A 508434-nucleotide genomic window follows, 5' to 3' on the forward strand; every position below is an offset into this window, starting at 1 on the left:
CAAAAAGACATTCAAGTTATCCACCACTTGAGGAACTAAAGAGGCCAGAGCCCTTGAAATCACAGAATGATGGATCCTTCAGCCAAGGAGGTTGAAGTCTGTGGGAACTGAGAATAGGAGAGAGAACTACTTAAGCAAAGATTATAACTTGCTGAAATTAAGTTTTAGTCTTAGAAGTGTATTTTTATTTTTGTTGGTTTGCAGCCATTTCTGTCCCAATTACTTCTACCTGGTATTGCTTAGCTGTCTGTTCTTTGTTCATAAAATTAATCTTGTTTTCCTCCACAGCCCTCTCAGTGCAGTGTTTCAAACTGAAGATTAAAATCCTCAACCCAGCTAAAAAGCTGGTGCTCTGTATTGTCTCTTTAAAGGAGTAGCAAACTTGATAAGATTTTGTAGTTGCTGGGGCTGAGCACTGCAGAGGAAAACAGTGTTGTGGTGACTGGGAGGGTGTTAGTATCACCCTGCAAGGAGTAACCAGCTGGTGGAAGCCAGGAGGAGGTTATTGTGCTGTGAGCACCCTGTTGGTGCCAAAGCTACGCAGCACAGAAGACACCAGGGTTACAGGGCAGGTGGTGACAAAACCCTTTAGTGGTCTGGGTTGAACCCCAGAGCCTCCCAGTATTGTTGTCCCTTTTCAACCCAAGCAGCTGGGCAAAGTTTGGAGCCCTGTGGGTGTGCCAGCTGGGGGTAGAAATTAGTGGTAGGTATTTCTTTGATAGAGTTTTGTTTATTTACAAAGAATGTGTAAAGTCCTGTCTCTGCATACAGAGGGAATCAAATATCAGGAAACAGCTTCTTTTGCTCACTGCACCAAGAGCAGCTTTTACACCCTGCACCCCGATGCAAAAAACCTCTCCCCAGGTTTCTTCCGGGGTCAGGCACATGCTTTCAGCTGCTCCTTCAGCCTGTCTCTCTCACTCAAGCCTTGTCTACACTACAGAGTTTTGTCGACAAAAGTTATCGACACTCAAAAAGCACTATCATAAAAATCGGTATTGCATGTTCACACTCACTCCCTCTGTCCGCAGAGTGTATCCACACTTGGGGTACCAGCATCCACAGTGTGAGCAGTGCATTGTGGGTACCTATCCTATAGTCCAGCTTGACACCTTCTGCCGCTAGGTCTTGTGGGAAGGCGGACCGGATCACAGCACATCTTGGGACGGGGCTCAATGTCCCATGATTCATTGTTTTCTGTCCCAGGATTCCATGGGCTTCCGGATTTCTTTCACAGCATTTTTCAATGGCCCTTGTTTGCTGTGCACCCCGGCATCTTTGTGAGAAGGGATGGATCCCGCACTGCTCTCCTATGCTCTAATAACTGTCATGAAGACGTCGTGGATGGCAGTGCAGTTAATCGTGAAGTTCCTAATGGAAGAAGACTTCCAATTTCCTGACATGCTCTGTGACATGGGATAGGAGCAACTTTAGATTGCTTTGGCATTCACAGAACAGCTGCAGAGGGTGGACCGTTGCTTTTGGGCTCAGGAAACAAGCACTGAATGATGGGATCGTATTGTCATACAGGTGTGGGACGAGCAGTGGCTACAGAACTTTCGGATGCAGAAAGCCACCTTCCTGGAACTGTGTGAGGCGCTCACCCCAGCACTGCAGTGCAAGGACACCAGAATGGGAGCTGCCCTATCGGTAGAGAAGTGTATGGCAATCACTGTGTGGAAGCTGGCGACTCCAGACTGCTACTGGTCGGTCACAAATCAATTTGGAGTTAGGAAGTCGACTGTTAGGGCTGCGTTCAAGCAAGTGTGCAGGGCAATTAGTCACATCCTGCTACGAAGGACTGTGACTCTGGGAAATGTGCATGAAATAGTGAATGGCTTTGTAGAAATGGGTTTCCCTAACTATGGAGGGGCGATAGATGGCACGCATATTCCAATTTTGGCACCAGACCACCTTGCGATGGATTACATCAATAGGAAGGGGTACTTCTCCATGGTGTTACTTGTCGATCACCATGGGCATTTTACTGACATCAATGTGGGGTGGTCTGGGAAGGTGCATGATGCACGCATCTTCAGGAACACCGGCCTCTATAGAAAGCTACAAGCAGGGACTTTCCTTCCGGACCAGAAGATTACAGTGGGGGATGTTGAAATAGTAATCCTGGGAGACCCACCGTACCCCTTACAGCCGTGATTCATGAAACCTTACACAGGAAACCTGGACAGCAGTAAGGAGTGGTTCAACAACAGGCTGAGTAGGTGCTGGATGACTGTGGAATGTGCCTTTGGCAGATTAAAGGCGCGCTTGCGATGCCTTTATGGCAGGTTAGACCTCAATGAGGGTAATATTCCCATGGTCATAGCCGCATGTTGCATAATCTTTCTGACACTAAGGGTGAAAGGTTTGCTCAGAGGTGGAGTGTTGAGGCAGACCCCTTGGCTGCTGAATTTTGAGCAGCCAGATACCAGGGCTGTCAGAGGAGCCCAGAGGGGGGCAATTCGAATCAGGGAGGCTTTGAGGCAACACTTTGGAAATGAGAACTAGTAACGTATATTTCTGTGATTGGTGCTGCAATGTTACATTACATGTAGATTTCCTAGGAAGCAATGACAACATCTGGGGCCTTACAGTCCAGTAAGCTAATGATTAAACTGCCTGTGCATGTATTGGTAGGGCCTGCTATCTCAATCAGTAGGATACAAATAAAGATGAGATACCATTCAAAACCTTTGCTTGTATTGCACAAGAAACAACACACACACACACACACAAAGATGCTTTGTGGGAAAGGCGGAACCAGGGAAGGGCAGACTTTCAGAGCTGTGTGTAGGTCCAGCTGTCATTTTGAAAGTTGTCTGAGGGGGTGGAGTGAAGGGGAAACCGAGAAGTCCGGGAAAGTGGAAATGACTGTGCGGGCAGAGTTTGGAGGGAGGCATGGAAAAGAGATCTGAATGTGTTGCAGGGGATGGTGGGCACTGATCTGCTCAGTCTGCAGTATTATTAAGGACTTCAGCATCTGTGTTTGCTCCTTCGTGACTTTAATCATCCACTCAGTAGCGTCCTTAACAAACACCTGATTTTTCTAACATTCTTCTACAATTTTCCACAGGAGGGAGTCATTATAATAGATATCTCATGGCTGAGGGTAAGCAGGGAAGCGAGGGTACATCTACTACATGCCTGTGGCTTCCGTCCTGGTCCCTATACTGCTCGCCTGTGTGCCACTTTGGTCCCTGCACAGGTGATTGCCAAATGGTGCAGGAAAGTTTCCTACAATAGGGGAAGGAACAAAGCTCCTCTGCCATGGAACCTTCAGCAGACGATTACCGAGTACCTCCAGGAAACTTTCCTAGAGATCTCTCTGGAGGATTCCCGTGAGATCTTGGCGTGCATCAACACTTTGTTCCACAGTACTGATTAGCTACACAGGGCAATGTCCAACAGAAACACAGCCAGCCTTGCACATTTCTATACCCTGAACCCACCTCCGCACTATACAAACCACAGCCACTTACCAGGCGTCTCCTCTCCTGCTTCTTGCTCGCCGGAGAACAACTTCTGCAATGGGCTAGACACCTCTGGAGTGGTGAACAGTTCCTGGCTGCCTGCCCCACCATGTGACCCTGCTCCACATCGTTGTCTAACTCCACCTCTTCATCCATAACTTCATCCTCTGGGTTAGGTCCTCTTTCTGTCACCTCCAGGGCCACCGAAGTATCCCTGAGGCTCTTGATGGTGGAGGTGGGTTGCCACAGAGGATAGCATCCAGCTCTTTATAGAACCAGCAGGTCTTAGGTGCAGCACCGGAGCGACGGTTTGCCTCCCTCGCTTTATGGTACGCCTGCCTCAGCTCCTTTATCTTTGCTCTGCACTGCAGCATCAAGAAATCTGCATAGCCTTTTTCACACAAGCCTCAAGAAATCTGCCCCTAAATATCAAAATTCCTACGGTTCAAGGGCAGCTGGGGCTGCACAGCCTCCTCTCCCCATATACTGAGCAGATACAGCATCTCCGCAGTGGTCCAAGCAGGAGAGCGTTTGCTGCGATAACCTGCCATGGTCACCTGGGAAGATGCGATGAGACCTCTCCACGCTGAGGAAACAGGAAATGGAATTTCAAAAATTCCCAGGGCTTTTAAGGGGGAGGGGAGGATGGTTGTTTACCTAGCTGCAAGGCAGTAGAGTTCAAACTGCTGACCAGAACGGTCACAATGGGCATTGCGGGACACCTCCCGGAGGCCAATTAAAGCAGTAAAATCAAGTGTGGTGTCTACACTGGCACTTTGTCGACAAACATTTTGCTCAAAAAGCCTTATGTCCCTCGTCCGGGTGGTTTTATTTTGTCATCAAAACAGGGCATTTTCTCCACCAAAAGTCGCATCGCAGTGTGTACGCTTCCACTGTTTTGTCGACAAAAGCTGCCTTTTGTTGACAAAACTTTGTAGTGTAGACAAGGCTTCAGTCTGTGTATGTTCTCTCACTCACCTAACACACACCTACCAAAACAGTACTCAGCCCAAAAGCTCCTGGTTGGGTTCACATACACTTTTTGTTTTAGGTGCGGCTTATATTACAGTTAAGTTAACTGAAGCAAGAGTTCACACCCATCACCCTCGATAGGGCTTTAACCCAACCCATAGCTAGTTTTCACCCAGTTCATAACAGTATTTAGGCACCTACCTTCCGATAAGAGTTGGTTCCCAAATACCTTACAGATCTGGTCCCTAGTGACTTGTTTTCTACACAGAAAACTTAAAGTGCACAAACTTTTTCAAATTGGTACTGCTATACAAAGCAATGGAAATGTTTGTGATTGGCAATTTGATTTTACAGCCTGGTTATCTTTTCAGACAGGACTTTATTAAATGTAAAACCCTATGACTGCATTTCTTCAAGTATTTTGTTCTAAGCTTCTAGAGCAACCATCGTGTGACTGGCTTGTTATAGATAAATTTTCCCTGATAGAATGAAGAAAACCTGAAATTCGAGGAAGTGAAAGTTTTCTGACTCACTGTTGTCTGAATATTTTGGATTTTACAGTCTTTCATGTTCCTGTATAAACAAATTAAAATTATTTCCCTGGCAGATTATCAGTACATTAAATTTTTTAATCTGACAAAATACTTCAAGACTCTTTAGTTTATTTTAGGTAATCCTTGAATTTCTTGCTTCTATTAGATAATCCTTGAAATATCAGTTGTCTGCAGTGGTAGAATTATTACTTACTTTACATGTCAACTCCACTGATATAATGCAATTATATCACTACTGAAGTTGCTCTCTTGAGGCCCAGCCTAAGGAGTCAGTCTCTGTTCAAGAAATTCATCTGACTCATTCCATCCTAGAGAGGAGCTCTGTGGCAAGGCAAATCACTTTAATTGTGGAATGCGTATATCAGTGATCACTAGGGAACTTGTTTAAAGGGACATTCAAAATGTAATCATGAGCTGTATATACTGACATCATTCAAAACATCATTGTAGGGACAGCAACTGTATTGGGCAGGAGGGCTGGAATAATACCATCATGTGGAGGTTCAAATTCAGGTCCTGAGTCAATGGGGAACACTGAAGAGGCAAAACATTGAGGGACTGATTCTGTGAGGTACCTCCTGTGAAGTATACATAGCACATCTCAGAACCATGGGAGTTGAAAGGGCTTACCACTGACAGGAGACACTCAGCACCTTACAGAATGGGGCTTTAGATGTTGAGGGAGGGGGTCTATGCAGGTGAAGCAATCACTAGTAACACTTATAAACTCATAGAGCAACAATCTTCTGTGGAGAGAGCCACATACACCCCTCCTGTGTCAGAGGGGACATTGTTGGCAAGGAGCAAAGCATACACAAATCTGTATTGAATAGCCAAGATCTTCCATTGTATTTAAACAATAAAGTAAGGGGTGAATATTGCTGTTCTTAGGAGTTTGGCCTGTATAAAGACAGCAGAATTTGGCCATTAGTCCCTAAGAGGACAGCTATAGGATTGAAAAACAGAAATGTCATGGTCGTGTTGTCCACCATTTGGAATCAATAGCTACAAATCCAACTGTTTGCATTATTTCTCCTGAGCTGCAGAGGGAAAAATTGACTGTGTTTGTGATGTTCTGTGGGCTACAGTTCATGTCTAAACAGAGAGAGGATGTTGTTTCTGTGAAGAAATGCAGAAGTTATAAAACCAAGGGAAGGTTGAATCACCAAGATGTTGAGAACTGTACTTATTTTTAATTCTGAAAATAATATATTTCATAATGATGAGACTGAGGTGCTCACCTGATTGGGACCATATAAGTACCTAGGCAGAAGATATTACAATGTGACTCAGTTAATGTTGCTGTGGGAACTAGAATATTTCACATTTCCTGATTATTGTAGTATGACGCTGTATGGAATCTGGGAGACACTTTATGATATTGTTGACACCAATGTTATAAAATTGAAAGGAATCTGACCAGATATGCTGTGTAAGATATCTGCAAAAATGTTACAATTTGCCAAGTATGATAATCTTATTTCTGTGTTTGTATCACCTTTGTATTGTGAGTTATAGATCTGTATGGTATATCTGTATTTCCAAACTTGTGCTGTGTTTCTGGGTGGCACCCCCAGACAGATTTGCATCAGCACTGCCTAGCCTGTTCGATGGCCCACCAAGGGCCATCAACTGTAGAGTGAACCCATTGAAAGGAATTAGGGAATACACCTTACGAGTCAGCAAGGCATGTGGTAGGCCTTGGACAGAGAACTCTAAGGCTTCTCCATGCCATGTGCTGGGCAGCTTGTGTTTGGGACACAGGAAGTACAAGCCACATGGCAAAAGGAATATAAAAGGCAGCTGCATCATCTCCATCTTGTCTTCATTCCTGCTCCATACCTCTGGAGTAACTTTTCTTCAAACAAAGGACTGAATGACTCATCCAAGATGTGGATGTGTTACAGAGGGACTCCAGCAAACTCACCAATATTGCTAAGAACCTGATATATGGACTTTGAAGTCTCCATATGTGTATCTGAGTGCTTTACCATTTAACAACTCCCTTCTTGTTCTTTCTTTTTTCTTTATAATAGAACCTTTAGTTTTAGACATTAAAAGATTGGCTTGCAGCATCGTATTTTGGGTAAGATCCAACCTGGCAATGTGCTGGCCCTTTGGGGTCAGAAGAACATTTTGTATAGTGAGCAGAGTTTCAAATAACTTCTCACTGTACTGGACCTATGTGCTGATTGGGAGCCAGAGAACTGGAATGCAATCAGAGGGGCTGTGGGATCCCTTTTTTAGCTTCTTGATAACCAGTGTGGGGGATCAGGAGCACAGTTTCTGACTGGTTGGCGAGTCTAACTTCAGGTTAATCACCAGTTTTGGGAGAATCTGCTCTCTTTTTGCAGCCCGCCCTGCCAATGGCATTTTCAGTGAGGGCTGCCCCAGGTACACTGGGTCACATGTTGCCTAAAATTCTCAGACATAGGTGGGGCAGTATTATTACCCCCATTCTAAAGGTGAGGAAGTGGTAGCAATAATAATACCCTGTCCCCGGGCTTGAATTTTTACCTACTGGCCCCTCTATCGTAGGCTCATTCCTGGCTCTGTTGTAACTACAGCAGATTTTCTTCCTTGCAAAAGCCCCCAACATCTCTAAATTTTCCCACAAATGGATCATGTATTGCACATGTTGGTTGTTTTGGGGCTTTGATGTTGCCACATCTCACAGAGGAGATTGAGGATCCCGGGTCGCTATCTCCCATACAGTAGTTTGAATGGGAGAAACCCATAGATGCCTGCGGCACTTCACAGAGGGCAAACAGGAGGCATAGGAGCAATTGGTCTCAGTGATGGGAATCTGAGGCCACCAAACCTCCTTACCATCTCTTTCAGAATCTTACTGAAGCGATCAACCAGCCCATTTGTGTGAGGGTGATAAACCGATGTCTTTACAGCTTTGATTTACAAAAGACTGCACAGTTCCTTTGTTACCTGAAGTGAAGTGGTCAGTCAGTATTTCCTTTGGTATTCCCACCCGAGCAACAGTTTGTATCAGTACGGGAGCGATGGTCACTGCAGTGGTTGAGAGAAGAAGGATGGCCTTATAGTACCATGTGGCATGATCAGAGATGACCCGTACGTGCTGATAGTGTGGGGGGAGCACAATTTAAAGGTTCAGCCGCCCCTGGAACAACTCAAGTCATGGCCCCCTCAAGCAATCCCCCCCTTACCCTCAGTCTTCCCTCATGGAAACCACTGGCCCCTCCCAGCAGCTCCCAGCTGTTGTTCCTGCCTTTCCCCACGGGGCACAGCTCACTGGCTCCAGCAGCTGCCACATAGGGAGTGGGCGTATCACCAATGTGTGTTGATATCCAGCTACACTCTTTTCCAGCGCTCCCACCAGATCCATACCAATCCTCTCAAAGAATACTCCTACCATCAGGAGAGGCACTAGTGAGGCCTTTGGGAGTCTTGTTGGGCCTACCCACTGACATTTAGGGCATGACACACAGTAGTCTCTAACTTCTTTATGTATGCCCAAGACCATAAAACCTGAGGGACACCCTTTCAAAGGTCTTCTTTTTCCCCAATTGTCCCCCACAAGTTATTGCATGGGCCAGCTGTAATACTTTCCTGAGGAACTTCTTTGGAACCAAGAGTTGTACCCTCACTTCTCGGCTTTGGAGGTTCTTTGCCACCTGGTACAGCCAATCCTCTCAGTTCAAACTGGGGCGACGACTGCTTCATCAGTTGTGTATTGATTACTTTGCCACACAACGTAATCAATTGTTGTTCGTACAATTCAGGGTCCAACCAGAGTCAGATCATACTTCTTTTAGCTTACAAGGCTGCAAACAGACCTAGGTCCAGGGGTTGTAAGGTCCCCTCAGCTTCCTGATTACCAGGACGGGGGGGAATTGATTCCAGCCAGGAGGTCCCTCCACAAGGGTCTTCTGTCTCTCCAACCCCAGCTAACTCTACTGGTTCTTATGACACAGGGGCCTCTATGGGATGGTCAGTCCTTTCCAGATATTCACCCCATGATTTTATGACTGAAAAACTTTCAATCTCAGCCCTGATTCACTGGGTAAGCTAGAGACACAGCCAAAGTCACTCATACTGTACCTGTGCAATTTCCCACAGTTAATGGTATTTTCTTTGTGGGATATGGGCATACACCCCCATGTACATGCTGAAGGTAGATGGTGCCTCCTGGGCCTGGTAGTTGTTCCCTAATCAATATTTGGCTGCCGCCTGAGTCTGTTAGTCCCAGCACTTCTACCCCATTGACCCGCACTGGCACCAACATCTTTGCTGGACCTCTTTTCCAAGCCCTAGTGTCCACTGTCCATACTTGCACTCAATGAGGGGGCAGTTGTGGTGGAAATGACCCCATTGTCCACATGAAAAACAGCTTCTGTTCAAGGAACACACCCCATCCCCTGACTAACTCAGGGCGAGCTGAGTGCTTGAAAAAGACTTTCTCTTGGGTTCAGGCTTTTCCTCAGCCTTTTGGTTCACGTGGGAACAGGCTCCATAACCTTGCTATAGCTTCTGATAGTCCAAAGAGTTGGGCTAGGCATTATGGTTTCCCAGAGGCCACCCTTCTTGCCTGGACCATAAATCCGTAGGCAGTGATCCCTTGGGACAAGCAACTTCAGATCTTGGTGTTCCAATGGCTGGATCTATGACTGGCATACAATTTTCCCATCAGCCAACATATTGGGCCTATGCTGGAACACCCACTCTCATCCCCCAGCAGGAAGTGTCTGTGTAAATTGTTCTAGTGTGATCTGCTTGGTTTGCTTCTCAGGTTGGAGCCATTGCGAACAATGTTCTTTAAGGCTTTGGGCCACTGCTCAAGGTCAGGCCCCCGGTGGGGATCTTTCCCAGAAAAAACACTGTCACTGGGTCTCAGCTGTGATGTTGAAGACACCTCAGATGGCTCTTGATCTCTGTATCATCTTGTGTGGCTACAGTGTTGAAGCCCTGATACAGAGCTTGGGCTAGCCATGTCATGTAGGATGTCAAAAAAATAACACAGTGTTCAGGTGGCCACAGTGATGACCTACTTGAAGGTGACAAGGAAGGCTTTTGGGTCATCTCTGGGCCCCATCTTTGTAAATTATCAGAATGTCTGGGTCTAGAGTAGGGTTCAGGGGCCCTGCCACAAGTTTGTGTTCACCCCCGGTGGTTGTAAAAGAGTCACCATTTGTTGGACCAGGTGTTGTTGCTGCATGATAACTGCCAAGCGAGCTGCTGCTGTGTGGCCATTTGTTGTAACATCTGGTTCTGCTGCTGTTGCTGTAGGGCTGCCTGTTGTTGGCTGTCCATCAGCCACTTTAACAATTTGTCTACATCCATCTCCTTTTCTTTCTCTCCTTCCCCCTTGTGATCATTTTTTTCTTCTTTTCTTTTTCTTACAGCAGACCTGGGACACTCCCTATATTCTCCACCAAGTTGTGACGGAGGAAGTTGGACTTACTGGTGGTATTGCCTAGTGGTTAGGTTGCTGGCTTCCACTTCCTCTCCTCCCCCTCTTCCCATCTCTGCTGCCTCTTTCCAGCAATGACTCCAACACTGTGACAGCCCGCTTCTGGGTGGGTGGCAACTCAGCCCTCCAGCCAAGTCACCGATTTAGTTCATCCCCTTCCAGGGTAACAGAGTCCAAAGAAATCTATGGAGTCCCACATCCTTGCAGCAGGGAGGTCCTCAAGTCCATCTCCTGATCCCTGCAGATCACTTGCCTTCACCTCAGGGCTGGTTTTTTTACCTGCCGCATCCACAGGTTCGGCCAATCGCAGCTCCCACTGGCTGCAGTTCGCTGCTCCAGGCCAATGGGGGCTGCGGGAAGGGCAGCCAGCACATCTCTCAGCCCGTGCCGCTTAACGCAGCTGCCATTCACCGAGAACAGCGAACCGCGGCCACTGGGAGCTGTGATCGGCCAAACTTGAAGACGCAGCAGGTAAACAAACTGGCTCAGCCCGCCAGGGGCTTTCCCTGAACAAGTGGCACCCCTAGTTTGGGAACCACTGAACTAACTGAACCTTCAGTCCATCTGGGTTCAACTGGTAGTCTCTCTCTGATAGCAAAGGCTTCTGTCCTTGGATAGGCCTGTCTTCCTCTCCTGTCTGCTGCCTTCTGAGATCTCTGGCAAACTTGTAAGCTCCTCCTACACCTGGAGCAGGTTCTACAAATGTTGAGGAGCGGAGTCTGTCACGCTGTCTGGAATGTCTCATGACGGTGAGTGCCTACTTCAGAGCAGGCTGTCAAAAACAGGGCAGACCCACCCAGAGGTGAAAGTAACTTAAAGGACTTGCCGGTACACCGGACACCTGAGTGGGGGCATGGCCTCAACCAGAAGAGGAGATATAAAGGCCCCAGGGCTCTGGCTGGGAGCTCTGGGGCCTTTAAATCACCCCGCTGCAGAGACAGCTGGGAGCCCCGGAGCTCAGGGATGAATTAAAGGGCTCCGGCCGTCACAGAGCTCTGGGCATTTTAAATCCCTGCTGGAGCCTGGCTGCCAGAGCCCTGGGGCTCCGGTAGCCGGGCTCAGGCTGGGATTTAAAGGGCCTGGTGCTCCAGACACTGCGGGGAGCCCCCACCCGAGCCCCTCTGCCAGAGCTCTGGTGGCGCTTTAAAGGGCCTTGGGCTCCGTGCAGCGGTCGGAGCCCCGGGCCCTTTAAATCCCTGCCTGAGCCCCGCTCCGGCAGTGCTTTAAAGGGCCTGGGGGGCCTGCCACTGCAGAGAGCCCTGGGCCATTTAAAGCGCTGCCCAAGCCCCGCTCCTGGAGCTCCGGAGGTGATTTAAAGGGCCCATGGCTCCCCGCAGTGGCAGGAGCACTCGGCCCTTTAAATCACTGCTGGGGAAGCCGGTCCGGACTGGACCGGCTTACTTTCTCCTCTGCAGACACCCCAAACTGGTGGTGTGTTCTCTAATTAGATTTCACCAAGTCAGTAACAAATATGAACTGTTGGATCACTGTAATAGTTTTACCATTGAGTCACAGACGGTCCCCTTAGACTCTCCAGTTTATCTTGCCACCCAGATAAACTGGACATTGTGATAAATGGTCAATTACTCCAAAAATCACACTGCATTCAGGTCACCAGTCACTTACCCCAGATCAGTTGGTATACTAGATCTTACACCAAAGGCAATGCCTGTGGCCAGTCCTGTAATAAACTGTCTAAAGATTTATTAACTAGGAAAAAGAAATAAGAGTTATGTATAGGTTAAAGCAAGCAAGCATATTGCACAAATGAGTTACCATGTAAATCCTAAGAGTGTCAGAGCTGCAGTGATCTGTCAATTCAAAGTGTCTTTCAGGGCAGACCTAGGAGGCAGACCCTGGAGATCTCTGGCTTCAGTTTAGAGTCTCTGGTCCTTCAAAGTTCAAACAGGCAAAAAGATGGAAAATTGTCCTGTGACTTTGTTTCATTTCCTTCATTTCCAAGCTCACAGGATGAGCTTCCTTGCATGTAGCATTTCCCAGGACAAGGCCATTAACCAATCCTTGATATTGCAAAAAGAAAAGGAGTACTTGTGGCACCTTAAAGACTAACCAATTTATTTGAGCATAAGCTTTTGTGAGCTACAGCTTACTTCATCGGATGCATCCGATGAAGTGAGCTGTAGCTCACAAAAGCTTATGCCCAAATAAATTGGTTGGTCTCTAAGGTGCCACAATACTCCTTTTCTTTTTGCAAATACAGACTAACATGGCTGTTACTCTGAAACCTTGATATTGCAATGATCCTTGATGACCCATCTGATTTTGATAGTCCTTTTGGGGTGGGGAGGATGATTCCTGTGCCTGAGTTCACAAGTTCAGAACAAACATTTTCAAAGTTATAAAGCAAACACATATTTTCTTATAGCATGAAATGCAGCCAGGACAAGTGAGATTAATGCATGAAGCAATTTACAAGCATTTCACAGAGTCTAAACACTACATACATTCTTATGAGACTAATACCTATTTTGAACAAAACTTACATTCAGGTGACCTGGTCTGGTCTCCAGCTATGAGATTGTCTGTTCTTAGTTAATGCCTGCAGCCTGGGCAAGAGCTGGCATCTGGCCTGCCAGCGTCACAGAATCCCCTGGTCTCAGAATTGCTCCTTAATCCCTTCAGTTCCAGTGTGGGGTTTATACACCCCATCACACCAAGTCTTTAGATGTTTGAGAAGAGCCCAATCAATTATACGGGAATGAGACCTTTCTGCTGGCCTGGAGTTTAACAGACTTCTCTTGCAGCTTTTGTACAATGCTGTCCTTTAAGAAGGAGCACTGTTAACTAAATGGACTGCCAATATCTCTGCACAGATGATTGCTTTGGTATTTAAACATCCGGACTGAAGTGAATGTGCTTTGAGGATGACAAGGAGAAGGATTATTGGTTAATGAATGACAATATCGGTGAATGCTAGCAGAGTTGCCTCTGTATTTTTATTAGAGCAGAACTCACCTCTGAGCTAAGTTCTCTTGCCATCATTGATTTTTCTCCTAATCTATGTATTAGGGAATATAGAGTAGTCTAACTACGTGTTTTGTTTCTATAGATAATCAGACTCTGGTTAACTGGCTGCCTCAGGGGATTGGTAATAAATAGTTTCTTTCTTCTATGTCTCTGCTTTGAATTCAACCCAAAAGCGAGAGCCTGATCCAAAGTTCATTGAAGTCAATGCTAGTCAGCCCCTAAAGACTAGAGAAGGCTGTGGTTTAATATTGTAGAATCAAAAGCAAGTATGCTTTAGATCCAGCTTCCATTTCATCCACAAGTTTAGTGGCAGTGAGGGGAAATTCTGATCAAATATTTTTATTTCAGACCATTCTACCAGAGATTGAAAGTGATTACTAGCGAGTACCATCCAAAAGCAATTTGGTGATGTGAATTGATTGTCTAATTCTAGTTCTAATGGACAGATATCCAGGTGACAAAAGAAAAAAATACTTTCCCTTCTTTCCCGCCCCAAATTGTTTACCTAGCACCTTGTGTTTCTATTTGACTCAGGTGTGAATACTTAACCATGCATTGATTACAGATGGAGGCTGTCTCACTCAATTGTTCCACGTCTGCTCTGGTCTATTGCCAACACTTCACATTCTGTCTAGCTGTTGTTCCTTTGCTTGATTGTCTAGGGCTAGGATAAGAGAATTTCAGTGATTTCTGTTCTTTTCCTTTGTAGCAGGCTGTTATCCCCCTCTGCCTGATGCACAAAGAGACTAGCCAGAAAAAGCATTAACTGTTTTCACTGGCTGGTTCGCAGGCTAGAAAGGAACAAAATGATGTGAAAGAAGCAGCACCCATTTCCTCTCCAGTCTTCCCACCCTGCCTTAGAGGAACATTATGTGGGCAATTTTCTTGCTGGGAAGAGAGAAACTTCCTCTCCCTGTCTGCAAGTGTGGGGTACAAAAGGTTGCTAAAATTTAGTGTTAACACTGAAAAATATATTTTTAATGGATGCCTTTTTTGCTTAAAAATTATCTTTCACTATAAGATGTTTTGCTTTTCTTTATGTAACTTTATAGCAAACATTTCAGAGCGGCAATGAGTCCTGTTCACATGCTGCTCTACACACTGAAGAATATAAGAACATAAGAACTGGCATACTGGGTCAGACGAATGCTCCATGTAGCCCAGTATCCTGTCTGGCCCACGCCAGGTGCTTTAGAGGGAATGAACAGAACAGAGCATCTATAGAGTGATCCATCTCCTGTTGTTCACAGACAGCTTCAGGCAGTCAGAGGGACCCCCAGAGCATAGGGTTGCATCCCTGATCATTTTGGCTAATAGCTATTGATGGACCGTCATGAACTTATCTTATTCTTTTTTGAACCCAGTTGTCGTTTTGTTACCCTGGTAATGAATTCCACAGGTTGAATGTGCGTTGTGTGAAGAAGTATTTCCTTTTGTTTGTTTTAAACCTGCTGCCTATTAATTTCAAAGGGTGACCACTGGTTCTTGTGTTATGAGGAGTAAATAACACTTTTTTTTCACCCTTTCCACACTATTCATGATTTTATAGACCACTATTATTCCCCTCCTTAGTTGTCCCATGTCCAGTCTTTTTAATCTCTCCTCATATGGAAGCTGTTCCATACGCCTAATGATTTTTGTTCCCCTTCTCTGTACTTTTCCCAATTCTAATATATCTTTTTTGAGATAGGATGATCAGAACTGCATGTAGTATTCAAGGTGTGGACATACCATCGATTTATGTAGTAGCATGGTGATATTTACTGTCTTATTGTCTATCCCTTTCCTAATGGTTCCTAATATTCTGTTAACTTTTTTTTACTGCCACTGCACACTGAATGGATGTTTTCAGAGAACTATCCACAGTGATTCCACAGTCTCTTTCTTGAGAGGAAACAGCTAATTTTGTATGTATAGATAGGATTATGTTGTCCAATGTGCATTACTTTGCATTTATCAACATTGGATTTCTTCTGCCATTTTGTTGTCCAATCACCCAGTTTTGTGAGATCCCTTTGTAATGCCTTGCAGTCCGCTTTGGACTTAACTAACCTGAGTAATTTTGTATTGTCTGCAAATGTTGCCACTTCACTGTTTATCCCTATTTCCAGATCATTTCTTAATATGTTGAACAGCTCTGGTCCCAATACAGATCCCTGCGGGACACCGTTATTTACTTCTCTCCATTCTGAAATGACCATTTATTTCTACCCTTTGTTTCCCATCTTTTAACCAATTACTGATCCATGAGAGGACCGTCCCTCTTATCCCATGACTGCCTACTTTGCTTAAGAACCTTTGGTGAGGGACTTTGTCAAAGGCTTTCTGAAAGTCCAGGTACACTATATCCAAGGGATCACCCTCATCCACATGTTTGTTGGCCCCTCCCCAAAAGAATTCTTATAGATTGGTGAGGCATGATTTCCTTTTACAAAAACTGCATTGACTCTTCCCCAACAAATCATGTTCATTTACGTGTCTGATAGTTCTGTTCTTTATTATAGTTTCAACCGATTTGTCTGGTATTGAAGTTAGGCTTACTGGCCTGTAATTGCCAGGATCACCTCTGCAGCCTTTTAAAAAACATTGGTGTCACATTAGCTATCCTGCAGTCATATGGTACAGACGCTGATTTAAAGTGATTGCTTACATACCACAGTTAGTAGTTCTGCAATGTCGTATTTCAGTTCCTTCAGAACTCTTGGGTGAATACCATCCAGTCCTGGTGACTTCTTACTGTTGAAGTTATCAATTTGTTCCAAAACCTCCTCTATTAACACCTCAATCTCGGACAGATCCTTAGATTTGTCACCTAAAAAGAATTGCTCAGGTGTGGGAATCTCCCTCACATCCTCTGCAGTGAAAACCAATGTAAAGACCCTCTGCAGTGAAGACCGATGCAAAGTATTCATGTTTAAAGGTCTTCATATTCAGTGAAGCTGAGTCTGTAAACAAATTTTACTACACAACCACTCATCAGTGGTCAGTGTAGATTCTACCTTCAGTAACAAAAGCACAGGCCTCCACCACTTGAGTTAAAGGGACAACTCCATAAGCTGGTAGCAGTAGTAGGCTCATAGGGCCCAACCCTGCCAACACTTAGGGCTTGTCTTCACTACTGAGTTCAGGCGACCTAAGTTACACTACTCCAGCCATATGAACAACGTAGCTGGAGTCGATGTAGCTTAGGTCAATTTACCCCGGTGTCTTAACTGCTCTGTGTCTGCAGGAGACGCTCTCTGGTTGACTTACCTTATTCTTCTTTGGGAGCTGGAGTACCGGAGAGCTCCCTGCCATCGATTTAACGGTTCTTCAATAGTGTTGATCTCCCTGGTAGTGAAGACAAGCCCTTACATGTGTGCGTATCCACAGACACATAAGAATACTTCAATTTGTACTCCAAATGTATTTAAAGTTAAGCACATGTGTAAGCGTTTGCAAGATCATGGCCTTATTCTGCTTGGGTACCAGCCACTAGAATAGGACGATACACTAAGCCAGAGAATTAAAAACACTTAAAGGGACACAAACTTAAAAAAAATTTCAGTCAAGTTTTATTTTATTTTTTTTTTATCTACTATTGTTGCAAATAATGCCCAAAGCAACTAACATTAAACGATTAGAGAAACAAAATATTTCTTTATTTTTTTCAGTTTGTTGCTGTATTTGACAGCACCTTGATTAACATCAGTTTTCCTGTGCGGTCAGCTCGGGGGCAGAGGGCCCCCATTTATATGGGTTTTTCACAAAGCAACGGGGGACAGAAAAACAAACTTTTTTAAAAATAGAAAAGTGTGATTGTAAATTACAAATATTGGCAGGAGATTCAGGAGCAGGTGTAGTACTTGAAACTATTTTTCAATTTTTTAAAAAAAGACCAGATATAAACACCCCTTTAAAATATGCTGTGTAACCACCCTTTGAAATACTAAATCTGAATCCTCAACACTTAAAATACACCATTACCCCAAGTATTGGCAGTCATTTCAACTATGACGCAGTTCCCAGCTACAACGAAGCCTCATAACTCATTGATACTCCCTCCTGCTATTCCAGCTCCAGCCCTAAACTCCTTTCCACTAGTCTCCACTTCTGCAGTATTTGAGATTCACTGAGTAACAAAGGCAAACTCTTCAGTAATCCACAAGTCTAAAAAAGTGGATTCACCTCATTGCTAAACGTGCTCGATGACTAATAACACACATTGCTATACAGTGGCTGCTATTAAAAAAGGCATCCTTTGCTTATAGTTATCATATAGTTTCCTTATGCTTAGAATAGGAAATAGTTGTGGTTGGCAAATGTTGACTTCTTAATGATAATCACTGTACTTCCTGTGGAAGTGCAGAACATCTATACTTCTTGGTTATTAGAAATCAAACATGCTAGAGATATTCGGGTATCTGGTATAACCGGACACTGCACTTGGTCCTATAGCATTGCTTAGATAATATGCTTGTCATTGTAGGAGGCATGATAGGATCCCAATAAGGCAATCTGAAAGGAGGCCTTATTTGCCTCTTCACAGCCCTCTGTTTCTCAATTACAATTCTCTTGCTATTTCCCATGTTCCACTCTTTCCGGTTTGTGCTGGCCCATCTGCTGCCTCTGTTCCCTTTTAACTCATGGGAACAGGGGCAGATGGCTGCAGGTGGTTGTACACTGAGCTCTTACACTCTGCTGTAGCTGGTGTGAAGAAATCTCACTGTATGAATATTTCAACTGCACTATTGACTATAGTGCTGGTCCTGGACTTTGGACACCCTTAAAATAAACAAACAACAGAAGCACAGATTATTGAGGACAGAAAAAAAATGGTTCTTCACAGTAAAGTATGGGATTCCTTTTCTCCGAGGAAAATAAAAAGTAAAACAAAAATGTCATTTGTAATATTGTTTATTAAACTTGTCCATCAACTTAAATCACAGAAGGAGAAAAAGGGATGGGTAACAGCAATACTAAAAGAAAACTCAGGAATACAAAGGACAAACCTGTATGCTACTAGTGCAATGTAATCTGTACTTCATTAATAAAGATGAAGCAGCTGGAATCTTCTTTCTATGATTTTTCCATACTAACAGCTAGAAAGAGTTTTGGAAACCTTATTTCTCAGGAAATACTGGCAAAGAGCTAACACTGCAGAGGAATAATACACAAAAGTTGCACAATGTTCAGTAGTTGTGTGCTACCCCTAGCCTTCTACATTTTCTACAGCCTCCTCCAAGTCTCAGTGCTTCCCCAACTGACTCCGAGGAGAGCCCCAGACGAGGTCTGGTCTCTCTAGAGAATACTTCCCGCAGATCTCCTTTCAATCTGAGACTTGGTATGTACTAGTGTCATACCTATGTCACCACCCAAAACAAAGGCACAGGCATGACCCATGTAAGCGGAAGGATTTCTGCGGGCTATTGTTTTGTATGTCTGTGAAAGAGAGGCAGTAAGAACCAGAGAAGCTGAGAGAGAAGACAGCAGGGGCAGAAAAGCTAAAGGAACAGCCAGAACAAGGTCCTGAGAAAAGCCTGGCGAGAGAGAGCTTTTTGGACTGCTTGGTGGCTCAAAATATGAATTGGAAATTGGAAATATGAGCAAAGAAACTATCTCCTATTCTTTGATTCCTACTGTGTTCTGGGAAACAGGACTTTGTGCATTCTTTGTAAAGTAACAGGATTGTACCAAAGAAACACCAGACTCTATCACCAATTTCTCTTCCTAATGGAAAAAGCCCACAAGACCCCCAAGTTTTGGCTAACCTCTACAGTAAAAACATGAAACACTCTTTCTGTAAGAAGTGTTGTATTTTTTACTCCTAAATTCACGTAAATAAGCTGTAGTGGTATAAGCAACTTTATACTAATACAACTGTTTGCACACTCAAGGGGGGGGGGGGAGAAGAAGTCCGTGGCACTTTCGTTATACCTGTCTAGTTAATGTGGTATAATTCTCATGTAGATAGCTCCATCCACAGTCACACGGTTCCCTCTTAATCTCAATATCTCTGTAGCAGCCACAACCATCCTAAATGCTTGGCCTTAAAAGTCCCAGTAACAGGCAGTCTGGCAGCACCTGCTCTTACAGGGGTCAGCACAGTCTGTTATACTGTTTAATGCAGAGTTAGATAACAGTGTCAAAAATGACAGGTTTCAGAGTAGCAGCCGTGTTAGTCTGTATTCGCAAAAAGAAAAGGAGGACTTGTGGCACCTTAGAGACTAACCAATTTATTTGAGCATAAGCTTTTGTGAGCTACAGGATGCATCCGATGAAGTGAGCTGTAGCTCACGAAAGCTTATGCTCAAATAAATTGGTTAGTGTCAAAAATGCTTACACTTCAGCTTCCATAGTGGTTGCATTGGTGGAGAAAAATGCTCACAAATTTTCCCTCTAAAGACAAGACCCAAGTGATTACACAGGTCAGAGCTGTGACCATATCACAAACAGTCCCACTCTCCTTGGAATTTCTTATTCCACTCAGAACGTGGTTAGTGACTGAGTGGAAGATAACGATCAAGGTTAATAGTTTGGAACTACAATACTGTTGTCTGTGAATCATACCAACTAGAACCTTAATTAGTCTTTTATTTTACCCAGTGGCTTGTGTGATGCCTCCTGAGGTACCCAGAGGTATAAGGCTTCTCACTACCACCTGCCCTAAGCAAGAGGAAGCCTCATCTGTGCCTGCCAGGGGTCAGCTCCATGACTCCGCCAGCCACAGGCAACACAAGCACTGCCCTCTCTTCCCATGCAGTCTCTGTTGTCGCTCTGCAGGTTAGCAAGAGGCACAGTCCAACCCCCAAGTATCCCCCTGAAGTGCCCAGGCTCTGCTCCACTGGACACTCACAAAATTCACAGACCCACTATTCCCAAAGGAGCAGCACGCCCCAGATTACTGGTTATACCTCAGCATCACCACTTCATGCAACTCACAGCCCTTAGATATGTTTATAGTCAAAGTATAAATTTGTTTAACAAAGAATAGAGATTCAAAACTAAACAAGTAGAATTAATGGAAACAAATTTTTATATATAAAATAAACCCACAACATGCTTTCTAGAGCCTACACGGAACTAATAAAACTTTTTCAATCTTATAAATGTTGGCTCACCCAAAGTCTCTCTCCCGATATTAAAGATCCAGTTAGTGGTGACCCTCCATTCGTAAGAAAAGCACATTGGTAGCTTGTCCCCTAAGTGAAGGATACGAGGTACACCCAGGTACCCTGAGATATATTCCAGCAATTCACTGTCTTTACTCAAACAGGATGTCCCTCCCTCAATTGTTTTTTTCCTAAAGGATTCTTTCTTGCAGATTTTGCATGCAGATAGGCACAATACACACCTGACCAAACAGAGAGTGAAGGTCTCCTAGCCCCTGCCTGAACAGAATCTGTCCAAGGCCTGTCACCTGCTGATGACTTGCTTTTAATTTCAATGCTGTATGAATATAATTTCCAATATAGATACATAACTCCTTAAATACCATCCAGTATACATCCCACAGTCATTAGTATGACCAATATGTTACTGGCTGTGGGTAGAGACCTCACATCCCACCCTCTGGTGCACTACTATGTAGATATTGGACACGGGATACTTGTAAACCCCTACGCACCTCTTATGCCCTCTGCCAGTTGGCAACAAGGGATCTCTGGGTCACAACTTGTGCTCATTTTTTAGTAGCAAAACAAGACTGCTTTGAAATTCTGGGGGAACGAGTACAGAGTGGCAAGTGACTGGAAATTCTTTTAGTAGTTCTTTTACACATGCTTGTCCATTAAATGTCCTTTTCATACTGATTTAGACATCCCAGAAACCAGTACAAAGCTCTTGATTTGTGGATGACAAATGTGGCATTCAAAAACAGTCATCAAGTTACCATCTCCCAAGAGCAACAAGGTATCCACGTGTTTTACCAAAAAGGCAGTGTGTTGACTTTGTGCATCGCTCCTGAGGAGAAGATTCACTAGCAAAGCGATAAAGAGCAGCAAACGATGTTAAGTACGTGACATTTCCCATTGATTACCTCATTCCACTTCCTTCTTTTGGCAGAAACAGATAGACGTGATCTTTTCCCAGTTACTGTGACCCAAGAATAACCACTCAAAAAAACCCAACCAACCAACCAAACAAACAAAAAAACACAAGGCTAATGAGGTAGAAAGGTACAACAAAAACCACTGAAACACTGTAAATATGGACACTGAAATGTAACAATATGACATGCAGAACCACAATAAATGAGACTTGCTTTACTGATTAGGCTCCATCATAAAACAAACCTCAGCTAATCATTTACAATGCTCATATTAGATCTTGGAACTCTTCCTAGCAATCAAAAGGTAAAATGGAACCTGCGTGAAGCCCTGAGTGAGGAGAGGAGTGGGCCAGCCCCTGGACAGTGGTGTCTTTGGAAGCACAAGGCGTCAAAGGCAATGAGGTATGGGGAAAAAACTCTAACAGCTGAGGCATGCCTGTAAGGTAGAGGCAGGGCCGGCTGAGCCTAGATGAGCTGAAGGTTTGATATTTTTGTCCAGAGATTCTAAGGCCAGGAGGGACCATTGTGACCATCTAGTCTGACCTCCTGTATAACACAGGCCATAGAAATTCCAAAATAATTCCTGGAGCTTATCTTTTAATAAAACATCCAATCTTGATTTAAAACTTCTCAGTGATTGAGAATCCACCATGACCCTTGGTAAATTGTTTCAACGGTTAATTACTCTGTTAACAACATACGCCTTGTTTCCAGTTAGAATTTGTCTAGCTTCTACTGCCAGCTATTGGATGGTGTTATACCTTTCTCTGCTAGACTCAAGAGCCCATTATTTAATATGTTGCCCATGTAGGTACTGCAGTCAGGGCACCCTTTAACCTTCTCTTTGTCAAGCTAAAGAGATTGAGCTCCCTGAGTCTATCACTATAAGGCATGTTTTCTAATCCTGAAATTATTCTCATGGCTCTTCTCTGAGCCCTCTCCAATTTATCAACATCCTTATTGAACTGTGGGCACCAGAACTGGACACAGTATTCCAGCAATTGTTGCATCCATGCCAAATACAGAGATAAAATAACCTTTTGACTCCTACTCAAGATTCCTTTGTTCATGCATCCCAGGATCTCATTAGCTCCTTTTGTCACAGCATCAGGCTGGGAGCTCATGTTCAGCTGATTATCCACCATGACCCCCAAATCTTTTTCAGAGTCACTTCTTCCCAGAATATAGTCTCACATCCTATAAGTATGACCTACATTCTTTGTTCCTAGATACATACTGTGACGGGTTGGATCACAGAAACCCCCTGAGAGCTGCCACCTGATGTGCCAAGACTACTTCTGCTCCTGCTTTCCTGCCCTGCCAGCTTAGGACTCCAGCACCCTGCCTGGTTTGAGCCGGACCCACTAGCCTGCTGCAAACCCAGACCCAGGTCTGAATCATGTGCCCTAACAGCTGTAGGCTTAACTGAAAGCAGCTTACAGAAGTGTTCCCATCTTTAACACTCAGATACCAAACTCCCAATGGGGTCCAAACCCCAAATAAATCATAAATTGATTGCCCTCTATAACACTGATAGAGAGATATGCACAGCTTCCCCCCCCCCCCAGTATTAATACATACTCTGGGTTAATTAATAAGTAAAAAGTGATTTTATTAAATACAGAAAGCAGGATTTAAGTGGTTCCAAGTAGTAACAGACAGAACAAAGTGAATTACCAAGCAAAATAAAATAAAACCCGCAAGCCTATGTCTAATAAAACTGAATACAGACAAAACCTCACCAGTTCCAGTAAGCTTCCTTTTACAGACTACTCTCTTTTTAGTCCAGGTCCAGCAATCACTCACACCCCCTATAGTTACTGTCTTTTGTTCCAGTTGCTTTCAGGTACCGTTGGGGGTGGAGAAGCTATCTCCTTAGTCAGCTGAAGACATAATGGAGGGGTCTCTCACGGGCTTTCTCTTGTGGGTAGAGACCCCCTCCTCTTTCCTATGCAAAGTCCAGCTTCAACATGGAGTTCTGGAGTCACATGGGCAAGTCACATGTCCCTGCAAGACTGAGTTCCTTACCAGTCAAGCCACATTCCTGGGAAAGCTCAGATGTGGTTTGGTGTCTCCACTGTTAAGTGCTTCTTGATTGGGCACTTAACTTGCACATTCCTTTCTCAAGAAGCTGACCAAATGCTTCTTACTAAGGCTATATTCATAACTTCAACTACAAAAATGATACAGGCACACAAATAGGAGGAATAGATTCAGTAGATCATAACCTTTACAGAGATATGTTACATGGCATATGTAGCGTAAAACATATTCCAGTTATGTCCCAAATATACATTCATAAGCATAATTCCATAGAGCTTTATGGGGTGCACCGTCACACATACATTTACATTTAGCTGTATTAAAACATAATTTGCTTGTGGTCAGTTTACCAAGTGATCTAGATTGCTCTGAATCAGTGAGCTGCCCTCTTCATTATTTACCCCTCCCCCACTTCTGAGGCCCCAGAAGGGGCTGGACTCAGTAAAGCTATCTGACTCCTGCAGCTGGAGTAGGCCGAAGGATAGTGGGGAAAATCTTAGGCAAAAGTTGCTGCAGTGCCACAGCCAGCCAGGAGGGGATGTGTTGGGGCTGCCACTTTGCCACACAGGGAGTGTCATCCGGGATCTACTGAGACCCCCTTAGAGATAAGGAAAAGCAGAAAAATGGAGGAAGTAGTCTGCCTGATGGCAGCGCAGCGGGAGCAGACCCAGGTTCTCCTCCTGCAGCTGCTGCAAGGACAACAAGAGCAATAGGAAACACAGCAGCTGCAGCAGGAATATTCCTGTAATGTATGGAAAAGTGGGCCCTAGGGAATGGAGCAGCTCCCTGGGAAGAAGGCCCCAGGCAAAGTTAGGGCCAGATGAAGACCTAAAGGCTTTCTTACATGTTTTTGAGTGGGTAGCAAGTGCAGCATTCTGGGCAGCTGGGATGGCCCTGTTTCTGTCAGGGGTCCTATCTGATGAGTAGGCAAAATAATATCTGATGGTCAAAGAAGCTATTTTAGATCAGTTGGGGCTCACAACTGAAGCCTATCAACACTGCTTTAGAATGGAACCATTCTGCTGAGGAGTATGGTCCGGGGGTGTATCTCAGTGACTCCGAGGCCTGGCATTGCATGGGCTATGGCCAGAGATGCTCAAATAAATTTGTTCGTCTTTAAGGTGCCACAAGTACTCCTTTTCTTTTTGCGAATACAGACTAACACGGGTGCTACTCTGAAACCTGTAGTGAGAACTGTGGATCAAATCATCCTAGAACAATTTTTGCAGGTTCTGCCAGCTGAGGCCCAAAGTTTCTACCAACACTGCAGTGGAAAAATCAGAGGCCTATTTAGAGGCAGATGGTACTAAGCAATCTGACCAGCAGGCCAGACTGAGAAGATCACCACCAGAAAGGCAGGAAGATATAAAACCCTGGTCTCCAGAGGCTGGAGGAGATTACAAGGGGAGAAATTCCTGGCTGTAAGTTTTGAGGTCCAGAAGAGCTACTGGCACCCCAGTCTTTTCCCAAGCCCAGTGGAAGCACTTTGGCTGGTAGCTGGGAGCTGTGACTGATCAGGACATATGAGACAAGAGTGTCCCCTGATGGAATGTGACCATGTGGGCTGTTGTTTATAACCAGGTTTGTGGGTTGGGATGCTCCTTAAACGCACCACGCATGGAGCAGTCAAACTGGGAATACAGGTTAGTGGGCTTGGGTTGTGGGCAAACTTCCATCTGGTCAGATAAACCAGCAGCTGTTAGTCCACATATCCTTTGTGTATGGAGAGACTTGAGTGTACCCAGTGGCTGTGGTGGAGTTAGAAGTACAAGGCTGAATAAAAATCAGAGTAGTGAGGAGCCTTCCCTGGTCCATGATTCTGGGCAGAGACTGGCAAGGATTCCCAGCCCTGATGCAGCAGAGGACAGTACCTGAGCCAGTAGAGGAGAAACCTATTCAAGGTTCTGGAGCGTTGGTCAGCAATGCTCAGCCATTATGGGCACACAGAAGAGGACTGGATGGACTTGTTCGATTGCCTGGAGAATGCTGAGAAAACTAGAGAAGAAACTCTGAGATGTCTTCACTGCTTGGAGGAACATCTACAAGAAGCTAATCAGGAGCTGGCAGAAGTAAATGCCTCCCAGCAGAAAATTGTAAGGCATGCAGCAAAGCTAGAGCAGGATTTGGTTTGGACAATGGTGGAATTGGAGCATGACAAGCAATGGTGCCAAGGGTTCAAACAGCAGCTAGCTATGTTTCAGGTGGCAGGAAATTCCACAAAAACCAGGGCTGGAACAATTTACTGTGGGGATACAAACCAGCCCCCCCCCCCCCCCGCCCCCCAGAAGCAGAAGGGATTTTGATGGCAGGAGAGCACCAGCAGATGGGGGAGGTACAGGAGGCACTCAAGCCAGGGATAGGATGAGAAGTTGTCTGAACAATCCAAAGGCCCAGCCAGCAAGCGTATTTAAGGGGATGGTGACTGAGAAAGCAGTGATAGAAACAACCAAGGTACAGGAAAAGCTGACAAAGATAGATTTCAGAGTAGCACCCGTGTTAGTCTGTATCCGCAAAAAGAAAAGAAGGACTTGGGGCACCTTAGAGACTAACAAATTTATTTGAGCATAAGCTTTTGTGAGCTACAGCTCACTTCATCGGATGCATTCAGTGGAAAATTTTTTTTCCACTGAATGCATCCGATGAAGTGAGCTGTAGCTCACGAAAGCTTATGCTCAAATGAATTTGTTAGTCTCTAAAAAGAAAAGGAATACTTGTGGCACCTTAGAGACTAACCAATAGTCTGTAGCTCACGAAAGCTTATGCTCAAATAAATTGGTTAGTCTCTAAGGTGCCACAAGTCCTCCTTTTCTTTTTGCGAATACAGACTAACATGGCTGCTACTCTGAAATTAGTCTCTAAGGTGCCACAAGTCCTCCTTTTCTTTTGACAAAGGTAGAGCAGACCCTGTTGGAGGCTCACCAAGAAAGGCAAAGCTGGAAAAGGAAAAAAGAGGGTTGGAATTCCATGAGGAGCTCTTGGACGATGAGATGGGCCCCAGTGGACTGGGAGAAAGAGATGATCTATTGACATTATGGTATGAAAAGGATGAGAAGTGGGCCAAGGTGGGCAACTCCCACTGTACTCTCCTTAGAGTTGCAAGACCCTGGCTTAGTGGCTATTGTGTCTGTCCTTATATTGGGCGTGTCTCATGGTAATTAGCCTCGTCTCTGTTACTCATAATCCATTCAAATAAAGCTTATTTCCTCCAAAGTAACTTCCTCCTCCCCCCCAAGATCTGTGGAACTAACATGCTGTTTGTTGCCAGTACATTGGTCACTCTGCTTGGGGGTTCTAGCCTTTCCCCCACCCTCTGTTTGCCTTTGTCTTGTCTGTTTAGATTGTAAGCTCCTTTGGGCACCAATTTGTGTTGGTAGCATGCCTAGGACACGGGCCCTTGAGTGTACCCAGTGACTGTGGTGGAGTACCAATGGACTGTCCTTGGTGGGCCCTCAGGCACTTCCATAATAGACATGATTAATTAAGGTCAGGTTTCAGAGTAACAGCCATGTTAGTCTGTATTTGCAAAAAGAAAAGGAGGACTTGTGGCACCTTAGAGACGAACCAATTTATTTGAGCATAAGCTTTCGTGAGCTACAGCTCACTTCATATCCAATGAAGTGAGCTGTAGCTCAGGAAAGCTTATGCTCAAATAAATTGGTTCGTCTCTAAGGTGCCACAAGTCCTCCTTTTCTTTTTATGATTAATTAACACATCTTAAATAGCCCAAACTCTTAAGCCCTTACCGGCTCTCTCCGGCTGTATCCTGCTCCCTCAGCACTTTTCAGGGCGGGGGGCAGAATGGACCTAGCCCATTTCTTACTGGTCAGGCTGGGAGATCTCCCACCCCCGCCTTGATCCAAGTAGATCCTGCTTAGCCTAGGAGAGACCCTGTGAGCAGAACATCGCCCAAGGGAACGCGTAGCCTGCGGCGAGTTTCCACCCCATCCTCATGCCAGGCAGCGGGCAAAGTTCACAGCGTGACCCACGGGGACAGGTTGCTCCAGTAAGTGCAGCCGACGCTCCAGAGCTTTGCTCTTCCCGGCCCTGGTTGGCGGGCAGCTGGGCTCTAACGAGCCCCGGGAGCTTCTCCCTGCCGAGCAGGCGATTGCAGCCTCCCAAGAGCCAGCAGCTTGGCGGGCAGCTCCTTGGTTGCAGTGAACCGCTTTCCCCTCTGCCCGTGGGGAAGGCGCGTTAAAGCGAAGCGGGCAGCGGCTCCGCTCCACAGCCCGGCAGGCTCGCGGCTGCCCCAATGCGCGTTTCAACCCGCAAGAAGCAATTCGCTCCCCCATCCCAACGCCCCTCAGCAGGGGCCAGGGAAGGCGTGGGAACCCCTCCCCCCCTGTAGCCCCCCCCCCCGGGGAACGAGATCAGGGGCCCCTTCCCCCCCCCCCCGGGGAACGAGATGACGGGCCCCTTCCCCCTCCTGCAGCCTGCCCCCCGGGGAACGAGATGACGGGCCCCTTCCCCCTCCTGCAGCCTGCCCCCCGGGGAACGAGATGACGGGCCCCTTCCCCCTCCTGCAGCCTGCCCCCCGGGGAACGAGATGACGGGCCCCTTCCCCCTCCTGCAGCCTGCCCCCCGGGGAACGAGATGACGGGCCCCTTCCCCCTCCTGCAGCCTCCCCCCCGGGGAACGAGATGACGGGCCCCTTCCCCCTCCTGCAGCCTCCCCCCCGGGGAACGAGATGACGGGCCCCTTCCCCCTCCTGCAGCCCCTTCCCGGGGAACGAGATGACGGGCCCCAGCCTCCCGGGGAGCAGATCCTCCTCCTGTAGCCCCCCGGGCCTCGGACCATTAACCGCAGCCCCGGCCCCCAGCGCCAGCCCTTCTCCACGGGCGCGCGGCCCGCAAGCCAAGCCCCGGCCCCCAGGGCGAGCCCGGCCGGCCGGCTGGCTGCTGCGCTGAGGAAGAGGGGCGGGAGGAAGAAGCGGGGCGATGAGTTGTTGCCTGTCGGGCTTTCCCCGGAGGAGAGGCGTGTGCAAGAGGATCCGGAGCAGAGGCAGGGGGTGGGGACGGAGGAGGACAGGGGGAGGGGGGATCCCGGCGTCTCCCCCCCCTCTTTCCCTGGGCTGTTTTTTCAGTTTCCTGTCTCGCCGGGTGCGCACGGCGGATATGTGCAGCGCCTACAGGTGTGTCTCTCCCTCGCCGCTCCTCTAGCTCCGCGGTGCCGGTGCAGGCAGCAGGCGCGCGTAGGTGGAGGCGGAGGCTCGGGCTCATCATGTGATGATTAATTGGGTTCTGGGTGGTTCCTCTCTCTCTCTCGCTCTCTCTCCCGGCGCTCAGACGCGGGCTGCGGCGGGCGGCTCCTCGGGAAATGGGCAGCGAGTTGGCTGCTATCGCTGCGCTGTGGCTCGGGGGGCTGCTCGGCTGAGCCGCTGTGAGATGGGAGGAGCCGGAGCCGCGGCAGCCTGAGCTGGGATCGGCGGCCGAGCGGCAGGGCGCAAAGGCGCTGCCCAGCCCTGCTCTCCAACTTGGGTAAGTTTGATTCTCCCCCGGGGATTGTTCCTCACGGTGGCTCCACCTGTTGGAGGCAGCGGGGCCGGTGCGTGCTTGGTTTGTGTGAGGGGGAAGGATACACAAATCTGAGGCTAATAAATCACTTTCCCCTCTGGAAAGCTCTGCCTCCTTTTTGCCTGTATGGCAACTTCGCCAGTCAGCATGTGGGTAACCTCCGAGGGAAAGGGAGAAACCGAGGCATGAAACAAAACGCGCCCAGCGCTCTCGGATCAGACCCAGTTTGAATCTCCCCGGTAACTGGGATCGGAAGAGTCAGAAACTTTAAAATAAGCCCTGGAGCTTGTTCTTCCCTCGCTCCGAACGGCATATGGCTTTCATTAAGGCAAAACCCAGGGCTTCCTAGGCTATGTCGCGTTGAACGTTGATTGCGTTGCTTTGCCTTGCAATCTAAACAAAGATCTACAAACTTTCCTTTTCTAAATGCCGATGTAGCCAGCTGCGTGGATTGTGATTGTATCAAACCGAGCGTGAGAGAGTTAAATACAATTTTTAGGTAAGAGCATTAAGAAAAAGAAAAAACCAACAAAGATAAAAGCTTTGTGATCTTAAGCAGAAAGTTGAGAAGCATCCTCTTGTGCAGAGAGATTTTTAGCTCCAATCTTCTGGTATATAGCACTGGATTTATAGTTCATTATTATCCTCAAGAGTTTTGTAATTCCCATTTCACGACAGGAATAATTGTAACCCATTCTCTCTTGTGTGGCTAGCAGTTGGTTAAGAGCCATTTTGACACTTGAGTTCTTCAGACCACTAGCTTCAATTCAGAAGCTAATTTGGATTTTAATGCAAACACCTTGTTTTATTGCGTTAGATTGCTTTAAACTTTCTTTCCAAACTGTTCTTTTTAAAAAATGGTGTGTTACTTGTATGCATGCACCGTAGGCAAATGAAACAACGAGTCTCTGTAGCGTGACTCCTATACTGTTTGCTTTGGAACTGTACAAAATCTTTGCTGTGCTTGGTCATGCTGTAATTCAAAGTACCCTGTCTCTTCACTCCCTACTTATGAGCTTCCTGTAGTGTCAGTTTTTATGGCAGGCTATCACGAAAACAATCACAGAATCATTAAACTAACTTGTGGGTTAACCAAAGACTGGGGACAAATATCCAAAAGGTGAACTGTCACATTACCTGTTGGCAAAAATTCCTAGTCCGTTCCTTGTGTGCTAGAGTACTGTGATGCCATCCATAACTTTTTTTAAAGTAACTTCTTCTGAAACACTAAAAACCTCTGTAACTGTGTTAATGTTTCCTTCAGTGTTTCTTCTGACAAAGATTTTCTTAATTTATTCTAAACTGCATATGGCATTTAACAGGTAACCCATCCAGGATAAATGTTATCAATTTCCTTATTTGTGCCCAATTTAAAGTTGGGTTAGAAGTATGAAAGGGTTAAGATCTAGGATTTACTTGGGATTTCTCTGCCATTGCTGTAAAGGGCCACAAGGTTGTCAGGCCCAAAACGGAATTTAAGAATTTCTTCCTTTTCTCCTTCTGGGATGAGAATTGTGTACCATGCTGTAGATAAATCAGGTGGGTGACCCATTAATAATGAATTTAGGGTGCTGTTTGTGTAATTACCTATGCATATGGGGCCATCCTTCTACTCTGCATTCCTCTTCAACTGTGAGAGAGCCAACTTCTTGTAAATTTCAGTACTGTGCCTGCTCCCTAGAATGGAACAGAGAGCGTGCCTGCAACCACAAGCCAAAACAAAGCTAGCAGAGGAAGTCTAATCCTAGGCCTACCACCCTTGACCTCAGCCTTTATGAATATTTGTATCTCTGAAGGGCTTTATGCGATTTTTAACTAGAAATCAGCGTGGTGTTCTCTACTCAAGAAAAGAGCATTTAAAGTAATACAAAAATTAAGTCAAAGCACTGTGAAAGTTGCTAGAAAGGTATTTCTGGACACTGAAGCCCTCTCTGCAGCCAATTTTTGTGATCTAGAGATGCCCACAAGAACCTGCACTAGGATCACCAATTAATTCTGCATAGCTGGACTTCTATTGTAGCATAGTAAAAAGCTCCCATCCAAAGCTTTGAACACACTGACAATCTATTAGAAATGTGCTAACTAACAGACCTGTCAGTTACCCCAAGATTGCTACTAATTGAGGGAAGACTTTCCCATAATCTGGGAAATATTGCTCCAAATAGAACTTTTCCCAGTAAATGTTAATGCACACGGAAATGAATTATTTTCCCACTGGGAAACTACTATACTACAGGGTTTTTCTGCACAGTGAGTTTCGTTGTAACTGTTTATTTGACTGCTTTGCTGACTCTGTTTCTTATGTTTCAAAAGAAACTACTGGAAAACTTAACTGAACAGTCCTTGATTTTGGCCGTTTAATGTTAGAAGGCATACTGGAGAGCGACAAGCAATATATGTTTACTTTTTAGAAAATGCACATAGAAAATGTAACAAAACAAGGGTTAACTTGTTAAAATCTCTGAAATTTGAAAAGATGATGATTTAAGAGCATGATCTAGCCTGGGGTGGGCAAACTTTTTGGCCTGAGAGCCACATCTGGGTGGGGGAATTGCACGCAGAGCCATGAATGTAGGGCTGGGGCAGGGGGTTGGGGTGCGGGAGGGGTGTGGGGTGTACGAGGGGGCTCAGGGCAGAGGGTTGGGGTGCAGGAGGTGGTGCAGGGCGCGGGAGGGGGCTCAGGGCAGGGGGTTGGGGTGCAGGGCGCGGGAGGGGGTTCAGCGCAGGGGTTTGGGGTGCAGGAGGGGTGTGGCAGGGAGCTCAGGGCCGGGGGTTGGGGTGCAGGAGGGGTGTGGGGTGTGGCAGGGGGCTCAGGGCAGAGGGTTCGGGGTGCAGGAGGAGGATCAGGGGGTTGGGGTACAGGAGGGGTTCAGGGTGAAGCAGGGAGCTCAGGGCAGGGGGTTGGGTGCAGGGTGCAGGAGGGGTTTGGGGGGCGGGCTCTGGCCCCGCGCCACTTAGCTGGAGCAGCTCCGGGGTGGCAGTCGCGCTGCTAAGGCAGGCTCCTGCCTGCCGGGGCCCCACGCCACTCCCGGAAGTGGCTGGCACCGTGCCTGTGGCCCCTGAGGGAGCGAGGGGGAGAGAGGGCTCTGCATGGTGCCCTCACCTGTGGGTTCCACACCTGAAGCTCCAGACGTTCCAGCCACTTCTGGGAGTGGTGTGGGGCCTGCGGCACCACGTGGGTGGCAATCCCGCAGGCCGGAGCCAAAGCCCTGAGGGGCCGGATCTGGCCTGCGAGCCATAGTTTGCCCACCCCGATCTACCCCCCTTGACATCAGTGGGAGTTGGATCAAGGCCTAAAATCTATTTAAAAACTTGGATTAACTTTCAGGAACTTTATCGAAAAAGACACAAAATAAAATTCACCAGAATTTCTTAAAGTTGAGTTACCGTCATGTTTCAAGAATTAAAGTCCCAATGACTTGCGGCCAGTATGTTGAAACTTGTTTGGATCTTAGCCTTGGGGGCTGAGGAAAGGAAAGGATTCATGCTCTTACTTTCTTTAAAATCGGTGTTGGTGACAAAGGAGAAATCGCTCTTACTGATTCTGTTAGCTCTATAGCAAACAAATAAGCTCTTACGTATTGGAAATTTGAACAAATCTAAATGCCTATAAGGTTGAAATAATATTTGGTGTTTTAAAAAAATATTGAATTGTCAAGTAAAAAATTTTTACTGTACCCAGCTTAATTTAAGTTTTGCAACATTTGAAGCATTGCCAACAAACATTTAATGGCAGCATTAAATGAATGATAGTAAACTAATTGCTGAACTTCTATCACTGTCACTTTCCTCTTCCCATTTCCCTTCTTCAAGCAGAAAATTCTGAAGGCATGTAATGAATATTATGGAGTAGTTTGGCATTGCCTCTTGTGTAAGTGCTCATCAATTCTACAGAACTAGAATGTGTATATAGCAATGTACAGTTAGTTAAACATACCTAAAATAAACAATAAGTCTAAATTCCTTAGGTTCTGAAGCTGCAAACACACATGCTTAATTATTTACTTAGTGACTAGTTCTGTCCAATTCAGTGGGACTACCCAATGAATAAAAGTTGAGCACATGCATAAGAGTCTGCAGGATCAGGACCTTAGATAATCCTCTTCTCCTCCCCTCACTCCCCAATATACTTGTTTCTTCTGCCTTTTATTTGAACCAAAAAAAATAAAATAAAAATCAAGTATTCAGTTCCCTTTTGTTTAAAAATTTTACATGCAGGCTCTGTTATGTTGTCAGGTTTAGCTTGCAAATACTGCAGGGGAATGTTAGTGTGTTTAAAAATAACTGGAATTTTTAAAAGTGAAAACGCTTCTGTTGTAGTTAGGTTTTGGAGATGCTTACTTATATAAAAACCTAAATGAGGCCAACTTGGACCTGACACTGGCCCTCTAATGCTTTGCTAAAATAAAGAAACCAGTTTATGTTAGCTGAATAGATCAGTTTAAAGAGCAGTATTTGGATACCAAGGACCCTGACCTTGTATTCCTTACTTGACCAAAACTCTCATTGACAAAGTGGAACAGTGAGTTCCGTAACATGGCTATTCTTCAACAACCAGCTGCTGTCGATCACTCTTAACCTGACAAATAATAGAGTGTCATACCAAAATCTGGATTGCTTTCCCCATTCATGGCTCTCTAGTTAAGGTACGATCACTGGAAACAAACAAAGTTTTGAGTTTCTTTATGCACAATGAATTCTATTTTTATCTACCTTCACCCAAATAAATGGGTGGAGAGAAGATTGGAAGGAAATTATTATTAGTAATTATTTGAGTTGAGATTTAGATTTGCACTGATGGGACCAGGAGCAGAATTTGGCCCCTCAGATATATGGCAGTGGAATTCAAGTAAATAAGAGTGTGGAATATGAAAAATGCTAATTATATCAATATACTTCTTGTTTTGGAATTTCAGCTTCTGAAAAGCCAACCATTGGTGCCAGACCGATTTAGTAATTAGCTACATTGGCTCTTGATGTTTGGAATTCCAAGGTTTCGGGTAGCACAGATGTCTAACATAGTCCATCCAACACATTCCAGGTCTGTTCCTGTGTTGGTTCACTGGTGTGTTTAGCTTCCAAGTTTCTGTCTTCATGCTGGACATGCATCTCTCTCAGCTGGAACAATTGACAGTTATAGAAATGAATGAAACTGCTAACTCTGTTTACATGTGTACAATTCAAAAGATCTGTTTTATATAACTAAAATCCTGTTTCCAGTGTTCCAGTCCTTCTTTTAGTAGTTGGCATCCCTGTACGGTTACACATGAAGAATAAAATTCACTTTGATACTGACAGTTTCCTCTAAGCTAGTTTTGAATAATGTGACCTTCATAGCTTCCTTTCCTCAGCAGATGTCTGTATGCATTCTCACTCTGAACACTTTGAGGTCAAAATGTACACACTTAAAGTTGTTTAAATTTGTTATCAGTTTTATATACAGTAAGAAAATCAGAATTATATGGAAAAACTTTGGCCTGAAACACTGTTGCTTAATAAACCTATGCCCTCCCTGATCCTTCACCTGGACCTATATGAGTTTACACCTGTTTAAACTGATTTTAAAAACAGTTCCAGTTAGGCTAGTGTGATTTTGTATGTAGGTGTTCTAGAGGAAAGTCTTGATAATCCTGAAGGTCCTTCTTTGTGTGTCTGAAGAGGCAAATCATTGGGTCTCTTTTGCAGAAGTAATGTACAAATCATGACCTTTGTCTTTTGTAACTTAACTTTGTATCAGCAATCATTGTGTGTGAGCTTAAATTACAGAAAAATAATTTATAAAACACAATCCCAAAGTATTTTATTAACTTAAATTTATGTACACTGTCTGTAGCAGGGTGGGTTTGATTTAAATCACCGGTCAGGAAGACTCAATTGAATCATGGATTTCTGCATAAAAGTGCATTCTTGTTGTCTGTCATAACCTTAATACATATTCTTCACAACTCAGAGATAGATGTAGGTTTCATTTTTAGAAGGTACACACTGTACATTTTTAAAGTGATTTATTTTGAAAACTTTTCAGATTAGTTTTACAGCTATATCAGAAAATGAATGATTGTTTGGTTATTTCATTTACCAAAGGTAACTGAAGCAGATATTTATGAAGTCATTGAGAGGTGAATTATCTCCAATTCAACAGGTTAATCATTAATATTTGGAGGATTTTCTTGTCATGCTGTATTCGGAGGAGAACATCACTAGACAGACATTTTAAATTGTTTTATTTAACTAAAACGTTATGTATTCAACTGCAAACATATGATATTTTAACAAAACAAGCGCATGAATTTTTGAATGTAAATATTCAAGTGTTTTAAAATTAGGTTTGTTTTTGTTTAAAATTGTTTTTAACTAAAATAGTTACATGAAATATTAAAAAATAAAATCAACTATGTCAGCCAGGTCAACATGAGAAACTTGAAATATTGGCTTCTGCAGCTAACTCAGTCGTCTTCACCTCCGTTTTCCTGTTTGTTCATAACCTGGAAAAGAAAAACAAGATTTCCTGCTTTTTCAGGTCCCAAATGATTTCTCAATTTGGAATGAATTAGTCCAAAGGAAGAAAATATTCTTTCTACACTGGCAGAAGAGGCTACTGCTGTTAAAAGTGAGATTATCACTTCAACAGTCACTGAATCCAAGTGCTTAGGTGACTTCCCCCCAGTTCACTAGTGTGACTTTCTTTAAAACATCATCAGCAAACATATATTTCTTGAATGGTTCACGCTTCGCTCTGAAGTTTATTATAGTTGGCATTATGGAGGGATGATTGCTGGATGTCCATGTCGTAGCCAACTCGTCGTCTTCAGCAGTTAAGGTTTGACCCTGGTACCGAGGATTGAGAATATTTGCAAGAATATGAGCTGGAGATAGTGCTTGTTACATCTGTTTTTTTTAATGCTTGTAATTTAACTCCGTCATTGCATATTTCTCCTTTTTAAGATCTCACTCAGTTCCTTCCAAATTTCAACAGCATCAGCAATAAAACAGCTATTTCCCTGCATTTTGTTCAAGGCTACAGAAATAGGCTTCAGGGTATTCAGCATGTGTTCAGCATTTCTCTTAAGCCCAATGTTGAGAACTTTGGCGGTGACAGTGCCATCTAGTTTTTCACAATTTTGTTCACAAACTGTCATCAGATTAGGCCAGTTCAGTGCTCAAAACAGTCCACTACTGAGTTCCATCGCATGTCTTGTGGGAGCATTAGCTTGGTTCGCCCTACTTTTTTCAGAGCAGCTGCTGCAAAGTGGTTGTTATGGAAGTATTTTGCAATTTCAACAATATTAGCCTTTATTTTTGGAACACTGAAGTCTTTGGCTAGTAGATGCGTCAAATGAGCACTGCAACCGTATGTTGTTAGCTTGGGACTCTCTTCTAAATAATTTCTTCTCATCTTGGATACGTTTGCAGCATTGTCTGTGACCAAACTGCGTACTAGACATTTGAGGTTTTTTTCACAGTTTGTTACAGCTTTTACAGCTGCTTCTTGTAAGTATTCTGCTGTGTGTGCATTCCCTGATGTATCAGTTGTTTCTGTAAGGAGGACATTCTCTTCTTCTGTTGTCACACAAGCACATACAACAGGATCATTCTGGACGTTGCTCCACCCATCAAGACTCAGGTTAACAATTTTACCCTCTAGACCTTTTGCACGCTGCTCAATTTCTCTTTCGTACACTTTATCCAGCAATTTACCTGTGACATCTGCTCCGTTGGGTGGACTGTATCCTGGTCTTAATGACTGAACTATGCTAATGAAGTGTAGGTTCTCAGTCATACGGAAAGGAGAGTTTGTTGCATAAACAAACTGGGCAATTTTTTCATCAATTGCCTCTCTTTGTAATCTGCTGGTTCTTATCACAAGCTTATCTATGGCTGTTTCTGGTTGATGGAGTTTTTTTTTCTTTTTGCCACAGGAGATATACTGTGGCTATGTGACATACATGATTTCACTGAAATACAATCATTGGCAGATAATTCTGAAACTATAGAAAATGATGGTGATCTTGAAGGTGGATAGTGTTCAGAATCCTGTTGAGGATGGATTCTCCTAAACAAAATAAGTCCATGCAGTTATTTAATTATTATTTCCATACTGCTTATTTAGTATTACTCATTGCATTCACTGACACTCAGAACTACTTTAAAGGTGAAATAGTAATAGCAGAAATAGGCAGATCTTCCTATTTATTTTTTATCACAACTGCATGTAAAATGATAGTACCATAGAGTAACAACTATATTTTTTTTCTCAAACATGAGAATTCAAGAATAGTCCAGAAGAAAGACCGGCAGTCCTCAAGAAAGAAGTATGAAATAAAAAAGTTTACCAACCTGAAGATCCTGCATGTTCTTACATGTTCCTTTCATCATCATCAACACAGCTTCCTCCTGAGAAGGAACACTTCTCGTGATGTAGTTTCATTTGGGCAACCAGGCCTTGCATTTCTTTGTTGCACTGTTTGCATTTTGCACGCATGCCTGTCCTACCCACAAGTAGAGGAACTTTATTAAAATATTCCCAAACTGGGTCTCTCCTATTGCCTGCTGCAATTATAAGTTTTCCTTTCTAGTGAGAGAATGGTATGGTAGAACTCAAATCAATGAAGGCTACACTCAGAAAGACCTCAAAACTTCTGGAATATGCTGCTCAAACAGTTTCACTTTTGTTTCTACTGCCTGTCCCTCCCTTCTCACAGTTTTCTCCAGGCTTATTCTCCTTGTCCAGATCTATTCTGCCCCCAACAATCTTGATAAGGGATTGAGTCCGTGTACACATTTGCAGAGGGACAATAGGGTTGAGGTCTGTTATTTCTCACTTCTATATATTATTTATTTTTTAAAAACATGTTTGTTAACAAGCATGTTATCTCTGGAGACACAAATCCACAGTTTGAGAACTGCAAAGCTAAGCATCTCTGATGGTATCTTCTAGACTGAGCACTGAGTCCCATTCAGTAGATAGAAAGATTAACTTAAATAATCTATACAGAAGCCCCTTGAACCCCATAAAATTGGGTCCCTAATCCGTGAACTATTGGAACTCATTTACAAAACTCTTCTTAAACATTACATGAATATATTGTCTCATACTATAGAATTAGACTTTATAATCCTGTGACAAAGTTCCTCCTCTACCTTGGTGGGTCTTGCTCTTAGTGGCGGATTTGCTTGCCTTGGAGCTTCACGGTAGCCCTCAGTTTGGCCGTTTTCGTGACCCCACAGTCCAGGTCAACTTCTCCTGTGTCTGACCAGGAGTTGGGAGGTTTGGGGGGAACCCGGGCCCGCCCCCTACTCCGGGTTCCAGCCCAGGGCCCTGTGGAATGCAGCTGTCTAGAGTGCCTCCTGGAACAGCTGTGCGACAGCTACAACTCCCTGGGCTACTTCCCCATGGCCTCCTCCCCACAGGACCTTCCTCCTGGTGTCTGATAATGCTTGTACTCCTCAGTCCTCCAACAGTCGTTCTCACTCTCAGCTCCTAGTGCCTCTTGGTCCCAGCTCCTTACACTCGCACCACAAACTGAAGTGAGCTCCTTTTTAAACCCAGGTGCCCTGATTAGCCTGCCTTAATTGATTCTAGCAGCTTCTTGATTGGCTGCAGGTGTTCTAATCAGCTTGTCTGTCTCAATGGTCTCCAGAAAGTTCCTGATTGTTCTGGACCTTCCCTGTTGCCTTACCCAGGGAAAAGGGACCTACTTAACCTGGGGCTAATATATATGTCTTCTATCACTCTCCTGTGGCCATCTGGCCTGACCCTGTCACATCCCTATTCCATGATGAGATATCTTTGAGCTATAATCTATCTTTAGATAGGTTTTTCCCCTCAAAAAGCATTTTATCAAAAAAATCTAATTTAAATGGAAAAAAAATCTGTTCTTTTTTTTAAAAAAAAATCATTGATTTTTATCCACCCTGGTCTGGAAGGATTACTTTATCCACCCCTGAAATTCAGTCACTTCTAGGGTGAAAAATGGCAAATATTCCAGAAGTGCCTAGCAACGGGAGGTGGTGTGGAAATTTTTTGATATGATGAAAACAGAGTACAAAACAAAAAACAGGGTGAAGTCTCCGAAGCTTGTTAAAGATTAAGAATGTCAGGAATGTGACAAGAACTGGATACATTTCTCCTTGGGCTTGTGTGTCAGGGCATGGGCCATTGACCTAAGCATACTTGGTAAATATTAGCCATTCATCTTTCGTGAAGATGACCTCTGAGTGAAGTAAAATAGTACTAGAATACTTTCTCCTCAAGCTTTTCCTAATTGTTTAACTGTTCCCTGTTTTTAGATTATTTGCTGTGGGAGATTGGATCTGTTTACATTCACCACAGCTGAAAGTCCAGTATATGCCATTTCTCTCTTAAATACATCAGCAAATGATTAATTTTTCATGTGGTTCCTCAGTGTATGTTAAAATGTGTCTGATGTGATTGTATTGTGATTGAGTGAACTTGAGTGGGTAGAAATGTAATGCTTGGACTACTGAATATTAAGCCAGTAAAAACAATACCTGTACCTCTTCTATTTCTCAGCCCTGTGGGAGTAGTGAGTAAAAGAAAAGAGCTTTGAAAAGGTTTTTAATATGCATGTTGGTTCACATCAGAAACTGAACTTCCCCCTCCCTCCCATAAATTTATAGATTTCAAGACTAGAAGGCACCACTGTGATCATCATCTATCATTTGTATAATACAGGCTACAGAACTTCCCCAAAATATTCCTAGAGCATATTTTTACAAAAACGTTCAATATGGATTTTAAAATGATCAGTGATAGAGAATTAATTAACAATTCAATGTAGATTCCAGTTGGGAAAGGCAGTCAAGGCTGGGCCCCTTGGCACTGATGGCCATTCTATAGCCTCTGAAAGGACAATAGGCAGCATAAGCTCTCTTTCATAATGAAGGAAGAAGCCCTGGGTTTCCTCTTCTCCCCCTCCTGGAGCAATGTCTTGCAGAAGGGACCGCTACTCTACAGCTATAATGGCTCATGTTTAGGGCCCTACCAAATTCATGGTCCATTTTGGTCAATTTCACCGCCATAGAATTTTAAAAATAATAAATTTCATGATTTCAGCTATTTCATCTGAAATTTTACAGTGCTGTAATTGTAGGAGCCTTGTCCCAAAAAGCAGTTGGAGTCAGGGGGTGTCACAAGGTTATTGTAGGGGGGTTTGTGGTACTGCTACCCTTCTACGTTGCTGTAGGCGGCCGCACTACCTTCAGAGCTGGGCAGCTGGAGAGCAGCGGCTGCGGGCCGGGATCCCAGCTCTGAAGGCAGCGCCACCGCCAGCAGCAGCGCAGAAGTAAGGATGGGATGATATTGCCACCCTCAGTTCTGCGCTGCTGCCTGCAGAGCTGGGCCCTCAGTCAGCAGCTGCTGCTCTCCGGCCATCCAGCTCTGAAGGCAGCAGCGCAGAAGTAAGGGTGGTGTGGTGTGATATGGCCTTGCCACCCTTACTTCTGTGCTGCTGTTGGCGGGGTACTGCCTTCAGAGCTGGGCGCCTGGCCAACAGCTGCCCTTCTTTGGCTGCTCAGCTCTGAAGGCAGTGCAGAAGTACGGTTGGCAATATCACGATACCCCCTAAAATAACCGTATGACCCCCTGCAACTCCCTTTTGAGTCAAGACCCCCAATTTGACAAGCTCTGGTCTCGCCTGTGAAATCAGGATAGTATAGGGTAAAAGCACACACAAGACCAGATTTCATGGAGGGGAGACTAGATTTCATGGTCCGGGATGTGTTTTTCGTAGCCGTGAATTTGGTAGGGCCCCACTCATGTTCCTTGCACAGAGGAAGTGGCTCAGTATAAGGAGTAGTGCTGCTTATGTACACAAGAAGATCACTTACATGAGTTTCTTCTCATTTCCCCTCTCCAGATTGGCTCTGTTACTCATGTATCAGAGGGGTAGCCGTGTTAGTCTGTATCCACAAAAACAATGAGGAATCCGGAGGCACCTTAAAGACTAACAAATTTATTTGGGCATCAGCTTTCCTGTGTAACGTAACAAAACAAAACACTTCTTCAGATGCATGTAGTGAAAATTACAGACACAGGCATAGATACACTGGCACATGAAGAAAAGGGAGTTACCTTATAAGTGAAGAATCAGTGATGACAAGGCCAATTCAGTCAGAGTGGATGTGGTCCACTCCCAATAACTGATGAGGAGGTGTCAATATCAAGAGAGGGAAAATTGCTTTTGTAGTGAGCCAGGCACTCCCAGTCCCTATTCAAGCCCTAATTAATGGTGTTAAGTTTGCAAATGAATTGTAGCTTTGCAGTTTCTCTTTGAAGTCTGTTGTTGAAGCTTTCCTCACTTCCATCTAGGGAAGTGAGGAAACAGATTGACAGAGCCATACCGGTATCCAGAAGTCACCTACTATAGGACAGGCCCAAAAAGGAAAATAATAGAACACCACTGGCCATCACGTACAGCCCCCAGCTAAAACCACTCCAGCACATAATCAGTGATATACAACCTATCCTGGAAAACGATCCCTCACTCTCCCAGACCTTGGGAGGCAAGCCAGTCCTCGCTTACGGACAGCCCCCCAACCTGAAGCAAATACTCACCAGCAACTACACACCACACCACAGAAACACTAACCCAGCAACCAATCCCTGTAGCAAACCCCACTGCCTACTCTGTCCCCATTATCTACTCTAGCGACACCATCATAGGACCCAGCCACACCATCAGGGGCTCATTCACCTGCACATCTACTAATGTAATATATGCCATCATGTCCTAGCAATGCCCCTCTGATATGTACATTGGCCAAACCGGATAGGCTCTACGTAAAAGAATAAACTGACACAAATTGGACATCAGGAATGGTAACATACAAAAGACAGTAGGAGAACACTTCCATCTCCCTGGATGTTCAATAACAGATTTAAAAGTAGCCATCCTTCAACAAAAAAAACCTTCAAAAATAGACTGTTACTCAGGCATTGCACAAGATGTTTTTGCTAAGGAGTGGTTGGCTTGCTTTGCCAACAGCAGAGATGGCCTTCTGGGGGCTTTCGTGCCCCAGGCATAAAGTTAAGTAATGAAGCCTAAAACTAAATGCAACAATTTTATATAAAAGTATGGGGGATGTCTTAATTCTCTTGGACACTCAGTCTGGTTCAGTGTCAATGTGTATTTTTGCATATCAAGGATGTGTTTGTAATTTGATATAAAGTAACTTGTGAATGTAAACCATCTCCAGGGTAATCTGGTTATCAAAACATAGTAACTCAAGTGTAGAATAATACTTGTTAATTACAATTTTGCAATCTGCATTGTTCATGCCACTGTTGTTCAAAGATTAGCATGTGCAGGTGTACTCGGTAGGATTTGCCAATTTACTTTTCCCAGTTGTAGCAATTAGTCACTATCATTTCATTTCAATCTTGAGGCCTTGTAAATAAATAAGTAATGTTTCAAAAATGTAAACAACTTCCAAACTGATGGTGATATTTTTCACCTACAGCAATGATAATTTGCAGAGGCAGCCAGTTTTTGTCAGCAGTGGCATAATTAATCCATTTGAATGACAGCCCTAATGTCAGAAGAAGGTTCAGAAACCTTGGAATCAGAAGTTTGCAAATTAGCTTACAGTGGGAGTTGATGCGGTGGAACGTTCTTGTGCATTACTTATCTCTTTGTTTCCTAAACAGCCTTAGTAAGCTGTTACTGAGGGGAGGGCCAAATACTTCTTTCTATATTGCTTCCCCATTTCCTCAAGAAGGCAGTATGGTCCACTCGATACGGTCTCTTGACAGTTGATCCAGTGCCCTAGGTTCCATTCCTGCCTCTGTTGTTGACCTGTGTGACTTCTGGCAAATTACTTCACCTTTCTGCGCCTGTTTTCTGATTACCTTCCTTTGTAAAGAACGTTGGGATCTACCGATGTCATTGCTGTATAAGTGCAAAGTGCTATTAAAAGTAGTAGTAGGGCCAGCGCATGCTACTGCATCCAGAGTTCCTATGCAGATTTGGTGAGGAGCCCACCAGCCCCTTAATTTTGTTCTCCAGGGGGTTATTTTTAAAAAGGTCAGGGGGGTTTTTCGTTTCGTTTTTGTTTTTAAAGAGAGTTCCTAGCAAGATTTAAACCCACAGCGGCCATCCCATTGTTCCACTGCCCCTAGTCTCCCTGGGTGTCTTAGCTTCTGAAGCAGGAAGTGTGGTGCGCATAAGTGCTTGAAGAGGGAGTGAAAGAATAGGCCAGTTTTCACACCAACTGCAGGTTTGATCAACCTAACCTTGTTCACTACCTTAATGGCATGCCAGCATAAGCCAAGCTAATAGTACAGTGTTAACCATGCATATAGTCATGCCCGTTTTTCTTCTTACCTCATTTTGTAAGACTTTGCTTTTGAATCTTGTAAATGGGGTGATAACTAGAGGTTGTTGACTCTGAAATTTTCTCTTGCCAACTTCTTGCCCAGAGGGTATGCAAAGTAAACAGAGAAGCTAGGAAATTAGTCTTGCACCTTGTCTCATATTGCAAGGCAGTCCAAATCTTAGGACATCTGTTAACTCAGTTGAAACAAAAGTAATGAATAAAAGTGTGGTAATGAGATTGTTATACTGATGCAGCATTTTAATGTAAGGAGGCCATTGCACAGATCTTTCCTTAATATTCTGAAGGAGCTTTAGAAACCCTGAGGTGTAGAGGGGGGTGTGTGTGTGTGTGTGTGTGTGTGTTTTAATCTGAGTCTTTAGTAAAAGCAAAAGCCTTTTCCTTTTTTATCTGTGCTTTCAACTTTGAGGCCTATCACTGGTACACGGCTGCTACTCTGAAACCTATCTTAAACTTCTGTCACAGGGGCATATAAATCTATGGATAGTTGGGTTTTTTTTGGCTTGTTTCCTTACCATTTAAAAAACTTCTGTGTAGTGAAGCAAATTTATTTTTACCCAGATGTGAGTTTAAGGTGGAAGGGGGGAACTATCCCTAGCTACCAGGGGATCCTGGATCAACTTTAGGATTAAAAAAAATACTCAAAGTACTCCAGGGTATGCCTGCATAGATGCTGGGAATGTGTCTCCCAGCCTGGGTAGCCAAACGTGCTAGCTCTGCTCAAGGTAGCACACTAAAAACAGTGCTGTGGGTGTTGTGGCATGGGCTAGATGCCTGAGCACAAGCCTACCTGACCCCATGGGTCTTTGATGAGGTGGCTAGCCCAAGCCACCAACTGTCACAAGATCCATACTGCTATTTCTAGCATTCTAACTCCTGTCTGTCTACCCAAGCTGGGATGCATGCTCCTAGCTGCGGTATAGACATACCCTCAGATGCCAGTCTGTCGTTAATATATCTGATCCTAATGCAGTAAAAATGTAGGGCTAGATCTGTAGAATTGTGGGTACCTAATTTGCAACATTCGTTTACTTGATTGAATACATATTAAGAACACCTGCAGATGCACAGCTAGGTGTCAAAGTGGTCACTTATGTGCTATCATGGTGGTTGTATGTGAGAATGAAGTGTGTGCAATTGCACAAATCTGACTCTTAAGAAACTACTGTATACCAGACAAAATACTGGTTAACGCTGAACACCTTTTATGTTTAAACTTAAAATATAAATGGCAAAAAACATAGTTATTGCAGAGTTAAGGGTGCCAGGTAATAGCTTGTATGCTTCCAGAATGTCGAGTTGCAAAATTCAAACCACTGAAAACCAGGCAATAGAGAGTGAAGGTAAACGCCCATGCAACCGTAACTCTGCCCTCTTGGAGCTCACAATCGCCATTGGGAATTGTCAGAATGTGCTCCAGTTGTTAGGTGTAGCTGTATTGAATGGTGGAGCAATACGTTGGAGCAGCTGGGAAGAACTGTGATTGTAATATGTGAAGGTTTGGGGATTAGTCTGCGGAGCATCATAAAACTGCGATTTTTGAGGAGATCGGGGTCTGAGTCTTCCCCCTGGTTCCACATGTGTGTCGTTCAAGGTACACATGCATCTCTTTCCTTTAAGTTCCCAGTCTGTCTCATTTCAATACAGAATTGTGTGGGTTGTCACTAGCAGGGCACTGGAGTCTTCTTGCCGTGGGGATTGTCAGTAGTGAAGTGGGTTATGAGAGTAATTTGTGGATTTAATGATGTATCGGGGAAAGTGTAGGGTTAGGTGGTATCCTGTGTGAGGGGCTGTAAAAGGGTATGGAGTGGTTGTTGAATTGTACATGTCTGGTATTCTGTCAGGGCAGTAGGCTCCATGTTTGAGTGTAGAGCAAAGCACCCGTGTGAGTGTTAAGGGTGCTTTAAACTCTGCTCACTTTGAGCGATGTCCCAAAGTTGAATGTGAGTTTACCCTAACTCTGTATTTTCTGGGTTTCAGTAGTTTGTGTTTCACTGAACTCTGTTCTGAAAAGGCACAAGATATCATTAGGCAACTATAACTTTGCATTAATGACTTTTTTTTTCAATTTAATTTCCTAGCTTTTTAAACAATTATTTTTTTTGGGTGCTATTTTGGGTGCTTTATTTTTGGAATTGTTCTTTTAAAATCTAGTAAATGCCTAATTTCCAGATGTATTTTTTTTTCCTTTTTGTTTTTAATTTACCTTTTTTTCAGGTATTATTGATCATCTAAGTAGTGGTCAGCAGTGTGATAAAATCAAACTTATAAGAATAGACCAATAGCTTTTATACTGTACTTTTCATCAATTGATCTCAAAGAACTTGACACCATTACCTGTATTTTACAGATGAGAACCTGAGGTACCAGTTCAGTGACTTGCTCAGGGTCACCCAACCAGGCCAGTTATAGAGCTAGGAATAATCCCAGTTGTCAAGGTTCCTCCCCCACTCTGAACTCTAGGGTACAGATGTGGGGACCTGCAGGAAAACCTCCTAAGCTTACTTTTACCAGCTTAGGTTAAAACTTCCCCAAGGTACAAATTAATTTTATCCTTTTGCCCTTGGAATATCTACTGCCACCACCAAACTCTAACTGGGTTTACTGGGAAACGTAGTTTGGACACGTCTTTCCCCCCAAAATCCTCCCAACCCTTGCACCCCACTTTCTGGGAAAGGTTTGGTAAAAATCCTCACCAATTTGCATAGGTGACCACAGACCCAAACCCTTGGATCTGAGAACAATGAAAAAAGCATTCAGTTTTCTTACAAGAAGACTTTTAATAGAATTAGAAGTAAATAGAAATAAAGTAATCACCTCTGTAAAATCAGGATGGTAGATACATTACAGGGTAATTAGATTCAAAACATAGAGAATCCCTCTAGGCAAAACCTTAAGTTACAAAAAAGACACACAGACAGGAATAGTCATTCTATTCAGCACAATTCTTTTCTCAGCCATTTAAAGAAATCATAATCTAACACATACCTAGCTAGATTACTTACTAAAGTTCTAAGACTCCATTCCTGGTCTATCCCCGGCAAAAGCAGCATACAGACAGAGACCCTTTGTTTCTCTCCCTCCTCCCAGCTTTTGAAAGTATCTTGTCTCCTCATTGGTCATTTTGGTCAGGTGCCAGCGAGGTTACCTTTAGCTTCTTAACCCTTTACAGGTGAGAGGATTTTTCCTCTGGCCAGGAGGGATTTTAAAGGGGTTTACCCTTCCCTTTATATTTATGACACCAGTCCAGTGGTCTTTCCACACAGTTCTTGTGTGATTCCTAAATGCTCCTCTCTGCTCCTGTACATTTTGTTATAGAGGAATGGGAATGATCGTCATGGTTTGAAGCATGTAGCTACAAACAGGGCTGGTGGGAGAAATCTCATCCATGGTCTATATCCCCAAACCTTAACAGTTTTATTTCATGGTTGTTACAGTAACTTTAAGTGTATGAGAAGACTGGTGTGTGTCTTTCCTTCTCCACCCCTGTCCTGCCATTCCCTATATCATGTAGCCCCACAGCACTGCCAGCTCCCTTTCCTATCCCGTTAAGCTATTAGTTGCACTACAGAAGCCATTTAGAAGTAAGAAGTTGCTCTTTGCTGTTTCTTGCCTTCTGCTGACGCATGCACGTATTGCAGGCAGCAGCTTTCTAGAGGGTCTCAGACATCCTTGGTTATGGTTTGTGGACTCCTCTGTGCTAACCCCAGATGCTTTTGCTTGCTTGTAACCTTTAAGCTGAACCCCCAAGAAAGCTATTTTGGGTGCTTTATTTTTGGCATTGTTCTTTTAAAATCTAGCTAAAGCCCAAGTTCCAGATATATTTTTTTTCCTTTTTGTTTTTAATAAAATTTACATTTTTTTTAAGAACAGGATTGGATTTTTGGTGTCCTAAGAGGTTTGTGAATGTTGTTTGATTAGCTGGTAGCAACAGCTAATTTCCTTTGTTTTTTTTCTCACTCTTCCCCAGAGGGGGGTGAAAGGGCTTGAGGGTACCCCACCGGAGGAATTCCCAAGTGCTCCTTGGTTTCAAAGGTTTTTTTTGCTTTTGCATTTGGGCGGTGGCAGCCTTTACCTAGGCAAGGTCAGAAAAAAGCTGTAACCTTGGGAGTGTAATACAAGCTTGGAGGGGCAAGTATTAATTTTTAGAATCCTTGCAGGCCCCCACCTTCTGCACTCGAAGTGACAGAGTGGGGATTTAGCCTTGACACCATCAAACACACACAGTCTACTGTGGACTGTTATGCCAGTTATAGTGACCCTGGTTGAGGGTGTCGCACCAGGAATTGTAGAGTGAAGTTCCTAGATCTGGCTCAATCCTGTGAATCCGCGAGTCTCTGGGGCAGCCCTGTGGGCAACACCAGCTACGGTCAGTGTGCCTCTATGGAGAATTGGAGGAGCATGGTGTGCTTAGGTGTCTCTGTCCATCCTGGTGACATGGCCAAAGGGCATCTAATTCCTCTTTTGAATTTAGTGAGTGATGGGGGGAATGCGCCATCTCTGTGGGATTGATATGTCAGATAAAGTCAGACCACTTTATGTTCAGGATGGGGCACTGACAGTGCATATGGAAAATCTCTAGCCACCCCAAGTCTGCCTGTAAGAGAGTCCAGGTTTCTGAACCCTATAGCGATATAGGCAGTACACAGGTTTGGTATATCCTGAACTTTGTCTCAGCGCGGAGGCATTTGTGTCCATAAGTGAGATATGGACTTCATGCAAGAGGCAGCAAGACGCAGTCGCTAGAGGACATCTGATTGGCTGCGATTGTTTGAACTCTGTTTGCAGCCTAGGTGGATGAACTTATCAGTGCTCTCCATGGTGCTCCACCCCACCTCTGCTAGGGATTCTGGTAGCCCAGCTCTGAGGTCTGGACCTAGGTCTTCTGCTATGAGACATGAAACCCTTTAGTGCGGGTGGTGTCTTGGTAACCTTGAAGGGCAGGGCTGAAATTCTTTGACTTCTTCACAAGCAAGGCAGGGTCATCAGCTTAGTCTTGGTTAGCGAACACTTCTTGAACAACCTTGATTCTGATGTACGGAATGGTAAGTCCTAATAGCCAGTCAGTAGTTTGGCAGAATCTGTCAACTTAATGAAACACCGTTTGTTTGTTGTTGTTTTTTCTGAGGGCTGTATCTCAGGAACCCCTTGCCCAAATGATCCAACATTTGGATAACTAATCTACCTAACACTGCCATAAGGCAGTCTGTGTAAGTATGTAGATGTTTGCATATGTAGAAGGATTGTCCTTTTAAATGGGAAGGGTTTCCCAACCTTAGCTGCAGCAGAGCTGGTACTCCGCAATAACATTGTATGAAATCCAGGCCAAATGGAGAGGAGGGGCTCTACACATCCATCAACAGCATAGGAGCTCAGAGAAGTGTAAAGTGAGTCCATTCATTGCAGGGAGATGTTCTCAGCTGAAAGAGAACACCCAAGGGACATCATTACAGCCTGAAACAGTAGCTCTGAGATGTGTGAATTGCCCCATTCATGTCAGTGGGTGTACCCTATTCCCCTTCTTTAGCACTAGACAGTTTCTGGTATCCCCTCAGTCTCAACATTGTGTTCTTGGTGTATGCCCCAAGTTAGCCTGTTCTAAGATCCTGCCTCCCTGGGTGGGGATCCTAGCTCATATGGGGATAAGGGAGGGATGGGCTCACTCTCTTAGTGGGATAAGGCATCCCAGCTCATGAGCGGTGGTAGAGAGAGGGGCTCAGCACCCCCAGAAAGGCCCGCCGCCACCCTTCTCCACCCCCTCCCCCGCCTGTCTCACATATGGAACAGAGACAGGGGGGTCAGACTGTGACAGATATGTTATAATAGAAAGCTAAAGTATAGCCCTCTGTCACTTTGCTACAGTAGAATCTTTGTTAAATGTCACTAACTAGTATTCCTCAACCGTAATGAGAACATGAACAAGGCCAACCAACAATTCTCTGACAACACCTCCTATAAAGAACTCAAAGATGACCCCACAGCACAGTGTACCCAGGAGTTTAAGGATATCCTCAAATCCTTCCTCAAACAACTCCTCAAACTTATCTCCCACAAATCCACCCCAGATACCTTCTACATGTTTCCCAAGATACACAAACAAGAGAGCTCAGGAAGACCCATAATGTCTGGCCACAATATTCTTTCTGAGACAATATCGGGACTCTTAGAAACCATCCTCCAACCATTCACCGCACAAAAGGCCAGTTTCCACAAAAGGAAACAATCAACTTCTTCCACAAACTCCACAATATTAACAACTTTTCTGAGAACACCATCATTGCCATTGTGAATGTCACTTTCCTATACACCACCATCCCTCACAATGACAGCATAGCTGCCTACCTCAAATATTTACAAGACAATGGACAATTCTCAGATATGCACCCCGAACACATTGCCAAACTCATCCATTTCATCCTCACCCATAAGAATTTTACATTCAGCAACAAACACTTTGCCCAAACCATAGGAACAGCCATGGGTAATAGGATGGCTCCCCAGTATGCCAACCTCTTCATGGGGCACCTTGAAGGATTACTTCTGGACAAATGCATCATGAAACCAATGATATACCTGAGATACATTGATGATATCATCCTCTGGACTGGGGTGGACAAACTACAGCCTGAGGGCTGCATCTAGCCCTCCAGACGTTTTAATCCGGCCCTTGAGCTTCCACCGGGGAGCGGAGTCAGGGGCTTGCCGCGCTCCTCACGGCTCCTGGAAGTAGCGGAATGTCCCCCCTCCAGCTCCTACATGTAGGGGCAGCCTGGGGGCTCCGCATGCTGCCCCTGCCCCAAGTGCGGCACCCACAGCTCCCATTGGCAGTGGTTCCCAGCCAATGGGAGCTGCAGGGGCAGCACCTGCTGACAGAGCAGCATGCAGAGCTGCCTGGCTGTACTTCCATGTAGGAGCTGGAGCGGGGACATGCAGCTGTTCTGGGAGCTGCCTGAGATAAGCGCCGCCCGGAGGATGCACCCCTGACCTCCTGCCATACCCCGACCTCCTGCCATACCCCAACCCCCTGCCTCAGCCCTCATCCATCTCCCACCCTCTGAACCCCTCGGTCTCAGCCTGGAGCACCTTTCTGCACCCCCAGCCCCATCCCAGAGCCCGCACCCCAAGCCAGAGCCCACTCCCCCCACACCCCAACCCCCAATTTCGTGAGCATTCATGGCCCGCCATACAATTTCCATACCCAGATGTGGCCCTCTGGCCAAAAGGTTTGCCCACCCCTGCTCTATTGGGTCAGACTATTGGTCCATTTAGCCCAGTATCCTGTTTTCTGAGTGTGGCCAATTCCAGGTGTTTCAGAGGGAATGAACAGAATAGGGCAGTTATTGTGTGATCCCTTCCCCTGTCATCCAGTGCTAGCATCTGGTAGTCAGTGGTTTAATCATCTTGGCTAATAACTGTGGATGGATTTATCATCCAAGAACTTTATCATCCCTGTGGTCTAGCCACTAGAGGATGGCATAGCTATATACACCCTTAATCAGTATATTGTGTATCCTCCAAATTAGACAAAAATAAGTCTTAAGTGTGTGAGGCTTACAGGAAATCAACAGTCAAGTTACAATCTAATGAGGCCATAAACAAAACTTCAATCTAAATCTCACAGATGGGGCATCAAGTTAGGGCAGGTCGACACTACAGCTACGATCTAGGCTCTGAGATCGATCCACCGGTAGTTGATTTAGCGGGTCTAGTAAAGACCCGCCAAATCGACTGCAGATTGCTCTCCAGTCAACCCCTGTACTCTATCCCTGATGAGAAGAGTAAGGTAAGTCGACAGGAAATTTTCTCCTGTAGACCCCGCGGTAACTCGACCTATGGTGTGTTGACTTAGCTACGTTATTCACGTAGCTGGAGTTGCGTAGCGTAGGTCAACTAACCGCGGTAGTGTAGACATAGCCTTGGTCCCACTGTGTGCAACATTATAATATCTTGTAGTTACATAGCATTTCATCTCCGTAGATCTCTGAAGTATTTCACAAAAATATCACTGTACTTTTTTAATTGATGGACAATGTACATTTAACATAACAAATAGAGTTGCTGTATTTTTACCAGAAAAGGGCTGTGACTTCCAAAACTTCCCATCTGCTTTAACAACTTTCCCTCAAGAAACGGACGGCAAGCTTTATAGAATCTCACGAGTGGCACAGTCCATTAAATTAAAAAAACCTTACCATTTGTGTCTTCTAGAATATTGCTGCTGTTCTAGTGCCAAAAACAAAGCAGTGGGTAGAGATGCAGGAACTAGTAATCATGTATTAAGAGTCTGTAGAATGCAGGAGTTTTTAAGATGGATGTAATCCTGAATTCTTCTTATACTTCTACCACTGAATGGAGGGAAAATATTTCTATGCGAGTGCAGTAACCAATTTTCCAATCACTAATCTTTTAATACCAGTCACAAACAAAGTAAGGATGGTATGTGCCTGCAATACTTCCATTTTTAATGACAATGAAGCATGAAGACAAACATTTCAAATCATGAGACGCTTTTTTTTGCTCTCTGATTCAAACAGCAAAAAAAACTAGCTCAACTGGTTTTAGTGAAATGGTGTGTGCTCTGTTCAGCCTAACCTAAGAGATAGGGTAGCTGTGCCCTTTGCATCTAACTGGGATACAGTTGTGCCTTTTTGCCTCAAATCTGAATGTGTGTCCACTTCATGTGTGAATCATGGAGTAAGATTAAAGTTGATTTATAAATGTTTCCAATGCAATGTGTTTTAAAACTGCAACAAATCATGGGGATTTCATGGATGGTCCTGCCAACCATAGGAATATCCTAGATATCATGTTTCTCGGTATATGCTGGTTGCCATAATCTTCATCTTCATCTAATGAGGCAGTGGCCCCATCACATTGAGCTATCTTGCTCTCATAGACTAATAAATCCGATGAGATTGCAGACTCTTTTTGACCAGTCTGCTGGTTGCACTGTATTTTTCCCTTCCTCTATGGCCAAATAGGATGTTATGATAACTTCTAGTCTTCTGTCATCGGTATCTTGGCTGCTGAATATTTTCCATCTTCCCTCCTCTGCCACACCACCTTAACCTCCCAGGTCACCAGTATATTGATGAACCTAATTAAAGGAAACCAGAACTCCAAGGGTAGAAATCTGTCTGACCAATTAAGTCATGAATTTTTGGAGGTTCTATGCAGGGGCTATGGTGAAAGCACAGAGAGCCTTCTTTTCCTCCACCATAGCACCAGTGAAATCTTGACCAACAGAACTGCCCTGGGTGGTGACCATCTTGGTTAATGGGAGCTATCTTTTAAGGCAGAAAATTCTTCACAGTGATAAAATGGCAACTGCCTTGTGTACAAACGAGATGAGACTTGGATTGGATTATGTGGTGGCAGGGCTATGTCAAGAGGTAGCAAACATAATGACCCTTGCATTTTCATTGTTTCCTTCATGGATCTGGAACTGCTTGGAGACCTATGGCCTAAAGTTTGTGAGATTGACCCGTGTTCCTTGAAATTAACAGCCCACTGTGTGAAGACAAGATGCTGGCTTCACTTAAATGAGCAGTCATCCAAACCGTGCTCATAAAACAATCAGAGACAGACAACTAGGGCCCTGTCTCTAATCTACTGAGAAGATTTGTGGCAAAGATGATGTGATGTCCCTGATTGTTTCAGCGTGTCAAAGGTCAGAAGTGTGACCCAATCTTGTACTTGTATTAGTTCCAGTGTTCTCTCTGTATCATACACATTTGGTGTCTTCTCTTGCATTATTGAAAATTGTTTACATCCAAACTAAAGAATTGTGAAGCTGAGGCTATAGTGAGAGGATTTTACCCCCAAATGAATAAATCCCGCAGCATTTTAAGCTTTCTGTATGAACAAATTTTAGCTCTTAGGAGGTTGAGAGGAATAAGTACAGGACATCCACGCTCAACTATACTCATCAAACTGCAACTGTACTAGCTCCCAATGTTTTTCAGGAGCAACAAAAGGTATTTGTTTTAGTCCGAATGGTGTGCTCTAACTGTTTTAGAGACTGCCACGCTGCAAGTGATTCAGCCAGGATGCTCTAGCCAACCATCCCCAGATTTCAATTTAAGGAGGCTGGAGACTGGAATGAAATTCTGGCTCTGACTGATAATTGCAAAAATCCCACTGATTTTCATAGAGCCAGAACGTCACTCCAGATGTTCTCTAGTGGGGCCCTTGAGTTATTTTCTGCATTGGTCCAGAGAGGTGTGAGAATTGCTTGGTCTTTTGGGATGCTTTCAGGGCCCTATATGATTATTCAGATAATCTGAATAAGTGGTGTGAGAGGGAATTAATTCTTCTGTTTTGAGGTTGGGGAATTATTTTTATATAATATTTAGCTCTTATGCATACTTTTTCATGAGTAGATTTCAAAGTGCTTTATGAAGGAGGTCAGTATTGTTGTTGCCATTTTACTGAAAGGGAGACTGAGTTACAAAGAAGTGACGTGATTTGCTTAAGGTCACCCTGCAGGCCAATAACAGAGCTGGGAATAGAACCCAGGGCTCCCAAGTCCCAGTCCACTGTTCTGTCCCCTAGGCCATGCCTCCTTCTTAAGGTATCAATTATTCAGTGATTCAGTTGTACATTTTAACTGCTGTCAATGCATTCAAATTACTGACAAGTGCATATTTAACCTATAAAATAGAAAGTTGGCTTTTTGAGCTGTGGATTTGCCCAGCAAGGTCTGATGGAGGTAAAATGGCATATTGTGAATCTAAGGAACAGAGATGTGCGAAGTAAATGGTCCAAAATTGTTTAGGGATGCTTACAAATGACTGCTTTAGCTAGTGTGCTATATCATCTTGCCCTTTCAAGAGCACCAAATTCATCTACCATTTAAAAAAAAGAAAAGAAAAGGGAATTGTAACTGGTTGGACAATATCACTGAATTGAATAGCTATTCTCAATATTTCTGCCTTTTTTTTTCTTTTCTTTTTAAAGTGAGTTCAGAGATACTCTTCTGTCTGTAGTTGTAAACTTAATTATATATTTTGGAAAGTTCTGACTAGTTTCTCCCATGTGTAATATTAAACAGTCATACTCAATTGCTATTTTGAATGTGGTGTCCTGCACGGAATTGCTGACTCTACAGCATTGCTTGAGAAGGACATTTGGTAGAAGGCTAGTATCTGAACTTGTTTTGTTAATTTCAATTTCAGGGATAAGCTCTTTTTATTTATAGGAATGCCAGAAATTCTACAGACTTCCAGTGAATTTTATGGAGCAGGGGACAAAAGCCTGGCTTCCTCATAGGAAAAATAACGCAGTAGTAGAAATTTCTGATGTATTGAGAGAACTTACTCACTGGGGATGGGATCTCGCTTTCAGAGAGGCCTGCTGCATGTGAAGACAGGAAACTTGAGGGAAAGCATGTCAATACTCCCTTTTTCTTTTCAGTTTTAGGACTGCTGCTAACCTAACTACTCCTATATCTAATTCCACCACCCACTTTTTTTTGTTTTACCTCACTCACCTGGTTGCCTTGACAGTAATTTTCCATCCTGCAGCAAATATCAAGCACATAGACACAACCCATCTCAAGGTCTGTGGAACCCTGGGTAGCCAGACACATGAGCTGGAGGGGAAAATAGAGATGGCCATTATCACTTATGTTTTGTGTAATTCATATCTGATGTTCTAAGAAGAATTGGTGTGTACAGCTTTCTGGAGATCACAGGCGCTGACTTTTGTTTTTGCAGTGGGTGCTCCTTTCCGCCCCCTCATCCTTGTGTGAATGGCAGGCGGGGCCTTGGGGCAGAGTGGTGGGGAGGGAAAGAGGCTGAGTAGGGGTGGAGCTTTGAGGTGGAGTGCTGGCAGAGCGGGGCCATGGTCCGGGCACCGGGGCCCACAGAAGATTAATCCGTCTCTGCAGGTGCTGAACCCCCCCACCCCCCGTTTTTTTTTTTTGTTTTTTTTTTCAGTGGGTGCTGCAGCCTCGGAGCACACACTGAGATGGTGCCTATGCTGGAGGTAATGAGTGGTTGGAGCAGAGGTTCCTGTTCTCGGTTCCTCTCTAATGGTGCCATCTTGGATTTTTTTTTTTTTCCTGCTAAAATCTGGCACTGAATACATTACATTTCTGTATGTTCCAGAATCTATGATGATTAAAGAGAGTAAAGATCAAGTGTGTTCTCCTTCTCTCCCTGCTTGTTTTCCTCACAAAATGGTATAATTATATAGAGGCTATTGTTACTTTACAAATGGCTTCTATATAGGAATTTTGCATGCTGGAAAATTTGTTACAGTAAATTAAGCCTGTGACATTCTATCCTGTGAGAAATGTTCCTCCATGGAATGTAGGCATCTAATTCATCAAAGTGTATAACTTGAACTGTTTCTGAGCCATGAATCCGGAATAGATTTCGGAAAGATGTTTGCAGAGGAGTCTAATCATTTATGCCTTGTGGAAGGGAAAGGTTAAAAACTGTTGTTGCAGAATTAATAGAAAGCTATAACATACATACTAACTACTTCAGAATATGAAAAATGTATCCTTTAAATATCAAAGGGATTAATATTTAATTAATCCAGCACTCATGATTTTCTTAAATAGTGTTATTTGCATAATAATACTTTGCACCTGCTGCATCTTCAAAGCACTTTACAGACATTAGCTGATTGATCTTCATAACGCTGTGATGTAAAGAAGTACTATTATCCCCACTTTATTGATGGGCAAATCAAGACCCAGAATGCTTAAAGTAATTTGTTGAAAGCAATGCGGAGTCAGTGACTTAGGTGTTCTGATCCTGACTATCTCCTCGTCCCATGTTTGCTCTTCTAGATCTCACTGTTGCTCACAACGTAACAGGTTCCTGATGATATATTTTTTTTCTCTCTATCTCTCCTCTCTGCCTTCTACCCCTCCATCCACTGTTTATTTAAAAAATAACAAAAACGAAAACTTATTCGTACATGTTTTTTCTTTTTTTAGTAAACTAATGCTGTGAATGGCCAGAATCATCCTACACAAAAATAAGTTTAACATAAAACAATTTCTTACTATTTCTTCATTATTGTCCATTGTAGAGATAATAGTAATGCAGCTTAAATGACTTGTTTAATTAGTGTGCTAATATGAAGATAGCTCATCAAAGTGATAGTGCTACTTAAAGGGACAATGTTAGGTAAAATTTGGCCCCAGATTTTTGTTTTGTAAGATGATTTTCGAAGGCCCGTTGAATTTTTCATGTGTCTTTTTAACACTACTAGAGATTCTTATTTCTAAACACCTTTTCCTGCTTGGTTTGCAATGCTGACATTGTTGCATTGTGCATTAAAGATCAGTGATTTTTAATTTATTGTCTAAGGCAAGATGTGATTAGAGGAAGGGCAGTAAACACACACCATAAATGGAGAATTAAAATAGATGATGATTCTTTCCATCTTTATGATCTGAGATGGTGTTTATATACAAAAGGATGTTTTTAAAATATATATTGGCAATTTTTAAAATCTGGCAATGTTGGACTATTTATTTCTTTTTATAGGTGTTTCAGTGGCATTATTTGAAAGCAGGAAAATAAATATTTTTATGTGATAAGCTTTTGGTGTATTAGCACTGGTCTTTCTTGAATCTTGGAAAATGCCAAGACTTCAGTAAATACTGTTCCAAACACTGCATTTGGAAAGCCAAATAAGTTTGTCTATCTTGCAAGGATTGTAACAGTATAGTAGAATTACGTAAACATGTACACACAAATACACAAATTGGCTTTACTTCCTTGCTTTCCCCTCTTCTTAGTCAAACATTACTATAAATTCCTTTGTACAGTAGCTAGGACAGATGGGCTGTAATGTTTTTCCGCATCACAAATTACGAGGTTTACAAACGGTAAATTTTTGATTATTTCTCACTCTTAAATATCTCTTCTTGAAAGCAATGTCTGATCAAGTTACATGTTGATCTAGCTTCAGATAAGGCCACTGTCACTTTAGATTCTTTGTCCTCCGTGTACTCAGCCACTCCCATTTATGTATCTCTAGATTATTTTGTAAAAGGGGCTTACCCCATGAAACTGTACTTGGAGGGAGGGGGAGAGAGAGAGAGAGAACTTTTGGGAGATAACACAGAGAACATGCAAAGAGCAGCCTAGGATAGATGGGGATGGTGGAACCCTGTTTTGCACCCCAAGTGAAGTTTGACAGTGTGGGAAGGATTCCAGCTTCCTTTCTGATTAATGTCTTAATGATGCATTGAAAATTAGGGCGAAAGAATAAAAAGCTGGATCACTTCTAGAAACAGACAACGTGTGTTCCATGCTGGATGGAATAGTATCATACAATGTGGTAGGTAAGGTTGTACTGATGTAACATTTGAGCTTTGGAGTTCAGGGTTTGGTAAGAATTTTTGGTGATGCCATGCTTCCTTGGGCTATGTGACACATCTCAGGGCTACCCAAGGTATCTGGGGTGAATCACTTCCACCTCCTCACAGCAGGAGGGAGCCTTGTCTCTGCCCACTGAAGGAAATCCTCCTCAACTAGCAGCTGCTGGCAACACAAGCACTCTGCTCTGGGCTCCATGAACCCTATTCTTGCCCAGTGCAGGCTAGTGATTTACATTCCCTGCTTTGTTCCACATGAGTGCCCAGTATCTTGTTTCCTGGACACCCACAGTGTAAACCAGTCTGCTGCCTCCGTGGAAGCAATGCATCCCAGTTGACTGGTTCCACCGCTGTTCAACACTCCTTAGCACAAGGCATTTAAACTTTAATTTGGTTTTACAATAGACATGTCTATTTAACATCTTAAGATAGAGCTTCCCATAAAAGTAAGTTTGTAAATGTAAGGTTATATAACTAGTCTATATCTTATACTTATTAGCAAGTTACTTTCCACTCTAATAAGGCATTTCTCACACAGTGGTTAGTTCTTGCAGTGCTTGTCCAGTCCAAAAAGCAGGGATCCGCCTTTCATGAGACACCCACACTGGCAGAACATCTCCTCTGTAATGGATAACTTGTGGTTTTTCTGCATCTCTTATGTAGGTACAGACTATTGTCCCTTATCCCTGGAGGTCCCCTATGTGTAGACTTTCCTTGGGGGTTCTTTTGTCCTCAAGCCTGCACCTGGTCCAGACAATGAACACTCTGTTGTCAACATTGATTGAATTAGCCTTGACACCTGCCTCTCCTCAGGTGATAGGTTTCACTTCTGCATGTTACATAACTGTAAAATGATTTTCTGTATGAACATCACATGATAACCATGACAATCAGCTAATTCTTAGTTTTTTGGCAGTGACCACACATGACTCCCTTTGGTGAAATATTGGGAAGATGGTCAGACACAGGGGTACTATACCTACCTGGGCATGTCTGTGTCACAGGCTGTAACCTCAGTCAGATCTCACTCACTGGCGGTAATTGGATCAGGGCTGGTCAGTGCTTGGGAAACTACCCAGGAAAACCTCATGTGCTTCAGGAAATGGTGTTGCATGGTAAGCAGAGGATGCTCTTAGCTCTGTCAGTGCTTAAGAAATGCACCAGCATGGTATTAGCAGCTGCTCTTCTTCTGGAAGCTCTGTCTTCTGGGTTTGACCAGAGTACGTGCTTGCTTTGTGATCCATTAAAGATCCTTTAGCTACTTATATAAGTGTCCTATTAAAACTGGAATTTGGACAATTACCATCTGTCTATCTAAACGTCTCTTTTACTTAGATAGCATTGACCTTTTGGCTTTCTTTCTGTCTTCAGCTATTGTACAGTTTTGTTCCTATATGGGGGAGAGAACTGACATGGTTCATATTTTGGAGAAACTGATTTGGGGTGAAAAGGGATTTTGCTTACTATTTAAGCAGCACGGATAAGTAAGTAGCCTGTGAGTCAAAAATTAATGCCCCCCCCCAATAATAAGCTAACGAAAGATCTATATATTAAAATGTGTTCACCCCAGCAACCATCTTGTGTCTGGGTGTTCTTTTAATTGCTGGTTAAGGTGGTGTTTTTATTCATAGGACATGAATAGCATTCACATGGCTTGTATATACTTGCCCTGTGAATGTGCCTCAGTCTTGAACTTCAGGCACGACTGGGGAAATATATCCTTCATGCTCATTCAGTTTTGGGTCCAGTAGTATCAATAAATGTGATAGTGGATTTTTGCAATATGGACACAGCTGTTGGGAAATGGATTGAGACAGCTGCCTTCTGTGTAGACTGCACACCAACCATTGGAGGGTAATGGCTTCTAGGCACTTTCAGCTTGGGCTAAATTTGGATGGGTAATCTAGAAGTGAAAGTCTGTCATAATCAGTCATCCACTTTTTAAAATTAGAATCCATGTTTGCCTACTTTCAGACACTTGAAAACGAGAGAAAATGTGCTTTTAAACCATTTTAGTTACGCTTCATTTGCAGAAAACAGAAATATACTGTGACAGGTTTGGTCACAGAGACCCCCTTGGGACGGTCACCTGACATGCTGTAATTACCTCTGAGCCTGTTTTCCCTGACAGCGTGGGACTCCAGAACCGTGTCTTGTTGAGCCAGACATGCTAGCCTGCTGCAACACAGACCCAGGTCTGGTCAAAGCCCCCAAAGCTGCAGACTTTAACCAAAAACTGCTCTGCAGGTTACCTGACTCCAGCACCCAGACACCCAGTTCACAATGGGATCCAAACCACAAATAAATCCACTTTACTCTGTATAAAACTTATACAGGGTAAACTCATAAATTGTCCACTCTCTATTACACTGAGAGATTCACAGCTGTTTGCTCCCCCAGGTATTAATCACTTACTCTGGGTTAATTAATAAACAAAAGTATAGTAAGTAGGATTTAAGTGGTTTCAAGTAATAATAGACAAAACAAAGTAAGTAACCAAGCAAAATAAAGCAAAAACACACAAGTCTAAGCCTAATACATTAAGAAACTGATTACAGGTAAAATCTCGCCCTCAGAGATGTTTCAATAGCTTATTTCACAGACTAGACTCCTTCCTAGTCTGGGCCCAGTCCTTTCCCCTGGTACAGTCCTTGTTAGTTTCAGCAGACATCTTAGGTGGAACTGAGGGGTTTTCTCATGACTGGCAGTCCCCTTTGTTCTGTTCCACCCCCTTTTATAGCTTTGGCACAAGGTGGGGATCTTTTGTCTCTCTGGGTCCCCACTCCTCCTTCTAAAAGGAAAAGCACCAGGTTTAAGATGGATTCCAGTATCAGGTGACCTGTTTACATGTCCTGTGAGACGCTAGCCGCTACTCGTCCAGGGCTGGCCCCCCAGTACGCAGGAAGGTTTGCAGGTAAATAAACCATCTACAACCAATTGTCCTAGTCAGTGGGAGCCATCAAGATTCTAAACCACGATTAGTGGCCCACACTTTGCAGAATTACAATAGGACCTTAGACTTATACTTCATATTTCTAGCTTCAGATACAAGAATGATACATGCACACACATAGGAGGAATATATTCAGTAGATCATAAGCTTTGTAACAATACCTTACAAGAGACCTTTTGCATAAAGTATATTCCACTTACATCATATTTACACTCATAAGCATATTTTCATAAAACATTATGGAGTGCAGCGTCACACTATGTACTGCATGTGACTTCCAGATCACTGAACTTGGGTTTGCATCAGTTCAATAGACTCAATAACTGGCAAGGTTAGCTTAGTAAATTTTCCAAAACTTCTCATCTTTTAAAAAACATTTGCTTGCAGGCCCTGTTCATAAATGAAGTTCTGTGCCTTTCTTTCTCCTTTGTTTACTTTTTAGTAGGAACAAAAATGCCAGGCGCTCCCTTGGAGGGCCTTTTTCTGTATTCTGGTTGATTCACAACACGGTGCAGTACACTGGAATAAAGAAACCTCTGTTAATTCAAACAAGTTTTGAGGATGGGGAAGAAGAGGTAAAAGGATGCCTCCAGTTTGCCCAGCCCTTTTTTGGCCTTTTTTTTTTTTTTAAAGTCAACTCAAGGAATTTTTTCAGTGTGTCTACTACAGTTGGGTCACTGGAGCACCTCGTTTCTGGGAGTCAGTTTAGTGCCTGGTCCTTTGGAGGAGCCCAATTATCTGTTTTGTTGGTGGTTCAATATTTTATTGTTAAAGATCCGGGTGGCAAGCAAAGTGGTCAGCATGATATCAATGCTTTATTTTAGGCAATTTTATTTCTCTGTATACTATAAGAAACAATGCATCCTCTTGGCTGGTGTCACTGTGGTTGTTGGAAGTCTTTAATCCTGAGGTTTCAGACCAGTTGGTTCTATTTGTCTTTAATGGAAGCCAGCAAACACATTTCATAGATTTTAAGTATTCTGGTAATTTTAACCTTATTGTTAAGCTTGTGTATTTCAGCTATAAGGGCTAAATCTAATAATAGAGAGATTAAATTGTACTGAAATAATATTGCCTAGTCCAGACATGAAAAATAAATGGTTAGAAATGGGATTCCATCCAAAATGTGATCACTGCTAGAAAAGAAAACTACTTATTGCAGTGCTTTGCTACATGGTTCTGTGCCTTTCACGTTCCCCTTCCATACTTCATATAGATAAAAGGGTTAGCTAGGTAGTTACAGAAATACATTGTTACACAATATGAAGGCTCTTCCAGACTGATGCATGGAATTGCCTTGTCTAGTAATAATCTGACACTCTCAATGTCTGCTATAATCTTTCTGGTTGCTGAGGTCTACATTCCTTTCTCCCCCCCCTCCCCCCCCAATTTGGTTACATATGAACATGGGTAATGGTGAACTCTTCTGTGAATTATCATGAGAAAAGGGGTAAATAAAGTGAATTCATCTCTCACCCAATGTAACTGGGTGGCTTAGCCCACGGGCTGGAGAGCCTGGGGCTAAGCCAATCCTGATTAGAGGATCAGCCCCACCTGAGAGGGGAATCAGGTGATTCAAGTACAAAAAGGGCAGGATGTTATCGTGAAGGGAGGAAGCCCAAGGAACTGTAGACACTGCAGGGAGCAACAAATCTGCAGAGACCAGAGTCAGCAGGAAAAAAGCTCAGGAAGCAGAAGAGAGTGGAAGGGGACTTTGTATGTGGGGAGGCCTCGGAGGGACTGAAGGCCCAGTTGAAAAGGCCTCTGGAGAAGGACAAACCCCAGGTAGTGGGAGGTGCTGGGAAGCAGAAAGACAGAGGGCGATGGAGATGGGGCAGTGCTCTGCTGAAACTGGGATGAAGACTGTGTGAGTTCATGTTCTGTTTTTGAAACACTGTGTGTTATTTTGGATTATCAGGTGAGAGACACTGAACTGGGTTTGGGACTAGAGGGCCAGTGTGCACTTAAGGGCTCAGTAATTGGATCCTAGGAGGGAATTGTGTGAACTACCTTTGAATTGAGTGAGTTCTTAAAGGGTATCAAAGATGGGGGGGAGAAAGGAGGCAGGGTGCTATAGAACAACCTGTGGCCATGAGGGAGCATTCTGGAGGTGGCTTCCTGTGTTACACACAACTAATCAGCTTCTTATTTTAGTGGCATACTTTGTTTTGTATCTCATCTACTATAATAGCACAAATGAAATGAAGCTTACCATTCCTTAGTTTTCCTGCCCATTAAGTAAAATTTTAATTGGGGTATTGCAGAGCTCTCTCCCAAACATTTCTGAACAATAAATGATGATGCTTCTGAAAGCTTCAGCCTTGTCTGTGGGAAGAAAACTTTAATTGGGTCGAACAGTAGATGAGTAACCTAGCTATACACAGCTCTTTTCAGTTCAGGTGCACTCAACATCTTATTCCAACTGTTCCACTAAAATTGCGAGGCAATCAATTTCCAGACATCCTTGTTCACCCTTTCTTGATTTTCTTGTCCTTAGCTTTATGCGTGGCATTCCAAGAGTGATCACAGTGCTACTGTGTGCGTGTGTGTGTGTGTGTGTGTGATTTCTTCACTTATAACAAAATCTGTGTAAGCTCCATTAACTCATTTATGCTCCATCTAGTGTTCTGGCTAGAATGTTGGAAATGGGGACTCAAGATTATTTTCAAACAACCCCCCCCCCAATATAAATAAAAATGACCTGTAGTAAGGATGTTTTGGTTCTTTCCAGCATGCAGATGGGTCACCCTACTTTAACAAATGCTATCTTGTTTCTGTCAGCCTACCAAAAAGAAATGGGTCTAATTAAATAGAAAGAGAGGCTGAAGAATCACTGTGACTCGGTATGCAACTCCATTCCATAACTGACAGTGACACTAAGATCTGGAGGTGGAGAAGGCAAAGGCTCAGCAAAATATACCAAATAACCCTAACAATCCTTCCCGAACAATCCACAAATGGGAGCGAATATGTTCACAGTATGATGAATCCAGTGATATTGCTGAATATTTTCTCACCTTTTGAGAGACTGTGCGCACACCATCAAATTCCTGAAGCTCACAAGATGACCACATTGGTCGCAAAACTGACTGGAAGAGCTCTGGACATATTCAATAAGATGCCTATTGAGGAGGCTTCTGACTATAATAAATTCAAGGATTTGGTTTTAAAACAATTTCAAGTTACACCTGAAACTTACAGGGTAAAATTTAGAGCCTTTAAGAGAGGTAAAGAATGTGAGCGAGGCCAAACAGCAAAAATTAAGATGTTTGTACACCAATGCGAGGAGCACAGGTAACAAAATGGAGGAACTAGAGCTACTGGTGCAGGAAGTGAAACCGGACATTATAGGGGTAACAGAAACATGGTGGAATAGTAGTCATGACTGGACTACAGCTATTGAAGGGTATGTGCTGTTTAGGAAAGCCAGAAATAAAGGTAAAGGTGGTGGAGTAGCATTGTATATCAATGATGAGGTAGAATGTAAAGCAATAAGAAGCAATAGAATGGATAAGACAGAGTCTGTCTGGGCAAAAATCACATTGGGGAAGAAAACTACTAGAGCCTCCCCTGTGATAGTGCTTGGGGTGTGCTATAGACCGCCGGGATCTAATTTGGATATGGATCGAGCCCTCTTTAGTGTTTTTAATGCAGTAAATACTAATGGAAACTGCGTGATCATGGGAGACTTTAACTTCCCAGATACAGACTGAAGGACAAGTGCTAGTAATAATAATAGGGCTCATATTTTCCTAGATGCAATAGCTGATGGATTCCTTCATCAAGTAGTTGCTGAACCAACTAGAGGGGATGCCATTTTCGATTTGGTTTTGGTGAGTAGTGAGAACCTCATGGAAGAAATGGTTGTAGGGGACAACCTTGGTTCAAGTGCTCATGAGCTAACTGAGTTCAAACTGAATGGAAGGATAAACAAAAATAAATCTGCGACTAGGGTTTTTGACTTCAGAAGGGCTGACTTTCAAAAGTTAGGGAAGTGGATTGGACTGAAGAATGTATTGCTCTAAAGGCAGAGGAGGCCTGGGATTACTTCAAGTCAAAGCTGCGGAAGCTACTGGAAGCCTGCATCTCAAGAAAGGGGGAAAAAAATCATAGGCAGGAGTTGTAGACCAAGCTGGATGAGCAAGCATCTCGGAGAGGTGATTAAAAATAAGCAGAAAGTCTACAGGGAGTGGAAGTTGGGAGGGATCCGCAAGGAAAGCTACGTTATTGAGGTCAGAACATGTAGGGATAAAGTGAGAGAGGCTAAAAGTCAAGTAGAATTGGACCTTGCAAAGGAAATTAAAACCAATAGTAAAAGGTTCTATAGCCATATAAATAAGAAAACAAAGAAAGAAGAAGTGGGACCCCTAAACACTGAGGATGGAGTGGAGGTTAAGGATAATCTAGGCATGGCCCAATATCTAAACAAATACTTTGCCTCAGCCTTTAATAAGGCTAATGAGGATCTTAGGGATAATGGTAGCATGACAAATGGGAATGAGGATATGGAGGTAGACATTACCATATATGAGGTAGAAGCGAAACTCAAACAGCTTAATGGGACTAAATCGGGGGGCCCAGATAATCTTCATCCAAGAATGTTAAAGGAATTGGCACATGAAATTGCAAGCCCATTAGCAAGAATTTTTAATGAATCTGTAAACTCAGGGGTTGTACCATATGATTGGAGAGTTGGTAACATAGTTCCTATTTTTAAGAAAGGAAAAAAAAGTGATCCGGGTAACTACAGGCCTGTTAGTTTGACATCTGTAGTAAGCAAGGTCTTGGAAAAAATTTTGAAGGAGAAAGTAGTTAAGGACATTGAGGTCAATGGTAAATGGTGGATCGTGCCAAATCAACCTCATCTCCTTCTTTGAGAAAGTAACAGATTTTTTAGACACAGGAAACGCAGTGAATCTAATTTACCTAGATTTCAGTAAGACGTTTGATACGGTGCAATTAATTGATCTTTAATTATTCATGGTAAATAGGCCCAATGGCTTGCGATGGGATGTTAGATGGGGTGGGGTCTGAGTTACTACAGAGAATTCTTTCCTGGGTATCTGGCTGGTGAATCTTGCCCACGTGCTCAGGGTTCAGCTGATTGCCATATTTGGGGTCGGGAAGGAAATCAGCTGTTCTCGCAGGAAGCCGGGGGGCTGAGAAGCAAGCGGCGACTTCACGCTCAGGCCCGCGGAGGCGAGCTGGGACAGGAGGGCACGAGGAGGGCCGCCTGCGCCGCAGCAGGTAACCCGGGGGAGCGCGCAGGGGAACTGCTCCCCGCCCCAGCTCACCTCTGCCTCCCTGGGCCTGAGTGCGAAGCCGCCGCCTGCTTCCCAGCCCTCCCAGGCTTTCTGCGTGAACAGCTGATTCGTGCGGGAAGCCTGGGGCGGGAGTGGAGAAGTGGGGCGGGGCGGCACGGCACGTTCAGGGGAGGAGGCGGAGGCAGAGCAGAGATGAGCTGGGGCGGGGAGCTGCTGGTGGGTACTCTGCACCCACCAAATTTTCCCGATGGGTGTTCCAGCCCCGGAGCACTCACGGAATCAGTGCCTAAGGCTCCACTTTTTATGTGATCAGTGTGGGGAGCGGCCGCTCCCCCTTGTCCCCCCCAGCTATGCTACCCTGCCTCTAGGAACCAAAGGGACCTGCCGGATGCTTCCTGGGAGCCGCCCCAGGTAAGCACCGCTGGGACTCCCCACCTCACCCCCCGGCAAGTCCCTGTGGCTCTTAGGGGTGGGGTGGGCACCCACTACGGTGGCCCACGAGACCCCCCCGCCTGGTTCCGGGGACAGTCAGGGGACAGGGGAGGGGGGTGGATGGGGCAGGGGTCCCAGGCGGTGGGGGTGGGCTACGACCCCCTCGTGGGGTGAGGAGGAAACCGGTTGTTAAGATTTTGGCAGCTCATCACTGGCTGTAACTAACTTTGGAGGAGTGTGGGATTTGATGATACAGTTGCTCACAAGAGTAATCCCATTGAAGTCAATGGGGCTACTTGTGAAGGAAGGTGCTATTGAAAGTGGGTAAGGGGTTAAGAATCTGGTCTAATAAATTGGAATTGCACTGCTCGTGGGCTGCTGTTAGGAGAGAAGTCTGCTGGTGTGGGAGTTACTGTGGTTACACAGGATGTTATAGGAATCTGCTGCTCTTGAAAAAATGTTTTGATTGCAGCACTTAATGAGCAGGTATCATAGCTCTGGGGAGCAGTTATCTTGCTTGTGAATTTGTAAGAGGGAAGTTCATTCTTCAAAATGATTACTTGCTTGCAGGAGGGTGTGGGGCGGGGGGAACAAGTATGTGGTGATGGTAGAATCCAAAATTAAATGCAGAGGGGGAGGAAAATAAAGATTGCCTAGATTCCCCCCCCCCCCGCCCAAAAGGGGGAGAAGCATGGGTGATGGGTCAGCCCAGGTGGTGGTAGTTTGATGTGAGAATGTCTAAGTTTCCTGCTGGTTTAGGTAATATACCTATTAAGCTTGAATAAAAGATTAAAGATGGCAGTTTAGGACATACTTTTCTGTTTGGCTGAACAGAGCTGATGCCAATAATACTTATTTTCTTTCGTCATCGGTGTGGGCTGAATCAAATCAACACTTGGTTTGTTTAACCTTTGCTTGTTTCTTGAACATATAGATGCATGCATCAAAACCACATGGAACATCAGGGTATCATGAGTACATGCTTGATAAGCGCATTTGCTGGCTGTACCTGTGATTCTGCCTGATGTGCTAAGCCTTGAAAGGTTCACGGTATTGTGTTAAGCAGTCATAATTGGGCACACTCTAGTGCTGCTGTTGTTGAATCTATAGGCAAAAGATACGAACAAGACAGCTTACAGTGTGATTTCGGCCATCTCCCTATCAAAGGGACTAGAAACACTGTTATGTATGCCAATTCTTTTATTCTCTCCTCTTGCTGTTGGATCTTAAGAGTTGTGCTATGTACTTGACCCACTCCCTTTCTCTTAGGGATAAAAGGAATTCCAGTTTCCTGCTGACCTGTAGGGGTATACTCCAGAACAGTCTATACTGACGGGCATATACTTAAAAGGAGTTCTAGGTGGTCCAGAGAGAATGCTGGGGTGCAGTAGAGCCCAAAAGTTACCAGTTGACCTAATACCTCCTTTTGAAGTACCAAGTACTCATCTTGCATTTTTTTTCTCTTCCCTCCACATGCTTAAGGGTTTTAATTAGTGTGTGTAACTTCTAAAAGATGTGTGAGCAAACTGCCAGTGGGCCTACTGTATGTGTTGTAACCAACTTCAATTACCTTGGGGCACTGAGTTAGCTAGGACTTGGTGGCTAATTGGCGTATTCAAGATGTCAAGTTCAGGATTTGTTTTGTTTTATTCCGCAAGCATTTCCCAAACAGCATTTCTGGGATAGCTGCTACTCTTGAAGCAGACATGCGCTCTGGCTGATTGAGTGACATCACTTCGAAAGATGGAGCTTCCAGGACTGTGATTGCAGAATACCAGGACTTTACGTAGATCTGCAGGTTTGGGGCTAACCTTCATTAGGTGTTAACTTCCTATCCTACAAAGTTTTATAGAATTTGAGAGTATGTCAACATCAGCATGTAACATCTCATAAACTTAGCTGGAACCTTGGCATCCATTGTTTATGTTAGCAACCTTTTTGGAAAATAGAATTGTAAAATAGCCTGCAATTACTTCACAGTATGCAGCAGCCCCTGTTAATCCAGCCCCATATTCACACTGAGTCATTCCCAGGAAACATGATATTTTGCATGAAGATCCTCTACTTGCGGGAGGGCGTGGGGGGAACCTCTTGTTTTCAGACCTGTTTTTGATACAGGTATCCATTGCTTTTTAAACATGAGCAATGTAACTGGCAGATTCTTTAATATACAGTATGTAGTATTTTTCACTGTTACTAGCCAAAGCACAGTGCTCATTTTTATTAAGTTGATTCCAAAGAGTCTAGTGTTGAGTACTTTGAGATCTGTCTGCCTGTTTTTCTGCAGCTTCCTGGTGACAATGGAAGGAAAGCAGTTTGAGTTCTCCCAGACATTACTCTTCTGTTAGGAAATTCTTCTGCCTTCGAACTTGTGATCAGTTGTGAAACACATTAGTTGGGAGGATGTTGGTTTATATAAACCGGTGGTTGAGAGATGTTCCCATCTGAATGCAAGGAGTCAGCAGTATTACATGCCAGCCTCTTAATGCAGTAGTATGAAATTGGCCGAAGACTTGAGGGAAAAGAGGAATAAAGGGGAAATAATGTCTCCTCTTTAGAAGCATGTGTGGTGTTTGCGTTTCTGTCTATAAAGTTGTAACTTTCCATTTGTCAGTATCTCTCAATGAGTATCTCTCTTGTTGACTGTTTTTGGTTATCCAAGGCCTCTGGAGTATATGTTCACAGGCTTGTCTGTCTACAAGTGATACTGTTTCTCCTGAGAATATATCCTTGATTATCAGTGGCTCAGTTACTTCTAATAAAGCTGAGGCAGTCAGACATGAGAATTCTTTTGACGCACTTGAGGCTTTCCCTGAGTCATACAATACTTTAAAATAAAATAAAACAAGAAATGCACGAGCAAATGGCAGCAAGTGTTTGCAAGAGCGAGGTTGTCTAATGGCAGGTCTACATTAGAAGCACTGCATCGGTGGAGCTGCAGCACTGTAGCGCAGTGGTTCTCAAAGTTGGTCCGCCGCTTGTTCAGGGAAAGCCCCTGGCGCTCCGGACCGGTTTGTTTACCTGTCGCATCCACAGGTTTGGCCGATCGCAGCTCCCACTGGCCGCGGTTCGCCGTTCCAGGCCAATGGGGGCTGCGGGAAGTGGCGCGGGCTAAGGGACGTGCTGGCTGCCCTACCCGCAGCCCCGATTGGCCTGGAGTGGTGAACCGCGGCCAGTGGGAGCTGCGATCTGAACCTGAGGACATGGCAGGTAAACAAACCGGTTCGGCCCGCCAGGGGCTTTTCCTGAACAAGAGGCGGACCAGCTTTGGGAACCACCGCTGTAGCATGTCTGGTGAAGATGTGCTATGCTGATGGGATAGCGTCTCCCACCAACATAGTGCCGGTGTGGACAACAAGCGACGAAAGTTACAGCAACCTAAGCAAGGGGGTGTCTCTTTCACACCCCTGAGCGACGTAAGTTACATCGACTTAAGAGGTAGTGTAGTCCTGCCCTTAGAAGCTTACAGCCTTAGCAGCTTCCTAACTACATTTAGGGTCAGGTCAATGACTCTGCTTTTAGGCACAGAGGGGTGATACTGGATATCAGTCCAGGCTGATACTGGACTAAAGTGACTAGTAATGGCACAGAGAAGGGTGGTGGACCGAAGTAATATATCTCTCCCATCTTCCGTGCCTCTCCCACTCTCAAAACAACCTCACATCACTACCTACTCCCCACACCACAGCAAAGCTCCCAGACAGCTGCTCTACAAAAATTAATGGGTTGATTATATAAAAAGAGTTCCAGATTAATTATTTTAAAAATCTCATGGCTTTTTAAGTCATTCTGATCACTTCTGCAGCTTAACTCATGGTTTGGCAATACTGTTGCCTGGAGTGTCTTCTGTTCTGTGTATTCACAGTGCCTAACACAATGAGTCCCTAACCCTGATTTGGGGTCTTCAAGTGCTACCAGAGTACAAATAAATAATTTTAGATGTCTAGTGTAGACAGGGCATGCTGCCATCAACATGTGTTAAGATGGTCAAGTTACCTTCCCCGCCTCAAACGCAGGCTTTTATCCCTGCTGACGCTGGTCCTTTAAGCCCTCATTGATACAAGATGTGGGGGGTGTTTAAAATTGGGCTTTTTAAACATCCCTTTGGCTATAATAGGTGCAAAATGTCAGTAAAAAAGTGTTGGCTATTTCTTAGCTTGACTAGATAAGGGAAGTCTTTGCTGGTGTAATTAAACTGATTTACTGATCCTGGTGTAAACAAAAGCTAGTTGGGAATTTTCTGATGAAACAAGTGTGGTGTTTTTGTTTTGTTTTTTAAATTCTCTTCCCCACTCCCTTGAAAATGCTGATTTGTGGAAACCAAATCTTTTTGCAGGAACGTACTAGTTTGAAGGAAGCTTTAGTCAGTCTGGTCGAGTATGGAATTTCCACTCCCTCTTTCCCTTTGTCTCTAGAAAGACTCTGAGTCCCCACCCCAGAATAGCCAGTAGCCTGACGGTTAGAGCATGCACCTGGAATGAGAGAGACCTGGGTTCAATTCCCTGCTCTGAATCAAGCAGAGTAGAGACTTGAGCCTGGGTTTCCCACATCCCAGCTGAGTGCTCTGACCTATAGTCCGTTGGCTATTCTGTGGGTGGGGGATGGGGGCATCTCTTTCTCTGGCTTTTAACAAAACACTGAATGATCTTGGTTTCTTCCCACTGCAAAATTGGAACATTTCTGAAATCTAAAATTTTGGTGGGCCCGGAAATCTATTTCCCACCCAGCTCTGGTGTCAATCCCTAGCATAGATGCATGGCACTAATTCCAATAGAGTATGGGCTGATGTCATTTATCCTGGTAAGTCCCGCTGTCTTACACCAGTGTATCTATGCTAGAAGTTTGTACCAGTGTAGCTATATCAACGTAAGTTTCTACTTGGTGCAAAAGAAACAAATTTAAACAGAGTCCTGGTCTAGATGTATGCTGAAGGAAAAGCTACTTTCCAAAAGAGGAATAAAATGAAAGCAGCTATTCTCAAAACAGAGTCCTACAATATTTAGTTTCTCTATTCTACTTCATTAATATTGGGGTTTATAGTTAACCATTAAAAGACTTTTATTGTGGTCTTTAAAAAGAATCATACATACACTTTTGCCTTGCAGAGGAGATTCCAGGCAAAGTGTTACATCTTTCATGGCTCACCCAAGTCAGGAGTCTTGCATAAAAGCCAGAAAGCATCTAGCTCCTATGAAAAGATATTAATGTAGTCTCAGAGTAACAGCCGTGTTAGTCTGTATTCGCAAAAAGAAAAGGAGTACTTGTGGCACCTTAGAGACTAACCAATTTATTTGAGCATAAGCTTTCGTGAGCTACAGCTCACTTCATCGGATGCATTAGCTCACGAAAGCTTATGCTCAAATAAATTGGTTAGTCTCTAAGGTGCCAGAAGTACTCCTTTTCTTAATGCAGTCTGTCCTCTCCAAGGGTGTTAGCCATATCCTAATCTGGATAGAAAGATCCAACCAAAGCTATGAGAAGCTGAAAGAACTATGCCCTTGGCTCCAGAGACCCATGATGTCAAATTATTAGCTTTAAGCTCTGTGAAATGTTAAATAACTTGTGATTTTTAGGTTTTTAGTTAAAATAAAACCTTAAATGGGCACCTTCATCTATGAATCATCAGTAGGGGACGGAGTCTGCAGCAAGAAGAGAGATCGGGGAGGGGGTACTTTGGAAATAATCTTATTAATGGTGGGCCATGAAGATCCAAACGTGCATTTAGCCTCATTCCAGAGCACTGAACATCCTCGTCCTGACATGCTTTTACACTTCCCTGCCTCCAAGTAACAGTGACACATTCACTTCAGTCATTAAGGAAAAAAAAATATTTCAAAGCATTTGATTATGAATCATACAAAAATGTTTTATCTGGGACCTAACAAGAACAATGAAGCACAGTATCATCTTCAATTAATGGAAGTGTATAGCAGTAAAATACTGGGACCTACACTAGTATGCAAGCCACTGTATAGCTTTGCAAGAGTGATTTCTCCCAGCTTGTCAAACATTGTACATTTTGAACTAATCTTCCTCTGTTTATACAGAATATTACCTGTCTGTCACATCAAGCAGTTAGTTCATTCATAGAATAATCAAAGCACATCTGTTTTGCCTCGTCATGTCTATATTAATCAGCAGAAGAAAGTTACAGGTGTGGATCTCTCGGTACAGAGTAGGAGACTTTTTGTGCATAAAATAGAAAAGCTGATGCATAGCAAGTCGTGCTAAGGAGGAAAAGAGAAACGACAGCCCTGCTGCTCTTCCTAAGATACAGATGATATACTCTCTTAATGAAGCAATCATAACATGGTGATGGAAAGCTGTCCTGATGGGTCCTTGGCAAAAATGAATTTGGAGAATTCAATAGTTGCTTTAAGAAATAAATATCTATTGTGTAATGCTCTTACCAATTCAATTTCTTATAACTGATTTTCTTGCAGATGGGAGAATTAACAACCGTGTAAGTGTGATTACAGTTTCCTAGCTTCTTGGAAATTATTCCAAATATGGTGTTATAACTGCAGTAGTAAAATTTTACCTTTATGGCATTCAAATTATTGCAGTAAATCACAAGGTTAAACTCTGTATGTATGTTTGGACTGTTTTCAACAACTAGATTTCTGAAGTACTCAGTACAGGTTTTTGTGAGGAAAAGAATATTTAAAAAAATAAGCTAGTGTTGGAAATAGTGGCCTCTCCACACTGGCATTGTATTGAACAATGGTTGGACAAGTGCATTTATAAAATGGCTTCTGTGAAAGCTGAAAACAGCTGGTTGAAGAGAATTGCAAACCCGTGTAACTATCTCCCTGAGGATACACGCTCTGAGGCTGTTTCATCAACTAGTATTAAGTCTCTGGACTTTATCATGGGTCTTGAAATTCTCTCTCTCTCAGCCCCAGCTCCTGGTGTCATGTTACAAAGAAACTTGGCTTTCAATTTAAAAAAGAAGTCCTAGTCTTTAGCAGCTCAAATACTGGAATGCAATTAAAATGAACTCCAAATATATTTACCACTTGAAATCTCATGATTTTAAAACAGTTTTACAGTTGCAGTGTTACTGTTTGGGGTTTTTTGGTAACCTGACTCATGATGCTTCAACATTTGGTTGGTCATATTTCAAACCACTGTGCCACTCAGTGAGGTACATTAGTGTAGATTTAAAAACAGTTTGAATATTAAACTGTTTTTAAGTTTGCTTTGTGGGGCCTCCCCCCCTGCCCCACTCTTAGATGTCCAAGCTGCTGCTCCACTCCATAAATAAAGACCTGACCCAACTCCCGTTGAAGTTGATAAGAGTGTCTAGTTTTTTCCCCTTTTACTTTTAATTGGAGATGGATTGGACATTTCAAATGTGGGTGCTGTGTTCAGCCTTCCCCCCCCCCCCCTTCTCCCGTACCCTCCCTGCTATCCTCATTTCAGAATTACTGTACTGCCTTGTCTGAGACTCCAGCACTAACATAGCTCAGAAAGTACCCCCACTAGGTCAGACCAGTCTCGTTGAGAGTCATGCAACTCTGCTTATTTTATCTTTCTGGTAGATTTTTTCACTGCTGTTTAGAAACAGCTATAGCTTCTTGCAGTGCTGTTTTAGTATCAAAGGGCCCAGCTCAGTAGCAGCCGCCGCCGCCATGGAGACGCTGGAACTGAGTGTCAGGCAGGAATCTGGACAGTTCTTAAGCATTGTGCAGCTTGGGGAGGAAAAGTTCATATGAGCACACGAGTTAGCAGGGCTGGAGGTTTTCAGGCTAACCGTCTCTTTGCTTAGCAATGTCAGCTGCTTCACCACCACCTACCACGTGGAATGGCGTCAGCAGAACAGCAGACTTATGGGGGACACTAGTCTGCTGAAGTGTGTCTATAAATCTTTAATTATGCTAATTTTAAAAAGTAAACTGAACTCAATTCTGCCCTCACTGATACCCAGGAAGAGCTGTGTGGGTGTCAGTGAGGAGAGAATTTGGCTCACTTTTAAAAAGACAACTTGTAATAACATGTCTATATTAAGAGAGCTTGGATTGATAATGAATAATGCTGAACTGGCTTTTTCCCCCCCTAGATTCTAAGGCCTGAAGGAACCATTGTGATAATCTAGTCTGACCTCCTGTATAACACAGGCCATAGAATTGTCCCAAAATAATTCCCGGAGCATGTCTTTTAGAAAAACATCTAACCTTGATTTAAAAAATTGTCAGTGATGGGGAATCCACCACACAACCCTTGACAAATTTTTCAAGTGATTAACTGCTCTCACTGCTATAAATGTATGCCTTATTTCCAATGTTAAATCTTACGCCTCGCTCCACACTGGTACAGCACCATTATAGTGGAGGATTGCACAGGCGTAGCTAAGACAGTCTGGTTACACTGGTACAAATATGTTCTCTCTACATCAGGCCTCAAAATGTGCAGGAGTTCGTTTAAAACTTGCCATTAGACGTTTGGGGAAAAAGAATTACATAACCATTAGGTAAACTGATCTCAGACTCTAGGGTGTGAATGCATTAATCACTGTACATGCCTGTGGTGCGTTGAGGAATTCTTGGCACACCCAAGGTGTGTGTGTTCCATCATCAGTACACACCCAGAGTTCGGTTGCTGCTCGCCTACACCACGAGCACCATTCAAATCTCTCTTTTTTTTTTTTTTTAAAAATACCGGTACTTCATATTGCAAATGAAATGATTTCTCACTCAAAACCATTTAGCCTATTAGTACATAATTCACTTAATTAAAAAATGTAATGAACATAATCTCATTTAACTAAATCAGTTAAACATTTACATATTATAAATGGTGTACATGGGATATGTGTGAGTTAGATATTAAAAGCCTTGTTTTTTTGTATATTGTGTGTACACACTATTCCTATAGCAAAACCTATCAAATTCCCTCATACAGCTGTTTTGTAAGTAATTGAAAGAGAACCACTTAAACACTCAAATGGGAAAAAATCAGTACCTTGGAATTGCAGTTGCAAACAGATTAGCTGTGAAATACAAATCTGAAAGAGATAATCCTCAGTGCCTTGGTTTTATATTGGATAGTGTGAGACATTGAAATCTTTTGGTGAATTAATTTTATGGTGGTGGTGGGGGAAGTGCAAGAGGAAAGACAGATTTTTATAAAAGGGTTTCCCAAAGAGAGCTACCAAAATTTAATAGTCTTCCTCTGTTTTGCATATTTTTCTAGGGTTGGTTATTGTTTCCAAACACCCACTCCCCTTTCTCAAAACAAAAGATGTCCACCCCCTATAATTTTAAAACCTTTATTCTCTACATGAAAGTATGTGATCATTGCTGCTACTGCCAACAGTGTCAAATCACTGACACTCTGAATTGGAGGCTGTGGGAGGCATAGATGGAAATGAACCTGAAATATTTCTCCAGAAAAGGCAACCGAAGCTTTTAATAGCTAGACACTTCACTAACACAGATCTTATACCGGGGGAATGATTTGTGGACACTGACAACCAATCAGCTTAGTAGCGTTAAAATAAAACTTCCTTGTGTACTCCTTTTTGAACATTTAGAAAAGCTTTTCAAATTGTGTAGCTTCCATGTGCAATTACCTAGAGGACTGGCTGCTTATAATTTTTTTTGAATCATTCAGCAGAGTAACACCTTCATGGCTTCTAAAATTGTACCTTCATGATAGCACCCACTAGTAATTATTATTCTGAGTCATCAACTAGTGCTCATTACTGCTTCATAGTAGCATTTATAATTAAAGTAATGTGCCCTATTCCAGTAGAGATCAAGTTAAAAAGCAGAAGACGTGTCTTTACTCATATTACTTGGACTGCTTTACTATTTCTCTAATAAGGTATATCTTTCTAAGTACCTCCCACATATTAAAAATAGAAATAATTGCATTTTCTTTCTTCATTACCAGCCTGTAGGAGGTACATCTTGATTAGTCTGCAGTCTGGTGTGTGCAGAAATTATTGGAGTAAAGCTAAGTCAGTCAAATAAAGGAGTTTTCTGTTTAGTTTTGGTTAGGTCCAGCTCCTGTGAAAGTTGTCTCCTACACTCATAGATTTTCCTCCTGCCCCTCTTATGGCTCGAAGGACCCACTATAATCAACTTGTCTGACCTCCTGCAGACATAGACAAACCATAGAATTTCACCAAGCAATTCTTGCATCAAGTCCGTAACTTCGGGTTAGAGCTTTCCTTTTAGAAAGGGAACCAATATTGATTTATTGACTTCAAGTGATTTGAGAATGTACTCCATCCCATTTTAATGGTACCCTCATTATAAAAATGCACATTTTTAAACAGTCTGAATTGTCTAGCTTCAGCTTTCAGCCCTGGATCTTGTAAAGCTGTTGTCTACTAGATTAAAGAGGCTTCTATCAGAAATCTTCCCATGTAGGTACTTACAGATGGGGGATCAAGTAGCATCATAACTGTCCGTTGGGATAACCAAATAGACTGAGCTTCTTTAGTTTCTCACTGTAAGGCAGGTTTTCCACAACTCAAATCACTCTTTTGTATCTCTCTTCTGAACCCTTTCTAGATTGTCCCCATTCCGTTTGAAGTTGACATTCGAACTGGACACACCATTCTTGTAATGGTCTTGCTAATGTTCTATACAGAGATCATAACACTTCCAGCTTATGCGTGGTACTCTGGTTGTTTTACATCTAAGGACTGCATTTGCTCTTTCAGTCGCTCTATTGCTCTGGAAGCTGATGGTCAGTTGTCTGTCCGCCATGATCCTGAAGTCCTTTTTAGTCACTGGTTTCCATATCAGTCACCCAGTCTACACGTGTGACCTACATTCTTGGTTCCTAGATGTATATCCCTGCATTTAGTTGCGTAAATATTGTTGCCGCTTTTTTACTTGAATCGCTTAAGTTCAGGGCCCTGAAGGCATTCCAGATGGAAGTAGAAGTTGGTGGAGTCTGGCAGTTTCTTTAATGCAAAGTCCTGCTTGCCCAAATGCAGGGGGAACCAAGAACAAAAGGAGCAGTTTCTTAGATTCCAGCCCCAACCCCCAGCTAGCCAAGAGATCCAAAAACATTCTTTCTAGCTTTTTCCAGGATCCCTCCGTGCTTACAGGTTGCTGCTTGGCTGTCATCTTGCTCCTCCATCTTCACCAGTTGAGGGGAGAGGGAGAGAGGAGACAGAGACATGCTGCTTCTGATTACTCCGAGTGATAGTTATATTAATTGAAGGCTGCATTCACACCCAATCTCAGAGGTTTGTGATTCATGCAGTCACCAGTACCTCTCAGTATAACAAGTATGTTGTATAAGTGAGCCCAATTTACCATGAGACCCAGATCATTGTCAAACTGACCTGTCTTTATCAGTATTTGCCACACTGCTAATTTTAGTCATATGCAAACTTTACCAACACTGACTTTATATATTGTTCCTGATAAAGATGTTGGGTGAAATCCTGGCTCTATTGACATTGATGAGAGCTCTGCTACTGATTTTAGTGGAGCCTTGATTTCATTTGTTGAATAGCATTGGCCAAGAACAGACACGTATGGGGTTCTACTAAGACACCTCAACTTGACGATGATTCATCATTTATAGTTTGATGATTTCACCATTTGAGTTTGATAAATTACAGTTTTTTTTAAATCCTGTAATGTGCTGCTTTAATTTTATATACTGCTATTTTAAAATTAGTATGTCATGACATTAAGTAAAATGTCTTGTTGGAGCCAAAGTACATGATGTCAACATAGTTACCTTTGTCAGCCAAACTTGTAATCATGAGATCCAGCTTGTTTGAAAACACCTATTTTCATAAGAACATAAGAATGGCCATACTGGGTCAGACCAAAGGTCCATCCATCCCACTATCCTGTCTACCGACAGTGGCCAATGCCAGATGCACCAGAAGGAGCGAACCTAACAGGTAATGATCTAGTGATCTCTCTCCTGCCACCCGTCTCCACCCTCTGACAAACAGAGACTAGGGACACCATTCCGTACCCATCCTGGCTAATAGCCATTAATGGACTTAACCTCCATGAATTTATCCAGTTCTCTTTTAAACCCTGTTATAGTCCTAGCCTTCACAACCTCATCAGGCAAGGAGTTCCACAGGTTGACTGTGCGCTGAGTGAAGAACTTCCTTTTATTTGTTTTAAACCTGCTACCCATTAATTTCATTTGGTGGCCCCTAGTTCTTATATTATGGGAACAAGTAAATAACTTTTCCTTATTCACTTTCTCCACACTACTCATGATTTTATATACCTCTATCATATCCTCCCTTAGTCTCCTCTTTTCCAAGCTGAAAAGTCCTAGCCTCTTTTATCTCTCCTCATATGGGACCTGTTCCAAACCCCTAATCATTTTAGTTGCCCTTCTCTGAACCTTTTCTAATGCCAGTATATCTTTTTTGAGATGAGGGGACCACATCTGTATGCAGTATTCAAGATGTGGGCATACCATGGATTTATATAAGAGCAATAAGATATTCTCTGTCTTATTCTCTGTCCCTTTTTAAATGATTCCTAACATCCCGTTTGCTTTTTTGACTGCCGCTGCACACTGCATAGACGTCTTCAGAGAACTATCCACGATGACTCCAAGATCTTTCTCCTGTTTAGTTGTAGCTAAATTAGCCCCCATCACATTTTATGTATAATTGGGGTTATTTTTGCCAACGTGCATTACTTTACATTTATCCACATTAAATTTAATTTGCCATTTTGTTGCCCAGTCACTTAGTTTTGTGAGATCTTTTTGAAGTTCTTCACAGTCTGCTTTGGTCTTAACTATCTTGAGCCGTTTAGTATCATAAAACCATTTTTCACTGGTAGTATATGCCATACTTTTTCCTGGGCCAATTCTTTCAATACTTCAGGGAGCAAATTATCTGTTCCTGAAGACCTGAAGATGTTGAAATGTAGCAGTTCCTGTTTAACATCTTCCCTCAGTACTATGGGAATAGAAAGTGCTTGTTTCTGTTCATGAGCCTCAGCCTTTTGGTTGATGAATTTGTAGGTAGGTGGAGCCTGGCTGTCCCTGGAGATAATGGAGGGAGCTTGGATTGCTAGAGCTAGCCCCATGAAAGACTCAGAATGTCAGGACAGACTTCAGACAAAACTGACCAATGGGGAAGCCAGAACAGAAACCAGAATACCAGTCTGTGTTCACAGCAATCTTATTGTACCAGTTGGAGCTTTTCAGGATGTGTGGTTTCATTTAGAGATATTGCAATAACAAAATCTAGATGTAATGAATAACAAAAACTAGATGTAATGATCTGACCAGGTCTCTGTCAAAAAGGATGTATTACGGCTGTTGCTGTTTGCGCATCCAATTGTTGTGTAGTCTAAAAGGAATCCTATGGCTGTGGATTGATGCAATTTTAATCTGAGGCTAGATGTCCTCAATATTGAAGGATACTTATAAAGTTCTTTGAAGTGCTTCAATCTTGCTATCAGCTTTGCTTCAATCTTGCTAGATGCTTTTTAATCTATGTGCTATCTTCAGCCAGCCAGTAGAGCTGAGTGATGGTATTGTTTATATTAGTAAGTAATATTTTGTTCTCAGAAATCAGTGTAGCGCTTCAGTTTCTTGTTTCTCTTCCATTGCCGTTCATGATTCATACTGTTTAACTGGGGGGGGAGGGTATTGAAAGGTAAAAACTGCCTGCTGCCTTTTGAAAAATCTTGTACCAATTCTAAGTATCAAATAATTACATCATCTTGTGTCCTTCAACCACAATCATAGCTTTTCCAGTGTTGGGCACATGATGTGGCCTGGTCTGTAGCCCTGGTGAGATTTTTCCATGGTGTGCGGTTCCTCCAGGAGCCGGCAGACCAAGAGGTGTTCTGTGGTTTGTGTTTCACCACAGCCACACGTGTCTGGGTTATTGGAATAGCCTCATGTCTGTATATTGACATTTGACCAGTTGTTTAGAAGCAACTTAAACACCTCCAGGTTGACCAAATCCTTGTCTGTACCTGCAGGAAGCCATTCAGCAACACTGATGTTCATTTTGACATCGTTGTCAAGTATTTTGAGCCATGTGCACCAGATTTCCAGTCATGTAGCTGTTGATCTTTTTTTTGTAATTAGTTCTGTTGCTGCTAGGTAGCTTCTCTGTTATTTCAGGCAGCTAACTGCTGCGGTGTGGATGTATAGCAGATGGCTGGTATCTTCAACCTGTCGTAATCATTCCGTTTTGCTTGTGCCCACTTTCCTAATATCCAGAAGAGCGATTCTAGCAAGCACATAAAGACTGTTCATGTTTGTTGGTCTTAGACATCTTGTGAGTTAGCAGCAGCTGTCATTCATGCAGGGTACAGCTTCTTTGCGTGAGCTGATCTTTCCCTCACCGAAAATAAATAATTACAACACACTCCCACAGTATTTTAGCACCACAAAACACCTCTCTCTTTCCTCTCCAGCCACACCCAGACCCTCCTAGTTTAAGTGTTTGGCAGTCAGCCCATTTTACCAAGGGGTTAAAGAAGACTGAAAGACGGGGGAGCTTTCACCACTTTAACCAAGGAGGAGGGGGAGCTGTGCTACCTCACAGCTGGGAAGAAGGAAGCTGCTTTCCCTTACTTTAATCTCAGCTTTCAGCTAACAAAGTTCCTTTGTGGGTGGGTTTGCATTCTCCAGCAGGGTTTTATTTCAGCATTTTATTTCACTCTAGCCTAATCTCTCTCCAGTTCCTAAAAGAAGCAATAGTTTTTCCTGTCCCTTTTTAAACAGGAAGTGCCATATCTTCCTTTGTTTTAAATCTAGCAGAGGTGATTGCAATACCATCTCCCTCTTTTTCGACCTTCCTAAACTACGGCTATAATTCAGACCTAAACCACTCAGTCTGATTGTGTCACAGGTTTCTTAAGATAAAAGTTGTTGTGGCTAATGTATGAGAGCCTGTTGTCTCAGTTTACATCCCATTCTTTTAACGAGAGAAAATAAAATTGTCATAGAGCAGAACATTAAGGGAAAACAAGTAGTTTATTACTTATGCAAGTGCAAGCAGGAGGCACGACCATATACAAACAAGGAGCTTCAACGTTAATTAGCACTTGCCATCTCGAGGCAAATGCTGTATGTTGCCAAGCAAAATCACTTTCAGTATTAAGGGAACCTCATTTTTTTTCAAAGCCTATTGCAGGAAATAAGAGAAGAAACATGTTTCACCAAAAAGTGAGTTCAGCTTCAGGGAAATGAGAAGTATTTATCTGTTGTCCTTCATGCTCAAGGAAACATTAATATCCTTAGTGAGATGAATTCCTGCCAGCATCTCAGAGCTCACTGATATGGTTAATAGCTAACTTCTGTTTATATTTGTAGCTTACATAATAGCCACTAACAATCCTGTGCTTCATGATTCCCAGCAACATAGGAAAGCACTTGCTGTGCAGTGTACAGATGAGCAGCCCGGCTAAACCTCAGAGTGAAGAATACCTGAGTCCATCCCCATGCTGACTCAATGTGTGGCATTATTCATAGCACTTGATCTCTCCGGTTTGAGTTTTCTCATTTAGAAGATGAGGCAGATTCTTCACTTCTCTGCCTCTCAAGGTTATTGTGAGAATTAATTGTATTTTGAAAATGGATCGAGGTGCTGACTCGTGGTGGTGTGCAACATCTAGAGAAGCCTTGCTTCTGGGTGATGCTTACCAGTCATTGTTCATGCTATTGTATTGCGAAAGCCTTAAGACCTGGAATTGTAAAAGAAAAATTGAGAGCAGCTAGAGCACTAATCCTGTTAGAAGTTTCAGTGACAAGTCCTGCTCTTATCACCGCTGATGTGCTTAGGTGAAGTAAGAATTAAACAGCAGTTCCCACCACAGCACAAAAGTTCAGTAAAGAATCCTTTTGCTATCTCCATTTGAAAGAAGGAATTGGGTGAGGTGATGCTACTGGCAGCTGCTCCTTTTTCCCATCACCTGCTCAAATATCCTGCTGGAAAGCACTTACTTTAATCCTTTTGCTGTCTCCTACATGTGATCTTTCTGAACTTCCAGCAGTTTCTCAGCTTGACTCCCCTTACCCTCCTGCATCTAGAACTGCACGTGTTCTAGAAGGATTAGTGATTTCAGCACAGTCTTAATTCAGTGACAATAGGGCCCAGCAAGAAAGCTGCCGGCTTCTCCTTGAAGGAGGGAAGAGAGACACTCCTCTTTTCCCACCTCTCCGTAAATGTTGCTGAAGTGTGGATGTGGTTAGAGAAAGGCCCTGCTTTTGGATCCTCAAAAGCAGGGAGACCATTGAGGGATTTTTGATTTCGGGGAAGGAAGGGAAATATATGTCACTCAAGGAATGCAGAGTTCTACCTGCGTAGATTCTTACAGTGTCTCTATCACCAGAATAGCTGAGCGCTCTGTGTATATTCTTGCAATGCTGGTGTAGGGCAGAGAAGTATTATCAGCCCCTGTTCTAGAGATGTGGAAATGAAGTGTGAAGAGCTTTTTGCACTAGGTCACACAAGAAATCTTTTGTGGAGCTGGTAATAAAACCCAGATCCCCTTACCCACAACACCAACCTTCATCTTGCAGTGGGGTTTGTGGAGGGATAGTAAGGGGATAATGAGAGCATGGATCATGAGATGGAAGAAAAATGGAAAAACACAAAAACTCAGGAGGAGATCCCATTGTGCTAGGCACTGTACAAACACACAAGAAGACAGTCCCTGTTACAATCTGTGTACTCTGGGATTTGTCCCAAGACCTTCCATGTTCCTGCTGCATCTGGGTTTCACAACCTTCAGTAAATCCACTTCTTTCTCTTGGTGTATCTCTATTTTACTGCCCCTGTTTGTATTAATCTGATGTCATGCTGGTGCCTGCCTTCAGCTCCCTGCAACGGCTTTTCCAGGAGAGACCTCACAGGGGACCAAACAGTCAACCCCTGACAGAGGGCTGTCTTTTTTTGGTTATGCTTCCCGGATCCTTCCACATTTGAATTTTCATTGTGTGCGCTGCTGAATCTGGACAGCACATGCACTTGCTAAGCAATGAGAATTCTGTAAGTGAGGAAACAAAGTCTCTGGCTTCCCTAGGGTGTGGTTTGACCAACGGTCATCCCTGTTTCTTTATCGTCTTTGTGAACTGTTACTTTAAGTGCTTTTTAAGAGTTTTTGGACTATGTAAGACCATGTCATTTGCTGCATTTCTGGTTGATGATAATATACTACTTTCTTATGAAGCATCGTAGCAACTGACAAATGTATTTAAAATAAACTTAAACTCCAACTTCATAAAAGTCCTGTTTTAGCACTCTTTAACTTTTTGGATGTTTCATGTGGAGAGTTGATGTTGACAAATAGGTGTGGCCTTTAACTTCACGTGAAGGGAAAAAAATGGAAAACACTTCTCCCCTTTCTTGCTTTGGAAAGTGGGTGAGTGGGCTAGTCCAAACTAGAAATGCTACACTGGCGCAGCTGCATTTGGTGCATCTGATGAAGACACACTATAATAATTCCACCTCCGCAAGAGGCGGTAGCAGCCCTCACACTGACATAGCACTGTCCACACTGGCACTTAGGTCACAGCAATTTATGTCACTCAGGGGGATTAGCTTATTCACACTCCTGAGCAATGTAAGTTATACCAAAGTAAGTGGTGGTGTAGACCTGATCTCAGACTGAAGTCTAGTTTTTTTGAAAAATGTTGGCCAAAGGATGCTGTCAGTGTTCTCTTCCCCCACTCCCCGAGGAAGCTGCCTGATTTGAATGCAGAGGGGACAAGAGCTGGACCTGGGGGGCATGGAGGCATGAGGGTGTCCTGGATCCAGTTTGAAACAGTCTCTAGGAGGAACCCTTTCAGACCCTTGATGGGTCTACAAAGTAGGTCACCCAGCCCCACCACCTCCTTAGATTGTACCTGTGGGACTCCAGTCCTCCTGCTTCAGACCATGATCTCTGTTCAGGAAATCCAGCTGATATAGACTCATGTTGGAGACTTGTGCAGTCTTTAGAGATTAATGCATTTCACCAAGCATTTGCAGTGACACTTGAACAGTATCAAAGGAGTAGTGTTTATTAGTCAACTGGAACACAGTGTAGGAAGTCCTGAGGTTAGCATAGAGAAAGGCAGGTGAAAACATAGGCTATTCTGGTTAGCCCAGAGCCCAGCCAAGCTGTAGTGAACCCTGTTGTTCAAGCTCTGTCTGACCTCTTTGGTCCATTCCCAAGTTAGAGCCCCGATTCCTTCCAGCAGACAGTTCTTGTCTTCCCACCTTCCAGCCCTTTGCTCTCAAGCTGAGGGATTGTGCTCAGCTTCCGTGCTCAGAGGTGGGGAAATCCATCTCCTGCTGGGTCATTTGTTGTTAGGTGTCAATGTCCTGGTGATTTATTTTGAGTCCAGTCTACACTACGGAAATTGGGGGCTCTTAATTCTCCACCAGTGTAATTCAGTTAGTGGTACTAATAATAGAGACTGTGATGTTAATAGGAATAAATGTCCATATGGCATTCTGTTATGTCCAGACAAATTTATTAGTGACGATCGTTAACAGATTTTGCTGTATCCTATTCTTTCCAATTTAGTAAGTAATATACTGTCCATGAGATTCTCAGGAGGCACAGATATGTCCCTACCTTTGTTCAGCAAAATTGCTAAAACCTCTACTCGGAGCATATGAGGAAAACCTGAAGTCTGGTATTCAATCAACAGTATATTGATCCTTATCTACTACATATTCATGCATTACAAATAATAAGGCAGCTGTAAGTCTATACTCAGGGGCCCAATAATGTTAGAGAGGTCTATAAAATCACTTATACTAGAAATTATTCCCAGACAAACTTCATTAAACCAGATTTAAGATCGTAAACACATGAGTTTATTCTGTGTGTGTGTAGGGAGAGGAGATGGACTTAGTTACAAATAAAAATTGAAATTGAGAAAATTGAAAGATGTAATTGAACTTTAAAACCCCCACCAAATGTATAGCAATGTAGAGTCCAGGCACTCCCAACCTCATTATCTCTCAAGTATCATACTTGCCCATTTTTGTGGTTTTTCAGAGTCATGCTTTCCTGTTTAAAAGAAAAATGTGTGTTTTCCTCTGTGGCTGAATGAAAGATCCACACAAATAGGGGAAATTACATTGCAGAGAAATGGGCTATTTGCAAAGTGTTGTCAAAGTACAGCATTAAGAAGATTAAAGATTTTTCTTTCTGCTCTTTCAGTTATCTTGGTTATTACTGAGTCAAATAATTTTCAGACAGAAGTGGCTGCTTTTCAAGTGGATGGTGTCCCTTTCAGGACACAACAACGCCATTATTTGATTTTACTGAATTGGAGTTGACAATCGACTTCACTTTTTAGAAAAATGAAGATCATGAAGAATAATCGGCCATTTTTGGTCTTGTTTTGGGCCTGTCTTTTTTCCCCCAGCATAAACCTCACTCCTTCTGGAAGCTCCTTTATATCATCCACAGGAGGCATGGTCATCAACAGTACCTACAGCAGCAGTTGTGGCCTGTGAAGAGAGGTTCTTGTAACCACTGCCCCGGTGAAGGTTACTACTCTCAGGGCAGATGAGGAAAGGCAGTGGGGAGCTGGTGTGAGGGAAGCAGAGTAAATGACATGGGTGGGAGAGGACACAGGGAGCACTGATCCTAGGAGCTCAGTTGGCCAGGCCAATGGGTTTCCTCTCCACTCCTGTTGAACCAGTCTCTACCACCTGAAATTGGTTCAGTGGCTCATGTAATATGCCTGGGAGACACCAACCACTTTGACTTTCTCGTCTCTGCCCACATTTTAAATGTTATTCAGACACTTAACTTTTCTCAAAGCTGAAGAAAATTGATATGAGACAGCAGTTGGCTGGGCTTTTCTTTTTCTTCTTCTAACAAATATCATAGTATGAGGGGTGGGGTATCGCTTTCAATTTCGCAGTTATACAGGTGGAGTTTAATTCACAGAAACCATCTTTGCTCTGATTTCTGGGATCAGAGATTGGCCCTCCCATACAAAGATGGACTCCTCGCTACAGTGCTGTCTTTAGGAACTAAAGTGAAACCAAAAGAATGGTTTTACAGTTGCCCATAAAGAGTCTTCACTGTACTTGTATCAGTTTTTAGCTTTTATCACCTTGCATTGTGCTATGTAACTTTGACATTTGTGATGATAATAAAAGATGGTAATAGTGAATAAATTAAATCAAATCTCCTCGCAGATTGCTCCACTGTATGATTTTGTTTACAAAGACTCATAATGTGCATAAGATATCTGACAGATTTAGTACAGAAAGGAAAGACACGCCATGGCAGCTTTTTCTTGAGGTATAATATTTCTTTTAAGGTACCTACGGTGACATGGTAGTGTATCTTAATAATGGTAGAGAAATGTCCTTATTTTGTACTCTGATTGTGGCATTTTCTCATCCACTGTTGCTTTAGAACTGCAAATATAATGTCTGAGGCTTTAGCAGCTGCAATAGGAAAAACTTGCATTTCAAAAATGAGGCATTAAATCTCTATAAAAACAATTGGGGTTTTCTTTAAACATTGACTGGTAGCTCCTGCTAAATACTTGATAAAGAATAAAAAGAAGCATACGGCAATCCCACAGGAGTGAAAAGATGAGCTAATCCAGGGACCAGCAAGCCTTTGGATGAGTTAAAAAATTAAAATAAAACATCAACCGTTATTTATCATGCTTGATAGCACCACTATTGTTAGAAGTCTGTCACCATGTTGATTATGAACCCTTACCCCTTGTTTTCTGTAGTCTAGTTGAAACTTGGCATATTGGGCTGTGTTGTACAGAAGGATTAAATTTACTGTGCAGACTTTAAAGAAACCAGCCATTAAGAGGCTTTTTTAATGCCAGTAGTGATGTACTTTTGCTCATAACTCATGCTCTTTGAATCTAAAAAATAAATTGGCCAGCGGTCAGTGCATAACATGCTCTATTTATCTTTGGGATGGAAAATGCAAATGGCCAGGGTGATGAGTCAGCTTGCTTGTGTAAATGGTCATGTAAGGCATCTGGGTTGGATTCTGATCTTGATTTCATGCTCTGAAAGTGCTGCAGGGTTGGCATGGTCAGCATCTGGAGTGGAAAAAGTGCTTCATGCTGCCTCAACCATATCGCTGAACTGACCTACATGGTCCCATGGTGAAAGAGGAGACAAGAAAGCTCTGCTGCTTCCTCTCTCGGCCCTCTCTCCTACACTGCCCTTCTTGCCCCATCCCTGACATTTCATAGGCAGTTAGGAAGGAGGCTGGCTGTAGGGAAGGTGCAGCACTTCTAATAACTACACAGGTCAGATTGAGACTACTCACGTTTTTGGAGATACCTAGTTCAATCTGGGCATGCACGGATGCTTGACTAGAGTTTGGAGAACTCCCTGCCTGATGAAGGGGTTGTCTTAAACATATTGTTGTTCAGCTACTTCTGAAAAACTCCCTGTACAGGCTATCCCTAAGCAAAAAGTGGCTCCATGTCAATTCTCCCCTATCCCTGGCCACTGGTGCTGCTTGGAGCCACATACACTTTCCTGCCTCCTGGATTCAGGGTGGGATGTGACAGGGCATAAGTGGAAGGTGCCGCAAGAAGTCTCAGTGGCAAGGCTGCCCGGCAGTGATTAAAAACAAAACCAGCAAATAACTAGGAGAGGAGAATTTAATAGCTTTGAGGATGAAAAGAACCACAAGGGACAGAGGCACGAAAACAAATAAATGCTACATGAGTTCGGCATGTGTATTAACTACTTCTGAGAAAAATTCCATAAGGACTTCTCCTGGCTTTTCTTACTGTGCATACACCAGTCCTAGATACATACCATGTTTACTCAGTATACCACAGTATTGTGAAGTGTCCTCTGATGCTGAGTGATCTTTCCTTCCTCTCTCTCTTTGCTCTCGGGTCCTGTATGAAGGCTAACAGCCCTTCCCCCCCACCCCTCGAAAAACTCACTGGGTGGAGGAGTGGAGGGTGAAGAATTCTGTTGATACATGAGTGTTTCCAAATCTCCCTATTATCAGTGATGGGACAGCCAGCAACATTTGTGAAATAACTGAACTGGAAAAACATTCTGGATCTTGGCATGCAAATTATTAGGCTGACATCTCATTATGTATGTCGAATCAGTCAATGAGCTTTATACATGAAGGTAGGGTTTCCCGATGTCATTACTAGCAATTTCATATTTTAAGTAGTTGTGACTACATTTTAAATAATTTATTAATTATTTGGGCATGAAAAAATCTCTTGTCTCAGGCAAGTGGGAAATCTAGACCACCAACTTATGGAGAACCTGTTTTCATTTAAAACAAATTAAAATTTTTTTAAAAAAATCCTTAGTCTTTATGGTGGGGAAGCAGTCCTTCCACATCTTAATGCTGTGTAGAGTAGACTACAGACATGCCCTATTCTGGAACCTGAAGCTAGCTCCAGTCACTTTGCTGCTGCTCTCAGCCAAGAGCAGCAAGATGAAATTACACAGCTAATCAATTTGACTGCTGCTATGTAAACCCTGCCTGCAGCAGTGAAACTGGCAAAAACCACGTCCGTTATGTGCTGCTGCTATCTGGAAAAGCCATGAGAGGCAGGAGCCAGAGCCATTTTCTACTCCTGAGGGCATTCTGCGTCAAAATTCTGTGCACAATGTTTTAAAATTCTGCAAATTTTATTTGTCAAATAAATATGGAGGCTCCAGCATGGCATTGGGGAGGAAAGGCCACTGGCTGCATAGAGGTGGGAGATGACTCTGCAGTTCCCTTCTCCCCTCTCCCCCCCCCCCCCCAGGCACGGGCTCAGCGGTGAGGCTGCACCCAATCCTGACACAGCGCAATGACTGGGCCTGCCCCAGAAACACCCCAGGGCCTTCCCCCTCTGTTCCAGATGCACTGGGTGTGGGAAGGCAGGATCCTCGTGTGTGGGAGATCCAGGTATGGGTTGAAAGGGTTCTGTGTGGGGCAGTCTGGGTGTGGGTGGCTCAGTGGGGGATCTGGATACACAGGGGTTTGTTGGGGAGTTCTGGGTACAACAGTAATGGAGGTCCGGGTGAAGGTGGTTGGGGCTTAGCGGGGGCAGGGAGGGTGTCTTGGTGGGTGTGGGGGGGATAGAGCTCAGCAGGGGGTCTGGGTGTGGCAGTCCAGATGCTGGGGGAGTGGGGCTCAGTGGGTTGGGGATCTTGGTGCAGCTGGTTGGGGCTCGGTGGGGTGGGGATCCGGTGGCTGGCTCGTCAGGGTAGTCCAGGTGCAGGGGGAGTGGGGCTCATCGGAGGGAGGGGGTTCTGAGTGCGGGGGGGGGGGGTGAGGCTCAGTGGGAGGGTCTTGGTATGAGGGGGTCTGGATGCTCTAGGGTTTGGCGTATGGAGGAGCAGCTCCATTTATAGGGATCCCTCTCCCTGCAGCTGAGGAGTATTTGGGGTGGGGGGTTGGGAGCCAGTTTCCAGAACTTCCTGCAGCTGGGAGAGAAATCTGGGGGTGGGTCTGACCTGGCCCCGGACGCCATGCTGGGGAAGAGGAAGTCCCGTCCTCCCCAGCCCAGCTGGGACTAGCAGCTGATCTCAGCACAGGATAGGAGCCACCAGCTGGGTCTTCCCCAGTCCTACCCCAGGGTGATTTACCTCTCTGTCAGCTGCCCTGGGCACACAAAACATACTGCTAGGGAGGGTTGCGTGACCGCTTTTGTGGCTTCTCTTTGCTTCCCAGTCAGAAAGTCATTTTTCTGTGGGAAAGCGAAGAAATCTGCATGGGGACATAAATTCTGCACACGTGCAGTGGCACAGAATTCCCCGAGGAGTAAGGATCTCCATGATGATGTGGAGGCAGGAGAAGAAACAACAGCTCCTCTCTCCCATCAGCTGGAGGAGGGGTGTATGTTGAAACTTTATTATGCACCAGTTAGAAAGTTACAGTACAAAATGGCTAGGAATGATGAAATATCCAAATAGGACCAAAGGACAGCAACCTGGTAAAAATCCCCAGTACTTTCCCGGCAGTTGATGTCAGGGGAGCTGGTTTTCTCACTAAGGTATGGCCCTTGATCTTGTTGGTGAAACCACTTATGCACACACCCTGTCTCCGGTCTGTACCTCTGTACCTCAAATCTTTTTGAATTAATAAATAAATCCATGTTTATTCGATGGGTGCTAACAATTGTGATTACATTCGAGGAAGCCACATGTAGGCAGTTGCAGTTCTCACCGTTAACAATGTCAAGGACTTTGAATTGGCAGAGGGCTGTCTTGTCTTCTGCTAGTACAGTGCCTGTACACTAAGGATGTGTATCAGTGTTGCTCTGTCAGTGTGGTCACACTGATGTGAAAACCTACTGTGTAAATTGACCTACCCTGCTTTAAGTAATGCTGATGTAATCACTTGTTACACCAGGGGTGCACTAATGTAGCTACACTTTATTTAAAAAAAAAAAAAAATCCAAACAACACAGTGCTAAGGAGCCATTACATTGTAACAAATTAGTAACTTTCAAAGTTGTGTCTCAAAGCATGACGGTGGTATTCTTCCTATTTGTGCTGAAGTATTGCAACATCCAAATAAAATCTCTAATCGTGGGAAGAAAGCTCCAATAATTCCTAGGCACAGACAAGTGGGTAAAAAGTGGAAATTCTAGGTTTAGGTAGGAATTTTCCTGACATGACTGCCTGGTTAATTGTAATATAATTGTGGAAATGTTTTTCAAATAATAGTTGTCAGTCAGAATAGAAACCTACAAGGATAATTTCTGCTAAGAAATATTAGCTAGAGTAATCTAGGGAGTTAACGCACAGAATACATGATCTTGAGCTCTAATAAATGGTGTTGCATAACAAGCATATTTTAGTGAGGAGGATGTGTCAGATTATATCATTATATCAGTGTAGAGTTCAATATATTTACAGGACTTCTCCTCCCAAGAGGGCTGAGGCCTTAATAAGCAAAAGGTGGGGGTAGGGAAGGGCAGGCGCAAGAAAAGGTGTCTCTAAAATTGGAAGCAGAATGATGAGTATTCTAAGCAGTGACATTGCTAGTATGTGTATCTGTCTCGCTGTGTGATTTCTCCCACACACACATGCACACGGATTATGGCACAATTCTAAAAAATGAATAACACTGCAGGGTTTCCCTTCCCTTTTAACAGTCCTTTTTTTTTTTTTTTTAAAAAGCTTATTTAAAAAGAGAAACGTTTGATGCTGCAAATTCAAGAAAACTGCTAATAAGCTGAACTGTCATACCTCCTGAAAGGGAAGTGTAAAATTGGCATTGAAAACCAGAAGACTTCTTTATAAAAGTACATTCTATTTTCCACATCAAGTACAACTTCTCCTTTGCAATTAATTGTTTTAAGATGGTAATTTTAAATCCAGCAGTTGTGCTAGGCTTCTGCTGCGAAGTGGAAATTAGAAGGTGTTTTCCTTCTAAATTAAAATGAAGCCCAGGGAGCAAATATTTTAATTATGAAAAAAATTAAAAGCCTTCTTTTTAATAAGATTGTGGCATGGTGGCTTCCTTCTGTGATCAGCTTTATGTTCTAGATTGAATAATTTTGCTTGTCTTTATTTAGTAATCAAAACCATGTACACACGTGTCCACAATGTACAGGCACTAATTTTTCAACATATCAGTCTATGGTACTAGGATCAAAGATGTTAGCTGAAATAATTTCTATATACCAAGTCGCTGGCTGGCTTGTCAAAAGTAGCTGATTTAATCTCTGTTTCATGCTGTACGTTTAAATGCAAAAATCTTTGTTTACAGGGGTTTTGGAAGTAATAGTCTGTATACTGGCTAAATTTTTAACTAGTAGGTTTTGCAAAAGGTAGTTTCTCTGACTCCAGTATGCCTGCCTATGTCTAATTCTCCCTCCCCGTGGATACAAATCCTGGTCTTGCATAGTTGAGAGCAGGTAGGTGACCACAATACACACATAGCAAAAGGATCTTCTGATTTCTTGTAGAGGTTGTTGCAGTCTGCTCCAATCCGGGTTCAGAGCTCCTACTGGAAGTTGGAGAGGCTAAATAAAAATTAAATGCAATGTATTTATATCTTGGCTGTGTCAGCTGCTGTTTGCTTTGAAAAAAGAAAAGGAGTACTTGTGGCACCTTAGAGACTAACCAATTTATTTGAGCATAAGCTTTCGTGAGCTACAGCTCGCTTCATCGGATGCATGTAGTGGAAAATACAATGGGGAGATTTTATATGCACAGAGAACATGAAACAATGTGTGTTACCATACATGCTGTAATGAGAGTGATCAGGTAAGGTAAGCTATTACCAGCAGGCGAGCGGGGGTGTGTGTGAAACCTTGTGATAATCAAGGTGGGCCATTTCTAGCAGTTGACAAGAACGTGTGAGGAACGGTGGTGGTGGTGGTGGGAATAAACATGGGGAAATAGTTTTACTTTGTGTAATGACCCAATCACTCCCAGGCTTTATTCAAGCCTAAGTTAATTGTATCCAGTTTGCAAATTAATTCCAATTCAGCAGTCTCTCATTGGAGTCTGTTTTTGAAGTTTTTTTGTTGAAGAATTGCCACCTTTAGGTCTGTAATCGAGTGACTAAAGAGATTGAAGTGTTCTCCGACTGGTTTTTGAATGTTATAATTCTTGATGTCTGATTTGTGTCCATTTATTCTTTTACGTAGAGACTGTCCAGTTTGGCTAATGTACATGGCAGAGGGGCATTGCTGGCACATGTAACACCCATTGTTTCATGTTCTCTCTATATAAAATCTCCCCACTGTATTTTCCACTACGTACATCCAATGAAGTGAGCTATAGCTCACAAAAGCTTATGCTCAAAGAAATTGGTTAGTCTCTAAGGTGCCACTAGTACTCCTTTTCTTTTTATGGATACAGACTAACATGGCTGCTACTCTGAAACCTGTCATGTTTGCTTTCAGGTATTTGTGGGGAACACAATGGTGTATGGAGGTGCGTGGTGGAATATGTGGCTTTTTAAAAGGGGTGTTCTCCTAATAAATATATTCATTGTGTGTTTGCACGTGTGTATGACAGCTGTTGCCCTTATCCAATCTTCATAACTGGAAAATTAGAATAAGGACTGGTCGGTCTACACTGAAAAATTACATCGGCATAGCTATGTGCGTGAAAAACTGTTTACAGACGCTCCCCAGGCCATGCAATCGTTCCGTTCCAGAATGCCTTGCGTAACTCAAATTTTGTGTAAGTCGGAAACGTATAGCCGACTGTTACGCAAAAAAACCCCCTAAAAACTGTCCTATTTCTAGCTTATGGAACTTTTTCCATAAGTGAGAATTTGCGTAAGTCGGGTCTTGCGTAACCCAGGGAGAGTCTGTATAGGCTTTGTTTGTATGCTCATTATTACTACTTTCCCTGGGAAGATGGACCTCCAGAGCCAAGCTAGGGCATTTCAATATACTCCGAGGAGAGAAACCCTTCTAATGAATCACCATTATCACTACCATTTGTGACTTGAATGTTCCATTGGGGTCTTACCCAAGTAATGATCAGGCCTGAGCCTGCTTATATAATGATATCGCAGGCTGAGGAAGTATGGCTGCCTCATTGTTCCCTTATATGTCAGGGTACATCAGAATGTTCTTTTGCCCTTGGTTTTTGGACTTCTTTCACAAAGGGATTGATAGTCTGCTTCCTCTATATTCTAAAGGCCACTTCCCTGCCCCTCAAGTGTTTCTGGAGAATTGCTGAGTTTCCTAGGGTCTCAAACATAAATCTCGTTTGTTGTTTGCAAGGGTATCTGCCAGTATTGGACATAACTTCAGTTGTGTGGTTCCCCTTGGAGACTCAGAAAAATTGCTTATTGCCCAGTTGAGCCGACAGGGACTGTTCCCATTTCTCCTTTCTCAATTTGTGTTCATCATAAGACTGCTTCACCTAGGAGGATTGGCCTTGTTTTGGTTAATGGCCTTTGTTTTTGTAGGGTGGGGGAGAAATGTTACCTAGTTTAATATCTGTTCTTCCCCAAAGTAGCTTAATGGGAAAATTCTCTCTGCCTATATTTTTAGGTTTTTATACCTTTTTTTAAAGTTCTGCTTACCAAGCACTAGCATTCTTTAAAATGGTCTGAAGTCTTTTATTGTAGCTGGTGTCCTAAGTGACTTGACTAAAGACTCCTAATTAGGTTTCCACAGCAGAGATTTTATCTGGAGGGACATTTCCCTTGAACTTTAGTCAGCTTTTATGGATTGAGTAGTATTCAATCTCTGGTGAAGAAATATGTAGCCCTTGTTATCAGTGTGGGGTTGACCTTTGCAAGTATCTCTTTCAAACAAGTTTGGAAAAAGAACAGGAGTACTTGTGGCACCTTAGAGACTAACAAATTTATTTGAGCATAAACTTTCATGGGCCACTTCATCAGATGCATGCAGTCGAAAACACAGTAGGACGATTTTATATACACAGAAAACATGAAACAGTGGGTTTTACCATGCACCCTATAACGACAGTGATCAATTAAGGTGTGCTATTACCAGCAGGAGAAGAAAAAAAACCTTTTGTAGTGATAATCAAGGTGGGCCATTTCCAGCAGTTGACAAGAACGTGTAAGGAACAGTAGGGGGGAAAAATAAACATGGGGAAATAGTTTTACTTTGTGTAATGACACATCCACTCCCAGTCTTTATTCAAGCCTAAGTTAATGGTGTCCAGTTTGCAAATTAATTTCAATTCAGCAGTCTCTCGTTGGAGTCTGTTTTTGAAGTCTTTTTGTTGTAATATTGTGACTTTTAGGTCTGTAATCAAGTGACCAGAGAGACTGAAGTGTTCTCCGACTGGTTTTTGAATGTTATAATTCTTGACGTCTGATTTGTGTCCATTGATTCTTTTACATAAAGACTGTCCGGTTTGGCCAATGTACATGGCAGAGGGGCATTGCTGGCACATGATGGCACATATCATATTGGTAGACGTGCAGGTGAACGAGCCTCTGATAGTGTGGCTGATGTGGTCAGGCCCTATAATGGTGTCCCCTGAATAGATATGTGGACACAGTTGGCAACGGGGTTTGTTGCAAGGATAGGTTCCTGCGTTAGTGTTTTTGTTATGTGGTGTGTGGTTGCTGGTGAGTATTTGCTTCATTTTGGGGGGCTGTCTGTAAGCAAGGATTGGCCTGTCTCCCAAGATCTGTGAGAGTGATGGGTCGTCCTTCAGGATAGGTTGTAGATCCTTGATGATGCGTTGGAGAGGTTTCAGTTGGGGGCTGAAACTGACGGCTAGTGGCGTTCTGTTACTTTCTTTGTTGGGCCTGTCCTGTAGTAGGTGACTTCTGGGTCCTCTTCTGGCTCTGTCAGTCTGTTTCTTCACTTCAGCAGGTGGGTATTGTAGTTGTAAGAATGCTTGATTGAGATCTTGTAGGTGCTTGTCTCTGTCTGAAGGGTTGGAGCAAATGCGGATGTATCATAGAGCTTGGCTATAGACAATGGATCATGTGGTGTGGTCTGGATGAAAGCTGGAGGCATGTAGGTAAGCATAGCGGTCAGTAGGTTTCCGGTATAGGGTGGTGTTTATGTGACCATCGCTTATTAGCACTGTCGTGTCCAGGAAGTGGATCTCTTGTGTGGACTGGTCCAGTTGAGGTTGATGGTGGGATGGAAATTGTTGAAATCATGGTGGAATTCCTCAAGGGCGTCTTTTCCATGAGTCCAGATGATGAAGATGTCATGCATGTAGCGCAAGTAGAGTAGGGGCATTAGGAGACGAGAGCTGAGGAAGCGTTGTTCTAAGTCAGCCCTAAAAATGTTGGCATACTGTGGGGCCATGCGGGTACCCATAGCAGTGCCGCTGATTTGAAGGTATACATTGTCCCCAAATGTGAAATAGTTATGGGTGTGGACAAAGTCACAAAGTTCAACCACCAGGTTTGCCGTGACATTGTTGGGGATGCTGTTCCTGATAGCTTGTAGTCCATCTTTGTGTGGAATGTTGGTGTAGAGGGCTTCTACATCCATAGCGGCTAGGATGGTGTTTGTAACTGTGATAGTTTGAGCAGTTTCTCCTTCCTTCCTTAGTTTTTTAAGTTTTAGATAATGATGTTTAGTCTAGCTTCACATCTGAGTGGTAATCGTCTATGTGGAAGTTCAGGTTCTGTGATTGTTTCATCTTATCTGCCACCCTTCCAGTCCTAACTCTGGTGAAGTTGACCTAGAGAAGCTTGTGCATGTGTTCTGTTCTGTTGTCTAGAATGGTGTTGCTATTGGGAGTGCTGTTGTGCAATGCTTCATTTGCACATCTGTCTACCTTGTTAATTGCTACCACTCTTTCAAAAAACTACACATTAGTCTATTTACTTGAAAGCGGGCTGAGCCCATTGTGTGTTGGGCACCTTTCATTTGTCTCACTCTGTGCAGGTTGGTGACTCTAATTTTTGAGGATACCTCAAAATAGGTTCTGTGCTATCCAATGAGCATGTATTACTTAGTTTAACATGTGAAGATACAAGCTTGTGACTTCTTATGCAAAAGGGATCTTTTTAAAAAATTATTATTAAAGAAATGCCAATAATAATGAAAGCTACTTCAAATAAGATCTGAGTTTCTTCACTTTGAATGGGAAATTATGTAGATTACAAACCCTGAGACGCCTCTGATATTTAATATCATGATTAGAGGGTGTGAAAGTCTGCTTGAGGGCTTGGCCAATTGAAACAATTTGAGCTTTACAGCTGAATGACTTCAGGTAGTGCTTGACAGCTGTGTTTTCAAGCACTAAGGGCTCAATGTTTTTGTTTTTGTTTTTCCAGAAGATGTAGTTTGTTTTCTGTAGTAACTCTTATGTCATTTGCCAGTGATATTTATGCTAATGACTGTTTTTGGAGAGAGGGGATGGATGAGGGGGTATGGTTTTACTAATTGAATTCCAGATTGAAATTATATGATTGAACATGGAGGAGGCATTTTGTGATTGCATTGTGGTTTAGAGGCATATGATATGATATATTGGCCATGTAGAGAGATCAAAAAAAGCTTCTTAAAAAGTTATCTGTAGCAGCCATATTCTGCTGGCTTCCACTACGCTTTGTAGTCTTTTCTTTGTGAGTAGAGAGTGTGTGTATATTTCCATAAAGGCAACATACATGCTATATAAGTAAAGGTGATACCTATGTGTGACACATAGTAGTGGGCCAGTACTGTGGTCATAGCCATCTGATACATATGTATCACCACATTACTGGCCCATGAATCTATCTTGCTGGGGTTTGTTCTAGCATTCCAACCCCTAGCGACTTCAAACAGCCGTCTTATAAACAAAAACCTACTAGGAAATAATACATTCTTCAGTTTCTCCTCCAAAATCAAAGCTTGTTCCAGGATATCCAACATCATTCTGGGATCAGGGTGGCCAGGATTCTGTTCTTACTCCACTTTGATAGAAGAGGAAGCTGCAAGTTAATTACTGCTGATTCACTGAGACAGGGTGGCTTAGGCTCTGAGCTGAATGTAAAGGACATGAGAGTAGCCCTCTAGCAAAAAACAGCGGGTGTCTAGGCTAGATAGGTTCTGAGGGAAGGAACCATAGGAGCAGCCAAGACTGGGGAGACATAATTAGTGCCTAAATGGTTACTAATACGGACAATGGTAAGAAATATTGCTTCTTTTGGTGTCTCTGGTGTCTGTTGTCAATTCTCCAGGCAGCCGTTAACTTTTATGGTAAACAAGATTTCAATTTCTCATGTAAAACAACAAGCAGTATTTTTGGTTTTGATAGAGGGAAAGTGGCCACTTTTCTAGCCTTTTTTGTACATCAAAAGAGGTGCAAACTATTGTATTTTTTCCTTTGCCAGGTCACCTTTATCTTTAGTAACCCAAATTTTGAGTGAACTTTCTAAATTACATGGCATCTTTCCCATGAAATCAATAGTTTGACATCTTTGACAAATTATGCTGGCAAATGTCATTGGTTTGAGACAGACACACACACACCTCAACTTTATCAAAATATTAATAAAGTGGATTTTTGTGCACAAATGTTTGGCTCTAAAAATAATTTGCAACTGTTAGGGTTTGTTGGATCAGTGAATTTTCTTAATGACAATTCTAAGGAGGCCTCACTTATAAAATGTCGCCCAAAGAGCGGTTAAGATTTCATGTATCAATCTATATTTATTATTTGGAATTGTAAGAATTTCATACCTGTAGAATTACTAGATAGAGGAATTAGAAAATTTTTAAAGCTACATTACTAGATGCTTCTATTTTGTAATGATGGGGGGGAAAAACAGTCTAGCTAGCTACCTTTTAGTGTCTGACTCAAATACACAAGCTCAAGGAATAGAGATTCCTGGTTTAGAATCATAATCATTTTCTTTAGTTCTTTTGCATTTGTAACTTCTGTTCAAGGAAGTGTAACCAGTCTAGAGGTTTCCAGAATTGGACATATTCTTGCCACTCTTATGGGGCTAGCTGCACCTTTGACCCCTCTGTTGTCTCTCTGAGTGCACCCCCAGGTGTTAAGCCTTTTGCTGTTTACCTGTCCTGGGGGGAATCCCATGATTCTCCCACTCCTAAACCTGGGTCTCAGGCTGCAGCCCTTGGGTACCAAACATGATTACTCAGCAGGCCCAACGGGAATTGGTGCCCACAGGACTTCCCTTTGGGAGCTGTGGCCCGTGATTAATACAGTGTCCAGACAGCTTTCTGAAAACAAAGGAGTTTGAGATCTTAACAGCAGGAACACAGCAAAACTTGAGAGAGAGGATTTTAAAACAATAGAAGTCTGTACTCATATCTGTCTTTCCTAAGGCTTACCATCTCCTGGAATCTTAGGAATCCAACTGCTTCAGAGCACCTGGTCCTCTCAAACAAACCTGACAACTGCCTCTCCTCTCCTCCCCTCCCCTCCCCACCCCTGCCAGTCACTTTGTAGCCATTTCGAGTCCTTTTGATCTGTCCCCATCCTTGGCAAAACAGCTGTGTAATTGTGGGCTGGAGCCAAAGCAGCAGCCTCGTCATAGCTTAACTTGAAAAGGGGTACTTGTGGCACCTTAGAGACTAACCAATTTGTTTGAGCATAAGCTTTCGTGAGCTACAGCTCACTTCATCGAAAGCTTATGCTTAAATAAATTGGTTAGTCTCTAAAGTGCCACAAGTACTCCTCCTTTTCTTTTTGCGAATACAGACTAACATGGCTGTTACGCTGAAACATAGCTTAACTTGGCACTGTTTCTTAATGATCCCCTGCCGTGTGTGTGTGTGTGTGTGTGTGTGTTGCTTACCTAGAGTCATTGTGTTGCTAGTTCCCAAAGAGCCCTGTTAGTGAACTGAATCAACATATGCTTACAGTAAGCCAGTGGTTCTCAAACTTTTGTACTGGTGACCCCTTTCACATAGCAAGCCTCTGAGTGTGACCCCCCCCTTATAAATTAAAAACACTTTTAAATATATTTAACACCATTATAAATGCTGGAGGCAAAGCGGGATTTGGGGTGGAGGCTGACAGGTCGTGACCCCCCCATGTAATAACCTCGCGACCCCCTGAGGGGTCCCGACCCCCAGTTTAAGAACCCTTGCGGTAAACCTTCCAGTAACACACTAAATCTATACAGTTACAATCTGAAAAACCAGGTCATACACAGTATTCATAATTGATTACAGATCAATCCCACTCCTTCAGTTTTCCATCAGAATCCTTGGCCTGCAACCTGAAAGTATGCAGTGTGTTTGAAAAGGCTTCATTTATGCCTTTGCCACTGCCATGCGCCCTTCTTCCCTCTCCCTCCCCCTCTGCCCGCCCATTTGTACTGGCTCTGGCAGGCCTTTTCACACCATTCTCCATCATGTGTGGGTGGCTAGACAAGCACAGCAGTGTCGTATCCATACTATCATCAGGAGCTGTTTTCATAGAGCGAAGCGTATCTCTTCTCAGTATGTAGATTAAGAATAGCTGTGTGTGTCATTCTTAGCCTGCAGCAGCCTGTGAAAATTTTATCTATTGTGGGTTTTTTTTCCCCCAAAAGAGAAGCTAGAGGAAATGTGTTAGGCTTTTATTTAACCCTGCACAAAAGTCATGTAATAGATTTGCTATTTGGCTTGCTTCTCCTCATTTTAAATATATCTTTGTTCACCTACATTTTCTAATTGAGTATTTTACAACCAGTTTACCTCAATCATAAACGACAATTATTATTCTAAAATGATACTTCCCATTCAGGCAAATCCCCTTCTTGGAGGATGTGTTATTTCTTCAAAACAGTGGGAAGAGGAATGGGGAACAAAGTAGCCTATGGGCTTGTCTACACTTACATTTTATAGCGCTCTAACTTGCTGGCTCAGGGGTATGAAAAATCACCCCCCCCGAGCGCAGCAAGTCTGAGCGCTTTAAAGCGCTAGTGTAGACAGGCTCTGAGCGCTGGGAGGTGGATTACCAGGAGCGCTGGGAGAGCTCTTTCCCAGCGCTCGCGCGCAACCAAACTTGCACTTCAAAGCACTGCCACGGGAGTGCTCCTGTGACAGCGCTTTGAAGTTTCCAGTGTAGCCATGCCCTATGGATAATAGTATTCTAATAGCATTCCTTGTTCAGTCTTGGAAGAAAGGTAACCTGTGATTCTGTACTGTTATGTGATTTTTTTTTTTTCTTCGAGATACAGATAGGCATTGGGAGACTGATTCTCCCTTCTCTTATACCAGTTATAAGCAAATGTAACTACAATAAATTAATTACTCCTGATTTATACTGGTGCAAAGAGGAGAAGAATAAAGCCCAGAGCCTTTTAAACAGAAATGAACAGGAATGTGCATAGACTATGTCTAGAAAGGGAAATGCACAGACTTTCAGTTTCTAGCTTTTTTTTTTTTTTCTTTTTCTTTTTTCTAGGTTTTTAGACATGGTAGCAATGGTCTATGCTGAATAGTTTTCCATTTTTAATTTTTCTCCACTTTTTATATTTTTATGTTGTTGCCTGTTTGTATTATGGTGGACTCAGAGCAGAATCTCCCCCCCCCCACCCCCCTTTTTTTTTTTTAAATCCCAAATCACTTCAAATTGGGCAGAGCAGGGACTTCCTCATTCTAGGACGTACCATAGCCACCCAGCTGTAGTCTCCCCATTCCCCCACCTCCAAAAAGGCACAAGCACTCTTTCCCCGTGAGAGTTTCATGGAAAGAGATATGGTTCTGCAAAACACTTGGTATTGGTAGACCATCATATTTTATCCAAACTTACCTTTTGTGGGGATCCTTGCTCTTAATTCTAAGAGGACATTTTGGAAGTAACTGAAGTATTGCAAGATATGGTAAGGGTCCTAGGATTTGCTCTGTGTCAAGAAGTCAGTAGAAGTATCCATTAGCTACACAGTCTTATTTTTCTAGATGTCCAGATACTTCATTTTCTCCAGATTCACTGTTGGGCAGGATGATTTCTCATACTAATTTCTAACCTAGAGGTGATCTCAAAGCTACCAAGTTGATGTCAGATAAGTAGCCTCTACTGTGAGAAACACCTTTGAAATATACCCATAGTTGGAGGATTGGTTTTTGATTTCTATCCAGACAGGAGGCAACTTATGCCTTGAAATGTGACAAGCTCACGGTGTGGTTTTTTAATCAATGAGACATTTCAATTCATCTTCATATAATATTTATGCTTTACAAGGTAACATTGGATTGAAATAGGGCAGCTATTTCATTCTCAATGGAGAGGTTTGGAGACCATCTAGTAAGTATAGACTGTTTAACAGGGATGGGTTATAAACCCTGGTTTGTGGGCAGAATTCTGATCTCTGTTACATTGTTAATCAGATCGGATGCTGATGGCAGGAGGCATTGTTACCATCTTTGCCTGATTTAGTACGAGGCTTCTGAAATGGAGGCAAGAAGTGAGAATAGGGACAGCGAGACAGACTCTGAAGAAAAAGCTGCTCCCTAACCCTCTGAGACCTACCTTTTTAAAATGGAACTATTCTTGATGCTCCTTCCTCATTGTTCTAATATTTTGGATATCATTTATTTCCATTCAAGGTAGGTTTGCACCATTCTTCACTGTGTGTACAGTGTGAGTGCAGTTTCCTTTCAATAACCACTTTTGACTGGGATTCAAGTTTAAAACCTCTCTTTAGCACTGTTTATTTTTGTCACAGTTCGACACATAGTACAATTTACATCACCAGAGACAAGTGAACCCTTTAGAGGGATGTATATTTTGCCGCTGTGGAATGAAGTTACCTTTAAAGATTCTTCTTGAAATGCATTCCAGATAGGAAAGCAGCACACCGTATATAGGTGCTATCAATCTTTTTCGTGTGTGCGCATTCTATATCAAACTTGTACTTCAAGTTTTCTAAACTTTAGTCAATAAATATGAATTAAAAAGTGTTCTTATAAGAAGGCACTCTTCCTTTTTGTTTTTTTGTTTTTTTTAAATACTAAGAAGGAATGTGTTCATAAAAGGAACATTGAGATCACTGGAAACTTCAAAGATTAATTTGAAAGGCAGAGAATGATTGACTTGTATTTATGGGGGTGGGAGGAGAGAGGGAGAATCTTTATTCCCATCTGGAGAGGAAACGGGACTGGCAAAAAAAGAAAAAAAAAATCTTAGAAGCATTTGTTCACACTAGAACAGTCTAGTCTTTTTTTGGGTTTTGTTAAATGAATTAAAATCAATTTCTCTACTCCTATTGTACTGAATTAGCAAGCAGAGATTAAGGGTAATAGGATCCAGTTTTAAGGTTTCTAACTGGGCTAGCACATTTTAAAATAAATTCCATCTTGGCTAATGTTGAATGAATATTTCACTGGAGAAGTTATTAAAAATGAACATCTTTGCTCATGGAAAGTTGGGGCACATAGTTGAAATGTTCTGTACATTTTCTGCACAAAAGAGGGCTCTTCATTTTGTCTTGAAAGTATGACTAGAATCTTATTTAACTCTTTGAATCACATGATCAGGAATGGAGGTGAGGTTTTGCCCCACAATTTAAACTTTATAAATATTCAAACTTTAAATGTAGCTGTTTTTCAGACTTGTCCTAGACTTCCCTCTCAGTGAGGACCAAGACCTTTGATACATGTTGGAAGAAACTGTCATTTACAAGCAATGATATTTATGATTTCATATGCATGCTTTTAATTAACTATTTTATATTTAATATTTATATTTAATATTTATATTATAATATTTATATAATTATATTATATTTAATATTTAAAATATATTTATATTTTATATGGGGCTCTGCAGGTCGAAATAAACACATTTATCACAGTAAAATAGTTTGAATTTATGGAGAGAGAGCCTTCTTCAGTCATATGGCTTTCAACTTTTTTAATGCCACCTGGAGACCAGTTACAGCACAGAATACTAGCTGAATGTAATCCAATAAATAGAACTGGTGACCTTGACTGATCTTATTTTATCCAGTTTGAAGGATGCCTAGCCACCATCAGACCTCACGAAAGATACATTTACAGCAGTTATATTAGTATGTGATCTTCTAGGGACAAACATGACAGCAGTGTCAAATTTCAATATTTATTTTTTATTTTTGTGATCGGCAATGTATAATTAATAGATTTCATTATTATCATTATTATCATCATTATCATTAGTACCACATTTCAAGACCGTAGCACAAAAGGCCATGTGCATATTTGATATCCAATAAAGACTGATTACTTAGCATTCATTTTTATAGTCCATATAGACCTTTTTTTTACAATGCATTAATACTTCTAGTAACACTTAATTTAGATTTAGTAAGACAGTAATTATATGGTAAACATGCACTAATTCATCTTAAATACTTGTTGAAGTTTAACAGAGCTAGATGTTTCCCTAAATATTGGTCAATTCTATTTGAGGATTTATTGTGTGAATAAATAAAGCAGTCCAGTTACCAGGCTTTTGCTGGCACTCACAAGCACTGTAAAAACAAAAAATAAAATGGCTTGAGTAATTGGTACGACGACTATTCTATTAAATGGGTGGGAGGCACTAGAGGAATTTTACTGTACCGTCACAGGAATCCATTGTAGGGATTTCACAGATGTATTTAAGATTTTCATACAATCTGAAAACAAAAGCATCATAACATCACTCTCTTCTAATTCCCCTGTTCAGAATTTTGATGCCGATACGTGGTCAGAAATCAGACAAAGATAATTCTGAGCTAAACAAATGATTAAACTTTCAAGAATGGATTCAGAAAATAGAAAAAGGAAAGGAATTAGCATATAAATTTACTCCTCCCCTCCCTCACTCTGTCTCCAATTAAGGGGATAGTTTGGAAATATGGAGAACTTCACAGTAGCAAGATAGGAATGCTGTAGATATGAGGGACACACTTTGTGGCCAAAAATAAATACTTTGGGCATGACATTTCTCACACCTGTTCTCCACCTGAGCCTGAAAGTTTCTTTTGTAAATTTCACTTAATCTGACTTTTGAATGTTATCTTCCTACTTGTTCTGCATGATGACCAAGCTATGATTTGACTGGTGTTCAGAGTTAGCAGGTAAAAGTATCTAGTTCTTAATGCAACATGCATATTTTTGGGAAGTGTGTTGAGAGGTCCTTAATCTGTTCCAAGTGGCCATCAGGGCTACTTTTGATATTTTGGGAGAAGCGGCAAGATAATTATTTAAAGGATCTCTTTCTCTCCCTCTGCATTTGCTCTACTCCCAAATCTTTGGGTGTCTCCTCAAACTTAAGCTTTGTCTGCACACACACACTCACACACTCTTGCACTGGTTTAGTTAAACTGTTGCATCCCCCTGCATGGACACTCTACACTAGAGTCTACACTAGAAACTTCAAAGCGCTGCCGCGGTCACGCACGAGCGCTGGGAGAGAGGTCTCCCAGTACTCCTGGTGATCCACCTCCACAAGGGGAATAGCTTTGAGCACTGGGAACCTATTCACAGTAGCGCTTCAAAGCACTCGGACTTGCTGCGCTCAGGGGGGTGATTTTTCACGCCCCTGAGCTAGCAAGTTAGAGCACTATAAAATGTAAGTGTAGACGAGCCCTCAGTCTCATCTCAGTTTATCTTCATTGTGTTCCTAATTGATTTAAGTTTAACTGAAATAAGCTGCTCTTAAATAGTTTTAAGAGTGTCCGCACCGGGGCTTTGTACCAGTTTAACGAAATAAGTTTAAATTCACACCTTTAGTTAAACTGGTACAACTGTCAATGTAGACAAAAAACTTTACGGTAGGTCTACAGTGCCATAGTAGTGCTTCAGTGTAGACACTACTGACATTGAAGGGCAGGGTTCATCTCTCATTTTCGGTAATCCGCGTACCTGAGAGGCAGTAGCTAGGTTAATGGAAGAATTGTTCCGTTGACCTAATATTGTCTCCGGGGGGGGGAGGGGGTGTAGGTTGGCATAGGTACATCTCTCAAGGAAGTGGGTTTTTTACACCTCTGAGAGAGGTAGCTATGCCAGTGTAAGTTCCCTGTGGAGACCAATCCTAAGTCTCATTATAAATAGTAACCGGAAGTTCTTGGACTGCTTCCTCTGGGGTGTGTGAATGGTTACAAAACTTGGAAAAAGTTCTCCAGATAAATCAGGTAAATCCCCCAGTTCAGCATGCATGCTGGTAATCTTAAATTGTCTAATTGTAGAAAGAATATCCAGCAATATAAAAGTAGGTTATCAAAATACCTATTCCATCCCTCTTCCCGAAAATTGATATGGGTTGCCTGCCGGGGAAATACAGTAAGATACACTGTATCTTATTCTGTGTTGTAAAATCCTAAGGACATTGAGCTTTCCATAAATGAGAGTGAAGGTTCAAATGCCAATTTAAAGTCAATTTACGAAGACACTTAAACATTTAACTAATCCTCACACCATAATTCAGACACAGAAAATGGATATCTGTGTACTTCTTAGCTAAGATTTGAGTACTGTAGACATTTTATCATGTTCTTTTTTTTCTTCTTCTTTGCCTTGTTATAGGAATCAGGGTCAGCAGCTCTTGTTCTTCACCTACAAATGTTCTTGTCAGTGCATCTTCCAGCCTGACATCCCCCTTCTTCTTGTCTTCTGTCAGCATCTTTTTCTAGATCTTTCTCGTGGCCTTTGTCATGTCACTAGTTCTTGTACTTTCTGGCCGGCGTATCCCACATCTCATTGTCTCTCATGATCCAGCCATCTCAGTCGGTGTTCCCTCAGCTTTTCCATGATGGGGGCTACCTTCATCATGGCCTGTAGTGTTTCGTTGTGTGGCCTATCATCTCTTGTCTTACCCAGCGTCTGCCTGAGCATTCTCATTTTAGTAATTTGAAGTAGTTGTTCTCTCTTCCTCATTGGCCAGCATTCCAGCGCATATGTCATGGCTGGTCTAAACATGATATTATATGTTTTGCTCTTTACTTAGCATGCTCTCATCACAGAGAATTCCCTCCATTTAAACCAAGTTCTCTTTATGTGGCCCCTAACATCCTCATTTGCATTCCCATTATGGCTTAGCACTGAACCAGTGTATTTAAATTGTTGCATTGACTATGCCATCTCGTTTTACTGGCTTCTTGTTGTCCCTCTCAATGAAGCATCACATGTATTCCATCTTTTGTCCACTGATTCATAAAACATTTTCTTTTAATGCCGCTCTCCATAGTTCTAGTTCTCCTTCTAGTACATGTTTACCTTCATGGCACAACATGTCGTCAGCAAAAAGCACGTTCCATGGAGCCTCTCCTCTATCTCCTGCATCAAGGTGTCAAATTACAATCACAAATAGAAATGGGTTTAAGGCTGATCCTTGATGTAGACCTACCTTCACAGTGAATGACAGCTGCTTCTCGTATAGAGACTCCGTAACTTTTCCAAAATGTATTACAGAACACTTACTAGTATACTAAGAAGTATGATCAATAATTGAACACAACCTACACTTGCTAAAGACAGGAATTTTGGGATGTGTAATCCTTTATTTGTGTTAGCAAATAAGCACATTTCAAATTTCAGTAATCTGCAAATGTTTTCATAGTATTTAGCATGAATTAGCCAAATTCTTCATATTTCTAGGTAGAGGGGTGTGTGTGTGTGTGTGTGTGTGTGTGTGTGTGTGTAAGATGGATCTGAAGCAGAAAATATGATCTCAAACAATAGAGAAATTCAGATACAGAATATATTCCTGATGTGAATTTACCAATTTGGGCCCAGTTTTAATAATAAGCCTAGAATGTTGCCTTACCATTTATTTCCAAGATGAGGAAAATCAGTACATATTATAGAACTTACATCAATTTTTGGGTTTCTCAACTTTTTTTTTTTATTCAGTCACCAAAGTATGTCAGTAGCTTAACCACACACTTTTAAATCCTTTTAGCATTCTGCTATTGTTGTAGAATTCCAGCAGGAGTAGTACTGATAATTTTATAATGTTTGCTCGGTAACAAATCAGGTTGAGAAAAATCCAATTGTCAGGCAATCCAGGACAGTGAAAATTTCAGTCTGGACAAGTGAAATTTAATTACTTACTGCCCAGACAAGTGTAAAGTAAATTTAATTACTTACAACACACAAGCTGCTGATCGCCACTTAAAATACTGTGTACATAGACTGACTGGCAGGTCTGAGCTGAGACTGAAAAAAGAAATGGCCTTGCTTTCCTCATAAATGACACACAGCTGTAGTTACAGCCTGTACTGCCCTTGTGGAGGAAAACACACCAAGTGCGGGGAGTCCACATATCTAAGTGAAACCTAAGGAAAAATTTAACAAAGTAGTGGGCTAGGCAATACAAATACTTCTAAACTTTCAGAAGTGCCAAACTGATTTTCATAGGATGGGTGTCCTGCATTTCTGGAGGCCAGCCTTTAAGGTTGGATAACCAAGTTTTAGAATCTGTGAAATAGTGATCTTTGTCACAAAATACTCATTTAAATTTTAAAAAATCAGTTGAGTTCTATGGAATAGAAGATGCACTTCCTGCTTTTCATTGCATGGTTCTTATCTTATGGGTGGATCACAGTTGAACTTTGAAACTTAGACTTCAAATATTTTACTTTACTTCAGTGCCAGAAGTTAGCATTGTGTTTCACAGACGAACACATTTGCCAAGAGGTGTCTACCACCTTAGTCAGGGGTTCTCAAACTGTGGGTCGAAACCCCAATGTGGGTTTTAATGGGTTTTAATTGTAATGGGGTCGCCAGGGTTGGTGTTAGACTTGCTGAGGCCTGGGACCAAAGCCCAAGGGCTTCAGCTCTGGGTGGCAGGGCTCAGGTTACAGGCCCCCCTCTAGGGCTGAAGCGCTTGGGCTTTGGCCCCCCCACTCGGGGCAGTGGGGCTCAGGCTTTGGCCCTCCCTGCCAGGGCAGAAGGGCTTGGATTTCGCTTCCTCCGCCCCCCCCCCCCCCCCGCCTGGGTCAGTGGGGCTCAGGTGGGCTCAGGCTTTGGTCCCCCCCTCCTTGGGTCATGTAGTAATTTTTGTTGTCAAAAGGGGGTTGCGGAGCAATGAAGTTTGAGAACCCCTGACTGAAGTAGCTCTCGTTGAAGAGTAGGACTCTAAGGTAAAGCATGGAGCTTTGCGTAAAGTTCAAGCACAGGGATACACTAGTGTAGAGCACATTCTTAAATTTGAGGGAAAAACATAGATGGAAGTTAATAGCTAATGCTAGAAAATTAACCCAACTAGACATACACTGTCTAGTTCAGGTAATGTGAGCTGCTCTGTGCATGCATCACAGATTGATGGTTTTATATATGGAAATAGAAACCTTGTACATGTGTGTTAATAAGCAGAAAGAGGCTCTAATGATTTAAGATGGCCTTGGTGGTATTGTCACTGTGCAATCAATACAGCAATAGAAAGTTGCAAATGAGCTCCTCTATTTCCTATTCCTGTCGTCTTCTGACTGAAGCTCTGATCCTGCCACACACATGCATGGATTTAGGATTATTCACATGATTGAAGTTATTAAATTCAATTACTTTTGTTAATACATGTCCCTTGTTGTCTGATTTAGCCTGAAACTTACCCAAATCGTGTACGTGTTTGGAGGCTCAGTGGCTAAATTTTTAGTTTAATTTATTACTATTCATTTAGTTGTGTATGCCAGAAATATACATAAACTACACAAGATCTACAACCTGGTAATGTTGTTGTTGCTGTAGGCACCTAAAATATTTGCAGTCATGACTTTTATTCTAGCTGTGCAACATTAATGTTGCACTAAGGGTTTTTTTGCATGTACAAATAATACAAGTATCTAATATTTTTGTGTATGACTGTAAATATATACACAACATAATTATTAAACAGGTTGTATATCATTTTTATACCTATGTTTTCTTTGCATGTGTGTATAATACCTGAATTTTTCTTCTACATTAAGAATAAGGTGCTCAATTATGGGTCACTTGCATCTTGTTGACAATTCACTGATGAAGACTATAGTACTCAAACTGAGGTACACAAACCGGGGAAAACAAAACTGCATAGATCTTCTCAGTAAAAATATGTGCCTCCAGGGAAAGTGGGGAATTTTATAGCCCATCTATTGCAAAGATTGCTGATTTTGCAAGGAGGCAGGGATAATTGTGCTGTCGGCTACCTAGAGAAAACTGCATCTTTTTTTCCTTCACGGAAAATAAATTTGTCTGACTTTCCAGAAGGAAACAGTGCACTTGGAAAACAATATTTTCATTTTTAAAGGAGCCATATGTGGAAACCAAGCATGGAGGGAGGAGGGGGAAATACGGACCCTCAATATTGTTTCTATATATAAAATCAGTGATTTTGATATGTCTGTCCTGCCATCCCCATGCCTTTATTTTAAATATACACTCAGAGAATTTTGGTGTCACTTTACTGGTTTGGGAAGGGTAACATGGCGTCTTTGTAATGAGTTGCAAAGCAGTTTTGTCAAACACAAGGAGGGGTGGGGAAGGGGGGAAAGAGAATTCCCACTGAAGTCTTTAATGTTCTGTGTGGTCATAGATGTCCTTGTGCATGCATTTATTTGCAGGATTGAGACCTTCCTGAAGGGGTATGCTGGCAGAGGTTGCCTTAGTCCTTGGACACGTAGCTGTTGGGTACGTTGGTCAAGCTGTTTGGACTATATGAAGGATATAGATCCACAAGGCTGATGCTCAGGATTCACATGAGTGACTAAACAGTGTTTAAGTAATGTGAAAAGTGTTTCTTGCAGGCCAAAAAAAAAAAAAAAGTCAAAATCTGAAAACTCTCCGCTGTATATTTTGGCCAGCCTACCAAGTATTTTCTTCCTTTGGGAATAGGTCTCTGGGCTAATTTCACTCAATATGAAGCATGCTTTTTGGCCATAGAGAAGGGTGGTTAAAAATAATCTTGTGTTTATGCTAAATGCCCCCGATTGTTAGTTGACAACCCTTTTAAATGTATGAAGAGCGTATTTAACTTTCTGTTGACATATGTTCTAAATGTTGAATGTTGTGGTTCTGAAAGTCTACCCGCTCCTGCTGCTGCTAGTACAGTATAAATTATTGGCTTGGTTTTGGTAGTCTTGATGTATTTTCCCCTCCTCTCTAAGACTGTTATGGGAAAGCATGCATTTTGGGCTTCAGAAGAGCTCAGGTGGGATAAGAGGGCTATTGCGGGTTAACAGGCCAGGAAAGTGCAGTAAAATTTCATACACTTAACATGCTTGCTACCTCCCCTCAAACGTTGGATGTTCCTTCTCTCCAACTACACAGCACTTTGACTGCTCAGGCACTGAGAGGATGTGACACAGTATTACAAATGCAGATTCAGAAATATAATTCTTTCTCTCTGCAGAAAATATTGTAAGCAGAATCTGATGCTTTACAATGTGTTGTACGCATTAAGTTACTGGTTTCCCTTTCTTAAACCATATGTAAAGTTGCATTTTTTTGTCTCGCTTGAAAATGCTGGGAGGGGTTGTTAAATGTACTTTTAAAATGTGAAAGTCAAGGTTTTTTGAATCTTGGTGGGCTAGGTTCAGTTGGGACCCCAATACTAACGTGGGCCTCTGGATGCTATTGCAATACAAATCAAGAATGTTTTTGCAAAGGTAACATGAAAGCTGACTTGAGTACAAATTTGTGCAAAATTTCTGAACTAACTACAGAGTACGTGTGTGTGTGTGGGGGGGCATTTGTGGGCATTCAGCACATGTTAGAAGTTCACTATTTTAATAAATATTAGTTTACTCTGGTACTTCCTCGTGGTACTTCCAGGTTCATTGAAGATTTGCCTGAATGTATCCTTACCAGCAACTGCTACAGATTTCACAGATATAAATAAGAAAAAGTTACTTCTGTGCTGAATGTCCTTCACTGACTTTATGGGGAAAATGAGTCCAATGATTTTGAAGCATTACACATTTTCTTAGGTACATTTCTCCTCCTCACCCCTACCCCTTTGGATCTTTTCCAAATCAAATTAGCCATCAGCAGGCACACAACTACTGTTCACTTTTGTTTAATTTTCAGCTTTGGACCCAAGCTGTTTAAACAGATTACATCCTACCTGTATCAGAGAGAACTTCCTCATGCATTTGTCAAAGCCAATAGGGTTATTTGACTTTTTTATTATCTCCTGACACAGTGTGTATTACAAAGGAACCGTATGTTAAGTGACAACAGTGTGCTTTGAGTCATAAAAGGGATGGATGGATGGGCATATGCATACAAACACCCAACAGTTCCTCATGGGTTCAGCAAAGAGAAGACATCTAGGGCTGAATGCTCAAAAGGAGTTACTCAACTTCTTTTTAGGCTCTTCATTTCCATTGAAATGAGGTTAGGAACCTAACTTCTTTTGAGCAGTCAGCCCCTAAATCCTGTTTATTTTGAGGGTTCTGTAGCACCCATTGAAGTAGTATGTAAATGCTTTAAATTAGTACATTTGAAATAATTCAGTTGCAGAAGTAGATTAGGTGTGGGTATATTTGAGTTTGAGTAATAGTATTCAGTACCATGTTGTCTTCTGGTCCTAGTGTTTTGACTCGAATAGTGTGCCTCTTCCTTACGATTCTTATGTATCTTGAACCTAGATTAATACGTGGCAAGATGGCATAGCCTTAGACCTGTGTTGGGAGCAACCTTGGTATTCTCTCTCTTCACAGGCTAGCATGTGAAGCTACTGTGCTCCAGGAGGATTGATGATAAATGACCACCCTCTGTAACTTGGCTCAGAGAGAGGTATTAACATCTGCTTCTGAGACCACATGCTACATTTCCAGGTCAGAGGCAAGATGAATAATGGCCTTCCAGGAGAGGGAGAGGAGTAAAAGATGCATGGGATCAAGTGAAGACCGAAAGAATGTCTCAAAAAGCCTCTTAGTTGGCTTCATCTATGGAAAAGGAGATTCAGTGCCTTTGTGACTGGGAAAGACTCCCACGGAAACCCAGGGCATATCTAAGTTACCGGCATTCCAGTGGCAGCACTGTTGCTATGCTGCTTTAGTGCTGTAATGTAGATGCTTCCTACATTGACAGAAAGGGTTTTTCTGCAGGTAATGCGTCCCCCCCCCGCCAAGAGGTGGTAATTAGGTCAACGGAAGAATTCTTCCATGACCTAGTTGTGCCTACACCAAGGGCTAGGTCGGCTTAACTACAGCGCTCAAGAGTGTGATTTCCCTCTCCCCATTCCTCAGCTAGGTCTATCTAAATTTTAATTGTAGACAAACTGGAAATATCAAGTGACTCTTCCACATTGTGTTTAAAAAAACACAACAACAACCAAAAAAAAAAAAAAACGGGGGCAGCAGTCCCTGACCAACCGTGTCAGCAAGATTAATTCACAGATCAAGATAATATGAGGAGTAATGGCAGTTTTTGATCTGAAACCTACACCACAATATTAAAATATATATAGCTCTGTAAAAAGAGCTGTTTAACAGTAACCATAGCAATTGCATCCATTGATGGAGCATTTGAGACATAACTTTAATAAAGAAATGTTATGCTAATTATTGCGTTTCTGTATGAAAAACAGTTCAAGATTAGTGTTGCTATATTAGATTGTGATGTGTTGCCTGCATAGGCAATTGCATAGTTATACATGTGCATGGAACTTAACCTCTGGATGCATTTGGTTTATTATATTTTTTTAAAGTTCTTTGAGTAGGAGAACATGTGGCTCTTTGATACAAAAATTGTATCAGCTTGTTGGAGCAGTGAGTAAAGTTAGTGTATAAGTGATCAGTGAGATGTGATAGAACAGCCTTTGCCCTCCTTGAAAGCGTAACAATGAAAATTATTATTTTTTCCTTGTATAAAACTCTTAACTGTAGGAACATAGGAGCCTGTTCTTCCCTTGACATGGGTGCTTAACTCCTATTGGTTCTTAATGGGAATCTTGTATGCATGCTGAGGTGGAAAAACTGACTCAGAGGCTGTGTGCATTTTGTTGACTGTTGAAATGTTTTGAGGACCGAAATGATTCAGCAAAGGTATGTTGAAATGGTGATTGCAGTATATTCCCAACAACGACTAAAATTATAATCGGCTCACTTGACTGTGGAAAGCAGCCTTTCTGTTTCATCAAAATCCCTTCTAATTCTGAATCTGTATACAGTGTGAATTCCTACAACCTGACCTCATGAAGTGCTCCATCTGTATTAAAATGATGCACCCTAAATCTCAATCATTTTTAAATGATCTAGGCCTGAAAAGATTAAATGAGCAGCACTCCAATTAGTTTACATAACTTTGTGGACTAGAGAGTGACTTCAAAGGACTTGAGTGTATATTTAGGGAATCTTACTTTAGAAAAAAGTACTCCCTATTTGGGGAAAAAAAAATAAAAGGTTCTGTGCGTAGTGGTGAAACATTTGAAGTCACTTTATCGATCTGCATGCAAACCAAACTTTAAAGAAAGTGTTTGAAACATTTTTTTAAAAAAAGAGAAAAGAAAAGGGAGCTATATGCTTAAGATGAAAGGGCTAACCCCCCAAACCCTCTTAGTTTGCCCAGTCTCCCCTGCTTCCCCATCCCATTCCACTACAGTCAAGTCATTTGTCAGAGTGCTTGATACCTGCTCTGACCATATGATCCTATCATCTTTCTGTAATAAGACTTCAGCACTCATTGTTTGTGCCATATTTGAAGATCTCTGCTCACCTTAACAAAACATATATGCCTATATTAAATGGAGACCAGGCACAAAATAAACTCCACTGCAAGATACAATAAACGATCCATTCCCAACCCCCCACAAGCTTGGAAAGAAAGCAATCCACGAGTCTCCCGCAGAGAATACCACAGATGTGCTCTGGCATTCAGTGAGAGGAAGAGCATTCCAGAGTTGGAGGCCTTCCAGTGCTTCATCAGATTGTACCTAGGGACAGTTGGTATTTCTAGCTTCAGCAATCCTTATTGGTGTTGCAAGACTTTTAGCGACCGGCACTCTCTCAGGTAGGCTGATTGAATTTTAATAATGATTTAAATACTAATAGTAAAAACTGTGAAGTATAATGGGGAGCCCAGGAAGAGTGCAGGCCATTCTGTTTTCACACTTGTTTGTTCTCTCTCTCTCTCCTTTTTTTTTTTAATTTTTTTTAAAAGCAGCTGTTTACTTTAGTCACTTTTGACAGTTTTTTTGTTTCCAATAAACCTAAGCTACGGCAAGGCTTGTTTTGCACAATTTACAGTTAGTACCAAATGGATGATCCAAACTGTAAAAACCCCTTCATTTGACCTTTGCCTTTGCGTGGTGACAATATCAGTAGAATTCCTTATCGCCTTCAGCTGTCCTGTATATTTTTACTGGAGGGGAAGTAAGGGAAGAGGAGTACATCAAAGTAAATGATTTTAATAAATATTTTCTTAACACCAACTGTGTAAATATTGAGGCAGTGTTAGCATATCGTGTCCTTGCAAGCCTGATCAGGTCTAGGTGAAAAATAAATGTTTCCCTATTAAGTCAACTGTCAACTAGGAAAGCAAAGGAATAGAAAACAATCCTCAGGGCTGCAGGTCTAAAAATGCATGCTAAGGTAAAAAGTATGATGAAATGGGAGGGAAACTTACACTCTGACACAATCTGTTACTGTAATTGGAAGAATCTGGAAACAGTAACAGAAATAGTAATAGAGAAAACACGGCAGGAGAACTCCCCCATGCCCCCCCGGCAAATCCCAAAATCAAATAAGAAAAGTGAAGCTTTTGGGTTCCAAAAATCAAAATGAAATATGTCGGACAAAACATTTCATTTTAACATTTTGCAAATTTTTGTTTTAAATTTTTTTTCTTTTTTGAACTTTTCACTTTCTGAGAAGTTATGATATTTTGATACCTTTTTTTGGGGGGGGGTCATGATTCTGGATAAAACGACTTTTTTAAAGTGTGAAAACATCCGGAGGATGAAAATTCCATTTCCCAATCAGCTGTACTCAAAACCTACACCTCCTTGGGCTGCCTCCCCTTCAAGATAATGGAGCTGTCCTTGTTGCTGGCAGCCTGTGGCGTATCAGTGCAGTTGAGAGGATTTCAGTCTCCTAGGATATTGGATTGGATTTCTCCTGAGTACTAAAGTCACACACATCTTACATTAAAAATCAAATTTTTCACAAACAAAATCCCTGAGATGCTAATCTATCTGTTAAGGCCTAAGCCTTTGCAAGGTGCTTATCACTGTGTTATTTAAACACTATATGTATATAAATAATCAAAAAGAGTACTGAATGAGCCTTAAATAGAGAATATTTCCGATCTGTCTTTGTTTTGGGCTGTATGGTTTGTTTTTGTATTTATTTTCTTCTGAGTCGTTCTCTCCTATAGTATTTCCAATTGTGGTTGGCCAGTCATAGAAAGAGGTCATAAGGATGGCCTTATCAGAGGCGGGGCTTGGATTTAGACTTGAACATGGTCAAACTGTGTGATCTCCTTCAGTGAGGCGTTCCATAGCTGATGAGCACTCACTGAAACAGCCCCTTAAATTCAAGATGCCCTTATTCTTGGGCCAGTCCGTTTTGTATCATCCCTGTCAAAAACACCCTACCTGGGAGGGTTGCAAATATATTTGTAGTCAGAGCTTGTGTATAAGGTCCCCTGTATTGGTACTTATCTGGCCATCATCACCATAGAATCTGGGAGGAGAGCCTGGCCTTTTCTTGCAACATGCACACACTTTCCCCCCTGTACTCTATCAACTTCTGTAAACTTCTTTTAAGAGAGCCAGATGTTGTAGGGAGCCGCTTTGTGGACAGAAGTGATGGCTCATCTCCCTTTCTTAGGAAGCTCTTGGTTGGACGAACTGTCATTTTACTTGCAAAAATGTGTGTCCTCTCTGCCTTTGTAGAAGTTCTCTTCCCTTATATTATGCAATGGAATAAGGAAAAGGTAAATTTCATCTGCCTTAGGCCATAGTAAATTAAATTTTTCCCAACATAGTTCACTAGAGCCTCATAGTTAGATCTTCTAAAGGAAGTGCCCAAAGTCTGGCTTTATAGCTGTAATACTGTCACAATCAGCTGATAGACCAGACCTGCGTAGGATTTTAATTTCCAATCCATGGTAGAAAAGGCTTTTATCCCTTCTCCTAATGCTGTAAACTAAAATTGAATTTTAAATTCACCCAAGACCCTGTGCTGTTTTCAAATTTAGATAAATAATTTGCCTTTTTCGTTTCTATAAGAATATATCTGATACCTTAATGTGAACTGCATTTCCAGCATTGATACTGAATGTGTTCTGCTTGTCCTTGCCTTTCGTTGGAGGGGAACACAGATACTGTGGTGCCTTTAAATTACTGGTGGCTTGTCAGCAATCTGCCAGTTTGTTCTTGTAGTTTAAGAATTCTCAGCCTTTTCTGTTTCCATTTCTGTCTGTTGACCCTTCTATTTTATTAGTACAGGTGTAAAATGATTGGACAAGGTACCAGACACTGGAGAATCTGGGTCAGTGCTGCTTAATCTGAAGACTCATGATGCTCGCATAGAACAAATCTCCCTGAAACTTTAAACATAATGTAACTGGGAGGAAAATTGGGAGAGTCAAATCTGCATTTTTTTGAAATTTAAACCTTCTGAACCCACTGTAATGTGCTGCCAATATCTTAACAAGGGCTCTGTCAAACATTTTTTCCCATTACCAAATGATAAATTGGGTGTGTGGGTGTGGGGGGATTGTTTTTTGGCAGAGAGCTGCAGTGAGGAATTGTTCGTTCCCCGGCCCCTTGCCCCAGCCCTTGTAAACAAAAACACTTCTCATAACCATATCCAGGAAGCTAACACTGAAGGAAATCTTCACTGGGCAAATGAGCCTGCATTCAGTGCGCTAGCTAACTGGGCAATGTTTGTTTTTATTCCTGGAAAAATATCCCAAGTATATTGATAGCACCGAGGGCAATGTGTATTTTGAGATGAAGGGTCGGGGGTATTGTCCACAAGGGGAATATTTTTTAAATATCTGCCATTTTGGTGCAATCCTGTGCATTCCAAAGCAAAGCTCTTCAGAAGCAATTTGGTGAACTCTAGGGATAAATACCTCTGTCTAAGCTGACTCAGTAGTCGCATCCAGAGCAGGAGTACTAAAGAAAAAAAAATTGCCCTGAGCTTCCCCTTCAGTTATGGTGGTGTGATTTTTGACAAAGGGCTTGTGACAGCCTTTGCAAGACCCCTGCTTCCTTTTTCTTCCCCATCCTCTCCCCACGCCTTGTGGTTGATTCATGCCAGCAAGAGCCAGGCATCTGACTCAGCTTTGTTTTCATTAACAAGTATAGAAATATTTGAGGTATTCCATTTCCTGGCCTGCATAAATGAAGGGAAAAATAGTCTTAAATTGGGACCAGAAGTTAAGCAGGCCTAGACTGACTTCCCAAGAAGCTTCCCTTAGACACAGGCCTTAGCTGTTTTCCCACATGATAGTGAAAAGTCTTCTTAAAGTCACCAGATAACAGAGAGAGACACAAACACAGCAATAGGTCCAAGCCTAACATTTTTGCCATCTTCTCCTTCACCCTCGGGAGGTACTTGAACATAAGGGGTTTCTTTCTGAAGTATTTACACAGAGAAGGTGCTATGTCATAGATGACCATCTTTCTGATCAAAGGTTTCAGAGTAGCAGCTGTGTTAGTCTGTATTTGCAAAAAGAAAAGGAGTACTTGTAGCACCTTAGAGACGAACAAATTTATTTGAGCATAAGCTTTCGTGAGCTACAGCTCACTTCATCGGATGCATTCAGTGGCCACTGAATGCATCCGATGAAGTGAGCTGTAGCTCACGAAAGCTTATGCTCAAATAAATTTGTTCGTCTCTAAGGTGCCACAAGTACTCCTTTTCTTTATTCTGATCAAAAGCACTTTAGTGCATTCAGATAATTCCACAAAGAGAGTAGACTCTGGGAAAAGCCCCAGCCTTAAAGTACGTTATTACATCGGTGACGAGGTCACCCCCAGTGTGCAAAGAAGCCAAAAGGAAGTATCTCCCCAATTAAAATATCCACAAAGGCTTCTCTAACAGAGGACATTGAAATGCCATCTCTGCACAGTAATATATTTATCCTGAATGTTGTTGTTCCTTTCAAATGAGGAGTATAGTCTTTGGGGGGAAATAAACAGCAGATGCTATAATTCTGCATCTAAACATTTTCTTAAACATGAACCTTACATAGTGGTTTATACCGTTAATAAATAAAGGGCTCTGTTATCTCTTTTCTGTAGGGCATTGAAAGTGTGAGGTTGGGGGGGTGGTGGGGAATGGGGGGTACGTGGAATTGAACTTCAGCCAGAGTATATGCTAAAGAGATTAGGCTTCATCTTTGTTCCTGGGGAGAGGAGAGCCTAAGTGGGTTTATCATGGGGTTTTCACTCACTGTCATTTTCCCCTTCTTTATATTTCATTGCTAGTCTTCTAATTTTTCCAGACACAGTGCACACCCCTGCAGCTGGGCCTGCATAATGATCGCCTACTTCTAGACTGACATCAGTGTGGCTGCCTAAATCTGAAGCCATCGGGGTGCCTGTCTTAGCACTCTCCCCCACCTTCTTTTTCTGAAGAATAAGTGTCCTCTCTGCAACGCTCTCATTTACCACCCGCTAGCGGTACCCACCGAGCCAAGAAGCTGCTTGTGACTATTCTCCTGCCTATGCTAAATGTCTGGAAATTGTTCTTTTCTAACAAATATACAATTATATTTTTTTCTTTTCCAATGACAATTAGTGTAAATTGAAGCTTGTTCAGCGGCTGTATTTGACACAAACACTATACAGTATGGCATTCAGCTTCTGTGATAAGCAGAGCTGACTCTCTTGATGTTTTGAATTAGGGAGTTGGGAGTATGAAAGAGCTTTTTAGGACCAAGAATCTTGTTGGCTGAAATACTGGTTTTTATAGGGTCTTAAGCTAGATATCACCATATCCTCTGAGGCCCTACATTAATTCTGAATGATTGCTTCAAACCTTTGAATGAGGGCAGAGCTGTTGGCTTCCCAGCTGCTGAATTCATCCAACACATTGGCAGCTTGTAAATCACAAAGGGCTTGTGGACTGTTTAAAAGGCATTATTTTACAATAGGTCTCTTCCCCACCCCTCAACGCACAGTATAAGTGTACAATGTGTATTCAGAGGGCAGCAGCTGATATTCAGGAAAACTAAGGTTTTCCCTCTTGTCCCCCATGATTGGCAGCAGAAACATGCTGATTGAAAACAAAACAAATAATAATGCAAAATTGGTTTAAAAGAGAACATCCTGAAGTATTTTTTGTTCTGTGCTCAGGATGTAAAATTCACAGAACAATTATGCATGTACAATGTTAGCATGCTTTGCATACAGTTGCAGATCCATGCACCTTCATTTGCCTTAATGGTAGTTAGAAATGAAGGCTAGATCTCTGGTGTGTAGAGGGAATATATAATTAATCAGCGAATTACTAACAATCTAACATTTAGAGTAGGAAGGATTGAAGACTAGTACTTCCAAGAGACTCTCTAGGGCAGTGGTGGGCAACCTGTGGCCCGCGGGCTGCACGCAGCCCGTCAGGGTAATCTGCTGGCTGGCCGCGAGACAGTTTGTTGACATTGACCAGTCGCCGCAGCCCATGCTGCTTCCTGCAGCTCCCATTGGCCAGGAACAGTGTACCGCGGCCGTGCCTGCGGATGGTCATTGTAAACAAACTGTCTCGCGGCTCACCAGTGGATTATCCTGACAGGCCACAGGTTCCCCATCACTGCTCTAGGGCCATGTTTATACTTCACGGTTTTGTTGACATAAGGCAGCTTACCTCGACCTAACGAATGGAGTTGTACGCATGGCAGTGCTCCTTCTGCAGCTTTAACTCGCCTGCTACTCCAACATAATAAAACCACCTCGACGAGAGGCGTAGAGCTTAGGACGACGTAGTTAGAGCAAGTGGTGTCAGTGTAAACACTGAATTGTTTGTGTCGCCCTAAGTGGCCTCCAGGAGGTATCCCACGGTACCCACCATGACTGTTCTGGTCACAGTTTTGAACTCCGCTGCCCTGCAGCCAGGTACACAGATGAATGCCCCTCCCCTGTAAAAGCCCTGAGAAGTTTTGAACTTGTCTCTTCCTATTTGCTTGATGTGGAGAGCTCACACAGCAACTTCCAAGCTGAGCATTCTGGCTCCACACAGCAAAGGCACTCCTGCCTGGAGTGCACGGGAGGTGGTGGATCTCCTGGGTCTGTGGGGAGGGGAGGCTGTGCAGTCACAGCTCCACTCCAGCTGCAGGAACTTGCTGGGGCATAGAGGGGATGGGCTACAATAGGGAGAGATAGCAGTGCCATGTAAAACTCAAAGCTGCAGCAGGCATAGCAGAAGGCAAGAGGAGGCAAATAGTTGCCTCTGGTGCAGAGCTGCTGATATGCTGCTTCTACAAAGATGGGACTGTGGTCAGGGCGGTGAATAGCCCCCCTGTTAAGCGCTTCTTACAGCCTCGTGTTCGTAACGCACAGCGCAATACTCAAGGGCAGTGCAGGATCCATGCTTTCTGTCACAGATGGCTGGTTTGCATGTTTCCAGGGCAGTTGAAAAGCAGCTGGAAACCTAGTAGGATGTCCTTGGAATGATGGGACTGAGAAACTTGCATCATGTGATGCTGAGCCTGCACCCATGGGGCATTGCAAACCCTTCCCAAAACACCTTGTGGCAAGTTGCACAATGGGATAGCTACCCACGGTGCACTGCTCTCTCTGTCGATGGAAGAGCTGCTACTGTGGATGCGCTCTGCTGACACAAGGACCATAGTGTGGATGTGCAATAGCGGTTTAATTACAGCGGTGGCTGTATGTCGACGTAACTTAAGTCGACTTAGCTTTGTAGTGTAGACAGCCTAAGAATTAAGTGGGTTGTTTCTTAATAAAGAGAGGGAAGGTAGGTGAGTTAATATTTTTTACTGGACCAACTTCTGCTGGTGGAAGGGATAAACTTTTGAGCTTCATAGAGCTCTTCAGGTCTGGGAAGGTAACCAGAGAGCCTGAGTTAAATACAAGTAGGGGCAGATTGTTAAGCATAAAGGGTTTGCACATGCTGTGGAGACCACTTAAAATGAAGTGAGCAATTAAGAGCAGGCAGAAGAATGCATTACAAACTGTAATGAGCCTTAAAACCAATGTGCTTGTTTAGTCCACGGTTTTTAGTGTCTAGCAGAATTATTAATTTAAATTCCCAAGCTCATCTTTTGTGTGGGTTTCCTTTGAGGACACGGACTGAGAGGTCAGATATGGAGTGATCACTTTGTGAAAAGTGTTTGCCTACTGGTGATATGGTGGTTTGTCTTATCACTTTTCTGTGTATGTTCATTTGAGAACTTAACTATACATAATGGCTGTTTCCTTACTTCTGACTCATGATGACTCGTTGCAGCCATGAGAAAGAGGCTAATCCAGTATGATTGTTTGTATGCAAACAGAATATGGAACTGGATGCCAGAAACAAATACCCACTGAAATTTGGCTTATTAGGTTGTTTCATATTTGGACTTTGTTTATATCAGAGCTAGCATACAAGACCCTATGGAAAGAAGAAAGCTCTATCGCTTTTCAAAGTATGCTCAGTGTTAATGATATTTTTTCTGGTCTCAATTGACTGTAAAATGTCATAAGTGATAGCATGCCAATGACCTTTACCTACCCAGCTGGAATAATAGGAGAGAGCTGGTCTAAGACATGTTGGAGTCATCACTGACAGGTTGCCTCTACAGCCAAATCCGTATAATTATAAAAGGAAAACACGGGCATGGGTGAAAGTGGTTGTCAGTTGTAATAGTTCTTACTTCCCTTGATTAATTTAAAAAACCAGTGTAATAAAATACCAATTCGTCCTGTTACCTACATGATCTTTTAATTGAAGCTACAGGGTTATAGATTCAGGCCTTGATAAGTAACACCAGCATAGACCCCTCTCTCTTTTTTTCTTTAGGAAAGCAAGCAGGGGTTATTAGCTCATGTTGACTTGACATGAACAACTATTGGCCAATTGCCTGTGTATTTTCCACATAATATACAAGTAGAGCATTACAATGGATACGTTTGGGAGCTCCCATACCTGTGAATTTCTGTGCAGAAAATATACGTAAGAGTGGAGTATTTTGCAGTAGTTACCAATTTTGAGACCATTCTTGCCTGATATTTAAAGTGAATTAAAAAAAACCCAATTTACTATTGATTTACTGTACATTGGGTAATAACAATCTGAGTAAATGCATATGGGATAGTCTGTCATCAGACTTCTGGATCTCTGCAACTATTTCTAATTAACGCTCAACGTACAAACATTGCAATACCAATGGTAGAATTTGATGGTATAAAGCAGTTATATTGGACCAGTCTGCGAATGAAACTGTGTAACCCAAGATCAATAACAATGTGCAATAATCTCAAACTAGGTCAATCTGGACAAAATCTGCTGTAGCTGTAACATATCTGTCCTTCTTCCCTATGTAGCATCAGTGCTCCTGAGCAGAGCTAGCAAAACATGATTAGATTAGAATTTGAAAGAGTGAATGTGCATTCATTTCTTCACATCTCCAATACCAGAGACATTTGAAACGCTTGCAGTAGAAGGGAAGTGGAAGAGTTGGAAAAAATGACCCATCCATTCCTCTCTAATAAAAAGAGGTACTTAGAGGTTCTTTCTGCACTGCACAAGCTCTTCATAGGCTTTTCTTAATCAAGCATAAATATATTAGTTGTCTAAGGATTGCAAAAAGGGTTCATGAGGACCTTTGTTTTCTGAGTGTCTCTTCAGAAAGGAGGCTTTTAAATGCTTAATAAACCTCCCAAAGAGCAGTTTAATAATTCAGTTTGAGTAAAATATCAAGCCAGGGCAAAGCTCAATGACTCGTTAGCTTTCTGTGTGCCATTATGTAGGTTTGTGAGTGACCCCTGGGCCTTTTGCCCTTTGTGTTGGCACAGGGTGGAACAGAAGCATTACTGAGAGCAGTGTTGCAAGCGAGGGGTAAGAGGAGCATCACTGATTCAATTTCCTGTAAGCCCTTGGTGTGACAGCTGTATATGATATGAGAACTAAGAGAAATGGATTTTTTGTTTTTAATTTAAATATGCACCCTGATTAAGCGTCACAGACAATTATAAGTGTTATTGAGAAAATAATTGTCCATTTTATATAGCAAATACTAACAAGCTTTATAATGCGAAGAAGCATAGTAATAATTTTAAAATTCTTCCCGGAGGTTACCAATGTAAGGAGCTAGAATTTTTTCCTTGGCTTTCGTCTTCAGTTAATTCCCCATTCACTCATTAAAATCCTTCGGTTTGATATGTTGAGAAAGCATTTTATATGTTGTTTTTAAGGCCAAAAATAACAGTGGGCTTTAGATGCAACTAGAGCTCTTGCTGTGTAAATTTCCTGTGAGAACCCACCCTGGAGGAAAATGCAGAGAGTAAAAATGTCAGTGGATATTGTGAGAAAAAGTTTGCGTACATCTGTAATTGCACTAGTTTAGTCTTTTTCCTCTAGTGCTTTATGGACAGGACAAATATTGCACAAAGACATGGCTTTTATTTCTATACTCACAAAGAGATTAAGATTATATTAATTTTAATACAGAATCTGACTCTATAGTAAGGTACATATTTATTCCTCAAATTTAAATAAATTGTCAACATATTTTTTTCCTAATTTCTGAAGGAAAAAATATTCCTGAACCACATTTCAAAAATCTTTCAAACTGGAATTTGTTTCCCCAGTGGTATGTGCACATGCGGACATGTTATGGTAGGCGTGCTCATTTTCCCTACATTGCTGGCACTTACTTTAAAAGGGAGGGAAAGTATTTAACCATCTTTTTTCATTTGGAAAGAAAATCACATTGGGACAAATTCTGTCAGCCATTTTACTTACTTTCTCCTCCAGTTGGTGATAATGTCCTACTGAAGGTAGGACAAGAAGTAAAGGATTTATCTGTAACAAGGGAGATTTAGGTTAGATATTAGGAAAAACTTTATAACTTTTAAACTATATGGGTAATTAAGTTCTGGAATAGGCTTCCAAGAGAGGTTGGAATCCCTGTTTTGTTGGAGGTTTTTAAGAACAGATTGGACCTGTCAGGGATGGTCTAGGTTTACTTGGTCCTGCCAAAGCACATAGGGCAGGAATTAATGACTTCTCAAGGTCCCTTGTAGCCCTACATCTCTGTGGTTCTATAAATGGGAGTTGAGGTCAAGGTCGTGGATCTTCAAAAATTGGTACCTATAAGTTAGTTCCTGAAGTCAGTTGGAGGTGCTTACGTGTTTGTTGATTTTTAAAATTAGGCCACTTAGTAAGGTGCCTTCTCTAGGTATCCATTCTTGAAAATCTTGGTTCATCTAAATTTATATATATTTTAAGCCTGAATTTGGCTCACATAAATAGTACACTTATGTTGCGAAACAGATTAGGAAAGAGGTCGGTTTATGGGATGGCTCAAGAAGGTAGTATGTAGAGCCTCTACTGTTAAGTCATGATTCAAAAGCAACCCTGATTTGTTATGACACAAGAGTCATCACCGTCTGAAAAGGAGTCGGTGACCTTGGTTCAACTTCACATGCAGAATCCATATTTACAAACTGGGATAAAATGGCAACATTGTTATCCATTTTAGAGAGATTTTGCAACTACCCTCTTGTCCTTAGAAATGATGCCTCCACATTGAGAGAGACAGGCAGGGAAACTTCCTTGTTCTCTGGATATAGAAAACTTCAGTTCTTTTGTGTTGTAAAAGTTCTGTCCATCATAAAAACAGAAATCTACTAAAAGGGAAAAGTACCCAGCTTTAAAAAAAAAAAAAAAAAGAAAGAAAAAAAAAAAGTCAACTGAATGACTTACTGGTATCAATCTTAATAATGGCTGCTTTGAATCTATGGTAGGTTGGGTTATTTAAACAGAAAACAAAAATAAACATTTATCATAGTTACATTTTCTGTTTTTAGTGTGTTCAGATGTCTGACTCCAAAATGTCTCATCACATCTATGTTGTGAGAGGCTAAGTATTCCTTTTTTCCCCTTACAGGTAGGCGGATCACAAGGCCAGGCCAAGGCTTGGTTCCAGGGTTTGTTTTGGCTCATCGGAGTTCATCTGAAAAACCTTTCTAAAAGGCCAAATACTTATACCATCCCATCTCCTTCCTCATTCCCAGCTGGAGCATATTATCATATTCTACGCAGTGCTGCAGTGGTGTCTGCACATATTTCGGATGTATTTTATTTTCAGGTAAGCCAACATTTTTAATAAATTAAATATACACTTTAAATGGAAAATACTGTTATGTTCCTTGTCAATTTAAATAAAATAAGGTCTCATACTTTTTTTCTAAGCAAACTACAAATCACATTTCCCCCATCTGTTCTGTCCCCCTCAAATGCTCATCTAGTGATCAAAGACTAATACAGTTGATGTATGTTCCTAGCCACCAAATGCTATTGGAGCCCACACTAGATTTTTATTGCTGTTAATGGAGAACACCGGGTAAGAGTTGATTTTTGGAAGGGTAGTGTTTAAAAAACAAACAAGTGGTGGCGATTCCAGTATCGATAAATCTATGTAAGGAGAGAATGTTTTATTAGAACAGGTTTGTGCCAACATCAGCAACATGCTACAACCTACTAAAGTGTTAGTGAGTTTAACCCTATTTTTCTTTGCTTTCATTCTGAGTCTCCTGTAAGGGACTTAAACAGACAATGTGACTTCAATGAGACTTGAAAGTGTGGCATTAAAACTGTGTCCCTGTGCGTGAACAAATAGATTTAGGATTGTTCTGCCATCAAGCTTGCTCACATTGATTAGTGAACACTGGTTTGACAGGAATCGTAGCAGAGACTGCAGTCAAAATCTTTTCTTCCCACTATGAGTTTGCTTCATTGTGAAGTGTCTTAAGATAGTGTTTATCAATCTTTTTGATACCATGGACTGGCTTGCTGCCTTCCGAAACTGTGTCAGGGAGATCTCAGGGACTGGCGCCAGGCCACGGACCAGTCATTGCGGAACGTTGCCTTAAGAGACATAAGGTTACTGTTGAGATTAATAGATTGCACTTACATGGCTTTGGGTGAATCTTTTACTTGCAAACTGACTTGAAACCATATAAAGAGAGCCTGCCAGACATTTTGACCATTCCTGCAAGTTCTGACTTCTGGAGAGGTACTTCAGGTTTTGCATCAATGTGAGATAAATATGAGGTTTGTAACTATTTTCCTATCAGTTGTGTAGTTCAAATGTTGATCTTTCCTTACCAGTAATAGTTGTCCGTAAGTGATACTTTCCCAAAGATAACAGGTTTAGCCTTTCTTAAAAAAGAGACTCTTAAATATCTCCTGCATTAACTTGAAAGACACTATAACCCAACAAAATGGAGAAGAAAACAAGAGTAAAATAGATAGATACACTTGCTAATTAAAGATCAATTAGGCCAATTTTCCTAATTTTGCATCTCTCACTAAGCTAATAACTGGCTGCATGTCAGCTATCTTTTCTTTTGGTATAGATGGTGCAATGTAATTTTAGACTTTCCGCTAGGAACTAGAAGAAATCATCTGCATATAATTTTACAGATACCTGTTCAGCAGAGTGAATTGAAAATGGATAGACTGATTATAAAAAATCATCAGATGTGTGTGATTTCCCCCCCCGCCCCAGTGTAGGAACGAGTTTGAGCAGCCACTATTTCAATTGGTCTAAAGTGTGTGTGTGTGTGTGTGGGCAAGGGTGTCCAGAATAAGGTGAATGTTAGTACATGATTAATTTTCTTGTGATATTTTTAAACTATGCTGCAGTTTAAACCAGTTTAATGTAGTTGGCATCTCGCCCAACTTTTTTTAGCTTAAAAAAAGTGAAGCTTTACTAATTGCTGAACAATGTTAATGCTCTGTTTTAAAGTCAGAGACTAGTAAACTAAAGTGCTTGGAGTTAAGTCACTCCTTGTCACAGTATTAAGTCAAATAATGGAATATAAAATCTGTTTCATGGCCATTAATGATTCTGTTCTCTACTGTCAGAGTGGGGAGTATTGACCTTCATGTCATGGTTACATTCCAGCTAGGGTAATTGCATTCTCTGAAGCTAAGATTTTCCTTGTAGTTTTCAGTCAGGTAAGAGATTCTTCCTCACTTCCAGTCCTAATCCTATATTTGCCTAAAGCAAGGGATCTGCCTTTTTTCTGAGCCATGATACCTGGGTACTACAGAGTAGTAGTTCAGCTATGGCTCCACATTTTCTGACTTTCATGGACCCTTAATTTTGATCTTGTATGTCTGGGAATGATAGTTGAGAACTAAATCTGACACCTTTCTGGATTTGTTGACACATCTGATAAGAATGTAAGAATGGTCATACTGGGTCAGATCAGTGGTCCATGTAGCCCGGTATCCTGTCTTCCAACAGTGGCCCATGCCAGAGGCTTCAAAGGGAATGAACAGACCAGGGCAATCAAGTGATCCATCCCCTGTTGTCCAGTCCCAACATCCGGCAATCAGAGGCTTATGGACACTCGGTCGTAGGGTTGCATTCCTGATCATCTTGGCTAATAGCCATTGGTGGACCCATCCCCTCTGAACTTATCTAATTCTTTTTTTGTTTGTTTTTTTTAATCCAGTTATAGTTTTGGCCTTCACAACATCCCCTCGCAATGAGTTCCATAGGCTGACTGTGTGTTCTGTGAAAAAGTACGTCCTTTTGTTTGTTTTAAACCTGCTGCCTATTAATTTCATTGGGTGGCCTTCTGATTACAGAATAATATTTTAAGCATAAAAAACATTCCATCACATTGAAGGTTAGCCATTGTAAAGGCTCACATTTTAAAAAATTAGACCATTACCAGAATTAGTATGCAAGTTCCAGATAATAGCTAGACTGAAGAGGTTAATTTTTTAAATTTTTCAGAAGCCTTAACTGAGCTGGTAGCTGTTTTGTTGAGATCTCTTCCTTGAAAGAGATGAGCAGCCCTGTGCTTTTATAATAAAATGTGTTAAGTAATAAAAATCTGTAGTCAGTAGCCTGGATAGAGGTTCAGAATATCTGTCTCATTACTCTAAGGGATCTGTAGGATAATAAACGTGAATATTAACTGTTCTCATTCTTAACAGTAGAAAATGCTCAAAGGAGCAAAAATGAGTTTAGAGGACTGATTCTCCACCACCTTGCATGTTCTTGTTGTTTTCACCTGTGCAAAGTGCGTATAAAATGTCACCAAATCAGAATGGTATCAAGCTGCATCCACATTGCACTTGTGTAAATTACAACACAAAGTGCAAGACAGTACTGAATTAGGACTTGTGTATTATTTTTTGGTCTAATTTTGTAGCAGTTTTATGAATTGTGTAAATTTTTTTATATTTTTTATTTTTTTAAGGCTGTTAGGTTGTACAGTCTGGTGTTATGTATACACCTCTTCATTTAAGAAGAAGAAGAAGAAACAGCTTTGAAATGCTGGAAAATTAATATATAATGAAAACTTTCCTGATATATATACACAACACTATCAGACCGTAGAAGCAACCTCTGATAGTTTCCAGTTTATTACATTTTCTTTCCTTGACATTTATAAGCATTCTCAAAATTTGATACTCGAATATGTTTCCCTTTCCAGTGGCTAGCATAAACATTTCTGACAGATTCATCTCACCTGGATATAATTGATCCTTTCTTTAAAATTCCAAAATATGTCTAGGTGTGTCATCATTACAGTGATGTGTCAAGTGTTCTAAAAGCACATCAAGCTTCTTACACACAAAGATGATATGCTGGAAGGTGTTAATGGTAGCCATCAATCCAGACCTGGTAAAAGTCAATGGGTATACTAACCACCCTTTGTTCTGGCTATAGGAAGGAGAAATTAAATGCCCCTTTGTTCAGTGATAGCTGAAACAATAGAAGCCACTGCCCAAGGTACAGATCGGCTTAACAAGGCGTGAGTAAAAGCTAGGCCATGTGGTCTGGGGAGTTTCCCTGGCGACTGATAGCAAACTGACTGAGGGCATGGCTACACTGGAAACTTCAAAGCGCTGCTGCAGGAGTGCTCCCGTGGCAGCACTTTGAAGTGCGAGTGTGGTCACGCGTGAACACAGGGAGAGAGCTCTCCCAGCGCTCCTGGTAATCCACCTCCATGATTTTTCACACCCCTGAGCCAGCAAGTTAGAGCGCTATAAAATGTAAGTGTAGACAAGCCCTGAGACCTTGATTCCTTTGCAACTGTGCGTGAAAGGAATGAGAAAGTGAGCAGTGGTTCATGCCCTGGGAAAAAGCAGAGAGCGAGAGAGAGCATGAACTGCTTTTGGGTAGAATACTCGCTGAGAAGGCAGACTTGGATTTCTGAACAAGAAAACTGCCTCCTTTTGTCAGTTTCTGCTGTGTTCAGAGAAACAGGGCTTTGTATACATCAGTGGTGGGCAACCTGCGGCCCGTCAGGGTAATCCGCTGGTGGGCCGCGAGACAGTGTTTACATTGACCAGCCACAGGCACGGCTGCCCACAGCTCCTATTGGCCGGGAAAGGTGAACCATGGCCCCTGAGAGCTGCGGGTGGGAGTGCATGCGGCCGGTCAGTGTAAACACTGTCTTGCGGTCCGCCAGCAGATTACCCTTGCGGGCCGCAGGTTGCCCACTACTGGTGTACGTTACTTGTAAATAAACAGGATTGCCCCCAAAGAAATACCTTGCTCCTGTAATCAACTTCTCCTAATGGAAACAACCTGGCAAGGCCCAAATATTGACTAACCTCTCGGACCAAGAGGCAACAGTATTAACCTACATTAATGTACGTGTTTTATCGGTCTTGTTTGCCAAGGCCTGCTTCAAAGCCCATTAAAGCCAATGGCAGTCTTTTGATTGACTTCAGTTGGCATTACCCACTTAACAGTTCTGCTACAAAGTTTTATATGTGCAAGAGTCCAAGCTGCACATCTGCAAATGAGTATGTTGTCTCTAGTTTAAATGGCATCATTTGCACCCTTTTGTGCAAAATAATACTAAATGTATTGAGAACAAGCTGTTAGGGTACCTGATCTCCTGCAGCTCATAGGACTGCCTACAAGATAATTCACAGCAGCTTGACTGAATTGAGAAAAACAGCTCACTGGTATCTTAGGTCTCTAAAGAAGTGTCACAGCAGGAAATTATTTCATATTGAGCCTGAGAAGTATTTCAGCCAGGTGACAGCAATCATCAGAAGCATTAGACATAGTTAAAGAATCCATAAATATCTAGTGTGCTCTGCATTAAAGGCTGCCCACCTACAGGGAGAAAGTTCCATGGAATGCTACGTCAGTCACAACTCATTCTTATGGGAGTTTGAGCAAATGAAACACAACCACCTAAATTAAAAGGTTTGTAGAAATCAATAAGCATTAGAACCGGGCCAGTATTGAAAGCCCTGGCAGCTACTCTCATTGGTATTTTGCTCCCACACCCTATCCACTCGACTCCAGGACACAGTCCCAAGACCAGAGCTGCCAGACCTCAACACTCTGCCAATGACACTGTTCAGAAACTGGAGTCCCTCAGATGGACTTCGGAAAACTTAATCACAGATCAACTTTTTAAAAGCCAGCTACCTTTTCAAGAGTGTCTTACTGAAGTATGGAGCAGAATCTGTAATGAACAAAATACTTTTACCAGTTACAGCCATACTGTTGATAGGCATGGGCTATTGTTGATATAGTGTCCGTTGGCATAAGATAGCATGCAGGCTTTTACCACTGTCATGACAGGCTTTAAAGATGCATTGAAATCCCAAAGTCACTGATAAAATATCATATCTGAGAATTTTGGATGGACTTTTAGTGGGAGAGAAGCCACTCTGACAAAGACTGTCCCGCCCCCCCCCCCCCAAAAAAAGAAAAAAAAAGGTGAATTTATTCTTCTTCTGAGCTTTCTTATTCAGTTAAGTCTTGTCTAGTCCATACACAAATCTATTCCCTTTCAGAATGTGTTGTAGTTCTAAAGAGTTTAGATTTTTACCTTGTGTACCGTACACGTATAGGTTTTTGTACCTTATATGTAGATCCACCTAGCAGAATGCTATTTTTGTTAATTAGAAGAGAATATAGGTTCCAAAGGGCAATAGTTAGATAGCAGATAATGACAGAGGAAAAATTCAACAGGCAAACAAAACATTTTCTAGATGGAAACTCTCTGTAGAAATGATGAGTGTGCCAATTCCACTTGATTTGCATCTTTATTAGCAAAAACTATGAAGTACTGCTGTTTAATTCTGAACATGTCCATTGTATGAGCAGAGGGGACTTGGTGTGATTTTGTAAAATTGGATTCTGCTTCTGCAGAATAGTGGTGAATGTGTGTGTGGGAATCTATGAGCCTATGCCTTTTAGTTCAGTGGTGTCCAGTCATTTTAGCCTGAGGGCTAGACATCTTATTTCAAAAAGATCAAGGAGCTACAATCAATACTTTGGGGGTAGACTTCTCTTCCTTGTTCCACTCCCTTTCTGTCACTCTGGCAGCAGAGTGGAAGGGACTTGTAAGCCCTCTGCTGCAGATATCCTTGGCATGGGGATGTACCCAGCAGGCATAAAGCCCGTGTAGCCCTCTTTTATATCTCCCAATCCAGTCTGTGGTTCAGGGGCATGTTAAATGGCAGGCGAGGAAGTGGCTGGTGTGCACTGTGCTCACACTGTTCCCAGCTGGCTCATGCCCCCTTGTGATCCATTGTCGGTAGGTGCACATTAAGGCAGCCTTTGGGCAGAAAATCAAGTAGCTGTCAGTAGTTGTGGGGTCTCAGCATTTCTTTTTCCTCTGCCACAGCTGCCCTAGGGGTAGCTGTGTAGGGAAGAGGAAATAGCCTTTGCTAGACACTTCTCCTGGTTCAGGCAAAACCAGTCAAGTTCCTGTCCTGCTCTCCTTGCGGGCCCCACAGGCCATCAGTGAAGCAGTACAGCCAGATCTTCTCTGTCACCTGTGATACGCCTGATCACCAATATGGATGCTGCTAAACAATTTCTCAGAGTACTCCTGGCTCATTCCAGAGCTGTTCCTTAAACTGCTCGGAAAGCGAGGGGAGGAAGTTGGGATACCTGTTCAGCTACACGTAGAAGTGGGGCTAATTCAGACACGTCAATTTAAGAACCACAAGGTGTAGCTCAATGAAAACACTTTGAATTCATGTACAAATACAACAATTCTTCTTCCATAAGGCTTAATTCAGTGCATTGTTTGGTTGGACATCTCTGCTGTAGCCCCCAAAATTATAGTTATACAGAGCCGGCAATTAGGACTGTAGTGAAATTGTGGGCAGAGACCCGTGTTCCCTCTAATTTTTCCCATGCGTGTGTGGAATAAATTTTGTTGTGTGTGACACATCACCTCCATACTGGTGCACATAACAAAATTCACATGGCGGGGGTGGGGCTGAGGGGTTTGCCATGTAGGAGGGGGCTCAGGGCTGGGGCAGAGGGTTGGAGTACGGGCGGGGAAATGCGGGCTTCAGCTGGAGGTGCGGGTTCTGGGGTGGGGCCAGGGATGAGGCTGCCCTGGGGCTACGGTGGGGAGAGAGGACTCCCTGCAGCGCGCTCTCCCCCCGCAGCAGCACCTGGACTGGGGGGGGAGGATGGGTGCTTTTCCCCTGGCTGTGGCAGGTCTGCACCAGGGCTGGGATGTGGCTGGGGGAGGGGCTCCTCTCTCCTGGCCACAGCAGGTCTGGACCGGGACTGGTGGGGAGAGACACCTCTCCCTGCCCCAGCCTGAGCACCTGTGCAGCGCCTAATAGGCTGCTGCGCGGCCGCACAGCTTAGAGGGAATTTACGCAGGGACCAGATATATTGAGGCCTGGATACATCAGCTGCTTAAAACTGAACCCAGGTAAGACCAAAGTTCTCTGGTTGAAAGAGGGAAAATTCTTTGGGCTGGTCTGCAGGTCACAATTGTATCCTGCTGAAACACGCTTGTGAAGAGTCAAGTTAGGGGACAGGATGCCAACCGCAACTGACAACATGCCAATAAAGAGCCATGCAGAGTAGCTGCTGCTGTTTTTATAATGATGTGGATGTAGCTGCAGAGACACAAGGACGTCCTCCATTTTGGAAGCTGGGGTTCTAGCCTGCAGAGTGGAAGGCTGTCAGAACCAGACTCTGATTGCTGTTGCATTAGTGATGTGGTGGTTTAATTGAAAATCTTCAATAGGCTCCATGGAGCCTCTCCTGCACCCCAAAATCTTATTACAGCTGCCATCATTCCAACAAAGAAGAACTGGGAAAGGAGGTCTAAACCACTCCTGAATTAATTCATGACTTAGCAACATGAATCTGTTGGTGTTTATTGCTGGTCTTTGCCCCCTGGAACTGAGCACTCTTCCTTCCATTTTTTTTCTTCAGTGACTGCTGGCAAAAGTAGCAAGAAAGAGGATCTAACCAGGCCTCCTAGGCTGTAGTACAGAACTCTACTTTCACAGCCTTCTCTCCCCCCCCCTCCCCCGCCCCATTTCTCAGTCCATTGTGCCTGGAGCCTGAGCTACCACTATAATTTAAAACTGAAATTAAGCAAAGATGATGCCAATCTGTGTTTTAAACTCTAACTGAACAGCTCCAGACTAAATATTGTTGTAATACATTTTAGCCTCCAAATGTAGGATGGGCAGAACCAAGTTAGAACAGTATTGTTGCAGCCCTGGGTCTAAGCCCATGTCTCTATACATAAGCAAGAGCTTTGGGTTTTTAAAATACAGTTTTGCTCTATTCTAGCTGGCTGGCTAAAGTTAAAATGAGTTTAGAAACCCATTGAAGCAGGGACTGTGTGTTTTAAACATGGTTTAGTATGCATTAACTCATTTCCCAGTGCACTGCACTTAAGGCCTCAAGCCAAGATTTTCAAAGTGACTGGTGATTTTGGGTACCTGAATTTTTGGATGCTCAGCTTTATACTCCTTTTAAAAGAGCCTGGCTTTCAGAGGCTGAGCTCAGCACTTTCTTCAAAGTGTCTGAAGTTGGGCACACAGGTATCATTAATCACATTTCAGAATCTTGTCTTCAATTTCTATTTTTAAATGCAGGCAGTTACCATATGGGATGTTAATGTGTTTCTTGCTGGCTGGCAATACCTTATTTCATACCAATTAAATATGGTTTTGTAAAGTGGGGAGGCTCTGAAGAATGGCACTGCAGTAGAGAGCCTTTCTTCATTGATCATAGACTTCCATTTGGCCCAGGTGAGATGTGACACAGATGTTCATGTATATGGATGTTTGCTAGGCCACAGCATGTGAATTATTAGTCTCCATCCTGTTCTGGGTGTCTTTATTTAGCAAAGGAATACTTGGCATAGATGGCAACTACTATAGGCTGTTTCAGAGGCCGAGGATTGTTTCGTGTTAGGAAATTAGCAGCCTTGTCCTCACCTGTAATAGCCTCTCCAGAGGATGCTTGTGGAGTTGCTACCTGTTCTGTGGAGAAAAACATCACTGCAGTTTATCTTCCAGTGCTCTCAGCATCTTTCACAACCCCCGTATTTACTTAGTAAGTGTACATTATGCACGTTGGTTGGAGTCTCATAACTTGGGAAGAACAGCAATAATACAAAGTAGCAAACATGAGCTTCCACTAATTGTACACGATTAGTCACATTCCTCCCTCATGTTTCCCCACTTCATTTCCCTCTCACCTCCTTGAGTGATTGTCAGGCAAACCTGCTGTTGGAGTAACGTGGAAGGTGACCTGAGCCTGAATGACGCATTCTGCTATGCAGGAGGTTGCCCAAGGTAACACATTGATTGACAAGTGAGAGAAGGGGGAGGAATCCTTGAAGATAGTACATGTGACAAACCTCCTTTCTGGGGTCAGATCAACAGTGAGCTGCACAATCTGAACTGTGTTTGCAGGCATGTATATGCTAAGCTTTAGTTTTATTTTTGGTTAGTGACCAAATTAAAAGCAACCTGGGATCACCTGTATTGTCCTGAATATGCTCAGAACTTTTTTGCAGCTCTGCATTAATATAATGATTATAATGAAATCTCATGCTTCAGCCAGTCATCTGTAGGGGACGGGGAGAAGTTTTCCCCCCCCCCGTGATGCGTAACTAGCAAGAGACAAGACACCAGATGAAGATAGGGGCAGGGGCAGTGGAGGACTGGTTCTAAGGTGGAACAGAGAAGCCTCTTTTTCGAATGCCTGGCTAATGTGTCTTGCTCACACACTCGGGGTTATGCTGTTCACCAGATTTGGGGTTGGGAAGGAATTTTCCCCCAGCTCAGATTGGCTGTGACCTTGGAAGTTTTTCAACATCCTCTGAAGCATGGGGTGCTGTGTATATATCACCTAGTCCATTCCCTGCCATTGCAGGGGCCTCTGGCGTTAGTGGCACCTTGGTCTCTCTATTCTCTTCCTGTGATGCACAGTTTAGTTTCCTGAGGACTGAAATATTTTGGTGTAGCTAAAATCTTTGGGATTAATGTAGGAGTATCTGGGTGTAAATTAATAGCCTGTCATTTACATGAGGTCAGACTAGATCTAATGGTTCCTTCTGGCCTTAAAGTCTATAAAAGTATGAAGTTACTTATGATGACTTGATTTTTATTTAACATTTCTCAAGAATTGAAACACCGAAGTACAGTTCTTAATTCATGAAATAGTTTTTAATGAAGTTTGTTTTCAATGCTTTGAGAGGTGAAATGTTTCTGGAAATTTAAGAAATTCTTCTTCTCTGAGGTTTCAGAAGCCAAGTGTTCCAAAACGTTTCTTGCTGATAATGGGCATGAAGTCCTGTGGGAGATTATTTTGAAAAATATTTATGGCTTTACTGCTGACACGAACATGGTTGTTAAAATATTTCAAGTGCCTGATAGCATAAAGTGGCCTTGACTGGAATTTTGGTAATCTTGAGTGAAAACACATGTTAAGCCCTTTGTTGAGCTATTCTGCAGAGCTATGGCTGGTAGTGTAATGTTGTGCTTAGAAGGGGGTTTGTGCTAGCACTTTCTGTATCGTTTCCAACTCAAAACCCTTTGTACTCTATATTTTGAGGGGAATGGGTGGGGAAAGGAGAGTTGAATGTACAAAGGATGGTCCTACACTAGTGTAGTTTTTTTTCCAGTAGGAAAATGTGGTATTTATGAGTGAAAGGTTGCAGCTGAGTCTATAGTAGAACTGCACATTTGTACTGATTTAATTGCAGTGTAAAACCTCATTATTATCTTGTGAAAAGCACCACTGATGCCCTGACTTCCTTGATAACATAAGAATCTGTTCATGGTAATGACCATTAACTCACTGACAGGGTGATAACGAGATTACAGGGTTCAGTTTCCTCCTCTTTATAAAAAATTGGTTAGTGGATGTGCTACCCAGCCAGTCAAACTTCAGTATATGTTGTAGAACAGCCAGAGAGAAGGTTTGCACACTTTTTGTTTCTTGACAACCTAATCCCCATAGGACCCTGGGTGTTTTCTGTTTCTTTCTACCTCCTCTTACACATCAATTGCATGAATGTTTTGCTAATACCCTGGAGTGATGCATTTGTGATTTGTAACGCTTCCCATTGTTTGGTTCCTGAAATGGTGATAGACTTGTAGAGACTCTGCTAGAGGCCATGCTTTTTTCATAACTACTACATTTTTCATAACTACCGTATTTTTAATAGAGATTTTGCCTACAGATCTTCACTCACTTGGATAATGGAGTTAAAATAGCTTGTGTTTAAAGTTAAAATAAGCCAGTTAGTCTCTAGCGTGGACCACCAATGACTTCTGATACTATCAACCTGACTTCTGATACTACCATCCCAAATGGAGTAGCTGTGTGCACAGCAATCACATACTCATGTATTTCATCAGACACCTCTTGATAACATTATGAAAAGTTAATTTTTTTGTGCAGATTCTTAGTGATTTCAAGGAAATGGGGACTTGATAAAAACTCAGTGGAAAAAGCTTGTTTACATGCAGAGCTGATACAACCTCTCAGAGGCATGTACTGATTCCCATAACACAACGTATTGACAAAACACCTGAACGCTCTCATCAGTGATCCATGTCTTAAAGATCACTGACATAGGAGGCAATGAGACCACCGTTTCAGTGCAGGAATATTCAGTTAATGTTCCTATCCTGAATATAAAAAAATTCAAGAAATTGTTACCATTCTAATGGCTAAACATTAATCAGTGTGATGTCCAGACAATTGCATAATATTTCTATTGATGGTATTAGTCAGAACCTACACAGCAGTGGCAGAAATACAATACTAAGTCTTAAAAAGTCCTGTGGCACCTTACAGACTAACAGATGTATTGGAGCATAAGCTTTCGTGGGTGAATACCCACTTTGTCTACATGCATCCGACGAAGTGGGTATTCACCCACGAAAGCTTACTCTCCAATACGTCTGTTGGTCTATAAGGTGCCACCGGACTCTTTGTCGCTTTTACAGATCCACACTAACGTGGCTACCCTTCTGATACTTAATACTAAGTCTCCTCAATGACCATTGAAAAAGTTGCTTTGTTTGTGTAACTTTTGTCTGTAACTTATACCTGATAAACCAGTTTTGTGTTAGAAGTTTATTTTGCTTTTCCTGACTCTGCTGTCCACCTGTAACCATTTCCGTTGTTGCTTCTGAATAATTATTTGCCTTTAGTTCAGTGTCACTGTACCTTTAATATTATACATCCTATATTTTCTCAAGTTGTGACTCTAGGGTTATAATTGAAATATAGACAAGGACTATAGCCTTGAACTATGTGGCACATTAGACCTTAGTTATGCAGAAACCTTTTATCCTGCTCCCGCCACCTACCCAACCATGTACATTCATGTATGTGGAAAGGCTGTACTGACTTGAGTGATGGCAGGAGGGGAGGTGAAAGGAAAAGTAATAACTGAAGGAGGCAGGAGGCTGTTATCTGGGGCTGTTAAGCCACAAAGAGGCAGAGCTTTTTCAGATTGACTGCTAAAGTCTATTATTTCTACTGAGCCACTCAGAGAGAATACCAGTACGACACATGTTTCCCTTATGCAAAATAAACTTATCACAAGTTATTCATGTGTGACAGCCACCATGTTACCCAATGTTGGAGTTGAAGTGGAGCCTCCATGTCTAAAATTCCTGGTATGTCTACACAGCATTTTGGAGTAAGCCTGCCTGCCTGGGCCGACAGACTTGGGCTAGCAGGGCTTGTGCTGGTGCTGTAGACAGCACTTGTAGTTGTAGCTTGGGTTGGAACTCGGGCTCTAAAGCCCTTCGCCTCTCTTCTCCCACCCCAGTGTTTCAGAGCCCGAGTCACAACTTCGTCTACACTGCTACTTTTTTAGCACTAGCAAGAGCCCCGCTAGCCCAAGTCTGTTGACCCAGGCTGGGATGCTGGTTCCAAAGGGCTGGGTAGACATACCGCATGAGTATCTACAGCTTGAGCTAAAGAACCAGGCTCTGTAACTTGGGCTGTAAAAGACCTACATGCTCTTTAGATTGGACACAGAGGGAGATGCTACACACTGATTAGTGGGTTGTACGTGCAACATGTAATTTACTATTGCACTCTTTGAGATCCCAAATGTGACCTACCTTAGGGCACTAGGAGTGAAGAAAAATAAAATGGTTCAGAAAAGCTCCAGAAAGAGAGGAAGGGGAAGGATGGGGAGTGCTAATGACTCTGTGGTGTGCTCCACCTTCTTTAGGAGCCTAGAGGGACCTCATCATGACAGCTCTGTGGCTTAGGTGGGGGATATGCACATTAGGTATCATGCTTTCTTCTGCAACCAGTGGAGATACCATTTAAAAAAAAAAAAAGTGAGTTGATGCTTGTAGGTAAACTTCAAGTCCAAAGAATTTGAAGCAGACTAGTAACAGACCCCAGTAAACTGCGGATGGTTACTGTGAAGTGTCTGGAGTGGCTCACATCTGAGTGTAACATTTACATGCTTGCAAAACCAGTACATTTAAAAAAAATGTCTCTTGATTTGGGATGCTTCAATTTTGGGGTGCCCTGATTTGACACTTTTTAAAGTATCCACCCCCTGAAAATCAGGCCTCTTTAAGGTCTCCCAAAATGGAGGTCCCAAAATCATTAGGTACTTTGGAATATTTAGGCCCTGGTGTACATTTGTTTTGTTGGATACATTCACTTACCTATTGTCTCGATGCTTGCTAAATCGGAAGTTCTTTGGATCCCAAACCAAAAATAATTCTCAATAACACATAATTAGGTATGGGTAAATTTCCAAACACATGCTTAATAAACTAAAAATTCTCGCCATACTTTTATTGCTATTACAGGATATATTTGTAGTCATTTACCCTCCTGAGATGTAAACTCAGATAAATCATGAAACTAGTGGGTGATTTTTTTGGTACACAAACTCACATGCTTGTTTTAGTTTCCTCAGTGCATAGCACAATGGAGCCTTTCACATATCTGAAGGTATTTAAAGGTGGTGGTTGATTAAAGGTGGTGGTAGTTCTACCCGTCCCTTAAATAAATAGTCCATATTAAAACTTCTCACATAGAGGTCCCTGTTTCAGTTTGCAAAATTGGTCTGTGAGGACCTTTCTTCCACCAACCTTGGATCCCTGCTCTGATGTGAATTTGGCCACAAAAGTCTCCTTTTAACCTTCTAATCTTTAACCTTATATTCCACCTTCTGCTGCAGCTGACCCTGGTGGAGTGCACCACTTCAAATATTAGATGTTCATGTCCCACCACCACTTCCTGTCCCATGTATATCTTGGTGTTCCTGAAACTCAACATATTTATAAAATTTCATCATTCCAAAATGTAAGACTTTCAACTTGGAGAACAGCTCATGGGTTCAAAGTAGTTACACATTCTACACCTGTCCTGCTGTTACCCGGCCATTTTTTGTGCTTATGTAATCATGGTTTCCTATATTATTTTTTTTTAAAGTGTTCTCTCTCCTGTTGCTGTGTGAAACATGCACGCAAACAGAAGGGGAACTGGTGAAACTCACTACACACGATGTTTTGCCAAATGCACAAATGCTTTTCTAACATTACTTTTCCCCTGCAGGACTGGAGAATTTTGTGCAAATCAATCTGTTGGAACAATTTTATTTTTCATTCTTAATTAAATAAAATGGAGAACAGGAGAACACAAAAGACCAAGATAGATTAGATTTCCAGCCACTGGGAATCTTTATTTAGACCTGTGTTTAGCCTTCTGCTATTCAAATCTCAGAATATGAGCAAAAGATGACTTTTATCTTCCTTGTTTTTATGAAAACATTTGACAGCGTCCACAGAGAAGTCCTCTGGAAGATCCTGTGGTACTATGGCATTCCAGCAAAGATGGTTAAGTTGATAAAAAAGCTTTGTATGATGAATCTGCTTGCTGCATCAGGACAGAGAGCAGAGACACAGAATGGTTTAAAATAATCCCTGGTGTAAGGTCAAGTTGTGTACAATCCCCATTTCTCTTCTGCATTGTCATAGATTTTGTGATGAGAAGAACTGTTGCTGAGGACACTTGTATTGTTTGGGCAAGAGAGAAGGGGAGACATTTTAGGTTTTACACAAAGTCATACTGGATACCAGCTTGGGTGGAATGAAAAGACTCTTTGAGTATAAAAGCAGAAGCTGCTAAAATGGGACTTTGTATCAGCATGCAGAAGACCAAGACCATGGAGGCAGGAGAGAATACTGTCAAAGTCGACAGATGTGTGATTGATGGCAAAGAGTACAGAAGAGTTGATTACTTTGTCTGTCTTGGAAGTACAATATCTGGTAATGGCCAGCTTACTAAAGAAACAAAGGAAAGAATTGGTGAAACCAGTGGATCATTTTTCCATTTGTGGAATATCTGGAAAAATAAGATGATACATCTAAACACCATAATGAGATTGTGCAATGCTATTGTCCTTCCAACGCTATTAAATGCCTCAAAAATGTGGCAGACTGTGGAAATACAAAACAGTAAAGTGAATGCATTCCACCAGCATTGTTTAAGAAGAATCTTGAGAATTTATTGGAGGGGTCATGTAATTAGTGTGGAAGCATTGTGCCACATGGATCAGTAGACTGCAAACTTAATAATTAGACAGAAACAGCTACAGTGATTTGGCCACGTCACCAGGCAACCCCATGGCAGAAGCCCAAAGTCCATCTAAGGCTTCCACCTGAAGAGAAGAGAAGGCATGGAGGGCAAACCATGACATACTGCAGGATGATCAAAAAGCATGCTGTCATCATGAAGACTGCTTACTATAGAATCAAACATCTTGCTGTGGCGAGAGAGCAGTGGGGAGTAAGGGGTTGCCTCATGAGGCACGGAGGTTCTAAGTAAGTTAGCTTTCTGAGATGTTTCTTCAGCAAAAGTGGCATACCTATTGATAGAAGTTTTTAGGTTTTTCTAAAAGTTGAAAAGTGTGTGTGTGTGTAAAATCAATAATATGCTATGTAAAAACTGCCATCCCACATCAGATTAATGGTCAATCTGCTCTTGTGTCCTGTCATCGATAGCAGCTGGGATCAGATTTTTAACAGAAGGTGCCTGCAGTCGGCATTTATTAGTGCCTGTTGGAAGTTGGCTTATCCCTAAAGCATGAGAGGTTGTAGCCTCTTTTTTTTAAAAAGGTTAAACTCTTTTTTTTAATTTGATTTTTAATCCTTGCTATTATAACTCTGTATGTGCTTGTTATCTATATGAATATCCAATCCTTTTCTCAGACCTGCTGAGCTGTTGGCTTCGATTATATCTTGTGGCAATGAGTTGGCTAATTGTGCACTGTATAGAATGTATTTCCTTTTATTAGTTTATGTATGCTGACTTCCTGTTTCAGTGTATGTATGCTCTTATATTCTGAGAGACAGTGAGAAGTTCTCAATCAATATTGTTTATTATTGAATGTTCCTTTATCATCTTCCCTTTTATTCAGCCCTCTGTAAAGTAAACAGTCCCATTCTTTTCAATTTCTTCATATGGAAGCTTTCCATAGAAGCATTGTTTCTGTTTGATTAATAATTAATTATAAATAACAATTTGCAGAGCCCATATCATTATTCATTTAGAACTGGAAAGCAGCTTTTCCAGAACTACAATCTAAATGTTTGTCTGGTGACAAAAATGAGTAATTGTTAAACCTTTAGCCTTAAGGCAACTTTGGATGCTGTCAGGAGTTCTTAAAAAGTGTGCAACCAGATAAGAGCACTGTGAGTACAGCCATGAATTCTGCGTGGTTTGTCTGTTTCAGTTTCTTCTGTGATACGAGTAAGAATTTGGGCAGTACTTGAATGAGAGATGATACGGTCTCTTAGCCAGGAGTGCGTGCGCGCGTTCACACGCGCGCACACACAAAATTGCACTGCACACACAATTTTTCCCCTGGGGAAAATGAGATGGGGGTTGGGAGAAGAGGGAGAGAGAACAAACCAAAAATGGTAGATGTTAGTGAGGCCACTTATTACACCACTGTAAGGTGCACAATGCTACAGTGATGAGGGCAGTATAAGAACCTATAGAGAATAAAACAATATAGAATTGACACAACTTGAATAAGGAACTATAAGCCCATTTTTAAAAATATGGACTGAAAAGCCTATTGAGGGCCTTTCACTTTTTGTTAAGAGTATTGAACTAGTTTGATTTGTTTTCCTCTAGGTTTTTTTAAATCTGCCAGTTGAGGTTATCTTTCTCTTAATAGTTTTATTATTATTGCTAGTTACTACTATTTTATACAAAAAGAATTCACAGTGCTTTAACACCCTGTCCTTCCTCAGTCAAAGTCTATAGTCTGTCTTTGTATAGGTACTTATGACCTCATCACCATTGTGTCTAAACATCTCCCAAGTATGTAAAAAAAAGAAACGACCATTCCAGCTCCTTTCCCCATCAGTATGAGGAATAGCATGATTTTATAGGATTCTTAGTTCCTGAGTTCTTATAGGTTTGATTGTGTGTATGAAGAAATTGAGGGAAGTCTCCTCTGAAGAAATGAGTATTACGCTTTGGGCTCGGCTACACTTGTGAGTTACAGCGCAATAAAGGAGCCCTGGGTGCACTAGCTCACTATCTATCCACACTGGCAAGGCACGTAGAGTGCTCTGACTCCACAGCTACAGCGCGGCTGGTACTCCACCTTGGCGAGTGGAATAACATTTGCTGCTCCCCCGCTGGAGCGCTGCAGTGCCAGTGTGGATGAGGGGTTGCATTACTGCGCTCTAATCAACCTCCGGAAATGTCCCATAATCCCTTTAAGTCAAGTGGCTACTCTTGTCATTGTTTTTGAATCACTGTAGGAATGCGGATATGCCCTTTGAAAGCTCCACGTTTCCGACAGCTGGCTTATCTGCTCCGAGACAAAACAACCATTAGAGTGGAATGCTGTGTGTGAAAGAGAGAGAGAGGCTGGGGGGGGGGGAGGGGAAGGGTGTCTGCTGCTGTCTGAACTTACAAGACAGCGTGCTGACATGCTCTCAGCCCCCCCCAACCCACTCTCTCTCCCCCCACATACACACAACACACTCCCTGTCACACTTTTGAAAAGCACGTTGCAGTCACTTTCATGCTGGGATAGCTGCCCATAATACACAGCGCCCAATGCTGCTGCAAGTGCCGCAAATGTGGCCACGCCAGTGCCCTTGAAGCTGTCAGTGTGGACAGACTGCAGCGCTTTCCCTACTGTGCTCTACGAAGGCTGGTTTAACTCAAAGCGCTCTACATCTGCAAGTGTAGCCATGCCCTTAGTAACACTTACACTTCAGTGGATAGTTCTATAGCCATTCTTGTCCCTTGCAAGAGGAGAGTTCCATAGTCTATGGCCCATTCCTGTGAAAGTTCTCGCCTGTTCTTATGAGCCTTCCCTTATTGGTAGGCTTAAATATGGATTGTCTAGCTCACTTTCAAGTCAATTAAAATGATTTTTGCTCTGGAATGAGTCTGGTGTATAGCCCCAAGTCTGCCCTCTTCTGATGAGTATAGATGTGGGGTTGCCAACTGCTCTGAGTTTCAAGGGTCCTTGAAACTTTTCAGCGTTTTATCACTACATTATAGCTTTAGTGAGCTGGCCAGGGCCACATTGGGCATTCCAAATATGGGTTCTCGTCCCTTGATATTGTGCTAGATTGGCTTCCTCTGACATTAAGATCTAGTTTCCCTTACATCTCATTACTCCCTACAGATTGTTGTGGGGTTTTTTCTTGTTAGGCAGTCTACATTCCACAACATACAGCCTACCATAGCTTTTCTCCACCGAGTTTGTTACATCTGTAATGAATACTAATAAAAGTATATTTTTATCATTCCTGTAAACAGGATGTCACTTCAAGCTGTCAGCTGAATAGCTTTCTCAAGTCACTTTCGCTATTGATACCAAATTTTCACTGCTTTCTTCCCTGCTGGTAATATTCCAGAGCAACTTCAATGGGATCTTTTAGAAATTGAAAATATTGAAACCTGCTAAATCTAAAAGACCCATTTGTATAAACTATGGGCTAATTCTTAAGGTTATTGTACTCTGGCAAATTTCCACTAACTGCACTGGATGTTTTCTTGAATAAGGACTGAGTAAAAATATAAGGACTTTGGGACATGGGATGATGTATGGAAGATGGCAACCATGTGATTGCTATGCTGTCTGTGTTTTACAATACAATTGCCTTTTCGTCTATTTTTGCATCCTAGGATAAAGATAAAATTTGATACTTTGTTTTGAATTAGTAATATTAAAATTATTGCTTCTCTTTTGGCAAAGCAGAGGCATTCCTGTATGTACAGGAAAAAAGTTGAGGATGGATTAGATATTTTTGGATGCTGGCTAATCTAATCCAGCTGCCCTTTTTAGTTTATGAATTGGGAGATCAATGGAGGAAAATATACAAATTCAGGAGGATGAGGAAGAGAATTCCTTAGGGAGGTACAAGTTAGGTTGTTTATATTTTCTCAGTATATCAAGCCATAGATAGTTCTACCGCTATAGCTTTTATTCTGTAAACATTTCTCTCCCTACTGGTGTATCAGTGGGTATTTATCAATTTGGTATGTGCATCTGAAAAACCCCAGGGGATAACTCTATCCTGGTTAACTATCTGTGCACCAACCCTTAAATCTACAATAGCTGTTTAGTTAATTTGTAGATATGATCATCAACCTGTTTGTAAATTACTTGTATGGCAAAGGGTAAATTTAAGGTAAGGGGTAAGAAAGCTTGTTTAGGACATTATTGTTGCAAAGCACACAGACTTTGCTCAGAAATAAATGTCCCATAGCCCCTAGCAACTGCACATTAGGGTAGAGATTATGGGCTGCCTGCCTGTACATGGAAACCTGTGACCACTCTACTAGAAGCTGAGATAGTGAAGCAAGAGCTGAGAAAAACTGTATGGGGCTGTGGATCCTGTTTTACCATGCCATAGACTGGGGCTAACACCAGGAAGGAAGAATGGTTCAGTGGTTAGGACAATGGCCTAGGATTTGGGAGACCCAGGTTTGGTTCCCTGCTCTGCTATGGACTTTGTGTATGATCCTGGGCAAATCTGTGCTTCAGATACAGAAGATGAGGGTGGGAGGTCACCTCAATTAAAACCAAAGTGAGGAGAGGACCCTGGGCTTAAGGGAGCAGAATACCTGTGGAAAGCTTAGGGAGGGTGGGACCCAGTAGATCTTGGTTTTATTTCTGCCTGTACCAAGTTGAACTGTGTAACCTTTATGAGTCTGAATTTTAAAAGGGATTAAAACCTACCTACCACAGAATGGTGAGAGGCTGAATTAAGTGGTGGCTGCACCACATGTGGATATATAGCACCTTAGGTGGAAGGATAAGTTCTATTGATCAAAAGCATCGTGAAAGGCTTTCTTTAAAGAAAATTGTGTTCGACAGCTAAACGCTACTTTGTCCATGTAACCCCACTAGTGGTTTCCAGCTCCTGGAGCTCTGGTCTGAGCCTTTAGGGGCCCCTACCAAAAGGACTACAAATAAAGTGGCCACGAAAACCCTCTGACCCCATTCCCAGCATCCTTGGAGTCAGGGGTGAGGACAAAAGAAACTAGAAACCCCTGCTGGAGCGAATTAGGGAGGCTTTTGCCTGGGTGATCAGAATGAGAAGTCCACTGGACCAGTAACAAGCCAGGGCTGTGCAGACTCAGTAAGTTAACAGGACAACAGCCGGACAGAGAGTGTTTTTTTAGTTTGGAAGCTGGGAAAGAGAGGAAGAGTCCCTGCTAAATCTCCATTTCCCCAAAGGGAGTTGCACTACTCTGAGGCTCTGGTTGCAGAGATCAGGCAGCTCCAGCACTGTAGTGACCAGGTTCCAAAGAGAGAGGAAGAGAGACGATTTGGTACTGGCTATTAAGAGCCACCCAAGGCCCTAGGAGGATTCCAGACCAGGGAACAGCAAGCCTGGTTGGAGTCAGGAGAGGACCCTCCCCCTCTCAGGGGTGAAGAAAAAGTAAAGTCACTTGTTTGAGCCATCCAACACCACAGCAGTGCAACACTCCATCTGAGGGCATGCAGCCTCTGCCGTCCATCTGCCTTGGCATGGTGCCAGAGAGGGAGGGAGGGTTTGGAGAAGTTTGAGAGTGTTTGGAGGTGGGAAAATTGACTTCCTTCCTTCCCCACATGCCTAGTGTCCTGTTCCCAGAGGTGAAAGTAACTTAAAGGACTTGCCGGTACTCCGGAGTCCTGAGGAGGGGCGTGGCCTCTGCCGGAAGAGGCCGGGACTTTAAATCCCCGGGCCCTTTAAATCGCTGCAGAGGTGGCTGGGAGCCCTGGGGCTCGGGGGCGATTTAAAGGGCCTGGAGCTCTAGCTGTCGCTACCACAGCAGAGCCCCATGCCCTTTAAATTGCCGATGGAGCGCCGGGGTCCAGCAGCAGGGTTCGGGGCTCCGGCTGCTGCTACCCTCCAGGGCCCTTTAAACTGTCCCTGGAGCCCTGCTGCCAGAGCCCTGGGGTGGTGGCAGTGGGACTCCAGTGGCTATTTAAAGGGCCCAGGGCTCCCGATGCTTCTACCGCCCCGGACCCTTTAAATCATCCCCGGAGCCCTGGGGTAGTGGCAGCAGGGCTATAGCGGCAATTTAAAGGGCCCAGGGCTGTAGCGGCAGCAGGAGCCTTGGGCCCTTTAAATCGCCACCCGAGCCCTGCCACCGCTACCCCAGAGCTCCGGCAGTGGGGCTCTGGTAGCAATTTAAAGGCCCCAGGGCTCCTGCCACTACTGGGAGCCGCAGGCCCTTTACATTGCCCGCTGGGGAAGCCGATCCACCCTGGTACGGCTCACCGGCTCTTGCCGGCAGGGGTGGCAGGTTTGTAGAAATTTTGGTGTTGCCCAGAACATGCCCCTGCCCAAACTCTGCCCCCCCAAACTCCACCCCCCACCTGCCCAAGGCTCTGGGAGGGAGTTTGGGTGGGGGAGGAGGTCTGGGGTGCAGGCCCTGGGTTGGGGCAGGAGATTGGGGTGCATGAGGGGTGTGGGGTGCAGTCTCTGGGAGGGTGTTTGGGGATGGGAGGGGGTCCAGGGGTGAGAACTGTGGGGTGAGGCTGGGGATGGGGATGGGTTTGGCGTGTGGGGGAGGCTCAGGGATGAGGCAGAGGATTAGAGTGTGGGGGGGGATGAGGGCTTTAGCTGGGGCTGGAGATGAGGGGTTTGTGGCATTGGAGAGGCTCAGAGCTAGGGCAGAGGGTTGGGGTGTGGGGGGATGAGGGCTCTGGCTGGGGTTATGGGCTCTGGGGTGGGGCAGGGCTGGGGATGAGTTTGGGTGCAGGCAGGCTGCCCCAGGACTGGAGCCAGAGAGGAGGACTCCCCCACCGCCCCCCAGCCCTCTCCCCGCTGGCAGCACCGAGCTCTGGGGTAGGGGCCCCCCTCTCCCCCCCACCCCCACCCCAGCAGCACACTCACCCCTACCACTGTCACTGCATGTGCTCCTAGGGCCCCTTTCAGGTCCAGGAATCTCCTTCACCTCCCCTGTGGTGGGTGCTATGCGGTGGGAGGGCTGCCATCACATGCGCACTTCGTCCCCTGCTGCTGCCCCTCACTATAGCCTCACTGGGGGTGGGGGATGGGGCTGCCCCTTGCCCAGCGTGGGGCAGGAGCCATGACGGCGGGCGGGGGGGCGGCTGTACTGGTGGAGGGTCCCCTCGGAAAATGAAAGGGTCTGAAGGGGAAGGGCATCCTGCCCTGGCAGTAGTGGATGGGGGGGCATTAAGACTGTGCGGCAGCAATTGATGCAGGGAGGGAGCATGGAGCTGCAGGGGAGAGACAGGGATGCTCTGCTCCAGGCCCCAGGGAGGCACGCAGGGGTAGCAATGGGGGACCAGGGGACACTCGGGGAAGGCGTGGGGGGGCAGCAGGTGGGACCAGGGGGGAGACCCGGCCCCGTACATTGGTGGAGCTGGGCCTGGGCCCTCAATATTGCTGGAGCCATGAGCCCATATAACTCGTCTCTGCTGCTTGCCGGTGCCGGGGGCATGCTGGCTTACTTTCACATCTGCCTGTTCCCAGCAAAGTCACTCCCTCTGTTACACTGTTGTTTTTGATGTAGCAGGTGGCATTCCTTTGGTGGTGTTTGTTTTACTTTGTCCCCTGTGTCCTTGACGTTTACACTCCTGGCTATGTAGTCGTGTTGTCATTGATTTTTCTGAAGGGACAGCACTCCTGCCTGTCTGGCACAATGTGGAGGCACCGAAGTACAGAGGGTGGAAAAAAACAACCACCCAGGAGCTAACCCATGTGAACTGAGAGGAGAAGCTGCTCCAAATATTGGTGATAGCAAGCCATCTGGGAGGCGAAAAAGGCTTTTAGGTCTTGTCATAGTGAAGTATGTCTCATTTATTTGTTTCAGAGTAGCAGCTGTGTTAGTCTGTATTTTCTTTTATTTATTTGTGTCATTTGATGGTGAATGGGTTAAACATCTTATGATCTACTGACTGACCTTGAAGGCTTGCTTCATAACTAAAGGTGGAGCTTTCTTGTGAGGCACAGACCTTTATGTATATAGGTTTCAGAGTAGCAGCCGTGTTAGTCTGTATTCGCAAAAAGAAAAGGAGTATTTGTGGCACCTTAGAGACTAACAAATTTATTTGAGCATAAGCTTTCGTGAGCTCACGAAAGCTTATGCTCAAATAAATTTGTTAGTCTCTAAGGTGCCACAAATACTCCTTTTCTTTTTATGTATATAGGGCACTCTACTTAACATCTCCATTTTACAAGTATACTTCCAAGATTATTAATCCACATCAATCACCTAGTTTTTCAGGAATGACTGAGTTTGTTTCAAGCTTGCTCTGCATGATACCATGTTGGGGAGGAGTAAACAATGAAATTTGGTGTTGAAGTAAATTAATATATTTTGGTCGAATGAATATATGTAAAGGAAATAAATGACCATTTGCAGATAGGTAGATACTGTTCTCAAATATTTCTATTGAAATATAGATCAACACTTGTAGATTTCAGTAAATTGCAGTAAAAACCAGTAGGTTTTCTGGTTGTCTGAAATGAACTATTTCTCAGTTGATTTCAGTTTGCAAAGTATGAGTTTAGATAGCTGGAAAAATGAAAACAAATGGTTAAATATGACTTCAGCTAACTGGCGCGTTAAGATTTAAAGAGCATAAATATACAGGAGGGATTTGAAAGTGATCTCCAGGTGACATGAAGAAGTATGTGTCTATCTGGGAAAATTAAAGAATTAATTGAAAGAGAATGTTAGCTTGTTAGCTGAGGCAGCCAATGCTAAAAAAAACCTACCTTTCTGGTTTGTTAAAACTTCTATGGTGAGTCTTCAGAATTCTTATTATAAAATGACATTTTGAAATGCAGCCTCTTGATAGAGACAAGAATTCTGAACAATTGCCAGATTCCTTATGAGAGACCTAATTCAGGCTATTTTCAAGGCCAGACCTCACCACACAATTAGAAATTTTCCACAAATTAAGAGGTAAACTTTATACTTAAAGCAGACTTGTGTTTTGGTTAAATACTGTAAGCAATCCTGAATATCTGCCATGATTTGCCTCTTCCACATCCTCTAGAAAAGTACTAATGGTTGAAGAAGATGTACAGATCTTCAAAGGCAAAAGGAATATTTTAAAATGAATTATTTAGGCAAAAGTAAATGTATTACCTTTTATGAGCGTGTGTGTGAGAGATTTTTTTTCAAAATACTGGCATATAAAAAAGTTCAAGTACTATTTCCAACGTGAGCAGTCAATAATAATGATTCAGGCCCCAAATCATGAATTTGGCTTTAAACATCACGAGATTTTTAAAAATGTAATAAATGAAGTTATTTTGACAATGTTTTTGAGCCTTTTAGAGTTAATGTTTGCAAATTTTTCTCCAGAACTATGAGGGCTAGAAACTTTTGTTAATGCGAGAGTATCAGCTTTTAATTTGTCATCTGACTGCAGGAGCTGGGGAGACTCAGACTTGTGAATTGGCAACACAGAGCCAGTGCTGTATAGCTGCCCTGCTAGACCAATCCATAAAACATTAGCTGGGGCTGACTTCCAAAATTTGAGATAATCCCAGTTAAACTAGGATTGTTGGCTGAGGGAAGCATATGTTACATATAGTGGAGTTTTTAAAATATTTGCAATTCTTGTTTTTATTTGGAGGCTAAATCAGATTGAAATCTATTTGTGGTCTATATGCACTGTACAAATGAAACCAAATGTGTCTGGTGAAGGTTCTAGGGTTGCCACCTTTCTAATTGCTGGTAACCGGACTACCGAGGCCCTACCCCTTCTTTATCTCTTCCCTTAGGGCCCCGCCCCTGTAGCTTGCTCTTCTTCCTCCCCCGCCATCTCCTGTCACTGGATCATCTACACCTCCTTCCCCAACCAGCTGGGCTCCCTCTGCTCCGAGGCTAGTATAGAAGCTGCTGCAGCCTGACAAGGAAGCCTGCCTGTGGGTAGGAGGCGGCCCCGGCTGAGTAGGGGCTGGTGCAGGTTAATGACCCTGCAGCTCCCTGTACCCTGCAGTAACTGAACTTTTGGTGTCCGGTCAGTACCTGTTTCTGGACATTACCTGGTCCCCTTTTTGACCGGACTTTCTGGTTGAAAAATGGGTACCCGGCAACCCTAAATGGCACCCAGACACAGAAGCTAAAAACAGGACTGTCCTGGTAAAACCCGGAGGGTCCATAACCCTAGATTTAGCACTATTTTAGTATGATTATTTTTCTTTTATTAATAGAATATGAGATACTTTTAATAATGAGCGGCAAAGAGTCCTGTGGCACCTTATAGACTAGACTAACAGACGTGTTGGAGAATAAGATGAAGTGGGTATGCTCCAATACATCTTGTCAGGCTATGTAGACTCCCTCCTCAGGCCCTACGCTACCAGCACTCTCAGCTATCTTCGAGACACCACTGACTTCCTGAGGAGACTACAATCCATCGGTGATCTTCCTGAAAACACCCTCCTGGCCACTATGGATGTAGAAGCCCTCTACACCAACATTCCACACAAAGATGGACTACAAGCCGTCAGGAACAGTATCCCCGATAATGTCACGGCAAACCTGGTGGCTGAACTTTGTGACTTTGTCCTCACCCGTAACGATTTCACATTTGGGGACAATGTATACCTTCAAATCAGCAGCACTGCTATGGGTACCCACATGGCCGCGCAGTATGCCAGCATTTTTATGGCTGACTTAGAACAACACTTCCTCAGCTCTTGTCCCCTAGTGCCCCTCCTCTACTTGCACTATATTGATGACATCTTCATCATCTGGACCCATGGAAAAGAAGCCCTTGAGGAATTCCACCATGATTTCAACAATTTCCATCCCACCATCAACCTCAGCCTGGTCCAGTCCACACAAGAGATCCACTTCCTGGACACTACTGTGCTAATAAGCGATGGTCACATAAACACCACCCTATACTGGAAACCTACTGACCGCTATTCCTACCTACATGCCTCCAGCTTTCATCCAGACCACACCACACGATCCATCATCTACAGCCAAGCTCTACAATACAACCGCATTTGCTCCAACCCCTCAGACAGAGACAAACACCTACAAGATCTCTATCAAGCATTCTTACAACTACAATACCCACCTGCTGAAGTGAAGAAACAGATTAACAGAGCCAGAAGAGTACCCAGAAGTCACCTACTACAGGACAGGCCCAACAAAGAAAATAACAGAACGCCACTAGCCATCACCTTCAGCCCCCAACTAAAACCTCTCCAATGCATCATCAAGGATCTACAACCTATCCTGAAGGACGACCCATCACTCTCACAGATCTTGGGAGACAGGCCAGTCCTTGCTTACAGACAGCCCCCCAACCTGAAGCAAATACTCACCAGCAACCACACAACAGAACCACTAACCCAGGAACCTATCCTTGCAACAAAGCCCGTTGCCAACTGTGTCCACATATCTATTCAGGGGACACCATCATAGGGCCTAATCACATCAGCCACACTATCAGAGGCTCGTTCACCTGCACATCTACCAATGTGATATATGCCATCATGTGCCAGCAATGCCCCTCTGCCATGTACGTTGGTCAAACTGGATAGTCTCTACTTAAAAGAATCAATGGACACAAATCAGACATCAAGAATTATAACATCCAAAAACCAGTTGGAGAACACTTCAATCTCTTTGATCGCTCGATTACACACCAAAAAGTTGCAATTCTTCAACAAAAAAACTTCAAAAACAGACTCCAACGAGAGACTGCTGAATTGGAATTAATTGCAAACTGGATACAATTAACTTAGGCTTGAATAGAGACTGGGAGTGGATGTGTCATTACACAAACTAAAACTATTTCCCCATGTTTATTCCACCCCCCACCGTTCCTCGCTGGTAATATCTCACCTTAAGTGATCACTGTCGTTACAGTGTGTATGGTAACACCCATTGTTTCATGTTCTCTATGTATATAAGTCTTACCACTGTATTTTCCACTGAATGCATCTAATGAAGTGAGCTGTAGCTCACGAAAGCTTATGGTCAAATAAATTTGTTAGTCTCTAAGGTGCCACAAGTACTCCTTTTCTTTTTACAGGACTCTTTGCCGCTTTTACAGATCCAGACTAACACGGCTACCCCTCTGATACTTTTAATAATGAGCACATCAGAATTCAGTATTCTAAATCTATTCCCAAATGTGCTATTTCTAGGTTTATAATCTGCTCTCGGTGGGCTGGTAAAGGCCCAATACAAATACTGATGCAAAAACTAAGAACAGATTATTTTTGGTAGTGCTTGAAAGACAGAAATGAAAGTGGAAAAATAACAGACTTCAAAGTAAGATCTGGCCTCCTCACCACAGGTCTGTGAATAAGTGGGTACAAACTGAGTCTTTTTTTTATTTCACATTAGAAACTTGTATTAGCAAGTATTCCAGAAGAGAAGACTAAAAATGCTATTAAATACAATGCCTGCCAGCATTAATTTACATGTTTTTGATCATTACAGGTCAACTATAAACATACCATTCTCTTCCTTGAAATGAGCTGAAAACCACATACTGCTTAAGTGGTTCTGTATAAAATATTTATGCATTTAGTGTTAGTCACACAATAGTAATTGGAAAACTATGTTCTGTTTAATGTCTACTATTGAAACATCAGTGCAACCATTTGGTTTTATAAGTAAGTGCAGCAAATTATTGATTTTTTTTATAAATATTCCAGCATAATTGTCAGTCTCTTTAATACGTTCAGCTCTTATGTGTGTATTGTGATTGAAGTACAGTTTCCTCTAAAATTAAACTTCTGATTCTTAAGTGGTTGATGTGGAAAGAAAAAACAGTTTGCTGTTTCATTAGACAAAACATAAACTGTGGAAGTCTGATGTTCTTTTTGCTAAATTGTGCCTTGGTAAGGTGGAGATTTTAGAGGCAAAAAGGCAAATGATTTTTGTCTACTTGGGTTCGGAAAACAGATTTTACGCTAGTAATCTAGGGAACATGCAAAATGAGTACCTTCTTTTAACGTGCTTATTAATTAAATAAAATTTACATCTTCATTAAGATACCTTTTGTGGGGACACCTTTTGCTTTTTGAAAATAGAATGATCCTGAACAGCATCTAAAATGAGTTCTTTATTCCATCTTGATCTCTCATTAGCACCTGCTGGAGGACAGGCTTTTTTCGTAAAACTCACTAACTGCGTAAGCTCTCAATACCATCACATCACCATTTCACATCACATAGCTACCATTGTGTGTTTTGCCTATGCACAACTATACTTCCCTTCTCTGCTGTCCTACTAACAAGAATACTGATCAGTTGGGAGAATAGTTTGTCAAGTGATTTGATGATCAGTGGGGGAGATGCTGTGTTTCTTAAGGGAGGGAATAGACAAAAGTTGACACATCTCTTCTAAAGATAATCTAATTGAATGTTTTTTATAATTGCTTGACCAGACATAATTGGCTTGAGAGAGCATAATCCCCCAGGAGCATATACAAGTATGCCACCTTTATTATTTATTGACATTCATTATATTAATCAGGAAAAAAATATTATTGATCTGCTGCATTCACCTCTCTCTACAGGATAAGAGGAGTCTACTGTGATAGGTGGAGAAATCTAGAAGTACTTAGATTCTGTTTGTGAGGATGCAATATTGAAGGAACCTTGTCTAATTTAAATTTTTCCCCTCCATCCGATTAAAAATCCATGTTCTGCTGAAAGGGGGAACAAAAAGTTGTAGCCAACTGTAAGGGATTGAAATTACTCAGAGTAAATACTTCAGTGCTTTCTAGTTAAGTACTTTTTAGTGTAATGAAATTGTAACTATTTATTTCATGCCTGGAGGCCTTTAGAATTAACCTGTGTTGGAATGGTGTGCATTGTTTCATCAAGAAGACAAAAACATAAAATCATCGCTGATAAAGTTTGTAGATGACACAAAAGTTGGACAAATGATAAATAATGAAGAGAATGAGTCACTGATTCAGAGCCCTCTGCATCTCTTAAACTGGGCATAAGCAAACAATATGCTTTTTAATATGACTAAATGTAAATGTATGTGTCTAGGAACAAAGAATGTAGGCCATACTTACAGAATGGGGGACTCTATCCTAGGAAGCAGTGACTCTGTAAGAGACTTGGGGGTTGTGGTGAATGATCAGCTGAACATGAGCTCCCAAAGTATCACTGTGGCCAAAAGAGTTAATACAATCCGGGGATGCATAAACAGGAATCTCTAGTAAGACTAGAGAGGTTATTTTACCTCTGTATTTGGCATAGGTGTGACTGCTGCTGCTGAAATACTATATCCAGGTCTGGTGCCTACAGTTCAGGAAGGATGTTGATAAATTGGAGAGTGGTCAGAGAAGAGCCATGAGAATGATTAAAGGATTAGAAAACATGTTTTATAGGGATAGACTCAAAAAGCTCAATCTATTTATCTTAACAAAGAGAAGGTTAAGGGGTGACTTCATTACAATCTACAAGTATCTATACGGGAAACAAGTCTTCAGTCTAGCAGAGAAAGGTCTAACACAATCTAATGGTTGGAAGTTGAAGCTAGAGAAATTCAGACTGAAATAAGGCATACATTTTTAACTGTGAGATTAATTAACCACTGGAACAAGATCATGGTGGATACTTCATCACTCACCATTTTTAATTCAAGATTAGATGTTTTTCTAAAAAATATTCTCCAGGAATTATTTTGGGGAGGTTCTATGGCTTGTGTTATATAGGGGTCAGGCTAGATGATCACAGTGGTCCCTTCTGGCCTTGGAATCTATGAATCTATAAGATCAGAGCTGACTGTAGCATTTTGAGGTGGACCTAGAAAACATACCGCCTCCTAACATAACCCCAGATTTAACTGCTTCATCTCCTGTAATCTTACAGGACAGTCAGTGAGGAGGTGCTGATTTTCATAATCTGTTATACAAAATAAGTTAAAATATGTGGTGTACAGTTGAGGAAGGGATGGAATTTTTGCCTGTAGAAGTAGCGCCCAGTTACTTGTGATGTTGTTTAATGTCTAGCTAACATGGTTACAAAATTCTTTCAAAGGACAGCTCCCAAATAAGATGGTATCCAGGGGGCCACTGTAATAGTTTAAATGAATTACAGGAATACCAGGTTATTTTGTCTCCCCCTCTCCTCCTCCTCCTCCTGTATCCTAAATCACTTAAATACAGAATCCAGAGCAGCCAGAAATATTAATATACAGCAAATGCACAAAATAATTATTTCATTCCTTTGACTTCTAAACTAGAAGTATCGAAGTATGTCTGACAAGGTAACATAATAAAAATAATGGAGCAGAAACTCATTTAATAAACTCAGCTAAAAGATTCCCTTTTTTTCTAGTTTATTTTGAGTGTCTTTTCTAGTTTATTTCCTCCTTCCATTTCTTTCTCTACTTCCAAATCTAAATCATTCCCTTTATTTGATGCTCTTGTCATTGTAGTTATCTGAGTGTCTGTCATTCTAGATCTCTATTTCCCCCCTCTCTTCTATTTTCTGTTTTTATGCTCTCCTGTCTCATTGAGCAGTATTTTCTCTTGAATAGGATATTGTCATGAGCCAGCCAAACAGTCCACATTCCTTTCAGGATACCAGTATAGTAGTCCTCAGTCAGGTAATTGTTCTTCATAATTTTATTCTTGAAGCAAAACAAAGTCCATTTACCCAAATGCAGAATGACTTATAATGTGCAAACCTGTAGAACTAGCAGTTCAAAAATGCCAGCCCCCATTCTACATGTTTCTGCCCTCTCAAGTGTTATGCCTGTTGCTATTGAATGTATAGGTACTTGGGATAACATGGTGAATATCCGACTCTCCCATCATATTAGCTTATAGCTTTTACGTTTGCCATATTAGGAAATGCTCTTTGGTGGAGTGTGACCCTAATCTTCTCTCAGCGATTGTGTTATGCTGACTGAATTTGAGGTGGACACGGTTATCCAAATTGGCGCTATTAATAATAATGCTTAGCACTTTACATCTTCAAAGTGGCTTAAAAACATTAACTTGCCATTAACCTTCAAATAGCTCCCTTGAGGTAGGCCAGAACTATTCTCCTATACAGTGCCAAGCTACACTCATCACTGAAATAATATAATAAAAATTTGATGATAAAATGGACAGACATTAAGTGGCTTTCTCAAGACCATGATAGTGTGGATTAGAACTGTGATTTCTTTCTTAGATTGAAAATGCTTTGGGGGCAGGGATGTAATAGCAGGACGGTGTGTCTAGCACAAGAGTCCCAATTTTTGACTGGGTCCTCTAGGCCTGTTAAAAAAAAAAATACACACTCCCACGCACATACAGGAGTCCCAGTCTGTGCTGAGTCTGCTAGACGCTGCTGCCTGTCATAAAGTCACATTTTCAAACACTTCTGTCTTAAAGAATGCAAACAAACTGTATGTAGATATGCTTGCATATTTATACCTGCCTCTGGAAATTTCCACTACATGCATCTGATGAAGTGGGTATTCACCCACAAAAGCTTATGCTCCAATACTTCTGTTAGTCTATAAGGTGCCCCAGGACTCTTTGCCGCTTGTATGTAGATAGACTTCAAAGTACTTAGTCCATTCATTCCCTTGTTTGGTATTATGCAGTTATCAATAACTGTTTCCTGATTCTACATTCTGAACTAGAAATGTCTGCCTCTATAGAACCATATTCTTCACTACTTGCCTTTAACTGTGCTGTTGCTGTGTAGTGTTGAATAACTCTCACTTTTCACCTCAGAGGTGCGTGAACATACAGAATGTTGTTCAGAAAGCAATTTGGGAATTTTTCAGGCTTCCTGGCAGTAGACATACATAAAGTCACTATCGTTATTTTGTCTGTTCTTTAGAGGCAGAAGCAGCAAATTCATGTACCTCCAATCTCCACCACCCTGTTGTAATAGTTCTTGAAAGAAGACACCATTTCCAAAGGGAGGAAGTGGGTGAGAAGCTCTAGTCTAGTGTAACAAACCATGCTGACCCCACCTATGTACATAAAGGCAAATATTTGTATTTGAAATAAACTGCATTTTGGTCAAGTGCATAGAACACACTTAGGAATTGTATTGAAGTGCAATGAATGCTGCAGTTACGTTTCTGAGATGGACCTTTCCCCTTTCTCTCCAACCTCTTTCACACGGTCTTCTAGCTTCTTTGTTTCTGCTCTAGCTTTTTTGTAGGGAAGTGGTGGCCCATTAAATTGCAGGTTTTTTAAGCTGAACCAAAGTATTTGACCTACTATATCAATTCTGTTATAATGTTTAAATGGCCTGTGGTTTTATGATAAATTTCAAATGACTTTAATCGTTCACTGCTTTCAGAATGTAAACTGACCCGTGTCTTGTTAAAAGCTGCCAATAGATACTGAAAATTATCTTCCTAGAAACTTTGACAGGAGAGAGAGCATTTTATGCAGTGCATACTATCACATGAAGGGATAGTTCTGCCTAACAGCTCAGATTTGCCTGCTTTTATAGCAGAAATGAGCAAGTGTTTCTCCTATTAAGTTGATACCACCAAACCATATATTAAGACACTGGGCAAATTAGTGTTCTTTGTTCATTTTGTGGCAAGAAGATTTGTGAAGAACAGCTTGTTCTGTCTTTGGGGGCTCTCAAAGTTTATCCATAATGCCTGAATAAACATACTTTGTGCAGAACTATGTGGAGATTAAGGACATGGCAACAGATTCCATACTTGAGCTTATGGGTAGGGCATGGAGCTGTGCAGCACCTCCATGACTGCTACGGGGGTGGAGTAAAGTCTACAGCTCAAGATGAGAATTTGAGTCCATTTAATCTATTTAATTGCAGAACCGCTCTCTGGCTACTCCCTGCATTTCTCTTACCTGCTTCCCAGAGCTATCACACAGCACAGCTGTGCCTTGCCTACCAGCTGCAGTGTCACTCTTTCAATCCACTATTCCTGTGAGTATCAGAACTAAAGTGGTTAGTCTGCATTGGGGGGGGGAACTTCACTTTTAAATGTATACATCCCGTATGTACATAAACATCAGCAGTAGCATACTCTCCTAATTCTCCATGTCAGATTTGACATGAAAATGGAAGAGAAAATAGTTTAATACTGTCTTGCATTGCATGTTTTACCACTGTGAAGTGTTCTGTGTAGTTTTCCATTTCCTACATATCTTCTTTCCATCTTAGCAGCATTTTATTTCCCTCTCCTACCTGTACTTTCTTTCACATATCTTTCACTTACTACTTTGTGTATCAGCATCACCGATGGTCTAATACAATCTAGAGTCGTTTCGTTTAATGTCTGCATATAGTGGCTAGAAAGCAAAGCTTGTTTCAAGCAAGCAGTGTGACCTTATTGGTGGGTCACAGCTGCTACATACCTGATTAATAATTTCTTGCTCAAATAGTGACTTCTCTTGCAGTTCCACATCATAATTTATTTGCTTCCAAACATTGAGAGAGAGAGAGTGAGTGAGTGTGTGTGTGTCAATTGATGATCCTGGAAACTGCATTTTATAATGAACAAGCAACATTGCTTTGTTTAAACAATCTATAAAATACATTTTATTACAATACATAAAATACATGGATGTGTGTTTGGTAACTTCCAGTTTCTGAAGAAAGCTTTTATCTTCTTTCAACTGTTGGTGTGTAATAAAGTTTGTGTAGGGCTACGAGGTAATTTCCTGGGTAGGTTTATTTGGAACTAGTTAATTCAATGTTTTTTTTACTCCATTACTGAGTAGGAGACATAAGAATGAGAGAGAGAGAGCAGTACTGATATGCTTTAATATATAGTTCTTAACTTCCTTGCCCAAAAAAAAAAAAAAAAAAAGCATCAGCGCGTTTGAATAAATCTAGATAGACCACAGAATTTTGTTTTTATTTTTTGTATAATTTTGACAGTGTTTAAGAATTTTTTGTATGAGGGGGTCAGACAATAATTGCTCAATGATAGTAGACATTGAGATTCAAAAAGTTGAAGCATTTTAACCATTAAAACACAAATTGTCAATATCACATGTCAAAATATACCAAGTAAATATCTTTAAATCAAATTCCAATAAATTCTCAAGAGGCATTTTTCTTGCATTTTCTATCTGTACATTTCTGTAATTATCGATGGAAATATTTTTGTCATTGGTTTGTGTATGTATCGTGAAATCCATGTTTACCAACATTTACCAGTTAAAAATCTAGTCCTTCTAAGCCTCTTTATCAACAGTTGCATTATGAAAGGTACCTGGGTCCAGCAGTTATTTTCTGACAGTTTGACCAAACATGTTTTTTCCTAGAAATACTGTACCCAGTAATAATAATGGAAAGCTTCTTTTGAATACCCTTTTCCACTTAAGTTGTTGAGTACATGGTTGATCTTCATCATTCATGTGAATACAAAGATGGAACTATCAATTTTATACCAAGATGACTGTATGCATTTGTTTTAAAACTGTTCTCTGGTGTTGCTATACTTGGTACTGTGATATAATGCACCAGCCTTTCAATTCAGGGGGCCTATGTTTAAATCCTAGTTGACTCAGGAAAGGGGATTGTTTTATTATTCACATAGTGGATGAAAATGTAAATAAAAGAAACACTTCACTGCAACAATTTCTGGTTAGGAGAGGCCCAGACTTAGCATATCGGTTTCAGGCTAGGCTTTGAAATGCTTTGTTATAGCTATCAGGCAGGATGGAGTGAAGTAAATCTGGTTTAGTCTAACCACACAATGCCTGTCCAATATAACTTATTTTGAGGGGCTCATAACTGCCTTCTTAAATAAGCACATATCAGCCTCCCAATACTAAAATCTAGATGATAGACTCTCAGAGCTGAACTGTGCAACCATTATTCATACCAATGAGCACTCACGCAAGAGAGACTAAGGGCATATTACACTGTCCTGCAGTTTGGACGATGGGAGTGTGAATAGCCATGCACACCAAAGTGCTGCACTGAAATTCTCCTGTGTGGATGCCGTGGGTGTGAACTAAAAGGTTCCTAGTTTGCATTAATATAATACTGTTCGAAGCAGACTACTTTAATGTGAACTAGGAGCCATTTATTTCATCCCACTGCATCCACATAGGGAGTTACAGCACAAGGCTTTGGTGTGCACTGCTATTCACACCCACATAGCCTGCACTGCAGGGTAATGTAGACAGACCCTGACGGTATGTACACACTACAGCTTATGTCAGTGTAAGTTATGTTGCTCAGGGGTATGAATAAGCCCCCGAATGACATAAATTACACCTGCTTAAGTGCTGGTATGGACGGTGCTATGCTCCTGCCGAGATAGCTACTGCTGCTTGTGGGGGCTGGAGGAATTAAGTCGATGGGAGGGCTCTCTCCCATCGGCTTAAAGCAGCTGCACTAGTGGCACCACCGTAAGCTCTGTAGTATAGCCAGATCCTGAGGAAGCGATCGCCAGCAGGAGTGAGATTTGAACAAACCAGTCCACACTGAGGGGCAGCAACAGGAGCAATCCTGAAAAAGATTCAATGTGATTAAACCAGAAGCTGCAGAAAACTTTATACATTATACTGAATTTTAGCCTTTCTCATGTCATTACTTGCTGAATTGTGAATTACCGGCTTTGTGTGGGCCAAAACTCAGATTTGTTTGTAAGGAGAGGTGCGGTTGAAAAGCAGGCCAGGGAGACTAGCACCAGAACTACTTTTCATTTGTTTTATGATTTGACTTCAAATTAAAGAACTTTGTTGATTAAACACATCCTAGCCTTTACAGGAAGTCGGATTATAGAGCAACACTAGAAACTCCACAACTAAGGCTATGAATAGCTTTCTGTTATATACCAGAGATTAGAACGGTTTCTAAAAAGGCAGTTTTTGAAGTCACTCCGTCTATAACGCTTCTTTTCAAGGTAAATATTGGCCAGAGCTAATGTAGATTAGCGTTCATAAGAGTAAGGAATAAACAGTTGCAACATGAAATACAATTTAAACCTCAAAAATATTTGTGTTTTTAACCATTTATTTGAGGTAAATGGATATTAAAAACAAATTGTGAGATTCTCTGTGGATAGAACATATCATTTGATCTCTTTGAACCATATGGTTGGAGGTGGCATGTCCTTTCTCTTCCTTCCTTCCTCCTAATACTTCTGTGTTCTTATGCATTTCTCACTATTGTGGTATCGTGTGTGGGGGGGAGGAGGAAGCGGGACAAAAGGTGCACTTTGAATATATGTATCTGTCTTCACATGAACCTAAATATTATAGGGTGATGCCTTTTCCTTTAGATGCGTATGCCAAGTAAATCAAAATACTGGTTTGGAAGTTTGATCCATGTTCTGGATTATTACAGTAGTCATTTCATCTTACTGATGAGGAAGAAAGACAAATCTGACAGCTTTCGAAACCCCCAGAAAACAGTTATCTGCCTGAAAAACTATTGAGCACCCACATGGCAGAGTGACAAGTCAGCATATTAATTCCTTGAGCAATACAGTCCTTAGCAAAAGGATATGTTCTGTTCAACAACCAATGTTTATATTCCATCTACTTGTTGTTTGAGTAAACAAAACCATTCAGGGATGCAGTTTTACTTGTTCTACCACTTCCTGTATATTTCCCTTTTTGCTTACTGTCTTTTCATACACATTCGACCATTGTTCAGAACTTGTTTGTGGGGAATCTGCCAGTAAGTCTCTTGTGCACAAAAGAGGAATATTGGATTTGCATTGTTGTTTCTTACTTGTCAGTGTCCAGTATCTCTAGTGCGTGATAGCCCCTTCTCCTCTTGCAGTCTAACATAGCTCTAGCTGTTTTCAGATGTACAGTACTATGTAAATGCAAAATTTTACTTCATGTGCTGTTTCATTTTATACCCCATAACAGCAATTAAAGATGAACTGAGAGGCTAACTGTTTCTGGGGTTATCACGGATCTGGTCACGAGCCCTGTCGGCAGCTCTCCACATTGTTGGGAGGGAACCCAGCCACTGGGGCTCCCATAAGGTTTAAGATTGCCTGGGTTGACTCTAAGCAGGCTGCAGTAGTGTTCCCTCCCTTGGCGTCTCTGGCTCACTTTCTGAGCACCAATTCTGTCCGTCTACTCACAGCGCAGACGCCCAAGATAACCCACCTAGCTTCAACACACCCTCTCCCAGAACTCCTCACAAAAGTGTGAGCCTTCTGGTGTGGAAAATCCACACTCCAGAGCAATGTAGCTATGCCAGCCTAACCGCCAGTGTAGACGCAGCTAGGTAAGCCTAGCTCCTGTCTGTGGAGACCCACTTTCTGTTGCACCCTTCTGTTGGTGTAGGCTGTCTACGCCAGTGGTCCTCAACCAGGGCTACGCGTACCCGTGGGGGTACACAGAGGTCTTCCAGGGGGTACATCAACTCATCTAGATATTTGCCTGGTTTTACAACAGGCTACATAAAAAGCACTAGCGAAGTCAGTACAAACTAAAATTTCATACAGACAATGACATTTATACTGCTCTATATACTATACACTGCAAGGTAAGTACAATATTTATATTCCAATCATTTTATTTTATAACTATATATTAAAATGGGAAAGTAAGCAATTTTTCAGTAATAGTGTGGCTGTGACACTTTTTTGTATTTTTATATCTGATTTTGTAAGCAAGTAGTTTTAAAATGAGGTGAAACTTGGGGTACCAGCACAAATCAGACTCCTGAAAGGGGTACAGTAGTCTGGAAAGGTTGAGAGCCACTGGCCTATGCTACAGGGTTGTGCCATCGTAGCTACTTTCCCTGTAGTGCAGATATGACTAGCTCTTTATTTTTTTCTTTCAGGTTTTTTGTTGCTGACACAATGTCACAGCATGATTTTTAATATTTCTTTAGGTTGTTGGCAGTGTTCATTGTGGGCAGGGTTATATAAGTGACAATTTCAAACTTTGTGAAGAGGGTGCCAGGGTGCTCTGTATAGAATTGCAAAAAAAGGTAAGATTTTGTTCTTCAGTGTGTCCCAGATGTGTGATCTGAACTGCTCCGAATGAATGCAGAGGAAAAATAGGAGTGCAATCTTTGAAACAGAAGAGTCTCAGTGCAGGAAGAACTTCGCTTGCCCCAGACTCTGGATTCTGCTGAGGGTACAAGAACAAGCCAGTGTGATCATTGATTGATTTATTATGTAAAGTAACAGTCAGCATGGATTTGTCAAGAACAAATTGTGTCAAACCAACCTGATAGCTTTCCTTGACAGGGTAACAAGCCTTGTGGATAGGGGGGAAACAGTAGATGTGGTATAACTTGACTTTAGCAAGGCTTTTGGTACTGTCTTGCATGACCTTCTCATAAACAAACCAGGGAAATACAACTTAGATGGAGCTACTAATAAGGTGGGTGCATAACTGGTTGGAAAATCATTCCCAGAGACTAGTTATCAGTGGTTCACAGTCATGCTGGAAGGGTATAACGAGTGGGGTCCTGCAAGGATCGGTTCTGGGTCTGGTTCTGTTCAATATTTTCATCAATGATTTAGATAATGGCATAGAGAGTATGCTTAAAAAGTTTGTGGACGATACCAAGCTGGGACTGGTTGCAAGTGCTTTGGAAGATAGGATTAAAATTCAAAATGATCTGGACAAACTGGAGAAATGGTCTGAAGTAAATAGGATGAAATTCAATAAGGACAAATGCAAAGTATTCCACTTAGGAAGGAACAATCAGTTGCACACATACAAAATGGGAAATGGCTGCCTAGGAAGGAGTACTGCAGAAAGGGATCGGTGGGTCATACTGGATCACAAGCTAAAGATGAGTGAACAGTGTAACGCTGTTGCAAAAAAAGCAAACATAATTCTGGGATGTATTAGCAGGAGTATTGTAAGCAAGACACGAGAAGTAATTTTTCTGCTCTACTCTGTGCTGATTAGGCCTCAGCTTTAGTATTGTGTCCAGTACTGGGCACCACATTTCAGGAAAGATGTGGACAAATTGGAAAAAGTCCAGAGAAGAGCAACAAAAATGATTAAAGGTCTAGAAAACATGACCTATGAGGGAAGATTGGAAAAAAAAAATGGGTTTGTTTAGTCTGGAGAGGAGAAAACTGAGAGGGGACATAACAGTTTTCAAGTACATAAAAGGTTGTTACAAGGAGGAGGGAGAAAAATTGTTCTTCTTAACCTCTGAGGATAGGACAAGAAGCAATGGGCTTAAATTGCAGCAAGGGCAGTTTAGGTTGGACATTACGAAAAACTTCCTAACTGTCAGAGTGGTTAAGCACTGGAATAAATTGCCTAGGGAGGTTGTGGAATCTCCATCGTTGGGGATTTTTAAGAACAGGTAGGACAAACATCTGTCAGGGATGGTCTAGATAATACTTAGGGTATGTCTACACGATGAAATTAGGTTGATTTTTATAGAAGTCGATTTTTAGAAATAGATTTTATACAGTCAATTGTGTATGTCCCCACTAAGCGCATTAAGTCGGCGGAGTGCGTCCTCAATACCGTGGCTAGCATTGACTTACGGAGCGGTGCACTGTGGGTAGCTATCCCACAGTTCCCGCAGTCTCCGCTGCCCATTGGAATTCTGGGTTAAGCTCCCAATGCCTGATGGGGGCAAAAACATTGTCGAGGGTGGTTTTGGGTACATGTCGTCAGTCCTTCCTCCTTCCCTCCATGAAAGCAACGGCAGACGATCATTTCACGCCTTTTTTCCTGGGTTACCCATGCAGACGCCATACCACAGCAAGCATGGAGCCCGCTCAGCTACCTCTGCTGTTGTGAGCATTGTAAACACCTCGCGCATTATCCTGGAATATGTGCAGAACCGGGCTAAGAGAAGCTAGCATGAGGACGATTGTGAAGAGGACATGGACACAGATGTTCCTCAAAGCACGGGCTGGGGCAATTGGGACGTCATGATGGCAGTGGGGCTGGTTGATACAGTGGAATGCCGATTCTGAGCCCGGCCAAAAAGCACAGACTGGTGGGACCGCATAGTGTTGCAGGTATGGGATGATTCACAGTGGCTGCGAAACTTCTGCATGCGTAAGGCCACTTTCCTTGAACTTTGTGAGTTGCTTTCCCCCGCCCTGAAGTACAGGAATACCAAGATGAGGCCTGCCTGACAGTTGAGAAGCGAGTGGCGATAGCCCTGTGGAAGCTTGCAATGCCTGACTGCTACCAGTCAGTTGGGAATCAATTTAGAGTGGGCAAGTCTACTGCAGGGACTGCTGTGATCCAAGTAGCTAATGCAATAATTAACATTATGCTATCAAGGGTAGTGACTCTGGGAAATGTGCAGGTCATAGTGGATGGCTTTACTGCAATGGGGTTCCCTAATTGTTGTGGGGTGATAGACGGAACACATATCCCTATCTTGGCACTGTATCACCTTGCCAACCAGTATGTAAACCGCAAGGGGTACTTCTCAATGGTGCTGCAAGCACTGGTGGATCACAAGGGATGTTTCACCGACATCAGTGTGGGATGGCCGGGAAGGGTGCATGACGCTCACATCTCTAGGAACTCAGGGCTGTTCGAGCAGTTGCAAGAGGGGATTTACTTCCCACATCAGAAAATTACCATTGGAGATGTTATCCTTGCAGACCCAGCCTACCCCTCGCTCCCATGGCTCATGAAGCCATACACAGGCAGCCTGGACAATAGTAAGGAGCAGTTCAACTATAGGCTGAGCAAGTGCAGAATGGTGGTAGAACGTGCCTTTGGACATTTAAAAGCTCGCTGACACTGTTTGCTGACTAGGTCAGACCTCAGCGCAACCAACATTCCCATTGTTATTGCTGCTTGCTGTGTGCTCCATAATATCTGTGAGAGTAAGGGGGAGACATTTATGGCGGGATGGGAGGTTAAGGCAAATCGCCTGGCGTCCGATTTTGAGCAGCCAGACATACCAGAGCGATTAGAAGAGCACAGCTAGGTGCACTGTGCATCAGAGAGGCTTTGAAAACCAGTTTCATGACTGGCCAGGCTATGGTGTGACAGCTGCGTGTGTGTTTCTCCTTGCTGCAAACCCGCCCCCTTCGTTGATTTTAATTTCCTGTAAGCCAACCACCCTCCCCCCTTCGATCACAGCTGGCAAAGGAAATAAAGTAACTATTGTTTTGAAACCATGCATTCTTTCTTTATTAATTAAAAAAAGTGAGATAACTGACAAGGTAGCCCAGGTTGGGTGGGGTGCGGGAGGAGGGAAGGACAAGGCCACGTTGGTTATTGTAGCCACACTACAAATCAAAACTGTTTGAATGACAGCCTTCTGTTGCTTGGGCCATCCTCTGGAGTGGAGTAGCTGGGTTCCCAGAGCCTTCTTCCTCCCCCTCCCCCCCCCCCCCACGGCATTCTTGGGCGTCTGGGTGAGGAGGATATGAGTCTTGGGGAGGAGGGCAGGCGGTTATACAATGGATGCAGTGGGGGTCTGTGCTCTTGTTGGCTTTCCTGCAGCTCCAACAGACGCTACATCATGTCCGTTTGCTCCCCCATAAGCCTCACCATCCCCTTCTGCCTCCGCTCTTCATGCTCACTTAATGCTTTCCTGGCCTCTGCCACTGAATGCCTCCATGCATTAAGGGAGGACTGCATGAGCTCGGACAACAAGTCATTGCGAGTGCCTTTTTTTCTCCTTCTAATCTGCGATAACCTCAGGGATAGAGATGATGGGGGAGCATAGAAACATTTGCACCTGGGGGGAGATAAAAAAGGAGAGTAAAATTTAAGATGATACATTTCTGAGAACAAAAGGGAGACTCTTTCACAGTGAATTAAGCAATTCACAGCAGACAACACATGTGCTTTAGGTACAAGGTCGCATTTTGCCTGTTATATTGAGCACCTGCCCATATGGTGACACATCGCACACAGCTGGGCAGCAGAATTCGGTTTCCAGCAGCCTTGGTAAGCCTTTTGGTACAGGGGGTTGGCTTCTTCCGCCTTCATAACATGTGGGAATGGTTTCAAACTGCAGCGCCATCCTTTCCCATAGCAAGCAATGCCAGCTGGGTTTCACATTTAAAAGGAGGGGCTATGGTTTTCAGGTGGATGTGCAGCACACAACTCCCCCCACCCTATCGCATGGCTATTCTCTGGGATGATTCCTTTTAGCCAAGCGCAAACAACCAAGTATGAACGGAGTCCTTTTACTGTTCCCTTACAAAAATTCCCCTATTTCAACCCCTGACCATGAATGATATCACTCTCCTGAGGCTAACACAGAAAGATAAAGACTGAATGTTGCTTGAATGCGACCAAAACCCAGGACCATTCGCTACCATGCTTTGTGCTGCAGTGATTCCAGACTACTTGCTACTGGCTTGGTGTGGTAAAGTGTCCTACCGTGGAGGATGAAATAAGGCATCCCTCCTCAGAAACCTTCTGCAAAGGCTTTCAGAGTACTCCAGGAGAGCATCATGGAGATGTCCCTGGAGGATTCCCGCTCCATCCCCAGACACATTAACAGGGCTGTTTGAGCAGTTGCAAGAGAGGATTTACCAAACAGGAAATGAAATTCAAAATTTCCCAGGGCTTTTACTGTGTACCTGGCTAGTGGATCAGAGTTCAAAGCGGTGACATTGGAGCACTCTAGGATAGCTCCCGGAGGCCAGTACCGTAGAATTGCGTCTGCACTATCCCAAATTCGACCCAGCAAGGTTGATTTTAGCGCTACTCCCCTTACCGGGGAGGAGTACAGAAGTAGATTTTAAGAAACGTTTAAGTCGACGGAACGGGGTTGGTTGTGTAGACACATTCATTTTAAAATCTACCTCAAACAGCTAAATTCGACCTAACCCCATAGTGTAGACCAGGGCTGAGTCTTGCCTTGAGTGCAGGGGACTAGACTAGATGACCTCTTGAGGTCCCTTCCAGTTCCAGTTCTATGATTCTATGTTTGAGCCTTGCTTTTTTAACCTCAAACCTTGTTGATGAGAAATACTGAATTTGGAAAAGGACTATCTTCTAACTCTGCCTGTGCCAGTAGTAGCTGCAGGAGATGTGTAATCTTCCCAAATAGCAAGGAGCCAAGACTGTCTGGCTCAGCTGAAGCTCATCCTTAATAAACAGAATTCGCTTGATCCCCAAAGGGGCTCTGTTCCTTAATAATCTTCTACCTTCCCTGTAGGATTGCCACGAACAAGGAGTCTGATCTACTTCTTTCAAGAGTATGCAATAGTGTATGTAAGGTTTCAGTCACCCAAGAGATTTTGCTTCTTAACGAAAGAAGAATGTACCTTAGACTCTCTGGTATTCCTTGCTGTATGGAATACTTCAAATAATGATGACATCCCTTCACAAAGGAAATTAGCATGTTTTTTAGGGGAAACCATTAGTGAGCTGTAGCTCACGAAAGCTTATGCTCAAATAAATTGGTTAGTCTCTAAGGTGCCACAAGTACTCCTTTTCTTTTTGCGAATACAGATTAACACGGCTGCTACTCTGAAACCTGTCATTATGCTGTGTGCATCATGGTAGTATGAAGGCAAGAGGCTTCCCTCCTCCCCTTCTGTCTCTGTACTGCTTGTTCTCAGTAGGAATCTGGTACCAGATGTTGCAAGGACCAACCATGGTTCCTCATCCTTACTATCCTTACCATCACCATTTAAGTCAGCATTTGAAGCTGATTTGGATGCACCAAAGCAAATATCCTATCTTTGTTTTCTGCATCCTACTTGCCAGGGAATCACTGAGTTGCTTCAGTTAGAGCAGAGGTTCTCAGACTGTGGGTCGGAACCCCAAAGTGGATCATGACCCCATTTTAATGGGGTCACCAGGGCTGGCATTAGACTTGCTGGGACTCGGGGCTGAAGCCCAAGTTCCACCTCCACTCAGGGTGGCAGGGCTCAGGCTGTGGCTCCCGCTCCCCACACTTAGGGTAGTGGGACTCAGGCTCCCCTCCCCTCTCTCCTCCCCCCCCCCCCCCAGGTCATGTAGTAACTGTTGTCAGAAGGGGGTCGTGATGCAATGAAGTTTGAGAACTCCTGAGTTAGAGGCATATGGTGCAGAGAGATGAGAACCTCGTTTAGAAATACATGTATCTGATCCAGGATACATGACATAGTCTGGTCTGGCAGGCTTTGGGGAGCAAGATGGCTTTTTTTTTTTCCCCTCCATTTAAACTTAATGTTAAAGGGCCACTTCCCTCCCCCTCTTCTGCCTCTCCCCACTCCAACTATGATACTTGTACTTGCAAGTAACTGAGAACCGTTTGCAGTATTGCCAGATCCAAGCCTCTACATCTCATTCCTTAGGTCTCACAAAATTATGAATTTGGCTTAAAAGTCCTGAGATTTTAAAGATAATAAATTTGGAGTTCTTTTTATATACCTTCTGGTTTCTGAGCCTTTAGTTTGCACTCCAATCTTGTTTTCAAGCTTTTCTCTGCAATTACAAGGGCTAGAAACTTCCTCTTTTTGTAAACGAAAGCTGAGATTCTCACCTGATCACATGCCTTGGGGCTGGGGCTTTAAGAAACACATAAAATATTGCCAGACTCATGATCAAATGATAGTTGATGGAGTTGGCAACATGGAGTCTGTTGGTTTAATCTCCAGCCAATATGTGGTTCAATTGACAGAACCAACAAAGAAGTTGCCGTAAGCCCTTGTCTGGGGTTAAGGCAGACCCAGCTTTCAGTGTGGCACCAGCTGGAGCTGCAAAGTGCCAACAGCTACCTGCATGTACTTGGCTGACCTCCAAAGGTTCTGGTTTGCTGAACAGAGAGCAAAGGAACCACAATGAGCTCAGTAACACAGATCTGTCTGTAATTATCCCAAGCTCAGTTCTTCCTTCTAAACCCTCTTTACCCATGTATTGTTCTATCCCTGGTCTCTTTCTAGCACTGAGCACACACTACTCCTACTCAATGCTTCCTAGTGAAGTAATAAGCAAGGAATGTGAACATGTACATCGTTCCTCCTCTTGGCAAGGGTTTTCAAACAGCTTCTCACTGTTCACCCTGCACAGACACCTCTGGCTTCTGGATTTTTAAAACCTGTCTGTCACCATATGAGCTTAGTTAAATTTACAGAACTGCAATGAGAAAAGGAGTACTTGTGGCACCTTAGAGACCGTCTCTAAGGTGCCACAAGTACTCCTTTTCTTTTTGCAAATACAGACTAACACGGCTGTTACTCTGAGAACTGCAATGAACAGGCTGAACCAAACAATCCCAATCAGCAGCAAACCATTGCTAGAATTTCCTCATATTCCAGTTGAAGTGATAAGCTTCCCAGTAAACATCCAGCAGCCATATCCTCTTGCAGCTTCCTCCTTATGAACTGGTTTATTGGTTTCCTTATTTATGTAAATAAAAGCTAGACTCGGTAATGGTGCAGCAGGAGGATAAATGTCCTGTACATCATGGGCGTTCACACACTTTCCTAGTTTGGCCTGCGTCTCAATAGAGAGAGAGAGAGTGTGTCTGTTTTGCAAACCAGCCTCCCTCCTATCCGTGATCACTTAACATCCATGCAGTCATTACCGTAGCCCATATCTCTGCACCACATAGGTGATTCCTTAAAGTGTTTTGTCCTCAAATGCCAGATTCTCTCCCCGCCCCGGTATGCCCACAGGCCAACTCCTCTGGCCACAATGCTTGTATTCTAGGCCTGGAACATGTGCAGAGAGTTTCTTGAGTGGAAAACTTAATGTTGCCGATGCTATGTCTTCAGTAAAGCTGTACGGAACTTTTCTGAATTTAGAATTTTCAATGTTTTGGAATTCAAAAACCAGAATAAATTAAAATCTTGTGGATTTTCCCCTGTTTTACTATCCATTCGGTTTTGAGCATCTTCCCCTTCTCTTTTAATTTGTTTGTGTTCTATTTTAAGATTATTCGTTTTCTCAGTCATTTTTTCATTTCCTCCTATATTCTCACCCACAAAGCCAGTGAATAGGGGATGACCCAACCAACTCAGCCACGGTGAATGTGTGTACTTGTAAACATGAATAATTCTCCACATCAGAGCTCCCTCACCACAAAATCATTTGTACAAGAGAACAAAAAAGGGTGCAAAGTGGCTGACTTGCAAAACTATTAATGAATATATTTGGGTGACTTTTTTTTTTGGCCAAAACCTCTTTTGCTGAAAAATGCAGACTCAGAGCAATTGAAGTGCTGTGTAAATTTGTTTTGATTTTTGGTTAGTTGTTTCAGTCAGAAAAATATATTTTTTTGGAAGTATTGAAACATTTTATTTTGACGTTTCTGTAATGAAATGTTTTGATTTGTTGGGTTAGATATACAGGAGGACTTAGGTGCCATTCACAAAAGTGACAAGCAGGAGGAGATTTCTCCCTCATACCCAATGGTGAGGGCACTCATGTCAGAGGAAGGAGATCCAGGTTTGAATCTCAGCTCTGGAGCAGAGATTTGAACCCAGGTCTCCCCTGTCCTAGGTGAGTGTCTGAACCACCATGCTATTGGCTATTCCGGAGCAGGGTTCTCTGTCTCTCCTGTTGAAGATGTTCAATTGTGTATAAATAATTAACTCTATTAATTGGAGCAGGGACTGGAACCCAGGTATCCCCCTTCCAGGCGAGTGCCCTATGCTAGTCATTTTCTCTCTCTGGCCCAATATAAATGGAATTATTTTAGCAAAGTCAGTTTAGCAAATGACAAAAATCTGCCCAGGATTAGTGTGAAGGAGCAGAGAGATTGCAGCAGGGCACAGCAGGGGTTAAAGAACACCGGTGGATTCAGCTAGCCCTGCCCCATTATACCTGCAGCCGGTGCCAGGCCTGGATGGGGGAGGAAAAAAAGGGAGCCTGGTTCAGTCAGGGGCTGACTGGTGAAGAGGCAGGAGCTCTGTGTGCTTGCCCATAGGCACCAACTTCTCCTGGCACCAGTGAGTGCTCGTGCCCCCCCAGCCCCTGCCCTGCCCCCATTCCAGCCCCTTCCCCAAAGTCCCCACTGCAACTCTGCCCCCTCCCTACCCCTATTGGACTCCTTTCCCCAAATCCCCGCCCTGGCCCACCTCTTCCCTGCCCCCTCCTCTGAGTGCGCCGCATCCCTGCTCCTCCCACAGCTTGTTACGCCGTGAAACAGCTGTTTTGCGGCGGCAAGCTCTGGGAGGAGAAGCGGGGAAGGCGTGCTCAGGAGTGGAGGTGGAGACGAGCGGGGGTGGGGGCGTGCACTGCCGGTGGGTGCAGAGCACCCACCAATTTTTCCCCATCAGTGCTCCAGCCCCGGAGCACCCACGGAGTTGGTGCCTATGTGCCTGCCTGAAGGCACAAACCAGCAACCTGCCTGCCAGCGCAGCCACTGGAGGCAAGTAAGTCTTCCCCGGCCAAGGGGAACCTACAGAGAAGCCCCAACTGTGGGGCAACTGGACTAGCAGGGCCACGCCTGAAACCAAAAGGACTTACATAGGGAGCAGGCCAGGAAAACAGGCCCTGAACCGCCCCTCTCATGGCTGGGAGAAAGATCCATCTCCCCTGTTTAGGGATTGAGCAACACAGGACCCTGTGCCAGGGCCTGAGGGAGGAGGAGGGGTCAGGTTCCTCTACAGCTCCCCTAACCAATGATCTAGCTACTAGGCTGCCTGACCACTGAGGGCTCTATCACAATTAGCTTCAACTTGTGCCATTTTGGAGGGAACAATTACACTTGAAGTTTTTGTGGCTTTATCCCCATTTTTTGTAATCATTACTTTTCTTCATCCCCCTCTTATAAAAGCTGAAAGGTCGCTGGGACCCATGTGACTATTAACAGCAAAACATAGATACAGTTTAAACAAGAACCTTGTATTTTCTTATGGCCCTCTTATCACAGAATGTGCCAGTGTGAGATAATGCTTGCAGGGATGTCAGCATCAAGCCTCAAGTGTTGAATGATTTAGCTGCTCCTGCTTCCGCCTCTTCTAATTTTTAACTGTGTCTTGTATCATAAGTCAGTCCCTCCTGAGCATTTTTAATACAATGAGTGAACAGATTCCTCCACCCAAAACGTGTTGTGACGCATCTGTTTTATATTGTGAATGCTTATTTTCTGCTAAATCCTCAGGCACAAAGGAGTCCCTCTCTGAATCGTTTATTCTGCATTCCAGATCAGAGGTATTTGCCCGGAAAACAGAAAGTAGTGCTCTCTCTCCTTTATAAAGAACTTCCTACCTTTTGGAATGCAAGTGCCTTTTCTAAGGAGCACACTTGAAGGGGAACATTGTGTTTAAAAAAAAAAAAAAAAAAAAAAAAAAAAATTAAAAAAAGTCAGAAGATGAAGCCCCTTATAAACTTGCAGGAAGGAATGACTTCATCAGTATGAAATCTGTTTCCCTTCACTTCCCAAATAGTTCTTGTTGGATTCTCTATCTTCTTATATTTCAGAGTAGCAGACGTGTTAGTCTGTATTCGCAAAAAGAAAAGGAGTACTTGTGGCACCTTAGAGACTAACCAATTTATTTGAGCATAAGCTTTCGTGAGCTACAGCTCACTTCATCGGATGCATTCTCTCTAAGGTGCCACAAGTATTCCTTTTCTTCTTATATTTATTTGTTTCTGGATCTTACTGGTTGCAGTGGGTTAACTATTGGAGGACAGAGTTCAAAAATCACTTTTTGAAGAGGTGTGTAGTGCATCTTTGTGGACACATGAGTATTTTGATTTCAAGAAATGTTTTCTAAAAAATTAATGATGGGTGGGCTGACCTCAGTCTCTGCTTTTGGGTATGGTAAGTGATAGAACCCTGAAACTCACCCGTTTATGTTAGAACAATTTTTCTAAATAAAAAACTCTTTCACATTGGTTAACACGCTAGTTTCAGAAATGTATTTCAGAAAAAAATAGGTTTAGATAGGGTTCTCCATCGTACAAAAATGTAACTAAAATAGTTCCAATGCGAATCGATGTCATTTTAGTTAGGATTTTTTTCCTAATAATTATTTTGTTCCAGGCTCCAGATGCTGAAATACTTCCTCTTGCAATCTGTTACTAAGTAAATGTTCTCTTCAATATTTAGAAATGCATTTACTTGGTAACTGCCAATTTTAACCGGGCTAATTATTCTTCTTGCCAAAGGTTTTTTTTTCTCATTCTCTTCTATCCCACTTCTAGATGATGTGTCAGCAGAAACCCAGTAATAGTGTTTGAACTAAACTTGCTGGAGGGAAAAGATGAGAAAACAAAAACGTCTATATACTTACACAAGGTTTTTCTTTAAGTGACTCATACTAATGTGCACAAAGCAGTACAATCTCTAGGTTTTAATTAGTTAAATTATAAAAATAGTCTGTCTGAACTGTATCTACATAATTTATAACCAAATAGAAAACGTGCAGTTTCCCTTTTAATTATGAATTGACCAGAAACACTTCTTATATAATGTGCATTACACTTAAATTAATTTTCCTTCAAAAACACCTGCAATTGATAAGAATGTACTTTTTTACTCCTATTATGTATGTACTTTTGCTGCTTTTGATTTTATATTTTTTCTTTTAGATCCTTCCTGCCTTTCAGAGCTCACCTCCTTAATTATATAGTATATAAAAACACACCCACACAATATACGCCTCCACATTTAATCAGCAACTTCTAGAATATGGTGGCATCCTAGCGAGATCGATATTTCAGGCACATGATCTAAGCACAAAAAAAAGGGGGGTTCCAATATGAAACCTTTCAACGGTGGCCCTCCCCTAATCTCTCAAGTAATCAATATAGTAATTACATTCTCCTTCCCCTGTCCTCCACTCTGTGTTCCCCTCTGTTTGTCTTGACTGTGGAAGAATTTTGTTGGATAACATTAGATATCTCCTTGTGGCATGTGCCTTATAGTTCTTATTAGGTACATTATGATCAAATCTCCATGTAAATGTACTGAATAGAATGACTTCACAAATGTGGAAAAAGTCACATTATTCCTGGAATGTAGTGGTACTTCTAGCCAGGTGAGAACAGGTTGTTTTTTGTTAATACATACAGGTAATTCATTCTTCATACTCAATTTAACTCAAGCATTATTCAGGCTAGCTGCCAGTTGTGATGCATGCACTACTTACTTTGTGGTACATTCTTTTGTTCATATGGTAACAAATTGTGCCCACTGCACTAGTCTGGTGACTTTAAACCTTTGGAGGTTAAAAAAAAAAAAAAAACACAACCAAAAAAACCCTTATTTTTGCAAACTGAAAGATTCAATTTGTTTTGCTTCTGCCTGTTTTTACAGTTATCAGCTAATAAGGAATGTCACTCTTTTTTGTGTATCTGAAAATGTTCGTATCTCTTCCTGTAAGTGAGCAAATATATTACAGGCCTCAGTACTGAAGACCAAAGTACTCTTGTTTCCTCCATTTTCGCTGAAGCAAAAGTCACCTTGTCATCCAGCACAGTGCACCATTCATATCGGCTTAGAGAGGAATCTGAATATGAGAGGGTAGTGGCTCAGTGTGGGGGCCCTCCCACTCCGGGTCCTTGGGAGGCAATCCCGCCTCACTATGTCACTGATACATCAGCCGCTGTGGGGAATGAAGCGGTCTCCGATTGCAGCTGGGGTCCAGGCCTGTGTGCAGGCTGAGCAGCAAATGAACAGTCAATTAGCCCAGGCCCTGGATCAAGGCGGGCAGCAAAGAGTCTGATGCTCAGGCTTCTTGCTTGGGGAAGGGGAGACTGCCACCCCCGAGCTGGGGTGGCAGGGGGGATGCAGGCCCACCCACTCCACTGCGTCCCAGCCCAGGGCCCTAGCAGTGACAAAGCACTTTGTCACTGGGTCAGTGGGGATCCACACCGTAACACGCTGACTCACCCTTTGTCAGTGTTGCGGCCAGACAGGGGTCTGCTACCCCAGGCCACTTCCACATTCCCCTTCTTGGTGTATCTGTTGCCGTGAGGAGGGGTCGGGGTTGACAGTTGCTTCCGGGACTGCGAGCAAGTCTTTGCGGGTCTGGTCCGTAGGTGATCCGGGCCAGTCGTCCTCTCCCTCCGGGGTCAGGTCCAACGACGGTCTGGGCCAGTTGTCTGCTTCCTCCAGGTCTGAATCAGCTAACGGCCCCGGTGGCCCAGGCCAGTCCTCTGCTCCCTCGGCACCCTCCGCCGCTTTCTAGTTTGGGAGGCCACAGGAGGCTTCTGGTCTCTGGTGGTTGCCTCCCTACTGAGCTTTCTGGGCCAGCTTTTATACTTCCTGCTCTTCCCTCCCACTTCCTGGGGGAGGGGCAGCTAGGCCCTGGTTCCGCCCACCAGGGCTCAGTGCGGGGCCCTTCTACTCCCGGTCCTCAAGAGGCCACCCCGCCTCACTACAGAGATGAAAACTTAAACAAAACAAAAATACTACAAAAAGCTTACATTCACATTTATATTTCGCTCTGTATCTTTGTTCCTCAGGGATTATTTTTCCTGTGAGATCATGAAGATTGAGAAGAGGATGTCATTCACATCAGCATAGGAGTTTTTTGGTTTTTTAAATGCACTTTAAAGTGGCATGGATGCATGATTGATAATGCCCACAATTTGTTGAGCAATGGTGCTTTAAAATATCATCAAGATAGCTGAGTCTATAGATGATTCCATATTTTGTGGATGTGGTGAACAGTGTGACTTAAAATAAAATAAAAAATCACACTATATTTAGTGGAACTAGTCTTTTCCTGTCTTGTTTTCCAAGTCTTAAATTATTCTTTTTGAGTCCAACATTGTGTTAGGAAAAATGGTTTATATGTTTTTCATCCTGAGTTATCTATAGGCATGAAATATTTGGAAAGCATCTAGCTTAGCTCACTCCAGAAGCATGTTAATATGCAGAAAGCCGCAGAGACAGAGGTGGTTTATAGAATATTATACGGCGGGGTCTTGTTTCTTGCAAAGTAGGCTGGAATGATTGCTTTCCTGTTAAATAAATTTGGAATCCACTCCCAGGCTAACATGAGGAATGTGACTGAAGTATAAACACAAGGGTTAACGTTGGACGTTGGAATGCACAGCTCTACCAACCTCTTATGAGATTATAAAATTGCCTGTTTATGTGGAGTAAATTTTGTTGCAAATAGCAGTCCTTTCTTTTTGTGGTTGTGCAGTGCCTGAGGGGCCCTGGTTCATGATTAGGGCTTGTAGACACTACCGCAATACAAATAATAATATTCATGGGACTTTCAGTTGTTGATGAGTATTCAATTTGGAGAGACTTCCTATTAGTGCATTCATGTAAGAACAAAAATATTTTCTTACTAGAAATACTTTCTCTTTGAGATAAGGAAAATCAATGTATAATGTTGCACACTTATAGTTTTGCAGTTGCTGTTGTACACTTAATTGGATGTGGAAAATAAGTGTAGCGTCTTTTTTTTGTTTTGTTTGTTTGTTTGTTTTTTTAAGGTCTTTTTAAGATCAGGCTTGACAAGGCCCTGGCTGGGATGATTCAGTTGGGGATTGGTCCTGCTTTGAGCAGTGGGTTGGACTAGATGACCTCCTGAGATCCCTTCCAACCCTGATATTCTATGATTCTATCATTCTATGATAAGATAGTAAAAATGTTTGAGGGACTTTGTCACCTTCATACCAAACTAAAGTGTTTGGAATTTACATACCTTGAGCTTGATATGAGTCAATGTCATGTTATACTTTCCTTGCAGAAACCAAATCAAGGAAGTTGCCTTTCTTCCAACTGCCAAGAAAGTAAAAACAATGTGTTCTAAGAATCTGAAGTCACTGTTTTCTCGAAATTGTTGTTGTAGTGATATGGCATTTTAACCAAAATACTGAGTGCATGAACATGGCTATAAAACATTTATTGACTTTGGGACTTATTTAGATTCCTTTATTTTTCCCTTCCCTGTATGACACTTCTGGCGTTACACACCTACCAACTCAAAAATGTTATGTTGCAGTTGGGTCTTCCTTTTCTTCCCTCTCCCCCATTTTATTTATTTATTGCCTGTCATCTCCAGATGGGAATAGGATAAAGGCTTTTCTTAGTCTTGCATGAAGAGTCGACATCTGTTGCACTTTAAAACAGATTTCCAAGTGAATCCGGGTAAACTGTAGGAAATCTGTAATCCTAAAAGGGTGAACTTGAAATAATCTCTACTTTTTAAAATCACTACTTTTTAATGAAGTATTTTTCCAGTTTATTTGGAAACAATTTAGTAGAGTATGCTAAAAGGTAAAGAGGAAATTTAAAGTAATGAAAATGTTGATTAAGCAGGTGAACTTTCTCATCTTTTGGATTTTCTGTAATGATAATTAAGGAAGGTTCACAGTCTTGTGAAGCCACATTTAGGTTAAAATCCTGCCCAGTCATAGGCTGCGGGAATGGAGTAGAGGGTGTCTTCCTAAGTGCAGCATTTGAGCAGGAATCCAGACTCTGATGCCACAGTGTTGAGTGTGGATGAAGAACCTGTATAGACTAGAAAACCTAGTGCACTTCTTCTTGGGCAGTATGAGTGCCTGGGGTTTAGAAAGTGTTCCAAGGCCCCAGTGCGATGTGATTTGCTGGCCTGGAGACATAGCCAGCTCCACAGTGCATGTGTGGCTTCTCTATAGTGCAGTAATAGAGGGACTATGGAGATGATTTCCCCCAATCTTTTCTTATGCCATCCATCCTGTCTCCACCCCATAGAATGACCATAGATCCTCTGCTTGACCACTGCTACTTCTCCACTTCTCATTTATTCCCCAGCATGGACTGGAAACACGAATCATGATGTGTGATACTCTTGGGATTTTGTCCAAAAAGATATTGCTAGCCCATAATATTCACTTTCTTACAAAACATGTGTGTGATGGACATATTGAAAATCCTTTTGTTTTAAAGAGAGAAGCCAGAATTTTCAAACTTACGATTCCTAAAGTTAGACTTGTAAATCCTTATTTGATGCATAAATAAAACTGGGTGATATTTTTCAGAGGTGTTAAGCCCAGCAGCTCCCAGAAGCTGTTCAGTAGGCTTTACAGGTGCTCAATACTTTTGAAAATCAAGTAACTTTTATTTAGGTGCCTAAATGTAGATTTATATATCTAAACTTAGTCAACCAAATTCGAAAATATACCTGTTTCTTTGTGCTTCAGATGAACATTGTCAAGGGAAAAGAATTCCAAAACTGCCAGCTCAGGTTTGGCCTTTTCCTTGTTTCTTATTAAAATGTCACTTGGAGACACCTAACACAAAGTTCCCAAGAACCATCAATGGTGACTTTCATTTCACCTTCCTGAATCTGTCTCGCTCTCCTGTAGCAACATCTGGAAAATTCATTTAATTTGCTTCAAATGTGAAATTACTTTCCATTTGTCAGACATCCACTTTTACTTTCAGAGTTGAATTCCCATGTGGAACCGCATATCATTTAATGACATTCTGTTAAGAGTTAAACTTTATGTAACTAATCACCTAAAACTTAGTCAAACCCAAGCACCTTGCTGCTAGTGCTTTAACTGCTTTTCAAATTTGTCGCAGACAGGGCCAGCCTTTGGAATTGGCTGTAGGGGCCCCCGCCCAGGGTGACCCGCCCAAAGGGGTGCCATGCACAGGGTTTGGAGTCCTAGTTAACTTGCCGAGAGCCAGCTGGGCTGATGAAGGCGGCAGGCAGGCAAGCAGCGAGGGGTGGGGTGGTAGGGAGAGACCCGAGCTGCAGGGGGCTGTTGGACGACCAGCCGTCTGAGCCAGGTGACTCCTCCGGAGCAGGGGTACCCCTACTCCACGTGTGCAGCCGCTGCTGTTCCTGTCCCACCCCCCACCCCCACTTCCTCCCCGGAGCTGCCCCTGACCACTCCGAACTGGGAGCATCCTCCTTTCTGCTCTGTTGGGGGGAGGGGGACGGGTGGGCTAATGTTGGGGTGTCTCCCTTCTCCCCACCCCTGTACTCGATTTCCACTGAGCTGGGGTGACGGGACAGGGGGAATCTGTGTGTGCTGCCTCTCTGGAACCTGAGCTGCTGGTGGCTGCTTGTGTCTTGCCTTCAGGCTCCTGACCCCACACCAGGGCTCCCTGCATCCAGGTCACTTCCCAACTGGACTGTGCTGAGGCATCAGGAGCTGCTGCTCTTCTGCCCTCCCCTTACACAGTCTGCAAAGAAAGTGACCTGGATGCAGGGAGCCCTGACATCACTCCTTGCTCCTCCCCCTCCCTCCAGCCCCCTAGCGCTGTGCAGGGCAGAGGAGCAGTCGTCCAGTGGGGGAGAGCAGCAATGCCAGCTGCTTTGTGCATCCCGGTCAGTTTCCCCACGTGGGTGCAGGAGGTGGATGCAGGGGTTAGCAGCAAAGGGGACACAGTGCAGGGGTTAGGGGCTCAGGAGGGGCAGTGGTTGGGATAAAGGGACACAGTGCAGGGGTTAGGAGCACAAGAGGGGAGTGCAGGGGTTGGGGTGAAGGGGGCACACAGTGCAGGGGTTGGGGCACAGGAGGGGCAGTGGTTGGGAAAAAGGGGACACAGTGCAGGGGTTAGGGGCGCAAGAGGGGAGTGCAGGGGTTGGGGTGAAGGGGGCACACAGTGCAGGGGTCAGGGGCACAGGAGGGAGGTGCAGGGATTAGGCAACTGTGGAGAGGGAGAGCACAAGGCAGGCCTGGGGTTTGGCTGTGGCTCCTCATGCACATACAGGAGCCCACCCAGGGAGGGGGGAGCACAGCTTCCATCCCTGCACCCTGCACCCTGGACTTAATGGTTACAATTCTGCTGTGGCCTCACCAACTGGTGGTTACCACAGCAACTCCCTTATAAAAGGTCTCCTGGGGTGTGGTGAGCTGCCTTGGTGACAGGGCAGCTTCTTGAGGCACTACTCGCTATTCCAGGCATTGAGCCTCATGCAGCACTACATTCTTCTAACTTTCTAGCATTCATTTCGCTCCTTGAGAGAGTGAGTTGTGACCTCTAAATCAAATCACAATTTGTCCTTACATCCGTATGTATTTATCAATTAAATAAAAAAGAATATGCGAGACATATTTTGTAGCTTTGGGGAACTCCTGGTAAGGCAGTGCCCTGCTTGCCTGGGCTGAGGAGCTGCCCCTGAATAATACCCTGGTGGAAAATGCCCGCAGGAGAGAAATTTAATGTTGGAAGGAATACAAATAATGAACAATAAAATAATGAAGTTGAGATCTTCTCCCTAGGTGAGGCTTCTCCAAGCATTCCTTTCTCTATGTTGCTCAGCACTTCTACCTCCTGGGCTTAGTGAGACAGCAGAAACCACTTAGCCCTTTCCCAGAAAAATCAAACCTGTTAAAAGGGTAAGATATTTAAGCAAACACTGTCAATCTGTTTGTTAGTTATCCTAGTTGTCTTTGACGTTGATAAAACTGTTCCATACTTTTGCCAATTAAATGAGCCAATACGTTGCAGGAAATGTTTATCTGAAAGTTTTTGAAAAATCCATTATACTTTTGGCATACATTAGAAATAATTGTCTGGTCCTTACAATGACTTACTGGTTAGAAATAAAGGCAACTATGAGGGTATAAATTAGCACAGAATTTGAGTCAAAGTCCAGTGGGGTTGCATCTCAAGGGAACCAGTGAGGGCAGAATTTGGCCCTTAAAATGGTAACTCTAAATAACTAGTGTTTTGAAATGTGCAGGTACCCCCCTGGATTTAGCAATAGCTATATGATTGGTGTTAGATGACTTGTTTAAAGCACAGTTAATTATAATGTTTGAATATTCATGATGATGCTGAAAAATATACCTCTTCATTTGCTGCTACTCAAGATCACAGGAATATGAGTAACACTAAACAATAATCATTCTGTTGAACATTACATGGATTAAAGTGAATGCTATCAAGTGATTTGCATACCCATTCAGTCCCCCTGTTTTCACTGCAAATCTTAGCATTATTTACATTTTAATCAGGTGTACTGGAAAGCATTGCCAGTAAATGTAGATGAGTTCTACAGTGGGGAAGATGAAGAATGAAAAGCCTGGTTATAACAGCACAACCAGTTAAAAATCTCCCCTCCCCCCTCATTATGTATTGCACAACAGGAATTTTAAGATTCCACTGAAGATACAATTTTTCTAAGCTCCAGGGGTTCATTGATTGCTATTGATATATATATTCCCTTCTGCATGAAATTGGTATGGAGGATTATCTTTCACTTAGGCTCCTCTGTCAGTCACACTTCTATCCCTCCATTCTTCACCCAAACAGTGAAGGAGAACTACTGAACAAACTAGGTTACTTTGCCCAAAATTGCATGCTATTTCCTTCCATTTTAAATGCAAATGCAGAGGACCTAAAATCCTTCCCCTTTTTCACCAAAATACTTTTAATCACTGCTATTTTACTGAGAAACTGCAGTGTAGTGAGCATCCTTTTAAACCAGATGGAAATGTAAAGAATGGCTTGCATTCTACTAGAAATGTATAATTAATTTGTGTATTAAAATTCTGATTTTGTTTTTTTTCATGGTTAAATGGCATGCTAAGCAATTGCTTTATAAGCCACCCCTACTTTAGTCAGTGAAAAAGGACATTAAAACATAACCTGTCATAGATTTCATGTTTTAGGCATTAAGTAAAATGATCAATGACTTGCTTGCAACATGCAGAACAAGCTTCTCTTGTTGTTTAAATACACCACAATTGTTTATATGGTGATGTTATCATACTCTCATATAAGGCAGCTTTACTTTGGCCCCAGCTGCACTGAATAGCATTATAATTAGCAGGATTGTTAGCTTAATCAGAACTCTTGACTCCAGAGAGAGGTGTTACAAACAGTGTGCAACATAATTAATGTTTTTATTCCTTTGATCTTAAGTGTGTTCTTTATTGACAGAAATATCAAAAAGCATATTTATTTTTCACTCTTCAAGAGGAGGAAATAGATTCTTTCAATTAGCATATGTATTGATGAGGGTTTTCTTAAAACATACCCTCCCAAAGGACATAAAAGGGAAAAATAATGGTGTATATCTAGGTACTTTATCTATGGTCGTCATCATCATATTATCTTAGCATCTGTATAGCTAGAAAAGGTCTCTGTTCTTGCAACTGTATTTGGTACAGCTGCAGGCCATGAACGTTCCATAAACAATTTTAAAATGCCATGACTGAACAGCAAGCTTGTGCATTGGAGGACTGGGGCCACCAAGGTATGTATGTATATTTTTCATGCTCCTCAAAGCTAACAAATGAAGATAAGTATGGCAGAACGAAATAGGGTCTTGGTGATAACATTGCCTACATGAAGGTTTAATCACACTGCTGTAGCCGTGGCAGCATTATAGCAGTGTAAAGAAGCTGTCGAGGTGTGCACCATGACTTGTACCACTACAGTTTATGAGTTTAGGTCATTCCTGTGTTCATTAATTAATATCTTCATCCTGTGTCTAGAGATTTTGCTGCTTCTCTAATAAGTGTGGTGGCTGCAGATGAAGTTCCAAAGTAGTATTGAACTTACATCCAGAAGAATTGTCAGGAATGGAACGAAGTACACCCACCAAAGATCTGAAAGCTTGATTGACTTTTTTCTGGGACTGAGACAATCCTTACTCTTCTTTATCGTTCTTTTCCTTCAATTTAGTTCTCCCATCAGCACATTAATCTGCATAAGAAACATTTACCCTGTGACAAGGAAGGTTAAACATCCATCATCTTCCCATGCCCCAGCATGCAACATACAGCAAAATCATCTCTTTCTGGCCCCCTTTGGTGGTGTTCTCCCCCCGCCCCTTTATAATTGGACACCAGACCAGGGAGGGTGAGGAAACAGGGAGCACAGGCTGAGAAAAAACAGCTGCTCGATCAACAACTGAAAATTTGCTGCTATGGCTGTAGGTCAAAAAGCCACTGTTGGCTTGTTGAAAGCATTCCTTCCCTGATTATAGTGCTGCAGGAGCAGTTCATATGTACTAGGCTCTAGGATCAGGCCAAAGTGTCTCCTTTTCTTTTTCTTTTTTCTTTTCTTATTTCCTCTGATAGCCCTTAAGCTCTGCCACAATACCATATGTGGCCCTGTCTTACCAGGCAACCAATAGATCCCCTCCACACCCTACTAGAATGCAGCCATCTGATGATATTACATGCTGGTCATGGTGGGGCTATCCTAAGCTACATACACAAGGCTGAGTCCATGCTGCTCCCAGTGCTAGTCTTTGCTGCAGCAGGGAGGAAGTGCATCACCAGACACTGGTACCTACTGGGCTTAGGCATCTGGGGTCGAACATCCTGGCAACAAGTTCCTCCTGTTAAATATCAGGAGCCAGTACTTCCCCTGCAGCAGTCAACTCAAGACATTGAAGAGCTGGAGCCATTTGAGAGAAGCTACCCTACACTTCAGCTATACTGTCCAAGCTTTCTATAGCCTAACTGAAGCTGCCCACTTAATGGATATTCTGGGGTGAGGTGGCGACAATGCTTCTTGCACTCTCTCCTTCCTTTAGCATATCTGCACTGGATCGGATATAATTTGACTCATGCTACTTCAAGCTCTCTGCTTGATTGTGTGACAGCAGTTTTATGGACAAATATTTTTCTCGACTTTCAGATGATATCACCTTTGGTTTTGTCATAAATCACTCTCCACCATCAAGTTAAAAATGGCCTTGTTAATTTTAATACTGTTTAAAATACAAAAAACAAAAACAAAAAAAAAAACAAATGGAGGATGGAAGAACGGCTAAATGAACAGCTAATACAAGCTGTGAAGAATTAAAAACAAACACTAGCTCACTTTTTAACGGTTTAGCCTGTCTTCATGTTTTCTTTATACTCATGGTATATTCCCAGTACTTTCTAAAGAGCAAGAATTACAACATGCCATTACTTCTGCAATTAATTTGTATCTGCTCTGCCAGCAGAAAAATATCCCCACTAATGTAGGTTGTGAGGAATCAGCCATTATTAAGGAACTGTCTATATTATCCTTGACGTTTACTTTTGAAGATTACTTCTATTTGCTGAAGATGGATGAGTAATTCTAAAACATTTATGTAACTGGGTTTTAGGTCAATAGCAGGTTAAATGGTGTATTATAGTAATCTTGTCTGACAGAAACTGTTGAAAGACCCTCTATCGAAATGCTTACTATATTCTTCAAGATTATTTTCTCACCAGTATTAAAGGAACAAGCAGTCTTCTCGATACTAGACTTGGGAGGCACCTTTATGTGAAGGACATGATAAAAGTAGTGTAATTTCTTTGAATACCTATAGAAAGCAAGCAATTGTTTGTTTCTGCCATTCTGATTATTGATGTACTGTATATACTTGTTCAGAAGCCGAATATTTTTGGTAAAAAAGTGATGCATCAAAGAGCAGGGGTCAGCTTATAAATGGGTCTACATCAAAATTTGATGATTTTAAACTCCTATGAAATCATTGAATTGAATATCTAATACATTATCGTTTTGTTTACCTGGAGCATCTGCAGGCATGGAGCACCGGGGCTCCATGCTTTGCAGATGCTCCAGGTAAACAAAACGTCTTGATCCGCCAGCGGCTTACCCTGATGGGCCGGAAGCCAAAGTTTGCCAACCCCTGAAATATAGGATTGGCTTATGAAAGAGTCATACAGTTTTTACTATTTTTACCTATCCATCTTGGGGGGTTGGCTTATAAACGAACAGGCTAATGAACGAGTATATACAGTAATTATTTTTAATGCCACACAGAGTTTGAGAAAACAGAAATTGTTAATACTCCCTTTTAATGCTCCCCATTCTAAGATCATCATAAGAACAATAAATGCCTCTTGCTGGTAGAGAGAAGAAAGTGAAACTCTTACAATTTAACAGAGGAACCTAACTGAACTGTGGGAACGGGTGATTTTTTCCTGACTATTTCTCATCCATTTAGAGGAATTATTTCACAAGCTCACAGAATGCTGGGAAATGCTGTCATATCTTAGCATCGCTTGAGTTCAGACCATTAAGACTTAAGGACCTCGTAGCTTTACAATTGATTTCAGGGGCTCAGGTTCTAGCTTATGTCCCCAATTGTTCAGTGATATGCTCCATTTTCATCTAATGCAAAGCAGATGTAAAGATACGGCCATTTGTATGAGTAGATCAATGGGTGGTACAGGGCACTGTAGCAACTCCTACGCTGCCTTGCTCTTAGTTATTTACAGTAGGGAAGAGAGCCAAGGAAAAGTGTGTGGCTGCAAGATCACCAACTTTGGGGTTGGGGGATCACTAACATGATTTAAAGCCCACCTTCGTCTCCCGTCCTGAGTTGTGCCATATGGCTCTTCACGTGCAGCCTTAGGTAGGTAGAACTCTAATCTCTATCTGAATTATTATTTAAGGGTGCCCAAGAAGGATGGGTCTGGATCCATATCAAGCTTACAGCATCCAGTTCTCTTTTCAGGGTTAGCATTTGGCTTCAGCCGTCCTAGTATATCACAAGCTGCATTAAAACACCCTCCTGAAAAATTGAACTGCACCCCCACAACCAAACACACATTCATAGACTTTAAAGACAAAAGGGACCATTATGGTCATCTAGAGACTAAGCACTTGGATGATGCAGGCAAGAGAATTTCATGCTGTAATTCCTGTATCAATTTTATAACATCTGACTAAGCTAGAGCATATCTTTTAGAAAGACCTGTAATCTTGATTAACAGAGTTCATGGGGTGGAAAATTCACCACATTCCTAGGTAAGTGATTGCAACAATTAATTACTATCACTATTAAAATTTGCTCCTTATTTCTAGTCTGATTTTTGTCTAGGTTCAGTTTTCATCTGTTTGATCCTGTTATGCATTTTTCTGTTAAATTAAACAGCTCTCTACTCTTTAACAGAGGTACTTATAGTCAGTAATTACTGGTAAGTCACTCTTAACTTTCTCTTTAAGTTAAATAGCATGAGCTTCTTTGGTCTCATACTGTAAGGCGTGTTTTCCATACCGTGAATCATTCTTGTAGTTCTTTTCTGAATTCTTTCCAATTGGTCACCATCCTTTTAGAAGTGTGGGCACTAGACTGGTACGCAGTATTCCAGTAATGGTTTCACTAATGCCATATACAGCGCTAGTAACCACTACCTACTTCTCAATATTTCTTGTTTATATATCCGAGATCCCATTTGATCTCATAGCCACCGCAACACTCCCACTGCTTATGGTCAGTTGGTTATCCACCATGACTCCCAAGTCATTCTTTGAATCACTGCTTTCCAATCTATTGTCCCCCATTCTATAAGTATGACCTTTATTCTTGTTCCCTAGATGTATGACCTTGCATTTAGCTGGATTAAAACTAACAATGTTCAAGTGAGCTCAGTGTACCGTGCTATCCAGTTCACTCTGTAGAACTGATACATCCTTATCATTATTCACCACTCCACCAGTTGTCAACTGCAAACTTTACCAAAAATCATTCTGTTTTCTGGTAGATAATTGATAAAATTATTTTATATTATTGGGCTAAGAATGGGTCCCTGTGGGACCTCACAAGAAATCTTCCCAGGTGCCACATATAGATCTGGGTCTGTTTCTCCAAAGCAGTTTTTTACTATCTACTTTGTTGCTAACACCATTTAGACTGTAGAAATAAAAACACTCAAGTTTCACATTTAATGAAATTTGATATTGAGACAGTGGGGTGAAAAATCAGTAACTTTAACGTTGTGGTATAATACTACAATAGGGTTGTAAATACTGTGTGGAATGTTGAAACTGAGGCAAAAAGCAATTAAAATGAAGAAAAAGAAACAACATTTCTATTTTTAGGTTTTGTAAAACTTGTTTTTAATAGAAACACTTATCTTAAATTACCTGATAATCCCTCTTTAATTTGTAGTCTTTGCTGCCTACTACAATTTAAAACAAAGAGTGGAGGGTGGCTGGATAGCATTTTTCAAAGTATGCAGTCTTTACTTGAATATTTTAGATTCTCTGATGCAATGCTGAATTTGAATAACTGAGGGGAGGAGGGGGAGAGAAAGAGGAGGTAATAAGCGAATTAAACAAACTACCTAACATCTTAAATAATTTAGTTAATCCCTTCTACTTGCTGTCACCCTAACAGGACAAGACCGCCCTAGTTAATACCAAAACAAAACAAATTGAAAACCGATCCAAAAGAATAGTTTTGTAAGCTCCAATATTTCAAGTTAATGAATCTGTAACGGAACGTGCAGCATGACACTTTTTTCCTTTGCTTAGGCTCCCCATAGCTAAACTTCAAGGCTATGGTATTTGCATTAATTACACTACCTGTAGTGTGCCCTGAAGTACATTGGAAACACACTGCGTAGGGAGTAATGCCATCCAGGAGCTGGAAGGAGAGGTTGCCCTGCTGTTTTGTACAGACAGTGCATCTCCATGTAGAAAGAAAGAGTAGTTAGTAGCAGCTGACTGCTGCAAACAACTATCATTAAGTTGATTGGCCAGTGACATAATTTATGAGCCTAGTCCAAGAAAATAAGTATAACTGATACATAGCTCAGACTGATTTTTTTGTTTGTTTTTACTGCTTGCAAACTCATTCAAACAATTTTAATGAATTCCAGAAATCTGGTGTTTTTTCCATGCGGAAAATCCTAAATAAGCTGCTATATCTCCATACTGTTGACATTTAAAATATTGGGGCCATTCAGTAATTGGGCAAAATGCAGGATAGATTCCAGACCAGTTTTGCAGATTAACTTCAAAATCTAGTATCACATGAACAGCAGCCATTGCTTTCATTATGACTTAGGAGCCTAACACTTTTATAATGCCATAAAATAGGATCAGAAATCAAATATTAGTAAAACGTGCTTCTGTTTTTGTTTCCATATGCTTGGGAAAACTGGGGTTAGAAATTGGTAAGTAATCATAATCCCAGGTTTCATTCCTTGCCAAAAGTTATCTTTAGCCCTAATAGTTGTTCTGATGCTGTTACTTAATGTTTCATGTGCTGCACGACTTCACCCATGTGTCAGAATTATTTGAGAAAGATATTAGTTGCATCCCTAACACATGGAAAAATCTTAACTACTGCATCACTCCAAGAACTATGTATGCACCTGATGGACACTTTAGCAATAGCTAGATAAACAGAGAATTGTGGCAAACTTTTCCTTTCGTATACACACTGGGACAAATTCACTTCCAGAAAATTTAGGAGGCACCTATTGATTTGAATGGCATTTTCCAGCAGTGAACTGTTCCAAAATGTCATGTTTATTTTTTCTCCCATATTTTTTTCCTGGGAATGAAACTCCAAAGCTTACTACAGATGTTTTAAGTTGCAGGAGTGGGAAACAGTGTTACATTCTTACATAACAAGACACACACAAATTTTACTTTTGACAACTGAAAAACTAATTTATGACAATTAACAATTCAGACTGGATCTGACAGTAAAAGGTATTTTACTGACATTAAACATTTTAAGTGGTTGTTTAAAGAAAGTACATATGTAATGTACCCATTTTAACTGTCAACTTCTAAGAGAACAAGTGGTGGTGATGGGGTTTTTTATTGTATACCCTGCTTAATTTCAGTAACTCTTTCTACTATATACTTGGATCCCATTATTGTAAAGTTTTCTGGAAGTACATTCTTTGATCTCTTCTTAATGTCCTTAATGTCCTATAAATATAATGCTTGTAAAAGTACAGTTGCGAATAGTAGAGCTTGAGACCTGGAAATTACAGCCATTTTTGCTAACCCCTCAGAGTGGTTTTGGTCTAAAGCTGGACAGAAAACAAGAATTCCATTTTGCAAAAAGATTTGTGGTTTCAGTTCTGGTTTTCATTACACATCAGAATGAAAACAAGACTTTTTGAAAATTGCAAGATACCTCCACTCGGAATAGCCAATAACCTGGTGATGTGAGAGACCCAGGTTCAAGTCCCTACTCAGCATGTGCAACCAAATCAGGCATTCTTGTTTTGACCAAAAATTCCATTCTGGATCCGAGGAAATTTTTGTCTAAACAGACATTTCTGGGGAAAATAAATAAATATTGGTTGAAAAATTCCCAGTGAACTCTAGTTCAGTCCTACTGTGGACACTATAAAGCTGGAGTATGTTAAATTTACACCCTCCCTTTCATAGAGAGAATTGATTGGTTTCCACTAAATTTCCAGTTAAAAAAAAATCAATCAAAATGGGCCAAATTCATACCTTAGTGTCACCGATGACATCAGTCATGTCAAGGTTATTTTAGACTAATATTTCCAGGACCGTATCTAAGCTTCTTTTTGATTGGGGAGAGGACTGTGGTTTGTCAAATATAGGGAGCAAAAGTTTAATTTAACCACGTTGGGATGAATGTGTCTATAAATATAATGCTCGTAAAAGTACAGTTGCGAATAGTAGAGCTTGAGTTTTGTTTCCCTACAGACTCAGTGTAGCATGTACAGTGACAGTACATGCTTCCCCATAATGCTTCAGCAATATTCCAGAATCCTGACTACGGCCTTGTCTACACTACAGGGGAAATTTGATCTAAGCTACAGAATTTGAGTTATGTGAATAGCATGACTCAAATCGACATAGCTGAGATCTACTTACCACAGGGTCCACACTATGCAATCTCCCATAGACTCCCCATACTCTGATCTGGTGGAGTGCAGGAGTTGATGGGAGAGCAGTCTGTGGTCTGTTTAGTGGGTCTTCACTAACCCAGCTAAATCAATCACCGATGCATCAGTCACCACTTGTGGATCTCCCGCTAAGTGTAGACAAGCCCTTAGAAAGGATCTCTTCTTGGGGTAGGAGGGGCTAGTTCAGTCTCCTGCTTATTCAGCCCATGACCTCTTTGGCATCCTTGTTAATCTTACAACAATCAGTGTTGTTGTTGTTGGGTTTTGTTTTGTTTGTTTGTTTACAGTGTAGACTTTCTGTTGCTGAAAATTGGACTGATTATTATGATGATTTTTTTTTCATTTATAGCACTGCAGTACCTATCACTACTTCACTTAGGCTGGAGTCAAACTCAATATTTCATTATCAATCCCTGAGCCATTCAGTCACTCAATGGGTAATTGAAAAAAAAACCTTAATTCTAAATTTAGGAAACAAAATCTTGGAAAAAGTTGAGCTGATTCTGAAATTACACTTGTAAGAAAGCAAGGTAGCTATTAAATGCAAATGTCAGTGGTAGTGCTGATAAGTAAGTATCACCAATTCTAAAGGTGAGGGGAAAGTTACTTTTGAAATGTTTGTTAGGAACATTAAACCTGAAACTTGCAATGAGAATTTAAACCTGAACTTCACAATGAGAATTAAAATTGAAAGTATATTGTTCTTGTGCAATGTTTCTGCTTTTAAGAAATTAAGTATTATGTTGGCTAAATGGTAATGAATGACCCAATATTTACTACAAGAATGAGCAGTTACAATTTAATATCTTATGGACATAACCATTAGATAAGGGTTATTTAGCTTTAGCATTTCCAGCCAGAAATGCTGCAGTTGAGTGGAATATTTTATTATATAAAAACGTCTGTAGCCAACATATCCTTTGGGAAACTTACGTGACCTGTGATCTGTTTGGAAAAAATGCTTCAGTTTTATGAGATTGTTCAGAAACTATGCACAGCAGGCTGTATCTTAATGGATATGAAATGTTCTTTTTCCCTGTTCATATGCTTGCTGCAGACTTTTGTGAACTTTCAAAGTTTTCCTTGCACGCCAGTATATAATTTTGGACTCATTCCCTGATGTGTGGCATGAAAACAGGGTTGTGAGAAGGGGTATATTTTGCATACTACTGATATTTGTGTGTCACAGCCTTTTAACAGAATAGGCTTTGCTATGAGGTATCCTGAAACTTATGTAGTGGTGGTAGGGTTCATATAAGAACTGTAGTGAAGCCTCTTGAAAGGGAATTTTGAGATTATAAAGTACAACTGCTACTAGAACAGACGACATCTTTAGTGTGCTTCTAACTCGGCCATACTGTATTTGTGGTCACTTTTCTGCAAGAAGTGAAGCCAGAATGTGTCACCATGGCTTCATTTGCAATGCAATCACTGCAGCTCAGACCCTGGTAATATTTTGACTGGAAAACAAAATAAGCTGCAACTGTTGAATGCCAATCAAAATCTGTGAATTTTGTAAACCGGCAAGAAGAGCAGATAGACTGCTTGAAATTGACAGCACTTTAGGTACCTGACCTTGTGCTTATCGACATCTTAAAATGTGTGTTAATGCATTCATTTGTCCTGTTAATTCAAAGGTGAAGTAACTGGATATGTTAAGCAATTACAGATGAAGTAGGCTTTTGGGGGGAGTTTTTTTTTTTTCAATGCCTTGGAGAGTGACAGCCTGCCTCATGCAGCACAGGAAAGTGGACTGGGTTCTGAACTGAATTATAATCTACTGTCGATATGTAAATGAACTATTAATGCACTGTACAGCTTTATCATAGAGCAAACATAATGTCAGAACTCACTGAGGTTACTACTGCAATACAGCCCTCCGTTTTGGAGGCAAAAACAAGATTTGCTTACACCTAGAGCTGGCTATTCAAAAAAATTGGGGGCGGGGAGGTGGGGAGAGTTTTGGTTTAACTGAAATGAAATTTTTAATGAATGAAAACGTTTTAAAAAATTGTTTCAGGTCAACATTACATTTCAATTTTGAGTGTCTTGGAATGTTTTTGAATTCTTAAAATAAGATTGAAATAATTTCCAAGTGACAAATAATTTCAACTTCCCAAAAATCTAAATCATTGCATTTAGAAAATGCCAAAATGAAGCATTTTGACTTTTCCAGAATTTTTTTTACATGAACAATTCCACAAAACCAACACACATTTGCAAAACATTTTGGTCTTACCAAATCCGCATCTTTCACCAAAAATGTTTCAGCCAAAACATTTTCCCTTACTCTACTTACACCTGTCATTTAGGAATTCATATTTTCACGATACCTACAAGAGTTTTACAGAGTGAATTAGGCCTTGGTGCAGAAGTGGAGGGGATTTCTTAGCTAAGAACATTTTTTCCTGCTGAAGAGGAGAGAACTAGCGCTGTATTTTGAGAAGTCTGTCATATCATTTGAATACTGATCAGTGGGGTACACTAACATGCACCGCTGCAAAATCGGAACCAGCAGCAGAACTTCTGTGAGGGCATGCAAAACAGATTTTTGGTCTCCCTGCTACCTGACAGATGTGGAAGAAAACAAGTCCTCGCTCTGCGTTTGTCAGTAACAAATCAGAGACACTTTGTTACGAGCAATTGCAAGGGAAGACTGCATTTGGACAGGGCGGTCCCCCGTCCTTAGGCAGATCTCCGCCAGATAAACAATTAGGGCAAGCATTCATACCTTTTGTTGCATACAATAATGATCAACAGCCACGCCTTGTTTATACATATTGCTTCCTGATACTTTACTTTTCTCAGTAGTTCCTGCTACAGTCTGCGTTCCATTCTTATCTAACACAAGGTCAAAACAGCAGCTCTTACAGTTTTTCCCACTCGCCCAGGCCCTGCCTTAAAGTCTCGTGTTATCAGAGTTAGAGTTAGCTACATTGATGACATCTTCATCATCTGGACCCATGGAAAAGAAGCCCTTGAGGAATTCTACCATGATTTCAACAATTTCCATCCCACCATCAACCTCAGCCTAGACCAATCCACACAAGTGGTCCATTTCCTGGACACTACTGTGCTCATAAGCGATGGTCACATAAACACCACCCTATACTGGAAACCTACTGCCTGCTATACCTACTTATGTGCCTCCAGCTTCCATCCAGGACACACCACACAATCCATTGTCTACAGCTAAGCTCTAAGATACAACCGCATTTGCTCCAACCCCTCAGACAGAGACAAACACCTACAAGATCTCTATCAAGCATTCTTACAACTACAATACCCACCTCCTGAAGTGAAGAAACAGATTGACAGAGCCAGAAGAGTACCCAGAAGTCACCTACTACAGGACAGGCCCAACAAAGAAAATAACAGAGCGCCAGTAGCTATCACCTTCAGCCCCCAATTAAAACCTCTCCAGTGTATTCTCAAAAATTTACAACCTATCCTGAAAAATGATCCCTCACTCTCACAGATCTTGGGAGACAAACCAGTCCTCGCTTACAGACAGCCCTGCAACCTGAAGCAAATACTCTCTAGCAACCACACACCGCACAACAAAAACACTAACCCAGGAACCTATTCTTGCAACAAAGCCCGATGCCAACTCTGTCCACATATTTATTCAAGTGACACCATCATAGGACCTAATCACATTAGCCACACCGTCAGGGGCTCGTTCACCTGCACATCTACCAATGTGATATATGCCATTGTGTGCCAGCAATGCCCTTCTGTCATGTACATTGGCCAAACCGGACAGTCTCTACGCAAAAGAATAAATGGACACAAATCTGACATCAGGAATCATAACATTCAAAAACCGGTAGGAGAACACTTCAACCTCTCTGACCACTCAGTAAAAGATTTAAGGGTGGCAATTTTGCAACAGAAAAGCTTCAAAAACAGACTCCAACGAGAAACTGCTGAGCTTGAATTAATATGCAAACTAGATACCATTAACTTGGGTTTGAATAGAGACTGGGAGTGGCTGGGTCATTACACATATTGAATCTATATCCTTAAATTAAGTATCCTCACACCTTCTTGTCAACTGTCTAAATGGGCCATCTTGATTATCACTACAGAAGTTTTTTTTTATCCTGCTGATAATAGCTTATCTTAACTAATTAGCCTCTCACAGTTTGTATGGCAACTTCCACCTTCTCTGTATGTGTGTGTGTATATATATCTCTATATCTTCTTACTATATGTTCCATTCTGTGCATCCAATTAAGTGGGCTGTAGCCCACAAAAGCTTATGCTCTAATAAATTTGTTAGTCTCTAAGATGCCACAGGTACTCCTATTCTTTTTAGAACATATCCTGAATCTTAAAGAATAAATTTTTCCAAACAATGTTCAAACAAATCACTAAGATGTGAAGGCCTTGGCCAATGGGTTTCATCCGAGTAGATGGTATTGTCTGTATTTGGGTGTGTTACAGGGGTAGTGGTTGTAGTAGAGGAAATGGCGGGGCAGTGGTTGTGGCAGAAAGGCCTCTTTGGTATTCGTCATCTGTAAGCCAATTAGGGAGAGCAATACATGCCCTATCAGGATCTTATGAGGGCTGAGTCCAGTCTTTCGATTGGAGTGGCCCTCTTGCTCATTAATGCTAATGGGAGGGCATCTGGCCACTTTAAGTTTGTCTCAGCACAGATCTTGGCTAGTTTATTTTTCAAAATCCCATTTTGACATTCCAGTGTCCCAGCAGACTACGGGTGATGGGGGCAGTGGAGGTTGTGTTGGATCTGCAACGCTGCACATAACTCTTTTACAAACTGTCCAGTAAAATGAGTTCCACGATCACTGTTGATACTCACAGGTATGCCAAATCGTGGTACAAAATCCTTAAGCAAAAGTTTCACAACAGTCTTGGCATCTGCCCTTCTGCAAGGGAAGGATCAACCCAGTTTGAAAATACATCAACTAAAACTAACACAAACTCATAAATACAACATTCAAACATTTGAATAAAAGCAATCTGGATATTTACAAAGGGTCCCCAAGGAGGGGGACATGCTGCTCTTCTAGTTTTAATTGCTTTTCCAATATTATGTTGCAGGCAGATTGCACACTGTTGGGCTACAGAAGAAAAGATCAGGTGCACACCAGTCTCGTTTAACTGCAGCAATTATCCCCCCTTTTGCTCATGACCCTGGGATTAAGTGTCCCATGCTCTACCGACTGAACTAGCCGGGCAAAATAGGGAAGAGCACCCTAGGTGCAACCATGCAGCCGTCCGGGGAGCGCCATAGGTGATCAGAGTGTAAAGTGCTCCCAGCAACATTCCAAGATCATTTTTCAGCTTTTGGCACAGCCTCTGTCACGTATATTAAAACCTTAGTATTTCCTGACAGTATCTAAAACACTTTTTGTATTCCAAGTAAAAACAAGTATCTGCACTTTGGTTTAACCCTTCCATTTGGTTTTGAACTAGGCTGTCCTGTAGAAAAATTAAACACAACAGTTCTAGCCACAAGACAAAAAACCACAAGGACATAGTACACAAAACACAGTTTCTGTTGTGCCAGTAAATGCATGGTATGTTGGGTTGCTCTTTAGCTGGCATCAGTTTTCTCTGATTTTCTGAAAGATGAAAGAACATATTTCGACCTCTTGTGGGGCGATCAGTCATTGCTTAAAATATTACCTTCTTATACAAATATTCTTGTTTATTGCAGGCAAAACAGAGGAATTACCCCCATATTTTTCTGTTTGTTTCATAGTCAGGCCAGATTTCAGTGGCTTTTACCTTTATCAGTTAGGTACTTTGCATTAACACAGATGTTTTCTGGCTTGCTTTTGGATCCAGAGCCATTCACAGGTTAAAACTTTTACTTAAAAGGGACACAATTAACTTTTACCAGAGTTCTGATTGCCTTTTACTTGTAACTCCTGCTTTTAAAACACACAGCGATCTGAAAAGGAAAACACCACCTATTGTAGCCCCTTGGAACCTAATAGGATTTTAATTAAATAGCATTGTATACTTACATTCCTTTTACCCCTTCTACAATATACACTGCACATGTTCTTTTTCTTAACATCCCCTTTATACATTTTGGGCGGTTAAATTCCAATAGACACCCCTTATGTTCTTTTAGCTAATCTGACTAAAATATTCATAGCCAAATGATTTCAATCAAATAGTTTCTTTGCCTGGATTTATTTACAGACGTTTCTTTGGAAAAGGGCCCATTTTTCCTTCAGAATGGCTGCAAAGAAACCAAAAATTATTTTTTCTTTTTAGCGTTTTTACAAAATCCAACTGATAATTCCCTCCAACAACTACAGAGCTTCCTTCAGTGGGGGGAGAAATCTGGGGGTGGGTCTGACCTGGCCCCAGATGCCATGCAAGGGAAGAGGAAGTCTCATCCTCCCCAGCCCAGCCGGGACTAGCAACTGAGCCCGGCACAGGGTAGGAGCCACCAGCCGGGTCTTCCCCAGTCCCTCCTCCTGCCCTACAGTGATTTCCCTCTCTGCCAGCTGCCCTGGGCCCCGAAATATATTGCTGGGGAGAGTTGCATGACCGCTTTTTTGGCTTCCCTTTGCTTCCCCGTCAGAAAGTCATTTTTCTGCAGGGAACCAAAGAAATCTGCAGGGGACATAAATTCTGCACATGTGCAGTGGTGCAGAATTCCACCAGGAGTAAACCTTTAAACTTACCTGGTTATTTCAAATAAGAAAAAGAGACTCCAGTTTTCAGCATCTAATGAATTTGATCTTCTTAGGAGCCAACCACCTTCCATTCCCACTGAATTCAATAAAGGTTCTCACAGGATTGGGTCCAACTGTTTCAGACAAAACATTAATACGGTTTCTTTCATTCTAGGTAAAGAATCTGCAATATCTGTATTTAGTTAGATAAGGTGTAGAAAGACTGGAAAGACTAAGTATAGGCTTTTGGTACTTGTTTTCACATTAATTGACTTTTTAATGAGGTCAGAGAAGTGTTTTCAGGTGTTAACTGTCTCTTTAAATATTCATGGAGGCTCTAACAGAGATGAGAAGAAATACAAATGGCATGGGTTGCTGTATTGATAACCGTTGAACTCTTCATGCAGAAAACACAGCATTCATTATTTGCAAGTGAAAGTTTTGTGGATTTATTTTCTACTTGTACTAGTATGAGCCGTGTAAGGAAACAATGAAGAAAGCTTTGTGTGATACAGTTGGCCTAGTGCCATTTAAAGAAGGTTCCATTATTATAGTTACGATCCAGTACTGGATCACCTTTTGGAGACATGAGTACAGGTGATAAGTAGGAATGGAACAACTTTTGTCTGATTTTGAGCCCAGTCAAACATTATGAGGTAGAAAGTTCAGCTTTAATGTAATTGGGTGAGAGTTATGTTTAGGACAGACTGTGCGGAGACTGGAAAAACAGGCAGAGAAGGTTTTTCTGTACATCACATATCCTAATGAGCAAAATGCAGTTTACATTTACTGTTGCCCCTGTGCTGAGTCAAAGCATATTTGTGGAGTCTTGCAGGTCAGATTCCTATTTGGAGCAGAAATGTGCCATCAGATATTTTCTTAGTATGTCAGGACCAGTGTCTGCACAGGTTCTGTTCCCTTGAGCAGGAATGGTGGTAAACTGCATGCAGGCAGCTCCCTCTGCGGAAACCTCAGGTAAAGCACCTCTGCCTTTTCCCAAAAAGTCATTTTTATCAACCTTTATAGATATTGAATCACTCTGAGACTGATGGAGGGGGGAATGTTGCAGACTCTCATAACTTTGCAACCCCCTGAAGTACTAGTAGGGATTCTCAAAACCCCAAATATCACAAGGTTCAACTGTTCTTTGTAACAGAATTGGTGATTTCACAGTTGGGAAGGAAATATGGAACAAACAGAGCGGCAGGTTAGGTGACATGCTAGTTACTTTATAGCTTGTTTATAAGCTTTATAGCTTATAACAACTGTTAGTTTGTTCCAAGTGATTGAGTGATTTCTAGTTGCTACAACCCAAAGAACACCTCCGTGATGAACCGAGTTACAATTAGCTGGAAGTTTTAGTTGCTGGAAGTTTTAGTTGTGCAGCAGTGAATCACTCATGCTGCCTTTCCCATTCCCATCTTATCACTTCCTTGCATTGCCCTTCCAGGCAAGTGATCATGGCAGGAAATCCCCAGAGAGTCATTACAGTGGACAGCAGCATCAGCAAGTTATTAACAAAAACAAATCTACTTCAACTTCGCAGATGTCTGTCTTTCTGTGAAACATCAAAATGAAGATTGCCTGTATCTCACTGTTTCCTGTCTAAGAGCAAAGTATGTGTGTGGTGGGGGGAACAGGGGGTAAAGGGGGGGTGGAGAATCGTCATGCCTGTTTATGAAAGCAGATAGGGATAACGGGATAAATACTGCTTGTTTTGGGGGTTTTTTCAGGAGGTCAATGCCTTTTCCTTGCATGGCGCTTGGCTAAGAGCCTCATGAAAGTGGTGTCCAAGAAATGACTGACAATAGTATAGTTTGTCCCTTACCAGCAAGAGATGTGCCTCAGAAACACCTCAGAGCTCTTTCATACAGGTCTATGATCTTGTGCATCTCAGCCCGCTTTAATACTTATCTGTATCCTTTGCCCAAACTTCCCACTGAAGGCTATTTAATGATGTAAGCAAGTTTTGGTTAGTAATTCCCTTTTGCAGTTATGGTGGCATGGCAGCCTATTTATATTAATGATATTTTTCCTTTTTTACTGCTTGGCAAATGATACAAGAGTTGAAACAAATGGAGGGATACATTAATTATTCAGCAGCCAATGAATTTCTCATCCTCAGAAACTCAGTTTAGGTTTTGTCGACCTCTTTGTGTGAACTATTTGCTTCTCCTCCGTGGTATTTCAAGATTTTTTTACAAATGTCTCTTGTCTTCTCTTGTCTGTCTCTAAAGAAGGAAAGTCAGGGAAAGTTTAATTTTGAAAATACAGGATTTTTTTCTGTAGTTAGTATCAAATCAAATTTAATAAATAAATCAAAGCTGTAGATTTTTCTGGAAACTCAAGGTTGAATAAATTTCAAATCCAAAGGTGTGTCCTATTCTAAAATTAAAAATGTGAAAATTGCCAAAAAAACCCATTTCCTAAACATTTAAAAATCTCACAGTAAGCATAAATTTCTCATTGAAACAAAATTGAGTACTAAAGTAATCAAATCTCCTTGCACCTCAAATACAAATAAACCACAAAACTGTGGGAAGTGTAAATGATATATTTTCAGCAGGTTATACTGAGAATTAGATGGATAATTTCAATTACCTTGGCTAGGAATTTTGGACAAACACTATCAAGTGATTAAAAAATTTCCCTTGCCAGATAGGTTTTGACTCTTTCAATAGACCAGTGATTTGTCTAACATATTGGGTCTCACTATGGCAAAAAATTGAGATGACATAGTTCAAAAGCCCTGTGGTAAAAAGCTGATCCATTGCTGGCAGCTATTGTCAGCAACGCCCCTACCCCCTGCACCTCAACTACTAGTGTAGATGGGACAGAATTGTTTCTAGCATGATTCAGACTTGTTGGAAGTCTCCATGATACAGCAGCTAGTTTAGGTACCTGTACTATACTGACCGGCAGGGTGTAAGTTGGAGGTAAAAAGTGTGGAAATTAATGTTGCTCAGAGCAGCATTACTGTCTCCTACATACACCAGCTGCAGCAGATAAGCCAACAGAAGCACAAGTAGTGCGTGGGATGTGCTGCCAGCACTGGGAAGGGAAGTGCGGAGGCTGGTCAGAATCTCCGCAATGGGGAAGAGGTCTGTAGGGCCTCTATTTCCGCAGATTTTTGACCATCCATGTTTCAGAGGCTAGGTCCTCATCCCTGCTGACCCCTTCCCTCAGGCACTGGGATGTTTGTTATGGGCACCGAAGAACTCAGATGGATAGACATGAGCTACATTACTGACAGCATCACAGACACTGCTGAGTGAGATTTCTCCTCCGTCATCTTCTAACATGAGAACATAACGCTTTGCTCCATAGATGATAAATAATGAAGCTCCTATTGATTGCTGTGGCAGCAAACTGCTGACCAATCCACCCCTCTTCAACTTGGTACAAATCTGCATAGAAGCCCGTTCCCACAGTTGCTCTTGATGAAATGCTCATCAGCTGAAAGTGGAAATGAAGGGAGTACGGTTAACGAGACTGCTGGTGGAAAGCATAAACTAAGACTTGCAAGGAGTTCAGAGAAGTTCTCAACATTTTGTGGAGCCAGTTTTAAACAGCCTTAATTATATTTGTGGTTTGGATTGCTTTGGTTGGCCATTAAAATTCATTTAGTATAGAGTAGCATTGAAACGAAAAAGGAATATTTGTGGCCACAGTGGATTTCCTCCATGCCTGTAGGAAGAGTAAATTAGTTAACAAGAACTTGAAAGTATGGCCCAAGTGGTTAACCCTTTTCTTACTGGAGCTTGCTCTTCCATTGTAATCTACTTTAAAAAGAAATGCTGTGATCAGTGGTTTTTTTCCGCCTTCTTCGTCGTCTTTGTCTTCTCCATGGGAGAGCTGTAATTACGAAAACAGCAAGGAGTGAGTTGTTTGAACAGAAAATCTGGGCACTTCCTTTATAAATATTACTTTTCCCTTTGTGTGAAACCAAAGCAGCTTCCTCAGTTCCCACGCACACGATTTTCTGACTCGGGCACTGTAAAACATGGGTATAAAAACATTAAATGTAGCCAGAAAAGGTTAATTAGGAAATGATACAGTCAGGAGCAGTTGAAATTTAGTTCACAACAAACTGAAAAGGGGATACAGGGAACATCCTACTTCTGCTTTGTGATCACATTTCCATCTCAGATGCCAGTCAGTACTGGGCTGGATCAGTATTAGATGGCAGTCGTTCTAGTAACACTAGGTGCTGCAGGACGTGGTTTCAGCAATTCAATAGGTGGTATTCTCCCCTTTGAGTCAGAATTCTGTTAAAGGGCATTGTGTTGCTGGAGGCTCTTTGCAGGGCTCATAAAATCATGGTCCTTATCGTTTGATTATTAAAGCTACCATGGTATGTTTCATAAGAAATGGGGTTTTAACTTGATGACCAGGTCAAATTCCAAATTGAGTAATTATTTTTCCTCCCTAAAATTAGCCCCATCACTTTCAGTTGGGAATGATATTCTTCCCATGCCCTCAACTGTTGTGTGGTGATTACACCTGAGCTGGAAAACTGAGATTTTGGTCATGTGGGAGGGAAAGAGAGTGTTCTCTAGCCGTATGAAATTTTTTTCCCGTGGAATAGCTGCATGGCAGGCAGGCCACCTGCCTGTCCTCCATTTGGGCTGCCCTGGGAGCCAACCAGGTGGGGAACAGATGCCCAGCTCTCCAGTTAGCCAGCCAAGTGGGGAACTAAAGGTCTGGGGAACCGCAGCTCCAGAGGAGCCTGGGAGCCCAGGTGTACCTGAGAGCTTGGGAACTAGGGATTCCAGGCTCCTGACTCCCCAAAAGTCCCCCAAGCGTTTGCCAAGAAGCAGAGAGCCTGGGCTGCTGAGGAATGAGCCAGGCGAGCTGGCAGGAATCACGGCATCTTTTGAAAATTGCCTGGCAGGAAAGATTCCATTGGGAACCTGCCTGGTTTCCAATGGAACTTGGTTGAAATTTACTGATTCCCATGGAATGTTTAAATTTCAGTGAATTTTCTAACTACCTTTGTTGTGACGGCTTTGTTTTTGTAGCGTTTAATTAGCTGTGCACAGGGAATAAAACTCCAAACATAGTGTGTAAGCCCTGTCTGGGGCACATTTTACCTACCTTAGATACCCAAAGGGTCCGTCTCTCTCTTTAAAAAAAAAAAAAAAAAATTGTCTACACTTGTATGGCTTGTCATGCCAGAAAGTGTCATAAAATTTTGTGCTCCACTCCAGAGGAGGCTGCATTTCATGAATTTCAATGGGGGAAGGTGATCCCTTATCTGAGCATCATGAAACTGAAATAGTGTTTGTAAAGCTCTGAACTCCCTGCTCAACGTTATCTTCTCTAACCCCTTCCTCCTTCTCCTTTCTCTTTCTCTGAAAGGCAAACATTTGCAATATCCAGGAGGAACTCTCCATATCTACACCCTCCTCTCCCCTCAATTTTACTGTTGCTGAGTCCTTATGTCCCACTATCTTTCATCACTTTCTCCCCTCCTTGTTATGTTAATCGAACCACACTTCCCTCCTTTTGCTCCATCTTCCAAGGCTGCCTGTGCCTCTGGATCTGTAAGGTTTCTCTGCTTCTCCACCAGACTGCCTGCCTCTTACTCACACAAGGCAGCCTGTGTTCTTCGGGAATAATCCTTGAACCTGTTGTGCAAGTACTCCCATTGGCTATGTGATTAAGGAATTGCAGGATTGGGCACGTAGATTGTAAAATCTCTGAGGCAGGGTAAAAGTCCTTTTGGGGGGCCAGTTTTAAACTGCCTTAATTACATTTGTGGTTTGGATGACTTTGGCCATTAAAATTCACCTTTCTAAAGCATCATGCACACCAATGGCACTGTATAAATAAAGCACTTTGAGGGCTTGATAGAAAAGGCTCTACAGAAATAATATATTACTTCCAGTCTAGAGAAATGGAGGGCACTTCAAAATTAGTTTTTACAAGCCCTGTGTGTTTAAAAACTTTTACATCTTTTTTTTTTTGTTTCCCTTTTGTTTAACCACTTCTGCAGGCTGCGCATGTTTGAGCATCCAAAGATCCTATTTCATGTAGGATCCTATTTCAAATCCAGGTCAGGCCAGATCAATAGAAAATCAGCACACTCTGAAATAAAACTGTGTCTGTGAAATTCCTTCACCTGTGGAAAGAGGAAGAGTATAATAAAGCAAATACTGATTTTCTTTTTGAGGTGAAAAACTCTGAAATACTATCCTTGGGTGTTGCACAATCTACCTTGACTGAGCATTGATCATAGCACAATTTTGGTGTATTTTGTGTCCCTTGGGTAGCAGATAATGACTATTTTTTCAAACTAGCCACACAGCAATGGTAGGATATTTTATAGAAAGAACAGAGGTACTTGTAAGTTTGAACACAGCTAACATCGTGAAATATGCCTAGTGATGCTTGTGATCTAAAAGTGCCTGTAGCTACTTCACTGTTAGATCAAGTATATTTTTATTAGTTTGAAGAATTTAGGGTGAATCTAATCTAGTCTATAATTTGATTCAAGATTACATCAGCTCCTATGATCTTCAGCAACTTTATTTGGCAACACAGCTTCTTCAACTTTCAAAAATGCCTTTGAATTAGAATCATATTATCCAAGGTTGTTGTGTGTGCTCCCCCACCCCCTCTTTGCCTTTTTGTCTCCCTGAACACAAAAGAAGAGATATGATTGTATAATAGTTGGGTCAGAGGAAAACTGCAGTATCATTTCAGATCATTGAATGGGAGGGGGCAAGGGGTAAGAGTGAATCTAAACCAGTTGGGAGAACTTCAGGTAGCTCTGAATGCATGGATCTTCGGATGTCTGTCAATATTATGCTGAATACCAGGGAAAATTTTCATATGGTGAACTTGGTTCTACTGTGGAATTATGACCTTAGGGGAAGTCCTGTCACTTAGCACATTTAAACCCTGTCAGGGCAAAATCCTAGTGAATGTCTAATAGGGAGAAACTTGTACTGGCAAGGAGAAGCGTTAGATGAGTCTCCTCCATAGGGTCACCATAGTATAATGGTTAACGTATGGAACTGGAAAACCAGGAGCCCTGTATTCTGTTACCACATCTGCCACTCACTGTGTGACCTTGGATGTTTTTCTAAAAGATCTGCTCTAGGAATTATTTTGGGGAAGTTCTATACCCTGTGTTATACAGGCGGGCAAACTAGATGGTCATAGTGGGCCCTTCTGGCCTTGGAATCCATGAACCTTGGGCAAGTGAATTAACTTCTGTGCTGCATTACCCATCTGTAAAAAATGGAAAATAATATTTGCTCTTGAAGAGTACTGTTTTTTAAAAATTTTCCTTTCTTGAGAAATCAGTGCTTCTGGAGGCTGTGTTTTGAATTGTGCAGGTGGCTAGAATTTATCTCAGGATTTTATACAGGGCCATTAAGAACAGCTTGACACGTTATGGTTGTATATTAGAAGATCATAAGGTACTCACGTGGACCCCTTAAAATGTTATGCTCTCAATTGCTATAAAGAGACCAGAGGCTGAGATCAAAAGCACTGATTATATCAGTTTAGGGAAACCAGTCTCTTTAGCAGACACAGCCATACTAATAAACACAGGTACAAGCTAGAACATTAATTGGAACAATATTGGATTTTTAGTCTGATCCTAGAGGTTCCGACTATGTACAATAAACTCTGATATCTAACCTTCAGCTGCTGGAATAGAAGGTTGTGCCATGTATGCCTGTTTCCAGGCATATTGCCTTTATTAATCACTACACTCGGAGTCATAAATGAGAGGGTTATCCAGTTCTGCTGTGCCTTTGGATATCCCAGTTGTCTACCCAATTCCTTTTGATGGAAGGAGAAGGCAGAGAGCTGTACATTTTCCTCTTACTATTTCTTTCTTCTGTGTCCTCATTCTAACTGGGAGCTTTTCCCAAGCAGCTGACAGCACGACTCATCTGCCTTATTATAATGGGATAGCCTTTGTTATAATCACTTTGATCATTATATTTATAAACAGTAGCTCAGGGTAACGAGTTAATAGCTAATTTCTAATGAAGTATGTTTGTAATTTTTAAACCACCCAGAGTTCACAAAATTATCAAGAGGGATATGTTCTGCCACATAGTAACTAATTGTACTAAGGTGTAAAATTCCATTCAGTGGTAATCATGTAGCCAGTTTCCCAGCTCTACAGCAACAACCTGGAAGCAGAAATCTCCCTTGTGTGTGCCACCACAGTAATGGGACCAGGAACAGCCAATGTATTCTATGTAACTGTGGTGGCCAACATCTTAGCTGACACATTGGGGATTGAATTGGGGCCTTTGGCGCTAAAAGCATGAGTCTCTACAGCATGACCTAGAGCACTAAAGCTCCCTAGCTAAGGTAGTGTCTATACTACCAGCTAAATCGGCACTGCTATGATAGATGGAGCAGTGTCGATTTAGCAGGTCTAGTGAAGACACGCTAAATCAATGGGAGAGCACTCTCCCATTGATTTGTGTACTCCACCTCCCCAAGAAGCATAAGGGAAGTCACAGCATAGTGTAGATACCGCGGCAAGTAAATCTAGCTACGTTGACTTCAGTTCTATTATTCACGTAACTGAAGTAGTGTAACTGAGATTCATTTTTCGTGGTATTGTAGACCAGCCCTCAGGCTGCAATAGAATCTCCTATTTTAATCAGGCACAAAGGAGGGACCTGTAACACATTCAATAGTGCGTTACAGAACCATTCATGAAAAGTAGATTCTAACATGAGACAAAATACACATACAAACTAGTTGCATTGAAAACTTGCATCTCTCATATTTTTTATAATGCTCCACTAGTATACCATGATATGATATAATTTTAGTTATCCTTCTGTAAAATAAATCTGCCCTTGTTCAACTGTATTGTTGGAGGAAGAGGGAAATTGGTTTTAGGAGTTTCTAAAATAGGTTGTCTGTAAATCATACTGGGTCTGATTCTGCTTTGGTTTGCTCTGTCATTTACACCTGTGCAAAGTAGATACTCCACTGGCTAAATGAGTGAAAAATTATGATGTGGTAGCATTTTATACTCACCTTGCACTCACTTTGCACAGGTCTGAATGATTATATGAGGGCCATGGTAGTACAGAATCTGGACCAGTGTCAGTTCTAAGGTTTGATAACTTGTGATCGGTCAAGGCTAGAAAGAAGTGCTATGTCCCATTGCAAAGGAGTGATTCCCAGTTATTTTCTATTGGTGTAAAGCCCTGATTCTTAGCCCTGATATAATGCATAAGATGTTGGATGGTAAACCCGTTGCTGGTCCAGAGCAGAATATTGCTTGACCTCCCTCTTAGAGCAGTGTAATTTTGGGGGGGAGTAGGTAGGAATTTCTTAAGGGGTTGGGGGAAGAAAGAAGGCAAATGTTCCATGGCAGATTATTTTTAATTCTCAAAATTTACCTGTCTGAAAGCTTCCAAGTGGCTTTGAATGTAAAGTTACCTTCAGGGGGTAGGCAGGAGAGCCAATCTAAGAGGCACAATAAATACCGTTTCTAACATGGATCTCACTATCACATTTGGGACCCTGACCAGGGGTATTCTATTTGCTACCCAAGATACATAAACCTGGAAATCCTGGACGCTCCATCATCTCAGGCATTGGCACCCTAACAGCAGGATTGTCTGGCTATGTGGACTCTCTTCTCAAGCCCTACGCTACCGGCACTCCCAGCTATCTTCGAGACACCACTGACTTCTGAGGAAACTACAATCCATCGGTGATCTTCCAGAAAACACCCTCCTGGCTACTGTGGATGTAGAAGTCCTCTACACCAACATTCTACACAAAGATGGACTACAAGCTATCAGGAACAGTATCCCCGATAATGTCACGGCAAACCTGGTGGTTGACCTTTGTGACTTTGTCCTCACCCACGACTATTTCACATTTGGGGACAATATATACCTTCAAGTCAGCAGCACTGCTATGGGTACCTGCATGGCCCCACAGTATGCCAACAGTTTTATGGCTGACTTAGAACAACGCTTCCTTAGCTCTCGTCCCCTAGTGCCCCTCCTCTACTTGTGATACATTGATGAGTCTTCATCATCTGGACTCATGGAAAAGAAGCTCTTGAGGAATTCCACCGTGATTTCAACAATTTCCATCCCACCATCAACCTCAGCCTGGTCCAGTCCACATAAGCGGTCCATTTCCTGGACACTACTGCGCTAATAAGCGATGGTCACATAAACACCACCCTATACCGGAAACCTGCTGACCGCTATACTTACCTACATGCCTCCAGCTTTCATGCAGACCACACCACATGATCCATTGTCTACAGCCAAGCTCTACGATAAACCGCATTTGCTCTAACCCCTCAGACAAACACCTACAAGATCTCTATCAAGCGTTCTTACAACTACAGTACCCACCTGCTGAAGTGAAGAAACAAATTGACAGAGCCAGAAGAGTACCCAGAAGTCACCTACTACAGGACAGGCCCAACAAAGAAAATAACAGAATGCCGCTAGCCATCACCTTCAGCCCCCAACTAAAACCTCTCCAACGCATCATCAAGGATCTACAACCTATCCTGAAGGACGACCCATCACTCTCACAGATCTTGGGAGACAGGCCAGTCTTTGCTCACAGACAGCCCCCCAAAATGAAGCAAATACTCACCAGCAACCACACAACAGAGCCACTAACCCAGGAACCTATCCTTGCAACAAAGCCTGTTGCCAACTGTGTCCACATATCTATTCAGGGGACACCATCATAGGGCCTAATCACATCAGCCACACTATTAGAGGCTCATTCACCTGCACATCTACCAATGTGATATATGCCATCATGTGCCAGCAATGCCCCTCTGCCATGTGCATTGGTCAAACTGGACAGTCTCTACGTAAAAGAATAAATGGACACAAATCAGTCGTCAAGAATTATAACATTCATAAACCAGTCGGAGAACACTTCAGTCTCTCTGGTCACTTGATTACAGACCTAAAAGTCGCAATATTACAACAAAAAGACTGCAAAAACAGACTCCAATGAGAGACTGCTGAATTGGAATTAATTTGTAAACTGGATACAATTAACTTAGGCTTGAATAGAGACTGGGAGTGGATGTGTCATTACACAAAGTAAAACTATTTCCCCATGTTTATCCCCCCCCCCCCCCCACCGTTCCTCAGACGTTCTTGTCAACTGCTGGAAATGGCCCACCTTGATTATCACTACAAAAGGTTTCCCCCCGCGCCCCCCCCCCCCGTTCTCCTGCTGGTAATAGCTCATCTTAAGTGATCACTCTCCTTACAGTGTATATGATAACACCCATTGTTTCATGTTCTCTGTCTATATAAATCTCCCCACTGTATTTTCCACTGAATGCATCCGATGAAGTGAGCTGTAGCTCACGAAAGCTTAAGCTCAAATAAATTTGTTAGTCTCTAAGGAAGCACAAATACTCCTTTTTTCCCACTTATCTGTATGTATACATAGATCTTCTTACTATATGTTCCATTCTATGCATCCGATGAAGTGGGCTGCAGCCCACGAAAGCTTATGCTCTAATAAATTTGTTAGTCTCTAAGGTGCCACAGGTACTCCTGTTCTTCTTACTCATTATTACATTAGCAGAAGATTTAGTAGGCAGAGTTCCACATTTTGCTCCTTGTGGCATCTGAAACCATTTTTCAAACATCCAGCAACAGTTTTTAGGAGGCTGTTCTCCGAAGATTCAGCCTTGCCTCAGTAAAAGTTGCTTGTGCTCTGACATGATCTATCAGCCCCTGCTTCAACTCAAAGAGCATCTTATTTTGCAGCACTAGAATAAGTTACTTTGCCAGGTATTTTATAGTACAGCAATTGCTCTTGGACTGCTTATATGTTTTGACAGTGCTAACTACACTACCATGTATGGTGGTGGTCATCTTTTGATGTCCTGGAGAAAACTTGTGTTTGATAGAAAGTGCAATGGTTGCATTCTGGAGGGCAAATCTGGAAGCAATTAGGTATGTCAGAGTGAATATAGCCTGGGTAGATCGATCGCTTATGCTACTGGTGCATAGATTTTGGTTTCTGGAAGCTGGTTGCAAAGACCCTATGTCTTGTGGTACTTAATGTATTTATGAGGGGCAAGGTAATAGGTTCTCTGCTGGCTGTGGGCTCTTATGTTACCATATCTACAGCTGAGCACCTTTCACATACTTTGCTGGAGGCTGCAATCCTAATATGAACGTACAAGCCCCCTATATCACTTGCTCTTAAGGTGTTGAAAAAGAGCTGTTGTGGCATGAACAAGAGCTTAAAATAAAATCTTGCAGCAGATGGTATCACCTGTACCCAACTTAATTCAGCCAAAACAATCTGCTACTGAGAGTGGAGAAGGCTGGAAACCTGATAACTCAGTCTGAGGAAGGAGGGAGTGAAGAGTAGCAATCTGGCACAAACCTTGAGCCTATCATGAAAGAGGCTTCTTATTTATTTTATAGATCACTAAATTACCTACAGTTTGGAGATGTTGTTCTCTGGCACTGCTAGCTAGCAAGTACAAACTAAAACACTTGGTTGCCTGATATATGCTGTTACATTCCTGTGCTAGTTGAGGCATTTGCAGTCTACTTACTGCATGCTAATTTCTTTGGGTGCATTGGGAGGGATTTTCTTAAGAAATGGAGTTCGTGGTACTGCTGACAGTGTGTGTAAATTATCATTGAGGAAAGAGAGCCTTGTATTTAAAGCACAGGAGAACTGGGAGTTTGCAGACTTGGGTTTTATTTATAGGCTGTATTAAAGACTTCCATGTAATCTTCAGCAGGTTGCTTAATCTATGTATTACCACAGTTTCCTCCATCTGTTACCGACTTCACGGGTAGTTGTAAAGCTAAATTCATGAATGTTGGTAAAGAGATTTTTGAATGGAAGACAACCTGTAATTGCAAAGTATGATCTCTATTTCAACATGATGAAAACTGAGACCCACCTGTTTGCTCACAAACACTATCATCTTCCTTTTTTCTTGATTTCTGTTAACACCACAATCCTCTTCATGATTCTGACACTGAAGTTGTGGGGCCTCCCCTTCCTTCACACATTCAAGATGTTGGTCTTTTCTCCACAATATATTAAAATAATCCCTTTGTCCTTGACGCTAAAACACTTGCCAATGTCTTGCTTAGCTTCTGCCTTTGCTTACAACTTCCTCTTTTATGCCCATCCTGATTCCTGTGGTACTCAACTCCAGTCTATCCAGAACATCTAAAATCTTCTTTTTTGCCTGTCCCTTCTGCCGCATCACTCTCCTCCTCAAGTCTCTATGTGAACGTCAAAATTCTCATCCCCTTCTTGAAGGGACTGCATCATTCTGCCCATGCCAACATCTCTCTTCTCAATTCTTGCTACTCCTTTCCTTTACCCTCTTGCTGTAATGAAGGACCCCTAACCGCTCGGTTTCATGCCCCCTTCTTGCTTGGAATGACCTCTCCAGCCCAGTGCATCAAGCATCCTTCTTTCTTCAGATTCAAACACTGAAGCTGCAGAAAGGTGCCCTGACTCAGCACCCCTGAGTTTTCCAAAGCATCTTTGTGTCTGATCTTTGTATATTTTGATTGCAAGTTCCTTCAAAAAGGGATCCAATTTTCCTTTGTGTCTTGTATAGCTCTGAGCAAATTATTGGTACATCATAAAGAATAATAAAGTATTATCTGAGAATGGAAGTGGGGTTGAAAGAGATGATTTGTGTGTACTCTTAAGTAGTGCTTATTACCATGGCAACTAGACACATGGAATGCAAAAAACATTAAACCCAGTCAGATTTTGTACAAAATAAATAAGCCTTAGGTGGCATGAAGCACACTGGACTCTGGTGCTGACAAACCACCGTGAAGCATGACTTCCAAAAGTGAAGGCCTTCAACTGACACTCCTTCCATGATCCTTGAGGGAGCTAGAGGCCAGCAGGCCATAGTTACAAACTGAAATCCAGAGGTGAACTTCCAGAGGTGAACTGGAGTGGGGAATGGTTTGAATCTAGTAGTCTGGTTAAGGACTATGTCCAGGTTTGCTAGGGACTGTAGTTTCACAATCCTTTATTGCATATATTGGCATACACAGTACACTGCTTAAAGGGACATACACTAATCTGTATACGCTTACAGAAACTATCTGTAAGAAAAAACAGTATTGCCTACCGATGGACATCCATTGCTGGAGATTTCTTCCAAAACAGTCATTCTCTTCATATTCAAGTGGAAAAGCCTAGTTTTACTTCCTTTTGACATCATTTTTATAATAGAGCAGTGGTCTTGAGTGCTAATGAGACAGTATTTTATCTGCCCTTAGATGCCTAGGTGCTATTTCCCCTCTATAAAGTATTCTGAAGCTGTCTGATACAGCCAAGGCGCTGAGCACTTCAGACAATGGAAGGTGAGAGTGCTCAGGTTCTGCTAGAGTGGAGTCAGAACATACAAAGTCCAATCCTTAATATAAAACATACATTCTTTCAGGTACTCCACCATATGAGTTCTCAATTCTTTAGTGATTAGTCATATGTCTGCAATTGATTGTATGTCTGACTTGCCTGAGCCAGTATTGAAAGTGAACCCAGAGCAGTACTCCGTTTAGTCTTGGGATTCAAACTTATGCTATGGCAAAAATTTGTTTAAAAAGAAATAAACTTGACTCTATATATATTTTTTTTAAATACAAGGTTCTGAACCATTACAGATCACGTTACATAAGTAGTCCGAAGTGTAAAAAGAATAAAAATAATGGATATTTTTGTAATCCCTTTCCTTGTTTTTCATAGGTAAAGGTGAAAAAGAAGAAGATTGAAAACTGTCCTGGAAAATAACTAAGTGCAGTAAAGAAGAGTTAGTGAAAAAGTGAATGTAAGTATTTCAGTTTTTCACAAATAAAGCAGTTTATAACTGCTAGTGCTGTATGATCAGTAACCATATAAATGATTCAGTAAACCAGCAGATGATGCCAAAACGAAGACCTAATTTTGAAATCCAAGTATTTTTAATATTCCTATGGAACTTGGGACTAATTTTGAGCACACCAAGAATGCTCAGTCAGGACTCATGTGTTTTTTATTAATTGTAAAAAGACAAACTTTAAAAAAATATATCTGTACATTTGTAGCCAGTACTTGACTTAAACTGTTACCATGGTCTTGTCAGTGTCGTTAGCTATCCATATGTCTGCTTGAAACGAAAAGGCAACTTTGGGCTGTCTGTAAATGCCAATTTTAAACAATCTGTTTAAACACCAGTTGGGATCCCTAAATCCTGTATTGTAGACATATTTTCCATTTCAAATGGGATTTAGGTTTAGTTTGTATAATACAGTCCCATATGTAGTATCTACAGCATGTATTTTTGCACTGAAGATTTGGATTTATAATACAAACTTCAGTGCAATGTTTTTCTTTTTCACTGTAAGTAGTGTTTTCAATTCCTGAAGTTTCAGTCTGAGCGCATTACTGCCCTCTGGAAGTAACTTTTTCAAATCTAGAGGCAATTGTTTTCTAACAGTAAGCTAAGAACTCCAGTTAAATCCTTTTAAAAAATGTTATTACATCACCATCAGTGTATAACCCATTATCATATTTCATAACTGTTACAGTTTTATTGCAACCTCTATTGAAAGCATATACCATATTTTACTTCTCCTTGGTCTAGGAGTGTTTGATAATATTGTTACATACCTTACCTATATAGTAGCTATGATACCTTTTAATACGTAGAATTAGAACGCGTTATCTGTGTGTCATAGACTCTCTGCTGCTAACGGAAGTTCTCCTTTAGCTCAAGTGTGTTTTTGGAACAGAAAGATTTTTTGGAACAGAAAGATCTGAGTGAGTTGTATCCTTGCTGTCACCATGGGAGGTTCTGCATGGTTATAATGATAGTGATAACCATGCTGCCACAGATTTCTTCCAGTCTTTTTAATTTGCTACGTTTTCCCAACAATCTCACCTCCTGTTTCCCATGGCTGCAAGTTTCTGTGAACTTGTAAAATTACTAGCCAGTCAGTAGTCCAAAAACCATCAACCATCTATAAGAGGGCAACCTTGGCAAACCTATGGGATTGTTTTGTCTAGAAGTTATTGGGATCTACTTAAATTGAGATTCATCAGCAACATATATAAGCCAAAGGTTCATTGATCATGTCTGCACTGAACGAATGTCCATACAGCGCTAACTGGTGCCTGCTCTGCACATTGTCAGTGTAAGCTTCACTAGAGAAGTTGATGGTTGCAGGATCAGAGCTTAAAAACCTCCTAGCATGCAGTGGAGTTAAACCTGGAAGGATTTCCAAGGAGCTATCACCGGTTGTTCAAGTCCTGAAGGTCTGGGGCTGATGTCCCTAAGGCAGTACAATGACCCTGATTCAGCCAGTGATACTTCTTGAGAATCTAAGGATGTTTGAGTTGTGTGTAGTACTCTGCTCTCATGACTCACCGTCTAAATCCCATAGTGATACGTGCCTTAGAAACACCAAAGCAAGACATATTTAATGAACATGTGGCAATAACTATACATTCAAACTTCCTGAAGTCTCTGGGCGGGGGGCATGGGGAAGGGGGGAGCACACTTGTATAGCAGTTGAACCATCATGTTTGCGTTATGGTTGACTGAGCTGTTTTTCATGTCAGTCTCATCACTTAGTGCCCCATTTCACATTGTTTATTTCCTTCTGTTTTCTCATGCCTATGCAGTAAGCACAATCTTTTAAAGAAATAAACATGCAGCAAGGTACAGAGCCATTTAGTATAGGGTTTTAATTTCAAATCGCTTAAAAGTTAAAAATTGCCCTTCAAAATATATAAAACCTCACGTTTAGGAAATGAGTCATTTTATTCACACATCGAAACTCAGAGTATACAGCAAGCCGCTTTAAATTGATGGTTACCATGTTGGCCAAATCTCTTGCTGTATATGTTCCTCTGTCAATTTCAATAGAAAAACATGCCAGTTAGTTAAATTAGTGTCAACATTTTTATCCATTGTGGCAGAATTAAGGTGATCTCCAATACATGTTGTTTTTCATCTGTTTTAACTGTATGAACATACAGATTAAAGCTCTGAGTGGAAACTTCATTTCTAATTTATATACGTGCCTTTGTACCAGTAATGCATTACAATTAAAAGCATATCTTCCTAAATTTTGAATTCTTTGTCAGATACTAATCCCGCAGTGTCTAAGAGATTGGGATAGCACTGGATTAGCAGATATATGGAGTGGGACAATGCCTCTTTATAGCCACTATTTTTAAAAGACTTAATTATTTTGTATTACCATAGCACCTAGGGGCCCCAAGCAAAATCAGTGTTTTATTGTGCTAGGTGCTGTCCATACACAGAGAGACTGGAGAGCTTGCAATCTGTATGGACAAAACAGAGTGGGAGTAGAAACAATCACACAGAGGTCACATGCTGAACCAGGAATAGGATCCTAAGAACCTGTCAGGTTCCTCTTCCACTAGGCCACTCTGCCGCTTGTCACCTTTTCTAATGCACAGAACACCCAGAATAGATTTGTGCAATAAAAATTATTTTTTTGTTTTGACAAAGAAATGTGGGAAAATGATATGAAACACGATAAGATTGAAGCATGTTATATTAATTTGTCATTGCAGTTGAATGGTTTTGTTACTCAGTTACTTTTAAAACTGATAGAGTAGAATAAACCTCCAAAAATACTTGTAAGCACTTTCAGCTTGTGCTTCCAAATGCTTATTAGTCAAACTGGAACCAAAAGGTGGGTGACATTTTGCTTTACTGCTTTCCCCTCACAGCTGAGTTAAATGGTGGAAGGAAGAGAGGGGAGGAAGGGCAACAGTAGTAAAACTAGGTTGTTTGGGGAGAGATGGAGAGACAGAAGGGGACAGGAAGGTGGTAATTGCACTGGGACATGCTAATTATGCAGAGTGAAGGGGGTTGTCAATGTGGGAGGATGGAATGGGACAGTGCCCGTGGGGCTGCGGAAGCAGAAAGCATGCAAGGAGCCAAAAGATCACAGACTGACTAGGTTTAAATCTTCTGTTTGGGGGGGGGGGAGACACGCAAAATGAGACACTTGAATTGGATTCGTCTTGTATATTTATCATAATCTGAGGTTGGCAGGACAAATACTTAATGTATTCCTTTTTCCTAATTGCTCCCAAACAGATCATTATTAAACACACCCATAAAGAGCCTGGCTAGAACACCAGTATTTCGACGGTCCTTTTTTTCTCATGTGTTTGCACAATGCCCAATTCGCTAGGGGCCAGACCCTTATTGGGAGCTATGGCCAGTACTATAGTAATTAGACCATAAGAATACAGTAGAACCTTAGCTTTACAAACACCAGAGTTATGAACTGACCAGTCAACCACACACCTCATTTGGAACTGGAAGTATGCAATCAGGCAGCAGAGACACCCCCCTCTCCCCCAAAAGGCAAATACTGCACAGTACTATACTGTTTTAAACATAAACTACTAAAAAGGGGGAAAAGTTTAACAAAAAAAAATTGATAAGGTAAGAACTGTTTCTGTGCTTGTTTCATTTAAATTAAGATGGTTAAAAGCACCATTTTTCTTCACAGTAAAGTTTCAAAGCTGTACTAAATCAATGTTCAATTGTAAACTTTTCAAAGAACCATAATGTTTTGTTCAGAATTACAACATTTCAGAGTTATGAACAACCTCCATTCCCAAGATGTTCGTAACTCTGAGGTTCTGCTGTATGTCTGTATTGCAGCTGGGAGTGAGCCTCCCTGCCTGGGTAGACAGACTTCCACTAGTGGGGCTCGAGTTCGCATGCTAATGTGGATGTTGTGACTTGGGCGGCCCATAAGCTTAGGGGGTCTGTGCATTAAATGAGACAGGGATCCAGTGGAAAAAATAGTAGAGGATCATGTAATTAACAACTGTATCATAATGCTTATGCACTCAGATTCCAGAACACTTTTTCCTTTTTTATATTTTAAGGAATACATTTGTCTTTCTTGAGATGTTGAAGATCTGCACATTAATCTTTTATTTTCTGGTATTCCTGAAAGTGTTTAATTTGTACAATTTAATATCTAATATCAAGGAGACCGTAATGTAAATTCTTAGCATTCTTAGCATTATAGGAGAGCTGTGGCATCAAGTTCAACTTCAAAATATCAGCCTGCCAGAATGCTTAATAACATTTTGATCTTCAAGAGTGGTCTCACAATATTAGCTAATCCTCACAGAACACCTGTCAGGTAAGTATTATTTATAGATGAGGAAACTGAAGCAGTGTTTAAAGCCAGCATTTTCAAAGTTGGGTGCTGAAGATTTAGACGCCTAACTAACTAGCCTGATTGTCAGAGGGGATGGACACACTTAGCTGTCGTAGACTTCAATTGGTGCTTCAAGTGTTTGCACTCCTGAAATTCAGGCCGGTTATTTTGATGCCTCAACATGCATTTAGGCTCTAAATCTGAGGCCCCAAGGTTTGGGAGTGTTGGCCAAAGAGAGGGCCTGTTAGATCCAAGACTGCATTTCAGGAGTTCTTGGTTCCCAGGAGCTCAAGGCCTTGGGCCTGCACCCCTTTTCATAGCATCAGGCAAAGAATTCTTGTTGGAGCAGCAAAAGTAATGAGGAATGTGCACAATATAGGCAAGTCTGGGAGGGTCTTCCTTTGAAGATTTTATTGAGCAGGGGTTGTGTGAGGGCTGTGTAAAGAAGGAAAGGTGCTTGAATTTGGAAGGCAAATATAATGACAATTAATTTATCCACCTTCCACTGTTAATTTCATTAAAAATGTGAGTTTGTAATACCAATAAAATAAAAACCAGCAGGATCTTAAAGGGGAAAAGGCAAAATGCCACATTTATTGTGAATACAGAAAGAATCATAGTAAGCAGTTAGTTAATAGCGATAACATTCCATTCAATTTCATATTTATTCACACATTCATTCATACACACACACAGGTTCTGCAAGGTTCTGCAAGAGTTTCTCATGCCAAGCCACTGGCCAGGTGGCCTGGACATGAGGAGGGAGCAGGGCCTTGTCAGATGCTCATCTGATGCTCCTGGAAGTTGGTTTGCAGAATCAGACCCCAAAGTTCTCACTTTCTAGAGTCCATTTTTATAGGAATTTCTTCCTCTGCCAGTCTATGGGAATTGCTTCATCATGCTGTTGCTGAATCAATCAGCAGATGGCACATTCCTGACGGCTCCGTGCTGCCAGATGTTATCTTGTTCTTTGGTTCTCCTATTCTTGAGGCTGTTGGGTGGATTCCAGTCTGCCCTCCGGGGGACCTCTGATTATATCCACTTGACGCCTTCTTCAGCCGATGGACACTGCATTTCTTAGGTTGGCACCTCCCTGATCATTCAGTTATTATCCACACCAAGCATCCATCCACATACATCCTCTATCTCTATTTTAATCACAATTGTTAATACAACAAAATGAATACAACAAAAGGGCGGGGAGTCTCTGGGTGCTGTTTCTGTTACAGAGTATTGCTTTGAGTCTCTCTCTGTGCGAGTAGTTGTTGTTACAAAGAATTGCTTTGAGAACAGATTCTGTCTTAGAATGTACTAACACAATTAGCAGCTTGCAAGTTTCACATATAGAGGGAGAGAAACAGTACCAAAAACCAAGAGACCTCTTAATTAGTAATACCCTGGAATTTAAACTATGGGGAATCAAACTCATTTGTGATTTTAATACAGAACTTCTTTAATATGATCCAAAAGTTACCTTGTTATTTCTGACGTACTTTCTGCTCCTCTTTCCCCGTTCTGTTACACAGTTAGCACAGTGGCATAATTGGGCTGGAGAACAAATTTGCCATGCTGTTTGGCCATGACAAAAAAAAGAGCATTGGGATATTAAATGAGCAATGTGTCCCATTCAGCATGCCATTTAATGTATTGCTAAGCACAATTTTAGTTAAAATGTGGAATTTATTTTCAAGTGCATTTTTATGTTATGTAAACGGTTATTAGATACCTGTTTGGGTTCTGAAATTCTGTGTATTATACAGCACCTTTGTACTGGTGAGTGACACACTGAGCTTTCAGTGCTACACCATTCCCTTCTCACTATTGCAGAGCAGGTGGGAAACTAAACAAAACTGCAGCAAAAGGCTTGTAGCTGATAGGGATTGTTACATAGGGGAGGGAAAAACCCAGAGTACAAAGAAAGGGTCTCAACTGATTGAACAGCACAGAGCAGGCACATACAGCGGAAGTAATACTCGGCATTGTCTGGATTTCAAATTCAGAGAACTTCATTGCTGCTTTGGCCCTACTTGGAGTGAATAAATGCTACTGCCAGGAACAAAGCCCAAAACAGAGGGGGAGAAAAGGATTAAAAAGGAGAAAGTGATGATTCACACCCCCATTTCAATCCCCATTAAGAGCACTCAGCTCTCCCCCACCAACGGCCATGTGTTCTGTTTTTATAAATAACTAGGCATTTGAAATGTTCAGCGTAGGCTGGGTATGCACTGATACCGTATTAGAAGAATGCAGGCATCTACAGAGAAATGCTAAAGCAAAATTAAACTCTAGTTTATTTTTGGACTGGATTGTGTCATCCTGTCAGGATATTTGGAGAGGAACAAAGCAAAACTAAGCCTCCCTAGCGTTCAAGGGACCAGCTAGAAACCTGTGGTCACACCGGAATGGAATTTAAGCTCAGTCACGTAGGTTACTATTTTAAAGCTGAACCACAGCTTTTCTGGTTCTCATTTTGTTGTGGCTTCACTGAACAATTTCTGTCTAATGCACCACATACTTCCTTTTCCCCTTAAATGTGAGGGAATAAAAATCCGCTGTCTTTATCAGCCACAAAGTAATCTGTAGACAACATGAAAGAGATCGTACTAACACCATGTTTCCGATTGGCTACTGATGTCTACTGAATATTAAAAAAAAAAAAAAAAAAAAAAAAAAGAGAGAGAGAGAGAGCTTAAAAACCAGTACAGTATGTAGCTAAGCAGCCTTTAAAGAGTCCATCTGTGAAAAATAGTTGATGACATTGATTCTAGATCCTCAAAATATATCTTCAAAAAAGCCCTACTTTATAGATGTCTTTGAAAGGTTGGGATTTTCAGGTTACAATGCAAATTTGGGAAATCTAGGCTCCCTGAGTCAAGTCCCACTGCATTTGTCTGGTGTTTTTCTTCTGGATTGAAAGACCACACTCCTATTTAATAACTGATACCTGTTTAGATGTGTCTCACATACCTAAGCTACTTAGTATTCTGATTAAATCTCCATGCAGCTTCCTTCTAAGATGTTCCACAGTTTTTTTCTTTTCTCCACCTATTTTTAACTATTGGACAAAGATAACACTCCCTTATGACCATTGGTGCTTGGGTCAGAGTGAAACCAAATCTTTTTGCTTCAGATAAGTAAACACCACTGGTGTGAGCAAGCACTGATATGGGCACCAATCTTCTTTTCTTGCTTAAGGAAACTGCTGTCTACAACATTCATCTGACTGGTGTAGAGGAAGTTTGTGAGCATGCAGTGCCTGCTGTGATTGTAGAATTTATTTATGGATGGTTTAAAGGCATCCCATTGTTGTTGGGTGTAATTCACCCTTCCCCCCCGCCCACAGAACCCCACACATTTAACTTTGTGCGGGGATCTCTGTAGTTGCTGATGTGGCAATGTGTAGACCCTTTTCTCTGCACCCTGCCTCCCTTTCTGCCCACCCCATGACTTTCTGTTCCAGCCCATAGACTGAAATAATGACCACTGCTACTCTGCAACCCCCTATATGGGGCTTTCAGACACTGCGTCTATATAATCACATAGACAAAATTCCAAATCCTCATACCCCAGTCTATTTTGGTTTGGTGGAGAAACTGCTTCTGGTACGAAGGAGTTATGGCAAGCATTTAAACTTGGCAGTTTCAGTGCTATAGAGGGTCTTGTGTGGGCCTTCTGGAACATCAGAGTATTTAATAATTTTGTTTTACGACCGTGATTTAAGCAATTGTTTGATATGAACAGATGTGAACTGAAACATTGTAATTATAAATCAAAACAGCTTACATTAACATGTCAATTTGTTTTCAATATACTTCCTCCACCGCTCTCCACCTCTACCACCACTACTTTTGTGCTAACGAACGTGAAAAAAATGCCCTGGGCTCTTGGGATTTTTATGCTGTTCGTATGAATATATTTGTAAAAGCCAATGATTTTCTTTTCTCCACTTGCAGACTGTAAATTAGTATTTCTGAACTGTGAAATATATGAACATTAGTTCAGTTTATGTTTAATAATGAAAATCCTCACTTATTGGGCAGAAATAGGGATTAAATAATATTTGTCTCCTTCGTAATTTTATGCCAAACTCAGTGTAAGTACTAGTCAAGTAAATCATTTAATGTTGACCTTAAGTGTGTTCATAAAAAAGATCCTGTTTGAATTTAGATACTACTTTGTACATTAATGTTTTTTATATTTGACTTTTCTGTTACTATAACCTTTAATTTGACTTTGCAACGTATGATAAATTAATGACCCCAAAAGAGGAAGTAAGATCCAGATTTAAATACCAACCTTTTTATTAGAGGTCAGCCTCTAAAAAGGTTTTTTTGGTTAAGTTATTTTAAAATGAGACATAGTATGTAAGCTGGCTTACATTTGGTTGCTTTACACAGAATGACATGAGTTCCATTTGTGGCTAGCTCAAATGAACAAAGAGTAGAATCTCAGTCTGTAGGAACTTTTGAGTTGGGAGTTACGATGTTACACAATGTTTATGAAATAAACAGTATTTTTTAAAATGTCTAGAAATATCCAGACAATTGTTTGAAAAATATGAAAAATATGATGTGAAAACTGGGTAAAACTAACTTTTGTTTTCAAAGTATGCTGGTTTTAGTTAGTTTGTTTTTTCAACATGAGGAAGGAGGGCTTCCTACATAGGAGAAGCTTGAAGGAATGAATAGAGTTGGGGCCATGGCTGATTATCTTAGAGTGGTGATCACGTTAGGTTTCTTTCTGAAAGAAGTTTTCTGTGTGGAAATGTGCTCACAAATTATGCACCTGTCACCATGATCGCTTAAGTGCTAGACAACAATTACAGTAGAATTTAGCATGCCTATGGGGGGTGGGGGGGATATATTCTGACTCTTTGCTCTCTTCCTTTTTCTTCTCCTCCCCTTTTTTTGAGGTGGTTCATTCTTTTATGACTGTCTTCTACTCTCTCCAAACTCCTATGGTGGAGAATTCCTATGAGGGCAAGGGATGGAAATGCCATTTTTAGGGAAGGCCTTATTGAGGAAACAGGGCTGAGGTTTAGACTTGAATGTAGTCTTCATGTTTGGGGCCCACTACTAAGAAAGCTGTGTCCTATGTGCCTTAAATCTTTTCTAGGACAGGTAGTCTCTGAGGGTATGTCTACACTGCATCTGGAAGTCAGCCTTCCAGCCTGGGGAGACAGATGCATTCTAGCAGGGCTCAAGCTTGTGCACTAAAATAGAAGTAGACTACTCTTCTCTCACAACTAGAGCTGCAACATCTACATTGCTATTTTTAATGTGCTAACGTGAGCCCAGTTACCCCGAGTCTGTCTACCTGGTGTGGGAGGCCTGCTGCCAGCTGCAGTTTAAACATACCCCAAGCGCCTTGTTCTGTCCCATTAAGGGCATTGTAGATTAGGACTGAGTATGAAATTCAGTCTGTAAATAGAGAGCCAGTGAAGTTTGTAGAGCACTGATGTCATGTGTTCACATCTGCTTTTGTTGGACATTAAGTGTGCTACCAGGGTGGATTGATTTAAATCAACAATTTTAATCATGATTTAAATCAGCAAGCAGGAAACCTTGATTTAAATGAGCAACTTTAATGGAGTTTTCCATTTGTACTTCTACTTTTTCGATATTTTCCTAAAGATTGATTTTTGTTGGTCGGTAACCATTAAAGCATGTTGATTTGCAACGAAACATAACTAACTGTGGTGCTTTTTTGCTAGCCAAGAGAGTACATTGTATCTATACATATTTATTAAAGCAGTTATGTAGCTTGACTAACACTTATTCCAATTTAATTTTTACTTTTTTATTATGTTAGAAAATGATGAATAATGCATGTCTTGTTTGTTAGATTAATTTTTTACTTGTGATTGGTGTCAGGCTCTGTTTGGATGGAAATTTAAATTCAATTAAGAATGCACAAAAATAGCTTTTTTTTATTTAATAAAAAAAAACTACCTTGTGCTGTATACAAAATGTTTTTTCTCATCGAAATATGTTTTTCATTTAAACTCTTTTATTAAACAATGCAAGTATTACTGCAGTTAGTGAATTAAAGTGATTGTTTCTGCTAATCATGTGCTTCAGGATTTTAGAACTAGTAGGTCTCCTCTCTTACATCTAGTTTTTATTCATAGATTGGAAGAGACCAAGCTTTCCTGCTTTCAACTTCTGATTGGTTTTTAACTTTGAATGAAGTAGTCATTGAGCTCAACTAGATGAATAAACTGAAATGAAGAAAAAATTCTCTCTTCACCTGCAGAATAGGCTTCTGCTCTCAAAAGCTGGTTTAGCACTTTAAAAAACAATTAGCTTTGTTCCAAGTGATTAGCAAGTGACTTCCCTTAGTTTATTGGTTTGACTTTCCGTAAAGTTTTCCGGGAAATATGTACGGCTTTAATATTATTTCTGGTATTTAATTAAAATGATTTTAATATATTATAATAAATATAGGGCTTAACAAAGGTTGTCAATTTAGAATTTAATTTTAAATGTTTGTTTTTAAAAGAACCTGTATTTAATTTAAATTTTTAAAAAACTTTGTTTTTTGTCCACCCCTTGTGCTGCAGCTGCATGCTGCATCAATTGCAGTTTTATAGTTGCATTTGTATTCATACCCTGATGATTCATAATGGCAAATTCCTAATATTAGAAGAAGAGATGGAGTACCTTGATTAAACAAAGTTGGTCAACGTTGTTCCTCACCACTGATGCAGTTGTGTCTAGCTATCTTATCTTAATGAGTAGGTCATATGCCCTCAAATTTAAATATTTTCATTGTAGTAAACAGCACTGTTTAATATAGTTAATGGCAAGAAGAAGAAATCATAAAAATCCTTTCTAGAAAGCATTAGCTAGGATGCTTGATACAAAGATTGGGAGAAACTCATAGACCTTAAGGTCAGATGGGACCATCATGATCATCTAGTCTGACCTCCTGCACATTGCAGGCCACAGAACCTCACCCACCCACTCCTGTAATAGACCCCTAACCTCTGGCTGAGTTACTAAAGTCCTCAAATAGTGATTTAAAGACTTCAAGTTACGGAGAATCCACCATTTACACTAGAAACTGTCTGGGCTTGATTGACTCTCTGCTCTGCACTGGCTTCCACTTCGTCACAGAGCCTCTGAAGGTAGAAAGACAGCCAGTGGGAATCTGCACTGGAACAAAGCAATTCAAACTTTGCCTCAGGGACCTACAGCAGGCCAAAGCTAACTAGTGAAGGTGTAGGGTCAGAGCAGCCAAGGGGTGTGCTGATTCATGCCTTCGTGGGCAGTTCGCAGTCCTTGTCCCAGCTGATTCAAATCAGGCCCAGTGTATTTAAACTTACCCTTGAACTGACAAAATATTAGCTGGTATAATTGTGACAGATGGCCCACCTCTGTTTGCATGATAAAGTATTACCAAAGAAGTTCCATATGAAGTAGTTAACCCTACAAAGGAGAAGTTAAAGGATACATGTATAAGGAGAAATGGACCAGCCATGGGGACCATAAAGCCCCCCTAGATACACTAATGGAAATCTATACTTGAAAGAGTGCCAAGTACCAAGAAGGAGAAAACAAGTGGCTGGCATAAACTGGGAGTTAAAGACTAACACTTTGTAGAGTATTTCCTAATGTCCATGTATGTATGTGACATGATTAAAAAGAAACAAATGTCCTGAAACAAATGTATTGTCTCACTGTTATAAGTGAATATGGAAGCAGGAAAATAACCATCCTATGCAGAGGTAGCCATCTCCCCATGAAAAGGAGGAGAGCATATAATGGATGGAAATGGGGCACGTAGGTGTTTTCTCTGACAAGTGTGAGAGACCACACTTCTGCTCTAAGTTCAGGTAACCTCATATTCTATAACTTTAATTGTAGCATCATTGTAGCTATGGTGAATGGAGGTGTTTAAGTATATTTATTTTATCATTTGCTCTCATTTTGGTAAAATCACATATAAAACCAGTTTGTTTTAAGAAGAATTAAAATGTGTACCTGTGCTGGCTGGGCAAGTTGCTGCCTGACTCACTTGAAGAAACAAAACTCTGACATTGTGGGAAGGTAATTCAGCCTAGGTATGTGGCAGGTTGTGGCATTCCTCTGGAGACTACAAAACAGCTGGGAAAAGCGACTGGTCACAGAGAGGGCTCAGGAACTACAGGGGCACAAGTGATTGTTACAATATCTTATTATACATTTCTTTTTTTAGCTTTGATGAACGGTTTGTTGAAAAGACACTTGTAACCTTATTCCACCAAGTTTTTTTCCTGTTTTGTTTTTTTTTTAACTACAGTTTTTAAATTTCACTATGTATTAACTTCTTTGCCAAGGAAGGTAGTCTGATAGCCTGCGTGGTTAGTGCTCACACTTCCCAGCACTGAAGTTTGCAGTTTATATTTATAATACTGTTGCATATGAGCAGTGTGCTGTGTTGTGATCGTGGACCTGGGAAGAATATGGAGAGTAGAATCTTTGCTTAAGGCTGTGTCCTTGGGGTACACATAGAATCATAGAATATCAGGGTTGGAAGGGACCTCAGGAGGTCATCTAGTCCAACCCCCTGCTCAAAGCAGGACTAATCCCCAATTAAATCATCCCAGCCAGGGCTTTGTTAAGCCTGACCTTAAAAACTTCTAAGGAAGGAGATTCTACCACCTCCCTAGGTAACGCATTCCAGTGTTTCACCACCCTCCTAGTGAAAAAGTTTTTCCTAATATCCAACCTAAACTCCCCCACTGCAACTTGAGACCATTACTCCTTGTCCTGTCATCTTCTACCACTGAGAATAGTCTAGAACCATCCTCCATACAAGATCACGGAGCTGTTAGACGGCAGTTGTTAGACTTCTCTAAGATCTTCAATTTTGCTTCATATCATTCTCCTGCACTGGGAAATGCCTAAGCTTTTAAGAGGTGTAAATCCATACAAATTGTAGTCATAAGTGCAAATTTTATTAAAATTGTTTCTCTGTCAGTGTATGAGGGTTCTCTGTAAATTGGATTACCAAATAATTTTGTACCAGACAATCCTGTTTACATTATGAGTGAAAGATTATTTTACATATCTGAATAAAGAGTAAAGTGAGCTATTATATGCAGTTGCCAGGAATGATCAGAAATTTTCTGGCTTGTGCTTCTTAGTTGGAGAGCTGCCTGTTATCCTTCCTTTTTATTCTTCATAAATGAAATACCTTCCTTGAAGGGATCAAGATTCAAGAGGGTAAATGCCATATTATTTTTCCTATCACAATCAATTATTTTTATAGGGCTCTCATAAAAGACCAAAATGGCAATACATACAGGTGCCAAACCAGAAAGGATTAAAATGGAGTCAAGAGTGGTGGTGCCATAGAACTGAAGCACTCTTGTTCTGGAGTAAACAGCTTGTAAAAATCTTGTGGTGCACATGCACAACACGTGGAGAGGTTGCCCATATCTCTGGGGAGCTCTGTTTAAAGAGCAATGGAATGCTATGGCCCATATAGAGTAACCAGCTCAGCCAACCTGGCCTGCTAACTCACTCAGTGGCGTTAATGGGCCTTATGGGTAGCGGTAGCAGAAAGAGATTGATCTGGCAGGGAAAGCTGCCTTTTAGCATAATGAAAGAAGACATTACTGTGTGCCATTGCTTACAAGATGTAATAGGAGTGAGGAAATCTATCAGCAACGGTTGGGAAGTACAATTGCCCCAGTCTAGCTCTTTGGTCAGGTGGCTGTCTAGGAGATAGACCAAATTCAAACCATGGTTAAAACTGGCTCAAGACTGACAATAGCATCTTTCAGAGCATTGGGAAAGAGAACTAGTGATCAATTTTAAAATATATATTATTTAAGTTAAAGAACCTGCTATCTATGAAAATATAATGGTGATTAGGAGCAGTCAATACCTGGAGGTACAGGGTAATCTTTCGTTGATCTTGGAGAGGGAAAATGAGAGATTAACAGAGACCTGAAATGAACAAAGGGAGGACTCGTGTCTTCTCTAGATTCAGTAGCTTATGCATCCAAGAGTATGATTTTCAAAGACACCCCTACTGAGAGAGAGCAGCTTAGCAGGCAAGGTTGAGAGAGCCTATTACAAAGTTTTCATAGGTTTGGAACAATGGTATTCTAAAGAACAGATCACCCAGAGAACATAAAGGAAGCTTCTCAAAGGTCTATGAATCTGAGTCTCAAATGTGTCTGAAAACCCTGGGAGACCAGTTTACACTGTTACAAGCACCTCAGCACAGAATACTAGCTATACTGTTAAGCAATATGTAGATATATATTTAACAAATACTTTCTTGGTAAGCAACACGTTTGTGGTACAGCAGTGATGGTGGACTGATGAAACCCATTGTTCACAAGTTGCTAAAGGCCATTGTAGAGGCTATAAATGAAGTAAAATTTACACTAAGGTAGCTTCTCCTTCCCTGCCTCTTCATTTTTCATTGTTATTAATGAAGCAGTAAGAATTTGTATATTGAATAAGAATGGGGCTTTACTTTTGAACATCATCTCTACAGGTGGCTATTCATTAGTCTCAGGGCAAAGCACAAAGGTGACATTAAACAAAGTGTTGCCTGTAGTCATGCAGTGACTATTTACGTGAAAGGGTAAAGCTCTCATGGTAAATGAGGAAGGAATAAGTCTGTCAACTTTTTTAGTACCTTATCAACCTGAAAAGGTTTAGTGGGAGACAGATTTTTACCTGACTTTATTAGATTTAGGATTAAGGAAACCATCTGCAGTAACAGATTGGATTTGTATGAGGCAGACTGGTAGCTGGTGGCAGAGAGAGTGTAGGAGTTATAGAATGCCTCAAGGATTATCATAACACTTAGTAGTGGTAATCTAAATAGGTATGGAATACATAGTCACGTTCTACATATTCTGGGCAAAGAAACTGCAGTGTGCAAGTGGACATTTGAGTGGAGGAACATAAAGCTATGTAGGATTAACTGATTTTAGAGCCCCTTTGTGTGCAAAAGTGTCTGCCAGTGGCTGATAATAAGTTCCGGCTCAAATGTGCTGCCTGATGGAAAAAAATATTGATTGAATCTTATTTAGTGTTTGTGGGCTGTGGCATATCTGACATGGTCCAGGCCTGGAAACAGAAGTATTGGTGTCAAATAAGACTGATGATTTATTTCTGTGTATATGGTCATTGTAGAAAAGTAGCATGTTAAATAAAGGCATCCTATCGTTTTTCTAGAAAGTATATTGAGACTGTATCTTGCTTGGAACTTTGTTGCTTTTACATTGGGACAGATATTTAATTCCCTTGATTTCCTGAGAAATGCATTAAGAGTGTAACTGCTTAAGGGGCCAAAGGATTCTGTTGGGTACATGGTGAGAATTTCAAATGGGCACAAATACATTGACTTCTCTGTTTATTTTTCCTTATTCTTTTAAAACAATCCTGTTAAATTAAGTAAATATGTCAAATATTGGGCCTAACTACATTTAGGGATTATTGTTATGTTAAAGTATTACATGTCTACAGAAATGTACACACATTAATTAATCCTCGCTATACCCTGTAGGTATTTCACAGAGGGTGAGACTGAAACACAGAGAGGCTATGTGATTTACCTAAGGCCAAGCAGTAGATGAATCAGGGGTTATAACTCAGGAATTCTTGGGCCCCAGCTCTGTGCCTAATCCACTAGACCGTACTGCTCTGAAGTTTAAAATATGAAGGCTGCATCTCTTTCATACAAACACCCTTAGCACTCAGTTCTGACTAATTCCTTTATACATATGCTTTCAGAAATATATATTTCCTGTTGCCTTTTGCAATGGGTGTCATTTCTTTGTCCTGCTCTGGTTCCCTCAGAATATTGCACTGATCTCCCTGGGGATCAACAGTCTGGAGATCACCATGGCAACGTTTAGAAAAATGCTCGCTACAGACTTGAAGCTTCATTTCTGTTATCCCTGTGAGCTCTGATGATCTGTGGACTTCCCAGACTAATGGAGGTGGAGTGGGGAGGGGGAAGGTAAACAAGAGAGCTGTATGGAACTTGCACATTAAAAATCTTTTGTATGTAATTTTTGAGGCACTCAGCTGATATTGTTCAGTGATGTGCAGCAGCAGCATCTAGCATTTTCATGGTATGCTGCTGCGACTCTCTTCTGTATGAAATAATCCCTCTGTTCTTATTCCACATCATTTTAACATTAGTGTCTTTGTTGTCTCTGAGCTCTCCTCATTTTCACTCAAGGCTACTGTGAAAGCCATTGACAAGGAAAAGATTGCTATGGTAGTAAAGCCTAAGAATTTGTTGACAATAAAATTTGACCTCATAGGTTATGATATCACGTTTAAGAGTGAGTGCTCACATCACTGCTATTTCCCAGTCTTCTTTAAAGAAGAACCAGGGGAACCTTAAAGAAGCCAGATGGGATGGGGGGAAAGAGTGAGTTCCATCCAGCTATGAGAAGTGATTAAAGTGGAATATTAGTACTTTGCCATCTGGGACAAGAATTAAGAACTCTTGGTTGTATTTTGTCAGTGTCAAAGAGAACTTGGGAGTTCTGTTTTATTCTGTTGATATGAGGTGTACAAAATATTCCGGTACAGGGAGATTGTTTCATAATTTCAGTGCAGTAGACTTCATGGCTGCATGTGGAAACAGTGCATCCTAAGATGTAAATAAATAAAAGGGCATTTTTCCATAAAAGGATATTTCATTAAAAAAAATTGAAATAAAACAACTGATGTTTGAAAATCTGTGGACATCAGAATGGATATAAGGTGTAAATTTTTAACAGTGAGGGGAATTAATAGTTGGAATCATTTACCAAGGGTTGTGATGTGTTATACTGATCAGACTAGATGACCATAATGGTCTCTTCCGGCCTTGGAATCTATGAAAATGCACCACTGAAAGTGAGGAACTGAATTCATCTTAGATAGTGACACTTGAGCAGATAAATAGTTAAAATAATAATTTAATGTTAAATGTTCTCCTCAGTAAAAAAATAAATAAATAAATAAATGGCTTGACCGAGACCCTGATTGAAGACGGGGAAAATATATTGCTTTAACTTTTGTTGGTCTTTTTTAATTAAAATTAAATTTAAAAAAAAGGACACTGACGAATCATAAGCTTTCATACAAGGGCTTCGGGGATGGTAATGGATGGTGGTGAATATTTATTGATAGCATTGCTGTTCCAGGCAACCACTGGACTCCAAATGTCATTACAATAAATAGGAACCTATATGTCAAAAATTGTCACTTGAACACACTTTTAAATTGTGGTCACAGGTAAAGAATAAGAGAATTTTACATAAATCAAAAAGAAAATGTCAGGGTCGTGTGTGTCACTGTTGCACCAGAAGATCCAATGTAAACAACATACAAAATGAATGGGAGTTCATGGAATCTCAAGGAGAAATGTCCTTAAGGAGTGCTGCCTTTCTACAGCAACTCCAAGCTTCAGCATTAATCAACCATTCACTTTATGTAACCCAGTACATGTATCTTCCTTTACTACGTTGAGAATATCTAAACTGTTTAAAATTTAGAACAAGGTCATAGCTACTAATGTTCATCTGCTCAGAAAGGCTCTGCTCAGAGCCAAACAAGTCACAGTAGGAATTCAACGTGTTGACTGTACCTGTGAAATATGGTTGCTGGAATAAGAGGTATGATAGAGGTAGTGGATATTCTTTCTTCTGGACCAGAGGATAAGAGGTTCAGCTCACAATTTTTAGGACTTTGGCTCATTCCCACTGCCAAGACATACAACACTCTAGCTCTGTTGAAATATAAATGGTTGTCTTATCTATCCATGTCTACGCAGAGGAAAGGGTTAAAGATCTTATGAAGCTTTATGAGAAGAGTAGATGATAGCCTTGGTCTCCTGACAGTTTTAAATACCTATTTTATTCTGTCTGTCTGGTTACTACAAACTTGCCTTGTTATACCAATAAAATAAAAACCAGCAGGATCTTATTAAAGGGAAAAAGGCAAAATACCACATTTATTGTGAATACAGAAAGAATCATAGTAAGCAGTTAGTTATAGCTATAACATTCCATTCAATCTCATATTTACACACACACACACACACACACAGTGGTTCTGCAAGATTTTTATCATAGTTACCAGCCTTAGAGTTGCTCATGCCAAGCCACTGGCCAGGTGGCCTGGACATGAGGAGGGAGCAGGGCCTTGTCAGATGCTCATCTGTTGCTCCTGGAAGTTGGTTTGCAGAATCAGACCCCAAAGTTCTCACTTTTTAGAGTCCATTTTTATAAGAATTTCTTCCTATGCCAGTCTATGGGAATTGCTTCATCATGCTGTTGCTGAATCAATCAGCAGATAGCACATTCCTGGCGGCTCCGTGCTGCTAGATGTTATCTTGTTCTTTGGTTCTCCCATTCTTGAGGCTGTTGGCTGGATTCCAGTCTGCCCTCCGGGGGGGGTCCTCTGGTTATTTCCACTTGACGCCTTCTTCAGCCGATGGACACTGGATTCTTAGGCTGGCACCTCCCTGATCATTCAGTTATTATCCGCACCAAGCATCCATCCACATACATCCTCTATCTCTATTTAAATCACAATTGTTAATACAACAAAATGAATACAACAAAAGGGCGGGGAGTTTCTGGGTGCTGTTTCTATTGTTACAAAGTATTGCTTTGAGTCTCTCTCTGTGTGAGTAGTTGTTGTTACAAAGAATTGCTTTGAGAACAGACTCTGTCTTAGAATGTACTAACACAATTAGCAGCTTGCAAGTTTCACACATAGAGGGAGAGAAACAGTACCAAAAACCAAGAGACCTCTTAATTAGTAATACCCTGGAATTTAAACTATGGGGAATCAAACTCATTTGTGATTTTAATACAGAACTTCTTTAATATGATCCAACAGCCTATGGTATGCAGTCACTGCACTAACTCACTATTTAGGGATAACTTGAATTTGAACAGTGCTATAGAAAACCAATTTCTATTCTATACAATTCTATTCAGAAAAACTGCTTTTTATTTTTTTGTTTGTTTTTTGCATAGTTGTGGAATTCTTCAATTTTTCCTCCTGTAGTTTCTAAAATCCAAGCCTTGAAAAGAATAATGCAGAAGGCAACCTTTTTAAACCTAATGAAAAATATGGAAACAGCGGGGAATGAATATCCAGCTGTGGAGGGGAAAAATTACGTGAAAGCTTTTTCTCCCCTCCTCAAATTGGTCTTATTCATGGGGCTTTTATGGTACCACAATCATATACTTAAAATAATTATTCAGTAATTCTGCTTCATTTCCACACAGCAACGATATAAAATGTCAAACTCTATGCAGCCAGTCAATTTCCAGGCTCCCATGTGGAAACCAGTGTACTATTAGTAAACCCTTAAAAGATAAGATTCTTTCTGTATCAGGGTTTAATTAGGATTAGAGATCTGTGATTGGATACCAGTATAAAGGTCAAAAATTATATTTTAAAAAAACCTGCATATTTTTCCAGGTTAAAAGTCAAGGGAAGAACTGTTTGTTAGTTTGGGAAGGAAGCCTTCATTTTAATAAAATCCCATCTTCATACACATTTAATGGGAAAAAAATTTAAATCATTTTAGAGTAGGAAGTTTTAATCATTTTATTTGACAGGATGCTTCACCTTTGTTTGAAGAAGGCAAATACCAGTGAATAGTTCAACAAGAAAGAATTAAGAACAAGTTAGATTAGATTGTATCTTCAGCCAGGACTGTATCTACCAGCTGTTTATTGTGCCTGACATGGTGGGCCTCTGATCTCTGTTGGGACCTCTGGTCACTCCCACAGTTGTCTAAAGCCATGTCACCACCTCTTAGATTTTGCCTGGTAGACAGGGTGGAGACTGTATTCTGATATGAGGCTTCCAAGGGAAAACAAGGTGTTGTAAGAAGTGTTGGTAATCTACAGGTGGTTTTCTTCTTTCAGTTAGAAATTAACCCAATTGCAATGTCTCACTGTTCAGTCTGATGGACAGTGGAAGGTCAGTGAAAATCCAGCATGCAGATTTTTGTAGTGCAATGCAATAGTGTGTATCTTATTGTAAAACATGGACGCTGAGTGCAAATTAGTGAATATACAAACAAAACTAATAAACAATGGAGCACACAGTTTATTACGCCTGGGGGAATTTTGTGCTACTGCGCGCACAGAGAATTCTTGTCCCCTGCAGATTTTTTTTGTTTCCCTGCAGAATAATAGATTCTGACAGGGAAGCAAAGGGAAGCCATGAGAGGGGGTCATGTGCCCCTCCTCTGCAGCGGTCCCAAGCGGGACCGAGCTTTGGGAGAGATGTAAATCACCACCTCGTAGGGAGGGGGTAGGGGCGGAGAAGAGAAAGCAGGGCTGGGTGTGTATGTGAAACTCTGTCCTTGTCATTCGCTACTATGGTGTGCCTGGGGCAAAGGGGCAGAGCCCCTGGGTGTTTCTGGGGCAGGCCCGTCCCGGCCCTTGTGCTGTGTCAGAGTCAGGTGCAGGCTTGCCTCCAAGTCCTGGGGGTGAGAGGCCTGCAGGGTGATCCCCCCACATCTCCATGCTGCCAATGGCCTGCGCTCCCCATTGGGAGGCAGTCCCAATGTGCGCCCCTTGCCCCTGTCACTGCGCTCACCCTGCAGAGGTGTGGGGTTGACACAAGCAGCTGTGGGGAAGATGAGGGGAGCCTTGGCCAGGGGTGCCATTTAGGGAGGGCGGGGCGGGGGGCACCTGCCTTACTCTGAGTTTCACATTGGAGGTCTGATCAGGCAGGCAGGTCCCTCCTCCAGTAGCCGGGGTTCTCTGGCTGTGGCTCCCTCAGTCAGTTTTCTCCGCTGCGCTAGGGCCTCTTGGGGTAGGGCAGCCCAGATAGGGGTCAGTCAGAGTGTGTGCAGGGGAGCACAGGGTCCCTAGTGGTGGTGGTTGGAGCGTAGAGTACCCTTTGGTAGGGGCGGGAGCAGGGGCCCCAGTGGTGGGGGTGAGAAAGACACAGAGGGTCCCCAGTTGGCGGGGGGGAGCAGAGGGAGCACAGGGTCCCCGGTTGCAGATGGGGAATTGGAGCCTGGAGGGGGGCAGTGGGGTGGGAAGGCGAGTCCATCTCCAGGGGAAGGGAGAGGTGAGGGCATAGAGCTGTGCTCTGAGGGAGGGAACAGTGAGTGTGGGAGAAGCAGCTGAGGGGGAACAGTCCCTGGGGCAAGGATCGTGAGAGAGGGGGAGCTGAAGAAAGGTGAGGGACTAGGCACAGCTAAGTAGGTCTTGGGGTCTGTTTGCCGTCAGAGCAGCCGGGAGCACCCTCACCTCTCCCAGGGAAGAGACTGAGAACAGACCCCACTAAGCTAATGCATTCTCTGAACTGACTAATCTGGTCTCTGCCTTTCTCCCCATCTCTCCTATTTTAGGGTAACTTATACCTCAGTCCTGCAGTAAGTATCCATGTGGGCACAGGGGTTTCTTTAACTTTCTACTCCTAGGGAAATATTTTTTGTTGTCTGTATTGTTACAGGCATATTTGCTGATAGGTATTTTGACATAAATTACCAAAATAATTGAAACTGGAATGATAAAATTGTGTTATTTTGACAAATAAAATATGCAGAATTTTAAAATACTGTGTGCAGAAATTTTAATTTTTTGGTGCAGAATTCCCCCAGGAGTAGATTTATATATTAATGAACTATGTAAAAAGAATAAATATCAAACTAATTCCAATTAGCAGCCTGGGACTCTCCAGCTCCTCTTTTGCCCCAGAACCACCCCAGACTCAACAACATCATGGTAACAATTATGTATATGTACAAGATAGGACCCCAGTGCTGCATCTAATTGGTGTATAGGAGTAATTTGCCTGTGGAAGTGTTTAATTTTATAAGCTATCCATCTTGCATTCTTAGCCTAAAATAAATGCAGGCCCTGACAGAGAAGCCATGGGGCAGAGAAGCAAAATCAGCTCCTTTCTCCAGAAATAAGGTATTTTAATGTAGGGTTTGCTTTCCTGCTGGCAGTCAGATGAGTGGGGGAAGATATGGCACATGCCAAAGTGAGAACCCTCTGTCCTGACTTACTGAGTGCCCACTCTCAATATTAAATAATATATATAATATTAGTGTGTGTATAGTATATAGGAAACGAGGGCAAGAGAGGAGAAGAATAAAACCCCACTTATTTCCAAGAGTCCTTTTGAAGCGAGGCATTGTGCATAATAATATGCACCAGTCACACCCAGGGTGTTGCTGAAGGAGCACTGTACTGTTGGAGGTGCCATCGTTTGCATGAAATGAAACAAAGTGCTTCTAGTCATTAAAGATCCCATATAGCTTTTTCTAAGAATAGTATTTTGCTTCAGTGATTTGGCCAAATTCCAACTCTGGTAATTGCCTTCTGCTGATCTAAATTGCTCTGTTTATTTAATTGGAGAGAGTCCTGTCCCAAAAGATGTTGTGGAGGTTCCTGGTGCCAGTACAATGGCTGCTGTGTTTTACCCTCACTGATTTCAGTAAAGAGTGAAGTAATTCCCAGTCTATGCAGATCATAGTTTGTAATTCTGTGTAAATCACTCTGAGGCTTGCAAAAGATGTCCTAAATCAAATGGCAGTAGTAACAGACTTAAACAAAGGGTGATTAATAAAGTGCTGATCATTATCAAACTAACAAGACCACTATGGAAGTCATTGTGGTTATTATTATAATACACTGAAATGTATAAAAGAGAGGTGATTGGCTTGCAGTGAAAATTCAGAGCAGTCTGTCTAACTTAAAGACCAGCTGCCTGCCACAGGCATCTGTGATTATGTACTGATTCTGGGAGGCAGGATTGGATGGGACAAGAACTATGGGTTTTGGTTGGTACAAGGAAAAGGTATGTTGCTCTTTCCAAACCTTTGTTTTGCGTCTCTCTCTCACTGTCCCTTGAAGGCTAATATAAACAAATCCTCATAAAATATTAAATTTAGTATCTTCAATAAAGTCCTTTAGCACACCCCAGTGCTCCAGCATGTCCTGTCATGTTTATAACTTAAAGTTTCTCAAGTACATGGCACAAATGAAACTTAACGCCATCTCACACAAAAAGACCTGTTGACTTGCATTTTTACCCATTAGAATTTATTCACTGGATTTGTACTTTGCTGGAAGAATATAAAAAGACAACACACAGGCTTGCTAGCTAAGGAACCATTTGAAATAAGCAAACAACATGAAGTTCCTGTTGAACAGAGCTATTTTTAAAGTCGGGGGAGGAGTTTGTTTAATCACTTAAATGACCCTGTTGCATTTTTTCCTGATGTGCTCAGGCCTAACAATGACCTGTGTTGAAATAGGTGACTGAGCTTTTCAGCTTTGGATTTTCCCTGTTTTGGGGGGTTTTTTTAAAGCACGGAAACAGGAATCTGACCTTTTCTTCTAAATCCTCTTCCCCAGTATTAAGTAATCATACGTTACAAAATGAAAAGATTGAGCAAGGTGACCTAGGTTTGGTCTTTGAATGCTAACCTCATTAATCAAAACCCTAACGGTGTTTAATCTTAAACCACTAGACCTGTATTTTGGCTCAAAGCACAGTGCAGTGGGAGTGCACATACTTTAAATCCACTGCCAGAGACACACTTCATTAAAGTCTGGACTAGTCAAGTCCCACCAGTGTTGCTCTTTATATCATATGGGATCAATTATTTCAGTGAATTAATATATGCACAAGACAGGCAATTTTTATGCCTATTCCATTTCATAGAAAGAAAAGGAGTACTTGTGGCACCTTAGAGACTAACCAATTTATTTGAGCATAAGCTTTCGTGAGCTACAGCTCACTTCATCGGATGCATAAAGTGGAAAATGTGGTGAGGATGTTTTATACACACAGACCATGCATTTTCCACTTTATGCATCCGATGAAGTGAGCTGTAGCTCACGAAAGCTTATGCTCAAATAAATTGGTTAGTCTCTAAGGTGCCACAAGTACTCCTTTTCTTTTTGCGAATACAGACTAACACGGCTGCTACTCTGAAACCATCCATTTCATAGGTAATTCCTGGATAGATATAATTTTTCTGTTTTCCATTCCAGACTATGGTCAGCCTCTCAAGACAGTTGAACAGTGAATTAGTTCCTCTTGTCACATCATCCTATGTAAATCTGTGAGCACAATACATATATTTGTGGTGTTTTTTCCTTGCTAAACTGTCTGCCTAAAGGCTTGTCTATAAACACAGAACTTGCACTGGTTTAGCTAAAGATCTGATGTTAAGGCAACTTTGTAAATTACAGGTGCAAACTAGACCAATGTAAGACGGGTTTAAATGTGTGTCAGTCTCTGGTTCCAGGCAGTCAGGCTGATTGGTGCAGTGGTTGAAGCTGGACATAGGGTTGGGACCAAGCTAAGGGCAGCACTGAAACCAGGGCCCAAGGTCAGGCCATGGGTCAGAACCAAGGTCAGAGTCTGTGGACAAGCCGAATCGGTATTGTAGCCCAGTCAGAATCCAGATGCAGGCCAAGGGTTGAAGCTGTGTTGTCATCAATCTGAGACTCTGGGTTCAGAAAGCAGACTGGAGTGGGTCAGTGACAGGACTGAAGCAAGGTCAGAGTAGGGCGTGGACGAGACAGGAGTGGGCTGGAGCAAGGCTGGGACAGAAAAAGGAACCTGTTTAAGGGCAGGCTGGAAGCCTAGGGAGTCTAATACACTGTGAAGGAGCAGGAGGAGGGTTCCTGGCCAGGTAGTGCTGTTGAACAGACTAACTTCAGCTGCTGGGGTCAATGAAATACCTTTGTGGGGGTGGGGAGGGAAGGAATCTGATCCAGGCCCTGCTCAGGGATAGGCTGCTGCAGCATGCCTGAGTGATGAGTCACTGCAGGCTCTGTTGGAGGAGTGAGTCATGGCAGCCGAGTGAATAGCCCTGGTTTGGCTGTGGGTTTGCCTCACAATATGAGAGTAATCAAACAAAGTTGCACTAGTTTGCAATCAGTTTAATATCACCTGCAATTAAATTAGTGCAACTTTGTGTGTAGGCCAGGTTTAATGATGTATCGTCTTTATTCAGTATGGCCCTGTGCCTGCTCCCACTGAAGTCACTGGCAAGCTCCCACTGAATTTGATGCAGGATCAGACAATATACGTGTTAGTCTGGTGTTTCTGCTATTGCACACACAATGTGATGCTTTCCATTCATTAAGTGGAATACCAATGGGGACCCACATACACTTTTATTTGTTAGGATGTGTCCTGTGAGATATGTATGTTTGTGCATTATATCCGACTCTGTTGCAGCATTGCAGTTCTTTCTGCAGGTATATTTGATGTGATCTTGTTTAACATTTTCTAACAAGTGTTAAGGGACATATTGTGGTCGGCCTGTCTGGACATACAAGCACGATTCAAGGGAGGGTTCAAGAAGTCTTCACCCTCTTGCTTTTGCCCATGTGCAGGAGCTAGCCACAATGTAGCTGTTAAGCAAAGCCACTGCTAGTGCAAAGGAAGAGGGATTGGATTGGGATAGTCAGTAGGCAGACCATGGGCCAAACTTGGACCACCAGATGCTTTTGAATGAACCCCAAAAGCTTTCTATTTACTTATCAATATTATTATTGGTTTTTTTGTTATTTTCTCTGGAGTCTGGACCTTGACTATTCCTTGACCAAGAAATGTGGACCTAGACAAAAATAATTGACTACACCTGACTTGGATGATGACAGAGCTATAGCCTCACCATCCTTCATACCAGCTAACAGCTGGGAGCACTGTAGTGTGTACTCCATGTTTTCCTGTATTCTCCTCTCTAGCCCACCACCACCATGGCAGAAAGTCTGTAAGGCACAATCTAGTACCTCATTAAATACAGTAATTAATTAAAAGGCATATGTCTACTTATGTACAGCATAAAGAGAGATGTGTGCCTTGGGGATAGTTTTTTAGTGCAATTAAATCTTCAACATCATACTATATTCTTTAAAAAAATTGCAATGAAATAACGTTACTACTTTTATGTAGTGCTTTTATCACTAGCATAAAACGCTTTGCAAAGATAGATGAGCTCCATTAACCCCATTTTGCAGATGAGGAAACTGAGGGCAGAACCTTGCTCAAAGCTGCAGAGCCAGAAATAAGACCCTTGTGTCCTGTGCCCTATCCATCAGACCATGTTACCTAGTACAGTTCCATTGCTGTACCAACCTTTTCCCTGGCCCAGTTCCTGTGCTTTGTGTTAATAGCAGAAATCCATTTTCTGATCACATGAGCAATATCAAATGACAGATTATTCAGTCTGAATAAACTTCAATTGATTACAGATGCTGATACAGCACTAGTCTAGAGACCAAGCCAGAAGCAATTGAAACTTCTAGTCATAGAATTCCCAGAGCAAACTAGCAAACATTTCAAACTCTTACACACACAATAATTTTTATGCTCTCATTCAGTACTTCAGAAGCTGCTCTGTGGCCATTTCTGTTGTACCTCCTCTGGCTCACAGTAACTCTTCTTCCACCAAATGCCCTTTGAATTATAAGTTTGTGCAGTTCACCTCATAGAGGCTCGATCTACTGCTCCCACTCTTCCTTATATCATTCTCAAAGTCACCTGATTACAGCTATGGGGCCGAAACTGCCCTCAGAAATAATATATGCAATGCCCATTGACTCCAGTGGCAAGTGGTATGTATTTGATGATGGATTTAAAAGCATAACAAAACATTTATGTAGCACCATAGGTGCACATGTCACTTTATGGCTTTGAACATAGCTTCCTCTGACATATCTCCCTGGGGGCTGCAAGCGGACAGCATCAATCTGTCTTGTGTCAAGATACTGGCCACACTGAGAAACAGTGCATAGTTGAAATGAGACTCTGACCTCTTGACTGGCCTACAGTTTAGTTTTGGAAGGGAAACCTCTTCATGCAAGGTATTTCCTGCACGTGGAAACCTGTCACCTGCTCTGCAAGTCCCACAGTATGTTTTTTAATAGGGCCACCCTCCTTGATAGTTAACAACCCACATGGTCTTTATAGCCATATACAGTATATAGACACATACAATACTGTGAGCTGGATGAATCAGCATAACTATGCTTGGAGAAACTACATTGCTTATTAAATTGTGAATGCTCAAAACATACAAAATACTGACATCTTAACAAAACGTATTTAGAAATTCATGTGGTTCTGAAGAAGCCAATGTCAGTGGTTAGGAATTATTAGGGTATTACGAACGCCCAATGTCTTACACATCCTTGCCAAAAAATGGTTAATTTATAGTGCATGACATTCATGTGTATGCAAATCAAGGCACGTACCATAGTTAGGCATCTATTTCAGCGCTTACTGTATCTGACTAATAAGGCCTGAGCGAAAGTTTATGGAGTTCACTTATCAGAGCTTTACCCTATCTGAGAGGGGGTGTGCGGCTACCATCTAAGTGGGCCAATTTGATTCTGGGCAAACAATTCTAATGAAACTGATAAAAATTAGATCCTCTTACAACTAATAATGCATAACAGAAATGTTCAGAGTCATCTGATTAAATTGTAAAAATGCCTGCAGAGGGGAGGATTAATAAAAAGCATATTTTGCAAGGCTTAAGGAGCAATATCCCACAGAGCAAATTAGCTTATCCGTATTTGATCCTACAAAATAACAAATACAGAGAATATACAATAAGAACAAAAGTTTATAGTCCCTGGTTCCCAGTATTTGTTGTCCTTTACGCTTTACCTCTACCATAGTTAAATCTTTTGTGGTTACTTATGCCATTAGCATACGTTATGCTATACATTTTAGTTCTTCTAGAGTAAGTCTCTCCAAATCAGGTGGATTTGATTTAAATCAATTTGATTTAAATCACAATTTAAATCACTAGCCAGGAAGACTCGATTTAATCGTGGATTTCTACTTAAAAGTGTATTCTTGTTGGTTGTTATAAACTTAATACATATTCTTCACAACTCAGAGATAGATGTAGGTTTCATTTTTAGAAGGTACACACTGTACATTTTTAAAGTGATTTATTTTGAAAACTTTTCAGATTAGTTTTACAGCTATATCAGAAAATGAATGATTGTTTGGTTATTTCATTTACCAAAGGTAACTGAAGCAGATATTTATAAAGTCATTGGGAGGTGAACGATCTCCAGTTCAACAAGTTAATAATTAATATTTGGAGGATTTTCTTGCCATGCTGTATTCGGAGGAGAACATCACCAGACAGACATTAAATTGCTTTATTTAATTTAAACAACGTTATGTATTCTGGATTTTTTTCTTCAACAGCAAACATATAATATTTTAACAAAACAAGCGCATGAATTTTTGAATTTAGTTAACAATTCAAGTTTTTTTTTAAATCAGGTTTGTTTTTGTTAAAATTGTTTTTAACTAAAATACTTAAATGAAATATATTTTAAAAAAACAAACCAAAAATTAAATAGAGTGTGTCAGCCAGGTCAACATGAGAAACTTTAAATATTGGCTTCTACAGCTAACTCAGTCGTCTTCGCCTCCATTTTCCTGTTTGTTCATAATCTGGAAAAGAAAAACAAGATTTCCTGCTTTTTCAGGTCCCAAATGATTTCTCAATTTGGAATGAATTAGTCCAAAGGAAGAAAATATTCTTTCTACACTGGCAGAAGAAGCTACTGCTGTTAAAAGTGAGATTATCACTTCAACAGTCACTGAATTCAAGTGCTTAAGTGACTTCCACCAGTTCACTGGTGTGACTTTCTTTAAAACATCATCAGCAGACATATATTTCTTGAATGGTTCAGCCTTCACTCTGCAGTTTATCATAGTTGGCATTATGGAGTGGTGATTGCTGGATGTCCATGTCGTAGCCAACTCCTCTTCTACAGCAGTTAGGTTTGACCCTGGTACCGAGGATTGAGAATATTTGCAAGAAAATGAGCTGGAGATAGTGCTTGTTCCATTTGTTTTTTTTAATGCTTGTAATTTAACTCTGTCATTGCATATTTCTCTTTTTAAGATCTCAGTAGGTTCCTTCCAAATTTCAACAGCATCAGCAATAAAACAGCTATTTCCCTGCATTTTTGTTCAAGGCTACAGAAATAGGCTTCAGGGTACTCAGCATGTGTTCAGCATTTCTCTTAAGCCCAAAGTTGAGAACTTTGGCGGTGACAGTGCCATCTAGTTTTTCACAATTTTGTTCACAAACTGTCATCAGATTAGGCCAGTTCCGTGCTCAAAACAGTCCACTACTGAGTTCCATTGCACGTCTTGTGGGAGAGTTAGCTTGGGTCCTCCCACTTTTTTCAGAGCAGCTACTGCAAAGTGGTTGTTATGGGAGTATTTTGCAATTTCAACAACATTAGCCTTTATGTCCGGAACACTGAAGTCTTCTTTGGCTAGGAGGTGCATCAAATGAGCACTGCAACCATATGTTGTTAGCTTGGGACTCTCTTCTAAATAATTTCTTCTCATCTTGGATACGTTTGCAGCATTGTCTGTGAGCCAGCTGCATACTAGACATTTGAGTTTTTTTCACAGTTTGTTACAGCTGCTTCTTGTAAGTATTCTGCTGTGTGTGCATTCCCTGATGTATCAGTTGTTTCTGTAAGGAGGACATTCTCTTCTTCTGTTGTCACACAAGCACATACAACAGGATCATTCTGGACATTGCTCCACCCATCAAGACTCAGGTTAACAATTTTACCCTCTAGACCTTTTGCACGCTGCTCAATTTCTCTTTCATACACTTTATCCAGCAATTTGCCTGCGACATCTGCTCTGTTGGGTGGACTGTATCCTGGGCTTAATGACTGAACTATGCTAATGAAGTGTAGGTTCTCAGTCATACGGAAAGGAGAGTTTGTTGCATAAACAAACTGGGCAATTTTTTCATCAATTGCCTCTTTTTGTAATCTGCTGGTTCTTATCACAAGCTTATCTATGGCTGTTTCTGATTGATGGAGTTTTTTTTCTTTTTGCTACAGGAGATATACTGTGGCTATGTGACATACGTGATTTCACTGAAACACAATCATTGGCAGATAACTCTGAAACTATAGAAAATGATGGTGATCTTGAAGGTGGATAGTCTTCAGAATCCTGTATGTTGAGGATGGATTCTCCTAAACAAAATAAGTCCATGCAATTATTTAATTATTATTACCGTACTCTTCATTTAGTATTACTCATTGCATTCACTGACACTCAGAACTGCTTTAAAGGTGAAATTGTAAAGGGAAGATCTGCCTATTTCAGCTATTTATTTTTTATCACAACTGCATGTAAAATGATAGTACCATAGAGTAACAACTATATTTTTTGCTCAAACATGAGAATTAAAGAATAGTCCAGAAGAAAGACTGGCAGTGGATTTTAGCCCACAAAAGCTTATGCCCAAATAAATTTGTTAGTCTCTAAGGTGCCACAAGTGCTCCTCGTTCTTTTTGAAATAAAAAAGTTTACCAATTTGAAGATCCTGCATGTTCAGACATGTTCCTTCCATCATCTTCAACGCAGCTTCCTCCTGAGAAGGAACACTACTCGTGATGTTGTTTCATTTGGGCAACCAGGCCTTGCATTTCTCTGTTGCACTGTTTGCATTTTGCTCGCATGCCTGTCTTACCCACAGGTAGAGGAACTTCATTAAAATATTCCCAAACTGGGTCTCTTTTACGGCCTGCTGCTAGTGAGAGAATGGTATGGTAGATCTAAAATCAGTGAAGGCTACACTCAAAAAGATCTCAAGATTTCTGGAATACGTTGCTCAAACAGTTTCACTTTTGTTTCTACCGCCTGTCCCTCTCTTCTCACAGTTTTCTCCAGGCTTTGTTTCCTTGTCCATATCTGTTCTGCCCCCAACAATCTTCCATTCATTTAACTTTTTGAAACTTTGCACTTTTAGAGAGAGGTAAGGGATTGACTCTGTGTACACAAATGTGCAGAGGGACAATAGGGTTGAGGTCTGTTACTTCTCACTTCTATATATTATTTATTCTTTAAAAACATGTTTGCTGTTAACAAGCATGTTGTCTTTGTAGACACAAATCCACAGTTTGAGAACTGCAAAACTAAGCATCTCTGATGGTATCTTCTAGACTGAGCACTGAGTGCCATTCAATAGATAGAAAGATTAACCGAAATAATCTATACAGAAGCTCCTGGAACCCCATAAAATTGGGTCCCTAATCCATGAACTATTAGAACTCATTTACAAAACTTTTCTTAAACATTACATGCATATATGGTCTCATACTATAGAACTAGAATTTATCATCCCTATTCCATGATGAGATATCTTTGAGCTATAATATATCTTAATTAAACCTATCTTTAGATAGATTTTTCCCCTCAAAAAGCATTTTATCAAAAAAATCCAATTTAAATTAAAAAAATCGGATTTTTTTTATTTTTATTTTTAAAAAATGTTGATTTTTATCCACCCTGATCCAAATTACTGGCTCAGACTGAATATTGAACATCTTAGCTATGATAATCCTTCTATTCCATAGCAGAGAAATGCAGGTGCTATTTCAAATTATGTCATGCTTTAGGTATATTGCTGTTCCTAAAACATATATACTACCCACAATAAACCTTTTGTCCCATCAGTTTTCACCTGATTTGGTTTCAGAGAAAGTTGATCATGTTTAGAATAGCTCTTGAATATGTCTCTAGCATTATAATACATGCTGATTGCTTGTTTCAGATGGGGGTTTATCCACTATACACAATACCAAATATATTGAACAGAAATTGTAAATTCAATTTTGAGATTTATATGCCAAAGTACCCAATATAGAGAGCATACAATGTAAGAGACAGTGAAAATGATTTCTTCACCATTGCAATGAGCTCCATAAAAGAAACGTGTAACATAATAGCTAAGAGGATGTGACTAAGGCTGCCCACCAGAAATCTCTGGAGATTGCCTGAGTCATTCGTCATGCAGGATGGAACTAGTCACACAAATAGCAGGATTTTCATTGCTCTCTGTTCGCCTGTGATAATAGAGATAGTTTTTGTTGGCCATGCTAAATTGTGCTTCCAGAGGACAGACAAGTTGAACAAAACGACACTGCCACCAGCTTTTGAACATCCAGCTGCAAAGGCCTCCGTATCCAAAAGTGTGTTCACATGAGAAACTTGCCTAGTTTTATGTTTCATTACATACTCTGGACTTACCAACGCTGTTCCAAACTGGAATACGCTGCACCAGTTCAAAATCTCTCTGCTATGCCAGTAGCAGAAATTCCCATGAAGACAAGGCCTCAGCTTTGCAGAGAGCTTTGTGAACAAGAGTACTTGAGGTTTTTGTCAAAACCACAGGGAGTCCGTGGCTTCACCAGAAGAAATGGTGCAACAAGATGGCATTAGCTGAATTTTACATTGCAGTCTGCATTTTGTTCAAACCTGTACATCAAAGTGGATCTCAAGGTTTGAAAGCAGGGAACTCTCAGTATCAAACTGAGAAAATCTTAGCATGCACTCCTCTGAGGCAGAAACTACCACTGGTTTGCACAGCTTAATTTCGGAGCTTGTATCTTGTAGTGTGGGTTTATGCTGAGATGCTTCAGGATCATGTGAGGCACTGTAATGCCTTCACAATCTATTGCTTAAATACACATTCCTACAGTTTGAAAAACTGACTTGACTCCTTTCTTAGCACAACTATAAGTCCCTATGAAATCAGATGGAGCATTGTCCACTCTCATCATTTTATGTTGTGTCTTATGATACACAAGGGGATTTTCCTTAAAGAGCAATACATGAGAATCTCAGCTGTCTTTTAAAAAAGAAAAAAAGAAGGTTTCTAGCGGTCATGGAGAAAAGCTTGAAAACACAGCTCAAGTGTGGCCTAAAGGTTCTGTCAAGGTTCCTCCCCAACTCGGAACTCTAGGGTACAGATGTGGGGACCTGCAGGAAAACCTCCTAAGCTTACTTTTACCAGCTTAGGTTAAAACTTCCCCAAGGTACAAATTAATTTTATCTTTTGTCCTTGGAATAACCACTGCCACCACCAAACTCTAACTGGGTTTACTGGGAAACGTAGTTTGGACATGTCTTTCCCCCCAAAATCCTCCCAACCCTTGCACCCCACTTCCTGGGAAAGGTTTGGTAAAAATCCTCACCAATTTGCATAGGTGACCACAGACCCAAACCCTTGGATCTGAGAACAATGAAAAAGCATTGTTTTCTTACAAGAAGACTTTTAATAGAAATAGAATTAAATAGGAGTAAAGGAATCACCCCTGTAAAATCAGGATGGTAGGTACCTTATAGGGTAATTAGATTCAAAACACAGAGAATCCCTCTAGGCAAAACCTTAAGTTACAAAAAAGACACACAGAAAGGAATAGTCATTCTATTCAGCACAATTCTTTTCTCAGCCATTTAAAGAAATCATAATCTAATGCATACCTAGCTAGATTACTTACTAAAAGTTCTAAGACTCCATTCCTGTTCTATCCCCAGCAAAGCAGCATACCGACAGAGAGACACAGACCCTTTGTTTCTCTCCCTCCTCCCAGCTTTTGAAAGTATCTTGTCTCCTCATTGGTCATTTTGGTCAGGTGCCAGCGAGGTTACCTTTAGCTTTTTAACCCTTTACAGGTGAGAGGATTTTTCCTCTGGCCAGGAGGGATTTTAAAGGGGTTTACCCTTCCCTTTATATTTATGACAGGTTCAAAAACCAGAGGCAAATAAAAATGCCCCAAATGTCTGTATACTTAATCTCATATGGGTTTTAAGCCAAACACATGATCTTTGGGGTCTGACTCATGGTTGTTGAATGCTTAGAGTTGGCAGTACTGTGATAAAGTAAGGAAACGGTAAATTGGGGGCCAGATAAAATTAACAGATTCTTGAGCTGGATCCTACAAACTCTTGTAGGGAATGGAGAGCACGGAGGGGAGATGCATGTACATGCTCCTCAGGCAACCTCCTCAAAGAGCGAAAGTTTGTGCAGAAAGCCCACACAACGTCTATGGCTTAAGTGGTTCATAGGCGTCATATGAACTTTCTGTATGGGGGATGAATTTTACCTACTGTACAGTGTGTTGCACTTCAGTAATCTGACATTTTCACCCACATGCCAACAGAACTAGGTTGGAGGCAGAGGGCAACTTGATGCAATGGTGTTGAACCCTCCTGTAATACTGCGGAGCGCTGCATTCATTGATTGGATGGGGAGAATCCTAAATGGATGAAATATTTTGTACTCCGAGGCCCCACTGTCTTTTAAAAGAAAAATGCTCCTTGGGGCTGAAATCTTGTTGGACAACTCTGAAGCTAGGGAAGCACATTTCATGGCCATGTTATACATCCGTAAAAAATGGATTTTATAATGGCAGTGCTGACAGACCATTAAATAGATGGGCACGAGTAGGTGCTGCTGTCAGATCGATGCAAGTTACTGGTTAACTGGCGTGTACATTTGGAGTGAAATGTAATGAATAGAAACATGGAGCAAGTGCACCCAGTTCCGGCACAGGCACATTTGATCAACACAAGCGGCGGCTAGTCCATTAGGGCTAAGAACATTCCACTCATTTCCTTGCTCTCAGTCTCTTTAAAAACTGAAGGGTAAATACAAGTCAAAATGCTGCAGCTCTGTTTTTTCTCTTTTCTCTGCAGTGGAAATAGAAAGTCCTGATGGATAAATGTTAACAGATAAGTAAACACAATTAAATGCCACTTGGTTTTGCACAGCATCTTTCATGCAAGTTGTATCCCAAAATACTTACATTAACCCTTTATCCTGCATGTGCCATTTTAGTGTCTCTGATTTGCGGGAAACCTTTTGACTTGTGAATCCTCCCCCACTCATATTCACACCATGCTCTGAGCCTCTCCAGCTATTCATCCATTGATCCTTTTCATCCATCTGCTGCTCCAGCTACCCCACTCTGCTTTGCCCTATTGCTATAGACCTCCCTCCCAGCAACTCACATTTCCCTGCTGCACCAACTACATCCCCCAGACCAGCATCCCACACCATTCTCCCCTGCTGCACCAGCTTTCATCCACATACTTTCACTGTTCAATCTCTTCCCGCACCCACCTGCCACTACCCACTCTTTGCCCTTTACCTGCACCCTGTGCACCTCCCAGTTGGAACAATCATTCATCTGACTTCCCACCTTGGGCATTTAAAACAAAAATCAGGTGTCATGGGTTAAATAGGTTACCAAGCTAAAAATAAAAAATTACAGAGAGAGAAACTGCAGAATGTAGGTAAGGGGGAAATGTTTTTCAGGCAAGATTTGAAAATATATGGAAAGTCAATGAGGCGCTCTGTGTGTGTGTTGGGGGGGCAGAGGCGGGGGAGGAGGGGCTGAAAATCACCCAAGGTTCTTGTTCTTTCTCCTCCACCTCCTCCTTTACTACCCGAGTGTCTTTTCTGAAGTAACCAGACTGAACTAGCAGCAGTAGAGGAGAAAATCTTAACGAGGCCATGTCTCAAGATTAGAAAATTATGATTTTTTGTGGGGTGGGAGAGGATTCAAGTGACCATTTCAAAAGTGTAAAGAAAGCACCAGTTTGAAAAGCAAACAATGAACCTCCAGAGGAATGAAAACTATCAACATAACTGAAGACTTACAAAAGCCACAAAAAAGATTTAATGAGGGATAGACCAGACAAAACCCTGCAATTTATCTCTAGAGGCAGAAGCCTGGAAAATTCTCCATTCCTCAACTGTGTTTCTTGGCTCTAAACATTCAATAACTTTCCAGCCAGAGAATGTTTGCCTCTCTTCTCTGTCTTGTGGTTTGCATTATCAGTTGCCTAAGTACAGCATATTATGGAACTCTATTTAGCTTGGTTTACAGCTTTGCCTCCTTTGCATGGTTTCTGTCCCACCAACTAGGAATTTCCCAGATAAATGGTGGACACAGCCAGAGAATGACATTAAAGTGAAAAATGAAAGAACCTGTTAAACCCAAATGGGAAAATAAAATGAGAAACAGAGGAACACTGAAATATGAGGAGACAGAAATTCATACAGCAAGCACCATCAAACAAGGGGCAGAATTCTTAAAGAAAATGTTTTCGTGATATGGGGCTTAATAAACTGCTCACTGCATAAATGTTGTTGATATATGAGTTAATAAATGTATGCAGCCTTAGCATTTAAGCTTATATACAATAGTTCTATTAAGCCCCATACTCATATTTTAGTGGGGAGGGGAAAATTATGGGTCTGTCTGGTGCCAAAGTGCCATTTAACTTAGAAAGTCTATTTGCCATTCTGCACCGCTGTAAGAGTGGGAAAATTCCTGACTGTTTACATATCCTTTCTTGTCAGGCCTAACTCAGCCCAGGGTATTTATGTCATAACTGTCACCCAAGTAGGATGGGTACTATAGAGAGCTGTAGCTCTCCACTATTGAAATCCAGAGAGCCGTGTGCTGTTACTGTTCTTAGAAAGAGGGCTACATAAAAAATGGACGGCCCATGTGTGACCCTTTGAGCCTGATTTGCATGACTGCAGTGTCATGCAATGACAATTCTGAGAAGAAAGGGTTTGAAATAGTTTACTTGCATTCCGTTTCACATGGCTGTGCTCAGATTCACTTGCATTGTGAAGAGTTCTGCTTTCCTACTCATTTCCTCCAGGGGAAGTCCAAAATCTGTCTGTGAAGATGACCTTAGCATTGAAAACAAGCATTTCGTTGTTACAGTATGGAACTAGCAACAGAGACCTTTTTACTGTCAGTGTAAGTGTATTTTTTCTCTTGAACAAAGATATCCTTCTTACAAAGAAACTAAAGTCATTCTAAATCTATAGTGCTACTCCCCATGGGCTAGATCCTTGGCTTCTTCTCTAATTCCTTATCTTAAAGGGGCCGGAAAGCTGTCCTGATGGTGCGGCAGGGGATTTTCCCCAGCATAAGGTAGTCCCTGGCTTCCAAATAACTGGATAACCTGGCAGTACACCACTTGCTCTTGACCCTTTCCCCCTGTATTTGGGGGCGTGTTGGGAGTGGGGGTGGCATGGCCAGAGCCCCTTGCACTCGTGTGATGTCCTGCTTTGTAAAAGATCCTCGGGACCAATCACTAGTCAGTCAATGTAAGACAAAGTAGCCTTGAAACTGCCATTATTTACCCCCTGGGGCCAAACCAGCCCTTGGCTGCTCCTGGGATTGGGAAGCAGGATTGGAGTGTCTGTCAGCCCTTTCTGGGCCACCTCTTAAGGATTCTCAGGTCCTCCACTCAGCACAGCTTGCCCAGACCTTAAGATCTGGCCCCGTAAGCATCTCTCTCCCACGCTGCGCCGTGACCAGGGCTGGCTCCAGGCACCAGCGAAGGAAGCAGGTGCCTGGGGCGGCCAATAGAAAGGGGCTGCACTCCCTGCGTCATTGGGGAGGCACGTCCGGGTCTTCGGCAATTCGGCGGCAAGTCCTTCATTCCCTCTCTTCAGTGGCAATTCGGTGGCAGCTCAGTCGGGTTTTTCTCTTTTTTTTTTTTTTTTTTTTTTCCTTTTCTTTTCTTTGCCGCTTGGGGCGGCAAAAAAGCTACAGCCGGCCCTGGCCCCGACCACACAAGGCACGTTAAAGCACTGCCGTGGCAGCGCTTTAGCATTGCCAGTGTAGACTAGCCCACAGTCACAGACAATCCCCTTGGGTCATTCCAGTCTATCTTGCCACATGGGCAAGCTGAACTGTGTAATAGATGGTCACTTTACATGAAAAATCACAATAGTCAGGTGACTCCCAGTTCCAAAGGACCAGTCACTTACCTCAGATCAGTTGTACTCAGCTCTCAAACCAAAGACAACGCCTGTAGCCAATCCTGTAATTAACGAATTAAAGATTTATTAGCTAAGAAAATAAACAAGAGAGCCATTCATAAGTTTAAAACAGGAAGCATACACACAAATGGGTTTCACTCTTAGATTTAAAAAGGTAATATAAGTTTCTTTAATAAGCAGCTCTAGATGTCCTTTAGGGCTGACTCATGCCAAGCAGCACGGGAATCTCTTGCTTATTGTTAGGCATCTTTGCCCCTCAGAGTCCAGACAGTTTACGGAGCTCAGTTTCTTCATGTCAGGGATTTTATCCCCTTCATCCCAGAATCCAAGCTGATGAGATGAGTTCATGCACAGGCCTCCCCTTCCTGGAGGGAGTGAGGAATGCAGTCAACAAGGTCTCTCTCCTTTGATGCTATACAATGCCTCATTTGCCTTCCATGGGCCACCTTGTGTGCAGGATGAGTACTTTGCCTCAATTAATGGTTCTTTTCCTGGGTGGTGAGTTACACCAGTGGTTCTCAACCAGGGGTATGCATACCCCTGGGAGTACACAGAGGTCTTCCAGGGAGTACATCAACTCATCAAGATATTTGCCTAGTTTTACAGCAAGCTACATAAAAAGCACTACAGAAGTCAGTACAAACTAAAATTTCATACAGACAATGACATTTATACTGCTCTATATACTGTACACTGAAATGTAAGTACAATATTTATATTCCAATCAATTTATTTTATAAGTATATGGTAACAATTAGAAAGTAAGCAATTTTTCAGTAATAGCGTGCTGTGACATATTTGTATTTTTATGTCTGATCTTGTAAGCAAATAGTTTTAAAGTGGGGTGACATTTGGGGTATGCAAGACAAATCACTCCTGAAAGGGGTACAGTCATCTGGAAAGGTTGAGAACTACTGAGTTACACAGGTTTCAGAGTAGCAGTCGTGTTAGTCTGTATTTGCAAAAAGAAAAGGAGTACTAGTGGCACCTTAGAGACTAACCCATTTATTTGAGCATAAGCTTTCGTGAGCTACAGCTCACTTCATCGGATGCATTCAGTGGAAAATACAGTGAGGAGATTTATATACACACAGAACATGAAAAAATGGGTGTTATCATACACACTGTAAGGAGAGTGATCACTTAAGATGAGCTATTACCAGCAGGAGAGCCGAGGGGAGGGGGAGAAAACCTTTTGTAGTGATAATCAAGGTGGGCCATTTCCAGCAGTTAACAGGAACGTCTGTTTTTAGTTGGGGTTTTAGTTGGGGGCTGAAGGTGATGGCTAGTGGCGTTCTGTTATTATCTTTGTTGGGCCTGTCCTGTAGTAGGTGACTTCTGGGTACTCTTCTGGTACTCTCCAGTCCACACAAGAGATCCACTTCCTGGACACTACAGTGCTAATAAGCGATGGTCACATAAACACCACCCTATACCGGAAACCTACTGACCGCTATTCCTACCTACATGCCTCCAGCTTTCACCCAGACCACACCACACGATCCATCGGCTACAGCAAAGCTCTACGATAAAACCGCATTTGCTCCAACCCCTCAGACAGAGACAAACACCTACAAGATCTCTATCAAGCGTTCTTACAACTACAATACCCACCTGCTGAGGTGAAGAAACAAATTGACAGAGCCAGAAGAGTACCCAGAAGTCACCTACGACAGGACAGGCCCAACAAAGATAATAACAGAATGCCACTAGCCATCACCTTCAGCCCCCAACTAAAACCTCTCCAACGCATCCCCAAGGATCTACAACCTATCCCGAAGGACGACCCATCACACTCACAAATCTTGGGAGACAGGCTAGTCCTTGCCTACAGACAGCCCCCCATCCTGATGCAAATACTCACCAGCAACCACACACCACACAACAGAACCACTAACCTAGGAACCTATCCTTGCAACAAAGCCCGTTGCCAACTGTGTCCACATATCTATTCAGAGGACACCATCATAGGACCTAATCACATCAGCCACACTATCAGAGGCTCGTTCACCTGCACATCTACCAATGTGATATATGCCATCATGTGCCAGCAATGCCTCTCTGCCACGTACATTGGTCAAACTGGACAGTCTCTACGTAAAAGAATAAATGGACACAAATCAGATGTCAAGAATTATAACATTCATAAACCAGTTGGAGAACACTTCAATCTCTCTGGTCGCTCGATTTCAGACTAAAGGTTGCAATATTAGAACAAAAAGACTTCAAAAACAGACTCCAACGAGAGACTGATGAATTGGAAGTAATTTGCAAACTGGATACAATTAACTTAGGCTTGAATAGAAACTGGGAGTGGATGTGTCATTACACAAAGTAAAACTATTTTCCCATGTTTATTTCCCGCACCCCCCACTGCTCCTCAGAGTTTCCTGTTAACTGCTGGAAATGGCCCACCTTGATTATCACTACAAAAGGTTTTCTCCCCCTCCCCTCGGCTCTCCTGCTGGTAATAGCTCATCTTAAGTGATCACTCTCCTTACAGTGTGTATGATAACTCCCATTTTTTCATGTTCTGTGTGTATATAAATCTCCTCACTGTATTTTCCACTGAATGCATCCGATGAAGGGAGCTGTAGCTCACGAAAGCTTATGCTCAAATAAATTGGTTAGTCTCTAAGGTGCCACAAGTACTCCTTTTCTTTTTTCTTTTTGAGTTACACAATTACAGAGGATTACAATGCAAACACTCAATATACATGGGATACAGATGTAAGTAGGGTTAATATATGCAGCATCCTGCAAGCATTCCATAAAGACAAAAATCTAAACATTGTTATAGCACTGATATGTATTTTAATTATACTAACCCACAGATAAGCCAGGCTGGTTTACAGTTATGCATTTGTCAGTGTTCATTGAGGTCCCGGGTCTTTGGCACATGCTGGCACCTGGTCTTCCAGCATCACAGTTGCAAAGACAACGTGCCAATGGAAATTCTTTAATCAGAGTACAAAATATTTAACCATGGGTATGTTGCCTGTGTCTAATTAGCTGATTGCTATAAAAGTAAGAGTTCCCTCTGCCCCTTTATTGGCCCAAGTCAGAATTTGGATCTGGATTAGAATTTTAAATACTCTGGAGCTCCGGTGTGTTTAGATGCAGGATTTTGATTTGGGCCAGTCTAATGTAAAAATACATTCATCAGCTTTAAGGTAATGATATAATTATTCATGTGGGCTCTGATCCTGCAAACTGCTTTACTCACACCTTTTAGCTCACACGTAACTCTTGTTGACTTCAGTTGGGCTTTACAAGCCCCTACAGAACTTCTTGCAGGATCATGTAATTACTGCTTAATAATAATAAATTAATTTATCCTGTTTATTACAGTAATGCCTCATGGCCAGCCAGGATATGAGGTAGTTCCTGCCTCAAAGAGCTTGCAATCTAAATAGATGAGACTGACACAGTCAGGGGAAAGGATATACAACACACAAGCAGAGTGAACAATGTGATGGCAGCAGACAGCATGCTTGTTGCCTTTTGGTGGGGAGGGGTTACTCTGGAGATTGGGATAAGCTAAATGAAGAGTGGGGAGGGGAAGGTGTGGAGTGAAACTGAGGTGAGGAGAGTGAACGAGAGGGCTCGGCGCAAGCAGCCAATCAGTACAGGGCAGAGATAGTCCAGTCAAAACTGTAGAAAGTTCTCTGAATGTCCAAAGGTCCTTGCTTTGGCTGCTTGTGCCCCTACCAGTTGAAGTCTCTGGCTGGTTCCTCTGTTAAAGTTTCCCTGAATGCTATCTGGGTCATAGCGCTCCAAGAGGGGGCGAGGAGTTGTCCCCAGCACCATTCTGGGTCCGTGGGGTTGCTGGGGGGAATGGGGGCCCCAGCTGAGCCCTGTTTTGCCTCCCTTCCTCTCTCCCACCAGTGTAGCAGTCCCTGCTTTGGCTGCTTCTGCCCCTATCAGCTGCAATCTGTGGAGTCTCAAATGCAAGTGTGTCATAGAATCATAGACAATTAGGGTTGGAAGGGACCTCAGGAGGTCATCTAGTCCAACCACCTGCTCAAAGCAGGACCAACCCCACCTAAATCATCCCAGCCAGGGCTTTGTCAAGCCAGGCCTTAAAAACCTCTAAGGATGAAGATTCCATCACCTTCCTAGGTAATGCATTCCAGTGCTTCACCACCCTCCTAGTGAAATAATGTTTCCTAATATCCAACCTAGACCTCCACCACTGCAACTTGAGACCATTACTCCTTGTTCTGTCATCTGCCACCACTGAGAACAGCCGAGCTCCATCCTCTTTGGAACCCCCCTTCAGGTAGTTGAAGGCTGCTATCAGATCCCCCCTCACTCTTCTCTTCTGCAGACTAAATAAGCCCAGTTCCCTCAGCCTTTTCTCATAAGTCATGTGCACCAATCCCCTCACACTGCTGCTGTTAATGCCTGGATGACAAAGTCTTAAGGAAACTTTAATCTCTTTATGTTCAGACAACCAAATACTTTTTAAGCAGGGGATTCGTTTGTGACTGGTAATTAACACTGTCTTGTATCTTACTGGTGCCTTTGTGTATGAGAGTACTGCTTGGAGTAGTTGCCAGAGCTATGGGAAACTGGATGAAATTCCCTGTTGTTGTTTTTATGTTGTGTTTTGTTTTTTTTTCTTGGAAGTTATCGTGAAAAATGTTTTGTGAAAATCCAGAAACATAACTGTTTAGTTTTCTAAGGAAGCGTGACTAGCTACAGTGTCCAAATCACCCTTCTTCTGAACTTGTGGGAAATCTATACACAGTTTGAGCCTATAGCACCTTGTAGGTTAGCACCTTCTCTCCCCCTCTCCCCCTAATCCATAAAAACTTTCTAGATGGCTTTGTACAAAGGCCAAAACATGGATACCACAGAAAATATTCATGTAGAAAACTTGCTGTGCGACTCATTCATTTAATCTTAATGATCTGATGATAACTTCAGCTTCATGCTTCTTCATTTCGGATTGTAAATAATTTTCAACAATTAGAAGTGCAAGAATGCCAAATTTTGTGTGGAACCTAAGTAACTTTGGGACTAAAATGAATGATGTTCCTCAAAAGGTAGAACAAGAGAAACTTGGTAACATCATTTTCTCTTCCCCATTAACCCCAAAATCTGAGCTTCGTGGATTCATGTCTCTAGACCTTCCCCACACAGTTTCAGATTCAGAAAGCCCCTCAAACTCAAAATTAAATTCAGTGAACATTTACGAGGTTTGTCTGGTTTCTGGACAGGAAACCATAACTTTTGTGTGGTGTACCCCAAAACCACATCAGCCCAGGTTTGCAAATCTCCTCTTGAAAGAAAACCTCCAAGTAAATTTTGTGTGTGTCAGACTTCATTACCAGTTTAGTTCAGCATGGTTACATGGGTTTAACAAAACATTCCACAAATAACCTGAAGGTAAGTGGCTGCGATTAGTCCATCTCCTAAAATGGAAGGGATAGTCTTTCTGAAACATCATTTTAGGATGGGTGAGAGGCTCAAGACTCTTTCAGATACTTTCTGAAAAGGATTGGGTAAGGTAGGAGGAAAAGTTGCAAGACACCCGATAGGCATCATTCTAAATAAATGCTGCTAGACTTGTTCTTCGAGATAATTACAAGAGAAGCATTAAGGCAATTTGAAAATCAGTGTCTGAGTATGAATTATGGAAGTTCTAATGTTCTGTCTATTGAGGACTTGACTGATGATACTTTTAGGTTTTTGGTCTTTCTTAATAAAAGCATACAATTATCTACTCAGATCGTTAAAATTGATCCAGTGTGGGGGCTGGGGGGGTTAGCCTTGCTATTTTGAAAAACAGCTTTATCTTAGGTTTCAGAGTAGCAGCCGTGTTAGTCTGTATTCGCAAAAAGAAAAGGAGCACTTGTGGCACCTTAGAGACTAACCAATTTATTTGAGCATAAGCTTTCGTGCTTATGCTCAGCTTTATCTTAGTAACAATGTGGCTTCCCAAGTACTGTACTTGCCCTCCCTACAGGTGACTTCTGGGATGTCATGTGTTGCTTTGTAAATGGCAACAAAGTGTTTGTGAACCAGTTACCTTATCTTTTAAATAATTTGCCTGCTAATATCACAACACCGCTCTTTGTCTCCAAGCATTGCTGGCAGCTGGTGGAGTTGAATAGTCACTCTCTCTCTCTTTCTCTCTCACACACTTTTTTTATTTTTTTTTTTAAAGTTTGGGCCTTTTAACAATGTACGTAAAGTGCTTTGTGAATGGTTTTTATTTTATAATCTATTGCTGCCATCAGATTTTCCCCCTTATAAAAGAAATGGATTTAAAGTGAATGTTAAATGAGTAAGAGTAGCTCCTGCATGGTGTGTGTGTATGGAGAAGACGGTTTAGAAAAGAAAGCGGTTTTGCAATTCAGTTAATTCTGACTGACAAATTGGGCAAGAAGAGGATTTTAATAATATTGGCAAGAGGGGAAGAGAAATGACAGGCAGGAATTTCAGGGTGAAAAAGGCAATGTTTAATAATAATTATAATAATAATTATATTATAATTATAATTATTATTATTATTATTAAAGTGCTGTATTTAGCCTCCAGTTGACCCCCATTCTGTGTAGTGCTGTGTTCCCTGAACTCAGTAAGAGTTCTGGGTGTTCATCATCCACCTCACAGGATCAGGCACTAAATAAGTCACACTTATTGCATGTCTTCGGGCAAAACAAGTAGGACCTGATTCAACAAGGAATTTAAACGCATCTAATTTTCAGCATGTGAATAATCCCAGGGGACTGATCAGAACTAAACTTTTAAAAGTGCACGGGGACTTACTTTTGGATCTTTTCCATGGCATATTTAATATTTGTTTACTGTTTTCTTGGAAGGGGGAAAAAACGAAGCCAATGAATATAAGATGGAATGTTAAGCTGCATGGATGTCTGAGATAATCTAGCCCTACTGCTTTGGGGAAAAAAAAATATGAACGCCAAAAAAAAAAAAGTTTTATGGCTTGTGCACGTTATTTTGGTTAATTTAACTGGAAACTTTTAATTTATAGAATTTTGCTGAACTGCTTTGGAAAAACTCTTTAATGATTTCTAATACGACTTGAATTTTCTCAAGCATAGCGATCCTTCCTAATCCAGATAATAACTATCGTTATCCTGATATTGATATTTATATCCAAACATATATAGGCCCCAACTGATATTGGAGCCCTCTTGTGCAAGGTGCTGTACATACATACACAGTAAGAGACATTCCCTGCCCCGAAGAGCTTACATTCTAAATAGACAAGACGGACAAAGGGTGGGAGACGGCAAGTATTCCTGTCCCCACCCGGTTACACAGAGACAAAAAGTTGTCACTCAGGACATCTGTGACAGACCTGGGAATTGAACCCAATGCTCCTAAATCCCAGGCCAGAGAGAGAGAACAAGGCCATACTTCCTCTTGATGAGGCATAGCCCCATGCTTGGAAGTATGGTGCCTGTATTGTTAGGGTGACGGCCCCTAATGAGCACCGAATGGAGAGATCAGAGCAGTGATGGGTATTTCTAAACAATTCCCTTTCTAATACCTACATTTCAATTCAATAAATATCCAGCTCTTAAAGGGATAAGTTCTCCTCTAAGTTATACCTCTGCAAATCCATTGACGTAAATGGATTTACGTGGGTGTTAACTGAGGGCAGAATTTACCCTAGACTGGCATAAGAAATTGCTGCAGTTTTCCTTAAGGGATATCCAGTAAATAAAGTCACATCTTGGCTCCTGTTGCTAAGCTTGAGGGGTAATATCATTTTATATACATTGCCTTTCCAGTGGGAGAGGAATAAACAAATGAGTCTGAGTTTATCTGTATTCACTGTGTCCTAAGATTTGTCCTTACATGCTGGATATAGAATTAGATATGATTATTATTTTAGCTATAATTTATAGCAGAGTAAGCCTGGTTCTCTAGCTCATTGCAGATAAGAAGATGGCACAAACAAGGTCACCATATTTTAAAGTGGATGACATGCTATGGCTTGTGCTGTTCCATCGCTAAAATGTGGGAGGGAAGACGGTTTGTTTGTATCGGAACACTAAATTCCTGGGGAACGGTGGGGACATGAGGGGAGAGGAGTCTTTTCCAAATAAGATAGAACAGAGTTGTTCCGAAGTCTGGAGAGAGGGTAATAGAGCTGTAGAGGAGCACAGGATTTCATTACACTTTGTGGCATGCATCAAAGTCTGCATTCCTCAGGAATGCAGTATAATTCTGGGCCCTTTCCTGGTGGTTCTGGGATATGAGGTCACCCTGTTATCAAGAGGCAAGCTGACACTGCCTCTCCTGCTGTCTCGTTTAGTTAGCTGCTTGGTTTGGCCCATGACGGGAACTTTGGAAAATAGGATTGGGGTTAGTCTCTTTCGTTCTGGCCTTTTTTATTATTTTGAACTAAACTAGGTCTAAAGAAGACAATCATTCTACATAAGGAAAGCAGTCCTCCCCTCTACATCCTTGTCGATGCCTAGAGCCATGAAAATACAGAGAATATAAAGAGAGATTAGAATTAGTGGATTATTCAAAATGCCAATGTGAGTCTTGGGCACAGTAAACAGTTTACTGTCTCGGGGAGAGTTCTTCCCTCCCAGCTTGAAAGGTTTCTGCAGCCTGGATGTTGACTTTTAGGTTCTGCTCTTCAGTGCAAATAATGATTCAGGCAATTTCCTTTCACCTCCCACCATAGAGTTTGCTATTGCTGCCAACTTTAACTTCTGTTTTGGCACAGGGATCTAGTTTTTTTTTTTCAGTTCCTTACTCTGCTTTCGCACTTTATGTGGCTTGCACCTTCCCACAAGGCATTCCACTATTACATTACTTTTTGTTTTAAATTATTTCTCTTTTTCTGGTGACCGATTTCTTATCACAGCCTAGATGTTTCAGATTTGACTTGAGATCCCTTATAGTTTTCCAAGTCCTTTCCCCATCAGGCAGGCACTAGACAGTCACCCAATTAACTTTCAAAGGAAGAGTTACTGTTTCATATTTCAGAGTAACAGCCGTGTTAGTCTGTATTTGCAAAAAGAAAAGGAGGACTTGTGGCACCTTAGAGACTAACCAATTTATTTGAGCATAAGCTTTCGTGAGTACAGCTCACTTCATCGGATGCATATTTGTCTGCCAGATTTCTGTCTGCATGTGATTTTTTTTTTCCCCCCCCTTATACCTACATATCTGGGCATGCATGCTTTCCTTTCCCCACCACCATAATTTAACTTTTGGAAGTCTGCAAAATGTTCCATGTTTGGGAAGCCAGCCTGAATGTCATAGGTAAAAGCACACACTAGCTTAGGTCTCAGAGGGCATTAATATAATTTCAATCAATCAGCTGCTCTATTTAAAAGTTCAAATGCAATTAGCTTCTGAAAACACAAATAGTAGAAGTTTCAAGAGAATTCTAAAAGCAATTTACATAGGTAAGACAAATTATATACTATTCAAATTTGATATTTTATTTAAAGAAACAAAGTTGAGTGTTAAGACTGTGACACATATCAGTAATCACAGGAAAATTTAAAAGTTAAGGCCTGTTCTGCACACCAGCTGACACTCCTACAAGTACAGCGGCTTCCATTAAACACATGAAAGTCCTGATCGAAAGCTCAGTGAAGTCAAAGGGTTTTGGATCAGACCCTTAATGAGTATAGGGGTAATGATTTGTTATTGGCCAACAAGCAAGATCTGAAGTTAGATTCCACTTCATGGTTTCATCATGCCCTTTTTCTCTTCACCCACGCAACCCACACAAAGTTGCCAACTCTTACTATTTTTTGTTAGTATCACAATATTTTGTAGTTTTCCTTAAAGCTCTATTCTGGAGACACAAAAAGAAAAGGAGTATTAGTGGCACCTTAGAGACTAATCAATTTATTTGAGCATAAGCTTTCGAGAGGTACAGCTCACTTCATCGGATGCTGTAGCTCACGAAAGCTTATGCTCAAACAAATTGGTTAGTCTCTAAGGTGCCACTAGTACTCCTTTTCTTTTTGTGAATACAGACTAACACGGCTGCTACTCTGAAACCTGTCATTCTGGAGACATTAATTTATGTGAGAAATGTCAGATCTCATTTTTAGTGTTTTGCCCTCATGATTGTGAAGAAAAGATTGAAAATGTAAGCACTAAGGGCTTGCAAACAAGCAGGCAAATATAAGAATTCAGATATAGATTTTTTTAAAATCTCATGATTTTAACGACACTTATGACTTTCTGGGGCCTGATTCTTGATTTCCGAGTGCTTGAGGTTCACAATACTGCCCTCACACTTCCATTTGCTCTGCCACTGTCCCCCATACATCCCTTCCAGATTTACATATCCTCCTTGTGTTTGGCTTTCTGCTCTCTCTGCTAAACAAGAGGGGGTGGGGGCAGGGGCTGACATATGAGCACTAAGGACTTGTCTATGCAAACTGTCACCAACTACCTACATCGGTTTTTAATTCATGCTTTGTTGTTTTGGTACAAGACTGTGTCTGGACAGTCTCTCATTTTGGATTAAGAATTCCTTAAATTACTTTTTTTCACCCTTTTTAAAGCCATTTAAGCTAAATCAAAATAAAAATCACATACAGACTGGCACTTTAATAAATAGAGGTGTGAATTAAAACCAGGTTTTTTTATGTTGATGGCATCTTGTATGTAGATTGGCGCCAAAGACACCTAGAGCGATTCTCCATGATTAACCTTCTGTGGGTCCCAAAATACTTCCCCGTCCTTCCCTACCTGCTGTAGAGATCCATACCCTCTTCTGCCTCTGTGCTGAGCTTCAACACTGCCTTAGTGTGATCTGTCATTCTGCTCTCCTGCTGAATTTGTGTGCTGTGATAAGCAATGAAGTATAGGCTGTCCCTGAAACACCTCAGGCTCCATTGTAGCTGTAGTGTGCTTGAATTCATTGAGCAGACAGACAGGCTGATGGCTAGGTTCTAGTGTGCATACAAACAGCTGGTTCCAAAGTCATTGTTACGGCAGGAGTGGGTTGCAAGAGCAGGGATGCAAGCAGGTGGACTGGGGAAAGGGAGAGAGAGAGAAAGAGGGGCTAAAAAAAAAAAAGATACACACAACCCTCAGACGTTCCCTCCCCCAGCAGGCCATTGTAAGAAAGGTGGCTTGGCTTTTGGCTTCCAGGAGCACTGCACCCTAGGAATTGCTGTAACAAACATCTAGTTCTCAAAGTGATTGGAAGATAAGCTGGATGTATCTACAGGACATTTGCTTTTCATGCAGTTAGGAATTAATAAAACTAACTCTTGAAAGCCTAGTTCTGAAAAGAGATACATACTTGTTGCATCTTTGGCTCTTTGACAACGGTAATAATATGAAAATATCACATGGGCAGAATTGGGTCCCAAATAACTGTGTTTACTGTTTACAAACAAGCAAAGCTTAACTATTTAGATACCAGAAGTCTGGATGGTTTCTAGAACCTAGAACACAGTGCACGCCACTAGAGGGCTCACAAACTACATAACAGGAAGCTATCTAATTTCTGGTTTTAGAGTAGCAGCCGTGTTAATCTGTATTCGCAAAAAGAAAAGGAGTACTTGTGGCACTTTAGCGACTAACAAATTTATTTGAGCATAAGCTTTCGTGAGCTAGAGCTCACTTCATCGGATGCATCGGATCTAATTTCTGTATGCTGAAACACCAATCTACTTTACTGAAAAGTAATGAAACTAATGTATTAGTTTTTTTCCCAAGCAATTTAGCATGATTGCTATAACTTTTAATCCGTTAGAAGGATTTCCTGTAATGACAGAGATTGTTGCTCTTTGGATTAATGTAGGTATTCCAGTTCTCTTTCCTTTCCTTCTCCAACTCACCTGCTCGTCAACTAACAAATGTCTGGAAGGGCCTCACAGAAACAATAAAATCTAGTAGCTTTCAGTGTTAACATTTCAGCTAGAAGAATCATTGCTAATATGTAATGGAAAACATTACATTCTTTGGGTTATACTGCATTTAGAGTTACTGGATATGTAAAAAGTTTGATCCTTTTTTATACTTTCAGAGAAGTTGCCATATGATTTTTAGCTGGCACTTAAACTTTCAGAAAGCTCCCATAATTCTGCTGTTTAATAACACTGAATTCTTAAGTTTTGTATTTGTTTAGATTTTGATCTAAATTAAATCCCACACCAGACAGCATCCATCTGAAGCTCCTGTCTTATGTTCACAAGCCCAGTAAAAGGACTTAGAGAACATAAAACCTTCCAAAGCAGTGTCACTTCTCCTTCCTCCCACCCTACCACATATCCTGGCTTCATTGATAGTCTTTGGATTACCAGTCATGTGACCGTATTCAAACTCACCATCATACTTTCCCACAAGACAATTGACCTCATTTGAGACACTTCAGAAAACCCCAGAATTTATTTGGTTATACATCAATATTTTTAAAGCTAAGGTTACTAAAGTTAGGTTAAACTTTATTTTTCTCTTGTTTTACATTTTCTCTCTTTCCGTTTTAGGTATTACATAGAAATGGCTTTATGGATCTGGACATTAAGCATTTTGAGCTGTTTTTGTGTCAGCTGTGGATTCAAGGTTAAGAAACTGCATTTTGAAAGTCCCACAGAGTTAAACCACCTTACAGTGAATGATGATACCGGGACCGTCTATTTAGGAGCAGTAAATTACCTGCATCAACTTACAAAAGACCTGAAGGAACAGATGTCTGTAAAAACTGGTCCAAAAATGGATAACAAAAAGTGCACCCCTCCCATTGAATATCAGTGCAGTTCAGCAACAATGACTGACAATTTCAACAAGTTACTTTTGCTGGATAAACTAGAGAGAAAAATTATTGTATGTGGGAGCCTTTTTAAGGGAATCTGTGCTATCAGGGAGCTGGAGAACATTGAAAATATAACCTATTATGTTGATAGCAGTGGGGAAAAGTCCTTTGTGGCAAGCAACGATGAGACTGTGTCAACTGTGGGACTAATCACCTCCCTGGACAAAAAACGACTGCTGTTTGTTGGAAAAGGGAATGGACCAAATGATAATGGGATAATAATTAGTACTAGGCAGCTTTACACTGAGGATGGGAAGGACATTTTTGAAACCTATACAGACTCTACAGCTATTAAGTCAGTATATCATTCCTCAAACACACAGCAGTTTGTGGCAGTCTTTGAAGATGATAAATATGTTTATTTTATCTTTAATCAGCAGGAGAAACAGCCCCTTAATAACCGAACACTAATTGCACGTCTGTGCAAAGGTGATGCTCACTACTATTCTTATTTTGAAATGGACTTAGGCTGTCAAGATGATGATGGCACTTATGATCACTGTCATTCTGTCTATGTCACAACCCCAGGAGAAAAGTTGGCTGAGAGCATGGCCCAACCGGGACAGGAGAACAGTAGTGTCCCATCAGGTGACAAAGTGCTTCTTGCACTCTTTAGCAAATTCAACAAAGACAATGGCTCTCTCAAATCAGCCATGTGTATGTTTTCCTTGAGACTGCTCAATGAAAAGATGGAAGAATATCGGGAGGAATGCTACACTAATAAACCTACGCAAAACATGTTTTATAAACCTTTTTTATCAGAAGCTGCATGTGGATTAATTCCAGAGGTAAGGTGAACCTCAACTGTAGGCTCTGTTTAAGACTTTCTGTGATGGGAAATAAAATACTAGTAAATCTAATAAAGCATCTGATACTAGGTAGCTGTTTGCTATATCGGGCAAAGGCATAATCGGATCACGGGACTGGAAGTTGAAGTTTGATTAAAATCAGATTGGAAATGAGATGCAATTTTTAAAGAGATTAATTAGACGTTCTCACCAAAGAGAAGTGGTAAAGCCATTATCACTTGGAGCCTTTAAACTGAAGTTGGATGTTTTCCTGAAAGGTCCATTCTAATTCAGTCACAAGCTATTGCGCTCAACAAAGTTATTTTATGCAGTAGGAAAGTATTCCCTCCGATGTAGAAATTATTGGGTGAAATTCCGTAGCCGGTGTAATGCATGAGATCAGGCTATAGATGATCATAGTGATGCTATCTGGCCTTAAAATCCATGAATCTATGAATTTTCAAATGCTATTTAAAAACCTTGAGACTGTTTTTTTGGGGGGGGTGGGTGCTCTAGCATTTTTACTGTTGTTTTTCAACTGGACTCTAATTTTTGAGCATAAGGAGGTCTGCATATTTTTTTCTCCCCAGGCCATGACCACCACATTTTGGCCCAAAATACTTCCATATAATGGTGGTCACCCTTTACTTTCAGAGCCTGTCAATAATACTGCTTCACTGTCTGGAGAGCCTTCAGCCTAGCTAGCCAAAATATTCCTTTCCTCCCCTCCTCCTGCTCCGGGGTTTAGGGTGTTGCCTCTGTAACACTCCCAGCCTTGTTTGCCTAGGAAGCCAAAAAGATCTACTGAGTGGTGTCTGGACTTGTGAGAATGACAATGAAATTTAGGAATTCTGCATGATGACCGGGTCTTGGCATCACGTAAGGAGGGGAAGGTGTGGATTAGAGATAAAAAGGTCATTAGCTGGCAACCTTGTGATACCAGATTCAGTAGGAAGGCTAATGTTTGAATGGTCATAGAGAAAAAAAATCCCTCTTCTAGGGGGTAGTCTCTCCAGGTCAGGGTTAAAGTGCATTGGCAGGATGATGTGGGGAAGCTTGCACAGCAGCTGCCTATACTATACCTTTTCTGCCAACAGCACTAACTTGACAAACCAAAATCTGTTTAAATATACCATTTTATAGTGTGAGCAGGTCAGTCACATTTTTAAACGGTGGGTATTTTTGTTTTTTCAATCAGAAACAGCTCCTACAAAGTGGGATGTATTGGAGCAGTTGTAATTAATGATCTACTTTGCTGTTATCCTAAGGAGAAGAGCCATGCTTCTGCTTTTCTTCCTGTCCTTCCATGTCCTTTAAAAAAGATACAGAAACAGCTACAATTCTCAACTAATCATCCTTGTATACGGTTATATTGTAATAATAGTGTTGCATTGTGCTCTGAGTTAGGAGTTACTGATTTGAATATTTAACATCATTCTAAATCTCAATTCATTCTTAGGGTGCAAGCAAAAATTTCCCTTGTGGTTCTGAACACTTACCATACCCTTTGGGAAGCAAAAATGGCATTTTTGTGGAGCCGCTATTACAGAAAGAGGGGATGAATCTAACAGCAGTTACTGTGACAGTGGAAAATGGGCATATGGTGGCATTTTTAGGAACCTCGGATGGTAGAATTCTTAAGGTAATGTTTCCGACTTCTAAAAACCTGGAACATGTTTAAAATGTTTCAAGTTGTGGCAGTAGCATGGTTCTCTATTAAAGACAATTAGCTTTTTAAAAGGTAAAGCAGAATTTCAGGTGTAGATTCTTTCTGCTCTTCCCATTCTTAATTTTAAAGAGGAGTACATAGGCTATTTCTGAATTAGTTTTCCAGCTCCTCCAATGTGCTGTTTTATTTAGTACCACACATATGACATCATTTAAAGTAGTGGAAAAAAGAAGAAAAAATAACTCTTAGAAAACACAAACAGTACTAGGCACTCTAACAATTAAACAATTGCAAATTATAACCTCCCTGCAGCACACACACACACACAAACATATACAAACAATGAATGAACTAGTCCTGCCAATAAATCAAAGCAGGAAAATATCCCTTTTAATTCTTCCTCCCATCCCGTATATATACACCTTCAGCTTTCCCCCAAAGTCCTGCCAAATACATGGCTTTTGCAGCATGCCCAGGAAGGTCATCAGGTTTTGGCTATTTCAGACTGCATTCATTCATAAGGCATTAGTAAGAGCAATAAATAGTGTGCCTACCATATATATTTAATTAGCACTTTGTATGGTGAGCACAGAAAAGATCTTTAGTCTTCTCTCCATTCAAGGCCAGTTACTTTAAGAACAGTTCTTATGGCTGTAATTCTCCATTCTCATCCTATAATAATCTGGCCCTCCAGTGACTGTAGAAACCTGAAAGGCAATATGAGGGCTATAGACAAGGCTCTTGTAAATTGTGACTATAGGTTGTTGGGTTTGGGGGGAGGGGTGACCCTTCATTCATATAGTGTTATGGATCATCTTAACTTAGGAAGCCACGCAAAATGGTTTTGCTTGTATGTTAACGATAACCACATATCTCATATAGTTTGAAATTTGGAGCAAACCCCATTGGATAATATAAGAGTAAATAACCAACATGGACGTGTTTCAGGCGCGAAGGCATGAAGTAGAGACTCTATTGACTGGTCTAAATAAGATAAGTTGGTTAAAAAATCAATACAAGTATGAAATACGTAGAATGGAGAGAGGTTTCTTTTCATGCTTCGTGATCTGTTTACTGCTTTTGAAGTAGGTTTCGTTAAATTAGAATGTTTTCCCCAAACACAAAAATTTGAGAGACTCAAGTAAACACAGGATTTTCATTCAAAGTAAATTGAAATAATAAAGTAGCAGCATTAAGCACCTGTCTTTTATTGAATAGGTGTTCCTGATGATTCCTGCAAATGAATACAGCTCTGTTCCCATTGAAATAGACAAACCTGTAAAGAATGACCTTGTCCTTGATGCTAGCCAAGAGAACCTGTACGTGATGACCACAACCAAGGTACAGTATCTTGCTTTTTGGGAAGGTCTGTAAAACTTGAGGTGTGCAACTATATCTGAAAAGATTCTTATAATTCACAATTATTCTCATGAGCCTTCACATTTGGTATGATTTCAGCTACCTCTCCATTTATGTCTATATACATGCCTTTACAGCTAATGAGAGCACAGTTAGTAGTCAACAAATGAAAAATGTGTTTCAGGGCATAAGGCAGAGCAGAGAGAAGGTGGCTACTGTCTGCTCCTTCCTTTGCCTGTTTCAGCTCCTCTTTACTGTGCATTCATGCCAGCTGGGCAAGTGGAAGGTGGGTGGCTGTAAAACCAAGGACAGTTGGTGTAAATCAAATTCCTGGTGTTGACAGTTCTCATGATTTTAATGGCGAGTCTTGGGATATTTGGTCTAAAAGTCGCAACTGCTGGCGTCAAAAGAGAATGTGAGAATATTAGCTTTCGTTTTAAAAAAAAAAAAAGTTTCTGGGTCCTCAAGGTACAGAGAAAAGCTTGAAAATGTGAAGCAAGGGCACCCTAAAGGCTGAAAAACAAAACAGTAAATTAAAAACACCCAGATTATTATTTTTTTAAAATTATTTTTAGGGGCCAGATGCATGTTTTTCGAACAGTTGAGGGTGGCAAATACTGTGTTCCAGGAGTCCCTGTACTGCTTGGGGCACAAGGAATCCAGTCAGCAATGGAGGAACTGCCTCTATTATAGTGGGAACAGTCAGTTCTAAGCTAAGGGATTCCCCCCCTCTTGTCTGGCTGGTGGCGCTCCATAAGAGAGATCGGAGAACCAGTAGGGGGCAGGAAGGGATGCCAAATCTCTGGCAGTTCCTTCATAGCACCTGGCTACTACCTGCGTCCCCTTTCCCCCCCACTTCTCTTGGTGGTTGCTGGAGCAGCCAGCCTGGGAGCAACAGATGTTGGTTTACCAAGCCCACCTGTATAGGCAGGGGAAGCCACTTTTGCCAGTCACTAACATCAACAGAATCATTGGGAGAGTGGGAGGTGAGGAATGTTGCCAGAGGTACTAATGATGGGCAGAAGGCTGAGGTGGAGTGGAGTGCCACCAATGCTATGGGGAAGAATGGACACTGGATGGGTGACAAAAGGACTACAGTGGTGAGGAGGGGCAAGGGGGAGTGTCCGTGGAAATATTATTCTCAAGATAAGGGCTTTAACATGAGATGCCAGAGGGGGAAATGAATCAGTTCAGTGAATGATAAAGTACATATTGTGTAGACTAGATACTACAAAGGTAGTTGTTTTTCAGAAGATTGCAATATTTCAGAATCTGGTTCCATTCTGATTCAAAACACACCCGTAAAATTTCAAACTTCTTTGTGAAAGGGAAAGGTGCCCAGGCTCTGGGGCAGGCCTCCCAGAACCATGAAACCGGAAAGCCCTGGCATCCCTAGCAGCCATCCAGGAGGGCTGTGGAGTAGCCAGGCAGGCAAGGAAGCAGGAAAACAACCAGGTTTCAAAAGCTGCATGGTAGGCTAGGTTCTGTCAGGTCCCTTCCTGGTTTCTGGAGAAACTCTGTCAAAAACTCTATTACACTGTCTCTGCAGGACATTTCAATTTCAACAAATCAGAAGATTCCATTGTAGTGTAGACTACAAATTCTGAACGCTGTCTGTCTATACTCCAACGGGCGCTGTAATTTGGAGCTCGTTTTAGCTTTTTTCTAACTATCTCACTAAAAATAGTGAGGATGCGATGGTACCAGCTTCAGTGTAGTCTAGCAAGACGATAACATAGCCAGGGAGCCAGGCAGGCTTGTACAGCCCCCATCACCATTCACAGCCCATATTGCCTCACTGCTATTTTTAATAAACTAACTAGATTACAGCTAGTATGGGTACATCTACACAGCTGCAAATTGCACACCGGTTGTCGCAGGATAGACCTAGCCTTAGTTTTCTTCCATAAAATATGTATTCTGCTTAGACACTATTATTATTATTTAACAGTAGGTGCTGTATAAATGTGGAAGATGGAGGTAATGTAACTCCATTAATTGCAATGAACAGTCAAATCCTTTCACCTACTTTTAGTAACTACATAACTTGACGGAGACTAAAAGTCTTAATAGCGTGAAGAAATAAAACAGCATAATTGAAGGGAGGGGAAACAAATGTTGAAAATTGTACTTCTGTTCCTAGTGTACCATGTGGATATGGGGTTGTTGAAATGTCAGAGAAACTAGTGCAGAGTTGCAAATTTAAGACCAATTTAAACTAAAGTAAACAACTTAAGGACTCTATCCCTGTGCTGATACAGGTATTCAGTGATAAACGGTAACTGTCAGATGCAGTGAACCTTGTCACTCAGAGACAAAGTGCTGGGTCCTATGTGGTTACCACAGCAGGGACATTATAGCAGAGTGAAACATACTAGGTAGTGTTGTGCTGGGAGATATTTTGGTGTATCTAATGTAAAACATTAGAACTGGCGGAAAGATGGTAAAGAAGCAAAAAGAGATTAAAGTCAGAGAGTGAAAGAGTTTCCTGCTTTCCTGATTCACTTCTCCTCCCATCTGTTCAGTGTTTTCTTCTGTTGTGTAAATAAGCAGTGGGTGGTTTGGTGCAAATGTTTTTTAAAGTCTAGCCCCTTCCCACATGATTCCCAGAGCTCATGCAGAGATCAGGAGAAGTCCCCTGCAGCTTCACTGGGAAATTGGAAAAGACTGCATCACCCCTGCCATACCTATTTTGGTTTATTCAAAGTGTACAGAAGTGGTAGGTTTCCAAATTTGGCATGGTAGCTAGCTCCCATATTGGGAATAAAACAGCAGCCTGTGGCAGTTACATACCATTATTCTTGGCTTGTTTCCTGTTTAGCTTTTACCAATCTCTTTGATTTTAAGTGTCAGAAAATCTGTAAAATAAGCTTGTTTGCCTTTTAAAGCTGAATCTCACAATCTAAACGGAGCAGCTTTTTTTTTTAATCCATTAAGTTTACATCAAACTTGTAGAGACACTATAATATCTCTTAGGGCTTGTTCCTGCCTGCCAGGATTATGAAACAAATACTTTTGTCATAAGGGAGAGCGAGAGCGTCATCCCTTTTAACATTATGTTACTCATGACCATAGTACCAATTAGCAAGAGGGTGTTCCAAGATCTGAACTCCATTTAAGTAAAAATCTAAATGAAAAAACAGTATGAAAAAGAAAAAATGGGAACAAGGACACATCTCAATAGATGGGAACTATCAGATACTGGCTCTTTTTTTTTTTTTTTTTTAATTGACCCATATCTTGTCTCTGCTAATGTGCAAAATAAAAACCATATTTTTGGATTTTCAGAGTAATTTTTCAGCTACCTGCCAGTTGCTAAAAGAAAAAAAGAAAAGAAAAAAAAAGACTGAGTTATGATTTGCCAAAGTTTTTGTCATCTTCAGAAGTAAATCTTAATGGTCAGCAGAAAGAGAATGTCCTATTTCCTTCAAGAGCTTTTGTGCAATTTCAGCAGCATAATTTAAAACACAAGCATAATTTAAAACACAAGACTGTGCCTTGGCTCACTTTGTCATAAACCAAAGGAAAACAAAGTTATTTACACCCATCACTACAGGAAATCAAAAGCAGAGGCAGTGTGTTTGCTGGGGAGTATGAGTAGCATGGCTGCTATTTTCTCCACTACTGCTTCGTTTCATAGTTTTACATTGCTTATTTCAATTTTTCCACTTGAATTTGTTGTATGGCAACAAGGGATATGAATAGAGAACTGAGATACCTCTGGGCATTCCAAAATTCTCTTGCTTTTGAACATGCTGAACTGCTGCTGGATAGAAATAACACTTCTGGATGTATTTCCAAGCACTGGGCGGTAGTACCAACTAAAATGGGAGGGTATTCTAGTCATAAAGGGAACTGGAATGGCTGTTTGCGCCAATCAGTTCAAAGTTAGACATGTGGAAATGCCTATCCTAGAGCAGCATTCTTTGAAGAAGTGGAAAGCCATTTGTGCAGTGTCTAATGTTTGTGCCCTGCAGTAGTCATTGTAATGGGGATTTCCAGAAGGCACCTGCCTTATCTGGGGAAAATGATGGAAGGGTTCATTTTCAGCAAAAGGCAGATTACATGTTGACTGTCCAAAATATCACATTATATTGGACAGAAAATTAGATGAGACTTGCAATGTAATAGAGCAGAAAAAAATGTGAAATTGGACTCCAGTCACAGAGTCAACAAGTCAAGGATTAGGGAAGTGATTGATATGTCTCTATGTGGCCATAGTGAAACCAAGCGGAGTACTTTCTCCAGAAATGAAGTTGAGCTAAATTGATCCTTATTTTCTTTGTTCATATTGTGTTACGGTTTTTTTCATCTTCATTCTCCAGGTGTTTCGCCTTCCTGTCCAGGAATGTGCTAGTTTCTCAAACTGTACTCTGTGTACTCAAGCACAGGATCCTTACTGCGGCTGGTGTGTAATGGAGGGGAAGTAAGTATTGTTGATATTTTGCAGGTGGTGTGTAGTGTAATGTGGGGTGGGTGGTTGACACTGTTCACAGACAAAGTCCTTATATGGATGGGTGTAGCAGGCAAGCAAATAAGACAGCAAGGAAGAGAACTGCTAATACCCATAAAATATAAATCAGTCAAACACAGTTTTATTTTGAATTGCTCTATAGAGCAAGGCATCGTATGCTGAGCTCACAGCTAATCACAGGAGTATAGGAACTGACACTTGACTGACTTATCTATGTAGGTAACTAAATTAATATTCAGAAATATGTATTCTTCTTTGAGTGATGGTCTCTACTGTATTCCACTGAGGGTTATGCGCCTGTACTGCCTCATGGATTCGCGCAAGGCAATAAAGGGCATGGTGGGCTGGCGGCGTCTCCAGTTCCTTCTCATGGCTGCATGGTCCCAGTCAGAGCTTCTATTCTATTTCCTTGCGATGCTCTTTCCAAAACTTTGCAAGAAGACTCTTAGTACGGTTCATAGTTTAGATTTATTATTTTGTTCTGTATTTTTTGTTAGATTTTTCCTTCTTGGTAGTAGATTTAGGACTTGGGAAGCCGATTTGGCGGGGTTTCCAGCCAAACTTCCCTCCTACCCAACCCCATCCAGTACCCAGGCTTCGGTACTAGATTATGCCGAAGAAGATTTATGGGTTCAAAATCTGTGCTCCCTGCTTGTTTTCCATCTGCAATGAGCACCAACACTGTTTGTACTGCTTGGGGAAATCCCACATAGCATCCATTTCTTTCTCTGCCCATACTCAAGAAAACTGGGCTCTCCACCTCAGGAAACACATCATGGAGTTTGCCTTAGGACCGGCATTGGATCCTGGCCGTGGAACCCCCCGGTACATCGGCCTGAACAGATGGAGAGTGCTTCCCCTATTGTGGAACCTTCATTGGGCTTCACTGGTACAAGTGCGAAGGACCCCATGCCAGGCCTAGCCGTGATCCAAGGAAGCATGCACATGGGCATGGCAGTATATCGTCCTCCAAGTCTAAGAAGGACTTCTTATCCGTGAGTTCCGGCCACAGAGGAATCAGGCTTTCCAAGACTCACAAGACCGAAAAACGGCCATGCCGATCACCGGATCCATCAGTACCAATTACGGATCCTGCAACTCTGCCTGCTCCAGCTCCATCAGTGCCAAGGGAGCCATCCGTCTCCAGACAGATGTAGTTACTGGTGCCAGGTCCTCCTGCAGAACAGACCATTGACCCCTGGGAGACTCGTAAGTGTTCTGGGTCCCCACGAGTTGTTTGCACCAGAAGGGCTGTGGGCTCCACGTGTCCTGATCGGATTATCAGCTTGCAGTGATTTGTCCCCCACTTGTTCCCACCCCCCCCCTTTCTGGTGGTTCTGAAGGCACCATCATTTGGAGACATTTCCAACTCCTCTGATTCAGATGATATGGATGTCCGACACAGTCCACTGGTTCTGTTTTGGAAGCACGACTACCAGAAGGTTTTGATGGTACCGTGGCAGTTCTCTATCTTGCCTTACTCACAGAGCTGGTATCCGGCTCTGTGATTACAGGCTATGGGTCAGCCAACAGCAAGTTCAACCAGCTTGGCCAAACTGGAGCTTGTGGCCCCAAAATTTGTTGGATCATATTAAAGAAGTTCTGTATTAAAATCACAAATGAGTTTGATTCCCCATAGTTTAAATTCCAGGGTATTACTAATTAAGAGGTCTCTTGGTTTTTGGTACTGTTTCTCTCCCTCTATGTGTGAAACTTGCAAGCTGCTAATTGTGTTAGTACATTCTAAGACAGAGTCTGTTCTCAAAGCAATTCACAGAGAGAGAGACTCAAAGCAATACTCTAACAACAGAAACAGCACCCAGAGACTCCCCGCCCTTTTGTTGTATTAACAATTGTGATTTAAATAGAGATAGAGGATGTATGTGGATGGATGCTTGGTGCGGATAATAACTGAATGATCAGGGAGGTGCCAGCCTAAGAATCCAGTGTCCATCGGCTGAAGAAGGCGTCAAGTGGAAATAACCAGAGGACCCCCAGAGGACAGACTGGAATCCACCCAACAGCCTCAAGAATGGAAGAACCAAAGAACAAGATAACATCTGGCAGCATGGAGCCGTCAGGAATGTGCCATCTGCTGATTGATTCAGCAACAGCATGATGAAGCAATTCCCATAGACTGGCATAGGAAGAAATTCCTATAAAAATAGACTCTAAAAAGTGAGAACATTGGGGTCTGATTCTGCAAACCAACTTCCAGGAGCATCAGATGAGCATCTGACAAGGCCCTGCTCCCTTCTCATGTCCAGGCCACCTGGCCAGTGGCTTGGCATGAGCAACTCTAAGGCTGGTAACTATGATAACAACCTTGCAGAACCTGTGTGTGTGTGTGTGTTTGTAGGAATGAATGTGTGAATAAATATGAGATTGAATGGAATGTTATAGCTATAACTAACTGCTTACTATGATTCTTTCTGTATTCACAATAAATGTGGTATTTTACCTTTTTCCCTTTAATAAGATCCTGCTGGTTTTTATTTTATTGGTATAACAAATTCACCCTTCGAACAGGCCTGCTTCCCATCGTCCACAACCATAGTCGGGAGGCACTCCGATATAGCGTTGGACGATGCACTGATTAGTCCAACTCCAATGGTACCAGAGGATCCGGAGAGGCATCCCTCATCTTCTCCAGATGTGGCCGCCTCTTCAGTCCCCTCCTCCCCACTGGATGACTATTGACAGTTCCAGGAACTTCTGTGGAGAATAGCCGAAGTGCTAGGGATCCACACGACAAAGTACAGGACAGTCAACACCAGCTGCGTGACATGTTGCACATTTCAATACCAACGAGGGTGGCCCTACCAATCAACGACGCCATCCTCCAGCCGGCACGTACCCCAGCTATGTGTACACCCACCCTGAAAGAGGCTAAGAAGAGGTATTATGTTCTCCCCCAAAGGGTCAGAGTTCCTATTTTCTTATCCTCCATTGAACTCTTGGGTTATCCAGGCAGCGTCAGAAAATTCCAGCAACACCCCCGCTCCAACCCATCCAATAGAGAGGATAAGAGGCTAGACCTGATGGGCAGAAAGGTCTTCTCTTCGGCAGGGCTCCAATTTCATATTTCACATTACTTAGCCCCAATGAACAAATATGATTTTAACAACTGTGGGCAATTGGCTGAGTTCACAGACAAGCTACCTCACAAGATCGCAATCAATTCCAGGCAGTTTTGCAAGAAGGCACATTATTCACCACGTCCATGCTACAGGCTGCAGTGGACTCTGCAGACACAGCTTTCCATGTCTGGGCAATGGGGAGTCCTGGTTACACTCCTCTGGCTTCCCTAGGGAAGTGCAGAACATTGTAGAGGACCTTTCATTCAACGAATCATATCTCTTCAATCAGAAGACAGATGAGACCCTGCACTCCCTAATGGACACTAGAGCCACTTTAAGATCTTTGGGTATCTACACACCAGCACCCAAGCGGATATGCTACCACTCAACCACAATCACATCGCGTCAGGGCTCCACCACCTACAAGCCTCCTCAAAAACGCCCTAAGATACACAGACCCCGTCTGTCTATATCGACTGCCCAGTCATCCATGCAACGCACCCATTTGTCGCATAAGTGGTATTTCTGAGTGTCCTTAGAGAGCTGTCCACCACTCTCTGTACACCCTGCCTATCTCCTTCGGGGGTGCCTCAAACTCTTTCTACCAGCATGGAAAGCAATAACAATGGACAAGTGGGTCCTAGATATTATTCAGAGCAGCTGCATCCTAGAGTTTACAGCGATGCCCCCATCTCGCCCTCCACCTCAGGCCACATGCATGGAACACCCTTTTGCTGAGGGGAGCTGTGGAGCTAATCCCAGTTCCCTTTCAGGGAACAGGATTCTACCTGAGTTATGTGTTAGAACCCAAGAGAATGGAGACCAGTATTTAATCATGACACCTCAACCATTCAACTTCTAAACCAAGATTCCACCTGGTCACATTTGCAACAATCATTCCCTCACCGGAGAAGGATATGTGGTTTACGACTCTTGATATGCAGGATGCCTACTTCCACATCAATATACACCTGACACACAGAAAGTTCCTGAGGTTCAAGGTGAGACCTCGATATCTGTAATAGAGTGTTCTCCCATTTGGACTTACCACTGCCCCACGAGTGTTCACAAAAGTTTTCTTGGTGGTGGCAGCAGCTCATCTCAGACATTAGAGAATCCTCATTTTTCCCCTATCTAGATGACTGGCTGCTAGCAGCACAGTCCAAGGAAGAGGCCTAGGAATCGACATCACAGCTGCTTCTACTCCTCAACTCCCTCGGGGTCAGCTTCAACATCGAAAAATCGATTTTGTGCCCTACACAATCCCTGGAGTTCATAAGAGCTTGCACAGATGCGACTTCCAGCCAAGCTTATCTGCCAGGGGACGGATTCCAGAAAATGCGAGAACTAATCACTCTGGTCACATCCAATCCTTCAGTTCTGGCCAAAATCTGTGTTTCTCATTTGGGACATATGGTGGCCTGCACATACGTCATACCCTTTGCTTTCCTGCAACTGTGCTCCCTCCAGCTCTGGCTACAAAAAGTCTACTCCCCCGTGCATCAATTTATGCACTCTTCTTAGCATACCACCAGAAGTCATCTCCTCACTACAATGGTAGAGGGACCCACGATGAGTCTGCTTGGGGATGACCTTCCTCCCACCCTCGTCCAATCATAGTGACAATCATAGTGGATGCATCCCACGTGGGCTGGGGTGCCCACATGGGCGACCACATGATACAAGGCACCTGGATGCCACAGGAGGCCAGGATGCACATAAACATATTGGAACCCTGGGCAGTACACAAAGCTGGCCAAACATTCCTGCCCACCATTCAGGGCTGACATGTTCTTATAATATCAGACAACACCGCCAAGGTCTTCTACATAAACAAGCATGGGGGAACAAGATCCTGAGCCCTGTGTGTGGAAGCTGTACACCTCTGGGAATGATCCATCGCACATCATATCCTTCTGACGGTAGCCTACCTACCGGTTACCCAGAACATGATTGCCGATGGTCTCAGCAGAAACTTTGCAACTGACCATGAATGGGAGTTGCACAACTCTAATCACGGACGTCTTTGGTCTGTGGGGAACCTTAGTAAGGGATCTTTTGGCATCCCACAATAACACCAAATTCACCCAGTATTGTTCAAGGAGAGGAATTGAACTCACTCAAAGGGATATGTCCTATTCATCAATTGGTTGGACCGGATGCACTACGCCTTCCCTGCCTTACCTTTCCTACCACAAGTAATCCACAAGATCAGACGAGAGAAAGCAACAACTGTCTTGATCACCCCCTTCTGGCCTTGCCAATTCTGGCTCCCGCTTCTCCTCTGCATGTCGAAGCACCCTCCACTCACACTTCGGATGTTCACAAATCTACTGACTCAACAACACAACAGCAGACTCAGACACCCCAACCCACACACACTTCCATTGACTGCTTGGTTTTTGGATGGACGCCTCTACTAGCACAGGAATGCTCTCTGGCAGTTCAAGATGTCCTTTCAAGCAGCAGGAAAGACTCCACAAGACACTTGTATCAAGCCAAATAGACATGTTTCACTTCCTGGGCTGCATGACAGGGCCTTGTCCCTGAAACTGTGAGCATCCCGCTATTCTTGGAATATTTCATCTATCTGAAGAACTCGGGACTTGCCCTCAGTTCCATTAAGGTGCATGCAGCTGCCATCAGCGCTTTACGCCCACTGGTGGACGGACATTCCGTTTTTACCCACCTCTTAACTACGATTCTGGAAGGGCCTTCTGCGAAAATACCCTCCCACTCAGCCTATTGCCCTCCAATGGGACATTAACCTAGTCCTCTCCTCATTGACGACCACTCCCTTCAAACCTATGGCCTCATGCTTGCTGTCACTCCTGACCATGAAAGTCACTTTCCTTGTTGCTATTACATTGGCTAGGAGGATTGGCAAACTGGGAGCCATGATGGCTAACCCCCCTTTCACCATTTTCCATAAAGACAAGGTCTCTCTATGCCTTCACCCCAACTACCTACCCAAGATGGTTTCCCAATTCGACCTCAGTCAACCCATACACTTTCCTTCCTTCTTCCCCAACCCTCACGCCTCTAATGAGGAATGGAGACTTGACTCAATAGATGTTCACAGGGTCTTGGATTTTTATCTTGAGCAGAAAAAGCCATTTTGGAAATCTCCTAGGCTTTTTGTAGCCATAGCAGAGAGAATGAAAGGGCAAGCCATTTCCACCCAGAGAATTTCCAAGCGAGTCTCAGGATGCATTACACACTATCAATTATCAGGACGATCCCTACTTGAAGGGATTCAGGCCCATTCCATGGGAGTGCAAGCATCAGCCACACTCCACAACATGCCCCTTGCAGACTTATGCAAGAAGACCACGTGGAGTTCTGTACACACCTTTTCCACACATTATGTTCTAGTAGTGGTTCTCAACCAGGGGTCCAGGGCCCCCTGGGGGGCCGCGAGCAGGTTTCGGGGGGCTGCTAAGCATGGCCAGCACTAAACTCACTAGGGCCTAGGGCAGAAAGCCGAAGCCCCACTACACAGGACTGTAGTCTGGGGCCCTGAGCCCTAACACCTGGGACTGAAGCTGAAGCCTGAGCAACTTAACTTCGTGGTGCCCCCTGTGGCATGGTGCCCCAGGCAACTGTCCTGCTTGCTACCTCTGAACACTAGCCCTGTCTTTTTTATGGAGAAAAACAATTATTGTGGCACAGGTGGACTGTGGAGTTTTTATAGCATGATGGGGGGCCTCAGAAAGAAAAAGGTTGAGAATCCCTGCTCTAGTGCATGATTCCTCAATGGACACTTTTTTTCAGAGCAGCAGTCCTCCATTCCACAGTCTCCTCATGCCATCCTCCCACCTAGGCACTCACCTTCAGTGGAATACAGTAGGGACCATCACTCAAAGAAGAAAATGAAGTTACTTCCCTGTAACTGGAGGTTCTTCAAGATGTGTGGTCCCTATCCATCCTCCAACAGCTCTGCGGTAGAGCAGGAACTGGAGATGCCGGTGGCTTGCCATGCCCTTCGTCGCCTCAGGCGAAACCATAAGGTCCTGCAGGTCGCATGTGCAGACCACTGAACAGTACTACTTGCAAAAGCTCTGGTCCAGGCACATGGTGCATTGCACAATCCTCAGTGGAATACAGATAGGGACCACCCATCTCGAAGAACCTCCAGTTACAGGTAAGTAACTTCGTTTTCTATGAATGTGCTGAGCAATCTTGGAATGTCTCTTGTTTTCACGCTGCATTGATGGGGTTCGAATAGGGGGCTACAGCCTTATAGCTCTGCTTCTGACTGCTAGGTTAATTAGTCCCTTGGCATGAGCTGTTGGGGTTTCATGATATGAAGTGCATGCTGTCCGCACAAAGGGGTTATTTAATTGTGGTATGAAGATAAATTTCAGGCCTCTTGCTTCCTGTCTAAAAATTTGAACGATCACATTAAGTTACAAGCTTGATGTGAAGCAGAACACGGAGTACCCTAGCGAAGTTTATGCATTCCATGCAGGTTTGTGTAATACACTGTTGCTTTATCAGTCTGTACGTCGGTTAGCATATATATAAACCTGGGGATTCAGAGTATATGAGCAAGTTCAACTTGAACTCCTTTTAGGCTTCTGGGAGCTGAAGGCTGTGTCATGTATCATACAAATGGCAGTTTTCCCTAGATTTCCCTTCAGGTTTCTGATATAACCTCTGACCTCAATATTGCAAAGTATTAATGATCTCTGTGACACATGGGCAAACATGCATTTTTGTACATTTTCTAGTATTTTATTAATTTACAAGGAAAATCTAGAACTCATTTTTGAAGTCTTTTACTTAGTTACACCACATTATAACCCATGATCAGACACAGTACTTCACCAATTGTGTGTGTGTAGGTATATATGTGTGTGTACCTACACACACACAGTTTGTATATGTACAATATTCAGAAGGTAGTGTGGCTATTAGAACTGTACACTAACCAACAGTACAATGATTGTATTGTTAGTTGAATGCTGTTATTTTAATATTAATATTTCAGTAACTGTCCAGAGGCATTAATCAGGATTGGGCTCCATTGTGCTAGGCACCATACAATAGGTGTAAATGGTGTACAAGGCTGACCCAAAGTTTTGTGGGGCCTATTCAGCTAACTCCCCTCCTATAACCAGGTCTGTCACCTCTTAGAACCAATGATACCTTCCCTGTCTGCCTCCTGTCTTCCATCTGTGACAATCCCCCTGACCTGTTAGTGAGACTCCAGTTAGTAACGCCCCTGTTACCCCTGCCTCCTGTAGTAGCTAAGAAAGCGAGAAGGTGGGCCTGGAGTGGAATCTTTGATGCAAGAGTCATAGCTAATAAATTCACTTCCGTTAATAGCCCTCTAACGCTGGAATCAGACAAGCCTACAGCCACAGCTCTGATGCTCTCTGAGTTTTATGGGTCAGTTGTGTGTCTGCTGCTGTTACACCAGTAAAGACCTAAATTTTCCACTTGAGCTGTAGAAATAGAAGACTGGTCAAGGAATTTAAAGTAGTATGTTAAGGCATAGATGGAATGGGTCTTATTTGGATGAACTGCAGGTAACTGGTCCATTCTCTGAGTTCTTTGTATTAAATATCATCTCTCTGTGGGATTGGATTGTCTAGTTTTATGGAATATAAAATGGCTTATCGGTAAATATTTGTGTTTTGCTTTATCACCCAGATGTCTTACAAGCAGCTATTGTGTTATAATTAAAAACCTCTTCTAACTGAAAGCAAAATTGTCAGTACCTAATTTTTTTTGAAGAAGTTGTCCTTTAAAACAGAGAACACTGATCTTAATCAGCTTTGTATTAGATATTTATATTGTTGTGTTTTTTTTTAATCAGGTGCACAAGGAAGATAGACTGTAAAAGGGCTAATAAGCCGAACCATTGGCTGTGGAGTCCAGATGGTGTATGCATTACTATTACTAGTGCGCATCCTCAAAATATGAGCCACAAAGCCCCTGGCAAGGTATGAAAAATAGACTTTTTGCCTATTGTATGCTTAAAGCACACATACAGTTGCTATAAGTAGCATATCAGAAAAATACATATCGATACATATTTGTTTGCAGTGGTAATTTGAAATTGTATTGAAAGAAGCCTACATCTACTCTTTTTTAGCTGCCATTTTTGCAGGCTGCAATTACAAAGAAGTGTGGTTTTTAACTTTAGCTGTATACAAAAGTGGCACATGCTGTTATGGTTGTCAAAATGCCTCTGTCTTGAGTCTAGGCTACATTTGTCTGTATTATGGGGAATAGATTTTTTAAGTTGAAGTTAATTGATTAAACTTGTGTAGCTTTTGTTTATTTTTCAGTTTATAAAATGCACGTGTCCAGGATGTTCTATAAGCACATGTTTGAAACGTTAAAATAATACACAACTCATTAATGTTAATTAAATGGGCCATCTCCAAGAGGGTTCCATGCCCTCTCAGTACCCACTTGCAGCTCACTTAGGCAGAAATTTGAGTCAACAGTTGAGCCTTAAATCATGCTTTGAAAGTCAACTAGTAATAGGAACACAAGAATTGTCATATTGGGTCAGACTAGTGGTCCGTCTAGTTCAGTGTCCTGTCTCTGGGAGTGGCAGATACCAGGTGCCTCAGAGGAAGGTACAAAAATCTCTGCACTAAATCAGTATGACCCCAGTTAGTTAGAGGTTAGCTTTTAAGCCCTGAAGCATGAGAGTTCATATCTGTTCCAAAACCCTTGCATTTTGTTTTAGTATTTACTGTTACAACTCTGGGTATTCCTCATTATTCATATAAATATCTAATCCCTTTTTGAATCCTGCTGAAGTGTTGAAAGTCAGGCTCTGATGGACCAGTGGAAGCAAGCTGCTGAGTTGGGATCACTGATAATACCCTGTCACTATCCCCAGATAGTGAAAACTATTAGTGAAAGTGTCCTATTTGATCAGGATTGATATGGTGGAGAGCAGAGAGAGTGAGAGAAGACACTCAAACCATATTGAGCTCCATTAGATAAAAATCTACAACTTGAATTGTACCTGAAAGTGAAGAGAAAGCCAGGTCTCCCTCTGGACAACAGGTTTTATGTATTCTCTGCGGGTAATACACTAAAGCAAGCAGGCAGATACATTCTGCTTGAGCTGAGACTTCCCAAGTGGTCTTTGACTCTAGCTCTATTCTAGAATGCTTTGTGATAACCCAATCAGGAGGTAAGCAAGGTGTGAGTGTCCATAGGGAGCTGACCATTTTAATAAATCCATTGCTGGAGAATAATCTAAAAGAAAATCATCTGTCTGGGAAAAAGTCACAATCAAAACCGTGAAAAGAACATGGAAATCACTATCCTCCATTTAATTTACTCTTTCCTGTGATAATCCAAGCTTTTATTGTAGTCCATCTACTCACCACAGAAAATGCTGTAATTCCTGCAGTAAGATGTCTCAGAGGGGAAAAAGAGGCTATCTAATTACTGACTGTAGTACCAGTGGCTGTGGAAAAGGGGGACAATGAGAAACTATAAAAACAGAACCGGTAGTTAACACACCAGTTTCCTGGAGCATCAAAATCCATAAAAGCACCCGCTCTCCATCTTAATCTGTCTCTGACCTTGCTCATTTTTGTTTGAGTGGTGGTTGTTTTTTGTGACATTTTTTCTAAAGTAGAATTATGCCTTTGTGTTTCCAGGTAGAACTGACTGTAAGTCCGTTGCCAGAGTTAACTGAAAGTGACATGCTTTGTTGTCAGTTCGGTGAAACAACCAATATTGCAGAGCTGAGAAATGGGACTATTATCTGTGATCCTCCCACTACAATTCCTCCCACTCCAAAAGGTCAAGGTAAGGACACTGTGCTGCCTCCCATTTATTTTATGTGGGATGATCACTACTGTTGTAATCCTCCATTATCTATCATTTGCTTATAAGTTTTTCCAAGGTCAACCCATTGAGCTGAATTTTTTTCTTTTCTTGATCTCTTCCTAGTTTCAGCAAAAACCAGTGCAGTCACTTCTATGCATGAGGTTAGTGGAAAAATAGTTTGGTCAAAGTTAAGTTTTTCCAACTATTTTTTGAACAGCTCTAGGACTTCCAGTGTTTGCAGCAGGAACTTGAAATGAGGCAGACGGGATCAGAGATGTGCCTTTTCCTGTACTCATGAAAATCTGTCTAGATTTGAATGACTTATCAGTCCCCCCTAAATTGACATTTGCACATGTGCAGTAGAGCTTGTTCAGCACTTGCTCCTAAATTTTATGAATTTCCAAAGTGTGCCTGCCTGTTTCCTTGCACCACAGACCATCCTTTCTCATCTGGGAGTTCCCTGTCTTATTCACTACACACCGTTCAAATTATGTAACAAACTAGATAGGGGTCCTGCAGGAAAAAATAGCATGCCATGTAATTAAAGATGCTATCATAATTCTGCATCCCTGTTTGTATGCAGTCAGTTTCCATGAGCAATCATAGTTCTTCTGGGGTTTTCTAGCTATTGAGTGCTTGACTTCATAGCAGTGTTCCCTTAACATCTATTCTTCTTCGAGTGCTTGCTCATGTCGATTCCATTCTGGGTGTTCATGCGGCCACGTGTGCGGCCGTTGCACGTTTTTGCCTTAGCAGTACCCGTAGGGCTGTCTGTGGCACCCTCTGGAGTGCTGCACTCAAGCCGCGGTATATCAGGCACTGCCATCCCTATGCCCTCTCAGTTCCTTCTTACCTCCTGTGGTGGTCAGTCGGAGTGTCTTTCTTGCTTAGCAAGAGCTAGCCGTTTCTCCTTTTGAACTTTTTGCCTTAGGGTCTTTGTACATAGTTTGCATATAATAGTGTTAAGTGGTTGTTAAGTGTGTGCTTGTTAGTAGTTAGGGTCCCAGCCAGGACTTTGCCCCAGGCGGCGCATGCCCCTGTCTCCCGGGTTTGTCCTTGTCCATGTTGATAAAGTTGATGTAGTTTGACTCCAGTCAGCACATAAAGTGTTATGGGAAGCCTATCAGGAGGAGCATTGGAGTAACCAAGGCATCTAGAAATAATAGAGGCCTCTGAATTTCTCACAAACAAATCCATCTCAGAGAGCCTTCAGAACCAATATGAAGATGGTCAAAAGCCTCACAGGCACCACAGCAGAAGGCAATCTGTAACCACCAACAGCAATGCAATGATTGCTAGTAGAACGTGACAAAAATCCAGACACAACGATTTAGTCTTGAGAAGCTCCGCCAAGTTGAGATCATCCACACTGCTTTAGTTGTGAAAAATTCCAAAAGGACTAGGATGCATTCTAATTGGAAGGACACTGATTTGCAGATCTCATTTTAAGTTCTCTGCAGTAGGAGTTGGATACAAACCTAACTGAACTTTTCCATGAAACCAATGGTAGGTAAAGTGATCTTGCAGCCAAGCTGCCATCACTCTTTCAAGAAATTATTTGAGGAAAGCACAGTTTGCAGTTGCTCAATAGCTTGTGAAATAGCTTGTCACAGCAGTTTAATGATTTCTGCAAGAGGAATTGTAAAGATCCTCATTGTAGAAAGCCCCAATTTCTAAAGATAATTTTTCTATTCTTTGTTCAGTAATGATCCAGATTAGAAATACATTCATGGGGAAGTTATGTACAGTGAGCCAAAGGTTCAAAGTGCTAGTTTAATATTTCAGGCATTACTGTAGTTACTGAATAACTTGTACAACGTTGACTTTTTCTAATTCATATGAGTTTATAGAGTTGGATGCACAAGTCGTACAAGCAATTTTACAGGAAGAAATATCCATACTTTATGAAAATATTTTCTTAAAAATAACTCTTCTATCATTTTTTTCTTCTGTATTCAATTCTCATTTTCCTTATTACCTCAGTTTTCATCATTCTAATACATTCTTAAGGCATTTCCATACTATAATACTATTCTGTAATGTTGCCTACTTGCTGTTTCTCTTTATGTATCCCATCCTATCTTTGTACCATCAGTTACTGAAAATTTAGTAAACATTAAGAACAAATAAAATTAGTTATATCATGAGAGTGAAAGTTTTAACCTTGTGATTCCAGTGAGGTGTTTGCTTTACATCCTAAACAAATAATAAAAACATCATAGAATCATAGAATATCAGGGTTGGAAGAGACCTCAGGAGCTCATTTAGTCCAACCCCCTGCTCAAAGCAGGACCAATCCCCAACTAAATCATCCCAGCCAGGGCTTTGTCAAGCCTGACCTTAAAAACTTCTAAGGAAGGAGATTCCACCACCTCCCTAGGTAACGCATTCTAGTGTTTCACCACCCTCCTAGTGAAAAAGTTTTTCCTAATATCCAAGCTAAACCGCCCCCACTGCAACTTGAGACCATTACTCCTTGTTCTGTCATCTGCTACCACTGAGAACAGTCTAGATCCATCCTCTTTGGAACCTCCTTTCAGGTAGTTGAAAGCAGCTATCAAATCCCCCCTCATTCTTCTCTTCCGCAGACTAAACAATCCCAGTTCCCTCAACCTCTCTTCCATAAGTCATGTGTTCCAGTCCCCTAATCTTTTTTCAGAGTAGCAGCCGTGTTAGTCTATATTTGCAAAAAGAAAAGGAGTACTAGTGGCACCTTAGAGACTAACCAATTTATTTGAGCATAAGTTTTCGTGAGCTACAGCTCACTTCATCGGATGCATTCAGTGGAAAATACAGTGAGGAGATTTATATACACACAGAACATGAAAAAATGGGTGTTATCGTACACATTGTAAGGAGAGTGATCACTTAAGATAAGCTATTACCAGCAGGAGAGCGGCGGGGGGGTGGAAGAAAACCTTTTGTAGTGATAATCAAGGTGGGCCATTGCCAGCAGTTAACAGGAATGTCTGAGGAGCGGGGGCGGGGGAAGGGGGGGAATAAACATGGGGAAATAGTTTTACTTTGTGTAATGACACATCCACTCCCAGTCTCTATTCAAGCCTAAGTTAATTGTATCCAGTTTGCAAATTAATTCCAATTCAGCAGTCTCTTGTTGGAGTCTGGTTTTGAAGTCTTTTTGTTGTAATATTGCGACCTTTAGGTCTGAAATCGAGTGACCAGAGAGATTGAAGTGTTCTCCAACTGGTTTATGAATGTTATAATTCTTGACAATTGATTTGTGTCCATTTATTCTTTTACATAGAGACTGTCCAGTTTGACCAATGCATGTGGCAGAGGGGCATTGCTGGCACATGATGGCATATATCACATTGGTAGATGTGCTGGTGAACGAGCCTCTGATAGTGTGGCTGACGTGATTAGGCCCCATGATGGTGTCCCCTGAATAGATATGTGGACACAGTTGGCAACGGGCTTTGTTGCAAGGATAGGTTCCTGGGTTAGTGGCTCTGTTGTGTGGTTGCTGGTGAGTATTTGCTTCATTTTGGGGGGCTGTCTGTGAGCAAAGACTGGCCTTTCTCCCAAGATCTGTGAGAGTGATGGGTCGTCCTTCAGGATAGGTTGTAGATCCTTGATGATGCATTGGAGAGGTTTTAGTTGAGGGCTGAAGGTAATGGCTAGTGGCGTTCTGTTATTATCTTTGTTGGGCCTGTCCTGTAGTAGGTGATTTCTGGGTACTCTTCTGGCTCTGTCAATTTGTTTCTTCACTTCAGCAGGTGGGTATTGTAGTTGTAAGAATGCTTGATAGAGATCTTGTAGGTGTTTCTCTGTCTGAGGGGTTAGAGCAAATGCGGTTGTATTGTAGAGCTTGGCTGTAGATGATGGATCGTGTGGTGTGGTCTGGGTGAAAGCTGGAGGCATGTAGGTAGGAATAGCGGTCAGTAGGTTTCTGGTATAGGGTGGTGTTTATGTGACCATCGCTTATTAGCACCGTAGTGTCCAGGAAGTGGATCTCTTGTGTGGACTGGTCCAGGCTGAGGTTGATGGTGGGATGGGAATTGTTGAAATCATGGTGGAATTCCTCAAGGGCTTCTTTTCCATGGGTCCAGATGATGATGATGTCATCAATATAGCGCAAGTAGAGGAGGGGCACTAGGGGACGAGAGCTGAGGAAGCGTTGTTCTAAGTCAGCCATAAAAATGTTGGCATACTGTGGGGCCATGTGGGTACCCATAGCAGTGCCTCTGATTTGAAGGTATACATTGTCCCCAAATGTGAAATAGTTACGGGTGAGGACAAAGTCACAAAGTTCAGCCACCAGGTTTGCCGTGACATTATCGGGGATACTGTTCCTGACGGCTTGTAGTCCATCTTTGTGTGGAATGTTCGTGTAGAGGGCTTCTACATCCATAGTGGCCAGGATGGTGTTTTCAGGAAGATCACCGATGGATTGTAGTTTCCTCAGGAAGTCAGTGGTGTCTCGAAGATAGCTGGGAGTGCTGGTAGCGTAGGGCCTGAGGAGGGAGTCTACATAGCCAGACAATCCTGCTGTCAGGGTGCCAATGCCTGAGATGATGGGGCGTCCAGGATTTCCAGGTTTATGGATCTTGTGTAGCAGATAGAATGCCCAGGTCGGGGTTCCAGGGGTGTGTCTGTGTGGATTTGTTCTTGTGCTTTTTCAGGGAGTTTCTTGAGCAAATGGTGTAGTTTCTTTTGGTAACCCTCAGTGGGATCAGAGGGTAATGGCTTGTAGAAAGTGTCCACGTATCTATTCAGGGGACACCATCATAGGGCCTAATCACATCAGCCACACTATCAGAGGCTCATTCACCTGCACATCTACCAATGTGATATATGCCATCATGTGCCAGCAATGCTCCTCTGCCATGTACATTGGTCAAACTGGACAGTCTCTGCGTAAAAGAATAAATGGACACAAATCAGACATCAAGAATTATAACATTCATAAACCAGTTGGAGAACACTTCAATCTCTCTGGTCACTCGATTACAGACCGAAAGGTCGCAATATTACAACAAAAAGACTTCAAAACCAGACTCCAACAAGAGACTGCTGAATTGGAATTAATTTGCAAACTGGATACAATTAACTTAGGCTTGAATAGAGACTGGGAGTGGATGTGTCATTACACAAAGTAAAACTATTTCCCCATGTTTATTCCCCCCCGCCCCCCCCGTCCCCACTCCTCAGACGTTCCCGTTAACTGCTGGCAATGGCCCACCTTGATTATCACTACAAAAGGTTTTCTTCCACCCCCCGCCGCTCTCCTGCTGGTAATAGCTTATCTTAAGTGATCACTCTCCTTACAATGTGTATGATAACACCCATTTTTTCATGTTCTGTGTGTATATAAATCTCCTCACTGTATTTTCCACTGAATGCATCCGATGAAGTGAGCTGTAGCTCACAAAAGCTTATGCTCAAATCAATTGGTTAGTCATTTTTGTTGCCCTCCACTGGACTCTTTCCAATTTTTCCCTTCTTGTAGTGTGGGGCCCAAAACTGGACACAGTACTCCAGGTGAGGCCTCACCAATGTCGAATAGAGGGGAACGATCACGTCCCTCGATCTGCTGGCAGTGCCCCTACTTATACAGCCCAAAATGCCACTGGCCTTCTTGGCAACAACGACACACTGTTGACTCATGTCCAGCTTCTTGTCCACTGTAACCCCTAGGTCCTTTTCTGCAGAACTGCTGCCTAGCCATTCAGTCCCTAGTCTGTAGCAGTGCATGGGATTCTTCCGTTCTAAGTGCAGGACTCTGCACTTGTCCTTGTTGAACCTCATCAGATTTCTTTTGGCACAATCCTCTAATTTGTCTAGGACCCTCTGTATCCTGTTCCTACTCTCCAGCCTATCTACCTCTCCTCCCAGTATAGTGTCATCTGCAAACTTGCTGAGGGTGCAATCCACACCATCCTCTAGATCATTAATGAAGATATGGAACAAAACCGGCCCGAGGACCGACCCTTGGGGCACTCCACTTGATACCGGCTGCCAACTAGACATGGAACCATTGATCACTACCCGTTGAGCCCGACAATCTAGCCAGCTTTCTATCTACCTTATAGTCCATTCATCCAGCCCATACTTCTTTAACTTGCTGGCAAGAATATTGTGGGAGACCGTGTCAAAAGCTTTGCTAACGTCAAGGAACAACACGTACAATGCTTTCCCCTCATCCACAGAGCCAGTTATCTCGTCATAGAAGGCAATTAGATTAGTCAGGCATGACTTGCCCTTGGTGAATCCATGCTGACTGTTCCTGATCACTTTCCTCTCCTCTAAGTGCTTCAGAATTGATTCCTTGAGGACCTGCTCCATGATTTTTCCAGGGACTGAGGTGAGGCTGACTGGCCTATAGTTCCCAGGATCCTCCTCCTTCCCTTTTTTAAAGATGGGCACTACATTAGCCTTTTTCCAGTCGTCCGGGACCTCCCCGATCACCATGAGTTTTCAAAGATAATGGCCAATGGCTCTGCAATCACATCCGCCAACTCCTTTAGCACTCTCGGATGCAGCGCGTCCGGCCCCATGGACTTGTGCTCGTCCAGCTTTTCTAAATAGTCCTGAACCAGTTCTTTCTCCACAGAGGGCTGGTCACCTCCTCCCCATGCTGTGCTGTCCAGTACAGTAGTCTGGGAGCTGACCTTGTTCGTGAAGACAGAGGCAAAAAAAGCATTGAGTACATTAGCTTTTTCCACATCCTCTGTCACTAGGTTGCCTCCCTCATTCAGTCAGGGGCCCACACTTTCCTTGACTTTCTTCTTGTTGCTAACATACCTGAAGAAACCCTTCTTGTTACTCTTAACATCTCTTGCTAGCTGCAACTCCAGGTGTGATTTGGCCTTCCTGATTTCACTCCTGAATGCCTGAGCAATATTTTTATACTCTTCCCTGGTCATTTGTCCAATCTTCCACTTCTTGTAAGCTTCTTTTTTGTGTTTAAGGTCAACAAGGATTTCACTGTTAAGCCAAGCTGGTCGCCTGACATATTTACTATTCTTTCCACACATCGGGATGGTTTCTCCCTGTAACCTCAATAAGGATTCTTTAAAATACAGCCAGCTGTCCTGGACTCCTTTCCCCCTCATGTTGTTCTCCCAGGGGATCCTGCCCATCAGTTCCCTGAGTTGTCAAAGTCTGCTTTTCTGAAGTCCAGGGTCCGTATTCTGCTGCTCTCCTTTCTTCCTTGTGTCAGGATCCTGAACTCGACCATCTCATGGTCACTACCTCCCAGGTTCCCATCCACTTTTGCTTCCCCTACTAATTCTTCCCGGTTTGTGAGCAGCAGGTCACGAAAAGCTCTGCCCCTCGTTGGTTCCTCCATCACTTGCACCAGGAAATTGTCCCCTACACTTTCCAAAAACTTCCTGGATTGTCTGTGCACCGCCGTATTGCTCTCCCAGCAGATATCAGGGTGATTGAAGTCTTCCATGAGAACCAGGGCCTGTGATCTAGTAACTTCCGTGAGTTGCCGGAAGAAAGCCTCGTCCACCGCATGCCCCTGGTCCGGTGGTCTATAGCAGACTCCCACCACGACATCACCCTTGTTGCTCACACTTCTAAACTTAATCCAGAGACTCTCATGTTTTTCTGCAGTTTCATACCGGAGCTCTGAGCAGTCATACTGCTCTCTTACATACAATGCAACTCCCTCACCTTTTCTGCCCTGCCTGTCCTTCCTGAATAGTTTATATCCATCCATGACAGTACTCCAGTCATGTGAGTTATCCCACCAAGTCTCTGTTATTCCAATCACATCATAATTCCTTGACTGTGCCAGGACTTCCAGTTCTCTCTGCTTGTTTCCCAGGCTTCTTGCATTTGTGTATAGGCACTTGAGATAACTTGCTGTTTGTCCTGCTTTCCTAGTATGAGGCAGGAGCCCTCCCCTCTCGCGCTCTCCTGCTCGTGCTTCCTCCCGGTGTCCCACGTCCCCACTTACCTCAGGGCTTTGGTCTCCTTCCCCCAGTGAACCTAGTTTAAAGCCCTCCTCACTAGGTTAGCCAGCCTGCTTGCGAAGATGCTCTTCCCTCTCTTCGTTAGGTGGAGCCCGTCTCTGCCTAGCACTCCTCCTTCTTGGAATATCATCCCATGGTCAAAGAATCCAAAGCCTTCTCTCCGACACCACCTGCATAGCCATTCGTTGACTTCCACGATTCGACAGTCTCTACCCAGGCCTTTTCCTTCCACGGGGAAGATGGATGAGAACACCACTTGCGCCTCAAACTCCTTTATCCTTCTTCCAGAGCCACGTAGTCTGCAGTGATCCGCTCAAGGTCATTCTTGGCAGTATCATTGGTGTCCATGTGGAGAAGCAGGAAGGGGTAGCGATCCGAGGGCTTGATGAGTCTCGGCAGTTTCTCCGTCACATCGTGACTCCTAGCTCCTGGCAAGCAGCAGACTTCTCGGTTTTCCCGGTCAGGGCGGCAGATAGATGACTCAGTCCCCCTGAGGAGAAAGTCCCCGACCACCACCACCCGCCTCCTTCTCTTGGGAGCAGTGGTCGTGGAACCCCCATCCCTGGGACAGTGCATCTCGTACCTTCCAGTTGGTGGAGTCTCCTTCTGTTCCCTTCCCTCAGATGTATCATCTGGTCCACTCTCCGTATTAGTATCTGTGGAGAGAACATGAAAACGGTTGCTTACCTATATCTGCGTTGCTGGTACATGGACGCTCCCCTTTCTTCTTCTGGAGGTCACATGCTGCCAAATTTCTTCACCGTCCTCCTGTCCCCACTGCACAGCCTGCTCTGAATTTTCAGAACATTGTGTCTGTAGAAGCATATCCTGACGTCTGTCCAGGAAATCTTCAGTTTCTCTGCAATGCAGGGTCGATACTTGTTTCTCCAGACCGTGAACCTTCTCTTCTAATATGGAGACCAGCTTGCACTTTGTACAGACAAAGTGGCTTCTGTCCTGTGGAAGAAAGACAAACATGGCACATCCTGTGCAGGTCACAACAGCTGAACACTCCCCATCCATATTACCTTCCTTCTACGAGCTTCCTCAGGAGTTGTAGTGACTACTCAGAGAAGCCAGCAAGATGTAAGCCTCAGTGGGCTCTCCCCAGGTGAACTCCCAGGCAAACTCCCTCTGTTAGCGCCTCTGCTGTTCACCTCTCAGCTGGTTCGCAGCTGACTGGCTTTTTATAACAGTCAGGCCCACTCAAGGCTCACCTGGAACAAAGCACTCCCAGTTCACACTTTTCAAACAACCAGTCAAGCACACGGTCATTGCACCATTCTACACAAGAGCTAAAGTATTCAACAACTTATTTACTTTTTTTGACAGATCACGTTTCAGTTTCACTAACATTAACCTTCGGAGAGGAAAAGATGTTTTTTGCATCGGCTACATATCCTTTCTATGACTGTGAAGAAGCAATGAATCTTTCTGCAAATTTGCCGTGAGTATTTTATCATCTTAATTTGAGTTGTTGCATCATGCTGTATGTGTTCAGGTAACTGAACTGTTTAGTTAAGACAGCTGAATCCTTCTATAGCAGATCCTCTGGCACAGTCAGCATTCCCTGATAAGTCCTGTTGGCATCCAACTTGCAGACTCAAACTGTAGACTCAGACATCTAAATTATCTGATTTGCAAGCACAAACTTGACCTACCTGGGAGTCCAGGGCTTTCAGACATCACAGAGTCAGGCCCAAAGTTCCTATGATCCATATTGTGGCTTTTTCATGCATGCTGCTGTTCAGGAGAAGCAAGTTACCAGACTAGGTTCTTTTATTATTCTCACTATGAAATTGTGAACTCAGCATAGTAAGGATTTTGTAGCAAATTGCTCTACTTTCTATGACTAAAAATGGAGTTTGTTGGGTTTGGGGTTTTTTTACAATGAAATTTGAATGTTTAGGAACAAAAAAAAAAAAAAAAAAGCATGGGTCTTGTCATGACCCATCACGTTATATTTGTAGATGTTATTCCTGTGCAAGCAGTAGATGGAATTGCCGGTGGGACTGGAAGAATCATATCTGTGAAGACTCATCTTTGGAAAAGGATGTGATCAAACAAAATATGGTAAAAATTTAAAATTTGAATAAACAGGTTTTATTTGAACACTTTTTCATATTTTCTTTAGCATTGCTACCAGATCAGTTGGTTGGACTCGGGTTTTAAACAAAAATCACGATTCTAAAGTTAACTTCAGAGTTAATTTTTTTGTGACTTTAAGTGGGGGTGGGAATGTAGAGGTGTGATTAGGGAGGGGAAGCAAGATAGAATAATTTCTTAGGGGATATTTTTGTTCATTTTACTGTTTTGCTTTAATGGGAAGAATAAGATTTCAGGGCTGGGAAAGATAATCATCTACAGCTTTGGCATATGCTGTAGTCATTTTTAGTGTGTCTAATTTGAAAGGGTGTAATCAAATCTGTCACTTTATTTTAAGCATGGAGTTCTTCAGAACAAGAATGCCTTTGTCAAAAGGCTGTTGAAATTTGTTGTGATGGAAGATTTTTATTTTAAATGTTTATCTCCCTAGGAGGAAAAATGCCCACTGTTTCTAAATCCCAACCCTCCAATAATACCAATGGAGTTCCCAACAATAGTTCATTTTGAAGGAAAGAATCTAGAGAATTATCAGGTAAATGAATTAATTCCAAGTAGTCATTTGACTTATAGTTTAATTTCAGCGCTCATCCTAAATTCCTAAGACATTAGTATATGTTTCCTCTGGATAATGTTACTGCTTTCAAACCCCTCCCATTTAAAATGTGTGTGTAACTGTTAATTATTGTAGGCTGCCCATAAATGAGTAACCCATGCACTGCCAGGATACATTTTATTTTCTCTGTACTTGCTTTCAGAAATCAAAGGTGAACTCCAGACCTCACTGAAGTCAATAGCAAAGCTCCTGTTGTCTTCAATGAAGCTAGAGTTTCATCTTGAGCATTTAAATTGTATTAATAAATAAGGCTGTCAGCTATTTGCAGTTAACTCAAGCAATTAATGCAAAACAAATTAACTAGATTAAAAAAATTAGACACGATTAATCACAGTTTTAATTGCACTGTTAAATACTAATAGAATACCAATTTAAATTTATTATAAATATTTTTGGATTTTTTTCTACATTTTCAAATATATTGATTTCAGTTACAACACAGAATACAATGTGTACAGTGCTCACTTTATATTATTTTTATTACAAATATCTGCAGTATAAACAAGTTAAAAGAAATAGTATTTTTAATTCACCTCATACAAGTACTGTAGTGCAATCTCTTTTTCGTGAAAGTGCAATTTACAAATATAGCATTTCTTTTTACATAACTGCACTCATAAAACAAAACAATGTAAAACTTTAGAGCCTACAAGTCCACTCAGTCCTACTTCTTGTTCTGCCAGTCGCTAAGAGAAAAAGTTTGTTTACATTTACGGGAGATAATGCTGCTGGCTTCTTATTCAGAATGTTACCTGAAAGTGAGAACAGGCGTTCGCATAGCACTGTTGTAAATATCTTGTAATGCCGGCTCCATGCCAGATATGCAAAACTTTTGTATGCCCCTTTGTGCTTTTTTTTAAATCTTTTTTACATTGCCAATATTTGTAATAAAAATAATAATTAGGACTGTCAATTGCAATTAATGCATACGGTTAACTCAAAACAAATTAACATATGTTTTTAATGAGCGTTAATCATGCGCCAGGGCACCATGCTCAGAGAGGTAACGCAACGTGCGTCCGGGGAAGGGGTGCCTCTCCTTCCGCTGCCCAGCTCTACGGCTGCTCCTCCTTCTTTCCCCTGTCCCCCCTCCCCAAATGGATCCACTCCTGGCCAAGCTGCTCCAGACTGGGAACCTGAGGATACCATGACTCTTTCACTGAGGATACCCATCCTGGAGAGGGAACCCCAGTTACTAGGAAAAGCAAGATTATAGTATTGGGGGATTTAAGTATTAATAATATAGTGGATTTATGATGACCAGGAGAACCGCATGGTAAATTGCCTGGTGAGTGCTAAGGTTGCAGATCTCATGAAACATCTAGACAGATTTATGTGCAATGCCTGGAGGGAGGAGCTGGTGGTTGTGGTACCTGTAGGTACCAATGCCATAATGAAAGGTAGGAGAGATGTCCTGGAGACCAAATATATGCTGCTCGGTAAGAGATTCTAGTCCAGGAGTAGAAGTCTCTGAAATGATCCCAGTTCCACACACAGGGCCAGTAAGAGAGGCAGAACTTCAGGGTCTCAATGCATGGATGAGATGATGGTTTAGGGGGAGAGATTTTAGGTTTATTGGGAACTGGCGAATCTTTTGGGAAAGGAGGAGTCTATACAGATGGGCTCCACCTAAGCCAAAATGGAACCAGACTGCTGTAAAATTAAAACATTTATAGAGGATTTTTTTAAATTAGGGCTAGGGGAAAGCCTCATAATGACACTATATAAATCCATAGTTCGGCCATACTTTGAATATTGTGTGCAGTTCTGTTCACCCATCTCAAAAAAGATGTATTAGTATTAGAAAAGGTGCAGAGAAGGGCAACAAAAATGATGAGGGGTATGGAACAGCTTCCACATGAGGAGAGATTAATTAGACTGGGTCTGTTCATCTTAGAAAAGAGGTGACTAAGGGATGGGGGGACATAACTGAGGTCTATAAAAACATGAATAGTGTGGAGAAAGTGAATAGGGAAATGTTATTTACCCTTTATATAACAGAAGAATCTAGACTTTTAAATTCTGCACAGATTATATTTGTGTGCACTGATTTATAACGCTACATGTAAATGGTCTTGGAATATAAATATGTGCCCCTAAGCATCCATTTGGCTAGTAATTTGCAAAGTGATAGTACTCTAAAAGTTAAGCTCCAAAAGTTAAGCAAGGGCCAAAAATAGCAGTGGTCCTAAAGGTGGCTGGCATTATTTATTCCTACTGAATGAAGTAGGAATGAAGCTGGATGAAGGAGAAACTTTATTCACTAAAAGTTCAGTTGCTAAATAGGGACCATATTCTACAGTGATCTTGGCGTAAACCTCCCATTGACATCAGGATGGATCAAGGGTAGTGTGTGGTCCTAGTTTTGTAGATGTGACCCATAGATCATAATTTGGCCACTTGTGCAGAATGAGTTTGATAGGGGGTGCCTGGAATGATGAAAATTTCAGAGCTGGGGACCTGGCAGCTACCAGAACTTTTTTAACCTTTTTCTTGTTGGTTAGTACTCCAGTGGATATCCATTATGTTTCTCCTGGATTGCCTATTTGAGGTGTCTCTGCAATGACAAATGACAGGTCCCTCAAGGGTGAAGGAAGTTTTCCTTTGTTTGTGGTATTTTGAGGTGCCAGCCATTATAGTGAGTTTTAATATCTCCATCAAAAATAAGAATGGAAGAGAGGTGCATTCAGAAGAGAGATGAGGATTTGGGATCTCTTTAGTTCTTATGGCTGATGCCTGTTTATCTCCCAGTGAGTGAGGAGAGAGGATACTTTTGAAAATGCTGTTCATAATTGTTGTAATAGGCTGGGGATGGATGAATCACACACCATATGATTTTTATTTTGGATTCTTATCTGTACCAAACAAGTTCTTGACCTGGGGACAAATGCTCCTCACTAAATGGAGCTCCTGGTGGAAGCGTTTGTTGAAGAGCAAACAATGGATCTTTAGGTTGCTTTAAATAGGGGAAACTGCTGTTTTTCTGTCTCTCCCTTTGAAAAAATTCAGTAGGATGTTAAAGTAAATCCAAGCTATTACAGTACCTCAGGGGAAAACTGCTACCAGAACAAGCAGTTGAGACAGGTGCTGAATTGGGAGTTGGATGCTGGTCAGTTGTTTTACTTTTAAATTCTAAGAGAAAATTTAATCTGAATACTCAAAAGCCAGGCAGGTTTTCACAATGTGAAGAACTGAAGGCTCCACATTAAAGGTGTGCTAGATAGCCCTCACATACAGTTCAGTTTGTTTTTCCACCTTGGAATCTTGGATACAAGATTCTCCTGTCTGGATGTGCCATCCTCTTCTATAAACATTCATATGTAAACCACTGGTCAGTGTGTGTTGTCCTATATGCTCAACTCACAGAGGATTCAAGTCTCTGATAGTCCTCAGTTAGGCAGCTTGGTTGTTTATCTCAAACTGTAGAGATGCATTTTAGTTCTGGAGGTGCCTAGTTCAGTCGTTGGTGTCAACCAAGATAGCAGTCATCGCGTATATGTAAACATACACCATTTCCTGGGTTGTTCTGTCAGGAATGTGAGAGGCTGAAATACAGCTTCAGCAACATAATTTGAAGATTATTGAAAAAAATTATTGTGTATTGTAGTATAAAGTGGAGATGAGTAAGGAAAGTGTCAGGCAATATTCCTTTAGAAAGAAGATCTCTGACGAAATTTAGCAATTGGATGAGTATAAAAACCTTGTACAACTTGGAGTAAGGCAATCCTTTGTGTGTCTTGGGATTGGGTGAATGGTGTCTGAGGTGAAAGGGTGGTTTTTAGAGCTAGTCAGGAAATTATTTTTGCTTTCCTCAAAATTTCCTGTAGTGAAATATTTGAGGAAATATTTTAAGTTAGAATATTCTTTAGCAGCTTCTGGTGGGGTTTGTTTTTGTTTTTTTGTTAAAAAATACAGTCAGTGGAAAGCAGACATTTCAATGAAAATTCATTTTGTCAAAAATCCAATTTTCCATTTAAAAAAAGACAATTTTAACAGAAAACTTTAGACCACCCTAGAGGCCTTGTCTTCATGGCTTTGATGTTTAAATGCGTTGGTCAGGGCGCCTTGTTTTTAGTTTCTGTAAATAAATCTTGTTCGCTATATTGAAGACATTTTGATCTATTCAGCAGTGAAGTCCTGGGACATTCTCCTGCCACTGCCTTTATTTATTTATTTAAAGCTTCAGGAGAAGCCTTTTTGGAGCTTGGTAGCCCATTTTCCTCCCTTGGTAGTCCATAAGATCTTGTTATGTGGAGGAAAAGGTCCTTCTCCCTTAATAATATTACAATGCTCTTGGGATTTGCAGTGGAGGGCATTGCCTCCTGTGTCTCCTCACACCCAGCCCTTCCATGAATCTTCTGGTGGATGAAAGACTGTCCTCTCCGGCTCTCCCCATTTTTGTCATGGATAAAGGACAACAGGAAGAGAAAACCATTGCTGCTTCTTGCTACTGCTATTAGTTACATAAGCTTTGTGGCCCCCAAAACTAGCTATCACTACTGCTTTTGAGCCATAGCTACATATAAAACAAATTTGGGCATCTCTTAGGCCTCAAATTATTTGGATGGCAGCAGCCGGAGAAGGTGGTTTACCTACTCTTGCAACAGGACTGGAGAGTTGAGTAACCAAAAAATTGTATAAAAACATTGGAAAGCATCCATCTTTTCATGTACCACTGGGAGCAGAACCTCCCAGTGCATCATAAAGATCCTGATTTAAAGGAGGAGCAGGCCATTGAATGAGGTCTCAAAGTCCTCCAGAGGCATCAGAAGTGAGGGAGGACCGCTCCCTGCTGAGGCAAAGGGAGTAGTGAAACTTTCTGGTTTCACACAAAGCTAGCAAAGGCTGGCTCCAGCTTCACTTGGAATTCTCAGGTCAGGTTTGTGTAGTCCCATGATCACTGTGCAGACAGAACCTGCCTGCTTTGGTTCATAAAACTCCCATGAGCCTAGAGAATGGGATTCACACAGCTCTGTTGACAACACAGCTGATGTGGGAAGGCATACGCTGGATAACTTTGAATTTTGTTCTTACTTGCTGAAAATGAGTGCTAGACACACTCGTAGCTTTTAGTTGTGCCTCTCTAAAGCTTGGCCTTTAAATGGAGCAAGTAACAGATGATGTTGACACTATCTTTGGCTTTTGTTTTCACATGATTTAATTAGTTAGCTTTCTACATCTGATCTTATCCCTGTCAGTGCTGAGCAGCATATTGCTTATTTACTTTTTATTAAGCTCAGTGGTACTGTAAAAATTCTAAGCTGACCATTTCTCTTGTATAGGGAAGATCTTTTAAGATTGGAAATGACCAGTTTGAATTTGAGGCTCCTGTTGACAAATCAGATGATGGAAATTTCTCATTCAAAACCAAAGAGGTAAATATTAAAAAAAATTGTTTGTTTAAAAAAGATATAAAATGTTTTGTCCTGTTGTAATACAGAGTATGTGCACGTGGCTGGCCCTCAAAGGAGATAAACCCTAATTACAGACCTGTAATGGAGGTTCTTCTCCTTCGCCCAAAGGCAAAAGCCTACAACTTTTGGAATTGTAGTTCCTGAATTCCCTAGTCTTTTTTTCTTCCTGTTAGCTGTGATTTCAGCATGTATGCAGCTCATGCATTCATTAAACTGTGCCTATGGAAACTCTGGGCCATATTATTTTGATTCAGCTTGGTCAGCCTGATCGAATATTGGACTTAGAGACAGGGTTCCTGAATTCTTCCCTGCCACTGACTCATTGACCTTCCTGTGATTTAGTTTCTCGGTCTGTAAAAATTTCACCGTTCACTGGAATTAAGTGCACTCAGTCTCTGGGTGCCTTTTCAGAAAAGAGAAAATGTATGCAAAGTCCTATTATTCTGTTTACCAAGTTATAAATTAGACTTATAGACTTTATCCTGCTCAGGACAATGCCTGAGTAAATAATCTGAAGGCCTACTAGCTCACCTCACAAGATTTTTTTTTTTTTTTTGAGGATTGATTAATGTCTATGCAGCTGTTACACTGATTTATATGATAAGTGTTTTCTTCTTCGTCCCCCGCACTTTTTGAGGCCTCATATTATGACCATCTTCTTTTAAATACAAGAAGTATGATTTGTTTCAGAGCCTCTGAATGCTAGTCCTTATTTAGCCAGAGTGTGTATAGTTAGGGAGAGGGAGGGCGCTACACTGTTGAAGAAATATCAGACCTTTCCTTAGCACATTGAGTGATTATGCTATATTGTCAGGAATAATACATCCTGCTGGCTTGGGAAGGAAGAGTTTAACACAGGGGTGGGCAAACTTTTTGGCCCAAGGGCCACATCAGGGTTGCAAAACTATATGGAAGGCCGGGTAGGGAAGGCTGTGCCTCCCCAAACAGTCTGGCCCCCACCCCATCCGCCCCTCCCACTTCCCGCCCCCTGACTGCCCCCCTCAGAACTCTCGACCCATCCAACCTCCCCACACACACACACACACACACACTCCTTGTCCCCGACCGCCCCCTCCTGGGACCCCCTGCCCCTAACCACCCCCTATCCGACCTCCCCTTCTCCCTGTCCCCTGACTGCCCCAACACCCATCCACCCCCCTGCCTCCTGATAGGCCCCCGGAATTCCCACACCTATCCAACCCCCCCGTTCCCTGTCCCCTGATCACCATCCCCAGAACCCCCGACCCATCCAACCATCCCCTGACCACCACCCCCAGAACCCCCGACCCATCCAACCCCCCCGCTCCTTGTCCCCGACTACCCCCTCCCAGGATCCCCCTCCCCTAACTGCCCCTCGGGACCCCCCCCATCTGACCCCTCACTGTCCCCTGACTGCCCGACCCCTATACACACTCCCGTCCCCTGACAGGCCTCCCATGCCTATCCAACTGCTCCCCGTCCCCTTACCATGCCACTCAGAGCAAGCGGGAGCTGGAGCCAGTCACGCCACTGTGCTGCCCGGCAGGAGCGGCAGGCCAGAGTGCAGGCGGCCCGGCAAGCTGAGGCTGTGGGGAGTGGGGACAACAGAGGAAGGGCCGGGGGCTAGCCTCACTGGCCGGGAGCTCAAGGGCCAGGCAGGACAGTCCTGTGGGCTGTAGTTTGCCCACCTCTGGTTTAGCAAGTCTAAAGCTGGCAATTTCAAGGAGTTACTGAAACTCTCTAAATGCAATATGCTAGCTACTTGGATACTTACCTCTAAATATAAATCAGATCATGAAAATTGATGATCCAATGGCAACTCAGTACTGCTCTCCATTGACCCTTCTAGGTTCTAATTGCTATGAATTAAGTTAATTACCAAAAGTTTCGCTCAATACATTTGACTAAGAACACAAACAGAGCATAGATTTGAAATGTTTTAGATGCTTTCTGAATCCTCATAGATCATGTTAAGAATTATGTGACACAAAAATTAACCTTCCAGAATTAAAATAAGCAGATGTAAATGTCTTCCTGTGTCATCTTTTCCAGTTTTCCTATGGCGCAAATGAAACTCTACCACTTAATCTGTTCATTAAAACAGATAAGGTCAAGATTGACAGTAAACTCATGGGTAAGTATGAATTATGGGACTCAGGGGGAGTGAAATTACAGTAAATTGAGATTTATTCCCATAATAAATTTTATCTTCATGACTCCAAGAATGTTACCGTCTCAAGTTTTACTGGTTTTAGTAAAGCATGTAATTAAATGACAGGGCAAAAGTGTTAATACAACTGCATAAATTAAATGTCAATGTTGATAACATCTTTAAAACTTTATATATTTAAAGTTTTATATAAAAAATATCTTTAAATCTGATTCTGCTCTGAAAAGCAACTCTTTTAAAAATGGCATTGTGAGGTTCCCTTGTTATATCTCAGTAATATGATAGCAAACTTAGTCCCTTCCTGGGTAAAAAGGTGGCTTTTCTTACTGTCATCTCTACAAACCTCACCAGAGATCTGAAGTCTAAAACTGTGTTCTGGCTCATGCATCGTCATCAATGATAGATTCTGCAGTCTTCAGTTTGGTTGACAATGAAAAGCCACAGAAGTATTCTGTGGCAACAAAAAGTATGCAAAGTCATGAGCCCTGCCATAAATGGCTTTTTCATTTAGTTATATTTATTTATTTATTCCAATTTATGATGGCACAAAAAATGTCTGTTAAATCTATGGTCCTGGTCTTGTAAGCTACTAGGTGCTGGCAGAGCTCCAGTGAAAACAATGGGCTCCATGTGGGTGCCCTGATACCCCACCTCCCCCATAACAGCTCTCAGATTAAGATCTGCAAACACTTTTTACCAGATATAGTGCTTGTTACTACGAGTCCATATGAATGAGACTAATGTCACTCATGAGTAATGTCCCCATGCAGATAAATATCTTTATACATTATTCCTGGTATATAATAATATTTAAACAGTTTAATTTTGTATAGGCAACACAGAAGCAGTGGAGTTTGAGGGATTACCCTATGTTGCCTCTGCATGGGTGAGAGCACTTGTTAACTCGTGCCATTTCTTGCCCTCTTATGGGGAAATCACATTGTAACAGTGCAGCATCAACATTTCCATTCCAAAGAATTATGATGTTATAAATCCAGAATCTTACAGGATCTGGTGCAAAAGAAAAAAAAAAGGAAAGAAAGAAAGAGAAAGAAAAAAGGAAGCAGTGTTATTATTAAAGGAAGGCTCTTGTTCAAATACACATCTACAATAATCACAAAGGCTGAAAAATACTGGCAAAATGTCTTTTTTTTTTTCTCTTTTGTATGAATGTTTTTATCCAAATTCTCCCTTGCTTTAAAATTTCCTTACCGTGTGAAGTCCATAGCATAATGGTTTTTAAACATCACATTGCACCTTGAAAGGAACTGACTTTGGAGGAATGGACTTTGCTCAGAAGGTACTCAATTATTTCAATTCCAGCACTTTTGAACTCTCCAGTAAAAAAAAAAAAAAAAAAAAAAAAGCTTCTTCTTTGTACAACACAAGTGAATACTAAGTTATGATAGCATTTTAAATCTCAGACCACTGGGGGGTTTTGAACAGTATGAAATCCAATATATCTATCCCTTTCATCTTTTTGTCCTTGTTACCAATTACTTCACAGCTTGGATCTAAAGGTGATGGATAAGTCTGAATCTAATGAGTGGGTTGCTGCTCCTATATTTAATGACTTGGTCAGGGAGTGAAGGATTGTTTAACACTTTAAGACTCTATCTTTCCCTGTCCCTTTCACACCTCTGGGCGTGAGAGACTTCAAGATGTTGCTATGCTGCCTTTGTTTGCAGAGAAAGGGAGCGAGACTCCTGTTCTAGCCAATGAAGGATGACGAAGTAATTCAGTAAATATGTTCCTTTGCTTTGTCAGGTTGTCATGTGGTGGTGTGGGTGGAGATTGTAGGGTGTGTGGAGGCAAAGGGAGGAATTAACAACCCCACTTGTTAAAGTTCCTGTGCAAACTATTACCAGTTTATGAGTGCTGGATTAAGAAAGCAATCTGTTACATCTTGCAAATTATGTTCATGTTTGTAGATGTGGGAAAAGCTTTCCCTGCTGCAGCCTGTGCTGTCTGTTCCAAGGATAAAGGGAAGTGTTAATTCTCTTGTTAAAGTGGCGTTGTCAGTCTGGCACCTTTTCCCCAGCACTAAATTTGCTTTTTTTTAGAATTGTAGAGTGAATGAGTAAATAAATACTGTTTAAAATGACTCAGTGACTGAGAGGCTCCATATCGAAGTGGTTTTCAGACCAAATTAGCTAGGTGTACAGGTAAAAAGAGACTCTCCTCACCCCTCCCATAACTCTTAATACTGCAAACTCAACATGAAATCTCAGTCAAGTTAGGTCTTTTCCTACGGTTTCATCATTAGTAGTAACAAGGGTCCTGCAGCCCACCGTAGGCACCAGCGACCACCAGTCCAACCCCATTACATTGAACGGGTTCACACTGGTACAACTGGTTGAATTATAGAAACTATCATTGATAGTGCACAAGAAGGAGTAAAATCCAGATCTTTCACTCTCAACTGTATTAATGCTGCACAGTAATGAAAATAAAAACTGTCATTGAAGTCACCAGTTGGGGCTCTGAATACACGCAGCAAGCACATCTGCTGTTTAGAAGGTGCTGTTTTTAAAAAGGCACTCTCCAAGGAAGAACCACACTGACGTCATTCAATGTACGTGTTGCAGAGAGACTGGCTCTACTGGGCACCATTATATTGTGCATGCCTAACAAAGACATCACTGCACTGCTGAGGACAGAGATGGAGAAAATGTGTTTTTACATTACTGTTGAGTTAGAAAAGTAATCTGATATGGTAGCCTCTTGGAATTAGCATTAAAAACCTATTGCTGTTACTTCAGTGCCTAATTGCTTATTATTAAATTAAGTATCTTCTGTTATTCTTTTCCAGTAAATAAAAGTGCACTGAAATGGTAGAAGTTGGAGAGTGATTTAGCTGGTGCTCTACCCAGAGTTCTAATCCTCTAGGAGCTAAAGAAGGGCAAGTGCATGCCCTTTTCAGTCAGACCTTTTGAGGATGGACTTAACCTATGCATTCCAAAAGCAGCCATTCTCCTCTCCCTCCCAAACCCCCTTCCTCAGCCTCCATTCAGCAATGTTTACTTGCTGCACTTCACTCTGAGGAAGTACCTTCCTCCAGTGCTTTCATTAATATCACTTGGTAAACTGACTAGCAAGAAGAAAGATCTCTACAGGGTTGCTTGCATTGCTTACATACCCCTTCTGTCCTGAGATGGTGTGGCACCTCTTCAACCTATCCAGTTTCCACTATAGTAGCTATCAAGTGCATGTCCAAAAGCTGTCTTCCAAACCTAGGCTTTTCTCATGGTGCTGTAATGCGTGGCTGCGTAGCTAGGCTTGAGCTTTACCTACTAAGGGTGATTTTGTGTGGTGATTATGTATCACAACAGAGACTAAGGGCCTATCTCCGTGGTCTTGGCAAAGCACATTGAAGGGGTATGATTTGTAGAGCACTCTGTGCACTTTAACATAAACTAGGTACATTTTAGTTTGTGCCAGCAGGGTCTACACGGAGCAGTTAGAGCGGTTCTATCCTTCTAATCTGTTTTGCTGTACTGCACAGACAACCCTAAGGTCTAAGGTAAACTTTGCTTCTCTGGGACTGTTGCTGCATGGTTCAATAAAAGGAGCACTGTTCAGTAGCTAGACAGCATGACAGTTGTGCTACAGTCTCTATGGGATGATTGGCTGTGTTAGTTGCTAGGTTACACACTGAGATTTAACTGCATTTTTTGCAGAAGGGACAGTGCATACTTAGGGGGTGGCAACTCAGAAGGAAAAGAATTGAAAACCATGAGACAGTTCACTTACTAAAAGGGAATAATTTTAAGGCCAGGAATAAATTAAGGAGAACTGCCTTGGTATTCAGAAACGACTAGATTGCTTCCACGGAGATTTTTAAAGTGTTGGCTTTGGCCTAGAAAATCCTGAATGACCTGGGAGCTCCCTACGTGAGAGACTCTCTCTCCCTGTGATACACTGATACATTTGTGATCAGCAGAGGTGCTGATGCTAGATCACCCTCAATACTATAGAGGGGGCCTTCTTCTTGGAAATTTGGACTCTGGAATACTCTCCACTCTTCTCCTATTGGAAATAGCCTGGATTTTTAATAACTTTCAGTAGACCTGAAAGGCCCGTTTGTTTCAGCTGGCCTTTGAATAGATGTATAGGCTGATGTACGGGGGCTGTAGTATTTGAAGAGCTACTCCCTGGTACAATGGGTGAACAGATTGAGCTGTATTTGGATCTCTAATTTTAAATAATTGGTAGGTTGTTCAAAGCCTGTGCATGGAAGCTTTTATTGTGCTAAATTGGCAGAAAGTAAATAAGTAAATAGAGCTTCTTGGTTCTCAATAAATACCTTTTATGTAGTTAAATACACTGTGCTCTGGGCAGGATTGGCCTATTGAATGGGAAGACTCTGGCCACAGCATTACGGTTTTTCTACCCCATCATCTTGTTAAAAGAGAGTATATCCTTGAAACAATAATTGGCTTGACACTGCACTTGTACATCTTTTTATAATTGTCATTTTAGTGACTTTATACAACTGCTCTTATGGCCGAAGTGACTGCAGCTTATGTCTTGCGGCTGATCATGGCTACAAATGCGTCTGGTGTGAAGAAGAGGGAAAGCCAAGCAAATGCATTTATGAGAACCTGTGTAAAGCTTCTCCTACGAACACATGCCCTCATCCCGTCATTACTCGGGTAAGATTGTTTTTTCTGCCTACCAATGTATTGTCTTTTCATGAAGAAAACATTGCATACTGAAAGAAGCGTTTCTCAAAGCATTTAAGTAAGTTTTTAAATTAGCTGCCAGGAGTTGGTATTGGCGTGGTGTGTCTGCAAAGCTTGCTAACAAGAGAGATCTACCACAATGTACCATGCTAGCAGTACTTACTTAAACATGGTGGTTGGTACCAAGGAGTTAGCATGGTTTACTTGACCAGTATGGATTTATTCTTATCTGAGCTCTGTGTTACTCAAGCATGCTGTAGAGCACACTCTACACCAGTGGTCTCCAACATTTTTACACCCAAGATCACTTTTTGAATTTGAGGGCAACCCAGGATCTACCCTGCCCTTTCCCTGAGGCCCCAACCCTTTCCCAAAGCCCCGCCCCACTCATTCCATCCCCCCTTCTCCGTCACTCGTTCTCCCTCACCCTCACTCACTTTTACCAGGCTGGGGTAGGGAGTTGAAGTTTGGGAGGGGGTGCGGGCTCTAGGCTAGGGCCGAGGTGTTCGCAGTGTGGGAGGGGGCTCTAGGCTGACCCTGGGGCAGGAGGTTGGGGTGCAAGCTCTGGGAGGGAGTTTGGGTGCAGGAGGGGGTTCCAAGCTGGGGCAAAGTGTTGGGGTTCAGGAGGGAGTGCGGGGTATGGGCTCTGGGAGGGGGGTCAGGGCTGGGGCAGGGGGTTGGGGTGCAGGAGGGTTACAGGATGCTGCCTCTGGGAGGGGTTCTGGGTTGGGGTTCAGGGTGCTGGCTCCAGGAAGGGGGCTCAGGGCTGGGGGTTGGGGTGCAGCCTCCTGCTGGGCAGCACTTACCTCCGGTGGCTCCCAGTCGACGGCACAGCGAGGCTAAGTCAGGCTCCCTGTCTACCCTGGCCCCGCTGCTCCCAGAAGGGACCCAACACGCCTCCTACCAGTACTTCCTAGGAATTCCACTTCACACACGTTGTCCCAAAAGATCAATCGTGTCAGTTGTATTGTTCAAAACAGTCTTTTTGAAGTTCACATGATCTCTGAGATTGCATTAATTCGTATCTTAGAGAAATTACATATAATTCCACAATAACACATACACAATTGCATTTTTAATCCAATGAACCCCAAAGGTATTAAACTTAATTCAGTAATGTTTATCTTAATTCCAGGAGGTTTGTCCAGGATATTGTTATCTCTATCAAAACGTGTGTTTCAAACTGTGCCTGTAGCCTGCACTATAATTGTCATTAGTCTATTGAAGCAGATCTGATCACTGGGTCACATGTGCTTCCAAGCCATCTGGGTCTGGGTGAAATCTAGTCACTCTTTCTAGTTCTGGGAGTCCAGGGCATGCTTCTGGGCACAGACCTCTTGTCTGATGCCTTTTTGGTGATCTGGGACTCCTCCGTTCACCCACTCTCGACCCTGAGATCAGCATCTGAGACCTCCCAAGAACTCTCCCACCAGAGTTGCTTACACATGCTCCCACCAACCTGCACATAGGCTGTGGGTGCTTTGGGTTTCTCAGTTAACTCCTTCAGGGACAACATGGCATGAAAACAAGGAACACAGGCTTAGCAAAGGAATTTCTTATCCACATTGACTTTACTGTTGGAGCACTCAAAAGTTGTAGATCTTTGAAATGAACAAAAAGCGGTGAGATACACCCTTCCTTAGACTAAGCTCACCCCTTCTATGAAACAGTGGTTCATCGGTGTTTCAGGCCTGGCTGAGTCCCTCCTGGCCTCCACTTCCTGCAAGTTCATATATGTAGCAAATTCCTATATGTCGCGTCCCTGCACAGAGCAGAACTCTGCTTTTATGTAGGGCCTCAGTCTCTGCGCTGTGGGTTCCAATGGTGAAGGTCCATGTCCACCAGGCATTCATCTCCCCATCTAGAAAGACCACTGTTGCATGAGGATGGGCTAGTAGTTGTCGTTCAAAGTTGATAGTCCTAGTTCTTCAGTGATGGTCCTTCAACGAGGTATTAAATGCCTTCCCCTGCCAGGGCAGCTGTCTGAAATGCAGTACAATAGGCTCCAGTTCTCTAAGATTAAAAATCTGAATGGGCTTTCTGGAACTCCTACACAGAAACTGCTAGACAGGTGAATTATCAAAATGTTGGAAGGTTCAGATAAGTGTTCAAATTCAGATGCTTGTCTAAGCTGTGGAAATCCACCTCTACCCTTTTTGGTCCTTATTTTCAATCACAAATATGATCAATAATGTTGCCGCGTCTCATCTGATACAGTAGGGAGGGATAGCAGGTTAGCAGAAGCGTCTGTGATAGGCCTCTGTGCACCATTCTTTGTGTCCCAGAGTCTACTGGGCATCTGATACAATCCTCCAAAGCAGAAATGATTACAAAACAAAACAAAAATACACATGCACACAACAGGAAGGATAAATGCAAATGCTCTTGAATTAGCTAGAAATGCTCTCCAAAGTGGTGTGATTCAACCTAATAAGTCTCAATACAGCATTTAACGAATGTGATATTCTGAAAAATAAGCACAACAAAATAATAAAAAGGATAAAACACCAGCCAGGAATTTTGTATATAATAGATATAGTCTGCTGGGGGGCTTTGTTATAATAAACTGTTATAGAATTCTATGTTTGCAGTTATATAGCATGTTGGTCACAGGATATTAGAGAAACAAGTTGGGTGAGGTTCCATGTACGTTTGAAAGCTTCTCTCTTACCACCAGAAATTGGTCCAATAAAAGATATTACCTAACCCACCTTGTCTCTCTCATAGAATTGTATTGCTATTACAGATTTCAAATCTACAACAGGTTACTATAGATTCTGTACTTTTAACTAAGCATGTAATTTAAGAGGTTTCTTAGCCTCTTTTTTATGAGGCCTATGTAAAAAACACAACACCTGTATTTTTAACAGACTGCCAGGTGTTGTGGATTTAAACCATATGTAAGAGCAGCACCATCATTATAATTTCTTTTTTCCCCTCACAGATTGAACCAAAGACTGGGCCACTAAGTGGTGGAATCCTTCTGACCATAATGGGATCTAATTTGGGTATAAAAGCTGAGGATGTCAAAAGTATAACCGTGGCAGGCACAAAATGCCTTTTCAGAGAGAAGTTCTACTCTGTTTCCACCAGGTACTTGCTGATGTTTTCTGTGAGAGATTTTAGAAAAAGGATTTCTGTGCAATTATCAGGAAGTATTCATACAAAGAGGCAGTAATACAGTGTTACCTAAAATTGTTAGTACTGACATCTCTCTCAAGATTTATACAAAACCATGTTATATAACACAGGTAGCCAAACTGTGACTCGAGAGCGGCTCTTTTACCATTAAAGTGTGGCTTGCAAGCCCCACACTCTCCCCCATTCTCCACCTACCAGACTTGGGGGGGGGGGGGGCGGGGCGGAGCTCTGGACTTCTGCCTTGCGATGGGATAGTGAGGTAGGGGCTTCTGTCCAGTGGGGACAGGGGGTCTCAGGGCTTCAGCCCTCCCGGGTGCACCTTCCAGGGTTTGGGGCTTCAGCAGGAGTGGGACTGAAGTCCCAGCTCCTGGCAGGTGTGCCTTAGCTCTCGAACTGCTGAAGATTGTACGCAGCTCAGAGGGCCAGTAATTTTGGCCACCCCTGTTATATAACGACTTATATACAGAAACAGATTTGTCACATTAAGAGTGCATTTTCAAGCTTGTAATTGATTTTTTTGGTTTGAAAAGCTGTCCTGAATATTTACTACATATGTCTCAAAACTATCTGTTTGTTGTTTAAATTGAAGGCATCTTAGCTATTTAGCCCAAGTCTTGTCAAACAAATAATTTCAAGATGAAGTCAGTTTTGAGATGAGCTGATGAAAAGTGCTATGTAAGGAATAGGTGGTGATATTAGTAGAAGCAAGCAATACAATTGAACGGAGATAACTGATGATAATTTTTTATATTTAAAATTATGCAGTTGAAACTTGACTCTCTTTTGGGTTATTTTAACTGTATTACAGTAACTCCTCATATTTTAATCTGTTTAAAAGGAACTTTTGAGATGTTTAGGTAGTGGCTAGTTTTTGAGAACTCAGTTAATGGATTCAGATGTTCCGGGCTTTTCTACGCTGCCCCATAAGTGTGGGGGTGGGCACTGCTATTCAAACTCCCATTGTCTGAATGTCAGGCAATGTAGACATACCCTAGGTCCCAAGAATCTTGAGAATAATTTTTGGTCAGAACAGAAATCTCTCTATACACCGGTTTCTCAGTGGCTGTTTTTACACTTATCCATGCATGCACCATCACCCTCAGATGCACCTCTTTCTTTCCCATCCCAAAGTATTTGCAGAAGCATCACAAGCACAGTATAGCCATACAAGAATTCCCCCAATGTCCTTGGTTTTGTGCCTTTTCTAAAACTTTGATTTAAACACTTGAAGGGGAAGCCAGATTTTAGGTGATTGTATCCTTGTATCACAGTAATGTTTCTACTTTGCTTAGCTCTACCAGTGTGGTAAAAGGAATGAATGTATACAACTTGCATACTTTAATTTATTTATAAATCTAGGTGCGTATAAGGGTTGAAAAAATAAGGTATTCAAAAAACAATTTAGAACATATGCCTGTAACTTTCTTTTAGTGCCACTTTCCATTCTCTTTGCACATTGTTTTGTGTTTTACATTTTTCCTTTTTTGAAGATTTCTAAAGCATCCAATCCTTCCCATTGTTTCACCTGTTCTTTAGTAAAATGTTAGATGTTTTAGGAGACAATATTGTCTATTTAGTAGAGAAGAAGAGAGTATCAGGAGACCTGGGTTCTCTTTTTAGCTCCACTATTCACTTTTTGTGTGACCTTGGACAACACACTTTCTTTCTCTCTCAGTTTCCCCGTGTAATATAGAGGGATACTCCTACTTACCTACCTCTGGAAATGGATTGCTGATTCTCAGATTAAAGACACTATTATACATCAATACAAACCCATTTAAAAAAAAAATCCCTGTTATCCTGCCACTACTAACAGCACCACTGCATATTTTATATTATAATGACCACTTCTCTCTTTCAACTTCTAGTAGGTGACACATTTTGCAAATTCTTCTGAAGGTAACATTTCCTCTCTGTGCCTGACAAGAAGACATAACTTTCAAGGATACATAGCTTTCAAGTCAAAATTATGAGGAACTGAGTGCAGGCTCCAGCAGCAATACGTAAGCCAAGGCTTACAAGAATTTGGAAAATTTTGTCCATGTGCCAGGACTCCGACAGATAATTCTGGAGTAATCTGCTGTAGGACTTGACAACCCTTTATTTAGGTCCTAATTTAAGTACATTATACTGGGAAGAGCGATTCTGATATTTAATTCTTAATAGACAATAGTACATTGTTTAAAGAAGAATAGCAATTATCTCAAGACTGAAAGAACCAAAAAAAGAGAGAGAAACTTACCAAGAAGTGCTCTTTAGTGTGCTACTCGATTACTAGTTTGAGTTTTATCTGTCAATAGTGACCAAAAGTCACTGCCGTTCAATAGCTGCTTAGTAGCCACTGTGTAGAGTTGGCGGTCCACAACTTTGGTCCTAATGGATAGAGGACTGAGCTATCCTCTCGCATCCTTAGGGGATGGTCTCTTCATGACAGGTTGAGGTACAGTGAGATATGGTGAGGAAGCTTGCACTTCTTCTTGTGCTACCTATGGTAGCTAAATAAAGACTTCAGATTCTAGTGCTGTCAAAGTGATGCCTTACGTGTGCGTTAAGAGTCACTTTTTTCAACAGACAAAATGGAGAAGGTTATAAACTTACAGGTACACTATTTCTGATTAGGATTGTGTGTCAAGTTGGAAACGTCTCAAAACCCTTACATGGTGAAATTGAAGTTGATATAAGTGGAAAACGAGGTAGCTCAACAAATGAAGTACAATTTACATACCAAGTAAGTATGTTTTATAAGTGTTCTACATGTTTCTTGTTTTTAATTTACCATTGGGACAAACAGAAGTGATTGTATTTTATAGACTTTATTTCAGAAACAGAAAATATTGGTCTTTGCTCATTCATGTGTGTTGGAAAACACACTCAAAGGTTTTAATATATAATAGAAGCAATGAAGATCCCTCTGAACAGCAGATACAGAGCCTTGAAACAGGACAATGCTGTCCACAGTTCAAATGATGAAAACTATGGTAGAGAAAAAGCATCTGTAATGAACATAGGTACTGTGTCAGTGATGAACAAAAAACTCAACATTGAAAAATTAGGCATTCTTTAGACATGGTAATTGCACTAGTTTTTTTCATCAGTGTGTTTAGATTAGCCAGTAGTCTTAATCATGACAATTAATGTGTAGCCGCTGAAGAATAAGTAATGACGCTGCACATTTTAATTTAGTATTTTTCAACAAATTGTTTTGTTCAAAAGCACGGCATGCTCAGAAATAAGCAGTGCCACAAACAGCATGATGTGCAGCACATTAGACAAGCTATTTACTTTGATTTGTCACTATACTGAAGGAAAGTCCTCAACTGCATCTTAATTGCTGTGCCCCAGTGTGGTGCTTAGTTGCAGTTGTTGCAGCCTATGGCTTTAGTAGCCTGTGTTGTAGATTCCAGTGGCTTTAGTTGTATATGTGTGGGCACTAGAAGATAATATGGATCTGTTATAATGGAGAGATTTAAATAATCCCATTATCAGATTTGATAGGTTAAAAGTAAAGCCTGTAAAACGCAGCATGTAAGGGCTGGGTTTTACTCCTGTCCTTCCCCCTCTCCTCCCAGGCAGTTTTAACTTTCATGCTATTAACTCTTCAGAAACGCAGGACAGCAAATGTGAGGTAAGAAGTGGGACCCAGCAGTGGAAGGTGAGCCAAGTCTAAAATGGCAGCCAGTGGAGCAGGGTAGGGTCCTTGTAGAGAGAAGGCAAGTCAACTCACTGTTTCCAGCACAGCTCCTCCTCTCGCTAGCTGTAGATCCTCTCTTTCTAGGTCCACTCCTTTGCTCCCACTTTTTACTGCCAAAAGCCCCCCCACACTTCATATATCTCATTTTTCCATGAAACTTCCCTGCATTGATTATCACTCTCCTTACCTAGATATCTCCACTAGTTCCCAAGACTGCCATATCTCATCTATCTCAGTTGTAATATAAAGGTTTCTGGAGCAGGGATTATATCAGTAGAGCATAAAAGGGATGAGGGCTTCACAAGAACTTATTGTGCTGGGTGGATTTTGCCATAATTGTACCATCCTTCTAGCTGTAATGCATTCTGTGCTAGATTATGTGACAACACTGGGCAAAATAAAATAGTTTATTTTTAAAGAGGAGTCTTAACCAGCCTCCTATGTTTAGAAGACCTTTCTTCCCATCTCCTCAGAATTGTTCCGAGCTGCTTATTAACTCCTCTTCAGACCTGAGGGAAGAGGTGGGCAGCCTCTGCTCTTTAGTACTAAAAGGAAAGAGAGACTCTTTGACTGCTTTGACTTAGCTCCCGAGGAACCTTCTATACATAGACATTCGCTGAGCAGTGTGTCTGAAAATTCAAGACAGACAGTGTCCCGGTCTATATGTCTGTTTGGGCTATGAGATTAGGGATTTTTTTTTAAAGTATGATAGAACTGAGCAAGCCATTGCTGAAAAAAAACCAATCCTGAATATGGGAAAAGAAATAATACTTGGGGGCTTCATATCTCCACCATGGCTCTACTTACAAAATGTGCAGCAATGCCAAGTAGCACCGAATCTGAAAGGGTAATGCTGTGTGCCTTAAGCTGAGATGCCAGTCTCTTGTTTGGCTTGTCTTCCCTCTCTTTCCATGAGGAAACACAGACCGCTTCTGACAGCAGGAATAAAATTAGTATGTAGGTGTCACACATGCTTGCACACATCTACAAGGGTGGAATGGTCCTTTCTGGCTTCTGGAGTGGCAACAGAAGATCAAAACAGACAATCTAGTCTGTTTATATGGTCTTAAAAGCTTCTGTTTTGGCATGGTTTTGAATCTTATTTATTCATTGTCTGTGGGTAGGTACTCTACAAGAATGCTCGTCAGACTTTTTAAGTAGAAAGAAGACATTTATTTTGTTTTAAAAGTATCCAACTTATTCAGTATTTCTACACGTGGGAAAAAAATTCCTCTTTTAAAATAAATACAATTTCTGCTGTGTATTTCTACAGTTATGTATTTTTACTGTTTCTTTCTTGGATACATTAACCTGCTGTTCTCCTACTGGGAAAGATGGTAATGTGCGTCTGTAATCCGCTTAGAGCACCCCTAGCATGTCAAATAGATTAAAGTTAAACATTCAGTGATAATTTTAAAAAATGTTATGGTTACACAAGAACATAAGCGTAGTATTACAATAGGAAATAAATGAAATAAAAGACAACACAGACCAGTTCAGTTCCCCTCTGTAGCAGTCTATTGTACATAAAGGCTTGCATGTTGTCAAATGTTTCTAGTCTGTCTTCCCTTTTACAGCATCCTTTCATATGTGACTAGGTGCAGTAAAATTCCTTCCATGCCTTGTAAATTACTACCAACCTTTCCACTTGAAACTAACTATTAAGAGCCCTGCTCCACTGAAGTCACCAGTCCTTTTGGCATTGACTTCAGTGTAAGCAGAATCAGGCATAGGTTAACAATGACTTGAACATTTTCTGTCAGTTTTAACATAGCCATTACTGGTACAATGGAAATAAAATGCTCCTTCTAATTTCTCAATGTCCAGCCATCCCAAACCTCTGGAATACTGACAGCTCTACACGTCTTTACAAATGAAATAGCAGCACCTGAACAGCGAAAAGCCAAACCAGTTTTCTTTCCCTTTATCTGACTGGTTGCTTGTTACTATGGCAGTGAGTCACAATATCAGACTACTAAGAGTACTATTTCTGGGGGAATTCTGTGCCAAAAAATAAAATATTCTGCACACACTATTTTAAATTTCTGCATATTTTGTCAAAATAACACAATATAATCATGCCAGTTTCAATTATTTTGGTAATTTATTTCATAATATCTGTCAGCAAGTATGTCATTAACAATACAGACAACAAACATGATTCCCCCAGGAGTAGAGAGTTAAAGAACATAGAAGCTACCACTTTCAGCTAAAAGGAGCAAATTGATTAACATAGTGACACTAAACTTGGGACAAATAATTCAACCAATAGACACACAAGCAACCGTACATACCCAGAGTAGGCAATGTACTCTGCCATCCCTTCAACAAAGCTGCTGAAAACTTACCATGAGGTATCGGAAGACATCCCAGATGTTCAAGGAATGTTATACCTAGAAATAGATAAAACAATTAAGCCAACAGAGCATCTGCCTCGCAGAGCACCCATTGCATAAAGAAGAAAAAATGGGAGTAGTAAAGCAAATGGAAAAGAAGGCATCATTGTTAGTCACAGAGCCCACAAGCTGGATAAACAGCATGGTAGTCACCGAGAAGCCAGGCAAGCTGTGTATTTGCATTGATGCAAGCAATTTAAGCTAGGTAGTAACAAGAGCTCACAACCACATGCCTACAATTGAAGAAATATTGCCTGACTTAGCAAAAAACAAAAATATACTCAGTACTTGATGCCAAAGACCGTTATTGGCAAGTGCTACTGCATAAGGAAAACAGCTACGGAGCCACACTTTGGACGCCAGCAGGTAGATACAGATGACTGAGAATGTTATTGAGAATCAAACATGCAGCAAACGAATATTGACACTGCCAATGAGATGTACTAACAGGATTCGCAGGCTCAACATCATAGCTGAAGACATTCTGGTGTACAGAAATGGAGACGACATGGCAGTAGCTGTGGTAGATCACAACCACAATCTCATCTATCTGCTACAGAGAGCCAGGGAAGTAAACCTAAAATTGAATAAAAGAAGATTGACTGCTCTACCATACACAAGACATTTGCTGACCTCGCAAGTTCTAAGACCTGACCCTGAAAACATAAAAGCAATACAGTGGATGCCCAACCTACAGATATTAAATCAGTTCAGAGATTATTAGGATCTGCAAGCTGATAGTTTCTCCCAAGCCTCTCACATGTGTGCAAACACTTTAGGCAACTACTGGACGAAGTTGCGAAGTTGCGTGATGGTTACCTCATCATGACGCAGCCATCACAAGTATCAGAAAGCTGGTGACTAAGTATCCAATCCTGAAATACTATGTTGTGAAGAGGCTCCTACACAATGTCAGTGTGGTGGGGCTTGGGATATCACTCGTACAAAAGAGACAAAAATGTCTGGTCACCAATGGAAAAAAGAGACTCAAATTGAAACACGTCTTGAGATCATTTTCATATGTGAAAAGTTTTACATTTGCATGTTCAAGGATGGCAAACCATTGAAGTAGAAAATGACCCTAAACCACTAAACATTTTTAAAAAAACACTGCTAGCAACCCCAAAACACCTTCAGTGTTTGCTACTGAAACTGCAGTGCTACAGTTTAGATGTACATAACTGACTCCTTATCCAGAGCAGCCTGGCAGCATGAATATATAGTAACTGAACAAGAATATGGGAACGTGACAGAAATCTAGAAAACAAAGACAGATAGAAAAAGAATCAACCAAGCCAGTTATGTACTAGTTTCAAGGCAGAGACTGGAAAGAATCCGAGAATAAACCACAAGTGCTCGTGTCTGTCATTCTGTCAGCATGGCCCTACACCAGGGGAGAAGACTCACCTTCCTCTCAAGAATACTGGATCTACAGAGACAAGCTGAGCCTCCAAGTAGCATCTTGTATAAAGGCAATCGCTGGACTTAATACCAGCATAGACCATGCAGTGGACTTATCTCCTGGGCCAGTGCCATCTATAAAGGTTTAGGCTACCTTTGAAAATGCTCGTGCTAATGTGAGAGAAAGTATACTGTGACTATTGCTTGTTCCACTCCTGATTCTGCATCCACATGCCTTTGTAGGCTGCATTGATAATACATGCTTGGCACACATGCAGTAGTGTGAGCCGTTTTCAATCTGTTTGCATCTTTACATTTTGGATCAGACATGGATGCCATGGGAAGGGGTGGGGTGGGAATTGGGAATTAAAGGGAACCTAGAACCAGCATTACAGCAAGCCAGCCCTCTCAACGGTTGTAAAGTGTGCCAAGATCCCCAAAGCAAAAGTGTTGTGCAGTTACTAAGTATCTAACCTCTCTCCCCTGTTGGTAGTTCATTTTGATACCAGCTGTGGTATCAGGCTGCCTTCTTTTCAGATAATTTGATGCTTATTGCTATCAAACAAGGCTAATGCAATTAATATTGCAAGTACATATTGAAACCATCTCAACATTCAGCAAGAGATTTAAAAGATCTTGTACTACACCAGCCAACGTGATTGCATTTCTGAAAAGTGCTTTTCATCAAACCATGAAGACACCCCGGAGTGTGTTTATTGGTCCATTAAGAAACACCTCAGGAAAAATCAAGGCACCCATTTCCCTGCCTGGTTTAGCATAATGAACCCTGGACAAGCAATGCCCACTTATTAGAGATCACCTCAAAGAATCTCAGATACGCAGTTCAGTACACGCTGTTATGCCATCTCTGGTAAGCACTTATATTTGTAGGTTTCATAGTATTTAGAACATTATTTTTAATAGTTTAGTATTGAATATTCATGTTCAGCCTCTCCATTTTTTCTGTCTTTAAATTAGTCCTTTGAGGAGCTGTTAGTAAATGAGGTTGAGCTTTAGAAAAATAGGGATTAAAGTGCAACTTCTGTCCAAGTTCTGTCTCCTTCTTTACTGCCACCTACAGCAGCTCCAACAGGGATTCTTAGGTACCATTAACAGTGGCGATAGCCCTGTGGAAGCTTGCAATACCTGACTGCTACCCGTCATGTCACTCAACCCCACCCCTCTTAGTCTCTTCTCCACTGCCCCATCCCCCTCACCACTCTTCCCTTCCCTTCTTCTTTCCATGTAGCTGATCCCCTTCTAACTAGACCACCCCAAAAACCAAAATTTTGGAACTAGCACATTTGCAGTGATCACTTTGTTCATGGAGCTTGTGTTTCCCCCACGCCTCTCCCCTTCTCCCGTGTCTACCTTGTCTATTTAGATTGTAAACTCTTTGGGGCAGGGACTGTGCTACCGTTTGTTCAATGCCTAACACAATGGGGCCCCATTCTTGGTCGTCTCTTAGGCACTACTGTAATAAAGATGATGATTAATAATAATCACACTTCAAGTTCGATGCTGCACTCTGGTGCAGATACAGTCCTTAGCTCTGGTCTACACTACGGGGTTAGGTCGAATTTAGCCATGTTAGGTCCGTTTTAAAATGGATGCGTCCACACAACCAATCCCATTCCGTCAACTTAAAGGGCTCTTAAAATCTACTTCTGTGCTCCTCCCCAGCCAGGGGAGTAGTGCTAAAATTGACCTTGCTGGGTCGAATTTGGGGTAGTGCAGACGCAAATCGACAGTATTGGCTTCCGGGAGCTATCCCAGAGTGCTTCAATGTGACCACTCTGGACAGCGCTTTGAACTCCGATGCACTAGCCAGGTACACAGGAAAAGCCCCGGGAACTTTTGAATTTCCTGTTTGGTCAGCAGGGGGAGCTCAGCAGCACAGGTGATCATGCAGTCCCAGAATCGCAAACGAGCTCCAGCATGGAGCGAACGGGAGACGCTGGATCTAACTGCTGTATGGGGAGAAGAATCTGTGCAGGCCGAACTCTGATCAAAAAGAAGAAATGCTAATATATTTGCCAAAAATCGCACAGGGCATGTTGGAGAGAGGATACAACATTACCTGTTCATCACCTCATTCTCTAATGAAGGATAATCTTTTGTGGAAGATCAGTTCATAACCGTATTATTCTCATAGTTTTTTTTATTCTTCACGTCCATATTGATACTGTCCTTTTCAAAATTGCCTCAAATTGAGACCCCTTAATGGGGACTGATTTGTCAGAGAAACAACTCTTTCTAAAAATCAGGCTTCCATTTAGGTGTTTCAAGTTAGGCATCCAAAAATACTAGTCATTGTTAAAAACTTAATCTGTAATCACTAGAAATGTAAATAATTCCATTGTAAAGTAAAAACTTAAACCCATGTGTTTAATTAGTTTGTTGCCATTTCTTCCTTACAGCAACCTGATCCTACAGGAATAAGTCCAACAAAAGGCCCCCAAGCTGGTGGGACCATCCTTACAATCACTGGGAACAATCTGGAAACTGGTTCCCAGAAAGATGTTAGCGTTTTCCTTGGTGATGTGCCCTGCAACATGTACGTATGCAGCACTTAACTTCCATAATATTGACTTGTACTCCACTAGCACCAACCGAGATCAGAGCCCATCTATGCTAGGCATTGTGCAAATCTATTGTGAGAGGAGATCCCTGCCCCAAATGGTTTACCATCTCTAAACAGATAAGACAGACATAGAGTGAGAGAAAGGGATAGAACACAGAAGCGGTGCAAACATAGAGTGATGGTTTGTGAACATTAAGTTGGTGCCATGATTTTGTTTGTTCATTAATTTTTGGGGTAGGTTTTTGGTTGTTTCTATTTATTCTGTGAATCACAGGGGATGGGTGGGGGAGGATGGAAGGTAGGAGGGTGTTAGCTATAAGAAGGCATTAAGGGATGGGGTGGGAAGAGGGAAGGAAGCGCTTGTCTTTTATTTTTTTATGAAGCTTTGCCCTTATTAAAACTTGTCACTTTGTGACAGTAATACAGAGTAGTACAAAGCCTTCCCTCAGCCCCCCACCATTCCCGGCCATGTGGCCAGGGTAAACTGCAGCCAGGAACCAGCCAGAGAATCCAGCAGGTACGAATAGCTACAGAAGCAGCCAGAGCAGCAGGAACCTTCAGACAGAAAACTTTCTGAGTTTTGACTGGACTTTCTCTGCCCTGTACTGATTGGTTGTTTGTTCCAACCCTCTCCATCCCCCTCCTCACAATCTCTTCACCTCAGGTCACTCAACCCCACCCCTCATAGTCTCTTCTCCACTGCCCTCTTCCCTTCCCTTCTTCTTTCCATGTAGCTGATCCCCTTCTAACTAGACCACCCCAAAAACCAAAATTTTGGAACTAGCACGTTTGCAGTGATCACTTTGTTCATGGGGCTTGTGTTTCCCCCACGCCTCTCCCCTTCTCCCGTGTCTACCTTGTCTATTTAGATTGTAAACTCTTTGGGGCAGGGACTGTGCTACCGTTTGTTCAATGCCTAACACAATGGGGCCCCATTCTTGGTCGTCTCTTAGGCACTACCGTAATAAAGATGATGATTAATAATAATGCTGGTAATTTGAACCTTGTTTCCCCTTTTCTTTCCCCTCCAATTTCCAGCACTGATTTTGGTGAACAAATAGTTTGCATCACAGGACAACATGACAAAGTTGAAGAAGTTCATGTAATGGTGCAACACGGAAACACAAAGAACAAATTGGATAGTTTAATGTTTGCATATAGCAAAAATCCTACCGTCACTAAATTCTTTCCAAAAAATAGCTTCAGCAGGTAATGAAATGTTTCTATTATAATTACGTTCATTCTTAATAGATATGGGGGTGTGGTAGTTTTTCTTCATATGGAACTATTTAAATGAAAGCCAATATACTGTGTCTCTGCAGAAAGGTTAAGTATATGAGTCTGTACATTTTTTCCCAAACCATTGCCAACACATTTTAATAATGTATTCTGTTTACCTCAAAACTTTAATAATACCTTTTTCAAAGCTAAATCTTGAAATAAGAAAATTAATTAACTTCTTTTAAAATACAGATTTCTTAAAGGAAAAAGAAAAGAGTGGGAGATGTATTTAAGGAGAACGTCAATCTACCCTAGTTTTACCTTGCTTTTTAAAATTAATCTTATTCCCGTTAAAGCAGAAGTCATCACCTGATAACATAAAGCTGTCAAAATGTCTGTGTCCATCCATTTCTGAAACATGGCTTACTCGGCTCTTAATAAGAGTTGATATGATGGAAATAAAAAAGAATAAATTATGACTTGCCGGCTTTGTTCCAGTAGGGCAAGTAGTAGCTGGTTGGAGTAGTAGTTGGAGTTCAGCAGGGTTTTTAAGAGATTTTGTGTGTCTGTGTGTGTTGTTTTTTGTTTTGTTTTTTTTTAATCTACAGCCAAACTGGTGGTTTCTCTCTGAGAATTCAGTTCTTTCTGAAAAGAAAAATACCGATAGCCTAAACATAAAAGCAAACAGGAAATCCCAACATGATACTTTGAACTATTTGACAGTGTACCTGTATAGAAGTCCTCCCAGAATACTCATTTCAAGGGCTCAGGACAAAAACTATGATCTTTACTCATGGGCTTCAGCTTCTTAATATCTTAATCTTGCTGCCTAGTAGAGGACATCTTGGTATTTTCATATCCTGAGAGATTAGAGGGAACGAGCCCAATCTCAAATGCTGTCACTTTCTACCAAAAAACCCAACATGAGATGATGACCCGAACAGCATCTTAAAAGTTAAGTCAGCTGTGACTTACCAGGCTCCTTGAACACGACCTTTTATGTAAAATAAAGTAATGTTTAAGATTATTACCGTTTAAGAGATTAGAGGGACAATAGATGTCTTTCTTTTGTTTACTTGGTACATTTGACAGCGCTTTGTAATCAGTCTAATTTTCCCCCTTTATAGTCAGTCACTCCAGGGATTCTCAAAACTTTTGATAAAGTGGAACTCATTTTATTAGATTATTCTGTGGATCACCTTCCCTCCCCGTCATGATTATTGGGATCGTTGGTGGGTGGAAATTTACGCTAAGTCTTTCTTAATTATTAATGCATCTATCAACTGCAACAAAGAGAGCCAGCACCTTGTGACCTCTATTCCTTTCTATATAGGTTCTTATAACACTCATCACCACACTGTCAGAGCACCTTCCAGGAATGCAGTAAGCCACATGACTAATATGGCACATGTTTATTCTCTCATCCTCTCTCTTGAGGGAGATGTGCTTGCAGTGAAGTGTCCTGTTTTGGTAGGGGCTCTTTTAATATGCATGTTGCTATGCATTTATGTCAGAGAAGGTAAGGTTGAAGAAGTGCATCTTGCACTTGGAATGGAAGATGATGAGGTTTGTGGTGATCCTTAATTCCTGATGGAGTTCATTCCACAGTCTTGGACCAGCCCCTTAGAAAGCTTTATCTTCTGTTGTAGGGAGTTCCACTGAGCTGGAGGAGCAAAGTTGATGAGTATGGTCTTTGTCCTAGAGCTTTAGAGGCTCTTTGAAATATCCTGATGCCAGGCGATGGAGCACCTTGAAGATGAGGTCTAAGACTTGACTTGATTCTATGGGAAGCCAGGGTAGGGAGCAGAGGACAGGTGTGATGTGCTTGGGGTAACCAGCATTACTGTAGAGATGCACTGCAGTCTTCTGAATAAGTGGGAGTTTGCTAAGTGCTAAAGGTACTTCATCCCCAGGTATACTGCCTTACTGTAGTCCAGCCAAGAGGTCATTAAGGCATGAATAACTGAGGCCAGATCACTGTCTGCCATGATAGGGTAGAGTCTCCTAGCTACCTGGAAATGATGGAAAGCGTTACGCACAGATGCTGCTCTGTGAGAGCTTAGCCTCAGTGAGGAATCCAACAGTAGTCCTAACCTGGAGACTGCATTGACCAGTTGTGGGTGTGTATCTTCAACCAAAGGAGAATGCTCCATGGCTACAAATTCTTCAAAATGCTTTCCTTTGCCCACCAGCATAACCTCTGTCTTGCTCAGCTTCACTTTCAGCCGGCTATTTTTCATCCATGAGCTGATCTCATCCAAGCACTGAGCCATTTTGGTGGGAACCACCAACCATTGTGTTAGGTTCCCCTGTTTGTTTGTGTAGTGTTCTCCCCATCTTCCCCAACCCTCTTCCGTGCTGCCAAAGAGTGATAAAGGCAAGGAAAAATATTTTAAACAATTTAAAAATGTCAATATAAAAATCACAAATAGGCCACGGGGTTTGGATCAGCTGTATCACTTCAAAATTTTATATCCATATTTGGTTTACTGGAAGGTCTTACATTTGATACCTAACTATTGTACAAGCACCTGCATGCAAAGCTATGCAAAAAATATTTTAAGAGGAAGTCCTAGATGGAGCTAGTGTATGGTTGTAGAACTTTACTCATGTTTGATTTGCGTCTGCTTTTTCAGTGGAGGGAGAAATATTACTGTAACGGGAACTGGGTTTGATATCATCCAGAGTTTCTCCATAGTTGTAACTGCTGAACTTCATGGGCCTTCCAAAAGGAAGAAGAGACAAATACACAGTCTAGGCTCCAAAAAGGTAATTTTTATTTATTTATTTATTTTTTGGTCAGACATGCTGTCTTCATCATCAGTGTGATGTCTAAACAGAGCTTGATCCCAAACCCCATTGAAATCTGTCCACGGATGTCAGTGGGGTTTGGATTGGGCCTAAATGGTTTAAAGAAAACCTCAGGTACATAAAGCCTGTCAATATTTGTACTTTTTTCAACTGCAAACTAAGGGCCCAATTCTTCCATCCTTACTTACGTTGATTAGTACCTTACAATGCAAGCAAGCCCCCTTGATTTCAAAGAGACAACTCAAACGGTAAGGTACTTTTCAACACGAATAAGCGTTGTAGAACTGAGCCTTGAACGGGGCAACTGAAATTCTTTGGCAAGTCCAAAGTGGAATCATGTATCCTATCCCCTGTCTTCCCTACTGAGCTGTAGATGTTTGGACAATTCTGGACTCAAATCCAAACTGCTCCTGCTCTTGGCTTTGCAAAATCCAAACCCATTCAATTTGGGTTTGCAAACTGAAAAGTTCCTACTTTTTTTTGCCCATTCCTGGTATATTCTTCCTGTAGTGTGTGCGTATCCTTATACATGGAATTTTAAAACTACCCCTCCAGCATCTGATGCTAAGCAGACCCCTTCACTACAAATAACTGCAATATTTCTCAGGAAGACCACAGTTTATCACCTGATTAAGAAGCTAAAAATGGCTCTTTGATGGGGACATAGTTCAAAACTTGTTCAAAAACTAATGTTTGTTTTCCTGTTGTCTATTTTCAGTTCTAATTTCAAATACATAATTTAATTTTTAAGAATCTATACAATTTTTGTGCTCTTCTTAAGACACTGTCCACCTTTCTTAGTCTATTTACTGCAACTACTACAACGTAGGCTAACAGATGAAGTTCTACTATATCTGGCCTACACTAAACTCATGAAAAACTTTTCCTTAGCAAAACTTTGTTTAATATTCTCAAGTGTTTCTCCCCCCTGTATATATTTATTCAAATATATAAAAAACCTCTATTTGGAGGCACTGTAAATGCAGTCTGTCCACCATTTGTTTACTTTTTAGTTCACTTTATTTTCATTTCATTATATTATGGTAGTATCCAAAATGTACTAGAAGTCATAAAGATAGCTGCTGGTTTTTGTGTTGTGATTTATGTTAATGATTGGTTGAAGAGGGTTCCTAGAGTAGACTATTTGTATAATAGTACTTTTTTAATGTGTCAAGGAACACCTAATGCAAAGGATTGGGATGGGGAGGAAGAAATTATATATAAAAAAAATTCTACTGTTAGGATCCAGACATTTTCAAGCATGAGGTGCCTTAGAAATAAACATTCATTGTGGTGGAAGATAAGGTTTGTTGTGAGTTAGCTGGTTGGTGTTTAATGTATTTTATTCATAAATGGTACTGAGCATTTATATTAAGCTGATAACGTCTCTGTTATTTATAAATGCCTTGAAGACAAGTGATGTACCCAAAGTTGCAGAAGAGTCAAAAACAGTCTGGATTAAAGCTAAGGCGTTACCACCCCAGCCCCATCACTCCTGTGTTCTCAACATTAAATCGCCCTAAAATGGTTCAAACCCACAAAATTCAGATAATGACACAAACTTTCTGCCAACTTCGGGAGCGTTCAGACCTTCGGATTTTGCTTTGGGCCTAAATACTAACCCACACTGAAGCGATGATTTATTTTTGTCCAGTGATTTTTTTTCTTTTCCAAAAGTATCTGAGAAGCCTCACCTTTTTATTTAACTTGGTTGTGTTGTATTTTTAGGTGCTAAATGTTCAGCAGCAAATAACATGATCTAATCAAACCCCAAAATGTTTTGTTTGCTTTTTAGTTTGAAGGAAAAGATATTGCAAAAATCAATGAAAGCACAATAGTCTTCTCTTCTCCACCAATATTAGAGGATCCAGAAAACTATAGGATTACTACACTTATTAAAATGGATGGTTACAATTTGGTTCTAAACATTGAGAACAATGATCCCTTTAAATATGTTGCGGATCCAACGTTTGAAAACTTCACTGATGGCATCAAAAAACAAGTCAACAACGTTATTCATGCAGAGGTAAACTTGACAAGACATGGCTGGTTCTAGTTTTATCATTATAATAAATATATAGGTGTAAGATTTTCCTTTCATCCTTTAAAAACTGCATGCTGCCCTCCACTGCTGGAATCTGGAATTTCCATATTAGCTGTGTTCCCATAGAATTAATTAATTTCCTCTGTGTGTAAAAGCCTGGGGGTATTTTTTCCTCCCCCTTCACACTGATGTCAGAACTACATCCTCTGTTGAAAATGAACTGTACAAAATATTGTGTAACTTGTGGATTGCTTCACCCGTGGCTTTGCAGCTAAAATGACTTAGCCTTATATTTTCTGTCTAGGGCAGTAATCTGAACAAAGCCATGACGATAGAGGAGGCTCAAGCTTTTGTGGGGGCAGAACCCTGCAACATAAAAACACTGACTGACAAGGATCTATATTGTGAACCACCAGTAGTACAACCTCAGCCAAAGAGAAGGCAGAAGAGGGATACAATCAATAACTTGCCTGAATTCATTGTATGTCACCTTCCCTGCAAGTTGTCTTTAATAGCATGTATGTAGGGAGGAGGGTATGGAGTACTGTGTTTGTGACACTGATACAGTAGCTTCCTATTTGCATGGGTTTATTTTTCAGTGGCACATTATATAAAGGAAACTATCTTGTGACTCCACTCCACTTCCAGATTCTGCCTGCTATCTATAAAAGGATTGCAGATAAATAGAATGTCCCAAGATGTTGATTGCCGCTTTTATTAAGGGGTCCAGTCTTATGCATACTCGCAACTAGAAATCGGGTTTTCTATCTTGACAAGTCCCATTGCAGTCAATCACTATTCTGGGTAGTAAGTTCTTACAGGATTGGGCCTTAAATTCCTTTGTATAGTAATAGGTTTTTCTTTTCCTTTTATGTAATAAGGGCCAAATTACCTGCTGGAATAAATAGGTAAATTCATTAACTTCATTGGAGCTATGCCAATTTATGCCAGCAAAAAAATTGTATCTGAATATTATACCTGTTTGGCAATCTGGACTAGGAATTCTATAGATTATAAAGATTACTAAGAAACTAAAGCATGGCAGCTAAATTATTGAATAATCTTCTAGTTACATTTCTGAGGCAGGTATAAGTATGTATTTAATTCTTCAGGTGAAATTTGGCCTCAGAGAATGGATCCTAGGAAGGGTGGAATATGACACACGTGTGAGTGACGTACCCCTGGATGTGATTTTGCCATCCGTAATTTTTCCTATGGTGGCCATTATCATCATCTCTATCTACTGTTACAGGTAAGATAGTCGGATGCTATGGCTGTCCCAAAGCTCTAAAGGAGAAGGCTGATGGGGCAGAAAAGCAAACTGTTCTCATCTGCAAAGAGAAACCATCTTGATCACTTAATAAACTAAACATTTTAAAGGAAGTAGCTGGATAAAATTTGTACCAATAATTCCCCTCACATAGACCCTTTCAGTGGTATTCCTTGGTGCCAGTCAGCCCAGTATTCTTTCTCTGCTGTAAGCCCAAACAAATTGGCCCAGGTTTTCACACTGCACACTGAGGGGGTAAGGTGCGCACACACAGTCTTGAAATTGCAGCTGAAGTGCCTTCATGCTAGTGAAAATATTGCTGCTTTGCATGTGTGTTAGTCAATGTTTACGCTTCCTATGTCAACACCCTGTAGACCTGAGATGGTTGGATCTGTCTGCGTGGATATTCCAGCCTTTACAGCTGAGCCACATATTACCATATACACATTTCATGACTCATGGTGAAATTCACCCCTTTGTGGAGTGCCAGTACCAGGACTATACACCACTTAAGTCCTACTTGGGGCCTATTTTGCAGTCTTAAGTGGGATGTAAGTAGTGTATAAGCTTGGTGGATTTCACTGTAATGATGCAAAGCTGTACAACTGAGATGCAGTGCTTTATAGTATTTGCCCCTGTACAACGTTGAAACTCCCTTAGATCTCCCATAACCTGCTCAGTATGATCCTGTGCATGTACTGACTTAAGCCATGTCCATGCTCTGGATGTTACAGAAGCGCAGCTACAACACTGCCACTGTGTTGCTGTAGTGTAGACACTTCTTACAGCGACTGAAGGGGTATTTCTGGCCATGTAACTAATCCTCTTCCCCAAATGGAAGTAGCTAAGTCAACAGAAGAAGTCTTCTATTGATCTAGCCGCATCTACACCAGGGGTTAGGTCATCTAAACTATGACATTCAGGGGTGTGAATTTTTCACATCTGTCAGCGTCATAACTATGTTGACCTATCTTAAGTGTAGACAAGCCTTAGTCGTGACTCAGCAGCTGTTGTGGAATGTGCTGTGAGTGCTTATTGCATTCTCTGTCCAGCTTGCACAAGTGAAGTAGCTGTGTTTAAAATGTTAGGATACATTTGTGAGCACAAGTTTAAAATCATTGGGCCAGATCATCAGCCGATCTGTGTAAGCAGTTCCATTGTAGAGCTACATCGATTTACATTAGCTGAAGATCTGACCCACTATCTCCTCCACTTTCGTTATTAAAGATAAAGAAAAGAAACAGTCTTCCTATGATCCCTCAGCCTTTCCAATCAATGCAATTGCAAAATGCTTTACTTTTACCGTTAATAACTTTCAAAATCGTACTTTATTCCTTAAAGACGAAAAAGCCAACAAGCAGAACGTGAATATGAAAAAATCAAGTCACAGCTTGAAGGACTGGAAGAAAGTGTCAGAGATAGATGCAAAAAGGAATTCACAGGTATGATTGATGTTAGATTTCTTATGGACCCTAATGAGAAATCCTAAATTGGGCTAAAACTACTGCACTGTCTTCCTTAAACTGTTTCTTGGGTGTAACTACAAGCCAATATAACTACTCTTGATTGCAGACATCAATGTACAGTACATATTCTTCTGACAATGAAGGCCATAAATAAGATTAAATAGAGTGAAAGTGATTAAAGGAAACAGGTTTTTAGGGTAAAGATAAAATAAGCACAAGGAATTAAATCAGCAAATGGAAATAGAAACTATGTTTTTTTATGATTACTATTAAAAAGCTGCCACTGGTACTGAAAAGTCACCCATTTCACAATAAGTAACTGTAGTCTGTATTTATGCTGTTGATAAAATGTTACACATTTTATTTTAATAAAAATATTATGTTAGGAAAGCCACAAAATATATGAATTGGTGCGATATGAGTTTATGAAGATAGACTGCAATATCTTTTAAGTCTGGGAAAATCAGAGAGAAGAAGAAAATGTACCTCTTTGTAACGGGAAATAATGGAACCTGATTTGAGGAGCTGGTTCATTCTTTACTGTATGTAAAGAGACATCACATGAAGGAAATCAATGGGAGCTGTAAGGGCACAGCACCTGTGAATATCAGGCTACTTATTTTGGTGTCTAATTCAGACACCCACATTTGAAAACTTTGGCCTAGGTGATTACCTTGACCTGTCATATCACTGTCTAAAATACACTATTTGTTTATACTGAAATAACCTATCTTTGCTTCTATAACAAAGCATGTTTTTTTCCTAAAGAGAAATTACTTTTTTCTTATTAACAGAGATGGGCTTAAAAAGTGGTGGTTGAATCTGAATTTGGCTTAGATTTAGCTTTGGGAATTCAGGGTATGGGTTTGAATTGACTCTGTAGATAATCTGACAAGATTTCTGCCATCTTGAATAGTGGAAAACTCATAAAATCTACTGTTACCCTGAGATTTCTGCCATTGGTGCCGAAATTGTCTCAGAATAGTTTTTTTCCCATTATATTTGAGTCACATCTGGAAAATTGGCCTGTTCCAATTTTGGACCCTACCCAATACCAAATCTCTGTAGCAACTGTTTGGACTGAGGGATTCAGCTTCAAAGGCCACTCTGAAATTTGAAGGGCTGAAGATCAAGGTCCCCGTTTGGAGCCATCTCTGCTTATTAGACTCCCTTACCAGCTGGCCTTTGTAATCCCTCTTCTTTTCTGTCCTCGGTTTCTCAAAGCTGTTTCTGGAATGTGAAGCTGCCCGTCCCCTGCCAGGACTCCCAGAAGGGTGCAGGGAGTACTGCTGCCTGCTGGAGTGTGGGGTTAATCTCCTACTCCAGCACAGCTGCCTCCCTGGGCACAGGAGAAACACAAATTGTCTCTAACAGTGTAATCTAGCACATAAGATTCACGTTGTCTTGGCTAATAGTAAAGTAAAGCACTTAAATGAAAGTAGTTTCTAGATGCATATAATATTGATTGTGGCAAATGTAGGAAGAGGAGTCTTCCTGCATGCATCAGAGCAGTCATAGTAAAGGAAGTGATGATTAGGGTAGAAGAACACACACAGCACAAAGCTTGAAACCATGAGATGTTTTCTTTCTTAGAATTGGCTGAGTGTAACAGAATAAAGAGAACCAGGATAAATTACGTGGTCAAATAAAAATTGCCACTATGACAGGCCATTATATTAATTAACATGATATTCTAGTCAGTCAGCAATATCAGACAACTGGAAAGCCTCCAGCTGAAATGACCACTTTGTGGAAAGGTGACCTCTAATTGCTTTTTGTGTCAAGAACTTGAAAGCTTTTGGGGCTCACAGAAGTGTTTTCATCATTTTCAGTGAATTATTTTACCTTCTTCCTTTCTACCCTTCTCCTAATAAAATGATTATTCTTTGTACTTCCTGTTGCTCTTGCTCCTTGGCTCAACATCCCAACTATCATGAAAAGAATTAAAGGGCAGCTTTCACAATGATGTGGACTGAAAGGAACAGAAAATATATAAACACAAGAAAAGTAGTTGGCAACAATTTCTTTCTTCCCTTTGCTGCTGGGGGGTGTGTGTGTGTGTGTGTGTGTGTGTTTTAAGAAGAGCTCTCTGCATAAAGCCCAGCATTCAGTAATTACTGATCCTACAGTAAATTCATGATCCTCCACATATCACATTAAAATACCCAATAAGAAAATATTGTGACGATGATGATTAGCATATGTATAATGATGCTGTGTAGGAGCCCCAGTTATCAATCAAGCCCTGTTTGTGCCTGCGCACTGTACAAACAGAAAACAATGAGATTGTCCCTTCCCCAGTCTAGGTAACTATAGGTACATCTTCACAGCAAGCCGCAGCCTGTGGTGGCAGCCTGGCTCAGAGCCCAGGTTGACAGACTCAGGCTCCTGCTATGGTGCTAAAAATAGCCATGGAGACATTCGGGCTCTAGCTGGAGCTCGGGCTCTGAAGCACACCCCCTTCCCTAGATGTCTAAAGTCTGCACAGCTATTATTAGCACCTTAGCATGAGCCCCAGGAGCAGTCTGTAGACCCAGACTCTGAGACTTGCTGTCACAAGCTCCAAATTGGTGAGGAGATATACCCTGTGATTCCTCAAAGACAGCCCTGTCAGTGTCTCAACAGGATCATCTGGGAAGAAACTCTGAGTTGTAGGGAACATGCTTTGGCAATTGGTAAACATGGTATGGAAAAAGTGAAATGGAAGTGGAAGGGGAAAGGATTCTGAATAAGTTTGATCATTTTTTTCCCTGGTATAAAATGCTTTCATTGTCAGATGAAAACAAAAGGTACTGTGGTTTTTAAAACTAACTCTAAAACTAGAAATATTGTACGTTCTAGATCTAATGATAGAGATGGAAGATCAGACCAATGATGTCAGTGAAGCAGGAATTCCTGTGCTGGACTATAAAATGTACACAGACAGAGTCTTCTTCTTGCCCTCAAAAGATGGAGAGAAAGATGTAATGATTACTGGGAAATTGGATATTCCAGAGGCTAGACAGCAAACTGTGGAGCAGGCTTTAAATCAGTTCTCCAATCTACTGAATAGCAAATCATTTCTCATAAATGTGAGTATTGAAGTAAAAGTCACTTTGAGCTCACCCTGTATTTTTCAGAAGTCTTTTTGCCTGTTATGTATGTATGTACATGTAGAGTCACACATACATTTTTAAGAACAGATGAGCCTAAAGTTCAGCTCTTAAGTCCATATTTAGGTGCCTAAAAAGTGGCCTGATTTCAAGATTGATGAGCACCCACCTGCTCCCAAAGTGCTAAATCTTGGTACTCTTGTAAATCAGGCTGATTTTTAGGTGGCTAAATATGGAGTGAGAAGCTAATTGCAGGCACCTGGTTTTTTTAAGCGTGGCCCTAATGCTCATTACTTAAAAGTAGTGTTGCATTCTGAGGCAGAGGAAAACAAGATCTGAAACTTACAATGTATGTATTCAGGCTTGCAGTCCTTGTAATGGAAGTGGAAGGGTTTGGTTTTTGTTTGGTTGGGGGTTTGTTGCGGGAGGGATGAAGGGAGGTTAAACTTATAGTGCAGAGGTTTCTTTAAACAAAAACATCCTTCATTGTGTATTACTTCATACTTTATCGAAGACATAGCATTATTAGTTGAGTTAGCCCTGAAGACAGTGTGTTTAAAACTCTCTCGCACACAGGGAGAGAGGAGAGTTGTAGATAGTGCTTATTTATATGTAGTTTGTTTATTTATATGTAGTTTTGTGTTTTTTTCATGCTGTACTTAGAAGACTAACATTAAGACAATAGGTGTTTTGGTTTTTCCCCTTCCTACCGTGCCAGATATGTTTTGAGCTGCTCTTGAAACTTGTCATGAATCATTTAGACTCGAAGCTAAATCTGCTTTTTCTGTTTTAGTTTATTCATACATTGGAGAAGCAGAGGGAGTTCTCTGCCCGAGAAAAAGTTTATTTTGCATCCCTATTGACTGTTGCTTTACATGGAAAGCTAGAATACTATACTGACATCATGAGGACATTGTTCTTAGAGCTGATGGAGCAGTATGTTGTGGCCAAAAACCCAAAGCTGATGCTCAGAAGGTTTGAATGATTGTCTTGTTTTCCATAGTCCTTCGTTTTTTGCAACATTGTTACATTTACCGTGTGGTGTTTTTCAGTGTGTGTGTGTCGTGCTATAGACTGTCTAGAAATCATCGTGATGATGACCTGCCCGAGCACGTTAGGGAACAAAATGGATAGAAGTTACTTTTTTTAAGAGCAACTAGAGCCATTTGTCATGTCCAAATAATTTAAGTTAGAGCTTGGAACCATCTTGCGCAAACATCTATCCATGAAGAAAATGCAATATTGAAATTTTTGTATGCTTATCTAATTTTATACCATATCATCTCCATAATTAATGCTCTTAAACAATTTTCTGATGCATCTCCTTCAATTAGATAGGTCTGATTCTTACTCCTAAATACATTACAGAATTTAATCTTTGCTATGTATGTTTTGTTTCAATTAGTTTGTTCCCCAGTAACTAAAGTGTAGATTTTTTTTAAGCACTCATTCTTACAACATGGAAACAAACTTCTGATTTTGAATATATGATATGTACCTTCCAGTAAAAGTAATGAGCTGAAAGTATCTAAGAATGTTGAACAGTGCAAAGCATTATCTAATGCAGGCGCATGCTTAAAAGAACCTATGTAAAATTATTGCATTAGGACAGCAAGTGCTGTTAATGTAGAAATATTTTATTTCAGGCAACACTTCAAAAGAAAATTGCCTTCTTGTCAGCAAACATTTTCGATATTCATATTTTTTAGATCAGAAACTGTTGTGGAGAGGATGTTGTCTAATTGGATGGCTATTTGTTTATATCAATATCTGAAGGTAAGGGATGAAAGCTATGCATACACTTCTCCTGCATTAAGTACTAAAACGTATGGCATTGATTATACCTTCCATTTTTTATTTTTGTTTTTTCCCTTAAACAGGACAATGCTGGAGAACCTCTTTATAAATTGTTCAAGGCTATCAAACATCAGGTGGAAAAAGGCCCAGTGGATGCTGTGCTGATGAAAGCCAAATATACATTGAATGACACAGGGTTACTGGGAGATGATGTAGAGTATACACAGCTGGTAAGCAGCTCATCTGCTCAGTCATTAATTTATATCAAATCTTTTCCTCTTGAACACTGTGGAATTTAAATTTATATCCGTACACTCTTTCTATAACAATTAATGAGAGCCAAGATGAACTATTAATGTGGGTGAAGAATTAAGAACTATATAGAAGGGCTTAGAAGCAAATCCCCAGATCTGAGCACCCCCAATCTCTGAAGAAGTTTGAGGGAAGACTCCCAATAGCCTGATCCTCTCTCAACCATTTTATATTGGTTTAATTCCATTGATTTCTGTGGAGTTACTCCTGATTTACACCAGCATCAGTGAGACAAGAATCAGACTCTATGAATAGTCCCTAACTCTAATGGCGTGTATCGGGCTACTTCTTTAGGCATCTAAAGATGGATATAACCGTCTAAATCTAGTCATCTGGTTTTGAGACTCTTGGCTTGTTTGTTTTGTGCATGGTCTAATAAACGTACATAATGCTCAGAACTGTCCTCGGAAGAGCAGCATGGGATTTTCTTTGCCTTGAAAGTCACTCTGATGTGATTACTCTGGCTTTATTATTGACACAGCTAGCAGCCTTTCCCATTTGCCTCTGATTGTGAGACATGCAATGACAAATCTGTAGTGCGGATGAAACTTAATAAAAGCCTTTTATTACGTGTTTGGTTAAAAGCACATTTTTGATATATTCCTAAGGGATTTGAGTGGGAGGGCACCATGGGAAGCTTACCTTATGAATTGTTCTTACACACAACCTACAGCAACTGTAGTTAACAGACTGCTTGGGGGTGGGGGATGGATAAAGGAAAAATGTAACTTTTTTAATGTCCGGTTTTGGACTCCGTGAGGATTCCATGTTTGTCTGAGCTGAAGAGTACACCTAATAGTTCTGCACAGACTGGACAACACGATTTACATTGTATTGTGTTTAACTAACAAGATATTTTTGTATCGTACGTCATTTGTGACTTACTGCAATAATTCTTTGAAGTTAGTGTCTTTTAACTCAAAAAATGGCTTTTGCAATTAAGATTTATGAATGCAGTATCAAAGAGAGACATGTGAATGCAATCAAATCTGAGCCAAATTAGAATAATTCTCATAGATATTTATTGTAAACATTAGACCAGATTTGGCCCGGATTTCATTGCATTCATCAATTGTACATATAACAAAACAATCACATATCCTTCACAAAGAAGTAGGTTAATATTGCTGTATAATATTGCGATTATATGCCTTTTTTTATGATTTTTAAAAAAATGCTTGTGCTAATTATGCCAGTGTCTGAGTTTGGATAGACATTTATGGAGCACTTACTGCTTTAGGTAGATAAATGCAAATTTAATTTGCACACCTCTGCCTGAAACTGAGAGATGAACTATATTGTGCATGGTATTTATCCATTTTACAGTCATTATTTTTGTTTAAAAATTGGGTATGTTCATCAGTTGTTACACTGACACACTACATTTTCAGCTGACAGCAAAATCATATATAATTATTAATATAAATAGGGAAGGGAAGAAGAAATACAATTAGCCTGCAAATTCTGTCTAGGGACAATGAAAACGTGTTTAATTTCACTGCATTGCAGCACAGTTTAACTACATAAAATAATACACAAAGTGCAGGGATCGCTTCCACCAAGACCATAACTAAGAGAGAGGGAAGTTCTACTAGCCAATTAAAAGGGAAAGAAGCCATATCTAGACATTTCTGCTATCAAAGTGTGCATGTGTAGCAGAGTCCATGAAGATTCCAAGAATTTTGCACCACCTTGACCATTGGAAATCAGGTACCCTCCGTAGAGGGTGAGCTCACAGTCCCTGCTTTCCCCTTTCAGGACATTATCCTTCCTTTTTATTTTACCTGGACTGAGATTATCATCTGTATGCTGTGGGCACATTTAAAGTTCATTCTGGGTTTGGAGATTTTCCAAGAGATTCTCTCCTGTATAAATAAAATGGGAGAATGCCAACGGAACCAATGATATCTTGAGAACCAGAATAAACTACTTAAGTGTGCCCTCTGTAATTGAGGGTTAATGTGACAAGTAATAAATAGTAAATTGACTCTTCTTTGCGTATTGCGTTATTGGATAACCTAAGTGGTACACAGACATTGGATGGTCCAGCATTTTAATACATGCCTGTCTCTATTTGAAACTTTCCTTTAATAAGTTCCGAAGACACAGTAGAGATGTCATATTAGATATCAGTGAAGAAGGGGGAACATCCAATCTGTGCCTTTTCTATTTTATCATAATAGAAAGAATGAGCTGGAATCTAAAGTAGCTAGTTGGCTGGATATTAGTGAAGAACTGTGCAGATAATCCACATTGCAAATGTACATTGCTGCATGGTGGTAAGACTGCACAGTGTATCTTGGGCACTGCCTGGATCCTAATCATCAAAAAAAACCAGAGACTGGAATTGATATTTTTGAATAATTATGCATATTTTTTTCTTTCATAGACAGTAAATGTGTATGTACAAGATGGAGGCACTGATTCTGTACCTGTGAAAGTGCTGAACTGTGATACTATTTCTCAAGTAAAGGAAAAGATAATAGACCAAGTCTACCGAAATCTGCCTTGTTCACAATGGCCAAAAGCCGATAGCGTTGTTCTTGGTAAGTAGTTATTTTTGGTGCTGTTGTAATAATAGTGAAAACACTAATTTGATGCTCTTATCTTTCTGAAATGTTTCAGTAAAAGTGATTATTGAAATGAAAAAAAATCATTCAAAGGTTTAGTTCTTGAACTATTAAGCTGAATCTACCACTAAGCGTGATGCTCTCGTACTTACTATATCGTGAAATAAAGCATGTCCTTATTATAAAATGCCTAGCCCTTGTTCTTTGCCAAGTCTCATAAAAATGCACAGAGCACGTTAATAACTCTCGGTAAAACCTATCAGAACCAATGAAATATTGATTGTTTCAGTTACTGATTCATGTGACAGTGATGACATGAACAATTAATTGATGTAAAAGTAAGGACACAAATTTTCAGAAGTGACTTGTAACTTTGGGTCTGTCAGTTTTTGGTTGCTCACCTTGAGGCAACTTAAAGGGACCTGACTTGCAGAAAGTGCAGAGCACCCACTCTCTGAAAATAAGACCCCTTTAAGGTGTCTCCAGTTGGATGCCCAAAGACTGACACCTCCAAAGTTACTAGTCACATCTGAAAATGTTGCCTTTAATGTTTTAAACACCAACTGATACCTTATCAAAAACTATGAAAAATACTTTTGTGACATGTCCACTAATGCCATAATTTAAGGGGATAAAGTGTTGTTTATTACTTTTTTTCTTTGGTGCATTCGCCTAAAAACAGATTTGTATTTATCTGTTCCACAGGAAGTCCCTAATCCTCTGTTTTGGACGGGGTTGCCAGGCATCCAGTTTTTGACCAGAATGTGCCGACCCGGCTCTTAAAAGTCTGATTGGCAGTGCAGCTGGGGCCCAGGACTAAGGCAGCCTCCTTACCTACCCTAGTTTTGCACAGCTCCCAGAAGCAGCTGCCAGCTCCTTGCGGCCCCTCGGCGCATGGGCGGTCAGGGAGGCTCCACGTGCTGCCCCCGCCCCGAGTGCTGGCTCCACAGCTCCCATTGGCCAGGAACCATGACCAATAGGAGCTGTGGGGGCGGCGCCTGTGGGTACGAGGGCAGAGTGAGGAGCCTCCCTGGCCACCCATGCGCTCGGGGGCTGCAGTGCAGGGACCTGATTGTCGCTTCCTGGGAGCCATGATAAGCACTGCCAGGATTCCACACCCTAACCCCCTGCCCCAGCCCTGACTCCCCTCCTGCACCACAAACCCCTCATCCCCGGTCCCACCCCAGAGCCCACACCCCCAGCCAGAGCTCACACCCTTCCCGCACCCCAACCCCCTGCCCCAGCCTGGAGCCGCCTCCTTCACCCCCAGCCCGGAGCCCTTTCCCACACCCTGAACCCCTTATTTCTGGCCCCACCCGGAGCCCACATCCCCAACCCAGATCCCATACCCCCCCCACATCCCTGCCCCAGCCCAGAGCCCTCTCTCACACCCCAAACCCCCCCATCCCCGGCCCCACCCAGAGCCCGCACCCCTGGCCAGAGCCCTCACCCCCCTCTCGCACCCCAACCCCCTGCCCCAGCCCAGTGAAAGTGCATGAGGGTGGAGGAGAGAGAGCAACAGTGGGAGGGGGGATGGAGCGAGCAAGGGCGGGGCCTCGGGGAAGGGGTGTTTTGGTTTTGTGCCATTGGAAAGTTGGCAACCCTAGTTTTGGATATCACAGCAATGTCTACAGCAACTAATTGTGGTGTCCGAAACTGTGGATTTTGACTTCAATTGGAAAATAAACAGAAACATCACATGGATTTTTAAACAAAACTTGCGCAAAGTTCCCTAGTAAGAAATAAAAGGGAAAGGAGGAAAGCCCAAGTGTTTTGAAACGGAATATTTCAAAAGATATTTTATGATGATTCATTGGCTCTTTAAATGAAAACACATTAGTGGTGTACTGTCTTAGTTGCACAAGGATAAAACCTGTTTCTTTTCTCATTTTAATTACTCCATAGAGTGGCGTCCAGGTTCTACTGCCCAGATCCTCTCAGATTTGGATTTAACATCCCAAAGAGATGGCAGGTGGAAACGTATGAATACTCTGATGCATTATAATGTAAGGAGGATTGCTGACATCTGTGAATTGTTTTTCAGTAATAAATAAACTTTTATTAGCTTTCAGAGAAAATTGGCTTGTACTATCTGATAAGGGGGCTGGAACATGTAGCTATGTTACTTTCAAATTCTGGAAAGTGAGAATGTATCTATCAAATTCTAGTACTCTCACTGGTTTCCTCTCCATCACGGAATACAATTCCAAATTGCCTCTATATGGCCTATATTTCCATATCTCTCAGCAGTCCCAGGTTCATGGGATTGTCCTGCTTTAGCTCCCAAAACCCCGTCGCAGTTGAAGTGGCTCCTGTCCCATGGGGCTGGGTAGGCTCAGCTGTTCTTTCTGGGCATTGCAATCTGGCCCCCGGTGCACAGGGTCATAGCACCACTCCGGTTTGGCCCAACCTGGTCCCCCTTATGGGTGGGGGCAGCCAGGCCAAATCTGAGTGAGTACCACTGCAACCCCATGGCTGGGTCATAATGCCACTCACTCAAATTTGACATGGCCACCCCATGATGTGCAGGTACCAGGGGCTAGGTCTCAATGCCCAGAACGGGGAGCTGAGCCCAGCCAGCCCCTCAGAACAGGAGCTGCAGGAGCCACCACTGTGAGATGAGCTGAGGCTTGCTCCACAACTCCTCCCTGCCAGGCCTCCCAGTCCCTGTGTGCAGCACCCTACCCACTCACCCCAATGTGGGGGACAGGACCCATCCCCCTTTAGCTACTGCAGATTTTGGGAGGTATGGGTGTCTGATATCTTACCTACCTACTCTTTTTCTCACTCCACGTGTCCCATTTTGGAAGCTGCTTCTCTTCCCCCTATCCCTACAAATCCCTCCATCAGAGAGTTGCCTTTGTTCTGCCCTGGCTCCCCAGATCTTGCTTCATTTGTCACTCTGCTTCACTGGTGTGTTTAAGAACCCTAAACCCTGAGGTGAAACAAAGGCACTTTTTTTTTAAAGGACAGCTTGCTCTATTTTACCCTGTGTATAAACCCCTGACACACCCAGTCAAGTAACCAGTCGTAACATAATGTTTCAGGTTATGTATGACATAGAGGAAAAAATTTGGCAGGATCGTGGGAGTAGGGGCATTGAAATTCTTCGTTATGTAATCTGTCTAGGTTTCATGCTGCGCTCATCGCCATGGGTATGGAAGCACTTGTGATCCCGTTATTTATTTTTCCCCTTTACACTACCTAACCCTTTCCTGACACCAAATATCCTGCCAGTTAGGTGGTTCAGAACAGCTCCTTAAGAAGGCAGATAGCTCTGCTCCTGTATGGGGAATTTAACCCTTGTGCAGAGGGTCCATGCAAACAGCTTGTGTGCCACTGAACTCTCACACTTTGAACATTATTATCAACCATGGAGGAAGCTTTACCTGTGGCCTCTTAGCTAGCAAGTATCAGAGCTGAGCCCTTCTACAGGAGAGGGGGTATTGGGGATGAAGGGCCTGATGGCTAGAAGTCAGTGTGCACAGCACTTCTCAAGATCCAAGCCCTAACTGGAGGATAAGAAAATTGGTGGGTATCTTCAAATGCCTGCTTAGGTGGGGAAAGACTCCACAACAGTGAGGTTCAAGCCTACTTTTCGCAGGAATGTATTATGGAATGATTTCCCTATGTTTGTGTTCTTGAAGGTCCGAGATGGTGCCACACTTATCTTGTCAAAAATAGGAATTTCCCAGCAGCCAGAGGATAATCAGCAAGATGTCCCAGGGGAAAGTAAGTACAATGGGGGTTCTTTATGCCCCCAAAAGGAGTATAAGACAAAATGCACAAATAGAAAATATCATCTTCGCCTGATCTTGTTTGATGGGAATGACACTAGAGGACTTTGATATTGCCCAGCTGGTAATGTCATGCTAATTTAGGGTGCTTCCCTTCTGTACACCTACGGACGTACAGAAAGGGATTGTTTACTTCCATGCTCCATGACATGATGATTTGTTCATACAACCCAGAATTACACTTTTTTTTTCACCCCCATATTGCTTTGCAAACTCATGTTAGGTCCCTATCTTCTGCTACCATGGGTTCTTTTCAGAATTACTGCTGCCTGGTTTCTTCCTCACACTGAGTACATGTCAGATAGCTTTTCACCAGTTTAGCTTTGTTTTTTTCCAAGTTGAGTTTCACTTTGCTATTTTCTGCCCACGTTCCTAATTTCTTTTGGTCCTATTTTATTATTCCTTTCTCTTCACTGGAGTTTGCAACTCCACCTCATTTTGTGTCATTTAAAAATTTCACTATTTTGTTGTTTACTGCCTCTTCCAGATCACTAGTGCAGATGTTACATAACACTAGTTCTAACATTTCTACCCACTAAACACCTAACTCAATGTATGGCCCTTTGCTTACAGCTTTAAAAGACGGTTTTCATTCCACATGACATTATTCCTATCCAAGCCAATTTGATCTGAACTTTCAAGTAAGACTTTGAGACAGTATCAACTGTCTTGCCAAAGTGCATTGTGTTACATTAGCTGTGTTCTGTTTATTCTGCTTATTTTGTCATTTTAGTCCCCTTCCCTCTCCACCCAAAAACTCACTGAAGTTTGTCTGGCAACATTGCCTTTGTAAACACTCTTTATTTTGCTGGGTCTGTTGTACTTTAAATGTTCAGTGTCTTTTTCGTCCTCTTCCATCATTTCATGAGGGATAAACGTTAGATTTATGCCATGGTAATTGCCAGGATCATTCTTCCTTCATGTTTTGAACTGATTTGAAATGCTTCTGTGACTGTCATTGGATGCTAAACCCTGGGCTTCAGTTATTAGTTTTCAATCTCTTTAACAGATCTGCTGGAAACAATATAACAGAAATGTCCATCTTTCCAGGGCTGTCAGTTGGTGGCTTTGATGTACATTGATTGCTATTTAATAAAAGTGTGCCAAGCTGTTGTTTTATTCATGTTGAGAGTTGGCTGGGGCTGCAGTCCAGGCAGTGCTACATGCAGTTAGATTTTACTCTCTTCCTTTTGGGACTCTTATTGAAATGTTATTTCAGGGTTCCTAGAAGGCTTTTCCAAGGGTATTAAGTATACTATTGCATTTATTTTTCATTCTTAAGTATGGAGGAGTAGATGTTAAGCCTTTCTGGACCTGCGTTCCCCACCTTGCAGTTTGTTTTGGCAAAAGGAAGAAGTATATGATGTTCATTGCGCAAGCCCTAGGCAGAGGAGGATCCCACTTTTTTGCTTTATGGCTATGCCATTACATCCAACGGTGTTGTGGATGAAGAAGCTTACTGAAAACAAATGGCCCATATTCCATGATTTAACTACTTAATCATACACGTCACTCTGCTTGGTAGAGGAAAGCCGACTTCTCTTGCTGGTGTCTTTGCAGAGAGCTCAGTCATGTGAAGAAGAAGCTGTAGTGAAATTTTAAATGGTAAAGTACAGGAGTCGAGGCACTGTTGTCTTCTTTCCACCCCACGCCCTCTCCCACACAATAAATAGCTTACAGCAGAAACTGGGAAGGCAATATTTCATGGCTCACCAGTGCATTTTCATTAATGCATAGGTCTTCTAGAAATATCACATGCCACTTTGTTTGTTTGGAAAGCTATACAAATGTAATAAAGTCAGGGCAAAGCTACAGCCTAAATGGACAATGATTTGTGAGATACTGTGTTGCATAAAAAGGAGAGGAAGGTATGCAGAAGCTTACACACACATTCTCTCACTGTTAGATGACACAGCCAAGGAGCTACACGTCCTGAACACACAAGATGTCCTACTCCTTTTTATTTGAAAAGGACCAGTTTTCTTTTTAACCAGAATTTCACGTTAACTTAAATATTGCTTTGGAAATCACTGCCAGAGAAATAGGTTTTGCCCAAAATAAAAACATAAAATCATGTTCAAATGTTCCAAAACCTGACATTGCTTCCTTTCTGCTTTGTGCAGCCTTTAAACAAGAGAGATACTAGTTGCTGGTTTTTGTGGTAAATTAAGTGCAGAAGTTTTTCAGCTGAGGAGATAGGATTGCAACTCCTATCTTGGATCAAAAATGAGAGTGAGTTTGCTTGTATACTAGCTTCTGTTTCTGCTGCACAGAACTAGGTAATTAGGCTAAACTGTCTATCTCTATTCATGACATTCTCTAATTTGAAGTATCAGACGTATTGCAGGTCAGAGTTGTTTACAGCCAATCTTTATAGGGCAGCTTGTACAGCACTTGCATCTACTGTGTCTGGCTCATGCTAATGTAGAGGTTATGGGTGTACGACTGGAAAAAGGCTAATGTAGTGCCCATTTTTAAAAAAGGGAAGGAGGAGGATCCTGGGAACTACAGGCCAGTCAGCCTCACCTCAGTCCCTGGAAAAATCATGGAGCAGGTCCTCAAGGAATCAATTCTGAAGCACTTAGAGGAGAGGAAAGTGATCAGGAACAGTCAGCATGGATTCACCCAGGGCAAGTCATGCCTGACTAATCTAATTGCCTTCTATGACAAGATAACTGGCTCTGTGGATGAGGGGAAAGCAGTGGACGTGTTGTTCCTTGACTTTAGCAAAGCTTTTGACACGGTCTCCCACAGTATTCTTGCCAGCAAGTTAAAGAAGTCTGGGCTGGATGAATGGACTATAAGGTGGATAGAAAGTTGGCTAGATTGTCGGACTCAACGGGTAGTGATCAATGGCTCCACGTCTAGTTGGCAGCCGGTATCAAGTGGAGTGCCCCAAGGATCGGTCCTCGGGCCGTTTTTGTTCAATATCTTCATAAATGATCTGGAGGATGGTGTGGATTGCACCCTCAGCAAGTTTGCAGATGACACTAAACTGGGAGGAGAGGTAGATATGCTGGAGGGTAGGGATAGGATACAGAGGGTCCTAGACAAATTAGAGGATTGGGCCAAAAGAAATCTGATGAGGTTCAACAAGGACAAGTGCAGAGTCCTGCACTTAGGACGGAAGAATCCCATGCACTGCTACAGTCTGGGGACCGAATAGCTAGGCAGCAGTTCTGCAGAAAAGGACCTAGGGGTTACAGTGGACGAGAAGCTGGATATGAGTCAACAGTGTGCTGTTGTTGCCAAGAAGGCCAATGGCATTTTGGGATGTATACGTAAGGGCATTGCCAGCAGATCAAGGGACGTGATCGTTCCCTTCTATTCAACATTGGTGAGGCCTCACCTGGAGTACTGTGTCCAGTTTTGGGCCCCACACTACAAGAAGGATGTGGAAAAATTGGAAAGAGTCCAACGGAGGGCAACAAAAATGATTAGGGGACTGGAACACATGACTTATGAGGAGAGGCTGAGGGAACTGGGATTGTTTAGTCTGCGGAAGAGAAGAATGAGGGGGGATTTGATAGCTGCTTTCAACTACCTGAAAGGGGGTTCCAAAGAGGATGGATCTAGACTGTCCTCAGTGGTAGCTGATGACAGAACAAGGAGTAATGGTCTCAAGTTGCAGTGGGGGAGGTTTAGGTTGGATATTAGGAAAAACTTTTTCACTAGCAGGGTGGTGAAACACTGGAATGCGTTACCTAGGGAGGTGGTGGAATCTCCTTCCTTAGATATTTTTAAGGTCAGGCTTGACAAAGCCCTGGCTGGGATGATTTAGTTGGGGATTGGTCCTGCTTTGAGTAGGGGGTTGGACTAGATGACCTCCTGAGGTCCCTTCCAACCCTGATATTCTATGATTCTATGATTAATGGAGTGGATCAGTGAGTTTCTGTGGTCTGCAATGTGCAGGAGGTCAGACTAAACAATCATAATGGTGCCTTCCAATCTTTAAGTCTATGAGTCTAGTGTAATTAGTCCCTCATGCTCATGAGTATTTAGTGACCTTAAAATTTTACTTTTAAACAGGGAAAGGTAGAAATTTCAGAGGGATAAGAGGGTTTTTAGAGCCTGGAGAGTCAGTTTTGTAAGAGTCATCTCGCTATTGACATCTTGAAACATATTGACCACCTTATTTGCAAAGGCAAGGAGTTGCCTCTTGTTATAATTTCTTTATTCACTTCTTAGTTTATTGTTGGTGAGAACTTAAAAAGCAACTGATATCTCCTGAAAAATCCTCCATTTACGAACCATACTAATATGTTGTGTTGCTCCATATTCTACATTTCTCTTCCTCTTTCATGCAGCTGTCCTTAGCATTGAAGTGGGAACTTTGTATCTTAAAAGTTCATCTGCTTCTCCTGTTCATTTCTGGGAAGACCTGATTTTCCATGAAATATTAATTATTTCATCAGCGACCAATTATGATCTCACTAAATGAAAAGGTATCAAATTCAGTCCTAGTGTAAGTGTAGGTAACCCCAATGAACTCAATGGGGTTGTGCCTGTTTACTCCAAAGCTCATTTTCCTCCTTTACCATTAGGAGGACATAGGGAGGAAACAGAGAAGTATGTGCATTAACCAGGCAGCTGGTTTAGTTAAGGTAGAAAAGGTAGTTTTCACTATAACTGCCTTTTGTCATCTATTTAGAAGTAAATAACAGGCACTGAAAAAATATCACAATACAGAGGCCCACCAGTAATTTTTGCTGCATTCTATGATATTCTGAAAATTCTAAGATTTAGAAAATCATTTGGGCTGTCAATTAATCACAGTTAACTCACGTGATTAACTCAAAAAAATTAATCCGCGGTTAAAAAAATGTATTGTGGTTAATCGCAGTTTTAATTGCACTGTTAAGCAATGGAATACCAATTGAAATGTATTAAATATTTTGGCTGTTTTTCTACATTTTCATATATATTGTATTCTGTGTCATAACTGAAATCAAAGTGTATATTATTTTTTGTTACAAATATTTGCACTGTAAAACTGATAAGGAAAAGAAATCATATTTTTCATTTCACCTCATACAAGTACTGTAGTGCCACCTCTTTATTGTGAAAATGCAACTTACAAATGTAGATTTTTTTTTTTGTTCCATAACTGCACTCAAAAACAAAACAATGTAAAACTTCAGCGCCTTACAAGTCCACTCAGTCCTACTTCTTGTTCAGCCCATTGCTAAGACAAACAAGTTTGTTTACATTTACAGGAGATAATGCTGCCCACTTCTTATTTAGAATCTCACCAGAAAGTGAGAACAGGCATTTGCATGGCTTTTTTGTAGCCAGCATTGCAAGGTATTTATGTGCCAGATACGAATGTTTAGCATATGCCCCTTCATGCTTTGGCCACCATTCCAGAGGACATGCTTCCATGCTGATGATGCTCATTGAAAAAATGTGTTAATTAAATTTGTGACTGAACTCCTTGGAGGAGAATTGTACGTCCCCTGTTCTGTTTTACCCATATTCTGCCATACATTTCATGTTATGGCACTCTCGGATGATGTCCCAACACATGATGTTCATTTTAAGAACACTTTCACTGCAGATTTCACAAAACGTAAAGAAGGTACCAATATGCGATTTCTAAAGATAGCTACAGCACTCAAACCAAGGTTTAAGAATCTGAAGCGCCTTCCAAAATCTGAGAAGGATGAGATGTAGAGCGTGCTTTCAAAAGTCTTAAAAGAGCAACACTCTGATGCGGAAACTACAGAACCTGAACCACCAAAAAAAGAATATCAGCCTTCTGCTGGTAGCATCTGACTCAGATAATGAAAATGAACATGCATCGGTCTGCACTGCTTTGGATAGTTATCGAGCAGAACCTTTCATTAGCAGGGACGCATGTCCCCTGGAATGGTGGTTGAAGCATGAAGGGACATATGAATCTTTAGCGTATCTGGCATGTAAATAACTTGTGACGCCAGCCATAACAGTGCCATGAGAACGCCTGTTCTCACCTTCAGGTGACATTGTAAACAAGAGGCAGGAAGCATTATTATTAAAAAAACTTGTTTGTCTGAGCAATTGGCTGAGCAAGAAGTAGGACTGAGTTGACTTGCAGGCGCTAACATTTTACATTGTTTTATTTTTTTGAATGCAGTTTTTTTGTACATAATTCTACATTTGTAAGTCCAACTTTCACAATAAAGAGATTGCACTACAGTACTTGCATTAGGTGAATTGAAAAATACTATTTTCTTTTGTTTTTTTTACAGTGCAAATACTTGTAATCAAAAATAAATATAAAGTGAGCACTGTACACTTTGTATTCTGTGTTGAATTTAAATCAATAGAATTGAAAATGTAGAAACCATCCAAAAATAATTAAATAAATGGTGTTCTATTATTGTTTAATAGTGCAATTAATCACAATTAATTTGTTTAATCACTTGACAGCCCTAAAAATAATTAAATTGCTATCTTGTTCCATTATGAAGTCACAGATGCTGCAACATAAAATGATAGCTTTTTTTCTATCTCCAGAGAAACAATTGCAGCAGCAAAGGTGGGAATGAATACTTTGTCACCCCATTTACCTCAGTGACATTACCCCCCAAACCTCTTAAATTCAAAGTCAAATTAAACCCACTTAAATATTAAGGATGGGGGGGAAATTATATTTAATTAAATGGCAAAAATGATCATAAAGGAACATTGATTGCATAACTAATATCACACGAGTATATATGTTCAGGTTCCAACAGAAACATTACCTTGGCCAGATTGCACATATGGAACTCTTTCTGCTTATGCGATATTTCCACATACGTTCCATAAAACATGCCATAAAATTCAGAGTTAGAGTAGCTGTTGGGAAACTTAATTTTGCATTTCCTAATTCTTTTCCACAGTGAATCCTTACAGTTCCATTAAAGTAATAGTATGCATATGTTCTGAAATCCATGGAAGGTTGGAGTAATGCAGTGATGAATCAGGCCTATATGCATAACTGAGCATTTAAAACTACTAAAGTCTTCAGAAATTCAAACTTATGCTTCCCATAAAACCTGCAATTCAGCCCCATTGCACATATTATTTTTCATTACTGTTAAGTTTTATGCCTTAATATAAATAAATGTGTGCAGTGTAACTGAGTTATAGCTGCTATGGGAAGGATCATTTTGAATCACATTTATGCATTTAAATTCTCAGGCATAGTGGTGCATTAATAAAGTTTGTTGCACTGAGTTACCGTTCTCTTTTTTAAGAAGGAAATTAATTGCACGTTTAAATCGTTGACTGTCAATTTGACTTATATCACAAGAAATACTCAGATGCACTGAAATTTTTATTTGAGTATTCTCATAGAATCTCACATTTGAACACAGATAGTGCATTTATTCTGTTGTGTACTAATTGAACTAAATTTAGATACATTTCCAGTCTTTCAGTATGTGGATCTCCAGATACAACCCTACTGTAATTTGCAAAGATGACTGAACTTGAGTTTCTTTTTTCTTGTGGTTCCCCCTGCATGCAGAAATCCTCCATTCTTCTCTCTTGAGGATAAGGGCTGGCCATGTGCCTTGCGACTTTCAGTTCCTCTTTCACTTTATGTAGAATAGAAGACTTAGCACTTTGATTTGGTTCATATGGAGTACTGTGTGCATTAGGCAGGAGTGAAGTCATCTAAATCCCCTGAATGAGAATGAAGGTAAGTTGACGATATTGCACATGTGGAAGAAAACAAGGTATCTGTGGGATAAATGAGCACAGTCTCTTACAATGTACATATACTATATTTTTTTAACATTATTTTATCACAACTGCTGTTTCTAGGGCATGCACTATTGGAAGATGAAAATAAGATCTGGCATCTAGTTCGACCAGCAGATGAAGTTGATGAAGGCAAATCGAAAAGAGGGAGTGTGAAAGAAAAAGAACGAACCAAAGCTATTACAGAAATCTACCTGACAAGGCTTCTGTCTGTGAAGGTAGGATTTCCTATTAAATTATTAGGCAGTTCTTTTAAGGAAGCTGGTTAACTTGCCTTGTGAGGTTCAGATGACTAAAATGCTGAGTTATTGGAGAGAGAAAGGTGCGTGAGGCAATATCTTTTATTAGACCAGCTTCTGCTGGTGAGAAAGACGCTTCTGAGTTTACACAGAGCTCTCCTTCAGCTCTGGGAAAGGTACCCTGCGGGGAGGGCTACACTTATAAAAACACTGCATCGTTGGAGCCTCACTAATGCAGCTGTGCCGCTGTAGCACGTTAATGAAGATGCTCTACGCCGACAGGAGAGAGCTCTGCCCTCAGTGTAGTTAAACCCATCTCCCCAAGTGGCAGTAGCAATGTCGATGGAAGAAGCTCTCCTGCCAGCATAGCAGACTACACTGAGGGTTAGGTTGGTTTAACTATGTCGCTCAGGGGTGTGGATTTTTCACAGCCCTGAGCAACATAGTTATGCTGATGTAAGTCTGTAGTATAGACCAGACCTCAGAGTCTCTCAGCTAAATACAAGGTGGAACAGATTGTTTAGCCCATATAGTTAACACATATTTCAAAGGACCATTTAAGATGAAGTGGCCCGTTAACACCCCTCCAGTCATAGTGAGAAAAGGCAGGGATCGGGGGAAAGGCAGTTTGGGGGTAATCTATAACCCACTAGCAACCCCCACCAGCTGCCTTTCCCCCTCTCTCTTCCTGGGCCAGATTCAGTACTGCATACATGGCAAGCCCAGTTATTGCCTCTAATCAGAGAGCAAGTTGGACATAGCTGATAAGAATTTGCTTTGTTACTTGGCTCTGTTTATTGGGTTGATGTGTAAGATTATGCTGTTTTCAAAAACACTATTACAATACTAACATAAGGTGTTCTGGAGTCATAAGATTACAGCTATGACCTACCATAGTTCTCTCTGTATCATAAAGATGACCTACAAAGCAGTTGTTACCAAAGGATTTATCAGGTGATTGTATATGTACAGGAAACTTAAGTTTGCAAATATACTCATATTTTAATACTCTTAGCAACTCGTTTCTCCCTTACCTGCCAAGTCCAGAGTGTGCATTTCTATGTTCCCTGTGCAATAGTTATGAAATCACACACCTTTTAAAACAGAGCATATCACTATTTTCTTCAACTTCCTTGCTATTTTAGCTGTTGGAAAGAACATTGTGTTGCAGGCGAAATCTGCCTTTGTTGTGGCCTGTCATCATGCGTCCTTAGCATTCTGGGCCAAGGCCTTCAATGACTGTGATCAGAACACAAAGTATTAGTGTAAAGCAGAGAGAAAAATCTAGGATAACACAACATTTTTACTGCAGGCTCAATTTTAATGTCATTTTCCTTTTTTTAATACACTTTCAGGGTACACTTCAGCAATTTGTAGATAACTTTTTTCACAGTGTGCTCAACTCAAATCATGTCGTGCCACCAGCTGTGAAATACTTCTTTGACTTTCTGGATGAGCAAGCAGAAAAACATGAGCTCAAGGATGAAGATACCATTCACATCTGGAAAACAAATAGGTAGGACTCAAAATAGTAATTAAACTGAAGAGAAACAATACTGTAATCACTAACAATGCTGGTACTCTAAATACAGATCTAAGTGGAAAGGAAATAAATTTGTAATTCTGAGAATGGCTTTAATTGAAACAATTATTTACATTGATCAAAGAGGTTACCCATAAGGCTAGAAAATGCAAAAATCGAGCCGAACCTACTGTAAGTGTAACTGTCTGCAAAACTTCTATTTTCTTATCTTTTATCTGTCATCTTTCCTTAGTGTACCCAGAGCTGGGGATTTCCTGTAATGCTTCCAGTTGCCAGCAGTGAGAGGCAAAGGGACCTGTGCTAAACTATTAAAATTCACACCCTAACCAGATGATTAAAGGGCATAAAAGTAATACATATGCTCTCTAATTACACTTGTTTTCTCACACCATCTTGGGGAGTTCTGGGAAGTGTAATCATCCTCCTCCTCTCTTTCTATAAAACTAAGAAACGTACATGCTTTTGTTTTTAAGCAGGGAAACCAGACAATAAGTAGTTGTTAATATTAGAGTTTGAATGCATAAATTAGCTAAAATGTACTCAGAAGATCAAATGCAAAATACGCATTTTAGTTTTCTGGAATCTGGTTGCTGCATTATGTTCATTGTGTAAGAGGGTGTGTTTATGTCTCTGCTTGCTTTGCAGTTTGCCACTTAGATTCTGGGTAAACATATTGAAAAATCCCCATTTTATCTTCGACGTTCATGTTCATGAAGTAGTGGATGCTTCCTTGTCAGTCATTGCACAGACTTTCATGGATGCCTGCACAAGAACAGAGCACAAATTAAGCAGAGTAAGTGATTTACATTCTACACCATGGCTATGTTCATGCTTGACAGACAACATGCATACTCCCAGAAGATTCTGGATAGATCTTTTTTTTTTTTTTTTTTAAACCCCTTAAATTTATCATTCAGTCGGTATCTGGCCATTTAATAGGTTTGGTGAAAGTTTGTAGCTTACCTTGCCCAGTGACATTTACAGTGTGAATAAGATCACAGTGTTGTTCGCCAAAGTTTTTAGAGAAATCTAATTTAGGAACCGTTTTTTTCAGGTCTTCCATAATTCAAAAAGATTTTGTATCAATTGTATAAATATATTTTTTAAAACTCAACAATAATGTCTTATGAAAACCTTAATTCTTTTCATGACATAAATACTCCCATCCATAAGATGAGGGTAAATGGTTTAAGTATGAATAATATCCAAAAGAAGTTAAAAAGTGCATGAACATATACTTATAAGTGTATAAAGGGATGAGCCTTGTATAAGGTATATTCTATTGTATTATGTATAAGGCTGCAAGTTTGTGACAGAGGTCGTGGAAGTGACGTATTCCATGATTTCTGCAACGGCCACTGCTTAGGCAGCCCCTGCGCCAGGCGCACCGGCCGCTGCTGGGGCAGTCTCGGGCCCCCAATGCCCTCCCTCAGCAGCAGAGTTTGGGTATGGGAGGAGGTAAGGGGTTGGGGCCTGGGACAGGGTGACGCGAGCTCTGAGCGGCGCTTACCTGGGGGGTTCCCCAGAAGCAGCGACATCCCCCTCTCTCAGCTGCTAGGCGGAGGCGTGGCCAGGCAGCTCTGCATGCTGCCTCCACCCAGAGCGCTGGTTTTGGATTGGGAGCTGTGGGGGCGGTGCCTGCAGGCGGAGGCAGCGCGCAGACATCCCCTGAATGAGGGGGATGTCACCACTTCCGGGGAGCCCCCCAGGTAAGCACCACCCAGAGCCTGCCTCACCCTATCCCATGCCACAACCCCCTTCCCCTTCCCACACCAAAACTCTGCTGCTGCTCGGGGGGTGGAGGAGGCACGGAGCCAGGTAGGGAGCACCAGCGGGGGTCTCGGGCTGAGCGCCACTGCTCACACCCCCCCCAGCACCAGCAGAGGTCCCAGGCCATGCACTGCCACCCTCCCTCCCCACCCACCCCAAACAGCCAGGCCACCCTTCCCCAGTACCCGCAGGGGCCGTGGGCAGCCCCCCGCCCGACAGGTTTTATTCACTGGTATTTTTAATAAGTCATGGACAGGTCACAGGCTGTGAATTTTTATTTACTGCCCGGGACCTGTCCATGACTTTTACTAAAAATACCTGTGACTAAAACATAGCCTTAATTATGTACGTTAACACTAAACCTGGAGGGTAGGGTCTTCCTAGGTAATCAAAATGTGCCTGTTATATATTTTCCAGGATTCTCCAAGTAACAAATTACTTTATGCAAAAGAGATCTCTAACTATAAGAAAATGGTGGAAGAGTAAGTATATAGAGAAGTTTTTTGTGTTTATTCTTGGTCACTTGGTTTAAGCTTCTTAGTACTAGCATAGCAGCAGTATTACCCATGGAAATATTAATGTTGGAGGGAAGAGGCCTAAATTTCAACCACTGAAAATAGATAAATACCCTTTGAAAAAGTTAGAATCACGGTATTTGTCCCCGAGGCTGTGTGGTAAATGTTGAAATGAAACATGATTGTGACCGTATGTATGTGTTCATAAGTTATTGGCAACACTTAATTTTAAATTACCTGAAAAAGAGACAGCCAAAATGTGTAATTTCCCAGGGGCTCCCATTTTGCCAACACAATCTGTCTGATTGTTCAGATTTCCACAACTTGCTAGGGTTATACCCTAAAATCATTTTCAACAAAAATATATCTTCCCCCTTTTATTTTCTGATCTTAGGTAATACGTTTCCTTAGTTTCAAAAAGGTGAGATCTATATGAATAAAAAGAGCATTAAGAGTCGCATTAGCCATGGTAAAGAGTTTGAGCCTAGGTCTTCGAAAGTTTCAAGGCATAAGATAACTATCAGATGCCAGAAATTTCTTCCTATGGCAGGGCATTGCACAGTAGGGTACAACGTGTTTTGTGATGTGCACCATCCTCTAATCCGTTAGGCACAAATGACCAGGGGGAGACAGGATAGCTAAATGGGTCATTGGTCTGTTGTGGTAGAGCAACTACTATATTATTATTTGGAAACCTGTTTAAATTAATCGCAAAATCAAACTAGAGTATTACCATTAAACTGCTAGTGCAGTTCATGGTGTTTGAAAACCGGGGAGCAATCAGAATCTTTCTAAGGAGGGGACCCAGAGTTCTCCCTCCTCTGCCCTGCACCCAAGCTCTCTCCCTTGCCTCCACAGCTGCTACCTCTATACCCAGACCCACACTTCCCCCCTGCACCCAGGTGTGTACACACTCGCCTCCTTCTGCCCCACATCCAGCCCCACGCTGTTCCCTCCACATAGTCTCTGCCCCAAATCTAACCCTGAGCTCTTACCTAGAGAGGCAGTCAGGCTGAAGAGCATCATCTCCACCAGGGTGAAATGGGCTGTGGGGCTCCCAGACCTCTTCCTTCTGTCTCTTCACTTCCCCAGCAAACACCAAACCTGGACTAATCCCTTTGCCCTCCTGGGAACTGGGGGTTCCCAGTGCCCCCTGCTCCACTTTTCACCGGGGGCTGGGAGTGCCTGGTGACCATGGGCACTGGAAGGACTGTGAAGGTGCCAAGGCCAAGCAAGTGCACAGGGTTATAGCACCTCATCATGATGGAGGGGCAACAGGGCAAATTTCCAGCTCCAGTGTGGGCCTAGGTCCCCTGCCTCCCTCTACTTCCCCGTTGTGCCCAATTGAAAGTTTATGGTTAATTCATTGCAGTTACTACAAAGGTATTCGTCAGATGGTGCAAGTGAGCGACCAGGACATGAATACTCATTTAGCAGAGATTTCCAGGGTAAGTGTGAAACAAGCATTCTCGTCCTGAAAATACTAGTTTTCATTGTCTTCTCTGCATGGGGTCACAGTGTCCACTAACGTCTGATGAATAATGCCACACTTCTCTGAAATACTCCTGGTTAGACATAATATATTGTGCTTTTGAAATGTTGATTTATAAGAATATGATACGAATAGTAACTGTCTCAAACACATTTTAACTGACCCAGAGGAATGTTTGGTTTTTCATGCTTATTGTGGGGAAAAGTTAGCGCTGTTGAACAGTTTTTCATTCTGCATTTCCTACGGATTGGTTTTGTTTACCATGTTAGAGAGATTGATGGCTAACACAGTGATTGTGAGTTCACTGTGCAATGTCACAGCAAAATTGAAAGATCCCAGAAATGAACTGGCCTTTTTATGTGTAGGGATTTCTTGCAAGGCAAGAGAGGCTTATGTTACTAATTTTTGTTACATTGATGTGGAGTAATCCATTGCTAAGGTTAAGATTTTGTCGTGGTTACTTTTAGTAAAAGTCACGGACAGGTTGTGGGCAATGAACAAAAGTCACGGGAGTCCTGACCTGTCTGTGACTTTTACTAAATATAACAGGGAGTTGGGGAGAGCCGGGAGGTTGGGGGTGAATGACACCTGGATCCCCATGGAGGGGACTGACAGCCCCAGCCCCATTGCCAGAGTGGGGCACTTCTCTGGCTCCAGCCCCAGCCGAAGCCGCGGGGGATCAGCACAGGGGGATGGGCACACAGTTCCAGCCCTGGCCAAAGACGCAGGGGGCGCACAGCCCCAACTCTGACCCTGGCCAAAGCAGAGGGCGGAGCACAAATTATTTAGATTGGCCCCAAACAAAATTTTTACAGAATTTTTGTTCTGTGGGGAATTTTGAATTTTTTGTTTTTTGTTTTGTTCCAAATTGGAATGACAGCAAAATTCAAAAGACTTTGACTAGACCTAGAAATAATTTATAAGGGACACTAGTATAAAATCAAAAAAGAACTGGTGTGGTTCTCCGCTTTCCTGCACTTTGGGTAGTCATTTACACTGGTAGCAGCATTCCTCTGCATTTCCTTTGCACAGTGTATATGACTATAGTGGGGTACAATGGCAATGGAGAATCAAGCCCAGTGTGTCTAGGTGACAAAGAGTTTCTTTTGGTTATGACCTGTTCTTTAGTGGAGTTCAAGGTTTTATATTTTTAAGAAAAGACATAGCCGTATTATCAGGGAGAATTTTACACTACGAGTCTGTCACAGAGGTCACGGATTCCGTGACTTCAGGTGACCTCCGTGACTTCAGCCCTGGCCAGCGGGGCTCTGGGCTTCCATGATTTATTGTTTATTGCCTGCAGTCTGTCCCTGACTTTAATAAAAATACCCGTGACAAAATCTTAGCCTTAATGATGATTTAGAAGCCCTCCTACCACTGTTATGATTTGATGACTTTCACCTTTGCTATAGCTTAAGTGTGAATTGTTTCAAACAGTTGAAAAGCTTGAAAGAAAAGGATTTCATATGTATGTGGCACTGACAGAACCAATCTGAAGTACCTTGAACACTATGCAGATTTTAACTGTGTTTCACCAATGTGTGTCCATAGAGTTGGTAGATGTGTCTGAGCCTAAATCTGTCGTTTGACTAATACTGTAACTCAAAATATTTTTCCACCTCCATTATTTGGGAGAGTTGTGTACTGGCTGGAAAGGCTGCAGCAGGAAAATCCTGACATGTGAATGCTGAAAGTCATCAAACAAGATTTCTAATCCTCCCTACCTCTTCCAACCCCATCCAGTCACCTATCTAATGTTTTAAGATCCAAAGCTAGAGTCCGCAAAAAGAATTATACTGTCCCTGGTATTTGTGAGTGTTTGGTTATGATTGTTAAATAGCCAAGACCGTATTTTGACATTTTTTTCTTTTAAATTACTAGGCACACACAGATTCTTTAAATACACTTGTGGCTCTACACCAGCTCTACCAGTATACTAACAAATACTACGATGAGGTAAGTTCCTTATTTGAATAATATAAATATTTAATATGCTGAGAGACTAGTCGTGTAAGCCAAATAATTGATTTGAGAACCTCAGGGTGTGTCTACGCTGCAGTTAGATACTCGCAGGTGGCCCGTGCCAGCTAACTCGGGCTAAGGGGCTTTTCCGCTGTGGTGTAGACATTTGGGCTTGGACTGCAGCCTGAACGGGGGGACCCTCCCACCTCACAGAGTCCTAGAGCCCAGGCACCAGCCCAAGCCCAAATGTCTACACTGCAGTTAGACAGCCTCTTAGCCCAGGCCTGAATCAGCTGGCATGCCAAGTGCAGGTTTTTAGTTGCAGTGCAGACATACTCTCAGATAACCAGGTAAGGGCAGTGCTAAACAATGAACCCACAACTTACTTCTCTTTTCAGTTGCACTAATGACCTGGCAGTTTCAATGGTCAAAAGTGCATTGTTGTAAATGAACTCTTGGATTATCAAATACTATTTTTTCCCAATGATGTATTTTTAACGAACAGTATCATTTACCCTTCAATGCTCTTCCCATCCTATTTGCACCCTAACAATGCCAACAGGAAAAGAGCAATTGTAGGAGATACACTGTGTGTCAAACCCCAGTACTTTATATTAGGAATGGTTCATTAAATTGCCTGTAGAGAGGGAAGAGTGCCTTTTTTATTAGTTAAATTCTACTTGCAACTTACATGCATGCTACAATCTGTGTTTTGTCATCGCAAACAAAGTGCCTTACCAAGGTAAACTTGGGTAGAATAGCTCTTGACTGTGGGCTGATTAAAAAGCAGGCTCATGAATTCTATCCAAAATTTGTCTTGGATCCTAGAAGCCTTATGGAGGAGAAAAAAAACACACTAGGATGTAGATGGCCCCACGGGTCTCTAAGTTTTACTCTGAGAACAATAAAGGAGAAAGAAATTTCCATTCAAGTGTTTCCATGGGGATGAATGTCTCTGAAAAGTCTTGGAATTAAATCAAAGCCAATAAGAACAGATGCTGAATCTGAAAGGAACTCTGCACATGTGATCTCTCTAGTCCATTTGCCCCACACCAAAGTGCAGTTTTGGGGTTTACTAACGCTTAGCATTAAAGGCAACACAGCAGAACCAGCCTAAAGCAGCTTTAAAATTGGCATAGCCAGGCATGGAAGGGTTAATTCAGTATACAGGGATCCCCCAGTGGTATAGAACCAGTGTAGCAGTTCCTGTGCCAGCCCCAGGGGTGTGACTGGTGTATGTAGAATGGTCAAGGATAAGATGGCTCAGCTCGTGGCAATGCCCCGCCACTGGTAACCCTTGTAATTTAGAGCAGCCTTTGATGTTACACCAGTTGAGTGGCCTGGTATAGAGAGAGCCCAGGATTAAGAAGTACAAAAGAAGCTTAAAGCAACCTTTTTCTTGCCCCATATCTCCACTCCTAAATTGCAGTCTCCACTTATGCATGGGCTGCAGCTGAAGATTAGGCCCAGAGTGTTTTTAATGGTGTTACTGGCTTTCCTCAATTGAAGGCCAGCAAAAATGCTAAACATCTTAACCATTTTTGCTGTAGAACAGCAGCTCTGAGAATTTCCTTTTGGGTAGAACTGCACAGAAGCAGCACTTGTATGGTACCATGGGTATCCTATCAGAGAACCATGTGGACAACCTGCCCACAGCAAATTTGCATAAAACAAAGCAAATTTAATTTGTGTGAAAAATTTAAATGGCATAAATTGCAGTATTTTGTAGCTGCCCTCATCCTTTACACTAAAACTACCATTGCCAGTATGCAGTGCACTGTGTTGATTTGTGCGGTGTGTGACATTGACTAAGTGGGCACATTATAATTGTTAAGTATATGAAGAGTGTGTTCACCAAGGAGATTTAGCCAGGAGAAAGGAGCTAAAACTCGATGGAAATTTATTAATTTAAAGGAAAGATGTCCACTTAAATTTGGCTGAATTTAAATTTTGTAATAAGTGTCTCTAAAATCTAAATCTCAGAAATGTTTCCACATTAAAACAAAATGTTTAAGATGTTTAAAAAACAATTGTTTTTTAAACAAGTCTGCTGTAGTGTTTGGAACCTAAACATTGCAAGGAACACTGAAGCCCCTGAAAGAGAAACTATTAACAAGAGTGATACTGACTCACTGATTTTTTTATTATCTAAGCTGAAAGAAGGACAAAATGTAAATAAAAAGCATAAATAGTGACAAGGACACTGGATTTTTAAAGTTCTTGCACTTCTAATAAATTGGCATTTAAACATAAGTAAAGTCCTTTTTGTTTTTGTCTGTTTATAGCTTATAACTTGTGTTCAGAAGGTAATTTTTTGAAAAGAAACATTTTTACTATATGTCATTACCCCTCCTAAACTATTAGATTGCAGGGTAGTTTCCAAAAGAATGTGGTGAAAAAATTTAAATTTGACATTAAAAGCCCTAGGAAATGTATTTTAGGAACAGCCCTTTTACAGCAAGTGGAATAGATTAAATGACCTATTTGCCTCTGCCATCTCAAGCTTTTATAATTAGTCTCTTTGGTTTGTACCTTGGCATGTATTCTGCATATCATAGACCACGTTGTAGAATGCCACTCTTTGGCCATCTCCATGCTATTTAGACTATAAGACATTGAACAAGATTCTCAGCTATATCCAGAAAAAGCCATAAAAGAGCTGCCTACAACTCCCGGACTTGGTGACCAGTTCTGTAGTGGTTCTTTTTTAAATTCAGAACAGCCTTGGAGTTTCTCTAATCTATGCTGGCTGGCTGTGGCCACCATGAGCCATCCTGTAGTCAGTAATAGCTGGAGTGCAGTGCACAACTCTCAGGGGTGGAGGTTGATTAATATTTGTAAAGGACTTTGCAAGCCTAGGATGAAAGGTGCAACAGAAGTAAAAGTTGTTATTGGAATAAATAATAATTATTAAACAAATGCTCCATTGTTTATAGGTAGTATATTAAAAATCTAAAATTTTACTTCTTAAAGTCATTCCGATACCACAGTGATGGGAGATATTATAAAAACCTATATAGATAAAAGGCTGGAGACAGAATCTTCACTGGAAGAATGGAGCAGAGGGGCACAATGAAGGAAAATTATTTAGTGCGTGCATACACTCTGAAAACCAAAGTAGTGTTAAACACTTGATGTAGCAACCTTGATGCCGACTGTCTCGTTCTGAGCATTCTGTTTCTGTTTCTTCCAGATCATAAATGCACTTGAAGAGGACCCAGCTGCACAAAAAATGCAGCTTGCCTTCCGTTTACAGCAGATAGCAGCTGCATTAGAGAATAAAGTGACTGACCTTTGATTAGAAAGCCACAATAAAGAAATCTGATCTGAAGATGTTTAAATTCATTCTTCCTGTTAAGGAAATAGTGTTCTATTTTTTAATGTATAATTACAACTTTAAATGAAAGATTTCCATGTTTTTGATAGCAGAGCTGTAATGTAAAGAATTTTTACTGTAAATTATGCTTCTAATTAAAATCTGTGTTGTGTGTAAATGAATCATCTGTGGGGAAGAAAGTCCTTGGGGGGAGAATTATAGTTCATTTAATCAAATAGTACAATCTGAAACATCAGCATTTTTAGAATCGTTATGCAAGTAAATTCAATACTATAGCATCCTTTATATTTTAAGCAATATTTGTACTCGGAAAAATGGTAGCATATTTGAAGAAACAGATGCAATATCCCCTCTTATGTTGATAACTGGAAATTAATTTCCTAATAGCCCTGAAATCACTGGCTATATTATTCTCATAATGAACATAGTAAATGACATGTCTGCTGTGATTTTGCTTTAAGATCTTGGGATGGGCTTTGGTACCATATACTATTTCTCAGTAAATTAACTACTCCTGGCCATGATAATGCGTGGTGGTATACCCACCCCACTTGATTGTGATGGGAGTAATTTAGTTATGTCACCCCTGTGGAAAGGTTCTGATGATAACTTCTAATTTGATTCAGAAATCACGACAAAGGAAATTCGCCTTTAAAACTTTACAACCTTTTATTTTTATTGTGAGTTTTACAATGTATGCTAATGTGCCTTACTTGTATTAATTCTGTGAATCTGATGAACAGTTTTGTAAAGAGAAGCAGATCAGAAAAAATATTTATGTGCTATTGAATGACTTTTTTTTTGTGAAAAACATGACCAGCAGAATGCCTGTAATTAATTGCTTGCCATGATTGTTATGTATAATATCTTGTATCAGAATGGTTCTGGGTTTTTTTATTTGAATCTTGGAACTGTCCTAGAAAAACTACCACTTGTTTTTTCTATTGTACTTGCGATGTAAAATACTAGTAGTGATACTAGAAAAATCTTATATCCATATAGCTAAATACCACTCAGTCAAGCCTTGGAATGCTGCATTTGATCGAATATACATCATAACCAATAGCAGTGAAAATTAAAATTACTTGTCAAAAAGTGTATTTACAATATAAGTTCTATACCAATTTGAAAAGCTAGGTACGTTTTTTTCAATTGCTGTATTGCACATCAGAGAACTTTGTTTCATTCTTGTCTCACAGGTTTTTGGCAGTTCAAGTAGCATTTGAATGTAGTGCTGCCATGTGCACTAAGTCCCTTTCATTATTGCTTTTTTGCCTGCTGAGCACTTGAACTCTGCTGATTCTTGGCAAGATACTGCAGTTTCTGCTGCCATCTCTCCCCTCCCTGTTTTCTGTCCTACAGTGAGTTTAACTTTTGCTGATTTTTATCCTTTTTGAAAATAGCCTCAAACTTGTGAATTGAATGGCCTTCCCCTAAATTTCTAAAAGTCAAAGGTCTCATCACAGGGTCACTCTCCCATCCCAATCCAGTTCTTCAAAAAAAAACAAAACTTTTTTGCATCCATGTATAGGCATTACTCAGCATGGCTGGGACATAAGTTATTTTTCATTTTTTTAGGACTGAGGTACGTAAGAATGCTGCATCAAAGACATTGTGCCTGCTACTCCCTGATCAGCAAAGGCATCCATCATATTTTCATTGCTAATATGTTTCTTTTGTCATTATTTGTAAATCCTGTTAATTGTAAATCAAATACAATGTGTTTTTTTCCATTAAGTGTCACAGGATCTTTACTGAATCAAGGTTGGGATTTGGTGGAAGAAGGGAGGGAATTTAATGTAGATGCTTCCTCTAAAGGGTGATAGTACAGCACAATCTCTTATGGTTGGTAATGAAGGGTACAATGTATTCTGCAGTTGGTGGTCATTTGCTCAGAAAATGAGCACTCTTGAAAAAAGTGTAGTGCAGTATCCCATAGTGAAATCCCACAAGATGCACACATTTTTAGGGATTTGAAAGTAAACTTGAAAATGGTGTCGAGCCAGTTTATATAAATTGGCAAGTGCTGCTAAGTAACTTGGCTTTGCTCAAGGAATCTGAAAGTGTTCTCTCTCCTTACCCTCCAGTTAGGTGACGATGCAGAGCAGCTGTCCATCAGCTATGGTGGGCTATAGTAGTAACCAAGGTTGCATGACCTCCCTTCCATGTGGGATTTAGATATGTAGATCTGTGTAGTAGTGGATCCATTGGCCACTTCCCCAGATCATCTTTGTCATTCACAGATTATAGATTCCAAGGCCGGAGGGGACCACTGTGACCATCTAATCTGACCTCCTGTATATCACAGGCCATAGAATTTCCCCAAAATAATTTTTAGAGCAGATCTTTTAGAAAAACATCCAACCTTGATTTAAAAATTGCAAGTGATGGAGAATGTACCATGACCCTTGGTAAACTGTTCCACTGATTGATTACCCTCACTGTTAAAAATTTATACTTTATTTACAGTCTGAATTTGTCTAGCTTCAACTTCCAGCCGGGATCTTGTTATACCTTTGTCTGCTAGACTGAAGATATTATCAAATATTCATTCCCCATTTATGTACTTACAGACTGTAATCAAGTCACTCCTTAACCTTCTCTTTGGTAAACCAATAGATTTAACTCCATGAGTCTATCACTGTATCATTTTTGTGGCTTTTTTCTGAACCCTTTCCAATTTATCAATTTATCCATCTTGAATTCCTGACACAGTATTCCAGCAGCGATTGCACCAGTATCAGAAAAAGAGGTAAAAACCTTCCGACTCCTCCTCAAGATTCCCCTGTTTATGCATCCAAGGACGGCATTAGCCTTTTGGCCACAGCATTGCACTGAGAGCTGATGTTCAGCTGATTCTTTGCACAACCAGAAAATCTTTTTCAGAGTCACTGCTTCCCAGGATAAAGACCCCCATCCTGTAAACATGGCTAAGTCTTGTGTTCCTAGATGTCTACGTTTACATTTAGCTATATTAAAATGCATATTGTTTGCTCATAGCTTACCAAGAGATCCAGATGACTGCATCAGTGACCTGCCCTCTTCATTATTTACCACTCCCCCAATTTTTGTCATCTGCAAACTTTATCAGTGATGATTTTGTTTTCTTTCAAGTCATTGATAAAAATGTTAAATAACATAGGGTCAAGACCCAATCCTTGAAGAACCCCTCTGGAAAGCACTCTCATTCAATGATGACTCCCTGTTTACAATTACATTTTGAGATGTATCTGTTAGCCAGCTTGTAATCCACTTAATGTGTGCCATGTTAATTTTAGATCATTCTAATTTTTAATCAGATTGTCATGCCATACTGAGTCAAACATCTTACAGAAGTCTATTATATCAACTCTATTCCCTTTATCAGCCAAACTTGTAATCTCATTTAAAAAAGAATCAGTTTGATGGGATCTATTTTTCATAAACCCATGTTGATTGACATTAATTTTATTACCTTCCTTTAATTCTTTATTAATTGAGTCTGGTATAAGCTGCTCCATTATCTTGTCTGAGATTGATGTCAGACAGACAGGCATATAATTACCTGGGTCATCCCATTTACCTTTTTTAAATATTGTCTCAACATTAGCTTTCTTCCAGTCTTCTGAAACTTCCCCATTGTTCCAAGACTTATTGAAAATCACTATTAATGGTTCAGTGAGCTCCTCAGGCAGCTATTCCTCCCTCCCTATGGGGATTTTCCAGTTTCCAAGCATTCCAGCACCATTTACCAGAAACGTGGAGACAAAGAACAGTGAGTCAATGCGGGGTACAAAACAAACTCCACCCACGAGCTCTTAATTCTTTTATTTTTGTCTCTTCTCTTCTCCTAGCTCTTTGAATCCAGATCTCTTTTTTCCTTCTGGTAACTTCCAAAAAGGGTTATGAAATAAGATCAAGAAGAGGTACAAAGAACAGGAAAGACTATCAGAAAAGGCCATGACTAAGCACCATCTGGTGACCTTCCACTGGTGGTTCAGGTTTCAGTGCCTAAAGAATCTCTGAGAGCATCCTCCCAGGGTTCCTGCACCAGCTGTGCCACCTGCCAACAGGAAGATTTTTGGAGGGAGACCTTCAGGGAATTGTTGTGATAATTGGGCCTACGAATGTACCCTATATGTGGGTACAACTGTGAAAAGTGAGTAAACATTTATCAAGTGTCACAGTAAGCTATAACATTAAATGTTGATTAGAAAAGGTGCAAAAGGGAAATAGACTGAATTAGTCCAAACAAAAAGGCCAACTGATATAATTCAAGGGCTGTATTAAGATCATGCCTGGGAAACAAGAAAAATGTGGGATTAAAAATCAATGGACCAGGTATATTTGGAAACTAGGCCTAACTGGTGAACAAAATAATGAAGGGATGGGCTATTCTGCCCACTACTCTCTTCTGGGGTTCTCAACAAGACTTTGGGGTGGGGGGACGATTAGTAGATGCTAGCTGGTTAGAGAAGGAGAGGGAAGGAGTGAGTTTTACTATCAGGACTACCACCCCTGCTGTCTCCTGGGACCCTGGGATCTCCCATAATACCATCAAACCTTCTACATCCTGATGCTGAGAGGTGTCCTGACCAGACTCGGCCAGGGAGAGGGACCCAGGTGACATCACCACCTCCACCAGCTTTGGCTAACTCCTGAACACCATCTGGGATATGACACTTTGTCTCTCACCCTCTCTTGTGTGTCCTTTCCTTCCCCACCTTATTCTTTTTCCTATCCCTCTTCTTTTGCCTTTTATCTAATAAGAGTCTGGCTTTTACAACATTGCTGTAAGCCTGTGGCTAAAACAGACAGCTAAAAGCAATGCCCTAAATAACCTGATGCTGGTATGAATTTGCCGGGTCTCGGAGTGGCTAATAAGACTAAATGCCAGGCCTGTGTTTTTCCAGTAGTGAGGTTGCAAGTGAAAGTCAACACCAGAAACAGTAGCTGCATTTTCTCTCTGCTGGTTTTTTCTCTCCCCGCTTGTGTTTGTCTTGTTCTGTCTTCTAGGAAACATGATTGGACTGTAATAACAGCTCCAGCCCATCTCAACAAACTTATTTTTTCCACAAAAAGGACAGTAATTACCATCTTTCATACCATCTAAAAGACTGTCAAATGTGGGTTTGGAGGGGGCAGCTTCCTTCTAAAAACTTTCTCCAATGAAAAGGAACAAAGGGTTTAAATGAGCTTTATTTAATACCTTACATTTCAAATGCTTTAACTGGTTTTCCTTCTTTTCCTGCATCTTTAATAAAAGGTTAAAAGGATTTTTAATAATGTTTGCCATGGTACTAAGCAGACAGAGGTTTCTGTATACCAAACCCCGAACCTTGTTTAGCACCGTTGAATGTTGGACAGTGACAGGGTCATGATAACACCTTTGATTAACCCATATATTCCATCTAACTTAATACAACAGAACTCTATGCCCCACTGAGAAGGCTCTCTCTGGAAGAATTCATAGATTCCCAGGACAGAAGGGACCACTGTGACCATCTGTTGTGACCTCCTGTATAACACAGGCCATAGAACTTCCCCAGAATAACTCCTAAAGCAGATCTTTTAGAAAAACAGCCAACCTTGATTTAAAAATTGCAAGTTTGGGAAGATACAAGGGGAGAGAAGAAGCCATCTTGGCATCCATCACTGGACAGACACAAAGGGTCAGAGCTCTTGCAACCTGAGAAAGTGTCTGGGAACTCAATGTAAGTGGAAAAACCTGCTTAGGCAAAGATCTTTCACCTAGAGGAAACCAGCACCTTGCACTTCTGTGGAAAGTCCTGACTGAAAAAAAGTTTTATGTTTGCAAAACAGTAATTAACAATACAATTTAGCTATTGCTAATTCTTGATTGAATGTGGGAACTTTTTTAATTTTAAAGTTATAGGATGGTGTTATATGTGTAAGCATGCCCCCTCCAGACCTCCACCCTTGTGGGTACTCCAGTTTACAGTTTAACTCTTCAAGGACTTTGTGACAGAGGCTTTGCAAAGGAATTTTTAAACCATACACACTTTTCATAAATTTGTAGAGTTTAAGGCCAGAAGGGACCATTACAACATCTTCTGTGTATCACAGGCCATTACATTTCACCCAGTTACCCTTGTTTTGAACCCAATAGCTAGTCTGATTGAAGCATTTCTTCCAGAAAGGCATCTAGTCTTGATCTGAAGATATCAAGAGATGGAGAATCCACCACTTCTCTTTCAGTTTGTTCCCATGGTTAATTCCCTTCACTGTTAAAAATTTGAGCCTAATTTCTGATCTGAATTGGTCAGGTCTCACCTTCTAGCCATTGTTTTTTGTTATACCTTTCTCAGATAGATTAAAGAGCCATTTAATATATTCTCCTTGTGAAAGTATTATATACTCCTAGACAAAGCACAAGAGAGAGACATACCTAGGTAAAAACAACAAATATCTGCATGCAAGACTCTGCCTCAGTTTCCTCACCCCTCTGGAGAACTCCATGGGTCTTAGTGTTCTTAAGGGAGTCCAGGATCCTCCTGTCCAGTGTTCTGTTCTGGGGGTCTCTTGCTAGAGAGTGTCTCCCTTTAGTTTTAACAGCAGCTTTAACACCTTGACTCTTCTTGTCCTTCCATTAGATTTTTTTCCCATTCTCCAACCCTCTGTGAACTGTCTCCATTGTCCTGACAAGGCAAGCTTACTCAATTGTTGATGGTCTTGAATGTCTGTTCCCTTCAGGGATGGGCCCTCCAGTGCCAGACTTCTCCCTCCCCTTAACACAGGAGGAATGATACAAGAATACAGTGAAAGCATCAGTAAGGGGATGAACAGTGTTCATAAATTTAAACTGGAATTCATAAATTCACATAGGCAGATATCCAAACTGTCAAGCATCTGTGTGTGTGTTTTAGTCAGCTGAATAGGGGGTGAAAGCTCTCTGAGTCTGGGTTTCAGCTATCTTGGACTTCACAGTGCCAATGAGCTTTTGCTACCACTCCCTTATAGCTCCAAGTTTTACAAGCCCCCTCCTTAAGGAGGCCATTTTCAGTCACATTAGTCCTCAACTGGTCAGACCTGCTGTGCCCCAGAGTCACTGGGGACAGATATTGAAGTGTTTCCTGCACATATTGACTGTGAAAGTAGCTCACTTCACTTCCATTTGCTATTCTGGAGGTTTCTAATTTAACTCCCCCATTCTTTTTTTTTTTTTTTTTTTTTTTTTCCATCTGACAAACTGATATACCAGCTGTCTCAGGAGTTCTGCCCTTGAAGGGTTTTGGCCATCAATGTGATTTGTGACCACCCGTCCAAATCTATACACCCTTGAAAAGAATTATTCTCTCTCGCTGTATGTATGTATGTAGAGAGAAGTGTTATGTACTTTGTATATAGCCCTTTAGAAGAACAGGAATGTCTGTTTCCAAAGCTCAGGGTTTCTGGTTTCCATGTCCCTATCAGTCATTGGCAAAGTCTTGTGTTAATCTGATTTGTGAACAGATGGGTATGACACTGCTAGTGAAGGGCCAATCTAGCCAGGATATTTCCTGCACTCAGGTCACCACACTAGATATCTGCAGGGTCAGTCATAGTTCTTACCTCTCCATTTCATCTCACTTTCCCAGCTGGATATACCAGGCAAACTTAGCAGAGGCAAACTTAGCTCCTAAAGTTCTCCAAGCTGCCTCTTATGTAAGCCAACCTCCTCTTATGGGACTGCTTGTCCTAGTGGCATGCTAAATGGTATTATACTGTTCAGTCACTAGATGGAGCTGAAACATACCTCATTTAGACTAACCTCAGCCATTCCTGGCAGAACATTAAAGGATCGTAAAGTGAACACATCTAGTGTATCTGGGAAGGAAGCTCTGTAGCCAGTTCATATCTGATATGGAAACCTGACCTGCTAGTAGCAGCCCTGCAGCCTACCTTGTACAAGGTGTACATGACATGGGGTCAGAAGTAAACTAGTGCCAGAGGAGAACAGACACAGAAGAAAAACAGAACAAAGGTTGCAGATGGGGGAGTGGGGCAATAGACGGGGAGCAACAAAGGCTGCAGAATCTCATAAGTGTGCCACCCTTCAATGCACCAGAGAATTTCAGTTTTGACAGACCTTCACAATGGACAGATTGGAAGCCATATTTTGCAAGATTGGGAATTGCTGCAAAACTTCAGAAGGAAACTAAATATGTACAGGTATGTTCTTTAATTTGTGCTATGGGGAAGCAGGCAAAGCATATATTTAAATCCTGAAGATAGTCACAAAGATACTTATGAAAGGGTTCTTGCAATGTCTGGTGCATACATGTGATGAGACAGCCTGCTTAGAGACTATTGACTTTAAAATTGACTCAGGAGCAGATGCCACAGTCACCTCAGAAGGGATTTACAATCACCTTCTACTCCTCCCAGAGCTGATGTCACCTGCTATAGCTCTGACTAGCCCTGGAGGTATTCTGAACTACCTGGGCCACTTCAGCACAGAAACAACTTATGAAGACAAAATCCGTGCATTCAGAGTGCATGTGATCAAAGACCAACAACCTTCTCAGCCACAGTGTGTCAGCCATGACGGGCCTGGTGCGAAATGTGGAAGAACTTGATGGAGGATTTGATGATATTGGACTTTTGAAAGGCGATCCAGTGCAAATCAACTTAAGAGACAATGCTGAACCATACTGTGTACAAACACCCCTAGCAGAGAGACCCTGGAAAAGACTAGCTTCAGATTTATGCAAATTCAGAGGACATCATTACCTGATCATATTGGAATATTTTTCCAGCTGTATAGAAACAAAAGTACTTGAAAGACATAACATATCACAGTGTTATTGAGATATTGAAGTGCACTTTTGCTCACATCGATATTCAAGAATGACTAGTGAAGGACAATGGTCCACAATTCGCTGTGGCAAAATTTGTCATTCTGAACAAAATATGATTTTGATCATATTACTAGTAGCCCTCATTACCCATAAGTGAATGGAGAGGCTGAGAGCTGTACAGACAGCCGAGAAAATCCTATAGCAGGAAGATACATTCCTTGTTCTTCTGAGTTATAGATCAACATCAATAGCAGCTATTCGCTATAGTCTAGCACAGCTCCTGAAGACAACTCAGACGTACTGTTCCATCTTTGGAAAAGAATCTAGCTCCAAAGTGGCCAGGCATTAAGAGAGTAGCCAAACTGGATAAAAAGGCAAAAAAAGCTTACAACTGAGGTAACTCAGAGAACTGCCAGATCTAGAAGATGGTGACCCTGTTTGTCACAAATTGGATAGAGTAAAGGGATGGACAATTCCAGCTGTTGTAAACTGAAAGAATTCAGTGCCCAGATCATATGCGATGGAAACCAATAGCAGAGAGTTCAACAGAAACTGTCAACATCTACAGTTTGTTCCTCAGAAAGAACAATCAACAGAGCAAACTCTACAGAGGGCAGATGCAGCACAAGAAGACTCAAGGATTCCCAACTGACTATAGCCAGTCATTGCAACTAATGGACAGCCAGATGACCAAGTTGCTATGTGTTCGGGTCATGTAATTGGAAAACCAGAATGATTCAAAGACGCTTAACAGACTGATCCCTAGTGAGCTTCAAAGACAGCGTGATAGTGTACATTTTGTAAATAGTAGGAATGTAGAACTTAAAGAGGAAGATGTAATTGAATGCTAAGCTGTATTATACTATTCAGCCACTAGGTGGCAATGTGTGTAACACCTTATTCAATTAGCATGCCAGAGTCTTATTTAAGTTAACCTCAGCAGAACATTAAAGGACCTTAGAGTGAACACATCTGGTGTGTATCTCTTTGGGAAGGAAGCTCTGTAGCCAGTCCATATCTGGCACAGAAGCCTGACAGGCTAATAGCAGCCCTGCAACTTACTGTGTAGAAAAAATACATGACAGCTTGCTAGCTCTGCTTGTAGTCTGGAATTTCCCGCAGGATGGGAGCAGAGGGAGCAAATTATAAGGAAAAATTACTCTGAGTAATTCAGTTTGTCAGAGTCCCTTCTATTATAGCCCTCCTTCCTTCCTCCCTTTATGTTATGGGAGATCCTATTTCAATTGGGAGTTGATAGATTTAAAATTTATTAAGGATCTGGTGGACAGCGTCTGCCTTATATCCTCTGCCTTTTGCTATTCTTTGTTTCCATGGTTCCTGGTATATACTGCTATAATGCTTGAAGTCTGGAATTTCCTGCAGGATGGGAGAGAAAAAAGAGGAGGACTCCAAGAAACAGAATTACCTCGGAGTAATTTTCCCATCCTTGTCCCATGTTGGTGACATGGAGTTCTGCTCCACATACCACAGACAATGCAGGGTTTCGATGCATAGCCTTGTCGCAACCTGCTGCTCTGTGTTGTAGCATTGCATCAATTCCACTCATTTAGGGTCATCTTATGTCCAAAGTGTAAACAATGTTGGTTACAATTAATGTGTAGTTCTTGAGGGGGGAAAAACAAAACACCAACCATAACTAACTGGCTAAGGACCAGTTAATTTGCTCATGTATTCTTATATCCTTACTGCCTTTCAAATGATTTACCATTGAACCAGTCAGAGGAGAAGAAAAGGAGTACTTTTGGCACCGTAGAGACTAACCAATTTAAGTGAGCTGTAGCTCACGAAAGCTTATGCTCAAATAAATTGGTTAGTCTCTAAGGTGCCACAAATACTCCTTTTCTTTTTGCGAATACAGACTAACACGGCTGCTACTCTGAAACCTGTCAGAAGAGAAGGTTTTTTTTAAGATCTCAACGCCCCTGCATCTCTTAATACACTGAACACTTCAGAGAGAAAATCCAATTCTTCAGTGCAGCAGAGGACAATAGTTTTCAATTCCTTGTCTTAAGAAGAAATAAAAAAAACACCACAAACCACACACTGTGTTTTTGAAATCCCTTTTTTAGTGCTCTAATTCTGACCAATGTTTTTGGCTTATTTAATTCTCCTCAAAATTGAAAGCTGAACAAAATTTTATTTTTCTTTAATCTGTTACAAGAAAGGAGCACAATGAAAAATGTATCCTTTGATACGCGTAATCTTTCTTCTCCTGTGGCTATGTCCTATTCAGCTAAAGATTGTATTCACCAGTTATAGGGCCTGGATGCCAATCCATGGGATATAAAAAAGCTGCATGTTTCCTGCAGCTGCATCTGAATCTGTGCTGACACTGGTAATTGTAAGACTGCCTTGAGGGTGTTTCTTGGAACTTCATTGTTATGGGTCTGGCTGGTTTCTTTGTCTTTCCAGTGATTTTTTAAATTTGATTTGCACCTTACGTTTCTCTGATATTTGCTAAAACACAATACATTCCTCCAAAAATCCAGAGGAGCAAACAATGGGTGGTGCCCAGATTATTCATGTAGGCCCTAATCCTGTAATGAGCTCCATGTGGGCATAAGGATCTTCCAGTGCAGAGTTCATTGCAGGATTCTGGATGTGGAGTTCATTACACTAGAGCACAGTCCTTTGTAAAATAGGGGAGGTATTTTATATGTCTAAGTCAAACTGTATCTAAAAAAAAAAAAACATCTTTCTAGTAACCCTCTGTAACACTCTTGACATCCAGGATAGTGCCCCTCACGGCTTCCTCCATAATTTACCCCCTCCACCGTATCGCCTGGGAAAGCTGGCAAGCCATCTATGGCATGCTCCAGTGAACTGAGGCACTGATTGAAGCAAGTTCCAGAACCCCTCTGTGAGCATGTTCTGATGCCAGCCCACACCCAATTATGTTTAGCTGAATTTAGACAACTTGGATGATCACAGCCATCACACTGAGAGAAAGCCAATCTCTAAAGGAGATGAGAGCTAAATCAGTTATGACTTTAGAGCCTAAAACCAACACTTAACCCAACCGAGAGACAAGGTGGGTGAGGTAACGTCTTTTATTGGACCAGGTTCTGTTTGTGAGAGAGACAAGCTTTCGAGCTCTGTGTAGCTGGACAGCTTGTCTCTCTCACCATCAAAAGTTGGTCCAAATGAGATTTACCTCACCCACTTTGTCTCTCTAATATCCTGGGACCAAAATGAATACAACAACACTGCATACAGGCTTAACCCAGTAATCAACTAGCAGCCAGTGCAAGTCATGGAGCACAGGTATCACGTGTTGTTGGGTGAAACGCTGCCTGCTAAATGGGCTGTCTCTTTTGGCTCTTAGCTGTAGTTTCTGGTTGGTTTGACAGTGTAGCCCCAGTATAGTACTCCAACCCTGAGTTTAAAAAAATAAAATTAAAATTCTTGCTGCTGTAAAATCTGCCTTTAAGTAGAGAGAGGCCTCAGCTGCAACATTGGGATCCAGATCTGAACTTCTCCAAAGTTCAGGGTTGTTTGATATGAGGTTTAGATGTGGTCTCATCTCTCCTTTGAAGGGACTGAAATTGGTCTCATAGGGACACCTAATGGCTATATTATAATATATCATTAGGGTCTGACCCAAAGATCACTGAAGTCCATTGAAAGACTTCTGTCAAGGTTCCTCCCCCACTCTGAACTCTAGGGTACAGATGTGGGGACCTGCATGAAAAACCTCCTAAGCTTATCTTTACCAGCTTAGGTCAAAACTTCCCCAAGGTACAAAATATTCCACCCTTTTGTCCTTGGATTGGCCGCTACCACCACCAAACAAATACTGGTTACTGGGGAAGAGCTGTTTGGACACGTCTTTCCCCCCAAAATACTTCCCAAAACCTTGCACCCCACTTCCTGGACAAGGTTTGGTAAAAAGCCTCACCAATTTGCCTAGGTGACTACAGACCCAGACCCTTGGATCTTAAGAACAATGAACAATCCTCCCAACACTTGCACCCCCCCTTTCCTGGGAAATGTTGGATAAAAAGCCTCACCAATTTGCATAGGTGACCACAGACCCAAACCCTTGGATCTGAGAACAATGAAAAAGCATTCAGTTTTCTTACAAAAAGACTTTTAATAGAAATAGAAGTAAATAGAAATAAAAAAAAAATCCCCCCTGTAAAGTCAGGATGGTAGATACCTTACAGGGTAATTAGATTCAAAACATAGAGAACCCCTCTAGGCAAAAACCTTAAGTTACAAAAAAGATACACAGACAGAAATAGTTATTCTATTCAGCACAATTCTTTTCTCAGCCATTTAAAGAAATCATAATCTAACACGTACCTAGCTAGATTACTTACTAAAAGTTCTAAGGCTTCATTCCTGGTCTATCCCCGGCAAAGACAAAATATAGACAGACACACAGACCCTTTGTTTCTCTCCCTCGTCCCAGCTTTTGAAAGTATCTTGTCTCCTCATTGGTCATTTTGGTCAGGTGCCAGCGAGGTTACCTTTAGCTTCTTAACCCTTTACAGGTGAGAGGAGATTTCCTCTGGCCAGGAGGGATTTTAAAGGGGTTTACCCTTCCCTTTATATTTATGACAACTTCTGTAGTAGACTCTGAAGCAAGCAGGGCAGAAAAGGTGGGGGAGTTGCATTGTATGTAAGAGAGCAGTATGACTGCTCAGAGCTCCAGTATGAAACTGCAGAAAAACCTGAGAGTCTCTGGATTAAGTTTAGAAGTGTGAGCAACAAGGGTAGTGTCATGGTGGGAGTCTGCTATAGACCACCAGACCAGGGGGATGAGGTGGACGAGCCTTTCTTCAGGCACCTAACAGAAGTTACTAGATCGCAGGCCCTGGTTCTCATGTGGGACTTCAAGCACCCCGATATCTGCTGGGAGAACAATACAGCCGTGCACAGACAATCCAGGAAGTTTTTGAAAAGTGTAGTGGACAATTTCCTGGTGCAAGTGCTGGAGGAACCAACTAGGGGCAGAGCTCTTCTTGACCTGTTGCTCACAAACAGGGAAGAATTAGTAGGGGAAGCAAAAGTGGATGGGAACCTGGGAGACAGTGACCATGAGATGGTTGAATTCAGGATCCTGACACAAGGAAGAAAGGAGAGCTGGCTGCATTTTAAAGAATCCTTATTGAGGTTGCAGGAACAAACCATTCCGATGTGTAGAAATAATAGTAAATATGGCAGGCAACCAGCTTGGCTTAACCGTGAAATCCTTGCTGATCTTAAACACAAAAAAGAAGCTTACAAGAAGTGGAATATTGCACAAATGACCAGGGAGGCCAGTTTTGTTCAATATCTTCATTAATGGAGGATCTGGAGGATGGCATGGATTGCACCCTCAGCAAGTTTGGAGATCACACTAAACTGGGAGGAGTGGTAGATACACTGGAGGGTAGGGATAGGACACAGAGGGACCTAGACAAATTAGAGGATTGGGCCAAAAGTAATCTGATGAGGTTCAACAAGGACAAGTGCAGAGTCCTGCACTTAGGACGGAAGAATCCCATGCACTGCTACAGAATAGGGACTGAATGGCTAGGCAGCAGTTCTGCAGAAAAGGACCTACGGGTTACAGTGGACGAGAAGCTGGATATGAGTCAACAGTGTGCCCTTGTTGCCAAGAAGGCCAATGGCATTTTGGGATGTATACGTAAGGGCATAGCCAGCAGATCGAGGGACGTGATCGTTCCCCTCTATTCGACACTGGTGAGGCCTCATCTGGAGTACTGTGTCCAGTTTTGGGCCCCACACTACAAGAAGGATGTGGATAAATTGGAGAGAGTCCAGCGGAGAGTAACAAAAATGATTAGGGGGCTGGAGCACATGACTTATGAGGAGAGGCTGAGGGAACTGGGATTGTTTAGTTTGCAGAAGAGAAGAATGAGGGAGGATTTGATAGCTGCTTTCAACTACCTGAAAGGGGGTTCCAAAGAGGATGGATCTACACTGTTCTCAGTAGTACCAGATGATAGAACAAGGAGTAATGGTCTCAAGTTGCAGTGGGGGAGGTTTAGGTTGGATATTAGGAAAAACTTTTTCACTAGGAGGGTGGTGAAGTACTGAAATGGGTTACCTAGGGAGGTGGTGGAATCTCCTTCCTTAGAGGTTTTTAAAGTCAGGGTTGACAAAGCCCTGGCTGGGGTGGTTTAGTTGGGGATTGGTCCTGCTTTGAGCAGGGCGTTGGACTAGATGACCTCCTGAGGTCCCGTCCAACCCTGATATTCTATGATTCTAAGCTATATATCCCCCATGTACTGCTTAGTAAGTCAAACTCCATTATTTTACCTTCATGAAGGTGGTTGTTTGTTTACCTTGTTGTCTTTTTCTTCTTTTTTATATGTCCTTCATTTTGGCTCTTTTCTGCATTTTAGAGGCTAGAAAGTCTACATGCGGGCTTTGGCAAGTTAAGAACTGTAGCTGATGCCTTCACTTTTTTTAAATCTTTTCATTACAGTTTTGGTGCTTAATGGTGACACACCTTTGTCTGTATACTTGCCTTATTTAAAATGGCATTTTAGAGAAGTAGGTTAGCCTCTGAAATCATTCTTTCTGAGGTCTGGGAAGATTCATGCATTGCCTTCTTTGACTGGACTATCAGTACTATAATGTTATGATTGTGTAAGTGCTCCTATAGCCTTTGTTTTGGGTTATGGTTGGGAATTCATAGCTCTCTGGTGAAAGGAGGGCTTTGGGAGACATGTTTCATTTGTTGTCTAACTGGAAAATGTTAATAATTCAGATGCATCTCTGTAAAAAGAAGAGAGGAAATATAATTTACTACGATTGGGGTGAAGGTCTGTTCAGACTATTCCTTTATAAACTTAAACCAAGTTGTGGTGATAGCGAACATTTCAACCATCCCATCACTTTAGTTTATAGCTTCTGTTTCTATGTGGTTAGCCAGTCATATGAATAGCTGAGCAGATACTTAATACAGAGCAGGAATCCAATTTCACTGTCTCTTTTTATCAGGTTTTGGAGATGACAGAACACACAATGAATCTAAGATTAGAATCTGGCTTTAAATATTTAGACTACATATCACATGCGCTTGGATTTTGTTTCAACTTTGAAGTAATCCCTCAGGACTCACATTCTATACTAGTTAAAAATTACAAATAAAAAGAATGCTGAATTATTCATTTAAACTTTTAAGGGATTTAACTCTGTGTGTGTCTATGTCTGTGAATTTAGTGCTTGTGGAAGGCATGGGACTGACAGCCCGAGATGAATTGTGCTTGTCCCCAGAATGGATATACCTCATCAGGAGCCATGCAAGCTTCCCAACACTGCTGGGCACATGCCCCATCCGCTACCTGGGGGATGGATAAAGGTGAGAACATAGTCCAGTCTTGGCTCTATTTGCCAGCTGACGTTGATTGGTTGTCTGTGTCAGATTGTAATTTGAGCATCTGTCCACTGGGAAATGGACTGGCACCACCAAACTCATTTTGCTGAATTATGTACACATTGTCAGTCTGCGTAGCTGCTTGATCTACAACTTGCTTTGAGTATGCAGTGATTGGAACATTCATCAAAGTGACTGGTCTTGCCACTCATGAACCACTCACCAATATGCACATTAGTGGGCTGGAATATCTCTGTGAGCCACCTGTTTGGAAGGAATTTTGTATTTACAGCCCATCTACAGGAAGTAGAGAAGCCTAGGACAAATCTGTTCATTGCAAGGTCTGAGTCATAAGTAAAAATCTGAGACTGGATTCCAGGAGGTGGCCACGGTGCATTCAGTGCAAACCCCAGAGAGTGCTCTGATATTCCATGATCATGGAGCCAGACAGTCTAAGGGCTGCTCAAAATTATGCCTGCTAGAGAGGTCCCCTAGGGACTACTCTGCTGGCTGGGGATTGATGTTAGTGCCTCATGCTCTGGCCGTGCCCCACCATGCCTCCTCCCTACCACCCGTGCCTGAAGGAGGCAGATGGAGGGAGCAGGTGACATAAAGCTGGAATACCTGGCTTTAAACTACAAACTGGCAATTCCTAGTTTGCCCTCTTAGGTCAGCTCTCTACCTCCTGCAAGGGGCCATGATCTGTATGATCTGGTCCCAAGTCTGTGAAACAAAATCTCTCGCAAATCCTTGAGGTGGGACAAGAAAGGTGCCTAATAACTAGAAAGGTACTGACTCGGGCCTGTGGGACTCAGGCTGCAGGGCTGTTTCATAGCAGTGTAGACTTCCCACCTCACAGGGCCCTAGAGCCTGGCCTGCAGCCTGAGCCCAAAAGTTCACACAGCAATGAAACAGCCCCACAGCCTGAGCCCCTTGAGCCTGAGTCAGCTTGGAAGGGGCTAGCTGTGGGTTTTTAATTGTGGTGTAGACGCACCCTAGGAGCCTAACTGTAATGGAGAGTGTAAGGATGATGGGTGTGTAAAATCCTAATTCGGAGTTAAAAAAATAGAAAGTGAGAACAATGTTAAGAGGAACAAAGGCCAGGCAGATCACCATGTACCCTACATTCAGGGATCAGAAGGTACTAAAGAGAACTTTAAAAAAATCATAGAATCACAGAAATATAATACAATTCAGACTTACTTAGTGTAGCTATTATAGGCCGATGCTGGTAAACATCAGTTTGCTCGAAAATAATTGGAATAAAAAAGAAGTGGTACCAAAAATTAGTCAACAAGTGTATCTGCACTTCTATAACTCTCATCATCCTGGTGTCTGTGTGCCAACAGAATTAAACATTCCAAGGAAATTTATGGGTCTCCCTCCCTCTGCACTTATAGATTGGAATGTTTTTGTTTTGTTGACTTAAGGCTGTGTCAGAGAATACACAAGGCTCATGGTCATTCTAATCTCTGCAGGTGGTGAGTTTCATGGTTATGGGTCAGCCACCAGTCGTTCTGTCTCCCTGCTCACAAGTCTGATACTTGGAGCTGACATTTCTATTATGCCAGAGGAAGGTAACTGACATGGTTTCTTATCTAGTCACAGGGAGAATTACACACACAGCTCCCTGATAACAGAGCTAGGTGACTGTACTGTAAATTCACAGTCACAATTCTTTATACTTTGAAGACTGGTGAATTTTAAGAAATTAAGGAGGTTTCACATCATGAGCCTGTGTGTATTTTTTTTTCTCCCCCCAAGTGGAAAAAGGATCAAATTACACAATACAGCAAACTTCCCATAAATTTAATGAGTGTTTTAAAGAGATTTTGAAATGGAGAAGACAACCAAAATTATTAAGGATGGAAAAGTTATCATATTAGGTGGAAAAACAGAATATTTAATGTAAAGTTAAACTGCCCACACTGTACTTTATATAAATATCAATACATATATTCTTAATCACATTTGTTATTCTAAGTATATCATAAGCACAGAGAAATCCAAGCTGCAGAGTTTGGATACAGATATGAAGTTTAAGGGTGTTCTGGCCTGTGTCTGTCTGTCTGAACCATGTCACACATGTCTGTAGCAATGGGAAGATGAGGTAAGTGAACTGTTAAGAAGTGGAGGTGGAGATGACGGAGTCAAACCAGACACATCTCCTGCATTTCTTTGCCATTACTGTATGATTGTACGGTGCTTAGCCCTATGGAACTTCAACCTTGTTGGCCTCTAAATGCTACCACAATTCATAAGTTCCATGGACTTCAGTGCCCTTTGGATCACTCCTATTCCATACATGATTTACTCTAAAATTACTATAATCTGCATTGTTAGAATTATCAATGTGATAATAAATGCTATTGGCTGAACTGGATGCCAGGGTCCAAAGGAGAGATGATTGCTGGGGTCGGAAGAGACCAACAAAACCAGATATATCAGAGCCCAGGTCAGGAAACGTGTGGTATTGGCTGGTGACTGTTCTACAGACTGAAGTGTGGTATGCTAAGGAACTGGCCATTAGGTATTGAGCTTTGTGTTTAATCATTTATTCTAATGCAGTGCCTTCATCCAAGCAGCTCAAAGTGCTTTACAAACAGTAATTAAGCTTCTGAATATGCCTGTGAGGCAGTATCCTGTTTTTGATGATGGGGAATCTGAGCAATAATGACTTTCCTGAAGTTACAGACTGAATTACTGGCACAGCTGGGAATAAACTGAAGATTCTAGATTCTCAGTCCCCTGCACTAGCCCACTAACATTACAGAGAGAGGAATGAAAATTAAGCAGATAAATTGCTATCTCTGAGTTTCAGAGTAACAGCTGTGTTAGTCTGTATTCGCAAAAAGAAAAGGAGGACTTGTGGCACCTTAGAGACTAACCAATTTATTTGAGCATGAGCTTTCATGAGCTACGTGCCACAAGTAGTCCTTATCTCTGAGTTGATTCTTTCCCTTGCTTCAAAAGAAAAAAAAATCCAGAGACAGGAATGGGATGGAAAACCCAACTCTGCTTTGGCAAATATGATCTGTGTTTAAACTGCTCAAGCTCCTTGATTCAAAGCAAAAATTCTGTGTGCGCTTACATAAAAAGGACACCAATTTCTTGTGAAGGAGTTTACCTGCTCCAAGCTGAGGCACTACTGGCCAAAGACTGTAAACAATGGGGCCAGAAGTATGTAGCAACATGGATAGCAGTCTGTCCTGCAGCTAGGAGATGGCACCCAGTTAGTTGGGTAAGGTCTTTGAGATGGATTTGTGAACACTTTTTTCAAAATGGAAAAAAAAAATACACCAAAGTTGGGCACCATCAATAGAGTGCAAGTGCTTAAAACAACCCCTTTCCGCAGAATGACTGTGTGTGTCTGAGATGGAAACTTACTCCTATAGTACCCAGCATTGTACGTTTCATTCATTTGTTTATTGATCCCACCAGTGATCCAGCTACAGGCAAGAGGCTGAAGAAACACATAGGCAGCGGTAGCCCAAAATTGAGGCAATGAAGTCAATTCTCCCCTCTATCTGAGCACTGTTTAAGCATTTTATACGTGGACTGAGTGGAGAGGGAGAAGCTGCTGGGAAATTGTTGGTCCTTGATCCAGAAACACATGGTCATGGCACAACTTATAGCTACACAAAGCATCCCTAGCTTATTCTAGCATTGTAATATTCCCCAGGACCCTTATGCCACAGGCAAAGCCCTGTGCTGTTGACATGGCACAGAGTGGTCTTCGAGAACTGGAAATGTGTTCTTCATACAAATTTTTCATTTAAGTGAAAACGGAGCCTTTGCATGTAGTTGTTTCCCTGCAGTGTTTGCAACCCATACATGGCACCAATGTACTAATACATGAGAACCAGAAAAATGTAACTTACTAATGAAATTGACTAGTCCAGTGGTTGCTTTTTTTTTTTTTTTGGATCCAGTTGAATGAAATGTAACAAGTAAACTCCCACTATAAATGATAAAAAAAAAAAAAAAAAAAGGAAAAAAAAAGATTTTAAAGAGTTCTTGTAATTTAAATAATCTAAAATTTTATCTAACAGGTAACCCAAGCAAGGAAATTTTATAGATATATAAATATGGGTATTATCGACATATATTTAACCTGATTGTGTCTCTTTAATAAAATTTTGTTGAAAATTCTCAGGGATGGCTAGTTCAAGCAGCTAACCTATCCCTTAAAGTTTATCCCTTAATAGTAAATTGTAAGTCCCAAAGCTTTAATATCTCTGTGTTTCAATCTGTTTCTTGAAACAACTCAGTGATTGTCAATATTAATATTCCCTGATGCAAACTGGTCATTGAAAGGCCAAGATAAAACCTACTTCACCTGTGGATTTTACTGCAAGTTTGACCATTACTAATGTGTCTTCAAGACATGAACAAGAGAGGGAATGTCTGTTTTGGCTATATCACTAAGGAGCTTAGTTAAAAATTAAACTTCATGTCCTCTGTCTAGAATAATTTTCAGACATAAATTTAGAATTAATGTTATTTCAAGAGAGACAGTAAAAATCTATGAACATTTGTGATCAGCATAAACCCTGTCCACTCCTGACTGCTTTTGAGTCTGACACAGTATAATTTTTTCTTAATGCAGTTGTAACTTCTGTACATAAAATGTTGCAGACATTAATATGCTGCATTTTACATCTCCAGAACTCACTGCGGAGAAACTAAATGAATTCTTTGCATCAGTCTTCACTGTAGAGGATGTGAGGGAGATTCCCAAACTAAGTTGTTCTTTTTAGGTGACAAACCTGAGAAACTGTCCCAGACTGAGCTGTCATTAGAGGAGTTTTGGAACAAATTGATCAATGAAACAGTAATAAGTCACTAGGACCAGATGGCATCACCCAGGAGTTCTGAAGGAACTCAAATATGAAATTGCAGAACTACTAAATGAGGTATGTAACTGTAACCCTTCTGCCAGGCTGAGTTGATAGCAGCAAGGGTCGGGTTCAGTACATAGGGGTTCCCTCTCATCAAAGCAAATGCAAAACTGGCTCGAGCCCCCACCCAGTGACCTGGGAAAATCTTATACACACCCCTGGGTGCCTCAAAGAGGCAATACTTCCCCTCTCGCAAGCACAGAGTCTCGGTGTAGCAGAGAATCTTTAATAATATGAGGTAAACGACATCAGCATTAAATTGGGAAAACACCACAACTAGGATTCATCAACCAAACCATGAGCAAAGACCCACCCCAGCAAATTGGGCCATATCCTTCCCCTCGGGTCTCTTGAGTCCAGCAACCCAAAAATTACTCAAAGTCCAACAACCCAAAAGTCCAGCCCCAGAGTTCAAAAGTTCATCTGCAGAGTGTTACTTCCCAGTCTGGGTGAAAATGTGTGGGTGGTGGGATGGGGGGCCAGCACGGAAGAGGTAAGGGGCACCTTACATGATCTGAAGCTTCAGTGCTGGTGCACCATAAGGCCAAAGTGAATTCAGCTCAGCACCTGTAGCTAGACTCCTAGTAGACCCAAAATTAGCTCTGATGTTCTACAGAGGAGACAGATGGTGGTTCAATTGATGTTTCAGGCCTTCACAAAGGGGCCCACACCACCAGGTACTAATACCTGTCTCCAGCTTCTCTCAATTCACAGAGTTTTGGAACCCATGTCCCTTGCCTAGCGAGTGTTACTTAGTTGATGGCGAGTCCCTCCATCATAACAAAAGGCCAAGTACAGTTCCACTGTCCTTGATTCCCATAATCAGGATAATAACAATTTATTCTTCCTGCCCCAAGAACAGAGACACTGGGGATCCCACAGAAGCCAAAGTGACCATTTGGGCAGATATGGGCTCATTCTAGGCGGGGTGGGTGTGCCTATGCAAATGAGATCAGCCCCTGAAGTTCTTTTCCACAACTTGCCACACCTCACCAGCAGATGTCAGGGTGAAGCTCATCCTGACTCTGCTTACATCCTCCCCCGAGCTGAGAATTTGTCATCCTGACAAATCATACTCCCTTTATACCAACTCATTGGTTTCCTCCAAAGGGCCTCAGGAAGCCCACTTTAGCATCCACAAGCCAGTGTGCTAAATGTATTGGCTCCTCACTAGTCACCCCAGGCGCATCATAAGGTAACCGTTTTATCGGTCTTATCACCCTGTCTCGTCTATTGAGAATCTCTGTTGCCGTGGTAGGGGGAACATCCTCTCGAGTGACGGATGGAGAGGTTTCCTTCGAGGGTCCCTCGGCTACTGGCGTAGGCCCCTGCACTTCTAGTTCTAACACTGGAGGGTCCAAGGTGCCCAGGACAGCCTCTACCAGATGTCAGGGTGGAGCTGATCCTGACTCTGCTTATATAACCTATCATTTAAATCAGCTTCTGTACTAGAGGACTGGAGGATAGCTAATGTGACACCAATTTTTAAAAAGGCTCCAAAGGCAATCCTGGCAATTACAGGCCGGTAAGCCTAACTTCAGCACCAGGCAAATTGGTTGAAACTGTAGTAAAGAACAGAATTATCAGACACATAGATGAACACGATTTGTTGGGGAAGAGTCAACATGGCCAATCTATTAGAATTCTTTGAGGGGGTCAACAACATGTGGAAAAGGGTGATCCAGTAGATAAAGTGTACTTAAACTTTCAGAAAGCCTTTGAGAAGGCACCTCACCAAAGGCTTTTAAGCAAAAGAAGCAGTCATGGGGTAAGAGGGAGGGTCCTCTTAGGGATCAGTGACTGGGGTAGGAAACAAAGGGTAGGAATAAATGGTCAGTTTTCAGAATGGAGACAAGTAAATAACAGGGTTCCCCAGGGGTCTGTACTGGGACCTGTGCAGATGATACAAAACTACTCAAGAAAGTTAAGACCCAGGCAAACTGCGAAGAGTTACAAAGGGATCTCAGAAAACTGGGTGACTGGGCAACAAAATGGCAGATGAAATTCAGTGTTGAAAATGCAAAGTAATGCACATTGGAAAACATAATCCCAACTATATATATAAAATGATGGGGTCTAAAATGATGGTAGCTGTTACCACTCAAGAAAGAGATCTTGGAGTCATTGTGGATAGTTCTCTGAAAACATCTGCCCAATGTGCAGTGGCAGTCAAAAAAGCTAACAACGTTCGGAACCATTATGTTTATTTTATGTATATATATTTCCTAAAATGAAATAATTGTTTACAAGACATAACTATGTCCTCTGAGACAGCAGAAATGCTATTCACACCCTTTAGTGCCTGAAGTTGCATAGCATGTGTCTAGTGAAAAAACCTTCGTGCAGCCCTATGGATTTATTCTGCTTTGCCCCAAAGTGTTAAGATTCAGAAGTGCCTGTTCAGACATGCCCAGAGCAGGTCAGTGCATGGTTTCAATATGCCTAGACTTGGGTTTCCTGTTGTGACTTGCATGTTTGACACCAAAGTTTGTCTTAATTGCTTTGACAAGAACCATTTGATTTCAGAACATTCCATTTGCACTCTTTGATGGGATGCAGTATAAATATATTTGCAGGACAAGGCAGAAAAGTAATTAAAACAAACCAGCTGGCAAAGCAGGGAGGGTTTTTTAATACAGCATCAGATAAGAAAGAGTAATTTAACCATTTTGATTTAAAGAGCTCTCCAGGGGACAGCAGGAGGGCCTGGGACAAGAAGGATTTGTAAATAGAGAACTAAAGCTGCCAGGGAGTAGCAGGAAAAAGTAAAAATTAATGTTTAAAACTGATTTTATAGCACAAAACTCCACCGTGTTTATTACAAGAATCTGCATGAAGAGCATGTTGCGCTCCTGATGATCATTCCTACCTACTGGGTGTATGTTTTTCAATGTTCTGTCCTCAGAGACAAATGAATGTCGATGGATAACTTTGTTCAGCCACATGACTACTGAGTTGATGGCCTTGTAGAGCATTACTACTAGCTTGTTTATTTCTGTCAATGCGCTGTCCCTTAAGCACCTCCGTGTAGGTCACCATGTTATGCAGATGGCCTATGACCAAAGAAGTGAGAGGGAAAGAAGTAAGAGATCCTGTGGTGGAAGGCATGCACCGAATCCTGTCATTTGGGGGCATGGACATCACTTATATGGCTCTGGTGGCTATGGCCATGGTTATGGCGGAGACTAGAATGTTCGTTGTTCTCCTCCATGATTGATTCTGTGACGACAAAATGAATAGATGAATCCTGGTGGAACCTGACTGCCTCTGCTTAGAAACACAATTGTGCATGTCTCTCTTTGATCAGCTGTGCCATTCTTGAGGCTTCAATATAGTTCCTCCCTGCCAGCAGATTGAAACAGTATACAAAATATCTTCTGTGAGGACATCGCCCACCAATTTGGTCAGCTGAATGCATCCTCTCTTCTCTCGTGCACATCGTACTTCATTTGAAAGCTTATTAATCTAATTTATGATGAGGTATGATGCGGAGCTGTCAAATGGTTCTGTTACCATAGAAACAGGGATCAACACGTTAAAATGACCACTTTGAAATATTTGCATTCATATCTGTTAGCTTAATGAATCTATGTGTTATTTCAGGACATAAAATTGGGTTTCTCTGTGACCTCAAAGCATCAAAACAGCGAAATCTGATAATAAATTTGTACAGGTATCATTGAAATGTAATAGTGCTGGTGCCATTTGTAGGCAACATCGTTATCCTCATCTTGTTCATTATTCTGATCTCTGTCAGGAGTGCACACACCCAATTCCATGTAGGGAAGATTGTTCTGATTACAGACACGGTTGATTGTGCAGTGACCTCATACTGGTATAGGCACAAATAAGGTCTCGCCATTGGGCCCTTGAAGAATACAGTAACTTGTTCATCCGCCACCTTTTTCCACCCATGTTGCCATGGTGATCCATTTTACCTGTGTGCAATGCCATCCAAATCTTTGTTTGCCAAGACAAACTCCACATGCTCCACATGTCGAAGAAACTACAGAGCCCTGGAATGCTCCCACTCTCCTAGTTACTTTTTATTTTTTTTATTTTGTTGCAATAAAAATTAATGTTATACCTTTTTAAAAATATAAGTGGTACCACACTATTTTGATATTATGGTTGGGGTATAACCATCATAATGTTATTCATTCCTTTTTTTTTTTCACCCAGAAAGACAAAGGAACCAGCCTTTTGGCTTTGGGAGGGATCCTGACCTGAAAATTTGTTTAGCAATGTTGCCAGGAACACATGGTAAGGATTTTACCTTGAACCAAGTCTAGTTTAAGTTTTAGCATTTTATCTTTATTTGTCTTGTAACAATTTCTGACGTTAATGCCTTGTACTTGTACTCCCTTAAAATCTGCCTCTTTGTAGTTAAAAAAAATTTGCTTTATTTTTTAATCAAAACTAATACAGTATTGTGTTTAAACTGAACTCCAGTTAAAAAGCAAGCTGTTGAATATAGACCCTTCATAAGGACAAAAGACCTATAATATCTGAGAGTCTGGTGGCACGGTAAAGACTAACAGATTTATTTGGGCATAAGCTTTCGTGGGTGAAAAACTCACTTCTTCAGATGCTTATGCCCAAATAAATCTGTTAGTCTTTAAGATGCCTCGTTGTTTTTGTGGATACAGACTAATACGGCTACCCCTCTGATACTATAATATCTGAATTGTCCTGGAGAGTGCAGAACACATGTTCTGGGGGAAGATTTGGGGCTGGGGCTGGGGTGTATGTGAGGAGAGGGATTGGGAGCAGGGTAGGCTTTCTGGGCAGCACTGGAGTCACCCTGCAAGTGGTAACCAAGGCTGGTGGAAGCCAGAGTATGACTGAAGTGTTGCTGGACCAGGGCTGCAGCTATACACAGACACACAGGGTGTTACCTGTATGCTGTCTGCATCTTTGTGAGGGGCCCACGTTGGCAGCTACAGCAGCAAAACATTGTGAGACACCCAAGGTTGCAGGGCAAGTGCTGACATAATCCCTCACTAGTCTGGATTGCACCTTCAAATGTGATAGGCTGCCTTCTTGGGTGGGACATGTGAGCGTGCTTGGACAGCAGGACACCTGACCTGTGGGTACATGCACCTTGGGCAGAACTGCCTGCTCCCTTCACTCAACCCACCACAATCCAAACACCTCACGGCTAATAAAAACAGTGAGGAAACCTGGAGCCCATTATTGATGGGAATTGTTAATGAATCCCCTTAGTGAGCAGAAATTTCCTGCTGCCTTAGAGCACAAAGTGGCTCAGCTCCTTTTCAAGAACTCTGCTCCTGGTGTTTATAATTTCACCAATCTTCTCTTTATGGAGCAGACTGTGATGAATCAACTCCAACAAAACCTAGGTCTCTGGCTTCAGGCCTGCGATTTCTCCTATTTCTGCTGAGCCATAGGAAGTGCATTATAGCACAGCTCTTCTGGCATCCCACAGGAGGTTTGTTGTAGTTTCTCCATTGATGAAGCAACTGCTTCTCCCCATGCCCCCAGCCCTTTGTATCCCCCTACTCCCTCTGCAGCCCAGGCACTTCTCCCACAAAGTCTATTTACCCATATCCCCTTTGTAGCTCTATCCTTCCAGGGCTCTCCAAAGCACCATTCACTCCTTTTTAGTCCCACTCACACCACCATTCCCCTATCCCCAATCAATGCTGCCCTGGTTGCCCTTCACCCTCTCCTCCATTCTCCGCAGCACTGCTTGGTATGCTGGGGGAACTTAGGCAGCAGTACTGGAAACACCAATACATGGGAGCTTCTGCCGCTAATTGCCCTGCACACCAGACATCAGTGCTGTGAGGAACTTTCAAAGCACCAATGCCTTCATAGATAGAATCTATGCTTTTTCCCACCCTAGCCTTCCGAGCAGCCCTGATCCCCATCACCACTACCATAAGGTCCATGGTGGCTCCACCCCACTCCAGGCCCTCATAATATCCCACTCCCCCCTGCTTCATCTTTTGCCTGCCTTTGTCCCACACACTCCTACTTCATTGTCTACCCCTCCACACACTCCAACACATACTGCCATGCCTGCTGATGCCAGCCTGGCTCTCCAGGGTCAGGGGTGGTGGCTGGGGTGTATGCGAGGAGAGGGATTGGGAGCAGGGTAGGCTTTCTGGGCAGCACTGGAGAATGTGGAAGCAGAATTTGACAGTCCCATTGACTTGCCTTTATATAGCTAAATTAAGTTATGTTGAGTAAGTGGAACAGCGCTTTTTCTGTGTACGTTTAAAGTGTTAACACTTCCCTGAGATGTAAAGGCTGTGTGTGTGTGTGTGTGTGTGCATGTGTGTGTGTGTTGTGATGGGTTGGGTCACAGAAACTCCCTCAAGACTGTCACTAGATGTGCTGAGATACCACTGGGAGTAAACCGCTCTGCCAGAGAAGGTTTCCCTCCACTCCCATCTTGCTAAGTTAGACACTCCAGTCAGCTACAGCACAGATCAAGAGGTTGGGCCACCCTGCAGTGCACAGAAACTAAGATTCACTTAGCCTAGGGGTTTCTCAGTTAACATGGACTTTCCCAGTACCCAGTATTCAGTCTTTCTGGGAGCCTAAACCCCAAATAAATCTGTTTTACTCTGTATAAAGCTTATACAGGGTAAACTCATATATTTTCTGCTCTCTATAACACTTATAGAGAGATATCCACAGCTGTTTGCTCCCCCAGGTATTAATTACTTACTCTGGGTTAGTTAATAAGCACAAGTGATTTTATTAAGTATAAAAAGTAGGATTTAAGTGGTTCCAAGGAATAACAGACAGAACAAAGTAAGTTACCAATCAAAATAAAACAAAACATGCAAGTTTAAGCCTAATACAGTAGGAAACTGAATACAGGTAAATCTCACTCTCAGAGATGTTCCAATAAGCTTCTTTCACAGACTAGACTCCTTCCTAGTCTGGGCACAATCCTTTTCTACCCAGCATTGTGGTTTATGGCCTAGGACCAGCAATCACTCACACCCCCATAGTTACAGACCTTTGTTCCACTTTCTTTCAGGCACCTCTTTGGAATGGAGCTGAAGACAAAATGGAGAGGCTTCTGGGGCCTTTTATATTCTCCCTCTTGTGGGTGGAAACCCCTTTGTTCTTCTGTGCAAAATCACAGCAACAAGATGGAATCTGTAGCCACCTGGGCAAGTCACATGTCCATGAACGATTCAGCTTTTTGCAGGCTGACACCATTGTTTACATGTTAGTTTGAACGTTCCCAGGAAAGCTCAGATGTGGATTGGCATCTCCCAGAGTCCATTGTCAGTTAAGTGTTTCTGGACTGGGCACTTACTCAGAATAGTCCTTTCTCAAGAAGCTGACCAAATGCTTTACTGATGCTACTTAGAATCAAACACATTGAGATACAAGTACATAGCCCATATTCATAACTTCAAATACAAAAATGACACACACATAATCATAAACAGCAAATTACAGCCTTTCCATGGACACCTTACTTGACCTCCTTTGTACAAGATTTAATGCAATTATAGGACCTTGCTTGTAACAATGATCTATACGGTCACAATTCATGTCAATAACGTCACATGTGTAGTGTACACTTTAATTACTGTACTTTTTTAACTACAGGGGAAGGAGACACTTTCAGTGGGGATGTTTCATGAAAAATGCATCCCAGCTTTCAGGCCTGGACAAGCACTGTAAGGATTGACCACTGGGTGAGAAATACCCAGACAGGAAAGTAACTTGCTAATAAATATAGGCTATATATTGCATTTTGTGGTGTTTTTTTAATCTGTAACCTCATGTTTCCAAACCCTTATACTTGGTTTTATTTGAATCTCTATCTTAAGCTCTGTTAAATAGACATCAATTTGGTTTTACAATAGACACATCTAAGTGCCTTGCGCTAAGGAGAGCGTTGAACTGGGGTAAAACCAGTCAACTAGGGCTCACTGTTTCCACGGAGGCAGCAGATCGGTGTTCCTGGTGGGTGTCCGGAAGATAAGAGACTGGGTATTCAAGTGTAACAAAGTGGGTGTATACTTTGCTAGCTTGCATTGGGAAACAGCAGTGCTTGTGGAACCAGAATGGAGAGCTTGTGTTGCCAGCAGCTGGCCAACTTGGTAGGCTTTCCCCTGGTGGGCATGGACAAGGCTCTCTCATGCTATAAGCAGGTGGTAGTGACTCACCCCAGACACCTAAGTAACTTCACAAAGTGTAACAGGGGGTCTGGAAAAAATATTTTCCCAGGGAATTTCAAAAAGAATTATAGTTAAATAAGCCAAGTAAATCTTAGACAAAAAAAAAATCCCATGGAAAATTCAGTTGCCCTATGAAGAGAGAGTTTGTGAAATTGGAGACTAAATTCAGCCATTAAGGTGTGTGCCCCCGGGATTGTCACCATACTCTAGCTCAAGTGGTCTAAGGGAGCTAGACTTCCATGACCTATTGACTTTCAACTCTGATGTGTGCTTTTGAAAATCTCTGTTGAAGACTTTAGCTTCTATACCTCATGACCCAGTGGAGAAGGTGGTGTCACTGCAAGAGAGTGACCTATACAATTTGAAATCCTGTGGACCTCAGATGCTCATGATCACTTTGTCATCAGCGAACGCAGAACCTGGGAACTTCAGCTATAAAAGACACAGGCCTCAAATAATTGAGGTAAAACTTTGTTACCTGGTAGCAGTAGTAGGCTTTTATCACTGTGAACCAGCCAGTATTGGGGACATGATATTCTTTCAACTCAGTGATACTGAAAAGGCTCTAGGGTCATAGTGGACAAATAACTGAACATGAGCATACATGGCAATACTATAAGGGCTATTACTTGGATGTGTAAACTGGGGAGTAGTAAGTAGGTATAGGGAGGTATAGGGATTTTGCCTCTGTATATGGCATTGATGAGACCAGTATGGAATATTGTGTGAGTTTGGGTCTCCACATTTTAAATAAGACATTGAAAAAATTGAGAGTGTGCAGAATAGAGCCACAAAAAATTATCTGAGAGCTGGAAAAATATGGAATTTTAAGGATCTCAATCTGTTTAGCTTATCAAAAAGAAGAGTGAGCAGTGACTTGATTGTGATGTCCTTCATAGGGAGAATATACCGGGGACTAATGGGTTCTTTAATCTAGCAGAGAAAGTCATATCCAGAACAAATGGCTGTAAATTAAAGCCAGACAAATTCAAATTAGAAATATGGCACATATTTTTTACTGGGTGAGTGATTAACCATTGGAACAAACTGCCAAGGGAAGTGATGGATTCTCCAACTCTCAATGTCTTCAGATCGAGACTGGATGCCTTTCTGGAAGAAATGCTTTAGTTAAACAGTTATTGGGCTCAGTGTCATATAACAGGGTGAAATACAATGGCCTGTGATTGGACTAGATCTAATGGTCTCTTGTGGCCTTCAGCTCTGTGAATCTATATATGTTAGTTAAAAATATTTTACATCATATCACATCAGAAATGGTGAAAAAAAGCAGTAATATTATCCAAGATTTTTTCCCTTCTGTGATTAGGTGCATTATTTACAATTGTACAGAATACCACAGAGGCAGTTTAAAAATATCTGCCATCTCTTGTCAGCAGTGTCAACAATGTCTCATGTTTCAGCCATATGATTATAGTGTTTTGAGAGGAGGTTTTACTATTCTATATAAAGTGTTTCTTTGGGTATAGACCATCTGGAAGACTTTAAAGTCTTCTCTTAGCCTTTAATTGTCACAAAAAGTCAACGTTTAGGGCTGTATATGTAGAAATTGGTCTACAGTTCCTGTTATTGTTAGTGGGACTTGCTTCCTTAATTCCCTGTGTTGAAATTGTCGTCCTCTGTTTGTTTGGAAATGGACTGCATTAAGTCATTGACTCCATGTTGTTTATAATTTTGAGCTCTTTCAGTATAATTTCCCCAAAGCTTTGGTTTATTTTCAGCTGCAGAAGAATAATCCAAGACTAAACATGTTGTTCTTTAAAATTAACATGATGACTAAAGCGGATTTCTCAACAAATTTTATTGAAATGCCGATGATTAAGATCTCTTCTCTGCAAATAACATTTAATTCAGTACAGCTGTAATGAATGTACAGTCTAATTATTTAAATGTAGGGCCAGTTTATTAACTGCAATATCATTCCTGGTACGCTTTGCATTTACTTTTTGATATTCAGACCTGGTGCTAACATGCAGGAAGAGGGTTGTAATTCCAAAAATTACTGATTACCTGTGCCTCAAACTCTGCTCTTGTCTGCAGCCTTCAGGGCATCAACCACACCCTACAGACCAGGTCACTTTGGTCCAATCTCTTAACCAAGAACCCAACGAGGCAGATTCTAGACACCCTTCATTACCTGTCCACAGAAGCTGAGGGTCATGGGATACAATGTTACCTAGTGGATAGAGCATTAGCCTGGGGCTCAGGACACCTGGGTTCTCTTCCTGGACCTGCCAATGGCCTTCTGGGTGATCTTACACAAGCCACTTCATCTCTCTGGGCCTCAGTTTCCCAATCTGTAAAATGGGGACATTGATACTGGCCTCCTTGAAAAGGGCTTTGAGATCTGATGAAAAGCATTGTGTAAGAGGGAGGTATTTGACTTTGTGGGTTTCCCCACAATGGTTTAAACCCCATGTCTTAAAGATTAACATATCAAGTTAAAATTAATGGTATTCAGATATAGCTGGAAAAACAGTTAATCTAGAATACAGACAATAATTGTAATTAAATAATAAAGAAAATGGCAAAGGAAAGTGCTCACATTCCTGGTTTCTCTGTTTTAACAGTCACCCTGTTGGACTTCTCCAATGTTAGCCTTACTGCCCAGTACCTGTCATTCTGGCATCAGAGACCCAACCCATGAATTTTTCCTCCCTTGTAACATAGCTTCAAGCCTCCTGAAATCTAGATGGCACCTAGCTCATTATCATGCCAGGTATGAATGTGCATCCTTTTTACATCCTTGCAAAAATATCTGCATAAATACATCAAAAGGACATTGTGATGTACAAAATCTATTGTCCTGGTTTCATCGATTATTGTAGGGCAACTTCATTCCTTGGGAAGACCAGGTGTCACCAACCATGTGCCCCTTCCCAGGTTAATTTCAGAAACTTATCTGAATTCATGGAGGTGTCTGCTACTAGCCTTAGTTAGTTTATCCCTCATCAGAGTAAGACTCATGTACACACTAATTGTCCTGTACTTCCACAGTGTTCCGACACACCCTTGCTTCATTGATTAGGCAACAGGTCAATTTCTTTCAGTCACAGGCTTAAAATTACAGTGATCACATTTTATTAATCCTATATTTCCCAATTTCTTTTCTATCACATATAAACTGACAGAAGGATCCCAATCTGTCACAGAACCGATCTTCAATTTTGGAGGATGAAATATGAACAGATTTGTCTTGCAAATGCTGTTGCCTATTTTTGACTTTAAAGAAGATAATTCAACATATGGGACTGACCTACATTGGAGTTACATAGTCCTTGTATCAAATTATACAGACCCCCCCCCTCCCGCCCTCCTTTCCTTCCCCCCCCCACACACAAACAAGAACAGGCTCTAGATAATGGGCCAAAATCAGAAGTGATGTGCTAAATTCTGTTAGTTACGTTCTCTTCCAATAATTTATAATCCCTTATGCTCTGACTCCCTTACATTTATTTACACTCACTCCACCTATGTAAAAGAGCCTATTTTACGTTACACTTTCATTTGCCTTCTAGGCATGTAAGTTACTGCACTTTTAGACTCACTTACACATCAGTAGAATTGGTGTGAGTCAAAGGGAGTCTAAACTGAGCACAAGAGCATTTAAATTAGTGTAACAAGTTTCAACTTACAGCCCCAGCCCATGGCTTCTGATTTCAGCCCATTACCTACAGTATTCATGGGTGTGGAGTTTGTCCCAACATTTTGTTTTTAAGTGTGAAAACTGTAGCCTCATAAAATCTCTAATATAATAAAGAATTTAAATGGGGGGGGGGAGTGAGTAGTAGGCAGTGGGTTTGCCATGTACCATGGTGCCACTCACTATTGTCAGACAATGCAACATTGAACTCTTACCTTTACAGTACAGGAGGTAGGTTTTTGTTACTGTTTGTTATAGAAATGCAGGTTTGATGATGCTCCAATAGATATATAGTCTGGATTCCAGATCAAAATGCTCTAAAGAGAATACTGATTATGGCCAGCTTTACTACAAGTGTTTTGAAGGGTGTAAACACCACATAGCAGGAAGAATTACTATGGGGCTACAAGCTATGATAGAGTAATGGAAAGAATTACCTTCAGTGTCTTAGGTCCTATAAAACAGGCCATCTATGTCTTCTTAAGGAGGTTCTCCTGCAGAGGGTACAACTTTAAATAAGCAAAATATGTAAATAAACAAACTCTAGGCAAGCCTTAGGATACTGAAACTGAGTTATATTTAGTACAAAATCCTTTCAGGCTCTGTATTTTCACTCTGTCAATAACAGAAGTGCTGTTTGTCTGGCAAGACTGAATAAATCTATTTTCAAATATCTTCTTGACTCCTTTACAATCTGCTGCATTCCACTGATACCACAGTAATCTGCTCAGACTGAAGAAAAATATCAAAGGTTAAGAACAAACTTGAATGTGCTCACTTTTAAAAAATGGAATGGAATTTTTGGTTTGTTTGCAACCGAGTCAAATTTAGGAAACCTAGCTTTAGAAATTTCTGGGCTGCTGGCATAGTAGTAGCAGTGATAAACATTAGCTCTCATTTGTTGAGAGCTCTCTTTTGTTTGCTTACAGTTTGCTTATTTACATGTTTCTTTAAAATTGTATCCACTCCAGGAGAGTCTCTTGAAACAGGCACAACTGGCCTTTTACCGGGACCCAAAACACAGCAAGTCAACATTTGAAATCATAAACTAAAAGTACATGAATTCATTCTCATCCAGTAAAATGATGATAGATTACTGTTTAGTTAGAAGATAAAGCAACAGTCTTTAACTTGATACATGAATGACTTGTCACCATTGACCATTTCAAAAACAAATACACCATTTTCAGAAAAATGGAAAAACAAGATTAGATTTTTTTTTCTATGAAGTTTACATTTAAATGACCAGGCTAGTTACACATCATTTTGTCTCGCTTACTTTAACCTGAGAACTCCAGTACTACTGGAAAACAGGATACTGGGCTAGATGGGCTTCTGGTCTGACCCAGTATGGCCAGTTTTATGTTCATATGTTTATGTTCATATGTTTATGTTCTTTTGAGTCAGGATCCCAAAATCATGAGATTGGCTTAAAAATCACAAGACTTTACTAAAATAATAAATGCAGGTTCCTTTTTATTTGCCTTTTAGTGTTTGAGTTTTTAGGGTCCACATTTTCAAGATTTGCTGGGCAGGCACAAATGGTGAGTGTAAAAGGGACTGTCCCCTTTAAGGAAAGTAGGGACTAGAGATGTGTCAACCCCTTTTCCATGGTGTGTCCCTTTAAGGTTCCTGGATGAAGGCCTAGAGAAGGGCAGAGGCAGGTGCTGCGAGAGAGAAAGATGGTGCCGAGGAAATAGTTAATGCTTGGGGGTTGGATGTGGGGGTGACCCAGGCTACCATTTCTTTAAAGGCTCAGGACCCATAAACCTTGCAGGGTAGGGTGGGGCAAGGCTTCCTTCTCTCCTGGTCAGCTGGAACGAGCTCTGGGAAGGGGGCAGTATATATGCTCCCTCCTTAGTTGCGACAGGGAAGTGGCGCTGTCTGCTGATCCCTTCCAGCCTAGGGAAGTCAAGGACAAAGTAAAGAGGAGAGAAGCTTCCCTGAATCAGTATAGCCCCAGCAAGCAGGGCTGTGGGATTCCTGAGACTAGGAGAGGATGCCTACCTGAATTAGCACCACCCCGATGAGACACTACAGGTCCTTCAGCTCTACTCATACAGGGAAAGAAAAATGTGCATGACAAATTCTGCTGGTCCTTCTGTGTGTGTGGGAAAAGACAGTCAGGAGAACTAGTGGACATAGCTGTTGTGCCCTGATCCCTCCCCAAATGCGCAGAGCTAACCCATCCATGCGTGAGCCCTGTGCATGAGTAAGGGGCTGGTGTTCAGGGAAGACTAAGTGGTCAAGATGAGCCCCATGTGTAAATGTGGAAATAACTGATTCTCCTGCAGCAACTAGCCAACTTCCCCTGCTTGGATTACTCCTGCTCCAGCAGGAATAATCAGTCGGGGGGAGGGGGGCCTCACAACTAGTCCAAATATGGTGTGAAATAATGGTGTAAGAATAGCATTAATCCATCCCTTTTTTGGGGAAAACTTGAAGGAAGTAAAGCCGGTTTGGCCTTTGTCAGTGAAAGCCATCCAAATTATTAACAGTGAAGTATTTATTATATTGCACTAGTACGCAATCTGGCCTAGGCACCAAACATACATACATACAAGAAAAACCCTGCCTCTACCCAAAGAGTGTGGAAAGACATAAAACAGGCAGAGAATGGGGAAAAGGAAAACTTACAAGCAGAGTGGACAGGATGATGGCTGGCATAATATATATGTGTATCTGCTCTCTGTCGTTAGTCCCATGTTTTTGTTTGCTTTCTGTGTATGAACTACCCCCAACTGTCCTGTTAACAAGCCCGACAGGGACTTTTCACCACACAGAGCCCATCTCCCTTACAAATGAGGCACTCTCTTCTCCTTCACATGTGAAAATCCTACACACAGTTCCCTATGAAGTATACCTCTTATTATTATTGTAATCCCACTTCTTTACCTCTGGATGTGGAAAAGCCTGCTGATCTGCAGGTGGGTACTTTGTCTTAGTACTGTATTTCTATGCGGGGCACTGACCAGATAGTCTATTATTCAATGTTGCTGCACACTGGAGACTTTCTTGCTAAGACAGACATGTTCCTGAATATATTCCTCTAGCTTAGTTCTTTAAGGCACCTGATAGCTGGGGGTCTCGGAGACTCAGTGAGTTGGTTATGGAATGCAGAAATTTTTATCGCCAACCTATGTCCATGATAATAGTTTGGCACCAGCTGACTGTTAGGTGCCCTCTCGGAAATGAGTTGATTATCACAATCAACTTCCCTGTGTCCATTTACCAATACCATAACAGGCACCTTTGGGACTTCCAGCAGACAAGCACAGCACTCAGTGATCCTGGGTAGGACCCTACCGAATTTACGGCCGTGAAAAATGCATCACAGACTGTGAAATCTGGTCTCCCCTGTGAAATCCAGCTATCCTAGGGGAGTTGCAGGATTGCCACCTGTACTTCTGCATTGCCTTGAGAACTGGGCAGCTGGCGAGTGGAGAGCAGTGGCTGCTGGCTGGGCAGCCAGCTCTGAAGGCAGCAGCAGGACAAAAGAGAGGGTGGCATGGAATGGGGCACGGTTGTCACTTTTTGCACGGGGGGCAGGGACAGTCTTATGGATGGGTGACGTGGATGACCACCCAAGTCACCGTGGTCACCCCCACAAACACACACAGCCAGCCCAAGGCCCTTTTAGCCCCCAACAGCTGGGACTAGAGCCAGGGAGAGATAGGGCTGCGGGTGTCCCAGCTAGGGGCTCCTACCTTGCACCAGGCTTCAGCTGCTAGTCCTGGTGCGGCTGGGGAGGGACGGAACTTTCTCTTCCCTGGCACAGGCTGCTCCCGGGGCCGGGTCAGACCCACCTCCAGGAACCTCCTCCGACTGCAGGAAGCTCTCATGGATCATGAATTTGGTAGAGCCCTCGTCATGGGGATTGAATGGTTCTTTTAACTGTCAGGGGTGCGTTCCCAATGTCATGACTAAGACATGTTGGCGCCGCACTGTATCGAAACCTGCACTGCCACTGCCTATGTTGGACCTATTCTGTGGATAAAGACAGGACTCCAGATTCCAGGGCTGTCTGTCTGGCACTTTTCATGAGCATTAAATTCATACAACAAAATGTGAAGTAAAAAATATTGAGTCTGCATCTAGCCAGCAGAGTTTTCCAAACCTACTAGAAGATGGAGTAGGATTTTATTACCAAAAAATTAGGTTTCACAAGAATTTAACTGAGTTCAGTCCACTCCAGGATCTCAAAGAAAGAACTCTACGGAGTTATTCTAAAACCACAAGGCAGTGTATGCATTGCTGTCGTAAGGAAGCACCTATACATGTGGCTGATAGTGTCTTATCTGCAAAGAAATGGGATAAAAAGAGGGCATATATAGGAAAACAGATGTTATTGCTTAATATGCTTATTACTTTCTCTTTTTAGACACATTTTCTTCCTATGTATTTGTTATATCCACTGACCCGCTTTTATTTGTTAGGCATTTCAGAAATGCATCAACTACATTTAATCTGATAACCTAGCATTGCAACAGTAGGATCCTGTGGGGCTTTACCAACCATGTGTATCATTTCCGTGTCAGTAGAGAAAGGAACAAGATATCAGTAATATCCAGCTCCATTTCTCAACTGTATGATTTTCAGTCTCAGGTGCAATACCATCAGACAGAAAAATGTTGTCTATCTCCTGCTTCTGATATTGTGTCCAAGTTAGTTGATGTCTATCACTCAGGATCTTTAGGATCATAGCTGTGGGAAAATACCTTTACTAAGAATAAAACAACATGAAGCAACTAACAGAAAGGAGTATAGGAACAGAATCTGAGTTTTTCTTGCACTGATGTACTTTTATCCATGCATTGCCATCTCCTGAGGTTTTGCAAAAACTGATGCACTTTATTTTTGACAGACAAAACTGAGAACAAATGTGAGATAAAGAGTCATTGTAGCTGCCCAGACAAAACAAAATGGAAAACAAATTACTCTCAGTGGAGGTTTTTAACTTTCTCCACTGCACTTCTAAATGTCTTGCATAGTTCCACCTCTGGATCAATAGAAACTGCTTCATTGTTACTGCTGTTTCTTTGACAGAAATCTCATGGCAGTGTTCATCATAAGTGTCATGCTGTCTGGAATGGTTCATTACGAGGAGTGCCAGTCTTGGGGCAGACTGTCTAAGAGCAGGGCAGAAACCCCAAACTGGATATATGTTCTATAATTAGATTTCATCAACCCAGTAACAAAAGTAAGTTCCTGAATCACCATGAAGTCCTACCATGGAGCCACAGACAGTCTCGTTGGTCACTCCAGTCTATCTTGCTACCCAGGCAAGCTGGACTTAATGATAGTTGGTTGCCATATCCCAAATATCACAAAATATTCAGGTTGCTCCCAGTCCCAAGAGACCAGTCATTTACCCCAGGTCACTTTGTACCTCAGATCTCACATCAAAGACAACAGTTGTAGCCAGTCCTACAGTAAACTAACTAAGGATTTCTTAACTAGGAAAAAGAAATGAAAAAGTTATTTACAGGCTAAAGCAGGCAACATATATACACAAATGGGTTCAGTCTGTGGTTCCAAAAGGTGAGAGGAGTTGTAATCTGTCAGCTCTGAATGTCTTTAGGGCTACCGCGGGTTGGCCTGCGAATCTCTGCCTCTGATTCCTAGCGCCAGCCGTATGAGAGCCCAAACATCAGAGAGAGAGAGAGAGAGAGAGAGAATTTTTTTCGTGTCCCTGTTTTATCCCCTTCTTCCAGCATTCAAGCTAATGTGAGCACTCTCTTGCATGTTAGCACCTTCACAGATATGAGAGGCCCATTAACCAAGTCTTTGTACTGTGATGTCCGCAATGGCCCATTTAGTTTTGATAGTCCTTCTTGGTGTGCATTGGACCATTCCTCCTGACTGGGTTCATAGGATCAGAGCAAGCATTTTTACACTTATAAACCAAAACTTACACGTCACCTTATAGCATGGGATTCAGGCACCACAAGAGAAATTAATGCATGTAACAACTTACAAGCATTCCACAGAGTCTAAACACTAGACATAACACCTATCTTGAACAATACGAACATACAGGTGAGCTGGTCTGGTTTCCAGCTATGAATTTGTCAGTGCTCAGCTGACACTGGCAGCCTTGGCAGGAGCTGGCACCTGGTCTGCCAGCATCGCAATGAGCTACAGTAAAGAAATATAGGAGAGGATTCAGGAAGAGACCATCAACTAGTTTAGCAGCCCAGGACTGCATAAATCCTTTTTTTTTTTTTTTTTTTTAAAAAAGAACTCACAGAAGGGAATTTTAAAGGAGATAAAGGGAGTTATCAATCCCATTGAATTGTTATTCAGGCACCTAACTACCATAGATTTTATTAGAAAATCCCAGCCTAAGCTAACTAGTGATCTTCCTGTATAAGAGAATAGAGTAGACAAATAATTTGTTATGCTGGACAATAAACCATCTTTTGGTTGTATCATATATGTAGAGAGACAGAAACAGAATTTCTGCTAGTATGCCGTGTGTGGTGTGTTGGGAAGAAGCATTTCAAATTTACAAGAGTGTTTATGTATTTTCATGATGTTGTTTTGTTCCAAAATGGCTTCTTTCCACTCCCAAGTCTTTGGGGATAACCCACCACCTCAGGAACTAGTCCTCCCTGCCCTTCCTCCCCCACAATATTTTATTGTTTTTCTTCGGTAGTTGCCAATATTTGGATGATAGTTAGACACAATTAGCAATTTAAACAAGTTTATTATTTTATTATTTTTAAATTTCACATTGCTCTGGGTACTTTTGCAAAATTTAAACAATGCTATGCTGTGTACAATTTAATATTGAAACCATCAAACTATATAAAGGATTACTTCTACCACATAGATATATATTCATCCACCTACTAATATTAACAATCACTGGCTTAACATCACTAGCACTAACCAAATCCACATCCTTCATTCCTTCCCCACATGCTGGGAATAAAAAGTGATGAAATACAAAGGCTAGCAAATCTGGGCTCTAGGAGATCAGCAAGGGAAGCAAATTCTACAAAGTTTGTAGCCTTTTATTTGCTTTAAAGTGAATTCTATAATATGATATTATGCCACCATGGGTTCGGCTCTGGCAGCTACAGGTTCAGGCTTTTAACAGAGTGAAAGTCACTTCCACTACTTGCTTCAAATTTAGAGTCTCTAGGAACACATAAAGACCAAAGGTAGTGACCACACATCCATTCACAAGTACAAGATCTAGTCTGCTTTGCAAGTTTTATTAAAGTTACAATTAAAGTTATGATTACCCAAACATACAGAAATTCTATACAGACCTAGGCACAAGTTACAAACATAGTTATACTCACATCCTTAACAACAGTGTTCGGGTCTGATGGGGGTCTCTCATGGCTTGATCATCACGAGAGGGATGGTTCCTGCTGGAGTCTCCCATAGGGAGCTCAATTTTCCCCTTCTGGGCATCCCATTTTTATAATGCGATTCTGTCTATACCTACATTCTGCGTATGTTCTTCAGAGTGTCAACCCTCTTCTCTCTTATTGTTCTGTGTTCTCTGGAAACTTAAGGGATCCCAATTTTCTATAGGCTGTTTAAGTTCCCTTTATTCTCATTAGCACTGATGCACAGCCTGTATCCTGTGGCTAAGACACATGTTGGAGACAGATGAGCCTTTACAGTATTTTTATGCTCTATATTAATCTTCTGGGTAATTTTGTGCAATATTACCACTCGGTACCTCTTTTCCCATAATCTTAGGGCATCAGGTTATTTTCTAATCACTTATGTCATCATTTCTTGTCTCCAAGGCCTAAAATAGCTTAAGCAGAATCTTGCAGACCTCAGCCTACAAGCCTTGCGTTCCAGCTTGTCTTACTCATGTCTAATACTTGGTTTCTCTCAATACTGATCAATCTTATACTTTTGTAATCGTACAAATTCATTCTAATTAACATACAATGAATATGTATGATGTAACATATTTATTAATCCTAATATCACACTATAAATGGATAATAAACTAAAACAGCTGTTTCTGACACATTAGGGAGAAAACTATGTAAGGCTGTTTTACTCAAGAATAAACCCTGCCATCCCTTTCCATAATGTCCCTGTCTATCTGAAATTTGCTGTACCATACCTTAAATTTTGACTTGGGCTGCCAGAGAGTTAATGTTTAAAAATACCTAAGGGAAAATCTCCAACTTGTCTGATATTTCCATTAATGGAGAAATCATCAGTTAGAGTGGCTAATGTGGGGACCTTGGTTATTTCCTGTAGGAATGCTTTCTTTTTCATGAGATCTCCTGTTAGTAAGTGACCATAAGGACTCATTATGCCTTCCTTTACTATGTAAAACTAATTTACCAGTGCTTGTGGGTTCTCTAATGAAGCAGCCTCTGTTAGCACTTACCATTCAGAGATGGGGAAGCAGCACTGAATATTTCACAGGAGGAAGAGCAGGTTGTGACATACCAGGGCATAATCCAGACTAATGAGTAGCTGTGACACCCCTGCTCTCTAACCTGGGATGCCCTTTACAATGCTTTGCTGCTGTAGTCTTCAGTCTGGACTGGTCACAAACAATGTTCCCTCTAATTTTTAACAGGCCGTGTACACAAAAAATTTCTTCTGTGCCGCCACTGAAGAAAAAAAAAAGCCAGAAAGCCACCACCAAAGCCAGAGTGCGCGCAGTGTTTTGCCATGTGCTCGGAGTTTAAGATCTGTGTGCACATGTACACTTGCACAGCTTAGAGGGAACAGTGGTCACAAACAGCCTCCAGAGTGCAAGTCACTCCCAGATATGTCTGTGTGTGTGCTGCAGCCAGCCAGCCACACTGTGGCTCTTACCAGCTTTGGTTATACTGCAGGGTGACCCCAACACACTCCCAGTCTTAGAGTTTCCCCCAGAAATGTACGTCCTGTACTGCCCAGCCCTCTCCTGCATAATACAAGTTTATATGAAGTCCATTATTTCTTTAATAGAAATAATATGCACACATTTTGTTACCCCAAATGGCGTTTCCCAAGCAGTTCAGTTTAAACACACTGGATTAGATAAAACAATAAACAAGTTTATTAACTACAAAGAGAGAGATTTTCAGTGAGGACAAGTAATAAGGCATAGAAGTCAGAAATGGGTACAAGAAAAATAAAGATAAAATGCAACCGGTGCCTAATTTAACAAACTATGTTAAATTCAAAGCAAAATTTTCCTACCTCATGCTTTCAGCAGTCTTACTGACCAAACCTCTTAGGTCAGGACCCCTTCTCTCAGAATTCAACAAATGCTTCCTTTGTCGCTGTGGTGCTGTGAATGTGCTGGGTCGGGGGTGGTGTCTTGGGGTGTTTGTCCCTCCTTTGTATAGTTTCAGTCCTCCTTTAGAAAAATATTTCCAGCTGAGATTCCAGAGACAAAGAGTCTATGTGGAAGGAAGTTCGCTGCCCCTTTTCTCACCTGTTTGACCGTCCTTTGTTTTCCTTCCTGCTTGATGACTCTGTTTACTGCTTAAATGCAACGTCAGCAGAGCACACGTTCCTTTGTTTAAGACAGACCTGTTTGCCAACCTCAGTTTAGAACATGTGTTTAATAACCCCACACAGCAGAATCTTATAACTTCATGTATAATGTTGCCACGCATATTTTATCAGGACAATATTGACCAGCAAATTATGAGTTTTTAAATGATACCTTACAAGACATACTTTGTACAAAGATTATTACAATAGTGTGTGGAGTGTGGACACGGGTACATTCTGTCACAATGGCACAGAGGCATAAGCTGACAGACAGCCCCTTACCTCTTCTAGGGAAGTTTGATGGCTGACAGCACAAGTAAAGATAAAATTATATGGATCTGAGTTAATAATGTAGTTTCTCAGGAGATCCTTTTAATCCTGTCAGCTTTACTTTTGTAGGAGAGGTTGTGCAGTGTGCACAGCGTGCAGTGTGCACAGCATACAGAGTCCCAATACCTATGTCAAAAGTGAATCGTAATTTTGGACACCCAACTTCAGACATCTTAAAGGGGTGTGGGGTTTTTTTGAATCACTGGGCCCTTGGCCTCTGAAAATCAAGCTCCTTTAATGTGTTCAAGTGGGCACCCAAAAATGGAGGCACCCAAAGTCAGTAGACACATCTGCAAATTTAGGCCACAAGCTTTTTAAAGAATCCAGTTCCTGACGGATAGACGGACTGGGAATTGTCATGATCTGTTTCAGGTTAAGTGTTGTAGTTCTGAACAGATATGCTGAAAAAACAAAGAAATATAAAGGTAATGCTTTCTTAGTTTGATTAATTGAATTAACGTCCCTTTTAATGTTAGTTTAAAAGCCTGGGACAATATATCCATTAGTAAGTGCGATTTTCCCTTAAAAGGAGTTAGATGTATAGACAGCCACATTTATAGCACTGTCTGCTGAAAAGTCAGGGGAGTCTTGGTAAAGCTTGTGAGTGCTCATGGGACCACTAATCTCTCACTGACAATGTATGGGAAAACTGAACTCTGAGTTTTCCTGCAAATTCCTTCTCCTTTTCTTCAGATGGCACTTTCACTGGGATTTAAAGATGAAGTGGTCTTCTTGTCTCTCAACAGCCTGATATGCAGATAGTTCAAACCAATTTGGACACCTCCATCTGGCCACAAGTATATTACAAAAATAATTGGAAATATCTGCAGTCTCATATGAAAAGCATTGTGCTAAAAGTTGCTGATACTTGATCTATTTGTTTTTCACAAATGTTGATGCATTTATGACTGTGTGTTAATTTGGCAATTGCTCACCATACTAATCCACTCAGAGGAGCTAGGTGGCAATTTATTGCTAGGTAGATTATACTAAGGTTTCAAGCTGCACAATTCATGAAAGAGAGATATTGTGAGCAGGGAGCCCCATGAGGCTATCAGTTTCCTACCTCAGTGAACAGGGTGCTGGAATGAAACTCTCTCTCTATTTGCCCCAAAACAACATTTTGTCTTCATTTGGGGAGCCTGGCCTGCATCTTTGTATCATATTACCTCTGACTGTAGAAGGCAGTTCCTGTGCCAGTCTAATCTAGCCCAGCTGTGAGTTTAAATCAGAACAAAGGCCTGCTGGCCTTTAATTGTGTGCTCCACGTCGCATCTGGAATGTCTGTCTCAGCTGTGGACAATTATATTTCTTTGCTTCAATGCCAAGGCAGTTATTTTTCCCCAAAACCAGTTACTGTAAATAAATCCAATTAATTAGAATGTTTGGCTTTCCCCAAACAAAAGAACCTGGATGGTTCTGCAAAATGGTAACTAAGTCTTTGCTTCCATTCTGTCAGTTGTCCCAGATTACAAAGCATGTTCCTTAATTAGGCCTCAACATACTTCTCTCCCACCCAAACGCAGTGTTATTTCATATTTCTAACTTTAAATCACTTATATGAGAGAGGCTGGATAAGACAGAGGCCTTAACTGCTTTAAAAAAAACAAAAAAAAACCAAAAACCCCTAAAATAAAACCTGCATTGTTTTAAACATTCCTGCACTATTAGTTTTCTTGTGTCCCTTTTTTTTACCTTGTTATATAAAGAGATTCAGAACTCTTCTCTCTTATTCTGAGTCTATCCATCCTAACAGCAGCTTTGCTTTTTTTTCTTCTATTTTCTCCAAAATGTAACTGTGATGCACAGCCTGTAAACCTCTAAGAAATGTCTCTCTCTCGGCAAAATAAAATGCAGTTACAACTACAAGTTATATTAGAACATAAGAACATAAGAATGGCCATACTGGGTCAGACCAAAGGTCTATCCAGCCCGGTATCCTGTCTACTGACAGTGGCCAATGCCAAGTGCCCCAGAGGCAGTGAACCTAACAGGTAATGATCAAGTGATCGACCTCCTGCCATCCATCTCCACCCTCTGACAAACAGAGGCTAGGGAACACCATTCCTTACCCATCCTGGCTAATAGCCATTAATGGACTTAACCTCCATGAATTTATCCAGTTCTCTTTTAAACCCTGTTTATGTTTATGTGAAAAGTGTTTAATTGTTTTAAAACATACTGTTATCCAAGATACTAGTGCCATAGAATCTAGAGTAAGAAGGAGAGTGCCTTTCTGCTGTTGGGATCCTTTATTAAAAATGTTAATTTTGTGTTCATGAAAGATGCCAAATTGACATTAACAGGGCCCTATGTTTATTCACAGAACAGGCAGTATCAGGACAGACTTCTCCACCAATAGATCTCAGCCCTGATCTGGAAGGAACTCTCTCTTGAGGTTAGCTAGGATAGTTCAGTATATATGCCCATCCAACTCTTGCATTCTGCTGAGCCTGCTGGCAAGAAATCAATTACAGTTCTTTGCTTTTAGATTTTTTTTTTAATTGATGTTGACAACCGTCAACTAGGAACTGAAATCATCAGCTCCATTCACATACTCCTTTGAATGGCTCTCTGATGGGGACTTTTGCTCAGTATTAGAGGTTGGTGAGTAATTTGTAACAAATAATATACTTGGCAAACTTTGCCTCTTTTCCAATTCATGAACTGCATGCAAATAAATCTGGTTTTCTCTGATTTGTTATTTGAATATTTGTTACTGAATAGTTATTAGAATATTTCCTGGTCTGTAACTTGTTCACAAGCAGTTCATTGTAACATCCAAAATGGGAGTTGTTGACACTGGGCACACAGATCATAGGGATATTTCTGTTCCCTGACTGGATGAGTGTCTTGATGTAAGCAGGGTCTGAATGAATTATTCCCTGACAGCTAGCTGGGAGTGGGAGAGACTTTAGGTGTGTTCATGTAAATACAGTTTGTTCCTGCTCCACTTAGATATCCAGTAATCAACTTTGGCTGGTGTTGGGTTACAAATCACTTTAGTACTGAATGCCGGGGTAGTGAAATGCTGTTACCAATGTTGTCACTATTGTATGAATAAAGGGGAGCAGAACTGTGCTTAACCTGTCCCAGATGAGGGGGTCACTCTCAGCTGAAAGGACCTTGTTAAGCCAGGGGCTCAAATGCCAGAGACCTGTGAAAGTAAGAGGAGTGGGGACAGGTGTCCCAGCCAGGAGATGTGGACCCTCCCCAACGGTCCTCTCCAGACTGGTTTAACCTGTCTCCCCTCTCTCACCCCCTCCCTAGTGTTCAAAGAAAGAGCTAAATAGGCTTCGTCAGGAGCATCTTTGTTATTTTAAATGCTCAATCAGAGGTGAAATCAGTTGTGGTGGGACCGTGTTTCTGCCCAGCCTGCTAAGAGCTAAAAATCACTGAGAGCTGAAATCACTTAAGATGGGGCAGTGTTTTTGCCCAGCCTGCAAAGAGCTGAAAATTACTAAGAGACTCAGGTGGCAGCAGAAGGTGACTGACAGTCAGCTGGCGAATGAGTGGCTAGTGAGGTGGTGAGCAGAACGAGTGGCTGGTGAGGCAGCAAGGAACCGCGGCTGGCAGGACGGCCAGCGGAGAGGAACTGTGGCTGGTGGGGCAGCCAGGTGGTGAGGAGCGGCTGGTGGGGTGGGGCAAGTGGTGCAGTGACCGGCCAGCAGGGAGGCTGGCAGAGAGGGCCAGAGCAGATTCCCGCAGAGAGGTGTGGTGATCAGCCGGCAGGGTGCTGGCAGAGGGGGCGGCGAGCGAGTGCCTGAGCAGAGGAGCGAGTAAGGTGCCTCCTTAGCTTCCCCCCCTCCACCGAGGGTGGGAAGCAAACTCTGCAGATGCATCTCTGAATCTGCACTGACCAAGGACAGCAACTGTGAGTGGGGTGCAGAGAAGAGTCGGGCACGTTAAAGTGACTTTTGGGTTGCTGGACTTAAGAACCTGAGTGGAAGAGGACACTACCCAACTTATTTGGGGGTGGGTCTTTTGCTCATGGTTTATGGTTTATGAACCCTGTTTGGGGTGTTTTCCCAAATTAACACTGAGTTCCATCCCTCCTTTTATTAAAAGTTTCTTTTCTACACTCAGACTCTGTGCTTGTGAGTGGGGAAGTATTGCCTCTCAGAGGCACCCAGGGATGGTGTGTAATTTCCCCAGGTTATTGGGTGGGGGCTCAAGCCAGTTCTGTGGTGTATCAATGGAAAGGAACCTGGTTGCTGGCAGAAGGGTTTCATTAGTATGTTCACTGTTTCAGTAAATATTCACACCAGTAACCCCTTCACTGAAGTACTCCCAGAAAGCATGCACAAAAAGGGTCCAACCATGGATCAAACGAGTTTGTTTAAAAATGCAGACAAATCTTCAGAAAAATATTTGCAGTTTGCCCAGCTTTGGTGACTATGGGCCAGATTTGTAAAGATACTTAGGTGCCCAAAGATACAGAAAGAAGCCTACTGAGATTTTTTAAAGTGCCCAGATGTCGAGGATTAGGTGCTTTTGAAAATGCCACTAGGAGCTTCTCTGCATCTTTAGGTATCTAAATATCTTTAAAAATCTGATTCTGTATAAATAAAATCAATATATACTCATGGGCCAGTTTTGAACTGGTGACCTAGGAAAAAGGCTCCATGTCCTATTACCCCTGTACTGAGTCATCAGGTCCCCCAAGTACAATTATATTAACTTACCCTCCAGTGGTTGGAAATATTTTCTTTTTAAGTAAATACTTGCAGCAAATCATTTTGAACTGCACTAGAACGGAGCAGGGATTTGTGTTAGCTCTGAGGGCCACCTAGTGGCAACCATTCGTTCCCTCATGTCTGGAAAAAAGTAATCAATAAAGCTGAAAGTTTCTTTTGTTCTGTGATGTGCTCTGCACCCAGAGGGAGACAGGAGATCCATATGATTATACCACCGCCTTTTAAGATCCCACTCTGTCTTTTTGGAGAGTTGGATGTGAATCCCTTCTGAGCCTTTCATTGTTGCGTCTTATGGGCCTGATTGTATCTGTCCCTAGTGCAGATGCTGGAGGCAAGGAGCTTTCCCCCTCACACCTAACCATGACGAGTTCCAATCAGCATAGCAGTCCCTGCACTCAGGGAAGGGCCAACAAGACATTCCACAGCAGACAGGGAGGAGGCAGTGTCATGACCCTGGCCTCCTATCCACATTGTCCCTTGGAGTTCACCAGGCACATGAGAGAGCAGGCTGTATCATCTCAAGGGATGGTGAAGCAGCGACACTCCCTCTGCATACCAGGGAGCTTGGGTAGAGATTGTGCTTCCGGAGGCACAATCTTTCCTGGCACTCTTCCTAGGGCAGCACAGTCCCACACATGAGCTTGGGCCTCTCCAGCACTATGTGGCCCTAAATCAGTTGATAAGGGAACAACAATGAAGATTTATTTTTAGAAGTACTTTAAAGATCAGCTAATCTTGTTCCTCTAATTGGTTGGGTGCCCACAGAGTAGGCTGCTTTGACTTTTTGTTCCTCATTTCTTCTATTCTTATAAAGGAATTGCCTAAAATATAGCTGTACATTCAGCAGAACATTAATCAGTTCATCAGGAAATGCAGAGTACATAACTCACAAAAAACAAGATTACAAAAAAAATCCATCTGTTTACATATTCCACAACCTCATGTTAAAAATCTTATGTCTGTTTTCCCTCACAAAAGAAAGTACCAGGGTGTCCTAGAGCAGTGGTTCTCAACCAGGGGCATACCCCTGGGCGTACACAGTGGTCTTCCAGGGGGTATATCAATTCATCTAGATAATTTGCCTACTCTTACAGCAGGCTACATAAAAAGCACTAATGCAGTCAGTACAAACTAAAATTTCATACAGACAATGACTTGCTTATATTGCCCTATATACTATGCACTGAAATGTAAGTACAATATTTATATTCCAATTGATTTATAATTATAGGGTACAAGTGAGAAAGTACGCAATTTTTCATTAATAGTGTGGCTGTGACATGTTTGTATTTTTATGTCTGATTTTGTAAGCAAATAGTTTTTAAGTGAGGTGAAACTTGGGGGTACGCAAGACAAATCAGACCTCTCAAAGGAGTACAGTAGTCTGGAAAGGTTGAGAGCCACTATCCTAGAGCAGGTTTCAGAGTAGCAGCCGTGTTAATCTGTATTCGCAAAAAGAAAAGGAGTACTTGTGGCACCTTAGAGACTAACCAATTTATCTGAGCATAAGCTTTCGTGAGCTACAGCTCACTTCATCGGATGCATAAAGTGGAAAATACAGTGAGGAGAATTATATACACACAGACCATGAAAAGTCCCAAACTCTACTGATGTACTGAACATTGGGCCTGAGTTGGTTAAAATATCTGTGAACCTTAATGAACACTTTGACAAACCTAGTTTGAATTTTGAGTTAGTGCTGAACCCAAAGTCAGGTGAATTTGGCATATTGTTGGATTTTATTCTGAGTTTTTCATAAAACCAGCTCATGTAGCCCTCAATGTTGATAATGATGGCATACTCTAGCAACCACTCTTCTCAGAAGTGTATCTTAGTTGCTATAAGGTTTAGATTTTGATGCCAGGTTGTCCATTTTAAAATGCACTCTATGTGTTTCAGGCTAATTCCATAATCCTTATTGATTTTTAATGTAAATTTCAAATGGAAAGAGTTTTAAGGGTAAAGTACTGAAATGTATAAATGTACTATTGTCTTCTTCTGGATGATATATCCTACCTGATCAAGTATTGATCAATTCCCCATTCTGACCAAGGCTCTGTAAGAATGCTCTGTAAGAATGCAGTCACCTAGTGCTGTAATCTGGTTTACAGCCACACACAACTGTAAACTATGTTACAACTCTGTTAAGGAACTGGCCTAGATTAGTTAGAGCACAACTTCTTGGCCTATTTGTAATATAGATGGTTTGTAACTCTGCAATGTGTGGCTTAAAACCAAATTACAACCATAGTTGGCTGTACTGGTGTTTGGAAAGTTGTACTGAAACAGATTACCTAACATTGTTTGGACAGGGACTAACTGTGTTACAATGAAAACTCCACATTCATTTCTCTGCAGTCTAGTCCTGCACAGGAAATGGTGTGTTGAGGGGCTCTTTTCATCTGATTTTAAACAAAATAAAACCAATTAATCAACTACTTGAAGTACACCACACATTGTGTGCACTCTGGTTATTCCTGAGACCATGTAGAGGTTTTTAATGAAAAGTTTGTGGTTTAGTGGATTGACAAACATTTTTCTTTGGGCACTACAATCAGGGGAAATGGAAAAATGTTCTGAGGTTAAAGATCACCGCTGATGAGTGAATTGGAAGGTGTGAGCTTTCAAGTTCTCCAACTTTTAAATACAAGCTCCCAAACGTTTTGTGTGTTTGTTATTCCCAATCTACACAATATTCACTAAAATAATTCAGATCTCTGTGTCTAGGCAGCTGTGAGAAGGGCAGCCTACCACATTTTATACCAATGCTGGTGTACTAACAGTCACAGTTCAGGGTAACTGCACCTGTATTCCCCTTCCGTGGGTGCAGCAATGGCACCAACTCTAGGATCTCAGCTCCTCAGCCCTCACTTCTCTTGGGTGGAGACTTGCATGTCTCACTCTCCTGACAGAGATTTTCCAGACTGTATGGTTCCCTAACTACACCCTGAATCCCTCAGCAAAGGCAGTCCATGCTTTGCTTTCTCTGCAGAAGCTATGAGCAGTTGTAATTGCCCATGGTTTTAAGTTACCACACAGCTTTTTCTAGGCAAGCACATTTATCCATAAGGTAAAAGCATGACAGAGAAAACATATTAAAACAACACATTCATGAATGCTAATAACCTTACCAGAGACTACCCTAACTCCAAAAGGGGCTCTGGCCAGGGAACAGGCCCCTTAAGGGTTTTGCTGTGGTCACAAGTTGAAAACAGCTTTTGCTCAGAACAAGCACATGGACTGGGCCAAATCCTTCCAACCCTTTTCACGGTGGATTGGGGCCCCCTTAGACAGAAGGTCTTGTCCATTTGTTGGATAAGAAAGGAGGCCCTAAGTCAGTTTACACTCAGGTTGTTTATCCAAAAGTCCTTTCTTTGTCTGCTGGCCTCTGGAGAATCCAGTTTGAATGAGTACAGTTAAGCTTCCCCAGGAGGTGATGCCTCTCTGGAGATTGTAATCTGAGTGAATTTGCCTAATCACCCCCCACTATTCTTAGTTTCTGAAGATGCTGTGGTTACCTTCCCTCTTGGAAATAGAAACAATCCCTGGCCCACAATGATAAATAAACTTAACACAGTCAGATCTCCCCAACATTTTTCAGGAAATTACCATCTCTGTCGCACTGTTTCCAGAGACATGTTTTTATGTCCTCAAAAGCTGTCACCTTGGGTATTGTTCAACAGAACTGAACATTTATGGCAACAACTATACAAGAACTGTATTTCTTGCCTAACTCAGGGAAGTGGCAGGGTTCCCTAACGCTGACTCCAAAATGATGATTAGGTCACAGAAATATTAGTATTGAAATAATCACAATACTTCTATAACAAATGTCATTACATTGCCTTTCCAAAATTAATTTAACTTAGAAGAGAAGAAAAGATCATATTTCACATGGAATCATAGAAATTAGAATGATTCATCAGTTCACCTAGTCCATCTCCCTAATAGTGCAGGACTAATCCCTATGGTCCATTCTTTATACTGTATTTCTGATTATATACCATGTCTAATGATATCCCCCTCCAGAACTGAGCTCTTAAAGGGATTAGTGTTTGTTGATTTCCTTAATGAGATAATACAGCCTTTACATCAATACCTATGCCCTACTCCAGTCTTTGCTGTTTGCCCTACTCCAGTCTTTGCTAAAATCTTTTTTTTTCAGTGTTGCAAAATTCTGAATAGCCATCTGTAGTGAATAGCAGAGTATATTTGCTAAAGTATGACAAATATGTGGTGTAATTATTAGCATAATACAGTAAATATACTGGGACAAATTCATCTCTTGTGTTATACCTTTGGTTCTAAGTGGCATTACACCACTCGTGAAGTTAGCCCACTATAACAGAACAAATCTGCCCTTGGATGTTCAGTGAGTGAAAACCCCAGACGTACCTACTTTGATTTCCAATCTATATTAAGCCATCATCCTGGCATGTGCTGCTAGGATACAAAATATAGAGGACATAGGCAGAGACCCAAGAAGCCAGTTACTTCTCCTAGAGAAGCTGAAATTATTTTAGTGGATCCAGATTATAATTCAGATTCAAGCCAATTCTTGTGGATACCTGGGAACGGGCTGGCTCTACCAATTTGACGCTGAATTGCCGCTGTGCCCAGAAGAGAGGCAGAGCAGCCGCCCAAAAGCCGCCGCACGGGAAGAGCAACGAAGCTGCCGCCGAATTGCCACCACGGGACACGGACTGCTGCCTCATTCTGAATGCCGCCCCAAGCACTTGTTTGGAAAGCTGGTGCCTGGAGCCAGCCCTGCCTGGGAATGGAAATCATGAAAGGTGGATCTCTGGGCACTCTTTCTTCAGCAGTCCAAGACTGAAGAAAGAGAGCTGAACTACATTGTTGGTTTTGCTAGTCAGGCCAGTTAACTTCATTACTTGAAACAGGCCTTTGAAATTAAATTATAAAAGAAGCTTGTTGCCTTTCAGAAAGGCAACTGTTTAGGCCATTAGTTTATGGTTCATGGAGTTCCAAATAAACACAAATTCTGGTAAGTCATATCTTACCTTTCACCCAGTAATCTGTGTGTGTTCAACTGGATTTATCCCAGGCCTCCCATGCAGATTTAGAATGATTTCTTAAAAGACAGTGAGACCATTACAGAATACTGTCCAGTTCTGGTGTCCACTGTTTTAAAGGGATGTTGACAAACCGGAAAGAGTTCATAAAAGAGCTACAAGAATGACTTGAGGGCTGGAAAGCCTGCCTTACAGTGCGGGTAGACAGACTCATGCTAATAGGGCTTGAGCTAACGCACTAAAAATAGCAGTGTGGCAGTTGTGACTGCGGCGTCAGTTCAGGCTCTCCAGACTCTTGGGTGGCTGGCCCAAGTCTCCACTGGAGCCAAAATGTCCAGGCCGCTATTTTTAGTGCATTCGCTCAAGCCCTGGTAGCACAAGTCTGTCTACCCAGGCTGCGAGGCTCACTCCCACCCACAGTGTGGACTTATCCTGAGAGACTAAAAAAAGTCAGTCTATTTAGTTTATCCAAGAGAAGCTTAAGGGTTATGGTCTATGAGGCCCAGATCTTCAAAGATCATGGTCTATGAGGCCCAGATCTTCAAAGATATTTAAGCATCTGGCTCCCATTTGTTTCAATGGGAATAAAGCATCTAAGTACCATTGAGGATTTGGGCCTAAGTACCTATATGGGAGAAGTTTTCTGATAGCACTGTGCTCTTTAATCTAAGCAGACAAAGGAGTAACAAGATCCAATGGTTGGAAGCTGAAGTAGACACAGTCAGACTAGAAATAAAGTGTGATTTTTTTAATACTGACTGTAATTAACCCATTGGCACACCTTACCAAAGGTGGATATTCCATCATTTGAAGTCTACTTTGTGACATTGCACTCCATATGTTTTATGGAAATATGCTAATGAGTGTGAATATAATGTAACTGGAATATGCTTCATGCAAAAGGTCTCTTGTAAGGTATCATTAAAAAGCCTATGATCTACTGAGTGTGTTCATCCTACTTGTTTGCATGTATTATTTCTATGTCTGGAGTTAGGAGAATAAGATGTAAACTTGTATTACTGATGTAAACATGTTAAGTGAAAGCCATTAAGGGTGCTTCAGAATCAATGAACTGTGAATGGGTTTGTTTACCTGCAAGCCTTCCTATGTACGTGTCTTCCAGCTACTAGGTAATGAAGAAGGAGGTCTTACAGTGACACGTGATCATGTCACATGAACTGGAATCATCTTTAACCTGGTGCTTTTCCATTTAGAAGGAGGGATGGGAACCCAGAGAGAGACAAAGGATTCCTGCCTTGTGCCAAAGATATAAACGGGGGTGGAATAGAACAAAGGGGGCTGGCAGTTATGAGAAATCCCCTGGTTGCCAACTAAGCTGGAACTAACAAGGATTGTACCGGGGAAAGGATTGGGTCCAGACTAGGAAGGAGTCTAGTATGTGAAAAAAGCTTATTGGAACATCTCTGAGGGTGAGATTTACCTGTATTCAGTTTCTTAATGTATTAGGCCTAGACTTGTGTGTTTTGTTTTATTTTGCTTGGTAACTTACTTTGTTCTGTCTGTTATTGGAACCACTTAAATCCAACTTTTTATACTTAATAAAATCACTTTTGATTATTAATTAACCCAGAGTAAGTGATTAATACCTGGGGGAGCAAACAGCTGTGCATATTTCTCTATCAGTGTTATAGAGGGTGAACAATTTATGGGTTTACCCTGTGTAAGTTTAATACAGAGTAAAACAGATTTATTTGGGGTTTGGATCCCATTGGGAACTGGGTGTCTGGGTGCTTGGAGATAGGTGACCTGCTGAGCAGTTTTTGGTTAAAGTCTGTGGCTTTGTGGGCCTGGACCAGACCTGGGTCTGTGTTTGCAGGTGGCTAGCATGTCTGGCTCAACAAGGCAGGGTTCTGGAGTCCCAAGCTGACAGGGAAAATGGGCTCAGAGGCAAATTCAGCACATCAGGTGACAGTCCCAAGGGGGGTCTCTGTGACCGTAGCTGTCACATACTTGTGACAAGCATCAGCCTTGCACAGAAATCCTGGAAAGGGAGGTGTCCTGGGAACTAGACAAAACTTTCTCCTGTGACTTGCTCAGATATTCTAGGAGATGTCTTGCCCAGATGCAGAAGGCTATAAGGAAAAAAAAAACCCTAATGATCCATGCTAAGGACCTGATCCTGTATACTGCTACTCATGTGAGTACTCCTTACTCAATGTTTAGCTAAAATGGTGATTGCCACTAAGTAAATATCGAACATAAGCAATTAATCCTTCCATGAGTATCCCATTTACTACTTAAGTAAGTTACTCATGGGAGGATTGAGCCCTAACTTATGAAAATGAAGGGGAAAATTCATCAGAGATAGTTGGCTGGATCTTATGCATTTATTTTTAAAAAATTAATTACTGGGCCAGGTTTATTAAAGGGGGATATGTCCTCATTAAACTTCAATAACTTTTTTGTGAGTTGACCTGAAAACAGCAGTCATTAATAGTAGTGAACTCATTTCAGTACAGATGAGAATTCCTGTTGCCATGTGGGTTTCTATCCTGCCTCTTTAAAAAAAATCTGTGTTTTAACACTGAAACCAGACTTCTTTAACTTGATTTTTATTAACATACCATAAATTGAGTCTCTTGTTTAAATTTCAGGTTCTTGGGTTAAAAAAATATACTCTACTAAACTTTCATCCCTTCACAAAGCAACCTGTAAGCAAGCACTTACTGGCAGGTAGATACATCTATAGTTAAAATTGCCTGACACTTGATACTATAAGACCCTGTTTTCAGTTTTTTTATAGTTTTGCCAAAAAAAAATTCAGCCTGAGGCAGACACCTGGTGTGGAAATTTTCAGCCCAAACAGTCAAAGTTTGGCAAAGTTATAAGGGTCTTATAATAAGACATTTTCAGCAACATTAATAATAGGCTATGCTACCAGTCCCACTTATGATAGCAATATATAATAGAACTTGATGCATTTAAAGAAAAATTCTTATTTCCAAAAGGTTACAATAATACCTAAGTATTAGTCATAGACTTCAGAGACAGATGCCCATATTTATTTAAGTTGATCATACTGTTAGATTTAAGTGAAAGTCTCATCTCTCCTGTATGGCCTACTCACTTGTATTTGTATTGCATGCCAGCCTACAATGTTTAAACTCTCAGATGCCTCCCACATTTTATGGCTCAATCTTTTGGAGTTTTCTTATCTTTTAGTTGTTAACAATTCACCACAACTGATGGCTCACATGCCTAGGCGAATAAATGACCCTATAGATTTTAGACTGTCAGAAATGTCCACAAGTGAGAGATCTGATTCCTATCGACAATTTATATTTTGGTCCATCACCAGGGTTGTCACTTCTCACTGGCTCCTAAGCATGCACTGTTATGCCCAGTCTCAGTCAAGGGGGTTTATTTTCCTAGCAGAGGTTAACAAACAAGCAGAACATGGTCTACACTCAATCTTTGGTGACAGTCTTCAGGGCCCCCTCTCCCCAGGGGCCTCCACTGGCACTCCAGCTCTTGACAGCTTCCTAGCCTCAGTCAGCTCTGCTCCCTTCCCTGAGCAGGACCAGCAGCCACAGGGCTGCTTCCCCTGGTCCCTTGCTCCAGGGAGCCACCACAGGAGCAAGCTCCACTGCTGTGTGGCTTTCTCTCCCTACTGCTCAGCCTGTCTCCGTCCTTCTTCTCTCCAGATGCCTACTAGCAGCCCTTTATAGGCCCAGGTGTAGCCCAGTCCTCTTTAGTTAGCTGGACTGGGTTCACCTGCTCTGGTCCAGGGGCACTGGGCTTAGTCTATCCACAGGGACCAGCTACCCTGTGATAGTGTCCAAAAAATGTTTTTGGCTCCTCTATAGGTATTAATGAATCTGGCCCATTTTCTTAGGAAATCCTGTCGAGGACTGTAGAAATCAATTGACCCAGCTAGGTTCCCTGCCATAAGATACAGAAATACTTTTCCTGATGACATTTTACATGCTTCATTGGGTACAGATTTCTGAAAATATGCTTCAATGATACTTTATTTTAAAATGCAAAGTACCACTAAGAATTTTAGGAGCAGAAGGAAACATGATAGGACAATCACAGATGGTCTTTTTTTTTCAGAAAACAGGCTGGATTACTTCCCCTTTTAATATTTTCAGGTTAAGCACAGCAATGTTTGAAATGTCTAAATATTGTATGCATCAGGCAGCAGGTCTGTCTGAAGTGGACTTTTTGAATTATCACTTCTGATTTTACAGGGAATGTTTAAAAATCAAGATAATTCGTCTGCATTTAAGAAATTACCCTTAGAGTCATAGAATCATAGAATATCAGGCTTGGAAGGGATCTCAAGAGGTCATCTAGTCCAATCCCCTGCTCAAAGCAGGACCAATCCCCAACTAAATCATCCCAGCCAGGGCTTTCTCAAGCCTGACCTTAAAAACCTCCAAGGAAGGAGATTCCACCACCTCCCTAGGTAACCCATTTCAGTGCTTCACCACCCTCCAAGTGAAAACATTTTTCCTAATATCCAACCTAAACCTCCCCCACTGCAACTTGAGACCATTACTCCTTGTTCTATCATCTGGTACTACTGAGAACAGTGTAGATCCATCCTCTCTAGAACCCCCTTTCAGGTAATTGAAAGTAGCTATCAAATCCTCCCTCATTCTTCTCTTCTGCAGACTAAACAATCCCAGTTCCCTCAGCCTCTCCTCATAAGTCATGTGCTCCAGCCCCCAAATCATTTTTGTTGCCCTCCGCTGGATTCTTTTTCCACATCCTTCTTGTAGTGTGGGGCCCAAAACTGGACACAGTACTCCAGATGAGGCCTCACCAATGCCCAATAGAGGGGAATGATCACGTCCCTGGATCTGCTGGCAATGCTCCTACTTACACAGCCCCAAATGCCATTAGCCTTCTTGGCAAGAAGGGCACACTGTTGACTCATATCCAGCTTCTCATCCACTGTAACCCGTAGGTCCTTTTCTGAAGAACTGCTGCCTAGCCACTCAGTCTCTGGTCTGTAGCAGTGCATGGGATTCTTCCGTCCTAAGAATCTGCACTTGTCCTTGTTGAACCTCATCAGATTACTTTTGGCCCAATCTTCTAATTCGTCTAGGTCCCTCTGTATCCTATCCCTACCCTCCAGCATATCTACCACTCCTCCAGTTTCATGTCACCTGCAAACTTGCTGAGGGTGCAGTCCCTGCCATCCTCCAGATCATTAATGAAGATACTGAACAAAACCGTCCCCAGGACCGACCCTTGGGGCACTCCGCTTGATACCGGCTGCCAAGTAGACATGGAGCTATTGATCACTGCCCGTTGAGCCCAACAATCTAGCCAGCTTTCTATCCACCTTATTGTCCATTCATCCAGCCCATACTTCTTTAACTTGCTGGCAAGAATTCTTCCTCCTCTCTGTTGGACTTTTTCTTGCCTGATTCCTTAGTCTGAAAGAGTGGCCCTGCTCAGCTGTGGAATAAAAGTTTGCCATCCAGCCTTGACTAATTAGTGGCTCTCAGACTTTAATTGCGTGGACTGCATCTTAATACAGATATTGTCTTGTAGATCATCTTCCCTTCTAGCTGTCCAATAATAATCCCATTCACAGTTGCACCATCCCATTCACGAGTTGCTTACATGGAGAAGTAATACTGTACCAGGAAAGTATTAATGTATTTTGTTGGACTTTAATGTGATAAATAGTTTCTCTTTTTTGAAAAATATTATTCATACACTGTCTTTTTGGCCTTAATTATATTTTCCCTTACCATCTAATCTATCCTTGATACTTCTTTTCCTTTGGACTTGCTGCCCAGCTGCCTAATCTTCCTATCCTCCTGCACATGGTTCCCAGCTACCTGGGTCCCCTCTCTTGTAACGTTTATTTCCTGCTAGAGGGAACCGTTGCCATAGTGATTCAAGTCCTTGAGAGTGGCTCCTGTTTCTTGTCCTCCTGCATAATAGCAGCAGTCTCTGCTGAAGGCAAGTAAGCTAGGTCATTGGTTCCAACTGCTCTTACAGGCATCTACACCTTGGCCGTGGGGCGCCTGGTCACTTGTAAAGGAAGCTTAAAAAAGAGGAGGAAGAGCCAGCACTTTGGGCCTGAATCTCTGCTTACTTCAATGCAACTCTATTGACATCAGTAGAGTTACTGATTTACACTGGGCTAAGTGAGAGGAGAATAAGGACCAGTGTATCCAACCAGCTCTCTGTGGACCACTAGCACATGTGCCATGGATCACACTCTGAGAACTACATATTAGAGAAAAGAGAACAGGAGGACTTGTGGCACCTTTGAGACTAACAAATTTATTTGAGCATAAGCTTTTGTGGGCTACAGCCCACTTCATGGAACGCAGGCCCACATTAGATTTGGATGAACCATGGTTTTAAATTGAGTTGGGATATTAGCATGAGCAATAGGCCCAAAGCATGCGACAATAAAGAACAAGCTCATGAGAAAGAAGAGTTGTATTTAAACTTGTAGTGACCCTTCAAAATATCAGTGTTATCTTATTTAAGGTTTGGGCTGAAGTAATAGAAATAAAACAAGGTTAATTGGGTACCAGGTGCAGGAAATAAAAGACTATATAAGAAACTGCTTCATCTTCAACTTCACCTTAGCTAAGGTCTGATCATTAGTTGGCTTGTGAGATCATTAGATGATTTGTTCCTGCAACCTCAATGAGGATTCTTTAAAATATAACCAGCTCTCCTGGACTCTTTTCCCCTTCATGTTATTCATGACATCACTTGTTCTGTTACAGGGTATAAAAAGGTAAACTGTTAAAGTGTTCGTTGTTAATACCCACCTGACCAAGTTGGAGCCAACCAATATGGGTCTAAGCACCCCTGGGTTCAGCCTGTTTGTATCTTGATCAAATGCTTACATATGTTTTGTTACTGTTTGGATGCAGTCAATTTTTTATTTTTTAGGCAAGTTTAGAGCATTAGTATAAATACCATTTGGCCTTTGGATTTAATAAAGGAATTTATGGTTACATTGGTGGTATGGATATACCCTGCATAAATAATAATAATTCCAATAACTAGTTTACATGGGAGAAGAGTACGTCTGATTTTCTGATCTACATCAAAATTAATCTCTATGGCCCCAGTTCAGGAAAGCACATAAGCCCATACTTAAAGATAAGCACATAAGACCCTTGACATCAATGGGCCTTCAGCATGTGCTTAAAGTTAAGCATGTACTGAAGTGCTTTCAGGAAAAGAGCTATTTCCTGAATCAAGGCCTATGGATGCCAACCCTCTGAGGCCAAAAATACTATACGGCCAGCACACTCGATCGCTTTGTATAGACCTTTGTAGATCACCCACTATGAAAGTATCAGCTTGAAACTTTATGTGTAAAACAAAATAGAAAGATGCAAATTCTTTAAAGGATACTTGATAAACTGGTAGTTTGTGGAATGATTTGTACCATGATTGCACTTTTTTTTTTTTTTTAACTCCAGTGCTCAGACTAGGTAGGCTTTATTCTTTCAAACTTCTTTGTTCTTGCTTTGAAAACATAAAATGTTAACTTATGTACTGTGCAACAGACAATTGTAGTTGATGCAGAAAATGTAAGTCAGAGTAGCAGTAATTACTGATACTCGTGGGAAGTACGCTGACATAGATAAACCAAAGTTTAGTTTGTAGAGCTGTTTTTAATCCTATATCTTTCCATGAGTTGAGTTAGCATTTCATCCTATGGACAGTATTGCATTAAAAATGACTCATGGGTAGGTGAGTTACTAAATTTTGTGACTCTCCATAAACAGACCTGCATGTTGCAGAAGAATATTCTTCTGATACTAACCTAAGGCCTGACTGTGAGCCCAATGAATTTGTGCTTTCTTGCTTTCATTCTTTCTGACTTTTAAACACTTTGTTTTGAATTATTTGACCCAGAATTGTAAAAGAGCAGCTTGATCGGATACAGGCCTCGGGACATGTTAGACTTTCAAAAAGATTAAAAACATAGTTCAGACTGGATCTTTAATAATATTGTCAACTAAAATATATACTCAGAACCAAAGTAATGGTTAAATACGAGGGATTGCTAATGTTTATTAATGTTATAAGGCCAATGGGGAGTTGCATTGATGTAACTGAGAGGAATATTTGTTGATAATTAACAAGAAAGACTTTAAGACACTGGGCCAAATTCTGCTCTCGATTTCAACTGTACATCCCCATTAGCTTAAGAGAGCACTGATGGCGATCAAGCAATGATGGAGAGTATTGACTTCAGTGGAGTTGCCTAAGTTTAACTAAGAGTAGAATTTCATCCAGTGTTACCTGTGAATCCACTCTGGTGGTGGTGGCAACTGTAGGAAGGCTGATGTCATGGAGGACATCTTTCAGCAATAAGAAATTGTGCTGTTTCTCTGGGGACATTGAGCCTGATTCCCTGGTCCACCCTAGCACTGCTCAGTGCAGAACGCAAAGCAGGGGAAGAAGCAGCATGGTAAAGCTGGCTTTATATCCTCTTTGCACTTCCCTTGATCTGGGAACAGCTAGGTGCCACCTTGACCCCAAGGGACAGTTCTGGCAATTGGAAACAGGCAGAATGTAGACACATTCTCTTTATGCCCCCTGCGCTGGGGGTTGCCACAGAGCTATTACACTGACTCTGTACCTCCTGGGGATTTCTCTTTCTGCAGGCAGTATTCACATCATCTGACTTGTAATAACGCTCTCATTTCATTTTTCATTTTATTAGTTAATAAATCTTGAGTTAGTTTATTACAGGATTGACTATAAGCATTTTCTTTGGTGAGAGATCTAAGGTACAATTTGACATGGAGTAAGTGACTGGTCTCTTGGGACTGGAAGCAACCTGAATATTTTGTTATCTTTGGTGTACAGCAACCAACTATCACTAAGTCCAGCTTGCCTGGTGGCAGGATAGACTGGAATACCCAAGGGGACTGTCTGTGACTCCACGGTAAACTGTTATAGTGCTTTAGGAATTCACACTTGTTACTGGGCTAGTGAAATCTAATTATAGAACATACAACCAGTTTGGGATCTTTGCTCGGCTTCTTGACAGTCTGCCCTGAGGTTGGTACTCATGGTCATGAACCACTCCAGAAAGTGTGACACTCATAAGTGAAATAGATCTTCTAAGAGAATCCACAGCCCATTCCATAAATAGAAATGTAAGTAGAAATTGAATGCAGACTTTAGGTTAATACCTGATTTTTAAAAAAATGAACTTGTGACTAGTAGGTACAGATATCCAGTGCAAGTACTGTAGGCAGTAGGAAACTGATCTGTTAAAGGAAATTAATCAATTGCTGTAATACATTTTTGTATGAAATCAATACATTCTGTTTAAAGATTAAGCAGATAGATAATTGTTTACACTATTGGCTCCAGTTTTTCTGATATTACGCACTTTTTAACTTAATTGCTTGATTATGCACATGCAGAACTTCGGCTCTATTCTTCTCATGTGCGGTGGGGTTATGTTTGCTATTTTCTGTAACACTTTAATTACATTTAATAAAACAATAAAGCATTTTCCAATGAATACATATTTAAGGACTAAATCTGGCAAGAGCATAAACTTGCATCTCACTCTGAAGGCTTTAGTCAAGGCCTTGTTCAGAACTTCCTTTGACTTCAACAGGAGTTTTTCTGGGAAGAGCTGCAAGATGGGGCTTTGTCAGCATGTCAAGGCTACATTTCTGGCAGTTACATGGCAGATCAGAAGCTGAAAGCCTCATTTTTCGTTAGCAGAGTCCTGTTCAGACAGTACACTTCCTGGAATTAAAGTGTAAAACATGCAAATGTTACAGTGCATGCAAGCAGCAGTTATAAGGAGCAAAAGAAGTATTACTCTGGTGAATACTAATGATAATGTGGTGTAAGCAGCATAAATGACATGGTGTGAGATCTCATTCTCACTGAATTCTAGCTATCAGTTGTACGTACAGAAGATTTCACTGTACCATCCCTTTTGTTAAATATATCCTATCATTTGGAAACCATAATTTGTGATCACAGAAGGGGATACCAATAGCTACTGATAGACAAAAAATATAAAGCAGCTGTGAAATGCGCATTGCTTGGTGATGAACTGTTAGCTGTGAAGTTAAGAGATGTAAAAGGAGTCTCTGTGTATTATTCTGAACATTATACAATAAAACAGTGGCAGTTCCAGCCCTGCTTTATTATGCATAGTGTATGGTATCTCTGAAACTATAGCATCCAGCCAATTACTGGGGAATTTAGATTTGTAGACTGCCATGAGCTTCAGTTTTTGTCTGAAAAAAAAGACATGAAAGACTATGCAAAATAAATTAATGGACTGGCATTTTTACAAGTCCAGCCTCATTTCAAGCTTCCATCTTTATTTGGTAAACGCCCCTTGCTTTAGGCCTCTCTCTCACATCTTAAAGTCTTCTGGTATCATATATTTTGTTATTGGCCAGTCATGGTCATTCCATGTGTTGCAGTCTAAATTAATCCAATGAAAAGATGAACAGGGCATAATTTCTTGTAATGTTTGACGATTCATGGGAGGTTTTAATACTTCAGAATGCAGATATTTTCTTGCCTAAACTTATAAAATGCTAAAAGGTGTAAATTCAGTTTTAGTGCCATAAGCCATTCAAGGTCCTGGGTCTTATTTATCCTAACAATCTCACAATCAGGGGTCTCACAATCACAAAACTGTCCCTCCCTCTGGGCCCCACCACAGCATCTGAAATTGTTAGGCTCACTTCATCTGAGGAATTCCCCAGGGTGGAATTTGCGGGGCTGGGTCAGAGTTTTCTGAATTGAGAGTCTATTCCTGTGACTGTGGAATTCGCTCCTGTTGCTCACTGAGCCAAAACCTTATCACTTGCAACAAGACCCATCTCTTTGATGAAGTTGGCAACTAACAAAGCTTCCAAATCAACCTGGCAATTTCCTTCTGGGTGGCCTCCACCTAAGAATATCTCCTCCTTACATTAGTAATACAGTGATAGTGGAGGAAGGGGAAGTGAAAAGTGTGGCCCACTTTATGTGAGTCTGGAACATAATGTACAGTTATGTACTATAGTGATGGGTGCCTTAAAACAAGCATGTCGGTGTAGGCTGCCCTGTGCCAGATGGGAAGGGAAGTAAAAGGAAAACAGGGCTGTAAACACTCATTTTGGGGGGATGTTATTTTTTAAAGTTTCCTCGATCATATGCAAAGCTTGACTCAATTCCTTTATGCAAATACTTGTCAAATGTTAAGTACCAAAACATTCCTTTTAATCAAGTGTAACATACTGTACCATAATATTTGTCTTGGCCGTGCATTGTGTCAGAGGAGTTCATATCACTATGAATCATTTATTATGCTTTGTTGAAAGGTTATAGTGGGCGGCTCATAACTAGTGTCATGTTTTTGCTAACTATTCAGAAATGTTCTTGTCTGGACGATTTAGGCACAAAAAGGGATGGTCCCTAAAGCTAAAATGGAGATTTGATTCCTGTCCTTGATACTTGTCCCCACTGTTAGAAATGTTTGCATGGGTTGAAATTTTATGTATGTTAAAATTCAATATAAAAATGGATTGATTGGTGTAATAACAGTGTAATAATGTGGCAGTACTGGTAAGAGACTTGTTTTTATTTCCTGGTTCCAATCACATGACAGTTCAAAGTTATTAACAGCCATACCCTCCCACATGAAAGGGGTCACTTGCTACTGACACCAGTGGCTGCTATCTATTGCACAACTTCCTTTAAAAAAAAAATCAAATGCAACAAAACAAAGAAACCAAAACCACTCTCCACAACCCAGTACAACCAATTAATAAAATACTAGGGCTGTCGAGCGATTAAAAAAATTAATCGCGATTAATCACGCTGTTAAACAATAACAAAATACCATTTATTTAAATATTTTTGGATGTTTTCTACATTTTCAAATATATTAATTTCAATTACAACACAGAATACAAAGTGTACGGTGCTCATTTTATATTTATTTTTATTACAAATATTTGCACTGTAAAAAACAAAAGAAATAGTATATTTCAATTCACCTAATACAAGTACTCTAGTGCAATCTCTTTATAATGAAAGTTGAACTTACAAATGTAGAATTATGTACAAAAATAACTGCATTCAAAAATAAAACAATGTAAAACTTTAGAACCTACAAGTCCACTCAGTCTTACTTTTGTTCAGCCAATCGCTTAGACAAACAAGTATGGTTACAATTTGCAGGAGATAATGCTGCCCACATCTTGTTTACAATATCACCTGAAAGTGAGAACAGGCATTCACATGATACTGTTGTAGCCGACATCACAAGATATTTACATGCCAGATGCGCTAAAGATTCATATATCCCTTCATGCTTCAGCCACCATTCCAGAAGACATGTGTCCATGCTGATGATGAGTTCTGCTTGATAACAATCCAAAGCAGTGCAGACCGATGCACGTTCATTTTCATTATCTGAGTCATATGCCACCAGCAGAAGGTTGATTTTATTTTTTGGTGATTCGGGTTCTGTCTGCATCGGAGTGCTGCTCTTTTAAGACATCTTAAAGAATTCTCCACACCTCGTCCCGCTCAGATTTTAGAAGGCACTTCAGATTCTTAAACCTTGGGTTGAATGCTGTATCTTTCCTTAGATATCTCATATTGGCACCTTCTTTGCGTGTTGTCAAATCTGCTGTGAAGGTGTTCTTAAAATGAACAAGATGTCCTGGGTCATCATCCGAGACTGCTATAACATGAAATATATGGCAGAATGTGGGTAAAACAGAACATGAGACAATACAATTCTCCCCCAAGGAGTTCAGTCACAAATTTAATTAACGCATTTTTTTTTAATGAGCATCATCAGCATGGAAGCATGTCGTCTGGAATGGTGGCCGAAGCATGAAGGTGCCTATGAATGTTTAGCATATCTGACATGTAAATACCTTGCAATGCTGGCTACAAAAGTGCCATGCGAATGCCTGTTCTGACTTTCAGGTGACATTGTAAATAAGAAGCAGTCGGCATTATCTCCCATAAATGTAAACAAACTTGTTTGTCTTAGCAATTGGCTGAACAAGAAGTAGGTCTGAGTGGACTTATAGGCTCTAAAATTGTATATTGTTTGTTTTTGAGTGCAGTTATGTAACAAAAAAAAATCTACATTTGTAAGTTACACTTTCATGATAAAGAGATTGCACTACAGTACTTGTATGAGGTGAACTGAAAAATACTATTTCTTTTGTTTATCATTTGCAGTGCAAATATTTGTAATAAAAAATATAAAGTGAGCACTGTACATTCTGTATTGTGTGCTGTAATAGAAATCAATATATTTGAAAATGTAGAAAAACATCTAAAATATTTAATAAATTTCAATTGGTATTCTATTGTTTAACAGTGCGATTAATCACGATTAATTTTTTTAATCGCAGTAAATTTTTTTGAGTTAATCACATGAGTTAACTGCAATTAATCGACAGCCCTATAAAGTACACAAATAAGACCTCTAGAATGAAGGTTAGGGTAGATTAACTGATCCAACTCACCACCTCCCCAGCAGATGGACGATTGGTAGACATCTATTAATAACCACTATCATTGAAACTCAGTGACTTTCTGATAACAGCCACCTCTTGTTCTCAAAACACTTCCTACTGAAATAGTCTGTTTCCCCCTGGAGCCTGTGTTTTTCATTGTAGTGATTGTGTGGGCTTTTACTGTTTCTGGCAGTACAGCCAGCAGCATTCTAGATTTCGTGAAGACATACAGAGCCAGTGGCATTGGTTCTGGTGAGATGTCTCCTGTGAGACAGATTATTGTTATAAGTGATATTGCAATGATTCTATCTATCTAAGGTACTTACATGGGCCTCTGATGGGGTGAGCTCCCCACACTAACCCTGCAAGAGATGAGTTGGGCCAGGTGGGCACAATCAGCTAATTAGGTTGCAAACAGGGGAGCTTTAGGATGCAGGCAGCTAATTAGAAAGCAGGCTCAGCTGTGCAGGAACAGGTGCGGGCTGTATAAAGCCACAGACAGGGACTGCTGCTCAGAAAGGGCAGTCACACCTTGGGAAGAGGGAGGAGTGTTTAGAGTTGGTATTCCCAGGGAAGGGGGGGAACCAGGAAGAAGTCCTGGGATGGGGCAGTGAGGGCTGAGTGGGTAGAGCCCAGAACTGCTGAGCGTCCCTAGATGGGAATCCAGTGTAAAGGGTGGGCCTGTGTTCCCCTACCAGTTATTGAGGATATGGCATAGAATTGAGGCAGTGAATGGGAAGACTGCCTAGGACTGCTGATAGCCTGTACGCTGGAATGAGGAATGCCCAGTGACCTAGCTGGTGGCCTAAGTCATAAAGGACATTGATGAGGGTCTTGGAGTGAGAGGTGCTGCAGACCAGAATTGGAACAATGGCATGCAAACGGCAGAAGGGAGTGTTTACCTCAAGATGTAATCCTCAGTGTGACCAGGAGGAAGCACCAGACCAGCGGTGAACCCTGTAACAGGCCCCCTTTACCATAATATCTGAGCACCTCATAATGTTTTAATGCATTTATCCTCACCACACCTTTGTGAGATAGGGAAGTGCTATTATCCCCATTTTACAGAAAGGAATCTGTGCCACAGATCCCTAAGTGACTTGTACAAGGTTGCACCGGGAGTCTGCAGAAAACCAGGGAATTGAACCCAGGTCTCCAAGGTCGTGTCCTAACCACTGCACCATACTGCCTTTATCTAGATGATATTAGATGTGTGCTGCATGGAGTTCCTGGCAGGTTATGGTCTTTGGTAAATAATGGCAAGAAAGCTGGGACTCAAGCTGTGCTTATGTCTGTAGTTGTAGCTGTGTTCTCTAATAAACATCTTCTGTTTAAGAAAGACTGTGATTCCCTCTAATATAACAGTTATGAAATATGGGCTTGAAGCACTGCAATTACTTCCCCCCTAGTTCTCTGGTGCGGTTATCTTCCAGACTGAGAAATAAAGGTGGTTGTCTTAGCTCCATTTTTACAAAGATTTTGCTTCTGACACCATGTGATGCTCAAGAGTACTGGTAAGAGATGAGTTGTGCTCAGCACAGAAGTCCCAAGAGGTGACGGGGACTAAAGTAGCTTTGCATCACTTTTGTAGCTCCCTGATTTTGGGGCAGGCCAGAGGCTGATCCAGCCCAGATGTAAGTTAGAGCCGGTTCAAAACTGCTAATGCTTATGCCCAGCTACCCCCAGCCATAAGAGGCCATTCAGGCAGCTGGGAATAGCTGAACTGTAAATACACTACGCTGTGCCATCTGCGGATTCCCCACATAGAGATGGAATTCCCAGTTGGCCAGATTCTCCAACTTTATGGCCCCTTTATACTACTAAAGGGTCACAAAGTGGCTGCACTGGAACAGAGAATCAGGCCCTCAAATGCAGGTGATTCAGTAATTGAGCAATGCAAAATGTAGGTCTCACCTGCTTATTTTGGGAGAGTTAACATGTAATCAGTAGCTCAGCAGTGGTGGTTAGTGGCAGCCCATCCTCCTGTCCACAACTCCTGACTGCCACCTTCTCTGGTTTGTGGGGAAAGCAGGGAAATGGCCTGATGGCTTCAGTTCCCTTCCCTTGATCTGTGCAGAGCATGAGAGAGACTGGCAGGCTTCTGCAATGAGACAACTGAAGAATAATATACCCAGAGCACTGAGAAGACACTTGTCTTCCTCACACCCTATATCCACTAGTGACTACAGAACATTTCTGCTTCTATAAACAGAATATAAAAAAGAGTGAAACAACTTTTGAATGTGGCTAAATTAAGAAACTAACAGCAGTGCCAATTGAGATCATTTAATGATGCATTAAGGGGCAGATTAGTAGGTGTTTTGCTAAATGAAGCAACCCAAAATGGTTATTTACTGAAATTGATTTGACCCTGAATTGTACACTGGTAATTGCTGTGTCAATGAAAACAGCTACTAAATATGCCAGGCAGCTACAACAGTAGCAAGTGGTCTGTACAGTAAATAAACTGGGGTCAAGCATAAATAACACAAAGAACACTCAAAGACTGTGCTTTTGTTGAAGGGAACAGTCTCACAATGAACATTATTGCTAGTTCAAGAACAAGCTCTGTACAAACCCTAACAAATTGGGGTTGTACGCAGCAAATGTTCAGGTCAGTGCAAAAAGCAAAATCACCACCTCAGGAGGGCAATACCAGAGGATTTCTGATTGTCCTCTACAAGCTGATGAATGTGGAGTTCACTGAGAATGTTATAGCATCTCTACAGATGTTTCATATTGAAAACAGTCAGCAAAGGGGTTTTGGCATTTATTTATAAGTGAAGGCAATAAAACTTAAAATATATCTTGATATAGGATCTTGCTATAAAGGCAATTACACAACAGAACTATCGAGACTATTTAGAGGTAAAGATGCAGTAAACCATAGTTTTCAGAGTAGCAGCCATGTTAGTCTGTATTCGCAGAAGAAAAGGAGTACTTGTGGCACCTTAGAGACTAACAAATTTATTTGAGCATAAGCTTTCGTGAGCTACAGCTCACTTCATCGGATGCATTCAGTGGAAAAAAATGAATGCATCCGATGAAGTGAGCTGTAGCTCCAGTGTCCCCCAGGGGTCTGTACTAGGACCAGTCCTATTCAACATATTCATAAATGATCTGGAAAAAGGGGTAAACAGTGAGGTGGCAAAATTCGCAGATGGTACAGAACTACTCAAGATAGTTAAGTCCCAGGCAGACTGCAAAGAGCCACAAAAGGATCTCTCAAAACTGGGTGCCTGAGCAACAAAATGGCAGATGAAATTCAGTGTTGATAAATGCAAAGTAATGCACATTGGAAAACATAATCCCAACTATACATATAAACTGATGGGGTTTAAATTAGCTGTTACCACTCAAGAAGGAGAGCTTGAAGTCATTGTGAATAGTTCTCTGAACACATTCAATGTGCAGCAGCAGTCAAAAAAGCAAACAGAATGTTGGGCATCATTAAAAAAGGGATAGATAATAAGACAGAAAATATCATATTGCCACTATATAAATCCATGGTACACCCACATCTTGAATACTTCATGCAGAGGTGGTTGCTCCATCTAAAAAAAAAGATATATTGGAATTGGAAAAGGTTCAGAAAAGGGCAACAAAAATTATTAGGGGTATGGAATGGCTTCCATGTGAGGAGAGATTAATAGGATTGAGACTTTTCAGCTTGGAAAAGAGACGACTACGGGGGGGATATGATTGAGGTCTATAAAATCACGACTGGTAAGGAGAAAGTGAATAAGGAAGTGTTATTTACTCCTTCTCATAACACAAGAACTGGGGTCACCAAATGAAATGAATAGGCAGCAGGTTTAAAACAAAAGGAAGTGTTTCTTCACACGTGTAGTCAACCTGTGGAACTCTTTGCCAGATGATGTTGTAAAGGCCAAGACTATAACAGGGGTCAAAAAAGAACTAGATAAATTCATGGAGGATAGGTCCATCAATGGCTATTAGCCAGAATGGGCAGGGATGGTGTCCCTAGCCTCTGTTTGCCAGAGGCTGGGAATGGGCGATAGGGGATGGATCACTTGATGATTACCTGGTCTGTTCATTCCCTCTGGGGCACCTGGCATTGGCCACTGTTGGAAGACAGGATACTGGGCTAGATGGGCCTTTGGTCTGACCCAGTATGGCTGTTCTTATGTTTTTACACATAAGCTTTTAAACATAAGTTCCAGAGGAGATTCTCCACCACTGACACCTACTGAAAAGACCAAGACTACAATACAGCCACAGACAATGACTTGTGATAGTGCCAGTGAGTCTCATGTCCCTGTTTCCATAAATGAATCCTACCCTACAGAGCAGGAAGACATTGCTGATACAGCTACACCAGAAAGTGCAAATGCTTTTCCCGATGTTGTTCTGATGCCTATGAAACGTATCCAGTGAGAAGCCTTAATTTATAGTATGTTATATATTTAGAGATAATAGTTTTAATAATAATGGATTTGTAATTTTTTATATATCCTTTTACATTAAAGGAGGAGTATATAGTCTATAGAAATAGGGTAGTATCCCTCTAAATAGTTTGCAGACTCTTACCCGGTGCTCACCTTGTTCTGTTTTTAGAAGTTGACAGGAGCCAAGCAGAGCAGTAATATGTATGTAGATAAGCTTTGCATGTTTGTGTATATTTAGTAAACATAAAAAGAAAAGGAGTACTTGTGGCACCTTAGAGACTAATAAATTTGTTAGTCTCTAAGGTGCCACAAGTACTCCTGTTCTTTTTCTGGATACAGACTAACAGGGCTGCTACTCTGAAACCTGTCATTAGTAAACATAGTTACTTGAGACCCAACTGAGCCCATGTGTTTTCTTCATATTGCTTTTGTGAAAAGACCAATAGACACAACAGTACTTAGGTATGGGAATAATTTTAAGCAACGAGACTGCTCATGTGAGTAAAAGTAACATATGTAAGTGTCTTCAGGATCAGGCCCATAGTTAAGCCCGTATATTCTGTTAAGGGCACTTGATGGCCTTTTGGGGGTGGGAGGTGGGGCCAAAGGAGACCACATATTGGTCAGTCAAACAGGCTTGTCTCATCCCAATATACATCTTTGTCATACATCCTAAAAAGGTAGAACCAATTTACGATGAGCCTTTTGATGTGCCAACCACTAGTTGTTGTCAGGGCCATCCCTAGACATACGCCGAATACACAGCTACGTAGGGCACCATGAAATTTGGGGCACCAAATTGCCCCCGATTTCATGGTGCCCTAGGCCGCTGTGTGCTGCATATGCGGCAGCAGCTCCGGCGGCCAGCCCTAACCCCGGCCAGCCACGCCGCGGGCTGTGCCCACTGCAAGGGGCAGGGCCGCCCCCCGCGGTGCGTGGGGCCTGGGACAACTCCCTCCACCCCGCCTCTTAGGCTTCCCCCGCGCTCTGCCCCCGGCCCGCCCCCATTCCTCCTCTTCCCCCGGCGATGGACGCAGCCTGGGGGACTAGCAGGGAGCCTGCGCCGGCAGCAGGGGCGGGGCTGGACCCCGCACTCACCAGCAGCGGCGGGAAGCGAAGCAACCCGACCCCAGCCTGCTCCACTCCGCCGGCCGCGTCACTCCGCTTCCCGCTGCTGGGGAGTGCGGGGGCCGGTCCTGCCCCCCGCCCACCCAAGCAACACGGCTGGGGCCGGAGCGGGGGAAGCGGAACGGGCTGGGGCCGGGTCGCTCCACTTCCCGCCACCGGGGAGTGCAGGGGGCGGTCCTTTCCCCGACCCCCCACCCCACCCGAGGGACACGGCTGGGGCGCTTCCTGCTGCCGGACCCAAGCCCCCCGCTAATCCCCGGGCCACTCTGGGCCTGTGGCACCCCCCCAAAACGGCCCTCCGCAGCTCCTGCCTCCCCAGCCCCGCAGGCGTTGAGCGCAGCCCAGACCCTCCGCGGTGCCCAGGTGCTCAGTCTGACTAGGGCACCATAATTGCTAGGGAGGGCCCTGGTTGTTGTACTCTATGCTGGGATCACTGGGTGAAATCTGTTGTCTGTGTCATAGAGGTCAAGACTCAAAAGTGTTTTGTTCTGGCTTTAACATCTAGGGATCTGATCTTGCTCCCATTTAAATCAAGGAAAATGTTGCCATTGACTTGAATGGGAGCAAGAGTGGGCCCTTTATATCTACAAATTTTGCTGTGTCCATGTTGTGAGAGTGTCAGAATGGTGGTGTATCATGCCTGAGAATACAATATCATGGTGTTGTTTAGCAGCATTGCAATACTACTATATGTCTTGCAAGTCAGATACAGAGCAAAAAGTGGACAGGCTGTGTTATTACCCTATCTTGGACTTGTTTCATGATGCCTTGACCTTGGCCTCATTTAATGTGGAATTATCTTAAATTAAATGTGTATGTATTTGGTTCATTGCAGCCTCCTTCTGCAAGTTCATACCCTGAGAGGCCCTCATTGACATGACTGAACAGGCCAGAACCCTATCCACTGGAGTCAGAATGAAGCATGTCTAATATTAGGCCTATCATCCACACAACTATATTTTAAATCTTCATTCAATAGCATGATTTCTCAGTGGATTTCCTATCTAGTGGCAGCAGACTGAAACTGGTATCTTCAATTAGAAAATTTCAGGAGGCTAATTTTTCTACAAGAGAGACTCACTAGCACCCTTACAACGGTAAACAGAGTTTCTCCTATATCTAACATACATGACTAACTTGTAATAAGACAGCACATTTTTAGATTGGAGAAGTGGACCTTGGACCATACCCTAAGGTTACCAGGTAGGGACTTGGCAGGAAACAGGAAGTCAATATGTTGTTAAAACCTGAAATGCTGGCTAGTGCTACCACTTTGAGAGCTTATGCACAAATATTTTGAAATTCAATAACAAAGATATACAGACTATTGCAAACAAACATGCAAACTCCTAGATTAACACAGTGTAATGGCTGATCAGCTATATGCAAGAAATTCCAAGGAATGTTCCCTATTGCACCAATATCTCTGTCCTGCTGCCTTTCTATTATTTGTATATGGTGACAAGGTTTCCACCTTAAAAATACTTATGTAGATATGGTCTCTGAAATTTCAAGCACTTACCAATCAAGGCATAATTGTGATATACCACAATAACCTAACTCAAATATTTTGTGGTTTGATGATATATTCCATTCTAGGATCTCAGAGCTTTATAAACATTTAATGAATTAAACCTTACAATTAGAGAGCCGGTTGGAATTTTTCCATCTGAATTTTTTCTAATGGAAAATTAAACTTCCACAAAATCTTGAAGGAAAATCTTGTTTCCCTCTTCTCCCCACTACCCCCATCAGAAAATTATTCCGAGGCTCTGCAGCTCCCAGACTCCTTGGGAACTCACCAGACTCCACCCCGCCCATAGACAATGGCTTAGTTCCCATGTGCAGTTAGAAAACTGCACCTCACAAATGGGAGTATTAGTGACTGTGCAGCTTCTGCCTGTCCAGGAGCTCTGGCAGGAACTCTCCCCCCAAGGCAGAATGTTTGCTGGGGCTCTCAGTGCTTCCAGGTTCTCTGGCTCCTCTGCAGCCTGGGCTGACTAGTGGGATCCCTTGTTCCCCAGCTGGTTGCCAGGTGGGCAGCCAGGGAGCTGCTTTCTCCAGCTGCCAGGGCTCCTTGGCTCTCTTGCTGGCTGGCTCCTCAGACTACCTGGCTCCTGGGAAGCTTGGGATACTGATGAAACAGGGAGCTTGGAAGCCTGCCTGCCCACCAGATATGCGGTCATGGAGCCTTGTGAGCCAGATATTTGTCCACCTACCCACCAGGCACGCAGTTGGCAAGGTGAAACATTTCCATGTCAGTTCTCCCAAAACAGTATTTTTCCAGCCTTTTCTTCCCTTCCCATGAAAAATGTCAAGGTATTCCTGATTTTTGTTTTGTTCCAATTCGGAAAGTAAAAAAATTCAAAATCTCAACATTTTTCATGGGAAGGAAAATCCTCTTCCCCCACAGCTCTACTTACGACACTTCTGTAAGAGAGCTTGGGGTGTGAATACAATTATCCACATTTTTGGATTTGGAAATATCTGTTAATTGACACACCCAAGATCTCAAGCAGGTCCGTGTCAGAGCTGGAAACAGAACCAAAGTGATTCATTCTGAAATCACTCTGATCCCTTGATTTAGATGGAGTTCCACCGGATTTAGAATGGTGTAACTGAAAGCAGAAGTAGGTCTCTGATCTTCTGACACCCGGACCTGCACTCCAGAAGGCCACACTGAATTAAAGTGCTACAATTCCATTTCCAACCAGGAGATGCCATCTTTTTGGTATTCAAGCAACATTCTTTCCTCCTTTTGAGTTTGCATGTTTATTATTAATATGAATGTTGCAACCATTAAATTGCATTAAATATTAAAAGAGTGATTTCTAACACTAACACTAAAGTTTGATTCAGAAGAAATGAGGGACCAAAGGTGTTATAATGTGGTCAGCAAGGGCTTTTACCAATATATCAGAGGAAAAAAGAGTGAGATACTTGTTCTCCGGCAGACTATGGCTTTGGTGACTCTTATAATAAACCTTTATCCTTCACCATGAATATAGAGGGGTGCACAAGAAGAGCCAGTCTGCACTGGGTGCCTGTGAGTTTCCAAATTGAGTTTGTGTGAGTTTGACATGAGGCTGGGGTCTCACACACATGCCTAACTTTAAATGTGTGTAAAACTCCAAGATTGGGGCCCAGATCTCTAAAGAGCTTGTGACCTGCCTATCTGTGAAACTGCCACTCTCCTTTCGCCATATGAACACAGCTGAATTCAGCAGAGATGCTTGACCTCCCTCAACATAAAATGAGAGCTGCTGGCAGGGTTTTTTTTGTCAGGGCCCCTCTGCTTTTTATGCTCCCCACCTTGTTGGAAACAGCCCCAATTTTCTGGCCATAAGATCTCCAGATTCCTATGTGCTCTATTTATTAGACCATGGCTGCTCCCCGGGATTTAACATATCAGGATTTTAGTTTCCTAAAATCTTACTTGAAAAAAATAATGAAAATAGTGGGATAGAAATGTTCTCATTTTGATGGACAAGTGGATGAAAGACGTAAGCAAAGGGAAATAAAAGTGTCAGCGTAATGAATTGGGGGAAGGTGTTTACTGGAGTATAGCAGGGATCAATATTGGGTCCAGTCTTTTAACACCTTCATTAGTAAGAACATCTCCACTAGTCAGAACATCATATAAGCAGTATGCTAATTAAATTAGATAGATTCAGTGGTGAGTGCAATATAAATACCTTGACAGAAACTCAGAGCAAATACTAAACTGAGAGGGATTTCAATTACTAACAAGGAGAGAAAATTAATATAAAGGGACCTCTGAATGATTAGAAACATAGTAACAAGGGTAGGTTCAGCTTGGAAAAATGCAAGATACTACATTTGGTGAAAAATGATCCAGCATTTAATGGGAGGGAGAAACTCCTCAGGCAATAATTCTGAAAGAGACTGGAGTGTGTAGAAGGCTGCAAATGAGATCTCTTTTGCAATTTGCCAGTATAAAAGGTTTAAAAGTCTGGGGGGGTGATCATTCTTTTCTCTATAGCTCTGGTGTGACTGCACTGGGATTTTTTATTAGAAATCTGGAAAGGTGATATTGAGAAAAACAAGCTATTGTAATGCACCTGCTGGCTCATTACTGGGCATTTTTACCTCTCAATTCACCATCTATCCAGGAGAGGGCTCCATGATCCCTCCAGCGCAGGAAAGAAGTGCTACTTGGGGGATGAGACTCCGAGACAGGTAGAAATGCTTCGTGAAAGGATGAGCAGCAGGTCTGACACAGACAGCAGCCTGGGAGCAGGCTATGAAGGGAAGGCTGAATATGAAGCAGCCTAGGACCCAGGGCTGGAGGCCCTAAGAGTAGGATACATGCATACCCTGATTGTGCCAGACGGTACCTGGACTTTGTTACCTTCACACCCCCTGTCTAGATTGCCCCAACTGAACATAAGAAGATAAGAATGGCCATACTGGGTCAGACCAAAGGTCCATCAAGCCCACTATCCTGTCCTCTGACAATGGCAGGTGCCCCAAAGGGAGTGAACAGACAGGTTATCATCAAGTTATCCATGTCCTGTCTGTCCTAGCTTCTGGCAAACAGAGGCTAGGGACACCATTCCTGCCCATCCTGGCTAATAGCCATTGATAGACCTATCTTCCATGAATCTATCTAGCTCCCTTTTGAACCCCATTATAGTATTGGCCTTCACAACACCCTCTGGCAAGGAGTTCCAGAGGTTGACACTGTGTTGCGTGAAAAAATACTTTCTTGTGTTTGTTTTAAACCTGCTACCTATTAATTTCATTTGGTGGCCCCTTGTTCTTGTATTATGAGAAGGAGTAAATAACACTTCCTTATTTACTTTCTCTAAACCACTCATGATTTTATAGACCTCTATCATATCCCCCCTTAGTCGCCTCTTTTCCAAGCTGAAAAGTCCCAGTCTTATTAATCTCTCCTCATACAGAAGCCGCTCTATACCCCTAATCATTTTTGTTGCCCTTTTCTGAACCTTTTCCAATTCCAATATATCTTTTTTGAGATGGGACGACCACATGTGCATGCAGTCGTCAAGGTGTGAGCAGACCATGGATTTATAAAGAGGCAATATGATATTTTCTGTCTTATTATCTATCCCTTTCTTGATGATTCCCAACATTCTGGTGGGTTTTTTTTTGACGGCTGCTGCAAATTGAGTGGATGATTTCAGAGAACTATCCACAATGACTCCAAGATCTCCTTCTTGAGTGGTAACAGCTAATTTAGACCCATCATTGTATATGTATAGTTAGGATTATGTTTTCCAATGTGCATTACTTTGCATTTATCTACATTAAATTCATCTGCCTTTTTGTTGCCCAGTCACCCAGTTTTGTGAGATCCTTTTGTAGCTCTTTGCAGCCTGCCTGGGACTGGTTGGGTTGCTAAATGTTGAACTTATCTTTTGCTGTTTGTTTGTTGAAACTGTTAAGCAAGTGTCCCTGGCGATATTTATTTCTGGCAACCCTAGTGAAGGAATCCTGTTTTATGCAAAGTGTAGGTAGGGTTTTTTGGCAATCCAACTGAAACCTGAAGACCCCAGGGCTTGGAGTGCCTACAGCACTTGCTTTCCAGCTGATGATACACCCATCACACTAGCAGACAGCTGAGAGACTGATGTACCACAATACACATTGACACCCTGCAGTGGGGTTGGTGACCCTATTGTCAAACTGTACGGAGTTCAGAGCAAAATGATCTGGGAAGTGGAGGATTTATAAGGGGATTTATGAAGAAAGATTAAATATATACTTTGGGTAAGTGATGATTGAGAAGGGGGTGCATAGAAATCTATAGATATTTAAATACTGTAAACACAAAATGAAGATACATTATTTAGAGCCACACAGGGGGTGTAAGAAGTAATGGGAAGTAACTATAGGATGGGTAAATATAGGGTGAATATTGCCATATTGCCAACTTCCTGCCTTCAAAAATCATGAGATAGTAACAAAAAATAAATTTGGGGTTCTTTTTATTTGCTTTGTGGCTTTTGAGCCTTTACAGGATGTGTTTTTCAAGCTTTTCATTTTAATCCTGTGGGTTACAAACTTAGTTCCATAAATGGAAGCTGAAAGTCTAAGATAATCAAACGAGTCCAGGCGCTGGGGCTTCAAGAAAAATACTATTTATCATGAGATTCATGATCAAATCGCTAGAGCTGGCAACAAGATAAAACCTGCTGCTAGCCAGATCGGTTAGGCTGTGGAACAGCTTCCTAGCCTGTTAGTAAATGTACACTAGCCCCAATAATATACTCATACACGTGAACAGCTGATTTGGCAAAACTGCGTGAGCAGATCCTCCTTTTCTCTCTCCTCTCTCGTGTCCATGCTGAACTGGAAGAGGTGGGGTGGGGGGTGCCCTGGCTCTTCCAGGCTCAGCCCGGCTTTCCCCCACCCTCCCTGCTTTGTTTTCTGAAATGATCAGCTGTGTCCGTGGGTTGTGCCAGGGTCAGGGGGAGTAATGCTGCCCTGCCCCTTGCTGTCACACTGTGTGTGTGTGTGTGTGTGTGTGGTGGTGGGGGGGGAGATACTGTGACACTGGGCCTGGGCTTGCATTTCTGGCTACCTTTCTAGGTGCTTCCCCCCCGCCGCCGCCGCCTCTGCCTCTCTCTTCTCTACTCCCCTCCTCCTGCCGTCTACCCCTCCTTTTTCCCCTCCCCCGGTCCCTCCCCCAGCCCCCGCTGGCGGTGCCCGCCCGGTGCTGGCTCGGGCGGCTCTTTCCAGCTGGAGCGCGCTGGCTGCTGAGCCGCTGCTGCGGCTGCTCCGGAAAATGTCCGAGCGAGGCGGCTTCTACAAGCAGGAATTGAACAAGACCGTGTGGGAGGTTCCCCAGCGCTACCAGAACCTGACCCCGGTGGGCTCCGGAGCCTACGGCTCTGTGTGGTAGGTGCCAGCCGCGGGCGGCGGGCAGGAGAGGACGGGCTCCCGGGCAGAGGGACAGCTCCCTGCTCCCCCCAGCCCCCTCCCCGACCCGTCCGGCAAGGTTTGCCCGGCTGCCAGCCTTCTGGCTGGGCGCAAACAATGCCCGGAAGCCGTTTGCATGGGGAGCCGCTAGGCCCGGGTTGGTATTGGCAGGGCCGGCACTGGGATGTGTTTGTGATACGCCCAGGATCGGGCCGGGTGTGTAACAGCGGGGGGGATTTCTCTGTGTGATCCATGCGGGATAGCCGCCGATGCAATGTAGCCATAGGCAGGGGCAATTTGTATCGTGGGGGTGCTGAGAGCCATTGAACCAAACTCTGAACCTTATATAGGATGGAAAGCACTTCCAGCCACGGGGTGGGGCAGAACCCCCAGTTCCAGCACCTATGGCCCGTAGGCTCCTTATATGACTGTATGCTATAGCTCCTAATACTGTAGGCTCTCTTACCCTATATATTCTACACAGAGGATCTGTGTGTGTGATTTTTCTCTTCCCCGCCCCCCACTAGGGTTAGGAGGAGGGAGAGCTGGAGTTGAAGCTCTCACAATAATGTTGAGCTCTGGAATTCCTCATGGGTTGCTAAGGGTAACCTGGGTCATTCCGGCTACTGAAAAGAGGCTTCCCCCGACTAGATTTAAGACCTTCCTCACTGCTGAGCAGCATGCATGAATTAAAGTTTGCTAGGATGGCCCTTTTATTCACACTGCTGTGGGGTGAGGGGAATCTGGTGCATTCATTTTAGGGGGTGAAGGTGACTAGTGCTGCCTTTCGAACAACTCACCATTGCTCTTTTTAAACAAAACTTTAGGTGGGTGAATCACCAGAGCTCCTGTTTTTCCACACTTTCAGTAGCCTGCTCACTAGTTGATATAACACTGTTACATCACCTCAGACCTTCACCTAAAAATACCTCCAGGCTCATTTAAACCTGTTTTTAGGTGTAGGGAGACAATGAGGAGTTTGTTTACAGAGTCCATCCATCTATCAAGGAGGAAGCCTTCATTTTATGTGCAGTTTTAGCTCAGTGAAACTTGCAACACTACCAGGAATCTTGCAGAGTCATTGTCTCTGTGAATCAGAAATAAAACCTGGCTGCTTCTTTAGAGTCAGGCAGAGAAGAGTAAGAGTGTTAGTGCTGAGAGATTTTTGCATGAATAGCAAAGTTCTCCTTGTTAATGTTATGAGAAGCTTCATTGCATTCTGTCATGTCTGTTTTAGGGTTACTGTGTGACCTATTGTCTTGCCTGCAACTCACTTGCTCCATATTTGTGTCTGAAATAATACCTCGTTTCTATGAGTTACGTGATTCCTGGCAAACAGGTTAATCAGAGTGCCAGCAGAGGAGTGGAGAACAAAGAAATAAGTAGAATGATATAGTGATAAACATTATTTGAGGTGATCAGTAGGATATATGGAGAAGCACATGACGTCAAATTCTGCTCTGTCTTATACCCCATACAGCCTCATTTGGCCAAATTCAGTTCTTGGATACGCCAGTGTAAATCAGTGAAGTCAGTAGAGTTACTCTGAATCAACATCGGTGTAAATGAGAACAGAATTTTGCCCACTGACTTCAGTCGAATTGTAAGTCATGGCAGAATGGGACCCAAAGACTGTAAACTATTAATATTGTGCAGGGATCCATGATGTGTCCTTTCCATTAAACACTTCCGTTTTTAATAATTGCTCAGTTATCTATCAAACAGAATTCGTTTACTTTGTGCTTCCAGTCCTGCAGGATCAAACTACTTTTCTATTTGATTCATATTTAACTATATTTGTAGAAACTTCAAATCATTTTCAGAACTAACTCTTTAAAAAGTCACTGTCAGTTTAAAAACCATACCTCTATCTGAATTATTTTACGTACTATTTACAACGAAACCCCTATCATGACTATAATCAAAGACACTAATGAAAAAAAAGTTCCCAATTTTGTTTCCAATTGATTTGTTTTGTGCATTTGACAAAACCTTCTGAATGGTTAGTTTCACTCTTTCTCTGTATTGTCAGTTTCCGAGGGTTTTTTTGTTTGGGTCTTTCACATAAGGGGAGAGAGAAACATTTTTAAAATAGGAAAATGTGATTAACACACACACCCCCTCCGCGTGTGCACACACACACACCACACAAAATAATTGGCAGGGGATCTTAGGGCAGGTGTTGTACCTAGAAGTTTTCTTAACTCATTTTCTAGAATTGACTAGATTTCAGGTTTTTCCTTTTTCTACAAAATCTGTGTGATCATTCGTACGTTTCCTTCCAACTAAGGGCACAGTTCTGTGAATATCATTGTTCCTAAGTTGTTTAAACCGTAATTTAAACCATAGCTCTTAGTCTGAGGATTCGGGTTTTTTCTGTTAGTTTGAGAACTAAGTTAAGTTTGCAGTTGGAAAACAAGCCTCTTAGTTTTCTAATTGCACCTGATTGTTCTGTCCTTTTTCCTTAAGCTCAAATATTTCTAAGAAAAATCTGTAGTGTAATGTCAAAAACTTTTCAGTCATAATAAAGGAAATCGAAACATGTGGTGTTTCAAATGTTGCACAGCTGGTTTGTTTTCCGCTGTGGTAGAATTTACAATGTCTTCTACTTATTTTCCCCGCTCACTGATGCTAAGGAATTCCTAGCTGTTGACAAATGGGAGAGCATAGAAATTAGGGGAGAGAAAGCAGGGAAGTGCATCTGAAATGAAAGTGGTGGTAAGGGCTTATTGCTAAAATATTCATTTTTGGACCAAAGAATTACGTTGTTCCATGAGTAGTCCGGTTGACCCCAGTGAGACTATAGATGTGAACAAAAGCCCATCGTTGTGAGAAAAGAAAAAAACATTGTGCAATAATTTTAATATCCAGTGATATTTTGAATGTTTTCCCCACAATGGAATCAGTAATATGTTGATAACCAGCATATTCATTCTCTTGACTAATGTGTTCTGCCCCTTTATATGACTAATCCCAACCCTATGCAGCAAAGTACTTAAACCATGCTTAAGTCTTGTTGAAATCACCTGCATTTAAGCAACTGCTGAATCAAAGCCATAGTCTTGAAATCCAAACACTGGCTTTGAAATAGGATCAAAGTTTTTAATAGAATCATATGTTTCTTAACAGTATTGGAACAAATCTTTATTCGTAGTAAGATGTTCCCCTCCTTTCTCATTCAGGGTAACTGTTTCCTGCAAATCTTCCCCTTTTAATGTAACTTGTTACTTGCATCTGAGGGACTTTTGGGTAAAAAAATGTTGTAATTGTTGCATTCAATGTGCTGGGCTAAATCATGTTAGTGAAGATTCTATCAGACAACTTCTCAGCCTTGGAGTGACTTTTTTTGAATTAAATTTTGTATGACTACATGTACGTTTTTAAAGTAGAGTTAGAAATAAAGTGGGGAGAGATCAGGTATTTTTGTGGTCCTATAGCTCAAAATGATTTTGGTATAAAACAAATGTTTTGCAGCCCCTTTCACTAGGTATTTATTTAAATGCTGGCAACGTGCTTTGATGTTGTACCAGATGCAAAATATAATCTCTGACCCACAGAGATTAGGCTCCTCACACTGAAGATACATCAGAGTGGGGCTCGTTCCTGCAAACTTTACAAAGCATATAGCAGCCCTGCCTAGTACCCCATTGGACTTCAGAGCAAAGAACTTCTGTGGAGTCCTTGCCTCAGGCACTGCACCCCTATGCTGTATTTTCATCAGTTAACTCTGCAGATGTAGGCTGCACAGTCTTCCTTAGCTGAGAACTTTGCATTTTAGCCTTCACCCATTGAAGTCAGTGGATGTTCTATCATCGACTTTGATAGGTGCAGGATCAGGTCCGTTAAGCTTAGCACAAAAACAAACAAATAAGATATGGTGTATGTAGGTCCCATAAACTTCAAAGGGTCATAACTTACTCAAAAAACAAATTTCACTGTAATAGTCCACGGCATTTCTTCTCACTTTGGGCTGTTTACATGATGCCATATATCTACTTTCAAGGCCCAGCCATTTAACATGGAGAGTTGGGTTTGTTTGCATTTCTAAAAAGTTGCAAGGATTTTTATATAATGGAAAACTTGTTTTTGAATATATAAAAATAAGAAAAAAAATCACTGAAATGTTTTAGTTTTAAACTTACCCCCAAAATTTCTTTGTGCAGAGACCAAGCATAAACATATCAGCCCAGAAAGTGAACGTTTCAGGAAGCTGAATGTGACAGATAACTAGAGATTAAAATAGAAACAATTATGCAACCTTTAACTATAACCACTCATATCATAATAAAAATAAATTAGAGTAACTGTGACACCATCATGCATTTTAGCATCCTCAGTACAGATCCCTTTCTTGAAGAAATGCATACACATTAAACATCTAGGGTTAAATTCTAACTTCTCAGTGGTAAAACTTCCACTGACTTCAATGGGGCCAAGATTTCATCCCTACTCTGTGAGTTTTAAAACCATTTTGGATTTAAACTACACTTTTTCTGTTAACTTTGTATCCTCCCCTCCTCAGTGTCCCAAAGTTCATTTTGTAATATCTGCCCATTTGGATGGGAAAGTGTACTGAAGTGCATCTTGTTTCTGTTCTAGGAAGAATAAAATAAAATTGGACTATGTCATGATTACAGAGCAAGTTTGTTTTCAATCCTTTTTATCCCATTCGAGTGCACTTCTCAACTCACTGGCCTGGCTTCCCTCACCTTTTTCAAGGGTGGAACCCAATGGTCCAAACGCTCTTGGGCTACATCTACACTGCATACCTCTTGTGGCAACATGTAGCTATACACAGCAGGAAAAAGCAGGCTGCATCTACACTGAGATGTCTAGCTACACATGGCAGTGAAAGGCTCTTTCAAGGGGAAGCAGTGGGGAAAGGCTTGTTAGCAGCAGTTGCCAGAGCCTTTCCCCACTGCCAGAGCTTTTCCCTGTGGCAATGGGCCACTACACTGTTAAAATAGCAGTATGGATGGGGAGGCACTGCTTGGGTGAGTAGAGAGCCTGGCAGGGTACATACGCACAGGATTCAAGCATGTCTTTATTCGAGGCACCAAAGCAGTGCCTTGCTATCTACACTGCTATTTATACTTGTGCTAGGTCTGTATGTAGCATGTGTACTCTATATGCACCCCCTAGCACAGGGCTAAATGGCAGTGTAGCTGGTAAGACGCTGCTTAGGTGAGTTGGGTAAAAATCACACTTGAATCTCTAAGGTATGTACACTACATGACTGTCTACATGCCCAAGCCATGCCTGCCCCATCGACACAGCTATATTTAGCAGAGTGATATCCCACTGGCTCCCCAGCTGCCAGAGCCTTCCCCGTCACATAGGGAAAGGCTCCAGCAGCAAGGAAAAGTTTTGGCAACGGGAGAGTAAAGGGTCATTCACTTCTTGAGTGCTACCAAGTGGCTGGGTGTGGTACCACAGTCAGTTCTCACCCATGGCGCCTCCTGCAGGCTGCCAGCCAACCTCTGGCCAAGTCACAAAGTCCCAATGAAACCCTTCTGGAGTACTAAAGAATCCAATAAATAAACAATCTATTTGCCCTCAATAGGATCTTCAGCACCAGCTCTGGCCCCTTTAAATTCAGCCCATTGTGCGGGCTCCCAAATAAGCCCTGTCTCCTTCTTGGGGCTTACGCTACTTTACCTGTCTGGTTTGGGAATCTGGGCACACCCACTACTCTGGGTTCCAGTCCAGGGACCCTGTACACAGCAGCCATGTACTGCAGACTTCAGTCCTTTGGTGCTATTTCCCTGGGCCTCATCCTACTAGGCCCCTTTTATCTCCAGCCCTATCCCAGGGCCAATGTGCTCAGGTCCTTCTCTCTCTGCAATCCCAGCTAAGTAAGTTCAGCCATAAAGTCTGTCTGATTGTTAGGCTCCTTTGCCCAGAGAGCAGCTAAGACCAGGTAGCTCCTTCTATCTAGGCCAGCCAGACCCAGATTGGCTGTTGCTAGTCCCTCTAACCTTTGGAGAACCAGGTTTCTGTGGTTTCCAAAGTGACTGCTCCAAAGAGGCCTCTCTAGGCAGGCTTGGAGAATCCACCTTTGCTGCTGTTTCTCCCACATTGCTGATGCCAGGGGTGGGGTGTAGTAGGCCTGCGGGGCCTCCTGTAGGGAGCTGCGAAGGCCAGGTACACCCCACCACTGGGAGGCAGCGGGAAAAGGTGCTGACAGCTCCAGAGCCTTTCACTGCTGTGGGTAGCTACACACGCAGTGTGGATACAGCTGGCTCTTTACCGTGGCATGTGCCCATGCCCTGCATGCTGACACTAGTGGAGTGCAGTGCAGACATGCCTTTAGACTTGAAGTCTGGGGTGCAGCCCCACCTTGTTTTCCAACCTTGTTAACCCAGCAGGCCCAACTGAGTTTGCCACCTGTAAAACTTTTCCCCCAGGAGCCTGTGACAGCAGCTGATTAAAGTGACTCAAAAACAGCTTCTTCACAATAAAGCATTATTTGTTCACTCAAAGGGTACACAGCATGCAGCACAAACAGTAAACGTGACAAAGTCTATATGCATATTTCCCCATACCTATATCTTAATCTTTCCTTGCCAGCTTTTGTAAGCTCTCCTCTGCCCAGTTAACCCATCTCTGTATGGTACAGGCACAGACTGCCTTCTGCAGCATGCTCTTTATGACTGTCTCCCCTAGTGGGTCTCCTTGTCAGCATGCTGACCACCCACACTTCTCCCACCCCTCCCTTTTAGGTCAGCATGTTTAAAGTTTTAGCTTTCCCTTTGGGTCCTAGGTGCAGGCCTGGGAAAAGTACACCTTGCCAGACTAGCTGGAGCCAGGCAGCTATTCCCCAGTCAATAGCTTCGCTGTTGTTTCCTCAAGGACCCTTGATATTCTTTATGATAGCACCTTATTTTAGCCATTGTTTCATTTCCTGTTGGTTTCCTTCTTACGACCTCCTTTGATTTAACTCTACATATTTATGCAGGATAATATCACACTGGTAACTGAGGTGCATATTTTTGTTTTAAAAAATACACATAACTTTTTCATTCTCCACAGACTATAATAAAATATGCCCTGATTCAGAAAAGCACTGACGCACATGCTTAAGTCTGATTGACTGTAATGAAACATAAGCATTTGCTTAAAGTTAAGCTTACATACTATCCTGAAAAGAGATCCTTTCCTGAACTGGGTCTTACTTTGTTTTGAGGCACTGGAAGGAAGGTGAAGCAATAGGATTAAGGCTCCCAACTTCTAAAGTTTAAGGTCCTGATCCTGTGATTCTACTTTAAAATCAGCTTGGGCGTGCAGTGAACTGCATGACTGGAGCCTAAATTATAAAGTAATTGCTTACCAAACTCATTTCATAAATTGTCTTAGTGTTAAGAGCACCAAAACTGCTTTGGAGACCATTAAGTAGTGTTTGGGGAGGAGCGAGGGAGGTTGTTGGTATTTTTTAAAATTATACTAAATTGTTAGACTGTAAATCACCTTTGGCTAAAAATAGAATCACTCCTGAGTTAAGAGCTTATTTGAGGACTTTTAGCCCACAGCACCTTTTTATGGTAGTTTTAAACCACGGCAAGTATCTATTTCTAATGGAAATATTAATACAGTATTAATTACAGGAACACTAAATGTTCAGTAACACTAAACTTTAAGTAAAACATCAGTAGCTCATGAAAGCTCATGCTCTAATAAATTGGTTAGTCTCTAAGGTGCCACAAGTACTCCTTTTGCAAATACAGACTAACACGGCTGCTACTCTGAAATCTGTAATTTGTGTCATTTGTAAAAGTGCCTGTTTATTTGAATGCTAAAAGAATACAGAAGTGATCATACTTCAGAGTAATACATACACTTTTTGTATATAGATATATTTGAGAGCCAAAGACTTGACGGGTCTGCAAGGGCTAAGGCTCTGATTCTGAAATCAGATCTGCATCAGTGGGCCTTTGCAGAGGTAGTTGACTGAAGTGGGCTTTGTACAGTCTGAAAGGTGCACTCATTGGGATCCCTTTGCAGGATTTGGGCCTACATTCAACGCTGGCGAGGGTTATCTCCATTGTCTTCATTGGAGGGGCACCACCTACATCAAGGCTAAACTTGGTCCTAATTATGGTTCTGCTGACGTCTACGTTGGTTCTGATGAGGTCTTTGTTTTAAAGAGGATAATGATTCTCACTGAAGATGACTACTCAAAGCTTTGTCGTGAATTGCAAGATATGGATCTTACTTATAGGTGTTGTAGACTGATTTCAAAGCAAGGCTGGCAAAGGAGATACAAAAACCATCTCTTTTGGCAGCAAGGGGACATTTACTGCTGAGGATTTGGGTTTTTTCTAACACATTTTGTAGAGAAAATGGAAGGACTCCTGCCAGGAGACAGGCTCTAGACTGATTTGTTCCCTTGAGTTTGCATTTCTGTTTCATGGTAGAAATTGAGTGACAATCCTGGTACGATGAAAAATGAACCGAGCAGAGTCTGCCGTCTTTCTGCTCTGTGACAGCTCTGCCATTTTGGGTTTTTGACACAATCTCTCCTGCTCTCATTCAGTCTCCACCATTTCATGGTGAATCTTGACACTAGCACAGCTGAATTCTGATTGCTTGGGGACCTTGAATTATAGCTTTTGTTGTTGGTGGTTGTTCTTCATTTCTGTTACCACAGAGCCTGGGAGCCCCTAGTCATGAGCCAGGATCCCACCGTGCAAGACAATGTGCAAACACAGAACAAAACGGTGGTCCCTGCCCGAAAGAGCATGGAATCTAAATATGGGACAAGACAGCGGATGGATACAGACTTACAGGGTGCACAAGGAAACAATGAGACGATGTTGGTTAGCATGATGGGCGGTGGTCACAGCACACCCGCATCCTAACGGTTGTCATGTTTTTTGTATGCATCATGGCAAAGGAGAGTTTCAGGAAGGGGTCTGAAGAAGGATAATGCATTAGTTATTCAGATTTTTTCTGAGAGCTCCTTCCCAAGCATGTGAGGCAGCATGGAAGAAAGCATGAAGTTGCTTGTTTGAAAATTTAACAAGTGGGCTGTGGATGCTGGCATCATGTGTTGATCAGAGGTGGAAGTCAGCATCTCAGTAGCTAATAAGAGATGATAAATAGGGTGGGAATAAGCTGTGAAGGGCCTGGAAGTGAAGACAAGTGGCTTATGACTGATGCTTTAGAGAAAGGAGAGCCAGCAGAGGGATGCAAAGAAAGGTGTTTCATGGTTAAGCTATAGGCTAGGGAAATGATCTTTGCAGCAGCATTGCAAATGGATATGAGTGGGGCAAGATTACAATTGCCAAGGCCAGAATAAACGATATTGCAGTAATCGATATGTGAGATGCTGAGAACCGGGAGGGGAGTGCTAGCTGTGTGGATGGATCGTAAAGGCTGTATCTTAGAGAGGCAGACAGAATTAACAAGACATAGACATGGCCTGAGTGTGAGGATCTAGAGAATGGTCTGAGTTGAAGAAGACGCTCAGGTTATGGACCTGAGTGACTGGCAGGATGGTGGTGTTGTCCACAGTGATCGAGAAAGGAGGTAGCATGGAGGGAAGGAGGGGACAGGAAGAGATTAGGAGCTCTGTTTTAGCCTCATTGAGCTTGAACTGATGGTTAGACAGCCACAAGGAGATGTCAGAGAGAGAAGCTGAGATTTTAGTTTGGACAGAAGGAGACAGGTCTGGAGTAAAGAGGTGAAAGGACAGAGTCCTTTGGATCCCCAACAGAAAGTTGGAAAGGGGAAGAGAAGGATCCTTTGAAGGACATGCTGGAATGATTAAAGAAGTAAGAGGTGAACCCATAGAAGTCAGAAAAACGAAAGCCAAGGGAGGACAAGATTTCAAAAAGAAGAGTGTGATCAACTGTTGCAAAGGCAGCTGGCAGGTTGAGGATGAGGATGGAGTACTGGCTCTGAGCTTAGGCTAGGAAGAAGTCAGTGGTGACTACTGAGAGTAGTTTTCGTGGAGTTCAGGGGTTGGAATTTGGATTGGAGGCTGTCAAGGATGGAATTCAAGGAGAGGAACTCCAGACAGCAACTGCCAACAGCATGTTTCAAGAGCTTAGAAATTAAAGGGAGAAGGAACATGGGGTGGTAGTTGGAGAGGGAAGTGGGTCAAGAGTAGGTTTGATGTTAGTCTCTCCCATTAAAAAAACAAAAACAATTTTTAAGATGACAGAGGCTTGTGTGTGAGGGGAAGGAGCCAGGGGAGAATGAGTGGTGAAGGAGAAGAATAAGGAAGAGGATGAGAGTGGGTGCAAGGGAGATCAGGAAATTGGATGGGGTCACTGGGGCAAGTGGAACGGTCAGAAAAGGACAGCATGTGAGAACTTCTGCATCTTCTTCTGGAAGAAGAGCAATTTGAAGGCGGGAAAGAGGAGAAAGGTGTGTTGAGAGAAAGTCATATTGTATTTGTCAGTTTTCTCTTGGAAGAAATTGGTAAGACCCTGTGCAGAGAGAATAGTGGAGGTGCAGAAGAGCTGGTTTGAGGACCGAGTCAAAGGTGGCAAGTAAGGTAGCTGGGATTGTGACTATGGGATTCAATTAAGCAGCTAGGAATATGGTAGAACAGAAAGAGGTGAGAACAAATTCATAGTGGAGGAAGTCAGCCTGGATGTAGGATTTCCACCAGAGATGCCCTGCAGCACAAGAGTAGAAGCATAGGAAACAGATGTTGGGGGGCAAGCCAGAGCTACGGGTTGGTGGGGCAAATGTTGTGGTGGGAAGGAAAAGCAAAAGATGGAGGCGAGTGAAGAATTGAGAGAATCAACGACCATATCGATGGAAGAAAGGGAAGAGAAGGCAGGCAAGAGAGAACTGAGAACAGATGAGAAGTCATCAATGCTGATGAATTGGAAGTCAAGGAATGGTCAAGTGACAGTGTTGGGGGAGGGAAGGAGCACTGACGGGTCATGCTGAAAGAGACCAGGTGATGACTGGAGAGGGGGAAAGATCAGAGAGAGAGCAGTGCTTGGTGAAGACCAAGTCCAGTGAATGCTCTTTTGGTGAGTGGCAACAGAGAGAGTTGAACAAGGGCTGCCAGTCAAATGAAGAAGTGATGACAAGGAAACATGCAGCTAAGGGGTCGAATGGGTCATCTGCATGAAACTTCAAGTCACCAGGGATGAGTATAGAATCATAGAAGATTAGGGTTGGAAGAGACCTCAGGAGGTCATCTAGTCCAATCCCCTGCTCAAAACTGGACCAACCCCAACTAAATCATCCTAGCCAGGGCTTTCTCAAGCCAGGCCTTAAAAACCGCCAAGGATGGAGATTCCATCACCTCCCTAAGTAACCCATTCCACTGCTTCACCACCCTCCTAGTGAAATAGTTTTTCCTAATATCCAACCTAGATCTCCCCTACTTAAGACAATTGCTCCTTGTTCTGTCATCTGCCACCACTGAGAGCAGCCTAGCTCCATCTTCTTTGGAGCCCCCCTTTAGGGAGTTGATGGCCACAATCAAGTCCCCCCTCACTCTTTTCTCTTCTGCAGACTAAATAAGCCCAGTTCTCTCAGCCTCTCCTCATAAGTCATGTGTCCCAGCCCCCTAATAATTTTCATTGTCCTCCGCTAGACTCTCTCCAATTTGTCCACATCCTTTCTGTAGTGGGGGGTACAAAATTGGACACAATACTCCAGATGTGGCCTGACCAGTGCCAAATAGAGGGGAATAATCACTTCCCTCGATCTGCTGGCAATGCTCCTACTAATACAGCCCATTATGCCGTTAGCCTTCTTGGCAGCAAGAGCACACTGTTGACTCATATCCATCTTTTCATCCACTGTAATCCCCAGGTCCTTTTCTGCAGAACTGCTTTTTAGCCAGTCTGTCCCCAGCCTGTAGCAATGCATGAGATTCTTCCATCCTAAGTGCAGCACTCTGCACTTGTCCTTGTTGAACCTCATCAGATTTCTTTTGGCCCAATCCTCCAATTTGTCTGGGTCACTCTGGACCCAATCCCTACCCTCCAGCATATCTACCTCTCCCCCCACGTTTAGTGTCATCCGCGAACTTGCTGAGGGTGCATCCCATCATTCCAATCATTAATAAAGATGTTGAACAAACGAAGACTGAGTGGTGGAAGACAGAGCCAAGAGTCAAAGAGAGGAAGGCTGATGGGGAGGAGTCAGTGGGCAATAAGTGACAGAAACATTGAGAGGCAAAGAAGAGGAGAGTTGGATGCAGTGCTGGTCAAAAGAGGAGAAAAGGTGGGCAGGCTGGTCAAAAGAGGAAGAGATGGGAAGCAGCAGGAGAGGGAGAAGAGAAGTCCAACACCCCCAACCTGGGCTGATTCATCGTGGGAATGGGAGAAGAAGAGGCCTCTATAAGTTGAGGGGCTCCAGGTCTCTATGAGAGCCAGGAGCTGGAAAGAGCAAGATATGAAGAGGTTGGAGATGGCTGGGAATTTTTTTAGAGATGGAGTGGGTGTTCCAGAGAGAGGCAGAGGAGAAGGAGGAGGATGGGCGCGAGGTTACAAATGGGGACACGAGAAGGGCAGCAGTGGTGGCAGAAATGAGAGTCGGAGGTGGAGAGGGTGGGGAAAGAGGGAGGCCCAGGGCTGGGGAAAATGTCGCCAGAGGTGAGGAGGAGAAGGCAGAGTAGGGTGTGGATGTGGGATCTGGATTTGTGCTAGTAGGAAGAGTGGAGAGATCGGGCTGAAGAGGCGCATGTAGAGGGAGAGAGTAACAAGGAACCAGTGAGGGGAAGGAAGCGGGAGGAGGGGAAGGAGATGGATGGATGGTATGATGCACCAAGGGTGTGATGAGAGCCATGGGTGAGCAGCAGATGGACAATGATTCCAAGGAGGAAAAAAGGAGAGTCTGAAAAATGCTGTGCGGGTACTTGGGGTGGGGGGATTGGGACAGAATTTGTTCCCTGGTGCTGATACCAGACATACTGAGTGCTTTTCCCATGGAGGGGGAGGAGACAACCAAGTTGTACGGTTGCAAGGATCTGGGTGGGAGAGGAGGGTCACTGAAAAAGGGATGGCTCCGTAGTGCTTATAGGAGAACCCTCTGGAGTTCTGGTGAAAAAAGTCACTATAAAAATTATGATCTGGGGAACTACAACCTTTAGTAAAGACAAATACCAAAAATGAGCACTTTTTTGGCAGAGTACAGTTAATTCAGCCTGCTTTTGGAAATTGAGCGGCTTCCTTTGAGTTTCCAGCGTTGTAACTATTAATAACATCGTTACTTGTTTATCCAGTGCCAAAATGAGCATGGCAATTTACAAATAGTGTAAAACAGGGTCCCTTGTCCCAAAGACCTTTAAGATCTAACACCTGGCTCGCTGCATGTCGCTCTTTGCAAGATCAGGGGCTAAATTTAGGCATAATGACCAACATTTTCTAGACTCTTAAGTCTATATTTATGGCCTAAGTGTGGGATTTTCAAAAGTGACTTAGGAGACCAAGTCCTGCCTTTGGAAATTTTTACCATTATGGAGAGAGCAAACAAGATATGGGAGGACTTAGGGAAAAGAAGGATATTGGTAATGTAAATGAGATTATGCTTGCTTGGGTTTATGCATGCATCTTGATGGCATTATTTTAAAAAGGAAAAAAAAGTAAATTTAGAAGCTGACAGTTTTAATTATAGTTTCGTATTCCATAATCTATAGCTACCTGACAGTTTTCTTTTTTGATGAAAGGTAGAATAAAATGCAGCTTGATCTTCAGTAGTATATTAGCTTTGCAACGGTGACAGATCTTTATTATTTAAGCACTGGCAGCCTTTTCAAAAGCTGTATAAGATACAAATACCACATGGTCCCTGCAGTAACAGAGCTAACCATTCCAAAGCTCTAACCCAGCATACATTTACACACATGAGTAACTTTACATGTAATTAGTCCCAATGACTTCAGTCATGTCATAACCGTTCCCCCAAAAAAGTCTTTAGTGTGACTAATCATGTGTAAAGTTACTCATATGCGTAAGTGTTTGCAGGATGGAGGTCTAAAAGACAAAGATTAGACTAAATCTTCCCGGTAGCCCAAAGATTGAGTATAGTTAGTATATTGATTATTTTTATTTTATAAATTGTGTTGGTAATAGATTTATATTGACATTGGTTAATGTTTGTAGTTAAGAACTAGGTTTCTTTGCCAGTAAACTAAGGAGACATGTCTAAACAGAAAAATAAGAAGCAGATATGTGCAATTTTATGATATGTTTAATACCATATATGCAATGTAAGTTAACGTAATAGTTGTTTGCTGCTTTGGCAAACAGATGCTAGCTGTAAATTCATCTTAAATAATTGACACTAGTTGTGCTGGAGTTAAAGCAAAGCTGAAGTTCTTACAAACCTTGTGAGCATTACATAAGGCATGTAGGAACAATATTCAAGTGATACTGCATTGCAAAACCATAATATATCGCATCACCGTTTGTAGGGTGAAGTAAGGGTTGTTCCTAGGCGGGGATGTGGCTCATTCTGCTTTAGATGGAGCTGCAGAGTCGTTTGCATTCTCCATGTCTGGGGGGAGCTGCTGCTTCCCGCCCTAGGGTCCAGTTCCCTGCAGCCACCCCCGTGGCAGGGAGAGCCAGAGCTCGGGACTCTGAGGGTCTTCATTTAGCTTCAAGGCAGAGCTGGGCAGCAGGCTGGTCCCCCGCTGCCCGCACAGGGGACAGGGAGTCAGAGCCCAGGCCCTGCTGGGTCTGACAAGTGCCAGCTCTGGTAATGCACCGTCAAGCCCAGACGCTTCACTGGCAAGCCCCCTGTGCCATGGGGTGAGATTAGTATGTTTCGCTGAAGACTATTACTCATCCTCTCTCCTTTTGTCTTGCTACCTTTCATATTTTTTATAGATTTATTCTTATGCATGTACCTTGTGTGTAATTGTGTGTTTCCTAGTAGACAAAGAAGCACTCTGTGCTTTGTAGGGTAAATGTGGCTCTCTGAAAGTTGCATTCACTAACTTCCTTGAACTGCCATAAAATAATAAAGCATTTGTTTGGGGATGAGAGATGAAGGGAATATTTCAGTTCCCTGTGTTAGTTTATCTTGTTTGTTGGCACTGCTTATCCAAAGCTGACAATGGGAAATGCTTGCTTCTTTACATTGGGAATGCAACATAGCCCCCTCCTGATTCTGCCATGCTGCCAATTGCTCTTATGGCACATTTCCTTGTGGTTGGATTGATGGCGTATGTGCTCTTTCCCAAGACTACGCTCCATAATTCGGTAAACAGTGGCTGCTTTAAGAGCAGTCTCTTCTGGGTCCTTTCCAAGACACTGATGTTTGTAAACTTTGTGATATCTTCTTTATTTAGCAGGAGTTTTTTTTATAAAAACTAAACACATTGTCATTTTCACTCACCTCTATGGCATAACATGAGTAAAATAATCAACATTCATCACAACTGTACAGAAACCAAATTTCATGATTGGGAATGGTAAATGTGTATAAGTAAATGCTATAAAATAAAATCATTAGTTTCTTCTGAACTGATTCAGAAGCACACTGAAAGAAACCAAGAATTCAAAATGATCATGTAATTATTTTTTACTATGTCATGCAATTCATAAGCATAAACCACATAAACCACACTTTTTATTTATAAACAGCTGTATTGCCAATCTCAAGGATTCCAAAATCATGAAATTGGTTTGAAAATCATGAGATTGTTTTAAAAATATTACATTTTGCGTTCTTTTCATTTGACTTTTGGTTTCTGAGCTACTCTTCATTCAGCTACTCTTGCTTCATGTGTTATTGCTTTTCTCGGCAACCATGAAGTCTGGAAAGTTACTTCTTTTAGGAAGTGAAAGCTCAGAGTCTCACATGATCTCTTGATTTAAGCAGCTGGGGCTTTCAGAAAAGCACTAAATATCACGAGAGTAAGCAACACTGAAACAGTCTCCCTAAATTAAGCAGTGATTTAAAATTACACTGAGCAGATGGTTTTGAACAGTGCCAAAACAACACTATTGCTCAACTGGATATCTCTTGACCACTTCCAGATAGCAAATAAATACCTATAACCACTGAGAGTTCTGGGTTGACTGAGATCACATCTGAAAGGGACACTGCTAAAATAATTTAAGGTCCCAGAGTTAGCTTTTATAAAAGTAACATCAATGACAATGTTTTCAATAAATTAATGCTTTTGAATTTCTGTGGGGAAAAGCCCATTTAAAGAAATATTTCCCAGCAGTGTTTGCAGTCTGAACACCAGGGCAGCCTACTAACATTTGAGAACCGGAAAGTGAAACTAAAAATACGCAGTAACAAAATTGAATAGTTTATTTTCATGGTCCAAGGTGAATGAAGTGCAAACAGTGAAGAGCATAAATGGTGGAAAGGAAACTAGATTTCACAAATTTCAGTTTTAATATCCAACGGGGATGGGGGGGCTGGTGAGACAAGTGAAAGAAACACTTCAAAAATATAATGGGCCAGATCATCACTTGGTGCAGTCCACTGGCTGTACAGGAGCTGTGCCAATTTAAACCAGCTGAGTATCATGGGCATTAATTTTATATGCACAGTTTCGCTTTAAAAGTCCCACAACACCGGTTGCTACTTGCTTTTTCTCCCTCATTCTGTTCCAATCTGGTCTAAGCACCTGCTGGTTTAAGAACTGCTGAGGCTAAAAAGCAATGCTTTATACCATCTGAAAGCTCTGACTCATTCAAATGGTAGAAAGCAATCCATCACTAAGTTGAGTGTTTATCAAGCTACTGAATCCCACAATTGAACTGAAGTGGGGGAGAAGATGTTTATCAGAATGATGGGTCTTCCTAAGTCCTTGTAGAGAGCACCCAGGTTCTGCAAGGCTTTCAGGTGCCAGCGAAAGTATGAGTGGAGGTATATGCATTGGCACAAATAAGGTTAGTTACTTGCTAGGCAGTGCTCTGCAGTAAACGGTAGTAAGCGTTAAGCCACCTGTGTATCCATTTCCTTCCTCAGAAATGTGCCAAGTTTAAAAGAGCTAGAATGTAAGTGAAGAATAGGTATTCCTGAGGAGACATGGGGTGAAATATTGGCCCCATTGAAATCAATAGATTTCATTCATTGACTTCAGTGGGGTCAGGATTTCACCCTAGGATTTAGGTCTAGTCCTCATTATGCTAATGAGGCATGTGGCTACATATTTCTCTTATGACTTACTCCTATCCACATCATCCCCTTTTCCAGTCATGAAAAACATAGCCACTAAAATCACCTTCTTTGCCTGTACTTCTGATCACACCAGTCCATGTCTGAACCCCTCTGCTTGCTCAAGCATCACATCAGATTGTGTCTCCTTATCACCATCATGTCTTACATAACTCTGCCTCCTCCCAACTTGTCAGGCCAAGTCTCTTATCATATCACTCTGCCTGCGCCTCCTCACCGGAGATGCCAGCCTTTTCCTGCAACTGCCTGTGCTTTCTTCCCTTTACTCATAGAGTCTCTTTTCCGGAGTGCTCTACAGAGCCACTACCCTCTCCACCCTTAAATCCCTCTTGAAGATCCAGTTCTGTGATGCTTACAAACTATCTGACTAAATAATCACTTATTTGTTTCATTCATCTCATGATTGACTCACTTCTTTGCTGATCCCTACAAAAAACTTGCTGATTAAGTCTACTTCCTCTTTCAGTGTAACTATAATTAAAAACAAATTCATTGCTCCATCCTGCTTTGCATTGGCCTTTGCTGAGTTTCCATGTAATCTAAGATAACTAGTTGTATAATGAAAAGGAGTACTTGTGGCACCTTAGAGACTAACAATCTTACTGATGTTGCCCTGGTTCTTCCTCCTTTACTTTTCCCCATTGTCTTGTTTGCCCCTTTTTTTTGCATCTAGTCAGTAAAGAGGTCTTGATCCTGCGACGGGCTTCAGATGAGTAGACCTCCGCTCCACATGGAGCTCCATTCAGTTCAGTGAGGTGCCATGCAAATGTGGAGCTCCATTAGTTTGTGAACTACTTATGGCAAAACTTACGTCATTATGCAGGAGCTCTTAGCACAATTTTGGGAGCCATTAAAATATATAGCGTGACTCCTAACCTTTGCCATCTCACTCTTACACATACTATTGTTATTGAATTTTCAACTAGATTTGTTACTCAGTGAAAGGATTCCTGTAAAATAATGCGTTAAAGATTATCTCTTTGTGCTCATGCTGTCTCCAGCAACTGCAGATTGTGTTATCAACACTTTCAGTAGGCAACTTCACAGTTTTCTTAGCTGAACTGAATTTATTTTAAGGGGAAAGTAAAAATGCAGAGATGGTATTAAATAGGGGAGGTAGAGTTTGATTACTGATTAACCAAACAAATAGTTTTCAAATGTCCTATGCATTGTCAGGAGATAAAGTGTAAATGAACCAATTTTTCCCTCATTCGCAACATAATGAGCAGTATTTGTTTGGGGCTTGCTATTGGTTATGTAGACTTGCTACTGTGTTGAAAATTAAGTCCCTATTCCTTCAAATGGTTACATACATGCTTAACTCTATGTATCTGAGTACTCCCTCTGAAGACTGTGGGTTGCTCAAATGTGTAAAATTGAGTGCACGCTTAAATGTTTGTGGGATTGGAGCCTTAATTCCATGTAAATTCATTTATACTGGTGATTTGTTTGTTAGTAATGGTTCCTGAGGCAACTTTTATCGTCTGACAGTGGCTATTTTGAAATTTTAATCTGGTGTCAGTAGATTTGTGAAGATGTCATATACCATGCAAATGCTCGCTAGGCATAATTAATATTTGCTAGACAGTGTGGCAGCATCCCTATAATTACTAAAGGCTCCAGTCTGTTCACTAAGGGCTAGAGTTCAAATCCTTATATTCCCTGAGAGCGCCTTGAGTTTGGGCAGGAGTTGGAAAGCAAAATTAATGAAGCTAATTCTCTGGTTATTTTCCATGCCAGATGGGGACAGGGTAATACCTAGGGATGAACAATATCATTAGGAGTTGGCAATTTGTTAGGAAGATTGCAAGAGAGCTGTCTTTGAATATTGGAGGTTGTCTCCAAATAGCTCTCCCAGAGATCGCTTTCAGGTAATAAAGCAGGAGGAAATAGAATCATAAACCCAAACTTTCTCACGTTGCCTTTGGACTGTTACATCATGAGGCCTTGCCTAGCAATGCCAGGGTAGATCATGTTTTTTAATTTTTTAAAATTTTCTCTTAGTTCAACTTATGATACCAAAACAAGACAGAAGGTGGCAGTAAAAAAGCTTTCAAGACCTTTTCAGTCACTTATTCACGCAAGAAGGACCTATCGAGAGCTTAGGTTGCTTAAGCACATGAAACATGAAAATGTAAGTGAAGAGTTTGTACTTTGCATTCTGTTTCTATAAATTTTTGAAAGTTTATAAACCAAAGTTTAACTTACTTTACCTACGCTTATATTGGTAAAGTATACGTGATCCCTACCTTTCCAAGAAATAGTTGCTGTTCCAGGGATTGATCCTAATTCCATTGAAGTCAATGGGTATTAATAGACACTAACAAATTGTCTTTTGTTGAAAGTGTGTTGTTACACTAGTAGAGAAGGGCAGAGTAAAGCATCGAACCTAAATAAAACTCAGATCTGCATTTGTCAGTTTGGGATTCTACTGAGAAATTAAGGCCAGATTCTGTTCTCATATACGCTCATAGAGCTCTCACTGAAGTTAATGGGAATATAACATACTTATCAGAAGACTGGGTTTGGTCTTTGACCTGGGTGCAGGCTGCTAGGATTTATGGCCCTGATTCAGCAAGGTACTTAGCATGTGTCTAACTTTAAACCTAGTCACATCAATTACAATGGGACTGCCAATTTACTAAAAGTTAGGCAGACGCTTAAGTACCTTCTGAATTGGGGTCTGAATGCTGTTAATTTCCCAGACTTAAACTAAAATGAAAATGAATCCAGTCTCTGAGAGGAAATTACTCAATACTCATAGTTGAGAAGTGGTGTTACAGTAGATTGAAAAGTATGCTGGAGGGAGGTTACAATTATTTCAGTAAACGTGGTTACAAGAAAACATGTAAAGCATTACTTAGCTTTAAGTACAACAGAAGCAAATCGAAATCATACACTACTTGTTCTATACAATTTTGTTCATACAAATGGGAGATTAGGTCTCTTCCTTCTTGACTTTAGATTGTCTGAAGTCTTGTTCCATTTTTTCATAAAGTAATGTAATTTTGGTTTGCCCTGAGAGATCATTTTTCTTCTCGAGGCAAAAACAAAACTAAACAAAAAACCAGTCATCTCCATTCAGGTTCATCCAACTACTATGCTGGTTTTGTTAAATATTCAGGGTGAAATCATGTTGTTCATATGCATAATTCCAGGGATTCTAAGGACAGCTAGCGTAAATGATGTGTTATCTCATGAATTTCTGAAATAAAAAGGAGATCCCCTTTTCTGTTTCAGGTTATAGGATTACTAGATGTTTTTACACCAGCAACTTCAATAGAAAATTTTAATGAAGTGTAAGTAAAATTTAACATCAGTGTGACTAATTGGTAAGATATGAAGATAGATCCTGCAGTGTTGCTGGAAAACAGATACAGTTTTCTGTTCTAGCTACAGCCAAAATGAGCTTTGAGAGACTAATGTGCCTTTGGTCCCCTTTTCAAAAAACGGGAAGGGGATTCTGCCCAAAGGCCTTAGGGCATGGTACTTAATAGATTGCAGGGACTCTATTACTGTACCTGGCACATGATTTGATCTTCTGTATGTCCCACTAAATTTGTGGTCTGATCACCTTAACCTCATTTTGGATGTGGAGTGTTTATTCTAGCCAGTATGTGTGACGTCAGCCATGTAAGGAATGCAGGAAAATATTCTGCAGTGGGTGATGTCATCTCTTGGCCTGATTCTCGTCTCATCTAGTATTAGTTTTACACTAGTGTAGCTTCCTTAACGTTAGTGGAGTTACTCCAGTGTAAATCGGGAGCAAGTGAGAGAAAAATCAGGCCCTCAGTCTTTTAGGAGAAACACTGGGTGAAATTCTGACTTTATTGACGTCAATGGCAAAACTCCCATTGATGTCAACGGGGCCAGGATTACACTCTCAGAATCTAGAATCTAAGACAGAGCCGGTAAATTAGTTGGTTTAAAGTTGATAGAATGTTTTGAACACTTGAAGTGCCAATAAATAAAAAACTGATTTTCAAATGTTTGTTTTTAAAACGTAGTCATTTATAAGTATCAGCCTGGATGTTTGGGGTCTGATCACATAACCCTTGCTCTCTCCATTCATGGGATTACTCATGTGATAAGGGCATGAGGTACCTGAGATACAGCTCCCATGAGGTACCATAGTTATTCAAGTGGACACATTTCAATGTTGAACAGAGTCAAAACAAAATACTTCAATCTTGGTTGACAAACCAAAATGAAACGTTTGATTCAGGAATGTCAAACTGTTTTTGTTTCAGTCAAAAATACAGAATCAAACATTCTGATATTTCCAAATAGAAATTTTTCAGAATTTTCCATTCTGTGAATTTGGACTTTTCATCCCAATTTAGGATGAAAACTAATTTCAAAATATCAGAATTTCCCAAGGGACTCAAATTTTGTCCATCTCTACTCATTGAAGGGAATCTTTGTTGTAGCAGGAGCCTTACAAGCAAAACCAGGCCTGACGTTTTTATGGGAGATTTGCCTTTGATTTCAGTGGGAACAGATGGGAACCCAGATAGATTCAGTGTGGTCTTTCCTGGCCAACAGTTCTCTTGTTCTATGATCTTTGTTTGGCTTGCTACATTTGCAGTGGGAATACACTGACCACATACCTATGGCTATGAACTGCCATTGTTATATGATATTTTTTTCTTAAATTGCCCAACTTACTGAGTTTGTACAAACTTGTCTGGCAAAAAGACATTAAATGTCTTATGGACTGTAAGGATCTTTTCTTAGCTTGGCAGGTTATTAAACTCCTAATTTTGGGAAGGAGGGGATTTTTATCTCACGATTGATGGATGGAGAAGGAATATGCACGGGAGTGAGTAATTAGTATGAAATTAAACAAATTAGATTTACCTGCTGCTTGTCATAAATAAGTTATTTTATTTTTACAGGTATCTTGTGACAAATTTAATGGGTGCTGACTTGAATAACATTGTAAAGTGCCAGAAGCTAACAGATGACCATATACAGTTTCTCATCTACCAGTTACTTAGAGGTCTTAAGGTACACACTGCATGATGGCATTTATTTTATACTCAGCAACCAAAATGTTGTAATAGTGAATATTTCATTGCAAGGGCATTTTCAGAGCTGAATGGACTTACAAATACTCATGACCTCTCTGGTGATTTATTTTTATAAACCATAGTAAATTTAGAACTCCCCAGATTCCTTTCAGAACTAAAGACAAGACCCCAATCCTTCAAATACTTACCCACAAGTTTGACTTTACACATGTGAGTAGCCCCATTAATTTCAGTGGGACTACTTGTGTGTAAAGTTAAGCACATCTGTAAGCATTTGCAGGACTGGGGCCTATGACTTGTAAAATGGTAGAGTGGGATTACAAGATTATAGACTTGCAATAATTTCATAGCTAATCAGTTCAATTTGTACATAAAATATATATCTATTTTTCTAATTGTCAGTGCTGTAAACTCCCCCTTGGATAAGAAAATCACATCAGGTTATTTCTCTCTTGGATATTGGCCTCAGTAATCAAGATCCTGCAGTCCTAATTATGCCCTCTTTACTGTTGTTGATGTGCCAAGAAGGGGAAAACCCATCTTGACTTTCACATCCCAAGGCAAATTCACAGGGCTGAAAATTATAACAAACAAATGCATCTTTCTACTTGTAAACTGATCAAAGCTTGATAAGGAAACACTGAGAGACAATAAACATGAAACCCCAAGGTGCCGTTTATACAGTCATTTTTCAAAGTACAGTTGCTCTTCAAACTTTAGGTAAGTTGTACCTGAAAGATGGAAGTGTTCTTTTTTTAAAACAGTCCTTGATCAGATTTCATCTTATCAGCATCCTAAGAGTGTTTTCCTCTTGTTTGTTGTGAAAAGCAAGGACTCCCTTTAAAATGAGCACATGAATATCTATCTGCTTGCAGTGAACCCACCACCCCTCTTCAATAAAAATGCAGTTACACAGCCATGTATTTTGTGTGTGAAGATTCTAGCTGGTAGCTAGGGTATGCATCCATTGACTTGCATAGGAAGGCGGCATGTGGATCCAGATGATCAAAATGGAGGTCCAAATTGGAATGAAATGAATGTCTTTTTATCAAATACTATATAGTCAATCAACTTTTGATAGAAGGGTGTGTATTACAGCTCTAAGGATATCAGTGTAGTTTTAATGGTTAGTTTTTTTCCTGAAGTGTTCATATTTGAAAGAGAGAGAGAGAACACTTACATCTAGGAGCAAGTTGGTGACACTTGTGCTACCTGCCCATTAGTATTTGTGATTGCTGCTCAGATAGGAATGTTTCCTGATCTAAATCTTAACTCTATATAAAACCACCAAAAATAGAGGACAAAAAATATGAATAGAACAAGTGACTGTTACCTTTTTTCCACTTTTTTTTTAATCTTGCTTTCTTATCTTTTTTTTTTTTTTTTTTCTTTATTCCACAGTATATTCACTCAGCTGGAATCATCCACCGGGTGAGTTCAGTTAGCTAGAGAATACAAATCAATGCAGTGTGCACTGCCCAATGTCAGGCTTGATATTGTTACAGTACTAATTTAACCTTATTAGGTGTGCATGACTAACGCTGTGTTTGTTCTGATACAGGACTTGAAACCCAGTAACCTAGCTGTAAATGAAGACTGTGAATTAAGGGTAGGATTCATGCTATTGTGATGAAGGTTCTTGTAATATCTCTGGAACTAGAACTTTTCTGAACCAACATTAACTGCCATTTTTCTGTTAATACACATCCATGTATTTAGTTACTGTTGCTTTACTGGCAGATAAAAAATAAATTGCATTAACAATATTTGTGAGGATACAGATATTAACCACTATTTCAGGTAGCATGTGCAAATTGTTTACTGTGAATAAAAATCCTCTTCACATTTAAAAACTGAGAATAGGAAGCACTTAGGTTAAAAAATGGGCTTAGGGCCCAAAATTTTAGCTGATACTCAAAGTGACAAGACTCCAGGATCTGGCCCCAGATGTCGAGGTGAAGCAGTACATACCGCAACTACCCTACATCTACAGGACATACACTTATAGAAAGTTAACAACGATTAAACTGGCTGAAATATATAAATGGGTACTTTGGTAATGCAAACACCAGTATTACCAACCCCAGGTGTTCAAAAGTCATGAGTCAGGCCCCAAAAATCATGATTTTTTTTTTTAAATAAAATGTGGATTTTTTTTTGGCCTTCTGGATTATTGTTGTTGGTTGTTTAAAATTTGTATCATCGTAGCACCTAGAAGCCCTAATGTTGGATCAGGACCCCATTGTGCTAAGTGCTGTATAAACAGAACAGGAAGACAGCCCCAACCCCAAAAAGCTTAGAGTTTTCTGAGCCTTTGGGGTACACTCTCTTCACTTTTTCAAGCCTTTCTCCACAGTCATCAGAGTCAGAACATGCTTCATTTTCTTTTTTTTTTTTTTAATGAAAGCAGAGATATGATGATGATGGCTTTAGTCTGAAATTTGAAAGAAAACACCAAATTCCATGAAACCTGCAACAAAATCACAGTAGCTGACAACACACCCAGTACAGTGCAATTAACCTGAGGATTAAAGCACCTACAGCTTCTATTCACCTCAGTGGAAGCTGAGGAAGCTCAGCAAATATCATGACTGGCCTTTAATATTTTCATACCTGTATATGGAGTCTCATTTTTGAGGGATTATGGGAAGTCTCTGCCTGATCATTCTCTTTATAAAAGTCCATGTTACTCTTTATACTCTACGGTGACAAAGAAGACTTTAAATCTTCTTTTCTAGAATTTACACACCACCCAATCTCCTCTCTCCTCACCTACTTTTTGGCTGGGTTACATTCATTTTTTTCATTACTTATTCGCTTGTATGATGCCAAACTGTTATGGGAAAATCTAAATTGGTGGTGCTTTAAGGCATAGCCAAAAAGGAAATAAAAAGTGTACCAACATATTTGAGCAAGAAATGATCAATTATGGAAAAATGTAAAAACACATCGCTGTGAAATGCCCTTTCCTTGTACTAGGCAGATGAAATTTAATGTTGATAATGTTGATAAATGCAAAGCATAGTCCCAACTATGCATATAAAATGATGGGGTCTAAATTAGCTGTTACTACTCAAGAATGAGATCTTGAAGTCACTGTAGATAGTTCTCTGAAAACATCCATTCAATTTGCAGCGGCAGTCAAAAAAGCAAACAAATTGCTGAGAATAATTAAGAAAGGGATGGATATATAGGACAGAAAATATCATGTTGCCTCTATATAAATCCATGGTGCGCCCACATCTTGAATACTGTGTGCAGATGTGGTTGAACCATCTCAGAAAAGATATATTGGAATTGGAAAAGGTTCAGAAAAGGGCAACAAAAATGATTAGGGGTATGGAATGGCTTCCGTATGAGGAGAGATTAATAAGACTGGGACTTTTCAGTTTGGAAAAGAGACGGCTAAGGGGAGATATGACTGAGGTCTATAAAATCATGACTGGTGTAGAGAAAGTAGATAAGGAAGTGTTGTTTACTACTTCTCATAACACAAGAACTAGGGGTCACCAAATGAAATGAATAGGCAGCAGGTTTAAAACAATAAAAGTAAGTATTTCTTCACACAACGCACAGTCAATCTATGGAACTCCTTGCCAGAGGATGTTGTGAAGGCCAAGACCATAACAGGGTTCAAAAAAGAACTAGATAAATTCATGGAGGATAGGTCCATCAATAGCTATTAGCCAGAATAGGCAGGAATTGTGTCTCTAGCCTCTGTTTGCCAGAAGCTGGGAATGAGCGACCAGGGATGGATCACTTGATGATTACCTTTTCTGTTCATTCCCTCTGTGGCACATGGCACTGGCAACTGTCAGAAGACAGGATACTGGGCTAGATGGACCTTTGATCTGACCCAGTAGGGCCATTCTTATGTTCTTAGTGTTGCAGAGTCTAGTCATTATTCATATGGCTCTTGCTTCAGACGTTGTATTTCATTATTTGCTTACTTAGAGAAAATTAATAAATAGAAAAGTTATTTTTAAAGTATATTACAAGTAAGGGTGGGATTTTAATATATATTAATCACATGTATTAAAATCAGGTTAGTTAAGTAGCTGTTTTAAAGAGGAATATTTGTACATAACATAACATTAAAACTGGATTATCACTAGGGAGTTTGAGTGAAATCCTAAGTGTTTTTCCTGCTCCCATTGGAATTGCTGGGAGTTTTGCCAGTGGCTTCACAAGAGCAGGATTGGATCCCATCACACAAGGTGCTGAGCGTGTCCTGTGATGATGGTGGTGGAGGCCAGATTTTTAAAAGTATTTAGGTGCTTTTATTTCCCATCTCACTTGAAAGATGCTGATACCTCTGTTGATTGGGTCAATGGACTAGAATATTTTCCGTCAGCGCCTCTGGATTTAGGAATGCTTTTACAGCACAGTCATTGTTAGGATGCTGACTATCCCAAATAAAGAAGTAGATAGCAGAAAGCAAAGAAATATACTGAAACATAACGCTTTCTCTTGGCCATGAGCTTTCCAAAAGGGGGCATTCAGCAGGCAATATTGTGCCATCAATGCGTGTGTGCTATTTTTAAGAAAAACTCCTTTTTCATTTCAGTGGGGTGTTAGATGGTACTCTGTGAGCTTTTCCTTATGCAGCTTACATATGCCTCTCTTAGTGGCATCAAAATGTGTGTGATTGAATAAATGCTATATATGTTACAAGGCCTAAGCACAAGTCGCTGAGCTAAGGAAACAAGGGAACATTGGGGCATTTGTAAGTAATATAGTGGTGCTTTTAACATGTCATAATCTGATGTTTTTGGGTGTTGGCATTTTATACCTATACAATTCAGGCTTAATTTTCTTTGTTGATATTCTTCAGCTCTGATATACTAGTGGCGATTATTGCTATCAATGTAATGTTACAGGAAAATTAAATTTAAGGTCAAATTCAGAGTTTGTGTAAAAGGGTCGAATTCCATTTAAGCTCCAACTCTACTGTCATATTACCATGAAGAGACCCCGGCACCAACACGTAGCCCCGATTACTTTAATGGGGCACTGCATAAGTCGGTCCACTGACATCAAGGTCAGGTTCTTAGTCATTAAAGGACTCCATCTTTCTTAGTATTACCAGAAAGCATGAGCTGGGGAGCAAACTTGGGCTGGGTATGAAATGTTGAGGGTCGAATTCATTGCAAGCTGAGGTGTTTTAATGGCTGAAGTAAGCCAGAAATAAAGAACAGGGAACAAATCAACTCCTATAATAAAAATAATGAGAAATCTTGGGTTTTTTTCATCTGTAGATTTTAGACTTTGGTTTAGCCCGACAAACTGATGATGAAATGACTGGATATGTAGCAACAAGATGGTACAGAGCTCCAGAAATTATGTTAAACTGGATGCACTATAATCAAACAGGTAAAGTAAGATACTTATTTTTAAACTACAAACAATATAGTCACAACAGGAAAAAGCAACTGCATTTAACCATTTTTGTTATGTTTATCATGCATATCCCTCTCTTCTTATTTTTGGCAGTTGACATTTGGTCAGTGGGATGCATCATGGCAGAGCTATTGAAAGGCAAGGCTCTTTTTCCAGGAAATGACTGTATCCTTAACATAAAATGCAGTTACATAAATTGCAAATGCACCACAGTTCTTCCTGTTCTCTAATCGCCAAAATGTTCTTAGGCTATATTTGCCAGGTAACAAGCCTTCAATACAGCAAACTGAGCTTTGCTAATAGTTCAATTTACTATACATAACTGCTGAATGTAACAACCATCAGAAGAAAAAGCAATAACAGATGTTCTTAAACCACAAGAAGCTACATGCAATCTTTATTTTATGCCTGATATTTAAATAATGACCTAGTTAAATAATGACCTAGAAGGATTGATTTCTTTCATTTGTGCAGCTTCTCAAAAACAACATGCATTTATTACAGGGTGACCAGATGTCCCGATATTATAGGGACAGTTCTGATTTTTGGGTCTTTTTCTTATATAGGCTTCTATTACCCTCCCTACTTCCTGTGCCGATTTTTCACCTTACTGTCTGGTCACCCTAATTTATTAAAATTGAATTAATATGCATGTCACTTATTGTTGTAGAACTGCTGTTTTTATGTGTATGTAGGCAAGAGAGGCAACGTAAAAATCCCTCATTCCAACATAAAGTAGTGGGACTATTATGGTTCATGGTGCAATATTGCTGGGCTCTATTGCAGCCTGTGTTGTTTCTCTGACTGACAGGAGGGCAGAAAAGGCCGTTGCTGAGTAGAGTAGAATAATAGTAAAAGGAAATGTAGAAGAAGTAAAAATAGAGACTGAAGAGAGTGGAAGATAAAGAAATGATTGCTAGATCACATCAGAAAACCTCTCTGCATTCAAAACAGAGGCACAGTGTACATCAGATTCTGTTGTGTTCCACACTAAGGGCAAGTCTACGCTACTGTCCTAACTCGATCTGTGTTAGGTGAACTTGCAGCCACTGCAGTCGTTATTGCAGTGGCTGATGTCCACTCTACCCTCCTTCTGTTGGTGGTGTGCATCCTCACCAGGAACGCTTCCAGTGACTGCAGGGGGACTGAGAGCCAGGGCTCTCCGCTCCACGCAGCTCCCTGCTGGAGCCGCCTGGACTTCTTGCCTCCCTGCGTGGGAAGTAGGGAGCCTTTGGGCAGCAGCCAGTCTGGGAGCGTGGAGCCAGGGGCAGCTGGGCTCTAGCTGCCCAGCTTTCTTCTCGGTGTCTGGAGCTGTGAAATTGACAAGACGGCCAACAGCCGATGTAAGTGATGCAGTGTCTCACACTGCATCACCCTAACTGCACCGACATAAGCCCTGCACCTCTTGTGGAGGTGGCGTTATTATGTCAGTGTAGAAGGGCACTTTCATAGTAGCTGCTTTACGTCACTCTAACTATGTAGTGTAGACCAGGTCTGACTGTTCTCACTACTCTGAAAGGCGAAAAAATCCTAACATCGCAGCTAAATCTACAATATGGCCAGGTGTGGAAAAGGCATGATGATATTATAGATCCCTGAAAAACAGCTAAGACATGGTAACATCTTGCCATTGAGCTTTCTGTGGTGTTTAAATCAATCAGACTCTATTGTCAACAATGGCACTTAATAATACCTGTTGCTTTGCATCCCTTGACTAAGGTGGTGTTTCTGACTATTTTTGGTAAGCTGGTGTGTATTGTTTCCAAAAATAGGATTTTTGCAAAATATAGACTTACCAGTTTTTTTCTCTTTCTTGTAAAATACAATCTAGAGTTACAGTGTTTCATCAACTTCACTGAGACTTTAAATTAATCTTGAATCACTAGTGGAAGTGTTAATGTGGTTCACTTTTCAGATCATATACGAACTCAGAAAATGTACATTTTAAAGATTATGGGCCTGGTTCTACGCTCCTTTGCCCCAGTGCAAAATGGGTGTAATATGCTACCCAGTCAGAATTCTCCACTCAGCCCCCGAGTCAGCAGTCATCCCGGTTCAGCAAAGCACTTGAGCATAGGCTGAAATTGTTAAGCACATGCTTAAGTCCCATCCAACTCAAAGTTAGGCATATGACTGTGTTGAACTGGGACCTTACACTGGTGGTAGCATTTTACACTCACAGTCCGTAGGTGTAAATGAATACACGAGGTTCTGGGCAGTGGACAAGAAGACACTGTGGAACTAATCTGCAGCTGGTATAAATTCGCTGACTCCATTGCAGTCAATAGAACTGTGTCACTTCCTCCATCTGAGGATCTGACCATCTGTGCAGGACTTCAGGGTTTATTTAAACAAAAAAGGCTTGTCTGTTGCTTACTTTTACTATCTGTCGTGGAGTTTTCTTGAATACTTGCAGATATTGACCAACTAAAGAGAATAATGGAAGTTGTGGGAACACCCAGTTCTGAACTCCTCAAGAAAATATCATCGGAACATGTGAGTTCACCGTTCCATAATTTAGCTGAGTTAATAATTTAGTTTTTCATGGACTTTCACACACTGGTTACACAGGCAGTTAATATTTTTCCTCTGTGTTCAATGTGCTACTGCAACACTTAATGCAGAATATAAGAGCTGTGTAGGTGACAAGTAAATAAAGCTGGTCTAACACCTTTTTGCTAATTTGCTGGATTTCTAACAGTGCTTTATTTCTCATTCTGTGAAGGCTTTTTTTTTTTTTTTTAGCCTTTGTGTGTGTTAATGTTTTTCTTACCAGTATATTCATATCTGTTGAACAATTGAGGAAACTAACATAGCTAGGCTAACACTCCATTTTCTTGCAACTTCCAGCTGTTTGTTTTTTTTAAAATGTAACTGTTATGGGCTTGGGGGAGCTCCACAGTTTGTGAGCATTCAGGCTCCTGCGAAGAGTTGAGGCAGGAATTAGCTGATACGTTGGCTCTCCCTCCATACCCTGTGCTGAGATATTGGGCCAGCCAAGAAATGTAGGGAGGGTTCTCCAATGCATGGTCACTTGGTTGTTCTTGAGGCCAGTGTAGTACAAACCTCTGTGCTTTGCACCTATCTTAGGTTCAGAGGTGTATCATATGTAACTCATTAATGTTCAGAGTAATTTTGTGGGCTCACTGATGGGGAGAGTAGACTTCTTATTATGGTGGCTTTTATCTTTTCATAGTTCGTTTCTTTTGTTTTAGAGCCACCTTAATGAGTCAGATTGTGTGTGTGTGTGCGTGTGCATGCCCCAAAGGGTGGGTTTATTTCTGGTGGTAATATTTCCTTGAAGGTTAAATTCCTAGGACTATGCCTTATCTGGAGGGCAAGTCTGTTTAGTTTTGTGAGAGTGTCCCAGTTGGGCACTAATTTGCCTGTACAAATATTTGTTTGATATTCTTGTACAGAGCTTTACACAATATTTTACTGTCTTATCTGCAGATGTGAAACTCGTTTAATAACGAACAATTGCATGTTCTTAGATGTTCACTGACTAAAGCCCAGTAAGTCTAATCAATGGATGCCAGGAATCTCTTTTTATTTATTTTTATTTTTTCCCCTTTTTATAGTTCATGGGTTTTTTTGCAAAGGTGTCTTTTGTGATTCCTTGGAAGATCATGTGATGGGATATGAGGTTTAAGAAGCTTCAAAAATTTGTATTTTGGTTTGTTTGTAGATCTAAAACTTGATTTATTAAAATTCTGATCTTTCTCAAGCAATTGGGAATTTTTGGGGGAGGAATTCAACCCTTGCATTGTATCCTAGCTGCTCCAAAGTAGTCACAACAGGTCTATACAAACCCTGCCTCCTTTGGTGTATTCCCCCCACTGCAGAACACACACCTCTATCCAGGGCAGAGCCATCTCTATATCACCTCCAAAGAAGCCCTGGGACGGGGGAATTCTGGAGCGCGGGTGGGGGCATATTGGGGACCAGGAAAGATGAGATGAATGGAAGTGTGACACAGGGAGACCTGCGCTTGGTGATTCCTCACTGCTGCAGGCCCCATAGGGGAAATGGCACCAGGAGGCACAAATTAGATCAGCCCCAGGGCTTGCCCTATATTGCAGCTTGGGCACCAGCAGCAGCAATAGTATAAGGGCTTTTGCTGGCTGTAACATTACCACAGAGATCTGGCCTGTCCTTGAGGTTTTTAGCCTGATGGGTCAGACAAAACAATGGAGCAACCTGGCACAGTCATTGAGGCCTTCGGGTGTTCACCAGTTTCTCAGAATATTTGGCTCTTGGTTAAAATCCCGCTCTCTCTCTCTCTCTAAATTTAAAATGGAAACCCATCCTCTTCTCTCATACATTGAAAAAACCTGTTGTCAGTTTTTTAATCTAGGTAAAAGAGAAGGTTTTATTTTGCTTCCTTATAGCTTCACCCTGCACATCGCAGGTTAAAGAAGTTGTGTGTACAAGTGAAGAAGTGCTGTGCAGCATAGAGAGTACAGGAGAACCAAGAGCAGCAGACCCCAGTTAATGAGAGTCCTGCTATATGACCTCCAAGTTACATCACTCTCGTAGCTGGAGTAATGCCAGGGAAGCTGATCCATAACTGTATACGTTGTTTTCAGGCTGAGGATAGCACTTACCTCCTCATCTCCTCAAGTGAGCCCGTTCCCTGCCTGCATCCTGTTCCTTTTACTTTTCAACTTCTGCTCAGAGGACTACGTCTACTTTTTAATGTTTCTTGTGGCCTCCATTCATATTTGTCCTGAAGAGCAAAAGTTGTGCATTCCCAGCTACGCTCCACTCAAAGCAGGATCAAGACTTAAATGGAGAATCCAAACTTATTTTCAGAGATAAACAGAGGATTAGAGAATTGGAAAAATAGAGGGAATCTTTATATAAACTTCACCAGATGTTTCAGAACAAGTCTCTGAGTTAGTTTGTAGATCTGATGTCTTAAATTGGGGTTAGCCCATAATCCCACTTTCAGTATTTCCAGATTCAGAATTATTTAAATACTCTGGGCTCCAATAGGTGGGTTTCTGTGGAGATGACAAGGACATGGAAGAAAGGCTGGTGAGTAAACAAGATACAGCCAAGCTGATATTGGTCTCAGTTGGCAGTAGCTGGAAGACAAAACAAGCCTGGTCCCCTACAATCACTGATGGATTCTTGAAATGAGAAATTGGGATGTGAGTAAATCAGCACAGATTAGGCACAAATATGGTCAAATGCACAGAAGTCTGATGATTTCTGTTGAGTAATGGTTGATTTCCATCTTAGCCCATAGTTTCCATGCAAGAAAGTGTAACCGCTATATATTTTAAAACTGCACAGCAAGTTATATTAACATATGTCCCTAAAGGTCTGATTCTCTGAGGTGCTGAGCTCTCTCACCAACCATGGGAGGAGAACATGCTCAGCATCATCTCCCAGGCATGCACAACATCTTTCAGGGATGTATTCCCATGGGAAGGGAAATTAATCCTGTTCTCTGTCCTTTAAACCTGTACTCTCTGTAGATGACTGGCTACCACTGGTAAGAGCAATCACACTTTTAGAAAGCTGAGTTGCCAACCTCCATAATAAAAAGAGGAAAACATATTGAAATATGTTGGTAATGGCAGCCATATTGGTCTGACTCCTCTTGACAACTTCCAGTAAAATAGAAAGTAAAAAAGAAATATATTTCTACTTCTGGTTTCACAAGTTTGTTGTATGTAAGTTAAAGATTAACCCTGTACTTGGATACATTTTGAATGAGACTGTGTCTTGGAATGACCTCTCAAAACACTTTAAAGTATCTTTTGTTTTAGTGCATAACAATTGAAAAGCTTAAAAAGATTGCAGGGAAATTAGAGATATATCAGTGATGCGTTGTCACACAGAGAGAACTGAATTAGGAGCAGGATTCCATCTCTCCAGTGGCTGTGTCCTGACCCAGAGTACATACCAGGAAGGCTCACAGTAACCTCTTATTACTGTGTAAACCAGGATATGCACGGCCAAATGATCCTGAAGGTTGTCGGATCCAGAGGAGAAAGAAAACACAAGTCTCAGTGCCTGCTCTCTGAGCAGGAGCCAGGGAGTTGGTCGGCATGAGCTCACCACCAGTTTGAGCAGCTCTTTTCATATTTTGTCCTTCTTGCTGTCTTCTGTGGGGCCCTGGAGGGTTTCTCAGTTTCCTGCAGTAACATGTGAAGAGGGGAAATAACCCATGTATAGGGAAGAGAGATGGTCAGGGATGAAATCCCTGTACTATTAACAACCTTCCTTAAAGAAACTACAGTTTTCTCAGAGACTCTCTTTCATGCATGCAGGGATGCTCTGTCCTCTCTCCTTTGACAATTCCATTTTCAGAGCTGTCATCTGCAAGGATCTGTCTGTCTACCCTCAAGATCCCCATTTAGTCTCCTCTGTCCCATAACCAGTAGGTCAGCTGCTCATCAGCTTGGACATCAGGAAAGCAATATCTTGGATGATGTCAAGTCCCAGCACCTTGCCTGCAATATTTGGGTTGGGCAGCTGAGTATGTGCGATGTGGCTGTCTCTAGGGTGGGGGCCCTGAGGATTCCAATTCACCCCCACATCCATGGAGCCAAGGCAAGCTACAAAGGTCCTGAGGCTCTGCACCTTGGAGGCATCTTAGGTCAGGATTTGATCCTTAGTTGATTAAACATTAGTATTTGAGAGTGGGTAGTTTAGTACCTCTTTGCCAGTGGTAACTGAAAGGAGATATATGCTGACTTCCTGGTTGAAAGACATGTGGCAGATAGTATGGTTATTTTAGGATCTATGGTGATAAACCAGTTGTGCAGGTAGATGAAAACATAAACAAGTTTTTCCATGTGAAATAACTATAACTTTAACTTTAAGGGGAAAATTCCACCTTTTAAAACCCTCTTGCCTGTGGGCTTTATAATTATAGACATATAAAGATGATTGTACCTAGACACACACACACAATGAGTTTCTATAGACAATGTCTTCCATGAGTAGGAAATGTAGCAATTAGAGATTTTTATTTTCCAGCATTTGCCATGTTTACTATTGAGCAAAACTGTAATCTGTATATATGCTTTGATTTATTCCCAGGCTAGAAAATACATTGAATCGTTACCACATATGCCTCAACAGGATTTGAAAGCAGTATTTCGTGGTGCCAACCCATTAGGTAAGAATTTGTTAGGGTTTTCAGACTGATGTAATTTGGTTCCTTCACCAGCATCTGAGCTCAAGTTTTACTGTTGCTATACTAAACCCAGCCGAATGACAACGGGGTGCAATGTCATAAGGATTACCAAACCTCTTGATTCTGAGACCACCATTTTACTCTAATTAAGCCTATTCAGACCCTTTTCTGGGTAGGAAGAATAGGCAGGTAGCTCCCAGTGAACAGCAATTCATGGATTAGAGGGCAAATGGCTGCTTTCAAAAAGTAAAAGCCAGTCAAATATTGCATAGCTACACAGATAGAAAGAGAACTAGAGTTAGAGCAAAGCGAAAATTTGGAACTGCCTAACAGAAAAATGATCAAAAATGTTTTATTTGAAATGAGTACCCATCATCTTTTTGCTCCAGTATGGTTCAAACCAAAGATCCTAGAATGTAACGACTCTTCTGGGACATACTAGGCCATCAGTATTTTATTTAAATGGGGTTCCTCTTAAATATGACCCACTGTTAGAAGAAAATACATAAATACCGAGAATTAATGAGGCAACATTCTCAATAAGCAAATTAAAATGTAACTAAATCTGTAGAAAAATACGGGGTTTAATCCTACTCTGCATCAACACACAATAAAAAATTTAAGTTACAATGTGTCAGTGTTTCTAATCCCATGCAAAGGTAAAGCAGAAACGTTTTTAATAATTAGTATTTTTGTCTGATAGTGAAAATATACTGAAGTTAAGCAACATGTTTATTGATAAGGTGTTGATTTGAGATCTCACAATTTAACTGGGAAACGGAGTGCCGTTCTCTGATACAAATGAATTAAAAGATAAACTGTCTGAATCAACATTTTGCCACTTGCTCTGGGCCACTAGAACAAATGTAAGCAGCAGATAGTGTGATTTGAGAAAGATGCTAGTAAGAAATATAATGCATTAAAGAGGAAAAATCAAACAAAAAATCTAATGGTGATTGTTTATATGTTAAAGCAATAAAACTGCTTACATTTTCATATATAAATTATAATATATGTATATTAAAAACATAATATATAAACCACTTTTAGTCCTCCAAATATCTCACATGTATAATATTGTATAGTTTTATGCAAATTTAAAATGAATACATTTTGAACATATTCTGTGACTGTCCCCTTTAAGGCTACTTTACAATCGTCATATGAACATTTTTTATGGGTACAAATAATTGCAAGTACAATTTTTTATGGGTACAAATTGCAATAATTGCAATAATCTTGCACTCACAATTTAGGTCACTTTGGTCCTAATACTGCAGGCACATATGCATATGCTTAATTTAAGCATGTGCACTCATGTACTTAATTTTAAGCATATGACTACTGATGTGCTTAACATTAAACACGAGCTTAAGTGTTTGCAGGGCCAGGGCCTTGGAAGGAAGTCTAAATCAGGTCATTTTAGACATCCTAACTGAATCCTAACTTGTACCCATTATAACCTATGTCATGCACCAACTAAAACAGAGGCCTGTTTAATGGCTGAAAATTCTACTCTGAATGTGTATCTTCATAAGCCATGGGCCGTATTGCACAAAAGAATGCTTTTTACATGATCGTGGGAGAAATGATGATATACTGTGTGTATACGGACACAGTTTGTGTCTGATATTTTTTTCAACCATTAATTTTCCTTTTTCTTGCACTAAATATCAAGAACAAGGAAAAGGGTGATTCTGAGGTAGTATGTAAACTTTCACTATGAAATATCTTCACTTCTAGACTTTCTGTTTAGCCACATGACATGTTTTAAATTTAATTTGAGTGTCTTTTTTGCCCTAGCTGTAGATCTTCTTGAGAAGATGCTTATATTAGACAGTGATAAAAGAATAACTGCCTCAGAAGCACTCGCACATGCTTACTTTGTTCAGTATCATGATCCTGATGATGAGCCTGAGGCTGAGCTATATGATGAGTCGATAGAGAATAAAGAACGAACCATAGATGAATGGAAAGGTAAGGGAGAATTGTACGCAGCTGTGCAAACGAGCAGCAAAAAATGTATTTGCTTAAACAGTTTTTGTCTGGTTCTTGCCCAGGGAATTGCAACACAACTTGAAGTCAGAAACTTCAGAATAACAAGGCAAATCTGTGTGTATTTCCCCCCTCTGGTTCTAGTCCCTCTTTCCATCATCTGATCACTGGATTTTCCTCAACACGCACAGCCCCATGTGAAGGCAGGTGCAAGTGATCTTGTAAGGATCCTGTACTTTTATTCTTCTGTAGACTCTTGTGGGCCAGATCCTCAGCTGGGATAGTGGAACGACGCGAGTTTACATCATGTGAGGTTTTGGCTCTGACCCTTCTTCTGCAGTCATAGCAAACGTGTCTACCAAATGGCCTGTTAATGGTTTCCTATGCATGCAATCACAGTAAAAGCTAAAGCAAATTAGGAGTGCGCACCCATGGTGAAGTTTCCCTTTGTGTAGAGGGCCAGCCTGTGGCCTTTGCACCATTTCAATTCCAAAAGAATTATGTGGGATTAAAGTGCTGAGTATGCTTTTTGTTATCCCTTTCTACAGGGTGAATCTGAACCCCAATGCTTGCCCAAACTGTTTTTCCAGTTGTATAGTGGGCTTCCAGAAATTTGACCTCATATGTGCATGGCCAGCTGCTGTGGCCATTAAAAGGTCTGTTGCAATTCTACCTTTCAGCACACCCATGTCAACAAGAAACTCTCCCTCAATATTTTTGGACATTTTTTTACATATTCCTTTTGAGATGGAGGAAATTGAAAACATGGAAGATAAAGTGGAGTGCACAAGACATCTTGAGTCTTTCTTAAATCTCCCATCCATGTGGTAGTTGGAGAGGGTGCAGGAATAATCATTGCCCCTGGCTGGGTTCTCTGAGCGCATGCTCTCTATTTAGCACCTCCTCCTAAGAGTCGCAGTCCAACTGCCTAGCCCCCGGGACCAGTGGTGATCCCTTAGGCACACTTAGATCCCTTAAGCACACCCTTTCCCAGGATTCCACCTCCTGGACACTGTGTGTTTACCATTTAACTCTTCAGGGGCACATGGCAATGAAAGCCAACAGACATACAGACAGCCTTTGCACAGGATTCTAAACACAATTACCCTTTGCTTACCATGAGGAATACACAGATCTAATAAACACACCTATATGCATTTTCACTGCCTCCGTTTCCTTACCACTCTGTAGAGTTCTTTGGGGTGTCCAGGATCCTTCTCCTGCAGCTCATGGCTTCTCTTCAGAAACTTGGAACTTCTCTCCCTCTCTGTCAGCTAACTTTCTCTGACCTCGGCTGATCCTGCTGTTAAACAGGATGCTCCTCTCTCCTGTCCAAAGCTTTCCTGAGTCTCCCTGACCCACCTAGCCTCAGTGGCTTTTAAAAGCCAGCATCAGTCCCTTGGTTTCTTTGTTCTGCTGCTGGGGATTTTCCACTCCTACTCCCTTCAGCGAAGTTTGAGTAACTAACTCCCAGCTTCAGCCAACCGACTGTCCCAAGGTGATTCCACCAGAATAGGTAACCATTTTAGGTCTAATGACCAACCATTGACCCTGGTCTGATTGACTTAGAGACATGATACAGCCCCTAACAGCAAACAGTGGGTTCCACATACACAGGCATTCAGAAATACAGCAATTTCATAACACCAACCAGAATTCATAAATGGTACATAGACAGATTCCCCAAATTATCATAGCGGTACACAGGGGGATAGTCTGTAGGCAGAGGATTGTGTTTATTTTTGATTGGCACCCAGACTAAGGTTTTGATTCTGTATTCCATCCAAACTACGGGGCTTCATGTAGCTGGATGCAGCCCCTTAGTTCAGGACTGACCAGTGCAAAGCCAGTACTAATGTACGTATACTACTGGCATAAGGGACTATACTCCAGTGGAGAATCTGTGTAGTGAAGCTCCAGTCTGGCATGCTGCCTTCTCTCTGAGCCCTGTAAGGTAAGTGCCACCCCTCCCACCGGGGTAGCAGCAGCAGCCCGGGGCTCCGGGGACAATTTAAAGGGCCTGGGGCTCCCCTGCTTCTACTGCCCTGGTCCTTTAATTAGCCACCGGAGCCCTGGGGAAGCAGCGGGACTCCAGCAGCTATTTAAAGGACCAGGGCAGCAGAGGCAGCTGGAGCCCTGGCCCTTTAAATAGCCCCTGGAGCCCCCGCTACCCCAGGGCTCTGAGGTCCATTTAAAGGGCCTCCAGCTCCCCTGCTTCTACTGTCTCGGTCCTTTAAATAGCCTCCGGAGCCCTGGAGTAGCAGTGGTGGGGCTCCAGCGGCTATTTAAAGGGCTGAGGCGGTAGAAGCAGGGGAGCCCCAGGCCTTTACATAGCCGACGGAGCCCCACAGCCGCTACCCCAGGGCTCTAGCAGCGGGGATCTGGAAGCAATTTAAAGGGCTTGAGGCTCCAGCCACTGCTGGGAGCCCCAGGCCGTTTAAATTGCCCCCGATGAAGCTGGGCTGCCCCAGTCCGGTGCACCGGCTCTTGCCAGTATGCCGTACAGGGCCATACCGGCTTACTTTCACCTCTGACTAGTGGAGGGTTTGCGGGGGGGAGGGCAAGAATTCTGTCTCCAGCCAATTTAAAGCCACTTTGCACTGCTTACATAGTGCTGAATGGCCCAAGCAGAGAATCCTGCCCTGACCCTTTATGCGGTTCCCTCATCACAAAATGGATATGGCAGAGCTGGTTTATACAGCATATTTTAGCATGTAGTTTAGCTATGGGGAGCCTGGTCAATTGTATGCTCTTCTATGGAGTTTGGCTATGTTGATGTGAGTGCTATAAAGGGGGAGCTTGAGGAAACTGCTCTAGACTAGATCCTGAGCTGTGACTGGGGAGGTCTCAGTGCAGAAGGGGTGCTGCAAAATTAACTGTAAAGGATCTTTGCACTCCCCCAGTTCTGAAGCTGGTCCCTGTTGTAAGTGAGAGCAGACTGATGATTAGTCCCAATTCCACTCTTACCCAGAGCTCCAAGGATCTGTTCCAGCAGCTGGAGATACCTGTAGTTTAAGGGATCCTCTCCAGTGCCTTCTTATCCTCCCTTTCCCTCCCACAATCATGTTCCCATAAACTGGCTGCCTATATCTGTGCCACCCAAGAATCCCTCCACACTGGTGAAATCCTACAGAGGCTGAGTTATAGTAGTGGTGTAAAGCTATGCTAATGCAGGGCAGGAAATGGGCCACAGTGTCCAGTCAGGGAAGAGCAACCCTCTGTTAACCTGAGGAGGGCGCTCTCATAATTCTGCTACCTCTGGATAGATGATGAAAGCTGATTCATAGAATATCAGGGTTGGAAGGGACCTCAGGAGGTCATCTAGTCCAACCCCCTGCTCAAAGCAGGGCCACTCCCCAACTAAATCATCCCAGCCAGGGCTTTGTCAAGCCTGACCTTAAAAACCTCTAAGGAAGGAAATTCCACCACTTCCCTAGGTAACGCATTCCAGTGTTCACCACCCTCCTGGTGAAAAAGTTTTTCCTAATATCCTACCTAAACCTCCCCCACTGCAACTTGAGACCATTGCTCCTTGTTCTGTCAATTCTATGATTGCCATCAACTGCTCCCTCCACAAAATTTGTATGCTGCAAAGCCCGCACGTGTTGCCTTGCACATATCTTGTCTAATATGAATCCGTGCTGCATTTGCTGCTGTAACTACAGGTGCTTAATTTGTTTGTCTGCTATTTCCTCAGATGGTTGAGCCCTTGACAGGAAAGTTTAACAATTTCCTTTTCACAAAATTAATTCCTCTTCATGATGCAAGCCTCTTTTTAAATGGTTGCAGAGGCAAACTTGGCTTAACACTTCCTGAGCTGAAACTGGGAAGTGGGGATAACTTCTCTATAAAAAGCAAGAATGTTTCATGCAGCAGCAGCAGATTCTGGTGCATCAAAAAGATGGTGAAATTAACCCTTGTTCAAAGGCCCAGCCCAAGGCCTATGGGCCACGTAAGCCTTCAAAATAGGGCTTGCATAGAATTGAAGCTGATCATAGGCCTTGTTGTTGGCCCTCTGCTCAGGGATGAATTTCACCCCAAGAGATGTATAGCTCTCCTCATTCTCTTCTCTACATACTTCATCTGTCATTAGAAAATGGCCTTTGAAAAACCTAATGCTCTGAAAATCAGACAAATACTAAGTCTGATTCTGTGGTCTGTTTATTTCAGTTTAATTATTTTGACTTTTAACTGTATGAATAGAAGCAGAAACATTTAGGTGATCAAACAATTTCTCTGAGGAAAATCACAATTAATATTTCAGATGCTGCATTCCAGCAAATGTGTGTGCTCATTCCATGTGCTGAATAATTAAGTGCATAGGCAATCTTATATAAGAATTATTTGAGAGGTTTGTTTGGTTAGCATTTCTTTAATGGGTTCAGGTAAAAGCATTCCTTAGTGAGGCTAACCTGGTTGAAATTCTTGAAAGGGGAGAAATCAAGGGTTTCGGATTGTTTAGAAAGAAATGTCCTTATCTCCTTTGTAGGTCTAAAGAATGGCTTGATTGAAATAATATTTTTGCAGCTTTAGCTAGGAGAGCATTAAAACATGGCAAAATATTGTCATTTTGTTCTTATTAGGGAAGAATAATATTCCAAATGAAGGAATAGAGCCATTTGTGCATGATCGCTTGTAGACATTTACTAGAAAATCCCGCACAAAACTGAAGAAGTTGCAGATCCTCTAATCTGATCACAACTGAGTTTCTGTATTACAAGAAACTGACACATTATGAAGCTTTGATATAGTATTTTTGCCTCTTTTCTGTTAGAATTTCTCTGGAGACTAGGAAGCTGCTTCTTCTGAGTCTTAAGGCATTTATGGCAATGTTACTGCTGTGTTGAGGGAGGGTTTAATGCTGCTTCCACCACATATACAAGTTCTTGATTTTTAACATTCAAACATTTACAGTCCTTGGTTTTGCTAAGTAAAACAACTGTATAGGCCCAGTTATGGGCTGCTTTACTAGTGCTTTACTAAACTTCAAATAGAAGTTTTTAATCCTTGGATACAGTCCATATTTGAAGCTTATTTATAACAAAAATGTAAATAGCCATTTTGTAAGTATTACAGCTTCCTGGGGGCCAGGGGTGAGAGATGGGTTAGTTAGTATGTTCCTGACCGTCAGTGGAGTTTTGGCTGAGAAGAGATGCTGTGTGCATTCAGACCTGCAAAGTATTTACATCAGTACAATCAGTACGGTTGTGTTATATTGACAAAAAATGCATTACCTGCGGTTTGCATAGATAAGTACCCTATTAAATTTATACCATAAATGAAGGAATACCAGGAACTAAAACTCCAGCACAGAATTCAAACAACTAGGGGAAGAACGTGCATTGTTCCTTTTTTAGTCTGTTATTAAAAATATATTTTAATCTGAATTTTTTTTATTGGTTTGTAAGGAAAAAACTACATTCGATTTAAGCACATTCACAGAGTAGCACAGTGTACTTCATTTAGTTTTGGGACATTGAAAGGGAGATGTGGGAGGTATAACAATATACCGTCCCTTGTTGGTTGTCAATGGTCTCGGGAATAAATGAAACCGCTAATCTCACATTTTGTAAAAAGTTCTATGAAGGATCTGTTTTCTGAGACATGAATCCTGCAACATGTAAAAACAGCATGTTGCTTTAACATCTGTGTAGTAATACATTTTGAACATTCTGTTTTGCATGCACATTTTAGAATCAAAAGCCTTAAATACTGAATTATTTACCTTGCATCACTTGATTGCAGGAGTTACAGTGGAATGGGGTGGTATTTTTATATATCAAACTTTTTACATGCTTTTACTCATAATATCTGTTTGCCCTAAATCTTTAGTGCCTATGTGTATTTTGTTGAGGTTTTTTTATATCTGACATTTTTCATATTTTGGTATTTATATTCCATGTGAGCAGTAATAAAGGATAGATTAGCAAACACAGAATTTACTATATTCCCTAACCGAAAGCATTGGTAAGGTAGAGTTAAGGCTGTAAATCAGCCATTAATTGATGATGTTTTAATAATACGGTGATTTCAAATCAGGGGTATTTGGGGGTGGGTTAAAAGTCTGGAATTTCAAATGTTTTAGTTATTGAAAAACAAAATTAAAAAATCCATCACCTAACTGCCAAAAAGAATACTCCTGTTGAGGTACCCAAAACAACCTTAACTCTGCCTGCTTATCCTACTTCTCCTGCCAGTGAGAGAACCCCACTAGCTGCAACAATAATGAAATTAAGAGCCTGATCCTCTTTTTACTTATATCAACCAGTGAAAATCAAGAGTAACTCAACTGAAGTCAGTGAAATAACACCTGTGTTAAGACAGCTAGGCTTGGTCATTCCTGTTTCACATATGAATTATTCTTAGAACTGGTAGAAACATTTTGAATTTCACAACTTTTTGACAAAAGAGAAATTTGTCTGAGAAAATCCTTTTATCTGCAACCAGCTCCAATTATTATGCAATGGTATTTCAGTTTTGGGTGATACAACCCACGGCTACCCTTCTAACCTAGATCAGGGATGGCATCTCAGATGTGCTTTGGCAGTACATGAAGGGTCGTATGGTTTTTGGTCAATATGTTCAGGATCAGGCAGTCCTAAGAGATTTTGAGAGGATGTACAAAAAGTACCCTAGGAGTTCTTGTTCCCCAAAATTCACACGATCCTCCCTCTTAACACTTGTCTCCCTACTGCCACCTCCCAGCCCAATTCACTCAGCTCTTTTCCCCCAAGAGGCTAAAGCTTTTCAGCCAGAATTTGTGACCAGACTGGAACAAAAATATTGTACTTTGCTTAACAACATGTTAGTAACTTTAGAAGAACTGACATTTAACGATTCCACTTTTGAAGTGTACATTAATACACTTTTGAAGTGTACATTAATATTCATCAATTCATATAGAGATTCTTTGAGCTAGTTTATTGCCGGGGGATTATTCCGTTGCTTTGATACATACTATAAAAATCTGAGGAATAGTCTTCAAAGAAAACTTAATCAGCAATGACAGAATATCGCCAAGTGCTTAGGTGTCTGGCTTCCTTTGTTCAACTCTCAGGTGAGAGATTCTCTGGTGGATAAGCCTGAGCTTATGTGTAATTTTATTTAATGAAAGCCATCTTGATAGTAGAAAAGTCCTACTATCTCCATGTAGTCAATAGAGCAGGACATGTGAAATGGATGACAATAGAATAATCCTTCTAGGAAGACCAACAAAACAAATAAGAACATTCCAGTCAAAATGTTTGAATTTGGGTGCTTAAAGTTAAATCCATATTTATTCACCTGAATGAAGGTGGCCTGATTTTCAAAGGTGCTGAGTGTCGTCACCATCCATCAACACCAGTGCCAGTTCAGCAGCTCTGCAAATCAGATAAGTCTTTCTTTTAGGTGCCTTAATAGGTAGTTAATCAGGTGGCTGACTTTCAAAATGTGGCTTTTAAGTTTATAGTGACTCAACTCTCAGCAGGCAACTGCAACTCATATTCAAGTAGAGTCAGGTTTGTTTGACTCAGCATTTCGCTGTGTAGTAGAAAACTGATTTTCACCCAAACAGTATACCAAGGGAAACAGGGTTGCTTTTTCCTCTTTTGATTCAATTCTGTAAAGTTGTCTATTTTTATTCTATATTATGAATAATAATAATAATTAATAAAAGGAAACACGTAGCATTAATTCAAGTGCTTACCCAATTATCTTTATACAAAGAGCCTAAAGTGTTAACACTTCTTGAGAGAAAACCAAATAAACCAATTCTGGATTCTTAGATCAAGTTGTTTTTGAAAGATGTGGCAAAAAAAAGGGGCAAAGATAGATTTCAAAAAAAGTGCACTGTACTGATTTTCCAGCCTGTTTCAAGAATGCCCTGTCTGATTTCCTCTAAACATTCCAGGATGGATTTTCCTTGGCACAGGATAACACAAGAAAACTTTCAGATTAATAGATATAGGCTAGATGAAAGTAGAGGAGTGATCATAACTGGGACTTTAATAGAAACCAACCAAATAATGTTAACTGCAGAGAGACTATGTCCTCTCATTAATCCATACAAACTCCAGGCTCATGTACATCTCCACACTGACAGCATTTCATGATGGAAACAAATAATCTCTCTTTCCATGAATAATATGATCCTGAATATTTCCTGCAAGCAGAAATTTCTACAAGTTTTATTACAACAATTAATATTATTTATTACTGCTTCTCAAGCACAGTAAGTGCTACATCGAAATAAGGAGACCCTGAAGGCCTCATTTACATAAAGGATTTCTCCGAGTTGTTAATGGAATATTGGCCTAATCCCAAAAGAAATTGATAGCACATTTCTCCCTATTTTTTATCCTTCAAACTTAAGTCCCTAAGTGGTTGATGCTGAGCAGAGAACCGAGCACCTGAAGTTAATGGGGGTTACAAGTGCTTGGCATCTCTCAGGGTATGTCCTTAGAGCTTCCTAAGTCTCCATGACATATTGCTGAGGTTTGCAGCCAGGAAATTCCTGGCTGTTTAATCAGTTAGAAAATATCTCAGAATGCAACGGCTCGGAACACCCCATTTGGAGTTGAATGCATTATGCAGTACGCTTCCTTAGCTGCTGCAGCACTTCCACTCATTTTGGCACAACATCTGCAGTAGTACTCTCAGTAGAATAGATGGCGTGAGAATAGAATAAGCAGTTTAATAACTGCAAAAGCATAGCATACACAGCCTCCAGTATTCATTTCTAATACCGTCTCCGACACCAGCTTTTGAAGAAATTAAGGCCTGGACCCTGGGTTGCATCTGAGCAAGGCTCAGTGGCTCAAGGCTGCTCTTTTTTATACCAAGCTGTCTTAGGCTCAGAGGGGCCATTCTAGGAGCTAGGGATCAATCACTGGGTCACAGAGACAGCCCAACTGTTCCCGCCTGTATCCCAGACATGGGGGATTGTGCAGAGTAACACAACTCAGGGATTCCTTTCAACTGGGGGAATCCTCTGGTAGTCAGTAAAGCAGTCATCATGACTGCTTTGCACCACCTGAGCAGTGCAAAGCAGCTACTGCAGGGGCCAGGATCTGGCTCTAAGACGTTACCTAACATTTAAAGACTATTTTAAAGAAATGCCATTCATGCTTACTGCGTACGTGCACACTCTCTCTCTCTCTCACTGCCCCAGTACATGGATCTTTTTACTAAACCAGTTCACATGAGCAGGTTGATCAGCTCTAAACACTGGCCAGTGATCAAAGGCTTGTTCCTGTGCCAGAGTGAAATATGTCATTTACTTCAGTGTGGAGAAGATCAGGCCCTTAAAGTCTCTTTCCAGTTTGAGAAAAAGGTGCATTTAACAAAAAGGAGCCATAATTGTGATTTTTTTTTTTTCTGTCAGTTAAAAGATGTAACTTGCTCCTCGCTGAAGGGAAATTGCTGTCATCGTGGAAAGAAAAGGGGCTGGGCAAGAAGGCAGGGCAAAATGACACTGCATTTTGGGCAAGTCTTGGTGTAAGCAGGCTTGAGAGCTAACATGCTGTACAGCAAACGAATATCCTATAAGAAAACCTTAAATCTACATACATTACAGCACTACCCTCAAAGGACAAAGTGTAACTGCAGAGGTTCAAGTGTTTAATTTATGTTTGAACACAATGGATTGAGAAATGGAGGAAGAACACTTTTCTGCAGCTAAAGAAACGTGATGGCAACATGTACATTAAAATAAACATGTTTAGGCTTTTCTAAAGGTTGCATGTTATATTATATTTTGTCTTTCATTAAGCCATTCTGGCAGCTCTTTGACAGCATACTCTGCATTTCCTGTTCAGGGCTAGTGTGTTTTTGTAGTCAACTGCTGGACACAAATACGTTATAAAATAATATCTTAGAGCATGATCCACAGTCTATTGAAGCCAATGGAAAGACTCCCACTGACTTCAGCAGGCTTTTGATTAAGTTCGTAGTAAGGTTAGAAATACAAATAATTTCATTGTACTTGTGTTCTGTTTTGCCTTGAATATTTTCTTTTTAAATCAATACCCGTATGATGCTTGTCAGCTACTTTAGGCTAAAGGTCTACATGCAGTCACTACTTAAATGCTATGTATTTCAGATTCAGATAGTTCACACCTATTTTTCTTTTTTGTCCCCTCCAGAGATTACATATGAAGAAATGATTAGCTTTAAACCACCTGATTTAAAAATGGATAGCCTGGAAATAGAACAGTAAATACAACCAGCTGTGTTTTGCCTTGCTGCACTATCAAGACTGTTGAAAACATAGCATTACAATTTAACCTATATTCCCAAGAGTAGATTTTACTATCCAAAGATGTTGGAGAAGGAATGGAAGAGCAGGTAAATGATACTGAAGCCAGATGGTTTTTGCCTTGTACTATGAATGTAATCACAGAACGTAAAAGGTGATAAAGAACTGCTTCATTCTGATAAAATGATGCACTGAGTTCTGTTTTCCTGGATTTTTCTGCATGTTTCATTTTATCAGTTGTAATGCCAAAAATGAAGGTAACTTTTTTTATTATTTTGAATAAACTTTTTTTGAAATTGTACATTTAAAGCATGAATGTATGCAAACATGAAAGTAGACGTCCATACACGCAACCAGTTGTTTCCTGGCATTACCCTAATTTTATCTGTTTTTCATTTTTTATTTATAGCTAGTGCCTTTAAGAAAAAGAGGGCATGGTAGTGAGTTAGACATAATATGCAAATGTAGTCATATCTGTGGTGGTCTTATAAACATACTGGCTGTGTCTTGAGTGGTTTAACACCAGTTGGAAATCAATGAATAAAGCTTTGTCATGTTGCCATTTAAAGTGTCTGTTCTCATTTTTTCCATATAGTCTTTAAAACTGCAGAGGATAAGTTTTTGAGAGACAGTGTTTCTGTGTGATGCTGCTACGGATTGTGTTATCAGCAAAGAGTTAGTGAATTTGCACAGATTACAAGAATTCACACCACAGACACTTTGTGGAATTTCTCTTGTTTTCCAGAAATCTCACCAAAGATACCACAGATTGTAACGTAGAGATAATGTGTTCATTCATTGAACTCAACATCTCCCTACTCTATTCTTTTCCTTCAGTCAATCCATGAGAGGCCAACATAATAAATGAGATTAAAGAACAAAATAGGGATAAGTTTTAAGAAGAATTTGGACAGTTGTGAAAAGCAAAATATCACAATCTCATTGGAACTGCATTTTTAAAAAGCAATATTTTAAAAGGCCCAATGTCTCTGAAGAGTTAGACAAACTAAATGTAAAGCTAATTCCTAGCAGGATATATCCGATGCCAAGATGTCTTAAAGAATTAACTCTATAATCTCATTTATCCCCTGGAAGTGTAACCATGATAAAGGAACATTATTATTAACATCTTTTGGTCTGAGATCCTCTGGTTAATATATGGCCACGTTTGTCTCATTCCTTTGTGATTCACAATTGCAAATACCAGTAGATGCTGTCCATTTTTTGTGTATTTTGTCATGCCATGTCTCATTCTGTCAGTGTCTCATTTTGGGGGGTTGCTTGTTTTTATATTAATGTTGTTACTTTGTTTTGCTGTGATGACTTTGTCATTAGTTTGGCTTGTACAGCTATTCTATCAGCTGATGAATTTGAATACATTTATTTACTTTCTCTGTAGTTTTGCTGCTTGATCTTTTTTCTTAATAAACAACTACAAAAAAAAGCAAAAGGAAATTTTATTTTCCATAGCACTTGACTACTATCAATGATTGAATTAACCTAAGTTAAAATATGTGAATATTGTACAGATGCAGGAGGTACCGTGTATATACGCGTTCATAAGTCGAATATTTTTGGTAAAAAAGTGACGCATCAAAGAGCAGGGGTCGGCTTATAAACAGGTCTACATCAAAATTTGATGATTTTAAACTCTATGGAATCATTGAATTGAATATATAATACATTGTGGTTTTGTTTACCTGGAGCGTCTGCAGGCATGGAGCCCTCAGCTCCCTGTGGCCACAGTTCGCCGTTCCCAGCCAATGGGAGCTGCGGGAAGTGGCACACCACTTCCCGCGGCTCCCATTGGCCTGGAACGGCGAACCGCAGCCACTGGGAGTTGAGGGGCTCCATGCCTGTGAATGCTCCAGGTAGACAAAACGTCCAGGGCCGCTCACGGCTTACCCTAATGGGCCAGGAGCCAAAGTTTGCCAACCCCTGAAATATAGAGTCGGCTTATGAAAGGGTCATACAGTTTTTACTATTTTTACCTATCCATCTTGGGGGGGGTCAGCTTATAAATGAACGGGCTAATGAACGAGTATATGAACAAGACAGAGACAAACACCTACAAGATCTCTATCAAGCATTCTTACAACTACAGTACCCACCTGCTGAAGTGAAGAAACAAATTGACAGAGCCAGAAGAGTACCCAGAAGTCACCTACTACAGGACAGGCCCAACAAAGATAACAACAGAACGCCACTAGCCATCACCTTCAGCCCCCAACTAAAACCTCTCCAACGCATCATCAAGGATCTACAACCCATCCTGAAGGACGACCCATCACTCTCTCAAATCTTGGGGGACAGGCCAGTCCTTGCCTACAGACAGCCCCCCAACCTGAAGCAAATACTCACCAGCAACCACACACCACTAACCCAGGAATCTATCCTTGCAACAAAGCCCGTTGCCAACTGTGTCCACATATCTATTCAGGGGACACCATCACAGGGCCTAATCACATCAGCCACACTATCAGAGGCTCGTTCACCTGCACATCTACCAATGTGATATATGCCATCATGTGCCAGCAATGCCCCTCTGCCATGTACATTGGTCAAACTGGACAGTCTCTACGTAAAAGAATAAATGGACACAAATCAGATGTCAAGAATTATAACATTCATAAACCAGTCGGAGAGCACTTCAGTCTCTCTGGTCACTCGATTACAGACCTAAAGGTCGCAATATTACAACAAGAAGACTTCAAAAACAGACTCCAACGAGAGACTGCTGAATTGGAATTAATTTGCAAACTGGATACAATTAACTTAGGCTTGAATAGAAACTGGGAGTGGATGGGTCATTACACAAAGTAAAACTATTTCCCCATGTTTATTTCCCCCCCCCCCCCACAAACTCTTCCTCAGATGTTCCTGTTAACTGCTGGAAATGGCCCACCTTGATTATCACTACAAAAGGTCGTCCCCGTTCTCCCCCCCACCCCCCGCAATGGTAACACCCATTGTTTCATGTTCTCTGTGTATATAAAATCTCCCCACTGTGTTTTTCATTGAATGCATCCGATGAAGCGAGCTGTAGCTCACAAAAGCTTATGCTCAAATAAATTGGTTAGTCTCTAAGGTGTCACAAGTACTCTTTTTCTTTTTGCGAATACAGACTAACATGGCTGCTACTCTGAAACCTGATCTATGTGGGTAATAATTCTAGGAAGGGAAAATAAGTATTCACTTCATGGTAAATATTCAGATGCAGCAATATAGTCTTATTTGTGAGAACTTTAACTTTACTGATTAATGAACAAAACTAGTGCTTGTGTTAAGCCAATTGAGACTCAGTAGAACCTGACCATGGGAATAGTTTGTCTTCATGCTTTTTTTCATTTGAAAATTGTGTGTATCAATCAAAGACTACTGAAGGCAATACAAAGTCTATTGAAGGCAATGGGAGTCTTTCCATTAACTTCAGTAGACTTTGGATCAGGCCCGTAGTGGCCACTGAGTGATTTCTTATGATTTCACATTGATTAAATCAGTCAGATTTCCTAGGAATCGTGAATTTTGTGTAAGCCACCCTAAAGGACTGCCCTGACTGTATAATGAAAAAATCGTGATCAGTTCATCTCCAGAAATAGAAATATCATGTAATTGATCTACTTTTTCTCTTAGCTAGTAATTAATGGCAAATCGTCTTGAAATATTTTAATGTTGATTCCAAGCCTGCTGTGCATCTACTTTAACACCTAAGAGCCACAAATAATAATGTTTGTGAACATAAGAACGGCCATACCGGGTCAGCCCAAAGATCCATCTAGCCCAATATCCTGTTTTCCGACAGCAGCCAAAGCCAGGTGCCCCAGAGGGAATGAAAAGAAGAGGTAATCATCAAGTGATCCATCCCCTGTCGCCCATTCCCAGCATCTGGCAAACAGAGATTTCTAGGGAAACCATCCCTGCCCTTCCTGGCTAATAGCCATTGATGGACCTATCCTCCATGAACTTATCTAGTTCTTTTTTGAATCCTGTTATAGTCTTGGCCTTCACAACAACCTCTGGCAAAGAGTTCCAAAGGTTGACTGTGCATTGGGTAAAGAAATACTTCCTTTTGTTTATTTTAAACCTGCTGCCTATTAATTTCATTGGGTGACCCCTAGTTCTTGTGTTATGAGAAGGAGTAAATAACATTTCCTTATTCACTTTCTTCACACCAGTCATGATTTTATAGACCTCTGTCATATCCCCCCCTTAGTCATCTCTTTTCCAAGATGAAAAGTCCCAGTCTTATTAATCTCTCCTTATATGGAAGCTGTTCCATACCCCTAATCATTTTTGTTGCCCTTTTTATTAATCTTTTCCAATATATCTTTTTTTGAGCTGGGGTGACCGTATCTGCACACAGTATTCAAGTACCATGGATTTATATAGAGGCAATATATTTTCTGTCTTATTATCTATCCCTTTCTTAATGATTCCTAACATTATTAGATTTTTTTTGACTGCCGCTGCACATTGAGTGGATGTTTTCAAAGAACTATCCACAATGATTTCAAGCTCTCTCTCTTGAGTGGTAACAGCTAATTTAGACCCCATAATTTTATATGTATATTTTGGGATTATGTTTTCCAGTGTGCATTACTTTGCATTTATCAACATTGAATTTCATCTGCCATTCCACATTGTGGAATGTTTTGCATGTAGTACTCAAGCTTTCAATGTGGGAAGTGAGAAAGACAAGGTGGGTGAGGTAATGTTGTTTAGTAGAACAACTTCTGTTGGTGGAAGAGACAAACTTTTGAGCTTCACAGAGCTCTTCTTCAAAAAGCTTGTCCTTTCCACAAAGAGAAGTTGGTCCAGTGAAAGTTATTACCTCACCCACTTTTTCTCTTTCATATCCTGGGACCAACATGGCTAAAACATAGGAACTGTCATGCTGGATCAGACCCAAGGCCCAGTAGCCAATACCAGATGTTTCCAAGGAAGGTTAAGAGCCCAGCAGTAAGGAGTGGATACAGGATAATCTTCCCTCAACATAGGTCTCATCCTGATCTCTAATGCTTAGAAATTGGCTTAAACCCTGATGCACACGGTTTAATATCCCTTCCAAAATTTTTTATTAATTATGAAAATTCTGGATCTTCTTGATATCCATATAAATATTCAATCCAAGATATATGGATTGATTAATTCTATTTTGCACTCAAAAAAGTTGTCAGTCTTCCATAGGATGGTTTTAATGCTATAAAGCTATATTAACACACACAGATTACAGAATCATAGAAATGTAGGGTTGGAAGGGACCTTGAGAAGTCATAAAGTCTGGCCCCTTGTATTGAGGCAGGACCAAGTTAACCTAGACCATCCCTGACAGGTGTTTGTTCAACTTGTTCTTTAAAATCTCCAGTAATAGGGATTCCACAACCTCCTTTGAATGCCTATTCCAGAATTTAACTATGCTTATCATTAGTAAGTTTTTCCTAATATCTAACTTAAATCTACCTTGCTGCAGATTAAACACGTTACTTCTTGTCCTACCTTCAGTGGACACGGAGGACAATTGATCACATTCTTCTTTATAACAGCTTTTAATGTATTAGAAGACTGTTATCTGGTCACCTCTCAGACTTCTTTTCTCAGGTTCTCATGCCCAGTGTTTTTAATCTTTCCTCATAGGTCAGGTTTTCAAAACCTTTTATTATTTTTGTAGCTTCTCTGAACTTTCTCCAGTTTGTCCACATCTTTCCGAAAGTGTGGTGCCCAGAATTGGACACAGTACTCCAGCTGAGGCCTCACCAGTGCTAAGTAGACCAGGGAAGTTACCTCATGGGTCTGACCTATGACACTCCTGTTAATGTACCCCAGGATGATATCAGCCTTTTTTGCAGCTGTATCACATTGTTGACTCATTCACTTTGTGATCCATTATAACCCCAGATCTTTTTCAGCGGTACTACCACCTAGCCAGTTATTCCCCATTTTGTAGTTGTGCATTTGACTTTTCCTTCCTAAGTAAAGTATTCTGCACTTATCTTTAATGAATTTCATCTTGTTGAATTCAGATCAATTCTCCAGTTTGTCAAGGTTGTTTCGAATTCTAATCCTATCCTCCAAAGTGCTTGCAACCCCTCCCACCTTGGTGCCATCTGCAGATTTTATGAGCCTGCTCTCCACTCCGTTATCCACGTCATTAAGGAAAATATTGAATGGTACCTGACCCAAGACTCACCCCTGTGGAACCCCACTAAATACATCCTCCTAGTTTGAGAGTGAACCATTGATACTTTTTAAGTATGATCTTTCAATCCATTGTGCACCCACTTTATAGTAATTTAATCTAGACCACATTTCCTTAGTTTTCTTATGAGCATATCATGTGGGACTGTGTCAAAGCCTTAGTAAAATGAATGTACATCACATTTTCTGCTTTCCCCCTCCCCCGCCCCCCCCCATCGAGTAGGTCAGTAACCCTGTCAAAGAATGACGTTAAGTTCACAGTTGCAGTTAAATGCCAGTGTGTGATTTAGTTTAGGGTATGTTTACACAGCACCTGGGAGGGCTCTTTCCAGCACAGGTAGACTGACATGTGCTAGCTCTGCTCAGCCTAGTGTGGCAAAAATAGCAATTTGAACACAGTGGCACTGATGGCAACTCAGGCTAGCCACCCAAGTATGTACCCAGGGGGTTGATTGGGGTTGTTGCAGCTTCAGTGTTATTTTTAGCTGTGATGACATGGGACTTTTCTGTTATATTTTTATGAATCCTGTGTATGCTTCAGTTTCCCCTATAAGCTGCATTATTACCCAGTGGTAGAAAAGGACTGTTTGCTCTCAGGGCAGGCTAAGAGACATAGGTATGAATATTGCCTAGCTGGCTGAGACTAAATGGATCATTGGGAAAAGCCTAGCTGAGGCTGACCCCATCTCAGTGGAGAATCTGTGAAAACCATGGCAAAGCCAGTCTCCAGGATATATTCTCCCACCCCTCAGCAGGGAAGGTGAGCATAATTCCCATGCTGAAGTCCGGGCTGTCATCTGGAGCCTGACCAAGGAAGTCAGACTTAGGCTATGTCTACACTAGCACTTTTGTTAGTAAAACTTATGTCACCTAGGGGGGTATGAAAAACCACCCCCCTGACCAACGTAAGTTACACCAACAAGCACCAGTGCAGACAGCACTATGTCAGCGGGAGACGCTCTCCCACTGACATAGTTAACGCCGCTTGTTGGGGGTGGTTTAATTATACCAATGGGAGAGCATAGAGAGGCTACACAGGAGACCTTACAGCAGCGTAGCTGCATCGGTACAGGTGTGCCACTGTAAGGTCTCTAACGTAGACACAGCCCTGAGAGACAGACAGAGCTTGGCTGGGCTAACCAGAATGGTCTATGCTTTGACCTTCAGTTCTCTCTGCTAACCTAAGGACTTCTTATGCTGTGTTCCACTTGACTAATAAACCCTACTGTTTTGTCAGTGCTGCTTGAGTGTCACTGCAAATGTTTGCTGAGGTGCATTAATCCCTGAAGAATGCACAAGTCTCTACCAGGAGTCTATCTCAGTTGGACGCAGTAAACAGAGCTCACGGTGTGAAGCGGGAGTGCTGAAGACCCAGAGGTCCAGTCTAAGGAGGCAGTGAAGCCACCTGGCTTACCCTGGAGGAAGAGTGAGACCCTCTAGGAGATCTCTCACACTGAAGGGGTTCCTTCTGGAGACTCTTCCAAAGTTGGGGGCATAGCACCAATCCTGTAGATCTGTGACATTAGCATGCTAGCTCAAGCAGAGCTAGTGCATGTCTGTCTAGTCACTCTGGGAATTACATCTCCAAGCTGTTGTGTATGCATACCCTAAGTATAGGCTAATCTGAGCTCAGTTATTTCTACTGAAATACAATCACAAGCCATAAAATGTCATTATCTCACCTGAATGCCTAAATAAATGGAAGTCAGGGGGCAACCTTCTTTTCCCAGACTTTTCAAGTTCTGGGAGATATTTCATAGAAGGGTACTAAGGGCCTTTTTTATGAATTCACTTAAATCGCAATAATCAAAATATTTTCCAGTTTTAGGTCAGAGATTCTCCTATGCTATGGTAATGTGATAAGTTTATCAGTTTACACTGGCAGGACAGGGTAATTGAAAGGGAGTTACCCCCTTGAAGTGAATATGTGGGAAATGTATTGCTAGAAATGCTTATCATTTGAATGCAGGTGAAGAAATCATTTGTCAGCCTAGCTAAAATAGACTTTTAATGTAGGTAAGCATTTTAGGAGCAAGTCTCTTCATGCCTAATAGACCTACAAGGCATTTAACCAAAAAAACACACATACACCGGTGAAGATTTTGTTTGGTTTGGTTTCGGACTTTTACTAAAAACTTCATTTTATGAGGAAATTGCTTGTTTGGCTCCAAGTTATATTAATAGAATTTGCAGTAGTGGAGTGTGTTAGAGTACGTATGTTCTTTAAGATCCTCACATTTTGCTTAGTCAGGTTATTGCAACCACATTTTAATATGTTCTTTGTACATAGTGTGTGTATTTTTGTAAAGAATTTCATATTCCTAGATTTTAAAGCCAGAAAAGACAATCGTAATAATCTAATTTGACCTGCTGTATATCTCTGGTTGAACTAGAGATTGTCTTTTAGAAAATCATCCAATCTTGATTTTAAAATTTCCAGTGATGGAGAATCCACCACAATCCTTGGTAAACTATTCCAATGGTTAATTACCTTCACTGTTAAAAATGTGCATCTTATTTCCAATGTGAATTTGAATAGCTTCAATTTTCAGTGAATGGATCTTGCTATGCCTGCTAGACTGAAGAGCCCTCCATAATCAAATTTCTAACTCTAATCCATTTTAAATGCAATGCCAATTAATAAAGCTTTTCTTGCATGTCTTGTACATAGCACTTGACTACTGTGCCATATGCATTAGCAGCCCAGTATACATTTCTTCTAATATTTTGATACTTTGGAGCTATCCACCTGCCTGGCACCCGAAGGACCATAGTAGAGCATAAACCCCCAAGCCCCAAGAGTTATAAATAAATCTGAAATTCATGTACCATATCCAAAGCAAAAGTACACATTAACTAGAGAAATCGCTAAATTACAGACACACTAGTAGGAAGTAAAGTTGTGGGGACTGATGAGGAAAAGCATATCATTGTATTGTATCTTGTACCATAATCCTCAGAGTGCTCTCCTCACAGGAGAATGTAGAAAAAGGTTAAATATCAGAAGAAATGTACTTGGCTGCTGATGCATTTTGGAATTGGTAGCAGAACAGAATCAAAGTAAGGAAACTACACTCCACAAAACTGTAAAATATGAAAAGCGCATTATGCAGCTATGGGTCAGAGACCCAATTACTTGGTAAAATAGTTTTAAAAATCTTATTATGGATTCACAGATTCCAAGGCCAGAAGGGACCATTGTGACCACCTCGTCTGATCTCTTGTATCGCGTAGGCCATAGAATTTACCCCAAATAATTCCTAAAGCATATCTTTTAGACAAACATCCAATCTTGATTTTAAAATGGTCAGAGATGGAAAATCCAACATGACCTTTGGTAAGTTGTTCCACTGGTTAATGACTCTGACTGTTAAAAGTTTACGTCTTATTTCCAGTCTGAATATGTCTAACTTTAACTTTCATCCATCGGGTGGTTTTATACCATTCTCTGCTAGATTGAAGAGCCCATTGCCGAATGTTTTTTCCCCATGTAGGTACTTATAGATTGTAATCAAGTCACCTCTTAACCTTCTCTTTGTTAAACTAAATAGATGGAGCTCTTTGACTCTATCACTCTAAGGTATGTTTGCTAATCCCTTAATCATTCTCCTAGCTTTTCTCTGAGTCCTCTCCAACTTGTCAACACCCTTTTTGACTTGTGGACACCAGAACTGGACAGGATATTCTAGCAGCAGTTGTACCAGTGGTAAAGTATGTGGTAAAGTAACCTTTCTACCCCTACTCAAGATTCTTATTTATGCATCCAAGGATCACATTAGCCCTTGTGGCCACAGCGTCGCACTGAGAGCTCATTATCCACTACAACCTCCAAATCTTTTTCAGTCAGTGCTTCCCAGTATAAAGTCCCCCATAACGTAAGTGGCATCTCCATTTTTTTTAAAACTACTGCATGGGATTAAGGAGATGATGGCGGGAGGGGAACTCAGCACCTCGCAGGATCAGGCTTATTCACACTTTTGCAAAAACTTTTAAGGATACAGTACAACATTTACTAGAAAAAGTTATCTTCAATTCGTTGAGGTCAATGATCAGTTTCCACCCTTTCCTTGAAGTTGTTGAAGAGCATTCAGTGTAAAAAAACCACTTCCTTCCTGCATATTTTTAGATCAAAAGAACACACGCACTCCTCTAATTCTCAGAAGCTGTCAAAGATGACTATGAAGAAAGTACCTTCACTTGGGGCATGTTTAACTTCAGTCAAAGATTATCTTAATATCCTTTGCAATATTAGAAATCACAGGCTCCACTCATGAATCTCTGAAAAATTTCCTGGTGATACAAATACAGTAAACCTCAAAGTTATGAACACCAGAGTTATGGACTGACAGGTCAACTACACACCTCATTTGGAACAGGAAGTATGCAATCAGGCGACAGAGACAAAAAAAAGCAAATATTGTGTTTAAACATAAACTACTAAAAAATGAAGGGAACGTTTTTTAAAAAAAGATTTGACAAGGTAAGGAAACTGTTTCTGTGCTTGTTTTCATTTAAATTAAGATGGTTAAAAGTGGTATTTTTCTTCTGCATAGTAAAGTTTCAAAGCTGTCTTCAGTCAACATTCAGTTGTAAATTTTTGAAAGAACAACCCTAAAGTTTTGTTCAGAGTTATGAACATTTCAGAGTTACGAAAAACCTCCGTTTCTGAGGTGTTCATAACTCTGAGGTTCTACTGCATACTTGGGTTTTGTTTGTATTTTTCATTTCATTCCATTCTGGAAAAGTTTTTTATACCTAGGCTTGTAGCACAAAACCTGATGGCTGTTCCCCGGATAAATTCTATCCTTTTTTTAGTAGCAGCAAATCTTTCAACCTAGCCACCCTCACAGTGTCAATCTTATTAGGAATCTAAGTGCTAATTACAGCACCTCTATTTCTCTCAGCAGGGGTAGGAGCAACAGCAGTGTTTGTTGCTGCAAGGTGCTCCATGTGAACCGAGCAGCTAGCACTCATAAGCACATTGCTACTCATTAAGCCTGACTCTTTCTCTTGAAAAAGCAGCACTTCCTAACAGAGTGGTCAAACCAAGTGTGGCTCATTTATGAGGTTGTAATGTTGGTTTTTAACACAGTGTGCAATGTGCATTACTGAATGGGTTCTGTGTAAGTAGTGAAGATGAAAATGTAAGGATTTTTATGTGACTAGCATCAAGAAGGATGGAGAACTGCAGGAGTGCAGATGCCAGTGACCTTGTGTTCTCCTGTAATATAAAATATCAAAGTAACATTCATAAAACTGTCTATACTGTTTCCACTAAAGAGCGTGGATGCACTGGGAGGTGTCTGAATTTCTAACCCACCAGACATCCAATCTGTTGTACTGTAAGGCTCTATAACAAGCAAAACTGTTAAATTAGGCCTCAATCCCGCAAACATGCACATGCTTAATTTTACGTTCCTGTAGACCCACTGGCTTCAATTATTGTCAAAATAACTTGTTGGCAGGATTGGGGCTTTAGTCAGTTAGAATTCCTAGCCTTTTAATTACAGATCTGAACTAAAGCAAAAGTGAAATGAGTATAATGGTCTCTACCTAAAAAAAGAACAGCAGTACTTGTCGCACCTTAGAGACGGTCATAAATATAAAGGGAAGGGTAATCACCTTTAAAATCCCTCCTGGCCAGAGGAAAAATCCTTTCACCTGTAAAGGGTTAAGAAGCGAAAGGTAACCTCGCTGGCACCTGACCAAAATGACCAATGAGGAGACAAGATACTTTCAAAAGCTGGGGAGGAGGGAGAAAAACAAAGAGTCTGTGTCTGTCTGTGTGTTGTTTTGGCCGGGGACAGAACAGGAATGGAGTCTTGGAACTTAGTAAGTAATCTAGCTAGTTATGTGTTAGATTATGATTTCTTTAAATGGCTGAGAAAATAGCTGTGCTGAATAGAATGAATATTCCTGTCTGTGTATCTTTTTTGAAACTTAAGGTTTTGCCTAGAGGGATTCTCTATGTTTTGAGTCTGATTACCCTGTAAGGTATTTACCATCCTGATTTTACAGAGGTGATTCTTTTTTACTTCTATTAAAAGTCTTCTTGTAAGAAAACTGAATGCTTTTTCATTGTTCTTAAGATCCAAGGATTTGGGTCTGTGGTCACCTATGCAAATTGGTGAGGATTTTTACCAAACCTTCTCCAGGAAGTGGGGTGTAAGGGTTGGGAGGATTTTGGGGGGAAAGACATTTCCAAACAACGTTTTCTCAGGAACCCAGATAAAGTTTGGTGGTGGCAGTGGAAGTCCAAGGGCAAAGGGTAAAATAGTTTGTACCTTGGGGAAGTTTTAACCTAAGCTGGTAAAAGTAAGCTTAGGAGGTTTTCATGCAGGTCCCCACATCTGTACCCTAGAGTTCAGAGTGGGGAAGGAACCTTGACAGAGACTAACAAATTTATTTGAGCATACGCTTTCGTGGGCTACAACCCACTTCCATCAGATTCATAGAATGGAACATATGGTAAGAAGATATATATATATATATATATATATATATATATATATATATATATATATATATATATATATAAAGTTGGAAGTTACTATACAAATTGTAAGAGGCTAATTAGTTAAGATAAGCTATTATCAGCAGGAGAAAAAAAACTATTTTTTTTCTCCTGCTGATAACAGCTCATCTTAACTAATTAACCTCTCGGTTTGAATGGCAACTTCCAACTTATCTGTATGTATACATATATCTTCTTACTATATGTTCTATTCTATGTATCCGATGAAGTGTGCTGTAGCCCATGAAAGCTTATGCTCAAATAAATTTGTTAGTCTCTAAGGTGCCACAAGTACTCCTGTTCTTTTTGCGGATACAGACTAACACGGCTGCTCTGAAAACTGATCTCTACCTAGTCTCTAGTGACTGAAAACGGCCACATAATGTGGTGTAGTTGGCTGTCTGTGATCAGCAGTACCTCATTCTTTACAGTGCTTTCTAGCAGCGTGCAGTAGATTAGTACTGGCCTAGTATCACCATTTATTTTACAGTAGTCCAGTCAGGATTGAGCCCCCATTGTGCAAGGCACTGTACACAGATAATATGACAGGCTCCTGCCTGGTCCAGCTTCCAGTCTAGTTAAAACAAACATGATAAATGAGTGAAATAACAATACAAGGGGATCAGGGAAGAAAGGATGAGTGGCACACTAGTAAGCATGGTTGGTCGCATAAGCTAGCGATATGCATAACTCCATAATGCCAAATAATTTACGTAAATAACACCTCAGGCTTCTACCCATCCATTTATCAGTTGGCAGTTTCATTTAGGCATTGCTGTGCATGAGGGTCCTAAGGCAGGATTTGAAAGAAGAGAGGATAGTGGATATGTGAGTCAGTTTACAGACAAGTGTGTTTATCAGTCATGACAGTTAACATATCACCCCATCCTACTGGCTTTATTTCCTCTGCTCTTCCTGCCAACAAAACAGTAGATAAACAGTTGTAAGTTCTCACTGTAACATCCAAATTGATTGATTTGTAAAATGCAAATTCATAAACATCAGCCAGTTGAATTCTTTTTATTCCATTTCACTTAGTGTTGAAACTGTTATTTATTTAGTGACCAAAAATGTACTCAGTGCTTTACATAACCAATCTGAATGCAAGGACCTAGCCAAGAAGTCACAATAATAGCAAAACCAAAACTCTGGGCAGCATTCCAGGCATGGAAGGGTGTGAAGACAACCATGAAGAGAACAGCATGAAAAGGATTTTTCAGCAGAAAAAAAATGATTTTTGTTTAGTTTTTTAAATAAGGAGAAATAGTGAATGAAATAATTCTATTTCCTTCAGACAAACCAAGTTCTACTGATTTAAAAAAAAAACATGCTTTTTAAAAAAAGTAGACTAGAAGGAGTATTATGAATGTGCCTAATTAAAGGGGGGAGAGGAAGCTGTTTTAAGAAACAAATCAATTTACACCTAGGAAATACCCTTTAATGATGCAACAAGACAGAGCCTTATTTTATATTGACTGAACTGTTTTTATCGCAAAACGTAAGAATATGGGCAATAGAACTACAGCCTGCAGAGGCAGTGTTAATAAATCTCCTCGTTAAAAGCACGTAACTAAGTAGACAGTAAGAATCATGTGCACTTTTAATTTGTTCTGACTGGAAATATACATAATCTATCATTTAAGCAGCTGGGCTGGGAGGGGTTTGCTTTTCCTTCTGAGTTAGAATCACCTCACTTCCACTGGCAGAACTCATGCTGCTGGTTGCCTTGATTGTGGGTGCAGTAGGGTAAAATACCTGAAAATACCCCATCTCCTCACTCTCTCTTCCCACCCCACCCCGGCTCCAGAGCTGACAGGTTAGCACACAAAGTGGGTAAGGATATCCCCGGAGCGGGTGTGGCTGTGAAATGTACTGATTCAGCACCTCTCCCAGGCAGCCTGTGCTGGTGGGGCTACTACTGAGTCCTGACCAGAATTTATAGTTAACATCCCCAGCAGAGCCCCACAAGGTGAGCAGAGTTAATCTCCCTGCAGCCATCCTGTAGGGCCAGGGATGAGCCTTCCTCTGGCACAGCTTGTCCCTATGGGTGAAATAGGGTGCAAACTAAATTAGCAGCAACTGGGGAAGGAGGCGGCATATAAGAGCTCCTGTACTTATCCCGTGACTCAATCTTCTCTTGTGCCTCTGCACTGCTGGCAACCTTCCAACAGGCTGTGGGTCTGGCCCTTTTAAAAATAAATACATTTTTTGACAATAAGAACCTTGCCACCTATTGCCCATTTGCAAACCTTCCCTTTCTGGAGAAGGGCATTGAGAAGGTGGTGGTGATGATCACATAGTTAATATGTTACCTTTTAGAACTGGAAATGCCCCCATCTTACTGTTGACAGGCCTTGTTTTTGGACTGTATTTAGATCCTTTCAAACAGCACATGTGACTCGTACTTACCATGCAAACCTTATTTCATGGTTACATCCTTCTCCTGCTTTCAGCACAGATGTTTGTTTTATCCATTTATTGTGGCTTGTCATTATACAATCATGGGTGTGTCTACACCACAATCGGTGGTGTGATTGCCGCATATGTAGACAGAGCCTAGCTAGCGCAACAGCGGCAGCAATGACGCCACAGCAGCATAGGCTTCGGTGCACGCCAGCTGCTGAATAAGTACCAAGGGCTCTGGGCAAGCTTTTACAACCTGCGCTGACACCCATGTTACTATGGCTTTGCTGCTATGGTAGTCACACTAGCTAAATCAAAGCTAGCTTGGGTATGTCTACCCATGCTGCAGTCACACCACCAGTTAGAGTGTAGATATGCCCCAAGATTATAAATTCTAGGCGTAGAGGCTGTTTTTTTGTTTCACGTTTATACAACACGTTGGGTCATGGGACCTGATTCCCTGACAGCTGCAACTACTGTAATGCAAGTGATTATGTAATGTGCCAATGACAGCCACAGCTAAGATCACTTTTTTTTTTATTTTTTATTATCTCCAATCAATCTAGTTTAGGACTGGGCTAAGATATAACAGTAGCACTGCCTGGTGAGAGCCATCGCACCACGCCTGGGGGAGGTCGCTGTGAACTGCGTCCTCCCCGGTACTGACAGCCAGTTGCGACCTGACGTGGTAGTCAGCGACGAGGCCCAGAAAAAGATCCTCCTTGTCGACTTCACGGTCTCCTTTGAGAACAGGACCCCGGCCTTCCGCAAAGCCCGAGCTCATAAGCTGGAAAAATACGCCCCCCTGGCGGACACCCTGAGAGCGAAGGGCTACGAGGTGCAGATGGGTGCCCTGATCGTCAGAGCCCTGGGTGCCTGGGACCCCTGCAATGAGCGTGTGCTGCAGACCTGCGGGATCGGTCGATGCTATGCACAGCTCATTCGGTACCTCATGGTCTCTGACACCATCCGATGGTCCAGGGACATCAACATTGAACACATCACCAGCCACTGACAGTACCAGGAGGTCTGAGCTGGAACGACATTGTGCATCAGCTACGAGAAAGGAACTGAGAGACTTTTTCCATTGGACCATATGAACTGGAACCATAAACTTACTGAACATTAAATCTCACCAAATGAGGGTAAATCCATCCTCATCATCGTATCCACTCATTATACTCCACACCTGAACATAGCCATTATACGAACAACATACCCTCATATCTCAATGTCTGTACTTTGACCCGTTAACCTGTTAACCCCAATCGGGGATATTGCAGATTATGTATTCCTTATGCCATCTGATTCTAAACTGAACTTTGCACCCCTTGATAATCTGTACCTTATTCTCTGATAACCAGACACTTCTACGCTTAAACGCTGTACCATTTTTTTTATTTTAACATCATCTTAGTTTCAGTGATAGATTTCCTTTAACCAGAAGACAATGTCAGACATCCATGTTGATACTATTAGATGTGCCAGCAGCTGCATACTGTTGATCACAAGTGCTGAGACTTGACTGTAAGATCTGGCAGAGGCGGACATAATGTATGTTAGTGTCACTGTTCATTCCTTTCTCAGATATCACAGAAGTGCTTATCAGGCAAATACTCTCCCTCATCACGTCTCACAGTGGTAATTCCTAATTGTTTCAGGGAAGGCTATTTGCTCTTTTGATGGGCTTGTTCTGTATGTCCCCCTGCTTATTGGGAAAAGCCTGTTTTGCATTTGATCTATCCTGTCATTGCACCCAGATGCAACAATATTGGGCATATTATCATTATTTGTAATAGTAACTAAGGGGAAAAGAGCAAGATTTAGCCTTAGGTGTTTGGGAAGGTCTCTACTAGAAAGAGTCAGCCTTTGCTCTAAAATCCTCTGAGATTCTGGCAAGTGAAAGTTTTGTCCTGCTGCTGGTTCAGTTCATCCCACGCTGTCAAATCAACCACATCTCTCTCCCCCCGACCAAAAAAAAAAAAAAAAAGTTCTGATGGCATAATTTTGCTAGAGCCTGGAATGGGAAAAAGGGCAATCAGGTGCTGGGATGTACTATGGAGGGGCCCGCACTCACTATAAAATTAGACACAAGCGTATATTTCTTCTAGGTATGCTTGATGTATATAATAGACTGGCTGAAAATTGAATAGGAAGCAAACTTACTCCAGTCAGCCAATGACAGTCCCAGCCTACCTCTAACCACCCCAGGTTTCATTGTAGCCAACTCATCCCCTAAAAGTTACCATCCTCTGTTAGTACGTTAATTTTGGTAAAGCAATCTTACTGGAGTCCTGGCTTTTTTAAAAAAAAAACAGTTCTATATTGTTAATCTAACACTATACACACACAGATTGTACTACAGTATCTGCCAAACAGGAGTGCAAGTAGGGCGGTACCCTCCAGTACGCAGTACCAGCAAGCGATTTTTAGCGGATATGGGGTACTGGAAAGACTTGGGGCTAGCCCTGCACCTGGAGGGTGGGTGGGGCTGCGCTCTGCTCCTTTGGGGTTAGGGAGGGCATTCGTTCTTTAAATGGCTTTAACAGCACAATACATATGCTAACAAACTTAAACAAAGCGTTTGTTTAAGTTTCAGAGTAACAGCCGTGTTAGTCTGTATTCGCAAAAAGAAAAGGAGTACTTGTGGCACCTTAGAGACTAACCAATTTATTTGAGCATGAGCTTTCGTGAGCATCCAATGAAGTGAGCTGTAGCTCACGAAAGCTCATGCTCAAATAAATTGGTTAGTCTCTAAGGTGCCACAAGTACTCCTTTTCTTTTTGTTTAAGTTTGTTAGAATATGTATTGTGCTGTTACCTTGGGCAGGAGTCCTCAAGACGGGAGGGGTGGGGGGGGGACGGAAGGTGTTTAAACAGCGTTTTTGATTTTGTTTCTCCCCATTGGTCTGAATTATCCATGACATCCATACTGCATCACATCAAGTCCAAATCATTAGAGGAATGCCTCTGCTTGCACTGACCAGAGGATGTTTGGATTCTGTTGTCAGCCCAGTTCTGCAGCTTTACAGGAATCAGGTGTTGTTCCCAGTATACACAGAATTCTTCTTTGCAGCCAAACTAGTCTAACATGCATTTTGTTAAGTGGGACTGGAGCAGCAAAACAAAGAAAACAAATGCCTCATTTTCCAGCTTTGTGGGTGAGAGAAATATAAGTGAAGATTATAATGCTGATGGCCTTAAACCAGCTGCCTCAGGAATCTGCCAAGAACTTTGCCGAAAAATATGTTCCTCTTCTTAGCAATGGAGCTAAGACTTATCACACATCTGCCCACCTTTATTCGAATGAAGCGCCTTCTGATCTGACAGCTCAGGCATTGTCAATTTCATCCAGAACAATTTACAAACTTGGAACCTAATCCCCTGTAAATGCTTAATCATTTGATCAATCCCATTGAAGACAATGGGACTATTTGCATGACTATGGACCACTTTTGTGAACTGATAACAGTTTCAGGAGTCTGCTCCTATAAAGGAAGTTGAATCCCCCATTGAAATGCAATGTTTGGGTACAATACCATAAAGCAGTTTAGGATACAGTTCTACTTAAAATTTGTCTTTTAATAAGTCATACAAATGCTGAAATGGCTCCTCACCCAAATCTCATATTCCATATAAATAGACTGAATACTACATATTTGTGAGTAGTTAAGTAAGTAGTTAAGCATGATGATGATGTTTGTATATACAAAGGGGGGTGTCAGAGAGGATGGGGAGAGCGTGGGGGCCCTGGGCTGGGGGCAGGGTGGGGAGGAGTCACATGGAGGTTCATGTGGGGAGGTCACGTGACCCCCCTTGTATCCCTCCAATGAGTGCAGTACCAGCAAGAAATGATTTCTACTTGCACCACTGCTGCCAAATATCAGAAAGTCTATAGTTTCCATGTTCATTAAAATAGTGAGTCAAGTAGGTCAGCTATCAGTAGAGAATGGCCATGGAAAAATATCTATGTTGTGAAAGGATGTCAGAGCTCTTCTGGTGTGGCTGCAAATTAATTTACAATGTGTCTCCACAAACAAGTTGGAAAGCCTGTTTTTCTCCTGCGTCTGACATCTAAATCATCAAATGAAAAGAGGTGGGGCTGTTTTTCCAAACTTGCTATTTACCCATGAAGAGGAACGGACCCTTGGCAACTACCAAAAAGGTGAACGGAACGATCAACTTGTCCACAGGTGGAGTTTGAGAGCCCATTTTGAGCTATGCCACAAATCGAACTCCAGTGACAGCTAGCCTGAATTATCTAACCTCAGCAACATTGCTTAGGGGTGAAGTCAGACAAAACAAAGGGTTTACCAGCTCCCAAAGAAAAGGAATTTTAATTATATTCACACAGAGAAAATGTAGAACATTTATAAAAGTAGGTGTTTGCTCTACACATACCTTACTGCAGTGGTCCCCAAACTGTGGGGCATGCCCCCCCCACGGGAGTGGAGGAGGAACATTCACGGGGGCACATGGTGGAGCCCAGGCCAGCCCCCACAGGGGCAAGGCTCAGACCAGCCCCACTCCACCCAGTCCAGCTCCATCCCCAGTCACAGCTCCTTCCCCAGCTGCAGTTTTGCTCCGCCCCAGCCAACCTCCGGCCCCAGCTGCAGCTCCACTCTGCTCCGCCCCCAGCCCAGTTCTGACTTCAGCGCAAGCTCCTCTGTTGAGCCAACTGTATGAAGCGGGGTGGGGGTGCGGACAGATTCCATTACTGGCAAGGGAAGGGTGCGACAGATAAAGTTTGGGCATCACAGCCGTACTAAAGAAGTACTGTCAAGGTGCTTAAACTTCATATACTTGCACTGAAATTGTTCTAAGCTGCTGTAGGCACATTTTCCTGCAAATGTGCACCAGGCTGCTTGCACTGAAAGACTGTATAAGTCAAGTGTAGGTTGGGGCTTTTTTATTATTATTTTAAAATGTTGTAATTTGGAGTGTGCTCCTGGGATAAGGCTGAACAGCAGCAAGTACAATCCAGTGGTGTAGATGTGCAAAGGGACTTAAAGCTCACTTTTGCACTCCCTGCTCTAACTTACACCAGGGGGCAATGGCAAACAGAAGGCCAAAAAACAACCAAGCACTGACATAGCACAAAGAAAAGGAGTACTAGTGGCACCTTAGAGACTAACCAATTTATTTGAGCATAAGCTTTCGTGAGCTACAGCTCACTTGCATCCGATGAAGTGAGCTGTAGCTCACGAAAGCTTATGCTCAAATAAATTGGTTAGTCTCTAAGGTGCCACTAGTAATCCTTTTCTTTTTGCAAATACAGACTAACACGGCTGTTACTCTGAAACCTGACATAGCACAAAAGCAGCTAGTGCAACCCAGCAGCAGGAAGGGGAAATGGCATAACAACCCCTCCCTATGGTGCTGAAGAATTACCCTCACACAGCAGTGGTGCCTGCTGCCCCAGGTAAGACTTCTTATCTGTCTACACAGTCTTTCCACTGCTAGCGCAAGTGCCTTTGCAGCTTCTGCCACCTAATACTGCTATCATGCGGGTCTCTGTTTCATTGACTCCACAGAGACAATTCTCTTTCAATTTACATCCTCTTACTCCAATATAATGCCAATAACTGCAGTGGATTCATGTTTTACTCTGAGGTAACTATGAGCAGAGTTAAGGTCAGTTTCTCATTTTAAATCAAAATTGAAAATAAACCTTTTCTCCCTTGCCTATAACTTTTCATTTCTTCCCCGCTCTATTGCTATTTTTACTTTTTATCCCCAAACACTTCAAAGAGTCAAACCCAGTTGCAGGTTAGATAACACATATTATATGAAATAAAGCTGGATCGGAGATGGTGTAGTGTGAGCCCTTTGTGCATACATTAAAGAGAAGCCTGAGATGTAGAAATTCATAGTTAAGGTTCTTCGTTTGTCCTTAACTTAACCATTGTGCAAAGGTGTACCATAGTACAGGTCTACCAAACCTCCCACCTGAGGTGGTATTACCCCATATTACAGACCCATTCCCCAATTAGCCTCTAATTTTCTCGAGTCAGTTTTTGCTCCCCACTCTCTGGTTCTAGGCTCCGCTGCCACAGCAAAGACCCTGTGGTGCTCCAGAAGCATCAGAGCAATGGACTTCCCAGTGAAAATTATCAGACTTGGGAATTTTCCCTTAGCTTTGCCCTTACAGGGTTTGCGACCCACGCAAGTAAGACCCTTACTGCAACAGAAACAATTCAGTCAAACAAAAACTTGGATTTTGAGCACCATATGCACTAAGACAGGTCTCAGTGAAAGCAGAAAGGAAAGTGAGTGCTTGAGACATCGAATCCTGAAAACCACATTTGTAACAAGATTCAGCACGTGGAATGTGCATATTTTGCATGGTATGGGAAAGCTGGCACAGGTTACATGAGAAATGAAAAAATACCATCTGAACATACCTGGTGTCAGTGATACAAGATTGGCAGGGAATGGCAAGATGGCGTCTGATGGTGCTACAGTCTTATACTCAGGAAGAGGAACACACAAATCTGATGTAGGAATTACGCTGGATCACATCATAGCGAAGACACTTGGGAGCCAGTGAAGGACAGACTAATAATAGCCAGGGCAGCAAACAAGACATGTCAAGTGTACAATAATAAGTATATGCACCAACAAACGCAGCAAATGACAGTGAAAATAATACATTCCAGGAGCAGGTGCAGCAAGTATCAGATGACGTGCCTAACCAGGACATCAAGCTGATGATAGGCAACTTCAATGCACAAATCGGCAACAACTTTACTGGCTGGGAAGGAATCATAAGCACAGTAGTGGAAGGCATCTGAACCGATAATGGCTAATGGCTCTTGAAAGTCTGTGGCACGAACACCCTAAAGACAAAAGGTAGTCTCTTCCAACTCAAGAGGATTCATAAGCTTACATGGAGATCACCAGACAATGTAACTGTCAACCGGACAGACCATGTGTGTATATCTAAGAGATGGGCATCTTCTTTGAGGCATGTCAGAGTCAGCAGAAGTGCAGATATTAGCTCAGATTATTATCTTTTAGTGGCCATGTTACATCTTAAACTAAAAAAGACCATGAAGCTGGTCAAAAGAATGTTATAGCAACAGAGAAGTTCAATGACAAAGAAATGCAGATCAGATTCCAGATTGCACTTAGCAACCATTCTAATGTTTTAAAGTACCAGGCATAGGCGCTGGAACTAGGGATTCTGGGGGTGCAGCAGCACCTCTTCGCTTGAAGTGATTTCCTTCATATACAAGACTTATAGTTTGGCTCTCAGCACCCCCACTATATAAATTGTTCCAGCACCCCTGATATCAGGCTGATGAAAGCCTGGAAGACAGATGGTCAAACTGGAAGATGGTACTTGAGACAGCAGAGGAAGTAGTAGGCTATCAGAGAGGGTCAAAGAAAGATGCATGGATTACATCTGGAACATGGTCAGTGACTGATGAGCTGAAAGCTCTGAAGGCAAAAAAGGAACAGTGCAAGACACAGGCAGAACTCTTAGAGGAGTTTACGAGATACAGAGAAAAGGACATAGAAATAAAGAAGAGATGCAGGCAAGATAGAAATGCCTCAGTTCAGGAGAAGGCTGCAGAGGCAGAAGAAACAGCACAGAGGGGAGATTTCAAGCAGCTCCATAGAATAGCGAAAGACATTTAAGGAAGAACCAGACTGTAACAGGTAGTGCCCAGCGGGGACTCTCATGGACATGTGTTGAAAATGCATGAAGAACAAGCCAGCCAATGGAACGAACACTTCCATTCTATACTAAACTGTCCAGACCTGATGATCACACACAGCTTGGAGAGAAATGCCAATGATAAGTTAGAAATAGAAGAGACCAATAACATCCAATGAAATTAAAGCAACCATCAAAGGTCTTAAACAGGGGACAGATCCTGCGGTTCACAGGATTCAAGCAGAGGTAATAAAGGCTGGAGGCAAAATTCTGACTGAGCAGCTAACAAAACTCTGTTACAAAATATGGGTAAAGTAACAAGTGCCACAAGACTGGAAAGATGGTACCATCGTGGCATTGCCAAAAAAGATTTATCTTACTCAGTGCACAAGCTGGAGAGGTATTGTATGGCTATCAGTCCCAGGCAAAGAACTGGCTACTTTTATGCTGAATAGAATGAAGGTGGCAGTGGATGAAAGATTACAAGAAAAGTCTGGGTTCTCTCCAGGTAGGTCATGCTGTGAACAGATATTCGCTCTTTGACATATCATCGAAAAAGCTACTGGTTGGTAACACCCCTTCTTAATTAATTCTATCTATTTTAAAGAAAGCAGTGTCCACAGAGAGACCCTGTGGAATATTGCTAGAAGTTATGGGATACCAGACAAGCTTATCAACATAATATGATGGAAGGAGATATAAATTAAGATGAGATACAGGCCTAAGTGAGTGGTTTGATATTGTGAGTGGAGTCAGACAAGGGTGCATGTTATCACCAAACTTCTTGGCATTAGCAATAAACTGGGTGATGAAGCGAGCAACAAAAGGCATCATGGACAGCGTAAAATGGGTTAGCAGAGACGAGTTTACATGACCTTGACTTTGCCGACAACATTGCTTTACTAAATATGACATGGAACTGAAGGACTACCCTTACATCAAAGGTAAAACAGGAAGCAGCAAAAATTGGATTGAAAGTAAATGCATACAAAACCAAGATGATGAAGGTAGGAAACTGGACAACCGATACAAAGATGTATACTGATGGAAAATAAATTGAACAGGTAGAAGAGTTCTGCTGTCTGGGGAGCATGATGACATTTGAAGGTGGTTGTGATAAAGATATTCATACGAGATTAGGAAAAGCAAAGACCACTTTTGGAAGGATGAACAACATCTGCCCTGACAACGATCTTTATACCAAACTAAGGGTCAGATTATACAATACAATTATACTGAGCATGCTACTGTATGGAGCAGAGACTTGGCCAATGACAATTGCTATCAAAAAGAGACTCGAAGCTGCCCACCATAGATGGCTAAGGAAGACACGACACATTTCATGGGAAGACAAAATAACAAATGAGAGAGTAAGGGAGCTGACAGAGCAGGACATGCTAGAAAATATTAGCAAAGAAAGAAGACACAGGTGGTTGAGACGTGACACTGTGTGGAAGATGGGAGACATGCTAAGTAGAAAGCATTGAATTGGTTACCTGTGGGAGGAGAGAGAAAGCGATAAAAGTCAAGGAAGAACTGGCAGAAGATGGTGGTGGGCAGCTTTGAGTCTCTTTTTGTTAGCAATTGTCATTGGCCAAGTTACGGAAGTTACAAAAGTTATACAACTAAAATATATACCAAATTTTACTGCAAACCCACCTTGCTTTTGGTTATTCTCCTCTACTTTAGGTCTGTGCAATGTTTATCTAGGATCAAACTGCTCCCTGGGACAAACCATTGGGCTCCATACAGGCAACTAAATGGATTAGCCAGTAGGTACCAGTTTGCAGGATTGGCTGGTGCCTTATAAACGGCTCTTGGTAGGAACCTTCTCTGTAATGCAGAGTGCAAACCTTGCCTTCTTCCTTGTCTTGTTGCTTGCACGTTCCAGCACACGCTATTTAAATAAGAGTTTGCGATTCAGATATCCCCCCTCTCCCCGCCCAGACACTCACACACGCTGTTTTTTTTATAAGAACTTTTCAGAGAGGGAATCTCACATAGCTGGAAGGTTGCC

The 508434-nt window shown here is 41.7% G+C and overlaps 2 protein-coding genes across 6 annotated transcripts; both read left to right on the forward strand.

The window, feature by feature from the left end:
• The first annotated feature begins 28583 nt into the window (after positions 1-28583).
• On the forward strand, positions 28584-360010 carry PLXNB2 (plexin B2). Of its 3 annotated transcripts, XM_074942360.1 has the most exons (38): positions 28584-28973; positions 125620-125820; positions 213199-213280; positions 263756-264869; positions 266329-266511; positions 267757-267879; positions 272223-272323; positions 281276-281402; positions 283092-283242; positions 292542-292656; positions 293180-293282; positions 293746-293847; positions 299211-299303; positions 301374-301455; positions 305974-306146; positions 309121-309269; positions 311937-312045; positions 319226-319362; positions 320428-320598; positions 323247-323379; positions 325217-325447; positions 325770-325946; positions 326578-326717; positions 328077-328177; positions 331043-331272; positions 332087-332268; positions 333003-333069; positions 333174-333320; positions 335792-335948; positions 337878-337978; positions 339620-339704; positions 347564-347718; positions 349095-349255; positions 349928-350075; positions 351470-351534; positions 352940-353015; positions 354941-355015; positions 358215-360009. In XM_074942360.1, coding segments are annotated over exons 3-38 (5571 nt in total). In that variant the 5' UTR covers positions 28584-28973; positions 125620-125820; positions 213199-213278; the 3' UTR covers positions 358320-360009. The 3 variants fall into 3 exon arrangements, with proteins under 3 accessions (XP_074798461.1, XP_074798463.1, XP_074798462.1); XM_074942362.1 differs by lacking the exon at positions 351470-351534 and having other exon boundaries at positions 358215-360010; XM_074942361.1 differs by lacking the exons at positions 28584-28973; positions 125620-125820 and adding an exon at positions 159352-159374.
• Positions 360011-436468: 76458 nt separating this feature from the next.
• Positions 436469-483710, forward strand: LOC141980774 (mitogen-activated protein kinase 11-like). Of its 3 annotated transcripts, XM_074942363.1 has the most exons (12): positions 436484-436683; positions 455827-455956; positions 457063-457121; positions 458721-458832; positions 460257-460286; positions 460417-460464; positions 464114-464228; positions 464349-464420; positions 466672-466751; positions 471315-471393; positions 473215-473388; positions 483531-483710. In XM_074942363.1, exons 1-12 carry the CDS (start codon positions 436571-436573, stop codon positions 483602-483604), a joined length of 1086 nt encoding a protein of 361 aa, XP_074798464.1. In that variant the 5' UTR covers positions 436484-436570; the 3' UTR covers positions 483605-483710. The 3 variants fall into 3 exon arrangements, with proteins under 3 accessions (XP_074798465.1, XP_074798464.1, XP_074798467.1); XM_074942364.1 differs by lacking the exon at positions 460417-460464 and having other exon boundaries at positions 436469-436683; XM_074942366.1 differs by lacking the exons at positions 455827-455956; positions 457063-457121 and having other exon boundaries at positions 436485-436683.
• Positions 483711-508434: the final 24724 nt, after the last annotated feature.

The sequence above is a fragment of the Natator depressus genome, chromosome 1 (assembly GCF_965152275.1).
Source record: "Natator depressus isolate rNatDep1 chromosome 1, rNatDep2.hap1, whole genome shotgun sequence".
In the NCBI taxonomy this organism is placed as follows: Eukaryota; Metazoa; Chordata; order Testudines; family Cheloniidae; genus Natator; species Natator depressus.

Excerpts from the sequence above, each read along its gene's own strand:
- PLXNB2 (XM_074942360.1), top strand. Across the intron at positions 281,403-283,091 it reads GCCACAAAGCCCCTGGCAAG|GTAGAACTGACTGTAAGTCC; the intron begins GTATGAAAAATA and ends TTGTGTTTCCAG. Across the intron at positions 293,848-299,210 it reads AGAATCTAGAGAATTATCAG|GGAAGATCTTTTAAGATTGG; the intron begins GTAAATGAATTA and ends TCTCTTGTATAG.
- LOC141980774 (XM_074942363.1), top strand. The coding sequence starts at position 436,571 with ATGTCCGAGCGAGGCGGCTTCTACAAGCAGGAATTGAACAAGACCGTG. Across the intron at positions 436,684-455,826 it reads GGAGCCTACGGCTCTGTGTG|TTCAACTTATGATACCAAAA; the intron begins GTAGGTGCCAGC and ends ATTTTCTCTTAG. Across the intron at positions 457,122-458,720 it reads ATAGAAAATTTTAATGAAGT|GTATCTTGTGACAAATTTAA; the intron begins GTAAGTAAAATT and ends TTATTTTTACAG.